The 576,716-nt window shown below is 41.8% G+C and overlaps 2 protein-coding genes across 3 annotated transcripts; both read left to right on the forward strand.

The window, feature by feature from the left end:
- Nucleotides 1–6,910: 6,910 nt before the first annotated feature.
- DLC1 (DLC1 Rho GTPase activating protein) lies at nt 6,911–466,106 on the forward strand. Of its 2 annotated transcripts, XM_075565991.1 has the most exons (18): nt 6,911–7,087; nt 31,182–32,271; nt 88,734–88,883; nt 109,388–109,525; nt 188,683–188,716; nt 434,836–434,907; nt 441,671–441,752; nt 449,103–449,166; nt 451,110–452,527; nt 453,179–453,355; nt 454,862–455,021; nt 455,115–455,313; nt 458,743–458,956; nt 459,494–459,608; nt 460,280–460,498; nt 461,699–461,916; nt 462,693–462,866; nt 464,011–466,106. In XM_075565991.1, exons 2-18 carry the CDS (start codon nt 31,294–31,296, stop codon nt 464,129–464,131), a joined length of 4,533 nt encoding a protein of 1,510 aa, XP_075422106.1. In that variant the 5' UTR covers nt 6,911–7,087; nt 31,182–31,293; the 3' UTR covers nt 464,132–466,106. The 2 variants fall into 2 exon arrangements, with proteins under 2 accessions (XP_075422106.1, XP_075422115.1); XM_075566000.1 differs by lacking the exons at nt 6,911–7,087; nt 31,182–32,271; nt 88,734–88,883; nt 109,388–109,525; nt 188,683–188,716 and adding an exon at nt 416,944–417,396.
- Nucleotides 217,336–219,060, forward strand: LOC142471950 (uncharacterized). The gene is made up of 2 exons (XM_075578471.1): nt 217,336–217,462; nt 217,826–219,060. The coding sequence occupies exons 1-2, from the start codon at nt 217,366–217,368 to the stop codon at nt 218,794–218,796; spliced, it is 1,068 nt and encodes a 355-aa protein (XP_075434586.1). The 5' UTR covers nt 217,336–217,365; the 3' UTR covers nt 218,797–219,060.
- Nucleotides 466,107–576,716: the final 110,610 nt, after the last annotated feature.

Below are 576,716 nucleotides of genomic sequence, written 5' to 3' on the forward strand. Positions count from 1 at the left end.
TCGCCGAGGAGGAGAGTGAGATAGAGGGCACGGCCGCGCAGCAAAAATGGCAAAGGCTGGACTGTGCTATAAAGTAACTTTATTAAAGCATGGGTTTTTAAAAAAACAAGAGAGGGGTGACACCCCCCAGCACCTCTTACGCGTTTCACCCGCTATGGGCTTTTTCAAAAAAAATTAAATGAAATGAAATTAAAAAGCCCATAGCAGGTGAAACGCGTAAGAGGTGCGGGGGTGTCACCCCTCCTCTTGTTTTTTAAAAACCCATGCTTTAATAAAGTTACTTTATAGCGCAGTCCAGCCTTTGCCATTTTTGCTGCGCGGCCGTGCCCGCTGTCTCACTCTCCTCCTCGGCGATGGTGATTTCTCCTTAAACGAAAATAGGAGGTTTTCCTTCATAGCTCGTAAATGTGTTAAACTGCTGTAATTAAATCTGAAACACTAATAAAACTATAAAGTTTGAGTGTGTTAAAATTTTCCTCATTCTACTGAAACGCATGCTCCATAACGAGAATGCCACTGTCTGAGTGCATAATCGATAATACATTGATCTAACTGCTCCCACTCCGGAACAATATGTTGTTTTATGAGTTAATTTTTCAGTCCTACTAGTGACTGTATCTAAAGCTTATTGATGAGTCCTTTAATAGGGTTTTGGCAATTGATCATGCGACCTTATTGACTACGTCAAAGGAAAATAAAATAGTCAAGTCCAAAACTAATGTTAGGCTTAGACAGGGAATTTATGATCAATCTGCCCCCAGGTTTGTTACAACGCTCTACGGTTTTGATTATAATGCTAATTTATTTGTGCCACACAACGTTTCGACCTAAATAGGTCTTTCTTAAGTGCCTAGTGTAAAGCCCGCAGACCTGGCCAGTCCCCAATACTGAGGTGGGTAAGGGTATAACACGCACCCACAGCAGTGAGGGCGTGCCCGGAGTGTGGTATGATGCGTTGCCGGTCCTGGTGAGAAAGGGTTAACTTGATACTTGCTGTGTCCGGGGTGCCAGAAGTCCGTGGGTAGAGATCCGAGAGCCATAGGTCAGGGGCAGGAGAGCAGCGTAGTAAGGTCCAAAGCCGAGTCCAGGGAGTAGCGAGGTACACAAAGTCAACGAGAGCCAAGATCAAATCCAAGGGTATCCAACGGGGGCAGGGACAGGAACTAGAGCAGTAATACAGAAGAGAGCCAGGCATAGACGACCGAACAAGCGAAGCCACAGAAGAACTATGCAGAGCGAGGAAGGAGAGGGCAGACTGGGGTTATATATGCAGGAGGACCAATGAGAGCAAGAGGTGGAGCGGAGGCCTGTCTGAGCAAGCCCAGGGATAGGTTCAGGTGCCCAGAATGGGAGTCAGCCAGGTGAGTGGTGGACATAGCCTGTAGCTGATGGGAGGCGGAGCCAGTGGTGCGGGAGGATGGCAAAGAGGATCGGGTGCGGGCGCGCCCTGTAAGGGTCCCGTGCGCGCGCCCCGGCCGCGTGTGGGAGGATGCGGCGTGTGCCGCGGAGGAGCGGCATGGCGTCCGACCGGAGGAGGTAAGGAGCCGACGGGGAGGGGATCTGGGACGAGCGGACGCACTTGGAGCCTGGGTGACAGGGACCCGCTGAGAGGCGCGTGTCCCCTGATCCCTTACACCTAGTCACTTAAGAAAGACCTATTTAGGTCGAAACGTTGTGTGGCACAAATAAATTAGCATTATAATCAAAACCGTAGAGCGTTGGATCCTTCTTTTCCTGAGTATTGCCCTGGAATTACTCTGCAGGTACTACTTGAACCAGCAGCACCGGTAGACTGTATGTATATATTTTTTTTCATTGTAGTGTGCAACATACAGTACTCCTTTATTCCCAGGTTTGTTACCACATTCAACCAATCACACAGAGCAATCCAGTCTATTCTAAATAATCACTGGAATATATTTTTATGTGATCCACAATTGGGACCAATATTAACAAAAAGGGTCCCAGTTTTATATAGGAAAGCCAGAACCTTAAGTGTTCCCTGGTCCCAGTACCCTTGGCTGCCTGGTTCTGCCTCGTCCGCTATTTTAACAAAAAAATGTGGCAATCATAAATGTGACAGAGGCCGCTGTATTACCTGTAAACATCTGTTCTGGCATCACATTTTACCTCACATATCAAAGGTGGCACATTTAAAGTTAAAACAAACATTAATTGCCTGAGTACCCATATTGTGTACATGTGTGCAACCAATATGTGTGTCGAACTATTAGACCAATGAGCACACGCTTTCTTTAACATAGGCGCAATGAGGAAGCCGCACCAATAGACAGGCAAAACGCGTAGAGCTGTACCGCCCACAACGTGACGCAGCTGTGGAAGAAGGTGCCCCTGTATCCCACGATCTACTGCAACGCTCGAACGGAAGTGACGACATAGTCCCACGACCGGAAGTGAAGCAGCGCCACCCGTGAACGGAGGTGGTGATCCAACTGGAGTTCCGGAGTCAGATGGTGTGGTGAGAGACGGCGTGGGTTCCTGTCCAGGCTGCGTCATTTAGCTTTTCAAGCTATAAATGCTGTTTTAAATTTGAGACACTGTAAGTGTGTATTTTACTACAGTAGGTTGTTTTATAAACGGTCATTGCCGCCAGATCTGTGCTATGTGTGTTTTTCTCCTTATCCCGCTGAGATGCTTTCCCTGCAGCTACGGTGACCAGTGATCTCTCCTCATCTGCCTATGTTGATCTCATTGCCTGAATACTTCTAACTTCTTGTGAGTAGGAATAACAGAGGGGCCAAGTTTAATAGGATATTTCCTAGCACTATATATACCACTGCACTTAGATTTTTATGTTTTTTCCCCCTATGCTCCCCCTGGATCGTGTGATACAAGTTCTACAATTTGGGGAAGAGTGAAAACAACCCCACCGGAGGGTAGAAGCAGGGGGGTATTACATTCAATTTATTGGTTTATTCACCTGTGAGTCATTATATTGCACTATTAATCACAGATTGTCACTTGATATTTAGGGCTTAGCACCTTGTACACTTTCCTTTGCAATGTGATAAACGGCAATAACGCACATCATTTTAACCTTGTTCATAATAAAGATCCCAGTTTATTAGCCATTATTGAACAAACATCGCCCCCCACATTAGGGGGTGATAGATTTAGGTTATTATGTAGAAGGGAAACTTTTTGGATCTATCAAATGGGCACATTGGCCCCTGGTGGATTCAATGAATGTCTGATACCAGTACGTTAGTATAGTATAGCTTTATCTGCCCACAATATGTATTGGCATTTTATTATTATTGTTCCACTCATACTGTATTTGAGTTTTTTTAGCATTTTTTAGTATTTTTAGTCTTTTAGTAGTTTATAGTAGTTTTGTACAGCACAATAATCAGCGCCTTTTAACTGTTTAATATGTAGCTAATTAAATATAGTAGTATTGTAATATCATCTAAATTTAGAGTTAGTATATTAATTTTAATTAAGTTTTAAGCTTATAGCATATCTTATGAATTTTATATGTATCAGATAATTATCTGATTGGTTCATGATGCTGGTTGGACCCTCCTTTTAACATGAGCTCATCCATAGCTTGTATAATAGTTGTTTATACGTATTTATTGTTATTATTTTACTTATAGTATGATGTACGTTTAAGGTTAGTATATTAATATAATTAGCAGAGCTGAGGTGCTCTCCTATTGGTGATTTAGTATTTAGATTCCCATTGGTAATTTAGTTGTTAGGCAGCCTTGATTGGTTGGTTTATTAATCACCTAGACATGTGAGAGGTACTTCAGACACTGCCGCCGATGCTACCCATATTTCATCTGATGAAGTCGCCTTGATCGACGAAACGCGTTAGGATTCTTCTCAAAACGGCATTACATCATCACGTAGCGACGCGATCGAGGCCGGATCGTGTCTAGGATTACTATTAAGGCTGTAAGCATTGAGCCCGTCATTCAACAGCACTGCGCTTCTACAACCCAGGCGTGTGAGCTGTTTGTCTGCAGAGCCGTGCAGCATCTCTTCCATGGAGGATTTCCTTCATTTTGGCTTCGATATATTCACAAATTGCTTGTAATAATTATATACATTCCCCCCCACCCCCCTTATTAAATTACTTTTTACGCTATGGGGTTGAGCTCTCTTCTTTTATCCCTATGTATATGAATATATATACGTATATATGTATGTATGTATATATATATATATATATATAATATATATATATATATATATATATATATATATATATATGTAGCCATGTGGTAAAAATGGTATACAGTTCTCTCTCATGCTGGCAGTAAGCCTGGTAAGTAAACAGGATTGCCAGCATCAATCATGGAGGTTTGCCCTCACACCCTGGTGAGGTGTCATATGTACATGAGGGGAGTGGTAACAGACCTTGTTTCCATTGTTAGTGACACAGGAGGTGGAGCCATTCCCTGGGTATATACGGCACAGCACTGCCCAAAATTAGTGTTCTACATGACTAGGTTCAGAGTTGAAGCTTAATGCGTCCACTAGTGTGTTAACTAGTGGTGCAGTTCTAGTTCAAGAGTCATCAGCAGTAAGGCTGGCTGGGCCTACACTGTGTCCAGGGACTTGGCACAGGTGGTGATCTCCCTGGGGGGGAGAGGTGATCCAACTCCATTGGGAGGACAGACCTTTTAAAGGGAAAGTACGGGACAAGATGAGCGGCTGAGCTGCCAGCTGCGAGGGGCAGTCTGCCCATACCATCATCAATAAAGATGCCCTGTTTCACGACAACCCCACTGTGTGAGTGGGAAGTTACTCCACAGCGGAAGGCACCACCAAGAAGGAGTTCCTCATCAGAACCATCTCCTTGCGGACGCAGAGATCCTGATGAGGTGGAGGCGCTGCACTCTATGTAGGTAGGACTCTAACACACTACCTCAGCTGCCTGTCTGGGTTGACATTCCCCATACACCATCATGTGGGAGACTCAGGAGTCCTGTTGCCAACAGGTGCACCACCAGACACGACCATGTAATGGGGACTGGTTAAACCACAGGGGCCAATGTGAGATTGGGTGGGTCAGTCAGGCTTAAAATCTGTTACATATATAAAAATAAATAAAAGGGACAGGCACTCCTATATGCCAAAAAGTGAAAATTATTGACTCATTGTTTCGCTCCCCACTGGGACCTTTCTCAAGAGCTCTTTGAAACCAAAAAGTTGGGTCAATAAATTTCACTTTTTTGCATATAGGAGTGCCTGATCCTTTTTTCCTTTTTTTCTGTATCACCCTCCCTTTACCTTTATTTTTTATTTTGTTTTGCTCTGTTTCTGATTTTATATATACACACACACACACACACACACACACACACATTAAAAATAAAACATTTAAAAGGTTAAAAATAACCAACCGATTGAGTGTGACTGGACCTTTCTAGACTCTTGCAAGGAGAGCCTACGTAGCCACAATGACACTCAATGGGTACAGCAAAAAACAATATTTGACTTACACCATCCTACTTGACGACCTCCATCTTCAGGGCAATGAGCACCCTGCACCCCATTCCCACCCAAAAGGGCCAAAGCTCAACCATTAAAAAAGCAGGTGTTCCAGAGAATTAATTAATATCTTATTTTTGTAAAGGCAGATGCGAGGTATATATTGCTTTGCAATATATCTGGCATCTTCTTTATATGGCTAATGCGAGGCAGCGTTACCTGCAGCTAGTATTAGCCATATGCAATTGAGGGCCCTAACAGATATTGTTTTTGCATAAAAGCTATTTAGGTAAAGTTTCCCTGATTTTTTGCTTTTTTTGAGCTTTGTGGATTTAAAAAAAAAAAAAATCATGATAAAGGGGATGTTCCAATAAGGGACATAATACCCTCTAGGGGAGCTGCAGAAGTGACACGGTGACTAGAGAATGTACAGTACCTTCTTAGTATATACTTTGTTTATGATATAGATATGTCAGGTCTGCAGTAAGACAAACAAGCATTGTAAGTTGTACCTGTTGTTGTATTATAAATAAAGCCCAATTAGAGCTAAGCCTGAGGTGTCTGAGCCTGCTGAGAAAAGAGGCATGTAAGAGGGAATACGGTTACTATTTACATATATATCCAAGATCAATAGTTTCAAGGAACTGCAAGTGAGATTTCCGCCCCAAGGGCAATACAATTGATACAGGGTCATTTATTGAGATTAGAGAACAACGCACGTGAAAGAATACTTTAAAGTAAAGGCAGGTAAAATTTACTATCCTTTGACAGTTTTCATTGTGACACATAATTCACAAATGTTGCACTATGGTTTTTGTTTGCCTTCATCTAGAGCAATATTAATATAATCTAGCAAAGATTGAATATGATGGGAATATATAAATATATATATATATATATATATATATATATATATTTTTGTTCTTGCTTTGTTTTTAAAAAAAAAACCTATTGTGTTGCTATGGGTTTTCTTTTCTTCATTAAACTGTGATAGTGCCAATTGGGTCACTATCGCACAGAAACTCATGGGCTCAATGAACATATAAGGCGAACCACAACCTTTCCCCTTTAATGCTGAAGTAACACTTTTTTTAAATTCCTCTAAGCCTGCATAGTGCCAGATGGAAGGAAAAAAAAAAAAGAGAGAGTACAGTATGTCACTAGAAAGCATTGCACTCAATCTTCTTAACCAAAATGAATAGCTTATCATTGATATTATCCTAGCAGCTAAAATATATCTATTTGTTTCTGTAATTAATGAATCAATATGGTCATTAAAGTCATGCGTGACATTTCATTTTCCTTACTCACATCTGAACATCTACGAAGCAGCCTGTCTGGATTTAATCAAAACCAAATGGGGATCCAAGTTCTCAGCCTAGACTAGAGAGAGAAAATAGGAAGTCATTCCACGCAGACAGAAGAGAGGGGGGGGGGGGGGGGAAGATAACGGATGACAGTTTTACCAAGTTTGCAGAGAAGGGAAGATTGTCCCACAAACTTGGTCAACACGTTACAAAACTGGAAAGATGTCAGCAAACATCTAATATGATCAGTATGAAGATTTTTGCTTGTGTTTATACTTTGTTGGATCAAGGTGACTGGAGGTCTCACTGGAGAGGTACAGTAGTATACTGATCTATCAAATGACTAGTAAAAGAACATTTATTTTTCCGTAATATGAAATATTCTGTATTTATTTACTCCTGAGAAATCAGTCTTTAACAATGTACTTTAAAACTTGCTTCACAGGAAAGTGTTGAACACAATATAGAACCCAGAAACTACATTAGTTTATTAGAACAGATTTATAGATTATTTCCCGGAGTATTACATGAAATTCTAATGTTAAACTAGAAATATTGCAGACAGGCTGGGAATCATTTTCTGTTGAAGCTGGTACAAACTCGTAGGCGTAAACACCGCAGTATACTAAATCAAAACCTCTGGAGTGAGCAGTGTAGATTTTTTTTTCTCCCTATTTTCTTTTAACAGTTTCCATTTTTAGTATGATTTTTTTCCATCGTGCAGCCTTTCTCTAGTACATGCATATTTCTCCAAAGGCAGGAAATACTTTCCAAGCAATCTGGGCCTGGTTGTTGAGGGCCCCTTTCACAAAACATCATGCCGAATTCAGAAGACAGAAGTCACTGAGAAAAGAGTTTGAGAGATTTCTGCTTAGTTCAAGCTCCCTCCAGCTGTAGAGGATGTTTTTTTTTTTTTAGAATCTCACGCAGATCGAAAGAAAGTGCTTACAATACACTAGTGCTCTTGGGAAACAAATGTGAGCTTGTCACAACAGGGACATTGAAATCTTCACACAGCTAATGAACGTGATTGTCTTGTGCTCTGACAATAGGTAAGAATCTTGCATTTCATTTTCTCAACTTTTGTGACCAATGGTTTTAAGGAAAGAAAAAGTCTGTAACTAATTTACAAGTAGTGGCAAAGTATGCGGAAACATTTCTCGCTTTTGAACCGTTACTGTAAAAACAAAGGCAGAGATTAATTACAGATGCCAATTACTTGATTTCACAATATCACCTGGTATATTGATATTCAAACAAAGTCATAGAAAATGTTTTTATACTAGTGGCGTTTTGCTTTCATTGGAAGATGATGACTGTGTTAATGTGGCTGTCTTCTTGCACTTTTGCCTAGCGAGTGAAGCGGTTTGTAGAGCTCTGATATGTTGTTCCCGTAGTGTTTTATGTAGCACAGGCCCCCGTTTGGCAGTTTTCTGGTTTTGTGATTATAGTGAGTACAGATGTATAATGAATAGAGCAGCAATACTATTTCGGAATAATTTTCTCTGCTTCATATATTTGCTAGATATTCCGCTGATATTGGAAATACAAATACAAACCTAAAATACAAATAAATATTTTAAAGCCACTTTTCCTACCAAAGTAAGCAGAAGTAAAAAGACGTGCACAGAAACTGTAAGTGTTCTGAATGCAAATTGGTGAGGTAGGCTGAAATTATTTGATGGATATACCATATCTTATTTGAATGTGGCTTAAAACCTTTTTCAAATAAGTTACTTTATTGATTTTATTTGTGAGCAGGTTATGCCTACAATGTTATTCACTTTTATGTATTTTGATAAATGTTTTCACTTGAATGGAGCACAAGTACTAATAATGTGTAGTAAATCTTACCTTAAGGGCCTTATCTTATATATATTCCAAATTAGTTGTTTTTATGTAAAATCCCCATTGAAGTCATGGCCAATTGCAGCCTAAAATGACCCAAAAGCTTACTTCAGATTACATAGAATTAACCCCTAAATGTGTGACATTTTTACACTAGTAAAGTAAAAGTCATTATTATACCTTCAATAAATGTCAAAATATGTTATAATCTTTACAAATACTTTAGTAATATATAGAAAATGTAATTGTAATTCTAAATAATTCTTATAGCCTCTATACTTGGTTCCAGTAACCATGAACATATGAGTCTCTTCAATGCTAACAACATGCAGAAAGTGTCATATAACATACTGTATAGGTATATGTGAAATGTGTGATATTAAATAGAAAGGATAATACCAATACAGGAGATGGTTCTAAAGGCAGATTTATCTATTTTCTAAACGTGATTACTCTCCTTGGCCTTTTTTCAATATGATATGAAGCCAATTCCCCATGCTGGAGAAGATTTTTGTCCCACACATTTAAATGAAGTTCACTGGGAAGTGACTTCACTGCATATTGTGTAGAAAGCTTTGTTCCTGAAACAATCTGTAATGCATCATTCTATCATGTCAACAGAGATAGTGACATACATTTAATTTCCTCATAACATTTCCCCCTTAATATTGATCTTCTATTATCCAATCACTACAGATGTAGCAATACTTACTGTTCCCGGTGCCATGGACCAGCATGCTGAAATCCTTGTTTCGTCTGCTGTCTGTCCACAGCCCCTAAAACAGTACGTTTTGTGGCCCAGGAGGAATAAAGGTTAATCATCCCAGGCCAGACAGTCTGTAATAGCTGCACACAGGAGTCCTAGAGAGAAAAACTCTCTCCATGTCGCCCCAAAGCAGTTCTTTCAGACTCCAGTCTATTCTGCCCCTCGATGACGTAGATGAACAAAAATGAGCCTCTACTTCATGAGGGGGAACACTAGAGGACCATATTCGGTCATCTACTGTACGTCATCAAGGACAAGACTTTAATTTCAGCTCCAGGGACCCCCTGATTCTGGAGATACAGACTCGGCCCGGCCACAATCCAGCCGTTGCGAACTTTTGTGGTCACGGGAACAGTAAGTCTTGCTACATCTGTATGTCCCCCTGACTTAATCATGTGCTCATTACCTGCCCAGTCATTTATGACATACAGTAAAGTAGTTGCATGGGTTTAGTCTACTCGTGTGATTCCAGCAGACGGCAGCCACTATACTTTTAAGATGGGCAAAGAAACGACTGAATGCTCTTCAGGGCCTCTTCTACTTTTCCTCACTCTTAACATATATAATCTTTAGCTTTTCTCTGGGTGACTCACTAAAGGTTACAATGGGGCCGAGTACTGCTTAGTAAATGTGTACCTTTATGTTTTATTGGTATCCATATAGATGTAGCTTGAGAAAGTTTCTTAAAAACTGTGGCCAGAAGCAGCCCTGCTCCGGACTTATTTAAACTCATTATTCAGCTTGTGGCCCTGAAATCAAGACTGTGTCCAAATAATCTTTTTGCGGCAGTGCCAAAGAGAGTTAGAAAGGCTATGTCTGCATGTAATAAAAATATTTTTCACAGATTTTGTGTGCTCTAAAATAGCCCTATTTAAAGAGGATGCACCACAAACCGAAAAGTGTAGTCTTGGCCCCTCCAATGTTTGCAAGGAGTTCTGTTTAGAAAAGGAACAACCTGAAAAAAATTATCTGCCTGTTTAGATCACATAGTACTGGGAAAAAGTGATATACTGTATAGGCACAAAACAACTAAACAGGTGATCACTGTGAATGTAGTGAAATGATAATAACACTTTAAATAAAGTCAAAAATAAGGTGCATTAATAATACTACACATAAACGTGAATAATAGTGATATACCAAATGATGGTGACACAAAAAATAATGAATTTTAATCCCCTGCTCAAACCCCCCTGGTAGGATTAGTCTTTACTTGTCCCAAATGTTGCAGTAGATTCACGGATTCCAGGGGGAGCATAAAGGAAAAACACACAAAAGCACAGAAAATCTAAGTGCAGGAGAATTGCAAGGTGGACAATTATCAGCTCCAAAACTTGTCTCGTATAGAGTGTCTACTTACAAACATCGGCTTCGTCAGGAGTGACGAAGTGACGAAGCCGACGTTATCACGTGGCAAAACGCATAGAGTGGGAGTCTTCTTGCTACACGGAGCAGTCTGGAGAGGAGCCATAGGCAGCTGGGTTACCACCGGAGTGTAACTGGATCTGACGTCAGACGCCCGGTCTTGCTGTGATGCGACGGAGCAGGGGCTGGAGACAGAGGTCTATCGGGAGCCACGGGATGGTGAGCTGGCTTGCTGACGGTCTCTCCTATACACTATTGAAGTGTGATATACCCGATGTTTATTGACACATTGTAAGTGCACATTTTATCATTTAGATTAAACATTTTATACCCGGTTGATCTGTGCTATGTAGCTTATTCCTCTATCTCTCTCTGCATTTGGGGTACATCATCTTGAGTACTGTGATCGCTTTTCTTTTGATGACTTTGAGATGATACCCACCATGGATTGACTGCCCAAGCCTCTCTATTGCTGTTGAAATTATTACAGTTTGTAAGTAGACACTCTAGACGAGCCAAGTTTTGGAGCTGATAATTGTCCACCTTGCAATTCTCCTGCACTTAGATTTTCTGTGCTTTTGTGTGTTTTTCTTTATGCTCCCCCTGGAATCCGTGAATCTACTGTTTAGATCACATATACACACACAACCGGGCAGGGAATACATTGGTAAAATAAATAGATACAGTATGTGCTTCTGATACCGTATTTTGATGTTAAATAAAATCTGGTTTTGTCTAAAATCCCTTGATTTTGGATTTGGATTATGGGGAAACCGTGAATTTGATGAACGTCATAATCTGGAGAATGTTTTCTTTCTTCCTCTGTAAGTATTTATTGCATTTGCAAACTACAAAAATGTGTTTGTCTATTTCAAGTGGTATCACTGTCTACCTAATGTTATATTGTATATAATCAGCAGATAAGAATGTTAAAAAAAAACTCAACTTGTATACAGTAAATTACTGGCAGAGAGCAAGGTCATATAGTGTTATCTCTCTGCCTCTCTAATTCACACATCCTAGACAGGTCTGCAACCCATATATATGTAACATGGTAAGTCCCTCCTACCTGTCACGTCAGTTCTAATTAGTCTGGGCAGTGATAGGTTAATCTGTGGGTTTTTGACCCCACTCTCATGCTGCTCTTGAGTGACAGAAGTGTGGTTGTGACTCATGGCCTGCATGCAGCCTATCTGGTATAGGTACAGACCATGAGCCCGCCCCTTCTGGTTCCTCATGAGAAGAAGTACCCAATTTAGTAAGTCCTGCTGTGGAGGAGGAAAAGAGCAATAGGGCTATGAGTCTCTCCCACCGCGGGAAGAGCGTGACCACCCCCAGTCCCTGGGGTTGGGAGAACATCTGATCCAACAGAAGAGACCCTGTATTCTCTGGGGTTATGCACCATCTAGATGTCTGGAGTCATCTAAGACCTATACCGCTGTAATGCCATCTATGCAGTGAATGCGCTAATAAAGCCTGTTCTAGTTTTACACCTGCCTGGATCTGAGTCAGTAGCAGAGTGGAAAAGAGATGTGCTTCAGGGGGAGACTGCCTCCATTTTAAACGGAACCCACTGAAGCTGGAGGCGCTGTACCAATGGTATCTCCCACTGGGGGGGAAACAGTGCTACATATATACACACATATATATTACAATCGTATTTCCTCGATTCTTAGACACCATCGATTTTAAGACGCATCCATAATTTCATTAAAAAAAATTGGGGAAAAAACCACTACATTATATGTGCAAATTTTAATTTTTTACTAGCAGATAATAGCATACATTTATCCACACAACACTACACTAAAACTTTATGCTCAGCACTACATTCATTCATTCATTAATACATTCATTCATTGAATCATGTGAAACTTACATTGTCTTCAGCAATCTTGTTGCGCTCCCTCGGCACCTCCTGCAGTTCCGGTCCCGCCGAGGGTTGCCAAAAGTCGCGGGGAAGCCGTGGTCTGAGTAGGGTAAGATTGCTGATCTGCTGGGTGCTGGAAACATCCCGCTGTGGCTGCTCCAGTTGCTCCCTTCTGCAACTCCTGCATTTCACAGAGAGTCGTGGGGGGGAGGAAGGGGGGCTGTGATATGAGAAGAGCTGCTGCTGGGCGCTGTAATGATCCCCTGCACCTCCTACAGTTCACAGAGAGTCGCAGGGAGGTAAGGGGGGCCGTGATCGGAGCCACGAGTTTGCCGAGCTGCTGTTGGGCACTATAAAGATCCCCACTGCGGCTGCTCCAGTTGCACCCCCTTTTTTTAAACATCGATTCTATCACGCATCTCAATTTTAGACATGTGAAAATGGGAAAAAAGGTACATCTTAGAATCAATGGAAATATGGTATATACTGTATATAGTGAGGGAATGAAGGGTTAACTCCCTCACTTTGCAGACAGGCAGACCCCACCCTAGATGTATGTTATGCTAGGATGTGGACAATTAATTCCAGAGCAGAGCTTTAAAAGGCAGGAAGTGGTTCTATGTCATTTCTATAGTACCTGTTCCAGAACCTGCAGAGTCAAAAGGCTGTGGGGACTGCCCAGAAGGGTGTACTGTACCTGGGAGCTGCAAGACTGTGCAGCTGTGAAGCAGGTTAGCCAGGAGGAAGTCAAGTTGCCAGAGGATGTGCCTAGCACATGAGATGGAGTTTCCTCAGGAGCCTAAAGTAAAGACAATTGTGTCTGCACTTGTAGCACTGGTTGTTATTCAGCTATTCCTAAGCTTTGTTTAACCGGTAAGTGGGGTAGCCATCTGGGTTAGTAAGGGACAAAATGGGTACTGAGTAGTTAGTGCTCAGAGAGGAGCTAGGAATGTTGTTTTCTTGTTGTTTTGTTTTATGCCTGTAAGAATAAACCTGCTAATAGATTCTTATGCTTCCTGCCTTTAATGTGAGAGCAAAGATCCTGCAAAGTGACTGAGTTGTCACAATATCTAAAATGCAGATAAAGATGTTAACCAAACTTGAACTGATTGACTAGTACTTACAGTTAGTGCCCTCCTTCCCCCTGACCAAACGGTACTGCCGTTACCTGTCTGGCTGCCCGAATGCCTGAGCCTCCGTCTATGGGTGCCTAGGATGTCACTTGTCTGCCTTGGTGCAGCGCTTTCACCTGTGAGGGATCCCAGCGCAGTGGGATAATACCGAAGATGGCAGCGCCCTCCGCTCTGTATATTCCGGAGCCCCGGCAACCCAGTCGCCCCTCCGGACCTTACCACAACTGTGGGTCCGCCGCTGGACACAGCTATCAGCTAAGGTAAGTTAACTTAAGGGGTTGTAATGGATAGGGTTAAAGGTAGGGGTTTATGGGTAAGGGGTTAGGTTTTTAGTTTAGAGAATTAGGGTAATGGTTTTAGGTTAAGTGTTTAGGGTAAGGCATGAAGGTTTGTAGGGTTGCGGTAGCGTTAGCATTATGGGTTAATATTTGGAGTTTTTAGGGTGAGAGGTAAGGTTTTTAGGTTTGGGTAGCATTAGTATTATGGGTTAAGATTATGTTTTTTTAGGGTGAGGAGTAAGTTTAGATACTTACTTTGGCGGTGAATTGGGCGGTGGCGAGGTATCCATGCGGTGAGGTGAGTGGCAGCTAAATGCTGGCAGCAACTTGATTACAGCAAAACGGCCGTGACCAAATGTCCTAGACTGTACTAGTATTAAAGTCTGTTACAGACTCCTTAATCACTCCAACCCTCCCTTCTTCTGCTAAAACAGACACAACATATTGATAGGGTAAGGAAGGAACAGCAAAAGACAGAAATGCCCAATACTACATCCAATGTGACAAAATACATAGTAAAATACTTCAATATTTTCATGAGTAAGGGTCATTTAGTTAAACCCTTTGGCCAAAGTGTAAGGGAGGAAAAGCTTTATGAGGAAGGGAAATTATGCAAGATCGGAGCCAAGCAGGAAACAAAAAAAATGTTTTTGCCTCGTTTTTGATTGAAGTCTAGTACACAGATTGCAGCCACATGCCATTTTAGTCCAGATCGCAGAAGTTTGGGTATGTCTGGGTTTCTGAAACCAGAACTCGCTCATCTATAAAATTGACCATGACAATCCATGGCCATGGGGAAACCTGACTGTTGTTGATGTAACCCCCTGTGTGATGCAAGCAACACACTCACACTGCCTCCTTTCAGGTTCCTCTCCAGTGTGCTATGGACATGTGACTTATGATGGACATAAGATCAGCCAATAATGAACGCTGTGAGAGAGGTGGGACTTAGGAGAGAAGCCTTGAGCTAAACATAGCATGGATGAAATCTAGAGACACCATACTTCCAATTATGTAAAGAAATCCAATCACAAAAAGTATTAGATGGATCCCATATGGATTTAGCATAGAAACGCTTGTTTGGTGAGCTAATAATTTCAGCTAGATGTCTTAACAATATGACCTAGAGCTATAGCTGTTGTGTATCCTTGGGGCAGTAATTTACACTAACAAAGGAGGATATGGATTGGCATGAGACTGCAGCGTCCAAGAAAAGCAACCTCAGCTCACAGATGTCAATGGATAAAAACGTTTATTAAACTACATAAAATTGAAAAAAAGACAAACAAACTACAAAGAAACACAACCTCCTACGCGTTTCAGGCTCTAAAAGCCCTTTCTCAAGGTGCATTATCTTATCAAGATTTAAATGAAACTCTATTGCTAACTACAGGCTGTGCAATCAACCCACCACTAGCAGTGTTATTTCAATACTATTGCACCAATGCACTACAAGTATATAAATGGCATTCCATATAAGAATAATATTTATAATCCCTCAATCTAGCTCTTTCCCAGGCTTCCCTAATTAAGGTGGCTGGGGGCTAGTGTACTCAAGCAACACTTCAATAATGACTACCTACCTGGGGACTATCATATCCCTTAGGTAATTAAGCGTAGTGATACAGAGTTTAATCCTATTTTAATCTCCATTGTTTTACTATGTTTCTAATAAAGTTTAGTTTTAAATCTACACCATCATCTCAACACAGTGTATGAGTGCTCTACTGGGGTTGATTCCTCCATTGTTTATTAGTGTTTAATTTCAACTATATTTATTGACCTATTCAGTAAAGCCATATCGCCAGTGGTAAAATAATAAGGGACTTTTTAATGCGGCAATATATAAGCAATATGTTTAATGTGGTGTATACAAATGGCCATGTGAATAAGTAATTAATGCTACAGTACATTACCTATTCCCTAACCTCTGGTGTTGGCGATACTGGGCTACTTTAGATCACCTAACCCATGCTGGAGTTAGAACTATCTTCCCTATGTTTATAATGGTCACTAAACCAACCTGGAACAGATATTAAAGATACATAATATAATCCTTTTAAAACATTTTAGTATATCACCAATTAGTAGCCTAAGTGACCATCTAGTCATGGGCAATGGCTAGTAGTCCACAAAGATTTACTAGGGGCCTAACATATTCCTAATATTACACAAATTACTAAACATGGACAGGTTTGTCAATTTGAAATCCAAACTTCAGTTATACTATATCGTGTATTTTGGAGATTTTTATGCTGGGTCTGCGGCTTACAGCCCTATTAGCTAGCTTGGCTAACAAGGCTGTACAGGCTATACATTCATACAGAAAGGAACTTGTTACGTGTAGTCGGGTGGGTGATTGAGGGGTAGTTAGACCCCCAGCTGGAGGGACACAGGGGTTAACACCTTGTTTGCCATATTAGCACAGAAAGGAATTGCCAAACAATGTGAGGGGTAGTAGTTAGTGTTGTTTTTGTAGCCATTTTCCCCATTTATTACCAAAAGACCTTTCTTTGCTGTGCATTGGAATCCCATCAGGTGTCAAAGGGGTGAAATGGCTTCTCTGTCATAGAATAAAGTAATGATTTGTATTGCATATTAGATAAGTTATGATGGTTAAAGTGACAAAATCCCTTGCACTGTACAGTGTGCATTAAATACAAATATCACTTGTGAGCACAATCACGTCTCAGACTGATCTGCCACCCTGCTTTTCACCATTATCTCTTAGCATAGAGTGATTCCACTGTGCACACAGTGTCACCTTTTACATATTAGCAATGTATTGTATTTGCATGTTAATCATGTGTTATCATGTATATACAGTATAATTCCTAGTGAATACAGCATTAAATCAGGTAAAATATCCCTGCTGAATTTATTTTCAGAACGTTATTATAGTTATAACAACAAGGGAGATATCCGCTCAACCTATAGAATGAGCAGGTGCACTAGGGAAGGAAATTACAGAGACCAAAACCTGTTGTCAAAGATGCCCATGGGTGGGACAACAACAGAAAGGTCCCAGTTGCGTGCACAGGTTGCAAGTTAGGGATAAGAGATAGTGGGAGGGCTGGTCCCGTTATTATAGTTATACATTTTCACAATATGATTACTATTTAACCAAGTTTGGTAATGTAGACCATTGTTTGGTAGCATATTTATTTTGCACCAATCATACCAAAAAAGGAAAACATAGAACAATAATTCCCCTAAGCTCCTTGATTAAATACCTCCTATAATTATACACAAACCTCCAGATCCTCCACATTATTTCTGATTTTGCTTTTAGGGCAACCACAGATTCCTACAAGCTTTTAACATTTTTATAAACTAAGTCTTCCTAGCACATCACAAAACACCCAGGCACTTCTTCCATATTGTTATACTACCTGTACATTCTAAACAATTGCCGCTTACTATTATTTATTTATTTATTTATAAAATATTTTACCAGGAAGTAATACATTGAGAGTTACCTCTCGTTTTCAAGTATGTCCTGGGCACAGAGTAAAACAAATAATACATGGTTACAGGTACAGTTACATAAATGAACAGGTTATACATTATATACAAGACATTGCGTGCACAGTTAAAGAAAATATATATTATGAGCGTATGAAACAGTTACAGACCAGATTAAAATGTGAGACAGCCTTAGATTTGAAAGAACTTAAACTGGTGGTGGATGTGAGGGTCTCTGGTAGGTTGTTCCAGTTTTGGTGTGCACGGTAGGAGAAGGAGGAACGTCCGGATACTTTGTAGAGCCTTGGGACCATGAACAGTCTTTTGGAGTCTGATCTCAGGTGATAAGTGCTGCAAGTGGTAGGGGTGAGGAGCTTGTTCAGGTAGCTGGGTAGCTTGCCCATGAAGAATTTAAAGGCAAGACAGGAGAGGTGAACTTTGCGCCTAGACTCTAGTGTTGACCAATCTAGTTCTTTGAGCATTTCGCAGTGATGTGTGTTGTAGTTGCATTGGAGAACAAAACGACAAATTGAATTGTAGAGGGTGTCAAGTTTGCTAAGGTGGGTTTGAGGTGCCGAGCCATATACTATGTCTCCATAGTCAATAATTGGCATTAGCATCTGCTGTGCGATACGCTTTCTGACCAGGAGACTTAGGGAGGATTTGTTCCTGTAAAGTACCCCTAGTTTGGCATAGGTCTTGGTTGTCAGGGTATCAATGGGCATCCCGGAATGTTAAGTGGGAGTCAAACCATAAGCCCAGGTATTTAAAACTAGTGACAGATGTTAGGGTGGTGTTAGCGTTGGTTCTAATCAGGAGCTCAGTCACTGGAAGCTTTACAAATTTAGTCTTGGTCCCAAATACCATTGTTACAGTCTTGTCAGTGTTTAAAAACAGTTTGTTTTGGGAAATCCAATTTTCGAGTCTCAAAAAGTCAGACTGAAGTATGTGTTGAAGGTCAGAGAGGCTATGGCTGTGTGCATATAGGATTGTGTCATCTGCATACATGTGTATTGAGGCTTCCTTACAAGCTGTGGGAAGATCATTAATGAACACTGAGAAGAGTAGGGGCCCCAGAACCGAGCCTTGCGGGACACCACAGGTGATATCCAGCGGGTTGGAGTTAGAGCCTGATATGGACACATGTTGGGATCTACCTGATAGGTAGGACTGAAACCAGTTTAAAGCATGCTTCCCTATTCCAGAGCTCTGGAGCTTGTTAAGCAGGATAGCATGATCAACTGTGTCAAAAGCCTTTGCAAAATCTAGGAATACTGCACCAGTGAGTTGTCCCCATTCCATTCCACACTGGATTTCATTGCAAACTTTTAGCAGGGTAGTTACGGTGGAGTGTTTGGGACGAAAGCCAGATTGGAATTGGCTAGGGAAATTTGTCTTGGTATAGAAATCGCTTAATTGGGAATGGACACATTTTTCCATGACTTTGGATAGAATTGGGAGAAGTGAGATTGGCCTGTAGTTTGAGACAGTGTTTTTGTCCCCACTTTTGAAGATTGGGACAACTCTGGCATTTTTCCAGGTCTTAGGGATATGGCCTGCAGACAGGATAGAGTTGACTATGGAAGCAATTGGTTTGGCAATGGCTGGGGCACCAAGTCGTAGGAACCTAGATTGTAGTAAGTCGGGTCCACATTGGCTGCTTAGTTTTAGTTTGAGGAGCGCTTGTATAATCTCCTCTTCAGATACTGGGCCAAATTGAAAATTGTGGGCAGTGTTGGGAGGGGGTGGGACTATAGGAGTACTCCCAGGATGAGATTCAGGTTTGTGTAAGAAAACCCTGTAACTAAACCTATAGTTTTGCTATATAGAAAATCTTAATCTTACTATATATATATATATATATACAGTACAGTCCTTATCTACCTTCCTAACACTTCAGTTTACATACTGTTATCTCAAGACAAAATAAATAAGAGCACACCCACTGTATCCTTAATATACCCAATATGTGCAAAGTGAATGAATAAATACATAGTTTCCAACTTACAATCAGATGTAGACCAAGTGCTCAGTCTTTAAGGACTAATACTAAATGCAACTAATGTGATCAAGTGTAAAAAATCAAAACGTGCTTCAAAACCAATTCTTTATATATAGTTATCATAACATTAAGGGTCCTATTCTAGAAGCTTTGATGTTATCACTGCCAAATCAAACGTTTTGCCATGACCCAACCGATCGGTCTGTCTTTTGTTATAGCACGGTATTCAGAATGCGTTATCGCAAGTCAGAAACAGTTCAGTTGGATAATGCCATACCGAGTGGGTAGTGGGAGGGGATAACCCTTTAATTACCTTAATGATTGTTACCAGTAAGGTAATGAAGGGATTAACTCCTCTGGCAACCATCCCGGTAAGCCTAAACGCACACCACAGGCCAAATACACCTTCACCCACCCCTACTACCCCAACAAACTGGACACTGATATTTAACCCCTTCTTTAGCTTAACGGTTAGCCGCTAAGGTAATGAAGCTGCCTGTAAATGTTTTTTATTTTACATATGATTGAAGCACGGGGTCTCCGGAGCTGATATTAATGCATGTCAGCTCCGGAGACACCAGGCTTCAATCCGATATAATTAGAATGCATTTTCTTCTTCAGAGTCACATTGCAGATCCCATCTCGCCACGTTCAGCTGACTAGATCATAACCTGAGAGTCGCAGCCGCGATGTGCATATTGAAGCTACCTGAATAGCTCGATATTTAACAAAAATGTGAGTTTGAGCATTGTTTGAGCATTGTTTGAGCATTGTTTGAGCTTGCGAGAGTGCTACCGATCGGGTGGAAGCAGATTGAGCGAGTGTGGCATGTTATCAGTGCTTTCTGAATAGCTTCACATGCAAACTCGCTCTAAGTGCTCAGGGCCTTCCCTGCACACACACAAGCCCTCCTCCTCCTGTCTGTTACCCGTCCGTTTTCAGCAGCAAATGGGGGGACCTTAGCAGGCTTAGTTACTCCCTCCCCAGGTGTGTGTGTCTGTGTGTGTGTACATGTATGTATGTATTTGTGTGTGTGTGTGTGTATATATATTTATGTCTGTGTGCATATATATATATATATATGTATATGTGTGTGTGTGTATATATATATATATATATATATCTATACATATATATATATATATATATATATATATATATATATATATATATATATATATATATATATATATATATATATATATATTATATATATATATATAATCAAAAAATAAATAGATGATACCGTTCTGTGGCGAACGAAATGCATTTATTTGTGCGAGCTTTCGAGATACACTGATCTCTTCTTCCGGCGATGTTACAATGAATGAAACAAGCAAAAGCTATACTATAAACAGTGTCTATTGGAATGTTATCTGTGCTGGTCCTTCCCCCGGTGTGGATGTGTTTTATGGCTGGAGGTGTCAAAAGGTTACAGAAAGCAAGTGATGAAAGAGTGTGTATGTGTATCAGTGTGAATAAAAATGAATGGAGAGCCCACAGTATATACAGTGCTTTACAAAAGGTGTGTGTGGAGTGGGAGTGGATATAAATGGTGTGGGTGGGTGTGGAAATGTGAGAGTTAGTAGCACAACTAAAAGTGTGTGTGGATACTTTGTGGTCCCTATTGGTGTATAGGGATGGAAAAACAAGGAGTATAAGTATGTGTGAGAGACAGCTGTGTGTGCATACATATAGCACAGTATGTACAGACATGGCCTGTAGCGCTCATGGGAAGAGAGTTCAGTTGTGTGTGTATATGTGTGTGCGTGTGCGTATATATGTGCGTGTTTATATGTGTGTATATATATATATATATATATATATATATATATATATATATATATATATGTGTGTGTGTGTATATAGGGACTGCAGTGTGTGTGTGTTGGTTGTGATTGAGTGTGTGTTGTGTCTGTGTGTGTGTGTTGTGATTGAGTGTGTGGTGTGTGTGTGTGTGTGTGGTGTGTGTGTGTGTGTGTGTGTGTGTGTGCTGTGCCTGTTGGTTGTCTGTCTGTGTGTGTGTTGTGTTGTGATTGAGTGTGTGTGGGTATTGGGATTGAGTGTTGTGTGTGTTGATTGTGATTATGTGAGTGTTGGTTGTGTGTGTTGTGATTGAGTGTGTGTTGTGTCTGTGTGTGTGTGTTGTGATTGAGTGTGTGGTGTGTGTGTGTGCTGTGCCTGTTGGTTGTCTGTGTGTGTGGGTGTTGTGATTGAGTGTTGTGAGTGTTGGTTGTGTGTGTTGTGACTGTGACTGAGTGTGTGTTGTGATTGAGTTTGTGCTGTGTTGGTTGTGATTGAGTGGGGTGTGTGGGTGCTGTGCCTGTTGATTGTCTGTCTGTGTGTGTTGTGATTGAGTGTGTGTGTTGGTTGTGTGTGTTGTGATTGTGTGTGTGTGGGTTTTGTGATTGAATGCAGCTTGCACAAACTGAGGGGGGGTCGCCCCGGGCGCAAGATTATTTAGGCGGAAGGCTTGCGGCAAAACCTGAGTGCGCAGGCAAAAAAGATGTGCGCGCGCGGCCAAACAGAATAGTGCAGGTGGCGGCCACGTGATACGGAGGTACGGGGGAGGAGCACGCCCCAGCGCTGTGATGTCAAACGCCCCTCCTTCCGGTGTCTACCCTACAATAGCGCTGTGTTCCTGCTCTCCTCCGCTGGCAACCTGCTTCGCTGCGATCCTCTGCAAGTGAAAGGGTAGGCTGCCACTATATCAATCATACTATGAATGTACAGAAATCATTTAAAAAAAAGTCTAAACACTTCCCCGCTCGTGCTTGCAAAATTATGCAGGACACCCTGTGCTCATGCTTGGAGAATTGGTGATGTCACCGCTCTCAGCGACAGCGTGGACGCAGCCTAATTTTGCAAGAGCGAGCTGTTGAAGTATGTAAGTATTTAGGCTGAGCTTATAGTGCCGGCGACGCGACGTTGCCCGAAAACAAATGCATTGTCGTCGCCGCCGTGTGCGCTTATAGTAAGCGTGACGTGGCGACGCAATTTTTTTAAGCCGCCAATATTTGATTTTTCAGGGGCTGTCATCTCATGTGACAGCCCCTGAACCAATCAATGGCCTGGTCGCCCACGCCGCAAAGCGAAATACAACTTTCGCTAGCGTCGCCGTCGCGGGCACTATACGCGCGGCCTTAGACATATTTGTATTTACATTGTATACCGTTTAATAAAGGTTTTTTTAATGTGATTTTGATAACATCAGGCAGAGGGGCCACGAGAAATTACATGGATAAAAAAGGGGGCTCGGCATAAAAAGTTTGCTCACCCCTGAATAAATAATAAGAGACACTACACTATATATTGTTTCTGGCTCTTTTGTAAACATCTGGGAACCACATAAGGGGACACCTACCTGATGCTGGAAACCCATAGATTTTTTTTCTTGAACACAAGAGGTCCACAGATCTTTAAGAATCTCTAAAGATCTTACAGAATGTGAGAGTATGGGAACTGCAAAGTAAATATACTGAGGTTTATAAAAGTGTTGCACTACTGTATATATTTTTTTCTTCTTTTTTTTTCCCCCATCCATATTTATTCTTTGGGTTGTGCTCCAGAATGTATGCAAAGATTAGTTTTTATATACTGTACTGTACTTGCTTCCTATTCCAAGGACAGTCAACTATATCCAAAACATATGGATGTTGTATACCCTGAACACAAAATGTGACACATTCCCTTACCCTCGGTGTATATGTTGCTCATACCCACTATACAGATTCAATATAGATCCAGGAATGGATTTCTTAACGGAAAAACATGGAGGGATTACTTAAATAAAACCATATTATAAGAGTTTGGGGAAAAAATAAGGGAAAATAACATAATTTACCCTGTTATTACTAGCAAGCGAAGAGTATTTTTATGTTTGCGACTCATTATATAGATGGTCTTTATTTAATATAATTTAAACAATGTGGCTTTAGATATGCTTTTTATTTGCATATGTTAACATTTACACAATTAACAAATGTTGTTTAGTCATTCCAATATATTGGATAAGTGACCGCAAAACAAGTCAGGCATTTCATTTAGTGATGGGGGAATGTGTCAAAATTGGACCCACAAAGTTTAGGACAAACTTTCCTATTTCAGTTTGCTTCACTTTTAAGTACATTTTTGCTTTTGCCAAGTTGAATTTTCACATAATTAAAAAAGTTGCAACTCAGACAAATTAGCCTAGAAAACCTTGTTTGAGTCAAAGTCGAACTTGCAAAATGCCATTTTTCACAGTGGATTCCAAGTTTGGCAAAAAAGTTCACCCATCTCTACATCTCTTCTCTTATTAATGCAGTTTCTTATTGTTTCTTTGACACAACGTCTAACATTTCTAGGTCTATGCAATGTTAAAGATCAGTTTTTCATCTTGTCCCACCTTGACAACTGCAACGTTCTCCTAGTCTGCATTTCCCTTGTCTGTCTGTCCCAACTCCAAGCCATCCAAAATGATGCTACCAGCCTGATCGGCCTCACTGACCGCTCCACATCTGCTGCTGTATTATGCAAACCCTTACATTGACTTCCCATATACACTATACTTAAATAAAAAATCCTAGCTGTGACTTGCAAAGCTCTCAACGATGCTGCAAACCCCTTACACCTCAGTTCTCATCTTCAAATACACCATGTATGCCTCATCAGTTCTGCCCATGACCTTGGCCTTCTCTTCCTCCCTTATTACATCTTCTGACTTTCACCTACAAGATCTCCTGAGCTGCAACCTCTCTCTGGTATTCCCTATCATGCACCATCAGACTCTCCCCCAGCTTTCAGACATTTAAAAGCTTTCTGAAAACTCACCTTTTTAAAGGAAGCCTCCCCAACCTCATTGGAAATAGCTTTGTGGCTGCACTAAACTTCATGCCATCTGACCAACAGGATCAGCTATACAGCTGGACAAACTCCATCCTGAGGCATACACCCTCCCTCTGTACATATAAGGTAGATAAGGAAATCAACCAGAAAGAATCCCTGTTAGCGTGCACTCATGAGGTAAATGTGAGTTGCTAAAATTTTAATCCAGAGGTATAAATATCCCCTTATAAGGCCACCCCAGTGGATAAGGTAAAACATAACAAAATTACCTTTATTTAAACAACAAAATATGTATAATAGATGTGAGAGGTATTTATACAGTGAAACATAAAAATATTGTGGTGAGGGGGCTGGTCAAATGAGTTACGGATTGGATAGTGTGTATCATAAAGTTCCCCTGTAACAAGACGATTAATAAATGTTGAAACCGCATATAGAGGCTTAGGTACAGAACACAAAAAGTAATGGTGCTGCCTGATCTTATTAGTAATGTCATCTGCAATATAAACAGCCAATTCTAAGGTGCTGTGTCTCTGCAGAGGCTGAAGGATACAATGTTGCTCACAGTGTAATATGTACAGTAACACCACAAAATAGTTAATCCCTGGATTTGGCGCCTGTGTTGTGCGCAGTGGTGACTGACCTGTCAATCACTGCTATAACCAGCACCATTGCTCCCCAGAGACATCAAAGCCAGAACTGGCGTGCTGGACCCGGCAGCAGCACTGATTGATGGGTCAAATCACCACCATGCAGCTCGGAGAGGAGGGGGAGATCAGAGAGCAGGAGGCAGAGGCTGCGGAAGGGCTGGGTGTGGAACAAGTCCGAGGGCAGAGCTCGTCGGAGCCCTGTGCCCTCCCCTGCTGTCAATGCACGCAGGGCGAAGAGGGAGAGAGAGAGAGAGAGAGAGAGAGAGAGAGAAAGAGAGAAAGAGAGAGAGAGAGAGAGAGAGACTGACTGTGTTTTGAGAGTGTCTGTGTAAGAGAGAGACAATGTTTGTGTGAGGGAGAGTCAGTATCTCCCCCGCAACACCTAACAAATGCTGGAACCTAAGTATTTTACATTTTTGTCCACCCCTGGCCAGGATATATTTAAAACCTCACCCATTTGGCATTCTTGAGGACTGGAGTTGGGAACAACGGAGTTATTATATCTAGTTTACATGAAATTCCAAGAGATATCCTGGGAACAGGATATTATATTTGATTAATCACATCCAGTATTCATATTATAGGTGTACTGAAGTTCAACCGAGAATTATTAAGACTTGCAAAACGTTTTACACATGCTACACAACAGACACACACTTTTGCAGTGCTTGCTGGGGATTGTTTATGTTCTTATGTATTACATGTGCATTGAATGATCCTCCATTTCAGCATCAAATGGTTTATTTGGGAATATGAATACACAGGTGGGGTAATGCTTGTAGAAAGGGGACTCAGGCCCCACCTCAGCAGTAGGTGTTAGGCCGAGTCCATAAAAGGACAGGCCGCGCTGAGCCGTGCGGACGCTCAGCACTGAGCCCCTGCATCCTCAATGAGGATGCCTTGAGAGGGGGCTCACGCGAGCGTCCGCAGGCGTGCTGAGGCTCTGGAATTTTCAGCCGACAGCCAAGCTGTTTTTCAGCGCGCTGTCGGCTGAAAACATCCAATCAGCCTGAAGCAGCGTCAACGTCACGGCGCCGTGACGTCGGCGCCGTGATGTTGACGTCAGTGCGTCGCGGGCAATTGGCCCAGCGACGTCACTGCCCCGCCTCCAACCACCTCCCCCCCCGGCTCCCTTCGCGCACGCTGCCTCTCCTGCAAGTCCATGGAATCGTGCAGATTTCAGCAGGCGAGCCTCAGCGTCAGCGCGGCTCGGAACTCCTCACCCCTCTATGGCCCCAGCCTTAGTTTGACATAAAAAGAGGGGTTACATATCTTATGCTTGTAAATGTGCCGAAGTCCTCTCCTTACTATATTTGTACCATCATCAATGATTCCTTACTATTTTACACCTATGGAAACAGGATGCCTGCCTTACAAATAACATTCTATTTGTAACCCTCCTCATTTTTGTAAAGTACAGAGAATACCAAACAGATGCCCCATTTTTGGTAAACTGGATATATTTTTGGGTTATTGTTTTAACATCTAGCTATAATGACTGACAATATATATATATATGGTATGGTTAGCAGTAAGAGTTAATAAAACCAACAAATGTATGTCCATTTTTTAATTTGTTATACGTTTTACAATAAAGCAGCAATAACATATTCTGCATAATACAGGAAGTATGGAACATTAATATAGCATGCAAAATACTACTATGATATACTGTAGAGAACAAGCCAGACTAACTACATTATTTGCTTTAGCATTTTGTGTCCCATGATTGCATTGAGTAGTTGTTTATCCAAATATTACTAACATTCTTGTAAGTAGAATCATAAGACTTGATTATTGCTCAAAATATTCCCCCTGCGACATACAAAGTTTACATAACAATAAAATGAACCAATCTTAATGTACTTCAACGTTTGTACTCGGTCTATATCAGTAGATGTCTTTATTAACAAGACTTTCTATTCAACTCCGCAAAGAAAGGAAATAATGTTATGTTAACATTGTAATCATGTCTTGTTCATTTTATGAACCTTAACGAACCAGAGGCTGGGAGATACTGTATGTAAAGTATCACAACATTTAAGCAAACTGTTCTTAAAGTCAGCTTACTTGTTTTAACATATTTTGAGCATCACACAAAAATACAAAAGGGAAATTCACTAAGCGACACTGTGGGGTTATTGCAGCTTGGTCCAGCATTAGGCCGCTGGCGACAAGGCGACAAGGCCAGTGACGTCACCAAGGAGGAGGGCAGCGCTCTGTGATTGGTATAGAGACAGTCACATGTGGCGACTGTCCCTAAAAAAAAATCAAATTTCACTGGCTTCCAAATATTCGGTCGCTCTGTCGCCGTCGCACTTACTATAAGCGCATGCAACGGATTCAATGGATTTGTTTTGGAGCGACGTCGTCAGGCACTATAAGCGCAGCCTTTCCTGCAATTAAAATCAATGGCAGTTCCTGCTAGATGGGGGTGCGATTCCTTGTATCAGCGCTTTCTGAATCCTGACAAAAGAGCAATACATTTACAGTAGTAAGGCACCTTAATTTGGGACACTCATTTTAATTGACCTGAAGGTGTATTGCAGATTAGCACAACTGCTGAAAGTAAATCTGAGTTTTTGTTCTTCCTCTGATTACTAATGCACTTTCTGCATTATTTTCTCATGTTTTATTGTGATCCATGATAATAATGAAAATTCAAAGAGGTAGAAATAAAAATGAACATTGTCAGCAATACGCATGCTTTTTCCATTTCCCCCAGCCTCCCACATTATAATGACTTAGGGCTGGATTTTTGTCTAAATATCCTCTTATAGAAATGTGGAAAAATACAACAAAATGACCAAAAGTATTGCTTGTACGTAAACTGCTGTGGTTGTTTGATACAAAACATATTCTGCATATAGTTCATATTAGCTACTTTCATTCCCCGAGGCATGTGATTTGTCAGGAGGTTCTTGTGGCTTAAATGGGCAATCAGACTATTTTTGTGTACTAAAATGACCCAGAACAAAAATATGTAATCTTAAGTAGTTGACTGCTACATTCACTGAGCAGATGGATGCCAAATGCTGAAAATGTTAATACATGGAATAGAGACCAGAGGTTCCTTTTTATTTTTACTTTCTTTATTGCTACCCCTGCTATTGCATTTTTATCACCTGAATTCATATTTCTAGAAGGTTTTTACTATCCTGATTCCACACACTGACAAAGCAGTGCTCTTAACCACTCGGCTACTAAATATTCACATGGCAGAGATGGTGAATATAATGCTTTTATGGTTCCTGCAAAATAATTTCAGAGTGGGGATTAGTAAAAAGCAAATTCTGGCAAACTCTTAGGGTTTGATCCTCAAAGCTGCTGTTACTCACACCCACACCATCCACATCATCATTATCATAACGTTATGTCTGGGAATAGCTTACAAGGAAAAAGGGCAGGTATAAAGTGGTACCCAAATTATTGTACTGACTTTAGGACTTAACCATTTCATTACAAAAAGTTACACAATAGGTTTTTAGTACTTGGAGACTTTGGAATCCAATTTCTCACACTATGAGGCTTGTAGCAGCTCATCTCTTCTGTAAGAGCCTTTGCCCTGCTCAGTACAGATCAGGGAAACTGCCTCCCTGAAATTCCTGGCAGACCCTTCCAGGATTTCTTCCTTACTGCGATAGGGAACCACTTGCTTCTGTAGTGTAGTTTCTTTGAACCCCAGTCTCTAAGGGCCCCCCTAACACTGGGAAATTTGCCCTAATACTTAAAACAATAAACGGTGTCCTCCTTACAGGCTAGGAGAGCGTGGAACCCCCTCCTCTGATACCTTCTGGGATCCAAAGCATAAAGGGCTGAACCCTGCATTAGGCGAGCTCAGACTTGCTGCTACTGTACGTCCGCGCGCTTGCATGCGCACCTCCGTCGCGCGCTCCTGCAGCCCAGTGATCTGTGCTCAAACTGCAGGAGTTGGGTCTTGGCGTTGGGGGCGTGGCGGGGGGGCATAACGAACACGTCACAGAGCTGGTTCGCCTTTATTGGCTGAACCAGCTCACATGACGCGACAGCAGCCCCAAATTTAAATTTGGGTTGTGGCGGCAAAATGACACAGGGTCAACGCTGTAGTTTGCCGCCACAAGCAGTTTCTAGTGTGACAACTGTCATCCACTAGCCTCAAAGAGTGACACACATGCGCTCGCACATAAGCGAGCACGTCGCGTAGTATCCTGTCTGACCTGGGCCTTATATAACCTATGTACCCACCCCTGTTGCTGGATAGACTGGGCTAGATTGTGGGCTAAATATTATAATCAGGTCACCACATATCAGATGACCTTCCAGCAACTTCCAGAACTTAACTCAGATATTTCTATGAGTCATATGTAGCACCCTTGCTAATTTACCCCAGTGAGTCGTGGTCCCGAGGGTAGTATAGGGTTAATTTTCCCTAGGCGTTAGTTGTTGCACATTTTGTGTATGCAAAATGTTTCCAGTTAAATTTTAGTGTCTGGTGGTGCTAACCTTTAACAAGAAACATTTTACATCTAAGGTCTAGGGAAAATTAACCCTATACTACCCTAGGGGCCACAACTCACTGGGGTAAATTAGCTTTTTAGATATTTTAACTTTAAAACATTTTTCACATATGACAATGTAAAAATAAAATTGCCAGCTGCAGAGCTGGAATTCATTTACAACTAAGAAAATCAAGTAACGGATTAATAGTGTCTGTACTAGAAATGTGCAATCACACTATTTGCCCCCCTTGTTTCTTATTTGTTGAACCACTTGTTTTTTCACTATTATCTGTTTAACGTTTTCTAATGTCATGTAAAAGGTTCTTGCTAACATTACAGTGACTTTGTTCTTTTGTTTAAGGAATCGTTACACTGAAGAATGAATTCCTACATTAATTGCAATGCTTTGTTAACTCGGTTATCCCCTACCACCCCTCAACCCCCAACGCCCAGTAGGCCTAACCACCCTCTCAGGGGAAATAAATTGTAGATTTTGCTAAGCAAGGTCAAAATCAATGTTGTCATAAAAAAAAGTAGGAATCACATGGTACATCAACCAACCTGATTGGTTAATACACCAATTGACCTCCATTACACATGTGTTGTGATGGCACAGTCCACTATAAAAATGGTCTGGGCCCTTGCAGAACACAGGAAGTTACAGAAGATGCCAAATCCAGTGACTAAATATTAAATAAAAAGATAGCACACATATTTAAAGAAAAAAAGATAGAAGAAAATAAATACTTGCAGAAGAAGATTCTTCAATCATCAGAAGATTGAGGGCTTTGTGGCAAATTGAGCTCTATATGTCATGAGCAAGATGCCTGTGGATTACAAATAGGCCATCGGGCCTGGATTATTTGTTTTTGATTTTGGGTGGGGATTTTATGGTGGTCATTGGACCTTGATTATTTTTTTTTTGGTGACCACTGCATCTTGTATTTATTTTTATGGGGTTTTGTATGGTTGGGTATCGGCCCTATAATGGTGGGACTTTACTAGCCACTAAGGTAGCCAAGAGAGATAGGTAGTGTAGTTCAATGTTAATATTAATCCCTTTGTAGTGGTTATGAGAAAACCCATGATATTATCTTACCACTTGGAATACTAAAGGTATAATATGTACTGTACTGTGTTGTAATTCTTTTTTTATCACCTAATGCAAGTTGGTTTAGGTTTTCTTGCCTATGTATATAATGGGAAATATATTGGCTGATTAAAAAAGTGGTGTGTTGTTTATGTTCTGCAGCACTGCGTCACTGTTGCAATAATCAGAAAATGTATTTTATTCCCAGGTATAATTATATTGTATAAACAGTTCTTCCATTAGTTGAGAGCATACATTATTCCACTTTGATATAATCAGGGACATGCCAAATACATCCTATTCTTGCATAATAATTTTTTTCTAGTTGAATATGTAGTAAACTTTATGGACAAAAGCTGGCACTCTACTCTTGTAAAAAATAGCAAGTACTTTATTTGTGTGAGAATTTATGAGATTTAAGAGCTTTCAGACGCATTCAATTGGTCATCCTATAACAGACTAAAATTAGGTTTCATGTAAAAGACAAAGGCAAGTTGGTATACTTAAACGTAGGCCTTTCATTACCACAATGGCTACTGTATTGATTATTCATAGTTTAAAACATTTTCTAGGCTTTACTGCTTCATACATCACTTTTTGAATTTCATAATTAATATGATCTCTTTATTTTTGCAGATGATGTTTTACCAGTTCAATAGCCTCTCTGTTCGTGGCTTTTAATTAGTGAAATCACATGCTCTGCTCACTATGAAATCTATCCAAAAGTTTGTTGTTGAAGTACTATGACATGTCTGTAGCCATTAGGAAGAGGAGCTGGGAAGATCATGTAACTCAATGGATGGAACTGTCTTCTAATTCTCTTGGTTATGATACAATATGTTCCCATGGACTTACAGCAGATAATTTAAAACCAACTATGGAAAAGCATGAAGTATTGACAGAGGACCAAAAGGAGAAACACTCCTCTTTTTCAGAGTGTTGTTATTTTGGTGGTACTAATGCCTTTTTTGAAATACAGGACCAAATATCAAAGCAGGTTGATGAAAATGATAACCTAGATATGGAAGGTCATTACATTTCACCGGAAACAAGCACAGAAACCGTGGTTGATGTTTCAGCTGATGGCGATGACCATGGTTTCGTGGAAGTTGGGCATACACCATGTCAGGAAAGAGCTGTCTCCTTAAATGAGACATTACCGCAACATGTAATGGCCAAGGAATGTAAAATGTATGAAATCTGTGGAGGTGACAAACTACTGGTTCACATAGAAGAGGAAAAGGATGAAGTCACAGAAGGGGAGCATGTGGATAGTAATAACGAAAACAACTTAGACAATGTGAATGTATTCAGCTTTACTTCTTTGATGGATGCACCAGAAGAAATTTTCTGCAAAGCTGCAGATGAAAAGGAAGTAATTATGCCTGGTGAGCAAATACTCTATTCTGCCATAATTGCACAACAACGTAGAAAATCCGATGGGCATGGAAAAAACATGCTAGACGATTTTTCTTGTGGTCCATGCACTTATGTGTCTAGTCAACCAATGTCTGAAACAGATCCCAAAAGCTGCTGTATTTTGTCTAATCTCTGCTCGGATACAGTTTTAAAGGATAATGGTCTGCATAATAATGGTTTCACAAATACTCAAAAAGAGGGCAGAAAAAGTACAAATTCAAAAGAGGCTACCCATTGTTTACAACTTAAGGAGAACCTGACTACCTGTGGAGGGATATATGAACATGTTAGACTTCGGAGAAAAAAGGTAAGAAACGTGTGGTCTATTTTTTTTTAATCACAATGTTTTCTGTGGAAAACTATGGCTTCATCAAATAAGTATGATCTGAATACGGCATGTTTGTGTTTTACATTTGTACACTCAGGCATACAGTAAGTCAGCTGAAGCTCTGTATAAAATGTACATGCAACTGAAAGCCACAAGCAGCTAATGGTTTCATCATGGGCAAAATCAAATTAAGAATTGTTTACATTTTCAAAGTTGTACATTTGAAGTTGATTACATGTACAATATAACTATGCAAACACTGCCTTTCATGTACTGTACAGGATTAGTGGACAATAGTTCAGTAGTGGGAGGATATGATCTTGGTACTGCTGCCCTAGTTTTAATTAAATATTTTAAATGATAATCCACTCACTTGGTGAATCTGGTAAATGTAATGCAATGAAACTCAGCCTGACTTCACAGTTCTGGATTTGCATTGTCTCTTAAAGTATAACCCATCTTGAAACGTCTGAATAATAGCCCAGGAAGACAGTGGAGCATACAGTATGTATCCAATATAAAGATCCTATTGATTTCAATGGGAGTTTTTTGCTTTGATACAAATAGTGCTGATTTATTGTCTCAAAATTGCAGCACTTTTGTCTTGATACCTGTACCCCATTACGACTATAAACTATTTAGAGAAACATGGCAAATTAACAGATTCTTGTTTTAAATTAAAAACATTCACATACATATCTCTATATTAAAAATAAAAATGCTTAAAAAAATATTGGTATGTTGTATATTTAAGTTTAGTGATAGAAGTATATATATTTAGTGATAGAAGTTGTATATTTACGTTTAAGCCTCGTTAGTACATTCTAGAAGCTTATTCAGCCAAAAAGGTTTCTGAGTACAATTCTAGCTCTCAACAAGTTATCCAAGGTTATTAAAGGACTTTCTGGCATGTGTGAATTCAACTTAATACGGCTTTCTGCCAAGGTGAATAGTCATACATGATGCATCTAATGGATATGTTCTTTTAATGTTTTCAGCATACCCAGAAAATGTTTAAGTGAAACTAAGATGACAGAACCAGACATCAATATGAAAAGCTTTTTAAAACAACTTTTAATACGTTTTACAGATTTAACAAATGTCTGCATCACTGTGTACTGGCAATCTGTCTCTGCATTTGCTTGACTGACAACAGTGTGTGATAGGAAACACATATTCAAATTTCAGCATCCATAACTTGAAACATTATTACCTACTTGTGACAGTGCCCGGAAGAGCATGGGTGAGAAAGGAACACCCCTCTCTGAAAATTATTGTTGCCCTGTATTGTGTCAGCACAGCTTTGCTATTCCAAAGTGCGGTGAAAAAGTTTCAGGGGAGGAGAATCCTGCTTTTGCAGCCAATACAACATAGACAAACAATTTCACTGTCTTAGAGATCTGCACTTTGAATAAATTGTTAGCACAGCTTTGCTGACATAATTATGAGTTGACTGACCATTTTGATATAAAGTCCTGGTTTTGACTGCTTATTATTTTTGTTCCCTAAATCTGATCAAAACGTGGTAGTTTTGTTGAGATTTGGCTTCTGAACTATTTCTCAAAGTTTCATGAAAATCAGGCTGGTGGTTTTTGAGAACCAGATTTACTTAAAACTACAGTTTTGCAAGCTGATAAGCAGATTGTTTTATACATTTGCAGCAACAGCAGGTATTTTTAATTTTGAAATTATAATAACTTACAACGTTTGCATTATTTTTAGTAAAACAAATGGTATAAAAATATGCCTGTGCCCATACACTACACTACACCATTATCTATACACCTCTCACCCAACAACTTATTTACACCCACAACTCCTCTATTCACAACTATCTACTCCTTCCTGCTGCCAGAGATATCTCTCCTAATCCTGGTCCCAGCCATATACAGACCTACCCTCATCCTCACCTCCCTGCCACCTCTTCCCTTGCTAACAGTGTTAACCTATCTGATATAATACTGACAAGCCTTAAACCTTACCTCACAAATCACAAACCACACATCCCAATAGTCTGCACTCATGGCTATTGTCCAACACCCACAGCCACTGAGGCAAAGCACTGCCAGCCGCTGCACTTATTCCCTCACCTGCTGTCTTTGAAAGTCTCCCAACACAACACTTAGATTGTAAGCTCTTTGGGGCAGGGGTTTCCTTTCTATTGTCTGATTTTGCAGCGCTTATTGTATTATTATAATTCCCTGTACTATATTCTTTGTGAAGAGCTGAGTACACTTTTGGCGCTATATAAATAACGATATACATACATACATACATACATACATACATACATACATACATACATAAATACATACGTTTAATGAACATACTTAGAGTTTAAGCACTTGTTATGGGGGCTATCGTGGCTATTCTTTCCAATGTACGTGCCAAAGTAGTGGATATCACCTTTGTCATGACAGCTGCCAGGAAATGGGAGGCACTGCAATAAATGAAATGTTGATAGTGCCACAAAGTTAGAAGATAGAGGAATGCAAATTTAGCAGGCATGTTTATTTGTTTAGTGTAGTCTAACAATGATGTTGGACATGAGTTACTGTATGTTAAGGCAATATTTTCGGGCTGATTCTCTGGGGCTTATTCTAGTAGCTTAGATAACTAAGGCCGCGAACATAGTACTGGTGACAGCGTGTCTGGCTTCGCGCACACCTGTACATGCTGCAATCTGTGTCCTGCAGGGTTGTGCGATGGGGAGCAAGGCGAAGGCATGTTTGTGACGTCATGTGACTGGACCATCGCGCGGCAAATTGAAACCAGTTTGTAGAGCGAAGTGCCAGCTGCCCAATCACTCCTGTATGTGCGATCTATGCACAAGTGCATTGGCATCCAATTGTTTGTATTCGGCGAGAGCACCGTCGCTCACGCCGTCGGATCTACTATGGACGCAGCCTAACTCAGAGGATTTTGAGCACTTCCCGTTTGATTTGGCAAGGTTGCTATTCAGGAGAACGTGGTGTGTGTGGTGCTCAGAACTGGGCAAGTGTCCTATTGAGACATATAACATAATATAACCATTATATGGTGGTCCGGTGATAATGGAGTGCCCCTCAATAAGATGCAAAGAAACTGAGTAGTACTGTAGGGGAAGTGACAAGTGGAGTCAGTTGGGACAACCACAGGGATGTACACAGTAATCACCCAAACAGTATATTAAAGAAGGCAATAAGCATGAAAAGCAGGATTTCAATAAGGCACTTTGGCACTTTACCTGCTGATTCCTAGGGGCACTCTCCAGATCAATGCGTGCAATCCGTCCGTTGGTAGATTCAGGAAAACAGTGGGTGCAGACAGAGCACAGCTCCAGACGTCCTGCAATGTCAAGCAGGAAGAAACAAACCAGGCCACTCCGCAGTTGTAAAAAATGAAATTGTATTGAAAGCTATTAACACATACAGGGAACAAAAATAGGACAAGAGGAACGCACCTACACGTTTCGTAAAGGTGTACTTTATCAGAAAGCTCAGATAACCTGCCAAACTCGTACGGGAAGTGTATCTTTTGAGCGGTAGCGCTGTGGCTCAAACACATCGTGCAGCAGCTGAAAAACCGCTCCAACTTAAAAAAAAATTTAAATCACCCTATTCTAGCAGCTACAATGAGAACATTGAGGCACTCACCTAGCGAGCTACTCAGAAATGTCATCTCGCCACCCCAGGGGTGGCGAGATGGGATTTGCGATAGAACTTATAATAAAAATTAAAAATTCCTGAATCAAATTGAAGCCAGAAGTCTCCGGTGCTGATACACATTAATACCAGCTCCAGAGACCCCCTGCTTCAATCCAATGCAATAAAAATACATTTACAGGCAGCTTCATCACCTTAGCTACGTTTGGTGGAATAGCTCGTGCGTCTGCTGCCAGGAGAGGGAGGACGTTCCCTGAGCCACACAAAGCATTTAATGCTGGAACAACAGACTCTATACCTGAATTTCCGGAGGGACATCTGACTGTGTTGAACCGGTAGCAGTGAGGTCTGATGTACTGAAGTAAACATTCGGCGAGCAGCTACTTGTTGGCGCATGGGTATACCCATACAATGCTTATTTTGCATTGACAAATTGTGAGTGTGCATTTGTCTTGTGATTTGTTACCAGATTTTGCACATGGATCGGGCGCTTTTTCTCATGTTTCTCCAATAGAATTTGCTGGGAGGTTGCTGACCCCAAAGAAGAAGCTGCCCGGACGTTGTAATCTCCATACAAAATCATCAACTTTTTTTGTGGAAAACACATAATTTTTTTTTTTTTTCGTTTTTTTAGTCAATTTTGTATACGTTTTTTTTTTTAACATTTTCATTTTTTGGTTAATACATTTCACCTAATTATATTATATTTTGATAATCATATTTTTTAGTTTTTTTTGGAATAATAGTTTATCATTCATCATTTTTTATTCAATATATTTTTTTAACACACTACAAATATACATATACAATTTTTAATTTTTTTATATTTTACACACACTCACCATCATTACGTATGACCACCATCTGAGTTCCTATATATATTTTATAACAATACATCTTTACAATTGTTTTATACGGGTCATCTGTGCTAACATTTGTTGCGGTCTGTTTGTTGTCAGGAGTTTACTGTGGGGCTTGTGCACAGCCAAGCTCTGTTGAATCTTTCAATTAATGTGTATATACTGTATATACAGTATATACAGTATATATATATACAGTGTATATATATACAGTATATACAGTATATATATATACAGTGTTTATATATACAGTATATACAGTGTATATATATATATATATATATATATATATATATATATATACAGTAGAAATAAATATTATCACTTGTGAGCGCATCCAAATGTCTTAGACAGGTCTGCAACCCTGCCTTTCACCATTATCACCTAGCAGTGCTTCCACTGCAGTAAGGGATTCTGGGAAATGACATAACAAAAATAGAACCATTCCATATTTAGTGTAACTATATACTGTAAATATGTGTGATATTGGAATATGATGTAACCTACCCTGTATGTGTACTAACATTCCAATGATTTAATTGACAAAAATAAATTCCCTGATGTAGTGTATATTACAGGGACAAATAACCTTTTTCTATTTCCTGTTTCGCCTACTTGTCCTCCTCCATACAGATGACTAATTCTTACATAGAGCCTGTCTTTTGTTCAGCTATCTCTGATTCAACACAGATGAATTGGCATAATGTTAACCAATTGTTAGGACCTTATTCTGAAAGCTGCTGAAGTCAATGGGAGTTTTCAGCTGGTTACTGTGCGATCGGCCTCTTTGGAACTAATGGAATCCGCCCCTTAGAGTTTTGCTCTGCATTACATGGATATTTTCTGGTACAGTATATACTGTACCTCCCATGTCCAAGGCCACTTTTTGTCTAGAGTGTGACTACTAACTTTTTTTGATCTTTCATATATCTGCCTAATCACTACATTATTTTCTTACACTTCCTCTGCTTGAACATGTTTCCTCCCATATTGCAAAGTATTATGCATGTTTAACTGCTGTTTAACAGCAGAATAAATGATACATTATGACACTTGGAGATAGATGGATACCTCACTCAAAACCCAAAATATAGGTGCACTTTGTAAACAGAGTACACTAGGAAAAGGTCCCTATTTGTGGCGCACTGCAGACCAATTTTTTTTTTCAACAAAAAGGTTTTTATTGGGACATGGTACAGGTCAAACACTGTCTAGCAACCCATTATCATACATGAGTGATCACGTTCCCATTTTCATTTTTAACTCCATACTGTACAAATGATAACGTACCGGGGAAACAAACAACGGACATACGAGACAGACAAGACGAACATAGGGGAGGGGGGTGGGGGGGAAGGCCAGCCGAGGGGCATCTCCTGATTCTGTTCTACAACCTCCGATAGCATCCTTGTGTGGTGTAGGGCCTCTCTTGGACACCCTATTGTCTTCTTACGTCTGCCCTATCAGTACCCCTCTCTGTTGGTGTCTTTGCAGACCAATTTTATAAATTGCAGACCAATTTTATAAAATAACAAGGTCAAAGGTACAGCTGGGTATTAACAGTTAAAATACATTTTATTAATAATCATAGTCTAGTGATAAAAATAGATATAAATCCTTATAGAAAGAGAGGATATATAACTATGAATAGAATCCCTCAAATTTGGAATCCATATGTGGTTAGTAGTTGGGGCATCCAGAGAATTCAAGAAAGCCTCTATCTTGAGTAAATACCAGATGATGAGATAGGAGACACTATGTATGTTGGTCGTATTACTGCTGCTTGCATGTACATATACAGAGGAGAGACAGTCATCCCAGGGATATATTAAGTCAAATGAAATCCCTTATTAGGCAAATTGCTCAGTATAGGGGGACTCTGAACTGATTTAATTCTCAGATGGAGGGCTTAGTAGTCTCTTGATGAAATTGATAACCATTGAGCGTGGTAACCTCCTAAGTATCTCCTTTTCCAAGCTGGAGTCGTCAGTTTGTTTATGGTTTAGTGAAATAGTTAAGCAAAGCAGTATAGCATAGGAAATACAAATAGTAGTCTATATAAGCATATCTTCTTATATCAGTTTATTATACATTTTGTTAAAACCATGTTCTCATGCTTCTAGTGCAAAGTTCAGTAATATGGTCTGCGCATGCGCACTGTGGGGCTTATGCAGAGAGGATCTAAAAGGGAATTGCGCCATCTTCTGGCCAAAAAACTCGGCAGAAAACCTTTAACTCGGGAGAAAATGGCGCGTTTTTTAAAAACCGGCTGAAAAGTTTTCAGCAGAGTAAAAGTCGCCAAACAGGTGGCGAGACCCTGGAACTCGCCATACTATTATAGCGTGCATTTCCATAAGGACCGAAGCGCTGGAACGCGCCATTCTGCCCTATAATATGGCGTGTTCCAGGTCGCCAGAAAAACTTGGAAATTTGACTAACATCTGCTAAAACAAAGTAAAGGCGCTTTCAGCATACGGCCATAATTTATGCCAATTCTTTGGCTATTTTATTGCCGTTTTCCCAGTACATTAGATCCTCTCTGCATAAGCCCCATTATTCCGTATCGAGTGCCCTGCGCAATAGTTTTGTTGTACTTTCAGATGCCGTTCCTGGAGGGAATACGGGCACCAAACCCCCTTCTCCCAATTGTAAGTATCAATGAGATGAGAATTTTGTGATATTACTATTTATATCGTGTGTATACCTTATAAAGCTGCAGAGATTCCTAAAGTTCTAAGTAATTAGTAGATTTCAGTGAAACTGCAGAGTGAATACATGAAGATATATGAGATGAAGTTGGTCAAAGATAGAACAGAGTAACTCCTGTCCCTATTTAGTTTTGTTTATAAGGCGGCTTGTAACGCAGTCAGCACTTTGTATGTTATTCCGTTATCAGTGGGGGGTTAGCCCACAGTCGAATTACTTTTAATGTTATGCCAGTAGTGTGATACTGCATGTATAGTATTGCTAACATATTGCTAAACATATAACAACTGATGATTAGTGCTGGCAACGTTGCCGAGGTAATGTAAGGCAACAGGTTCTAGCTACTAATACATTGGATGTCCAAGAGGAGGGAACTTTACAAAAATATTACAACCATGTCGGCTAAGACCCAGTGTACTCTGTTTACAAAGTGCACTTATTCAGTATCTATTATGACACTTGGCCAAGATAATACCATGGTGGTAGAGAAAGGTGCACGCTCGCTCTGACTAATTGTCACTGCCCATATTATGCTAAAAAGAAAAAAATCCAGTGGGGTTTTGCTATTCCCTAACAAAAGTAAAATAGAAGCTGGTCTACATTAAATAGTGAGGGTTGAACTAAGCATTACAAATGCATTATGATACTTAACTTGCTGCCCATTGCATTATTATAATTCTAATTATTAATGAAGGAGAGTGCCATAAGTAATGAATAATGATAACTTATTTTGTCCCCCCCATATCTCTCTTGTACGCTAAACTCATTTGACATATTTCTTGTAGTTCCATTTCTGGATTGTTATGCGACATGAAATCTGCTTAAAACATGCCACACTGGTACTTGTAGAGAGTCAGTGACTGTATGCAATTAAATATGTATTTTTTGCTGATATTTTTTTTTATTTAGGATTTTAAATAACCCAACGAAAACTATTTCAAATGGAACATGCCATTTAAAACGGAATTCCAAGAATGAATGCCAAAAGATTATAATAATGTACAGCCTTTATGCAAATGTAACTTCTATACATTTTTGTGGCAGCATTTAGCTATGCATTTCAAAGGCTGCCAAGTTTGTCTAGACTAGACCAAAGTTAATAAAATAACAGTTGCACAGTATGCTCTGCATCAGTTTGATACCTTAAATGGAAATGGATATATTCCTACTATATGAGCTAATAACCTCAAACTGGGTTAACATTGCTTGTAGTATATTTCATTTCAAAACGCAGAGTGCTTTTTTAGTGGATAAGGTTTTTATTCAGTCAATAGGCATTTGATGTTAAGGAATGTGTATAACTATTGTTATTGCCAATAGGTGAAACATGAGGTTTGTCATCTGTAAAGAACACAATTCATGTCCTTACCATAAACGAAATATCCTACTAATAATGCTCACATTTTATAGTCTTTTTGATTGTGTCCTGTAAATGCAGTTTCTGAAACTTCAATAATTCTAATATTTATTGATCAACAGTTTGTTTTCTAAGTTTTAGACATATTTACTATATGTTGATTCATGATTTAAGCCAAGGGGGCCAAAGCCACTGGAAGAGAATATGTTTTCTTGGCAGGCATACTGTATAAATTGCACAACGAGTAGAAAGAAGATACAGTTGATATGTCTGCCTTTCACATTTGTGGTTAATTATCTTGGCACATGTTCAAAGAACTGAACAATCATTTATTTAAAAAAAGAAAAAAAATTGAGAAATTAGTTATAAAAAGAGATAATAAATGAGGAAATAATGAAGTAAAATAAAGTACGAAAATGGAAGAGAAATATAAAGAAGTTTATTTTAGGCATATGCCATATTGGTTTAATAGCACTTTCAATGCAAGGTTTTCTATGTATTAAAAACAAATTGCACTCAAACATTTTAAAGGAAATAAAAAGATTGAATGAATAACATTTTTGACTACATGTTTCTTTAAATATAAAGTTAAACAAGAAGTGTATCAGTAAAGAATGAGTGGTATTCTGAGGTTATAAATAAAACAGTAGTGGTACTCCTTATCCCCTAGTACTCTCACACTTTCTGTAAACTACTGTATATGAGCATTACAGAGAGAGAAAAGCACGTGGAACAGGGAGTGACCATCTCACTCACTTTCGATCGTGTGTACTGGACTATTTCACTGTGGAATACCTGAAATGGCAACTGCTTCAACAACTAGTGCACTTTGACATTCTTGGCAGAGTTTTTGTCATTACCGTAGGAGACACAGAATTCCTTCAAGCTGCTTGTTTTGGATGTCAACATCCAGGAGAAGCCCTGTCCAGCACAGCCAAGTGTGCGGAGTATGAATTGCCTTACATGCACATACAATGAACGATGGAGCCGCTGATCATTTCTGTCTGAGTGAGTGAGGACAGAGCGAATCTGATGGATCCATCCCTGAGATTACCGCAGAACCTGAAGCCTCCTCTTAATACTGGTCAATCTGGGTCGGCAGAAGGAACCATGACACTGAACCCATGAGTTCCACTCCGGAAGTGAGGAGTGATGTTGTACCTATCCCTACGGTTGCTGAGATGTCTCTAGAGACCCTTCTGGCAGGGCTGCCAGAGGGCAATACTGTCAAGGAGATAGTGGTGGATCCACCTGAGGTTCCGCAAGTGGCGGAGTCTGAGGTTCCCTCTGATGTGGCTTACTTTGTTGCTTTGGGGGGTTTATGTGGCCTCCGGTGATTCCAACAATGAAGTGCCCTCTATCTCTTCCCTGGGGCGATGCCCAGTGGCCATCGTGCTGCTGGATCGCACTATTCACAACACTATCCTTGAGTGTTAGACAACCCCCACAGAGGAAGTCCCACAGCAGCACAAATTTGCTGCAGGCTGGTGCACTAAAGTTGGTATGACACGTATAGTGTTTGAACGATGGGGTAGAATCAAGCCACGTGGGACGGGGGCCCAATGAACTCTCAGAAGAAAAAGTAGGCTTATATATGGTGCCCTGAAGAACTTTATGACCGGTTATATTTCAGTGAAGATGTACAATGGGACACAGCACATTGTTGCAGTATTTACAAAGGCATCATATCAGAATTATAAGGAATGTAAAAGCAGTTGCAAAAGAGCAATACAATTAGCAAAAATTGATAATGAAAAAGGATTGCAATAGAAAGTAAGACCAACACTAAAAAGTTCTTTAAGTAACTTAATAACAAAAAAATGAGACACACATGACAAACAAACAAAACAAATAATAGCAAGGCTTGAAAATACACAAAGCTATTTAGTAACACATATATACGTGGTTCCGGAGGATAACAAACAATTGCAGCAGGTCCAGAGGGGTAAAATTGAGACCCTACTTACAACACAGTAGTTAAATTCAGGCAATAGAGATGAAAATCACACTGGTAGTCTAGTGGTGACCGGAGCTCCTTCCCATGCGTCCCCTCGTGCTCAGCGTGTATGATGACGTCACTGGAAGGCGGGACTTCCGGGCGGATATGACGTCACACGCCGCAGGACTTCCTGGAACAATGCTCCCTTCTCTTTTCTTCCCCCTAAGACCTGGATCGGCTGCAAGCAGAGAAACGTCCCTCCCTGGATGCAGGCTGACAATCAGTGACCGGCTCTATAGAGCTCAGAACAAAGCCTTTTATACCTGAAGAATTGTCCCTTGGGGATCCCGTGTAACAGGGATCTAGGATGGCTGCTCCTGGCATGGAGGAAAGAATTTCTGGAATTAAGCTTTTTGTAAATGTCTGTCTGTATAGTATTGTTGGGATCTATATAGAACGTCACATCCAAAAAATTAATATGGTGAGGGTGTGTCTCCATAGTGAACTTTAAATTGATCTCATTGTTGTTAAGAGTGTTAAAGAAAGAATGAAGTGTATCAATCTGGCCGTCCCAAATGAAAATAAGGTTGTCTATATAGCGTTTATAAAACATAATATGGTGACGGTAAATATTAGTGCTACTATAAACGTGATTAACTTCCCAAAGTCCCATAAACAAGTTAGCATAAGAAGGGGGAAGGAGGTCCCCATAGCAGTGCCTTTTTTCTGAAGAAAAAACTGTGAATCAAACAAAAAATAATTGTGAGTGAGTAAAAAAAGAATACTATCCTGAATAAAAGTGCTCTGTGCTATAGAAAGTGAAGAAGATTCTAAAAGTGTTGAATGGCCAAAACCTCCTGGAGGCCACGAGCCACCACCCTAGAGCACAAGTGAATGACATACTAACTGGCCAATTTTTGAGTTTATGGCGCAACTGTAGCACTGATCTTGAATTTGAAAAACAATCCCAGTGCATGACCCAGCGCTTTCTGGAGAGAGGGTATAGCAAGAAAAGCATTAAAAAAGCTTACAAAAGAGCTAAACATACTACCCGTAGGTCACTAATGATGGATAAAGCAAACAACAATCAAGATGGAGTAATACGCTTCATAGGCACATATAACAGAGAATGGTCACAGGCACATGCCATTCTCCAGAGGCATTGGCACATTTTGAGGGCCGACGAACCCATCAAGGGGTCATCAAGGAATACCCGGCTATGGCCAGCAAACGGGCACGAAACATACGGGACATACTTGTTCATAGCCACTTCACAGAAACACCTACAAGGACCTGGCTACCACCAAAACCCACAGGATTCTATACCTGTCAAAGGTGCAAGGCCTTCCAATATATGAAGACTACAAAGCAATTTACCAGCTGGAACAACACAAAGAAATACCAAATTCGTACTTTCATTAACTGCCTGAGTACAGGTGTAATATACTAAGGCATCTGCACATGCGTCAAAATATATGTCTGTAAAACCAGACGCTGCTTTAAACAGTGTTTCCTTGAACACATTGGCGCAATAAGAAACAAAGCGGATAAACCTTTGTCTCGACATGTTAACTTGTGTCATGATGGGGATAAAAGAGCCGTGCAATTCTGTGGGATAGACCACTTTTCTAGTGGCCAAAGGAAGGGGAACTGGGACACAGTCCCCAGTCCCCCTACAAATAGAAGCACCTAGAGGCCTGAATGAGGAGTATGTGTTTACCCCATTCATCTGATCCCAAAAAACAGAGCTATGGTCCATCTATATTGCAATTGGAGTATGGGCATTTCCGATTATCCGTCCATGTCTGCACTTTAATATGGATGTAATTCCATCTCATCCCTTCTGCATTTGTCTCAAAGTCAGGGATCACCGTATCCTTTGACATCTCCATGATCGGAAGAAAAAATAAAAAAAAAGGTGTATCTCTGTACCCTACGACTCAATGAGCCTTTCCCATTGAATTTATGGCTGACAATAATGCTATTGTCAGTAGCCATATAATTAAGGTACAACAACCACTACAAACTACCATTGAATTACCACAGGGAATGAGTTGTCTCATTACCCTATGAGTAGCCTCACTGTATACATATCAAATGTATTACACAATAAGTATGTTGCAAAAAGTCATGATCAGGCACATAAATGTATTTGTCAACACTGCGTGTACACAGTAAAGATTCTATAGTGGTGTATCAGGATGCAGAACTCCACACACGCAGCAAGACATAAAGGGTTAAAAGTGACGTCACTTACCTGGAGGACCTATAAATACCTGCCAGCATGCAGGGTCCACTCATTATTACTTACATACTGCCTTGAAGAAGCGTCTCTCGTGAAACGAGCACGTCGGCTCTAATCTCAGATGTGCACGCGCAGGGGTTGACAGTCACCATGTGATACAAACAAAATTATCAATAGTGGCGCTCTAGAATAACCAAATAAAATACAACCTGCCTAAACCCCCAACATACTACATGTGATAAACAGTGTGATCAACAGTGTAATACAAAATATAAAAGTGATACCAATACAAACAAATATGGATGCCGCTATAACCCAGTGGAGGATCCTTCTCACGATCCCATGTAGATAGAAGTGGTGTAAGTCATCGGGAAGCGCAAGCCATGGAAAACAGAAAAAAAGTCTGATGGTGCAGTACACGTGATAATTCGTGAGTTAATATATTGATAAAGGTCTGTGTGCAAAATACTCACAAACATATAGTGAGTGCTGTTCACAAAAAGGTATCTTTAAATCTCAGCCCACCAAGGATGATTAACACCAGGAGCTTCTGGAGACCTTATATATAAAAAGAAACGGACATAGTGCAGACTGGAAGGACAATTTATAAAAGCAGGTAAGTGGTAAGGGATACACTCACATGGTAGTAGATTTAAAAAAGCATTTAGATCCTGCGATCTGGATCTCGGCAAACGAAGCGTGTGCTCTCTGCCTCCCCTGTATATCGGCGTGCGTGTCACCGGTGCGTCTCACCGGATCCAGAAACCGGAACTGACGTCATCAGCCTGCAGGGGCTCCACTCGCTTAGGAATCTCTCTGGTCTGGTCTGGTCAGCGTCACTCTACGCGTTTCTCCGCATTCGGTTTCTTCAGGAGTGATTTGCTGACTGGTTCTGGTGGACTTATATACGCTGTGCTACAGACCCATTGGTTTATACTAATTAGATAATCGGGTGCTGGCTATAACATAGGTATATCAATTAAGAGATAATACGTATAATTAAATTCATAGTCACACATCAAGACATATGTGTGACTCCAAAAATGCAGAAATTTATTAATACATGCAACAATATTAAAAAATATATATATATAATAAAAATATATATATAATAAAAAACATTTAATAAACACAACAAGAAATATACTAATACATTTGACTGACTAATTGTTCATCAAGATTGCTGAGGTACAAGAGGCATTCTAATAGGGAGATATAAAAGCAAAATTAGAATGGATTACATGACAGGATTACAAAAAAGGTTTAATGTCAAAATCAAGATTCAATCCTAATGGGGCAATGGTTTTCAATTCATACATCCAAAAGGATTCTCTTTTTATCAAAGATAAGTCTCTATTACCCCCTCTCCAGTGAGGCATCACCTGTTCTATAGCCTTAAAAGTAAAACTGGCGGGGTTAGAATTATGGGCTATTAAAAAATGATTGGAAACACTGTGAGTTGTGAGTTTCCTTTTTATATTACTGAGATGCTCTAATATGCGTGTTCTAAGCGGGCGAGTGGTCTTCCCAATATATTGTAGACCACATTCGCATTCTGCCAGGTAAATTACAAAGGTTGATCGACAGTTTAGGTGTTGTTTTATATTATACATTTTACCTGTTATATTTGATTTAAAACTTTGAACCACCTTAGAACTATGCTGACATGCAGTGCACATTTTACACTCATAAAAGCCTTTAGGGGGATCTAACCACGTTGGGCATCTCTTTGCAGTGTTTTTTAGAGCGCTTGGGGATAGATAGCTTTTGATGTTTCTTGCTCTTTTGTAAACCATCTTTACTCTATCGGGTAGATACTCCCCCAGAATAGGGTCGTTTTTTAAAACTGACCAATGTGCATTCAAAATAGTGTTAATTTTGCCAGCATCTTTATTATACTGCGTAATAAAGGGTACTTGTAGAGTATCGTTCTCAATATGTTTCTTAGGGGTTGGGATAAGCATAGATTCCCTGGTAGTATCATTAGCTTTAGCCAATGCTTGTCTAACAACTTCTTCTTTGTAATGTCTCTCTGCGAACTTCCTAGAAAGTACTTCTGATTGTTCTTCAAATATGTGGTTATCAGTACAGTTACGTTTTAACCTACGGTACTGTCCATACGGGATATTAGTTATCCACTTATTAAGGTGGCAACTAGATTGTAGAATGTCGTCTATATATGGTCACATGGCGGAGATATATAGACGACATTATATTCGTCTGGAAAGGCACCCTGGGAGATCTAAATATGTTTTTGGAATATCTGGATATGAATGAACTAAATTTGAAGTTCACATCCACTATTAGCAGCTCTACTGTCAACTTCCTAGATCTCACTATATATTCAGAAGGCGGGTTAATTAAAACCAAAAATTATTTTAAAAATGTAGATGCCAACAACTACATACTACAATCTAGTTGCCACCTTAATAAGTGGATAACTAATATCCCGTATGGACAGTACCGTAGGTTAAAACGTAACTGTACTGATAACCACATATTTGAAGAACAATCAGAAGTACTTTCTAGGAAGTTCGCAGAGAGACATTACAAAGAAGAAGTTGTTAGACAAGCATTGGCTAAAGCTAATGATACTACCAGGGAATCTATGCTTATCCCAACCCCTAAGAAACATATTGAGAACGATACTCTACAAGTACCCTTTATTACGCAGTATAATAAAGATGCTGGCAAAATTAACACTATTTTGAATGCACATTGGTCAGTTTTAAAAAACGACCCTATTCTGGGGGAGTATCTACCCGATAGAGTAAAGATGGTTTACAAAAGAGCAAGAAACATCAAAAGCTATCTATCCCCAAGCGCTCTAAAAAACACTGCAAAGAGATGCCCAACGTGGTTAGATCCCCCTAAAGGCTTTTATGAGTGTAAAATGTGCACTGCATGTCAGCATAGTTCTAAGGTGGTTCAAAGTTTTAAATCAAATATAACAGGTAAAATGTATAATATAAAACAACACCTAAACTGTCGATCAACCTTTGTAATTTACCTGGCAGAATGCGAATGTGGTCTACAATATATTGGGAAGACCACTCGCCCGCTTAGAACACGCATATTAGAGCATCTCAGTAATATAAAAAGGAAACTCACAACTCACAGTGTTTCCAATCATTTTTTAATAGCCCATAATTCTAACCCCGCCAGTTTTACTTTTAAGGCTATAGAACAGGTGATGCCTCACTGGAGAGGGGGTAATAGAGACTTATCTTTGATAAAAAGAGAATCCTTTTGGATGTATGAATTGAAAACCATTGCCCCATTAGGATTGAATCTTGATTTTGACATTAAACCTTTTTTGTAATCCTGTCATGTAATCCATTCTAATTTTGCTTTTATATCTCCCTATTAGAATGCCTCTTGTACCTCAGCAATCTTGATGAACAATTAGTCAGTCAAATGTATTAGTATATTTCTTGTTGTGTTTATTAAATGTTTTTTATTATATATATATTTTTATTATATATATATATTTTTTAATATTGTTGCATGTATTAATAAATTTCTGCATTTTTGGAGTCACACATATGTCTTGATGTGTGACTATGAATTTAATTATACGTATTATCTCTTAATTGATATACCTATGTTATAGCCAGCACCCGATTATCTAATTAGTATAAACCAATGGGTCTGTAGCACAGCGTATATAAGTCCACCAGAACCAGTCAGCAAATCACTCCTGAAGAAACCGAATGCGGAGAAACGCGTAGAGTGACGCTGACCAGACCAGACCAGAGAGATTCCTAAGCGAGTGGAGCCCCTGCAGGCTGATGACGTCAGTTCCGGTTTCCGGATCCGGTGAGACGCACCGGTGACACGCACGCCGATATACAGGGGAGGCAGAGAGCACACGCTTCGTTTGCCGAGATCCAGATCGCAGGATCTAAATGCTTTTTTAAATCTACTACCATGTGAGTGTATCCCTTACCACTTACCTGCTTTTATAAATTGTCCTTCCAGTCTGCACTATGTCCGTTTCTTTTTATATATAAGGTCTCCAGAAGCTCCTGGTGTTAATCATCCTTGGTGGGCTGAGATTTAAAGATACCTTTTTGTGAACAGCACTCACTATATGTTTGTGAGTATTTTGCACACAGACCTTTATCAATATATTAACTCACGAATTATCACGTGTACTGCACCATCAGACTTTTTTTCTGTTTTCCATGGCTTGCGCTTCCCGTTGACAGTCACCATGCCTGACTATCTCGCACGGCGAGCTGGCACAGCTCCCTGCTCCTGCACGATACAGGTTTCTAACCGTGCCCCGACGGACACGTGAGACCACTTGGATATTATAAGGGAAATCATCCACACAAGATATATGTACTACGGTTTAGTCTGTGTAGAAAGATGGTGGAGCACTGCAAAGAATAAGGGCTGGAGGCAGATCCGTGAAAAGTAAAAATGCTTTATTCCAGATGCATGGTAGCAACAGTTACATTAAAAAGGGTCCTCTAACGCGTTTTGCGCTATGACAATAAAGCGCTGTCATAGCGCGAAACGCGTTAGAGGACCCTTTTTAATGTAACTGTTGCTACCATGCATCTGGAATAAAGCATTTTTACTTTTCACGGATCTGCCTCCAGCCCTTATTCTTTGCAGTGCTCCACCATCTTTCTACACAGACTTCATCTACTAAACGGAATGGATGCACGCAGTCATGGAGCAGAAGGGGTTAATAAGTGAGTGATTTACTATTTTCTATAGCTACTGTGACTATAGGGTATGTGCAGGGCTCCAGCCTATGATACAGGATATGATTATCCACATAGTGATTGCACTGGGAGTTTCTTTATATAAAGGCTTCCATGTGGTTTCGCTTTTAATAGTGGTTATGTTTACTCTGTCCATGTTAGGCTTCATATGGTGAGCCATATACCCTGTCACACATTCATACTTTTATATAATTAACATACCCCGGACTCCCAGGCATTATGGCCAACATTGCACAATCCTGGATTTAGAAGCACCATCAGGAGATTCACTTCTCATCTTTTGCTGTACTACGGTTTAGGGCTGATCGTCATTCCATTTATCTCATCAGCTCTGAACGTGAAATACCCATGGTAATATACCTATGTGCTCACAGGGAGATTCTCTCCTTATGGAGGTTCATGTAAGCACCTTACCTTAAGGGGCTGCTTTTTAATAGTACATATTTATACCGTTGACCACTGTATCTGTCCACCCATGGACCAGCCTATATGCAACTGGCCAACAATATATTCAGAATATTAACGGAACTTCTTTATAGGAGAGGGGATGATTACCCCCCCATTCTTTCACCTTCTATTACCTCTGACCTAATAGGGTTACTGTAGGTCACTCTCAGAGAGCCTTATTACACTGTGGGCTACCCTATCAGGGATTACACAACTATAGCCTACCTATATAAGGTATATATCGTTGTCTCACCAGTGCAGTTGATGTGTGTACATTATATCATAAAAGCACTCTATTTACATCTGCACTGGGAGCTACGCTGTGTACTCCTTCACCTTATAAGGTTACCTGAGGTCATACCTGCTATTGTGGCTGCGCAGACAGCCCAACACTCTCATACAAGTATCCGGAGGATTCAGATCAGTTTTGATTTATCTTATATTCTCACTTGATATACTATAAATAAAGTTACCAGAGACACCAACATCAGACGCTGTAAATTAAACTTTATTATTCATTTATGAGAATGGTACATCAGCACATTTGAATATTGATCTACAGTATATAATATTGTTTCACCATCTTGCTTACTAGCATGAGGATTCCCTTTTTATCTATCAAGTAAACAAATCCTCATTAAGGACTGTTTTTCAGTGGAGTCTAAATACTTATTAACTGACCCACTACCTACCATAGGATTCTGAGCCCACACGTCACTCAGTCATTAGATCCAGCACACCTTCAGTTTGTCATTTTAAACGCCAATTATTTTAGTTTTTTGTATAATAAAGATGACATTTTAATTACTACACCAATCATCAGAGTGTGAGCCTGAGTGCTTCACTTCGGTCACTTCTCTTCTACACTTATCCTTGCTATATACCCAAGAGCACCGCTTACAACAATAATCTTGGCAGTAGCGGGGGCTCACCATTTGTTTCCATTATAAAATGTTTTACCAGGAAGTAATACATTGAGAGTTACCTCTCGTTTTCAAGTATGTCCTGGGCATAGAGATAAAATGACAAATAATATATGGTTACAAATACAGTTACATAAATGAACAGGGTATACATTATATACAATACATTGCATGCACAGTTAAAGAAGATGTATATTATAGGCTTATGAAACAGTTACAGACCAGATTAAAATGTGAGACAGCCTTAGTTTTGAAAGAACTTAAACTGGTGTTGGATGTGAGAGTCTCCGGTAGGTTGTTCCAGTTTTGGGGTGACGGTAAGAGAAGGAGGAGCGTCCAGATACTTTGTTGAGCCTTGGGACCATGAACAGTCTTTTGGAGTCTGATCTCAGATGATAAGTGCTGCATGTGGTAGGGGTGACGAGCTTGTTCAGATAGATGGGTAGCTTGCCCAGAAAATATTTGAAGGCAGGACGGGAAAGGTGAACTTTGCACCTAGACTCGAGTGATGACCAATCTAGTTCTTTCAGCATTTCGCAGTGAAGTGTGTTGTAATTGCATTGGAGAAAAAAAAGACAAATTGAATTGTAGAGGGTGTCAAGTTTGCTAAGGTGGGTTTGGGGTGCCGAGCCATATACTATGCCTCCAAAGTCGATAATTTGCATTAGCATCTGCTGTGCGATACGCTTTCAGACCAGCAGGCTTAGGGAGGATTTGTCCCTGTAAAGTACACCTAATTTGTCATAGGTTTTGGATGTCAGGGTATCAATGTGCATTCCGAATGTTAAGTGGGAGTCAAGCCATATACCCAGGTATTTAAAACTAGTAACTGGAGTTAGGGTGGTGTTAGCATTGGTTCTGATCTGGAGCTCAGTCACTGGAAGCTTTAAACATTTAGTCTTGGTCCCAAAAACCATTGTTACAGTCTTGTCAGTGTTTAAAAACAGTTTGTTTGGGGAAATCCAGTTTTCGAGTCTCAAAAAGTCAAGCTGAAGTATGCGTTGAAGGTCGGAGAGGTTATGGCTGTGGACATATAGGATTGTGTCATCTGCATACATGTGTATTGAGGCTTCCTTACAAGCTGTGGGAAGTTCATTGATGAACACTGAGAAGAGTAGGGGCCCCCGAACAGAGCATTGCGAGACGCCACAGGTGATATCAAGGGGATTGGAGTTAAAGCCTGAGATGGACACATGTTGGGATCTACCTGATAGGTGGGACTGAAACCAGTTTAAAGCATGCTTCCCTATTCCAGAGCTCTGGAGTTTGTTAATCAGGATAGCATGATCAACAGTATCAAAAGCCTTTGCAAAATCTAGGAATATTGCACCAGTGAGTTGTCCCCGTTCCATTCCTCACTGGATTTCATTGCAAACTTGTAGCAGGGTAGTTATAGTGGAGTGTTTGGGATGAAAACCAGATTGGAATTGGCTAGGGAAATTTGTCTTTGTGTAGTAATCGCTTAATTTGGAGTGGACACATTTTTCCATGACTTTGTATAGGATTGGGAGAAGGGAGATTGACCTGTAGTTTGAGACAGTGTTTTTGTCCCCACTTTTGAAGACTGGGACAACTCTGGCAGATTTCCAGGTCTTAGGGATATGGCCTGCCGACAGGATAGAGTTGGCTATGGAAGCAATTAGTTTGGCAATGGCTGGGGCACCAAGTCTTAGGAACCTAGATTGTAGTAAGTTAGGTCCACATTGGCTGCTAAGTTTTAATTTTTGTTTCAAATTTTTTTATTAGGCATTTGTACAGTATACAGTTATTCAGATATATCTTGGCCTAATACAGGGTTTTTTGTTTTTAGACATTGATAGCCTCGACATGCCATCGACCCTCAGTTGTGGGTCGAAAAGGCTGGCGAGAAGGGGGAAACAGAAAAAGAGGGGGGGGGGGCGAAAGGCCTCGACCTCCTCAGCTTTCTGTGAGAGGTTCCTCCCACATCTCATCTGTTTCGTATTGGGGGTGGCTCTGTTTTATTCTGCTGTTTGGGTCAGCCACGGTTCCCAAACTTTATAAAAGGATACTGTTGTTCTTTTCAGGAAGGCTGATCATTTTTCCATCAACATTACCTCATGGATTTTTTTCTTTATTGTTTGCTCGGGGGGGGGGGGGGTGACACCTTCTTCCATGAGGCGGCCACCGCACATCTAGCCACTGTGAGTATGAAGGAGATTAATTTTCTTATTGGGCGGTCAATGTTCTCTATTGGCCTGGCCAAAAAGTAGGTCAGCGGATCAATGGGTATTGTGAGATCAGTGACCTCTTTATTATAGATTGTATGGTTACCCAGTATTTCTGAATTTCTGGACATGACCACCAGATGTGGGCCATGTCTCCCTTTTGTCCGCTGCCTCTCCAGCATAAGTCGGAGGCCAGGGGGTAGATTTGTTGTATTCTGACTTGGGTAAGATACCAACAAAACAGTATTTTGTAGATGTTCTCCTTAATTGTGGTACATATGGAAGTTCCTGAGGCTGACTCCCAAATACTTTCCCAGTCCTCTCGGTCTATAACTATATTCAGTTCGGCTGCCCAGTTGAGCATGTAGTCATGGGTGGGGGTGTCTGTCGCCCTCTCCAATTCTGCGTAAATTTGGGTTATGAAACCTCTTAGCGAGTTGAGGGTTACATCTTAATACGTGTATGAGACCTGTCCCTGCAGCAACAGTTGTGTGCGCCTACGGGGTCAGTTGAGTTGTTTGGGAAATCCTTTTGGGATGGGGGGTGGTGAGGGGGGGGGAGAGGGGAAGGGGGAGGGTGGGGATCAGGGAAGATATTGTGGAAGGATAAACATCCTCTAATGATTATCACTGTCAACCTCATTAGTATTGAGCCTTCTGCGGTCCTGCGTGGGAAGAGGGGGAGGGACCGGGGGAAACCGAACTCTCCTGCGTTCCGTATCCCAATCACTGTGCTGGGTAACCTGGGTAACTTGGAGCTTGGTGAAACCCTTTTGGGGGGGGAGCACAGGGGGAAGGGGGGGTGTTTGTGATATAACAATTGGGTAATAACTAATACATAGTGATTACAGTTCGTTGCGTGAGTGTCTACGGCTAGTACTTTAGTCCTGATAGCTCCGCGCAAAGTAGGTTTTGTAGTGTTAGCGGTGGTTCTACCCCCCGTTTATTCGGGCCTGCCTGTGCGTCAGGATCCTAGCCGGGCGGGCCAGACCGGATTGCGGGGCCTTATGTACTCACGGTTGTTGGGGCGTCCAGCCCATCACCCGGAGGTAGGGTCGGAGGGCTCACTCGGAGCCACACACTATGGAGGCGTAAGCTGGGTAAGTAGGTCCCTTCTCTTTGGTGAAGCTGAGGTAGGGCTCTGGGCAAGGGGTAAGAGAGGGAGAGAAAGAAAGACAGGGTGCGCCCCTATATCCCCTCCGCCTCCGCATCCTCCACGTGCAAGGCAAATCTCCCACACTCCTCTCCCTCTCCATTATTTTCTCCTTTATAGAGTATCTATGGAGGCGGACAATGATCCCTCATCTGGTTAGTGTCCTCAGACCGCGGTCCCAATGCGCGGTGGGCTCTATCCATCTCTAAATCTTTGTGCTCAAGGTCTCCGCATACTGAAGTAAAGAATTCAAGGAGGTATGCCTTTAGTTGGCCGGGAGGCACTGATTCTGGTATGCCACGGATTCTAATATTTTTCTGCCAATCGCGGTTCTCCTAATCTTCCAGGCTGTCACGGAGACTGCTTATCTCTGCCCCCAGTCGGTATATCTCATTGTCAGCCGCTTCCTGAGCTTGTAGGGTATCCGCCATTTTATTCTACAGGGCCGAGGTGCGCTCTGTAAGGCCTGTGATATCTTGCTTGAGCTCAGTGACCGCAGCTCTTAAGTCCGCTTGCAGGGAAGTATGGAGCTTATCCAGCATTGAGGCCATGAGCTCCTGCATGTACTCGCGTGTGACCCCTTCTTCTGGGGGTAGGGGCTCTTCAGATCGGTCCCGATCTGTTGCTGTGTGTTTGGAGCCGTGTGCGCTGGTTGAGCCGGCGCCATCTTGGTTTATAGGGGCTGCCTCCGAGCTCCGTGGGGGAAGGGCAAAATATTTCGTGACTCCCTGGGTCGATTGGGCTTTCGGGCTGCTCGTCATTGCTGCAGATAGTGTAGTCCAGGGGGAGCATTTTTTTGGTGGGTGGAATTTGGGGGGGAAAAGTGCTTATAGCAATGATTATATGCAGGGATCTGTGGAGCTCCTCTCTCACATGACCATCCTCGTCGGCGTCCTGGGCACGCCCCATTTGCTAAGTTTTAATTTGAGGAGCGCTTGTGTAATCTCCTCTTCGGATACTGGGCCAAATTGAAAATTGTGGGCAGTGTTGGGAGGGGGTGGGGCTATATGAATACTCCAAGGATGAGATTCAGGTTTGTGGTTTGGGTTGCGTTTCGCTAATAAGTTAGTAGCACACCCCATAAAGTAATCATTGAATGCATTTGCAATGTCAGTGGGGTTTGTCAGAGTAACATCCTCCTTAGTGATATTACTTGGTTGTTGATGGTTAGAAGGCTGGAATATATTGTTGATAACCTTCCAGAAGTTAGCTGGGTTTGATGTATTCTGGAGGAGATTGTCAGAATAATATTGTGCTTTTGCATGCCTTGTTTGCCTTGTGCACATGTTCCGCAGGCATCTGTAGGGATTGAGATCCTTGGTAGTGCAAGTTACTTTGTACAGTATAACTGCATGCAATAATTTGTGGAAAGATGTAGCAAGTTAACAACCACACAATAAAGTGTTTAAGGCATGGACAGTGATTCTCAATGAATAGCAAATGGTAGTCTATCATAGACAATGAGGCACTCATCCAATAATAACCATATATTAACAATTGTTGCTGCCTATTAACTGATGAGCACATTAAAGTCCATATACCTTGAGCAAAATCATTCTCTTAAAATGAACACCTAAATCCTGGTGTCCACAAGCAGTGAATAGAAAAAAGATATACTTCACCACTGCTAGCATAGCATGTGTAGAGTTGTTGAGTCCATTAAATACAGAAAGGGGTCCCCCTCCAGCTCCCACTCCAATGCGGGTTTCGTCTATTGACTTCTTCTTATATATATGAACAGATTGACCTAAACGCAAATAGGAAACAATAAAGAAAAAAGAAAAAAAACATACGGTAATGTCTGAACAGTTGGAAGGTTTTTTTTCGTGGCAAGTACTGCACTCCCATTTCAGAGGTTTCAATCATCCATTTCTCCAAACATATGTTGGAACTAGAATGAAGGCTTTTAAATCTTTTTGGCACCACTGGTGATTGCTGTCACTACCTGCACGTATTCCAAATATGGGATCCTCTGGACTGGTGTCATCTCTGCTGTCTTAGACAATCGGTATCCCATCAGGTGGCTAATGCACAGAGGTGAGTATGTATGTATATATATATATATATATATATATATATATTTAGAACCAAAAGACTCGTCAATGTGGCCATCCGTAATTTACCATGTCTGTGGTGGTTATTCTACAGTCCCCAGTTTGAAACTTTAACTTCTCATACTGTATGTTTGTTGTCTCCAATGTGGGAAAACTTGGTTTGTACGTTGAAATATACAAGTCGAGACATGACCATGGCTGATGTCACTGCCAGGAATTCCACAGGGAGCCCCAGTTAATGCTTTTAAAAGAATAAACTGAAAGGAAATTCTTTGTTATGTTTTATCATCATTATGTTTACCTACCACGTACTGTATCAGAATACATCATTTGGGAATACTGAATTCCCCTGCACAAAATACAAAGACAAATACATGTTTGTCAGGGCTACAGCTGCACAGTAGAATGAATCAGTTGATTCATTCAATATTTCTTAATTGGAATGTGATTAAAAAAAAGCAACCAATGAACTAAAAATACACACCATCTGTGATGGAATTGGTGTAAACAAGAAATTACATTTGTTGAAGGAGGCCCCATTGCTATTAGGCAGGAAATATAGGATGACCGAAGACAAAAATATGGTTAGCAGATATTTATGTGGCCAGGTCTCCCCGCCGGGCATCCTCCTTGCCCCCCCCCTGGATTCCCCGCTTACCTCCGCGCAGCGGGGGGAACCTCCGATAGGAGCAGAGAGGTGGGGGCAATGTGCATGGAGCGCTCCGGAGGCTCCGCGGCGCACCTGGCTAGCGGGGTCCACCATGTTGGGACTGGTGCCGGCGCAGGAGTCTTATTGCGCATGCGCAGACCGGATCAGGTTAAGGCTGCCAATAGGAGCAGCGCACGCTTGCGCAACGAGCAGGAACAGCGGTGGCAATTACCAATAAGCCTCGCAGGGGAACTACAGTTCCCAGCAGCCTCAGGAGCTGTGGATCACCTGCTGCACTACAGCCAAGAGGGCTCCTCGATTCTCCTGTTCTCACATTGCTACATTTCGCGCGCTGAGGACCACGTCAGTCGGAGCTGGGACAATACGAGCGTAGGAGGTGTGTGCAGAGTGTCCATGGCCCGTGCACTAGGCCAGAGACCCCCTTAGGCCTCTGCTAGGCCCCGACTCCCCTAAGTTTGTGGTTGCTGCAGGGACAGACCCATTAGATAGGGACACTGTCCCTTTAGTGCCAAGTGTGAGGGAAACAGCCAGGACGCAACAGCGAACTGGCAATCTGGTGGTCTGGGACCAGATCATCCCACAGATAAGAGACTCTCATCAAGGTAGGACCCTCCAGCTGGACACCACCTCACATTGAGCCTCACACCACCTCACTCATCGCTGATGACGACATCGTGGGACCGGATGGTCCCTTTATCTTCAATCGGCGCTACCGGGTGCTAGAGTACCTGGCAGGTATTACACCTACAGCTACAAGTGCACCAACTTTAACACGGGTTGTGGGCAGTGCTGTCGCACACATTGGGTGGGTGGACTCTTGTTGACACCAGGGTGGTTGAGTGCCCAGGGGGACCTCAGTACTTGGGGGGGGGGATATCTCAGCCGAGTGTGGACATTGTGTTGGAGGACACTGGGGTTATGGCCGTGCGTGGCCTATTTGGTGTGGGTGTGATATTATTGTTACCTTTTTCACATGCATGCAGTACACTATTATCTATATCATTGTCTTTGTTATTGCATTGGGACCTGTGACGGGTTATCCAACAAAGTAGGATCTTGCACAGGTGGAGGCACTTTCACCTGATGGATCAGGCACACCCCAAGCTCCCAGCAGCGGAGGTTCAGGCCTCCAGTGAGCCACAGGTAAAGCACCACACACACAGTAGCCGCCATATCTCCCATAGGGTTGGGGAAGCTGCGCTACATTTACTTTGATGAAAATGGTTTCTTTATCATATCTTACGTCTGACGTCACTTCAGTGTGACGCCAGCTCATCTGAGAGGTGTGTGCAGTGGCCAAATCCGAGCGCTTAGGGAAAATGTGTCTGTGGGCAGCACAGCACTCTAACACAGGAGTATACTACTAAAATTTTGTTAAAACAATTTTACCTAGTAGAGAGATTGTACCATTATGTGCAGGAGAGTCAGATATAGCATCAGAAATCATACATGTGTGCCAATGGTCTAATAATCTCTAGATGTGGTACGTAGAGGTAGCACTTACTATAAGCCTATAGAGGGATCACCTCCCTGCAGTAACACTCTATTTGGCTGTTTAAGATATCTAATTCCTACTTGTGTGAGATACATCTACAAGGATTTCTACTCAGTATCAGTGGACTCAGCTACCAGAACAAAATTATCTTAAACTGAATATCTATATGGCTGATTCTCCTCTGCTCTAAACTACTAACAGATGCAGCGTCCCTGTTGCTAATTAGGCAGCAGACACTGACACATTTATGTGACTGCTACAGCATTATAATACACTCCACCACGAGATGCCTTTTCTCTTCCATGTGCAATTCAACAAGTAATCATACTGATTCCTAATAAAGTACACAATATGATAATAGAAGTGGTGCACAATAAGCTTTAGGCTTTCTATTCAAGCGCACACCTACCTCCATTTTTAATAGTTTCTTTTCGTCGTGTTTCTTAGGACCCAATTATCTTATTATATTCAAATAAAGTGTATATTTTATATCTGTAGGGTGTTCCCTCCAGTGCAGCCAAAGGGATTATTTTTCTTCTCAGTAATTTATTGCTATTAGGCAGGAAATATAGGATGACCGAAGACAAAATATGGTTAGCAGATATTAACACTTTTATGAAAATGGAGGCTTTATCATAACTTTTTTGACATGGTTAACATTACGGATGTTCCATGGAGACTACGAAATACTCAGTTAGAACCAAAAAATTTCTAATGATAAATAATGTATTGTTCTACAGATATATAGCATCATTTACTTTTTACCAGGGTGTCACGAATTACATCTGATCTCCTGATGTTTTTTTTTGGCTGCTCGCATCTCACTCACGAGTGTGTCGCGTCTGGTAAAATTGAGTTTTAGTGTTGGTTGCAATACTCTGCAGAAATTATAGTTGGTGTAAAATGTTTTTATTTCTGTGAAACTCCTATTTAGTAGTATAAAGGTATAATAATGTATACAGTATATCTCTATGTGCCCACCACGATTAAAATATATAAAAAAAATAGAAACCGCTGTATTACAATGAGTTACTGTACATTGTATTTGCAATGCTTTTTTTGGTTGCCAATCTTTATTCAGTGAAACTCTCCTAGCATAAATGTGTATAAATAATGTATGTCTCTATGTGCTCACTACAATTAAAATATTAAAAAAGTAGAAAATATTACACTGAGTCACTTTGCCTATACTTGCTATACTGTACTTTGCACTTTCAGAAATAAATGCTACAGGGGGTATGCGTATGCTTTATCTATGTGCATGTGTGTCTATGGAACGCATAGGCTATGCGTGTCATTGAATTGGAATTTGACGGACATCCCTCCTCCCCTCCTCCTTTCTGTTTTAGGTTCCAAATTGTTTTTTTTCTTATTTTTGCTACACGTGTATTTCTGTATAAAACTGATGTTTTATATGGAGGCGAAAGTATATCTTGTTATATGGTGGTAAACTTAAATAAAATTTGAGTTATAAAAAAAACAAAACAATAATAGCTTTTAGACTTCAATCGACATCTTCTGGCTATCGATTTAACGGTTTGAATTCTGTAAAATAATTGTGAGATTATTTACTGTATCCTAATAATAAACAAGAAATAATAAATGCTTAAAGTATAGTATGTGCATGCGTGGTCTATGGAACGCATATGCGGGTCTTTTAATGTAGGCGCAATGTATGTAAACTTATATTTACCTTGATTATACACGGTATACAACTACAAAAAATAAGCATATATTCAGTGCTATACCTTCAAACTTGATTAGTAAACCGTGAAATAGTGATATTAATGTCCAACCACAGTGCTACTGTACATAAAAAAATAAGTATTAATAGCAATAACTCAGACAGAGGATGGACTGTCTGTGAAAGGGAAATGGCAGTCCCTAGAACTTTGCAAGTTCTTCTCAAAACTTGAATGTCAGTTAATGTACAGAAATAATAGTTCTCCTTGGCACAAAGTTTAGGGAATTAAGTTGCAGATATATATCCCAAAACAGTCCCAAATCTTGTTAAATGGTGCATAATTGGCTCAGATGATCTCTTTAGGATTATTGTGGTTATTGCAGAGTAAACGATAGAAGAAACCATAGCGCAATATGTTGCCCACAGGATCACCACAAGGTCACAGATGCCTACTTACACTTTGCTTATGCAAGGTACTGTAGTGATTGGAAGCAGGAAGATCTTTAGCCGGCATGAAAGGTTCCCTCTCTGTAGCTTTAACTTTAACTTTCTCACTCCCAGTGCTGAGATAAAGGACTCCCCATGAAAAATTGAGAATTGCATATAGTGTAATAAAGTTAACAATGTAATATGTATGCAAGAGCTAGAATAACACTTACAGGATTCAGTGTTTGGTGACTTTTAAAACGTGCCATCCAGGGAGGATACACACACACACACACACACACACACACACTGACACACTGACTGACACACACACACATACACAGTGATACACACACACACACAGTGACACACACACAGTGACACACACACACACACACAGTGACAGTGACAGTGACACACACACAGACAGTGACGTGACACACACACAGTGACAGTGACACACAGTGACACACACACACACAATGACACAATAAGCCCACCTCCACAAACATAAAAATAAGGCCTCTCCCCCCTTGGGGTGGGTAAGGTGCCTGGGAGGGGGGTATAAGGGGGCATGTGGGTTACCTGGGGTCCAGGGATGGCATGCTGGAGCAGCATGGCCGGTGCATAGAAGAGACCAGCAGGCCCGCGAAACCTAAGGATGGGAGGGACAGAGCGGCAGAGCCTAAGGAAGGGGAGGGCCCGGCATTACTGGAGGAGAGAAGGGAGGGGGGCAATCTATGCCCCCCCGGTTTAGGAGGGCATCCAGTGCTCTCCGCAGCCGGCATCCTTCTCCTGCAGCCCTAAAAACCGGGACCCCAAGTAAAAACCGGGACATTTTGCTAATTAATTAGAAACCGGGACAGCACATGAAAAACTGGGACTGTCCCGGCTAAACCGGGACATCTGGTCACCCTAAAAATGGTAACATTCAGACCAAGACATTCTATAAACCAGTCAATGTGAATAGTTACTTATTAGCCTTGAACCATTATGATCCTAGAAGGATAAGAAATATACCTCAGGGTCAGTTCCTATGACTAAGGAGAAATTGTTCTCAAAAATATATATTTTATGAACAAGAAAAGGATTTGAGACAAAAATTAGACAGAAACTATCCAAGAAGAGATCTAGAGAAAGCAATTAAATAGCCAATAATACGGATAAGAAAAAAACAATTACTTATAATGACCTAACTCTCCTCCTGCCTTTTTCAACTATTTTTCCTCTGTCACAGAGGAAGATGTGTCGCTACTGATCTCCCTTTCTCCCTCTACCACTTGCCCTCTCGACCCCATTCCCTCCCATCTCCTCAAACCTAAACTAATCCCTATGCTCTCACACATATTTTCAACTCCTCCCACTACTTTGGTACCTTTCCACTCTGCTTCAAAGACGCAACAGTTATACCTTTAAGCGTCTCTTCTTCAAGATTGCACATTTGGTTGCAGCCTTTTCGCCATGAACAACTAGCCTCCAGAGCTTTGCCACTACTCACCCCGCCATTGAGAGCAGCTGTCAGCCGCGAAGTTAAGTGCCTTACCCTGAAATCCCTTGCCCTAAATCACATACACTAAAACCCCTACTCTAAACCCTTACCCTAAAACACCCTACTCTAACCGCTTAAATCCTTAAATTAACCCCTACCATAACCACTAAAACCCCTTAAATTAGCCCCCTACCCTAACCAGTAATAAAACTTTACCTTAGAAGCGACCGGCGGCAAGGATTCTACCAGCAGATCAGCTGCAGTGGAGGGTCCATCTGTGGCGAAGCGGTAGTGGCCATTTTGTTGCGGTGAAACGGCCTTGACCAAATATCCTATTCCGATCCCTAGTTACCACTTAGATTGCAAACTCCTTGGGGCTGGAACTCCTTTTCCTAATGTTACTTTTATGCCTAAAGCACTTATTCCCATTATGTCTCCTATTATTAAGTCACACGTGTTACTGCTCTAAAGCGCTACAGTATGTACATGGAGGGTGCTATAGAAATAAAGATATCCATACATTATTTTTTTTAGTGCTTTAAAAAAATAAGTGACGAGTGATTTCCTTTTTTCATATATGAAGTAATTTTTTTGAATGTGAATGGCGCCCAAGGAATTGTTTTTGTTCAGCGCGGTCGAGTATAGAAAAGGTTGGAAGCATTGCATTAGTCTGAGAACTTGATCGTACAAGTATTAAAATGTTTCTACACATGAAGCTGAATAAGATCAAGGTATACTGTATATAGTATAATTACTAAACTATGTCAAAGTATAGATGTGAATGGATTTTAGATGTTAGGCCTTAGTTTTCAAAAAAAAACTGCTGACTAAAATAAATAAATATTTGACTACATGTACATTTATTTGGCACATTTAAAGGTACATGAATGTCATTGTTTGTTGCTGCAGGTACCACTTGTATCCGCAATTAAAATTATTGGATGTTAGAAAAAACTTATCAGGGGCTCTTTACATCAGTCCGGGTCTGTGCTTGAAATTTTTTAAAACACAGATATTGTCCTATTCAGGCTAGTATGACAAATACAATATAGTAGAACTACTTATTTTACACTTTCCAGATACTTGTATAGGTGTTATGTGACAATGCAGAAGTGGTAGTTCAGAACAATATGCTCAAAGGTTAAAGCACCCTTGTCTCTGGATCACATTGTACTGTAAATCACTATTTAGAGAAATTCAGAGGCTTTGTAGTATCCTCTCATTTAGGATAGCTGCCACTTGGCTTTCTTTGGGTTATTAGCAGTTCAAATTAGTCTCGTGGGAGTCCTATTCCTTTCATGGGCATTATTAGCCTTCTGTAATTGCTTCCATCTCATCTACTACTGTACTGTATGCCTTTGTCATCACCCTTAATGTTTCTCACTTCAACAGGTGTCCCCAGTAATTGTTGAGTTGCACTTAATCTCTCTCCTTAAGAAGGAGAAAGATAATGTACTGCCATTTGAAGGTAATATGAGATGCATGTATAGCAAAAACATTGTAATAGAAAAATGTTTTTCTATTTTACAGTATAACAGAACTGATTTGTCAGACTCCTTAATATTGCATTTTTTTTACATGTTTTATACTGAAAAATGTAGACGGTATGACAAACACTTTGACGTGAAGAACAGACTTCAAAGCAGCTGTAAATGGTGTAAATAATGTAAAGTCAGAACAGTCACACACATCACAATATATGCTTTGCACTTTGTCACTTTGCCGAGGATTAAATAAATATTTTCAACTTTTTATGCTCCCTGTTAATTGCCAATGTAGAGAAAAATGAAAATCAAGAAACAAGTAAATTAATAAAATGAAGCACACACAGTGGGCACTTACAGTAGAAAATAGCAACATAGAAATGGACTACATAAACACTACTTGGTCTGCTGTATCTAGCCGGGCCATTCTATATCCATCGTGAAAAGTTCAGACTCTATTAAAACCTTTATATTAAGGATAGCATTGTGTCTATCCAAAGCATATTTTAATTAGCTTACTGTATTAGCCTTGGCCACCTCTCTTGGAAGCTATTCCATAAACCCACCACCCTTTATGTGAATAGCATACCATTGTCCCGTTTCAGAGTATGAACTCATTCTAGTACTTCTTTTTCCCTGAAATATATTTCCATCTTGTACCTTGTTGAAACCCTTGATATATTTTACAGTTTCTATTATACACATCCTGAGTTTTCATGAGTAGATCATGCACGTTTTTCTTTTGCAGAACCTTTATTTGTTTACAGTACATCCTTCTGTAGATATGGGACCATATTTACTGAGTGGAGCTGTGACATATAACACACCTTTCAGCGCACGAAGATACCTTATCGCCCATTCACTGCTCTGTAAGGTGTCTTCCAGCTCTGGGAGGTGTTATATGGGATAGCACCACTTAGAAAATATTGTCCCTGGTCTGTAGAACTGTACACAGTAATCTACAGTAGGTGAGGTTTTACCAAAGGTGTATAAAGGTGCATCATTATATATCTGTTCTTGTTGCTAGTACATTTACCTACAGTATACAACCTAATATCCTGGTGACTTTACCCATTGACGTGTTGCATTGATTTTAAAGCAGCAGTGCGACCCAGAATGAAGTATTTTTTCCCCATTGAAACAGGGGATCCCCTGGAGCTGAATGACAACACTCCGATATTTCATTATTTACTTTTGCAAGAAAAAGCAAAGAATGCTGTGAGGATCACAAAATCCGAAGCTGCATCACACAATTATGTCACCGCTTTTTATTGTCCGTCAGAGTAAGGTTGATCCTTGTGGCCATATTTCTTTCGGACAAGAATTCTTGTGAGGGAACTTTATTATGAAATGTCGCAATAAACGGGGGGAGGGTCCTTGTAGCTCATTTCAACTCATGGGGATCCCTTTTTCAAATAAGGTCAAATAAAGTTTTGTTTTTTTTAACATATGCACAAGAAGTACAAATCGCTGCTTTTCTGTAAATCAGCTGAAATAATATGTTCCAGGTCACTATCCTTTGCAGTGGTTGTTATTTTAGTCACTAGTACTATAATACTGTATTCAACATTTTTTGCCCAAAGTACTGTACATAATTTTAACCTTTTTGGCATTTAGTTTTAGTTGTCACACTCTTGATGACCAGTCCTCTAATCTACTTACAGAAAATCATTAATCATTTTTTTTATCTTTAGTCATCTGCAATAAGGCACTTTTCCTTTCCAAGCACCGGTATCAGATCCTAGAGCAGGGGAGCACAGTGTTTTTTCCCTGGCCCCCCAGCCGGCTGTCCCCCTCTCCTCCCCTCTCCCTGCTTGGTTCTGACGTCCTGACATCACGTTGTCACGGCAATGCGCCGTCACATGGCCCCGCGGTGTTATTTGGCCCCGCGTTGCCATGGCAACGCGTCACCAGTAGAGTCTGAACCAAGGTATGGAGAAGTTTACAGAGGCCTTGCAGCTCCCCCTACATTCATTTAAATGCCTTCAGAAAGCGCATGGGGTCTCTGTGAGCCTGGCGCCCCCCACTTTGCACACCCCTGTCCTAGAGGGTTGTCTGCTATACAGTAACGTTTACCCTCTCTTATGTTTAATATAACTACTGAATTTCAATTTTTGTTTATACACCTAAAATATATTTTGCCCCCATTTTTTATGCTGTATTTTTTCACTCCTGTTTGGGCCTTTACATCTCTGATTATTTGCATAGCCTAATTGTGCGTAACCTAATATAGTTCTCAGTCTGCCTATACTGTATTTCCTAAAAGCTGTCTTTTATGCCTTTACTTTACTTGCTATCTCGTTTGTGAAAACTGCCTTTTTTGTGCTGCTATAATGAGAGTAAGAAAATGTATTATAGTTTAAAGCAGCAATCCCCTCAACTATATTTATTTGTTCACAGATTTGAAATTGTGGGGTCCCCCAAAGCTGCACTATGCTATTTAGAGCTTAGAGGATCGCCCAGCTCACTAGATATTTACCCTTTTAGGTGCTGGTGTTTATGGTCCCATTTGGAAAATCAATATGGCTTTCATTCAAGCCTCACCCTCACTGTCCAATAGGAAGCCACAGTGTCATCAGAGGAGGATATTGCAGCTTCCTATTGATGACCCTATTAGCCATCTCTGATTTTACATTTTAACAGCACATAGTAATCTAAATATAAAGCAACCAGAGGTTCCTTGTAGCCAGTAATAGTCTTGTTTAGCTCAGCGTTTCCTCTTCAATCTGAAAAAATTAAAATAGTTCCAAATATAGGGGGTTACTACATTTTTCTTTATTGAGGCAAAGAGCCCACCAGATTTATGCAAAACTTAAATATCCATTTACTTTTACAAAGATACATTTGATTGCAGAACATATTGTATTATTTCCTCTTTTGTTAGTATGTTGTCACTTTTTTTTAACTGTGTGATGAGCAATCAAAACATAGATCTGTTTCCTGCAGCAATTTCCCTCCAAATTATCAGTGTGGTCATAATTCTTTATTGTACTTCCTGAGGTAATTAGGACTATTCTACTGAGTGACTTTAGGATTTACAAATAATGTTTTAGACATCCAATTATAACTTAATTTGAAATAAATGCAAGAAAAACATCCAGTTCTGATCATATTTGCTGTCGCGGGAATGTTCTTTTTTATAACCCCAGAAGGAAGAAAAGAAAGACAAAACAGTTTTTGTTAACCTTGAGCTTTATTTAACCACATTTGTCAATAAGGGATCTTATTATTTTAAAGTCTTTGGCAAATTGACTTCCAAGTAATTTGACCCAGCAGAAAGATAATCTGTGTTCCTTAAACATCTCAATCATCCTCTTTTCAGGGCTTTATAATTAGCTCTCAAAGGAGACTCTCGGTTATTTTACAGCTTCGAAAAAGTAGAGAATAAAAATACAATACTTTAAATAAGGTAAATAAATTGCCTTCTCAAGATTCATTATCATTTTATTGTGCAGACAATTCATATCTATGAATTTTCAGAAAGGTATAGAGAATTTGAAATGTGAAGTTTCACATGCAGACCAGGGGCGTAGCTATAGCCAGGGCAAAGCCGAGGGGCCCGCTCTCCCGCCCTGTCGGCGGCACATTGCAGGCCTGAGATGCAGGAATGAAGCACAGAGGAAATCCCTTGCTCTGCAGGTGGGCGGGGCCTTGGTCAGGGGGCGGGGCCCTGAGATGCAGTAGGGAGGACAGAGGGGAATTCCTTCCCCTGCAGAGCCTCCGTAGGTCGGCGGGGCCTAGGTCAGGGGGCGGGGCCTCAGGTAGAGCAGCGTGAGGCTATAGCTGCAGCCTGAGAGACAGGCTGGGAAAGTGAGAGGGAGGGGAAGGGTTAAATAACAGGGGTAAAAACAGGCATGACAATGAAAAGAAACAGGATGGAAGAGACACAAACAGAAAATGAAGTACAAGAGAGAAATACATAAGTGCAGCACTGCTTCCCTTCCCCTCTGAGAGATTTACCCTGGCTACAGTCCTGTATGGTGCTCGGTACCTGTTTAGCTCAGGAGATGCTGAGTGTTCCACGGTGTAGTGTGGAAACAGGACAGGCTCACGGTGATCCTGGATGTTCTTTCTTGGTGTCAGCGCCTCCAGCCATAGTGAGCTCCAGGAAAACTGAAGGCAATCCCCACCATGACAGAACTTTTATCCCCATAAATCTGGTCAATAGATTGCGATTCAGCTAGATATATAAAAAGGGATGGTCTTTATTCTGCAGCCACTGCATGATGTTATTACAGCAATTGCAATCAGCTGTCAGGATAGCTTCCAGGCTCCTGGGTGGTACAGAAGAAGAGAGAAGAAGAGAGAGAGAGCAAAGAGAGAGAGAAGAGAGCAGAGAGAGAGAGAGAGAGCAAAACTAGAGAGCAAAGAGAGAGGGAAAAAAGAGAGAGCAAAGAGAGAGCAGAGCAAAAAGAGAGAGAGAGAGAAAAGAAAGAGTGAGAGCAGAGAGAGAGAGAGAGAGCAAAGATAGAGAGAGACATGAGGGGGCCCTGAACATTTTTTTGCCCGGGAGCCTGCACATGTCTAGCTACGCCACTGGACCAGACACTTTTGTTATGGGTCTGTATGAAATCTGACAATATAAACAACCAGATAACTAAATGTCATTATTTTGCTGCATTAAAGAGCAAAGGTGTTGCTGGCACCTACATGCACAGACAATGTAATATTGTCTAGCAGATAGAGTAAGGGAGCTCAACATCTTGGGATACAACTTTTGCTTGGATTTGATATTTCTAGATATCTCCCTACTGGGTTATGTGTCAGAATCCCTTAATTCTACATTTTATAAATATGTGTTACATTTGAGAAAATCCCATACTGTACACTAAATAAAATATATATTTTAAATATATTTATTTGTCATTATTTTATTTTTTTACAATGAATTCCTAGATCAATGCTACCAGAATTTCAGTAGCAACAGATTAGCATGAATACTCTGGTCATGATCATGTAATGACAAATGCAATGATCATATGGCTTGATCCACATCACCCAGTGTCAGGAACTGAAGCAAAAGTCGTCTTCCTCTGTTCTGATAGCAGCCTGAGCCCTATAGTCAAGAGCCATAGTTCCACTCAGACCTATTCAGGAGCCTAAATGGTACTGCTGCGGCCCCTTTTAACCTCCAACATCTCCGAAATTCTTCTGGGATGTTCTCCGTATGCCACGCACTTTCACGCGTTCAGCCGCATTTAGCGCTGAACGGCTAGACAGCGCTAATAGCGCTAAACAATGAAAAATGCCCGCGGCGCCTAAAACGGCCGGAACACGGCCCGGAACATGCCGCATCTGCCCGCAAGTTTGAATTTCGCGCCGAAACTGCCGCAGGAGGCTAAAGGAGGCCGCCACTGTATGATGTTCACTTAACATCGTAAGGACACTGTAAAATGTTGAATCGGAAGGTTTGACTCTGAAACTGGGTCTAGGACAGTTAGCCATGCTCATTTGGCCTCCAGGACAGTTCGCCACCGCAGATGAGTCTGGCGGATCCCAGGCCATTTTGGGTATGGCAATAACTACAACCTATGACCTAAACCCCTAACCCTAAACCCTAAGTCGCACATGTACTCCCACCCTCTAGGAGGTACTTGTTGCGGCTACAGGTGTTTGTGGTGTGCATACCTGTGAGGGTCAGGAGAGCTGAGTTGTCTCAAATGGTGAGGAGACCAGGACAGGCTTTTTGTGTCATGTTAGGTCCGTTCTCCGGTGTTCAGCGCCTCCAGCTTCATTAAGCTCTAGGAATCCCAGAGGCAGTCCCATCTGAAGCACATCTCCTACACCGAGGCCCACTGACTCAAATCCAGGCAGGTGTAAAAAATAACAAGGGGTTCTTTATTGAAGCAGTCACTGCAGATCTTTCACAGCATAGGTCTCAGAGGATACCAGGCTTCTGGATGGTGCTTGCTGTCTGAGTCTGGAGCATTCAGATCTTGTATGCCCAGTCAGCCATGAGGGCCTGACTGGCCTCCCTCACTCCCAGCGGGGAGGAGAGGCTCTCACTCCCACTCTTTAGGAAGGAGGGAAACAGACTGCCTAAATTTGGCTCTGCCTCTCTGAGGAACCAGAAGGGGAGGGCTCAAGGTCTGTACCTATACCTGATAGGCTATACACAGGCCATCAGTCACCACCACATTTCTGTCACTCAGAGAGGAGCATGAGGAGGGTCAAAAGCCAACAGGATGTTCTGTCACGGCCTAGACTGCTTAGGGCTTATGTGACAGGGGAAAAAAAAAAAGAAAAGAGGTAGAATAGACTAATCATGTTACACCTAAAAACCCTAATCCTAACATTAACCCCTAAACATAAACCCATAAAACTGTAACCCTTAAAACAATATTTCAAACCCTAATCTTAACCCCCAAACACTAAAAGGCCTAAACCAGCCATCAAAACGGCTATGGTGAATTGACCCACAGCGGCTAAATGGCTGAGGCCAAATGGCAGAGGCAAATTATCCTATTCCTCTGCAACTGCCATACATATACCGCATGAACGCCAAGTATAAAGGTTACCCAAAAACTGTCATAAGTATATGGCCCATGATGCCGTAGGAAGTGATGAGCCACCGATGTAATTTTTTTGAAAGCATCTAAGTCACGTCTGGCATTTTTGGTGTTATGTGTGTGTTCCAATAGACGAAATCGGACCTCCCTTGTGGTCATGCCTAAATAGACAAGACCACAAGGGCAGGAAAGCTGGTAAATCACTCTCTTACTTTTACAATTTAGAAACATCAACACGTTATATGTCGAGACATAGATGTATTAGTAAAGCTGGAAGTTTGCAGCATACAGTATACCTACAGGCTGAACAATTGCCGCATCTAAAAAAGCCAGGTTTAATCAGTTTGGATAAAAAGGTGGTATTGACCTGAGGGGTATAGTGGCTATGCACCAATTTGTCCCGCAGGTTAGGTGACATGCGGCTGGTAAGACTAACACATTCTCCCAGTGAGTCTTTAAAATCTTTATCAGTCATAAGAATGTTCCAGTGCTTCTGTAAGATACCACTGATTTTCTTCTGGCCCTGGTATTTAGGTTTAGGTTGTAATAAACTATCACGGCTGATGTTCAAACAATTTTGATAGCCTTTATCTACCACTGTCTTACTATACCCTCGTTTATAAAAACGATCCTTGAGCTCCTTGGCTCTAGTATCAAAGGTGTCTTTAGATGAACAATTCCGCTTAAGCCGAAGGAACTCACTTTGTGGAATGCCCCTGACTTGATGTACTGGATGTGAACTGGCCGCATGGAGGACAGAATTTGTGGTGGTGTGTTTACGGAAAATGTCCGTTTGAATCACTCCAGCCTCGTCCACACTAATATTAAGATCCAAAAAGTCCACGATGTAGGACTACAAATGAAGGTAAGTTTAATGTTTGTGATGAAGATGATGATATCCTCTCCATCTACCTACCAGTACTCAGTTTCTGCAGCACTGAATTACTCTGTCTTTTGTGTGGTTTTGGTTGTGTTAGCTGGCTGTTATTTGCTTAGTCTATCAATAGTACTATACATGTGCTTTATATATTAATTCAGCCCATGATGTTTACACACCATTTCAGCCATTGATTTGTCCCTGCACTTTATTTTGTTCCCATGGTAATTTGAATTGTCTGTTTGTAGACCCCCTCCCTTTTTAACATTTTGTCCCCTGCTTTTATCTAGTATTAATAAATTTGATTATACTTACCTATTTCGGTATACCCGTGTGCTCATTTTATGGATACTTTTTCGTTGTGCTATATAAATAAATAAATAAATATATATATATATATATATATATATATATATATATATATATAGCGCACAAACATTTTTTGCGGCGCCCCCCATCTTACCTTCTTTGTTGGCCGCCCCCCTCCTTACCTCGCGCAGCGTCAAATGACGCCGCAGGGTCATGGGACGTCATGTCACGTGACCCGTGGCATAATTTGATGTCACGTTACCAGGGCAACCATGACATCACATGACCCCGCGGCGTCATTTGACGTGTTGTCATGGTCACGCGTGCTGAAGCTGGTTGAATTCTGGTAAGTAGAGGTTGCAGAGGCCTCGCGTGATCCCCTGGCATTTAATTTAAATGCCTGTGGGGAAGAGTGCGGGACATCTGCAACCGCCCACGCTCCCCCCAAAAAATCTCCCGCCACCAGGGGGTTACACCCCTCAGCTTGCACACTGCTGGTCTAAAAAACAGAAGCGCAGACAAATACAACCCACATAGTGTAGACACTAAACAATTTTATTACATTAAGAAGCAAGTAAAATGCACACATAAGGGTACGTAAAGTAAAGTCTTGTCTGCATCATGTTACTAGTTTCCTGTTGCTCCCTTTATTGCGCCTGCCCCTTTTAACACAGCAAAACATATGAAAACAACAAACGCCTATCCCTGTTTAAGGGCTAACTTACTTCTCCAATCCCTTTCTCCGGGGCTGGAGGGATAATCCCATTACCACCCTATTCCCCAAAGTCTCAAGAGATACTTTAAAGCAGATGGCCCTTCATGTCAGTCTCTGGTAGGTTCCTGGGTCCCTTGTGTCCAGGAATATAGGTATTTGGGTGTCTTGATCTCAGCAGAGCCTTTCTGCTCAAGACCTCTTTCCTCTTGTCAGCACCCTTGTGTACTGAGGAAAATCTCCTTCCTATTTCTGGGAACAGGCTTTTTCTAACAAACCTCTAATCAGTCAGGTGAAGTTGGTTAACTGCTGGATCCAATTAACCAATACACTGCTGGATTAGTGACATTTTTTGAACAGGGATAAGTTCCCTGTTACATACCTCCCCTGTTTGTGTGAAGCTCGGGCTTGCCATGGCCAAAGCCCATCCTTCCACTCTCATTCTAGATATCTCTGTGACTTGAATTAGAGCGGATGGAGGAAGAGAACTGTCTGTCCTGCTGGGATTGGAGCTCTTTCTCCAGTTTATTTGTGTCTCCTCCCGAAGGTGCTTGAGCTCAGCACTCCTCAGTTGCTCGAAGAGGACTTTTTCCAAGTATAGTCTTTTTTCTGAGTGCATGGTCATGAGATTTCCTTGTATCGGGTGCTCATCTTTTTGTAGCTAGACTGTATGGCGACAGTTGCAGAGCGGTTAAGAATAGCCCTTTGAGTTTTCCGCTCTTGAAGCAGTCTTTCTGCACTTTCTCCACTCAACGGAGTTGCCAGTTCAGCTTCTTTGGGATTGAGCTGCAATTCCACCTCCACTTCCAGAGAACGTCCCATCTTCTCTGCTTCACCAACTAAGGATTTTTCTGGGTTTGATTCAACACGTATACTGTACCTTTTTGTGTTGCCTGTTGGCCAGTTGAAGGTTTTGTTAGTGCTTGCTTAGGTGGTTTAGACTTTGCAACCTTGTTTTTCAGATAAGCGGTGTTCCCAGCTCTCACTGTACCCTTTTTTCTATGGGTTTTTTGTGGCTGTGGAATACTGATGCTTGGTCAGGGTCAATACTTGTCCTTGTAGTACTGTCATCTCATCAGCAAGAGATCTCTGGTTTTTGAGGGCATCTTGCAAATCTCTTCTCAGGGAATTTAGCTCCTCACCGTACTTTCTCTGAGCTTGCTTCCACATTTTCATTGTATTGTGAAGCACTGAATTTCTTTGCTCGGACCACAGTTACTTGTCTCAGTTTCTGTGCTCCCTCTTGTGCTGAGTCACCTGGGCTCTAAGCTTGGCCTCTAGCAATGCTTTGGTGATGCTCAGGGTAGACTTCAGTTTCTCATGCTGCTTTGCGAGGACATACTGGGTAATCAGACATTCCTGCAGCACTTGTACTTCTTTAGCAGCCTGCAGATTGTCTTCCTGCAGAGTTTGCTGCTTCTCCAGGTGCGTACGCAGACCTTGCAGTTAATTCTGCAGTCGGTGCTCTACTTCAAACTTCTCATCTTCCAAAAGTTAATTTATTTCTTTAAGCTCGTGCAGCTTTTCATTCTTTTCCTTGACGTGATCTGTCAAATAAGAATTCTCTTCTTTCAGTCTTAAGTTTTCTCTTTTTGCAATCTCTGTAATTTTCAGGGCCTCCATGTAGTCCTCCTTCCATTTGCGCACATCTGCTTTGAGAATGACAGTCTCCTGGCGTGAGACTTCCATCTCTAGGTTGAGGGTTTGAAGCTCCTTATGAGAGACTTTGAGATCCATATTAAGACTGAGGTTAGTTTTTTGAGAGATGTCCAGCTCCTCAGCGAGACTGTGAAGTTCTTTTTTAGAGACTTCCAGTTTTGTGCGGCAACTGCTGATCTCTTGGTGTGAGGCATCCAGTGCTGTGCGGAGAGTGTGAACCTCCTTCTGAGATATGTTCACCTCTGTCCGGACACTGTTGACCTCCTGGTGTGTGGCATTCAGTTCTATGCGGAGAGTGTGAATCTCATTCTGAGAGACACTAATCTCCTTCAGTGCCAACTCATACTTCTGCTTCAGATTAGCAATCATTCTATCGGATTGACTCTGCTTTTCAACACTGGCGGTTTGGCGGCTACAAACAGTAGCGTTTGCAGTATCTAGCTCAGTCTTGAGATCGTCCAATTCTGTCCTGGCCAAAGAGTACATCGTGAGCACATTCTTCTGTAGCTTCATGTTATTTTTCAGTAGTTCTGCGTAATCATCTTTCTTCAGTTTCAATTGTTCCCGGAGCAGATCACAGTCACACCTGGCAATTTTCAGGGCATCTTCAGGGCTGGTCAAGGGATCATCACTCATTGGTACCGGCTCCGCTTCCCTGGTATGGTTGGTTGAGGGTTTCTCACTATTAGCACCGGACAGACACTTCTTTGGGGTACACAACTTCTGCCTTGGGCCCTCTGCATATTCGGTCATCCGCGATACGAATTCTCAATTTTCTCTAGTCTGCAGGGCATTTCGGACCCCCTTTTCCTCTGCGGGATCTGCAGATGTGTCTGTTCCTTCCACGGTAAGTGAAGACCCTTTTTTCGCCTTTTTGTTTTTGACGACTCCGTCCCATCGGGGATACTGGGGTCTCCGTCTTTATTTGAAACTTCAGCAGCTTCACTGTATCCGCCATGTTTTCCTTGCAGTTGCGTTAGGTGGCGTAAATATTCAGCGATCTGCTGTTCCCGCTTTTCCTCCTGCCGATCACATTCGTCATCATAGAGAGCGGTCTTTTCAGTTCGTACCGAGTTCAGGCACCCCCACCATTCTTGGGGTGTTTTGTGGGTGTGATTCGGTTCGGGTTCCCCATAAGAGAGGTCTTCCTCCTTATCATACTGGAAGGGCCACTCTACCATGGGATAGGGTTCATTACAGGAACGCCTCATCTTGTCCTCCATTTTGGGGCGACCTGGTGTATTTTTCTCCCTGACCTCCTTTGGCGCTATTGCAACTGTTATCACTGTATTTGCTAGAACCCCAAATTGTGGTAGTCCTACAGGTGGGCCTATTTTGCTTGTAGAAGTCGCAGCTCTCACAGGAATCTCTGTAGACTTTTTCTTCCCTTGGGTAAGTTTTACAATATTAGCAGTACTGTGCATGCATTCACTCTCATCGTCTGAATAAGGCCTGAAGGGTAGGGTGACCAGGTGTCCCGGTTTAGCCGGGACAATCCCGTTTTTTTAATGGCTGTCCCGGTTTTTTGATGGCTGTCCCGGCTGCCCCGCATTGTTTTCAATGTTCGTTTTTTTGTAGCTGTTCCGGATTTGGCCATCAGAGCAGGGGGGGGGGAGGGGGGACAGCAGAGAGCACACAGCAAAACATACGAAAACAACAAATGCCTATCCCTGTTTAAGGGCTAACTTAGTTCCCCAGTCCCTTTCTCCAGAGCTGGAGGGATAGTCCCATTACCACCATATTCCCCAAAGTCTCAAGAGATACCTTAATGCAGGTGGCCCTTCATGTTAGTCTCTGGTAGGTTCCTGGGTCCCCTGTGTCCAGGAATATAGGTCTTTGGGTGTCTTGATCTCAGCAGAGCCTTTCTGCTCAAGACCTCTTTCCTCTTGTTAGCACCCTTGTGTACTGAGGAAAATCTCCTTCCTGTTTCTGGGAACAAGCTTTTTCTAACAAACCTCTAATCAGTCAGGTGAAGTTGAAGTTGGTTAACTGCTAAATCCAATTAACCAATACACTGCTGGATTAGTGGCATATTCTGAACAGGGATAAGTTCCCTGTTACAGTTACTCTTTCAACACTTTGGGTACTCTTTATCTGCCCGGGACTACGTATCTTAGTATCTATACACTTTATATATATATTTTCATCCTTAGTTTTATTATATTTATTATATAAATATATTGCTATATGTTACATTTTGTTTACTCTCTGGTGTGACACAACACTACTTTCTTTCCTTTTTGTCATTCCTTTATCTATTCCCTCTGGAATTACTGTGTTCTCCATTCTATTGTTCTGAGCACCCACATATTTTTTTTATCTATCCGTATATACATATACTGTAGTTTGCATTTATAAACGTATTGTATTTACCATTTTTATTAACAACTTGCATGTGTATTATGTAAAATGTAATTAGATGTACAGATTTTTTTACTGGAATAAATGGCATGTGATTTTGGTCTTTCAACAGGCAGGTCATGCTTGGGTGCTAAACTCAGTAACAGTTTTTTGCGTTTCTTTCTATAACTCCATCAATGCAAAGAGGTGTTTTGTCTGCTGTCACCTGGTACTTTGTGAGAAGTTCTATAAATTATGCAGCTTTTCTTTTTGGGCAGCTTCAAAATGATGCTGGCCAAGTGAAACTTTATTCAAACCAAATTCAGAATGGCCCAATCCCTACTAAGTAAGTACATTACTGCTTTAGTTGAAATTCATAAAAGCCTCATGAAATCAGTCTTGATTTAGCATTTCCTTAATTCCTCACCCTTGTTTTTCTTTGCAACTGCTCCCCTAATGACACTAAATGATTTTGAAACACAATGCGTTTTTGTTTTGTTTTGAGCATTAGCATCTTGTTGCTTATGACTAACAGGCCAAAATAAAGCCACATATATTCCCTCTCCTTCACATAATTATCTGTGGTCACCAGGTGTTGGTTTCTTTTCAATATTAAACATGAAGTACTTCCTCACCTTGTGTCGGCTGTGACTCTCACAGCTGTGACTCTGTTGCCTACAGCTGTTGATGTGCTCATTTAAACATCTGTGCCTGTTTTGATTTTGTAGCAATAAGAGTGTGTATTTTTCCCAAACTATTTCTCCAATTCCCAAAGCCCCACAGTACTGTGCAGGGATTTTACTTGTTGAACAGTTATAACCATAATCTGGTAATGCCTGCTCTTTGTCAGCAGGGGTTTGGAACGCGACTGATCCGGTAAAATGAAGGCCTAGAGATGTCTTCAAGTTCAGTTTGCAAACAAAATTCTTACAATTTGCAAAATATTCCCAGGAGACAAAAGTTTCTTTATCTTTCTACCACTCTCCCCTAAATATTAGTGCAAAAAGGATAAATTCTTATTTTATTTTTCCGAGAAAAACATTCTCATGTTTGCAAATGTTGTTGATTTCATGAGCTTGTTGTGAGCAAGGAAAGAATAATGGTTGTCTGCTCCGCGAACTTGTGCAAACATTTCGCCCATCTCTACCAAGGGGTCCCATCGTTGTTCTTAGAGCCTAGGCCTGGAACTGCTTGTTAGAATGTTTGTACCACAAGACTCAGTTGTATGCTCTAGAGAAGTAGAATCTGTAAGAGGATAGTATGCAATGCCGATATCACACCTCTGATAGTGTGCAAGATATTTTGCTTATACCCACATACCCACCTCTCTCTCTCTCTTCACCCCTTCTCTCTTTCTCTCTCTCTCTCACACCTCTCTCCCTCATGTCCCCACCTCTCGCCCACACCCCATCTCTCTCTCCTCCTTCCCCCTTCTCTCTCCCACCCCCCCACCTCTCTCTCACACACACAACCGCACCTCTCTCTCTCTCCCCCAATATACATAACCCTTTCCCCAATAGACAAAATAAACCCCTCTCCAATAACATAACCCCTCCCCAATACACATAACCCCCTCTCCCATTCAAATACTAACCCCCCTCATTCCCACCATTAAAACACACACACGACCTTAGAGGGAGGCCTCCAGTGCCGTTCCGATCAGTTGGGCCCAAGTTCCATTCGTACCCAGCTTCGGGTTTGTGCATGGCAAAGCATGACCACGGCTTTCCCTTGACAGAGGGAAATCTCCCCATGGGAAGTCCCATTCCCTAGCACGGACCCCCCACAGGCAGCCGCGGCTCTTACTGTATTCGAAGCTGCAGCATTTTTCTTTTAGAGCAGTGGCTCTGGAGACGATAAGTTTCCAGATATCTGTACATCTGTATATGTTATTATAGCAACATTAACTTCTATATTACACTTTAAGTTAAAAGCAACAGGGAATAAATGTCGATAAACATGGTTCTTTTCTATTTAAGAGATACATTGTTGCAATGTAGTGTTTTCATATTTGATTGTAAAACCAATACAGTCACTGCCGCTATCGATACAAGATAATAATCTGTGGCAGGAGTGGAATATCAGAGAATCAGACCAGAAGAAGGATAGGAGTGGAACATCAGAGAATCAGACCAGAAGAAGTATAGGAGTGGAACATCAGAGAATCAGACCAGAAGAAGGATAGGAGTGGAACATCAGAGAATCAGGCCAGAAGAAGGATAGGAGTGGAACATCAGAGAATCAGACCAGAAGAAGGATAGGAGTGGAACATCAGAGAATCAGACCAGAAGAAGGATAGGAGTGGAACATCAGAGAATCAGACCAGAAGAAGGATAGGAGTGGGGACAATGTACTAAACATTGGAAACTGATTTTTTTTGGGGGGGTGCAAAATTGGAGGATGGAAATCTTGCTTTAAATTTCACTCGTGTGGACCTAAACATTTAACCTAAACATTTTAAATTCAGCCATCAATGCCAAAAATTCGTTTTTTTTCCTTTTTGTTTTGGGCACAGAAATTAACTGCACGAGTTGTACATATGTTAATGCTATACATTTGAAAATAATGTTATGTGCACCAATATCTTTTAGAATTAATGAATTATGTATCATGTATGAAGGTTTCAAATAAACATGGACATTTAATGAAGGGTTGTTCTCCTTTTTAGCACTAAAATTTTGAGGAACATACATGATATTAACATATAAACCCCACAACCCCTTTCTCAGTAAATCTCACATATCCAGTCACTTGCACAAGCACAGAGATAATCTTTGTAATGTTTGAAATGATAAGCTAATTCTGTCCTTTTAATATGACTGCTCAGTTCCTTAGGTCTTAGTATAATTTTTCTTTATGGATCAATGGATTTTCTGTTGGGTGGTTGTGTTATTTCTGCCTTTAATGTGAAATCATTTAAAAGCAGCTATATGTTTGTTTTTTTTACTTATTTGACTGCACTACCTTTGAGAAGTAGTTGAGCAGGTTGAAAGAGTTGTACAGTTGTAACGTGACTGCCTTTTAAACAGGTGAACCTGTTCCACATCCCAGTGTCACCTCATTGTGAATGTATAAATCCCATTATGCCTCAATCATCGAAATCAGATTGAAAGATTCATGGGGCAGGGACTTCAGACTTAAATACTTTATATACTGTGCACTCTGGCACTTTCCACGTACAAATTATATTATACACTATAAAAAAAAGTAGTGTTTTCTTTCTTAAATTAATCATTTCTTAATGCCTTTAGCAATAACAGCCTTTTAAAATTCTGACGTTCCTGAGAAAATTACCAACCAGGGAACTTAAAATGGCTGAGAGCCGAATTTGCACAAGCCAAAGTAACAGCATGTCAGTAAAATAATAAAGAAGTACTGTACACATTCAGCAAACACAAAGTGAAAAAAAAATGGAACAGATCAATAGAGGATCACTTCCATATATGTTATTTTTTCAAATTCATATCTTTGGGGGCTTCCTACTTGAAAAGATAGAGTTGCTATACGGAACACAAGATGAACATAGGGTCTTTATTAAATGAGGACGTGGCAATAATTCATGTTATCATTATCTCCTACAAAAGAAAAATTAAACAGCCAACTGTTCAATTAAACACAACAACAAAAACATGCCATTTGGTCTACTCTGTTCATCCAGTGCTAATCATCACAGCGGACTGATTCCAGCATGATAGAACTGCTGGGGTTTTAATAATTCCTCCACATTTAGAATAACTTGTATTGCTTACAATCTTGTAGCCAACTTCTAATAAGAAAAAAAAGTGATGAAACAAACTCTCATGTTTTTTTGTTTGATGTTTGCCCAGTCTCCAAAGTCAGGCCAGACTTCCCATATCTTTTTAACAGATCTTACTATTGGTATGAATATACCCACATTCAACTGTGGGTAAAACTAATGACATTGTTTATAATTCTACTTGAGTGTTGAGCCAGTGAGTGATGTGCAGGATGATTGAAACAACATTCATTAAGACCCCCTCCAGTGAAAGAGGGTGAAAGTGATTGCTACAGGCCTTTCTGCCACCAACAATAAGGAATCTATAACACTGAAGAACATGGAAGTTGTAACTAATGTTTCCATGCATTCTGTATGTATGACTGTGTTGATGCCTCAAATAAGATTTATTGTTAAAAAGGGAACTATCATGTGAAAGATGGAGTTATCAATGAAAGCAGAGTATAATTGCGGTAAATATAAAGTATTTCTGAATGAAGCAGGAATAATGTACCTTTTGCCTGGAAGAAATGTCTTCTTATCTAAGCCGAAGTTTGGCTCGCTACTCAGGAAAATAATGACTTCAAATGATTTTCAAAATGATCTCCATTTCTTGATTCTCTGCAGGTGTGTAGCCATCGTGGGAAAAGTTGTGTGACTGTGGTTTCATTTTTATCTTCATTTTCTTTCTATTAAGCACCCCAATCGAAGACAGGTGAATAGATGTTTGCTACAAAGATAATATCGGAGAAATTTTTTTTTTTTATAAAGTAAATCTGAATAAAAGAGAACAATTTATACTGCAGCTGCAAATGGTATGTGCTTTTGCCACCATACAAAGTTATATGGCCATAACTTGGAGATATATTGTGCCTGTGTAAAGTATAAAGAACTGCACAACCCTTATCGAATAATTGCAAATAAACATATCACTTGTGAGGACATTCAAGTCTCAGACAGGTCTGCAACCCTGCTTTTCACCATTATCTTCTAGCATACAGACCTTCCACTGCAGCAAGGCATTCTGGGTAATAACATACAAATGAGCATTCAGTGCTCACACAGCGAATAATTGGGAAGATTCACTAAAGTTCAATAAATTAAAAAGTGGGATTAATTATATGAAACGCCAATTGTGTTTATGCTGCTATTTACCAAACCATATCGCAAGATTTAAAGCAGCAATGAGGGACTTTTTACCACAGAAATATTCTGGTGTTTGTTTTAATGGCACGTAAGCAAATAAAAATATGATAATCACCAGTTCACATGTTATACTAAACTTTGATTACACTTAGAGCGATAAAAAAAAGAGGAAGGAAGTAATGCCTTAAAATCAATCAATGTTATTTAATTTTTATCAAAATAAAAAAAAAATCCATGTGCAAGTGTTTCATACAAAAAAAAAAACATCTATCAGACATTACACCAACCTCTAAGTCAATCTTCTGATCATAGATTACAGAATAGTCAGTGAAGGAAAACCTTAAGGAGCCGATGGAAGTTTCGCTTCATCAGGGAGTGAGCCGTGTATCTGGATATTTATGCAATTCCATCCTCCCCAATTTCATTTTGCTGCAGGAACAGGACCTATAATGGTTCTTCCCCTCTTACAGAGGTAAAAGGAAGGGTTCACAGTGTAGTGTAGGACCTGCATTAATTTGGTTATACCTTGGCGTTGGTATGCAGGCTTATGACGCTTTGGCCAAAGGGTTAACTAAATAACCAAGTATTTAATATTATTATTGAAGTATTTTACTTTATACTTTTTACCATATATGTTTTGTCAATGGGATGTAGCATTGGGCACCACCTGTCTCTTGTTATATATCCTCCCCATTAAGAAAGATAACTTATGGTATTGCTACATAATATTTAACCCATATGAGCCCAAAAAGTAAAAAAAACACCAATAGCACCAATAACACAAAAAGACACAAGTGTTTTCAGTCTCTGCTGTCCATCTGTCATTTCTTGTGATCTGAGATATGGCTCGGTTTATCAGAAGGGCCATTTGATAAAAGCAGAAGGAAGAGTTTGAAAAGAGTTGAATCATATTATAATTATATTATTTAATGAGTTTGGATTTTGAGTTTATATAGCGGTGATGTACAGATGCAGATGCAGACTGAATGATGTACGGATTCAAACTGAATGGGACTGCCAGGGACCCCCGCTGTGTTAATCCGATGGGCCATTAAGTCTGTCTGCAGAAATGTCACAGAAATGTTGCAGCATTACTGGGAGATTGCCCCAGATTTTCCAAGGCAAGTGTTCGAATACTCGTGGCTGCATCTGTACGGTATCACCAGAAATAGACGTATTTATGCTGCTAGTTAATTTACCCTCAATACCTGACTAGCACCCTCTCTATCCACCGTTAAGACCCCACCTTAAGACACACTTGCTTAAAGATGCATATGAGTAGCACCGTGGCTAATACTATACACATGATACATAAAGCTTGGCCCCCTTCAGACGCACTTACCAGAATGCCCTCCTATTGTCTCTGTATGTTCTTCCTACCTTCCAATTAGATTGTAAGCTCTTCGGAGTAGGGACTCTTCTTCCGAAATGTGACTTTTATGTCTGAAGCACTTATTCCCATGATCTGTTATTTGTATTATTTGTTATTTATATGATTCAACGTTTATTACTACTGTAAAGTGCTAAGTACATTAATGGCGCTATATAAATATATAGACACACACACACAATGCAGCCAGGGATTCTGGGTAATAACATGCAAATGAGCACAGTGTGCCACTCTTTACTTCTTGTCCATTTTAACATGGATCCCTGTTAGCTTATGCCTGACATATTACAAAGCTTTTAAGGGCAGTCTGGTTTAAAGAAGTAGCCAGTAAACCTACTCAGAAAGTTATGTGAAATTGCCTTAATCTCAGTGATAGCTGGAACTGCCCATTCAATAAAGGGTAGCAACATGGCGCCTCCCTGTTCTCCTTTTTTTTTAAACATTCATAACATCAATATGCATTTTTAAAAAAAGCCTTAATTGTTTTTTTTTAAGTTGTTTGATTGTCGAGATGAGTGAATTTGTCAAATTTGAATCAGGGCTGAATCTTCGCAAGCGGATTGGACAGTAAAAAAAAGTGGGCAAATGTTCCTAAAGCTGCCATTTTTTTCATTTCCCCCTACCTTTCTGCAAATGGCAGAGCATCCGCCGGTGAATGGCTATAAAAAATAGCAGCTGAATGTTTCAACATTTGATTTAAGTGTGAGTATTGAAACATTCACTTTGCTCCAGCACAGCAGGAGAGGCAGAGATTTTGAAAAAAATTTATAGAGTGGTGACTGGTATTCATTCTGTGAGAGGAGGGACTTGTTAACTGCTTCAGCAGTAGTAGATATACCAGTTGCTTTTTTATGGTACAAATAGTAGGAGAAGCCAAAGCACTGTGGCTGTGCCCGCTGTTGTTGTGTGTACGCTTCAGGAACCTGCTATTGAGGGGGGGGGGGAAACAACAGGTTTTTTCTGAGTTTAGCTTGGGCAAGGTAATAATTCCACAGCCTTCAACCTTGCTCTCTGGAAGTAGCTCAATGTTAGGGGAAGCGATAGTGCTGAGAATTTGGAGGGTTTTGCCTGTTTGTTGCAGAGTGAGTTTCTGTCAAGGTCACCTTTGTCAGGAGGTTTTTCCACTGTGATATTTTTTTTGCACCAGTAATTTTTGGAGAGGGTGAGGGTGAGATTGCGAGTGATAGTGGCTCTTCTGGTGAGCTTAGTTTGGAGTGTCTTTGTAACGATGGCGTGTCCCTTCCTTACCTGTTTACTTCTGATCGCCGCCCTCTAGCTGCGAGTCAAGATCTTGCTTTCTGGCAAACCATCTTGCTTTCTGGCAAACCCTGCCCTCTTCCTCCTGACAGGAAGTAAGCCTCTCTTTGACTTTCTCTCTGCTATTAGTCTTTTGCTGCCTGCCCTGGTGCCTGCTAGTACTCATCGCATACTCTTCCTGCCTGGACCTCCTTGGCACCTTTACTTATCTCCTGTGGATTCCGGAAGACTGGGACAGTCACTCTTATACTTCTGAGGTTAGTTTACCATCGGGTAGTGTAGGTACCTGCTTAGTAGGGTTCACCTTGACGTGGTAGCAGGCTTATAATTCCTTGGCCAATGGATTAGACTAAGAACCCTTATGTTATGTTTAGTTTCGCTGCACCTTGCTGTTTCTGGCACTATACCTTTAAGAAGTCTGGACGTTCTCCAAGTAGCAATCCTTCTCTGGATGTTACCTTGTGCTCTGGACTCCATGCCCATGTTCCATGTTCCTGGTTTCCGTTTCCAGACTCCCGTGCTGAAGCGTTGACTTCCAGCAACGCCCGTGTTGGTGCCTGAGAACGCGCGCACTCCCGCTCTGCTGTCAGAGCATGCGCGCACGTGCAGCTGGATCAGTCGTGTCTCTGAGCTTGGCTCCGCACCTCCGAACGCGTCGCGCATTCTCATGCGCGCGGCGCGGTCACATGACTACGTGCGCCGATCCCCAGTTGCACGGCAACTTACTCCCTTCGTATCCTCTGCGGCCTCCCCACCTCGCTAACGGGCCCTTCCCTTTCCCTGCGCTTGTGAGGAGAGCACAAGCGTAACAGTCTTGGCGAAGGTTGAGTACACAGAGATTTCTCGCGAAGATGTAAATGTTGTAGGCCCAATGATGATATTTGTGGTATTCCATTCTTCTCCCAGAGCTCGCATACATCACAGGGGCATGGTCGTTCACCCAGAGGAAACACCTCCTTGGTGTTTGTGTTTGAAATACCACACAATAGGATGGTGTGTGACTCTGTGGTGGTTCACAGCTTACTTTGTCACGCAGCGTTATTTAGGGGCAAGAGTGGATGCCAACTAGGGATGACTGCTCTGCAGCAACATCTGCAGAGCAATCACCATACCCTCTTGGAGAGTCTCGATCAGCGAACTTCTGTCTCCTCATCTGTCTCTAGATGTGAGGATGCCCCTCATCATAGGAGAGCCATCACCAATATGTATCAAAATGTCCCAAAAGCATATAAACAGTTACGTTTAGAAGTAGAATAATCATAATACAGTGAATCTGACAGTGATTAGCTTCAGTATCTCTGAGAGCTTCATCATTTCAGTGATTATAACAAAACCACGAGGTCTGTCCTGGGACCTTTTCTCTTTTCTCTTTACACACTCTCTCTAGGTGATCTTATCACATCTCATTGGTTCAAATATCACCTCTATGCTGATGACACATTTACCTTTCAACCCCTGACATTACACCTGCTGAACAGACCAAAATATCCAAATGTCTCTCCACTATATCATCCTGGATGGCCCTCTGCTGACTAGAACTTAACATATCAAAGACGGAGGTCCTCATTAGAGATGGGCAATTTTTTTTTTTTAATTTGGATCCGAATTGAATCTGGCAGTTCCTTTGATGTGCAGATCAGTCTCCAAAAGGGAAGTCCGTAATTGTGGATTTTTTTCTTTCAGAGGCAATGAAAAATCCGGAGAGAGAGATGTACTGATATTGTATACATACATACATACATGCATACATACATACATGCATACATACATACATACATACATACATTGATCACCTAGTGAGCACTGAGCACTATGAAGCTACAGATGTAGTGGGCATTGTTTTCGCACAGAAAAGAACCTTGTCGTAATCTTTTCATTGAGTCAGCTGAATTAATGTAACAACTAATTATGTTCGTCTAAGCTATGATGGCATAATTTACTTTACAACGAACAGAACAAAAAGTACATGTACATTTGAGGATTAATTATAAGCAAAATATATTCATCGTTTGGGTTCCCTGAGCTACTACATCATGGGATCTAGCACTCCTGGAGCCCAATTAGTAGATTTGGGCTAACTGAGTTTGCCAAAAATCCGATCCGCACACACCGGAATCAGTCTGCGGATTGGGAACTAAAAAATGGTGGAGTACTGTATTGTCTCTTTTGTAAAGCGCTGAGTACAGCTATGGATGCTATATAAATAAAGATATACATACATACTGTGGCAGGACGGCCTCGCGGCAGGGTCAGTAAGACTCTAAGACAGTTTAAGCTGCAACTGCATTGATTTATTCTGTACAATAACAACTAAAAATAGCACACAACAATAGAAAAAATTACAAAAACAGGTAATATGCTGACAGAAAAATCATTTGTATTAGTGGAATATACAACAAGCAGTGCCATAGAGTAGGCTATCGAGAGCATGACTCGTCAAACATAGAACTACAATATCAATAAAGGGAGGGGCATGGGGAGTGAAGGGAAAAGCACAAAGGGGGAGGGGGGAAAGGGGAATATGAAAAATAAGCGTAAAAAGATGTAGGGGGCAACATTTGGGGGCCTAAATTGCCCCTTTTTCAAGCCTGTTCCCACAGACCCAAAAAGTCTGCGGTACTTCCCTTTAACTCCTCCAGCTAAACCTCAAACCTACACCAGTATAGATACTGTATGTGTCAAGTTTGTGATACTGAAATGGAAAATTATGTCCACCAGATCAAGTTAAATGTAAACTAAAGATTAGGAAATACTGGTAAGCAATCAAGGCATCAAAGATACTGTAGAAAAAAAAGAAACCTGTGACGCACTACCAGTCCAAATAACGAGGAAGAGGGTAACTCCAAAAGTAAAAAAGTTTATTGGGCCAACAGCAGGAAGACCTTGTAAAATAGATACCAGAGGAGTAAACACCTGAACGCAAACCTGCACATGATCCTACTGTCACCAGGACATTTTCAAACCCTTTTGTATCTACCTATGGTACTTGGAGCAACAAGGTTAAGAAAATTATTCTGAACGACTGGCGTATATTGAGTTCAGATGAGTCCTTGGCCCCCACACTCACGGATAACCCGTTGTTCTCATACAAGAGAGGACGGAATCTAAGGCTGCTCTTATAGTGCCTGGCGACGGCGGCGCAGCGTCACTCCAAAACAAATTAATTGACTCTGTCGCGACCAAAAATTTTGAAGCTGGGTAAATTTGATTTTTTTAGAGACAGTCGCCACATGTGACTGTCTCTAAACCAATCAGAGAGTGCTGCCCGCCCCCTTCATGACATCACTGGCCTTGTCGCCAGCAACATTAATGAAAACCAAATAACAACTTTGGCTAATGGCGACGGTGATGGGTGATGTAATCGGTTGCGTCACCGTTGCCAGCACTATAAGCGCAGCCTAAGAGATCAGTTGTTTAGAGCAGACTTAGGTGGCAAAAGCAGATCTCAAACTTTCCTAGGAACTCCAAAACTAGGATCCTACAGGTGTAGCAGCTGCAGTCAGTGCAGCAGTATGCAGGAGGGCAACCTCTTTTTTTCATCCGCATACAGGCAAAAAATTCTTTATTAAAAAATACTACACGTGCTTATCCCGCAATGTCACATACTTAATCAAATGTCCATGTGGGATTGGGTATGTGGGTGAAACCACACAACACATCAAAGATAGGATAAGACAGCATAAAGCTGCGATTCTGAGAGGCGATGAGGAGGCCCCGTGACGCACCACTTCTCACATGCTGGACACAACATTAGCCAACTCCTTTATCAAGTTATTGACGGTGTGGGAAAAAGCCAGCGGGGTGGTAACCTCAAATTGTATTTATATGTTTGACGAGTCACGCTCTCGATAGCCTACTCTGTGGCACTGTTTGTTGCATCATCTCATATTCCACTAATACAAATTATTTTTCTATTTGCATATTACCTGTACTTGCTTTTGTAATTTTTTCTATTGTTGTGTGCTGGGAACCCCCATAACGATATATGACTTTGTTTGGAGGGTTTCTAACCCTTTTAGTTCCCCTGCACCACACTTTCATTGAAAGTTCTCTCTAGGTATTGTGGAGTGCAGCCTATCACCCATACTTTTTGAACAACTAAAAAAAGGCACACTGTCCCTTTAAGAAACAAAACCATAAAATAAAAACCTACTCCTCTTAGGAGACTGACTACACATCAGTGATTTACTAGCACACTGGCTGGCTAAGTCAAGTTTCCAGCTTTAACAATAGACTCGGGTATAGAAATATTTTATCAAATCCTTATATATTTGTTGTGGGAACTCGGTCCCAAGACACTCCAGGAAATGCTTCTGGATACAGAAACCTTGACAGGACAGCTCTATGGAACACCAGTTCCTTGAAGACAAGCCCTGCATCCAGCAGGCTTGTTCGTTTTTAGAGAAAAGTCTCTTCCTGGGTGTGAGCCCCAGATGGTACCTGCAGTCCGAGGGGTCAGACCAACCAGTATCTTCCTGGTTGGGGAGAAGTCTCTCTACACTCCTGGGGAAAAACAAGCTTTCCTTTTGGCAGCTTCTTTCCTGCCTTTAAACCCCTGTTCATTCAGGTCTGATTAATTAGTTCCCCTTGTATCTCACCTCTCCAAGGGAAGTTAACTGCCTGCATGCTGGAACATACACACTGCAAGCTCTTTCCAACCTGCGTAGACCGTGACTCTGTCACAATACATACAATATCAGAGTACTGGTATTTGTTGTTGTGTGGTTTGAAAATTGGCTTTTGGTTCTAAATATAAATTTGTTATAACATAAATTAAAAACGAGAACATTACTGACTGCTTTCTCTGTTACATCTTATATGCATTACGAAGTGAGACTGCACAGGTGCAATAACGCCGGCTGCACGTGTGTGTATGTGTATAGATGTGTGCTGTATATGTATATGTAATTTGCAAGCATAAACTGTAGTTGTATCTGTACTGAGATTTAATTAAGATGAAAACCATGTTCTCGAATACAAATACTATTGTGCCTTTTGGTTTATAGGAATTAAGAGAATGCAAGGATCGGTCTGGCCTAGACTCAATGGTGCTGCTTATTATGAAACTGGACCAGCTGGACCAAGACATAGAAAACGCTCTCAATACTGGCTTGTCGCCATCAAGCACACCAATATTGAGACGGAGAAACATACCTGTGAGTTACCCTTTCTTTTTCTAAATAAATCTATTTTTCTAATTATTTGCTGTTTACTCACGATAGATAGTTCCTAAATAGATTCTGGCTTTATGCTGTCCAAAGCAATTACTTTGCTTACAGAGTAGTTCTTATGTTTCCTTTATATTGTTAAACTTATTTTACCAATCCAGTTGTCATCATGTTATATTTCTTTAGTTAAAATATAGAGCAGGGGCTTTTAATAATATCCTCATGAAACCACTACAGAGCCAGGATTGGGAATAACCAACCATTATGTCATTCAAATAGTATGCAAACTAAATGCTTTAAAGAGTGTTGAATAGGATAGCCTATACTGCACATACCCTGATTATAAAGGTAAAAAAATTGTAGAAGTAACTTGAAGCTAGGATGTCCATGTGAAAGTTACTTTATTACAAGCGCCAAAAGATACATGGTAAACTTTCCAGAGACGGGATTTTATTAGACTTATGTATAGTACTGTGTACAGTACAGTAACCGTGAAATTTAGTCTGGGTTCATGAAGCAGATTTCAATTTTAAATGACTTGGATATTAAGGACTCTGTGTCCATAAGACAATTTCCGACATTGTAAGTAATTTTACGTCCCATTCACTTGAAAAGATTTGCTACATTTGATGAATACTGGTAGCCATGGAAGTTTATGCTATCTCAGACTATGCTAATATTTCTTTGTACTAAGATTTTTATTGTTTCTTATACAGGGCAAAGGTAGGGGAGGGAGATACAGAAAAGTAGGGGTATATACATAACGACCATCTTCAAATGGGCCAACATAGTCCAGTTTAACAAAGAAGGGACATGAAGTCCATCCACGGTGCAACAGAAACAAATCACAGGCATGTCATGTAACATCCAATAACTAAATTATACTCTTTGACAAAGGGCTTAGCCCGAAACGCGTCAGAGTGGGTGGTTGCTCCAATGTTGGTGTCTCCCCTAGTCGCCTAATAAAGTAGTTTTTAACCTATGGTGTGCCGGTTCCTGTACTTTAGCCCTGTGCAGTGCTCCACTTTCCTCCCCAGAGGCTGTTCTTTTCCCATAGTCCAGTTTAACACAGACAAAATTGCAACACAACATTCCATTTGGATACATAAGTGATATAGTACTTCCCCTCAGATAAACCAGGAGATCTCTCTTACACCACCACATCCATTGCCCCCACCTCCCTCACTCTCACAAATGCACCTACCTCTCTCTCCACCCAACCTATCCCTCCCTCACCTCTTCTCTCTCTCATGACTCCACCTCCCTCTCTCTCTGTCATGCCCCCATACACTCTCTCTCTCTCTCCTCTCTCTCAGCTCTCTTTCTCCACACCACCTCTTTCTCTCCCCCCTCTCAAGTCAAATCAAATAAGCTGTCTCTCTCCCCTCTACCCCCTTTCTCTCTACCCCCACCTCTTTCACCCTCCCCCATTCACCTCCCTCTCCCTCCTCCCCACCTCTATCTCTAACTTTCCCCCACCTTGCTCTCTCTCCATCTCTCCCACACCTCTCTTTCTCCCTCTACCTCTCCCCCACCACTCTCTTCAACCTACCACTTCTCTCTCCCTCCACCCCCCCAACCCTCTCTCTTCATCTCTCCCCCCCCACCTTGCTCTTCTCCCCTCTCCCCTTTTCTCATTCTCCCCACCTCTCTCACTCACGCTCTCTTTCTCTCTCCCTTTCACCCCACCTCTCTCCCCCCACCTCTCGCTCTTTCCTACACCTCTCCCTCCCCCACCTCTCTCCCTCTTTACCCCCTCCACGTCTCTCTCCCTCCACCTCACTCTCTCCTCTCTCCCACTCCCCCCTTCTCTCTTTCTCCCCCCCTTCTCTCTTTCTCCCTCACCTCTCTCTTTCACCCCCACCTCTCCCTCTCCCTCTCCCTCTCTCCCACTCACCTCCACCTCTCTCTCTCTCTCTCTCTCTCTCTCTCTCTCGCTGTCTCTCTCTCTCTCTCGTCAAATCAAATCAAACAAGCTTTCTCTCCCCCCACTTCTCTCTCCAGCCCAACACTCTATCCCACCCCCCCCCCCCCCACACCTCTTTCTCCACCTCCCCCACCTCTCTCTCCAGCCCAACACTCTATCCCACCTGCCCCACCTCTCTCTCTCCACCCCCACCTCTCTCAATCCCCCCACCCTCTCTCTTCCCACATCTCTCTCCCCCAACACCTCTCTCTCTCTCCACCCCCCCTACCTCTCTCTCAACCCCACCACCCCTCTCTCCTGTGAATCAGCGTCAAATGATGCCGCTGGTCATTTGACATCACGTCATGTGACCCTGCAGTGTCATTTGACACATGTTACATTTACTGTACTTCATATATTGCACAGTTGGTGCAGGACAAGAAAGAAAAGTTTAATGGAAACTGGAAGAGGTGAGCAAAGTGTTAAAATACGTCTGCCAGAGCTCTATAAGAAGAGCCCATAATCTGGCTTTTCAAGAAAACTGCTATATATTCCACATATATTCCACACGCAGGCAATAACGGGCACTAAAATGTGATGGAAGATTGTATGAGTTGGTTGTGGAATGCTACTACTAAACCCCTCACTTTTCCACTTGGCAGGCCAGAGAAGTCTTACTCACTTGGAAACAGTTACTCATGAAAAGACATTTACTCCGTTTTGTCCTCTGTGTTTTTGAAAACGTTTTTGGATTTTCAGTCTACAAAATGTCACATTTTCCATCAATATGTCATTTTCTGTTTCACAAATACACAGTCTCACTCATTTGACCTAGGTAATAACAACGTTGAGAAAATATATGCCCTTCTCTAGAAATAATCTCTTTGCTGCAAAATAGAAATTGTATTGTATTGTATGTGTAGCCCTCTTTCCTCCACCCTAAGTGATATTGAGGTGGGTAGGTGACTACTTATCAGTGTGGTGCTGTACCTGTTTGGCAACCAGGAGGGCTGAGCTTCCGCCACGGGGAACCTGGGGTATATACTTACACTCAGTGCAGCGCCTCCACTGATGAGGGATCCCAACGTGGTGGGAGTGTGCCCTCACCAGAACAACCATACAGTAAATACACACAATGTGAATAAACAGTATTTATTGAGCATGAACGGTAACTTCAATGAAACTCTCTTTGCATAACATCAATACATCATATGAATAACACAAAAAACAAAACTGTGCGCTACTACCTAACTACCTATAAAGTTTAAATGTATAAATATATACAGTGCAGTGACTATACCATCAATTTAGTGATAAAAAATTTATAAAAAATTAAACCACAACTCCCACAGTGAGATAATTATACATTAAATAATAAGTGCCACATAACCGTGTTGGGGATAATGGCGTCTGCAGCTGTAAACGCAGGGGTGGCTCAGCACCCCACACACACTAAGAGAATGGAAACAAAAGAAAACAGCGCACAACGCCAAATAGTGAAGCAAATTCAACAATATATTATAGAATTAAAAAGGGGGTAATATATCTGCGTACATGAAAAAAGTTGGTAAAAGGCATGTAGTGTGTATCACACTGTTTACCACTCGGCAGCTGTTAGCTGTAGATTCAGGTGCTTGCTTCCCTCTGCTGCTGCAGCTCAGTTGATTCTGGGGAAGGACGTCAGTCTTTTCACTCCCAAGGGGATTTCCCTTCATGCAGCCAGGTTCAGCAGCTGGTACTGGGGCTCGGTGAAATCGCTCCTGCTTCCTGGCCAATATGAAGCTGCTCCTGTACCTCGGCAGGTGTATCCTCTGCACAGAGGTTAAAACGCAGCTTGCTGGGGTGCCCTCAGCGTGCCACGATGCCGCTCCGTCGCGGGACGCTGTGTAATGACGTCACTGTCTACACAGCAGTGGTGGATTCAATAGGGAAGTTTGAACAGTCTTACAAAGTCTCTCACAAGGGTCCAAAACAGCACACAGGATGAAATAAAAACAGGACAGGCCAATACATAGACAAAGGCCAATGTAAGCAGATATAAGGCAATAGAATGTTACATCCAACTAGTTTCGTAGAATTAACTACTTCTTCAGGGAATAATTAGGCCATTACCCAGAGGTCTTAAATACCTCACATAGATACCTTATTGGTCAACCAATTAGGGATAGACCAATCGTCTATAATAGGTAATGGTCTGCGTGATAGGGAAGATGTGTAGTTTACTTTTAAAACAACAACTTTATTAACAAAAAAACAAAAAAAAAACAAAACAATACCTATTTAATATAAACTTACATATAGACAAAACCTAGCATAAATAATTAAAAACATGCTGGAATAAAAGAAACACAATATTAGTCGACTTAAAATAGACACCATCATTACTTGCATAAAAAGATGTAACTAGAAAAAAGCGTAGGATAAAGAAAGGAAAACAGAGATACAGAGATAAATGATACATCCCCTAGGTACAGAGGGGTGGTGAGCTAACAGATTCCTTCGTTACTTTTTATTCACAAGTAACGAAGGAAGTTTTTAATATTGATGACTTTATTCTATGTACCTCTACACATATTGTATACCTATTGGAATGTGCATGTGGGTATCAATATGTAGGCAGAACCAAACGCAGCCTTAAAGTTCGGATTCAGGAACATGTCAGAAATATTAAAAATGGTTTTGAAAAACATAGTGTATCTAGATACTTCCTGATACACCATAATAAAGATCCGTCAAGTCTCACTTTTAAGGGGATTCAGTTGATTCCTGTAAATAGAAGAGGAGGGGACAGAGTTAAAACATTGTCTTCTAAAGAGACATATTGGATACATAAGTTAGATACTATGTCCCCTAAGGGGTTAAATGAGGATGTGGATATTTGGGCACTTTATTGAATCTTTAGCTCACCACCCCTCTGTACCTAGGGGATGTATCATTTATCTCTGTATCTCTGTTTTCCTTTCTTTATCCTACGCTTTTTTCTAGTTACATCTTTTTATGCAAGTAATGATGGTGTCTATTTTAAGTCGACTAATATTGTGTTTCTTTTATTCCAGCATGTTTTTAATTATTTTTGCTAGGTTTTGTCTATATGTAAGTTTATATTAAATAGGTATTGTTTTATTTTTTTTTTGTTTTTTTGTTAATAAAGTTGTTGTTTTAAAAGTAAACTACACATCTTCCCTATCACGCAGACCATTACCTATTATAGATGATTGGTCTATCCCTAATTGGTTGACCAATAAGGTATCTATGTGAGGTATTTAAGACCTCTGGGTAATGGCCTAATTATTCCCTGAAGAAGTAGTTAATTCTACGAAACTAGTTGGATGTAACATTCTATTGCCTTATATCTGCTTACATTGGCCTTTGTCTATGTATTGGCCTGTCCTGTTTTTATTTCATCCTGTGTGCTGTTTTGGACACTTGTTAGAGACTTTGTAAGACTGTTCAAACTTCCCTATTGAATCCACCACTGCTGTGTAGACAGTGACGTCATTACACAGCGTCCCACGACGGAGCGGCATCGTGGCACGCTGAGGGCACCCCAGCAAGCTGCGTTTTAACCTCTGTGCAGAGGATACACCTGCCGAGGTACAGGAGCAGCTTCATATCGGCCAGGAAGCAGGAGCGATTTCACCGAGCCCCAGTACCAGCTGCTGAACCTGGCTGCATGAAGGGAAATCCCCTTGGGAGTGAAAAGACTGACGTCCTTCCCCAGAATCAACTGAGCTGCAGCAGCAGAGGGAAGCAAGCACCTGAATCTACAGCTAACAGCTGCCGAGTGGTAAACAGTGTGATACACACTACATGCCTTTTACCAACTTTTTTCATGTACGCAGATATATTACCCCCTTTTTAATTCTATAATATATTGTTGAATTTGCTTCACTATTTGGCGTTGTGCGTTGTTTTCTTTTGTTTCCATCATATGAATAACATTGCATCACCCTGAATGCATACCATCCCCTCACCCACATGTCCATCATCACATCACCCTCAGTCCCTTTGATAATAATGTGAGTGTCCACAACCATAAAGAGAGTGTGAGTGTGAGGGATAGCGCTTCCCTGTGTTGGGGCCCGCTTGTGCACTTATTCTACTACCTCCCTGATCACTGCTCCTGATCAGGATAATCCTTGGACTCAGCAACACCGCACAGTGATCCCACGCCGCACTGCGCTGCTCTCTGCAGGAATTGATACTCTTTCTGCACTCAGGCTGCACGGGCATTCAGGCACTGTCCTGCAGCATGTCTCTTCCTCTTTGAGTATGTGAAGGAGTCCCTGACTTAAGGCAGTCCCTATCACATACAGTATTCCTCTAGTGTCTCAGGGGACTAACTGGGCCCTGGGGGTATACCTCTACCCTGGCCCCTGCATGCAGAATATCTCTTGCTGTAGATTCTGTCTGATCCCAGACTCTGGCAGTTCACCACATGCAACTGGCACTGGTGATATTACACACACTGTATAACTTAGAAAGCAACCCCCCTTCTTTCCATGAGGGGCCTTTCCCTGACACAGCCAAAGCAACTACTCTAGCTGCACTGCACACAACACTGTCTCTTCTTGTCAGAGCACACAGCACTGCAACTGTGTCACTGACTAGACTGACACTCACCTAAGGGCAGGGTCCCTACCTAAGGGGCCTTCCCTATGAACTTACCCACTAACTTAGTGGGGAGTGGGGCCTACTTGGGGCCTGGGAGTAACCTGGCCTAGTGTAAGAAGCCACTTGCTCCTTACACCCTTCCTCCCCCTTCCTTCTCCCAGCTCCAACTGACTAGCGTGGTCTCTGCAACATTGTATCCTTCTCCAACAGGAGAAGCTGCAAACCCTATTTGCTGGCTGGCTGCACGTGATGTGGGTGAAAGGGCAGTCCCCAGAGGCTGCTGGGAATTGTAGTCCACTCAGGACCACTTTAACATTAAGGCCGCGTGCGCTATGTCTGCCGCGCCTGTGCAACCATGTAATGGCCGTCACTGCTCTCTTTTGTGCCTGCGTGACCTTGGGGAGTCCCTGCGGTATGGAGCGCCATCTCTGCCCCTTCACGCTCACTATATTGGTCGCCGCGTCTGTGCGTGCGCGAGCCTCCGCGCCCGTGCGGACATAACAAAGATGGCGACGCGGTGCCTCTGACGCCACCGGGAGGACTCTTTGGGGACCTGGCTACATATGTCTTTATTTATATAGCGCCAAAAGTGTACTTAGCACTTCACAAAGAATACAGTACCGGGAATTATAATTATACAATAAGTGCAGCAAAATCAGACAATAAGAAAGGAAATCCCTGCCCCGAAGAGTTTACAATCTAAGAGGTTTAATGGGAAACTTACAGAGACAGCAGGCGAGGGAGTAAGTGCTGTAGATGGCAGTGCTTGGTCACAATGGGTGGTAGGAGTGACTGAGTGTGGGACAATAGCCATGAGTGCAGGCTATTGGAATGTATGATTTGTGGGGTAAAATTTAAGGAAGGTCAGTGTTAAATGAAAAGGTTAACACCATTTACAGGGGAAGAGGTGGAGGGAGGCATGAGTGAGATCAGGTGTGTATGCCTGGCTTCAGGCTTAGGGGAGATCCCCAGCAGCAGGAAGGAGTAGATAGAGGGTGTGAATAGAGGATTTGTGTGGGTGTTTTTTATTGACGGGTAAAGAAGCTGTTGGGAGACAGGTGTATAAATAATGGTGCAGTGGGGAGTGGGGAAGTTGGAGAGAACAGAGATGTCCATAAAGGATTAAGGAAACAGTAAACAGAAAAAGCAATAGGGAGGGCATAGTTATTTAGCAACCAGTTATTTACATAGTCCTGGAAGCTGTTACCACAATGTAGCATGCATTCATTTGTTATGTAATAGTTAAAATAAAAGCTTTTTAACATGGATGCAGTTTGTTATGTTTTCAGAGGGATTACATGTACTGAAATCTGTCTAAAACTGTACAGTAAAAACAACAATATTATGTGACACCACAAGAGGGAGACATCCAAAAAGAAAACAAATGTTATTGCTGTAGCAGTCGTACTCTATATTAACTGCAGTACTGTGAATATATATATATATATATATATATATATATATATATATATATATATATATATATATATATATATATATATATATATATATACTGTACAGGGGCTGGCTGGCAAATTATAGCCTGGTTTGCAAGCCCAACAAACTGATTCATGAAGCATACTCACAGAAGCACACACCAAGTATACTTACTGTACACACATTCATGCTCAATTGCACAATAAACACTCACACCACATATTAGTAGTATTATTATTACCGTTTATTTGTGAAGCGCCAACATATTTTGCAGCATGGTACAATGGGGTACAGAGCTCTGTACATCATAAAAACATAAACAGTTGCATACAGGTGAGAATATCTCTACTCACATCATACATGCTATGAATATATACATGCACCATATACATAAACACTGTATGTATGTGTAGCCAGGTCTCCCCAGCCTGTCAGTGCCCCCCTCACCTCGCTGCCGATCGCGGGGGCCGCCGTGCCCAATGGCGGCTCTGTCCGGCGAGTGCAGGGGTGAGGGCGGTCAGGTCCCGGCTCGGGAGTTGCTGGGGACGCGTGCGGCTGGTTGCCAGGGCCGCATGCGCGTCACGGAGATCCCGGCGCTCTCGGAGCCGGGCGGAGAGGGCGCCGCCATTGCGAGTTAGCTCGCGCATGCGCAGTGGTCGCGCAAGTGTAGGGCTGGAGCGGGGAGTAGCGCGTTGCCCCCTAGTGCAGGCCAGTTGCCGGGGACGCGATCGGGCCATCGCTAAGGCCGCGATCACGTTGCCACGGCCCTGGCGGCTCATAGAGCAGGGCGCCGGTTCGCGCATGCGCAGTGGTAGCGTTAGCGCGAAAGGCCCCCAGATAGCTCGCGCGAGAGCAGGGAAAGGCAGGGAGATGTTGAGGCTGCCCCATAAAGCTTGCGCAGGCGCAGGAGAGGGAAGAGAAAGCCCGCGAAGCTGTAGCCAGTTAGGAAAGGTTCTAGAGAGGGACTACAGATCCCATGAGCCTCTGCGTACCCCATGTGACACCAGGGAGCCAATAGGGCTTAGGAACTCTGCAGAGGCAAAGAGATACAATTCGCGGGCTTGCAGCACGTTGATCAGTCAGAGACCGGAGCAGCCAAGGGAAGAAGGTAGGGTATAGGAGTCAGGGACTCCCTGTACTAGGCCAGCACCCCCAGGGCCCGAGATAGCTCTGAGTTACCCCCATATAGTGAGTGTTGCCAGGGATTGCCCTAGAGAGAGGGACCCTGTCACTCAGGTCTGTCAGTTGGAGCTAGGGAGCTGTGAGGGAAGGAAGGGTGCGGGGAGTGAGAGCAGCTCCTGCACCCCCATAGGTACCCACACCCCAGGTAGGCCCCAACCCCCCCACTAGGTAGATTGGGTACGTACTGAGGGAGGCCCAAGATAGGGACGCTGCCCTTAGTGTTAGAGTGAGGTCTGACAGGCAGGCACAGTGCTGTGCAGCACGTTGGCTGTACGATTCCATTAGGTTGCAGTGCGTTACTGCAAATGCTGGAATGACTAGACATAGTTAGTCCGGACTGCGCAGGTTAGTTGCAAGGGTAGAACAGGGAACAGTTAGGGGAGCTAGGCAGGATATTAACCCCTTAGGCCCCAGATAGGCTCTCCCTCTCCAGTGTATGGTGTATGTAAGATTGGTTGCTGTGTGTTGTTGCTGCATGTGCTGGGCGCAGTGTGTGCAGCGTGTGTGAATGTCTGCAGGCTGACGGTGAGAGCTGTGTGTCTGCTGCAGGCTGTTAGGAGTAGCGAGTAGCTAGATGTTAGGGAGGATTAGGGACTTGGGTAGCTAAGGGAGTGGGGCAGGTTATTACTCCGCAGGCCCTAGGAGATTTCCCCAAGCCACCCCAGGTTGCGGTTCATCAGGGACAGGCCCTAGGTTAGGGTTCCTGTCACGTTAGGGTTAGTTAGGGATAGATAGGGATAGCGGCGGTTGCTGTTCCCGTGATTCGGTTGCTGTTACCGTGAAGCGGTGGGACCCTCGTTGGGGTTCCTGGTGAAGTACCTGGAAAGGATCAGACGGATGCATCGCACGTCTGACCCTTTGAGAAGAGTGTTGCAGGCCTGAGCATCGGAGTGCTCGGAAGGTACCTCTGAATTATATGTGCACCAACAGGCCTATTAGTTCATAGTGACTGCGCAGTCGCCCACGACCTCCGTAGGAGTACGGGACATTGGATGTGGGGGATTACAGGACACTGGGTGGGAACGCCAGACATTGGGCCTGAGGTGATAAGGTTATGATGTTATGTAATGTGTGATATGTGTGTTAGTAAAGTCATATAGTTAATATACATGCTGTCGTGTAAGTGATTATTATTGTGATTGTCTTGCGAGGAACCACTCCCCCTCTGGTGGGAGCCATCGCAGGTGGAGGCGCTGTACCGAGAAGATGTTGTAAGTGATCACCCCTAGTATAGTTACCCCAGGTTCCCCGTGGCGGAAGCTCAGCCCTCCTGTTAGCCAACAGGTAATGCACCACACCTGAGTAACCTTGTATGTTCCTTGCACCCACATCAGATCTGCGATTGGGGGGGGGGGGGAATACCCGTTACATATGTATTTATGTATGTATGTATGTATGTATGTATGTATGTATGTATGTATGTATAGTCCTGGTAAGAAATGGGGCTATATGTCTTCCTCCTACTGGTATAAGCCCTGGTAAGGGCAGGCTGCCAGTAGTTATCATGGGTTTCCCCCACATAAAGCCCTGCTCTGAGTGGTGGAAGTAGGTCACCTGACCCTGTGTGGAAGGCATAGACACAGGGGCGGTACCTGCTGATGTCATGAAGGGGAGGGCTGTCTCTATTTAGTGGGCCAGTTCTGTCCGTGACTGTTCAGTCCTGGGTTCAGTCCTGTTGAGCCTGGAGTTAGTGTGAGAGTGAGAAGTGCATGCAGTGCTCTCTCTCTCCCCCCCATTTATCTCTCTCCCCCCCATTGCTCTCTCTTTCCTTCTCCCCCCCTCTCTCTCCCTTCTCCCCCCTCTCTCTCCCTTCTCTCCCTTCTCCCACCTCTCTCTCCCTTCTCCCCCTCTCTCTTTCTCTCTCCCTTCTCCCCCTCTCTCTCCCTTCTCCCCCTCTCTCCCTCTTCTCCCCCTCTCTCTCCCTTCTCCCTCTCTCTCTCCCTTTTCCCCTCTCTCTCTCTCCCTTCTCCCCTCTCTCTCTCTCCCTTCTCCCCTCTCTCTCTCTCCCTTCTCCCCTCTCTCTCTCCCCCCTCTCTCTCCCTTCTCCCCTTCTCTTTCTCTCTCCCTTCTCCCCCTCTCTTTCTCTCTCCCTTATCCCCCTCTCTCCCCCTTCTCCCCCTCTCTCTCCCTTATCCCCCTCTCTCCCTTCTCCCCTCTCTCTCTCTCTCTCTCTCCCCCCTCTCTCTCCCTACTCCCCCCTCTCTCTCCCTTCTCCCCTTCTCTTTCTCTCTCCCTTCTCCACCTCTCTCTCTCTCCCTTCTCCCCCCCCACACACCACTCCATTTGCCCCCCCACCACCACACAATAGCACTCCGTTTGCACCCCCCACCACACAGAAGCACTCCGTTTGCACCCCCACCACACAGAAGCACTCCATTTGCCCCCCCACCACACAGCAGCACTCCGTTTGCACCCCCCCCACCAAACAGCAGCACTCCATTTTCCCCCCCCACCACCACACAGCAGCACTCCGTTTGCCCCCCCACCACACAACAGCACTCCGTTTGCCCCCCTACCACACAGCAGCACTCCGTTTGCCCCCCCCACCACACAGCAGCACTCCGTATGCCCGCCCCTGTCCGTTTGCCCGCCCCTGTCCATTTGCCTGCCCCTGTCCGTTTGCCCGCCCCTGTCCGTTTGCCCGCCCCTGTCCGTTTGCCCACCCCTGTCCGTTTGCCCGCCCCTGTCTGCCCGCCCCTGTCCATTTCCCCGCCCCTGTCCGTTTCCCCGCCCCTGTCCGTTTGCCGCCCCTGTCCGTTTGCCCGCCCCTGTCTGTTTGCCCGCCCCTGTCTGTTTGCCCGCCCCTGTCTGTTTGCCCCCCTCTGTCCGTTTGCCCCCCCTCTGTCCGTTTGCCCCCCCTCTGTCCGTTTGCCCCCCCTCTGTCCGTTTGCCCCCCCTCTGTCCGTTTTCTCCCCCTCTGTCTGTTTGCCCCCCCCTCAGTCTGTTTGCCCCCCCCCCCCCTCCGTCCGTTTGCCCCCCCTCCTTTCCACTTCTCCCTGCTGAATTCAGTGTCAGTGTGTGTATGACAGGAGAGTAAAACACGCCCTCTCACTTCCCATTTCTCAGCACAAAAGTATCTCTCCCTTGTCTCCCCAAGCACAACGCTTGGGAGAGCGTGTGTGCATGCGCATGAGCGCGCGAGCACAGCGGGAGAGGGGATGTGCTGATCCACATTGAAGAAGGTAAGCGCACAAAGCGCATAGCGAGCTCAACACCAGCAGGGACTCAGCCTGAATTTGTCTGGCAGATGTCAGATGGTTAAAATGATCAGTTTCGCAAGATTAATTTACCCTCTACAGATGTTACCAATATTATTGAAACACTCCAAAGGTAAACTTCTAAATAAAGCAATTTCTAGGTTTATCTGGAGGAAAGGGAGAAATATAATCGCTATTAAAAATTATGGCAGAAAAAAGAGGGGGGTCTTAATTTGCCTAATATCAGAAAATATAATCTGGCTTGTGTAGCAAGACATGTAGGAGATTGGATAACTGGAAACAGCTATTACTCATGCATAGAATTAGAGGAGCAGTTGGTACTGTGTCCCCAGAGAGTCTCCCGGGGATTTTACACATAAAATAGAGAAATACCAATGGAAGCCAAAGGAAACACACTAATTAAGGATACATGGACTGTAGAGGGAGAAAGGGGGTGGCCCAGTATTAAAGGGGTTGCACCCCATATGGCCATCCCCTGACCTCACCAGAGAGACAAGAGGTTAACTGGACTGCGGTCCAGGGATGAGGTTTGCACCTTGTTGTACCTTGAAAATGTATGTTCCCCTGTTCCCATGTTTCATTATAAGCATGTATTTTAATGTTTTAAAGTGCATTTCTGTATCTCCAGTTCTGGAGGTTGCAGAGAGTTCATATTTGGCCAATATGTGGAGTCACTGTAGGCATTAAAAACTGGCAACGGTCGACCCACTGAGCCCACCTGAATGGAACTTATTAATATGTGTAGATATTAAAGTGTATATGTATTTTATTTTGGATCTGTTCTGAAAATGCAGACGCCATTTGCTAGGCTAATAAGTCATGAAGGGCAGATGGCTGAGTAGCCTAAACACGGTAATCAAAAAGTAACTGCCTTGATTGTTACCCATTGTCTAGGGATTAAGTATTAATCAATCAACAAAACTCTGCCAGTCTAATTGAGGGCATGGGTTACTCTGTTAGTCTGTGTCTCCACATTAGAGAGTGGATACAGATAATTGTTCACCAATAGGCTGTGTTCAATGTTAAGAATAGGGTTGCACAGGTATATAAACTGTGTCAACCCTACAGTTTTTAGTTGTGCTGGAGTTGTGCTTCTGATACCATCTTGAATATCACTGGATTGCTGGAGTTGTGCTTCTGATTCCATCTTGAATGTCACTGGACTGCTGGAGAATTGCTAGTGGATACTTCTCCATCCCCCAACCCTAAGTAAGTGTTATCTTCTTGTCTGTTAATTGTACTATATTGCTGTGTTCACCTTATTTAAGGAATAAATTATATTTTATTATATCTAAGCCTCGTTCAGTTCAACCTAGATATTTGGTGTTCATTATATCTTGTCAAAAGCTACCGTGACAAGCTCTATAATTAACTGGTGGCAAGCGGTGGGATTGAACTGGACCTGTGTTACAGTATACTGTGGGATACTGTAACATAGTAGGAACTTGATGGTAATTGCAAGTTCCTGGGACTAAAGATATTGAACACACAGTAGTGCAACAGTTAACACAAGTTGTAACACCACCTCACTGCTGCGACTGAACCATGAGCGAGGCTGAAGGTTCATCCAACATGGGGACCCGAGCTCAGCTGAAGGACAAGTGCCGTGAATATGGACTGCACTATGAGAACCAGGAGGTCGCAGACATGGTTGACGCAATCGGTGACTATGAAGCCCGGCTTGCAGAGCCTCAGGATACTGCTCAGCTTGCCCTTTTACAGCCACCCGGAGATCAGGGAAGGAACCCAGTGCGGGGCGGCGGAATCTCGGGGAGGGAACGAGTGCACCTCCCGGGAGCAGTGCAACAGGAGGGGTACTGGTTGCTGCGGCTACCAGTCCATTCACCCCTGAAATGTTGGCACTAATTATTGCATGGGGAGACAGAGGGACACCGGAGGAGCGGCTGCAGTTTATCACTATGGCAGTGAACAGACCCGCTTATTGCCCCCCTGTCCAACCAAACACAGATGAACTCAAGCTGGACCAGCACAGTCTCACCAAGTTCGTGGAAGGCACTGACTAGATTGACAGTTTCTTAAAGAACTTTGAAACGCAGTGCCGGCGGTACAAAGTGCTTCCCCAGCATAGGGTTGCACGTTTGGACCCCTTACTGTCCGGCTTGGCTAAACAGATGATGATGGCGCTTCCAGATGAGTATGCTGATGACTACAAACACCTGAAAGAACTGTTATTGTTTAAGTATGGTTTTACCCCTGAAGCCTACCGGGCAGGAGGAGAGGCAGCCCAGGAGTCCTATGTTACCTACGTGACCCGCATGGCTTTGTACGGGATACGCTGGGTGGAGGGCTATGAGGCATGGACTTACCAATGCCTGCTGGACCTCATCTTTCAGGAGCAGCTCATGGAGCAGTGCCTGCCGGCGGTGAGGGCTTGGGTGTACGACAAGAAGCCCAAGACTTACCAGGAGGCGGCGAGGCTTGCAGATGACTATGTGGCCAACCGAGCCCTGGTGACCGCTAAAACAGTAGCCAAGGTGGCGGTGGCGGTGGCACCGGCCAGAAAGTCTGCCAATACCCCCCAATGGACTCAGAGGCCGCCTGCGGGCAGCAGTCCACCGAAGGCGGGGGAGCTCCGGCACGAGCGCCGATGCTACAACTGCAACCGACCTGGTCACATCAGACCAGATTGCCCGGAACCCCTGTGTTGCGCAGACCCCATCAGGGGCAATGCACCCCAGCTGCGAAGCCGGTAGCCCGCGTGCGGGTGGCTTCCACCACAGACTCCGGACCGGTCATGGAACCAACTCCCAGTGAGACGTCCCATGCAGCACCTGTCCCAGTTTCATCGGTGCCTACAGCCAGAAGCGGAGGACATCTCAGCACGGACCTCCAGCAGACGGACGGCCGGAGCAGACATCTCACCCCGGTCACAGTCGGTGACCGGCAAGCAGTCGGCTTGCTGGATTCAGGAGCTGCAGTGACCCTTGTCCGACCTGATATGGTCCGGCCAGAGGAATTGATCCCAGGCCTTGGAATACAGATCACTGTGGCCGACGGAGAGCCACGTTTCCTGCAAGTGGCCAGAATCTTTTTGGATTGGGGGGAGGGCCAGGGTGTGCAGGAGGTGGGGGTTTTACCCGGTTTGGATGCCGATGTTCTTCTTAGCAACGATCTGGGGCCGATGACCTGCACCTATGACCGAGTGCCCAAGCCCGCTGCAGTGGCGGCGGTTACCCGGAGCCAGACAGCGGCAATGGCGGCGGTGCCAGTCCCCCAGCCTTTGGGACCAACGTTAGCGGAGGGCGCAGAGGAGCCCGGGGAGGTAAGCCAGGATCAGTTGCAACCACAGACTGACTTACTGTTTCCTCTCACCCTTCCCCATTCCCCTGACAATGACATGACTGGGGGGTGGCCAGAATTAGGAGCCCAGTTTAGGGAGGCAGTGAAGGCAGACCCTACCCTGGCCGGCGTGAGACTTCGGGCGTCCGAATCTCAGGCAGGGGAGGGCACTGAGCGCTGCCTATGGTATAAGGGACTCCTGTATAGAGAAGAAATGAACCCAGGGATAGAGGATGGATTGAACGGTAAGCGACAGCTAGTAGTGCCCCAGGGGTACCGACAGCAACTGTTACGGGTAGCTCACTCTATTCCGTTAGCGGGACATCAGGGGGTCAACAGGACGTGAGCCCGGTTATTACAGCGTTACTACTGGCCGGGGGCATCTCGAGATGTGGGCACTTTCTGCCGCTCTTGTGATGCCTGCCAGCGAGTTGGTAAGGCGGGCGACCGTGTGAAGGCACCCCTGAAACCCCTACCGATAATAGGGGAACCCTTCCAGAAAGTAGCGATGGACCTTGTAGGATCCCTTATGATTCCTAGCAGGTTAGGGAAGCGCTACATCCTCACGGTGGTGGATTTTGCCACCCGGTACCCTGAGGCGGTAGCGCTTGGGACCATAGATGCCAAGACAGTGGCAGCAGCTTTGCTGAACATTTTTTCTAGGGTAGGTTTCCCTAGTGAGGTCCTAACCGATCAGGGGTCGCAGTTCATGAGTGAACTGTTACATTGTCTCTGGGATGCATGCGGTGTACAGCACCGGCGCACTACGCCTTACCATCCCCAGACAAACGGATTATGTGAGAGGTTTAACGGTACCCTGAAGCAGATGCTTCGGACCTTTATAGAGGCGGAGTGGAAAGACTGGGAAATTCATTTACAGCACTTGCTGTTTGCCTACCGAGAGGTACCGCAGGAATCTACAGGCTTCTCCCCCTTTGAGCTACTATATGGCCGCAGGGTACGTGGACTTCTGGACCTATTCCATGAGGGATGGGAAGGGGAGGCTACTGCTACTGATGCTTCAGTGATCCAGTATGTGGTAGATCTCCGAGACCGGTTAGAGATGCTCATGGGGGTGGCCCAGGACCACCTCAGGGCCGCTCAGACCAAGCAAAAGCAATGGTATGACCGGAATGCCCGTAGCAGAGAATTCATCCCAGGACAGCAGGTGCTTGTTCTCAAACCCACACGGGAGAACAAGTTAATGGCTGCCTGGTCGGGACCGTACCCGGTCATCCGAAAGGTGAAAGAGTGCAACTATGTTGTACAGTTAGAGCCTGAGAGGCACAAGACATATCACATTAACATGTTGAAAGAGTACAGAGCACCAAGTATGGGAGCAGTAATGGCCATTTGTAGCCCAATGCTGGAGGATCCGGCGAGCAATGCTCTGCCTGATCTCCTAGGGGAGGCTAGGCAGGGAAACACTGTGGAGCAGGTGGAGATAGGGTCACAGTTGAGTGCTAGGCAGAAGGGAGAAGCCAGGGACATGCTAGCTAAGTATGGGGCCCTCTTCACTGACATGCCAGGGACCACATATCTCACAAAACACCCAGTGCTCACCGGGGACCTGCGGCCTCTGCATAAGCACGCTTATAGAATGTCAGCAGAGGTCAAGACCAGTATAGAGAGGGAGATAGAGGAGATGCTGACCCTAGGGGTAATTACTCCGTCCCAGAGTCCTTGGGCAAGCCCGGTAGTTCTAGTCCCTAAGAAGGACAAGACCACCCGGTTTTGTGTGGACTACTGCTTGCTCAACGCTGGGACGGTGTCAGATGCCTACCCCATGCCCCGCATGGATGAGTTACTGGATGAACTCGCGGGGGCAAAGTACCTGACCACTACGGATTTGAGCAAAGGCTTTTGGCAAATCCCACTGACCCTGGAGGCTAGGGAGAAGTCAGCATTCATCACTCCAAGTGGCCTCTATGAGTTTTTGGTGATGCCATTTGGGATGAAGAATGCCCCGGCTACCTTCCAACGCCTGGTCAATAGGTTACTGGAAGGGATGCAGAGCTATGCTAGGGCTTACTTAGAGAAAAGAAAGAATTGCCGGCGCCAAATCAGTCCTTTAAATAATAATAACCAAACCGTCTCTTGAAAAGTCCCAAAAGTGTCCTTGAACAAACAGGCAGTGAAGGGGTCAATGAACGTCTCACACCAAATAATAGTGCAATATGTAAAAAAGAGAAGAAAACAAACAGATAATGGTGCAGTACGCCAAAAAATTGACATTAAAACATTAAAAACTCACACATGACAAACATAACACACAATGACAGACAGACACTAGCAAGGCTATAATCCTAACAAAAAGCTCTGTGTCTCCACATTAGAGAGTGGATACAGATAATTGTTCACCAATAGGCTGTGTTCAATGTTAAGAATAGGGTTGCACAGGTATATAAACTGTGTCAACCCTACAGTTTTTAGTTGTGCTGGAGTTGTGCTTCTGATACCATCTTGAATGTCACTGGATTGCTGGAGTTGTGCTTCTGATTCCATCTTGAATGTCACTGGACTGCTGGAGAATTGCTAGTGGATACTTCTCCATCCCCCAACCCTAAGTAAGTGTTATCTTCTTGTCTGTTAATTGTACTATATTGCTGTGTTCACCTTATTTAAGGAATAAATATATTTTATTATATCTAAGCCTCGTTCAGTTCAACCCAGATATTTGGTGTTCATTATATCTTGTCATAAGCTACCGTGACATGGACTACCTGGAGAATATTGAGAAAACAATTTGGGCTTCCATATACTTGCTCAAAATGTTTAACTATACAAGGGAAATTTATGGTGCTGCCAGGAAATATGCAGGCTTCTTTTCAGATATGGAGAGACAAGGGGATTATAACGCTGGGCCAGTTGGTGGATCTGAACAATGGTAGGTTCTTGATGTTCTAAGAACTGAAAAAACAAATGGGACTGCCTCAGACACATCACTCCCCTTACATACAAGTAATGCATTATTGTTAGAGTATGGAAAGCTATAAATAAGATCTATTGGGAATAAATGTTTTGATGCTTTTTTTTAAGGATGCTTATAGTACCAAATATTCTATCTCAGATTTATATTATTGGATTAGGGACAAAGACTATGGGAAGGATCTAAAAAAAATGTTCACACGGTGGGAAAAAGATTTCTCAGGAATTGAAGGAGTAGATCTGTTACTCAAAGTGTTAACTCGGGTTAGGAAAATTATAATTTCTGAGGAGTGGAGAGAGATACAATATAAGATACTGCATAGGGCCTATTATGTTTTCAATATCAATTATAAGGGGTATGAAATCTAAAAATAAGTGCCCAAAGTGCTCCCAGGAAAGAGCAGATTTAAAACACTGTTTGTGGGATTGTCTGGTTATTTCTGATTTTAGGGATAAAGTTCTGCAGTATATACAAGAAGTTATTGGGGTAACTAACATAAAGGAGAAATATGGAAAGTTGGAAAGAGATCAATGTAAGGAAACAATGTCCCAAGACTAGCAGAGATTGTTTTGTTTTCAGCAAGGAAAACAGTGATGTTGAAATGGATAAAGCCTGAACCCCCCACTTTAGATATTTTAAATGATTATCTGAATAAATTGATGATGATGGACAAATTAGAAGTTGAGACGAATTAAGAATTAAAAATGGAAGAAGTTTATTGAGACTATGTCGCAACAAGATAGGGATTCAAATCAAACAGACATTTGAGCGTACCTCTTGGGATCTCCTCAGACTGATTGCGATGGGTCACAGATAATTTCGCCCTTCAGGAAATATGATAGTATATTGTTGATGGGGGGAGATGGTGAATGGGGAATCTTATGCCAGATTTTAGGAGGATGTGTGGTGATAGCTTTGATGTTAATCTTTGAAAATGCTATTATCTGTTTTTTCTTTTAATTATTATTTGTGTTAATGTGTTGAATGTTGAAATCTTAAGTATGATGAGCAATACTAAAAACAATTTTGTGTAAAAAGTATATTTTTCGGTTTCTTATTGGGGTTTTTCTGTATTGTATTGTTGTAATGTTGTAATGTTGTTGTTTAATGTTTATGAACCCAATAAAAATATACAAAAAAAAAAAAGAGGTGTCTGTGAAGTGATACGACAACAATATACAATATAAACACTATAACAATATTCAGGGACAATACAAGGAGCTTTCAAAATGACTATTTATCCCTAGAGCAGTACACACGACACAGGATTATCCCTTAATGTAGGATGAAAGTGGATTTCACCAGCAACAAAAGAAGGGGTTCTCTACTGTAAGGGCAGTTAAAATGTGGAATTCATTCCTCATGGAGACAGTGAAGGCAGAAACAATAGATATCTTTAAAAAAAAAAAACATTTGGAAATCATTGTAGAAAGGAAAGGTATACAGGGATATACCAAACCAGTAAACATGAGAAGGATGTTGATCCAGGGAGAAATCTTATTGCCATTATTGGAGTCAGATCATATTTATTTTTCAATCCTCATCTACTATGTACTGTAACTATGTAACTTGTCTTCATGGACAGGGCCGCCAACAGAAATCTTTAGGACCAGGGCAAATGTAACGATAGTGCCCCCACACCACTCTTCTGCCCCCCCCCCAAATCCCCCACACAGTTTAATGGGGAAGGAAGTATGGGCCTGGATGGGGGAAAGGTATGGGCCTTGTTCAGGGGAGGAAAGGTGTAGACCTTGCAGGTGGGGTGAAGGACACTAAATTGTCCATTCCTTTCAATGGGACTTCCCACAGCGTGAAGATAAATACTTTATATGCATGACTGACACAATGTCGTTTTTGTGGGATCTCCAGCAGATAATCTAATACTTGTTCTCAATGTTTTATGCAGGACATAGAGTCTGGTTCTGAGAGTGGAGGAGATGTTGCCTCACTATGTCACACTCAAAAGAACTTCCCCCAAATTGCTTTTGCTGATCGTACATCATCTGGTCAAATGTCTGGCTATGGAGCTAAACCAAAGAATGTGGTGAGTCAAAAATCTTCCTTCTATAGTGAAATATGGCTGAAGAATGAAGAATTACCTGCAAATCTATGCTTGCCTTTACTTTTGTGCCTGAAATAAATGTTGTGAACTTGCTGTTCAGCATGGTAAGCATTGTGAAGCAGTTAAAAAAAAGTGATAGTAATTTGGGAACTTCCTTCATCTACATTAGAGGCAATACATATTTTGTTAAATCAGATCTTATTATTATTATTATCATTACTAATAATAATAATAACAACTTTATTTCATTTAGCGCTTTTTTCCCAACGAGACTCAAAGTGCTTCACAATTACAGTGTAATATGCGGTATGCAGCACATAGGAATTCTTTGCAGACACAGTTCCTGCCCAGATGAGCTTACAACCTAAGTTTTTGATGCCTGAGGCACAGGGAGATAAGGTGACTTGCCCAAGGTCACAACGAGCTGACACCGGTTCTCCTGCTTCAAACTCAATGTCATTGTTTACAGTCAGTGTATACTCACTGAGCCACTCCTTCTAACCTTGCAGGTGCTGTGGAAGGATTTATAAAAGGTCCATTGGCTATGCAATTCTTTAACCAAGGCTGTGCTGAAAATCTGTGTAATATGGCAGGCAGAGGCTTATAGAGTTCTATGTTAATCAAAGGTGACACATGTTCTCATTGGCATTCCATTACCCAGAATCCCTGGCCGCAGTGGAATCACTGGATGCTTGGAGATAATATGAAAAAGCAGGGTTGAAGACCTGTCTGAGATATGTGACTGTGCTCACAAGAGATATTTTTATTTGTGTTACATTGACATTTTTTTTCTTTTACCCACCATAATTTATTTAATGTCTAAAGAATTAAAATGTTGCTAAACTTCTGAAAAGCTGTGCGGCATTTCTATTTGTGTTTCCAATGAGCCACAGTTGTGACATATAATTTTATATTGTATGCTCATATTTGTGATTCACATGGGGACCACAGGACACCTGGGATACCAATGTCAGTAATTCATGCTCGACAACAAGGAACTTAAAGCAATGATACCCGTGAAACAAAGGGGTTTCCTGAACAATGGCTGTTTTCCTTGTTCAGCTAAGCTCCAAGAGAACCTCTTTCCAAAGAGGAAAGAGTGTGAGGAATACTTCTTTTGGAAGATACAATCTACAGTAACTGCATCTGGATTAAGATTAGGTCACTATGTTACAATCCGTATTGCAGGGAGTAAAGGAATAAAATCTAAAAAAATACCAGAATGTGTCCTTTTCATAAAGAGACCTTCTGGTTTTGTATGACAATGAAGAGGAAAAAAAGAAGGGGTACGTGTAAATAACATTTGCATAAGACTGCAAAACTGGAAATATTTCAAACATTCACCACTCACAAAAATGGAGCAAAATTGTCATCATTCGGAAATATTTGCACCGACTCCAAAACTTAAGTGGGGAAGGAGGAGAGAGAGACATACACACAGAGAGGTTGAACCATAATAGTAATCTCCAAACACAATGAGACCACACCCCAAAGAGCATACAATATGATGTTGGTACCTAAGGCACAAGGAGATAAGTGGCTTGCCAAAGGTTACAGAAAGAGATAACAATAGGAATTCATTAAGTTAATCTGCTTCAAAGGCAGAGTTCTTATCACTAAGCTATTTCTTGAATCCTAGTATGAGAGAAGTGCTACTAAAGCAGATTACCAGGACCCTTAATACATAAACCTATTTGATACATAAACCTGATTTATAACATAAATGCATGCAAATGTGTGTATATATACAGTAATTCCTATTCAACACAAGAAAACGCTAGAAAAATAAATCTCGCTCGAAAACACATCTTAATTATTCATTCAATTATTTTCACAAGTCCAAACTTCTCACTTCTGTATCTATATCTCATGAATGGTCCCTGCAGGTGTCTGGGGTTCCTCAGGTTGTCCCCGAGGGTGTCTGGGGATCCCCGCAGGCCTGCGGTATCAATCCTGTGCATTAAAAGAATGCAATACATTCAAATAAATATGCCCCTCCCCTGCCCCCCAATACATACAGTACAGTAATGGGCAAAATTACTCTTATCCATTTGCCCATTTAAAATAAAACATAAATCAGCAGCAAAAAGTAAATTAAACTGGCACTTACCCCTGCCAGGTTGAAGGCTGTCCTCATCCTCATCACCGTCCTTGTCCTTCGTGGGCATCAACAGCAACAGCACAATAAAAAAAAATACAATCTAATGACCCCTAACCCATTAATCACCTTAGCGGTTAGTTACCAGTATAGTAATTAAGGGGTTAACTCACCCTCCCTCGCTGAAGGGGACACCACCCCATTACCCATTGATTGGCATGATGTTAAAGCATGCCCATATAATATGCTGCATCTGTAAGGGTGTTGTGTGCCAAAAAAAAAGTAGAAAGTGAGACACAATTGGCTATCAAGTTTAGCTTTGCGCAACTCTAAAAAGTCTGTTAATATTAATCTGGTATTTTCTCTTTTGGGAACTTCTATACCAGTAGCATTACAAGGGGGGTGAAAGGGTGAATGTTATCGCAGTTACAGAGGAGGCCATGCACTCCTCCCCATAGCAATGAAACTGATTGCAGTGGGAGAGCGCGGGGCCTCTGTAAGAGAGCAGCCCTTCTCCATCCGCATCATGGTGTCAGGTGATGCTGCAGCATCATGACGTAGCGACACCACGCGGTGACATGTTTCCATGACAACGTGCCATCACAGGAAACAGAGATGTCACATGGTGATTTGTTTCCATGACAACGTGATGGCGCTGCTTCACGTGATGGTGCATTGTCATGGCAACACATCCCCGCTAAGTCATGACATCATAACTTCACCCCCAATCAGATTTTCGGGTGGCTCCCCTGTTCTACACTATGTGTTTTTCTATTTTCTATCCCCTATGTTTGCGCCTCCATTGAGATGACATATTTGATCATCAAAACTTATGGGAATTTTTTTTTTTTTTTAGATGAGCAGCTTTCTCAGATAAGGTTTTTTTTTATATTGTTTATTTATTTTAATAATTTATTGATTTATAATGTAGAATTAAGTTGCCATGTATCAACTAGATAAAGTGTAGAGACGAGCCACCAAATTAATAAAGTGGATGGAGAATCTGATTTAAGAGGAGAGGCTGCTAAGATCTACAAATCTACAAATTAGATTTGTTTACATTAGCAAAGGGGCTTCTAAAATGGAATATGATAATAATATAGTAATATATTTGGGGACAATACAAGGAGCTTTCACAAGAACTATTCGTCCCAGGGGCAGTACAAACGTCACAGGGTCATACCTTAAGGTTGGAGGAAAGGAGATTTCACCACTAACAAAGGAAAAGGTTATTTACAGTAAGGGCAGTTAAAATGTGGAATTCATTACCTGTGGAGACTGTGATGGCATATACAATACAGTAGGTTTCTTAACAAAAAAGGTTGGACATCTTTTATATAGGAAAGTTATATGGGGATATACCAAATAAATAAACATGGGAAGGATATTGATCCAGGGAAATATCTGATTGCCATTATTTGGAGTGAGGAAGGAATTTATTTTTCCCCATATGAGATATTATTTGATAATATTTAATTGTGGTTTTTTGTTTGCCTACCTCTGGATTAACATACTGTAAATACAAATATAAAATAAGTATCTGTCGTCTAAATTTAACATTGGTTGAACTTGATGGACATGTCTTTTTTCAACCTCATCTACAATGTAACTTTATAACCCCAAAATATATTTTACACAGGAGGGATGTCTCTTGATCATAGCTTAATCAAATTTATTATATTCACAGTATGGCTATTACAAATAATATTACACAACAAATGTATAATTATAATACTAGTTCTAAAATAAAAAAGAAACAATAATTCTGTTTTCATTTAATTTATCATGCGTCAAAAATGATTTAAAAACAAATTATGTTTCATCTGCATTAAGCCTTCAAACATACGATGCACAATTTATGAACGTTTGTATTCCTTCTAAGCACCGAAATGTTGCCGAACATTTAAAAAAAAAATCATATAATCTTTGTACATAAGTCACTGGGCCCTATGCTATAAGTGTTCATAAGCCATTATCTAGCACTTATCGTTCAAAATGCCTACTGCAATTCTGTAAGCCTCGATAAGTGGGCGATAAAGGAATGAATTGCCACATTTTTCAGCCATCAAAAAAAGATCGCCGGGTGAGCGGCAATAAGCTACTTATCGGCAGGTTCTGAAACTCGTGCAATTCTAGTAGCCACAATTAGGTTATCGAGGCCTATCATGGCTCTAGAATGGTGAGTGTCTCACAAAATCTTCACGCCAGGAAAAGTTGGCGTGAGGCTGGTGAGAAGCAGCCGATAACCGGAGAGACAGGACTTAGAAAAAAAATGCATTTTTTCTGCATCGGATTGATGCCGGGAGTCTCCGGAGCTGATATCCATTAATATCAGCACCGGTGACCCCCAGCATGAATCCCATGCAATAAAAATGCATCTACAGGCATCTTTATTATCTTAGTGGCGAACCGCTAAGGCAGTGAAGGGTTAAGCCCTCCCGCAACCCACCAAAGTTCAAATACCCCCTTCACCCACCCCCACTACCCACAATAAACATTAAAAACACATTTAATGTCTGCATTTAAATTCATTTAAATGTCTTGCGTCACGTGACCGTGGGAATAAAATGCATAGGAGATACCGGCACCCGATAACGGGACCTGTATCTCAGAAAGAAGGGGGTCACCGGACCTGAAATCAACCCAGTTCTTCTCTGGAGACCCCTGCTCCTCTACACTAGTATTAAAATTAATATTAAATCACATCGATCTCTGGCGAGATTTGCGCAGGGAGTGTGCACGTGCCCGCAATGATGTCGTGCACACGTGAACGGGAGCGCTCGTGGGAGCGTGCACACGCCCGGAATTACGTCATACGCACCTGTTTTTGGTGCCAAAATTTGAAATTAAGATATGTTTTTTGGCACTATATTAGGTGGTCCCTTATGCATAACACCATACTCCTTAAAAAAAGCACGTTTGTGTGAAATGCGTTGGAGGGTTCACACCTCCTTTTTGTAATGCTAATTGGGCAATACATTTTTTTATACCACCTGTTTCCCTACTTCTCTGGGCAGTGCGCTGCTTTGTGCATTTTTTGCATTTTCTCTGCCATAACACACACAGGCAAGATCGGTCTAAAATTACCAATATTTCTTGGCGGTCGTCCAATATATTGCCAGGTATTGTAGTTTAGTGAGTAGGTAATTATCCATTATCATTTGCAGTAGAGAATGGTGAAACTGCAGAGCACCACCAATGTTCAGAAAAAAGAAAAACAATGATCAAGAGGGGACTTCCATAAAAAGTATATTTATTGGATCACATGTGACCACAAAGGAGGTAAAAAAATGCACCAATGCGTTTCACGCACAATGCGCTTTAATAAATTTTATGGGACTCCCCTCTTGATCATTGTGTTTCTTTTTGCTGAATACTGGTGATGCTCCGCAGTTCCACCATTCTCTACTGCTGATTCCTATCACAGCGGATTCTGCATACCGGAGGAACTCCACGGATCACAAGGATGGACAAAGGGCACTATGGAATATGTGTGAGATAATCCTCTCAACCATCCTGAGTTATGTGATTAATTCTAACTACTTTAATATGGGAGATGTTTATTGTGCCATTTTTTCTACATTTGTGGTGATCTTTTCTAGACGCCATTATGCACTATTCTTCCCATGAAATTGTTACTTTATGTTTATATATCTATTTTCTGGAAAGTAGGTTCTGGATTTCATGTTGCTTATTCATAGTGCTGACAGAGCTTGTTGTGTCTGAGCACCGGATCCATTCGGACATTTGTTCTCCATTTTTCATATGCATTCAGATGTAGCGACTTTTAATCTTAACCCTGATCGTATCAAAAGTCCACAGTTCGCATGTTCTTTTCAGTGTTAAAGTGGTAGACAATACAGCAATGTCACAAATTTTTGGAAACAAAAACACACACCGATATTAATATTGATGTTTAGTGAATCTAGTTACCTACTGTATTTCTGAGCTAAAACAAAAGCCAGGGTAACATTTTGAGCATATCCCCGATCAATGCACCGTACGGTATGACATTGCAAGGAGGAAAAAGGTCAATGTGCATTTCATTGCACTTCAAGCAGCAAAACGTGAAAAATCCTATTCTGTTTTCAATTAAATTAATTCTGTAGTATTAGATAATGCTGCCTGCATTTTTTTTTAAACTCCTAATGCCATTTCTAATGTACTGATCATCCTTTGGTTGCTACTACAACATTTAAGAAGTTACATCAAATTTCTCTTTTGAAACAGGCTCTGACAGTGCAAGTTTCTTCAAGTGAAACATATTAGGACATCAGCATATCATCCCCAGAGTGATGTGTCAATCCATGTCATAAAAAGGGAAAATAAGTTCCCAGCGCTTAGTTCTTATTCTGGTGTCAGTGATGTTTCAATTGGGGTAAAGTTGTTCCTCAACTGCGCAGCCACTTTCACTCCCAAGATCAAGTTGAGGAGTTCCCTAATCCAGGGGTCTCCAAACTCAGTCCTCAAGAGCCGCACACAGGCCAGCTTTTATGGATATCCCTGTTTCAGCACAGGTGGCTCAATCAGTGGCTCAGTGCTTGACTGGGCCACTGATTGAGCCACCTGTGCTGAAACAGAGATATCCATAAAAGCTGGCCTGTGTGCGGCCCTTGAGGACTGAGTTTGGAGACCCCTGTCCTAATCAAAGGTATTTTCCAGAAAAAGCAAGAGAAGAAAGGGTGCCAAGAAAGGCAAACGTAAATATAATTGAATTTATATACGAATAAAATGCAATATAGTAACTAACATGCAATATATAGCTGTAGTCGCAGACCTCAGAGTTCAAATTGCAGTGTTATAAGAGCCTTTCTGACCTTGAAGTTATCCACACACGGATCCCCACTTTCAGGCTTTCCTTTGGCGTTCCACATTCTTCTGCCTCTCTGCAATGCTCTCCTCACTCGTTCATTCGATGGCAGACGTCAGTGCGCCATGAAGTCACCTGTGATCTCAGTGTTTTGCTACTTCAGGAGGTCACTATCACTCATCAGTTTTGGCTTCTTATATAGCCCTGTATAGCATTACAAGTAACCCTTCCCAGTCATATCATTGAATATATAGTATAAGTATATTAAACAATATGTTGATGCGGCATCATTCTATTTTAGACGGCATAGATAATTACCAAATGGTTTATATACTACATCTACACAAAATATACATATACAGTTTAATAACGTTTTTTTTTTTAAATTGTTAAAATTATTTTTTTTAATAAAAAAGGGTTATAGCAACATTTTTATTTCCTTTCAATATTTTTTATTTAGAATCACAAAAAGAAAAAATTAAAAAAAAAATAATTAAAAATAAATTAAGAAAAAAAGGAGACATTAATATGAATGTGACAAGTATATAACTAATACTAAAACTATCATTCATAGCCTCTATTATTGCCAACCTGGGTTCATTTCATAGGTACAGATGTAACGCTATTTACTTTTGGCATGTTCTCAATTTGAAGCGGATGGAGCGCAGCCTAAGTGAGGCCACCTCGTGTCCATGCGCTCTCACGGCCTAATGGAGAGTGCATTTCCCAGAAGGAATAATACAGCGGGTGTACCTGTTTCTGAATCGGACTTCCACAGCGTTAATCCTACTGGGGTGCCACCAGTCTCTTAGAGCTACGCTGAGAGATCAGAGAGAAGCAGTCTCTCTGTGTGTCCCCGCGCAGTTCTTACAGCAGATCTCACTATTTTTATTATTATTAGTATACGGTATTGAAGTTGGGGGTTTCCATAGCTGAACTCCATTCATTTCAGGTGTGGAGACCCCCTGCATCACAAAGTACGGGCCTCCCTCCGTATTTAATGCCGGCATCTGCTGCCGGTTTAAATCTCCCGCATCACGGCTAACGTAACCGAGACATTTAAACAGCCCCCAGATACCGTAACTTCATATGGAGGCCTACATCTCAGGAAGCGGGGGTCCCTGGATCTGAAATGAATGGGGTACATCTCCGGAGACCCCCTGCTTCCTGACATGTAGGCTCCATGTAAAAATGGTTTTCAGGCAAAAGGTGGCACTGTGTGCTCATTTGCATGTCGTGTCCCAGAATCCCTTGCTGCAGTGGAAGCACTGTTTGCTAAGTGATAATGGTGAAAGGCATGGTTGCAGAACTGTCTAACACAAGTGATCTTTTTATTTGCTATATGCTATACGGTGGAGATTTCTTGTCGCCTTTTTCCCCCACCATAACTTACAATGTGTATGGTACATGCACACGCACATGCACATGCACTCACTCTCTCACTAGATGAGGTTGAAAGAACACATATGGTCGTCAAGTTCAATCTATGCTAAATTTAGACCGCAGACACTTATCTTATATTTGTATTTACAGTATTTTGTATTTTGATCCAGGGGAAGGCAAACAAAAATCTCAAGTGAAACATCATCCAATGCTGCCACATAAGGGGATAATTAAATTCCTAGCTGACTAAAAATAGTGGCAAGCAGATTTCCAACGTTATTTTGAAGGTATCTATTGTATCTGCCATCATAGTTTCTATGGGTTTTGAATTCCACATTTTAACTGCCGTTACTGTAAAGAACCCTTTGTTCCTGGTGAAATCTCCTCTCCTCCAACTTTAACGTATCACCCATGTTGTTTGGGTTGCCCTTGCGATGAATAGTTATTTTGAAAGCTCCTTGTACTGTCCCCGAATATATTTGTATATTGTTATCATATCCCCTCTTAGACGCCTCTTTTCTAATGTAAATAAATCTATATTAGCTACTGTAGCCTCATAAATCAGACTTTCCATCCCCTTTATTAATTCGGTGGCTCCTCTGCATTTTTTGTAGTTGATACATAGCAACTTAATTCTGCGTTATAAATCATAAATCATAGATCTAGATTATGTTGAAAAAAACATATGTCCATATTGTTCAACCTTTGTTAAATTCTAATTGTCTTAAGTCGTATACTGTATACATCTGTAATTCACCGAAATCCATTCTCCTTCATGTAGCTAAGGGTCAAGCTTAATTCAACTTAGATTACAAAGATAATGTCATTAGTCTTTTCGTACAATGTTTTCTGTCCTGACATGAGGGGAAAAAAAGTATTATTTCTGTTAAAGAAAGTGTACAATGTAAATCTTTAAATAGACACCTCAGTTCATATCAAAGTTCTGTTTTCAAATGCAGATGACAAGGATATTTTATAGCTTACTTTGCCTCTTGAGATCAAAGAGAAACCCATTTACTAAGGGCATAAATATTTGAACTGTACAATATGTTTCGTATAGAGGCTTCTCCTATTCTTGGGTTACATCATCCACAGCAGGAATTAGTCTCCAGTTCAACATATGAGCTTTGTTCTTGTTCTCACCTAGACAACGCACTATACTATATTACGTAAACTGGCAAACAACTTGGAAATATGAAACCTCTTCTCTGTTGTACCATCTCTTCACATTTCACTTTTGTCAGATCGTGAAAAGGTGAAGTGTCTCAAGTAGATTGTAAACACCTTTTCAATGTACTCAATAAAAACATTTGCTGAATAGATAACATAATTATTTCATATAACGTATTTAAAGGTAATTTCTAAAGCATAATCCGCTTAGCAAATACTTTTGCCTTAGCAAGTACGGGACACCTGGGATTTCTATTGCTCTAAACTTTATGTTGTCTCAACGTACATTTGTATTTCTCTTTTGGACTGCGGACTCGCAATTCGCACATACCATGGAAGACAATAAGAGATGAGGATGATAATTAAATGTATGCTAGAGTTGTACGTTCAGTGTATAAAATAACTTTGCTTTGTCATATTGTTAGACTTCAATGAATCATATTATTAGTGCAACCTAGGGGTATTTATAATGGATCATGTGTTCACAGTAACCTTTTCACTTCCGGAAGTCTGGCAGCACGAGTGTGACCGGAGATTGTACTTAGTCGTCCAGAAAACAAACAATTTGTTACGAATTCTAATTGACATCTCTAAACAAATCGGATGTTGCATATAGCAAAGCTTTGGTTGCTTTCATTTTTCTGGAAATGTATTATACTGTAAGTTGAATTTCTTAGGTTCCTCTGAATGGCAAGTGTTTTATCAATCAAGGGTTTTCTTTACTCTTATCCCACCTTGTCCTCATCAGAGACCCCATAAAGATAATGTGGCCGATGTACCATCATTTTATTTAAAAAATGTCAGCACTAAAAACTAATACAATCCTAAAAAAAAAACGTGCGTCATAAAGTATGTATGAACTTCTCTTCTCCTCTTATTAGTAAATATTAATTATTCATGCAATATTATTTACAATAGCCTTACTGGGAAAAAAATATATATTTGGTAACCCATATAATGAATCAATCTTACTGCATCAAATAAATGTTGTGGCTAATGCATAGCTAATCATTTTAGGGTTCACGCCAAGTTGCACAGACGGTTGTAGTGCACTTTTAATTGATTTTTTAGCACAGAGAAATATAATTTTTTTAGTACATGTTTGCCAAAAATAATAAAGAAATTAAGAGATTGATTAAAAAAAAAATGTTCATGCCGCAGACACAGGTGGAGAACTCTGAGGTTAGTATATAGGGGCTCTCAAGTGCAATTGAAATTGAGTACAGTAGGGCCCCGCTTCTCGGCGACCCGCCAATTCGGCAGTACCGAGAAGAGGGCTGCCATGTCTGCGCATGCGCAGAAGGGAGATAGCAGAGTTTGCGCATGCGCAGAAGGGGGAGTGGCCGAGTTTGCGCATGCGCAGAATGGGGGACTGCAAGTTTTCGCATGCGCAGAAGGGTAGGAGACGCCGAAAATCGGCGGTTCTGCTTTTCGGCGCATTTCACTTTGTGGCGGCGCCACCACCATGGAACGGAACCCGCCGTATGAGCGGGTCCCTACCGAACATGCATCAATTTTATACTACAAAAATCTTTTTGTGATGCTTAGTACAGAAATTGGAAAAATTACTGTCCCTGTGACCGCAAGAAACCGAGTGTAAATCCCCTGCATTTATTTGCGTTTTGCAGATGCAGAGACCACGACTAAGCCACGGCTGCCAAAATGGATTTTAATCTCGGCCGTAGTACTCAGAAGACACTCCAGACACACATACTGAATTGCAATCACATAAATAACCGTACAAACAATGCTGCCGGCTGACCGTAGCTGAGCCGCGTCAACAAAGTCCTCTCGTGGCTGTAATCTTGCACCTTGCCACGGTAACGGGACAGTAGGTCTTGCTACATCTGCACATAGGCCACAAAGTGAGGGAGAAAGGGGACTCTGCCTGTGCGAGCACTCGTGAACACACAGTGACATCATAAAAAGGAGCAGCCAGTGGAAATTAAACACCTAGACGTCTTTAGTATGGGATGGAAGCATTCAGGTTTAAAAAGGTCAATGTTTTGTTAACATGCTGCCAGGCTGGAGGATGCGGGAATCCTAGAACCAGCCAATATAGTGCATTGAACCATAGTGTCTGGTCTATTTAAGAAATCTTCATGGAAGTCAAAATGACAAATGCAATATTTTATTATGCAGATACATTCGCTTTTATTTTATCTGCATAATAAAAATATTTCATGCGTCATATTGACTTCAATGAAGATAATATTTATAGGTGTCGGATTTGGGTAAAAAGGGCATCGCTCACTGAGCTGAGCTGTAATTGGTATTAGTGCACTTTCATCCTAGGAGGGATCACCCCTTTAAAGTAGGGGTCTGCAAACTGGGGGGTGCAAGATTTCCAGGAGGGAGGCGGCGGTGGCAGAGGCCCAGGGCTCTTCCCCAAGGCATTTAAATGAAATGACAGGGGATCGCGTGAGAACTCTGCAACTTCCCTTGTCTTCGGCTACTTGTCGCCATGACCACTGCGGCGTCATTTGACGTTGAAGACAAGGTAAGGAGGGGGCGCGAGCAGCGGGGGGAGAGAGCAGGCAGGGGGCACAGCGGGGAAAGTTTGTGCACCCGTATTTTAAAGGATAATTACATTAAGTTGCAGTAGAAAAAGGGAAGCTGAGTGAATGAGAAACTATATATAGTATATTGAGACATTTTGCAAATTATCTCCTTTTAAAACAGAATGGTAGAAATGTAAACCAGGTTATACCTTCTCATACTATTTTAACATTATTGTTGATGTAGTCTTTTAACAACCTTTATTATGTCACTTTTAACACACTGTTTTTCCCCTTTCTTTTCATTCTATAAAGTTACCTACTTGTAAACGTCCAGGTTTTCACCATTTTTCAAATACTGTCATTTCTTTCTGTGTAAGTAGTAGGGACTAGGTCTGTATGGTCACATACTTATTCCATTCATTTTAATAATATTTGAAATGAAAAAAAAAATACTTTTATGCTGTTTTATCTACATTCCTTCCTGGAAACGTTTTCTCCCATTTTGGTTTTCCATTGAAATCCTTGCCTCAGATTTTCCTACAAACCGCTCCAATTGTCTTAGGTGCTTAAAAAACACTGGTCTTAGCAAAACTGACACTATGGGGCTTATTCACAGAACTTTCATACGTGGCCTATAAATGCCCTTATAGTGCGATATTGCCTGTGTTGCTATTCACAAAGCTCAGATAAAATGGGAATATCGCAGTGAAACTGCTTTTTATGATACTATAAACCAGAAACTGCTATTCGCTAAGCAGTGATAAGCAGGTAGTACTACAAAAACTTGCAATATTTTGGCGCCAGCTAAAGTCTGGCGCTAAAGGTACTGCAAGATGCATAAAATATAAATTATTTTTGTTTTACTGCACAGTATCAGGATTGATACCAGAGGCCGGTGGGGTCCCTACGGATACCCACAGAGCCACAGGAGATCCACGAGTCCCAGGGTGTTCCCGTGGGCCCCCGAATCACCGGGTGGTCCTGGGGTTCTCCACATCTCTTAAGGGCCCTGCGGATTCCCGGGGGTCCGTGCAAGACTCTAGAGTTCCCCGCTGGCCTCCTGTATCAATTATGCAATGAAAATAAAATTGCAGCCAGTTTCATTACCTTAATAATAATAATAGCATGTTCTTGTATAGCGCTGCTAGTTTTACGTAGTGCTTTACAGAGACATTTTGCAGGCACAGGTCCCTGCCCATTGGAGCTTACAATCTATGTTTTTTGGTGCCTGAGGCACAGGGAGCTAAAGTGACTTGCCCAAGGTCACAAAGAGCCGACACCGGAAATTGAACCAGGTTCCCCTGCTGCAAACTCAGTGCAGTCTTTACTCACTGAGCCACTCGCTAACCACTAAGGTAATGAAAGGGTTAAATAGCAGGTCCTGCTTTGTTGTTGGTACAGGTGGGGGGTGAAGCTTGTAGTTGCCCCAGGATGGTCGATCAGGCCTTGCAGGAAGGTGGCAGTAGACGTTAACCCTTTCATTACCTTAGCGGTTACAACGGTTAAGGTAATGAAGAGGGGTTAACCCCTTGCGCTACCCTACTGCATGGAATAAACACCCACCCATGGAAACTACCACCTTCACCCACTCCCAGTACCAAAAACCGGAATGGGTAAAAGTGCTATTAACCAAAGATGGCTAATAGCGTTTTTCCCAATTTAAGAAAACATTACTGTGCAATACATAAATACAACCCCCCCCCAACCCCAACACATACCGTAATGGGAAAAATTATTATTATCCAGATATGTATGAGTTACAGGCCCCTGTATGGGATTCAGTGCCATAACACTTAGAAAAAAAAAACAATAAATGGTGTATTTTCTTAGTGAATACCGTTTTGACACACATGTTTTATAGTGCGGTAAAACAATGCAAAGTCGCTCGCCAATGCGCTGATTTTAGTGAATAGGCCCCATAGTGTTTATGCTATTTCTTATGACGACTCAATGAGCTCGCTCTTTATTTAATTAATTGGGAACATCTGGCAGAAGTCACAATCTCTAATTGAGATCTCCTCAAAGTATAGTTATACACATATATTGTAACTATATATTTTAGTTCGTACACATTGTAGAGTGCTATATATTATACAGTACCATATATATTTGATGGTACCATACACCAATCGATTTAATTGTGAAATATTTAGGACTCACAAGTTTTTTATTCATCTGTTAGGTAGTTTATTGGATTTGTATTTGCCCAGCACATAGTATATGTAATGTCTAGTCCTCTCCCCATAAATTAAAGGCAGAAGGAAGGTGTACTGTACTCATAAAAACGTCTACAGCTGCCACAGGTGCTCCGCAAACTAATGTAAACATCCATGAAGTAAACATCACGTGGACGATAATAATATTTATTTCTCAGAACATCAACATTTCTATCCTACAGTATCTTGGACCTTTATTAGGATTAAGACCAATTCTGCCTGCCCAACCCTTATACACACAAGTAAGGGGAAAGATGTGCTTACGTGCAGAAAAGGCACTGATGACTCGTAACTGGTGATAGCAATTGCTAAGCAACATACATATGCAGCATATTAATATATTGCAGTAAAGAATCTCACACAAAACACGTAGCAAAAGCTGAGAAGAACTGAGAAATAATATTGGAACAAAATGCATGCAACAAAAATTAATAATATAAAGTAATACATTGGAAACCGATGTGTAAATCTTGCCTGCTGCATCGGGAATCTAAATGAACAACAATATGCATTACAATACAATAAACTCTTCCTAAGTTTGTTAGAGAATCTTAAAGGTGCAATTCATACAATATCCTACTGTACATGTGTGTGTGTTTTAAACAAAAAAAAATCAGTTCTGTAGTATTATTAGATAATACGTACTACATTTAAAAAAACAATGATTCAACTCTTAATGCCATTTTTGATGAGTTTTAATATACTGAAGATCCTTTGATTTCTATACAGGTAATCCTCGCTATCCAACATTTCACTTTACAACTAATGGCATATCCAACACTTTACAATGCAACCCAGCGGGCTGTTTTTCTACACTGGAATGTGTTATCCAATGCTCACCGCCACTGATTAACATGGGACTCACTTTACAACGGTTTCACTATCCAACGCTACTTCCAGAACGGATTCCATTGCATAACAGAGGACTGCCTGTAGTGGGTTTTAGCCCACCTCCATAGCAGTGCAAGATTTCCTGGTTGTGATAATTTGTTGCCAATATTCCTAGTAGTTTAAGATGTAAAACTGTAACAATATGCAGTTACCTTAGTAATATAAGAATACATTGTAGCTGCTGAGTTACACTGATTGAAGGATTGATTGAAACTGAAAGGCAGACATTTAGTGAACCCTGGAAGCAGGATCGTTGCTGATCGATCACAGGAGAACTAATTGATCGTCAGCTTAGGTAATTAGTTTTCAATAAAGGTAACCGAAGGCTGCATATAGTGTCCCTTGGATTGCATCTTTAAGATATAAGCATACCAATTTTAGTACCTACATGTTTACCCTAAATCATGGAATCTTTCCAAAATCATCTTAAAATGTCTTCCTGATTTTAAAGCTGCAGTTCATGCTGCCGTTTTTTAAAATGTATTTGTTATTTTTTCCATGCATAAACCAAAATAGGCTTCTGTGAAACACAGGAGAATATATCTAAATCAAGGCAAAGTCTAACTAACACCCACTATGGGGGTTCAAAGACACCTAGATTAAATAAACCCATATGAGGGGAACGATTACTAACCACAAAGTGGCAGCAAAGTGTGTTATTAAAAAACACACATGTAGGATATTGCTTGAACTGCTGCTTTAAAGTATGCAATTTACTGAAAGCACAGGAAAAAAAGCCGGGCCAGTTACAGTATGTCCGTGTGCATTTTAAACAGTCCAGTATCAAAGGGGCATTGAACACATTGGAAATAAATGTATTGCCTCACCCTTTACTGCTTATGGGGGTAAAAAAACAAGACATATTTACATTGAGTCGTTTTAAAATTGTACTCTAAACTATAGCATGAAACAGTAATCCAAATTGTTGAATTTGTTTATCCTAACTTATCTTCTTGTATAAGAAAGCTATATAAAGCAACATTCCCACCACTCCCCTCTTTATTTCTTATTTGTATATGTAAAGCATGTGACAACGTACAATTCTACATGTACCTAGCAATTGTTTGGTGCTCCTGTTATAAATGTGTAAAAATCCTGACTGTGTACCTAACATAATGGCTGCTTCAGTCAGTGTAAATGCTGGGAAATTTGGCAACATATAATCACAAACAGGAAAGTGTTGCAAAGATCTTGAGGAGGTGAGCTACAACTACTGTAGATCTCTAAGGATGTTTAAAACGCATAAAAAATGGCATTAAGGCTACGGCCCCAGTGCCTGCGCTGCACGCGCGTCTGCGAGGCTGGCGGCGCTTGCAGCCAAGTCCCCCAGTCTGCAGTGAGCTGCAGGGGGAAAGACAAGGGGGGGCGTGATGGGGGAGTAGCGGGGAGTGACGTCACCCAGCAGGTTCACCCTCATTGGCTGAACCGCATGGGGGGCATGGCCTAGTGCTCCATCACGAGTCCTTATCTCAATTTTCTTGAGAGCAGGAGTTTCTGTCGGCCCCATTGTGGGGCGGCTCTTGTCCCTTCAGCGTCCGCCTTAGTGGGCGCTGCAGTAGCCAGCGGGGACCTGGCCTGACTGTTGAATAATATTTTTTTTTAATTCAGTATTATCTAATACTACAGATTTTTTTTTTAAACATAATATTTCATATGTTTTGCTACTTTAATCTGAAGTGCAAACTTCTGCTGGTATAATGCAATATTGTTTATTTATTTATATTCAAGATATTTTTATCTATAATAATGAGTTCACTTCCAGCAATACATAAAAGCAAATGCCTTCATATTGTAGCGGATATTTTTGCATTTATTGTTCCAGAACACTAATAATGAAGCTTTCATTTAGACAATGTGGAAGAGTGTAGCTTGTGTGTATATCCACTTTGATTCTGTTATAGTAGAACTTCGAACCAATTGCTTCTTCTGATATTTTGAGGATTATCTATCCCTTGAATTTTCAGTGATTTTGTATGACCTCCATGTACTTCTCTCACATGACGTGAGATGGGTGTACTCAAACTGTTATGAATAGAAGCCACATGTTCTAGTATGCATCTTCTGAACAGTCTTCTAGTCTTCCCAACATATTTCATGCCACTGTCACTTGTGGTCAGATAAATGACACCTTGTGTCTTGCAGTTAATCAGGTGTTTCAAATGAAATTGCTTTAGTTCGTTGGCACTAGTAAAGTGTTTATTTGTTTTTATATACTGTAATTACATGCCTTGCAGTTATTACACTTACAGCATCCCTTTGTGCACTAGTATAGCCATGTTGATGTTCGTGATCTTGAAAAGTGGCTGTGAACCAACATATCTTTTAGAGTTTTGATATGTTTCCAAACCACACCCGGATTAGTATTAAACACCTCTTTCTGATCCTCCTCATTCAACAAGATGTGTCAATGTCTTTATAAATTGCATATCTTTCCATTGTCTGTTAAACGTTGTTATGCAGCGCATTGATTTTTTTTGGTGTGTTTAGCGCTCAGTGATATGCTCTGTTTACATTTTTTGGAGCTGTATCCTATTTGAAGAAATCTCATTCTCATTTTGTGTGCTTGTTTTTTTTAATCTGAGGGCTAAAAGCAAATTCTACGGATCCTTCAAAGTTCTCCCCTTGGAATGCCTCCAATTAGTGGAGAGGGGTGATGACTGTCAACTCTTAAAAAATTGTTAGTTCCCGTAGATTTCCTAAAAGTAGTAGTTTTTAGTTGACCTTCCACTGTTTTGTGGATTGTGAATTCTAAAAAGTCAATAGAAGTTAGATGGTTAGCATAAATGATGGCTATTCATATTGAGACAGTTGAGAAAAATACTCAAACAGTTCCTTTCCATATCATGAGTGTATCATCCATAAGCACAATCTCAGCAAGCTCAGAGCCCCAAAAACCACCACATTATATATCGTATATCGTATATTGTATATCGTGCAACTGAGCATGGCCAAATTTATATAACAAAAGACAGAAAAGCCCAATGCTACATCCAATGTGACAAAAATACACATTGAAATACGTATATATTCACCTGAATAAGGGTCATTTAGTTAAACCCTTTGGCCAAAGCATCATAAGCCTGCAAGCCCCATGACCAGTAAGCAGGTCCTAACACTACAATGCAAATTCGCATTTACCTCTGCTGGGGGGAGAATGACCACAATGGACCTGTACTGCAAAAGAACATGAAAAAATCTTGCGGCTTAAATAGTCGGGTGAGCTTAAACCCCGGGAGGAGGGTCCACTAACCTCCAAACAACTGATACCAGTTGAAAATCAAATGAATAAATAAAATCCCAGCAAGCTTAGAACCCCAAAATCTACCACATCATATAAAAAAAAAAATATATATAGATATATAGATATATATATATATATATATATATATATATATATATATATATATATATATATATATATATATATATATATATATCTATATATATATATACACACACACACACGTGTCAAAAGGAGTGCTACTGAGCTTGGCAAAATGTATACCACAAGAGACAGAAAAGCCAAATACACAGTGAAATACTTACATATTCTCATTTAGTTAAACCCTTTGGCCAAAGCGTTATTAGCCTGCAAGCCCCATCAATGCATGACTTGGCCAGTAGCACTCCTTTTGACATATATATATATATATATATATATATATATATATATATATATATATATATATATATATATATATATATATATATATATTGTGATGCCCACACCATGTTGCAGTCTCTTTTGTCTCAAGTTAAGGCCGGAAACATTGTATTTTCTAAGCAGGGGTTTATTTACAGGGATTAAATCAAACAACAAGCCCACCGTCCCTTTAAGAAAACCAAATAATAAAATAAAATCCTATCCCTTTCAGGGATCTAACTACACATTCAGCTCCAACCCTTACTAACCCGGATGGATCGCTAAGCTCATTCCACCCCAAACAGATATTATTATTGCTGAGCATATAACGTCTCTGTATACAGCAAATAAGGGTTTGGCTTATCTGTAAATCCAGGTGTTGGCACGGACGTCACTGCTTCAGCACAGTCTGACGTGCTTTCTTCTTCTCTCTGGGATTCAGCCCCATGGGATCTCAGAGAAACTCCTATAGGTCCTCTGTAACCAGAAGTCACTGATTCAGCACAGCTCTCTCACTCTTTACCAGCTTCTTTAACCACCTTCCGTTAGCTGGGGAGCTCCTCTGTCTGTCTTCCCTTCCCCTCCCCCCCCCCCCACCCCACCCCCTTCTCTAGGGAAAAACAGTCTCTCCGTGCCTTGCAGCTTCCGGCCTTTTAAGCACTTCCTGACTATTCCGAGCAGGCTGATTAGCTTCATTCTTCAATCTTCAAAAGTGGGGACAAAAACACTGTCTCAAACTACAGGCCAATCTCACTTCTCCCAATTCTATCCAAAGTCATGGAAAAATGTGTCCACTCCCAATTAAGCGATTTCTATACCAAGAAAAATTTCCCTAGCCAATTCCAATCTGGATTTCGCCCCAAACACTCCACCGTAACTACCCTGCTAAAAGTTTGCAATGAAATACAGTGTGGAATGGAACGGGGACAACTCACTGGTGCAGTATTCCTAGATTTTGCAAAGGTTTTTGACACAGTCGATCATGCTATCCTGCTTAACAAACTCCAGAGCTCTGGAATAGGGAAACATGCTTTAAACTGGTTTCAGTCCTACCTATCAGGAAGATCCCAACATGTGTCCATTTCAGGCTCTAACTCCAACCCCCTGGATATCACCTGTGGTGTCCCACAAGGCTCTGTTCTGGGGCCCCTACTCTTCTCAGTGTTCATTAATGTTCTTCCCACAGCTTGTAAGGAAGCCTCAATACACATGTATGCAGATGACACAATCCTATATGCACACAGTCGAGAGACTCGAAAACTGGATTTCCCAAAACAAACTGTTTTTAAACACTGACAAGACTGTAACAATGGTATTTGGGACCAAGACTAAATTTGTAAAGCTTCCAGTGACTGAGCTCCTGATTCGAACCAACGCTAACACCACCCTAACACCTGTCACTAGTTTTAAATACCTGGGCTTATGGTTTGACTCCCACTTAACATTCGGGATGCACATTGATACCCTGACAACCAAGACCTATTCCAAACTAGGGGTACTTTACAGGAAAAAATCCTCCCTAAGTCTCCTGGTCAGAAAGCGTATCGCACAGCAGATGCTAATGCCAATTATTGACTATGGAGACATAGTATATGGCTCGGCTCCTCAAACCCACCTTAGCAAACTTGACACCCTCTACAATTCAATTTGTCGTTTTGTTCTCCAATGCAACTACAACACACATCACTGCGAAATGCTCAAAGAACTAGATTGGTCAACACTAGAGTCTAGGCGCAAAGTTCACCTTTCCTGTCTTGCCTTTAAATTCTTCATGGGCAAGCTACCCAGCTACCTGAACAAGCTCCTCACCCCTACCACCTGCAGCACTTATCACCTGAGCTCTGACTCCAAAAGACTATTCATGGTCCCAAGGCTCAACAAAGTATCCGGACGTTCCTCCTTCTCCTTCCGTGCACCCCAAAACTGGAACAAGCTACCAGAGACTCTCACATCCACCACCAGTTTAAGTTCTTTCAAATCTAAGGCTGTCTCACATTTTAACCTGGTCTGTAACTGTTTCATACGCTCATAATATACATTTTCTTTTACTGTGCACCCAATGTCTTATATATAATGTATACTCTGTTCATTTATGTAACTGTACTTGTAACCATGTACTATTTGTTTTACTCTGTGCCCAGGACATACTTGAAAACGAGCGGTAACTCTCAATGTAATACTTCCTGGTAAAATATTTTATAAATAAATAAATAAATAATTAGGCAGGAGAAGAGATCCGGCACCACAGCCAGTGACTGAATCGGAGGCACTTCCTGTTTGAATAATGAATCTTTTTTATATCACTTTTTTTTTATTGAGAACAACATACATCCAAATCATAATGACAATGTCATAGGCACATGACATGACTTTTCAACTGAGTTAAACAACATGTTGTCCCAAAATGGGTATTTTTCAGTTGGTGGGGGGGGGGAAGGTCTAAGGGGGGAGGGGGGAAGACATACTGGGGGGAGGTGTGTGGGGGGAGGATGGGCGGACTCTGTTTTCTTCCTCCCTTTCCATCAGTACGAGGATTGTTCCAAATCTGAAATTTTCCACTCTGTTGATTATTTACTTACATTTTGTACCCTTATCTTATATGCAGTGGAATGGTGTCTATAAATCCTCCCTTCCTTAAAGTCTTCGATTTCTATGGAAATTTTTTTTTTTTTTGGTCTTTGAGTTTTTCAACAAATCATTCTATTTTTTTTTTTTTTTTTTGCATTCTTTGTTCTAAATCACTTAACTCCGGCATGTAACTCTATTTAGTAATATTATTCTAAGCCCCCTCGGTATTAGATTGGACTTTATATAATTGTATAATCTGGTGATTTCCCACCACATACTGTATGCTGCTTAAACAGCTTGTCTAAATCCTGAAAATACTGTTTAGTATCTTTAGAATTTATTCTGACATTTGCCTGTGTGTCGGTCGAGAAAGCTGCTTGAGAATCTGATTCCCATGCATTAAAATCTGTACTTTTAGATATAAAACCGACCATATTATGACAGTTGTATTGGGTGCTAAGATCAAGAAAGGGAGGAGAAATTAATCAAAAATTACAAAAATTGTGATTTTGTTTCCACTCCTTACATATTCTTGTAATATGCGACATTAAGTATGTATGTCTTTATTTATATAGCGCTATTTATGTACATAGCGCTTCACAGTAGTAATACACGTAAAAATCATATAAATAACAAATAATACATAAAGGGGAGTAGTGCTTCAGACATAAAAGTAACATTTAGGAAAATGAGTCCTTGCTCTGAAGAGCTTACAATCTAATTGGTAGGTAGGGCGACCTGGTAAGTGCGTCTGTCAAGGTTTATGTATGAGGTGTAAAGTATCAGCCATGGAGATACTCATATGCTTCCTTAAGCAGGTGTGTTTTAAGGTGGGTCTTAAACATGGATAGAGAGGGTGTTAGTCGGGTTTTGAGGGGAAGGGCATTCCAGAGTGACGGGGCAGAAAGTGAGAAAGGTTTACGGCGGGAGAGAGCTTTAGATACAAAAGGGGTAGAGGGAAGACATCCTTGAAAAGAACGCAAGAGTTGTGATGGAAGAAATATCACTCAAAGTAAAAGGGTCGTGCTATAGAGGGTGCCTCAAAGGATTAGGATATACAATAAACATTAAATGACTAAATTGTTTGTGCGAGCATAAACAGAAATAATCATTTATCAGTGCACACCTCTAGAATCGTATATATGTAGTAATAAAACTTAACTTTTACTAAATACAGTAAAATAGAAATGGTGGTTGAATAAAATATATATATACTTTATTAGTGCTCTACGTGGCTGGCAAAAATGCATATATCATTAATAAGTCACATTTATCATCTCTAATGTATAGGATAGATCATTGCTCTTCAAAGTCTGAAACTAAAAATGTTGTAATGGGGAAAAAGCATTTAGCTGTTTGACCCCCTGGATGACCTCTTTATTATTAGATCTTTATAAGCTACAAAGTTGATACTATTGATTAAAAAAATCAATAATTCTAACATCACATGTAGCTCTACATCTGTCAGTATCACCTAGGGTTCAGCTCTTTTTTCTACTTACTGTGTTTTATTACCCTTATTCCCACATATCCCTTCTTTCTACTCTTCTCTCTTATATTATGCTACAACTACAGGACTAAACAGTCTAGAGATATTTTGATATACCACCATTAAGTGGATCAGACTATTTTACCTAAAACTAAGGAATTTTGGGGAAAGATGAGATAATTTAAAAACTTCATGGGGATATTAATTTATTTATTTATTTATAAAATATTTTACCAGGAAGTAATACATTGAGAGTTACCTCTCGTTTTCAAGTATGTCCTGGGCAGAGTAAAACAAATAATAGATGGTTACATGTACAGTTACATAAATGAACAGGGTATACATTATATACAAGACATTGCTTGCACAGTTAAAGAAAATATATTTATGAGCGTATGAAACAGTTACAGACCAGGTTAAAATGTGAGACAGCCTTAGATTTGAAAGAACTTAAACTGGTGGTGGATGTGAGAGTCTCTGGTAGGTTGTTCCAGTTTTGGGGTGCACGGAAGGAGAAGGAGGAACGTCCGGATACTTTGTTGAGCCTTGGGACCATGAATAGTCTTTTGGAGTCAGAGCTCAGATGATGAGTGCTGCAAGTGGTAGGGGTAAGGAGCTTGTTCAGGTAGCTGGGTAGCTTGCCCATGAAGAATTTGAAGGCAAGACAGGAAAGATGAACTTTGCGCCTAGACTCTAGTGTTGACCAATCTAGTTCTTTGAGCATTTCGCAGTGATTTATTAGTAGAGATGGGCGAATCTGCACAAATCCTTTTAATGGATATTCTCGCATGTTCCCCCCCAAAAAATCAATTTTGCGATGTAAAATTCGCAAATGACTGTCGGGGTTAATCTGCGCAGATTCATCAAAAACCGCCATTGGATACAATCCGTTGACGGATTTGACAAATCCAATTCGCGAATTCTTAAGAATCCGAATCCTTAAGAATCCGCCACAGATTGGTGAATCAAATTGGATTCTACACATCCATCAATGGATTGCGGAATCCGCGGAGTGTATTGGTAATAATAAAAAATCCAAACACCACCCCTTTTTGAGATTGAGCCACTGAAATCCGTGGACCAAAAGAACCGGCTGATTCGCTGCAGATCCAAATTCGCCCCCAAAATGCCCATCTCTAGATATTAGCAGTCATTTACAGAAAAGAGATTACTACTGGGTCATTCCTGAGACCGTTTTGTTTTTAATTTGCGTGTATTTAGATGTGTGTCCATGTAAGATGTTATACATTAGCGCTCTTATGTTACTTGCTATTGATATATGCATTTTTGGCGACCACATATAAATAGAGTACTAATAAAGTATATACATTTTTTATTCAACAACTATTTCTATTTTACTGTAACTCAGGAGTAAAAGTTAAGTTTTATTGTAATAAAATTACTCTATATATAATATATATATATATATATATATATATATATATATATATATATATATAGATATGTTCCTTACCGAGTAAATCCAGGATCCCAAGATCACAAGGCAAGAATGAGACAGCACACTCAGGAGGTACAAAAAAAGCGTTTATTCAGTAGAAAAACTGGCACATAAACCCGACGTTTCGGTCCTTGGCACAGGACCTTTCTCAAGGGAGTGCTCTGTACATAATGATACCTGACAAACATATATACCCACCACCCATCAACAAACAATCATATAAATAAAACGAGCGTTCAATGCGTATGCTAGGCTTCCACGAATAAATAGCAAAGCATATGTACGGAGCATACCATGGTATTAGATAATGAAAATAGTGACTGTAGTGACTATCAATCACTACAGTCGCTATTTTCATTATCTAATACCATGGTATGCTCCGTACATATGCTTGCTATTTATTCGTGGAAACCTAGCATACGCATTGAACGCTCGTGTTTTCTAGCAATTACTTTTATATATTTATTATTTGTAGTTGTGACGTATGTTGCGCATGTGCGCCATTGTTAATGGTTACTAAGATAGGTGAGACGCCACCTGACACCACTGTTGCTCAGTGCTGATGTTATATTTGATTAGCTAGTGTCTACAGCTGTTTAACATCATGGTTTAGCCTATCAGGGATCTGTTTGTTGATGGGTGGTGGGTATATATGTTTGACAGGTATCATTATGTACAGAGCACTCCCTTGAGAAAGGTCCTGTGCCAAGGACCGAAACGTCGGGTTTATGTGCCAGTTTTTCTACTGAATACACGCTTTTTTTGTACCTCCTGAGTGTGCTGTCTCCTTCTTGCCTTGTGATCTTGAGATCCTGGATTTACTCGGTAAGGAACTTATCTATACATTACCTGTATGGGACAAGCACCTATTTCCAGTTTATGTGTGTGCCATCTGCCTATTTATATATATATATATATATATATATATATATATATATATATATATATATATATATATATATATATATTAGTTGATAGACGGTCACTGGCACTTCTGTAGGTAATCAGTAGTGGGCTGGTGCATGTCCCATTGAAATAATAAAAGCACCCCCCTGAGGAAGATCCCCCTGTGGGATCGAAACGTTGGAGATATGTTCTATATGTTTAATACATATTACTGCTTTAAACTGTCTGAGTGCTGTCGCCTCTTTGCTGCTTCATGGTAATGTATGTGTAATATATATATATATAATTCTAGAGTTGTGTGCAGATATAGGACTTTTTCTGTTTGCTCGCACAAACAATTTAGGCATTTGTGTGTAATCTGTGACATTAGTCTCTGCTGTGAGTAAAGGGAGCACAATGTGGATTTGTTTTTATTTTTTTGCATTAATCCTGCCTTTATTTTTTAATGCAGTATCTGTTTATTTCATGTTTCTGGTTTTTGGAGCATTCCAAGTGTTGTTGTAGAGCATTCCAGAATGTAAGACTGATGCCAATACAGAGGTAGTATATTTTTATGCATTGTTGCAGAAAACAATCATTTCTATCAAGTGTGTCACAAATAAAGGATGGTACCATGTTAACTAGTAGATTAGACATGCAAAAGTAAGGTAGAAGCGATACCTTTGATGATTGACCTGTGGTTAAAATGAGTGCAAACTTTCAGGACCACAAAGGTTTCTTCTTTAGGCAGAAAAAAAATTCTGTCTGAAGAAGGAACCTTTGGGGTCTTGAAAGATGGAACTGTGTTTAACCATGGGTAAGTTATTAAAGGAATCCCTTCTACCCAACTTTTGCTTTTTCTATCCTATGTGGAGATGACTACAGAAATAGCCCCTATGGCCTAGATTCACTAAGCTCAATGAAATGACAGCAAATATTGTGACGTTACCACAAAAAAAAAATAACTGGTTTCATTTTCCCTGAGTTATCAGGTAAATATATGCAAACATATGTAAAATGTATTCTTATTATTTACATTTTCACTTTCACAGATACTGTCACAGATATATCCCCATATTGAGTAAAGTTTAATCTATTGAGAGGTAGATAAATCAAAGGGCCCTCTCCTAAATTGAGTATTAAATTCAGTTAATATCACAGTATTTAGGCCAACAGAGCTTAGTGAATCTGGGCCTTCATGTCAAGGTAAATGTGGTGCAATATTGGGGCAAGAAAAAACTGCACTAGATGTATTAATGAAAAGCAAATATTTTGGAATCCGTATTTTTTGTTGCTTTAATACATCTGGTGCATTTGTTTTTCCTCACAGAATTGCACAGTGGACCTTTATGTTCATTATAATATAATAATGTCATAAAACTTACTTTTAAATTTAAGCATTTACCTTAATGCACAAACCTTAAAGAATAGTATAGGGAACACAATAAAAAATTTTAGAATACTATAATAGGAGCTTCCTGACTAATGGTCTAAGTGGCACTAGATGAATGGAAATTTGTTTCTTAAACATAAGGCCAGATCCACAGGGCTGTGTTAAATCAGGGCTCAAAAGGTATCATTATTTTCCCTGTAGTTATCACACATCCACAAAGCTAATTATACTGTATGCAAAAACAGCAGCTGTTCTTTAAGTCATTAGCATAGGCTTAAACTCATGTTAAATTAGCACAACCTTGCATTGGGTTCCAATAGTATGATGTTGTTTGTCTTCCAAACCCCTCCTTGAAAGCGTCCTCACTGACTACCTCCCAAAACACTCCTTTAAACAAAATGTGGAGAGATACCTGTAAACCTCTGATACCCCTGAGGACGTGACGCAGTCATGTAACGCGTAGGGTCAGAGGTTACAGCTGATCATGAGAGACGTGTGAGCAGCCTTTCAGGCACTGTGAAAACAGCCCAGAAGTGAAATTCTCCCCCGACGTCTGCTCCTGTACTTGAGCTCGCTACACAGAGCACACAGACGGCATCGGATCGCCTACACAGGCGTTCCCCTGCAGCGGAGGAGCCTTTGGGAATCATCTGCCACTGTTTGGATATTTGGAAGAAGCTTGTGGGGAGCGCAGAATTTCACCATGTAAAGGGAATGAAATAAATAATAGTGTAATATATCCTAAACACCTGTAACAATGTATATGGGGATCGAGATTAAGAACTCACATTCTCCCAGTCAAATAACAGCATTGGAAGACAATATGAAGACTCTGTAGTTTGCAGGGGGATCTTGCTTAGGATACTCACCCTGGTATCAGTGGAACGAACCCTCGATGAAAATAGAAACAACTCTAGTGCAACATTGTATGTTCACTACTGATGTATTCAATAAAAACAGTGGTAATCCACACTTACATTAGCACCATGTGCATAGACACGTAACAATCAAAGCGCAGCAGCAATATACACTATCTACCCCACTCCCGGGATCGCGTCACGTCACTTCTGGTCCGGCCCGTCGCGTCGCGTCACTTCCGGTTTCGCGATCGATCTCGAAATGGATCCACACGGGTTCTGGGGCATGGGGGGCACACTCTGGGTTGCTGCTAGTTCACTCAACGCGTTTCGCTGGCGTGCCTGCTTCGTCAGGAGTCCGAAACGCGTAGAGTGAACTAGCAGCAACCCAGAGTGTGCCCCCCATGCAAATTCTGCGCTCCCCACAAGCTTCTTCCAAACAGTCAAGAGAGGAGGAACTGGATCTTCTCCTAAGGCCAAGTCCATAGAAGGACAGGCCGTGCTGAGGTATGCGGACGCTCAGCGCTGAGCCCCTGCATCAATGAGGATGCCTTGAGAGGGGGCTCGCGCGAGCGTCCGCAGGCGTGCTCAGGCTTTGGAGTTTTCAGCCGAGCGCCAAGCTGTTTTTCAGCGCGCTGTCGGCTGAAAACCTCCAATGAGAGCGGGGCTGCGTCAACGTGACGTTGACGTCAGTGCGTCGCGGGTGATTGGCCCAGCGACGTCACTGCCCCGCCTCCCTCAGTCTCCCCCCACCTCCGATCGCGGACGCTGGCTCGCCTGTATGTGCATGGAATCGCACAGCTTCTGCAGGCGAGCCTCAGCGTCAGCGCGGTGCAGCACGGCTCCCCCCCTCTATGGCCCGGGCCTAAGAGGGTTGAGCAGCGAATTGTACTATTATTTTTGAACACTGTTTATATATTTAATTATCACTATATATATTTATGTATTTATTTTTATCACACCTTTATCGGAAGCGCCTCACAATTTTTGTTTTATACTGTTTGGATATGCCTATTTAACTCCTATCTTGTTGTCCTGAGGAAACCTCTTCGTAGATTATTTAAGTGGATCCGGATGTTCCAGATTGAACTTCTGTAATAAGGTTTTCATATTACTTATATTTGCATTCATTGGACTTTTTTGAGGCGCCGGTTTGTATTTGTTATATGTATGTTTCCCTGATCTTGTTCGGTCAGTTTTTTATCAGACAGCCTTGCTTATACAGTATGTGCAAGTACTCGGTACACTTTTTGATTATATTTAGTCACTAGTAGTAACCACACATATTGTTTGTAAGCAGTAGCGCTTTCAACACTTTTCTTTTTGATGCAAACCTCTGAAATACACACATTTAAATTATGTGCATCTACTTTGCATATTCAAATTAGCATATTTCCCTGGTGTACCTGGGGTATCTTTCCCTCTCTCTCTGCCAACTTCTTTCAGGGTCTGGATGTGAGCAACGCCACCTTTAGGTGTGACATAACTACTGTTACTCAAAGAGGCAATCCAAGCGGCACTTTTAAAAATGTTACAATGTGGCAAACCCTTTAGTTCGTACAAAGGATGCAAACATTCGCATTTGCCACAAATATGCCAATTATTTGCAAGTGCGAATATTCGTGGATTGTTTAATAAAGAAATGAAATATTCCCGTATTAAAAAAGTTTTTAAACATTCATAAGGAATTGCACCGATGGCCACTATTCACACATTCAAAAAGAGGGTATAAAGGTGTGTTTGAGGGGATATATATATATAGCACAGGGGACACTAACTTACAATAAGCTCTCTCGAGCAAAACCCATATTTGAGGCTCTGGGCGGATCGAATATTTAGGTCCAATTCAATGTGCGAATAGTGACTTTAATTTTTTAACAAAAACTTTGCAAGCAAAATATTCGTTGGCAAATCTAGCATTAGCAAAAAAAAGGGAAATATTTTCGGGCTGAGTTTTGATACATTCGCCCATCGCTAGTTCATATACTGTACAAATCCCCCTTGCATCTAACCCAAGAAAAGGATTTAACCGCTTAAATTCCAAAAGTTTGCAAGAGATAACATTCTACCATTCAAACTATCAACATTGGATCTTTATGTTCATTGTAATATAATAATGTCACTAAGCTTAATTTGCTATTCAAGCTGGATTCACTAAATTACCTTCCAAGGTGGGAATGGAATATGTATTACATTCATATAGTTTGCATTTTGAAGCAGCTGAACGTATAGGTAACAAAGCAGTTAATGCTCCCAAGGTCCAACAAAATATCCGGTCTCTCCTCCTTCTCTTACTGTGCACTTCACAACTGGAACAATCTAACGGAGACTCTCACAGCCATCACCAGTCTAAGTTCTTTCAAAACTAAAGTTAACTCACATTTTTATCTGTTCTGTAACTGTTACTGTACATACGCCTATAATATATATTATCTCTAACTGTGCATGCAATGTATTGTATATAATGTATACACTGTTCACTTATGTAACTATGTATTGTAACCATGTATTATTTGTCATCTTAACGCTGTGCCCAGGACATACTTGAAAACAAAAGGTAACTCTCAATGTATTACTTCCTGGTAAAACATTTTATACATAAATAAAATGGTCGCAGACACAGATATGCCACCTCAAGTGAAACTGTCAGGTCGGTGGTGATATAACGAACATTTCTACATGTAAAACTGGAGAAATAAATGCAAAACAAAAAAGTCTTGCTTACCTTGTGTAAGTAGAATATCAATGCTAGGACAGGGCATGCACAAAACAATTGAACTCACGTTCTTAAATCTTAATTAAGTACTTATAAAACACACTTTGGTAAAAGGTCCACTCCACCTGTGTGCCACCTACTCTGACAATTAGAACAAAATGCACTCTTAAACATATTGGAAATCGTTTTAAGTTGTATTCACCCACTTAAACACAAGCATAAACATACAATAGCCATTTAATATATAACTGTAAGACTCTTGGATCATAATACATCCACTTAAAAGAACAAGTTTGTACAGGCAAAACAAATTATTTCAAGGTGCTGAATGAATCCCCTCTAAGTAATGAAATGCTGGGAGGAGTTTGTGTCACATTGCAAATGAATGCACGTCTCTTTAACACTAGGATTATTAATGATGGTATACTTCCTTCTCAGTTGAATATCTACAAATACATTTTCTGCAATAATTACACAGTAATATGAAGCTTGTTATAGGAAGATATACTGTATAAACAACATACTCCAAACTCACATTAGGAAAGTGGGGTCTGCATTTACTACAACTGTCCTTGTGCTACCACTTTATGCAGTTTGAGGCTCCCAGAGAACATTGTTTACATTTTTAGTCAGTCACTTTCCCCCTTCTGGGGAACTCAATCTTCTGCTACTGATTAACTTTCTGTTCATTGTCTAGGTCAGTAAAAGTTGACTGCGGCTTGGAGAATTGCTATGTATTGCTTGATAAATATTTTGTTTTTTTCTTCTCACTATCCAAATGCCCTATTCATTTCTAGAACTATTAATGAAAGACCTAGCTAATCCACAAAAGGCCTCGTCCATAGTGCGACATAGCTCACACTATAAACAAACGTGTGTATTCCAAAGCGCATGGCCATAGTGAGCACGAGCTTGTATGTGCACGTGAGATACAAGGATACCAAAAGCAGCGAGAGCCTGGTCATGTGAGCGACTAACAGCCAATGAAAATGTAGTAAGCTGTTCTGCCTGGATACTGGTCAAATGACTTTTTGTCAGTTGTGTTGTGCTTGCTGTGAGAATATGGACAACTCGACTATTGAAAATGTGAGTTCTGAGGTTCACAAATCTAACACACTCCCCCCCCCCCCAATCGCAGATAGGGACCATGTGCGGGAATATGCCTGTGTTACCGTGTATGGTGCACTTGGTGTATGATGAAGGTACCTGCCGGGTGTGTCCACACCCAGGCGCGTAGATGCTGTACTTGGATGATGGATCCGAAAGCATGATCCACAACGCCGCCTCCGCTACGTGGGGTGGCGTCCCGCCAGACAGTCCCACTATGAAGATATGGAAAGAAAGATGGCGCTGGATGGACTTGTAACAATGGTAGAGTTGGCATTATACTCACTAAATAAGAGAAAATTACGCCTGCTGCTGGAGTATACAGCAGGGAATCTTCAATTCCCCAATGTATACAGAAAGGAAAAAAGTTATATATACTCCTGCGCACGGAATCAGTTAAAAAAGAACCCTAGTTCTTACAGGTCAAGAGATTTCAAATGAGACCACGCTCTAAGGGGGTCATGCACTAAGCAGTGATAAGTGCTTTTAAGTGAGATAAAAAGCCATTATAGCGTCATATTGCCTGCTGTGAGATTCACAAAACAGTGATAAGTGCTTTTAAGTGGGAAAAAATGCCATTATAGCACGATACTGCACTGTTATCACTGCTTTGTGAATCTAACAACAGGCAGTATCACGCTATAAAGGCATGTATCTCACTTAAAAGCACTTATCACTGATTTGTGCATAGCACCCAGAAAACCCACTTATCACTGCTTAGTGCATGACCCCCTAAATGTGTGCGATACAAATATACTTTTAATAATATCAAAAACCTAATAGCTTTGAAAATAAAATACAAAATATGAAATTATCCCAGCTGGGTAATAAATAAATCAAATAACATTTAGGAGGTTTTGCACAAAGCAGTGATAAGTCTTTTTAAGTGAGATCAATGCCTTTATTTCTCAATATTGCGTGCAGCGCGATTCACAAAGCAGTGATAACTCTGCAGTATCGCGCTTAAAAGGCTTTTCATCATCAAAACACAGTCATTGCTAAAATATTTGCGCCATAAATTGCTCCAAAAAGCACTTATCTCACTTAAAAACACTTATCACTGCTTTGTGCATAACCCCCTTAAACTCATAAAACTTTATCAAAAAAATGCCATAATAGGGGCCAGTTAAAACAAACACTTGTTACTTGCAAAATGATATAGCATACATATATTGTATTTGCATATACGTGGGTAACAATCTTAAAGATCTTCTAATGTCCACCCTAGTATAATAGGTGCATCCACTTAGAACTACTTGTTAGAAAATCCAAAAATGGTAAGTTCTTTAGTGTATATCCCAGTATTGGTGGAAACACTTTGAGTTGTGTTAAATTGGTATAAGTGATATGGGGAATGGCAACACTGTGTGCTTCTGGTATCTATGATGTTTGCAGGCTGGGCAAGAGGAAAGAGATGTCAAATAAGTCACAGATCTCTTGAGCAGACTTTGTGCACTCTGTTTTTCAACCCTCATAGAGTGGAGATGTATTCAGGTATGTGTTTAGGCAAAGCTAGTGAGTAGCCTTTCACCTAGAGCCTACACAGCTCATAGCACATTAATCCCTGTCTCCACTGATAGTGCAGATATGGGTGCTTTACCTCTTCACTTTGCCGCTCCTAGCTTTAATATGCAGTTGCTGCCGGGATCCTGAGGGGTACTGCGACTCACTTGCTGTCTCCCTTCCCCCTCCACTGCTCGGCCAGAGTGTTTGTTGGACCACAGTCTTCTCAGTGAAGTCAGGGTGCGTCTGCATCTTCCGCGTCTTGCGTGTGATGCCTGCGTGTCACGTCTCCTGCCACAGCCGTTCATCCGGTGTTGGCGCCAACAAGATTTTTTTGAAAATTCCTCCTCTTACTTCTACGCATGTAGCGCTTCTCCCACTGGTTGTAGATGCTTGAAAAAATTAACCCTACGCGTTTCTCCCATCCAAGGTTGCCCTGACTAAGCCCTTGGATGGGAGAAACACATAGGGATTACTGTGTCCAGTTCTGTAGATCAGGGGGTTTTTTTGGGGGGGGAGGGCAGCGGTTGCAGAGGCCCTGCCCTTTTCTCCGAGGTATTTAAGTTAAATGCCGAGGGACTGCGCAAGGCCTTTGCAACCTCAACTTACCGGGATTCAGTAGGCTTGTGGACGCGTCGCCATGGGTCATGTGACGTGTGCATCGCCAAAGGATGCTGCGGGGTCACATGACATAACATCACATGACCCGTGGCCTCATTTGATGCCAGGTCACAGAAAATGGGGGGGGGTGCGAGTGCTGGGGCTGGCACACGGGGGGGTGCAGAACAGAAACTTTGCGCACCCCTGCTGTAGACCATATCTCCGGAAGATATAAATAAATTAGAGATTGTATAAAGAATGCCTACATAAATTGTGCATGATATATATTAAAAAAAAAAGGCTTATTGGGGAAACTCAAAGAAACATAATATTTACATGTTAGAGAACAGAAGGAAGATGTGGGATATAATTGAAAGATAAGTGCTAGAACAAGAGGTCATGCTCTGAAACTGGGAGATGGCAGCCTAAGGGGAAATGTGATGAAGTACTTCACACAAAGGGTGGTGGAATAACCTCCAAACAGAGGTGGTAGGGGTTAACACGGTAAGGGAATTCAAACTTGCTTGGGATATACAAAAGGCTATCCATAGTACGAAACATAGCCAAGGACTAAATAGGGTCTGAGGTTCTGCGTGATGTTGGAAAATGGAGAGACTAGGTGGTTCTTATCTGCCATCAAATTCTCTGTTTTTATGTTTGTAATTGATGCTTACTTGGGATTTTCTGGGGACTGCTCTTTTTAGGCATCTGCTCAAGGAAATAAATTGTAAAATGATATCTTCAATCTGCCTTTATCTGTGTTTGGGGTTGCAGGCCCCTGCGGCAGCAATGGAGCTGACATACACTATGGTATAAAAACAGACAACTATGTTGCAAACGTTTCAGAGCTCTGATAGACATTTTTAAATTGGTTTAGTACTAATTCATCTTTATGCATCAAGTAAAAAATGTCCTATTCATCACATGATGCTCTTGGGCAGATGTGTCATAAGCACAATTATAAATAACAGTAAAATAAAGTGTTCTTTAAAAACCAGGAATTCACTGTGAAAATACTAAGTATTGCGCATAAGTATGCATTTTTTGTTTGCATTTATCTACGTTCCTGTTTTTGTGTGCGTGTGTTTTTAACTGTCAGTGTGTGTTTACAGATATGCGAGTGTTAGTGTTTATGATGTTCAGAGATTTTGCATGTTAGCATTCAGTGCCTCCCACTCGGACAGGATTTCTTTTTTCAGCCCCGCAGAATGTTCACATGGTGCATAGATATCAATGAAGGCTATTTCTAGTCATCTACCATTGGCATCTTAGAATAGACCCAACACTTCAAATAATTATGCCAACTGAATGTTTCTGCCTCTATAATTGACGTGAAACATATAAATACGCACAAAGAACTATAGAAAAAAAATCAATACCAGCAAATTGAATGTCAAAAGAAAAGTTATTTTCAAGTCTTGCATGCTCAGTGTTTGGCATATGGGTCAAGGCACGTAAAGAGGACAATGCACCAACAATACTTCACGTAGCATTTCTCTCTAACCCAAGACAGAAGAAGCCTTGTTTCCATACAGCCTTGGGTACATTGGTCACTTTGTGGCAGGTGGAGATGTGAAAAAGAAAAAATGTGCACAAGCGCTAAAGACTAAAACACCAGTGTGACAATTGCAAAATATATATATATAAAGGCTGCCTAGTAATACTGTCAGTACTGACAGAGAAAGTGAAAGTGAAAACAAAGAAAAACCTGGCGCCAAAAGTTCATTGGATAATCCTGTACTCCTCAGGGGATCAGCACACTTGCTTGACAGGCCATATAGGGGAAAAAACACAAACAGACACAGATCATAGTGCAATACTGTAGGGTTAAAACAGGTCTACACTAATACACACACTGCACATATAACATAGAGACTCCTAGTGACTATAAAAACTATTTATTAAATAAAAAGAACTATGCCATAAATGGTTTGGACAAATGAGAACACCGCTGGTCATCCAGATATGAAAAATCAGAGCCCTACTTACAAGCAGCAAGGCAAATACAGGCAATGCAACAAAGAGTCTTCCGGCTGCTGCTGATGTCTTTGCAGAGATGTGATTCCTGCTGCACCGTGACTCTCGTGCTGACTCTCCCTCCAGGGGTTAACAGGAACAGTGGCAGTGTTGGAGGCCTGCTTGTGGGGCTCACAGCTCTCCTCCACGTGAGGCTGCTCTCCTCACTTCCTCCTCCGGTTACACAGGCTGTCTCAGCGTGCCTGCACGCGAGTGTGCACGTGCCCTTAAAGGGACAGTACAAACGTCCTGTATGCCAAGAACTAACGGCTGCAATGGGGCTCAAATGTGACCAAGTGTCCCAAAAAGTCCAATACCAAGCTCAAAGTGACTGTGTCACCTGCCCTACGCGTTTCGTGGATGTTACTCCACTTCCTCAGGGGCTACAAAGACTGACACTGAATGACATGTACATATACCCTAACCAATTAAAAATTAATTGCCCAATTAGGCTGTATAGCCTGCATGTCATTAATATCAAATCACTACGTCTCTAACAACATAATACACATACAATACAATAAACAACATTAAATGTTTTTAATGTTGTTTAATGTATTGTATGTGTATTATGTTGTTAGAGACGTAGTGATTTGATATTAATGACATGCAGGCTATACAGCCTAATTGGGCAATTAATTTTTAATTGGTTAGGGTATATGTACATGTCATTCAGTGTCAGTCTTTGTAGCCCCTGAGGAAGTGGAGTAACATCCACGAAACGCGTAGGGCAGGTGACACAGTCACTTTGAGCTTGGTATTGGACTTTTTGGGACACTTGGTCACATTTGAGCCCCATTGCAGCCGTTAGTTCTTGGCATACAGGACGTTTGTACTGTCCCTTTAAGGGCACGTGCACACTCGCGTGCAGGCACGCTGAGACAGCCTGTGTAACCGGAGGAGGAAGTGAGGAGAGCAGCCTCACGTGGAGGAGAGCTGTGAGCCCCACAAGCAGGCCTCCAACACTGCCACTGTTCCTGTTAACCCCTGGAGGGAGAGTCAGCACGAGAGTCACGGTGCAGCAGGAATCACATCTCTGCAAAGACATCAGCAGCAGCCGGAAGACTCTTTGTTGCATTGCCTGTATTTGCCTTGCTGCTTGTAAGTAGGGCTCTGATTTTTCATATCTGGATGACCAGCGGTGTTCTCATTTGTCCAAACCATTTATGGCATAGTTCTTTTTATTTAATAAATAGTTTTTATAGTCACTAGGAGTCTCTATGTTATATGTGCAGTGTGTGTATTAGTGTAGACCTGTTTTAACCCTACAGTGTTGCACTATGATCTGTGTCTGTTTGTGTTTTTTCCCCTATATGGCCTGTCAAGCAAGTGTGCAGGTGGAGATGTGCACATTTGCACTGAATTTTGTGAATCAGGCAAAGCATGACTTTTGAATTTTGTTCCTAAAAAATTGTCACAACAGAAAATGTTGGAAAAAATTTCAAGCATTAAAAGTGAATGTGCAAGCCCACATGGTTCTTTATATATTGCTAAAATTTATGGTGAAAAGTGGTAACATTCTGGCAAAATTGGTGATTTTTAATCAAATGAATTTTACTTATACCATGGAATAGTGGGAGAGACCAGGAGACTATGCCTGTTTGATGACAAGATAAGATGTTGTCCTTCCATGGAATGGTGGTAGGGCTTCACCTTAGTGGAAGATTGTAGGTCATGGTGGTGTAGCCCTTTTTGTGAACCGGCCTGACCCACCCAATCTCACATTGGCCCCTTGTGGTCTAACCGGTCCCTTTCCTTGCGACACACCTCTTCTAAGGGACTACTGGTAACTGTATCACACCTGCGGCTCCAGGAGATCTGAGCCTCCGCTAGCTGGGAGCCTGGGGAAACCCTTACCATTTACCTGGTGCAGCGCCTCCACTTACCCAGGATCCCCGTTATGAAAGATAGCCCTGGGTAAGAAATACAATAACACACGTATACGATAAAACAATAACTAACACTTTTACTTGAGAACATATAACACATTACATAACATCATGCTCTATCCGCATCACCTTAACCATATCCCCCACACCCAATGTCCCGTACTCCTACGGAGGTCGTGGGTGACTGCGCAGTCACTAAATTATCTATTAGGCCTGTTGGTGCACATGTGTAGAAATACCTTCCGAGCACTCCGATGCTCGGGCCTGCAACACTCTTCTAAAAGGGTCAGACGTGCGAAGCCTCCGTCTGATCCTATCCAGGTACTTCTCCAGGACCCCAACGAGGGTCCCACCGCTTCACGGGAACACAACCGTCTCTCGGTAACACACCGTCTCACGGGAACAGCAACCGCCGCTATCCCTATCTATCCCTAACGTGACAGGAACCCTAACCTAGGGCCTGTCTCTGATGAACCGCAACCTGGGGTGGCTTGGGGAAAACTCCTAGGGCCTGCGGAGTAATAACCTGCCCCCCCTACCCTAGCTACCCAGTCCTATCTGTAACTTACTAACACCTAGCTACTCCTAAAGCGCCTGCAGCAGACACACAGCCCTCACCGTCAGCCTGCAGACGTTCGCACACACTGCACACGCTGCGCCCAGCACCTGCAGCGTGCACACACAGCAACAGTCCTACACACACAATACACTGGAACCCGCAGCAAATCCACTGCACACACCCTGTGCCTATTTGCCAGTGCGCACAGCACTACCCGCTGTGGCACTGCCAAACCTGCATCTTTCACTCCTAAGGGTGACCTCCTTATCTAGGGCCGCCCCTCTTCAGTTACCCCCTGCCCTTACCGGGAATTGGGGCCTGCCTGGGGACCTAAGGAGAACCTTTACCTGGTGCAGGAGCCACTCGCTCCCTGCACGCTTCCTACTCCTTCCTCTGCCTCTTCCTGACTGACGCGCGCAAAGCCCGGGAAATGTATCTATATTCCCGGGCTGAGCATCCTCCAGCCCTATTGGCTGCTATGGGGCACCTGGTGCCTGTCTCCCTATGCCTCCTGGGAGTTGTAGTTCCCAGGAGGCTGCCTAAGCATTGGGGCCGCGTGCGCGCTTCTCCCGCGCATGCGCGAACGCCTAATGGCCGCCTCAACCTCCCTCTACACTTCCCTACTCTCGCGCGATCTCTCCCTAACCCTGGGGTCCTATCTCGCGCTTGCCGCCTACTGCGCATGCTCGAGCTAATGCGCAATGGCGGCGCCCTCTGCACAAGCCGCCGAGCCGGTGGCAACGCGATCGCGGCCTTAGCGACGGCCCGATCGCGTCCCCGGCAACCGGCCTGCGCCTTACAGCAACGCTCTGCTCCCTGCACTGGCCCCCACCCTTGCGTTCTCCCGGCGGGTCCGTCAGTGACAACGGCGGCACCCGCGATCCCCCGGCACACACAGAGGGGGGCCAGAGAGTGAAATTTTACCTCGGGGCTACAGTGGTATCCCTTCTTGGAATGTTAGTATTTGCATGGGTCCACTAAGCCACTACTGGTAGTGGCAGCATAATGCTGACCAGTTTCTGTTAAAGGGTCAATCCTTGTAAGCTAATTAAAAAAAAACTATCCTTAGAACACACTCTTTTCATAATTTTAATAAAGTTTTTGTTTTTGACGGAAACTCAAATGCAGACTGCCTGTCTGCAAACCATTGCATCTACCTTGTGTGCATTTATTCTATTGTGATGATTACTTTACTGTAAGGAGACTGGGAAGAGACTTGGTCTGAGCAAGGAGAAGGCACATCTTGCTCAACACCCACTGAAATAATGCAAAAGGTGTCTTATAGAATAGCACCACATAGATCAGGGGTGGTCAACTCCAATCCTCAAGGGCTACCAAAAGGTCATGTTTTAAGGATATATTTGATTGACTGAGCCACTGATTGAGCTGAAGCAGGGATATCCTTAAAACTTGACCTGTGGATGTCCCTTGAGGACTGGAGTTGGCCACACCTGACTTTGATGTTATTGCTATTAGCATGAGATATACTGTAGCATATTGAGGAAACTTACAAGATTTAAAATAACATGCTGTTCTACTTTGCTATTATACAGTGTTATACAGTATTGTTCTGTTTGCAGGAATAAGAGAAGTATATTTTTTTATGTGGTCATTGATTCATAAGTAATCACAATATTATGCAGTGCTGTACAATTAGAGGTTGAAATACAGTGATCATTTCTTGTAACAACCAAAAAAGTTTAACAAGTACCTGCTTGTCAAGCTTACAGTCTAAACAGAAAACCAGGGAGTGCTGAAACAACAGCTACAATGATTATTTATTTATTTATTTATAAAATATTTTACCAGGAAGTAATACATTGAGAGTTACCTCTCGTTTTCAAGTATGTCCTGGGCACAGAGTAAGACAAATAATACATGGTTACAAATACAGTTACATAAGTGAACAGGGTATACATTATATACAAGACATTGCATGCACAGTTAAAGAAAATATATATTATGGGCGTATGAAACAGTTACAGACCAGATTAAAATTATGTATGGGCTTCTATCCATTGGGTGAACGTGAAATTGACTATGATGATAATAATGCTCTTCTGTATACAACACAGGCCATTAGTATTATTAGTATTAAATAAAAAGGATAAGGACAAGCCTACGGTCACTTTGTTTGTAATGGGTAAACCTTGTTTGATGTCTAGTATGAACTTCTTCCAAGCATGTGCAAGTAACTTTGTAGAGCAAGTACAGGACATATTTCCCATATTGTATGTGTGTTTGTGTATGTTTATGGCATATTTATATAGTATAACACATGTACACAATGATATACTGAGTTATAATACAGAAAGGACAGGGGGATCCTTTACAAAGTTTCACAAGTGTATTCAATAGGAACTTAAACAATAAGAATTAGGGAACCCCTGCCTTGCAGAGCTTACAATATTCTATATACTCTACTGTGCTACTGACACTGTCAGATCGTAGGAAGACATTTAAGGGCCTATTCTATACAGTCAGGGTTGGACTGACCTGTTGGGCAACCAGGGAAATCCCCAATGGTGGGGATCAGGTATTCCTATTCCCAGCCTGTCCATCCCTGTCTTCTCCTTGCGTCCACCTTAGCGTGGCTGCAGGCAGCGTACTGTTAAAAGGGGAACAGACCTTCACGCTCATGCACTGGAAAGAGGAAGTGGGTGGGCCGAGACTGCAATCGCAGTTGGGGGCCCTACAAATAAATCTCCCAGTGGGCAGTCTCAACCACAGTTCAGCACTGTATACAGAGGCCATTTGCACCGGTAACGGGCAGAAACGTTATTTGAGCCACTTCAGAACTTTTTCAATCGGCCCCTTAGTGTTTTACATAATCCTGTAGCTCTGGTTCAGTTGTTGTAAATGCAGCCAGAAATTTGTTGGATTTTAGATTTGCAGATATCTGGACATTTTTATTCACATTTTCATAGCACAATGCACAATGGAGGACAAATGGACTACACAGTTAATGCTATAACTCAGGGGTGCGCAAAGTGGGGGGCAAAGATTATTTGGGGGGGGCGCGGACTTCACCTATCTTTCCTCGGCGCCGCGTCGACCATGTGACGCCGCTGGCTCATGTGACATGCGCGCCGGCAAAGCAACGTGCGGCAAATGTACCCAGTGTGTCATTTGACGCTGGATATTGGGTAAGGGTGGTGGGGGGCGCGAGCATAGGGGCTGGCAGGCAGGGGGGCGCAGCACAGAAAGTTTGAGCGCCCCTGCTATAACTGCATGTCCACTATTGTTAGGGAATTATCTATTTTCATTTAATTGGCTTGTGACAAAGACACTTACAGTTTAAGCAGCAACTCTGCATGTTTCTGTATACTATTTTTAGAATTAGCAACAAAATGGGAACAAAACACATTTTGGACATCTTGTCTGCATTTGTTGTTAAACATTTTTATTTAATGAGTAACACATGACACCATAAGAGGTCAATAGCTGCGTAAATAAGTGAAGCATGGGCATGTAGACAATGAGTCAGTGTCCTCGTTAAACAGAGACCACCACATGGAAATTACGGTAGTTTTCAGTCAATTAAGCTTCAACAAAAGATCGGGTTGTTTCTATGTATGGGGCAAAAATATATTACAAATCAGCACATGACATTATTAAAAATGACAGCTATGTTGCTTAACTAATTTTGTACAGGAAAAGTTTTTAATACATTATATAATAGCATTGTTATAATGCATATTAGTGGAAAGTAGGAGAAAAAATCCCCAATACCGTGCTCAGCTATATGGTATTCTTTGTGAAGATCTGTATCATGTATCATGAAAGATGACAGAGTGGAAGAGCCGTCTTCTCAAATATAAATGTATATATAAATGCCGTGTGTTCCATATAGTTAACCCCTTCCTCTCTGTAGCGGGCGGGACCTGTATCTAATGGTAAAATCAGTAATAAATATCTGATCACCTAAGAACAGTTTGAAATCCCCCTAGGAAGTACATGGGTATTGGGAACATAACCCCCAGAGTGCAGGTGAGCGGACTGGGGTACTCACGGTTGGAAGGTATCAGCAATTCCTTAGGCGTGCATCACGCTGGTAATAGACAAGTAGAGAAGTCCTGCAGGAGGTAAGCGGAGCACAGCAGAGCAAATGCAGGGGCTATACACCAGATATGAATAAAAATCCTTTATTGCATGATCAACATCATGGTAATGGACAAGTAAAATCTCTTACGCGTTTCAGGCTCCTGCCCTTTATCAAAGAGAACTGTTTTACTCTCTGCAACCGCCCTGTTAATATAGGTTTCCCCCCGCTAACAGCTGATCTCAGTGAGATAATTTGCGCGCGAGTTCGCCAAGCTACGATCTCATTGGTTGTCTGATATGGCCAATGGAATGAATGAAACCATTATACTGTGTTTGACAAGTGCGGGTAACATTACCATGATGTCGATCATGCAATAAAGGATTTTTATTCATATCTGGTGTATAGCCCCTGCATTTGCTCTGCTGTGCTCCGCTTACCTCCTGCAGGACTTCTCTATAATGCATATTAAACTAGTATAGTTACAAAAAATGCTGATCTTGATTTACTCTATGATAATAAATTCTACATTGCTTCAGGTGCATTAGATTAAAGCAGTAATTCCCCCCCAAAATCAGTTGTTATCTTATATGAACTAGGGGGTGCTAAGCCATAACATTCAAAGCTCCAGGGACACCCAAATGCCAAGATATTAATTATTTTACTTGTGGCAATACTTGCCAGGAAAAACAAAATGGCTGTGTGCTCACCCAGCTGGAATCTGCAACATCTCACAATTATGTCAACGCCTCTATTGGCCACCAGAGTGAGGCTATCCCCGGTGACCAATATGACAAGATATATTGTAAGGGAATGTAACAATATTTTAGATCAGAGTCTCGCCGTTCTTCTTCAGGACCCCTTCTTTCAAATAATGTAAAATTGATGCTTTCAATTTTGTTTCATTTTTATCAATACAATGTTGCACTGCAATTGTTTACATTTAGATTAGGTCAAGACTATATATTCAACCTTTCTAAGTTTTTTTTATGTAAATATGTAAAAAAAATGCAGGTTAGTATTTTATCCTCTTTAATTTGACAGCTTTATACACATGGTTAGTGAAAATATGATTTGGTAGCTATAAAATCAAAGAGAAAGAATGCTTAATGTCATGGTGACGTTGCTTGAATAGACTAGAAATGCAAGGCAATGACACAACCATAAAATATTCAGATTTGATCAGAAATGTATCACAATACATTAATAAAGATAAGGGGGGAAAAAAAAATATATATATAAATATATTTATATAAACAAGATACAAACAGCGCAACTCTCAACAAATTGTTAATGCAGTAAAAATAAAAACCACACTTAGCCAAATCAATCAAAAAACGAGAGGTATTAACCCTTAAAATCAACTAACCCTACAGACTGCTGCCACTTAGGTCCACGGCTCCACAATTGCCGCCTGGAAATTGTATAGGAAAGAATGACCTAGGCGCAAATAAACAGAGAAAAAGAGAAAAAAAGGAACATCATAGGGCAGTATATCTATGCAATTCAGATGAATAATTGGTAAGATATGCACTTACACTTAATATAGCAAGTAACAGCCTTTAATCAACTCAGGGATTCAGGAACTCTGCTTTCAAAACTTGTATGTTTCTGTCTGTGGTCTTTATTTCTTCACAATCGTTGATTACACGGTGTCCCAACAGCAATCGCGGTGTATCTGTATTACAGATTGTACCTGACAGATAGATTTTGTATTCAAAGCATCAGAGCAGGTATATGCAAACAAGTGACGTGTCAGGGCAGACTCGTCCTCTCCTCAGACCATACAGTGTACCATTTGCGCCTAGGTCATTCTTTCCTATATATATATATATATATATTTATTTACTTAGTTAAGTTATGGTGGTATATATATAAATATATATATATATATATATAAGGAAGAACAAAGCTGCGCCTCTGCTGATGGTTGGTTAATAAACAATGGAACTAGCTGGATAAGTTCAACAATGTATAAGGGGTTAATGCTAATTATATGAGATAACTAACATAAAAATAAAAATGTAAATATTAATAAAATATAAAAAAATAAAAAATATGAAATAAACCAAACATAGCAATAAAACCTGTAAACCATATAAATAATAAACAATTATACTGCGAATATATGTGTCCAAAATAGGAAAAAGAGTGTAAAAACCAGTCCTCAGAATAGTCCAATAGATGGTAAGTTCTGGTGTAGAGGGTCTCCGGCTGCTCTCAAAGTGGACAAACCAAATCCACAGGGAATCTAGAAGAAAAAGGGGAAGAGAGAGCGCACGCCCATAGCGTAAAATAGTACAATTTAATGAGGGGAGGGGAAAAGGGGGGATAAGAATTGCACTTACAAAGGTACAATAATAACAAGCATATTGTGATATATAATCACCACCATCCGGTCATAAACTGCAGTGTCTTGGTCTTTGCAGTCCCAGGATGATGTCCCGATCAGAGTCAATGTCCCTGCGTCTGACGTGATGACGCTCCCTTGAGTGACGAAACGCGTCAGGGAGCGTCATCACGTCAGACGCAGGGACATTGACGTCATCACCGCGCGCTGGGACTGACTGACCCGCGCGATTGCTGCAGAGGCTTCCAAACTCGGAGCTGCTTTAGAGGACTCCAAAACAGGCAGAGAAGAGATCATCTACCCTGGACTCTGATCGGGACATCATCCTGGGACTGCAAAGACCAAGACACTGCAGTTTATGACCGGATGGTGGTGATTATATATCACAATATGCTTGTTATTATTGTACCTTTGTAAGTGCAATTCTTATCCCCCCTTTTCCCCTCCCCCTCATTAAATTGTACTATTTTACGCTATGGGCGTGCGCTCTCTCTTCCCCTTTTTCTTTTATATATATATATATATATATATATATATATATATATATATATATATATGCAGAAGCTTGTGAGATTCCTCTGCAACGCTGTTTGCCAGGAGAAAACAACGACCACAGGATGCTGAGTGAGCTGAAATCCACGGCACCAATGGAGTCTTTCCCCTTGTACCCCTGGGATACCATTACTGCATGACTGGAGCCCAGCAGAGGATACCCAGATTGGAGAACACTAGGGAGCTGCATCATGTTGCTCCAAGTGGAACCCGGAAGTTACAGCTAAGCAGAAACCCTTACCTGTTATAGGTTTATCTACAATGCGATTTTAACTTTTGAGTGTGCATTTATAAGGTTTCTTCAAAAAGCCAATTTTATTAAATGATAATACATTATGGGGCATGCACTTCTGCTTTTTGTTTTTGTGAGAGATATAAATATGTAACACATGTACCCCCCCTAAGTGAGATTGGGGGTATACGCTATGGATACTACCGGTGCTGCCTTTACCTGTTGGCTTACAGGGGCCTAAGCCTCCACCATGGGGAGCCCGGGTTGATATAGTATAATACTCTCAGTGCAGCGCCTCCACCTGTGAGGGATCCCAACGTAGGACCCAGGACCCAATAACAGTAATCACACACTTTGTATAAAACAATACCTTTTACTGGCAACATATAACTCTTAACGGTTCTAATGGTCACTAATAGGTACAACTACCCACCAAGCCTGGCATGGCCGTAACCCACCACCGTGTTCCCCCACACCGTGTCCACAGAGAGTCCCACACCCAACCCCAATGTGTGAGACAGCGCAGCGGTGAGGTGTACTTATTGGTGCACTTGGTGTATACTGTAGGTACCTGCCGAATGCTCCAGCACCTAGGCACGCCGATTGGAAGACAGAGGGGATCCGCCGATGCAGCAATGTCATCCGCGACGAGTCAGCGTGGGGTGGTATCCCGATGCAGTGTTCTACACGAAGACAGTCTCTAATCCTTGCAGAGTGGTCTGGTCCCAGACCACAATTGTCAGGGCTGTGCAGCATTGCAGCTGTGTCCCTGACTTATCAAACAGCTAATGGGGCAGGGTCCCTACTTAAGGGCCTGTCCCTGTAGCAGCAACAAGCTTCCCAAGTGAGTCAGGGCCTAGCTGAGGCCTAGAGGAATCTGGCCTAGTGCAGGGGCTACAGACTCCCTGCGCATACAATCTCCCCTTAACCTGTCCCAGCACCGACTGACTAGTGTGGGCTGAGCACGCGAAATTGATCCATTCCCTGCTTCAGGGAATACTGCAGCTTTATTGGCTGATACACGACATGTGACCTCTTGCCCCTATGCTTTTTGGGGGCTGTAGTCCCCGCGGAGCCTCTTTCCTAGTGCCGCCGTGTGCGCCTAGCTTACTGTTCATGCACGATTGTAATGGCCGTCGCGGTGAACCTTCTGCACATGCGTGACTTGATAATGGCTGCTGAACCTTCCTCTGCGCATGCGCATACTAAAATTAGTAATATCTGCCCTCAATCAGTCACAAATATCACCTTAAAACACTGCCACCACCAAAAAAAAAAAATCCAGGCCTCACCTGCAGCCTTTTTGGTCCCTGTTTACTATGAAAACTATGTATTTAACACCAAAAAATCTAATGTAACAAAATGCAATCACTCTTTTCAAAACTTGCAAAGATCAAATAGGGCCAAAAAATAATACTTATAAAATGTTAGACTTAATACACAAGCATGTCTTTTTTCAATCTCATCTTCTATGTAAAAGAGGAACAGTGCTAAGTTACAGAAAAAAGAATGTAACAAGAAACATGCAGTACAATATATGCAGACAGTTTCATAAAAATAACAGACAAAAATAAGTCCCTAACATACATCACCATATATTTAGGTTTTCTCAAAGGGTCTTGAGTGGAAAATATGAGAATTCATGTGTCATAGCGTCGACAATCCCTTGGCTAAAAATTCTAATTTCATATCGCAAATGCATCGTTTATACAGTGTTAATTTTATTCTGAAGTTTCCGGTTTCTCTTTGGCTTAATTAGCAATTTGAACCTTTTAGAAATCCTCCTTTTGGTAAATAAGGATAGAAAGTTCAGTGGAATCTGGGACTCCAAAATATTCCTAGCAATAAGAGACTGTTGAGGTCTCCTTAGACTTGAACAACTTCTTATAGAATTGGATAAGATCAGGCCCATAAATGTGTATGTGGAATATATATTTGGGGGTGTCCAGTATAGTAACAAAATAGGATAACGCCTACCTGGCCCCACCCATAGCAGAGCGTGCAGCATCCAGGCAGATGAATGGCGTAAAGTATTCCAATATATCCTTAAGATTCTGATTAGTAAACTCTCCCCTAAACATCCATATGTCTTCTCCAGCAAGGGAAATGACTATTATTGCAGAAAATCAATATACCTTATGATATCTTGACTTGGGGGCTTATCGATGTCCTGGTGTGCTGTCCGCAGTTATGGATGAACAAAAACCAAGAGGTTGCGACGCACCACCAAAAATGAAGAAGGAGGGTAGCTTGGATATAAAAATAGCTTTAATAGATCATAGGCATGTAGATGACATGTTTCGCGCTTACGGCACTTTCTCAAGGTCCCTCTTCGTTTTTGTCCTTCTTGTAAATAGACTGACGTGACAATAAACTGATGTACGTGGCAAACGCTGGAACAGGGAGAATAGCTCAGGAGGACCTGCTTTGTGTGTATAAATCTATGAAAGTAACTTACAGTAGTAATGGAGTAAAGTTGATGTAAAAAAAATACACAACTTTACTACTTAACATAGAAACCATCAAAGTGTGAAAACATGAATTCCAAAGGAGAATGTTAATCAGAGGTAAAGTGCTGTCTAGACACCCCATCTGCAGTCTCACCACACTGTAGACCAAGAACAGATCACAAACATTTGTTTTAGAAGTGAGAGAATGCGACCACCACAAAACCATTTTTAACATACTTTACATGGCATACAATCTCCAAGAAGGAAAAGGAAAACAAACTTTCACATATTATGGCCCTGTGGGTTGGACTCTGGAAGAGTAAAAAGAAATACATACCCCTGTTATTTAGTGCAAAATATCCCATTCAATACAATTTGGTCACCGTTATGTTTCAGTATTAGTTTGAAAAACTCATTCAGATCTATTTAAACTTGCCATGACAAGATATGCCAATTAGCACTTCAGTAAAGGAGGTATTCTGCCTACAAGCCATGGCATTTAAATCCTGTACCAGTGTGTTTATTTTTCATGGCAACAGCTGCTTTTCATTTCAGAAATAGAACTCAATTTCTATTTAGCGTTTATGTTTATTCATCACATATAATAATACAAATATATGTATAGTAGGAACAGTATTAGGCAATAAACTATGGTTTAGTATCTTCAGAAACATTAGCAGTGCAAAAAGTGGTAATTTAATTGTGTACCTATATTTAGAGAGCAAATTATCTCAATAACAATATTTTTAATGACATAAATATTTATTTTGAATGTGCTATAGTTCATTTTTAAAAAGTGAAGTTTTTTTTAATTGTCTGGTAATTTGGAGCAAATTGCATAATCTTTAGCTTCTCCAATGTTACAGTATGTGGAAAAAAACATATTCCAATATTCAGTCAATATGTTTCATACAGTTTTGTAAAGGTAATCCTTGGACAATTTGGTAGCTCATCAACATTTTCACTTATTGAGTTGTGCATTTGCAACATTTGTACGTCTGCAAATGTGGTAAATATTGACATTTTTCACACAATTACATTCTGGCGAATGTGTTTTCTGGAAAGAAAAAATGACCAACACCACAGTCTCATTTGAAGTATATGCCATTTCTGTAGTGATGTGGATAATTAAAAAAATGCAAAGTAATGCACACGAAAAAAAACAACAACTATGATTTGCTGGAAAATAGGTTACCTGGTGCATCCAGAGAGACATTAAGCCTACTGTTAACATATTGAAGAAGAAACTTCAAGCACTTAAAATAAGGGTTGACCAAGGTTACCAAAAGGCAAACATTTTGGCCTGAAAGGGCCTCCATCACGGTTACTAAAAGGCCGACATTTTCGCCATAAATGGCCTTCATCATGATTGCCCTGATGAAAGACCCTTTGCGGCCAAAACATTGTTTTTTTTTTAATAATGTAAAATAAATCTTACAACACCTCAACAGATGTAGCAAGGTTTATTGTTTGTGTTGCAGCGACCGTGACGATCGTGGCCCTGACAGATCAACGTTGCGGGGGTCTGGTTTGAAAGTATGGACCCCCCACAGCACGATTGCGACAGGCACTGTCCCTAGCACTACAGTCATTTGCTTACTGGGGGCAGTAAGTCTTGCTACATCTGGATTTACTTGGAGTGCCTGAACCATCATATGTCAATCATAACATCAGTAACATTATCATCATCTAGGAAGTGAATCCGAGTGTTCGGCCCTGCCTACATTTGCTGGTGGATGGAGTCCTGATGATACCGATATTAATTTTTTGGTGGTCTATTAATTTCTCATTTTAATTCAGAATATTTCTTAAACGTTTTTTTTGCACATTGTATTTTTGAAGAATTAAACTAGTTGCATTATGGCATTTAACAGAAGGTGTCAAATATTTATGGTTGAGTGAAGTGTATTTTCTTATAAGCACAGTGACAGGATGAGCATGCAGCCATGCAGCCATGCAGCCATACACCCATGTACTGTAGATACTGTCAAAGAAAAAGGAGGACTCAAAGTACCAAAAAGACAGAGAGAGGGGGGCAGACAACGTAAAGTCAGCGAAAATGGTCTTGCGTTAGTGCCCTGATCGTTACTATCACAGTTTAGTTAATAACCCCCATAGTGATTTCGAGAAGATTCCTCTACATCAAAACCCCATTTAATATAGCTCACTAATGCAACCCCTAATTCTTGGAACAATAGGGGTCCCAAATTGAAAACTATTGCTTTTGGGGGTGAGGGGCAGTATAAAAAGTGTGGAAACCCCAGCCCTAAGATCTGCTTTAAATTGCTTCCAGTAGCTTCTAAAATGTTTTAATAGTAACCATTCACTAAACTTAATTATTCGCCCCATCCTGTAAACATAGCCTACATTTGCATTAATTAAACATATTCTGCACTGATAAAATTAGCCATGATTTTCTCAGTCAACAAGAATAACTTATATTCAACCAATGCACAAAAAGAACAGTGTTGAAGATGTTCTCATGCTAGGCTGAAGCAGACTTCCCTTCCTCATTCCTGAATGGCGACAGTTGTTTTAAGAAAACAGCAAACATCCTGCCACCTCACCTTTGTTCACTTAATCTTCAATTTTTTTCAGTGAATCAGGAAACCTTTGGTGATGAATCTTTCTGTGCCAGAATAGGGCACAGTACAGAAAGACTTTGTCCTGTAGCTGGAAATCTTTTTTTTTTTTTGTAGCACTTTGATTTCCAGATGGACTCCTTGTTTAACAAGTGTTCAAACTGCAAAGAAATGATATCCCATATCCAACATGTAACCGACTGCTTAACATCACTATTATGTATAATATATTATATCAAGGTGCATGTAGGGGACAAGAGGTACACATTGACAAAATTGATCCCCAGAATGGGGTCAACAGAAAGAGCCCCTAGTTAGCTGCACGCATTGGGTTTTGGTGTAGTGGATTTATATCAATCTATGGATACAAATATTCCCTCAATAGGCCTTCATGGCATAAAGTAAAAAATGGAGGTAAAACCTCTGAAAAAAGGATCTCTCAACACAGATAAAATAAACTTTAATTACATCAACATTAAATATCATCAATTACATTGTGAATATATATATATATATACAGTGAAAAATAATAAGTGATATATGTTCTAAAATCACTGGTGGGGAGGTGGCTGACTGAATAGGTAAGGGAGTGTATCCAATATAAAGTTCTAGCCAAAAGAAGCCAGTGCAGGGGTATGGGTATTACACTGTTCTGTCCCTGCTGTAGTCAAAAGGCTAAACAAGTATGCAGCGGTAACGATGGTGTGAGATACAGTAGTGTTGTTAAATTCATATGCTACACGATGCATATATATGTACATAGACACGTGAACATGTCTCAGCATTGGATTCACATCCCAAAGATCCCCCTGAATATGGTGATCCATACTTGAACATGCTTATGTTCCTCATGATGGTAGGTTATCAACTCACACAGTATAGAGCAGGGGTCAGAAACCTGCGGCTCCCGAGCCACATGTGGCTCTTTCAGAAACTACGTGCAGATCTATCACTGTCCTGGATTGCCACTCCCCAGCTGCTGCCTCTCTCCCTCACTGTGCTGCCGGTGGCTGCAGGGATGGGAGGGAGGCCCGGCTGGCGCTCGTCTGGCCTATTGTTGCTGCCTCGCATCTCCCCAGCTGCTGGCCTGCCTCCTGCACTGTCACATGCCGGGCCTCTCTCATGGCGGTTCGCGCCGGAAGTTTCCGACGTTACAGAGAGGCCACAGGGAGGTACAGTGTAGGAGGCAGGCCAGCAGCTTGGGAGATGCCCAGTGGCAACAAGAGGCCTGACCAGGGAGAGAGGCAGCAGCTGGGAAGCGGCAACCCAGGACAGTGAGGGAGAGCGGCAGGCCCGATGTAAGAATGTGTATATATGGGGGGAGTGGGGGGTAGTGTATGTGTGCATTATGGGGTGGCAGTGTATATTGAGGGGGTAGTGTATGTGTATTTTTTGTGGGGTGTAGTGTATGTGTATCTGGGGGTGTCATGTATATATTGTGTATTTGAAAATTTACAACTGTTTTGCACAGAAAAACAATGAAAAAAAAACAAAACTAAGGGACTTATTATTGTGAGATGCATTTTATTCCCCCACATATTCTGTCCTTTCCGCAATTCTGATTAAAGTAAGTTTGTTGTATGTTAATGCTTATACAGTATATACCTATTAGTGTATGTACAGTATATGTATGTGTTTGTGGGGGTGTAATATTCATGCATCTGTTGCGAATCTCAGAATATTTTGGACAATAATTTTTTCTTCTTCCTTGAAATGTTGCAGACCCCTGGTATGGGGTATATATATGTACAATATCATATCTTCCTGGGACATACCTCTAGTATGGATGCTAAATGTATTTAGACATATAGGGCCTCATGCAGTAAGCAGTGAAAAAATGCATTCGCCAGTTTAGCAATTCGCCATGTTTTTGGCGTGTTAAACTGGCTGTATGCTGTAAGGGGCGAATCCCTGGCGAATGAATTAGCCACCACCATTTGATGAAATGGCGTGTAACCAGTGGCGGGACGGCTGCCTGGCGAGAAACTGCCGAGAAGCCGTCCCCTGCCGAGTTGTGTTTGCAGCAGAGAGAGATCCGCTGCTCTCTCGGCGCAAACATCAGCACAATAAAAATTATTTTAAAAACAACTTTTATTCATAGTGTACATGATTGGTTCAAGTACCATGTGACAGAGGCTTGGGGGAGAAAGGATGTGACGTCATTGAAAGCCTCTGTCACATGGTACTTGAACCAATCAGAGTGGGGATAGACTTCCCACGCTCTGATTGGCTGCCGTACCATGTGAGTCCGGCCATGTGTCTTTTCATGACGTCATCTTAAAGGCATTTGCAGCAAAGCCATTCTGATTGGCTGTTCTTTCTTTGCCTTTAAGTGACGTCATCATTTTTTTTACATCGGCCAAAACACATGGTTTTCACGGCCCAATCAGGGCCGTGGGAACCATATGACGAAAATGTGATGTCATAGGCCTTTAAAAGCCTATGTCGTCTCATTTTGAAGCCAGACGCCGAGGAGGAAGGACCTCCTCTGAAGAAAGAAGACCAGGGCGTGGCACCGGACGGCAAGAAGACCCCGGAAGAAGGTAGAAGAATACAGATGAAGATGGATTACAACTAGAAGACCCCTGGATTGTCGTGTTTTATTATTTTAATGTTTATTATTTTATGGTTTTTTATTTTATGGGTTCCTGTTCGTGGATTGGTTCGTGAGTAAGCTGATCAACGGGAGTCGGTGGGGGCAAGTAATGGTAAGTTAAATAAAGAAATGTATTTAATGTAACTGTGTTTTTTTTTGCTTTTTCATGTCTTCATTTTTTTTTATGTATATCATTTCTTGCCACTGTATGTATGTATGTATGTATGTATGTCTAGAGAGATATATACATACAGGGTAAGAAATGATAGTGTTGTTAAAGCTTGATTTTCTGTATTGTAAATGATTGTGGCTATGCTGCTATGCATAGATGTGTGTTAAATGTATTTTATTATTAGAGAGATGTAAGTTTTGGGCTTTATGCTGTACTGTAGGTTAGGGAGAGGCTTGCTTTAGTATATTGTAATTGTTGGTGTCTTTTTTTGTATGTTTTGAACTTGTTCTCTGTTACGATAGCTATAGTTAATTGTGTATTTGGTATGGATGGTATTTTAATTGTTTAGGGATGTAATTCATGTCTGTTAATTCATTGATGGTGACTTTATTGGATGACATAGTATACTTCTTGTGATGTAATGCTATTTTATTTGGATTATTGTATTGTTAACATTGATTTGCAGCGTGTACATGTAGTTTACATGTTATGTTTTAAGTGGCATTTGAGGCTTCAGATTGAATGATTACATGAGATTTGTTTAGGAAATTGCTTTTTAATTCATTGAGGATGTTATGCATAAGTGGTGTTGCCATTGCAGGATGCCTTCACCCCTTAATTACCTTTGAGGTAGTACCCGATAAGGTGATTAAGGGGTTCATTGGTATGTTAATGTCATTGATATGTATTGGATATTTATTATTTTGGCAACGGACCCCAAGGATGATGCTGGCGACAGAGCCTTCTTATTGATGAGGTTAGTACAATTTTCTTTACTTTATTATGGTATTTAATGTGTTTAATAATGGCCAAATAATGTATTATCCCTATGTGGATAATAGTTATTTGGCACATTATTGTACTGTATGTGCTGGGGGAGGGGGTATTGGCCCCAAGGGTATTTGGTAGGACTCCCCTGTGGGTAGTGGGTGAGGGTGGTTAGGCCTCAGGGTTGGGGGGTTAGTGGGGGAGGGTATGTGGGTGATGGTGGGTTAACCCCTTAATGACTGTAGCTGTTAATAACCACTATGGTGATTAAGGGGTTAGGGGACATTACATTGGATGTTTTAATTCTTGTGTCTGTTTTGCAGAAGCGGATGGTGCATGGACAGGATGAAGATGAGGATGGCCTTCATCGTGGCAGCCGCACATGGGTGAGTGCTATATGTATTTAATGTCTTTATTGTTGTGTATGTATTTTAAATGGACAACTGCACAATTATCCATTTGTGGATAATAGTCATTGTGCCCATTACTATACTGTATGTTAGGGGGGTATAGGTGTTGTTGGGGTCATATATATATATATATATATATATATATATATATATATATATTTATTTAGTTAGTGTGGGGCTGGTGTGTGTATTTTTTATTATTGTGGGTAGTGGGGGTGGGTGAAGGGGGTATTAGCCCCAACGGTGTTTGTTTAGGGCTTGCGGGTGGGTAGCAGGAGGCCTTAACCCCTTCATGACCGTAGCAGTATTAACCGCTACGGTCGTGAAGGGGTTAAGTGCACCCGCAACCCCCCCGCAAGCCCTAAACAAACACCAAGGGCCAAATACCCCCTTCACCCACCCCCGCTACCCACAATAAACCTGGCACGGCTCTTTAACCCCTTCATTACCTTAGCGGTTAACCGCTAAGGTAATGAAGTGGGCTTTAAATGCATTTTTCCTGCCTCGGATGCATGCCGGGGGGGTCCGGTGCTGATATTAATGGTATCAGCTCCGGAGACCCCCGGCATCAATCCCAGCCAGGAAAAAGGCCTGAATTTTTTCTAAGTGCCGATCCGCCACTCATCTGCTGCCTCTGAGCAGCAACTTGCCATCTTTTTCTTGCGTGGCTGATCCGCCAGCAAAACGGTATTCTAGAGAGGCGAATAGCTCCGCTTAGCTACTCGCCTCTACTAGAATACAGGGTGGCTGAAAAAGTTGGATTTTTAGGCGGAAATTGCCCTCTCGCCCCGCCACCGGCGGAAAAAAAAAACCGCCAGCAAAACTGGCGTTTTTTTTTAATCTCGCCACTTTCTGGCCCCTTTCTGAATACGGATAGGCTTTTTAGGCGGAAAAGTGGTGAGAAGTGCCTTTCCACCGCTTACTGCATGAGGCCCATAGAGTGCAATCATAGTCTGGCATATATTATGTTTTGAAGCATGTGAAGCATGACAGGGAATTGAGCGGCCACTCTAGTTTGTTACTAAAGATAACTGTGCAGCTATCCACATCTCGCACGTTCTCGTGGTACAATCTGGCCACAGTCTGTAAGAGCTGCATAGAGAGCTGCACAGAGAGAGCCACATCTCCCTGCACAGCTCTCACAGCCGATCGCAGTGCTTTTATTTACATTTTAATACTGGTGTATGGGAACAGGGGTCTCCGGAGCAGAATTGCCTTAATTTAAGGTCTGGGAACCCCCTGCTTTCCGAGTTACTGACCCTGGCATGGGGTGCTGGTATCTCCTATGCGTTTAAATGTCCCGGTCACGTGATGCAGGAGATTTAAACAATGCAGGGGGATGTGCCTCTTAAAATCAATTTATTAATGTCTGTCAACAGTTTGTCAATTTTCTCATTAGTGATTTCGAGTTTCTTAGTCTCAAAGTCTATAAGTAGTTTCACCAAGTTTTTTGAGCATTGGAGCAAGGTATTCTCCCATGAATTAATAAAGGTTTCATCCAGGATCTGATGGGAGGGTGAGAGATTGGCCCGAAGGCCTGTGGGAACAAACTCAAACTTTATGTAATTTTCTACGCTTGCAACCTCCCACCAGATCCTAGTTTGCTGTCTGTATGCCCTTACAAGGTCAAATAAGTAATTTCTAATAGCTGTAACCTGTATATTCTCCATGGGTCGCATTAGTTGAAAATATACTTTGGGCCTCATTTTTCCATGAACCAAAATCTGATTTCCGTGATAGGAAGCCCGTCATTTTCTTGTTTGAAAGAATAGATGTAGGTACTGTGAAGTTATTTCTTGGGAGCCTGTAAGTAGAGAAAAGGGGCACAAAGTGTCCCAAAATGATATACTGTACTGTATCCAACATGTAACCAACATGTAACCAACCACTCAACCTCACTATTATCTACAATATATTATAGGAATTATGTCACTATACCATGGATTTATTTATACTAATTTACTAGATTCATCACTCATTCAAGATATATAGTTTATTTGTTCACAAACATTTCATCACAGTTCTGTTTTTTTCACAATCATTTCTTTATAAATATTTGGTTCTAACATTCACATTGTCACATGCATTTCTATTGTGACTATAAGTCACTAGCTTACATTCCCCTTTATATAAACACTTAGGAGGTGACCCTTACCTACTCACTTATCACTATACACATCACAACATTATTCACCTACTGCACTTGGATTTGACGCACCTATTCCACACTCAGAACCCCCCCCCCCTGATATATATGCACCCTATGGAGATACTCATTGCTCTCTTTGACATGGGCCTCAGCAGAATAAAATTGGTCTGAATGCCCTAAGATCTTATATATGCTGATATACACCTGCTCTATCTCATCTGAATACTTATTTTAGGACTATAGGGGGGTATTGGGTTCTTGGAATACAGTTTATTTACTAACCTAATTCTATATCTATGGTACTCGATTTGATTTTTAAAGTCAGACTCCAACCATTAATTTCATTCCAACAGTTGTATCTATCTTTTTCCAGTGCATTTACACTTGATCATATGTTTACCATCTAAACAAGATAGGCATCGTGTGTGTATGTGTGTGTGTGTGTGTGTGTTCACAAGTAATATTTTTATATGCTATACGGTGGAGAGTTTTTAGTCACCTTTTTACTCACCATAACCTTAATAATGTGTGGTGAAGACCTACCAATAAGTCTCAAACTGCAAAGCCAGTATAATCAACCTCACACTGATGAGACCCACAAGGTTGGAACAGTATTTCTGTGAGTGGGTTTATTGGCTTTGCATCTCATCCTAGGCTATGTTTAAAAGCTGTGTTTAAAGCAGCATGCATTGGCTTATTTTCCATGTAATATGGACTTGAGACAAAAGTGGCAGTGTGTGCTCATTTGCATGTCAGAGCGGGAAGAGGATGCTCTGTGCTGCTGTGGATATACAGCCCCCCATCCCCAATTCTCACTTTCCTTATCTCTGTTTTAACACCCTTCCATTGCCTTCCCCACCCCATCTCATATACATTTCTCTGTTCTTCATTCTTCCTTTTTTTTTTCTTTTACAATCTCTGTCTAAGTCATAGTAACCTTTTGCATATCAGTATTGCTGACCTGAGGAAGAGAGGAAAACTCTTGAAAGCTTGTCCTACTTGTCCTATGACATAAATTGTTAGACCAAAAAAAAGGTATCACCTAATTCTGAAGAACTCATTTATTCTACACTATCGCAACTGGACTACAGTGCACACCCTGCTAGTGTGAGCGCATTCACCTGTTACCCAGTACTGGACTCTAGCTCGCTGATAGCTCCATTCATGTGACTCCATTGCCTCTTCCTGCCTTACCCGGAACTATTCATCCTCGTGCACTGTTCATGAGGGATGACAATAGTGGCTGCATAGCTCCCTGAGTTCCTGCTGGACGAAAGCTCAGAGGAGTGTGGAACTGACGCCATCACGAGGCATACGATCGGAGGAGCTGAGTATCCAGCCACTGGTGCATGAGTATTATCTCATAACACGCTCTCTAATATCTGTTGTTTGTGAGTTTTTATTTGTTAGATTTTTGGGAATATTAAATGTCTATTTTGAACTTATTGCACTAGGATCGGGCGCTTTCTTCTTTTTATATATATATATCTATATATATATATATAGATATATATATATATATATGCCCACTTTTTTTTTTTAAGGATGTGTCGTCATCTCCAAGATGTAAATTGGTTGCTGTACCATGTGATAGGTTACATTCGTTCAAAAGGATGTGATGTCATCCCTTAAAGTGATGTCACATCCTTTTGAACTAATGTACCTTATCACATGGTACAGCTACCAATGGGATTTTCTTCAATCCCATTGGCTGTAATATCATGTAATATAGCCATTTGGTTTTAAGGATGTGACATACCTCCCTTGGAGATGATGTCACATCCTTTAAAAAAAAAAGAGAGATGGGCACACGATACAGCGTCCAATCAGATTGGAGCTGTATCATATGACCTGAAAATGTGACGTCACAGGCCCTATATAAGGCCTGGACGCCTCATTTTACAGGAAGAAGACGACGAGACAACATCCGTTGGGATTTAATATGGGGTTGGATTGGCAGATGAAGAAAGAAGATAGAAGATTAAAGAAAAGAAAGAAATAATGACAGAAGAAAATAGAAAAAAAAAGAGAGAAGAATTTTGTTACCTGTTCCGGATCTTCAAGGTGGATGGCATTGGATTGACTTTGATGACGTCGCGGTACGGGAACTTGCAGAAACGCCGGGATTCGGAGGGATTCGGATTTTGGCGAACACAAAGCAATGTTAATGGAATGTATTAAATCTGTCCTCTATCTCTTCTCTCGCTCCCTGTTCTACAGAGAAAGTCCTATTTCAGTGTCCAGGAGTAATGCGAGAGTTATGTATGACTTAAATAACGATAAAAAATATGGACACAGTGCACCAGGGGTAAAGATAAAAGTTATTTTTTGTCTTTATTGTTTTAGGCAGTCATTTGCCTGTGATTTTGTGCACTTTCATGTCTAGTATTTGTAGTGATTTATGTAGTCATTGCATGTAGTTAGTTTCTGTCACACACACACCTTAATTCTGTTTGTTATAGTTTTAGGTGGTAATTTATTGTGACTTCTCTCGATTTGTGTATTTTTTTTATACAATCAATACCAATACTGGATATTTTAACTTGTTAAGTCCATGGGACCTGTATTCAATAATCAATTTGTTTTGACCCCCAGTGCGCTGTGTGCATATCGTTTTTCTGAGAAAAACCTTTGGGTTATCTCATCTGGGAGACTTTGGGGTGTGACTCCATGCGCCCAGCAGCAAGGGGGTCTGTTCAATCACAGGACATCTAGAACAGCACGAGCGCAGAATTCTTGATTTCCATTATGACTTAAATAAGATAGCATTATTTTGTAGCATTAAAGTTAATTGGACTTGGTGAATATGAATTGAATATCATTTAGACTGTATTGAGCTAATTTGCAGATCATTTAGAATAATTGCTATTATAAATAGTGCCGTGCTTTAACATCATGTTATTTGCTTTGCTACATACGGAGTTATAAGCGGGTGTTAACGTTACGTTAAATAGGCTTATAGATCTTGATCAATCTGCATCTATAGCATATTTCAATTCACATGGTTATTCAGAACATCAAGCCTCCACTTACTTAGCCTCCTCTGAAGCCCCTCTTCTCTGGCCAAAAATACATGTGAACTTATCCCAATTTCAACGGAGAATTCTTAGACAAAAAGTTGTGACCCGAGTCGCCTTAGTCCCAAAAACCTGTCAAGAGGGTTTACCTTTGCTGTGTCTAAAATTATTGGTGTCTAAAAATGGGAGTTTAATCTGAAACAATTGGTTGATCCATGAGCACAATTTCTATGATATAATATAGCAAACCAGAGAGAGTTTATCCCAAAATAAGAAAAGAGGTAAGCAGCATTGCTTAGCATACAGGGCTACCTAAAATGAAAGAACCATGACTGATTTATTGTGCCTGTTTTGGGGAAATTCACTAAGGCCCGCTGCAGGGTAACGCGTTGATTTGAATGGCAGTTAACGCTGATTTGACCTGAAACAGACATTGGTGGATCTCCCCCTTTGGCCCTAACTCTGTGAACTACGATAGTGGAGATAACACAGAAAACCCCATTGTCTTCAATGTACGATAGTGCTGAATCAGTGGTATCACAGTTTATAGAATAAGGGCCAGAGTCTTTAACCCTACTGTATTTTATGTTATGTCAAAAAATGTTCACATTTTGCACAGATATAAAGCTATTCTCAGTGGTTTCCAAATTTGACCTCTAGAGCAGGGGTGCCCAAACATTTTCACCTGCACCCACCTCCTGCGCTCCCCCCTCCTTACCTTGTCAACGACGTGCTGATATTGCAACGTCATGTGATGTCACGTTGCCATGGCGAAACGTCGCCAGAAGCCGCCGGAGTCAAGGTAAGGGACCTTACAGGGGCCTCGCGCACTCTCTCCAGCATTTCATTTAAATGTCATGGGGAAGAGAACAGGGCCTCTGTACATGCCGCTCCCCACCCCTCAGAAAGTCTCGCACCCCAGTTTGTGCCCCCCTGCTCTAGAGCAGGGGAGTGCAAACTTTTAGTGCTGCGCCCCCCTGTCTCTCTCCCCCCGGCTCTCGCGACCCCCCCGTTTACCTTCATCTGTGTCAGATGACGCTGCGGGGTCATGTGACATAACGTCACGGACCCGCGGCGTCATTTGACGCGTGTGACGTCACGTCACATGGCACCATTGCGTTGCCATGTCGATGCAACACAGCCGGCTGAATTCCGGGTAAGTAAACAGTTACTTGTGCCTCACGCGATCCCCCGGCATTTAATTTAGGTGCCTGGGGGAAGAGCACGGGACCTCTGCAACTGCCTGTGCAACCCCCCCCAGCAAAATCTCCCACCCTCCCAGGGGTTGTGCCCCCCACTTTGCACACCGCTGCTCTAGAGGAGCATGCAACATGTTACAAGGCGTTAAAGTTGCCTGTTCACTTTACACATGCAACTTATTTCACATCTGAAATAAAGTTACAAAGCAGTCTTGTAAAATATGTGAACTTCAATTTTAGTGTCTGTTTCATAGTAAATAAAATCATGTAACTGCTTCCCAAATTTAGACCCAAGAGCAATCTAAGCTATAAAACATGTTGCTAGCTGTAGTGTCATACCTAAACGGGCTGAGGATTCTGTAGTGTTTTGAGCCAAACAGCTATGACATTTCCATCAGCATAAGGTACTGTATTGCAGTTGTTTATCTTGTTATGTTAGCGCTGAACTATTTTATTTAAACTCAGTTTTATTTCCATAGCAATAATGTCTTTTGAAATGCTTACTGTATGTGACTGCCAAAATTTGAGCTGACACTTCATCCAGCCCTACAACTCAGTGTGTCTGAATGACGCACTTGCGCATAACTATGTGTAATACATGTCATTATCTCTAGTAATGCTATCAATCTGTTTTAACTTAAGCTTCAGCTTCAAAACGGTGCATGACCGTTTCCAGAAAGATGCTGGTAGAGTTACGTACATACAGTATATGGTGGGAGTGCCACAAATGAATCCCACTCTGGAAGAAAAACTTTGATTAGGCCAATTGTTAGCTCCTATGAAGAATACATTTCCAGATCTCTGACATTGCCTCTACCCCTGTGCACAGCGTTGCTTCAGTGTATGTCTATGAGTGATGACAAATGATTTAATAGTATACCACAGTGGCCACACAATGCAAACTTTATGACTTGGGATCAATCTACACTTTATTTCTCCCATGAAGGATCTGGCATGTAATGCTCATGCAAAACTTACATACTCTCTGAAGATAAAGAAAAACTGTACCAGCTGCTTCTAGAAGCACAAAAACCGACTCAAAATATTTAAGTCTGAGGTGCATCTACAGAACCAGATATCTCATATCAACACACAAGTACCACACTACAATGTGGCACAAACAGAGTTCTGTATATGATGTACTCATTATGCAATGTTTGAAAATATATACATTTATAGTGAAATATAAAAGTGTAGATAATAAAAATAACGGCATCCCAGAAAAATACAAAATACACTAAATAGCAATTATGTACATAAGAGCACAATAATGAAACTCATAAGTACAAAAATATATAAATGGAGTAGCAACATATAGATATGTGACCCGTCTCTGGGATTACTATGGGCAGTTAAGGAGTTAAGGCCCCTAACGGGTTAACTGCATAGGTTCCAGAAGGTGTTAGGACAGGTGTATAGGACATTAAGTATACTTTTATCTCCACCCACCTTCTAGAAGATCTTTAATCTGCCACCTGGGTCAGAATGACTGAGCAATTTCCAAACTCCTCCCTCTGTATCCAGGCGGATGGTGACATCACAGAAGGATATACATAGAGCTATGGGGCCCTGAGTCTAGGTGGTCCTCAGGCTCTTAGGCCTGCGGTGGGCCAGCTCATCCGCGCCATGGGAGAGTCTGACAGCCCCTGCTCTCACCATCGCAGGCAGAGCAAGACTCATCTAACTTTGCTACACCCACTGGTTAGCTTCAGGAAGGGGCGGGTTCATGGACTGTACCCATCTTACATGGGTTACCCATCTTACATAAGCTTACACAGACCATGAGTCAGCACCTTACTTCCATCACTTAGAAGTGGGTGGAAAGGGGGGGGGTGAATGGCCCATAGATTAACCCATGAAGGCCCTGAACTTACTAGGGACTTACATCACAGATATAATGTGGGGAAAAGAGAGGTATTATCGGACATTTCATGTTACATATAATTAGTCCTGACTATATCCTGATTGCACAGACTAGCTCACTTCCTTTTGGATCCAGCAGTCTGTGAGTACACATAGCTTACTGCCTCTCCCATACAAGACATTTTTAATTTACCTCTACCCCACCTATGCCATTCTCCCACAGTTCCCCTCATCTGTTGTTATTGTTTGTTTTGCAATAAAAGAACAGAAAGAAAGAAGGACTCGATATGTATCTAAAGGGAGCGAGTTAACCTGCCTGACCCTACCTCTTTGTTAGGCTGCGCTTATAGTAATGGCGACGGTACACACAAGTACTTGAAGTCTGCCCCGGGTGCCCATAGTGTGCATGACTGCAATGGCATTGCGTAGCGACCTGGCAACCTGAAGCTCTGGAGAAAATGGATTTTGTCTTGGAGAGCTACGGCAGCGTGACAAGAAGTGCAGCCTTACAAGGGGCTAGAGGGCCAGAATAGAGACAGTGAGCACCAACACTGTATATAAGACACTTCGATGTGACACTCTTTTTGAGCCGAGTAAACAGGGGTTAGATATAGGTAAGAATACCTTAGTGTAGTGTCTGCATATACTGAAATCGGGATGCGTCTTAGAATCGATGTATTACAATTTAAAAAGTGTCTACAGTACTAACCCCCTCTTTTCACTTACAATGTTTCAGGAGAGGTCCCATGTCGACAGAGGACGAAGCGGGCGGCGGCAGGAGAGGTCCCATGTCTGCAGATGGTTGAAGATGGACAACGGGCGGGAGTGCGGTAGCAGTACAGGTCCCAAGTCTGCAGGCGAATGAAGATAAGAAGATGGCGGGCATGCAGTGGCGGTGGCGGCAGGAGATCATAACAACAGGAGAGCTGAGCAGGAGCAGAGCGGCATAGGGGAATGGCTTGGGAGGTTCACACTGTAACCGGAAGTCAGACACTGGTCAACTTCCGGTGTTAGTGTGCTCCTCCCCAGCCATTCCCTTATGCCGCTCTGCTCCTGCTCAGCTCTCCTGCTATTATGATCTCCTGCCGCCAACGCCCGCCCGCTGTCTTCTTATCTTCATTCACCTGCAGATGTGAAACCTGTCCTGCTGCCGCATTCCCGCCTGCTGTGCATCTTCAACCATCTGCAGACGTGGGTCCTCTCCTGCCGCTGCCGCCCGCTTCGTCCTCCACTGACATGGGACCTCTCCTGAAACATGGTAAGAGAAAAAGTAAATTTCCTTGATAGTAAGGGCCAAATCGATGGTGCGTCTTACAATCGATGGCGTCTTACAATCGAGGAAATACGATATATATATATATATAAAAAGGAAAAAGTAGCGCCAAAAGGTGAATATTTGTGTACCAATAAATGACAATAAATGTAAATATATAGTTAAACTAAAAATAATACCATTAGTAGTGTACAGCAAGCAGCATTATACTAGACCAAACATATGGATAACACAAGATACATATAAAATATATAAAAGTCCAATGTCCAAACCCTATGTAGAGTCCTGACAAATAGCACCAGAACAAATGCCCAGATCCCAGGGGTCCATGGCAGCTCTCACATGGAATAACCAGCTCCACAGCAGATTCTATAGAAAAAACAAAACAGAGAGCGCACGCCCCATAGTGTAACACTGTAACATTTAATGTTGGGGAAGGGTGGATGGAGGGATTAAAAACACTCACAAGGTAAAGGTAAATATTAAGCAATTTGTGATATATAATCACCACCAGGCATGTCCAAACTGCAGCAGGGAGTCCAAGATTCGCTGGAATAGGTCACTCAAACAGCGCTGTCCCTCCGGTTCACTCGAAATCTTCCAAAGTCATTTGGTATCAGAGTTGGCCTTGAATTCACTGCATGTGTTCCCCGGCCGTAAAGGAGCACACAACGTGATGACGTAATGTCGTAGGTTACGTCCCTGACGCGTTTCGTCGCAACAAATGCAACTTTATCAAAGGGAATGTCCCTGAACAAGATTAACACTGTTTAAGTACTGGAGGGTCCCAAGTTTGATTGGTTGATGGACTAGATGAATGTCCCACCCCTAATTCTGATCGTAGCTATGGGCTTGTATAGTTTAATTTACCCAAAGTAGTTCAAATTAACTCTGTGTTGTTTAGATTGTTCTAAAGGTATAAATGATTCATGGGATAGATAGACTCTCCAGTAACATAACAGTGCTATGACACAAGATAATGATATATATATACACACACTGCCTAAATGAGTATAGCATACACTAGATAGTTGATGAAATACCAAAATATGAAGAAGAGATATATAGAAAATATATAAAAATATGTAAAAAATTATACAATACAAAACAACTTAAAAATATATATAGAGGGGTCTGAGCCCAGACCCAGAAATCAGGCTGCGCGCCACAGAGTGTATTTTTACTTAACCAAATAGCTAAAAGGGCAGATCTCCTTCCCTAAGGCCTGTCCCTGAAGCAACCAACAAACTGGGGCAAGGGTAACCATTATCTGGGGCCTTTGGGGGATTATCTGGCCTAGTGCAAGGGGCTACTGCTCCCCTGCACCCTCACTCACCAGCTCCCTGCTCCAACTGCCAACTCCCAAGCCCGCGACATGTATCCAAAAGCAACTGCCAAGAATCCTTGAGCCCTATTGGCTGTTCTGGGTCACCTGGGGCTTTCTTCCTAGGCCTCATGGGAGTTGTAGTCCCGTGGAGGCTGCTGTAACATTGGGGCCGTGTGCGCGATTGCACTGCGCATGCGCGACTACTGTGCACGCGCGTGCAAACCATCATGGCGGCTCCCGCTAGCCGGGTGCACCACCGAGCCTCCTGAGGCTCAAACCGCTCCCTGCTCCGGCCCCCATCTTTGGAAACAGCCAGCGGGTCCGTCGCTGGCTCCGTCGGCACCCGCGACCACGCTGAGGCCAAGGAGGGGGTCTCTGGGAGCCAGAGGGGACCGGGGCTACACAGAGATCAGAACATTACATTTCAAAATCAGATACAAGACAAAACCCTTAAGATTTTTAGAATCACATATAAAACCAAACAGATCCAGGTTTGGGAAAATAAGAATCAAAACCGCGTCCAAATCCAAACACATTTTTTTTTTAGAAGCAACACCAAAACACGAATGAAAGTGCCCACTTTGGTTCCTATAGTATCAAATCAGTCCTATCCATTCTCTCCCCAAAACTGTACATATTGTGTGACCCCAAAAGTAGTATTTCCTGATGATTTTAATGATTTAGACCTGGGGTGCGCAAACTTTTGAAGCTACGCCCCCCTGCCTGCTCCCTTAACTGCTCGCGCCCCCTTACCTCTTAGGTCAGCGTCAAATGACGTCACATCCATGACACCACAGCGTCATTTCATGCCACGTTGCCATAGCGACGTGTCACACCAGCCATCTTAACCTCGGTAAGTTCAGTTGCAGAGGCCTGACGCAATCCCCCAGCATTTAATTTCAATGCCTTGGGGAAGAGCGCGGGGCCTCTTCAACCGCTTTCCCTCCCCCCCCAGAAAAATCCCGCTCCCCCCAGGGGGGCACCCCTGATTTAGGCCATGAATCACTGTAGCAGCCCTTCTTTGCACAATTTCTTATTTTTGTACAGTTTGTCCATCTAGTCTCCATAACTGAACTTAGTACTCTAGGCAGGATCTTACCAATGATCTATAAAGTGCATTGCCAGTTCTCTCTCTTATGCTCCTAACTAGGGTGCCAGGTGTCCGGTTTTCAACCGGACAGGCCGGTTATTTTGATGTTTGTCAGGTTTAAATTGGAGGTAATACAGGACACGTATGTGTCCGGTATAGGGTTGCCAGGTGTCCGGTTTTCAAACAGACAGGCCAATAATTTTGATGTCTGTCCGGTTTAAAATTGGAGGTAATACCGGACATGGCAAGCATGAGGGCGGCAATCGCGAGGGTGGCAGAGGCAGTGGCAAGCGCGAGGGTGGCGGCAAGTGCCAGTGCGGCTGGAAGTGCGAGAGGGCGGGTTGCGTATGGTTGCCGTGCACAGCAAGAAGGACTCGTGTGCTGACCCTGAGTGGAGGAGAGGACGGCCAACCAGAGGACAGTGGGGGCGGAGCCCACACCCCGGCGGCCCAGAGACATGTTGCAGTGCTGTCTGCGACCTGCCAGGAGATAAGGTAAGGACAAAATACAATTGGGGGGGTGGGAATATGATGATTATGGGGGGCCAGGATGAGATGATTTGATGATGATTGTTGAGGGGGATAAGATGATAATGATGGGGCATGGAGGGAAAAAAGATGATGATGTGGGGGTAATAAGATGATGATGGGGGCCAGGGGGAGGTGAGATGATGATGATGGGTCATGGGGGAATAAGATGATGATGGGGGAATAAGATGATGATGAAGGGGGTGGGGGAATGAGATGATGATATGGGGGGCAGGGGGGAATGATGGTGATGGTGGTGATGGTGGTGATGATGATGATGATGAGTGTGGAAAATGAGATGATGATGATGATGATGGGGGAGATGAGTAGATGATGATGGGGATGAAATGAGATGATGAGGGAGGACTATGATGATGATGTGGAGGAGATGAGATGATGATGGTGATGGGGCAGATGAGTTGATGATGACGGGGAGGAAATGAGAAGATGAGGGAGGGACTATGATGATGATGATGGGGAGATGAGATGATGATGATGATGGAAGTTGGAAATGAGATGATGATGATGATGATGATGATGATGATGATGATGATGATGATGATGATGATGATGATGATGCTGATGATGATGAGGTAAGATGTAGCCTGCAATTGGCATTGTAGTAGTCAGACAGTTGCTGCTACTGTCAGTGTAAAGTTTTAATTAATATTAAAGATAAAACATTAAAAATAACATTGGAAATAGCTGTTTCAATTTTATTTACAGTGCGTTTTTAGATCAGTATTTCTCTCCATCGGCCTGTATGACTACAGGTATATTATTTATATATGTCATTGTTTTTTTCTAAATTTCACTCCAAGTATGCACCAATTGCACCATGTCATATTCTATTTTGTTAAAAACATTCTGGGGAGGGCGCATTCTCCACACACCCCACCCCACCGACTTTTCTCTAGCGCTTCGTACCTTTCACTATTATGTCCTGTATTTTTGGATGACACCTGGCAACCCTACTCCTAACATGTTTCTCTATAAACATCAGCATCCCGCTGGATTTCTCCATTGATTTGTCACACTGCTTGCCCACAGTCAGCTGAAAAAACAACTTCCATGTTCATTATCTCTGCAGTGATTAACATTATAGTGCCATTCCTGCATAAACGTGGTTGTACTTTCAACATTTTTTTAGTAATAGGACGTTTTGCTGTATAATTTAGCGATTTTGCTTGCACCTTGTGCCCAGAACTTTTGTTCATGCTGTCATTTTTTCATCTGGTGACGTGATTTGCCAGTTTGCATGGGTTGAATTTCACAAAACCTCTCAGACTTGCTGTCACGCACAGCAGTTACAGTTTTGCACATCGCTATGCACAACATTAACAGTTAAGACATGTACTTTGTAATCTGATATTTCAAGAGGAAAGGGTTCCTTATGAAAACTGTCTCATGTCAGGGACGCAATTATCTGATTTGATATCACAGATTTAACTCACTCATTTGTATAGTCATTACAACATATGCTTGAATTATGAGAGACTGAAAAGTATTTTAGGAAGCAGACACTACTCCTTTTATGTGAAAAGCTATATGTTGAGCCTTAATAGCATTCCTTCCTTCTGCATATGACCTCCTCAGGGATACACAAAAACCCTTGTTTATATGGTTGCAAAATATGGGTGTCATCTGATCTGAGAGTGACCACAGAAGGCAGTCAAATTACAGTTTAATGCATATTATATGATTTCTTGTCACAACAACATAAAATGATTAAAACAGTTCTCATGGAAATAGTTTTGATGTGAAAGCCAAATCGCACATTTTTCCCATATGTACGTACAACTAAAACCTATTATATAGCAAACAGTTAAGAAAACGACAGCTGGGCAATTCAAACTAAACAGAGATGTCATGTAAACTGTTTTAAATATACTTTTCATTCCAAATGTTATTAGAATTGCATTGCGTTTTAATCATTATCAGTCATTGCGTCATATAAAGCTGCAGATCTACATAGGACCAGGCTTAACTGCTGATAGTGCTAAATATGTTCAATTAGTTTTAGTTGATGCCTTTAAAAATACAAGACAAGTACAATTATTTTTCTACATTTTCCATGGAGATTTGGATAAGGGAGATAGATATCAGGCAGTTAAACTCTCCGTAATACTTGGGTTACATTTATGAACTTTGCCAGTGTAAGCTTTCACATATTATTTCAAAATATTTACACTTCTCTGTTTTTTTGTTAAGTAGGCTTCTGTTACCTAGTTTTAATCTATTAAACGTTTTTTCAATTCGGCTCAATGCACCACTGCCTCTCTCGGCAACAGGTGAACAGCTGTTTCCACAATATGCCATTTTCATTTCAGATAGATGACTGTTTTCACTTATACCATACATACTGTAGTTGTCTCATTGGAATCTAAGGCCCAGATGTACAAAGCTCCATTAAGTCACATAATGTGGCGTTAAATTTAATATCACGTTAACACTAACGGTGTATCTTCCTAACTACAATAACATAACATTAAGCCGTGTTATTCCAGTACAGAGCATAGCATTAACTATAACAGATGTTAGTGATAATATTATGCAAATAATATACAAATCAGGTGTTATCATAGTATTGCATACCCACTAAAGTGGGTTAAGGGTAACATATTGACTTTTGTTATGTTATTTAAGTTATTTAAGTTAAAGCCGCTGACCAAACAATATCCTACGTGTGTGTTTTTTTTTCTAATAAATCAGTTCTGTACTATGAGAAAATACTTGTAGCACTGGGTCAATACTCCTCTGCCGCCCTTTAGTGAACCCCTGAGTCGAATCTTCGTCTATCGATCAACGGAGAATGGATCGACTTAGCTAATTACTTATCTTGTGTGGATTGTGTTGATGCACATATTAAAGGGAAAAAAACTGTCAGCTTGGACTGCTGCTTTAAGTTTAGCTAAACGTGCAGTTACTCCTGTTCAGACACTAAAATAAGGCCTCGGCCAAGCTCCCCGCTGGCGTGCTGAGGTGCGCTGAGGCTCAGAGAAAGCGGGTGCTTTCCCTGGCCTTAGACAGCGCACCGTCAGGGGGCATGTCGGGGGCATGTCGGGGGCGTGTCGGGGGCGTGTCGGGGGCGGGCCAGTGACGTCACGGAGCTTGTTCGCCGTCATTGGGCGAACCGCTCACGTGACCGGCCCTGCGCTCCGGCGAGCGCTGTAATTTCAAAATCTGATAAGACCTACGCTTCCGCAAGTGCCTGATTGAGGCTGTAGTTGCGCAGTCCCTAGTGGAAGCGAGCCTCAGCGTGCCTCCACCAGCAAGCAGCAACCCTGGACGAGGCCTAAGGCGTTTGCAGTGTCTGGGTGGCGGTAACACCTCAGTGAGGCTTCATTTAAATAACATAGTGCTATTTACGGGTGTTATTTCCCTCTCCTCTTTCTCTCATTCAGCAGAAACCCTTGTTTGGCATATTGATAGGAAGGCGTTACGTAATTGGAAGATAACAGCATGTTATGAAACAGTAACGTGATCTTAAGCCTGTACAATTGGGATTTGTGTGCATATAATTAGCTTTGAGGATAACATATTAAATTGGAGAACTTAATGTCCATTCCTGTTTTAAGTAAAGTCATGTTATGTGCTCAGATGTAACCGAGCTTTGTGACGCTATCCCTAAGGCCTCGGACATTGTCAAAAAGACCGTGCTGAGGCGCGCTGAGCCGCACTGAGGGGAAACTATCAGCGCGGCTTTAGACGGCGCTTACGCAGGCGTGCAGAGGCGTGTGGAAATGCAGGAGACAGGCAAGTTTAAATTTTGCCGCTCATGCAAGCGTAGGGCTGGTCACGTGACTGCCAGAAGCCAATGGCAGTCCGTGACATCGGCGTCGTGATGTGGCGCGCTAGCCCCGCCTCCCGATCCGCCTCCACGCCCGCCTCCCGAAAGCCTCCCACCCGGCACACAAGCGCGCTCGCTGACACTCATGCAGGGACAGAAAAAATCTCCTGCTTGAGCAGGAGAGCATGAGCGTCAGCGCTGCCCAGCGCAGCTCCCTGCACCATGTCCCAAGCCTAAGTCTGTAATGTAAATGTAATGTTAGAACTATTTTGGATAATCATATCTCTGAGTCCTCAAAAAGGGAACAATGTGTCCTAAATCAGTTTCAAATGTGTCTCAATGAACATGTGACTTCCCTGGAATGCCCTCATTTCCTTCTCTCCACATAATAATTATATTAATACTGCTACAAAAACAAGATCTTGTAAATAAACTGGTGAATAGGCATAAGAAATACAGTAGATAGATGACCCCTTGCATTTAGGCAGCGGCCACTTGACTTGGTGGCTGGGACTCATTCCCATCTAATTTGCCTGGTTTGGGCAGTGAAGGGGTTACATGGGTTCTCCTTCTGGGATTGGATTTGCTGGAGAGATATAAAGGAGTAACAGGAAACTGTTTCAAGCTGCTGTGGCTGCAGCTTGAAAGGGCCCTCTCTCCCCCGCCTCCCGTTTTATGTTGACATCTGTTCATGTAGATTGTTGCTGCGATTCGTGTATGTTGTTTGATTGTTTTGAAAAAATGTACCATATGTGAAAGAATATTTATTGCAATTCTGTTATGTAATTACAATGTTGTCATAGTCAGCGGAATTCATTAGCTACCATACTGAGCTCATGACGTTGACATGAGTATTGTTTCGTTTCTGGTTTTCTGGAGCATTCTCCAGTGTTTGTCTTGACTTTATTTATTTATTTATAAAATGTTTTACCAGGAAGTAATACATTGAGAGTTACCGCTCGTTTTCAAGTATGTCCTGTGCATAGAGTTAAGTTGACAAATAATACATGGTTACAATATGGTTACAAATACATAGTTACATAAGTGAACAGGGTATACATTATATACAAGACATTGCATGCACAGTTAGAGATAATATATATTATATGCGTATGTAACAGTTACAGACCAGAATAAAATGTGAGACAGCTTTAGTTTTGAAAGAATTTAGACTGGTGGTGGCTGTGAGAGTCTAAGGTAGATTATTCCAGTTTTTGGGGAGCATGGTAAGAGAAGGAGGAGCTGCCGGATACTTCGCTGAACCTTGGGACCATGAACAGTCTTTTGGAGTCTGATCTCAGATAAGTGCTGCATGTGGTAGGGGTGAGGAGCTTGTTCAGATAGACGGGTAGCTTTCCCAGAAAGTATTTGAAGGCAAGACAGGAGAGATGAACTTGGTGTCTAGACTCAAGTGATGAACAATCTAGTTCTTTGAGCATTTTGCAGTGATGTGTGTTGTAGATGCATTTGATAACAAAATGGCATATTGAATTGTAGAGGGTGTCAAGTTTGCTAAGGTGGGTTTGGGATGTTGAGCCGTATACTATGTCCCCATAGTCGATAATACGCATTAGCATCAGCTGTGCGTTGCGCTTTCTGACCAGCTTACTTAGGGAGGATTTGTTCCTGTAAAGTACACCTTGTTTGGCATAGGTTTTGGATGTCAGGGTATCAATGTGCATCCTAAATGTTAAATGGGAGTCAAACCATATGCCAATGTATTTAAAACTAGTAACAGGAGGTAGGGTGGTGTTAGCGTTAGTATATTAGGAGTATATACTGGGCCAGTTCTACATCAGAGTTGCCATTACAAGCGAAGCGGTGATATGGGCTCTCAATATGTGACAGCCAGTGTGGCATAGTTCATACTTGTTTAACTACTTTGTGTTCTTTAACATCAAAATAAAAGCTGTAGTCTTATTCCTTCAGATCTGTTTTGCTTGTGATTTTTCAGGTTGGTGCCTGCCCAAGTCAGGAGAAACTGACATTTTACCATTAGTTCGATAAGCTATGGTCCTTGCTGCTTCTTATAGCTGGATATTAAAGTATGAATGGGTAGTCTATGGATCATAAGCACCATTCTATTTTGTATGTCACTGAAGTGCATTCAGTGATGCTCGAGTTCAACACTTTTTTCAATTATTCTCGTGGAGCTGATATAATTCTGATTGCTTTGGACCCCGAATGGTCCCAACTCAACTATAAATCAATAATGCAGTGGGGTGCATAAAGTGATAAAAGATTGAAACATAAGGGAGAGAGACAGATCCCTGTGACTGCATTCTAATTTTTATTTATTTATAAAATGTTTTACCAGGAAGTAATACATTGAGAGTTACCTCTCGTTTTCAAGTATGTCCTGGGCATAGAGTTAAGACAAATAATACATAGTTACAAATATAGTTATATGAGTGAACAGGGTATACATTATATACAAGACATTGCATGCACAGTAAAAGATAATATATATTATAGGCGTATGTAACAGTTACAGACCAGATTAAAATGTGAGACAGCCTTAGTTTTGAAAGAACTTAAACTGGTGGTGGATGTGAGAGTCTAACTAACCCAGTGTATTAAGAAATACAATATAACTATTGTAGTTAAAAGATAAATGAAATGATTGATACTTTTTTTTATTGATTGACAATAAAAAAAAATAAGTATTACTATGGACGTGTGATAGAAGTACAGTGGTATGACAGACAAAGGGTTTACAACCCAGAACTGGTAAATTGTGGTAATGGGTGTGGGCTAATTATTGAAACTTAGTTCTAGTAGTAACCATATTGGTTTTGGAAAGTTTATCTTCATTGTGATACATTTTTTTTAGGATAAACCTTCAAGGGTATATATATTATTTATTTTTTTACCGCTGAGGTTTTGAAAGCTCTATTCACAATAGTATCATGTATTAATAACTCTCGTTAGCATCACAACCTAGAACAAACCTATGTAATTGATACAATTCCAACTCCATATATGTAATAAGACAGGAGGGTGCAACATTTGTTCCCTGTGCCCCCTTGCCAGCGGTCCCCTCACCTCCGCCGCCCCCCCCCCCCCCTATCCCCCGCTCCGGCGTCGACTCCGGCGTCATGACGTCACGTTGCCATAGCAATGTGATGTCACATGACCTCAGGGCATCATTTGACGCCACATTGCCATGGCGACGGGTGTGAGAAGCCGCCGGAGCCAAGGTAAGTTAGGTTTACAGAGGCCTTGCAGCTCCCCCGGCACTTAATTTAAGTGCATTCGGGAAGTGCGCAGGGCCTCTGTAAACCCCGCACCCCCGCACTCAGTCTCGCGCCCCCCCTGGGGGTCGCACCCCACAGTTTACGCACCGCAGGGATAAGACTTAATGGCACTTGTGGTATGAAAGGACACAAGTCTTGGGAAGCAACTCATATAGAGATGTAAAGGGCAGGTGCATCAAACTGCCGGTATGGGTTTTCACACCCAAAAACAGAAAGGCCAGAGCAACATACAAAATTATACAACAAATAGAACAATACTTCAGAGCTTATCTGCTCATGAGTAAGGGTCATTTAGTTAAATGTTTGGCCAAAAGGTTATAAGCCTGCAGCCACCTCACAGCATGACCAATCTGCAGGTCCTAACACTACCTGGCACAATTCTCATGTACCTCTCTTCTCTGCTGGAGGGAGAAAGACCATACTGGGTCTGTGATTCACAGGATCATGATAAAAACTGCTGATTGGAAAGTGGGGCGGGGCGAGCTTTAAACCCTGGGAAGGAGGGCCACAGCTCCAAACAACAACAGCTGCAATAGCCCAGCAAGCTCCATCATATAAACAGCATATATATTAGTGTCAAAAAGCGTTCCAGTGATCACTTCCATTCAAGTCAAATGAAATTCATGCCGGAACGGGTGAGATAACTGGTACCGGCACTTGATGTATTGTCCCTAAAAGGAGGAACTTGGGCTGCTGGGCTATGTTTAATGGTCTTTAATTCATTCATTATGAACCTCTCTCAGTTATCATGGTAACTTTAACTTTTGACAATTTAAAACAATTTTTAATACACCCTGATTTGCATTTGCCAGGTGGTTATTATTAACAAAACTCTAAATATATAAAAAAGCTTCATGTTATTTCCTAGTATGGGTTTTCTTTTTGAAGTTAAAGTAAACTTAAAAAAGATTGCTCTCTGTCTTAATGACTCTGATTACTAGTAGAATACTGGGCTTTTCCAGTCATTTAACTAAGGTGTCATATCTGCCAGCAGTGAAGCACTGCTCTAATTGTCATCATTAGTATATCCTTTCTCCAATAGGCACATTCATTTTAATTAAGGACAGACGTCTAAAATAGCAAATTCAAGAAATAATATCACACTAAACTGCTCCCAAGAAAAATAGATAGCAATGGGAAATGTCTAAATATATGTATTTTTTTCACAGCTCTGAAATGTTTATCTTTCTATTTTCCACTAATAATGTGGGATGCAAAGTTCAAACCCTCCAGCTGTTAAATTCTCCAGTGCCACATGTAGAGAATGATTTTGAAGTGGGTGGGAGTTAAGGGCTGCACTCTAAAAAGCAAAAGAATTTGAGATTTTTTAACTCATCAGAAGCCAGACAGAAAGGTTGGTACTTCAGCAATATACTGGCAGACTGTTTTAATTTCTTTTTACTCTTTTCATCACTATTTTATTTTTAAAGTTGGTTTAACATACAACATATTGACTTGTTATAAATACCACTAGTACTATATAACATGTTCCTTATTATTACCCTCTGGAAACTTATACATCAATGAACTCAAACATATAACTGAAGCCTCCACTCTGACAGAGAAGCGATTTAAACTACTAACAGTAACATTTGTACTCAAAAGGTGAGGTGGAAGAGATTCCGGATGAAGGAAAAAATGCCGGTGCACCGCTCATTCAGAAAAAGAGGTACTGGGACGTAATAACCAAAAGATTTACTCAATGTTAAAAAACATGAAAGATAGTGCTGGCACAAACACTCTTACGCGTTTCACACGCAGGGTGCTTTATCTGATAAATCGCATGTGAAACGCGTAAGAGTGTTTGTGCCAGTACTATCTTTCATGTTTTTTAACATTGAGTAAATCTTTTGGTCATTACGTCCCAGTACCTCTTTTTCTGAATGAGCGGTACACCGGCATTTTTTCTTTCATCCGGAATCTCTGCCACCTCACCTTACCTTCGCCTGGGAGCACGCACAGCAGGAGATTGTCCAGTGGTACCGTGAGTTTTTTCAGCTATCAACATTATTGTGCTTTATGCTTAGCCAGTTGTTGCGGTTATTGTGATTGCTAGAGACTCTAGCCGTAGGGTGACGGGGACGCGTCAGGTCGTGGTTCACACGGGGCTTCACGCACCCCTTTCTCAACCAGGCTAATGGGACATTAGGGTATTGTTAGTTTCATATACACAGAGACCGCATTAATATGGACTTTGCTATGTCTACACATTACTCCTACTGATGTTATTAGAGGAACCTTATTGGCTGTGATATACTTACAAACAATATATATATGAGGAGTTCTCTGGAGCACTGGATTGGGAGCTTGTTATAGCTCAATTTGTTCAGTACTCAAAAGGTGAGCAAATAAACATGGCAGCTAGGAGGATTAGCTATATTTTTTACACATGTATTACTTTATTCATTTTATTTTTCTCAAGTCTGGCTGCCTTGTCTATTAGCGCTGTGCTCTGCATTGTTTCACCTGTTGATTTCTTCTGTTCACGGATGCACGCCATGTAGCTCCCTGTGTCCTTCCAATTGTGAGTAGTTTTTCCATTTGCTTTGTAACTATGCGCCTTGCCTGCACTTATTTTGCTGACTCTGTTATCGCTGATTATCTGAGGAGAGTATGATGTCATTGGAGGACTGCACCCAGGGATGCTGGGAAACAGGTGTCAGCCGTGTGGGGGGGGGGGGGGAGTGGAGGGGGGGAGGAGTGGAGGGGAGGGGGGGAGGAGTGGAGGGGAGGGGGGAAGTTCAGGTTCCTTCCATATTGGCTTCAATGTGGCTTTTTTTTCTTGATCATTGGGCTTTGGAAGCAACCGCTATCTACTACACACCACGATATTGAAGGAAGTTCAAGACGTCAATACTGATAATTCTAGCACGTTATTTGTATTTGTGATTTACTATCCGGTTTTGAATATTCACTGGATACTTACCAAGATTTCTCTGATGCACTGATGCATGGATATTTTTTTTTCTACTAACAGTGATATGTTTCATAAGTAAGAACTAGGGGACTAATGGCTTTTAAAAAAAATCAGAGCATTTTAAAATAGTTTTTTCCATTCAATTTTGTAAACATTGTAACTTGAAGAGAGTGTAATTTTACAGTGTATTTTACTGCCCTAATCTCTACTTTATTTGTTTTTTTTATTTTGTTTTATTACTTAATAGACCTTCTAAAAACGAGGCAATCATGACGTTACAGTCAATTAGACTGTAAGCTCCTCGGGGCAGGGACTCCTCTTCCTTAATGTTACTTTTATGTCTAAAGCACTTATTCCCATGATCTGTTATTTATATTATCTGTTATTTATTTGATTACCCCGTGTATTACTACTGTGAAGCGCTATGTACATTAATGGCGCTATATAAATAAACTCATTTATTGAGCCAACACGACATTTAGACCATAATGGTCTTTATCAAGTGACAATGGCATTGTCACTTGATAAAGACCATTATGGTCTAAACGTCGTGTTGGCTCAATAAATGAGTTTGATTTGCTAAACCCGTTGTGCCCTATGTTCCTTTGTTCATCTGTTCAGGACTGATTGCAGGCTTTCGTGCAAACACTGGAGCACCGGTAACTGTATCATTATTTTTCTTTTTGAGGTGTGCAGCATTTCTCTTATATTGTCTGGGCTATATAAATAAAGACATACAATACAATACAATAAAGTATTAATGTTCAGTCTTGGTTTTTTTGACCAAATATAATTGAGAGCTTTATCAGTTCTCAAACAATGAAAAGTTCATGAATTGTGGTTTTTATTTAAAGATATATTCACAAAGTTAAAAAAAAATCTAAATTGTGTCTCCATATTTTATACCAAATGTGTCCTTTCCAAACCGTTGAGTTATATGGAAAAACACAGAATGGATACTTTAAAAGTGTAGCCTCACTTAAGACCAACGTGAACTGGTGAATAGCAGGAATAGGATTCATGGATTTAGGGCCATATTTACTACTCTGTGCTATGCCATAAGATACCTTCAAGTTAATGGGCCTTTAGGTTTCTTCTTGAGCCAGAAAGAGTCTTAAGATTTAATATTGCTTAGTAAAAGTTGCCCTACATCTTGGTACTTAATGCCTTATAAAACATTGACAAGTTTAACTACACAGTTTTGAATGATTTTTTTAAAGCTTGAAAAATGTCATCCACAGGGGTGACTGAAAAAAACGAATAATGGTTCATCCTATTTGTTCCATGTTCATAATAATGTACACTAAAGTATGTACACTCCTCAATCTCAGAGGACAACTTGACATTTTGAGGCACTGAAGGGAGAGATGCACGAAGCCAAAAATTCAAACATGCCACATTACACAAAGGGAATAAAACCACTCCCAATTTTCAATGTACATTTGAATCCAATAATTATTAGTTCCCTTTGGGTTTACGTGGAACTGCATATGTACATATGCAAAATACATACAGTATGTTATGTACATTGGTTACATATAAGATGCTACTCATTATAACTCTTCTATTTTTCACAGCAGCACCACAATCATAACTGTCCTTATTGCTCTGCTACATTTTTTTTAGTATAAAAGCAGTTTCATATACTGAGAAAGATGAATCAATACCTCCTATGGGGGAACATTATTTGTGTCCTATCAAAACTGAATGGGTCCTTTCAAATTTATATTCTTAATAGCAGCAATCAACTCATTTTTATATTTTTGTTATCCGAATCGTTTCTAGTTCCTTTGCTATTTACCTTTTTGTATGCCTGTGAAATGAAAGTAAAATAAAAAATGGCTTCCGGAGTGGTCCAATAGAAAGCTGAGATGTCATTGTCCTATGACCTTATGGCTTCCTTTTGGGGCATGGGAATGAGTCTTGGATGGTGGTCATATTGATTTTCCAAAAGGGTCCTGTAGTTCAATATTCTAGTAGCCGTATTGTCCTTAAAATGAGCAGATTATTTAAGTGCACTTGAAGAAGAAACCTATGAAGTTTCAAAAGCTCTGTACAGGCATACCCCGCATTAATGTACGCAATGGGACCGGAGCATGTATGTAAAGTGAAAATGTACTTAAAGTGAAGCACTACCTTTTCCCCACTTATCGATGCGTGTACTGTACGGCAATCGTCATATACGTGCATAACTGATGTAAATAACGCATGTGTAATAGGCTCTATAGTCTCCCCGCTTGCGCACAGCTTCGGTACAAGTAAGGAGCCAGTATTGCTATTCAGGACGTGCTGACAGGCGCATGTGCGAGCTGCCGTTTGCCTATTGGGTGATATGTCCTTACTCGCGAGTGTACTTAAAGTGAGTGTCCTTAAAGCAGGGTATGCCTGTACACAATAATTCAATCTATCAAGAACTCAAATGCTGACATGCTAAAAGAGATCACAACGTACAATAAATCTATATATATGTAACAGTGTTTTTCCAAAAGAAAAAGTGTAGGAATGTCAAAGGCGGATCATTTGCTTATAGATGAAGACTTCTCTTATCATAATACATTGAGATTACATAATGATCTGGATACCATGGAAATATTTTTACCATTCTTTTTTTTTTTTTAGAAAAGATGCCAACCACCTACATGTAAATCATTAAACAAATAACTAAAATTAGTTCACTCCAGTCCTTAGAGGAGGAAGGAATGAAAATGGATAAGATCTTGACAAATGATTCCTAAATGGCATGAGTATATGTACAAAAACTATACATAAAATTGTTTTCTGTGGATATGATATTCTAAAAAGATTCACTCTTCCATTTTTCAGGCGATGCCGGCTATATCTGAAAAGGAGAAGGCCGGTAAGTAAAACCATGTGTGTTTTTTTTTGTAAATCCTACAGTATATTATCGGTCTTTTCACACTATCTATGACACTTTGAACACATCAAAAGCAAACGTGAGAGTTATAGTGGTGGCAGAGTGCACAAAATGAGTGGCTACTGGTACGATGGATCTTATAGATCAGTGGAGAAAGTTAAGGTCCTATGAGAACTGAAACCTGAAAATTATAAGACACTTGTGTCCAATGTGGCTCAGGCACCAAATGGCATTACAGATATATGGCTGAATAGTTGAGGTAGTAACCAGGATATTTCTCTGTTCAAACAGTGAGTGATGGTGGAAGTTATTCAGAGGGTCACCATAAATGGTTGTTTTGGGCTTCTATTTATAAACTGGTGAATTTTAAAACAGATCATGTAATATAAAAATATTCATAAACCTTTTGACAATACCATGATAATAACTTTTTCCTTTTGGTTTTGATCCATTGTGATCAAGCACAGGACTGCAAATTTTCTTATGGTATTAACACTATTGCATGTGAGGCTTTGAAGTGTTGATGGATAAAAACTCTGCATTTTCAGACCCTAAGAAACTCTACAAGTTGTGTACTAGTTGGGTGACGTTAGTGACCTAGCTTAGATGAACAATGAACAGTATTTCTAAAATCTACAGACCTTTGGCAAATGGTGATGGTTCTTGTTGGTAGTGACTGTCATTTAATACCAATTGTCATGATAATATCATGAGATATTCAGTATTTTAATAATTCTGGTACATCAGTGGTTCATGTTAGCTGCAAATTGTCTTAAAAATATATTAATTATTTTTATGGTGGGTCACTGAACCTGTCAGGTTCTGTGTAGATATAGGAATAGAGTTATCTGTGGTCAACGCCCGAGATTTAAATATGGCGTCACAATTCTTCTCTGACTGGAGGAGTAAAATAAACCATTTTTAGTATAACTTCTGCAGAATACCTGGGGGTGTAGCCAAGAAGATATTCCAGAATTGTTAACATTTACTAAATATAAAGATATCAGGGATCGAAAAAACAATTATCCAGAATTGCACATGAATCTTTGGAACAGTTGCCATGAGACGAATCAAAGAATGCCAAACTCTTCATGTTTATGAGGTTGCAGAGAACATATATCCATTTGTCACTCAAAGTTAGGAGTTTGCCTGTCAAAAATAGTCTTTTATATGTGGCAAACTCACCCAAACCTATAGCTATGAATCCCATCATTCCAAGTATTATAGGAATAAACATAAGGGATATTTTATATGTCGAGGCAGATTTTTAAAGGTCTTTTTTTCTTTCCATAAGTCATAAAAATGTTATGGGCTGCAGATTGATGAGAGGGAGAGTTGGGTATGCGCCCGGAGGGTGAGCTTATGTTTTTTTCAATGGAAAGGGTTTTACCATAAAGACCCTGTCATTGAGATATGAAAATGTAATTTTAACCAAGGGAGTGTCGTATACCAACCACATACGTGAAAGCTCATATTCTCAACTCAAAACCCTTTTGAGGAGAAACCTTATACATTTTATGTGGTAACGTATAGGATTTCTGTTTTGTTTATCATTTTATTTTGAAGAAATTGTCTTCATATATTGTACGGTATGTTCTTGTAATAATATTTTTTTCTGAAAACTAAGCATTGTACTATTTTGTATATTAAATCTAAAGTTTGATAAGTAATGACTTTGGACTTTGATTCAACTGTGCATGCTTTGAATAGAGTTATTGACATTTTCTGACACATTATTCTACAATAGAGTTCTGTGTGTCAAGTGCATATATTTCTAGTAAACAGGGACCAAAGACTCTGCAAGAGAATTTTGATAGCTCTTTGGTAGTGGCAGGGAGTAAATATATACAGCTCAACCCGTTATAACGCTGTTCTTGTGGTCCAAAGAATCACATCGCGTTATAAGCAGATCGCGTTAGAAATAATGTACAATTGTATGCATTGTACAATAAAGAATTTAAGATACCAATAATCGTGTTGTAAAATATTCATATATACTAAAATTGGGAGCCACGCTTGCATCGCGTTATAAGCGGATTCGCGTTGTAACGGATCGCGTTATAATGGGGGTGAGCTCTATATTGTGATGGGTTGAGAGTAGATATTACTCTTTTTAGGGACCGCGCGTAGGTGAAAGGTGAGTCAGTTAGTTAGCTGTGTGGATTAAATATTGTCACATTTATGTTACGTACTCACAGGTGTGCCATTCATGATACCAATCCTTCTATTTTGTATATTTTGTATGCGCTTGGTGACATAATATAGTATAGCACAGACTTTACAAATGTTGCACAATGTCCAGCAATGAAGCACAGTGCATCTAGCTTTGTGGCAATCTAGCACTACCGGCAGAGACATTTTACCTGAAGCCAGCAGAGTTCAGAGATAGCAAGAATGTTGTCTAGGCTTTGCGGTTTCTTTACAGTTCAACATCCCAGTATAAATACATAATATCTTAACCTTGGAAGCGCAAGGATCAGACAAAAAAAGAGATGAAAAAAAGAAACATATAGTGTAGTCTGTTCTATAAGAAGGGACAATCAGTGAATAACTTTTTATTATGCGCTCACAATAAAAAATGGATATGTAGACCCATCATAAAACCACTCCTGTCTCTTCTTTATGATGTAAAGCCACTCTTCCTGTATGTTTAACACCTTGCGTCTCTCAGACTTTGTTAGAGGTGTCTTGAGCTTCCAAGGTAAAGATATTGTTCTGAGTGCAGTCTGAGGAGGACTGTTTGGAATTGCTGCATCTAAAGAGAGAAAAAGGGAAAGATATTTATTTTTATTTTATTATTATTATTTTGGACACATTGGTTCTTTTTATATTTTCATGTGTACTTCTAACATTTTTATTTATTAAGGATTGAATCACAATTGCTATGTAAAATTTACATCCACACCTAACACTATACGGCTCAATTAGAATTGTATTCCTAATTGATATAATATTCACAACACTTATCACTATAGAGGATAGTATCCCTACAGTATGTATATATATATATATATATATATATATAAATATATATATATATATATATATATATTCTTTTAGTCTACTTTATAGGACTTTTATTTATTCACAAAAATTGACACAAATAGTTTTTGTAATTTATTAAGGTTTTTATAGGGGATATCATAAGCACCAAAGAAACGGCAACAAGTATAAATAAATGTTTGCGATAACATTTAAAATGACATAAGACTGGCCATTCATGAAACCCACAAAACACCTTGCTGTGAAGGAGGAGTATCTGTGTGTTATGTCACTTGTGCTGTGCCCTATTGCTTTTAAAACCACATATCAGATATTTATGAGGCTACAGAGTTTGACCCGGAGACTATATAGGGTTTCGGCCACGTATCTCAGGGCTACGGGTTCATCTGAGAAATCAACGGGTGGTGGTGGCATCTCCCCCTGCAAATCCCGCCAATATGGCAATGGGATGCTACGTGACATCACAGCATCACCCGGTGTTACATTGCCATGACAACGGAAGCTACATGATGTCACATGGCATCAGGTTGCCATGACAATGGGTGTTCCAACTTGTCGTAGCAACTTGACACTGCATGGCACCGCAACTGTCAGAGACGTCCCTGTTCATATCCGGCAGTTCTTCCTCGCTGCCACCAGGACTGCTGATCCTGATTGCCTTTGTCGGTAGACAACTCACTACAGATCATAATGAGATAATCACCTGCACCATGTCTCCAGCCAGCCTATATAAACCTCCTCCCCTTTTCCTTCTTGCTTGTTTATACTGGTGCTTCCCGGATAGACTAGCTCACTGCCTTGCTGCTCATTGTTGTTCCTGTTATCATTGCCAGATCCCAGCTTGCCCTTTCGACTTCGCCTCTCGCTGCCTGCCCTGGACTTTTGCCTTTGAACCTGACTATGCCTCTCGTTGCCTGCCCTGGACTTTTGCCTGTGACCCCAACTACATCTCTCGCTGCCTGCCCTGCCATTTCCAGCTACTGGGATCAACTCCACAGTTGCCGCAAGACTTGACAGAATAAACAAGCCCTACCATGGATTCCGCTGGATCTGGTTCTTCGCCGCTCAGCAGTTAACTCTAGCCATTTCTGAAATTCAGGCGCAAGTTACTAACCTTCAAAGTCTATTCAGTAACTTACAGGATCAGGTGCGTGAATTGCAGGTAAACCCTGTTTCGCAAAACAAAATCCGAGAAATACGTGACCGGATTGCAGACACGGAATCTGCACTGCAAAATCTGTGTAATTTCCCACCAAACGCCCCCCTACCCAGCCTTGCCAGTCCAACCTACCTGTCGCCTATCTCTTCCAGAGAAGTTCAGCGGGTACCCACACCATTTCTGTTTTTTTTTTTAACCAGTGCAGACTCCAGCTTCTGATGCAACCTACCCTCTATCCCACAGACTCTCTCAAGGTTGGGATGATCATCTCTCTTCTCAAACATGAGGCCCTTTGCTTGGGTCACTCCAATGTTGGAGCAGGATAGTCTAATTCTAAGGGACCTGCAAGAATTCAAAGATGCCATTAAGCTGATGTTTGATGACCCAGTAACGCTCGCCCTGCCCACAAACAAGACAAGACCCCGGCACTGAGGTGGGAAGGTATAACACCACACACCCGCAGCAGCGGAGGCGTGCTTGGAAGGCGGATAGTTTAGCGTTGCCAACTCTCTGGGTTGGAGAGTGTAGGAGATGCGGTATACTTGCCGAGTCCGTGGATTGGAGAAGACAGGATAGTAAGGGTCCGTAAAACGTAGTCTGGGATTGTAGAGAGCAGCGTAGTCCAAGTCCATATGCTGTGTTCAAGGGTAGGAGAGGTCGCGCAACACATTTTTGATGCTTCATCTACAATCCAGCAAGTGTGGCTGTAGGAGGACATGTGCAGAGGTACACAATGGAGACTGTTTTAAGGTGAAATTAAAACAAGGCTTTGTTGTGCCTGTCGCTTTAAACACAGCAAAAAATCAACATAAGCGAAATAGTGAGCCAAACAAAACCTGCTCCACTTTGGCATATATGTATCCTTATATTCCAGCCCCTTTTAACTGGGTGGCTACCCAAGCTATTCATCAGCCCAAGTCATATAGATATATATAGACAACAGTCATTGGAAAATAAAGTCTTATACGAAAAGTCTTATCTGTTAGCTGGGCTGCTGTAGGGGAAGCTTCTCTGCTCTCTTGGATCCGCACCCGTGTGTTAAGGCAATCTCCGGGCTCCAGGTTAGAATCTTGTCCCCTTTGTCTTGTGGTCAGCTTGTCGCTCAAAACATCTGTCCTTCCTTGGTTCATAGAGAAAGAGGAAAAGATTCCTAGAACGGTGCACTCTACTCTACTAAATCAAAATAACAAATAATTTATTAATATATCATAAACATAGAAAATGGTTAAAACTCTGGGAAATCCTATATGTGGATTCCTCTATAGTCAAATGGCACAGGTAAATTAACCATAATGTGGCCAATCATGCATGTAAAAACAGTATATGCAGTTACTGAGCTAGGTCCCTGTGTGGTTGTTGCTTTGGAATAAGGCAATCCTGTTAAGTGAAACAATGTATGCTAATATCAAATGACTGTAGCTAAATCTTCAATGTGTGGCAAAATCCTCAGAGTGTACCTATATGGCATAATATGTAACACTCTAGCCTGCACATAAGAACTTAGTAAAAACCTAGCAACAGACAAACCTCAGTGATCTGTGAACTGATCTACCTGGGGATATATACTGCTGGATCTACTTACAGTGACTTGTGATGTCTGTATATGAAGCAGACACTTCTACTTGCTGGCAAGTGACTCAGCTATCTCCCGTTGTAGACAGTAATTCTATCAGGATGCACAGACCTCAAAGCTACTATTGCTAGCTAGTGGGATCCACATATGTGGCCCACATCTTAGTTTAACTGCATATCTCTGTTGCTGCAGACTACGATCAGACACCTATGCATCTTTTGTACACCTGACGTCACTGTGACGTCAAACCCGACGCTGCGTTTCGTTCCTGAGACAATAGAACTTATTCGGGGGTGGGAGGTGCCCTGCAGAGGCTTGCTATTTAAATCCTAAGTTTGCCATGGTACTAAATTGGTGTCATTAGATATGATTAACCCTTTCCTTCCATGCAGTGCAACCTGGTCTGCTATACTTGATTGTTATCAAGTTGCCTCTTATCAGGGAGTACCTACTGTCCTAAAAACAAGGTAAGTATAAAATAAAGATATATAAATAGACACCAATGGCTTGTTTTGTTATTGTTGCTGCTAAATAAACCATTATGCACAGACATCCTCTTAGCTCATGTGCTTATAATAGCTAATAGGTGGTATAAGAGGTATTCTTATACCTGAAAGTGGTTGGCATTGTTTGATGCATTAACCTACGGAGGTATTTAAGTATCACCATGCGATCACATGACAATGCCTTGAAGAAGTGTCATCTGACACGAAATGCGTAGGTGGTGACGTCATACGCAGCGACGTAACGTCTGTGACGACGGACTAACGCGCTGCTGCCCCAGGACACCACGAGGACGTGACTAGGAGATCCCCTGGAGTTACTAGGTCTGTAACACACCAGCAAGGCTACCTAGTGCTCCCTTCTCTTTATACCATCTGGGGGGTTCTCCTTTAGTTTATGGGTGTCAGTACCCTATCCTTGGTGGGTGTCACGAGCATCCTTCGATCGATTGGATCGTTTTGAATGTAATGCCTTATGACTCTCATTGTGATACAATTTTTTGTGGTACTTGTGTTTTATATTATAAAAATATATGTATTAATTTTGGTTTTCTGGTTCTCCTTTTCATGCGCTCCTATTTTTGTGTCTGTATGTGCTGAATATGCCCCGCTGATCACGGGAGATTAGGAGCTGCTGGGGAGACTGGATTAGCCGAGGGAGAGCAATTGGAGGGACAGCGCGCACAAATACCCCCTCTCCTGTCCAATTAGAAGACACAGGGGTGGTGCCTGCTGGAGCAACTTATTGCATAGTACTTCCAATTTAGTTGAGTCTTTCCCCAGAATGAGAGGGGCAAGGTAACCCAGACCAAGCTGCCAGGACTGGCAGGCTTGAGGCCACCCTACGGGAAGTGAGAGGGTACATCAGATACCTCCTATCCTAAAAGAAGATAGGGGATGAGCTGGAACCACTCTCAGTGCCCTAGGCTGGGAGTGAGGTCAGGGACATCCTGGAGGGAGACAGCTTGCTGTGTGATCTGGCTGCTGAATAGAAGAGACCAATAAAGACACTGCACTTTTACCTATACTCCTGCCTGAGAGTGAAGTATATCGGGAGGAGGGGAAGGAACATTCTCTTGCAGATTACTTCACCCCATATAGCTGGGGGCTGCACGAGATGGAGGCGCTTCACCAGTAAGTGAGATCAAGGCACAACCCCAGAAGCCTGTCCTGTTATTCCCCATGTCATCGCGGGAGACTCAGGGCCCCCTGTTACCAGCAGTTATGCACCACACTAAGACACGTAGCCTGAGCAGTAGATTCCCAAGGAGACCCTATGTGAGATTGGGGGGGGGGATAAGGGTTACATATACATGAGAAAATAGATGCTATCTTGTTCCCAATGCATTAATGTTTAATTAAAGCTGACTTCCTTTAGTTAATGAACTGTGCTTACTTACAGATGTAGCAAACGTAATTTTACCCACCGTTAAAACAACATATCCTAGCCAGTTGCTAAAAATAACAGAGATTCTATAAGACTCAGTGGTATTGCTAATGCAGCATATAACAGAATATCCCATCATAACGCATCAGAGGAAGTAACAAAGACTGCTACTGTACATCTGTACAGTGCAATTACCATCTTTATTGATAAATAGTCTATTTCTATGGGCTTACCCTGGGAGTTAAATCTAAGACTCCTGAAAAACCTAATGAATGCAAGAGAAAATCTCTAGAATCATACAAGATAACAAAGAGACTTCTGCATAGCACAAGAAGGTTGTTTTTTTTTTTTTCTTCAAAGCAACCGCACCAAAAAAATAAGGCAATTAAAAAACAGAAAAAAAACTTTGGTTTTCTTCCATTGTTAAAGCAGCAATCCCCCTACTTAATTTATCTATTCCTTTATTGTTACAGAATCAGAATTGTGGGGTCCCCAGAGCGGTACCACGCTATTCTTGGATTTATTTACTTTTCTAGGTGGCAGTTTCTGGTTACTTTTAGGAAATCAATATGGCTGCATCAGAGCATGACATTGTGTTTTCCTGTTGTATGACCCCCAGCAGCCATCTTTGTTCCAACTCATTTTACCCATATTTAGGGAAACAGGGTTCCCTCACAGTTCAACTCCAGGGCACCCCACAGTTCTGATTATGTTTATAAAAAAAATAACTAAATGGGAGATTTCTGCTTTAAGCATTCACTTTCTTTGTTTTTAAATTATAATGCTTACACAGCACAGTTTATTCCTGCATTTTCCGACATATTAAGAGTGTTAATAAACGGAATGGTTATATGCCTACTTCCAATGTTATTGACAAGCTATTTTATCCTCTTTCACCCCCCCCCCCCTCAAAAAAAAAGAAGTTCACTTCAGGGCACATAAACTGAAAGGCTCCAGTAAAAGCAGCTGCTCCACATCAGGATGTCACTAACCCTTAAGAGTGTAAGGTCTGCACTAATTCCCACAACTATCTCTAATGTAAACAATATGTAATTGGTGAGACTGGCAGGAGGAGCCTGTTTTTCCCAAAGATTTCAGGCGTATGCTGGACATCTTAGTTCACTGTCATCAAATTTGATAGCTCTGTGTTAATCTTTGTTCTCATGTAGTATCTTTCTAAGTTTGTTCCACCAAGGCTTGCTTTGATGTTCACTTTAACTGTCAAAGTGTCCTGCCATGTATTGCATGTGTTTAGCAATGGAAGAGGGAGGTAGGGAGACTTGCAAGACATATGTTTCCTGACCTCGATGCAAGCAGTCCTGAATTATCCGTTCCTTAAAGAAGCAGTTTGCATTTTAAAATAATATATACGTGTGTGTGTGTGTGTGTGTGTGTGTGTGTGTGTGTGTGTGTGTGTGTGTGTGTGTGTGTGTGTGTGTGTGTGTGTGTGTGTGTGTGTGTGTGTGTGTGTGTGTGTGTGTGTGTGTGTGTGTGTGTATATATATACAGCCTTTGATTACTTTTATGGAAAACTAATTACCTTAGCCGCTGATCGATTAGTTCTCCCATGATCGATCAGCAAAGATCCTGCTTCCCAGGGTTCCCTAAATGGCTGTGTTTCAGTTTCAATCAATTTTTCAGTCAGTCTAAGGTAACATTATCTATTATTACAGTTTGCAGCTCAAACTGCTGGGAATATTGGCCACAAATAATCACAAACAGGAATGTTTTACAAAGATCTTGCACTGCTGGGGAAGTGGGCTAAATCCTGCTATAGAAATCAAAGGAAGCTCAGTACATTAAAACTCATTAAAAAATGGCTTTAAGAGTTGAATTTTAAAAAAAATGTACGGAGTATTATCTAATATTATAAAACTGATTTATTTAAAATAACACACATGTAGAATATTGTATGAATTGCTCCTTTATGAGAGCTGGCTGTTTGTGGTGGTATTATGCTTTTAGCTTAAGGCAACAACAACATAGGTGCTATTAGATGTGAGCTTTTAGAGAGAGGTGTCTGTTGTCCCTCAAGACCACACCAAGAACAACAATGCATGAAAGGAGCTTACATAATAGAGGGGTTTAACGTCTTCAATATCCGAGGAGTGTGCAATATGTTGCAAACCTCTTGCGCGACGTCATTTTCTAAGCCAAAATAATGTAATAAAGACGTAATTAAATGAAAAACAAAATAAACATGTTTTTCTATTTGTAATGAAGCAGATGTCCCACCAACACAAGTTTGCAAAAGTTGTTCTATTACGTGCATCTTGCTATTCAATATCAAAGATAGTCAGACATGACTGAGGAAAAACAAAGGTGTAATTAGAAACAGTTGTGCAGGAAGTGTGTTGTGCGGAACGAAATGTCTTAACCAGTCTGATGTCAAGAGACCTTTCAGTGACATACAAAAGCAGTTAAAGTGAATAGTGTTTGTAGCTGCTAAAGTCACACCTAAGTATGCTTGTGAAAAATAAATGTACATTTAGAAACATGCTCCAGACATCTCAATAACTATCCACACATGCACAGAAAAATATTTATTGGGATAAATAACTTGTGTGAACGTGAGTCATGTCTACAGGAGATGTCATCATAAAGCGCCCTCTTCTTAATGACTTCTTGTCTGACATGCATCATTAATTCGCTGACAAAATACTGAGTTAAAGAAAGCTGTCTATTGAACGATGCAGTTGCTCATTAGAAGTGCATTTCAATGACTCACCTACTAGGCACTGAAAAGTCAGTGTTGCTGCTATACTGACCTCATAAGGTACCTTGAGTTCCAAACCCACCCATGTTAAATAGACTTTAGTGTTACTATTTAAAGATGTGCTACTCCACTAACACTGTAAGGTAACCACGTGAAATGAAACCGTGGCACGTTACAAAAACTGCCCTTCATTTTTCTTTTTAAATCTCTATGTTTACTGACATTAATCAATGTTAATTTTTAGTATTGGCACTGTGTTCACAGACACGCTATGGTTGATATTTCCTTCTGTTCTCACTGTTTAAAAGCTCTCTCTACTAAAAGAGGGCAGGGCATGAAACATCAAGCTGGAAATAAAACTTCAGCTGGTTTTATCTGCCATGTTTTTCTTTTTCATTTAGCAAGAATTGAATCCCTGATGATTCTAGTTGATCCTCAACACTAGAGATGTGCAAATGTGTCCAAAAGTAGTTTACATTGTTTTAAACATATGTATTGCAAATTCGCCAAAGTTGCACGATCTTGCATTGTTTCTCTCTTTAAACCAATTACTTTGATTTGTTTACTATGATGCTGAGAGGGACTGCCCATTTCCCCTAATCCCTCCCGCCCTTTCTTCACTAGGCGTTTCACAGGCTATACTGCGTCTGACATCTTTCTCTGAGATTCTTTTTCTGGTGGCTTGCAGAGTGACCCTTATTCAGTGAGCTGTAAAAGCTGCTTCCTTATGAAGGAGAATTTTGTAGTTCCATTCATTTTAATTGAGCTGGTCTCTTCTTCAGCACTAGTGTATATGACTATACAGCATAATGAATAGGGTCCCTAAATGGCCACTGGCAAATTTCTTTCCTGATGAATTGACCCAAAGAAGAGCAGACTGTTATTGGGAATACTACTGTAGTTCAAAGGCATCTGTGTTACATTTGTTAAACCAGAAAATGTCAGTAATGTGTCGCTACTGATTGACTTAACGGTAAGGAAGTTGCCGTTATTCTTTATTGCTACCCCTTTTGCTGGTCACAACTGTCAACTATTTTAAACCCTTTCATGCTTTAATTATATAACATTTTGAAGTGAAACTTCTTTGCTGGCACCTACTGAACCTAAATTCTCATAGGACTAAAACTCCTTCACGGAGATGCAAATGTGTCACGATCAGGCGCATGCATTTGCATGACTGCGCGCGCGCCCCCGCTGGCTTAAAATTCTCACTGCACTAAACGTCCTGGATGGAGACGAAAATGCGTTCAGGTGCGTGCACGAGCGAGCGCTCCTTCCCCCCGCCAGCTCGAAATTCGCACAGCATTCAAAGTCGTTCATGCAGACGAAAATGTGAGCAGGCAAGCAAACAGTACTTCTATGAGGAAACCTGCCACAGCACCAGTACTTTTATAAGGAAACCTGCCACAGTACCAGTACTTTTATAAGCAATAACCAGAGAAGAAAAAAGCAGCGCACTGCCAGGGAGCCAGGTGGTAAAAATGCAGTATACTTTGTTAAAAAAATATAAAGGAACCCTGCCACAGTACAGTACTTTTATATTCAAACCTGCCACAGTACCAGTACTTTTATATCCAAACCTGCCACAGTACCAGTACTTTTATATCCAAACCTGCCACAGTACCAGAACTTTTATAACCAAACCTGCCACAGTACCAGTACTTTTATAATCAAACCTGACACAGTACCAGCACTTTTATAACCAAACCTGACACAGTACTAGTACTTTTATAATCAAATCTGACACAGTACCAGTACTTTTATATCCAAACCTGACAAAGTACAAGTACTTTTATTTTGGCCATTTTCAGCTTTCACTTTTACCCTAACTGAATAAAAGTAATGCAAATACAAACAACTATAACGCAAATACAAAAATACAGATACACAATTATCATCCTTAATAATGTCTAAGACAATGCAGAAAGAGCTCGAGAGGATCGAGCTCGAATTAGAGCAAGTAAACCACCCAAGAAGCCACATGAAAGTCGACTATAGCGTAGCAGAGAGTGGAAAGAGTCAACTACAGGTACGATTGCAACAAGATTAACTGTTAAATGTATCTATGCCTTCAACTACCACTGCTCCGTCCACCAGTATCACCATTAATCCACCAGTAATGGAGGAAACTTTTTAAGCGGTGACTTTAACATAAACTTCACTCTGAAGAAGCACTGCCGCTCATTACATTCATGCAAGAAACATCAAATTTAACTCTCAACACCAATCCAGCCACTCCAACTACAAGCTCAGGTTCGACCGTTGATGCAGTCTTTCAACAGCATTTAGATACTTTACAATCCAAAATATACGTATCTTACTTTAGTTATTATAAGTCAATTGTATCATGTATTCCAAATGATATTATGGAAATTTCTGGAGAAAAAGAAATAAAATAAATTATAATCTCAAAAGTCTTTCATTCAAAAACATCAAAATCAAAAATCACAATTTCAGTGACAAAACACAAAGAAGTGTCACTTAGAACGCGCTTGCTCGGCACACCCCCCGTCTTATTTTATTTAACAATGTTTGTGTGTGTTTTTGCAGTTGTCATTTTCATTGTGAAAGTTTTAATACCATTATTTATAATATTGTTATTTTGGACAAATATTTTTCGGAGTTCTGGCACCTTTTTTAAAGAATCAACAAGAAAAATATTAGGAATGGAGCTGGAATATTAACTGGAAAGGGGTACATACTTTCTATACTACAGTATGTGTCTGAATTATTTATTGCAGTTTAGATATAAAATAATTTTTCATTATTAAGGATTCCATCGTAATTTTCCATACAAAACACCACTGAAAACAAATATTGTAATAACACCATAATGTACATCAGTATGTCCGATCAACACTTTGGTCTGTCATCAGACCTGATTACCCCCCATACAGGTCATCAACATTTCAGCATCCTTCATATGGTGTTATTATAATATATTTGTTCTGCTTTTCAAGATCATGTTGGTTGGTTCTTTATTCTTTTTTATTGTTGTTTGGTGCTTTTTTTGTGTGTTACTTCTGTTCTTAAGTTTTTAAAATACAATAAAATATATAAAGATATGTGCGGATAAAAAAAATGGTTAGATCATTTTAAATACCCTAATCTGACTCAAATATTATTTTCACTTTTACCAAACTAAGTTTTTATAAGGAGACAAGTAGAGGCAAAAAAAATCCAGTTGGTGATTTGTTGTTATTTCTCAGTCTCTCCTTCTCTCTGCTGACATAACATATTAACCCATGAGGTAGTTGGGATGGGCTGTCTTACTGGCTGCAATACAAGAATGTAATGCCTTGAGGCCTGGGCTTATAACGATAAATCTGAAATCTGCTGTAAAATAAGATATCAATTTAAAAAAGATGCAATTTTAAAGCTTTTTTTTAAATAATTTTATTTATTTATAGCAAAAACACTGTTTTTACATTAATTTTCTAAGACTGGGGGTCTATGTATGAAGGCAATTTCAGCACAAAACCATGGCATTTTTATCCAATACCTATACAGGCATACCCCGGTTTAAGGACACTCACTTTAAGTACACTCGCGAGTAAGGACATATCGCCCAATAGGCAAACGCCAGCTCGCGCATGTGCCTGTCAGCACGTCCTGAACAGCAATACCAGCTCCCTACCTACCAGATGCTATAGAGCCTGTTAAAGATGCGTTATTTACATCAGTTATGCACGTATATGACGATTGCAGTACAGTACATGCATATATACTGTATACTGAATATTAAAGTATTTTGTGCCAATTCTGCTTTGGCCTTTTTAATTGTCAGTAGGAAAAGTTGGGGAGGAGTCACGGTGCACATAATATAATGAGATGTTCTTAAATATGACACAGCTGTGCTCTAAACAACAGAGCAGTACATCTAAACCATGGGTAGATAAAAAAAAATTCAGATGTGTCAATAAATGGGCACAATTTATCGGGCTACTGTCCTATTGCCTCCCTCTCACTCTCTCACTCAATTCCCCTCCCCCATCTCTCTCAATCAATTCCCCGACCCCCACTCATCTCTCACTCGATTCCTCCCCCACCACCCTCTCACTCAATTCCCCTCCTCCCCACCATGGGGGCTGGGGGGAGGCCTCTGGTCCTGTGATGGAAGGAAGCAGGGACCTGCAGGTGGATGCGGCAGTTGGGCCTGACTTCTGGGCGGGTACAACTTCTGGCTCTAGCCAGGTGCACCGATGACGTATGACCAAAGGGATGGGGGATGGCATTCCAAATGCTGTTGAGGGCCACGGGTTGGCCACCCCTGGTCTAAACTGACTTTTCTCTATGCTGACATGGACCCCATTGTGTGCAGCATGTTAACCAATCTATATTTAGGATTCTTATTGAAATTAATTAAAATAAACCAGAAACCATTTACTTTGTGTTCTTAATTTTCAAACATGTTCCAATGAAGGATGCATAATTTCAAACATCAGCTTCCCAAGCACTTTTAGCTTTATTTATTTTAAGATAACATCAACAATGTTTACAATAAAGTTTTCATCTCTACATTCTTCCCTGCTGAATTCATTTGAAGTTGTTTTTTTATCCCTTAAAAATTGAACCCAAAACCGAAATTGACAATGCTACCAAGTTCCCCCCACCTCGTGACATCACGGAATTTTCGAAGAGCCTTCTTAGAGAAGCTCAAGATAAGACCGTTTACATGATAAGCCGGCCAGGGTAACATTGATCAGCTCTGGGGGACCCCACGGTATAGTTAGTACAAAAAATACAGTACACTCGTGAAAATAATTTGCACCATGGACTGATACTTTAAATGTAGAATCACTTAGTATTTTATTAAACAACTAGCTGATATACCCAGCATTGCCCGGGATGTGGGTGGGAGGGAGCCGGTGGGTGGGGAGGTGGGGGGAGGTGGGAGGTGGGGGGAGGGGAGGGGGGCAGTGGGGGGGAGGGGGGCGGGTAGGTGGGGGGGGAGAGGTGGGCAGTGGGGGGGAGGGGAGCAGTGGGTGGGAGGGGGGATGGGGGGAGTGGGTGAGAGGGGGGAGGTGGGCAGTGGGTGGTAGGGGGCAGTGGGAGGGGGGAAGGAGGGCAGTGGGTGGGAGGGGGGAGGGGGTCAGTAGGGGGAAGGGGGCAGTGGGTGGGAGGGGGGCAGTGGGACAGCATCACACTCTCCCCCTGGCGCAGCATCACACTCTCCCCCTGGCGCAGCATCACACTCTCCCCCTGGCGCAGCATCACACTCTCCCCCTGGCGCAGCATCACACTCTCCCCCTGGTGCCCTGATCCTGAGGAGGTGGAGCCACGCAGGAGACCCACGCGGCTGCCTCCCGTGCCTCTTACAGCCCTCGGTGTGGGGGGCGGGAGGCAGCGCCACGTGGGAGACCCACGCGGCTGCCTCCCGTGCCGCTTGCAGCCCTCGGTGTGGGGGGCGGGAGGCTGCGCAATGCGGGAGACCCGCGCTGCCGGCTCCCGTGCTAGTACCCCCCGCTCCTACTGGCATGCCCCTGCCCCGAGCGGGCCGCCAGTGTGGTACCTGTCCTCCTGTCGCCATGCACCCGCACGGCTGAGCACACTTTCTGTCCGGCGCCATGTGGGGGGCGGGAGGCGGCACCACCTCATGCCCCGCTCCTCCCGCGTACACTCTCCACCTGGATCCCTACCCACTGCGGGGGCTCCGGTCACAGGAGGAAGGTGCGGCATGGGCGGGGAGCAGGAGGAAGGTGCGGCATGGGCGGGGATCAGGAGGAAGGTGCAGCAGGGGCGGCGGTCACAGGTGCAGGAGGAAGGTGCAGCACAGGGGTGACGCAACAGCACGGTTTAACTTACTTTGCTCTGTGTGGTGGTGAGCGTGCAACAGCACGGTTTCACTTACTTTGGTCTGTGTGGTGGTGAGCGTCTCCAGGGGTGTCAGCGTGTACAGGGGAGGGTAGGCTCCGGGGTGTATGAGTGTGGTGTGTGAGTGTAACAGTGGGTTAGAGCGCACCGGCCAATGAGAGATGTGGGGGCGGGGGGACACACGGGGGGTGAGACACACCGGCCAATGAGAGCCGTGGGCGGGCGCACCAACGAACCAATGAGAATCCCCACATCTACTAACAATCAAGCAAATTTCATTTTTATATATATAGATGGCTGCACCAAACAACAATTTGACTGAATACTAAATAATTGACCAGGTTTTTTTTTTTAACCAAAGGCAGATACAAAGTTGAATAGTTGTTGTAACTATATGCGAATGCTTATTTTCTATTGTACGCACTTCCTATGCTTCTGTTTTTGTTGAAAACTGTCATCCTCCCAACTTCACTGTTCTTAACACTGCCTAATCCCATTACAGATAATAAATTGGAGTTGGGCAATAACTAATATGTTTTTAATAATACTTGTTTGTATGTTTTATTTTGCTGAAGGTTAATGTACTCTTTGTCATACGTAGACATAATTGGTGATTAATGTAGCAGTTTAGAAAAATAATTGAACATACGGGCTATAGCGCCAACAGTGTACTCAGGGCTTTACAACTATCCGGCCGCACCTCCTTCTCTTAGGGCTGTTCTATACTGCGTGCGCTTGCTACGCCATGCGCGCGCGCGGCAGTGTTAGTTGGCTGAGGTTAGTCAGCCTTTCTATTATGGTGCCGCGTGCGCACAGTAGTGAGCGTGGAACCGGCCGACAGGGGGGAAGATGAAGAAAATATAGAATTTGCGCCACTGAAATGTATGTGTGTATCTATGTGTGTGTATGTATGTGTGTGTGTGTGTGTATGTATGTGTGTGTGTGTGTATGTATGTGTGTGTGTGTGTATGTATGTACAATGTTAATAAACAATTTATTAAAGTATTTATTTATTTATTTAAAAACTTATTTAACACATACACACACATACACAGACATACACATACATACAGTACCTCACTCGCTCACAGCATACACACAAAAAGCGTGTGGCACGTGCACGCGCATTCGCACAGGCACGCGCACGCACACGCTCGCGAGCACGGCCGCACACTAACTGTGCACCACACACCTGGAACAATCTATCGGAGACTCTCACATCCGCCACCAGACTAAGTTCTTTCAAAACTAAAGCTGTCTCACATTTTAATCTTCCCAATTTCAAGTGACAAAGGCGCTTCAGCACTGGTTCCCTTCAATATATATGCAGAAAACAGGACTGGGAAAAGATATGGATAACTGCTTGTAGTAGTATAGTCCCCAAGTGGGCCAATATTCCCTGAAGGGTAAGGTTAAAGCTAAAAAAAAAACATCAGACCCTCATTGGGATGGTCCCTGGACTCACATTGAGTAATCATAAATAAAGAAGTACTCACAGAAATCTCTTAATCCTGAAGTCCTGCTAGGCATGCAGCCTGGAGTAGAGAAGTAGATCTGAGAAAAAAGGTGATTTCTGGCGCAACAGCCAAAAGTGGGTCCCAAACAAGTTGTATTAAAAATATTGCTTTATTAATCCATCTAAAAAAGTGGAGGCAGACACCCTCCTACGCGTTTCGTGTTGAGAACACTTTATCAAGGAGTATACATGATCATAAACATACTTCCTTATATACCCATTCAAATTGCCTATTTTCGCGCCACAGGTAACGACGTAGCTCCGACCACATTGCGTGATGTCATCACGCTCCCCTCAAGCACGCCCCCAAGCGCTCCAAACCATCCTGGAGTGCCAAACCCTCCCCGTATAGCCACATAAGCACCTCGGCACTGAGGAAAGAAACCCGAAGCCCCCATATTTACCATCATGGAACCGCTATTCCGGTGAGCGTGGCGGAACGGAGTACTTCCCCGTCCGTCGCGTCATCACTGGAGGCGGCTCCCTATGGCCCACATGGGACACTCGGCTCCACCCACATCACGTTTTAATGCAGAAAGGCACAACAAGTTGGAAGTGACATCCCCAAGGAAACGGGAGCCAATGGGTACACGAGATGAGGGGTAGGAACGCCCCAAAATCGTCATCTGTTGCTAGATGGCCATAAACAAAATAAAGAAACAAATCGTAGCTAAATACACTAGTGAAAACATTAAATTGCATATGGACATTGGTTTTATTCTTGTTGATGGGCACAGAAAAATATAAAAACATAACTTACATACATATATACCAAAGTTTCCTAAAGAACCCGTGCAGAGATTATTATAGTGAAAAATTACAAATTCTATATAATCATTTACAAAATTATTTCTTCCAATATTTAATTTACAATTTTCTTCAAAATCTTAAGAATCCTTCTGACTGAAGTCATGAAAGAAACTCCTTTCAAAATGAGAAAAAAGAGATACAAGCACATTAAAAAACTCTCAAATTATAGCACAAGAATGTGCTTATACGAAAGTCATAGCACAGAGATGAATGGATTCAATAGCACTGAATTAAGGCATCATTCACTATACAAATTAAGTATCAAAAAAATCAATAATCTGAAATTAAATCTTGGTAGAAAAGAGTTTTAAGCAAGGAGAAATAAGGTGAAGATCTTTATAGACGATTGAGACAAACAATATGTCCTACCTAGAGCTGTCAATATCCATTTGTAAATACATGAATAAAGAAAACATGAATATAAAAATCATAAATGATTCAATACCATTTTATTATCGTCCATTATGATTTAAAGTTTTAAAGTTCACTTATGTCAAGGGTCCATTCGAACTAATTATTCCAGAACATCCAAAATAAACACTATACAGTTTTATTATTGTAAAAGAAATTGGAGAATAAACCGAGTATATAACAATATCTACTATCTTTATTATTCTCCAAGAAAATGGGTCAGTTCCATTCTACATTAATACCATGTGGAGATTTGGTGTTTAACAAAAAAATCTATTTGGATTCCATACGATCCAATAGATTAATCATGTTCCCCCCTCTTTCTCTGGGTATAACTCTATCTATGGCCAAAAAGGTAAGATTGTCAACACCTCCATTTCTGCATTCATTAAAATGTTTTGCCACTGGGTGAGCTAGGTCTCCCTTCTTAATGAGCCTAACGGGTTCCTGATCCTCAGTTTTAACAATCTAGTGGTTCTACCCACATATCCCATCCCGCAGCCACAAGTGAGCAGATATATAGCATATCTAGTATTGCAATTCATAAAGCTATTTATCTTGAATCTCCTTTGTGGACTGCGGGATGAGAAACACTTTGATGGCACCATAAATCTGCATATGCTACATGCTCCACACTGATATGAACCCTTGGTGGAAAAGTCTCTCTCTTTTTGAGTATCTTTAAAGATGTCACTTGGTGAGACAAATCCTGCTAGAGTCTTGGCTCTCCTAAACACACATTTGGGGCCTACTAGAAGATAGTCTTTTAATGAGGGATCCTTCTCCAACACATTCCAATGGCTACGTAAAATAGTTTTAATTTCATTACTATTTCTATTATTTTGTGAAATAAAGAACGGTATGTCAGAATCATTTATTACTGTGTTCGTATTTGTGGAATTAGATATGGCAGAACCTGCATTTCTATTTCTCCTTTTCATCCTAGACCCCCCAGACTCTAGAAGGGTTTTCTTATCTAGACTAGAGATCTCATTCAATGTTGTCTGTAACTAATTGGGTTCTTAACCCCTTTCAATAAATCTCTTTTTCAATGGGTTGTTTGGGACCCACTTTTGGCTGTTGTGCCAGAAATCACCTTTTTTCTCAGATCACATTTTAATCTTGCCTGTAACTGTTTCATACGCCTATAATCATATATTATCTGTAACTGTTCATGAAATGTCTTAAATTATCATGTATAACCCTGCTAATTTAATGTAACCATGTATTGTTATATCTCTGTTCCCAGGACATATTTGAAAACGAGTTAACTCTCAATGTATTACTTCCTGGTAACACATTTTTTTTTAATAAATAAAAATAAATTACAAAGACAATACAGTTACAGGGAATTATAATACAATAAGCGCAGCAAAGTTAGACAATAGAAAAATAAATCCCTGCCCCAGAGAGCTTACAATCGAAGTCGTATTATCCTTAAGTTACTAGCATATGTCAATGTTAATAAACCCTTCATTCATTTTAAAATGAGTTGAGATAACGATAACAGGACAGTTTCAGCTTTCAAATATACCTTTGTTTATCCCAATGGACTAATCATGAATAGCAAAAAGGCTTACCATAGTAACTAAACTGGTTAAGAGATATGTACCCTCACAAACAGGAATACATATTGTTTCTTTGGTACTCAGAAATGGTACTGAACCAAAAAAGCAAACATTATGGGCCATATTTACTAAGTGGTGCTATTCCATAAGTCATAATAGAGGTTATGCATGAAATAATGACCGAGCAGATCAGAGGCACTAGTGCACAGAATATCCTATTTACTTTCATTGGAACCTCTGTGCACTAGTGTCCTAATCGTCACTATCTCAATGTAATGAATTCATCCTTATGAGGGGTATTATGGAATAGCGCTGTTTTGTAAATCTGGGCCTACGGGAAACTACCACCATCGGGATGTTTTATAACTGATGGCTGCTATATGGCATTGTCTAAACACATTTTCCCAATGTGGACATTTTTGTTTTTAAATTAGTGTTATCAGATGATATTTATTAAACATACTAGTTTGCAATAGTCGTTTCAGGAGGAATAGTAATAATTGTGTTTAATGCTGGATACAATGGATCATGCTTCTAAACTACTAAGGTAGCGGTTCAGCTCTAGAAATGAGTCAGTGACTAAAAAGCAATAAAAAGTATGTGGTTTTGTACTTCAATTCAAGAAAGCGAAATTATTTTAATACATAGTGACACGCCAAGTTTAAGGTTTATGCCCTAAGTGGAGTTGTAAACATTTAACATATTTTCTGGCATATGAAGAAGTGGAATCCAGGATTTACATGTAAAGAAGCCACACTCCATACCATCCCCTATCATTATACTTGCAACACTTGATAAAGATAGTGATTACTGGAACATGAAACAAAACAAATTGGCCTTAAACACAGAAATATATTGTTAAAGAAATGGTAACAACGTGTCAAACAATAGAATAAACAGGTCAAACAATACAATATGGGAATCGTTTTGTGATTTACTGTAAGTGACAGCATGATGAATTCTTTGTTATGGACTGAATTGTCTGTGAAGTTATCACAACTCCCTTGGGAAGATTATTGAATGTTATGCTGCTGCTTTTACTGGCTTCCTGTCAACAGACAGTGACAAAACTCAGACTCTGTGTCTTGGTTTTTATGTTCTTTGATTGTCTTTGATCACAGAGAAGACGATACAAGTCACTAGGGCCGCTGGATATCTCCCTCTGATTCAGTGTAATGTCCAGTGTCTGAAGCTGGAGGGACTCTTGCTGCTCACAACATGATGACTTGTTCGTAAGAACATAAATTGACCTAGTGATGACAGTACAAGGAAAACTTCTATGTAAGGCATCACAGCATGGGGACCTTTAAAAGTCAGTGACAACACGTTCTCCTACCTCTGAAAACAAGACACATCAAAGGGCAACTGCTGAAATGAATGAAAAAGAATGATTTTAATTCCTTTCTAATTGGAACTCAAACTAAGTCTGTATGTTGAGCATCTAGGTCTCCAGCAGCGCAAAATTGGGCTAGTGTCTCCATCAATCCCTTATTTGCATGGATCTCTTAGATGCATTCAATGTTTAAAAACGTCAGTTTCTGAAATACTGTAGTCTGTCAGTGATCTTCAAAATAAAATAATGCAACAGAAAAGCAACTAATGTAACTGACATCATTTCCTTAATGGGGAATTTGGAATATGTCCTCAAATACTTTGTTCCATTTGAACCAATTAGGAACATTGCTTATCTTGGCTGCACTTTTAAAAGGATACATTGATTTGTTAGCAAGCACTCTATGGCCCGGATACATCAAGCTGTGGTAACCTAAAAATGCGGTATTATCGCCCCAAAAGGGGCCTTATTTTGATTGTGCACTACATCAACGTTGAACCGCCAAAAATAAAGCACTTTTTATCGGCTCCATTAAAAATATCAGATCTGATTAGAAAAAGAGGTCAAATACCACATTATTTGGTAAAAACGGCTATTCGTCATGTTGGATTTTTATCGAAATGGGATTAAGAGCAGATAATTTATAACCTAGTCCTGGCTTGCCCTGCTTTTTCTATGTATTTAATGGCTAATATGCTGGCCATGATAAACATAAGCAAGATAAGCTAAACCAACCTTAATTAGATGATAAAATAGTCATTAAAATACATTAAAGCTGCAGTTCAAGCAGTATCCTGCATGTGTTTTTTTTTAATAAATCACTTCTGTATTAAGAAAAAATGCTTTTAGCATTTTCTGTTTTAAAAAAAACAACTTTGAAAGACCAATTTTCTTGTATTCTTGTATTCTATTTTAACAAGCATGTTTGTTACTACAGCAACCATTTGCTAAGGCACAGACCCTTCATGTTCTGTCACAAACCCTGGCACACCCCTTTATGAGCCCTGCCCTCCCTCTTGTCAGTGGAGTGCTCATGAATATTCATAAGCATTTCACTCACACTGAAAAAGGGGGCGTTTATAAGTCACCAACTTGTAATGATGTCACCAATCTTCACTGATCAATCAAACGAGAACGGATTGACCTGCAGATTTGATCTTCAGTAGGTAAGTTGGTATTACACACATTTAACTATTGAAGTAAAAAAACAACACTTTAAAAAAAAAAACGGCAGCTTGAACTGCAGCTTTAAAGTACATATTAACCCCTTATTAGCCCATGTGTCAACTACTGTAGTCATGACTAGCTGACAACAAAGGGCTACAAAGGGGTTAATACAGTGGAGGCGATGTTGCAGAAGTTATTAGACCAGGAGACGTTTTTAAGGGAAAATCAGAATAAGCTTTAATTTAGCCAGTACCTTCAAAGCATAAAACGGTTGGAATCAGCAAAATCGGGATAAAAGGAAACAAAACAACCTAGCTCCTATAGGGAGTGCTGAGTAAATAGCACATCCCTGTATATGGGTTGGAGGGCTAAGCTCTTTACCAACAACAAATATATCAATCAGAGTGGAGGTCAGTTACCTTCACTGGGGTAGGGGTCTGAAAATCCTTCGTCAGGCTTCTCTCGATAGCGGTACAGTATGTGTCTGGACCAAAGAGTCATATTTCCCCTGCTTTTTGCCTTTGGGCCAGTTATATAATAGTCCAGAGATGAGGTGGTAGAGAATACAGGTAGTCCTCCCATGAGGGAGTGATGAAGCGGTGCACAGCAAAAATCGAGATGGCAAACTGGATCGCTAAGAGAAAAACTACTTATTACTCAATCATGAGGCAAAAGGTAAAAAAACAGCAGGGAAACTCCAACGCTTTTCACGTTAACTTGCGTTTTGTCAAAGAGTGATGAGGTAGAGAGGCTTGCTACCTCTCCATCAGTTTGTGACCATGATATGTGGCCATGGTTGAGGAGGACACCAATGACAAAGTCCTTGTATCCTGTGTACATGTCCTGTGTCTCTTCCAGTAGGCACTTTAATTCAGCATACTTTAGTCATTTGCATGGAGTTGTTCCAAAACACAGCTTTTCCACAGTGTGCTTAGCTTCCTCAACCTCACAGAGGACTTCTTGCTTAATCTCCTTTTTCCATCTTGCCAACTATTCTTTTCCTCCCTTAGAAATGAGTTTCACATGTCATGTGATCTTTTCTTTCCTGTCACTAGGGTGACCGCCCATGTCTGGCTCAGCATCTTTGATGAGGTTGAGACAGCTCAACCTTGGCAGAGTTTTCATCAACTCTGATTGACTCCCTGGGCATCTTTCTCGATGCATTAATTTATCCAGCCTGTTCACTTCTTCCATGTGTGGGAAGTCCCAAGTGGTGTATGGTGGGTCATTTTTACTACAGTAGCACCATTTGGAAGCTTATTCAGTACCAGGGGACCGTGGCCTACAGCTTCCTTATCCATCACAGGCTTTTTCGCAAAAAGCATGACCCCCTTTTCAGTAGAGAGATCATTTGCTCCTGGTTGATGATCCTTCAATTCCAGTACATCAATCTTGTTGTAGCTCTCTTCACACATAACCATTACCTGTGGCCTCTCTTTTTTTGCAGTTGGCAAACCTGCATTCTGGGGCCTTTTCCCTTTTGAAAGACGATTGGCAAACCATAGTGGCATCTTTAGGGGTGTAATCACAGATACCGTTCTGTCTCATTCTAGCCAAAGACTGAATCTTTATGGTGGCTGCTTTTATTGTGAGGAATCTAGTTCGGCCCATGTGGGCACGATAGCATGACTGGATTTGTATTGTGCTTCTCAGTTTTAATTCAGTTCTTCGTGCCTGAATTTTGTGAGATGTTGATTGTAGCACTGAGACGACATTACGGGTGCGCTTAGAGCAATGCACAGCTTTTCTTGGTTGTGACGTAGGACCTGTATCTGGACTAAATCATTAAAGTAGGTTCCTTAATTTTCCTGTAGCATTGTTGCTGCAGATACTTCCTAACATTTAACTGGACCATAATTACACATTGTTTAAAATGTTCATATTTCTTTCTTTGTCGTTGCATTCTCCATATTGACTCGAGACGGCATGCTGCTTAAGGCTGCACTTATAGTGCCGGCGACACGACGTCGCCTGAAAACAAAAGCATTGTCGCCGTCGCAAGCGCGACGGCAGCAACCAAAAATTTGGAAGCCAATAAAATTAGATTTTTTAGAGGCTATCGCAACATGTGACAGCCTCGGAACCAATCACTGGCCAAGTCGCCAGCGACGTCGCCGAAAGTTAAATTATACATTTCGAGGGTGGCGATGGTGACGGATTACGTCATCCGTCACGTCGCTGTCGCGCGCACTATAAGCGTGGCCTTATTCTGGTGATAAAGCTGGCTAGCTTTCGTTCCTCTGTAGGCATATCTGCAGCTTCCAACTGAACATAAACCTATATAGTGTTAAATGTAAAGACTTCAAGTCTAACACTACAGGCAAAACCTTTGCTATAAATTCCTTTATAAATTGTAAAAGTACCTTCACAGTCTACCTGTTAGAATATCCATGCGGCCTGCAATATGTAGGCCGAACAGGTAGACCATTGAAGAGAAGATTGGCAGAACATGTATACAATATTAAACACGGATTAGAGACACATAGGGCCTCATGCAGTAAGCGACGATTATGTGAAATCGGCAAGCTTATCGATTAGTCATGTTATTGGCGTTTTTCCCTCTCCGTATGCAGTAAGTGCCGAATACATTCAAAATCAACCAGAAAACAAATCCGCCCACTCTCACGATGATGAGCCGATCACACACAGGTGTATCGGCGTGCGTGGCGGGGTGCTGTTAGGTTGCACAATCACAAATCTTGCTGAATCAGGCGAAACAAGCATGTTTTTGATTGCGCGCCATATTTAAAGGCAACGTGTACTGCTAATCATTCTCTGTGTTGTTGGGAGTGAGAGAGAGAGAGAGACGCACAGAGCTGGACGATTGAAGATTTGCATATTGACTGAGAGACTTGTTGTGTATTGGGTGAGCTTTGTCCTTTGTTGTTTTGTTTACATCTTTGTCTTGTTTTATATGTGGAAGTGGGTCGTGTGATTGCCTGTACATTTCTTGTCTGTTTTTTGTGAGTGCTGGAAGTATGCCCGCAAAGCGTGGGAAGAGTGATGCTGGTGGGAGTGGGAGTGCTACTCGTGGGAGTACGCGTCGGAGTGAACGTTCTGTTCAGGGGAGTGATGTTGCTGGTGCACCGAGTGGTGTTGCTGGGAGTGGGAGTGCTGTTGTTGGGAGTGGGAGTGCTGGTGCTGCGAGTGGTGTTGCTGGGAGTGGGAGTGCTGTTGTTGGGAGTGGGAGTGCTGTTGTTGGGAGTGGGAGTGCTGTTGCTGTGAGTGGGAGTGCTGGTGCTGGGAGTGGGAGTGCTGTTGCTGTGAGTGGGAGTGCTGGTGCTGGGAGTGCTGGTGCTAGGAGTGTGAGTGCTGGTGCTAGGAGTGTGAGTGCTGGTGCTAGGAGTGTGAGTGCTGGTGCTAGGAGTGGGAGTGCTGGTGCTGGGGGTGCTGGGAGTGCTGCTGGTGGCGCAGTTGCTGATGGGGTGTCTGGTGGTGGCGTGCTTGCTGGTGGCCAGCTTTTGGAGGCTCTTCCATTGGAAGAAGGAGAGTCCAGTCAGCACCAGCCAAGCTCTGACCCTAAACCTGCTCGGAAAAAACGTGTGGAGAAGCCACGTAATCCTCGCTTCAATGACCAGGAAAATAGGGCTCTTGTCACTGGCATTCTGGAGCACTATGACAGTCTCTATGGACATTTAGTAGGTAAGTGTAACTTTACATTTATTATTCAAATACATGTGATCCTAGGTCATCTGAGTTTTGTTCATATGCAAATATGGGTACACAATATCTTTCTATGTTCATTAGTGTGGAAACACAGCTTTTTATCATGCCTTACAAGGACAAATAAACACAGGCGGTCAATTTGCCAGAACTGCATACAATATGAATGCAACCTTGCTTACATGTATAGGTTTAGTAGTGAATGCTCATGTGCTGCACATATTACACATAAAACAGCATGTTTGCTATCTCTTGGAACAGCTAGCAGTGTAGGAAACTGGTGCTTATATTATTATTAATTTACCTCATATCTTTTATATGTTTTTCAAGGGCGGACAAGTGCAGCAAGCAAAAAAGAAATGTGGGACACAATAGTCATTGGTGTCAATGCCTGTGGGAATAGTGTCAGGGACAAGTATCATTGTCGGAAAAGATTTGATGATATTAGGTCCAAATTGAAAAAGAAAATACAAGACCAACGCGTGCATGCTACTGGCACTGGAGGTGGGCCCACACCACAACGTCTCATATTGACTCCATTGGAGGAGCTGCTTCGGCCAAAATTACTTACCGTCGTCGTGGAAGGCTTGGCTGGTGACCGTGACATTGGAATTTATCCGTCACAATTTCCAGCAGGTGATAAATATTACTGTACTAGGCGTGTCGTTGCTTACAGTTATTTTGCATATTTACACTGCTTTTTATACTGTCTTCACAATATAAGCATACCTGCATCTATATATGTATATGTCTGATTCTGTATATATATATCTCAAAATAGACATATATGTAGTAGTCCTACTAAAAGCAGTAACTAATATAGCACGTGCCATTGCGTGCTCATTTACATGTGAATTCCCAAAATGCATAGCTGCAGTGGAAGCAATTGATGGTGGGCGAAGATGGGGAACAACAGGGTAGTACACATGTGTAACACATGTTCATGAGAAATTATTAGTAGCTACAGGTACAGAACAGAAATATGTATCATATTATTGTGTATTTTATTGATTTTACTCCGACAAACATGACATTACTGCCTATTTTAAGCATGCATCAAAGAAATTGCATGTAACGGCCTACAAACATCACTGGCACTAACACATCTATAGTTGCTTATGAAAAGGTCCATTTTTGCTTTATGTCATATACAGACAGCATAATGAGGCACACGTATCATATGTTATGTCATTGTTTTCATAACTTAAACACTGCAGATGACTACTTAGCTCATCTACCATTGTGTTAAAGCAGCTGCAATTAATATCTCATCACAGCATACACTTCAACAGAGGGGGTGGGGTTCAGCACACACACTAATTACAGCCTCATTTCACGGTCAACTTAGTTCACACCATTTGCACCTGTTTCAAGTCATTGAAAGGTGTGGCTGATTAGGCTTTTTGGGGAAGGGAATACCTTTCTTACAACCTGAATAGCACAACTGAAGTTAATCACACTCATTTGAAAGCTTAACTCTAGCTACTAAATGCCCCAACAACTCATTACTTATCAAACCGTACGTCACACATTAGTTCACTCATATCTATAGTTGAACTACTATGAAAGACACATTATCACACACTGCATGTGTTGTCTTGTTGAGTCACAGCCACATTCAGGTGTGCCACATCTTCGATTAATGTACCACACATATCCTCTACCAAAAACAACACTTTTTGCAATATGACCACCTTCATGATAACCATTGTGAATGGTCATCTCATGATAGTTATGTACATTATGATACTGATATCACTACACAACATATGATTTTTATGTACTCATTTAATCTATTTATCCTCACGCATTACTGCAGAAACATAGTATGTTGTATGTTAGGGAACTCAAAAATTCTAAGTACACAGGCATGTACAGTGTTATTACAACTATTTATGTTCACTTTCACACACATTTTCGGTTAAGGAACTGATGTTGTTAGTTAATCATAAATACAGAACATACAATAAGTGTTTGTTCAATATTTACACATGTAAATGTAAAACTTATGTTATTGTTATATATAGTTGCCCCTGGAGGACATGTGTCACCTGAGATGGAACAAGTGTCTTCACCTGGGTCAGCCAGCTCAACACTACTAGAAGGTGAGTGTATCATTTGCTGGCCATATAATATGTGCTCTTCTATATGTTATGTTGTCATGTGCATTATTTGTTTTGCACATCTTCTTTAAATAGGATTACTTAGTGTCAGTGAAAATTAAGTGTAAGGCAACATGTATTGTGTTAGTGATGTTAATTATCATGTAGGACTTCTGAGTTTAGAGCAACTTTTCATTCATTCATATTTCATACTGAGTCCAAACATTATTCGTAAGTCAAGGTAGTTTTTAATGAGGTTATAAAACGTATGCTAACATGTTAGGTGTTACTTAGGACACAGTACAATTACATAGTAACACAGCATACATTAACATGCCATTTAATAATGTGTACATTTCTTTTTAGAACATCATGGTGATGAGGATGATGAGTATGATGAGGATGACGCCACAGAAGAGACTGAAATACAATCATGTGACCATGAAGAGGTGCCAATAGAAACTGTTGTACCGCCAAATCGTCCATCAACTTCCACATACGATGCAATTGTAGCTTCAGAGGGAAAAATAGTGGACGCAGAAAATCGTCGCCATTCAGACATGATGACAGTGCTGGAAAGGATGATTGGACTGCAGGAAGAAACAGTATCACAATTGGCACATCTCCACAGAGTCTTCATTGAAGTGCCTAAACAGTTGCAAAAAATCAACACCTCATTCGAAGCATTAGTTGTTCAGCAAACACAAGCTAATTACTGGAGAATGACTAATGTACCACAATTCAACACCTCCCAGCCAGGATCTGTTCATGCAGGTCAGTTTTCACCACATTCATCTGATATTCATTCACCAGGCCCAAATGTTACCGGTCAAGTAGCAGACATTGCTGTGCAGGTTCCTGATGACATCCTACCGCTGCCATCTGTACAAATTCAGCAGCAGACACCTACAAAGGAGGCGACAAAAACAAAACAAGACACACATGAAACAGACCAACCATCACTTGTGCAGTGTCTACCAACTTGCTCACATGTGTCACTGGGCACAAGCCCTGTCCGTGAACAGTCACTACCCAAAAGCCCTGTAGGTGAATCGCTGCCCAAAAGCCCTGTAGGTGAATCGCTGCCCAAAAGCCCTGTAGGTGAATCACTGCCCACAAGCCCTGTAGGTGAGTCACTGGCCACAAGCCCTGTAGGTGAGTCACTGGCCACAAGCCCCGTAGGTGAACAGTCACTGGCCACAAGCCCTGCCCGTGAAGTGCCAGAGGCCACTCAAAGTGGCTCTGTTGTGCCTAAAGTTGGTGGCAAAAGAAAAAGGAAAATTCAAGAGACAACAAGCAGGCCTGTTACTCGCTCGCAAAAGGAACAAAAAAAATAAATGTTATAATTCAGAAAATATGTCTTTGGCCTTGTTTTGTTGACTTCAGATTATCTAATTACTATTGTATGTATGCTGAAGACTGTGTTGTTTCCAAACTTTCAACTATGTTCTTGTACACGTGAAGTTTTGGAAATGTTAACACTCATAATTAATTGTGTTATAAATATTTATGTTGTAATCGTCTGTTCAGTAATGGTCCACCAGGAGCCAGTTGCTAAGTTTAGAGAAGCTGCCATTGACTTTGCAGCAAAACATTGCATTTGGGTGTGTTAATTGATGTAAGAATTGCATATGCATATTAGTCACATGCAATTATTAAAACACCTAAGTAAGTGCAAACATCTTTCTTGTACGTGTACAGCAGGATTATGTGTAAATTATTACTTACCTTTGCCTTGCTTGGCCATTGTAATTTTGTCCTTTAATCAGTTGTGTGTTCGTTTCTATAACATCTCAGAATGTATAATAATATATATACACACACACACACACACACACTGAGTGAGTGTGAGTGTGAGTGTGTGAGTGTGTATATATATATATATATGTATATGTGTATATATATATGTATATATGTGTATATATATATGTATATATGTGTATATATATATGTATATATGTGTATATATATATGTATATATGTGTATATATATATGTATATATGTGTATATATATATGTATATATGTGTATATATATATGTATATATGTGTATATATATATGTATATATGTGTATATATATATGTATATATGTGTATATATATATGTATATATGTGTATATATATATGTATATATGTGTATATATATATGTATATATGTGTATATATATATGTATATATGTGTATATATATATGTATATATGTGTGTATATATATATATATATATATATATATATATATATATATATATATATATATATATATATAGTACTATATAAACTGGTATACACAAACTAATACACTTCATGCTTCCTTGTGAAAGCACACTATTTTAATAATACAGGCCTAATGTTTGAGAAATATCCTAAGTATGAGACTCTAACAGTATTGTGCTTAAACAAATGTTTATTACTTCATTCAATCATGTTTCTCACCATTTAAATAGGTTTCATACAAGGTATACTTAATGCCATCAATGTTGTGTGTACTCCTGCAATATAAAAAAAAATAAAATATTATATATAAATATATATATATTTTTATAAGAGATATATTTATATATATATATATATATATATATATATATATATATATATATATATATATATACACACGTATTTAAACTCATGCAGACAGGGAGTTAACCAGACTTTCACATACACACAGAAATGTAAGCGGGGAAAAAACATTTCTTTTTGCAGGTGTGTTTTTACTGATATGCCTGGCTAAGAAATATTTTCACACACTGGTCTTTGTTAGTTTTCAAAAAAACACTATGTGAACGCATTCACAGTCTAGGGATGTTTTTCACAAACGAGATAAAAGAAGGAGAAATGTTTCTCCCACAGTCCCATATCACGAACCACAACTGTTAACCCAATTAGACAAACAAATCCAATTGGCGTTTGAAATAAGGAGTCAAAGTAGTTACTTTTGTTGACCTTGACAAGGAAAAACAGGAGTTTGTTAGCCATTCAGCACATTCATTTTGATGAGCAAATAACACAGACCTGCACACAGCTTTTGTGCTACTCAGACATGGCTGATGAATTCGTTAACAATATTAATCCCCTTTTAGGGTATAAGTACATGATCTGTGAAGCCATCTTGAACAGTCGCGGACAGAAAGCAAGCACACGCCAAATCGATGATTTCATTCGAGCAAAATATCCTTATTACCAAGACCGTAAGCATGCACGGAATTTTAATTCCTCAATAAGATTCACTTTATCAAGTAATGACTTTTTTGAACGTGACCAGGATAAGCTACAACACACCTATGGTTTCTGGAAGATTGCCCCGGAAAAACAATTTCTCCTGAAAGACGGCACTTATATTGTCGTGAAAGGCATATTTATTCCTAATGGCAATAGCAATGTATCCGCTACTACTGATCCGTTTGAATCGATACGTGCTGCAATATCTGCAGCCTCCATTCCTGAAACCCACATTGTACAAGAACAAAAGTACTATGATTATGTACCAAGCCTTTCAGCTGAAATTGCATTGGAATGGGAACCGGAAGAAATGAACCTACCTCCCGACCAATTATTTGAAGAAAGCAGTGGCGATTCCTATGAGCGCATCCTGGAGGAGATATGTGCCATACTGGATTCAGCGGTTGGGTTAAGCGTGGATGAAAATGGCTTGCATTTCTGGAGCGACCAGTTGCAGCCAGGCGAAGAGTTAATTCTAGAAGAATGGTAAATATAACAATCGTTATGCGTTGACTCTGCGTTTAAATTTTTTTTTTTTTTGTAACCACCATTTTCACTTTCAATGCGTGGATACAGCGTAACATTGCAGACTGCATAACATGTAGCGATCACAAACACAAACACAAACACAAAAATACAATATAGTAGGACCTGAAAGAGTAGTACACATTGCTGACGGAATAAATATACGTACTTTCCTATCCCTTTAAACATATTAGCAACATTTTACCATTACTCTAACACATACCTGTTTTGTTATCATGCAACATCTACAACATTGAAAACCGGGTCCACCACGTATGACGTGGGACCCTTGTCATGGGCCAAGGCGTCCTTAAAAAGGATTAGTGATGTAAGTCCTGCCCCCAAGCGACGTGCGCGCCTCAAAGCCTATTGGCTGTCATGTTTTGTTATAGTAACGGTAACTGCAGTGTGTGATGCGTGCGGCTCAGTGTTTGTAGGCGTACCCTGGGCGTTAGCCGAATGTTAATTGAGTGGGAGGAGTGTTAGCGTGCGTTTCACGCTGGCTTAACATGACGTCACACGTATTGCATTTGCGCATTGTGTTATCGGCCGTGCTTTCTGTTCAAACACGTCTGTTTAAAAAGAATACAGATGTACTCGTTTAGAACGAATGTAGTTTCGTCTTCATTGTATTTGAAATAAAGATGTTATGTTTACTGGTATTTTCAACATGTATTGAACGCACAACGTACGCTTTGTTTTGCGCATGCGCTAACAGTTAGTGGAGCCAAGCGTGAAGTGCGTGCGCACACAAAGATGTGCGCGCACATCTTTCAGTATACAGGCAACGTTCACTTCTTATACATAGTTATGCCTGCTACAAATTTAAAGAAACATTACATACTGATGAACAGTTTTACTTCTAACATATAAGTGAGTGACGTGTGTATCTACACAATCATATAGAGCTGCGTAACGCGTTGTCACGGATGCATATCTAGTAAGGTGCCATCTTTGACCATCATGTGTTTGCTGTATTTCAGAGATGTCGGGGAAGATACAATCGGATCAATGTATGATTTCAGAAGAGTCTACCTTTATATGAGATGATTGTGAGGAGGAGCCACCGACTACTATACTACATATGGAACTAATTTTATATTGCTTGCAGCGCTTATTAACAAACAATTAAAAATGTGATACCCTTATGCCTATATTGCATAAGCACTTAATTAACATAATGATGTTGCAAAAGAGTGCCTCATGAATTTTTATTGAGTGTTCTTTAATGACTACTAACATTTTATGACATGGTGTGTTTTATATATAACAACCATTCCCACTCTGCTAACACATTTGTGTATTCTAATATGTAATGGAACGTATGACTGTCGAAACTATGTAACAATAATAATAATAATATGAGCATGTTCATGTATAGGGCTGCTAGTTGTACGCAGCGATTTACAGACACATGTTTCAGCCTGAGGTCCCTGGCCCGTGGAACGTACAAATGTTTTTTTGCCGCATGAGGCACAGGGAGATAAAGTGACTTGGCCAAGGTCACAAGGAGCCCACACCGGGAATTGAACCAGACTCCCCTGCTTCAAACTATCAGTGCCAGTGTGTGTCTTTACTCAGTGAGCCACTCCTTCTCCCAATGTAAAGGACACTTACAACCAAGTAGCCATTTATTTTTAAAATCTCTTGTTACATGGGTATGTAGATAAAATGGTTTGGGACTGTAGCAAATAATGTTACTGGCCAGATGTTATGGTCCCCTCCAATGCATGATGTTCTGAATATGACATCACCATCATGTTATGAAGTACGTTTCTGTGTATATTTCATTAACCTAACTAACTATAGTTTACTGTGTTTATTAATCGTTTAGAAATACATAGTATAGTCAATATGATGATATAAGCTACCATAATAAAGCTGGTGTTATCATTTGTCGGTGTTATACATGGATCCTACACCAATTGATAGAGACACAAACAGTTGTCTTAAAAAGTGTGTCTATGCTAGTGATGAATGTGCTCCCGTAAGTAAACAAATAAGTACAGTTATCCCCTTTTCTCCAACCACCTCTATATTACATTAATGGAAATTATAAGGAAACATACATAAAATGTGATGAAATGTGAGTAATCATTTTGTAATACAATGCACATGAAAGCTCAAGAGTAGCTAAATGCATATACATGATACAGAAAGTACATATATGTAACATTTGTGTTTAAACCAATATGTTGGGTTTTTAGTTCCAATAATTATAGGAAGATTGAGGTAGCCACATCTTATGAGAGATGTCAGCAAATATACATACCATGATCAGTCATACTGGAGATATACCTATAATGCAAAGGAACAATATATAAATTGCAAACATTGACATGCCATCTTCAGTACCGTAAACAACACAGCAAAGTGTGTATTTGGTGTTAAATGTACAACACCATGTATATTTCATGACATTCAAAATGTAAATGAGCCTGGTGTACACATCATATGGATGTACATGTTACACTGCACCAATAACATTGTATGTAAGCATACTAGAAGCATGAATGATTATGGGCATAATATGTGTTTTGTCTTAGCATAAGGAATAACACAATGCTAAAATATTATTGCTTTGTTACCCAAGTTGTATTCACATACACACAACTAAAGTACAATTGAAGAGGGATTATATAACCTGTGCAACAATAACATACCGGTGCCACATCCCTTTGTGCACACAGCAGAGAAAAGAAAGGTGTGCAACCCATATTCATCTGTGTCCTAACAGAAGGTTATATAAAGAAACATTATTGTTAATATAACATGATTAAACTATAAAAGTAGTACTAGGAACATATGAGTTTGTACTTACAAGAAAAAAATGAATTGATGAGATTCTGTCGTGTCTGGCCACCACTGGCTGTTTGTTCATTTTCAGCAGCTACATGGGTGGGATGCTCGTCTACCAAAGCCTCAGCTAGGTCTGACTGTACATTGTGCCTGAGTGCAACATTGTGCAAAATGCAACAGGCAAGGATAATATCAGACACTTTTTGAGGCTTGTATAGAAGAGCCCCACCAGTTCTGTCCAGACACCTAAACCTGGTCTTGAGTAGGCCAAATGTCCTCTCTATAACAGATCTTGTAGATATATGGGCTGCATTGTACCTGTCCTCTGCTTCAGTTTGAGGGTTTAGCACCGGAGTCAAGAGCCACGGCCTAATTCCGTATCCTGAGTCACCTATAATGAATGGAGCACACATAAGCTGACATTAGTGATCAAATTGTACAATGCCAACATTCCTAAATCAACATGTGTTTTGTGTTAGAACATGTAAATATGTACTCACCCAGCAGCCAACCAGGTTCAAAATGTCCCTCTTCGAACACATGGAAGACTGAAGAGTTCCTCAGGATAGAGGAATCGTGACTGGAACCAGGGAACTTGGGTACCACATGCATTATCCTCATCGTGGCATCACATACCACCTGTACATTGAGTGAATGGTAGTGCTTCCGATTGCGGTACACATGCTCACTCTGACTAGGTGCAATCAAAGCAACATGTGTGCAATCGATTGCACCCAGCACACATGGTATCCCTGCTATATTATAAAAGCCAGTCCTGACTTCCAGCCACTCTGTCGCCTCTGTAGGAAAATGAATATAATTCCTAGCGCGTCTATTGAGTGCATAGAGAAACTGGGTCAAGGCCCGCGAGAATGTAGATTGCGAGACCCCGCCCACTATGCCCACAGTTGTCTGGTATGACGCGGAAGCAAGATAATGTAATGAGCACAGCATTTTAACAAGCCCAGGGACTGCACGACCTCTGGCTGTGAAAAAATCTAAATCCCCCCTTATCTCCTCATAAAGAGCTAAGATTGCTGCTGAACTCAAACGATAGCGACTTACAATCTCCTCCTCACTCATCCCATCTAACAGGGTTCTCTCCCTGTACAGACGCGGACGAGGCACAAGTTGTCTCCTCTGTCTTCTCCTCTGATCTCCTGTCCCTCTACCTGTCCCTCGGCCTGTCCCTCTCCCTGTCCCTGTCGTATCCGCGTCACTGTCACTGTCCCTCGGTGTGTCCCTCCCTTGCCCTATATGATTGTCTTCATCATCAAGCATGTCATAGAAAAGAATGTTCCTCCGTCTCCTAAACATTCGCAACATTTTGAAATGAGTAGCTGTGAATGAGCAGGTAATGTGCGTCCTTTAAATAGGTATGTGATGATGTCAGGTGACATAGTAAAATGCAAGGTGTTACATTAACATAATAAAGTACTTCTGTGGCAAGCTGTGTGCACTTGTTGTTCTAAGTATTTGTTGTGTGTATTCTGCAGGGAATGATGATATTTGGCAATGATGTGACGTGAAGCTTTGTACAAAGATTGCTTGCAAATAAATAGTTGCATGTGCAATGCATGTAACACTTGTGAACGCAAGAGTCAGTCATGTAATGAGACAAAAAGGCTGAGATTGACGTGGGAAAAGTTTTGTGTAACATGTGTAATTATCCATGTTATTGTGACATGTTGGCAACAATGAATAGTCGTGTGCATATGCATGCATTTGTGTAAGGAGGATAGTTGGTATAGAATGAGTTTACAAGGTGTCCCAATGCTGAATTACTGTACATGTGTGTATAAGTTAGGTTGAAGTGCTTGTAATGCAACGGTTACAATGTAAACATGCAATGTGATTGAGCGTCCAATAAGTGACGTCATGAAAATAGGGAGGACCCAAAAGTATATGTAAACATGAGAAGACAGATGTACATGAACGTTTAAAGATGCGTGTCACATTACAAGCATTGTGTAATGTAAAGGAAGATGAATATACTGTGTATGAGTGACATGTGTGACATGTGTGACATCATGTAAATAATTGTCGCTGAGTTGAGTAAAATGTGTGATATGATGTGAGGTTCTCCTTTAAGAGTGTAGTATAGTATTTTCCCTTGCCACATCATCACATGATGAGTAATGTGACCCGCAAATGCTGCAAACATGTAAAAGTCGAATGTTATGCAAATAAGACACATCAGCTGTGACACAATGCAGGGAATGCCCCCACACTGTAATGCAAATCCCCCTTGTATTGTGAGCAATGAAACGTAAACAGTACTATACTGTTATACGTCCCCGCTCCATTGACTTCCATTGATGTACAGAAGATGTTTTTTTTCTAAGTGCCGTTCCGGCAGCCTTAGCGATCGTTCTCCCGTCCAAACTGCCAACTTTAGTTGGCGGGAGAAATCGGCCATAACATCTCAATTTCGTAGTGCCGATCAGCCCCGATAAGCTGTTTTTTTTTGTTGAATCCAGCCGATTTAAAAAAGTGGCGATCAGTGTCGAAAACAGGCTTATCGGCAGGCGACTGGCCATAACCAAATTATCGGCTCCGAAACCTGGCGATATGAAGCACTTATCGGCGCTTACTGAATCTCAAACCCAATTTTGGCTATAACATGGCCATATTTCCCTTATCAACGCTTACTGCATGAGGCCCATAGTGTCTCTAACCACTTTAAGATTAAACATAACCAAAACCCTGAAGGGCTATTGTGTAGGGGTATAGATTGTCCAAAATTTAGTTGGAGGGGGGGTGATAGAATCAACAGGATCTCTAAGTGTGAGAGCTACTGGATTTACACCCTTCGCACACTGGCTCCATCTGGGTTAAATATTGACTTTGATCTTGCATCGTTCCTTAAAAATGCCTAAATAAGTCAGATTGCAGTAACTGCCCATCATCGTTATTTTAATTTATTTTTATATTTTTATTGTTTATTTTAATTGTTATTTGTATGAATTCCGAATGCAGGGTCACAATATGATTATAAGAGAGTGTGATCCATTTTAGATGTATTTGGAAGCTATCCTATTGTGAAAACCATACATCACCTTAAAGGGTTAATATGGTTAACTATAGGTTTGACTTCGGCCCCAGTTTGAGCTAATTATGTAGGGTTGATGTATGCCTCCCCGATTGGTCAAAGACAAGGAGGGGCCATTCCGAAATGGCATATATATCCACACATCACTATGAGCTCCACACCCCTGAAGAAGTGACGTAGTGGGTGGAGCTTAGTGACGTGCAAGTGAGCCTGCGGTCTGACTGAGGTTTGGAAGCAAGGAACTCGGCGCAAGAGTGAGGTCATCAGGACGGGACTTTACCCGTGGAAGCGCAACCACGCAGGGAGTTCCAGATCCATCACACTCTATCACACTGAGGGTTGTCCCCCATTCCTTCTCCCCTCTCCTGCATTCAAGCTGCGGACGGCACTTAGTAAGACGCGCCTTCATTCCCCATAACATGTGAGTGCATGGTTTGGGGTTTTATTGTTGTTTTTTATAATAAAATTGTATCTGTTACCGCACATGGTGTTCCATATCATTACATTGCGAGGTACATCAGCAGAGACCAGAAGCAGAGGTTCCATCAGCGACCATGAGACCCCGCACTGGTAGAAGTACATCATATCCGAAGGAGAGATCAGAGGACACAACAGTACCAGTCCCTAAAGATACCAATTGATGTATGCTGACTACACATATATTGTAAATAGTTAGCAGGGGTGAGGGGGCCTCCTAAATCCCATATGTACTGCGCAATGGTGTTCTTGTTTCTCATTCTCTACACGGTATGAATTTCAAGTGAACATCACAGAGTCAGCGTGCTGAAGCACAACAGGACTGTCTCAATTGTCTATCATTCAAGGACTGTTAACAATACTGGACTGGTATTGTATATCAGGGCCTGCGCCTATAACTTTTGTTCTATACTATCATTGAACATAAACCTGATGACATGGTTGAGGAGTCATTCAGGCAAGATTGTACCTCCGGGGTTCCCCGTTGGATGTGCCTTCTTTTTCTTTTATATTGTAAGTGCATTGATGTTTAACTCTTCTGACTATATTGTCCTAATAAATATAGTACACCATGAGTTTGGTTTTTCTGCGCACTTCTGTGTTTCAGATGTACCAATGTCAAGGAAGGAGGGAACACTTCCCTAAGAGGAGCAACACTACACCACCAGACGAACTTTCTTTTAATTTACTTAATACAGTACTTGCTATTGACTTTATTCCTGCATTTAACTCCCTGAGAACAGGCAGACACAAGTCTATTTCCTGCTTTTACTGATGCAGCTTCAAAAAAAGACTACATTGTTTATGTGCGTGAATGAAAAAGAGTCAAAACATACAGTATGTTATTGCAATTTGTGTCAATGTATGCAAATTGTACGTGATTTGCAAGAATAATAGGCTGCAGAATTCATCAAACGTAAAATGGTTCTCATGCATAAATCAATTTAAAGTGGGGTATTATGAAATTTGTTGGGTGCCACAGAACAAATAATAGCTGGTGGAAAACTTTGGCACAAAATCTTGGAAAATATATTCTACATTATGTAACAGATCTCTAGGCTATGATTACTTACATGGAAAATCCTGCACTGCAAGGAAACAAGCAACATACATCTAAGATAATTCAGGGATAACATTAAATCGTTCAGGGTGGTGAAAGACAATCATGATACTGTATCATGTTTCATGTACTATAATCTTAGGGGCACATGCATCAAGTGCCGGTAAGGGTTATTGCACCCGTACCGACAAGTATTTAATAAGTAATCGGAGATGGGGATCCAAACGAAACAATTAAGCAAACTGATTAGCTTAAGCCAGCTACAAGCGCAGAATTGACTGCAACGGCTTTAATAATTTATAAAGCCACATTCTAACCAAACTACTAAAAATGATGGAACCATTACAGACATAGGCAGGATCTCATAATGTGGCTTTCCTGAAAGCTTCATTCATATTATTGCATTCATAGTTCTGCATCATGGTTAGAAGAAACACTCGTGGCTCACTCTCTTTCTTTCTAGACATGGTTGTCTAGACAAGTTGCTTAGGCAACTATCCCTGCATGCCTTGCCCTATGCACCAATGATGACTGACAATGTCTTTGGTGGGTAAAATTTCCATTCACCATTTTATTACAGAGCAAAAAGACAAAAACTGCCCTGGCCAAGCCTTAAAAAATACAACAACTGTCACAAGAGCGAAAACAAGGGATGAGGTCCTGTATTGCTGGCCGTTATCTAGGCCCATCCCTTGGATGCATTTCACTGAGATAACGTTCGCACCTTGCAACTTGTGACTGCCTAAGCCCAACTATACAGCTGGTTCCCAACCCTACAATTATTCTCACTCAGGGCAAGTGTACGTCTCAGTGTACGATTTTTGGCACAAAATCTTGGAAAATATATTCTACATTATGTAACAGATCTCTAGGCTATGATTACTTACATGGAAAATCCTGCACTGCAAGGAAACAAGCAACATACATCTAAGATAATTCAGGGATAACATTAAATCGTTCAGGGTGGTGAAAGACAATCATGATACTGTATCATGTTTCATGTACTATAATCTTAGGGGCACATGCATCAAGTGCCGGTAAGGGTTATTGCACCCGTACCGACAAGTATTTAATAAGTAATCGGAGATGGGGATCCAAACGAAACAATTAAGCAAACTGATTAGCTTAAGCCAGCTACAAGCGCAGAATTGACTGCAACGGCTTTAATAATTTATAAAGCCACATTCTAACCAAACTACTAAAAATGATGGAACCATTACAGACATAGGCAGGATCTCATAATGTGGCTTTCCTGAAAGCTTCATTCATATTATTGCATTCATAGTTCTGCATCATGGTTAGAAGAAACACTCGTGGCTCACTCTCTTTCTTTCTAGACATGGTTGTCTAGACAAGTTGCTTAGGCAACTATCCCTGCATGCCTTGCCCTATGCACCAATGATGACTGACAATGTCTTTGGTGGGTAAAATTTCCATTCACCATTTTATTACAGAGCAAAAAGACAAAAACTGCCCTGGCCAAGCCTTAAAAAATACAACAACTGTCACAAGAGCGAAAACAAGGGATGAGGTCCTGTATTGCTGGCCGTTATCTAGGCCCATCCCTTGGATGCATTTCACTGAGATAACGTTCGCACCTTGCAACTTGTGACTGCCTAAGCCCAACTATACAGCTGGTTCCCAACCCTACAATTATTCTCACTCAGGGCAAGTGTACGTCTCAGTTACCATATCCATGTGCTTGAATGTTATGTATGATCAGTACCAATGTGAGTTCAATCTCCCTATCTTTTTAATGTAATTCTCCTTAAACCCTGGCTTAGCCATCGCTATGGCTGTTCCTATTCTAAATCAGTGGGTGCCAAATGCACTTGGGTCCATTTTGCCTGCTCACAGGTATTTTTTGATCCTTTGGGAATGGTACCTGGACAATGGGGTCATGTCAGTCTGCACTAAGAAAATCCCCCTCCCCCTCGGGCCTAACTTTAGTATATTTACCTACCGGCTTTACGGGGCATATTGATTTTACTTCCTGCCTGCGCTGATTATTTTGTGTACGTGCATGCATTCCTTGTTGGTGCCCACACTCACTTCTGAACTCTCAAGTGTGCCATTAGGCACAAAAAGGTTGGGGACCCCTTCTCTAGACCTCTCTTCTGCCTTAAACAATGTCCATCATCCCCTCCTCCTCTACACTCTCAAATCAATTGGCTTCCGTAACAAGGCTTTGGCTTTCTCTTACTTCACATCCTGGTTTTTCATCCTGTTCATTCAGTGTATCCTTTGCTGGTATCTCCTCCTCTCAGCTTCCACTTTTTATTAGGCTGCAACATGGCTCTATTCTAGCACCTCTGCGCTTTTGCTTCTATACCTCCTCTCATGGTGAATTAATCCAATTCCTTTTTTTTTTTACTATCAACTTTATGCTGAGGTTATGGGGTATCCAAATCTACCGGTCTTCTCTTGGCCTCTCACTCTTTCTCCACTCCAATGTCACTATCTTTCTCTCCACTAAGTCCTCCTTTATGTTCCATCACTATTTTCAAGTGTACTCCTGTATGCACACTGGCCCTTATTCTATCAAGTATGATATCCTGATCCAGCTAATTCTTACCTATATTACCAGTGTACCTGTATATTAAAGTAACGATGTTATTGTTATTGTCTTCACACTGCATAGTATCGAGCTTTGGAATATGTTGATGCATAATATACGTTTAAATGGGGATGATAATAATACTAACCCATTTTCCTATCACAGTTCCATAAAGCAAAAGTTATTGTAGTTGCTGTAGGGTTAAGGCACAGAAGTAAAGTAGACACAATTTGTACAAAATAGAAGTGGACCATCTAAGTGGTTCTAGTTCTTTAAAAAAAATTAATGATTATGCTTTCTCTTGATAATCAAAATCAAAGAATGTTTTATAGCTTTACAATTTTTTTACTACAGTATCAGCGCATTTTAGTTTAAATTTATCAGAATTTTAAAACAAATTGGAAATAATTTCTAATCTCAGGTAAACATGACATAAACTTTGTTATATTTGCATTGAATGCTACAAATGAATCCATCTAAATGATTACATCTATTGGGTGAGTATAATGGCAAATAATATATCAGGGTCGCATCATGCACAGATCCCATGACTTCTGCTGTTGCCGGCTTATCCATTTAGAATTTGGACATTGGAGAGATCCTTTTCTCCATATGGTATATTATCTTAGTTTAATTGACCTATTTTGAGGGGGTTTCAATGTACAGCATAACCCTGTGTGTTTTTTTGTGCCCCTCTTCTTTGGGTTACTTAATGATTTATAAGATTTATTCAGTTTAGTGAGTTATCCATTTTTATCATGAATCCTTTGAGTGCTGATTAAGCTTCAACACCAAAATTCCCCAACCCCTCCGGCACATCGTGTTCATGTGACTGCTCCTCGGAGCGACCACATGATCGAGATGGCACTGAAAGCGAAAATCCCCTAGAAAAAGAGCTGAAAGTCCATACCATACCCACTATGTCATTGGCACACTAGGGTGGTGGCTACAGTATGTCACTGACTTAAAAGTGAATATTGACCCAATTACTTTTTCGTTTATGTTGCATTACACATTCCTAATGCTATAAAGTATAATCGACAGGATGCAAGACAAATAATACATATTTCTGACTCGTTTCAATGGCTTAAATATCACTCCAATATATCTCAGTTTTATTGCGATTCTTTCTTCTTGATCTTACCTAATGAATGCAATTCAGAAGACACTTCTTTATTTTGTAGCTTTTATATAACAATATTTAGATTTACAATGTAATGTATCTTTGCAGAGTTGCTAAAAAGCTGGATTCTTACTAGGGAATAAATCACTTTATAGGCTGTACCAAAGAACTATTGTTGTGGGTGTTTGCAACAGACCTGCTGTGCTCAACTGATATGGAAAAGTACAAAGAAACAACTAGTCTTTCAATTTTTTATATTCACTTCTAAGTTTTAGAAAGGAAATTATGTGGTTGATAGAAAAGAGAAAACCTTTTAAAATGACAGCAAATGTTCATGATCAAGCACAATAGGATATGCATTTGGCAAGAGCATCGCTTTGAATCAATATATCGTGTAAAGTACTTTGAATTACTGTAGTGAGTGTTTTTGGGAATGTCACGTGTTCAAGGTGAGGCGATGCAGATAAATAAGCAAGATATACGAATATCTGCAACATTTCCTCTGTTTTAAGCAGGAAACACTATGAGGGGTAAATGAAACTTCTCATGCTGTGTGCACGATGTGGGTCTGATTTAAAGTAGCACCACTCCATCCAGAAGTCTATGGACCAGATTTACAAAAGGGAATATGTGAATGGAAGTGAAAGGGCCCGAAAGCTGAGCACCCTTTTGCAGATCTGGGCCTATATGAGTTTAACTTTTACTCATTGTTGTTGTTAAAATACTTTCTTTTCATCTCTAGCTTCTAATATAACCATGGTAATCTTTACATTGCTCTGGGAAGAGCTCAATTTTAACCTCACAGACACTTGGGGGGGGGGGGGGGGGAGTCTATATTTTTCAAAGCGGACTTCAGGCCGTCTTTAAATTGATGAGGATTATTGGCTGAAACCTGCCCCAATGACCACTTTGGACTATATAAAGTTATCTCATTCATATTTGTTAAAGTATATCTTCTAAACGGAGCATCCAATTTAAAAAATAAAAACAGCATTGAAAAGGGCAAGAAGACAACTGCCCAAACTCACAATGTGTAACTAGCTACAAAGCAAGAAAACTCACAGGGTAAATGTATCAAATACATTTTGGAGAACACTTGGCAAATTGTGCCATTTTTATCTTCTTGGCGTCAATATATTAAGGTCTTTGCTCCAAGTATTGTGCCCACTGTGTCAACGTGAGATTTGGGGAGTGTCAATAGGAGTCAGTCTGTGATGCACACATTATAGTGAGATGTATCACACTAGTCTGCATCTCTGTGCATCACATTTTTATTTTGTATCTGCATCAAAAGAAACTAAAAAGTCTGAAGGAAAGTTTTTCAGGCTCACAATTTTGCATCAGTTCCAGGAATCCTTTTCTTACATCTGATGCGAACAGAAACAGAAAATAGAGCGGTGTCAAAAATCATCTTCTCTTTATACTTTGACTCCTTTCTATTCTTGACTGTTCTCAATTTAAAAAGAACCAATACCTCAACCAGAACAGCTACCTATCTGATTTTGTCGGTGGATACTAGAAAGCTAAGAGTCTGGTGCACTATGATACCGTATAAAGGAAAGACCTTGAATTATGCCTTTTTTTTTTACAAAACTGCACTGCGGTTCTTCTACAAGGATGACTAGATTTCCTGGGTACCCATCAAGGCAATTTTACCTATCTCCTCTGTGCATATGACCTAGATCTATAGAGTGCCATCTGGACTAATGTAACTGAAATCCTAGCTGTTGACAACCAATGACTTTAAGATCTATAAAAATCTATTAAATTCCTCTACTATACTGCAACCAGGGCAGCCAACAGAAATCTTGGGGCCCAGGGCAAATAAATGGAGCAGGGCCCTGGTCCTCCCTCTCCCCATTAACTCCCCCTCCCCATGGTGCACTGAGGGTCCCTGAGGGGAAAGAGAGAAGGTATGGTCGGGGGTAGTAATGTGCCGGGGGAGTTAAGTCTGTGCCTCAGGGGGTAGTACTGTGACTGTGGGCTGTGTGGTATTTCTGTGCCTGAGGGCGAGAGTGGAAGGAGTACTGGGTAGGCCCTAGGTTGGGTTAGAATGAGATCCAGGGGAGAATGAGGCTGGTGGGGCACATGGACCTGTGGAATTTCAGAGGAGATGGCTGAGGCAGAGGGCCTTCCAGGTCGATGGATCAGACCATCGTGGAACAGAGGAGGGGGGTGTTATTGTGGCAAAGGAGAGAGTTGTATGGGCCCAGCAGGGTGTTATGGGGAAAATGAAGGAGAGGCGAAAAGTTAAAGGGAGGGTTGGGGACCACTCGCACACGCAAACAAAGACAATATAACAGGTACACACATTAGACAAACACGGGGTACAAACACTATCAATCAACAATAATGAAGGATATTTGTTTTAGAATCTCTGAATTGGATCCTGGGTACTACTCTGAATAACCAACTGCACAGCCAGGAAAGAGTCAGTCAAAGACCTTATCTGGCCTGTGCAGTTGCTTATATCATCTAGTTCACGCCCATGAGGAAAGCCCTGATTGGTTCTCCAGTAGCGTGAGTGTAGTGCTGACTGGCAGCCAGCAGGAAGGCCCGTACCCTTGACTCATCGGGTCCAGGACAGGGGTCCCGGCTTCCGCCCCCTCCTCCCCCCCTCTGTTGGTGGCCCTGACTGCAGCTCCATTCTAGTGCCATGACCCTGGTCTTTGTGTTTTCCATTACCATCCTCTTTGCTTTCCTATATTGCTCCTCCTTATACTGTTGCTTCCCCCGAACACCCTCTGCTCTTTCTAAATAGCTCTTACACGAGCTACTCGCTCATCTACTGCGCTCTCCCCATTTCTTACCCAAATAGCTTAACTCTGGCTCTATGTGTCCTCTGGTTAGGATTTGAATGTGTCCTATGCTAAAATGGGTCTTACATCTCCAACCATAGTAACTTGATGCTACACTGCTCCATGGTCTGTTCATCCATGGCTACACACCAGGGTTTTTTATAATGTCTTTAAGCCAATCATTTAGTGCCTTATGGTATAAATCTCCACATTTTTTTTTAAATGGACAAGCATTGAAGTCACATGATGTGCTAGACCTACTGTGTAGGTTATAGGGGTTAACACTTTCTCTTGAATTCTTTTTCCAAAGGAATTCCTCCGGTAAGGAAGGTTCAGGAGGTTTGGGACCAGGCCATGTTACACAGACAGAAAAAAAAGGCTAAATTAAGATATATTTTCTTGTGAGGAAGTTAGATAAGAAGCACAAACGGAAGTAGATAAGAAATATCTTTTACCTTTTATTTACAGCGTAATATAATTGGAGTGAACTTGACTAACGCTTCTTTTCCATAAATTCCACATCTGGAAATTCTTAACTACATATGTGTTAGGGTTTTATGCTGCATCCTAGCAGTTCCCATGGCTCTATTTTACCTTCATCCTGTTTTCTTTAAATGAGAAAAAAAGGCTAATGTTTTACATTTTTCTCTTCAAGTGTACTCTAGTTCAGCTAAAAATAGGACCAACGTGTCTTTTCATGGCACCAACTGCCTTACCTCCCCTGAACATATGATAACTATTTATCAGTTAATACAAAATGTAAATCATTAGTGCATGTGTGTGTATGTTACATTAGACATCAAACTCTTATCAACCCCTGGAGTGCCAGTGAAGCTACCCGTGTCCTCTAAAATGTGGTAACCCAATGGGCCAATATCCAACCATAAATGTAAAATAACAAAAACAATCCGCTATCGCCACTTGATGGCCCAAAGAGAAAAAAAAAATCAGAAAAAAAGTGCAGTATAAAAAAAAATATGTGAGGTCTAAAATGCAGCTTAATCCAGGATATTATAACAACGTTTAGTGAATCTAGATCGAACTACCTGTTAAATAATGATATTTACATTACATTAACAGCACACATTTTCCTTCACAGAAACTTTGATACAAATGCCCCTCATAAGTTTTTATTTTTTAGTCTCCAATCCTTTTTGCTATTTATTTTCAACAAATTTAGCCAGTTGCATTACAAAACTTATACAGCGAAGGCTGACTTTGCCCTTTATGCAACATACATTTTTGCTCTAGGCTCATGTGATTTACTATTAGAATGATCATATGATCCTGGATCCTAACCCCATTGCCTTGTACTGTGTATAATAGAAGATTATTCAACTCCTCTTCCATTTATATCACTTCTGCAGCTTTTTGAGGGCCAACTTAGTGATTAGCACCCAGACTGCCAGAAAATCGCAAACTGTCCTAGAAACATGAATAAGGTCATGTGTGTACAGTACAAGTTTTTCTACTGTTCCTGGAAAAGCACAATGGAATTATACAGAGAGAAAAAATCTACACAAGGACAGCTTTTTTTTTCTCATTTCACACTGGTCCTCTTAATATTGGTTGCTAGTTGTGCATTTGAAAGTTGCTTGTAGGCTACAGACCAAATACAAAATAAGGTTAAGTTGATAAGGCATTTGAAAGACAGAAAGACAAGTATTTTGTGTGTGTTAAACATTCTCTCCCAAATTTACCTACATATTTCTTGTCATAGTCACATACGGCTATATAGATGATGCCACTGCTCTGACAGTTTATGAAATGGCGAATCTGGTACTGTTTCAAGTTATTGGGTTAAATAAGTTTTTACTCTGTATCATGAGTTGGCAGGCTTTACACCTGCCACATCTGAATGATCCTTGAGATTTTGTCGAAAGTTATGTTATGTTTTGTGGGTTGTTAAGGTGACTGTGGACAAGGATGTCCTTCAAGTTACGCGCTCTCCTGCTCAGCAGGGTTGGTTGGGCTGAAGGTCCTCATAGTTAAGTAGCAGATGCCAGTGTTTGTTGAGTGTAGAGTTTATTTGACCCCACTGGCTGTTAAATGTTTCCTATAAACCTGATTTTTTTGTTAATTAACTGGTGGTGTTTTAGAGACCAGAAGTTCACTTCTTTGTGAATACTTGGCACATTTGTAGGCCTTTTTTTTATACAAGATTTGCTGTAACCTTGTTCCATGAAGCATTTTTACATATCCGGTGCTTATCTATATAAGCAGTTCCTGCGAATACGTAAGAAGTATCCCACTGGTATGTTGTCCACTATATGTCTGAGATGGTGTGTGTCGGCTCTTAATAAGAAATTGGTTGGGGTACTTTTCGAAAAGTAGTGCTAACCAAGCTACCTTCAGAGTCACTGAAGATTTTAAGGTCCAGAAATTAAGCGAATGATGATCAATTTCATAGGTGAGTCCCAAATTGTGGTTATTAGTGTTTAGAATGTAGATAAACGCTTCTAATAGACTCTCTGAGTATCACCATAGTACAAAAATATAATCGATGTACGGATTCTTAGCTCCACATATTTTGTTTATGGTTCCATCACCTCATTAAAGACTGTGTCTTCTTCCCACCATCCAAAGTACAGGTTGGCATATGTTGAGGCGCAAGTTTTGTCCATCGCTGTACCTTGGTTTTTGTGGTAGATTCGATTGTGGAACAAGAAATAATAGGGTGTTAGGGCAAAGTCCAGTAGTTGCACAGTGAAATCATTGTGTTTAATGAGATGTGCCTCTAGATCATAGGAAGTCTGTGCTATGTGGGATGCTAGTGTAGAGTGCTTTTAAAACTAGAACTACCAATAGTGTCTCTTCATCAATACTGACTCCATCTAGTCTCCTTAGCACAGCTCTCGTATCCTGAAGGTATGAGAGCAAGGTGCTCACAAAGGGACGGAACACTCTGTCAACATACTGTAGATGCTCGCATTTTGTGTGAGATTGTAAGGATCCAATACGATCGGTCCTCCTGGTGGAGGAGTTTTACATGAGTGCACCTTTTATACTGTAAAAGGTGGCTATGCAATGTGTGATACCAAAGATGAAGTTATGTTCCCTCTGTGATGTGACTTTATTATTGAAGTTTGATCATTGAAAGCATATCTTTTCTGAAGCATAGGGAGCGGTCAGCATCAGGTGGAATTAGAGAATAATTTGAGGTTCTCTTAGATACAGTATAAGTATCATGTGTCAGTATGACTGTGTCCCCTTCTTTATCGCAGGGTTTGATTGCTATGGAGGAGTCTTCCAGAAGTTCATTGAGAACAGCCTGTTCACTACACTACGTGTATTCATGCAGTTATAGTGTGCATACAACTGGAGCTTTGTATTCTCTCTTTCTCTGGAGGAAATCTTGTCTCTTTTTGCTGTTGTAATATAGTCATTTCCACTATAATACATTTCATACTATGGGAATGTCAATTTTTTTTTGATTGATACATTTATATCAATTTCTATTATAAATCTTATTTGTGTATGTATTTACTTGTTTATAGTATTTATAATGTAGTAAAAATGTGTACACCATGTATAAATGTCCCAAATGTCTTTAATCCTTCAACTGTTCTACTTAATTGAGGGATCGTAGCTCTTGGATATAGATTGTATATATAATGCACACTATTGTATATCATATGTAACAATTGCATTAGCATAGTTATGGGTAAACCAACTGTTCCAAATTAAACCAATGTTTGCACATACAGTACAGTACTAACAACTTTTCATAAATATGATCAGACTGCAACTTCTCTTTTTGACAGATCTGAGAAAATCCACAAAAATGTGCTACTGTATGAAAACAACTCATAAAGCAAATTACACATGCAAAATTGTTTCAAATCATACTGTATGATTAACATTTGGAAACCTAGATTTGATAAGATTTGTGATTGTATAATAACTTCTAGGAGGCAGGGCAGTGGGCACAAACATTTCACACATTTTTTTTATAATGCATGTACAGTATTGCACACTTTATATGATTTTTCTTAATTTTTACCACATGATGCACAGTGCTTTTCCATTTGTATCATTTATGCGTCAATCTCTGTACGCGCAACTCTGTTAATATAAATATAGTTATGCAACAAAAATCATGACAGAAAATACTTTGGACAAAATTCAGATCAGAGGAGAATCACGTGGAAACTCCCATTGATTTCAATAGGCGTTTCCATGCGATAGGGCTGTGATTGTCACTATCGCAGTTTAATGAATAACCTCCTATGTATTTATAATGCAAAGTTTACTTTAGTATATTTTCTGGGCCCTGGTTGAACCAAATATAAAAGAGTTTCTCTTTGAGGTTCCTAAACATGGCACACTTGGTAGCCGGACTGTTTCTTTTGGGGGAGGGGGTTTGGCTGCAGCCTGCAGGTAAGAAGGACAAAATGGCCCATTACACAACATGAAAATTTTTCTCTTTGCCAGTTTTCTTCCATAATCCACAGTAAGCTTAAATCTAGGCAGGGTTTTCTTTGCTTAAACAATATGTGTAATATTCAGTTAAAAATGCATGGCCATTGGTCATATCAACCAGGGGTGCGCAAACTGGGGGGTGCACAAACTGGGGGGTGCGCCCCCCAGGGGGAGTGGGAGATTTTTCTGGGGGCGTGGGCGGTTGCAGAGGCCCGCACTCTTCCCCCATGCATTTAATTAAATGCCAGGGGATCGCGTAAGGCCCCTGCAACTCTCCACTTACCGGGATTCAGCCGGCTGTGTGACGCGTCGCCATGGCAATGCAGCATCAAATTACGCCGCGGGGCCATGTGCCGTCACAAATGTCAAATACCGCCGCGGGTCACGTGACGTGATGTCACATGACCCCGCAGTGTCATTTGACGCGGTTACAAGGTGGGGGGGGGGGGGGGAGGGCCGAGAGCCAGGGAAGGAAAGACACAGGGGTGCAGCTTCAAAAGTTTGCGCTCCCATGATATAAACAATATGCATTTTTTATGTTTTATCCAATATTTAAAGGTAAATTGAGCAACTTATTGTACCAATTATAATATATATATATATATATATATATACAGCTAAACCCCGTTATAACGCGCCTCGTTATACCGCGATTCGGTTATAACGCGGTTTTCCCGTGGCTCCCGTTTTTTTTTTAAAAAAAAAAAAAAAAAAAAAAAAAATTTAAAAAAAAAATTTTTTTACATTTTTTTTTTTGCACACTGCACACACTCACTGCACACACACTGCTCATTGCTCACACTGCCACACTGCACACACACTGCACACTGCACACACACTGCTCATTGCTCACACTGACACACTGCACACACTCACTGCACACACACTGCTCATTGCTCACTGCCACACTGCACACACACTGCACACTGCACACACTCACTGCACACACACTGCTCATTGCTCACACTGCCACACTGCACACACACTGCACACTGCACACACACTGCTCATTGCTCACACTGACACACTGCACACACACACTGCTCATTGCTCACTGCCACACTGCACACACACTGCACACTGCACACACACTGCTCATTGCTCACACTGACACACTGCACACACACTGACCACACTCACGCACACTCACACACACTTACGCACACTCACGCACACTTACGCACACTTACAGACACTCACACACACTCACACACACACACACACACACACACTTACACACACTTAGACACTCACACACACTCACACACACTTACACACACTTACACACACTTAGACACTCACAGACACACACTCACACACACTCACACACACTTACACACTCACAGACACTCACACACACTCACACACACTTAGACACTCACAGACACTCACAGACACTCACAGACACTCACAGACACTCACACACACTCACACACACTTACACACTCACAGACACTCACACACACTCACACACACTTACACACACACTCAGACACTTACCCACACTCACACACCCATATACACACACACACTTTCTCTCCCATATATACATACACACACACTCTCTCACTCTACACAGACGGGCCGCGACCAGCACCACCACCCGCTCCCCCCCCTCCTCCCGCGCAGGCAGCGGGAGCACCGGGGACAGCGGTGGGGAGAAGAAACCCCCCGCTACAACCTCCATGCAGGCAGCATGGTTCTGAGGTAAGCGGCGACCTGAGGGGACATCCCCACTCCCATCTCCTGCCCCGCGGCCTGTCCCGAGGTGACAGGGGGAAGCGGGGACAGGAGAGACATCCCCGCTCCCATCTCCTGCCCCGCGGCCTGTCCCGAGGTGACAGGGGGAAGCGGGGACAGGAGGGACATCCCCGCTCCCATCTCCTGCCCCGCGGCCTGTCCCGAGGTGACAGGGGGAAGCGGGGACAGGAGAGACATCCCCGCTCCCATCTCCTGCCCCGCGGCCTGTCCCGAGGTGACAGGGGGAAGCGGGGACAGGAGAGACATCCCCGCTCCCATCTCCTGCCCCGCGGCCTGTCCCGAGGTGACAGGGGGAAGCGGGGACAGGAGAGACATCCCCGCTCCCATCTCCTGCCCCGCGGCCTGTCCCGCGGTGACAGGGGGAAGCGGGGAGCGGAGGGACATGCCCGCTCCCATCTCCTGTCCCGCGGGATGAATATGCGCTAAAGCGCGGCGGCCATTTTTTTTTCTCGCGACCCCGTTAGTAACGCGGTGGTCTCGGGGTGGACCCCGAGACCCGCGTTATAACGGGGTTTAGCTGTATATATATATATATATATATATATATATATATATACATATGTAGAGGTATCAGTACCGTGTTAGCCGAACTTCAATAATCAAAAAATAAATAGATGATACCGTTCTGTGGCTAACGAAATACTTTTATTTGTGAGAGCTTTCGAGATACACTGATCTCTTGTTCCGGCGATGTTACAATGAATGAAGCATACTGTGCTATATGTATGCACACACAGCTGTCTCTCACACATACTAATACTCCTTATTTTTCCATCCCTATACACCAATAGGGACCACATAGTATCCACACACACTTTTAGTTGTGCTACAAACTCTCACATTTCCACACCCACCCACACCATTTATATCCCTCTCACTCCACACACACCTTGTGTAGAGCACTGTTTATACTGTGGGCTCTCCATTCATTTTTATTCACACTGATACACATACACACTCTTTCTTCAATTGCCTTCAGTTACCCTTTGACACCTCTAGCCATAAAACACATCCACACCGGGGGAAGGACCAGCACAGATAACATTCCAAGAGACACTGTTTTTAAGTAATCCTTGCTTCATTCATTGTAACATCGCCGGAAGAAGAGATCAGTGTATCTCGAAAGCTCGCACAAATAAAAGCATTTCGTTAGCCACAGAACGGTATCATCTATTTATTTTTTGATTATATATATATATATATATATATATATATATATATATATATATATATATATATATATATACACACATAGTGGTGTGAAAAAGAAAGTATACCCTCTTTGAATTCCATGGTTTTACATATCATGACATAATAACAATCATCTGTTCCTTAGCAGGTCTTAAAATTAGGTAAACACAACCTCAGATGATCAACAACACATGACATACTGTATTACACTGTGTCATGATTTATTTAACAAAAATAAAGCCAAAATGTTGAAGCCATGTGTGAAAAACTAAGTATACAGTACCTTATGATTCAATCGCTTTTTGAACCACCTTTAGCAGCAATAACTTGAAGTAATTGTTTTCTGTATGACTATCAGTCTCTCACATCGTTGTGGAGGAATTTTGGCCCACTCTTCTTTACAATGTTGCTTCAGTTCATTGAGGTTTGTGGGCATTTGTTTATGCACAGCTCTCTTAAGGTCCAGCCACAGCATTTCAATCAGGTTGAGGTCTGGACTTTGACTGGGCCATTGCAACACCTTGATTCTTTTCTTTTTCAGCCATTCTGTTGTAGATTTGCTGGTGTGCTTGGGATCATTGTCCTGTTGCACGACCCAATTTCGGCCAAGCTTTAGCTGTCGGACAGATGGCCTCACATTTGACCCTAGAATACTTTGGTATACAGAGGAGTTCATGGTCGACTGAATGACTGCAAGGTTCCCAGGTCCTGTGGCTGCAAAACAAGCCCAAATCACCCCTCCACCACCATGCTTGACAGTTGGTATGAGGTGTTTGTGCTGATATGCTGTGTTAGGTTTTCGCCAACGTTGCGCTGTGAATTATGGCTAAACATCTCCACTTCGGTCTCGTCTGTCCAAAGGACATTGTTCCAGAAGTCTTGTGGTTTGTTCAGATGCAACTTTGCAAACCTACGCGGTACTGCCATGTTCATTTTAGAGAGAAGAGGCTTTCTCCTGGCAACCCTTCCAAACAAGCCATACTTGTTCAGTCTTTTTCTAATTGTACTGTCATGAACTTTAACATTTAACATGCTAACTGAGACCTGTAGAGTCTGAGATGTAACTCTTGGGTTTTTTTTGCAATTTCTCTGAGCATTGCACGGTCTGACCATGGGGTGAGTTTGCTGGGACGTCCACTCCTGGGAAGATTGGCAACTGTCTTGAATGTTTTCCACTTTTGAATAATCTTTCTCACTGTAGAATGATGGACTTTAAATTGTTTGGAAATGGCCTATAACCCTTCCCAGATTGATGGGCAGCGACAATTGCTTCTCAAGATCATTGCTGATGTCTTTCCTCCTTGTCATTGTATTAAGACACACCTGAATGCTCCAGACCAGCAAACTGCTAAAACTTCGGCTTTTATAGAGGTGTCACACTTGCTGATGATCAATTAATCAAGGGCATTTGATTAGCAGCACCTATCTGTTAGCATCTTAATTCCTATGGAAGCAGTAAAGGTGTACTTCGTTTTTCACACATAGCTTCTCCATTTTGGCTTTATTTTTGTTTATTTTAAGACCTGCTAAGGAACAGATGATTGTTATTATGTCCTGATATGTAAAACCATAGAATTCAAAGAGGGTGTACTTTCTTTTTCACACCACTGTGTGTGTGTGTGTAGGTATATATATATACAGTGTTTGACAAATCACCCAAAATCTACCAACCCTAGTCCCGCCCCCAACCTCGCTTTAAAATAAAATATATAAATAAAATACATTTAATAAATTCCTAGTCAGAACAACATTAGTTTTTGACATAAATGTATTTATTGTATTACATTATACTACAATTCGTCCTGGTTACGTGTGTGTGTGTGTGTGTGTGTGTGTGTGTGTGTGTGTGTGTGTGTGTGTGTGTGTGTGTGTGTGTGTGTGTGTGTGTGTGTGTGTGTGTGTGTGTGTGTGTGTGTGTGTGTGTGTGTGTAAATGTCGGATCTAGAAATAAAAGCCAGGTGTGAATGACTAGTTTCCTGAACCCCTTAACCAGTGTCTGGACGTCCCCACTTCACAATATCTAAAGCAGCAATCCCGCCTGGGATCTTACCTGATCCGCAGTCCCTCAATGTCCAGGTACCCTCATTCACCCAATGTTATACATTGGAGGGGAGGTGTTCCTTACCTGTCTTCTGGGTTGGGGGGGGGGTTCCGATGTCTTCCGTGTGAAGCATGAGTCAGATCTAGAAGAAAGCAGTATAGGTTATTTCGGTGTAGTATAGGGCAGTTAAAATATATAGGGTAAATAAGAGATCCAGAGTGTGAGAGTGTGGGGGAGAGAGAGAGAGAGAGAGAGTGTGGGAGACAGAGAGAGAGTGTGTGGGGGAGAGAGAGATAGAGAGAGTGTGGGGGAGAGAGAGAGAGAGAGTATGGGGGAGAGAGAGAGTGTGGGGGAGAGAGAGAGAGTGTGGGGGGGAGAGAGAGAGAGAGTGCGGGGGAGAGAGAGAGAGTGTGTGGGGAGAGAGAGAGAGTGTGTGGGGGGGAGAGAGAGAGAGTGTGGGGTGGAGAGAGAGAGAGAGAGAGTGTGGGGGGGGGGAGAGTGTGGGGGAGAGAGAGAGTGTGGGAGAGAGAGTGTGTGGGAGAGAGAGAGAGTGTGTGGGAGAGAGAGTGTGGGGGAGAAAGAGAGTGTGTGTGGAAGAGAGAGAGAGTGTGTGTGGAAGAGAGAGAGAGTGTGTGGAAGAGAGAGAGTGTGTGGGGGGGAGAGAGAGAGGGAGAGAGTGGGGGGGAGAGAGACAGAGGGAGAGTGTGGGGGGGAGAGGGAGAGTGTTGAGGGGAGAGGGAGAGTGTGGGGGGGAGAGAGAGAGGGAGAGTGTGGGGGGAGTGGGAGAGTGTGGGGGGGGAGATAGAGGGAGAGTGTGGGGGGAGAGAGAGGGAGAGTGTGGGGGGGAGAGAGAGAGGGAGAGTGTGGGGGGAGAGAGAGAGGGAGAGTGTGGGGGGGAGAGAGAGAGGGAGCGTGTGGGGGGGAGAGAGAGTGTGGGGGAGGAGAGAGAGTGTGGGGGGAGAGAGAGTTTGTGGGGGGAGATAGAGAGTGTGGGGGGAGAGAGAGTTTGGGGGGACAGAGAGAGTGTGGGGGGAGAGAGAGAGTGTGGTGGGGAGAGAGAGAGTGTGGGGGGAGAGAGAGAGAGTGTGGGGGGGAGAGAGTGGGGGGAGAGAGAGAGTGGGGGGGAGAGAGAGAGTGTGGGGGGGAGGGAGAGTGTGGGGGGAGGGAGAGTGTGGGGGGGAGGGAGAGTGTGGGGGGGAGAGAGAGAGAGGGAGAGTGTGGGGGGGAGAGAGAGAGAGGGAGAGTGTGGGAGGGGAGAGAGAGTGTGGGGGGGAGAGAGAGTGTGGGGGGTGAGAGAATGTGTGGGGGGGGGAGAGAGAGTATGGGGGGGAGAGAGAGTGTGGGGGGGAAGAGAGTGCGGGGGGGAGAGAGAGAGTGTTTGGGGGAGAGAGAGAGTGTTGGGGGGGAGAGAGAGAGTGTGGGGGGGAGACACAGAGGGGGTGACACACAGAGGGGGGAAACGGTGGGTGGCACACAGAGGGTAGGTGATACACAGAGAGAGAGGGTGGGTGACTGGCTGGGTGGGTGACTGGCTGGGTGGGTGGCTGGCTGGCTGGCTGGGTGACTGACTGGCTGGCTGGGTGACTGACTGGCTGGCTGGGTGACTGACTGGCTGGCTGGGTGACTGACTGACTGGCTGGGTGACTGACTGGGGGGTGACTGACTGACTGGGGGGGTGACTGACTGGGGGGATGACTGACTGACTGGGGGGGTGACTGACTGGGGGGGGTGACTGACTGGGGGGGTGACTGACTGGGGGGGGGTGACTGACTGACTGGGTGTCACATACATACTCCCATACACACATACACACACACTCTAATATATACACACACAAGCACGCACACACACCCATATATTCACACACACACCCATATATACACACACACACATATATAGACACACACCCATATATACACACACACATACACCCATATATACACACACACACACCCATACAGTATACACACACACACACACCCACCCATATATACACACACACAAGCACACACGGGGGGGGGGAGGCCGCGACCACCACCACCACCACCACGCTCCTCCCCCACCCACCCGCGCCCATCTCCCGCTCGTGGGGGGGGGGGCAGGCCGACATCCCCCCCCCATACCTCACGCGGGCGTAGTGGAAGCTTTGGGGAGGTGGCAGGGTGGGTGGGAGTCACGTGGCGGGCGCCCAACGGGACAGTCAGCCCCGCCGTGGCCGCCACTGCCCTGCTCCTCCCGTCGGCATGTCCCGCATTGCACGGGCAAACAGGTATGCAACATTAAGCTAGTCAGCCCGGTATCCCCCCCACCTCATGCGGCGGCTGCGCCGTCATGAAGTTAGCTGGCGGGGAGGCACATGGTGAGGGAGGCACGTGGTGAGAGCGCCACCCCCCCCTACAACAACCAGGCTGCAGCAGTGGGGACCTCCCGTCCCGGTCAGCGATCGGTGGATCGAGGGACAGGAGGAGGAGAAGGGGATAGGAGGAGGGGGACAGGAGGAGGGGAGGGGTAGAGGACAGGAGGAGGGGGACGGGAGCAGGGGACCGGAGAGGTAGCGCAAAGGCGCGTACTGTCGGGAGAGGGCACGAGCAGAGGGTCGCGGTGGTGAGACGGGAGCCATGTGGGGACCAGGGGGATCGCATGGGTTTGCTTGCACGGAAGGAGCAGAGGGGCCGCAGCATGGAGAGTACTTACCCTCCAACAGATCTCCAGGCAGAAAGAATGGCTGCTCGTTGGGGGCGGACTCATATAGAGCCAGGCCGCGCGCCCACAAAGCCTGGTAGCGAGCGCCAATCAGCTGTCAGGTAGGGGGAGTTTTTTTTTTTTCAACGCGAGCAGGGAAATTTTAAAAAACAAACACGTGTGCTGCTTGGGCCAATGTTTACTCACCCGGAGGTTAAATCTACACGCCGTGTGTGTGTGTGTGTGTGTGTGTGTGTGTGTGTGTGTCTCACTGGGTTTGTGTGTGTGGCACTGTGTGTCTCACGGTGTGTGGGGGAGGGGGTGACCAGAGCAGCGCAGAGGGTGGGGACTGGACCTGCGCAGAGGGGGGGGGGGAAGGGCCACAGCTGCGCATGGGTGGGGGAGGCGGAGAGAGACGGGGGAGGTGGAGAGAGACGAGGGGAACGGGGGGGGATACGGGGGGGTGAAGAGAGGAAGGAGCGGGAGGTTTTGGTCCCGGGCAGCGCCGGGTCTCTCAGTTAGTATATATATATATATATATATACGTATATATATATATATATATATATATATATTTATATATATATATATATATATATATATACGTATATATATATATATATTATATATATATTTAAAAAATCAGCAACACACAGGTTATTCAATTACAGTACAGTATTTGAAAATTATCTTTGCACAGCCATCATTTGTGAGCAGAGTTAACTATTGACCTGAAAATCTGTATTCTTTCTAACCAGATTAAAAGAAACAGATACCTCACTTTTTAGACACTCTATATCTGAGCGTGGCAGATGGTTTCAGATACACCAGGTGGGTAGCAGATTTGCACTGAAGCTCTCCAGTACACATGTGCTGAGCTCTGCAAATACAGGCTTTTAATTTAGTTTGAAAATCCTTCAGTTATGGCTAAATGCAGTTAAATCTCCGATGAATTAGAACATGATACTCCACATCATGTTAAGATTTTTGTTCAAGGGAGCAACAGATAAAACAGACATTGATCGGAGAAGGTTTAAGTGAAAGAAGTTTTGAGCATGTGACATTCTATGAATGCAACATGTGGAACTGACAGGAAGATTGAATTAAATCTCTTAAGAAGCTCTCAAGAAGGGGCAAAACACTCACCCCTGGAAACATGCTTCTTTACAAAAGAAATATTTTGGTCAGAAAAGCCTCCCAATTAGTGTGAATAAAAGGAAGTAGGGAAATGGGTTACTTATATAAGCAGTTGCTATGTGGATAGGCTATTTTTAGCAAGGCAACTTTGTAATTGCTGAGACAAGTGTTTTTACAATTGAATCCCACTGGATCCCCATGAATCCCACTTGAATAAAGACCAAAAGTGTATTATGCTTAGAAGTAATGCATGTGGTGCGAAAAAATGTCTGTTTATTTCCCTGTCACTCTGCCCTTAATAAAAAAAAATATCTCAATAACAATAAATATAGCTCAATCTATATATTTTTTTATTATAGTAACTAGAAAGTTATTCTAGTATGTGATTGTATCAAACCTAATACCCCCCCCCCCCCCCCCCCAACACACACACACACACCTCTCTAAACTAATTAGCCACATGTGTCTAATAGGGCATTTGGCCATTCAATACACCCCAAAAAGAAATGTATAAAACAAAAAAACATTACTACTAATAATAATAAATACATTACTGTACATAATAAAAATACCAATTTAAAACATAAACTCATTAATTGTCACTGTGGCTACCTAGGCCCTCATTGGCAATCAATGGTGACCTTTAATAAAAATGGGGTTACTTACTCCACCTTTGATGAAGGCCATCCTCCTGTTCAGGGCTGAAATTCAAGTATACTGTAGTTAACACCCTTTATTTATTGTGTGTTTACAACCATATGATCTCCCTCTCCTATTGGTGTCTAATAGTATACTAGTCCATAAGATTCAGTTTGTCTTAGGTCACGGGTACATAGGTGGTCAGAGTATATATTGCACCATCACATCTGTCTCTCAGGTCTTGTACGCCAGTCAGTGGCAGTTGGGACATAGTCCCACATGTGATATTTTGGACCTCAGGGGGTTTGTTCTTGGGTAATGTTTGTTGTGTTTGTTTATGATACATTATAAAACAGTGATATTCACTCATTAGGCCGTGATTATAGTGCCTCCGATGGCGCGCAACTGCGTGCGTCGTGGGAACAAATACATGGATGCCAATGAAGCCGCACATAGTGCCCATGACCGCGAACGCGTGGAAGCACGATGGAGGAGACCAATCATTTTGTTTTTTTAGCACGATGGCATGGCAACGTCACGTGAGCGGTTCAGCCAAGGAGGGGGAACCGCTCAAGTGACGTTAGGGCAACATCTCCGCCATGCCTCCCTGTCACCTCTCAATGCCGCCAGCTTACAGTGCAGGTTTCGCGGGCACGCACAGCGCGTGTGATGTCACGCGGTCTTGCTCTTTACCCTTATCCTATCTTCATTTTCAGTGTAGCACTATTACCTCTGCCATGTTTCCACAACTATTTATATTTGCTCTAACTTCTCTGTTCTCCTAGGGGATGTCAACTGCCATATTGATGACCCCTCTCTCCCTTGGTATTTCCACTTTCTCACTCTAACCTCTTCTTTTGACTTTCACCAATGGACTGCAGCCAATACCCACAAGGCTGGCCACAAACCTGGTTTTCACAAACAACTTTTTTTCTCTCTGGTTTCTCTATTTCCTCTTTTCGTCTAATTATCTGACATTATCTCATGTAATTTACTCTCTCTGCTCTCCCCTATTTAATCTCTTATCTAACCCTCATTTCTGAAGATACTGCATTGCATTAGTCTACCAGCTCTTGTCTTCGCTTTCCGGTTCTCCCTCTTTTCACTCTGCTCCTTTCCAAACTTTGACAACCTAGTCATGAACTACAACTCGACCTTACCCTTCTGTCTTGATTTACATGCCCCTCTTTTTCTCTGCCATTCTCGCCCTTCTAAACCCAGACCTTGACTAAACTGTCATACATACATGCTCTTCTCCTGTAGTCGCGCATCTGGAAGAAATGTCAAAGTCTCACAAACTTCCTTCCCTACAAATATATCCTATCCTGTTTCAACTCTGCCCTCTCTCAGGCTAAACAATCCTACTTTAATTCACTTTTGAACACTCACAAGTCTAACCCACGCTGCCTCTTCTCTGTCTTTCACTCTCTACTTGACCATCATCTGTTACCTGTTTTCTCTTCCTCTATTCCACCTCAGGATTTTGCTGACTATTTCAAGACAAAGGTGGATTTCAATCGTCAAGGCATCTCTTTTGTATCCTCTTAATATTCTACACCTCCTCTTCCTAATTCTCCTTCTGCCTTCCTTGACTCTTTATTCATAGTGTAGCTGCTGATCTCCTCCTCTCCCTCTACCACTTTCTCTCTTGACCCAATTCCCTCCCATCTCCTCAAACTCTTACTCCCACTGTAATCCCTACACATTTTCAACTGCTCTCTCTGCTCTGGTACCTTTCCCACCTTCTTCAAGCATGCAACAGTTATATATTTTCCTCAAAAAGAGCAAGCTTGACCCTACCTGTCACTAACTATCGCCCTGTCTCTCTACTGCCTTTATTTATTTATTTATAAAATGTTTTACTAGGAAGTAATACACTGAGAGTTACCTCTCATTTTCAAGTATGTCCTTTTGCCTCTAAACTCCATGAATGCCTTTTATTCTCTCGCTTGCTCCATTTTCTCACCTCTTATTCTCTCCTAGCTTCTGCACTGTTCACTCCACTGAAACAGTCCTCGCCAAAATAATTTATTAGCTCTATGCTGCTAAAGACAAAGGTCATTACACCCTGCTTATATTACTCGACCTCTCTGCAGTCTTTTATACTGTGGACTCGCCTCTTCTACTACGTAAAACTAGCAGCGCTATACAAGAACATGCTATTATTATTATTCATATTCTCCTTACTCTTGCTATCCATAACAAAGCTCTATCCTGGATTTCTTCATACCTCTACCATTGTACTTTCAGTGTCTCTTTGGCTAACACCTCCTCCTCCTCTGTCAATGTCTCTGTGAACCCCAGGAGTCTATCCTAGGACTTCTCTTTTCTCTTTACATACTCTCTCTAGTAATTTTATCCCTTCACTTGGGTTCAAATGTCACCTCTTTGCTGATGACACACAAATTTAGATTTCAACCCCTGACCTTACACCTGCTCTCTAGACCAATGTCTCTAATGTCTCTCCGCTATATTATTTTGGATGTATCTCCGCCGACTTAAACTTAACATGTCAAAGACTGAGCTCCTTATACTTCCTCCCAAGCCTGTCCCATTCTCCATTACTGTTGGCAACACTATCACACCCCCAGTATCACAAGCACATGGCCAAGGTCACATTTGGCACCTCCCTCACATTCAGGGCCATCTTAACAACATTAGGGCCCCCCAGGCAAAGCAGTGCACGGGGCCCTGCCTACACTGTTGCTCCCAGCCTCCCACGCGCTCAATAACAGCAGCAGGCACCGGAAGTGCTGCACTGCTAGGCACTGCTAGGCTGCGAGTGTTTGTGACGCGAGCTGGGGTGCCAGGCGGGCGGCGAGCGAACGGAGCCGGGGTGCCGGACGGGGGGTGAGAGAGCGGAGCTGGGTGCCGGGCGGGGGGAGAGCGAGTAGGGTTGCCAGGTGGCTTGTCCAAAAATACTGGACACAATGGTGAAAGGTGCGACACACTCGAGAATCGTTGGTGGGGAAGAATGTTATTTATAAATGACCTGACGGTTATGTCATTTGTTCTAAATTTCACTCCAAGTATTCACCAATTTGCACCAATGTATATTCTATTTCGTAAAAAATCTGGGTAGGAGTCTTGGGAGGGAGCACCCTTCCGAGGATTGTTTTAGGAAATAGAATGTGAAATACTGCAAATTGGTGCATGCTTGGAGTGAAATTTAGAACAAATGACGTAATGGTCAGATCATTTATAAATAACTGACCTGCAGTCATACTGTACATGGCGAGCAATACTGATCCTACTGCTCCTCCCACAAATTCCAAGATTGTTGCACCCCCTCCTCATCCTCTCTCCCCCCTTGTCCTCTCACCCTCCCACCCCCCTTTGTCCTCACAACTCCCTTGTCCTCTCACCCCCTCCCTTCATCCTCTCTCATCCCGCCATCCCCCCTCCCTTCATCCTCTCTCACCCCCTCCCTTCATCCTCTGTTGCCCCCCATCCCTTCATCCTCTCACCCCCCCCCCCCCGCCTGTCATTATCAGTACAGTAGCTTTCAAATTTAGACTTCAAAATCCAGCTTTAAATTGCATATTGAATCATGCCATTGAATACGTAACCTGCTCTGCCTTCTTGGGGATGATCTGTAAGTAAGAGTGCTGCAGAGATAGCAATGCTGCTGAGATGAGAGCTGAGTTATGGAGCCTTTCTGAGAATTTACAATGGTGGTTATTTTTAATAGATCTTGAAAATGGGAAGACTGTTAGTATAGTAAAAGGAAAGTAAGGGTGAGTGAGCAATTAAACAAAAGTTGCCAGTACTGTATGTACTGTCCGTCACCACACACACACAGTGAGACACATACACACACACACACACACACACACTCATTCAAACACACATACACACACTCACTCAAACACACACACACACACACTGAGACACATACACACACACACACTCACTCAAACACACATACACACACTCACTCAAACACACACACACACACTGAGGCACACACATATACAGGCAGGACACAGGACACAGACAGAAAGACAGACACACTGAGACACACACACACTCACACACAGATACACACACACAGATACACACAGATACACATACACACATACACATACACACATTGAGGCACACACACACACAGATAGACAAACACACACATATACAGACAGGACACAGATAGACAGACACACACTGAGACACACACACAGACAGGACACTGAGACAGACACACACAGCCTCACCTCTCTGATGCATGCTTTTCCTCCGCTCTTTGGCCCCACCCCCCAGGCTCCTGCTACCTCCCGATTGGCTGAATTACACAGCAGCAACCACTCAGAAGCTGCCCAGCCCCCTAGCAGCAGCAGTCCTGCTCTATCCCATGTCCGGTATTATCTCTCATATTTTACTGGACAGGGTAACCAAATACCGGACACCTGGCAACCCTAAGAGTGAGCCGGGGGTGCCGGGCGGGGAGAGAGCGAGCGGAGCCGGGGTGGCGGGCGGGGGGAGAGCATTTGTGGGCACGCATGGGCCGGACGCGTGGGGCCCCCCTATGCTGTGGGGCCCCCGGGCAACTGCCCAGCGTGCCCATACGTTAAGACGGCCCTGCTCACATTCTCTTCTCACATTCACAATGTAGCTAAAACCTGTCAATTTGTCCTCCATAACATTGTAAAGATACGCCCTTTCCTCTGTTACTCTACTGCTAAAACTCTAACGCAGGGCCTCATTCTCTCCCATCTCGACAATTGTAACCTTCTACTGTCTGGCCTTCCTGCCTCTCACCTGTCTTCCCTACAATCTATCCAGAGGCAGGAGGCTACAAGTGTGAGCAGTAAGACTTAGGAGCCTATGCAGAGAGCAGCGAGAAGCGCAATCTCGCCATGTTTTCGCCAAATATGCCTACAGCAATTCAGTAAATGTCGAGATGAGGAAAAACCGGCAGTTTTTTTTTTGTGTTTTAAAAACTCGCCGCGCGGGTGGCGAGAAGCAATATCTCGCCAGTTTTAAAACCCGCCATATGCAGGTAGCCCCGATCAGCATCTCGCTGCTGATCGCGCCAATAAAATGGAGAGATGTTCTCCAAATAGCTCCGCCAAAAAAAGTTGGCAAGAAGCTGGAGCTGAGCGGCGATAGGGGCCATAAAAAAAAAATCAGGCCCTTTTCCTACCTGGGATTGATGCCGGGGGGCTCCAGAGCTGATACCCATTAATACCAGCACCGGAGCCCCCCGGCATGCATCCGAGGCAGGAAAAATGCATGTACAGGCCACTTCATTACCTTAGCGGGTAACCGCTAAGGCAATGAAGGGGTTAACCCACCATGCCAGCTTTATTGTGGGTAGCGGGTGTGGCTGAAGGGGGTATTTGGCCCTTGGTGTGAGTTTAGGGCTTGCAGGGGGGTTGCGGGTGCACTTAACCCCTTCACGACCGTAGCAGTTAATACTGCTACGGTCATGAATGGGGTTAAGCCCTCCCGCTACCCCCCCGCAAGCCCTAAACAACAACCGTTGGGGCTAATACCCCCTTCACCCACACCCGCTACCCACAATGAAGAATAATCACACACAGCAGCCCTACACTAAATAAATAAATCTAAATGAATAAATAAATAAATGAATATAAATATATATATATATATATATATATATATATATATATATATATATATATATATATATATATATATATATAAAGCAGAAAATAGCCGTGTTAGTCCAGTTGCGATAGTGCAGAATAAATGAGTTCTCCAGTATTCGGTGATACCTTTTTTATTGGACTAACAATTTATGTCATAGGACAAGCTTTCGAGAGTTATCCTCTCTTCTTCAGGTCATGCAATACTGTTTTAGCCATAGATTCATTTGTATATCAGTATGGCTCGACCTGAAGAAGAGAGGATAACTCTCGAAAGCTTGTCCTATGACATAAATTGTTAGTCCAATAAAAAAGGTATCACCGAATACTGGAGAACTCATTTATTCTGCACTATATATATATATATATATATATATATATATATATATATATAACAACCCTTATAACCCCTAACATACACATATATGCACATCAATGATACTATAGGCCGGCGGGGGCCCTCGGGTGTTACCCGCAGGCCTGCAGTACCAATTCTGTGCCCCCCCCCCAAATTAATGAATAAACACATACATACTTTTAAAGAAATAACCACCCCCCCCTAACACATACAGTATAGTTATGGCCACAATTACTATTATCCACAAAGGGATAATAGTGAATGTGCCCATTTTAAATACATAAACACCAATAAATACATTAAATACATATAGCACTTACCCATTACCGGTTGCCACGATCAAGGCCATCCTCATCTTCATCCTGCCCATGCCCCCTCCGCTGCTGCAAAACAGACACAACAATGAAAACATCCAAAGTAATGTCCCCTAACCCCTTAATCACCATAGAGGTTATTAATCGCTACAGTCATTAAGGGGTTAACCCACCCTCACCCACCACTCGGGACGCCTACATACCCTCCCACAGTAACCCCCCACCCCGTGAGGCCTAACCACCCTCACCCACTACCCACAAGGGAGGTCTACCCACAAACCATTGGGGAACACCCCCCCCCCCCCAACACCTACAGTACAATAATGTGCTAAATAACTATTATCCAGATAGGGATAATAGATTATTTGCCCATTATTAAAAACATTAACTAGCATATTCAAATAAATTAAGTACTACTGACATTATCAACAAGAAGTCTCATTCGCCAGCAAAATCCTTGTCTTGCCCACAAAAAACATAGCCAATACATTGCAATTACATTCAGATACCAATTAACCCCTTAAATACCATATCGGATAATAACCGCAAAGGTAATTAAGGGGTTAAGCCACACTGGCCCGATACCCACCCTTCACCCATGAATTTGTACATTGGCTTCATCATGCAAACCTGCCTAAGACATGCAGATGAGCATACAGTTGTATTTGCATATTTGCTTTCCTGTGGAGGGTTTTTGTCACTTTTTTTACTCACCATAACTTAACTCAGTATTATGGTATAGCCTATCCCATAGCCTCTTATGCATATCTAGTTAAAATCAACCCCACACTGATGAGACCCATCAAGGTCGAAACAGCTGTCTGTGGGTGGTTTTCTGGGTATGCACCTTAACCCTGGCTGTGCTCAAAGCTGTGACCATGCAGCAAGCTTGAGCCTATAGGGAACCATGTTAAAAATGGTTTTTGAGGCAAAAAGTGACACTGTGTGCTCATTTGCATGTCATTTCCCAGAATCCCTTGCTGCAGTGGAAGTGCTGTATGCTGGGTGATAATGGGGAAAGGCGGGGTTGCAGACCTGCCTAAGACATGCAGATGAGCATACAGTTGTATTTGCATAATTGCTTTCCTGTGGAGGGTTTTTGTCACTTTTTTTACTCACCATAACTTAACTCAGTATTATGGTATAGCCTATGCCATAGCCTCTTATGCATATCCAGTTAAAATCAACCCCACACTGATGAGACCCATCAAGGTCGAAACAGCTGTCTGTGGGTGGTTTTCTGGGTATGCACCTTAACCCTGGCTGTGCTCAAAGCTGTGACCATGCAGCAAGCTTGAGCCTATAGGGAACCATGTTAAAAATGGTTTTTGAGGCAAAAAGTGACACTGTGTGCTCATTTGCATGTCATTTCCCAGAATCCCTTGCTGCAGTGGAAGTGCTGTATGCTGGGTGATAATGGGGAAAGGCGGGGTTGCAGACCTGCCTAAGACATGCAGATGAGCATACAGTTGTATTTGCATATTTGCTTTCCTGTGGAGGGTTTTTGTCACTTTTTTTACTCACCATAACTTAACTCAGTATTATGGTATAGCCTATCCCATAGCCTCTTATGCATATCTAGTTAAAATCAACCCCACACTGATGAGACTCATCAAGGTCGAAACAGCTGTCTGTGGGGGGTTTTCTGGGTATGCACCTTAACCCTGGCTGTGCTCAAAGCTGTGACCATGCAGCAAGATTAAGCCTATAGGGAACCATGTTAAAAATGGTTTTTGAGGCAAAAAGTGACACTGTGTGCTCATTTGCATGTCATTTCCCAGAATCCCTTGCTGCAGTGGAAGTGCTGTATGCTGGGTGATAATGGGGAAAGGCGGGGTTGCAGACCTGCCTAAGACATGCAGATGAGCATACAGTTGTATTTGCATAATTGCTTTCCTGTGGAGGGTTTTTGTCACTTTTTTTACTCACCATAACTTAACACAGTATTATGGTATAGCCTATGCCATAGCCTCTTATGCATATCCAGTTAAAATCAACCCCACACTGATGAGACCCATCAAGGTCGAAACAGCTGTCTGTGGGTGGTTTTCTGGGTATGCACCTTAACCCTGGCTGTGCTCAAAGCTGTGACCATGCAGCAAGCTTGAGCCTATAGGGAACCATGTTAAAAATGGTTTTTGAGGCAAAAAGTGACACTGTGTGCTCATTTGCATGTCATTTCCCAGAATCCCTTGCTGCAGTGGAAGTGATGTATGCTGGGTGATAATGGGGAAAGGCGGGGTTGCAGACCTGCCTAAGACATGCAGATGAGCATACAGTTGTATTTGCATATTTGCTTTCCTGTGGAGGGTTTTTGTCACTTTTTTTACTCACCATAACTTAACTCAGTATTATGGTATATATATATATACATACAGATATATATATATATATATATATATATATATATATATATATATATATATATATATATATATATATATATATATATATATATATATATATATATATATATATATATATATATATATATATATATATATATATATATATGTACACACACATGATGAACCAATATACAAATAAATGTAGAAGGGTTATCAAAAACATGCTGTACTCAAAATAACAGTTCTCCATAAGTACACACTACAATACAATGAATTTCCTTTCATAATCCTAACTAATATTACAATCAAAAAGATCAAATGCCAATAAAAAACCTCAAATCACAATCAACACATTGCATTTACATTGTATATATGATGCATACAATCTATGCACCATATACATTCTGCAAATGAATGTTAATGATAACTTTGCAAGCAAAATACAAATAACTCCAAACAAATATACTATTGTAACCAATCCGGTAAACATAAATCAATTACCATTCATTAATGACATCCCTAAACAATTTACATTCCATCCCTAACAATTAAACAATTAACTAATTCAAACCTGCAACAGAGCAATGTAACCTGTGAAAATATATAAGTACCAACAAGCATAAACAATTCACAACCAAGGCTAACCCTGACCTCTAATACAACATACAATAGCAACAATTACATCTATCTAATTTTAAAAGACTTTAAACACACATTTAAGCATAGATGCATAGGCAAAATAATTAAAAACACATCAAATCAAGCTTTTGAAACACTATCATTTCTTACCCTGTATGTATATATCTCTCTAGACATACATACATACATACAGTGGCAAGAAATGATATACCACAGATAATTAAATAAACATGTAAAGAAAAGAATTTAAAAAAATTAACAAGTTCAATTAAATACATTTCTTTAGTTCACTTACCATTACTTGCCCCCACCGACTCCCGTTGAAGTGGTTACTCACGATCAAAACCACCAGGCACAGGAACCCATAAAATAACAAACGATAAAAAAATAAACATTAAACTAAAAATCCAAATCAATCCACGGGTCTTCTAATTTTAATCCATCTTCATCTGTATTCTTCTTTCTTCTATCTTCTTCCGGGGTCTTCTTCCCGTCTTCGGCCACGCCCTGGCCTTCTTCTTCTGTAGAAGGTCCTTCCTCCTCGGCGGCTGGGTTCAAAATGAGACGACATAGGCTTTTAAAGGCCTATGACGTCACATTTTCGTCATATGGTTCCCACGGCCCTGATTGGGCCGTGAAAACCATGTGTTTTGGCCGATAAAAAAAAATGATGACGTCACTTAAAGGCAATGAAAGCACAGCCAATCAGAATGGCTTTGCTTCAATTGCCTTTAAGATGACGTCATTAAAAGAAACATGGCCGGCCTCACATGGTACGGTAGCCAATCAGAGCGTGGGAAGTCTATCCCTACTCTGATTGGCTCTAGTACCATGTGACAGGCTTTCAATGACGTCACATCCTTTCTCCCCCAAGCCTCTGATGCTACCCACAAGATGGTTTAGCTGGGTTAGCTCACTGCCAGAGTTAATGGTGGAAATGTGTGATTTCTGAGAAACTTTTAGCATTTAAAAGTACTACAAACTTTTTCTCCAGGAATCAATTTTAGTTTAAAAAAAACTCTAAAAAGTTTCCGAATACATTTTGGAAAGTTTTGCACATCTTTTCTGGTTGACATTATAGTGCCATTAAACCTGTATTCTGTCTGTGGACTTTTGTGACTACTGTACCTTACTTTGCACTTTTGGTCTTTTTATTGTAACTGCCACACTCTCGACCATTCCTCCTATCATTAATCAGTTTGTGTACCTTCCCCCCTCCCCCCCGCCCCTGGAGTGTCAACCCCGTTGCAGATCATTGTGTTATCTGCAAAAAGGCAGATTTTCCCTTCCAAACCATTTGTAATGTCACTAATAAAGATATTAAAGCGCACCGGTTCCCCCACAGATCCCTGAGATACTCCACTGGCCATCTTTCCCTCCTCTGAATGTACTTCATTTACCACAACTCTCTGTCAACAATCCTTTAAACAATGTATTTTCCATTCAAGCATTGCAAATTGTTTATTAGTCATCTATGTGTATTGAGCTTTTAGTTTTTCCCACAGCTCCTGCACTCCACTCAAATACCTCCACCCTGCTAAACAATCCCTTAAGTAATTTCCCTTATATTAAGTCAGCCCTCCTAAATTCTAACATGTTAGTTTGTGTGTGGTTTCACTCAGTCTCTGTCTTCGTACTAAACCACACTGATTGATGATCACTGCAACCCAAGTTCTCGCCCACAAGTACATCTGATACTCTGTCCCCATTTGTAAGTATGAAGGGCCTTAGTCTATATACGTCAAAGTGGCAGTTTGGACAAATTATGCAGAAAATCACCATTGAAGTACTGTATATGCAGATTTTTGGCCAAATACATCCTGAATGGTGATTACTCGTATACAGAATTACCCCCTAAGTTCAGTATTGATTCCTTGGCAGTGGGTTCCCTCTCTAATTGTTTGTAATGGGCGTGCTCGCCACAAACCGGGACCGGACCGCGGGGCTGAGGTGGGGATGTGAATACACCGACCTTAGACCACGAAGCCGGTTCAGGATTGCACAGTCTGTAGTCATTCGTAGCAGGGTCGGGGTTGGAGAAGCCAGGGTAATTCATAGACACGCCAAGGTCAGGGTTGGAGATGGTAGGGTAGTCGATATCCAGGCTGGAGTTCGGCAACAAGAAGTCAGGTGCACACCCCTTCAGCGTAGCAGCTGAAGCGCGGGAACAGCCTCTGCGCGAGGAGCGGGAGCGGTCCATCATAAGGTCTCTGGAAGGGGAGAATGCAGGTCTCAGGAACACAGCAAGGCTGGCACTGGGGATCCTGCGCTTCAGCACAGGAACCAGGAAGTGGGACCTCTGATTGGGGTGAATGCAGCAGGTCTCAGGAACCAGGTAAGACTAGCACTTGGGATCCAGTGCTTCAGCACAGGAACCAGGAGACAGACCTCTCCGTGGGGTGAATGCAGCAGGTCTCAGGAACAAGACAAGACTAGCACTGGGGATCCAGCGCTTCAGTACAGGAACCAGACCTCTGCCTGGGGTGAATGCAGCAGGTCTCTGGAACAAGGCCAAGGCAATGAGTCAAAGGAAGAGGCCAGTATAAGAAGGGCAGATAGCCAATCCCAAGACAGGGGTGTGTGGGCATTCCTCCAATGCCCGAGCAGAGAGACAGAGCTGCAGTGATTGCAAGCATAGATGATACTGCTAGCAATTCCAAGGGGAGGTTTGTCAGAGAACTCACCAGCTCTGCAAGAGTCAGCTCCCGCCAAACCCAGGAATGGATTCCTCATATTGTTAGAGAGATGCCCCTGGCAAGGAATTCAGGATTTCCCTGCTTCCAGCTGAACGTGCAACAGAGACATACCAGTCGACATCTGGCAGATTGAAGTTTCCAATAATGAGGTATAGCTATGTCCCATTCCTGATATTTGTTATTACTTTGTACTTTCAGAAAGTATTACCCCACATAGATTCTATACCATGTGAGAAGAAGTCATCATAACTCATGATTGCACACACATTTGTATATGATTATTACATTATTTATACTACTTTGATGTAGGTCAGAAGATATAGACTATGAGACACAGAGCATGTTGGCATTGTGTCAATAATCCAGAAGCAGTTCAATTAACATAGTTATTTGACGTATAATATATAACAGGCATTTCAGTTATTATATACAGATATTTGACCCTTAAAGACTAGAGCAGAGGTGGGCAACCTATTTTTCAATGTAGCCACAGGTGTGGCGAATGAGAAGTGAAAATCACCACACCATGCTTTTCGTTTACTTGCGTCACTACAAATTTTAGCTCCCATAAAAAATAACAGTTCAAGGTCGGGTCTAGACTCGAACTGAAGGCAGAAGGGAGTATTGGATGGCTGTGTTGCATCAATTACTCATTCAGAAAGCTGAAACCAGCACACACGTCAGGAAAAAAGTTTATTTTACTGTGGGAGCTGGCAAACTCAAATTTGCCACACTTTCATCGCCAATTCGCCACTTGTGACGATTGGCGACAGGGTTGCCCACCTCAGGACTAGAGCAACAGCAAAATAACCAAGCAGTCAGTGCCCTTTCCCGATTTCTCCTTTCAACAAACTTCTAAAGGTAACATTCCTGCCCTCCTCTGCACCAAATCAGGACCCTATTAAGTTATATATCCACACTGCACCATTTCACATGACAAGATACATATATACTATAGAATTTGAATTTGACATAAGTGACATTTCATATTTTCAGCATTCCATGCTATGCATACGTATAATCTGTCAAATGAGTAGCATATGCAGTAAATTTACAGTGTGTAGACTTTATGTTTATGATTTAAACACATGCCTCTGTAATATGTTCTTGAAGATGTGGAATTAAAGACCATTGCAAAGAAATGCATTAAAGCATGAGCAAAGTCCATAAAACAGAACTATCTTTTAATAACTGTTTTTATTCTCTCCCTAAGCCCTTTCTACCTTTCACAATTACAAATAACAGATGGTGTAATTTTTTAATACATGATAGCTATTTATACAATAATAAAATGATAGGTTGTTGTACAGAAAGAAATAATCGTATATCTGTATTGTGTCAAAGCCCCCAACCAAAACTCCTGTATCCTCAGCTCTTTGTAAAATATTCCAGATGTATAACAGTACTGAACTTGGCAGCTTGTCAACATCTTGCCTGCAGTATGAGCTATCCTGTGTCTGCAGTGAGGACTGCAATGCTTGATTCCTGAAGGGCAGGGCAATGGCTCTCCAAGAAGACTGCAGGATTTAACAAATAACTAATAGCATTGTGGCAGTTCGTTCAACTCCTAAGGTCAATGGATGTAAACTAATGTTGCTTGGTGGAAGTGTGTGACATCCCGATACGTAGAATGGAGAAGTCATTGAAAACCCCACTAAGGAGATCATTCAGTGATCATATCAGAGATTCCACTGCTAGGGCTCTGGATGTTATCTGGAAAAATGCAAGAGAAAAACGTCTGGCAGGTGAGAGGGTTTAAAAACCAATTAAATATATAAACAATATGATTGTTTAGATAATAACTCAAACATTTGGCGTGAAGTTTGTGCATGTTCCCGTGTCATTTTTTAAGGTGCATTCCTTTCCATGACATTGTTGACACCGTACTTGGCACCCTGAATAGTGGTCGATCTGTGTTTCTTAAGATAAACAATGCTAGCTTGCTACAAGTACGATTATCTTTGTCATATGTTCTTATATTTTGTAGTGATTTAGAGAGACTTACTGTAACCTATTAAGTGGGATTTTACACTGTAGTGATTTACAACTTGCAATAACCATGTTTTTATTGCCAAGGAGTGTGTCAGTTGGCATATATGAGCTATGCAGTGAAAGATTGTTGGCATTTCCTCTGGCAGCTTCTCGTTGCTTTGAATTCCCAAACTGCTTTAGATATGCCAAAATGAAGATTTGGGAAAAAACTAGCTTCTATTCAAATGTATTACCTCACTTTGTGAGGTTTTATTGCAGCATCATAAACATCTCTAGTAAAAGAGGAAGTGGAATACGGGAAGGATCATTTGCTTTCAAAGCCTAGATTAAATATCAATACACACAAGAGTTGTCCCATATGTGTTAAAAGTGCAGATACATGTACAGTATTGCAGGGAGCCTAATAATACATTTGAAGGGAGTATGTCTAAGAGGAGATGAGCTATAGCGCAAAACATTATTGGGATCTGGCGTGGTGGAGAGCACAGCTGATACATGGGAAGTACTTGGGGGTGCATAAAGGAGAAATGTAAGAGGGCAGAGATATGTGCTAGTCTTCTGGGATATGTACTAGTCTTCTGGGATATGTGCTAGTCTTCTGGGATATGTGCTAGTCTTATGGGATATGTGCTAGTCTTCTGGGATATGTTCTAGTCTTCTGGGATATGTGCAAGTCTTCTGAGATATGTGCTAGTCTTCTGGGATATGTGCTAGTCTTCTGAGATATGTGCTAGTCTTCTGGGATATGTTATAGTCTTCTGGGATATGTGCTAGTCTTCTGGGATATGTGCTAGTCTTCTGGGATATGTGCTAGTCTTCTGGGATATGTGCTAGTCTTCTGGGATATGTGCCAGTCTTCTGGGATATGTGCTAGTCTTCTGGGATATGTGCTAGTCTTCTGGGATATGTGCCAGTCTTCTGGGATATGTGCTAGTCTTCTGGGATATGTGCTAGTCTTCTGGGATATGTGCGATTCTTCTGGGATATGTGCTAGTCTTCTGGGATATGTGCCAGTCTTCTGGGATATGTGATAGTTTTCTGGGATATGTGCGAGTCTTCTGGGATATGTGCGATTCTTCTGGGATATGTGCTAGTCTTCTGGGATATGTGCCAGTCTTCTGGGTTATGTGATAGTCTTCTGGGATATGTGCGAGTCTTCTGGGATATGTGCGAGTCTTCTGGGATATATGCAAGTCTTCTGGGATATGTGCGAGTCTTCTGGGATATGTGCTAGTCTTCTGGGATATGTGCTAGTCTTCTGGGATATGTGCTAGTCTTCTGGGATATGTGCCAGTCTTCTGGGATATGTGCTAGTCTTCTGGGATATGTGCTAGTCTTCTGGGATATGTGCCAGTCTTCTGGGATATGTGCTAGTCTTCTGGGATATGTGCTAGTCTTCTGGGATATGTGCAATTCTTCTGGGATATGTGCTAGTCTTCTGGGATATGTGCTAGTCTTCTGGGATATGTGCCAGTCTTCTGGGATATGTGCTAGTCTTCTGGGATATGTGCTAGTCTTCTGGGATATGTGCGATTCTTCTGGGATATGTGCTAGTCTTCTGGGATATGTGCCAGTCTTCTGGGATATGTGATAGTTTTCTGGGATATGTGCGAGTCTTCTGGGATATGTGCGATTCTTCTGGGATATGTGCTAGTCTTCTGGGATATGTGCCAGTCTTCTGGGTTATGTGATAGTCTTCTGGGATATGTGCGAGTCTTCTGGGATATGTGCGAGTCTTCTGGGATATATGCAAGTCTTCTGGGATATGTGCGAGTCTTCTGGGATATGTGCTAGTCTTCTGGGATATGTGCTAGTCTTCTGGGATATGTGCTAGTCTTCTGGGATATGTGCCAGTCTTCTGGGATATGTGCTAGTCTTCTGGGATATGTGCTAGTCTTCTGGGATATGTGCCAGTCTTCTGGGATATGTGCTAGTCTTCTGGGATATGTGCTAGTCTTCTGGGATATGTGCAATTCTTCTGGGATATGTGCTAGTCTTCTGGGATATGTGCCAGTCTTCTGGGATATGTGATAGTCTTCTGGGATATGTGCGAGTCTTCTGGGATATGTGCCAGTCTTCTGGGATATGTGCTAGTCTTCTGGGATATGTGCGAGTTTTCTGGGATATGTGCTAGTCTTCTGGGATATGTGCTAGTCTTCTGGGATATGTGCTAGTCTTCTGGGATATGTGCCAGTCTTCTGGGATATGTGCTAGTCTTCTGGGATATGTGCGAGTCTTCTGGGATATGTGCGAGTCTTCTGGGATATGTGCTAGTCTTCTGGGATATGTGCTAGTCTTCTGGGATACGTGCTAGTCTTCTGGGATATGTGCTAGTCTTCTGGGATATGTGCGAGTCTTCTGGGTTATGTGCTAGTCTTCTGGGATATGTGCTAGTCTTCTGGGATATGTGCGAGTCTTCTGGGATATTTGCGAGTCTTCTGGGATATGTGCCAGTCTTCTGGGATATGTGCCAGTCTTCTGGGATATGTGATAGTCTTCTGGGATATGTGCGAGTCTTCTGGGATATGTGCGAGTCTTCTGGGATATATGCAAGTCTTCTGGGATATGTGCGAGTCTTCTGGGATATGTGCGAGTCTTCTGGGATATGTGCGAGTCTTCTGGGATATGTGCTAGTCTTCTGGGATATGTGCGAGTCTTCTGGGATATGTGCTAGTCTTCTGGGAAATGTGCGAGTCTTCTAGGATATGTGCGAGTCTTCTGGGATATTTGCGAGTCTTCTGGGATATGTGCGAGTCTTCTGGGATATTTGCGAGTCTTCTGGGATATGTGCGAGTCTTCTGGGATATTTGCGAGTCTTCTGGGATATGTGGTAGTCTTCTGAGATATGTGCTAGTCTTCTGGGATATGTTATAGTCTTCTGGGATATGTGCTAGTCTTCTGGGATATGTGCTAGTCTTCTGGGATATGTGCTAGTCTTCTGGGATATGTGCTAGTCTTCTGGGATATGTGCCAGTCTTCTGGGATATGTGCTAGTCTTCTGGGATATGTGCCAGTCTTCTGGGATATGTGCTAGTCTTCTGGGATATGTGCTAGTCTTCTGGGATATGTGTGATTCTTCTGGGATATGTGCTAGTCTTCTGGGATATCTGCCAGTCTTCTGGGATATGTGATAGTTTTCTGGGATATGTGCGAGTCTTCTGGGATATGTGCGATTCTTCTGGGATATGTGCTAGTCTTCTGGGATATGTGCCAGTCTTCTGGGTTATGTGATAGTCTTCTGGGATATGTGCGAGTCTTCTGGGATATGTGCGAGTCTTCTGGGATATATGCAAGTCTTCTGGGATATGTGCGAGTCTTCTGGGATATGTGCTAGTCTTCTGGGATATGTGCTAGTCTTCTGGGATATGTGCTAGTCTTCTGGGATATGTGCCAGTCTTCTGGGATATGTGCTAGTCTTCTGGGATATGTGCTAGTCTTCTGGGATATGTGCCAGTCTTCTGGGATATGTGCTAGTCTTCTGGGATATGTGCTAGTCTTCTGGGATATGTGCCAGTCTTCTGGGATATGTGCTAGTCTTCTGGGATATGTGCTAGTCTTCTGGGATATGTGCAAATCTTCTGGGATATGTGCTAGTCTTCTGGGATATGTGCCAGTCTTCTGGGATATGTGATAGTCTTCTGGGATATGTGCGAGTCTTCTGGGATATGTGCCAGTCTTCTGGGATATGTGCTAGTCTTCTGGGATATGTGCGAGTTTTCTGGGATATGTGCTAGTCTTCTGGGATATGTGCTAGTCTTCTGGGATATGTGCTAGTCTTCTGGGATATGTGCTAGTCTTCTGGGATATGTGCCAGTCTTCTGGGATATGTGCTAGTCTTCTGGGATATGTGCGAGTCTTCTGGGATATGTGCGAGTCTTCTGGGATATGTGCTAGTCTTCTGGGATATGTGCTAGTCTTCTGGGATACGTGCTAGTCTTCTGGGATATGTGCTAGTCTTCTGGGATATGTGCGAGTCTTCTGGGTTATGTGCTAGTCTTCTGGGATATGTGCTAGTCTTCTGGGATATGTGCGAGTCTTCTGGGATATGTGCTAGTCTTCTGGGATATGTGCCAGTCTTCTGGGATATGTGCCAGTCTTCTGGGATATGTGATAGTCTTCTGGGATATGTGCGAGTCTTCTGGGATATGTGCGAGTCTTCTGGGATATGCAAGTCTTCTGGGATATGTGCGAGTCTTCTGGGATATGTGCGAGTCTTCTGGGATATGTGCGAGTCTTCTGGGATATGTGCTAGTCTTCTGGGATATATGCGAGTCTTCTGGGATATGTGCTAGTCTTCTGGGATATGTGCGAGTCTTCTAGGATATGTGCGAGTCTTCTGGGATATTTGCGAGTCTTCTGGGATATGTGCGAGTCTTCTGGGATATTTGCGAGTCTTCTGGGATATGTGCTAGTCTTCTTGGACTGTTTGCCACTGATTAAAGAATCTTTTATGGGCAGTTTTCTTCCATTGCATGCATCTGAATATTGTGTCTACTCATTACAAAAAAACAAATCTTATCACAATGTTATAATAGTATTAATTTGTTGTTTTGTAAAACAGTCATGTTATAATTGCTTAAAAAACTGTTCTATTATTTTGTTCTAATTCTACTTTGTTCTATGTTATTACATTCCTGTAATGACTTCTTGTTATAATATATACGTTTGGATTAATTTTAGTATTACTCAATTAACAAATAAAGGTTGCAAGAAATAGTAAAAAAAAAAAAAAATGTAAAAAGTAGGTTTCTGGGTAAATATTTGTTACCAGCCATGGGAGCACTTTGTAAAGGTCCATACAGAACACCAGCATGATATGGAAAAGGCTGATAGATTAAAGGATGCTCTACCTGTGCTTTCAAATGGTTGGATGTGGTGTTCCTTCTCTCATTTAGCCCTGCAACTCATGGTTCGACAGCGGAAGTTTGGCTCTAAGAGCATGATTATTTTTTAGTTATTGTCTATTATGTTAAGTGCTGCATACATGGTTGGAGTTCTGTAAATAAAAATATACACACACATAGCTCACACTTAATATGAACGGTTGGTGTCCGGACTACATTTTGGTGTGGAACTCTAGTATATACATGGAGCAATGCTAGGTGACGATGTTCTGCAGCCTGTTCATGAACTGCAAGATGAAATGTTGTCTTCGCAGTTATTGCTGGGAAAGGGTGCGTCACAGACAGTCATCAGTGAGTGGCAGAGACGGTCATATCTTCTCATTGAATGTTTGTGGTTCATGGATATTCCCTCTCATTGGGTACCTGGTGACGGTACACAATTTTGCCAGTAGCATAATGCAACAATATTAATAATAAGCTATGTTCATTTTCACTCCCAGTTGTCTCATATTTTTTATTTGGGTTATTTACACCAGTTACTCTTTTTTCTGATCTTGCAGACATGTATTTGTAATCCAAAACTTCTTAGTCCTCAATGAACTATTTGTTGCATTTCTTGTGTTTCTCTTTTCTGTTGCGCACACTTGAAATAGCAATATGGGGTTATGCTAAAGGAGATGGGGCAGTCTGTTATAAATAAACATTTTCTCTCCAATGTATCTGTACTTCATGATCGTAAAATGTTTATTTGGTGTTTTATGGATTTGATGACGAGGTTCAATCTGTGGTAGAAATAAATTTGTACGGCGCCTCCGAATGAATTTCATAATTAGAATTGAGATGCATTTCCCTTTTTATTACTTATATTCAATATTCAATTGGAACTTGAAACCAATCTGCATCAGATTTGAAAATCCATACAATAAAAATGTAGATTGTTATCCTAAGTACAGCAGGGCCCCGGGTATACGGCGGGTTCCGTTCCAGGGGCCCGCCGTATAGTGAAAATCGCCGGAAAGCGGATCCGGCGATTTTCAGTTCTGTGCATGCACAGAACAGCGTTTTCGCCTATGGTCTGCGCTCGCAAACTATGGTATGCGCGCACAGACAACGGTCTGCGCATGCACGCCGGGCGCAACCGCCCGTTCTGCGCATGCGCGACTGAGGATCAAAGATGGCGTCCCCCTTCTCGGTGCCGCCGTATCGGCGGATCGCCGAAAAGCGAAGCGCCGAGAAGCGCGGCCCTGCTGTATAACTTACAATATGTATGGGAACAATATGAATATTAATGCACATTTTTGTCTTGCTGTATGTACATTTTGTTTTGTTTTTTAAATCTAGTGTTAAATGTATGTTAAAAGCAGGAGGAATCTATTCTTTAACAAATTTGAACCGCTTCTCAGTTCGTAGACCTCATACCTTCAGAGGGGTTAGCTGAAAAGATAAAGGGCTTCATTCAAGTAGCCTCGATGAGTTCGCTGCTACATCGCAAGGTTTGGCATATTCTCGCCGAACGGTTTGAAATTTGAGTTATCGCGGTATTCAGAAAGAATCTGTACCCAACTCAAATCCTGTGGCAGGAAAAGGCCTAATCCGCTAGGGACAGCACAAAAACCCATCTCAGCCTCCCTCAAAGTTCTCCCCGTGCGATCTGGCTGCCGAGCTGACGCCTGCAGACGCCTCTCCCAGCGCATATCTCGCCAGCGATCACAGTGTTTTAATAAAACAATTAATACTAGTGTACGTGAGCAGGGGTTCTCCGGAGAAGAACCTTGTTGATTTCAGGTCCGGGGACCCCCTGTTACCGAGATACAGGTCCAAATATAGGGTGCCGGTATCTCCTATGTGTTTAAATGTCCCGGTCACGTGACATTTAAACATTGCATGGGGATACTGGAACCCCATAATGGGGAGCAATGAGGATCTGCTCCGGAGACCCCCTGCTCACGTACACTAGTATTACAATTTTTATTAAAACAGCTTCATTATCTTAGCGGCTTGCGCTAAGGCAATGAAGGGGTTCAACTTCAATAGCCTGTTTATTGGGGACAGAGGGGGTGGATGAAGGGGATAGTAGCCCCAGGATGGGTTGTTAGGCCTGCCGGGAATGTTGCAGGAGGGGTTAACCCCATTCACTACCACAATGGTGGGAACTGCTATGGTAATGAAGGGGTTAACCAGTCCCGCAACCCACCTGGTAGGCCTAACCACCCACCCTTGGGTCAACTATCCCCTTCACCCAATCCCTGTATCCCCAATAAACTTAAAAAAAACTATTACGTCTTTGGTCGGTATTAACCATTAAGGTAATGAAGGGGTTAACTCCTCCCGCAACCCCCGAAAGGCCTAAACTCCCACCATGGGCCAAATAACACCTTCACCCACCCCCGCTACCCACAATAAACATGGCACTAGTAGTTAACCCCTTCATTGCCTTAGTGTTTTGCCGCTAACGTAATTAAGCTGCCTGTAAATGCATTTTTAATGCATTGGATTGATGCCGGGGGTATTCGGTGCTGATATTAATGTGTATGATCTGCGGAGACCCCCAGCTTCAATCCGATGCAGGAAAAAAACTTTTTTTTTCCTTCAAAATCCTGCTCGCAGATCCTATCTCGCCAGCCTTGGGTCCCCGGACCTTGGGCTGGCGAGATACATTTTTGATAAACCCGCAATTCCAGAGCTCCGATAATCCAATCAGAGCTACTAGAATAGTGTGATATCAGAAAAAAATGCCATTTGCAGATGTTTTGTAGCTCCCGCGTGATGTTTTTGGCCAGGAGCGAGAAATCGCCAAAAAAGGCCTTTGCTCGTGCGATTTAACCAATTTATCGAGGCTTTCAGAATAGCAACCTAGCAAAATTTTGCGATGTCTGCTCAAAAGCCTCGATAACTTGGTTATCGAAGCTACTAGAATGAGGCCCAAAAATATTTTATATTATATCTTGACTGGGCATGTTAATGTGATGCATGATTATCTGGATTATGTCATGATTGTATTTTTGAAATTAAGTTATGCTTCCCCTTTTTGTTGTTTTGTAATGTTCATGTACAAGTCAAGCATATTCAAATAAGGTGAGGAATACTGTATGTTATGGTGTATAATAGTCTCACATGCATTTCTTTGAAAAACGATGTTGTGTTATATCACCACATTTTTTTATATCGAACAGTCTTTTACTGGCCAGATTGTCTTTGCAGAAGCAAGATAATAACTTGATGACTTTCAAGCTTGTTTTGATTCATGTTTCTTGCAGGCTGTTTTTACAATTCTAAGAACATACTTGCAATTCTCAGCTGTATCCAGCCTTAAATGTACAGTAACTTGCACCAATTATACCTGGCTGTCTGCCAGGACTGCAGCAAACAAGCTGCTTCATTTGTTCATTTTCTTTCACTTTCCTCTGCTCAATTTTCTTTTCCATTTTCAGTAAAGAAGTTGAAGTTTGTGGGTTTCAAATCTGAACTTTGCAAACTTTGAAGTTCATTTGGAAGGTGGAGGACATTTTTAGCCAAAATCTGAGAGAGCTTTTTTAACCCTTCATGCCCAGCTCTAAAGGAGTTTACATCGAGTTTACATTGACTGGCAATGCTCAGTCACTCATACCTGTTCAGGGTGCAGGCTGGGCTTGATATGCAGATAGAATGATGGACGCCAGGAACTTTTCTAATGCAAACAGCTTTATTCACTTCTGTTTATAATGCTCGCCATACAAAAGACAGACTTCACATCAGACATTAACTTGTGGCAAACACTATGGTTACTCTGTGCTTGTTCCCCTGGTAGCTCTCACTATTAGGCTGCGCTTATAGTGCCAGCGACGCGACGTTGCGTCAAAACATGCATTGCCGCATTACAATTTTTCCCGTGACCGCAGCCTTACGTCACCGTTGCCCACGCGTCTGTAACGCTTGCGCTGCCCACAAACAAGACAAGACCCCGTCACTGAGGTGGGAAGGTATTACACCACACACCCGCAGCAGCGGAGGCGTGCCTGGAAGGTGGATAGTTTAGCGTAGCCGGGTCTGGATTGGAGAGTGTAGAAGATGCGGCATACTTGCCGAGTTCCGGGATTGGAGAAGACAGGATAGTAGGGGTCCATAAACCGTGGTCTGGGATTGCAAAGAGCAGCGTAGTCCGAGTCCATATGCTGTGTTCAAGGGTAGGAGAGATCGCCGTAGTAGAGGGTATGCCAAAGTCCAAAATCCAGTCAGTACACAAGAGGTTAACTGCAAAGGAGAGCACTGCACAAACGAAGTGAGCTTCACGAGGCTACATAGGATTATGCTGAGCAAAGCATGGGAGGAAGTAGGAAGTATTTAAAGGCAGGACAGGCCAATGGGAACAGGGGGCGAAGCAGAGTCGCGGACCCAGCGGAGCAGGGTTAGGCTGCAGGTAACAAGGCAGGAAGGAGAGACTTGTCATGCAGCTGGGGATCGTCGCACGTCATCGCGTGTGCACGCCACGCGGGGAGATATGCAACGCGTGCGGGAGGCGGGACCAGGTTCCGTGCGGCAGCTAGAAGAGCTAGAAGAGCCGCGGGTGCGCGCGCGCTCTGTAATGAGAGCGGGGGAGCGCGTATGGGTAGGAACATTGGCCGCTGCGGCAGCAGCAGGTAAGGAGGGAACACGCCGAAAAGAACGTGTTCCCCAATTCCTTACAGTGTAGCCTTACTCTGGGAGGTACTTATGCTTGTTTGCATTAGTATTGGTTAGATAGGCCATTATTGATGCTATGCAGGAGATTGTCAATCTCAGGTTGGCACATGTTGAGGATACACACTGCTCTCTCTGGGTTCAATATCCTGTTATTGTGTACAGCATACCTAGTTCATACATCTTGAATCAGTAGTTAACTATGGACCTTCCGGTGTGGCCAATCTGATTATGCTCCTTAGCCACTACTCTGAGAACTCCTGCTGAGCACATGCTCCCCCCTCTCCCGCACGAGAACAATCTTGGGCCATTACTATGGGCGATAACTATGTAGGGCACGTTCCTTAACTGAAAATAATAAATAAATAATAAATGGTGACAGGACATCCTTAATACACATAAATTATACACTTAAACATATATACAAGACTCACGGTGAGGCACTCTACCTGAACTCTAAGGAACATGTCTCTAGAACAGGGGTGCGCAAACTTTTCCCCATGTGCACCCCAGCCTGCTCTCCTCGGTGCCTCGCGCCCCCCCCCCCTGCTCGACCCTAGCGTCAAATGACGTGTGGGGTCATGTGACGTCACCATGGTAACATGATGTGGGTTACCAGGACGACGCGTCGCTGGAAGGGAATTATTATAGAGGCCTCAGGCGGTCCCTCGGCATTTAATTTAAATGCCTGGGGGGAGAGCGTGGGACCTCTATAACTGCCGTGCCCCCCCCCCCACTCCTAGAAAATCGAGTGCCCCCCTGGGGGTGGGGCGCCCCCCAGTTTGCACACCGCTGCTCTAGAACATTGGGTGGAGCTATATGTACCCTTCTATCTCCTATGGTGACATCACTGGTCACAAGGCATCCTCATTACATGGTAGGGAGGATCAATACCAGAGTGATCCCTCCTGGTTAACCCGTTAAGGCTGTTAACCCTTTACACTAATTAACAGTCCCAGAGGGGACTACAGCTTCATCAGTTTTTTTGTGTTTGTTTTTACTTTTTTATAAACTGAGCAAGCTTTTGATTTTGTGAACAAAAAAACCCTGGAAATGTTGCAAAAAAATTAAAAGTTCAAAAATGTTACATTTCTTTTAAATGCCCTGCTCATGTTGAGTTTTTTTTTTAATTATTAAAAAAAAATCCAAAACGAATCAAGTTCCAACAAAACCAGAACATTAAAATTATTTTAGAACCAACACCACCTTTTCCAACAGCAAAAACACAGACTTAATCTGATAATTAATTATTATCATGTGATTTTTCTACACATTTGAAAAAGTACAGTACAGTAGCACTTATTGATATAGCTATATTAAATTACCATGATGATGCACTATGAGTTCTCATTTTCATGTCATTACCCAAAATCCCTGACTGCAGTGGAAACACTGTGGCTCAGATCAGAGGTGCACAAACAACATTTTTGTCTGCTTCACGCCCCCCCCCCCTTTTACCTTTTCTCCTGCATTTTCTGATGTCACGATGTCATGTGACATCACGTTGCCATGGCAATGGCGATGTTATGTGACCCCTCCGTGTCATTTGATGCCGCATTTCCATGGCGAAGCGTCGACAAGGTACGGGACTTACAGAGGCCTCGCACACACCCCCGGCATTTCATTTAAATGTTGTGGAGAAGAGCGCGGGGCCTCTGTAAGCGCCGTGCCCCAGAAAATTTTGCACCTCCCACTTTGCGCACCCCTGGCTTAGATCCATAAAACAGTGCCACACTTGAGCACAACTTTACTCCCATTCATTCGGTGTGGGATTACATAGTAAATTAGGTTTGGGGATCTGTCTGAGATGTGAATGTTCTCATAAGTGTTCTTTGTCATTGCTACTATGTCAAAGTAAGGCTTCTAGGACCCAAGTCTTTTTCTTAGAGGTCTCAAAAAAGTCAGATTTGGTAGAAACTTATACCTAATGTAAAATTGGGGGGGGAGGAGCCAATATACTTTCAAACACAAGGGCAAGTGATAATAATTTATAGAAATGAAGACTTGTATATTAAGATAACTTTTGCTCCACTAATCCGTACTAGAAAGCACCTGTTGCAAGAGCTAAATAAATCATCAAAAATGATGTTACCAATTTATATCATATGGGGTATTTTAGTGTGTTCTGCAATATTTTTAAAAAACCTGTACAATAAATTGGTAAAAATGAAGTTTTAAAAGAAACCTATACATAAAACATGAAGGGGATGTCATTTTCCAAAACTTCTTTTTCAAATGGGCAGCTCTGCTAATTTGTCACCCTGAAAAGAAAAAATGTGAAGGAGTGTAGGGATGAACTTAAAACTTCATGGTATGGAGCTTAAGCTGTTTATCTTTGGTCAATGGAATGTTATGCACCAAACACCCTTCCAGTAAAATGTAGAGGATGATTACAGCAGATTCTGTATAACTCACATACACAAAATGCAGATGAAAGAATAATCTCCTTTTGTTTTCCTAGTATATTATTACATTCTATATTATTCCTGAACAAAACACTTCTAGAGTTTTTATAAATGGCTAATCTACTGTATTTAGAAGACAATAAAGAATATCACTTGTGAGCACATTCACATGTCTTAGACAGGTCTGCAACTCTGCCTTTCAGCCATTATCACCTAGCATACAGTGTTCCCACATTGTGTGCTCATTTGCATGTCATTTCCCAGAATCCCTTGCTGCAGTGGGATCACTGTATGCTATGTGATAATGGTTGAAAGGCAGGGTTGCAGACCTGTCTAAGACATGTGAATGTGCTCACAAGTGATATTCTTTATTGGCTACATGCTAACGGTGAAGGTTTTCTGTCACCTTTTTCACCCACCATAAATTAAAATATATATAGAAGACAATAGATAGCTATGCTCTAACAAGTCGAATTAGCATTATCACCTGTAGTGCCAGACTGACCAGCAATGGTTTGTCTTGCATGAAATGTGGGGAATACGACCCACCCTGTATAAGAAACTTACATTCCAAAACCAAATACAAACCAAAAGCCCTACGATTTGTAAAACCAAAAATAAAACCTAAAATCTATTTAGATCCAAAGTCAGAACACCAGGACATCTTCCCCGTGGAGCTGAAAACTTGAGGCACAATATTTTTAAATGATTTTAGTAACAAAGGAGGGAGAGGGAGTATGTGGTATGATACTTTTTATTGGACCAGTAAGTAGTTGATATATTACAGGCTTTTAAACCTCCCATGGTCCTTGATTGACTCGTTACTACATGGAAGAAAGGACCAACACGGCTACCCACCATTCTTTGCCATAGTTATTTTAAGATTTCCATTTTAGTTTCATAATTATTTGTAGGATTTTTTTACATAAGCATTTTTAATATGTTATGCATTGTTTTCATGCTTTATTTTAGCATTTTCCTGCCTATTTAGATTTTTTGCCTTATTTTGGGAAAAAAAATCCAAGACCAAAACCAAACAAATCAAGTTTTGGCAAATTAAGAACCAAAACTTAAACACAACAAATGTTTAGAAGCAAAAATACATCCTTTGAGGACCAAAATAACAGTGAAAGTGTATCACCAGCCTTTAGCGTGAACTGTAGAAGAAACAGACGGAGAGAGAAATATTGCAGTAGTTCTTATGGATGAAATAATTTTTTTGCTCTGGGGGGAGAAAGGGTGGAATCTAGTGATATTGTGAAGGTAGAACTAGCAGGATTTGGTGAGGGACTGTATGTCTGGGATAAAGGAGAGCAAGGGGTCATGAATGCAATGGGTGGAGGGATTTGGGACAATGGTGGAGTCTTTGATACTAACTGAGAATTTGAGCTTCGAGATGGAATTGTTGAGTGGAGATTTGAGAAGTTTGGCTTTGGACACTGAGTTTGAGATAGTAATATGGCATGTAGAAGTAGATAGCAGAGAGACTATAAGTGGCATGGGACTGAAGGGAGGGGATAAGTTCTAGAGAGGACACATATATTTGGGTATCATCAGATAATAATGGAAATCAAAAGAGTACATTATTTAATTAATACAGAGGGAGAAGTACACAGCCTTGTGGGACCCCAAAAGAACATACGATATTAGAGGAAAAAGTACCAGCACATGAAACGCTTAAGGAAAGTTTTCACATCTAGGGGGTCAATTTTTATATTGATAGAGCCTGACAGAAAATCATATAATTTGTGCAAATGTCTTTAAAGTAAGTCACTAAATCTTGAGCAGTGAAAGCAGGAGAAGGATCTATTGTGGGTGGGAAAAGAACAGAGCTAAAAGTTGAACAGTAATGTTGGAGGATAGAGTGGATATAGTAGGACGAATATGATTATTTGGCAAGGACAAGAGAATTCATTTGTCATGGAGAAATCGTCCTTAGAAGATCATTTCCTCCTGTGATGTTAAGTATTACGGAAGCCTTTTAAAGGTAGTGACTTGAGCCTGTGTGCCTCTTAGGGTTGATGCCTAAGAGGAAGATAGCTGTGAGTAGTAGCAGATGCAGCTTGGGAGTCAAGAGTATAGATGGGTGGACTTGTGCGAATCCGTTCCACAGATTTTTCGGGCCCAATCTGATCCACTATCGGATTGCTTCATTTTAAGGCATTGATTTGAATGAATCTGTCAATGGATGCAACTTAATTCCGAATCCGTGGAAACGTCTTTAGATTTAATTTATATATACTCCTCTTATAATTCCATTGATGGATTCGAATTCCATTTGACATTCGGATACCATTTGCGGGTTCAGATTATGAATCCGGATGGATTTTTTTTTTTTTTTTTAAGTCAATTTTTATTAAAAAATTTTGGGAGAGGGATAAATGGAGAAAATAAAAGATGAGGAGGGAAGGGTACAAAAAATAAAGATGGGGAGGAAAGAACACATCCAGTTAGAATTTTACCTAGCAAATCATCTTATAACATTCATACACACAGTCAGTATATATAGCAGTTTTTACAACAAAATTAGGTGGGTATTAATATTTGGTTGACCAGCACCCAAAATCCATGGCAACCACACCTTCTGGAAATCTGCGCATGTATCGTTGTTAAGACTAACCAATTTTAAGTGATAGGAAAAAAAAAAAAAATCTGTTATATTGATCGGCAGAATTGTGTGGATGAAAGGACCTGGCCAAACCACCGCAGAATTCGAATTCCATCGGAAATTTTGCCCACCTCTAGTCAAGAGGCTACTGCTATATGTGTAGGTGCTGGGTCTCAACAGAAGCAGGTAGAGTGATGAATAGAAGGAAAATAGGACAGGGTCTTGAGCAAACAGGTTACATAAAGTGTGTGAAGAGATAAGAATGATAAGGCAAAGGTAGTGAGAGACTGAAAGACAGTAAGGGTTGATCTAAGAGGAGGTCGGGCATGACAAAGAAGTCAGTGAGAGAGAATACAAGGACAAAAGAATGACTATCTTGATGGGCAGGAGAGTTGGTCCACTGAAAATAGTTTAGTGAGAGTAGGTGTGATGAAGAAAAGACATTGGACTTTTGAATAGAAATGCTAAAACCTCCTGAAATGAAAATAGGGATGAAGTGTTGGAGCCAAGCAGCAACGTTATCAAGGAATTGGGGGTCCAGCCCAGGAGGATGAAAAGAAGAAGAATGCAGTGTACTGTATACAGGAGAGAGTGGGATGCCAACCTCTCCACTGTGTCTGTTACTTGGCCTGGGGGTGAACTATGTCTATGTAATGGCCTTAAGGTTGAGAGAGATAGATGTGTTACTGCTCTAAAGTATTTATTTTTTTATATATAATGTAATGTAAGAAGCCATACCATAATTTAGCCATAAGAAGTCTTCTGAGGCAGGGTTTGTGAAGTCATATGTCATGTCACAGATGCCAATGAAATGTCTTAAAGACTTTTAATACATTTGGCTGTGTCCACAAGATATTTGAACAAGCCATCTTGTCCCTCTTTTTCTCTCCCTCCATCTCTCCTTTCTCGCCACTTAAATCAAGCCACACATCAATGCCATATTCAAATGTAGTCGAATAATTCGCCCATCTCTGCTTTTTAACATTTATAAATTACCCAACACAGCCATAACACAGCCATAACAATTTCAACATCTTCATGATGAAATCCTGTTTTGACAAATCTGGTTTTTAATTTATTATTCTTTTGTATTACACAGATAACCTCAATGAAGGGTGCAACCTGACAGCAAAACGTACCTACTGTCTTATAGTATATGCACCAAATATAAACAACAATCATAGGTAATAATTATAAAGGTGCATTCATTGAAAATAATAACTATGCTCACAACATGTTTGGATGTTGACCTGTTAAAGATAATATTTCTCAAAGAAATAGCCTGTAATGTAGACCATTATCATATTATAGTCTCCAAATAAATAGTATGTTAACTGTATTACATGCAGTATCTCCCTGTTGAAACATAGGTCAGTTTTAGATTTTTTTGAGTATTTGATAAATTATAATTATCCTGAACTGCACTATTGCCTGTAAACATAGACTACAGACATATTATAATGTGAATGAATTGTTTCGAAGCTCCCATGTAAGTTACAACAGCTGTAGAAGATTATGCAAACATACTGCACCTTCAGCAGTCTGTCTTCTTGGACTGTTTTAAAGTTAGCATAAACAGACCCGTAAAAAGTTTTCCTTGTGTTTGAATAACTATATTTTGTGAAATTCGTAGAATAAGGAGTAAGGTTATCACTAGAAGCTTTAATTTTAATGTTGTTATTTTTATATATATATATATATATATTTATATATATATATATATATATATTTATTTTTTTTAAAGTGGTGTTTCCTGTTATATTTTCCCCAACATTTTACATCTGATAGTTTTGAAAGTTTTTTAACTAGTCATTAGAACTGTAATAATTCTCCTAACATCTGGAATGCTTCATTGCATCAGGTTTGTGATGATGAATTCCAGATGCTTTGACTTATTAATGTTTTCATTAACTTCTAAGCAGTTTTTTGGATTTCTGTTGGGGTTGAAAACTCCAGATTTGTACTAATTACTTTTCTAACAAGGGAGGGTGAGAGAATGGCAGATTTCTCGAGAGCAAGCCATCAATTGGGTGCAGAAGGCACAAGTTTGTTTTGTGTATGTTAGGAGAGGGGGGAGTGTTCTATCTCAAATGCAGTCTTTGTAACTCACAAATCTTATGATGGTGTTATAACATGAACGTAGGCTAAAATCTGTATTGCATGTAGGAAAATCTGCTTTATTTTTCTAAACTTCTTTACAGGCATACCCCGGTTTAAGGACACTCACTTTAAGTACACTCGCGAGTAAGTACATATCGCCCAATAGGCAAACGGCAGCTCACGCATGCGCCTGTCAGCACGTCCTGAACAGCAATAAAGGCTCCCTACCTGTACCAAAGCTGTGCGCAAGCGGGGAGACTATAGAGCCTGTTACAAATGCGTTATTTACATCCGTTATGCACGTATATGACGGTTGCAGTACGGTGCATGCATCAATAAGTGGGAAAAGGTAGTGCTTCACTTTAAGTACATTTTCGCTTTACATACATGCTCCGGTCCCATTGCGTACGTTAATGCGGGGTATGCCTGTACTGCATATATATTACTTGCGGTTCCCATTGTCTTAAAGTGTTCCCAGTGTAACCCTGTTTCCCTCCCCCCCCAGTCTCTACGGGAGTGTGAGGGGTGCCTGGGGGCTGGTTACATGAGGTGTGGTGCGTACCTGTGAGGAACAGGAGGGCCTGAGCTTCCCGCGATGTTGTGGGGGAGCCAGGACCGGGCTTCTGGGGTGATAGCCTCCATATTATCTTAGTGGTGCAGCGCCTCCATCTTCTATACCGGTCTTCTATACTCCCAGGGTAATGGGACAGGACCGGTATAGAAGAACCCCTCAGGTCCCAGGGTTATACTCTCCAAATCACGCACAGTCTTTACGGGTGCAGAACAGTCTCTTTATTTGACAGAACAACGATATCCCAATGATAAGGCTTCCAACAGCCACAATACAATCGCCAGTGCAAGGTACAACCCGCTCAACTCCCACGACCTCCTCCTCTCCTTCCCTCCAAGTCACGCGGCCGACAGGATGGTCTGAGCAAGGGCAATACCCCATGGCCCACCCCCGAGGTTAGCCTCGAGGTGGGTCTTGAGTTCTCTCCCCATCACCCCTGGCAGCGGGGTGAGGGCATTGGTCCACCAGTCTATGATTCTATCAGCTCTACTTATAGACGCTGATCGCTATGGTTCCTCTCGCTCTCAACCGGCACGTTGCGCCGGGGAGCCCGTTGCCTCCTGATACTCCTCGGACCGTTCCGCAGGATTCGTGGCTCACGGCCTAATACTCAGCAGCTCTAGACTCTTGGTCTCACTGCTCACTCGAACTTTTCTTAAGCTACTCTCTCTATTGCAGAACCATCAATCAGAGAGGAACACGGCACACAGCAAGGACGAAGAACAACTCCTCACTCACCGGAGTGGGCTGCTAAATATAGAGCTAGCCCCTCCCCTCCTGGTGTCAGCAGAACCTCCCCTCTTGCTCACGCCTGCTGCAGAGTCCAGGCCTGCATCTACCATTCAGGTTAGGGCTATGAAGTGGGAAAACCCATAATGAGTACTGGCGCCTGATCTTAACAGGACTTAACGCAGTAGAAGGAAGGTAGGTATAGCCTGAGCTGTTTACAGGGGGCTACACCAGTATAACCAGACTAAAGTAAAATTAAAACCAAAAGGAACTTTTAGGACCTCCCTGTATAGGAGTGAAGCTGTGGGGCTCAATCCTAAGAGGAGTCATCCACCAAGGAAACGGACAGAAGTTGGAGAGAATAAGCAGGACTGAATACTCTCCACTGGTGTGTGTATCATTTTTGGTCTCTTGTCTATGAAAACTGTTTAACGGTAGGAGGAGCTCAGGGCAATATATGGTGTTCTGTCCCACTCTTTCACTGGGGTTCAGTGGGTAGGAGCTAGATTGGCATTAACTGCAATTGGCTTGAATGTTTCCTAAATTCAGCCCTGGTCTACTGATAGGGTTGCCAGGTGTCCAGTATTGAACTGGACTGTCCTGTATTTGGATACTCTGTCCAGTAAAAAATGAGAGGTACTGTAATACTGGACATGTATGTGTCTGGTATTTTCCTCCCTGGACATAGTGACCTGACACACCTTTCACCATTGAGTCAGGTATTTTTGGAGAAGCCACCTGGCAACCCTATCTACTGATGACACCCAATTTAGCTCTTCCCCAATACTCCTATGAAGAAGAAAGAGAGGAGACACCTTTTAGAAAATGTAACTTAACAAATTAAATTAACTTAATAAAGGTTATGTTTTTTGTTTATAGGCAGCCACGACTCCGAGTAATAAAAAGAATCACAAGGTTAAAATGTTTGGTAATAAGCTGGTATTTAAAGATGTAGTGCCCTATTTCCTAAGCAGTATTAAGCTTGAGAATAATAACTTACCGCCCACTCATGTCAAGTGTCTTATAGTAACTGTAGGGTGTCTTATGTCTAAGCACCACTTATTAAATATGGTCCTCAGTCCCTCCTAGAACAGAAATGAACATATAATATTTGTCTATTTTATACGTGAAATATAGGTGATGAGCACTTACAAAAATACATTTGTAATGTTTGTTTTTCACTTTTAATGTCTCCATAGTAACCAAATTAGATGTAGTGTTTTTACCATCTTTACCTAAACTCTTTTTGGGATACATGTGTAAATTATTTTTGCAGGCAAATTCTTAACTAACCTTTTCCTGCTGTTTTCTTGACACTAATTATGCTACCATCATTGTCAAAAGCGATAAAGAGAAGGCGCAATAATTAGTATCAAAGATTACAAAAATACAGTATAGCACTTGAAAGGAATACATTATTTAATTTTTACAGGCAAAAAATAAAGTTAAATTGTAATGTTAGGGAGAATAAATCTTTCTTAGGAAACAGACTACATTAATAAAATGTCTATTTCTTTTGTGGGAGATTTTGCCCACCACACAGGAGACTTTCCTTTAAATGTCCCACAAAGGTTTAATAAGGTGAACATTCTGATTCTCCTCTGCTACATTATCATGCAATTCCTGTCTTTTGCAAAGATAAGGATAATGTTAGACACATTAAAAAGAAAATAATTAGTTATACTGATAAATGTGGTGGAGGGGCATTTAGAACTTTTTTTTTTTAGAAAATTCCCTATTTACAACTAATTGTAATTGCTACTTTGTAGCTAAGAAATACTGGCCAATCTGAGAATCATTAGCTAATGCAATGTTTTCATACATTCTATATTTGTCTCCGAGCTTGGTAGTGGAAGAGAGGAAGACATGACTAGGGTAGGCTCGTTAGGCCCCCAATGCCGAACAAAGACAAATGACAACTTGCTGGAGGAATAAGGCTGGTAGCTCAACATAGTAACTGTAACGCATCACTGACGGAGGAGGACAATTGCAAACACCAGCGGTACAAGGCGGGCCGAACACCCATTACTAATTGGTTGATATGCACAAACTTGATACTTATTGGAAATCAGTACCATCAACAACCGTCCCATCCGCTGTAATTATCATAGACAAATTCCACTCTCCAACATTATCATTATTCTATACCAAATATACCTTTATTATATAGTGTGTGTGCGTGCGTGCGTGCGTGCGTGCGTATGTGTATATATATATATATGTATATATATATATATTCACCATTTTAATCTTATTTATTCCTCTTTTTTTTTTTTTAAATAAGTTTAAACCTAACATACTGTACACATTACAAGACACAAAGACAACACAACAATGGCTAAAGGGGAGGGTGGGCCTGCTCATCCTGATGCTACAAAGTGAGCGGCCTCTCCTCTTCCTAGCATGCCTTAAGATTCCCCTGAAAATTCTCCCCTTGATCTGCCATCCCTACACAATTAACCCACCTCATTCTGTAGGGGCTAACCCACCCATGTTGCCCCCCTGCCTTAGGTGCTAGTGGCAATTCTGGACACACTGATCAGCAGCAGCATCTGTACAAAACCTCTTTCATACTTACTAGGTTTAGCTTTACTTTCTTCTTTTATCCTGGTGCTAGAAGGATTTGCAAGACTAAGCAGTTGCAGCAATATTAGCGGCTTTACTTATGCAAATCCACAAACCACTCAAAGATGCATATTACCAATTGAGTTATCTGTGGCACCTGAGGGCGCAGGGTTCCTTCTGTGACAACGTGTATGGTACATTACAAATGCAATGTGACATTTGAGATTAAGGAAAAAAACACACTGCAATTCCCAGATGATTTAGGGATCAGGCTAATCAACTATTAGGGGCTTTCCTTTGTGTCCTTTAAACCTTGAAGGAAAAGAAAAATACCTGATGTCTAATATGGCAATTTACTAAACAAATAAAAGGCCAGTGTCGCTAAAGTATGGTTTTGAGGTTTGTCAATTCACATTTATGAGAATGCATTGGAAAACATATTATCAACTAGTACTCAAAGAACTATTGGTATAGCATGAACTATGCCATTTTGTATTTCAAAACTATGTGAAGCATGACAGTCCTCTTATATTACAATAAAGTATCTGTTACTCCACTGGGTATTCATTTGTTCTGCATGATGGAACATCTGTCCCACATATTGAAACTACTTTTACAATAGTGTTGCTTGCCTCCACTTTCTTTGAGATTTAAAAAGAATAGTGTCCTATTTTTGTTCTGCCTTTGTCATTACTTTGGCAGCATATTATTTTACACTTCTTGCATGTATTTTTCACACCTGCAGGTGCGGTTTGTGCAATGGAGAATTATGGTCACAGTGTAGACATGATGTGCATTTTTATGATCCTTATCATAGATATTGCCATATATCATGCATTTTCCTGGAAAATCACTTTATTTCACTTGTTTAATAAAAGTGTACATTGTAAATTGCTTTGACTATTGCAAATATTCGAAATCTATGTAACCCACCCTGCCCGACTTCTAGGGAGACTACATCAGTGTGTGTGTTGTATGGCTCCTCTGCATGGATTACCTTGGCTCAGGGTGCTGGATTAGGTGGCTGGGCGATGAGGTAGCAAGATTGTAGAATAATGGGCGCCAAGAACATTTGTCATACAACTGTCATTTATTCAGATCCCAGGCACGGGGACCATTCACATTTCCAGACGTACGATGGTATATTAAAAATGCAGGATTACAGTTTTTTCCATCGGTGCCCACTCTTAACACTATAATGGAGATATATTAACTTAGTTTCTTTCTTTTGTTTGACCCGGACCCTCCTTGTTGCTTCAGGATACTCTTTGCTATAACCTCGTTTAAACTGGGCTCATACGATGGGTCTTGGTAAGTCCTTTGTAAGTGACCACTAGACATTTGGCCAGTTTGGGAACTGCCACTTCCTTACAGAGTGAGAGGAATGGTAATGCAGATCCGCAGCTAGGGCTGATTCGCCAGCAGTCGGGAGCCCTCTTGACTTGAGTTTTCCTTTTTGTTAGCTATGTTGGACTCCCTTAGCCTTTGGCCGGGATCCTAACTAACAGGGGAACTGTCCCTATTTACAACACAATAAAATAGGGGGACCTGGTTAGTAATATTACTTTAAGAAAATCATCATATCTCCCTCAGTCCCAATAATCATCATCATCATCATCATCATCATCATCATCATCATCTCTCCCCCAGCCCCCCTCATCATCATCATATCTCCCCCAGCCCCCCTCATCATCATCATATCTCCCCCAGCCCCCCTCATCATCATCATATCTCACTCAGTCCCCCTCATCATACCTCCCCAAGCCCCCCTCATCATCATCTCCTCCCCCCAGATGCCTACCTAATTAGGAGTCACTCTGAGACAGGCAGGGGGACATGCTGGTATGCTACGGTTGCGATGGTGGCGGAAGCAGGCAGCAGAAGGGTCAGAGCAGAGCAGGCAGGACCACACGAGGTAAGAGTGTGCACACACACTGCTAAGAGTGCGCTCCTACCCTGCCGTCCTCCTCTGACTCAGCGGGCTCTAGGGGGCGAGGAGAGCTGTCGCAGGCCGCACAGGGAGTGTGGGTGGGCCGTATGTTGTGCAGGTCTGCTATAGACTATGTTTCCATAGTCTATAATTGGATTTGTTCCTATAAAGCAGGGGAGTGCAAACTTTTTAAGCTGCGTCCCACTGCCAGGCTGCCCCCGGTCTTGCACCCCCTCTCCTACCTTCCACATGCATCAAATGACGCTCTGGGGCCACGTGATGTCACGGCGACGTCACCTCACATGGAGGTAGCCATGGAGACGCGTCTGAAACAAGGTAAGTTTCCTTGTTGCAGAGGCCTCGCGGGATACCCCGGCATTAAATGCCTGGGGGAAGAGCGCGGGACTCGGCAACAGCCCGCGCCCCCCCAGACAAAACTCCTGCCCCCCTGGGGGACGCGCTCCCCAGTTTGCCCACCGCTGCTATAAAGTATACCTAGGTAGTGTAGGTTTTGGTTTATTACACCCACGATATATAGGTCTTACTACAAGGCCTTTAAAACAACGCATACAGTACTTGAGCATATGAGATTGATCACCAAAAAGATCCATTACAGCCAGTGTCTAAGCATTTTGATTCTTGTCAGAAGGGACGTTTGATTAATTTTAAATGTGTTGCTTTAGAAAATGTGAAGCTACATTTCAGGAGGGGGAATAGAGCCAATCTGCTTCACAGGCGTGAAGCATTTTGGATATTCACATTGAATACCCTAGTACCCAATGGGTTAAACATCGATTGGAATTTAAAGAGTTTTTTTTATAAATTTCTGTGCTAATTGTGTATTACTCATATTTTCCATTAAATACTATACACATTTTCTTTTTTCTTTTTTCTTTATGTTATAACATTAAATCAAAATTATTTAAAATAATCACAATTTTTTTTTATAGTAGTAACATCAATAGATGTAATTATTTACTCTAAAGGTTAAAGAAAAATAAAGAAAAATAATGTTATTGTTATATTGTTATATTGAACAACTTTGGTTCTCTTTTTTAATCCCAATTGATGTATTTTTTAATCCCAATGGATGTACTTTCCAAGATCTGCAACCTGTTTTTGTCATCTGTGATGTCCTTCCTAGATTATCAGTCATTGATACAGTTAGTTAGTAATCTTCTCTTCCAGTATTTGATGTTACCTATGTTGCTATCTATGATGGGATAACTCAAATGCCATATAATTTGTATTGCTTTATCAATTAGTGTATATACTGGATATAGGATGGCATTCTTCTTATGTATCAACAAGTGTCATTTTGGTCATTAACCTGATGTAAGACTTTATTGTTTATGTCTGATTATGGTATATTGGTCAAATTAGTGTCATTATTTTAGTATGCCATTCCTTTTCATATACGAGTTTCAATTTGTTATATGTTTATTTGATTTGATTTATTTATATATTATGTATTGTTTTTATGGCTTGTTTCCTTGTAGTGCAACTTTTTCTTCATCTTCTTTGTTTTCTTTCTTCTTTTTTCTACTTACCTTTCTGTGTTCTACTTCTGTTCTTTCTGCAAGACATAATCAATTAATTAATTATTTTAAACAGCTGTCTTGCATGACGGGGATGCATGTTAAATACTCTAGACCTCCCCAATCTCACTACTCCTTGATAAAGCGCCACAGTGGGCGTGAAATGCGTGGGAGAGTACTTTGTACTGTTTGTTTATTTTGTTTTTTATGTAGTCTAATAAATTAGGTTTTAATTTTCTTGCTGGTGAGTTCTACTTTTTTCTTGGAGCGGATGGATATGGATCTTTGCCTGTGCACTTTGCTACCGTGAGAGGATCTACAACCACCACTGGATGTCCCAGGGAGACATCTCTACACGTCGGGGCTACATTGGACTTCCAGGGAGCCAGGCGGTGATCGATTGTGAGTAACGTGTACTCCACACCGGGCGCAGCCGGGGTGAACCAAGGGAGACGGAGTGAGTTGCTTTCTCATGTAATGTCCCCTTAAAGTATTCCGTTAAGCCCTCCTGGCCTTCCCTGCTACATTGTTTGTGTACCCTTTTAACCCACAATATCCGGTGTAAACTCCTGTGACTATTTATGATATATGGCTGCTGCCAGCAGCATTAACCGTCACTCTTTGAGCTTGTACACGTCAGAGTGTTTAAAAACAGTTTGTTTTGGGAAATCCTGTATTCCAGTCTCTAAAAATTAGATTGAAGTACGTGTTCAAGGTAAGTGAGCCTAGGGCTGTGTGCATATAGGATTCTGTCATCCGCATACATGTGTATTGAAGCTTCTTTACAAACTGTAGGTAGATCATTAATGAAGACTGAAAAGAGTAGGGCCCCCCAGAACAGAGCCTTGCGGAACACCGCAGTTGATATCCAAGGGGTTGGAGTAAGAGCATGCGATAGACACAAATTGGGTTCTAACCGATCGGTATGAGTGAAGCTAGTTTAGAGCATGTTCCCCTATTCCAGAGCACTGTAGCTTGTTTAATAAGAAAACATGGTCAACTGTATCAAAAGCCTTTGCAAAATATAGGCCGCTATGCCTTTTCCTGGGCCTCACCAGTGTAAGACCTCTTAGGTGCAGGCAGTGGATGGGTTAATTCCTTCTCTAAGGCTTTGTATGCTTTTTGCAGCATTAGATACAATTGTAGGTATCCAAGGGCGGCCCATAGTAACAGCCAGAAAGTGTCAGCCTGAGGCAAGGATACTGATTGGGTCACACATAGGATGCGATGACTTATCAGTATTCAACCTGCTCTGTTAAGGGGCAGGGTTACAAACTCAAGGCTATATATACTGGCACTTTCCTAAAGTGGGTGTCTCTCTTTCCTCCCCCTGCGGAGTGAATACAGCTACCCTATGTTTCACTAGGTGACAGAGGAGGAGTCCTGAAGGCCTAGTCTGGGCCTCAAGCCCTAATCAGTGCACCTTCATTAGGGGAAGCTAGTGTACATCTGATCTAACTGCAATACATACCATTGAACTATAAAGATGTGTGTTTCACTGTCTTGAGCTGAAAGAAAGGTGTCAGTCTGGGCCATCCTGCTGCTATCCAGAGGATCCATGCTGACTGGAGGCGCTGCAGCAAAGAACTAAGATACCCTAAAAACCTGTCCTGCCTGTTCTCCCCACAACACCGTGGAGCACTCAGCCCTTCTGTTACCACACAGGTACAGCACCACACCTGAAAGAAGTAGCTAGAGAAGCATACCCCACCCCAATCTCACTTAGGGTGGGGGGGGGGATACAAGGGCTACATATAATATAGGAATATTACACTAGTTGGTTGTCCTAGTTCCATTCCACACTGAATCTCATTGCAGCGGTGTTACCATGGAGTAGTTTGGGCAAAAGCCAGATTGGAGTTGGCTAAGGAAATTTGTCCTGGTCTAGTAATCACTTTAATTGGTAGTGGACACATTTTTCCATGACTTTGGATAATATTGGGAGAAGAGAGATTGTCTGTAGTTGGAGATTCTGTTTCTGTCCCCACTTTTGAAGACTATTAGAAGAAAACACACACATATATATATATATATATATATATATATATATATATATATATATTTATATATATATATACTATACACACACATATATATATACACACACACACATATATATATATATATATATATATATATATATATATATATATATATATATATATATATATATATACTACATATATAATTTGTTATATTGGATGTGCATTGGGGCATTGTTTACTGTTGTATATTTTCCCAGTAGGACTCCAGTCTGCACTATTAAATATATAAAGATAGGATACTGTAGGTTTGGGTTTTGAGCTTGCTAAGATTGTGTATGTATACATGTTAATATATACTTTATATGAGAGACATCAAAGTCTGAAAGTCATTATTATTATTATTGTTATTAAAATGCCAAGTCTGGGACTTTAGTACTATGTCTTTTAGAATATCCTTATATGCTACTGATTTTTCTGTAAATACTCTGTTTGCCACTTGTGTTTGGTGTGGTATTATTCCTAAATACTAACAGGAAACTATAGATTGATGATTGATTTGTTCTAATAAGGGAATATGAATTTAAAATAACCCCACAGAAAACAAGCAGCTCGAAGTAAGGTCAAAAATCAAGGTCTTTTGGCAGACCTGCTTGTAGCATCCCAGCAACTGGCGAAACAGTCCGTCTTGTCAAATGTTGCCTTTGGCCTCAACTTCCTTATCATGATTCAGCTGAGAAATGTTCAGTTTGTGTTCCGTTTTCAGGACTAGGTCTAAAGTTTGTGATGGAAAGTTATTTTAACTGTAGTCAAAAATGAACATGCTGTTCCCTTTATGATTTATAAAGATTAGAGATCGGCTTGTGTGAGTACACTAGAGTATAAATAAGTCAGTAAAAAGAAGATAAGCTCCCATTTCATTTCCCTCCAGATGGAACAATGTAATCTTCATTTACTTGGAATGAAGGGAAGAACGTTCTGGAGAGCAAAGCATCAACCGCTCATGTTTTCATCTGATTCCATTCACTGCCCTTCAATTCTTCTTCTTTCAGCTCATTATATCTGTGTTTCATTTTGATTATGGTAATGCTTTGCTTTTACAGCACACATCTGGCTACTGACACACTGTAGGACCCTGTGGGCATATTATTTTCTATGTCAATTATGGTTTGAACAAAAATGGTGGACTGTTGAGTTCCAGAACTACATGACAAATTGTGTTAAGGGCTTAAATTTCATGCCGCTTTGGGTCAAATTCCTTCTCTGAATGCCTTTGGCAAGGCAGTTGCAGTTTATCACCATGCTCTTGATTTTTGTTTTTAAATAGAAGTTGATTTAAAATATGTTTTTCTTACCCATCACTGTGTAGTAGACATTTACGAGCATTCCCAGCCCTTCACAGCTACAGGAAAAGTCAGTAGATTGTTAAATAACATTACCAAGTAGTTAACCCCTTGCTTTGAATTATGTTGCAAGCCCTTGTGTCAGGAAAGGGTTTTGGGCAAAAATATGCTTTAGAATAGATGGCACTAACCAGATTTTTTTATCTTCTACTTTTTAACCTCCAGGAAAATACTTCTTCAATAATACTGTACATATATTTTTGAGAGCTGGAAGGTCTTTTCTGATGTAGCTTGAACTCTACTATGCTTAGTATAGAGTTGGTATGTGTCATCTCACTCTAGTAAGTGCAGACTTTGACTAGGAGCACAACCATGGAGATCCGCAAGTCAGACCAGCAGTGTTGTTTTATGGCGACATGTGAACCATTTAAGTAAAACTAGCTTAAAACAACTAAACTTTACTGACATACCTGTAAAGCAGGTAAAAAGAGTTTTGTTGATGAAATTCTTAGAAGGCCATGCTACATTTACCATAAAATTCCAAGTATGACTAAATTAAACATGTACATTGCGTTTTGTAATAACATTTAAACTTATATAAACTTTTAGCATAATATATTGCTTTAAGTTGATTTGTGCCTGTAAGAAAATGTAAATACTAGAATACCTTGCGAAGGGTAGCGTGAGACGAACTGTACAAATATTTATCACTTGCATTAGGATAAGCATTAGAGAAACACAGCCTTGTCGGCTGCCATTCCAGACTGCAGTGTCTCAGCATTATCACGTCAATATGTATCACATTATGTTCTTTTTGTGGTAGTTCTGTGTACATGTAGAACTTATATTCCTTGGTCATCTTCTAGAGCAAAGTAAGGCAGGCTTGCAGAAGTAAAGCATCTAAACATTGAGAACTATGTATTACATTTAGATTTGATTTTTTTTTTTTGTGCATACATATTTGAGTGCTAAAAAGTATTAGTAAAACATTTGCCTATATTTTGTTAACCTATGCAATAAAACATCTGTGCTGCGTCATATGCAATAAAACATCTGTGCTGCGTCAAATACATTTATGGTTGCTACATAGCAAATTATTTCTGCTTTAACAATATAAACAGATTTATTAGCGTGCATGCCAAGTTTAACTATGCAAATGATTTTGATACACATTTTCTTTCTTTTTTGGCACACATAAACAAATACCATTTACATTTATACACCTGACGCAGTCCATTTTTGTGTGTCAAAAAAGATAAAAATGTTGTATTTTGTTTCGTAGCCTGGTGCACACAAGCACAATGTAAAGTGAGATTTTCCTTTGCCGATTTTGCACCGTAAAGCCATTTGCAAAGCTTAGAACATAAGCTCTGTTGGGTTTGAATTGAGTGTAAGTGGTTATATTTATTTATACCTCTTTTGGAGGACGGGTTTACCACTAGAACAAAACATTTACTACTAAATTAGTCCCCACAACATCTTTTCATACATGTTTCTCAGATATAGCACAATTTATGTCTCGTTGTTAACTCGTCGTAACGTGAGTTGTTGTCTTTACTTTAATTGGTCACAAGTAGCAACACATACTAGTGTAACGGCTGGACCCCCCTTGTCTGACCCACCCAATCTCACATTGGCCCGTGTGGTCTAACCGGTCCCCATTACAAGGTCGTGTGTGGTGGTGCACCTGCAAGTAACAGGACTCCTGAGTCTCCCGCTTGGTGTTATAGAGGATATCATCAGGACAGGTATCTGAGGTAGTGGTTACGAGTCCAACTTACTTCCTGTGCAGCGCCTCCACCTCATCAGGATCTATGCTTCCGCAGGGAGATTGTCCTGGTGATGAACTCCTTCTCGGTGGTGACTGCCACTGCAGAGTAATCTCACACTCACACAGCGGGAATATCTTTGAACACGACATCTTTATTGTAGGTTGGGATGTAGCAGACTGCCCCATGCAGCTGCCGGCTCTAGCCGCACATCTCTCCGTGCTGTCCCTTTGCCAGGTACGCCCTCCCGTATTGAAGTGGGATTCCCTTTCTCCTAGGGAGATCACCACTGCGCCAGGTCCCTGGACACAGCTTAGACAGACTTGATTGGTCACTCTGCTACCGCTAGTTACAGCACTAGGGTCACAAAAGTATTCCTCCAATCCCTTATGCAGGAGCATACATTTTACCAGCTGCTTCACACAACTGCTGGCTAACCCCTACTAACTGACAGTGTTGTGCCCTTTATATCTCAGGGGGCAGGCGCATCTCTGATGTCACTATCCAGGGACTCAGAGCATACAGCCACTCCCTTCCTTACACAGGGCACCACACCAGGGTGTGAGGGAAAACCTCCATAACTACTGTTGGCAGGCCTGTACTTACCAGGGCTTACTGCCAACAGGGAAGATGTACGCAGTCATTATTATGCATGGCTACACTAGTATTAAGTGAATTATGTCAGGAGGGCTGAATATATCATGGTACATCTTAAAACAGTAATGATTTCATATCACAACATCAGGAACTTCAACAAATAATGTGAGGCGCTCTGGGGGTTATTTGTTAGAGTAAATATACTTCTCGGACAGGTCGGTATTTAGGCATAGGCCTACTAGTCCTGGGCCTAAGGCAGCAAATTTCAAGGAAGTGGTAATTTTCAGGGGGGCTGGTGGATGGGTGGCGGCATTGCGGTTACAGAGGCCCCACTCTCTTCCCCACAACAAGAAAACTAATTGCTGGGAGAGAGAGTGCTGTAAAGGGTTCTTTCCTCCTCCTGCAGCACCGCCTTCCTCTTTCTGCAGCATCAAATAACGCCGCAACATCACGTGGTGATGCATTGCCATGACAACGTCCCCTTGTCATGGAAACGCATCGTCATTGGACGTCGGGGCGTTGCAAGAGGACGAGGCCAGGGCGGCAAAAAGGTAAGTGCTTATGGGCGGAAATATTCTAAAGCCGGCCCTAATCTCTGACCTGTTGCTGCAGTCTTTGGGGTCTCTGGAAAAGTGAGGCAAATTCAATACAAAAATAGCACCATATGCATCAAAGAAAAATAATCAGATAGAAAGCAATAGGATTTATTTCATTGATAAACTTGCAATTCTTTTCAACTTAAGTTTTCCCCACTTTTGCAACCCGGAGATTTGGATTGATATCCCCCGAGACTGCGACAGCAATTCAGAGAAATACTGAATAGTATTATAGTAGTTAGTTTCTCTAACAATAGAAAAAATACTGGAAACTAACATTACTGGAAACCCACATATCAGTTATCCAGTTTAAAAAAAAAAAGACATGTTTCTTTAATATTCGCCAGTTCACCAAACTTGTACAAAAGTTTTGCACATCTTTTACCTGTTAGTTGTTTTAAGGACTGAACATGAGAGCCACTTGTTTAGAGCATATCCTTGCTCCCGGCACACTCGTGTAAAAGAGACTATGGCCCTTATTCTGTAAGGTGTGATAAGCGCTGGTGACGTACTAACACAGGAAAATCTCCATTAAAGTCAATGGGGCTTTTCATGCGATAACATGTTGTGCACTTATCACACCTTACAGAACAAGGGCCAATGTCGCTCTACGTAGATTTATAGAGAACTTTCATTTTGGCCCAATAAAATATATCCCCGCCTCCAAAATATTTAGTGTCCTCGGTCAATACCACTACTAGCAACTACTCAAAAAAACAACCTTGACATTTGAGGATCAAAACTCTGGCCAATCAGTGCAGAGATCACTCGCTCAGAAGCAGGTTCATCAGCCTGTCCAAAAACATTCTTATCTTTGGCAAACTGCTGACAGTAAATAAAAGATACCTGCATAAGCGTATTACTGAAAGGGATCATGAGGCTGATTAACCCTTTCACTGCCGAAGGGACCTAGAACGGACTGCAGAGAAAATGTGTTGTTCCTCCCATTGCACCATAAGGGCTAATCTTCCTGAATGTGTCTAATTACTGTAGAAATCAAGTCCCGTGAAAAATTGCTGAATTTAAAACATTTTTTTTGTTGTCAATTTTATTTGCAACGCAAGTAATTTTTAAGAGTGATCTTGAATTACACTACTAACAAAGCTACCATTGACAGAGGTGTTAAATATAAGGGTAAGCCAACAGCTCATTTAGTTGCTGATATTCTGCACTTTGAGACTTAATAATAATATTATTATTATTATTATTATCATATTACTATTATGTAAATGAACCTTTGTAGAAATGCTCCGTATTTGATACATCTATTAAACTAACCAAAAACCAGTAAAACAGACATCACCAGAGGAAATCTGCCCAACCCAATTCCATTTAATATTCAATTGGTTCATTGGAACTATTAGAAGTTTCAGACATTAACACTTACCCGTTACCAATTCCTGTGCAGTACTGTATAATTACCTTTTGAGTTCTGCTTATGTTACAGCAACGACCTTCAATATAACGCTAACAATTATTCCCTGGTGATTTTATTCTTACATCACATATACATACTGTAGGTAATTGTTACCCCGAAAAGTATTTATTTGATAACCGCTGAATACAAATAAACAATATTTCAGTCCAAGCATAGACGTTTATAACAGTTTGATCTAAATGTTACCTTTACATTTGTAGATGTACAGATGTAGTAGGTGTTATTGCATTATCTTGTGATTTTGAGTTTTTGAATTATCGGTTGATTTGCAATACAATTCAATGGAGCCGCCAGTTGCCAAATCGTGGGATTTCCTAACTGCGAGTCGAGTGCCTTAATGCACGATAACGGTGTAGTATCTAGCCTTAAACGTATAAGTAAGTACCAAATCTTTAAGAGAAATGACTGAGGTAGACAAGATGTGGTTCAACGTTCAAAGTATATAGAAAGTGGGTGCTCCAGAGATGACGAAAATTTCATTCAATAGCATCCATAAATACAAATGTAGGACTATAACGGCAGACTATACTACGGAGTGGGTATGTAGATGAAGTGTGATCTGTGAGTGACCAGTATAAATAGCAAAATCACTTCTCCTGAGGGGAACAGTCAATGATGCTTGATGTCACCTTGATGTAACCTCATTGGAGGGAAAGATAATAGGTACTGGTACTCATCCATGAATAATAATCACATAAAGAATAACTCAGAAAGATCTTACCCACTCCTTCTGTCCCCAAGAGTCCAGGATGGCGTGCCACGCTGTAGAAGCAGTAATCCTATGGTAGAAAAAGAGAAAAACAGCGCACTGCCGGGGAGTCAGGTGGTATATAAATAAAATTCTATTTATTCTGCATAAGTACAAAACATCACCCTAGGAGGTGTTATTTATATACCACCTGACTCCCTGACAGTGCGCTGTTTTTCTATTTTTCTACCATTAGACAAGATGTGACCTGGCAGCCATGTGATGCCCCCACCTCTCAATCACTCCCCCTCCCTCTTACACCCCCTCTTGCTCACTCAATGCCCCCTTTTCCTCCTCACTCAATCTCACTTCTCCTACTCCCCAAACTCATGAACCACTCCTTCATTTCCTCACACTCACTAACTCCCCCTCAAACTCATTAACTCCCCGTTCCCCCCTCACACTCATTAAGCCCACTTCCCCTCACTATCTCCCCCTTCCTCCTCACACTCACTATCTCCCCCTTCCTCGTCATACTCACTAACTCCCCCTCCTTCCTCATCCTCACTAACCCCCCTTCTCCCTCACACTCACTAACTCCCCCTTCTCCCTCACACTCACTAACTCCCCCTTCCTCCTCACACTCACTAACTACCCCTTCCTCCTCATACTCACTAACTCCCCCTTCTCCCTCACACACACTAACTCCCCCTTCCTCCTCATACTCACTAACTCCCCCTTCCCACTCACACTCACTAACTCCCCCTTCCTCCTCATACTTACTAACTCCCCCTTCCTCCTCACACTCACTAACTCCTCCTTCCCCTCCTCACACTCACTAACTTCCCCTTCCTCCTCACACTCACTAACTCCCCTTCTCCTCAAACTCATTAACTCCCCTCCCCCACACTCAATAATTCACCCCATTACTCACCTCCAGACACCGGCCTCCACAGCGGTGGTGCTGGGCGGTTGTGAAAGTTGGACCCAACTTCCGGTGCGAAGTGAAGGCCCAGAGTGGGGGAGAGCTGGGGCCCAGCAGTGAACGGACGCAAATACTGGGCCCGACCTCTAGCCTAGTCCAACTTCCAGTGCCGCTGGGCCCGGGACAGTTTTCGCGTCTCTCCCCCACGCTGTCCGTGGCACTGTGTATATACTATATAGTGCACTACCTTGAATATTGTTGTTTTTTAATTTATAATAGTGATTGGAGGGCTATCCTGGATTTGGAATACCCAGTTATTACATACAGTATGATGACGTCCATTGTGCACTGCAGCTTCATCCAAAAATGGTTTACTAGATAAATGACATTTGGGGTCAGCAAATGTAAAGGGATGGTAAGTAGCAATAGTTAGGTCAATTTTCACTTTGAAGAGGAAGAAAAAAATAGTAACACTGCTGTATATTGAGATTGAAAGCCTGGAGTCTAAAAGGAAGTTGAAAAGTCAACAAAAGATAATGTTTGTTTATTAATTCAGCGGCATTCTTTTGAATGTATTGCTTTTTCTGTCTGCAAAATTAAGGAATTTGCTGTGATAATGTGCAATTTCAAAAAGTTGTTTGATAAGAGGATTAATAGACTGATAAGAAAAGTGATTATAAAAAATACTCAACAATAATCTGGGGAAAAGTCCCCCCTAGTTCAATAGGAATATGTCTGCAGAAATGAGTTTAAAAAAAAAACCATTCAACTTAAAGTATGTAATTGAGTGAACAATGTTTGTCTTTGATAGGAAATGTTCCAGTTTGTGTACATTTCACTGCAATTGCAATTGAATATTGTGAGTTGCATAATACGAGGAAGAAGGTGTAGCTAGTGTGATACCTTTTATTGAGCAAACAATTAGTTGATTGATTTATTGGATCAGCAGTTAGTTGATGAGTTACAAACTTTCAAAACTCACAGGTAGAGATGGATCGGCCTGTTATTTTGGTCCGCGGATCAGTCTCAAAAAGGCCAATCCGCCATTTTGGATTTTTTTTTATTCAAAGGCAGAGTGCAATCTGAAATCTGTTGATACCAACTGATTTAAATAACGTAAAAACTTGAACAGGATTACTGCGTTCAGGAAGTTGCTGTCCCACTCAGTATTTGTTTTTGAGGGAAAACAGTTTCAGAGTCTATAAAACAGGAGCCCAGGATTGAAAACTACTAAGAAATATCTCAATGAAAGGACAAAAAAAAAATGTATCTTTTAAAGGATATGCTGTTTATTTATTTTTTTCCATTTTTTTAATATCGGTTTGAAGCCCCGCCAAAGGAGGAGCCGGTATCTCTGCAGCTTTAAAGCTCCCTCATCACAGGGGCCAATAGAAAGCAGCGCCGGATGACGTCACAGCTTCCTATTGGCCCGCAGGGCCCGGCAGCTTTGAAAAGCGGCCACAACATGAACCCTGGAGTGACTACCGGCACTCACTAGGGAAGTAAGTACTTCTGGAAGCACGGCGTCCCGGAGCTGAAAGTAATGGGGTTCAGGTCCCGAGACCCCCTGCTTCAAACCTGTATATAACCATTTTTTTTAAATGAAGAATAAAAAAACGGCTTGCATTGCCTCTTTAAACAGGACTGCACAAGCTAAGTGGGATTGCACCATTACAAAATATTATCGAAAATAAGCCAGACTGGTCTGTAATAGAATAATTATAGATGTGGCTGACATGCGCCTGCGGGTGCAATAATGCATTAGCCACATCCCCTTTTTTTGTTGTTGCAAGTAGCTAATGGAAACGCAATGAGTGTCCCGTTACAATGTGCCAGCAACAGCTACATCTGTAATTAAAAAAAAATATTATATCTTTGCCATACTGACCAATCTGAAAACATATGCGCCCCAAATAGTCACCTTAATGGACTTGTTATTTCCCACACTATGTATAAAGTGATATTTAAAACAAACAAAAAAATGTTTTTAGGACATTTCAGATGACTCATATTAATTTATAGTTTTCCCTCAAATGTGATGCTGATTAAGACTCTGCTTTTGTATGGAATAACATCTATTTTTACAGCTCTAAAGTTTCAACCAACAGGTTGATTTTTTTTCATGTTCCACTCCAAAATGGACCAAGACCAGCTGGCAGGAAAGTTGATGCTGTAATGTGAGTTTGGAGAGCAGATGCCTTTAGACTGCTAATTGTCTGCCCCAAACATGTCTCGGTTGTTCTTAAATTTCATTGTCCTGCATTAATGACCTGACATTTAATATTCATATGCTCAAAGGACACTTAGCTATCAGTCAAAGATTTATCATAAATGTGTCTTGGACGTGTAAAATAATTGTAATACTTTGCTTTTCAAGGGTGTAAGAACAGAATTGGTAAAGTTGTAAACTCCATAGTGCAAGCGTTATATAATGCTCTTCTCATAAATAAGGACCAGAATGTAGACAATACACTGTCTATGTATCAGTTCATATGACATACTGTAGAAGCACAATGTGATAGCAGATTAGAACCACTTGGCCCACCTACTCTGTCCACTGTAACCCGGCAATTATCTGTTGTGAAACCAAAGCCTATTTATGATTCTTCACTTCCTTTCGTATTTACTGTAGCCTTGTGTCTATAACAAGCATTTTTTAATCCCCTCACTGTTTCAGCTTCACAGTTCCCATTAGCCTCTCGCCTTCCAGCTTCAGGGCATAACCTCCTGTTCTAACACTGCTCTTTCTCTGAAATATCCCTCCCTCCTGTACCTTGTTTAAACCCTAGATATACTGTAGTTAACGTTTGCAATTGCGGATCAAAATAACTATATTTTCGCTTATCATCAATGTATCAAATAGAGATGTGCGAACTTGTCCAAATTTGCCTGTTTTGCTCAAACGTTTGAAAACATTTGACAATTTGCCAAAAAGTAATTCCCTTTCTATCTCCCCTCTTGCTGCTCTCTCCCCTATTTCTCTTTTGCAAAAGCACTTTTTCAGATTCTGGATGAAATATGTTTGGCTTATAGAGGCCCGCGCCTTTGTTTTCCAAAAACAATGAAACTGATGCCGGGTAGAGCGCTGGGCCTCTGTCTCTTACCTTGCACGGCGACATCTCTTCCTACAGCGTCCCCTTATCATGGCACTGCAATGTCAAATGGCATTGCGTTGCCATGACAACGTGATGTCACATGGCGCCCCGTGCCATGACAACGTGACGCTGCGACTACATGACAGGAGAGGCTGTATCGACAGGGTAACAGGCCCTGTAAAAGCTCCACGCACCAAGCCTCGCAATATTTCAAGCCGACCCTGCCAGCCCCATTCAGTAAATGTCAGTAATCATTACATGGGGCCCTTAGGAAGTTATGCCATAATCACTATTCACTGGCAAAGAGTGAAAGAAATGCTCTATTGCTCAATAAGTGTTAGTGATCAAAGAGCGTCCCGAGAAAGCAACATTTTAGCCCATTTTTCCTGCACATGAATCAGTGAGTCCAATAACCTAAACAGCTTCATTAGCCAGAGAAACAAAGTTACTAGTGTCCTTAAGGAGCCTGAAGAGCTATAGTAAGAAGGATCAAAGGTTTTCTCCACTGACAATGGTGCCTGTACATCTGTTTTTTTTATCCAACATGTTATTTTACTAGCAGTTTGGAAACATCAAAGCTTTTCTGAAATTGCCCCTTCTCTTTTACCCTTTCACCGTTGGTCAGATATGAATTGTTCACCAACAGCTACTGTAGAAGCAGTGACTGCTAAAATAATACTGTGGTGTTAGTTTGGTCACTCACTGGTCAAAGCACATTTGAAAGTGGTGGTAGTGTGCTGGGAGGCATGAAAATGCAATCATATGCAATTAAATCCTTAAAGGAGTAGTCTCTCCCAGTACCAACATGTGCTAATAGTAGTTATATGTATAGAGTACTTGGTTATTGTAGGTAATTGGCTTCTAAAAATATCAAGTACATATACTGTACATTTTTTAAAAGAACGTTTTAAACTTGTAATGTTTTCAAGGTAACCAAATGCTTTCGAGGTTTTTTACATTGTTGCTTAATCTTTTTCGTTTTTGTGGATCCTTCTATTTACAGTATGGTTGTGTAAAAAGCCAGTGCATCAGAAAAAACAAGTCCTGTTTGGCATAATAAACTGAGGTTTAGGATAAACTCCTTCAATGTAAGCATATAGCATAACGAAGCCCTAATAGGGTTAGGGGACTAGTACCTAATGCCAGCGGCACCATAAATAAATAGTACAGACCAACGTCCCATATATCAGAGAAAAAAGGGGTACAGCGACCCACAAAGTGAACTCACTCAGTTTCTCCTGGAGTATCCAATCTCAGAATCTTCATATGCGTGCAATCTCCCAGGTGATGGCAGGAACAAGTAGAAAAATAAGGCAGTGCACTGCCCAAAGTAACAGAAGGAGGCTCACGGTTTTAAGCAACAAAAAATAGATTTATTACATAAAAAGTGGACAAAAGGTGTCTTGATAAAGGGCATTTTTGCCTGAAACTAGTTGGTGGACCCCTGCTGTGGCCTAGGGGGGACCCTTTTGTCCACTTTTTATGTAATAAATCTATTTTTTGTTGCTTAAAACCGTGAGCCTCCTTCTGTTACTTTGGGCAGTGCACTGCCTTATTTTTCTACTTATTTACAGTATGGGCAAATCATAAATAGCAATCATTTTCCATCGTTGTTTTTGAAAAGTAACTAGGATGCCTAAACAGAGGAAGTAACTATTTGATCAGAATGAATATCACAGATCCTGTGAAAATAAAATTTAGTAATTTTCATAATGCCATAAGCGAGAAACGGGATGTACTAAAAAGTGCCGCACACTGCATACTGTATATAAAAAAACTAAATTAAGAAGTGTACGCTCCCTGGTGTAAAATTGTAATGGGCTGAAATAAAAAGCCAAAAGGCAAGTGCTCACATGAAAGAAAAAACCAATAAAGAGACAAAGCACTATATGTCACTAGTCATTGCATTAGGAGACTGGCGATCCCATAGGCGCTGAAGTGGGTATCAATCAATGCAGGTTCTGAGATTTCCCTTCTTGTCAGTACCGAAGGTAAGGACTGAGCAATGCAGCATCCTACTCTCGAACAATACTGCAAGCGGGATAACGTCCAAACGCATTTCACCAATGTCGAAGCGACTTCATCAGGACAGTATCTGTACATGAGAAAACTTTGAAATACTTTCTCGTTGCCTAGCAACCTTGATAAGCAGGGGGAACAAAAATCGCCCGAATGGTATAAAATGGAAAAAAACAAAAACGGACCATTACATAAAGATCCAAGAAGAAAGCATAATCAAAATCCAAATAGTTCAAATCAATACATGTACATACTAAAACCAACTCCTAAATAATGGCAATATACCATCTTATTGGCCCATTTCAAACCTAATTATACTGTATATGTAACATCACTGGAAGTGAGGAGTGAACTTTATGGTATAATTGCAATAGCCCAAACCTACTAGAAAGTTTTTGTTAAGTTAACAGTCTAGTAATGTAAATGTTTCTGTATTTCTAAGTGGATTTAATTTTCCTGAGCTCAGTGTAGTGATATTTAATGTGTAAGAAAGCAATGTACTATCTGAAGACAGGAGACCCATGAATATAGATCAGCAGACAAGTATCTACGCTGCCTGGTATCTGATTTCAAGGAGCTGTAGGAGCTCATCCAAAACTGTGAATATCTATGAGTAATGTAACTGACCAAAAGTGTCGACCACCAACTTGGTGTAAAACTAGTAACAGGGCTAGGATGGTATTAGCGTTGGTTCTGATCTGGAGCTCATTCATTGGAAGTTTTTAAAATGTAGCGTTGGTCCCAAATACCATTGTTACAGTCTTGTGAGTGTTTAAAAACAGTTTGTTTTGGGAAATCCAATTTTCAAGTCTCAAAAAGTCAGATTGAAGTACGTGTTCATGGTCGGAGAGTCTAGGGCTGTGCTGTGTGCATATAAGATTGTGTCATCTGCATACAAGAGTATTGAGACTCCCTTACAAGCTGTAGGAAGATTATTGATGAACACTGAGAAGAGTAGGGGCCCCAGAACAGAGCCTTGCGGGAAAGCGCAGGTGATATCCAAGGGGTTGGAGTTAGAGCCTGAGATGGACACATGTTAGGATCTACCTGATATGTAGGAATGAAAACAGTTTAAGCTTGCTTCCCTATTCCAGAGCACTGGAGTTTGTTTAACAAGATAACATGATCAACAGTATCAAAAGCCTCTGCAAAATCTAGGAATAATGCACCATTGCATTGTCCCAGTTCCAGTCCACACTGGCTCTCATTGCAAACTTTTAGCAGAGTAGTTTCCGTGGAGTGTTTGGGGCAAAAGCCAGTTTGGAATTGGCTAAGGAAATTTTTCTTGGTATAGTAATCGCTTAATTGGGAGTGAACATATTTTTTCCATGACTTTGGATAGTATTGGGAGAAGGGAGATTGTTCTGTAGTTTGAGAGAGTGTTTTTGTCCCCACTTTTGAAGATTGGGACAACTCTGGCAGTTTTCCAGGTCTTAGGGCAGTGATTCACAACCTTTTTTGTTTGGAGGAACCCTTGAAGTATTTTGAGAATTCTCGGGGAACCCCTATCTGGCTGACACATATTAGGATCGGCAGGGGTAAATCACAAAATTTCACACCTCACGAGCTACCTCTATTTCCCACCCTCTACCCATGTATTTCTCTCCCATCCATCTCACTCACTCTCCCCCCCTCCAGCCTTGCATGTATTTATCCCCTGCGTCTCAATCTTACTTCCTCCCCCCCTCTCTCCTTTCACTCGCCCCTACCTTCCGTCAATTACCCCACTCAATCCACCCTACAAAATACATACCAAAAAATCCCCCCCTAAATACATTTAAACCCACCCGCAATACATAATAAAAATACCCCACCCCTGCCAATACATATTAAACTTGTAAAGTGAGAAGGGCCGAACTGCTCCAAGGAAAACAGATTTGGGCCGCATGGGTTAAATCATCATCATCCTCATATCTCCCCCAGCACCCCTCATCATCATCATGCTCATATACACACCCCCTGCATCTCACATCACCCCCCTGCATCTCACATCACCCTCCCCCCCTGCATCTCACATCACTCTCCCCCCCTGCATCTCACATCACCCTCACCCCCTGCATCTCACATCACCCTCCCCCCAGAATCTCACATCACTCCCCACCTTGTATCTCAAATTGAAAATTGTGGGCAGTGTTGGGAGAGGGTGGGGATGGATTTGTCAGAGTAATATCCTCCTTAATGATATTACATTGTTGTTGATGGCTAGAAGGCTGGAATATATTGTTGCTAACCTTCCAGAGGTTAGCTGGATTTGATATATTCTGGCGAAGATTATCAGAGTAATATTGTGCTTTTGCATGTCTTGTTTGCCTTGTGCACATATTCCGCAGGCATCTGTAGTTATTAAGATCTTTGGTAGTGCCAGTTACTTTGGAGCTTTTCCACACGGCATCCCTAAGATGGTGAGCAATATAAGTGTAACGGGTTTCCCCCCCCCCCAATCTCACATTGGCCCGGGTACTCTAATAATCAATCCCCCCATTACGTGTGTGTTTGGTGGTGCACCTGTAGGCAACAGAACTCCTGAGTCTCCCGCTTGATAGTAGTAGGGGATTCCTGCAGGACAGGTAGCTGAGGTAGTGGGTGCGAGTTCAACTTACATCATGTGCAGCGCCTCCACCTCATCAGGGTCTATGCTTCCGCAGGGAGATGGTCCTGGTGAGGAACTCCTTCTGGTTGGTGCCATCCACTGCTGAGTAACTTCACACTCACACAGTGGGGGTATCGTTAACAAGGTCATCTTTATTGTAGACGGTGATGTAGCAGACTGCCCCATGCAGCTGCCGGCTCTAGCCGCACATCTCTCCGTGCTGTCCCTTCGCCAGGTACGCCCTCCTAAATTGAAGTGGGATTCCCTCTTCTCCTAGGGAGATCCTCTCTGCGCCAGGTCCCTGGACACAGAGTGGCTCAGACAGGCTGATTGGTCAACCTGGACCTCTAGTTACGTCACTGGGGTCACAAAGTGTTCCTACAATCCCTTATGCAGGAAAATACAACTTCCCAACAGCTTCCCACAGCTGCTGGAACACACTGTAACTAACTGTGTTGTGCCTTATATACTTCAGGAGGCAGGCGCATCCCTGATGTCACTATCCAGGGACTCAGAGCATACAGCCACTCCCCTTCATACATAGGGCACCTCACCATGGTGTGAGGGAAAACCTCCATAACTACTGCTGGCATACCTGTTCTTACCAGGACTTACTGCCAACAGAGAGGAAAGCAATATACCATTATTATGCATGGCTATATAAGGTCAATTGTAACCCACGGAAGGTGGGCCCCCCTTGCTCTTATTCTAATCTTATTCTTAATCTTAGATTGATCCGTAATCATGACCTGTTACATCCTGTGTCCAGACATCTTAATTCATGTCCATTGGGTTCTGCAGGGTCATTTCAGTGTGTGGCAATAGAACAAATTACTTTACCTATACGGGGTGGAGATAGGATTAAAATCCTCCACCATAGAGAAGCACCTGGATTTTCACTCTTAACACACTGCAACCCAACGGACTGAATGTTGATTGGGATTTAAGATGTTTTTTTATAATTGCATTTACTTAAGTTTATTTACATACTGCGTATCTATGTACATTATACAGTTTATTATGATATTAGTTCTTCTGCTCTCCTTGGCCTCCTTATCCCAACCCTCTCCCTACCCCCTCCAACCCCCCTCCACACCTCCCGCTCCCCTCCCCTCCCTCCCGTTTCCTTTCCCCCCACCCCCCTTTTTCCCTTCCCCTCCCCCATCCCTTCCTTTCCCAGGGTTTCGTGATTCATTAAAAGTCTTGTGTAACAAAGTACCATACAATTTTAAGAGTACAATTCATTTAAGACTATGTTTTACGAGACCATTCCAAAATTGCGACGTTTATTAACTTTTTATATGTTTTTTTCAGCAATTAGTACCATCCAGAGATAACTAAAAATTGTTCTTTGAATGTAACATGTGTAAAAATAGAACAGCATTTGTCTTGTTTGGCTGTGTGGTCAATATATGTTAAGTATGTGATCACTGAGACATATCTGCTTTCTCTGGGGGTCCACAGCTGAAATAGTTTTAATTAAGTCCCTGTTCGCGGGGTTTGTACTATAAATGTTGGGCTTGCAGTCACTCTCCTCACTCCTAGATGAAGTGCCATCACAGCGTGAAAGGCGTAGAGGAGGAGGCTGTGCTGCAGCCTGCTGGTTTACTTGTGTGTGTCAATAAAACTACTGTGTTCAACTTTGGATCTGACGTCATTTGGCTGTTTGCTGCCGCACCGGATCTTTCCTCTTCATTTCCTCACACTCACCTTGCCGGATGCACGCTGCTTGACCGGCTACCAAGGAGCTGCAGGACCTAGGACGGATGAGCTGACAGGGGTAAGATTGTTTTCTTTTGCCCCTGAGCCCCGACCCCCCTAGTGGTCCCATGATGCTCCTTATGCCTCACCTTCAGCCCATGCATACTTTCTAAGTGTGTCTATCATTCGGCGCAAGCCAGAGCGCATGACAGTTCATTCATTCCTGGAATATATTGTTGCTAACCTTCCAGAGGTTAGCTGGATTTGATGTATTCTGGCGAAGATTATCAGCGTAATATTGTGCTTTTGCGTGTCTTGTTTGCCTTGTGCACATATTCCGCAGGCATCTGTAGTTATTAAGATCTTTGGTAGTGCCAGTTACTTTGGAGCTTTTCCACAAGGCATCCTTAAGATGGTAGAGCGATAGAAGGTCAATTGTAACCCATGGAAGGTGGGCCCCCCGTACTCTTATTCTGCGTAGTGGAGCATGGTAATCACAGAGTTTTAAGAACTGGGTTTGGAAATAGTCGAGTGCATAATCGGGGTCAGGAATTAAGTCGATTCTGTACCAAGGGCAGCTGGTAAGGTCAGCCAGAAACTGCTGTGGGTTAAAGTTTCTAAATGTTCTAGTGAAGAGAACTTTAGTGCTTGATTGGGGTGCTTTGATTTTCCTTACACAGTACACTATTGCATGGTCACTGAAAATGTCAGGAAGGATGCCAGAGGATTGGATTCTGCTGGGATTAGAGGAGAGGATCCAGTCGAGCAAGGAATCTGCCTGTTACAAACTGGACAATTAACAGCACACAATTAACAAATCAACTTTGCTATTCTAAACATACCAGATAACTAATAGACAGGGTGGGGGAGGAGGGAGTCCTATATGCAGAGGTTCAATTAGTTAAACATACCAGAGTATACAGACAGGGTGAGGGGGGGGGTGAGTCTTACAGTATATGCAGAGATTCAATGCCTTAAACATACCTGTGGGTGGAGAGACAATGCAATTAGTTCCATATCACACCAGCTGAGGTTAAAGATCTTGCATGAAGAACAATAACTATGTATACCATAGTCTAACTATATATTCACTTAAAGATGGTCACTTTAAGATGTAGCACTCTTAAGATGATAATGCTAGCTAATATATCTAATATATATCAGATGGGACATTGCAGCCATTGGTGGGAGCTTTTCCCACTCCAGTCAGCTGTATAGTGCAGGCGCCCTGGTGAATTCTGTCCTGCTCCTCTTCCTCCTCCACTGAGAACTAGTGATTCGCGCAGGACAGGAGCCATTTATTACACTATTTATCAGTGCATTAGGCAGCTGAGTGAGCTGGGAGAAGATACGATTCATGCCAGCAACATCTCTGCTCTGCACTTGGGAGGAGAGAATGGACTGCTGGGGTGGCCAGACTTTGCTGGCCACAGGTGATGCCACTGAGGACCGCATGTAGCCCCTGGGCTGCCTGTTAACCACCAATGCCATAAGCCAATGACATTGATAATAAACTGTTCATTTTCTTTTGCCCACTATCAATATAAAAAAGAAACAGCTGAGCAGTTTATGGATGATGCAATAAGCTCATTAACCTAGAGTAAAAACATTTCTTTTCATTAATTTGCACTTGTAGCAAGTGTGTTAAACAAGTTCTTACTAATTCAAGTTATTGAATGGTAGTTTGCAGAGATATTGGCGGATCATATAAAATTGAGTTATGATATTTTTTAGTAAAGTTGCCTTTAGATCGCTTGGTGCTGGCTCTGAGGAAGCCCTCACAAGGTATACCTGGATATCAATTAAAACTTTTAAAATACTGTATATACTGTATTTGTACAATAGCATATTACAGTACTGGAGAAATTAATTACAGGCCACTAACTATGTATATATATATTTTATTTAAATAGCACCATCCATGTACATAGCGCTTCACAGCAGTAATGTGAGATAATAACTATGGCTCAAACACGAGCAAGAAATTGATCAGCTTATATAATTGCAAATATGTAAACCAACCTACAGTATGGTACCATTTTACAAGACTTGGGCCCTTGGCTGGGCTTTGTTCAGTAATAACTTTCTATGTCCTAACTGTATGTTGAGTTTTTGATATGGAAGATACATATTTGTATAAGTAATTTTCTTTTCAGAAATCTGGTCGGAAATATGACATTGAATATTTTTTTTACCATAATGTCACTTTTAGACAAGTAACAAGTTAAAACACTGTCCGTGTGAAAAAGCAGTCATACAATATATACTACCATCTATATTTTGATTGATAATTGTTTGTAAACTGTTTCTTCTTTTCATCTGCTTGTATTTGTTGTTTTCCTTTCCCCATGACTCCAAATTTCATTAAAAAAAAAACATCAAATAAACAATCTAAAATAAAAAAGATACAACATCTAATTATTATTTAAGAATGAAAGAACATTTTTCAGACAAAATATATTAGAGTAGAAACAAATACCTTCGTTATCCACATTAGCTCATCTTTCTTCTCTGTAACATTACTAAACTATTGGTTACAGATACATTTATGTTAAACACTGCAAATACTGTATCAGAATTCTGATTGTGAATACAAACTGAGTATTCCAAATGCCAAGGACTAAAATATCTATCCAATTAGAAATGGTTTATTTAGGGGAGATAGCTAGAGCAATTTAGTAAATTAAAGTGTGAGTGGATTTCAAACTTCTGTATCCGACAGCTGTTTCATGCAATCAATGGTTAGTCTGCTGGAGCTTCCTATGCAAAGGACTAATATGTTTACAAAACAATCATAAAATATGGTGGTGTGTGGTGAAGATATTCTAAAAAAAAAAAACCTTCTGGGTAGTCTCCCAGCTATTTATATTATTGCACAAAGTCATTGTCTGGATCTTCAGTTTTATTTTAAGCCTCAGAAACAATGTTTTGGCATTTTTAAGATAGTCGCTGTACTGTATCCATTCGGTTTCCATTGAAAACGTACTATATATACTCTTAATCAATCAATTGATACTGATTATGATACAAGTGACATTTAGGTCTGCAACATCACCCTCATTTGCTCTTAATGTCAACTCAATATATTATTATATCTTTTCTACCTATACAGTATACTACCTCCCAAAAATAGTTTTTATTGAACTAATCACTATTCAGAAAGATTACATGTAAGTAAAAGAAAGACTAAAAATGGGTAAAAACAGAAGGACACACTATCAATAGAATTTAACGTAATGTATGAGACAGGAAATGTTTTTCTAATATTTACAGTTCTACGTTATCCACATTTTCATTAGGTTTCTTCACCAGCTTAAACTGTCATTAAACAGCGAAACCCTATACCCAATACATTTACGTACCTATGGATACTGGCATATCATATTTTAGATGTCATGATTATTTCTCATGATTTAATCATTTCAAGGAGATCCTTTTAGTTCCCGTGGGGTTAAAAGATCTAACCATAATGTTCTTCAGCCACTACAATACTGAATGCATTCCATAATGAAACAAATATTAACTCATTGCGTACCCTACATCTCTCAAGTGTTAATACGCTACTTATTGTCACTATGACCAAAACATATGTAACAATAAGCATTTAGAGGTACACATGGAGGATGGTACCGTGTCAGCACGTAAAATTCACAGAACAAAAGTAAAGTACAGTACTGTAGAAGTGATACCTTTAATAGCTAACAAGTGGTTAAAAAGAATGAAAGCTTTTTCGAGCTCTAAGGTCTCTTCTTCAGGTAAAGAAGAGACCTTTGTGGTCCTGAAAACTTGCACAATGTTTAACCATACGTTAGCTGTTAAAGGTATCACTTCTACTTTACTATTATTCCATCATCCATCCTCCTTTCCCCATCCACATTTATTTTTTAAGTAAATACAGGCCTCCACTTAAGGGGCATCGCAATACTTTACATTCAGTTTGAGAGCAACTACAATTAAATACAATTATTTTGTTACATATGAGACAGACAGGTAAAGCAAGAATTATAATAATACAATGTGGCATTAAATGAACAAAGGTTATATACATTCAGTTTGCAGACTGGCCAGGGATATGATTATGGGCATACTGTAAGTAACGTTTACAGACAGGATTAAAATTGTGTTAGAAGAGATACCGGTAGGATAGGCCTACAATGTGTTTGAAGAGGCCCTGCCTCAAGGAGCTTGCAATCTATAGGTAGGGTAGGTTGAAACAGTGGGTACAGGGAATGAGAAGGTGAGTTTCAGATTGCAATAAAGCAGCTATAACATTACCAAACATCCGCAAATCACAGCAAATGGTGACACCCTTTGGCTGCCCTTCAGCTGAAGCCTTTGGGTTGACTCTGTGTTATGTCACAGAGATTCTTTGGTTGAATTAAACAGCAGCATAGCACAAACCTGGACCTCACAGGAGACAAGCAGGGGGGAGGGACTGATGAGCTCCAGGTGGTCTTTGAAGCATTTGTTTTCCTCATGCTGTTAACCCATCTACACTGGCTTAGGGGACAAGCGCAGTAAAGGCATATTGGGGAGCCTCCCTTAGGGAGACAACTTAGAGGCGACTCTGGTGTTATGGCACAGATTTTTTGGTAAAATGAAACAGCCGCATAGAACACACCTGTTACACACGGCAGACAATGGGTATTTACATACAGTAATATTCATTATTACTGTGGGTCACGCATGGCACAAGTGAGCACATGACCTGCATATGGGACAAGGGTTAATACACATCCCTCAAGCTGGCCCACTTTTCACCTTTGTAAGGGTCCCTCAAATGAACAATATTTCCCCTCAATCCGTCCCCATATACCACCTGTCACGACACAGCACACACGTGAGCACATGACTTAGATATGCAACCAGGGTTAACACATACAGCTACTTTAGCCAACTCACCTTTGTCCTCTGCAAGGTACTTTCAATTAGTTAATATTAATCCCTTACTCAATTGCAATCATATCTATCCGCTGCCACCACCACTTAACACACAAAAATTTGTTGTAGCAAAATGTGTCCGAAAAGGTAAATACTCTGTGCAAAGCAATGAGAGCCCCAAAGCATTATTTATTAAAGAATTGTTTAATATATAAAATAATACAGTGCTTAGATTATAGAAAAAGGATTAGAATAAAATATAGGTACAATAAATGCAGAACCATTTCTTAAAATAGCAGGATAAAACCCTATATATTATGTTACTATATATCATAGGTTTTACCCAGAGGAGTCACTGGCATAGAAATATGGTCCCAAACACACCTCTGTTTAATTCTGATTTTCATTTTACCTTGCTAAGACTTATGTACTATTACCTAGTACATACCCATGCCCCCTGAACCTAACAGAACCCTCCAGAGAATGCTTTTGAAAGTACCTTTAAAAATGTCCTGTTTATTTGGATGTAAGAGTGGCCCTAAATGAACAATTATTTTACACCCTCTCTGGCAAAACAGATGCCCTTATCTCCAGATTATATCAGTCCTAAAACTAGGCCTGGCCAAGGGATTAACAGACCATAATTGTCTTTTTAAAACAAATGTTAACCACATCAACCCCTGAAGCATCAGATTGATTAAAATACATACCTCATAATTTTATCATGACACTGTGTATTCTCTATATTATCTATACAAAAAGTATAGGGTCATCTTTGTGTGTGTGTGTTTGTGTATATATATATATATATATATATATATGTATGTATGTATGTATGTATGTATGTATGTATGTATGTATGTATATATATATATATATATATATATATATAACAAAACAAAACAAAAATATTAAGGAGCGCCTACTATAACAACCTGCCTAACTGTGAGTAGGTCAGCTACTGTGTTGAAACAACCTATGGGGTGGCCAGGGGGGGTAGTACATGTAAAATAGATCCTATGTTGCTAAGATAACACATATATTGTACAAAATACTTTAATAAAAAATGCTATAAAAAATGAAAAAAATATATATATAAAAAATTGATAAAAAATATATTAAAAAACCTTTGGATAATACCAAAACCTTAAAAAACATAGAGTCCCGTTCCAATAAAGTGTATCCAGGTAACGGCAGCCCGTTTGAAAGGGATCACAACTCCCTTGTAGATACCTATGAAAGAAAAAGAGAAAAAAACAGGCGCACACCTTGTGCATTAAAGTAAAACAATCAGTTTATGGAACATTAAAAAGCAGACCGTTTGACTTGTGAGTGGGCATTTGTCTGTTTTTTAATGTTCCATAAACTGATTGTTTTGCTTTAATGCACTAGGTGTGCGCCTGTTTTTTTCTCTTTTTCTTTCTTTCATATATATATATATATATGCCGGTTCAATATATTGCGTCCTGCAAAAGATTTCAGTCTAGTTCATTTGAGATTGGCAAATTATTCGCAGACATTCAACATTGCTACAGTGTATGTGAAAAGAAAACTTATCAAAAAGTGGCGCTCTAAATATACCAAGATGTACAAAATATTGCGTGAAAAAAGTACCAATATATATGACAGTGATGTTTAAATGGTGATACTCATACAAACACATATGTTGAATGCCGCTGTAACCCGGTTTTGGATTGCTCTCTCAATCCTCGTAGTGAATGGAAGGGTGTGGATCATCAGGAAGCGCAAATATGTGAAAACAGAAAAATTACAGCGGAACAAATTGTTACAGCGGAACCCAAGGTCAGCTCCTGCCGGAACCTCAATCGGCCACCTGACCGAAAGCAGCCGGATCAGACTACCCAGTGCACACCGCGAATCTGTTGAAGGTATATATGCCCCTACCATGCAACCTACGTCACTCCTGATGAAACCGAGAAGGTGAAACGCGTAGAGTGCCGCTTACCATACTGGCCGGAACCCCTGGAAGCGGATGACGTCATTTACGGTTTCGGTGAGACGCATCCGTGACACGCACACTACAACAGAGGGAAACCAGAGACACCACTCATCCGGCTGCTGAGATCCACTGCGTGAGATCTAAATGCTTTTTTAAATTCTATATCATGTGAGTGCATTGTATTTCACTTACCATTTTATAAATACTATATACAGTCTGCACTATGAACTACCGGTTCTATTTTCCACTAAGGTCCATTGAGGCTTACATCTTCCCTCGGTGAAGACCGCTATCCTGTTTATACTGGTGATAGAGCAACACCTAAAGATACCTTTACGTGTTCATCCTATTCTCACATTTGTGAGTATTCTGTAGATAGACTTGATACTACATTTTCACGATTATTGTTTTCAACAATACTGCACTATCAGAACATTTTTTCTGTTTTCACATATTTGCGCTTCCTGATGATCCACACCCTTCCATTCAACATTGCTACGAATGTGGCATTTGTTTGTCGACACGGATATTTGAGGCTCTTTCACCGATCAGGCATTTTTTTTAACAAAGTTAAATATGCGCTCATTGTAATGTTACAACATTTGCCGAATCGTATGTTGCAACATTTGATTGGTGGCGAATGTATAAACATTATAGTGGCAAATGTATAAAACATTATATGCGTTTGCGGGCAAATTGAATTTTTCATAACATTCGCTGATCGAATGTTATGGCTTTTGCAAAAAGGGGATAGCGAAGCGAATTTGGGGACGGGTTTAGACACATGCATACTAAATGCGTAGAGGAAGGAGTTTGTAAGTCATATAAAGTAATGTATTAATTTCATACCCAACATTGTATCCTTTATTGAAAAGACTTATTCTACCAATGTAAATCACAAAAACGGAATAACTCTACCCTTTGCACAAATGACGTATTCATTAAACAGTCTTAACATCAGAGGGCACTGAAGTTTTAACAATTTTTTTAAATCTAGTGTAGCCCTGTTTCCCCCCCTCTCTGGAAACATGTTTCTGCTACTGCTGTCTGTGGTGCGGTCAGACCTGTGAGGGTCCAGGAGAGCTGAGTGTCCGCAGTGTTGTGGGGTAACAGGACAGGATTTTGGCGATCTTTAGAGCTCACTCAGGGTGTCAGCGCCTCCAGCCATAGCGGGCTCCAGGGTTCCCAGAGACAGTCCCCGCCAGGGCAGACTTCTTCCATACCCCTACCAATATACTGTAGACTGAGGCAGGGGTATATAAAAAGGGATGCTTTATTTAGCAGCCACTACTGGTGTCATACAGCGGGTGCAGATGGATTGAGATGGGTCCCAGACCTCTGGATGGTGCTTGGCCCTCTGATAGTATTGAGGCCATGCTCTCAGTTCAGATCTCTCTCTCTCAGTCAGCCCAGGAGGGACTGACTGGCATGTCTCACCCCCAGCTGAGAGGAACCAGCACACACCTCCTCTCCCTAGGAGCACTTCCTCTCTGAGACACCAGAAGGGGAGGGCACAAGGTCTGCACCATTATTGGCTATCACAGACCCTGTGTCACCACCACTCCTGCCACTCAGAGAGTCAGCATGAGGGGGGGGGGTTAATGCCCCTAGGATAGCCTGCCTCAGCTTGTAGCTACTAAGGACTTACGTGACAAGGGGCAGAGAGGCTGTCTGGACCAGCCATAGCTACATAAGATGACATTTTAAATAAGATAAAAACTTCCTCTAGAAGACTTGAAAACCATTTCACTTGTGCAAGCCCTACTGTGTACTTGCAAAATCTCCACTGCTATCCATAAATGTAACAGTAAGGTTTATAGTTTTTTTTAATGTTCATATGTACTAATATTGATTTGGATTGCTAACTTTTGCCAAATTTCTGCAATATTATATTGTGTTTATGTTTAATATGATAATTAATACATGATGATGATGATGGTGATTATGATGATGATAATAATTAGTTAATTAGTATACTTAAAGTCCAAGAAATTACAGAGATATTAAATCTAAAATGTAGGGTTGACACAAGGTCACGGTTAGGCGTGCCAGCTGCACAAGGCTAATCAACCGGGTCTTAGTCAATATGGTGGGAATATATTTTCTTCACACTAAAAGGTACATTTGTTTTATGGCATAGAATAATTCTCAAGTCAACACGTCTCCCCTAAAGGTCAATACCAAACACACAGTCAGGGGTAAATTCTATGTAGTCCAAAGAGCCCTTTCTGGATGTTTTCAGAGAGAAAATCCCCATAGACTTCAGGGGGGATTTTCTGCCGAGCAGCTGCTCCAGACTATACAGAATTTACCCCCTCAGTGTGCTGCATTTAAATCTGATAGTACTTTTATAAATATGTTTGTACAGTCTCAGGGGGTTATGTGTCAAGTCAAAAGTGCTACGATTCTGGGGCAATACCACCCCATAGAGTTTTGGCTTCAAATACCCATTTACTTTTTTAAAGAAAAGAAGTTTAAAAAAAAAAAACATTTTGCTTCACTGGGGGGTTTAAAATATTCAATAAAAGGGGACGATGAACAGATGCTGCCCAAATTCTAAATTGATGCTATTTTTTCTTACATTTATCTTTGAAGCTATGATTTCAAATTGCAACACAATTGTATCACTTTTATAACTGTTAACAATCTCCCTTAGACATAATACTACGCTTAGAAATGGTTAGAGGGCAAAAAAATTTGACAAACAATGTCAATTTCGAGGCACTTTTACATGGTACAAATCATCGCTCTAGATATTCTTTATTTTCTGTCGTCTTAATGGGTGTCCATGCGTTCATTTTATTAATTGGATGTTGAGCCTACCTGTCATTTCATTGTGTGTTCTATAGATGTAATCGTACCACTACTTAGAGTGATCAATTCTTATAGAGTTCTTCATAGATTGTACCCACTTTCCTGAACTCTTTCTTGTTCTGTTAGATCTTTAATAGTAAATGCAGAAATGTCGTTTAGATTGTAAACTTCTTAGAGTAGCAATTTCTCTATTGCAATAATTGATCTCAATACTGCTTTCTCTGTTATATTTTTTTTATATTTTACAACTGAACTGGCGGCACAAAACATTGGCGCCTTGCACATAAACGAGGATTAGAAATAATGCATTATATGATTGTCTTTTCTGTTCATGTTGGATCCTGAATCATGCTTTTTTTTTTCTCACATAAAATTCTTCATAGATCCTTTTCATAAAATGTTTACCTAAATCAAGAAGCCAGTATTTGTAATGTTTACCTAAATTCAAAGTTGACAAATGCACCTGCTACTAATCTGATCATATTTTGGCAGAATAATTGCATCCTGTACTGAATTTAAGAATCTACATCTAACTTCAGGGGTGTGCAAACTGTACACACTTTTTTTTTGTTACACAACATTTGCATAACAAAGGTGACATGCACATTGGTCATCCTGCACATTGGTCATCCTGCACTTTGGTAATGTGGTCACCCTGCACATTGTTTTAGCGAATGTTACGGTTTTTTCATATATATTTTTTTTGCAGAAAATGGCAACTTTCACCATGTTTTTGTACTTAATTGCAAAGTTTGCATACCTCTATCAAACATCATGAACTATGAAGGAGTAGACTTTTGATAGTACATGGAGTAGACTCTCCATGGAATAGATTTTTGATAGAACATTACTTGTGGTTTCTCTTAAATAACCATTTATTTGAATGTATGTTTTTATGCAATCTTGTTATTAAGCTTTCATTAATCTACCGCTACGAGCAGTGTCAGATTTCCCATAAGGCTTATTCAACCCGGGGCTAGGGCAGCAAAATTTTGGGTTGGCAAAAATGCCCACCCCCATATAATTTTGCTGCGCTCTTGGGCCTATCGGACCCAATGGGAAGGCACTTGCCTGTGTCGGCCACTGCACTCCTGCACCTTTGGAATCCCAGCTTCAACTGACGCTGCGGACGTCTCCAATGGGACGTCACACGGCATCTCATTGCCGTGACATGAAGACGTTGCGTTTCCATGGCAACGTGCCACTGCGCGACATCACGTTGATAATGTCCTCGGCGTCATTTGACGCTGGGATTCCGAAGGAGCAGGATAATGGCAGCAAGGTGGCGGCCGACACAGGCGAGTGCCTAGGGGCGGTGTATTTTTTAATCCACCGCTGGCTACAAGGTTATTCATAGCAGCACTAGCACACAAAAACTCCAATTTAAATCAATGGGAGTTTCCCTTTGGCAGTTTATTGAATAATGTCTCTCTACAAATAATTAGAATGTTAATTCTAATCCTGTAATCCCTACAGGGAGTATTGTTCCCACCGCAGAGTTCCAATCTAAATGTATTCCCAATATAATGATCTCTAAAGCCTCCCCTTTATCTAAATGCAAAGATTGTTAAAAACACAAAATATCTTTTTTTTTTTTTTTAACTATTGCATTATCATCCTGTAGATATAAGGTTCATATGAAAGTAGTTAAGAAATGCAATAACAATTCTCACATCTGGATCAGTAACCAACATTCCGTATCAACACATGGCTTCAACATCGTTAAATCGGAAAAATCAGTGTTCTATTTCCATATAAAAATGGCTTACATTTTTGAAGTTCTGGTAGCACAGCTTTGCAAACTAGTGATGAATTGGCTCATTGTCCCAAAATGTACATATGTTACACAACATGATACTTCCAAAGTGTTTGTGCTAACTCAATGAGATTACAATTGTAATGTGTCTTCTATGACAGGTGTTGTTGGCAATTTGCTTTGCCGCATGCCTCAGATCAGCATCATGTTTGACTAGTTATGCCAGCAGGCTCCCTTGTGGAATTACAAATATTAAATTCACAAGATAAATGTTCTATGGAGTACAAATACATAGTAAGAAAATTGCTTGTTGCTGTATGCAAAGGATCACTGTCCCTAGTCATGATCAATTTGAGATCCTTAAAATGTCAGCTGAGGGTCAAACAACAAGGAGTACAAGCATTTTGAAAGGTAGGACATATTTATTGCCTATATGATGCCTATGGGTCAAAGTTGTAAAATTGTACAAAATGTTCAGGAAGCATTTATATATATTTTGTGTTATGTATGAATGCAGTTGCACACATCCATAGAAAAATTGAGCCTTAGATATTTCTCATGGGGCAAATAAAACCAAAGAGTGCAGCCAACACCCAAATGTAATCATGCAGCAGATATGTTTAAGTCTCCTTATGTAAAATTCAAATAGACTTCAATAGTCAAATAAACTGGTCATGGTGATGAAGGGTCCAGGGATGGACCTGACACGCTGTACTCTCTGACTGTTCACCAATAAAATCCAAGATTCGTAAATAGAATGATGGCTATGAAGTTTATTTGACTAATGAAGCCTATTTGAGTTTTACATAAGGAGACATTAACATTTCTACTGCAGGAGCTGCACATACTGTATGTCTTTAGCTTTTCTGGCCTTTAATATGTAGCCATGCCACCTTTGGCTACAAACCTTCCCTACTCCTGGCAGTAAGTCCTGGTAGAATCAGGGTGACAGTCAATATGGGTTTTTCCCACTCACTGGAGCTGCACTTGAGTGACAGTGGGAGGCGGTGACATCCAGTCTGAGCATGTCCAATCATGGAACGGACCTGGTGCCCTCCTCCTAGCTGTTCTTAAGGGCAGTGTCGCCCTAAAACTAGCAGTGCCTATACCTACTTGAGAGGGGCAGGTCACATAGCCGAGAGCCTGATTATTGGGCCTTCTCTGGTCCTCTTCCCCTTGGGGGAGAGTATTGTATTGTATGTCTTTATTTATATAGCGCCATTAATGTACATAGCGCTTCACAGTAGTAATACACATGGTAATAAAATAAATAACAGATAATATAAATAACAGATCATGGGAATAAGTGCTTTAGACATAAAAGTAACATTTAGGAAGAGGAGTCCCTGCCCCGAGGAGCTTACAGTCTAATTGGTAGGTAGGGAGAACGTACAGAGACAGTAGGAAGGAGTTCTGGTAAGTGCGTATGCAGGGGGCCAAGCTTTATGTATCATGTGTTCAGAATATCCACAGTGCTATTCATATGCTTCTTTAAGCAAGTGTGTCTTAAGTTGGGTCTTAAAGGTGGATAGAGAGGGTGCTTGTCGGGTACTGAGGGGAAGGGCATTCCAGAGGTGTGGGGCAGTCAGTGAAAAAGGTTTAAGGCGGGAGAGGGCTTTAAATACAAAGGGGGTAGAAAGAAAACATCCTTGAGTAGAACGCAAGAGTCTGGATGGTGCATAACGAGAAATTAGGGCTGAGATGTAAGGAGGGGCAGAAGAGTGTAAAGCTTAAAAGTGAGGAGAAGAATGGAGTGTGAGATGCGGGATTTGATCGGAAGCCAGGAGTGAGTGTGTACCATACCTCTGCCCCTGCTAGAGGGGTAAGGAAGAGCTGGCACTGGCTGGGGGTGCCCTTGACCTGTAGTGAAGGTCCAGGGACCATCCTTCAGTGAGTAGCTGACAGTTGCTGTATTGGGCAGAACCCTGCCATGTACTGTGCTGCACAGAGAAAGAGAATAAACCGTACCTGTTGTTATACTCCCGCCTGGTGATCTTTTGGGGGGAGAGGTGATAGTTCTACTGTAGGAAATCATCTCCACCTACCTGGAGCCTACAGCAGATGGATACGCTGCACTGCTAGAGAACCATGTGGGTAATGTACCCCAGAAACCTGATCCTGTGTCCCCACTACCATCGGCGGACAGCTCAGTCCTCCTGTTACCAGCAGGTATCATGCACCACATACGTAGTGATGGCAGAATCTCCCAGATGGTGGGGAAGCACCGTTACAAATATATATGTATTGTGAGGGAGTGAAGGGTAAAATCATCACTATGTGGCAGCAGACCACACCCTAGGTGCTAGGATGTGGACAATTAACTCCAGAGCAGGGCTTTAAAAGGCAGGAAGTGGCAGCCTGTCAGTGCTACAGTACCTGATCCAGAACCTGCAGAGACAGTCAAGAGGCTGTGGGGACTGCCCAGAAGGGTGTACCTGGGAGCTGCAGGACTGTGCAGCCGGGAACCACGTTAGCCAGAAGGAAGTCAATCTGCCGAGAGGATGTACCTAGCACATGAGATGGACTTTCCTCAGGAGCCTAAAGTAAGGAAACTTAGTCTGCTTTTGTTGCACTGCCTATGATCCAGCTATCCCCGAGTTTTGTTTAACTGGTAAGCATGGTAGCCGTTCGAGGTAGTTAGGGGGAAGATGGGTACTTTGAAGTTAGTGCTCAGAGATTATCTAGGCATTTTGTTTTATTGTTGCTTTGTTTTGTACCTGTAAGACCAAAACTGGTAACAGATTCTTATGCTTCCTGCCTTTAATGTGACAGAAAAGATCCTGCAATGTTGCTAAAATGTCAAACTATATTTATTTAAATTTTAAACTTGTTAACGTTTAGTTGATAGACTAGCCTATTTACGGTAGTTTAACTAACACAAGCGGGACAAACACAGTGCTACAGATGCAGCGACCATTATTTTAATAAATCACGCAGTGTATACCTCGGAATACCCATGTCATGGCACGGGATTGCTTCCAACCGTACCGCCTTAAGACGCGAGTGCAGGCGAGTGCAGAAAATGGCATTTTAGTGTTGTGACTTTTAAACACCTGAAATTGACACAGTAGCACAGTACTGTACACATTACAATTAATAATTTCATTGCATATAATTGCACACAATCCATGAAATTCAAACAAAGCAACCGCGATAAACACGTGTCCCTGGGGCGATTGGCCGCGCTCATGCCGCGTGGAGTACAGCAGCGCACACAAAAACGGTGCAGTGATTTCTTAAAATAATGGCCGCTACATCTGTAAGTACCTTGATATATCAATGCTGTGAGTCTTGTAATGTTAAATAATAAGCATTAGTGCAGGTTTCACGACCGAGAAAGAGGGACGATAAAAATAATACAAAACATAGTGTAATACGTTCTCAATTGTTGAATGTGTGAAGAAAAAAAATCCTATTCACTCACAATTCCCAGATCAAAAATTAGCATATCATAACAGTAGCATCACAAAACCCAAGATGGAGTCCTCTATCGCTTGTACAAATTCAGACTTGGTGAAATCACTAGTCAACAATCTAGGTTTATTATTAGTATGTGTGTATCTCAGGAAAAGAGAGATCAAATACAATAGTGTAGACGGTTTCAACTTTTCTATATGAAAAACTTTTAACAGGCTCTAGATGTACACTTACAATGTATACAGAGGATCTGCACATTTAAAATCTACACAATGGAAAGGGCAAGTTGGAGTGTATGCTCAGTAATGATCTCACCACCGCCAGTACAGAATCCTTTGTCACTTCTGGTCTGCTCACTTCCAGAGGTGAAGGCACTGGAACTCCTCACCAACAGCGCCCTTAGGACTAAACATGTTTCGCTAGAATTGCTTCACCAGGGGAACTTGTTTTCTATTAGTGCTATAACCCTGATTTTGTTTTTCTGATAAAAAATAATAATTTAAATATTTCATCCACAGTACTGAGGGTATGAGAACTGTATATAGCATTTTGTTTGAAAATGTCACTGCCTCATAAAGCTAAACATTACCATTTAGTGTATTAACGTCATAATAGATAATCCTCAACAGGACCATCTTAGAAAATCTTAGATAATCGTGGGACCCAGTGCAAACTGTGATTGCAGGGCCTCCTATGCACCCCGGAGCGGTGGCAGTGGTGCTGAAGGAAGCCCACGCAGGGGGTTCTGACACAGTTGCGATCTTATATGTCTTCCGGAACCCTCTATTTTATGTTGTTTATTAAATAGCTTTTATTCATATTTGCCTTGCTAGTGTTTGTCTTGTCTGTTTGTCTGGTTTTGTTTGTTTCGTTTTGTTGTTATTTGTTTTGGACAATCATGTCAGCACCAATTGTTTGGCATACTGCACCATAATTTGTTTTGTTTTCTCTTCACATATTTCACCTTTGCACGGTGGGAGCTGCATCTATTCCTTCACTGCCCTTACGTCAGAGGACACTATTGGGACTATTCACATAACGTTTGGACATTTCATATATATAATTGGAATTTTAAGGCGCCGGTATTCTTCTTTTCTTGTGTTATTCATTGTCTGATTGTGCTATCAGTTCTTACCAGGCGGCCTATCTTACCTAAACCAGGGTTCACTATTTATATTAGTGTTTATATTTTATTTCATTTTTAGCGCTGATTTACACCGTCTTTTTTTGCTGAGCTAATCTGAGCAAGCTTCTTACCTCATTAGGGTTTGATGGAACGGTCAGCTGATTTAATCAATGCTATTTTCTTTTCCTGTAGCCTTTGGAATATTACTTTAGGAGTTTAATCTTGAGTGGTGTCCTTGATAAATATAACATCACTGACATTTCTGACTCCAGTTATACAGATGAGATCTCAAATCAAAATGAAGAGGTTTATAATGTTGAAGGCCAATGCGAGTAGACAAGGTTGTAATAAATCTTAACTCAGGAGGAGCTAGTTTTAACTGGTGGTATCAAGCTTTGAGGAAAGCATAGCACCATTGAGGCAATGTATAATGTTATGAAGAGTTGGTACAATATGGCATTCTTTAGCTATTAATTGCCTTATTAGGAAGTTGTGCCACCTCTAGTTCTTTTGGAGTTTTGGTGCAATTACAATAGAGGCTACTCATGGAATATAACCAGATACTTTTTCAACTATTCCTAAACTTATCTAGCTCATATTCACTTTTTTTTCGTATCTGGAAAGATATCTATCTGTGAGGCTGACAAACAGGTTGCACTATTATATCAATATGTAAGGTAACTTGAAAATCTACCAGTTTACCAATACCATCAAAAATACCATCAAAAAGGCCTAGATAGTCAGAAGTATGATTGTGTCGAATAGATTTGCCTGCTGATGCAGAGTTCATGATTTCTAAAAAAAAAAAAAAAAGGGTGAGTTTGAGAGGATACAAATCTCCTTGAACTCCCACAATGCTAGTTGAACTAACTGTGCTTCAGCTATATACTATAGTCCTGCATTAAAGGCAAAATATAAACAGGTTAATTGTTGGGAGGGTGGGAGAAATCCTTCCATTTAAAAAGTCCCCCCCCCGACATACATACCGTGAGTTCCTACCTTTTCTGGTGCTATCATATGGAGGTTAGTCCAGATCAGAGGCTCCCTTTCTCCAGAAGCTGGGGCTATCAGGAGAGATAAAGCCTCCTGTAGACCTTCCAGCTGCACCGGAGGAGGCAGAGACACTGCACCCCATGTCAAGTTCCCCTATGTCACTCCCACAAACGTCAATCCCCTAGTGTCACCATGTTACTTCCCACATTACTCACTATCTCACCCCACCCCCATGTTACCCACTCTCTCCCATCACTCACATATATATTAATGTTGGGCAGAAAAGATTGCATTTGATTTTTTTCCATATTTTTTTAGAAAACCAAATGCAATCAAAGTTTTTGGAACCAAATCCCCAGTGACAGTTCCCATGAGCCTGAAACTACGATGACTTGTAGTATGGGTAGCTATATATAATGGTTGTCACTGGCAGTTTATGATGGTTATTATTAGTCTATAAGGTTTCCCCAGATGTATCCTCTGTGCTGGTTTTGTCTGAAACCTCCTGATCAATCTTATTAGGCTTGTCTGAATTACAGATGCTAGAATGACATGTATCCACTCATTTTGAAGGGTCTTCACTGTTTTCCTACTTACCTTTTGTGAAAAATCTCCATCAGACCTCAGTGGGAATAAACCAAATTGAATAAAGAGATGCAAAAATGCTAAGGAACATAAATACCAAGACTTAGATTCATTAAACACCAATAAACTTTAATATAGCACCTGGTAAAAAAGAATTTGCATTTGAAACTCATATACAGTATAGCGCTATATTTACTAAAATTTCTGTCATCAAAAAATGTGTGATGTAGACAAAATACTTTTAAAATATTGCGAAATGTTATATGGTAATTTAACACTTCAGTGAAAAGTCAGACAAGTTTTTTTCTAATTTAATTTTTTTTGTTTTTTTAAGAGCAAAGCAGGAAGAATTCTGTTTGGAGGACATGGTAAAAAATAATTACATTGGATGTTTGATCCCCTGATCTGGAATTACCATGGCATGGAGGGCAATTTATCAAACATTGATCACTATATTCAACTAAAATCCCAATCAAAATGAAATATTAGAAATAGCTAAATATATGCAGGCTTTTAATCAACATTGTAATAAATGATAAAAAAAAAGGGGGGTTAATACTTTTTTATGTTTTAATACATTTTGATCTGTGTTGATCATGGGCGATCGGATTTGTTGACCACTGTGTGTGTGTGTATATATGTATATATATATATATATATATATATATATATATATATATATATATATATATACAGTGTTCGACAAACCTATACATTTGCTCGCCCCGGGCGAGTGGATTTAACCCCCGGGCGAGTAAATATTGGCCCAAGCAGCACACGTTTGGTACTAGGTGGCGAGTAGATTTTTTTGTGTGGCGAGTAGATTTTTTGGTGATTTGTCAACCACTGTATATATATATAATCAAAAAATAAATAGATGATACCGTTCTGTGGCTATATATATATATATATATATATATATATATATATATATATATGACAAACAGAAAAAGAAAGCAGCGCCTCTGAATAAATGTGAAAACAATAATAAGGTAAATATCCGTGCTGAAAATAATAAATAATAATATTATATCTATACAGTGTTAACTATAAATAAAGATTCCCTTAATAATTACTAAAGCACAGATTGATATTAAACCTGTAAACTATATGGAAAAATACTACATACTAACTGAATGAAAACATAAAAAGAAAAAAAGAAAAAAGAAAGTGGTAAACCAGTCCTCAGAAATAGTTCCAGTAAAAATTATGGGTGCTGGTGTAGAGGGTCTCCGGCTGCTCTCAATATGGACAAACCACATCCACAGGGAATCTAAAGGGAAAAAGAGAGGAGAGAGCGCACGCCCATAGCGTAAAATAGTAAATTTAATGAGGGGAAGGGGAGGAGGGGGTAAAAAATGCACTTACAAAAGTACAATAAAAACAAGCATTGCTTGATTATAATCACCACCATCCGGTTAATACTGCATATCTTGGGGCAATCCCAGTCTCAAAACATGAAGGATCGACGTCCCAGCAGGTATCCAGGGCAGGTAAATGCTGTAGAAGGGTCCAAGAAAATGGCTCTGTTTCCTTAAGCCTCTGTAGCACTCGCGCATAGATCTGTCTGCTCCAGCGCATTTCCCTCATTAAATTTACTATTTTACGCTATGGGCGTGCGCTCTCTCCTCTCTTTTTCCCTATATATATATATATATATATATATATATATATATAGGCCTGAGGCCATCCTAGGGTAGGTGATAAAATGTACGATATTGTTGTGGTAGCCTGATATCTCGAAGTATTAGAGCTTGGTAAGTATCATCTGAATAGGTGCTTTGGTCTTAATTACTCATTTCATTTTATATGATTATAGTTACAGAATTACCCAGTAAAAAGAAGTCCTTTTTTAAAGCATGTTTTTATCCTTTTTTTAGTGAATTGAGGACCAAGTTTCTGGTATTGGACACAGGCTGTAATAAAGTTTAAGGGACAGCTAGATGCACTTTCCATGACTGTTATACAAAGTACTGTAACCAACCTTTCCTTACACTTCAATGCTCACACTGACCATGTTCTTAAAAAAAAAAAAAAGTAGATTTTTATTAAAACACAGGAACATAAAACTTTTCACCTGGGCTGGAATAATGGCATAACCACATAGCAGGGGCACATTGTGTTGTGTTAAGAGCTCTGAAAAGCGAAGTCTGTGGTAGAATCAGTAATAAATCTCTGGAAATTCTTGGAATTTGTAATCTCAGATTAGAATGGGGTCTGGCCTGAAGCTGGAAACTCGTCCTTCCACCTTCCCTGGGACAAATCTTGTTTTCCTATTTCAAAGCATGTCCTCACACCGAGCTAGTTAAAGTCCAGGGGTAGGGTTGCCAACGTATTTTCTGCCATGTTAAGCTCTAAATGTACCCAGCCTGCTGTAATCGAACTGCAGCTATAACCACATCCCAATAGGGCACTACCAGGGTTAAGCAAGCAACACAAGAACACCGTTGCAAATGCCTTAATGTACACGTTTAACTAATTCTATTTCATGGGACATTACAATCCAACACTGAGCTCCTACTGATACTCTAATAATAACGAATGGGTATACCCCATAAATTCACTACAGTACCCAGTGTCATTAATACTTTATCTCGCTTAACATAATTTCATTACCAATCAAGTACAATACATGCTTAATAAATAGACTACAACATTTTATATTATTTTAAAGTATACATGAGTTTTTTTTTTTTTTAGAGAGGGAAACAAAATAATCATCCTCTACCAAGAGATTTCCTCCAGCTAATGAAGCACTATGGACAATTTGGGTATACATGACCCCCCGTGTTTGAAACAATAACATGTTTGACACCGGCAATATTTCTGATTGAATATACATACGTTTTCCAAAATAAAATAGTTATATGTCAAATTTGTCATGTTTCCTGATGGATATCTCCAAATCTCAATAATCTTTTAATCCTTTTGGAAAAGTGGAACAAAAATAATACCAATCAACAAACCTATAGAGTGGGCTATCTATCACCATGGTGCAGTTTGCTACTGTAAATCTACAAAGAGCAAAAGTTGTCATTTGCGACTGGTGCGTATGTATAAAGCATGTTATTTGAGTGCCCTTTTAGGAAAAGAGGTTTATTTTATTGGAGAAACCCTACTCCGTTATATCAACTTTGATACATCTCATTATACTATTGCTTTAAACAACCCCTCCCTAACTGTTCCAAAATAACGCCTCAAATTGTAAATTTGCAACAAACGGAGCAAACGCGATGCACCATCAAAATGGAAAGCTATGGGCCCTGGTGTTTTTTATGAATACTGTAGTTTGAATAGGAATCCTCCCTACACCCAGCTCTCTCCCACTATGGTTATGTAGAGAACCACCTCCCTACTTACATCTCCCTTCCAGTGAGATGTTCCTTCTTTTTGAATATACTAAATATATTTTAACCTGCTCACCTTGGTGCACAATACGCTTATTCTTGTCATTTGTTTTCGGAAGTTCATCTATTGAGTGGATTTTAGTTTTCGAGATGGGTAGAGCTTGCAGCTGCACTGCTCAACTGAACTAAAACCTGGTGAGGAACGCCAGCCTCGTGACGCAGCGCCCGGTAACAATAAGGGAAACATATCACTCCAAATGATTGTTAAAATGTATCTGCACAAAAAGTTTATTTTATAATCCAATAGTTTGAGTGCACCATTTTATCTACTTTACAATAGCTAAGGATGCATCTTTATTTGGTATACTTTTTTTTCTCGGTGGGCTAACAAAGGAATGTATTGAATGATTCCAGGTGCATTCTTTTTCTCCTGTCCCAACACATAAATACAACTTCTACCATATATCATTCTTAGCTCCCATCTAAATAAACATTTAAAAACCAACATTTTAGTAACATCCTACAAAAACACTTTTTTTAAATGAATTTCAGATTAAAAAAAAAAAAAAAACAGGCAAAGGTTTGTGTAAACGTCTGTCTATTTGACCTATATATATATTGTTTCAATTTGTTATTGTTTTTTTATTAAATTCATAGCATTTGAAGTGGCTAAGAGCCCAGGCATTTAGGCTGGACCATAGGGTCTGTTAAAGAATGTAGATTTTATTTCCATAAAAGGTTACATATGTTAAAAGGAGTTTTACAGGGGGGGGATTGGAACATTTTTGTTGTATCTGAGTATTTTACAGCAACACATGTTTTAGTGTTTTAGTAATCTGTTTGGTCCATTTATCAGGCTTTGTTGGGAAAATAACTAGCATTGTAAAACTGGATATCACTTCACGTTGGAGTTTACAGGTAGTGTCTTTTACTCACACTTCCCATCTCCAAGTATTATAAGGACACAGTAAGTGAACACTACATTAACAGTCACAGCTCCATTGCACTTGCTCAATAAACATACATTTTAACCAAGCATCACTCAGAACATTTAACAGAATTTTGCACATCCGTCTTTAAGTCCGAAGTAACTTCCCAAAGCTCACACACCACCAACACGTTTCTAAGATGGAAAATGCTCTATGTCCCCATCTTCAAAGCCACTGAAAAGTATTTCACAGGCACTCCAATATAGTATCTTGAATGGGCTGGTGCATATCCAATAAAGATAACAAAAACATACATTACCAGAAACGGGCAAAAAGGAGACAGCACTCAGGCAGGTAAATTCAGTAAGTGTATTAAAACACAAAGCACAGAAGGACTTCTGTGCTTTGTGTTTTAATACACTTACTGAATTTACCTGCCTGAGTGCTGTCTCCTTTTTGCCAGTTTCTGGTAATGTATGTTTTTGTATATATATATATATATTTATATATATATATCATGAGTAATATACTCAAGCTTGCTGTAATATTTTTTATTTCTCGTTTACGGTAAAAAAAAATACGTATTGTGCTGATTTTATGTCACTTTGTTTCCTGATTGAGTCCTGTTTGATTTTTTTACTGGGAAGATTGCTTATAGCTGGCTGATGGTAGTAGAACGATATGTATTGTGTTCATGTTTTGGGGCATTTCAAATTGTTCTGTCATATGACTTTTCATCTTCTTTGATTAGTATTTTGGCTGTAAATTATTTCTTAGTTCTCTAGTGTCCTTTTATTGCTGATGTTTGTTCAGGTGGCACAGAGACCCTCTTATTATTCTTCTAAATGTGCTAATTTGAATATGGAAGGGTTAGCCCATCCAAGCCAGTTAGCTGGTTCTTGCTGGCATGCAGGTGAAGCTGTATGGCCTTACAGATGTCAGGGAGAGAAAAGAGAACAGGTCCCATAGAATGAGACGGGTTATCATGCCTCCAAAACAATTGTGTTAGCTTAAAAAAATACTTACGTTATTTTCAAATCTGTGTGCCCTGTCTTCTATCTTTCATCCAAAAAAAAGGTCACATTTCTTTTGGATGCTTATAATATATGTGATGCTGTGGGGACTATGGTTGTTTTTTTTTTTTCCTTAGTCACCCTGCAGCAAAATAGGTGACATACTGGTTAAAATAAAGCAGTACTGGATTTAGAGGGAAAAAAATACTTTCAAGTAATGGCAGGCAAGTAATTTAATGCATTTTTTAAATACAATTCTAGATTGAGGTAAATATGTTCATGAAAAACGACACAAGTTTTAGAGGTGTATATTTTGCGGCTATTTGTTTATAAACTATCATTATTTGTTCACCAAAAAATGTTTTCTACATATTTGTCTTTTTATCTAAAAGCCCTGCAGATTGTTCCTGTATTGAGACTGGGGAAAATTGTCTGTGTTTAATGCTGATTATTGTTTTCGTTCAGCAGCACAGAAAATAGATTGCTATGACAGCCCATGGGTTTACTTGGATAAGTACTAAAGATAACCTAAGTACCAAATTGGTGCCATATTGGTACAACCAATAGTATCAGATTTATCAAAGAAAACATCCCATTGAAGTTTCTTTCCCCAGTTTTACAACAAGTAGGTAAACTTGATGGATGAAGCCAAACATAATTACTGTATGTTATTATATATGGGGTTTTTATATTTACTTTGTTATAGAATATTTGTATGTGAATAGTTGTACAAATACAAACAGAAAACAGTAGAAAATAGAAAATACCACTTGTATGGAATAAATAACCAGACATTGCTACTTTATCTTGGTCCCATATGGCACTGGTCCATTAGACTGAAATTGATGTCACCTGACACCTATTCATGTGGACTGGCTTTCATCACTCAGCCTGTAGCTGGTCTCCCTACTGACATTTTCCGGACACCTTTGTTATCCTCAATACATTATCACTCAGCAGTTGTGCTAATTCACACTTCTCAGATCCATTGATTTGTATGGAAAAGTGTTACCTTCCTAGAATTCAGAATACATGAACAGAGAACACCAGTATATTAATTATACCATCTCTTTGATAATATGTGGACAATATGAAGGGGTTATTTATCAAAGTTATCCAACTATAGAATGTGACGGTGCTCATCTTAAATCAGAAGGCGGATCCGCAGGGCTGAGGTAGAGATGTAAATAAACTGACCAGAGTCCAGTAAGAGTATTCGCAGTCAGTATGGAAGCAGGGGTCAGGGCTGGCGGCAGTGGTGTGGAGTACAGGGGACAGGAAAAAGGTCAGGACAGGCGGCAGTGGTGCAAAGTCCAGGCAACAGGCAAAGGGTCAGGGCAGGTGGGAGGCAGCAAGGTCAGGGTCAGCAACAAGGAATCCAAAGAGGTAACAGAAAGGGCGACAGCAAAGACCGACAGGAGCTGCAGAAACACAGAACTTTGCTCGGCAACTCCCACCAGGAAGTGCAGCCTTATATAGCAGGCTGTCAGTAACTAAAATGGCCAAATTGAGTAGAAAGGGCAGGCAGCCTGGAAAACATGAACTGGCAGCAAAACCCGGCATGGATCTAGCAGAATCCTTGCATAGAAATACTGGTGCATAGAATAGTACCAGATTTATTCAACAGAAAATCTACTTTGCCGCCTTCATTTTTATATGCGTCATTGTTTAAAACTCCTAAAGATTTTTAAACAGCAAACCGCCTATTGATTATTTTACAGAATTCAAACAGGAGGGTTCTTTGGTTTCCGAGACACTTCCAGTTCAAATTGCTGGTGTTCCTTCCTAGGTTTTCAATGGTGGCACTTGTGGTCATCCAATAGGAAGTTGTAATGTCTTCCCCTCAATGTCTTTGACATTTTCTATTGTCCCGGGATATGGTGGTCATTTTGATTTCCCAGATCGGAGTTGACACACCAGCAACTCAACTGGTAAGTTAACATGGTATGGGAAGAATTTATTTCTTCTGTTTACTCCCTTATGTGTGATATCACTATGTGCTATCCTATCTCATTATATTTATTAACCCTCTAATATTATTCTTATTTTCCAAATAAACCGATTTGCACCTTTAAATAGAGACAGCAAATTTTTGAATCACAATCTGAGCCCCCCCTCTAAACTCCCAATTACTCCCTTCTCCTAATCCCCAGCTTTTCCTGAATACCAGCCACACCTCCTCATCCCCACTATCATCTTGTACTGACACGCTTGGCCCATATACTGTATGTGTGTGTGTGTGTGTATATATATATATATAGATATATAGAACTATATATCTATATATATATATTATATATATCTATATAATATATATATATATATAATCTGTGAAGTAAGACACTCCTATATAGTTACCAACTCAGGTGCCACGAATGTGCATCAATTAAAAAATAAATCCAGCACCCTTGGGACTTTGGAACTTTGATTCGAGAAATATTTAATGTGGTGATCGATGTTTCGGCCCCTGTAACAGGGGAGTAATCCCTGTTCAAGTAATGTGCCTTTAATCTAGCAGTGTGGTGGTTAACTGCTGGTAGTCAATTAATAAACACCACCTGCCTGATTTAGATTGCTTACAAAAGCCTGTCTGTTGAGACAGGAAGTGACTCCTTAGCTCACTTGTGAGCTGACCTTTGGAGACAGAGCAGGGGTTCTTCAGTCTCCCAGGAGAGACTGACCAAGAGAACACATATCTCTGGAGCTGACCATGTCTTGAGCTCTGACAGAAGACACAGCAGAGCTGATTTCAAGACACAGGGAAAACTACTAAACCTGAAGCTGACACACCCTGAGGGAAGGGAGCTGAACCAGGAACTGAGAAGATTTTCCCTCCAATAAACAGATAAGACTTTCATTCTTAAGAGACTTCTTATATCTGCTTATTTCATGCTATGTGTTTGGGGCTGGGAGAAATGCTTGACTAAGGGAGATGTGAATTAATTGCATAGTGTTTCACTAGAAATACTCCCAAGTGAATAGAAGCTTTGTTCCCCCCCCCCCCTGTGTTTGGATGGATTTCCTGATGAAAAGGAAAAGACACAATAAAGCCTTATTATAATTTCACCTTATAAAAGTCTCCAATTGTGTACCTCTGTGAATGTCTGTCTACAGCCCCCCATTGGAACCTTGACAAAGGTTCAGATGGGGACAGAAACGTCGATCAACACATTAAATATTTCTTGAATGAAAGTCCAAAGAGTGCTGGATCTTTTTTCGAATATATATATATATATGTAACCCTTTTATCCCACCCCCCCCCCCCCCTAAGTGAGATGGGGGGTATGCTCCTTGCTGGTTACCTCAATCGGTCTGGGTGCTGCAACCTGCTGGCAACAGGAGGACTGAGGGCTCCACGGTGGTGTGGGGAGAGCAAGGACAGGGAACAGGGGAGTCAGATTACCTTGATGCTGTTATCTTCTGAAGGTGCAGTGCCTCAGCCAGTGAGGATCTCCTGTAGATCTGCAAGGGATGGACCCTCACTGACACTCCTTCATATCCAGAGACATGAATCCACACAGCAATGTCTTTTCTTGGTGGCTTTATTGTAGGCAAGTGTACAGCATATCACAGCAGATTCTTCAATGCATATACCCTTCTCCATACTATGAAGTTCTTCCTCTGCTCATAACAGCATACTTCCCCTCCCTCCCTGCCCCTGTGGGGTAGGAGGGAGAGAACTATTTTCTTTCCTTCTCAGCTCACTCTCTAATTCTCAACTGAACTAACTGATTTTAGGAGACATGTCCCAATTTGAACATCCTTGGGGAGTGTCTCTAACTCTAACTCATTACAAGCCAGAGCCAGATACAGATTGGCCCACACACAGCAGGGGCGTTCCAACCAATATCCACCCCTTAGATTGACAGCCTCAGAGTTGCAAGGCCCACCCTCGAATATTGATACAACATTCAAGGCTGAAATACACATACAGGCCTAATAATGGATTTAACCTTTCCACTGCCTGCACTACAGGACTGACAGAGGAAAGGCCCAGAAACAGAAGTAACTGCCGGGAGGCCATGTTACATATATATACATATATATAAAAGCGCTCCATAGCGTATTAAAATATAAACACGCATTTATTTTAAAGGAGTACAAGTGGCACTCACAATTGAAGAAGGGTTAAAAGCATTTAGGTCGATATATGTTCACAGCCAGTTCCAGCAGATGAAGACAGGTAGTCTCAGAGTCTCTGGATGTTTTGAGACTGGTATATCCCTTCCGTGGGTGCAGGGAGGAGATCTAGTATATCCCACTGAGCAAACCGGGGAAACAATGTGGCTGCCAGGGTCCATGCTCACTCTGGTGGCCAATAGAAAAGAGACTAGATCGTGCCTTTCTATTGGTGACACCGGCTGCAATATGTGTCATCAAAACCGGGAGAATAAAACTACAAATATCTCCGGAGCCAGGGGGTCCCGAACATCAGTGGACCACCAGTGAGTCCCGCAGATAAAATCCTAAAAACAATAAATTCCCATATGGGATTGCTGCTTTTAGGGTTGCTGGTGCTTAGAAAACAGTGCATGATAAAAAAGTTCTATTCGTGGTCTTTCTGTTATATATGCAATATATTTAACTTTGTAATGTGGTTCATGGGGTGTGTTTTTGTTCTATGAGGAATGACTAGTTTTAAAGACTAGTCTATTGTGACCTATTCATTGAAACATGCAAACATCCCATTTCATGTTTTTTTTTTCTCCCCAATGTGTTTGGGTAACTTGTTGAGAGGAATCTGATAATGAATTGATGTCTGTAATGCTTCCCAATTCAAACACATCATGACATGTACTATATGTATCGCAACATTTTAACTTATTGAAAATATTTTTCTTGCTCAACTGCTAGAATGACAAGCTATAGCAATCAACCATATGGGGATGCTGGATTTTATTGTAAAGTGACAAACAGGGTCTGATCTGACCTTGGGCAAGTCTCTTTATATCCCTGTACCTAAGCTAAGGAACCAAAATTAGAGTGTAAATACTTGCAAAAACTCTATTTATATTCGTCTTATTCTTTTTGTATTTAATAGTGATGGATTATGTGATTCATGACAAACCTTAATGCCTAACACTATTCTTGGTTATCTCTTATCTCTTTAGCAAAAACAAACCTATCTGAAACTTCCTGAATAAAAAGTCATGTCATCCATCAGTGGGTGATTAAGGCCTAATTCAAGTGAATTGGCTGCAAGAGGGCGTCCATTGCCAGAAGCTTTCTTATAGCAAAGCACCATTTACTAAATCTAGCCCTAGATGTTTAACGGATAGAGATGAGAGAAACATATTTAAAATTAGAATAGTAAATAAAAGTCACAGTAATCATTAAATTGCATCTTTGCAACTCAAGTATATTTTGACTCATGTAGCAGCACTTTTAAAGATATGTAGCGCTTCTTCCCCCCCACCCCCCCTTTCCCCTCCTCTGGAAGATCTGGTCTTGCTACCGATGGTGTGGTGCTTCATACCTGTGAGGTTCTAGGAGATGCTGAAGGTCCGCGTTGGTATGTGAAACAGGACAGACTTTTGGATGTCTTCAGGCTGTGTTCTTCTCATGTCTGGTGCAACGCCTCCATTCACTGTGGGCTCCAGGGGTGCTGGAGACAGTCCCCACTGTGAAAGTCATACTGCATACCCCGGGGGTATATACCCCAGGGGTATATAAAATAGGATCCTTTATTGCATCCACTGCAGGTGTTATTACAGCGAATACATTTATCAGCATAGGATCCCAGGCCTCGGGATGGTGCCCGGCCTTCTCTCAGAATTAAGGCCTTCTCTCAATCTGGTGGATCTATTCACTTCAACCCCCTAAGGGGCTGAGAGCACATCTCACTGCCAGACGGGAGGGACTCAGACTCAACTCCAACTAACTATCATTTAGAATGCCTCCTTTCCAGTACAGAGGGGAGGGCACAAGGACTGCACCGATTGGTTGCACACAACCCAGTTCACCTCCACCCATGTCACTCAGAGAGGCTGCCCGAGGGTGGGGAAAACCCAAGATGACAGCATGTCACAGCCTGTAGCTATCAGGACTTACATGACAGGGAGGGGCACAAGGATAGCCGGTACCAGCCATGGCTAAAGATATGATACTGGCTTAGTTTAACACTAACGTGAGTACCCATGTTTCTGTAACAACATATTTCCTTAAAGATGTAAAGTAATTTTAGGGAGTTATACATGTCTGTTGTCTGCATACATTAATATCCAACGATTAGGAAAATAGAAATCAGTATGGAGTTGTGAAGAACTTTTTAAGGTAAAATGATCAGCCCATCAGAGGTTACATTGTAGCTCTCTGCATGGTTTAAAGTGGCAATCCATGCCGTTGAAAAAAATGGGATTTTATTTTTTACATTGGATTGAAGCAGGGGGTGCCGGTAGCTGCTTTGCTCTGCTACCATAGTTCATGTAATGGGGGAGTTTCCAAACCTTCCGCGCCCTGTGGGCCAATAGGAACCCGTGACGCATCAGGTTCAGCTTCCTATTGGCACACGAGATCGGCTACAGGCACTCCTTACAGAGGTAAGTATCTCTGCAAGCAGGGGGTCCCCGGAGCTGAAATAATGGGGTTCAGCTCTGGAGACCCCCTGCTTCAAACTTGTGGTAAAAAAATGAAAAAAAAATAAACGCCATGAATTGCTCCTTTAAAACATGTTTTTCACACCGTTTCCTCATCAGAAAGTTATTTCCCAGCTTTTTGTGTTGCTGTGTCACTCTAGCTTCCTCCACATCTAGTCTTGCACCATTGACATGGATGATTAACACACAGTTGCTCCATATTGTGAGCTGTTGTGCACAGGCCCCATTAATAGCCCTTCACATTTTGCCTGTTTCACAGGTCACTGCCTGGGGGGACACATGGCAAATACACGTCAATCTTTTTAAAGGGCCATAAAACACACTGTTTAACATGTCTTGTCTGGACTCTGGAGACACAAATGGAAACCATGAGTTAAAAGGGAAGTTATAAGACAGGACACATATCCTGTGTGCATTCCTCCAAGACGGGACTATTTATGTATCATTTTCCTATTTTTTAATAACACATTTAATTATCAGTGGTGGTGACTGGCCACTGATGCAGAAAGTGAAACCATTCACCTTTGACACTCACATTCGTATCTCCATACATGCATATTTTTGTAAGACTCAAGTTGAAGCACAATATACACATACATCAATCAAATATATTCTATTTAAGACTTGATTTATATGTTGCTATACTACATAAAGGAGCTATTTAATGTCCTTTGTAAATACAATAAGAATTAATTATGCATGATTTTCAGCTGGAAAAAAAAATACAATTAACATCCCTGATGAAGCTGCTTGCCACCGAAACGTTGGATGTTTATGACTGCGCTCAGTCATTAAATTACTTTTTTTGCATTAATTTGATTGCATGGTGTCTTGGTGTGCACGGCCCCCTCCATGCTTACTACATTGTTGCCTTGACTTGACTTTTTGCCTGTTGCACCCATACTTTTACTTTGTGCTTTAGCTTGTGTTCCCTTTTTACGTGGGGCATCCCAAGGTGCATAGGTCCTGATTCCCTCTTGTTTAGCTCATACAGTAGCTGACATTAAATATCTTCTACACATGCACATTCACCCCATCTTTCTGTCCCTTTCCACACATCTCTTTCATTAGCAATTCTCTCTCCCAGGCTGATCCTGATTCCTAACATGCAATGTACACACAAAACTAAATTGCTTCATTTTGGTGGAAAACCATTGTGGGATTTCTCGAGCTTTTATATAAGCACTTTCACAAGGGATTTGCCTCATTCACAATTTTCAAGAATTGCTTCTCTTTAAAAAGCTTCTCAGGTCCTGGGGTGAAATTGACAAAAAAAACGTTAGTTGTTTTTTTGAAAAATATATTCAAGAATACTTAATTTTATGAATACTGCTCATTTACATGCACTTCTGCATTTCAGCCAAAGACATGTAGCACTGTATACCCCACCCTCTGGGAGATTTACTCTGTGGCTACTGTATGATGCTGAGGCATACCTGTAGGTTCAGGAGAGCTGAGCTGATCTGCGGTGTAGTGGAGATTAGGACAGGCTTTTGATCTTATCTGTAGTTCTTTTCTTTGGTGTTTAGCGCCTCCAGCTTCAGGGGACTCTGGTAGTACCAGAGACAGTCCTCTCTGAAGCACATCTTCCATACACCACATGCACTTACTCAATCCAGGCTGGTGTATAATTAACAAAGGGCTTTATTCAGCAGTCACTGCATCAGATCTTTACAGCGGTGCAAGGGTTCAGAGGGTTCCCACCTCTGGATGGTGCTTGACCCTGATAGAATAGGGTCATCTTCCTTGGTCAGATGTTCCCTCAGCCACAAAGCTGAGGGTGAGCACGCTCATCCCGCTATGGGAGAGACTCACAGCTCTCTGCTTCCTCTCTTTTCCAGAGCAGGAAGAGGACTCAGCTAAATTTGCCACTCCCTCCTAGGAGGAACAAAAAGGGGCGGACTCATGGTCTATACCTATACCAGATAGGCTAACACAGGCCATGAGTCACCACCTTACTTCTTACCGTCACTCATAAGAGGGGCATGAGGAGGGTCAACAAGCCCACAGATTATCCCCTTACAGCCTGCAGCTAGCAGGGACTTGCATAACAGAGGGAAAGCCAGGTAGAAAGAGACATACCCTGTTATAGACACATTGACAAATGTTTTCAGTGCTGCTTCGTGTGTCTGTTCACCCTTTATTAAATAGGGTGTACTTTTTAGGGGATACTTATTTAAAATTAAAATAATAATTTTTAAATGACTAAGTACACTTTTTAAAGCTAATTAAATTGGTCCTTATTCAATATGAAGAATATTTGAGCCCTAATCATTTTGATAGAGCTGATCTCTTCTCCAGCACTGTGATAGACAAAGCATTGTTTCACATCAACCTGCATCAGTGGGTTAAATTCTGGAAAATGTATTTATTTATTTATAAAATGTTTTACCAGGAAGTAATACATTGAGAGTTACCTCTCGTTTTCAAGTATGTCCCGAGCATAGAGTTATGATGACAAGTAATATATGGTTACAAATACATAGTTACATTACATGAACAGGGTATACATTATATACAAGACATTGCAAGTACAGTTAGAGATAATATATATTACAGACCTTTGTAACAGTTACAGACCAGAATAAAATGTGAGACAGCTTTAGTTTTGAAAGAACTGGTGGCTGTGAGAGTCTCCGGTAGATTGTTCCAGTTTTGGGGTGCACGGTAAGAGAAGGAGGAGCAGACGGATACTTTGTTTAACCTTTGGACCATGAACAGTCTTTTGGAGTCAGATCTCAGATGATAAGTCCTGCATGTGGTAGTGGTCAGGAGCTTGTTCAGGTGGACGGGTAGCTTGCCCAGAAAGTATTTAAAGGCAAGACAGGAAAGATAAACTCTGCGCCTAGACTCAAGTGATGACCAATCTAGTTCTTTGAGAATTTCGCAGTGATGTGTGTTGTAGTTGCATTAAAGGACAAAGCAGCCTAGTGAGTTGTAGAGGGTCTCAAGTTTGCCATGGTGCATTTGGGGTGCTGTGCCATATACGATGTCCCCATAGTCTATAATTGGCATCAGCTATGCGATGCGCTTTCTGACCAGCAGACTTAGGGATGATTTGTTCCTATATAGTACACCTAGTTTGGCATAGGTTATGGATTTCAAGGTATCAATGTGCAGTACAAATGTGGGTGTCACTGTGTCGTGAGCACTTCCTTGAAAAAGGTCCTGTTCTTAGGACCGAAACGTCGGTGACTGTGCCTGCTATTGAATATAATTATTTTTGACATTACCAAGTGTGCTGCCTCTTCCTTACTTCGTGTTCCTGGATTTCCTGGATCTCCTGGTCTGCCTGGTAAGGAGCCTTGCATTATTTATATATATATATATATATATATATATATATATATATATATATATATATATATATATATATACCCTGGTGAGATTCTCCAAAGTACTAAGGTGCCCTGGGCACGTAATCACCTGGTGTCCACAGAGCAAAGCCACCCAAAGTGTGTGGTGTAGCGCTACCCACTGTTTATGTGGCCATTGGTGCACATGGTATCTGTCCTGGTCTAAGGCCTGACCAGGTCAAACTGTAGAGTAGATCCGTCGGACTGCAGAGTGAGCCCACAACGCGATCTATCCAATCCTTCCACGATGGCATCCGCCTCTGAGGGAGCTCCGGCTGGAGTGTGGCCTTTAAAAGTCTTAGATAATATATGCCAGGGTCGGGTCCCAGACTGCAGGCCACACACACCGTGTGGCTTCCGTCACTTGTGCAATAACACTATAAGCTACTGGGGAAGCGTCCCTATCTATGGGCCTTCCCTGTAGCAGCCACATCTAAAGTGAGTCAGGCCTAGCTGGGATCTTTGGGGGGTCTCTGGCCTAGTTCAGGGGCCACTGGCACCCTGAACACATCCTTACCTGTTGCTGCCCCTGATCCGAATGGCGCGCGGTCCTGAACGCGCCAAAAGCTTCTCTTCACCTGCCGGGGATTCACCAGCCCTATTGGCTTTCCTGCAGCATGTGTGGTACACCCCTAGAACATTCTGGGACCTGTAGTCCCCATGCGGCTCTTGCGGGGCCATCTAACATGGCCACCGCATCTCTCAGCCACTGCGCATGCGCATGCCCTCAGTTGCATGTGCGAAGAATCAAGATGGCGACCCCCGCTTGCCGGGTAAGCCGCAGAGCTCCAGCGCTCCCACTGCCCAGCTGAAGCCTCTTCCAGAGCGGCTCCCTGGTAGCCCAGCAGCTCCCCCGCTCGTGGCATAGGTAAGTGGGTAGCCCGGCTACACTAGTAACAGGGGCTAGGATAGTATTAGAGTTGGTTCTGATCTGGAGCTCATTCATAGGAACCTTTAGAAATTTAGCCTTGGAGCCAAATACATTTGTTACAGTCTGTAACGAGTGCTCGCCACAATCTGGACTGAACCACCAGGCCGAGGTGGGGATATAGATACACCGACCTGGAGCCACAAAGTCGTGTCCGGAATGCACATTCGTAGTTGAGGGTAGCCGGGTAAGGGTTGGAGAAATGAGGAACGTAGATATACTCGCCGTGGTCACAGTTGGAGAGGGTATGGGTCGTTGGTGTCACTAGCTGTGGTCGAGGTTTGGAGAGAGGCGGTTGGTCATAGACAGTAGCAGGGTGCAGGTAAGGAACTGCAAGATAAAGTATAGAAAAGGCAGGACAAGACAAAACAGAGTGCTTGCGACGAGCATGAAGTCACAAGTGAAAAACTATTATGCTCAGCCGATTTGCAGAAGCAATCGCTGAGCCTCTAAAGGAGAAAATGCCAATAGCTTAAGAGCTGCACAGCAGAAGCTGATCCTATAATCAGAGCCCTGATTCGTTGCTGGGTGGGGTCTGCACAGTAGGCACTAGTGAGGAACCAGCAGCAGCAAGGTCTGGATCAAACTAAGGAGCGGAGCATGCACCCGATCCTCACACAGACTTGTCAGTGTTTAAAAACAGTTTGTTTTGGGAAATCCAATTTTCAAGTCTCAAAGTCAGGTTGAAGTATGTGTCCAAGGTCATAGAGGTTAGGGCTATGTGCACATAAGATTGTGTCATCCGCATATATGTGTATTGAAGCTCCCTTACAAGCTGTGGGAAGATCATTAATGAACACTGAAGAGTAGGGGCCCCAAAACAGAGCCTTGTGGGACCCCGCAGGTGATATCCAAGGGGTTGGAGTTAGTGCCCGAGATAGACATGTTGGAATCTATCGAATAGGTATGACTGAAACCAGTTTAAAGCATGCTTCCCTATTCCAGAGCCCTGGAGTTTGTTTAGCAAGATAACGTGATCAACAGTATCAAAAGCCTTTGCAAAATCTAGGAATATTGCACCAGTGAGTTGTCCCCGTTCCATTCCACACTGTTTTTCATTGCAAACTTTTAGCAGGGTAGTTACCGTGGAGTGTTTAGGGTGAAAGCCAGATTGGAGTTGGCTAAGGAAATTTGTCTTGGTATACAGTAGTAATCGCTAAATTGGGAGTGAACACATTTTTCCATGACTTTGGATAGTATTGGGAGGAGAGATTGGCCTCTAATTTGATACAGTGTTTTTGTCCCCACTTTTAAAGATTGGGACAACTCTGTCAATTTTCCAGATCTTAGGGATATGGCCTGAAGACAAAATAGAGTTTTGGGAGTGTGTCGTGTTGGGAGAGGGTGGGGCTATAAGGGTACTCCCAGAACAATGTTCATGTATATAGTTCGGGTTACGTTTCGCTAATACGTTAGTACCACACCCCCCAAAGTATTCATTGAATGCATTTGCAATGTCAGTGGGATTTGCCAGATGAATATCCTCCTTAATGATATTCCATGGTTGTTGATGGCTAGAAGGCTGGAATTTATTGTTGATAACCTTCCAGAAATTAGCTGGGTTTGATGTATTCTGGCGAAGATTGTCAGAGTAATATTGTTCTTTTGTGTGTCTTGTTTGCCTTGTGCACATATTCCGCAGGCATCTGTAGTTATTAAGATCCTCGGTAGTGCTAGTTACTTTGTGTCTTTTCCACAAACCATCTCTAAGATGGTGAGCAATATAAGGTTGGCTGTTACCCACAGAAGGTGGGCCCCCGTACTCTTATTCTGCGTATTGGAGCATGGGTATCACAGAGTTTTTTAAGACACACAAACTGACTGACACACACACACACATACACTGAATGACACACACACACACTGACTGACACAAACACACACACTAACTAACACACACACTGACTGACAGACACACAATCTGACACACACAAACTGACTGACACACACACACACACACACATACACTGACTGACACACGCACACAAACACACTGACTGATGCACACACACACTGACTGACACACACACTGACTTACACACACACACACACTGACTGACACACATACACTGACTTTGTCAGTCAGTGTATGTGTGTCACTCAGTGTATGTGTGTGTGTGTGTGTGTGTCAGTCAGTTTATGTGTGTCTGTCAGTCAGTGTTTGTGTGTGTGTGTGTGTGTGTGTGTGTGTGTGTGTGTGTGTGTGTGTGTGTGTGTGTGTGTGTGTGTGTGTGTGTGTGTGTGTGTGTGTGTGTGTGTGTGTGTGTGTGTGTGTGTGTTGTGTCAGTCAGTGTGTGTGTGTCAAACACACACACTAACTGACACACACTGACTGACAGACACACACACTGACTGACACACACACACTGACTCACACACACACTGACTGATGTACACACACACACACACACACACACACTGACTGATGCACACACACACTGACTGACACACACACACACTGACTGACACACACACACTGACTCACACACACACTGACTGATGTACACACACACACACACACACACTGACTGACGCACACACACACACACTGACTGACACACACACACACACTAACTCACACACACACTGACACACTGACTGACACACATACACACACTGACACACACTGACTGACTGACACACACACACACACACTTACTGACACACACACACACACTGACTGACACACACACACTGACACACACACACAGACACTCACTGACACACTGACACACAAACACACACACAAGGAATTCACAGTTACTATAAATGTAGAAGTGCAAATAGCTAAAACACATGTGCTAAGTAAAACTTCTTTGCGTTTTGGCACTGAAATTATGTTTTGATTTTTCATTAAAAATATCACCATCACAAATACAATTTCTCTGACAAAATAGTGACAAAAGACAAAGAAGTTTCACTTAAAAAGCATGTGCTTGGCACACACATACTTTTTTTGTTATACATAAAATGCTTATCAGTTAACCAGAGAGACTTACATGGCCTTAGACTGCTGCATTTGCCTTAACAGAAGAAACATTATGACCCCCAGATGATATAAAGACAAGAGGACATCACATTACTCCCCATTTGTTCCTCTTATTACTCCATGTACTGTAACTTCTCAAAACACAAATGGATATATATGGCGAAAAAGAAGGAAAAACACATTCTTACAATAAGACAGAAGGTATTTTGACCCTCCTACAATAAAACAAAATGTGTTTTACTATTAAATTAATGCAGAAAGGCATTTTCATCGTACCTTTCGTATCTAAATGCTTTGCTTATGTTTTGTCCCGAGAGCATCTTGAGGCCTGATGAGTGTCATTAGGAGGCGAAGTCAGGGAAAATTAAAGTGATGCACATACAGTACTATATTATAATGAATCACATTCTGAGTTTCTGCTTAACAATATTTAGCATAAATCTGTTTCACATGTAACAAACGTAAAGTACATTAAAGAATAAATGACATGCGCTGAATCAAACTTTCCTTGCTTTGACTCAGAGATCCTGTATCACTGCAAACCCTCCATTTTGGGGGAATACGTTTTATATCAGAATAGGAACCAATGGCCCTCCAGAACTCAACCGCTCCATTCTCAGTTCCGTGCACCCACAGTCACCGAGAACGTTACATACTAATGTATTAATGTACTAAAGGACCTCAAGTTCCAATTCTAAAAACAAGTACAAAGGGCCAGGTGTAGATTGCTGCTTTAACACTAATTTAACAGCAATTATTCAATGTAGCACATGTACCCCCACCCTCTAGGAGAAACTTGTTGTGGCTACCGGTGTTATGGTGCGACATACCTGTGAGGGTTCAGGAGAGCTTAGTTGTCTGCGGTGATATGGAGACCAGGACAGGCTTTTGAAGATCACCGACGTTCTTTACTCAGAGCGTAGTGCCTCCAGCTGTAGTGGGCTCCAGGGTGCCCAGAGATCAGTCCACACAAAAGCACACTTCTTTCCTCCTGCCCAGGGACTGACACTCAAACAGGAGTATGATTAAAGCAAAGGGATCTTTATTGTGACAGTCACTGTAGGTCTTACAAAGCGCTGCATAGGGTCATCAGAGGATCCCAGGCCTCTGGATGGTGCTGGCTCTCCTAGTGTGGAGCCTTAGATCTTCCTGAGCCAGCCTGCCATGAGGTCCTGGCTGGCCTCTCTCTCCCACAGGGAGAAGAAACAGGCCCCACACCTCCACTCGGTTGGAAGGGTGGGAAAGAACTAACTAAATTTAGCACTGCCTCTCTGAGGAACCAGAAGGGGAGGGCTCAAGGTCTGTACCTATACCTGATAGGCTATACAGAGGCCATGAGTCACCAGCATACTTCTGTCACTCAGAGATGAGCATGAGGGGGGTCAAAAGCCAACAGGATTGCCTGTCACAGCCTAGACGGCTAAGGACTTGTGACAGGGGGGAAAGAAAGGTAGAATAGACTAACCATGTTACATCAATGTTTTGCACTTTAAACAAAGCCCATTTACTATAGTTTATAGTAATGATTTGTGAAGGTGTAGCACTTCGCTTTGTAAACATTTGGGAAAATTTCTTAGGAAATTCTACCACAGTTTGCTATAAAAAAAAAATGTGAAGCTTGCAAGAAAAAATTGCATTAATTGGATTTGTCATATTTTTGCTTATACGAAGCCAGCAAAAGTCGACACATTTGGCAAATCAACTGCTGTGAAGCACTACTGTATGTACAAGTGTACACATAAAGATATACAGTACATACATACAGGCTCCTATGGGAACATTGATGCGTGAGGCTTTTGGCCAACTTGGAGTAAATCTTCACACATTTTTGTCATCACACCACATTCGCAAACTTGGGTGAAGTTTTAGGCCGTCAGCTCTTCTGATAGATTTTACATAAGACAACTTTTTTATTTTTGCATGTTCTAGTTCTAAAAAACGTTTGCATGTTCTATTGTGTTATCACAGGGGTGTAAAGAGCATTTAACAAAATGTCCCTGGTGCAAGAAACTATACCCGATTTTATATTAAAAAAAAACATATCAATTAAAACAAAAGATAAACCTAATTTTTCACATCAGTTTTCCAGCTTGAAAATGTACATATATTAGAGCCCAATATTTGTATGGTGAATTTACCAAATTACGATTTACAAATGTAATTTTATTTACATAACAGAAATGCATTGTCCACACTTCTCAGCGCCAGCTGTTCATACTGTAGCTGTATTTTTTCAGCACATTAAAACCAGACACACAAACTGCACAGTTGTTATTCCTTGGCTTGAAGACTACACCGCATGTGATATTTGCTGTAACCTCATTGTGGCATGCTGACATATATACAGTAAGTAGGATTATATTTTCATCCAAGGGTTCTTATAGATTTGTAAAAGGATGAAATTCAGACTTGGCCTGAATTGTGACTTCATATGGGAACACTGCTCCCCTGCTGCAAATTTGTCTTGAATTTAAAATATTATTTGTTATGGGGAACGCTGTCCATGGGAATAAAGATAATTTTCCACTGATGATGCAATTGTTTATAAATGGCCAGATAGCAATTAGATATATATATTAAATATAAAATGATATATCTTGGAAATGGCAAAAAAAAAGGAGAAGACAGTGGCGCTCCCTCAAATAAATCTATTTAGAGCCCCTGAGGTGGCGTAAATCGAAAGAAAGCCAAGGCTCGGAATTGCAAGGAGTAATACTGGCCCTGATGGTACTTCAGCTCAATCAAATAGGATCAACCCCTCATCCTTGGTGTGATAGTGAAAAGAGTGGAGATGAGCGCACGTAAGGAACATAAAACAATAAAAATATATCAATAAAAATTATATTATAATATGTAGTGAAACTTGAAGGTATATATAAACGGTAAGGTGAGGGATGATAATACTATAGATACTCACACGGGCACATGTGAGCAGGATCCCTCAGCGTTGTATTTAATGTTCTTGGTCTGGTCACGAAGTGGGAACATCTACTGTAGCGGCTACTGCCTTGCGTTGGTCGCTTGCTGATAATTTCTAATAGCCGTATGTTCTGGCTCATAAGAGCCGTGGTGAACACACAGGAGACACACACAAATGGGGGGGTCCAAAGTGAGTAAACAAGTGAAGCTGAAACACACTGAGGTGATATATTTTTTATTGTTTTATGTTCCTTACGTGCGCTCATCTCCACTCTTTTCAATATCTTAGAAATGGTTAGTAATGCCAAATCTATTCCCTGTTTTTTGTAATCATTGAATCACACATTATATCACAGTCCTGTTCTAGAACAAGGGTACTCAATTCCAGTCCTCAAGACCTACCCAACAGGTCAGGTTTTCAGGATATCCCAGCTTCAGCAAGAGTTTCTCAGTCTTTGATAGAGCCAACTGAGCTGAGGCTAGGATATCCTCAAAACCTGGCCTGTTGGGGTCTTCGGGACTGGAGTTGAGAACTGTGCACTAGAACACTGACTGGTTAGATACAATGTGGCTCAGTCGTTAAAGTAATACTGTGCAAAAATGAATTTTTAGGTAGCGATTTTGGTTCTTGATGCACAATTCCATGCGATATGCAAATGTTGTATGCAAATAAGAAATCTCGCCAAATTATGCATTTACATGGCATTCGATAAGATGCACATTTAGATTTGACAGAAGAAATCTCACGAATGAAGAAAGTGAAAAAAAAAAAGAATAGTTGAATTATCTATTGTACTTTAACCATTATTTACGAGAGTGAAAGAGATACAATCACTTTGTATACGCCACAAACACATAAAAATGCAAGCAGATTGTCATGTGAGACCGGGACAATTACACCGGGGATCAATACACTAGACAGAACTGTAGAGTTGAACAAAAGTGAATTTATTGGAACAAAGATTCCACAAACCACCATAATTAAGACCCACACACAACCTCACCCAACTGGGGTAACTGAGGGAACAACCTACAGCCCTAGTTGCGGGGACCTCCGTCCATAAGTTTACCCTGATACATGTTCCCAATTTGCGCCACTGTCATTGATGGTAGGGACAGCACTGTCTTGCTCTCCACTAGTCAGCCGTTTTAAATTGCCCGCCATTGTTTCGCTCAAAACTCCTCCATAACATCCTCGGATGACTTCATATATTTAAAGGGTCCACTTCGGTTCTCTGAATATCCACAAAAAGTCTCTGGAACCAAAGCCAGGTTCCTATTAATATATCTCTCAGTGTAGATCCACCAACATGGAGGACGGAGGCCCAACCAATCCCAGAGCGGATTGTCTTTGGAGTCCAATCAGCAAGCTAGGGCTCACCTGGGTTAGACCAATCCAGAGTGTGGGGAGGTTACTGGACTTCCAGGACAGCCCACCGGGGTTGGTTTAAGCCGTGTGGGGCATTTGAATAGACTAATAGGAATTGTGCCTACAGAGGACGAGTCCAGGCAATAGTTCCACTTGTACTCCCAACACCCCCTCCCTCCCAAGGGAATAGAATAGAAATAAATCCAAGGACATAAAAGAGGAATATATATATAAAAAAAGGGGGGAAATAGTGCAATACAGTATAAAACAATTGCAGTGTGAACGTGATGTTGTGAATGTTGCACTCGCACATTCCACATGAAAATCAAGCAGGGAGGTTATCTAGAGTAACCAACTCTTTAGGGCATCCAGGTATCCTCATCAGACATCCATCAAGACATAGGAGATGCAATAGCAGAAGGGTGGAGGGAGGGGGATGGGGAATCCCACATGATAGGAAACAAAGCAATAATAGTGAAGATTTCTTTATATAAAAAAAATCACAATGTATTGCACTTACATAAGTAAATTTGAGATAGGTATTCAGACTACCCTGGGTCACAATCTGGAAACAAACAGCAGCACTTCCTCCCCACCGCAGCTCCTACAATACGGCCGTTAAGCAGGTGATGTCATCAAATGGTGAGGGGGGAACCAAATCTCGGCTGTAATTCTCCAGAGACAAAACACCTTGTCAGTGTTCCAAACATCAGCAACACTCCACCCTACGCGTTTCTGTTATTGCCAGTGAGCTTGTTCCTGTTGGCTGCAACTATCCCATGTAATGCTGCAATACAATGCAAAGCCACACAAGTGGAATGAATGAGGCTCCATAGAGATCCATTATTTATTTAAGTACCCATTGCTCTAAAAACAGTACAAAGCAGCAGGTTTATAAACCAAAAACCCAAAATAGCTACTTACTCCACCTATCAACCTCCACCTATCAACACCGGCGTAATAGATATAAGAGATCAGGTCCTAAGGGATAATACATGGTGAGAACAAAGCGAGATCCAAGAAAGGGTCTCAAAAAAGCTCCTAGTGCAGTGCACTCAGGTCCCCCAAAAATTGAAAAGAATGATAACATATCCACTGAAATGTTTGTACCTGGAGACACTGGTTGGAATAAAGTATATCACAGAGATGCTTTTTATATGACTTTTTGGGGGGACCTGCAATAGAGGCTTTTTTGAGACCCTTTTTTGGATCTCACTTTGTTCTCACCAAACTCACAAAAAAACAAATTCAAGTTATCTTTATGAAGATTGGACCAGCAGTTACTAATGTTCTCCACATTTCCAATAATTGTGCCGGTGTAAGAAAAGCATTGTGCGATACTGCTGCTTCTGTAGCGTTGTACTGTCAGTAATGACTCATTTTCCATTTCCCTCGCCACGGTCTGACATAACTTAAGAATGGCGTAAGTAAAGCAGCAATTATGTTGCCTATGTAACAAAATAAGTTGTCCAAATAAAAAATACACAGAAGTAGATTACGTCTCAATTTATTTTTCCAATTATTTAGCCATGAGTCTATATATTTTTTGTAATCCTCTTTCATTTGTGCGGATTTTCTAAAATTAGATTTAAATTATGCATGAAAAGAAAAATAAACATTGGGGAAATAGATTATGTTTAAATCCTGTGTATGTTTAAATTGTTCCATGTACATGATTAAATGCCTTTTCAGTCAATACATACATTTCAAAGGGATGTATGCCATAATGGTGTGTGATTTTAATTTTAAAAAATGAATTAAAGTAGCAATCCTGCCTGGGATTTGTTTTTTGTTTTTAATTACATTTTTTATTTTCCATAATGGGAGTTAGGAGGCCTCTGGTGCTGAAGCTCATTATTTTAAAGTGCCGCGATCCAATAGGAAGCCGCAATGTCATCCGACATCCTATTGGTCGATGCCGGCGGCCATGTTGTTTACTCCTGGAGGAGTACCACCACCTTCACTGATAGTTCTATCTCAAATCGAGGAGGTCCCCTGCACTGAAAATAGCATGTTTCCAAACCGGATGCTCCCTCCTCCCCGTCCCAATTTCTAATTGTGTAAGAAAATATTTTCCCTTTTTTTTATGGGATTGCTGCTGCAAAAAAAACACTAGAAAGTGTTATGAAATTTGTGGTGATTTTACCAAAGTTTTATTTTGAATATGTAAATATTTACAAAAGTTCTATTCTGTCACCCATGATGTCACTGATATATCTAGGCATCATGGTGGTGGATTAACCTTTTAAGTGCCCCAGGACATAGTCACTACATTATGGGGACTGGCACTGTGGGGGGCATATGACTTAGTGACTACGTCATCTGTAAAGGGTCTGTTTCTTTCCAGGTTTGGTGTTTCATATTCCCGTGGAGCTCAGGACACAATATAACGAGAAAGGAAACGGAGGAGGAGGATCACAACTCTTCTGTTTCCTCCAAAATGGCCACCGCGGTCATATGACCACACTGTGCCGGAGGGGTTGTGGTGCACTGAGGCACTCAAAGGGTTAAAGTAGACTGAAGAAAAGCCAGTTGTCAAAGTATCTTAAGATGTCTATTATTTCATTTTGGAATGGTTTAGACCAGGAGTGGCAAAGTCCAGTCCTCAAATACCACCAAATGGTCAGGTTTAAGGATATCCTTCCTTCAGCACAGGTGGCTAAATCTTGTTTTTTGTTCCTTACTATTTTAAAGCCTTTCTGCATTAGAGAGTTCACATGGCAACCCTGGCTGTTTTTCATGAAGATCTCGAAGGGTGTTAGCAACAAAAAAAGGCCTAATCTTAATGATTTGCTGGACTTTCTTTCAGTGAAGTGGGCTCCGGGCTCTGGGTCTTTATGTGGCACATGTTATTACTGTCCCTGTGTCTGCAGCGGGGTGCGAGATTACAGCCGCGTGTTGTCCACGGCTCAACCGCAGCTCTGTTAAACTCAGAGAATCTTTGTAAATCCGTATTGCAGACCTGAGAGAGAACTCTCGGTAGCTTGTCTTATAATATCGACTGTTAGTTCAAATAAAAAAGGTACCACCTAATACTGAAGTACTGGAAACCGGTACAACTTTTAGGGAAATTATAAAAGCTAACTCACATTATCCCGTGTGCCTCGTAATCAGATAGGAGACCAAGCTGTAGTGAAGTCTATGAGAACAACGAAGCTGCAGTGAGATGTCAGTGTGTCCAAAAAATTACAGTGAAAATATTCAATTAATTATAGAAAATGAGTGCAGTACTGAAGTAAAACTAGAATGTCTCACTATGGTATCACCAAGATGTGCGCAGATTTAAATGATCATCATTAGAGAGAAAGGCAGGTCTTATGTAAAGGGCACTGTCTTTGAAGATACTGAAAGCTATTAAAATTCCAGTGCCAGGTCCTTGAGACCGTGGACAGACCACATCCAGGCATAGAGATGATTGTTTTAGGCTCTGTAGATGGTACCTATAAAACGTCACCATACAATGTTCAAACATACCCCCGATACTAAATAAGGGTGTCTCTAAGAATATATTGACATTTATTAAAGGTGTTTTGGTTCTAAAAACAAAATCGTGTTTTGGTTCTGGTTTTAGCCAAAACTATTTGCTTGGTTTACTAAAATATTGAAATACCTCAAAATAAACAGGAAAATTCTACAATACCACAATAAAGCATGAAAATGCTTTAAAAACTATAAAATCATATAAAATGGCATTGTTTTGGTTTTAAAGATCCTAGGGGTTTTGGTTTTGTATTTGTTTTTGGAATGTATGGTCCTGGTAGGTTTCTATTTTACACACCCAGTTTTGCCCATCTCTAATTTATATTATTATAACATATGCATTTCAGCTAAACCACTATTTAAAAATAAATGAACTTTTTCATATAACAGCCAGGATTTTTTTGTGTCGGTACAGTGTGCTGGCACCTACCATCACCGTTTTCTCTTACCTTCTCCTCAACTCCGGCGGCATCTCCTTGTAACAACGCGTCACTATGACAAAGTGACGCCGTGATGCAACGCGGCACTATGTTGCCATAGAAACATGACAACGCCATGGAGATGAGGATGCAGGAGAAGGTAAGAGGCCAGGTACCAAAAAAATAGCTATGACAAAAAAAAGCACTGTATAATATTACCAACATGTGGCATTGTAAAAAAAAAAACAGAACTTCGTAAAAGGAGATGATGTACAAATCGGGCTACAAGAGAGGCTCCCTAATTGAATGACACATGTTTTTTCCATGCACCATCTTTAAATATTGCTTGGAATGTGTTCTTATTGCAGTCTTGGGAAGAATTTACAAGGGTCCTTTGAAAACACGAGAGATGGAGGTTGCTGCCATCCAGCACTCGTCATTTTACTGTCCCACGGCTGTAGCTATTAAGACTTTGTGCTCCAGTAGTTTAGGACGTAATGTACATTTGTGACTAATGTAGTTAGCTTTTATATTATCAAAGAGAGGATTGTATATTGTATGTCAGCCTTGGAAATATCTGTCATACATAATGAAGTTCTTTCCCACAACCTTAACAACATCCCAAAACAAAATTGTTTGCGTGCTTTCTGTAGTTTCACAAATATGCAACTCAAATGACTATCCCAGACCCTCAACAAAGCACATTGGAAAGCAGTACGCGTCTGGGAACAGGCAGAAGACATCACAGATAGGTCCAAAAAGAAGACATGGAAAAGTAAGATTACATTCTCATTAACTCATGGATAATGAGTTGGTTAGTTGGTTCATGTTAAACAGGAAAGTTAAATGCATCTGCATATGTAGTAAGTAACATTGTAATGATTAGTTATAGTTCATTAAATCATCAAGGATTGGTTATGTTGTTGAAATACAAGTTTTGCCAATTGGATTGTTTAACAAAGAAATCAGCTACTGCAGTCTGCATATTGTACGTACTGACAAGATCATCTAAATATGCTGCTACAGTATCACATCTTGTATTGCAAGATTTTTTTAAATGTTGTGAAATGACTTGATAAAAATCTCGAAACCAAAACAGACACTTGGGGCAAATACATTACTTAAAATATTTTTTTCCTGCTGATCTAACTTAGTATATGTCAGGTCTTTGTTATAAGAACTGTAGGCTACATTATTATAATCGATGTAAACTGTGTGAATGTTTGCAGAGTCCAAAATATCAAAGAAATCAGAAATTCTAATAAATACGGTAGAGGTGTGATACTGTGGTGTTTACACCCGGGTAGCCTGATCCAAAGTATTATTAGTTCACCTGCAACACAGTGACTATCCAAAGCTGTGTGTCTGCTAAGGCAGGGGTGAGCAAACGGGGGGGGGCGCAAGACTTTTTGGGGGGGTGCACGGTGGTTACAAAGGCCCCGCGCTCTTCCCCAAGGCATTTAAATTAAATGCAAGGGGACCGCACGAGGCCTGCGCAACTCAATTTACCAAGATTCATCCGGCTTTGCAACGCGCTGCTGTGGCACCGCACCGCCATTTGATGCCGCACTAAGGTAAGGAGGGGGCACGAGCACTGGGGGAGAGCAGGCAGGGGGCGCAGCAACAAAAGTTTGCGTGCCCCTGTGCTAAGGGCTGTGTGCTCTTATTTATTAAAGCTGTGGCAAATTCAGTGAAAAAAGCACAATATCTTTCAAAGAAAACGAATACCATTGAATTAATTGGAGTTTTTCCTTTGAAACATTTGGTGCATGTCTTTTGAATGGATTTTGCCCCCATTTTCCAGAGATGAGATTTTAGTAATAACACCCACTGTCTCTCTTTTTTGCCATTTTTCAACTGAGTACTATAGATCGATAAAGGTAGAGATGGGTGAACTGGTCCAAATCCCTTTCCCAGATTTTTTTAGACCAAATCTTATCTCCCCACCAACATCCGCTAGCAGATTGGATGCTAAAAAATCCGAGCAGGTTAGTCCTAATCCGCCATTGGTTACAATCTTGGTGGATTTTTCAGAAAACGCACTCAGGTTCCATCTTGAGTCCAAAATCTGCATGGAGGATTAATAATCCGCGGTTGGATTGTTTAAAAATTCGCACTCAATCTTTCTCTCTCGCCTCAGATTTCATCTGAGTGCAGAATTTTAACAATCTGGCATCAGGTTTTGCTTTTTGAGACTGATCCGCAGGAAACTGCGACTCAAAGGAACCGGCAAATCCGCGTCGGATTACAATTCGCAGAAAAAATGTGACTATTTCAAGGTAAAGCCTTTGTGCAACTCTGTGAGTTTACAACACTTGCAAGATATCAGAGGGACGAGTCTTTGACGGGTCCGACTAACGTAGAAACATAGAGGGGGTTCTGTTAATAGAAATTTGGAGCAAAACTGTAAAAAGAGTGGCAGGGTTGTGTTTCTTTGTAAACAATGGCACTACTTTAAAAAAAACTTGATAAACAAATTTCTTACATTGCAGCAGATTGATTGCGCGTAATGTGTACAAGCACATTTTTCTTTGCATTGGCCCATCTCCCTCCTAAAATTTGAGTCACATAGTTTGTTAATTTTACCCAGATTCCCGAGTACAGATCCACAAAACTCCATTAAATCGGGACCATAACGTCATGTTATCAAAATCAGTAATGGATGTTCTGTTCCCTGAAGTTAACGCAAATCCTCCAAGTGAATGATATATGATATGCAAACATGACGGCCATTAGTTATCTCATTAGCAGGTGCATATTAACATTCTAATTTTGATTCTCAATACGCTCCTTTTGTTTAGAATGTTAATTTGTCATTTATCTGCACATAACTGTCTATTTATTCGTTCCCCTTCAGTGTGTGCACTCACCTGCACTAGTGTATCACTTACACTGTAGCAGGGTGTGTATGACACACACGCATCACTATACAGTATACATAATAGCCGTCTTTTTCTAACACTTCTAATATTAATTATTTGATTCCAGTCTGTCCCCATCATATTCCCTGCCTTCTATATTAGAGTGATTTAATTTATATGTTCACTCTTTCCCTCAAACCTGTCTTTTTTATGTAGTCCTTTCTAATTTTTCATTGAAAAGGACCTTTTTAATTAGGATTTTATTTATAAGGTTGGTCGTCATTATGCAGGGTATTTGATGTGTTTTTATGTTGTTATATTTATATATATATTTTGTATCATATTCATCCAGTTTCAAGTTTCACTCTATGGGGCCTATGCAGAGAGCAGCGCTATTTCGAAATTCGCCATTTTTTGGAGAAAATCGCGCAGAAAGCAGCAGAAAATGGCGAGTTCCGAAAAACGCGCCAATTTTTCTTTTCTATTTGTTAAACTCGCCTCGCGGCTGGCGAGAACCTCAATCTCGCCAGTTTTAAAAATATCCGTATGCAGAGAGGCGCGAACGGCATCTAGCGGCTGTTCGCGCCAATAAAATGGCGCGATTGTCTCCTTTTTGCCTCGCCAAAAAAAACTGGCAAGAAGCTGCCGCTCGCGGCCATTGCAAAGGGAAAAAAAAGGCGCAAATTTGTTTTTACACGTTTCTGAAGCGCGCATCTCGCCAATTTAAACTCGCCACACGCGCATCCATGTTAAACATAGCAGAATTCGCACTTTTCTGCATATGGAGAATAAAACTCTCCAAAAAAGCTACTTTTTAATAAATTCGCCAATTTTAAAATTCGCTGCTCTCTGCATAGGCCCCAAAGTCTTTATTCATTCATATGTCACGTCTTAGATTGTTTACAGCTGTTCTTGCTATTAGTGGCAATCACGGTGGCTATATCTACAAAGTTCAGCTACTACAATCTTATCCTTGAGAAAGTCACCTATAGTGACGAAACGCGTTGGACATCATCACGCAGCAGCACAGCAACGCAGTGATGTGGGCACGTTTTGTGCGAAGCAATCAGGATCATTTATTCTTTTACATCTGGGGATAAAGACACCCGCCTTCGCATTTACATCCAGTGCCGCTGCAAGGATTCACATGCAGGTAGCCTCATCTCAAACTGAGGAAAACACAATGGGGCGAGCGCAAACCAGAAAAAAACAAAAAAAAACAAAATATGAAATTAGTAAAACAATAACCTAGTTTGCTATACGTGAAATGGGTAGAAAGAAGGGTAGCAGGATAAATGGAAGTATAACAAAATCACTCACACGGCCATGTGTGAGTGTAAACACATCACAATGATGGTGGCTCTAGCCTGTGGCTTGCTTCATGAATCACTGGTCCTGAAGGAGATCTCAGGAGAAAAGGAGGGGGGAACAGCAATGGGTGTATGACACTGATAAGTGACAGCATGGTGGAGAAATATATAAAAACCACTCACATGGCCATATGTGAGTGTAGACACTCAGAGAAAATCCAAGCCTCGTTTATAGAGCACAATCCTCCTTGGTTAATCATAGGTAAAGTGAGCCAATAATGTCCCAGAACTTACGGCAGCTCTCCTGTATGGGGCGATCGGCGTTTTACCCTGACTTCCGCGTCCGGAAAGTCTGGCGGCGAACGGCAATCCAGGTAAGCCTACGGTGGCTCGTGATGTCCAAAAATCCTCCTCAGAACAACGCGTTTCGCTCGTAAGCTTCGTCAGGTTCTGGAGGAGGGGTCTCTGTGTCTTCTTTATATGGTGGCTGTAATCGCAGATTGATGTACTGCAGCTGAGATAGCGCGGGGTCCTTGCGCAATAGCTCCAAATAAGGAATAGCTGTCAGGTACCCTGGGGACTCTCTATCCTCAGGGCCTTAATGAGGGCATTATGTTTGCCCCATTCATTGGCTAGGACTGCTGACTGCCCCACACTACCATTCCATATTGCATACAATCCACACTCCTACTGAATGGAACGAATATATTACTGATTACATCTACCACGTTTTGTGTTAGCAGCCTATATTTGCATGACAAATGTCCTGTATCTTGCTGGTTTGCCCTGTAAATTCTGATGACTGTATATCTGTACTCCTCCAGTGCATCCAGTCAATTTACCCATTCATATGACTTACCTGCTCTGGAACATTACGAGGCTGATTCAACTGTCTAATATGTCGCCGCCCAGCCAGCCACTATTTACCTAACATAAATGAACAACAACACAACACACACTTCAAAAGTATTTTATTGATATACTCACCCGAACGCCATTGCTGTCATGGCAACGCCTGGCTATTTAAACTCTGAGCTACCGTAGAGGCGGGGCCACCTTGAGAAAGCATCAGAAATGCATGATGCGAAACGATCGTCGGTGGTGGGCGCCTCCTCTGTGACGTCAGCACACGTGTTGGTGCGGCGGCGTCCAGTGTAGCTTCCAGGCAGCTTCCAGTCAGTTGTTCAGGCAAGAGCTCCGTCTGCGAGATGAGTCAGACCACCCGGCTAGGTAATGTTCTGTGGTGTTCATTAATACACCACGCTGGGTGGAGCTCTACACATATAACTAGAGCGGCGTAGCCTGTGAATGTCCCTTGCTTGTATCCACTCAGGTATTATTCTATTCATTACTAGTTAAATTAACGAGTGGATGTGGGACTGAATACACTGACACTATGCCGCACGTACAGACTGCATATACTTAGCGATCTGTAAACAGCTGGTTACATTCACATATAGGTTATGAGGCTGTGCTCGAGATATATGACTACCAGTGAGGCATTCTGGGTACACGAGTTCATTTTACTGCCACACAGCCTTACTGAATCGATTAACACGGAGCTCCGTCTGTTGTAGGAGATATGTTTTCACTTCACCCGGCTAGCTAATGTTCTGTGGTGTTCATTAATACACCACGCCGGGTTCAGCTCCGCATACGGTATTAGATCTGTGCGTCCTGTCAAAAGTCCCTAGACTACAGCTACTGAAGCATCAGCTTATATACAGACAGGTATATTAACGTGTAGTTGCGGGACCTGACCTACCAATTTCATGTTGCACAGACCTAATGTATATATCCATTGACCTATACATAGTTAGATAATAACAGCTACGAACTCAGGGATTAGACAGTCTCCCTGTATTACACACATTGTCCTCACAGAGGATTTGAGTAGCAGTATATCGTTTATTGATTTACTATTCATCTCTATTCCTGCTCTCATATAGGCTCAGGTATCCTGGAGCATCTATTCAGTGCTTCAAGTTTACCCTGTTGGGAGACCTTATTTTGTGCATTAGCTGAACAATGTGTTCAAAGCTCCCATCGTTTAGCCACATTCCCCCAGTTACATAGTAGCTCTATTGTAAATACTTGTATATGCTTTTATCATGCGTTGCTCTGAAGGACTCCCTTCATTTTTTGCTCACTCCAGAGTTTTGTTTGAGTACTAATTACTTCACCACCTAAGAGACTGTTGCACATTGAGTATAGTAGTCTGAGGTACAATTTATTCACTACCTACTCACAGTTTAAGTCAACACTCTCTGTGAGTGACAATCTAATCAGCTGTGGTCCCAAGTTATGTGTCTACTAGTTACATCATTGACTGACACTACACTTTTTTGAAACATAAATATAGGTACCACATAGGTACCACACTGAGGCGCCAATTCCATCAATCAGGCGCCAGTCACTTTGAAGTCCTTTCAACCATTACCGTTACCAGTTCACCTACAATGACTGGGTGGTATTTTGTTTAATTCTTTCTTAATTGTGTTGTGTGTCTACTTACACCTTTTTTTACCCTTATTCACAATAAAGGTCACTTTTAACCATCTATTCTACTACTATATGAGTGCTTGTCCAAAGGGGTTCTTTTTCTTGCCTAGGCAAGTACAGTTGTTTCGTTACAAAACCCTTCTACCCCTGGCACCTATCCACGGACAGAAGCTTGAGCCCTTCCCTCTCTCTCTCCCCTATTCCCAAACACCACATGTCTAAAATATGCATAACTCAGTACCTGAATGACTAGTAGTAATCGGAGAGGGTTCACATAAGGATAAAATGCCTCATACAGAGTTGGGCAAATATACACATAAGGCATAACAGTAATAAACAGTATTTAGACAATTGCTATGACACAGGGTCATTCGCGCCATAGCTATAACTATAGAATAGCTGCCCTGGTAAGTGCCTGTCTAACACATAACTCGTATATTGTATATCATCATCTCAAACTGAGGTCTGACACGCGGGAGTGATTTTGTGCACAGGAGGGAATTGATTTTACAGCATCAGAATAACACCAGTATAAACGGACCGCACGCTGAGGAGGTATATTCCGTGCTTCAACAGATTTCACAGGTCTGTCACCAGCACACCCACATCATCATTGAGAAGGGACATTCTCTAGTGGGTGTTCATTTTTCCACTGGGCTATCATCAGCCACATGGACTGCTATTGACATTCACCACTGTTGGCCATCTCTCCCCTGACATCTTGCTTCCTTGCTCCACATCCCCTTTTATATGTCACTTGCCTATTGCTGCTATCTGCTTATACAAGACATATTATTGCTTTTTATTTATTTATTTATAAAATATTTTACCAGGAAGTAATACATTGAGAGTTACCTCTCGTTTTCAAGTATGTCCTGGGCACAGAGTTTTAATCACACCAGTCTACTACTAGTCCTTTTGACTACTCTGGTTATTTAATAAACTCCATACATATATATTTTCTACCTAACGGAACTGGCGCTTCTTTTTTCTCTTGATATATATATATATATATATATATATATATATACACAAAACAAACAAATTGGAGTAGCGCCTTAGGAAGCTTGATAAGGATAAATCAGCTGTGTAAATCAGATAGAGTTAACAAGGCTATTGACCAAAGAATCCCCAAAAGGGCGAATTTGTGATAAAAACAACTGAAATCTATAGCAAAAATAAAAAATATGAAACATAAAAAATAAAATAAAAACCAGATGTCCGTTGAAATTCCAAAAATTGTACTTAGTCCGCTGGAGTTTTGCTGCCCGTATATAAGGATCACCAAATCCCAACGATATCTGCAGAAAACAAGAAGAAGAAAAAAAAAAGAAAAAACAGGCGCACTCCTAGTGTGATAAAGTATAAAACAGTATTTATGGGATTGTAAAATATAAAAAGTGCACTCACAAACAGAGTAAAAATAATAGCATTTATGAGATATACTCAATCGCCATGAAGCTGTGAAAGGAATGTATCAGCCTGTCCCGTTGGTGCCACCTCTGGTGTATCCGTTGGTTCAGCAAGGTGCACTGGAGCCACCGCAGCCAGATGATGTAATAATCAGCAACATGGTCAGAGACTCCCTCCAGATACACCTCCCACAGCTCTCACTGCTCACCAGCAGGCAACTCTTTGGGAAACGCCCTACGCGTTTCGTCACTAAAGACTTATCCCTGTGTGGTTTGGGCTATAGGTCAGCCCTCCTCCTGGCAGTAATCCCTGCGTAAGGGCAGGTTTGCCATGAGCAATCTTGGGTTTTCCCCACTTCATACTGTGCAGTGAGACAGTGAAGGCAGTGTCATCAGGCCCTGTGTCAAATTAGAAGACAAAGGGGTGGTGCCTGCTGGAGTTACTTATTGCATAGTACTTTCTATTTAGTGGAGAGTCTGTTGGCAGAGTGAGAGGGACAAGGTGACCGAGACCAAGCTGCCAGGACTGGCAGGCTTGAGGCCTCCCTACGGGAAGTGAGAGGGTACATCAGATACCTCCTATTGTAAAAGAGGATAGGGGATGAGCTGGAACCACACTCGGTGCCCTAGACTGGGAGTGAGGTCAGGGACATCCTGGAGGGAGACAGCTTGCTGTGTGATCTGGCTGCTGAATAGAAGAGACCAATAAAGACACTGCACTTTTACCTATACTCCTGCCTGAGAGTAAAGTATATCGGGAGGAGGGGAAGGAACATTCTCTTGCAGATTACTTCACCCCATACAGCTGGGGGGCTGCTCGAGATGGAGGCGCTGCACCAGTAAGTGAGATCGAGGCACAACCCCAGAAGCCTGTCCTGTTATTCCCCATGTCATCGCGGGAGACTCAGGGCCCCCTGTTAACAGTAGGTATGCACCACACTAAGACACGTAGCCTGAGCATTAGATTCCCAAGGAGATCCTATTTGAGATTGGGGGGGGGGGGATAATGGTTACATATATCTCCCAATGCAGTGCTAGAATCATATTTAAAATAAATTGAATAAACACTAAAGCAAATATGTGCTGTGATTGTACTTGTTGTTTAGGTGAACCAACTGCTTAATATATTTTTTATATTAACTCTCATCCCAGTGTTTCTTAACCTTGCGCATCTCAGGACCATAAATTCTGATTTTGAATGTGCTTTTTGTTTCGGAAAATAGACCCTATAAATAATTCTGTTTCTTGGGGAGCATATAATAAAACAACAAAAAAACAACCAAGCTGACAGCTTGTAAAGAACTAGCTACACTTTGGTGGAGCCTGGCATGCCAGGAGGACTACTTCAATAACAATAGAAAACGAAACAGCAAGTAACGTCATAGACGTTATGCAGTACATCATACAAAATGGTTGAAATAATTCTATAATTTTACTTTTACAATGATTTATTAATATTTTTCCGTACACTATTTTCATAAAATTCCCTTAGCTTAACTGTATAAGCAGCAGTGGTGCAAACAGAATAACTTTTGACCAGTGTCACAGTAAGTGGCATTATAGCAGGATCCTCCATCTGCTTCAGCCTGATCCTTAGGCTGAATCAGAAAAGGGGAAGGGGAAACACAAAATGAATGTGCCCCCTAAAAGAATTCACTAAACTGCACACCAACAAAGTGTAAAAGTTAACTTTTAATAGATTTACTTAAAACATATATTACCAAAGAGTTGTGTACTGTGAGTTTAAAAATAAATTAAATCAACACTACCAAGCATCCATATCATCAAATGTATGATTATACTATCCCCATTGAGAACTTGATGTTGGTGGGATGTAGAGGACACAGGATGCTGTGAGTCAGGGTATTAACCCCTCTGGAGCAACTGTGAGACCAGATGGTAAGTATTTATATATATGTACAAGTCAGCGACCAATTAAATGAATCAATGTCCAGCGATCCTACTATAGTAAATACCACTAGGCACTTCAATGATGAATTGTCAGTATGTTGAAGTACAAGTGCTTAAGTGGTAGAGCTGACACGTGTAGTATTAATAATAGTGAGTTCACAACATGATGAAGCTGACACTCACAGCAATTTTATAAGTGAGTTCACAGCATAAGCTCTGTGAAAACTAGTCATGGAAAGTAGGAAAGGCAGGCTCACTGACTGTGGAGGTAGATAACCAAATTCTGAGGTCTACACAAATAGAACCAGGAGACTGCAAACACTACATTAAAACAGCTCCAAGCTGACAACTGACAACTGACAACATTGCGCGTCCAACGCGCGTTTCCCTCCTGCAAAGGAGCTTCTTCAGGGACAAATTTTACTGGCTTCCTGTCTGGCTTCCGCACTGCTCACTCCACGGAAACAGCCCTCACTAAAATAACTGACGACCTCCATGCTGCCAAAGACAGAGGTCATTACACTCTGCTCATATTACTCGACCTCTCTGCAGCATTTGATACTGTGGATCACCCTCTTCTCCTTCACATTCTCCATACTCTGGGTATTCGGAACAAAGCTCTATCCTGGATCTCATCCTACCTCTCCCATCGTACTTTCAGTGTCTCTTCTGCTAACACCTCCTCCTCCTCTATTGATCTCTCTGTGGGGGTACCCCAGGGCTCTGTCCTGGGACCTCTTCTCTTTTCTCTGTACACACTCTCTCTAGGTGACCTAATAACATCTTTTGGGTTTAAATATCACCTCTATGCTGACGACACACAAATATACTTTTCAACACCCGACCTTACACCTGCTATACAGACCAAAGTTTCTGAATGTCTCTCTGCTATATCATCCTGGATGGCCCTCCGTCGCCTTAAACTCAACATGGCTAAAACAGAGCTCCTCATACTTCCTCCCAAACCTGGCCCTACTACCTCCTTCCACATTACTGTTGGAACTACGATCATTCACCCAGTAGCCCAAGCATGCTGCCTAGGGGTCACACTCGACTCCTCTCTCACATTCGCCCCTCACATTCAAAACATTTCTAAAACTTGTCGCTTTTTCCTCCGCAATATAACAAAGATACGCCCTTTCCTCTGTTGCTCGACTGCTAAAACTCTGACTCAGGCCCTCATTCTCTCCCGTCTTGATTACTGTAACCTTCTGCTGTCCGGCCTTCCTGCCTCTCACCTGTCTCCCCTACAATCTATCCTAAATGCTGCTGCCAGAATCACTCTACTCTTTCCTAGATCTGTCTCAGCATCTCCCCTCATGAAATCCCTCTCCTGGCTTCCAATCAAATCCCACATCTCACACTCCATTCTTCTCCTCACTTTTAAAGCTTTACACTCTTCTGCCCCTCCTTACATCTCAGCCCTAATTTCTCGCTATGCACCATCCCGACTCTTGCGTTCTGCTCAAGGATGTCTTCTTTCTACCCCCTTTTTATCTAAAGCCCTCTCCCGCCTTAAACCTTTTTCACTGACTGCCCCACACCTCTAGAATGCCCTTCCCCTCAGTACCCGACTAGCACCCTCTCTATCCACCTTTAAGACCCACCTTAAGACACACTTGCTTAAAGAAGCATACGAATAGCACTGTGAACATTCTGAACACATGATGCATAAAGCTTGGCCCCCTGCAGACGCACTTACCAGAACTCCCTCCTACTGTCTCTGTACGATCTCCCTACCTACCAATTAGATTGTAAGCTCCTCAGGGCAGGGACTCCTCTTCCTTAATGTTATGTTTATGTCTAAAGCACTTATTCCCATGATCTGTTATTTATATTATCTGTTATTTATTCGATTACCACATGTATTACTACTGTGAAGCGCTAGTATGTACATTAATGGCGCTATATAAATAATGACATACAATACAATACAATACTGGGGGAGAGAGGGCTGAACCCTTTTATACCCTTTCAGTACCGTAATTGCAAAATCAATAGCTATCAGCTGTTGCGCATGCGCACTGAGCTCGCGCCCAAACTGACTCAATAAACTACTCAAATGCTACTGAAATACAATCTCTGTGGAATCCTTAGCATTATTTATTTATAAAATATTTTACCAGGAAGTAATACATTGAGAGTTACCTCTCGTTTTCAAGTATGTCCTGGGCACAGAGTTAAGACAAATAATACATGGTTACAAATACAGTTACATAAATGAACAGGGTATACATTGCGTGCATAGTTAGAGAAAATATATATTATGGGCGTATGAAACAGTTACAGACCAGATTAAAGTGTGAGACAGCCTTAGATTTGAAAGAACTTAAACTGGTGGTGAATGTGAGAGTCTCTGGTAGGTTCTTCCAGTTTTGGGGTGCATGGTAGGAGAAGGAGGAACGTCCGGATACTTTGTTGAGCCTTGGGACCATGAACAGTCTTTATACCTTTATTGTGCCATGTTTAAATGTTTTGCCGATCGTTTGCAGAGCTTCTAAGGCCATAAACCATTAGCGACGCATATGATATCTTCTGCGCATGCGCGGGGACTTCGAAATTATTTCCATTTTGGCCCGTGCGTATTGCGCATGCGCGGGGACTTAGAAATTCTTTGCGATTTCTGCCCGTTCGTATTGCGCATGCGCGGGAACTTAGAAATTATTTCCATTCAGGCCCGTGCGTATTGCGCATGCGCGGGGACTTAGAAATTCTTTGCGATTTCTGCCCGTGCGTATTGCGCATGCGTGGGAACTTAGAAATTCTTTGCGATTACTGCCCATACATATTGCGCATGCGCGGGGACTCAGAAATTGTCCAATGTTGCTGCCAGTACGTATTGCGCATGCGCAATCCAAACGCAGAGGCATTCAATACGCAGAAGTAGGCTGATGGAGCGACTGAAAATTTGGAAGCCGGCTACATTTGATTTTTTAGAGACAGTCGCCACATGTGACTGTCTTTAAACCAATCAAATTGCACGGCCCGCCCCCTTTAGTGACGTCACTGGCGACAGTCGCTAAAAAACAACAATTTATAACTTTCGCTGGTGGCGACGGTGACGAGTGACGCCATCGGTCGCGTCGCCATCGCCATCGCCAGCACTATAAGCGCGGCCTTGGTACTGCTACAGATTAACACACTGCTGATGTGATAATGCATCAACCATTAACATTTTAACTGCACAGAACCTTTTCTACTGCAATGAAATAATTTTTCATCTTGCAGGGAGATGAACCCTAGAAATGTATCATCACATTTTCACTCTGCAAGGCTCACCATACTGGTGATCAATGCCCACGAAGTTCAAATAACAATGAAATTAAACTTTGTAGTAGCCAGGGTAAGCACTGAACACTGAGGCTGGAATGTATTCTCATAGGGTTATCACTAAGCCTTTATAAAGTGCCCAAGGATATGCATGCCACTGCTACTTTTAACATAAATTCGTAGCAGCCATACCCAGGACACATAGCAAGACCGCAAACATTAAGCCGGCATAAACGATGCCCAAATTACAACCTATCCTTCCAAATTCTTTCTGCTTTAAGTAGGGGGGGAAAGAAAACATCTCAAAAAGAATATGAAATCTGTCTAAATGCGTCTCTCCCACGAGTGACATAATTTTTACCATGTTAACCCACCCTTCTCCAGATGTGAGCTGAGTCAGGATATTAGAACACCTCCCTCAATAAACTTCTGTGTCTCCTTTGGTAATTTGAAGCTCAATGAAATATGCTACTCGCATTATTAAACTATTTTCCAAATAGTTTCTTCCATGCTGTGTCAATAAGGAAAATAATTGTTTAGATACACTGGTTACATAAGTGTAATGATCCTTGCAAATACAAATTTATTTATTTATAAAATGTTTTACCAGGAAGTAATACATTGAGAGTTACCTCTAGTTTTGAAGTATGTCCTGGGCATAGAGTTATAATGACCAAAAATACATGGTTACAAATACCGAGTTACATAAGTGAACAGGGTATACATTATATACAAGACATTGCATGCACAGTTAAAGATAACATATATATATATATCATAGCCTCCCGGCCGCTATGTCTTTTTCCTGGGCTCTTCCAGTGCCAGTCCTGTTAGGAGCAGGCAGTGGAGGTGTTAATTCCTTCTTTAGGCTCTGTGTGTGTATTGCAGACTTTGATACATTTCAGGTATCCAAGGACAGGCCTAGTAACCACCAGAGACTGTCAGCCTGAGAGATGGATACTGATTGGTGATCACTGCTTTTGGATGAACCAATCAGTATTCAACCTGTTCTGATATGGGACATGGTTTCAACCCCCAATCTCAGATTACAAATTCTGACACTCCTAAATTGAGTTAAGAAGAGTTCAGTTGTTCCTGGTTGAACTTTCTTCTCCACTTGTGGAGCGGGGAGCTTCTTCCTCCATCCCACCAGGGGATGGGAGGAAAGTCTAACAGGCCTGAAAGGGGCCAAATGCCTGAGTCAGGGCTCTGACCAGCATGGGGGACAAGAGAGAAAAGGGATACCTCTGTGCTTGCTGTATTATTACTATCTGCCTGCAATAAAGCCAGTTTTATCAGAAACAGTGTGATTACTGTCTGCTGCTGTGAAGGAAAACATGGTGTCAGTATGGAACATCCCCTGCCCCTGCAGAGAATCTATGCTGACTGGAGGCCCTGCATCAATGAGGAATAAATGTAACCTGCACCACTGTTCTGGCTCTCCCCACACCATCCTCAGTCCTCCTGTTTCCCCCAGATACACAGCACCATACCTTGATAGAAGTCGCTAGAAGAAGCAGACCCCCCCCCCCCCTCCCAATATCACTTAGGGTGGGGGTAAAAGGGCTACATATATTATAGGCATATGTAACAGTTACAGACCTAGACTCAAGTGATGACTAATCTAGTTCTTTGAGCATTTCGCAGTGATGTGTATTGTAGTTGCATAGGAGAACAAAGAAGTCCACACCTCCGTAATTATACCATGCAATACATCACATTATCCAAAACAGGAATTTTGGCATCAGTTGTCTCACAGACTTCAATGGCGTATAACCGATAAAAAATATAGTTTTTCAATTAAAATTTATTTTTTTGTGTAGAAGGGGGGCCACCTTTGTCAGAATCCTCTATAAATTTATTTAGTTTGTTTGTTTATTTATAAAATGTTTTACCAGGATGTAATACATTGAGAATTACCGCTCGTTTTCAAGAATGTCCTGTGCACAGTTATAACAATACATTGTTACATTAGGCAGGCTCACTCTGACGGGCACCTCCGTGTGCACGCTCTGACAGGCACTTCTGTTTACCCGCTTTGACAGGCACCTCTGTGGGCCTCTAGCATGCTCCCTCCATCCTCCAAGCACATAACTACCCCCCCCCAGCATATAGTTTCTTCCCCCTCCAGGCACATAACTCCCTCCCGTTAGGGCACATAACTATTCCCCCCCCACCACCACCACCACCACCAGCACATAATTACCTCCCCACCAGGCACAAAGCAACCCCCTCTCCAGGCACATAACTAAACCCTTCAGACACATAACTAACCCCCTCCCCCGGCACATAACTACTCCCCCACCCCGCCCCCCACCCTGGCCATACCATCTCTCCCCACTCAGGGATCCCCAGTGCACTGTGGGAGGGGGATTAATAGGGGAATGACCATCAAGACCTTGAGTTAAAGGGACTAAATGGGCAATTGCCAGACTGTAACCAGAAAGTTTTGTCTTTAGCGTGTTATTTTGTTGTAATGAATGGAATCTACATATATAAATGTGTGTTCAATAAATACATTTATGGAAGTGAAAAAGTAAAAAAACTTGAAATTGCATAATCTAATATATACAGTTTCTTCACAACTAGTATCAGAATTGACAGCTGGCTGAAGTAGGAATAGGGTTAGGCCTCGTCCATAGTGCAAGATAAGGAGCGAGCTACATAGCTCGCGCTACAAACAAACGTGTGTATTCCAAAGCGCATGGCCATAGTGAGTGCAAGCTTGCACGTGCATGTGCATGTGAGATACACAGATAGCAAAAGCAGAGGAGGCAAACTTGTTTGCTATTGCAGCGAGACAGCCTGGTCATGGGAGCGGCTAACAGCCAATGAAAATGTAGTAAGCTATTCTGCCTGGATACTGTTCAAATTACTTTTTGTCAGTTGAATTGTGCGTGCTGTGAGAATATGGACAACTCGACTATTGAAAATGTGATTTCTGAGGTTTACAAACGTGAACGTTTGATTCATACTATGACAGAAATATCAATTATTATTTATGGAGAGAAATGTCTGATGTCCAAAGTCCATTACTTGTATATAATTGTTAATTTATTTTTATTTTTTTGTAGTTACAATGCTTATTTCAATGCATCACATTTTATAAAACATTTTTTTTAACAAGGCATGTTTTCATGCATGACATAGTGTATATATATGTTTGCAGAATAGTTCTGTAAATTGCATGGCATTATGCATTTTATTATTTGCTAAAGGCGTGTTCTCATGCATGACATAGTGTGTATATATATTTCTGCAAACTCCTTCTGTTATTGCATGGCATTATGCATTTTATTATTTGTGTAGCCAAGTGCCCCTGACTATAGTCTTTCACTGGCCTCCACACTATAAGTCCTGATAAGAGCAGCAGTGTTGGGGTTAAACTCCTGTGCAGGGCCTAGCCTGCAGTTACCGCCTGGATGGGTACTATGTTGCTTATCCAGGGGCAGGCTTAAACCGGCAGTTGGAGTGTCATACCTGGGGAGGGTACTAACTGGGTCACATGTATATGGTGTGATGCCTGTCAGTACCTAGATCTGCCCTTTTATGGGACGGGGTTACAAGGCCTCGCCCTCGGGTATAAAAGCTGACACTACCAAATTGTGCTATGATTAGGCTGTGTGGTATTGTGTGATAGCTCCTTTACCCTCTTGTAGGGAAAAGGGTAAGGAGGGACTCTTGGGGCCTCAAGCCCCTGGGGTCTGCTCCAGGGAATGGAGATGATGCCATGCTGTCTACCCAATAAACATGCTGTCGTACCAGCAATAATGTGTGGTCATTGTGAAGGAGAATTGCCTGTGGGGACCATCCTGCTTCTAGCAGGATCTTCATGGGATGGAGGCGCTGTACCCTGAGAAGGAAAAGCCTGCCCTGTTGCTGCTCCCACATAACATCCGCGGAGCAACACGGACCTCCTTTAACCAGCAGGTGAGCTACAGTACCAGGGAAATACCCATGTAGTGGCCAGATCTTCACTGGCAGGGGGGAACAGGTGCCACATTTGCAAAAGGTGTGTTCTCGTGCATGACACTTCCTTGACAAGCCCCCCCACGTCATGACCGTGCCCACCCCCTCACTCGCTTTCCAAAAACCTACGGTCCACACATTACCGGAGAGGAAAGCCCGCGAGAGGCAAGTAGCATTGTAGCGCTCTCGCTCGCTTTAACTATGGACCAAGCCTTAGGCGTCAAAGGGTTGCTTTGGACACCTCGCTTGTTGGGATTAGATGTCTAGATATGGTTGTTTGCTGACAGATCAGAAATGGTTGTATTGATACACATTACTACACGCAAGAAGGGTTGCTATATTCTCAGAAGTGGGACAAAATGGGCCCTCAATCCACCCCAAATTATTGGACCATCATGCTCATATACTGTATATTTAAAACTAGTTTTTTTTTAACAACACTTCTGAATGTCCACTTAAGGCTGCGGTCCCAGTCATGACTGTGACACGCGCGCCCGGCGCGGGGGGGGCGGTGCGTGCACAGCGCTAACCGCGATCTGCGGTCTCCAGGAGAAGAGGGAGCTTGCGACTGGAGGGGTCGTGGTCGGGGACTGTCGGGGTCTGTCGCAAGGTTTAAACTCAATTTCATTGAGTTTAAAAAAATCTTGCAGTACGGCGCGGCTGCACCTTCAGCGTGAAGGTGCGTACTGGGCCCTTCCCCATTGAGGGGCGGTGCTTACATGACTGGGACAGCAGCCTAAGAGTGATGACTTATTAGTAGCCATGGCTCATTGGTTCATAAATAATTTTGTTATCTACCTTTATTTTTTACTGCTATATATTTGTAATGTGAATAATTGACTGCTAATTTTCTAACTGTTACTGCTCTACAATCTGTTGTATTCAAGTTTAAAGCTGTTACATCATGTCACCCACACAAATATTAAGAGCTTGATTAAACACATTTGTTTTGTAAACTACATCCTTGCCTGTGCTGAAGAATATATTTATTCAATTCATTCTAATGAAGTTGATCACTGTTCCATCACTGGGAAGCTGCTTCATAGCATACTGGATAAGTGGCCTTAAAGCAGCAGTCCAAGCCGCTGTTTTTTTTTTATACATTTTTGTTCCCCTTTTTTATGTGCATCAATACAATACACATAATTCATAAGTAATTAGCTAAGTTGCCGATCAATCCGTTCTCCTGTGATCGATTGGCGAAGCTTCGGCTTGGGGTTTCACTAAATGGCTGGCAGTGCCGCGGAAGAGGACCAAAGATGCAAAGTTCTGTGGGGAAGATCATGTGACCAGGCAGTCAATAAATGCAAATGGTGCACTGCTCGAGAGAGGGCAGGGCTCAAAAAGGGGAGCGCAAGAGCCTGTTTTCAGAAGAGGATTGTCACGTGTATTACTACTGCACCGACACACTTTATTCGAGCAAATACCCAGTATGTACCTGGCAGATACCTGGAATGCGCCGCTCCTCACCTCTGACAAGCCCCATTGCGTTTGCCTTCCCAGCCTGGGTTCATGCCTGGCTGACGGGCGGCTGATCTGTTAAATGATAATGATTAGGATTTAATAGGCTGCAATGCTTCGCGTGTCTACCAGATGGCATAAATTCATGAATTGTAATGCAGTATATATATATATACTGTGCAGTATTGCAGCCAGCGGGAATAAAATGCTTCAATCCCTGCCTGGAAAATACCTCAATGCACTCGGGCAGAAAACAGTCACAAACCTCAATACACCCGGGTATACCCGAATTCGTGGGACTAGCCGAGCTCGAATAAAGTGTGTCGCCAGTGTACTATGAAGCGCTATGTACGTTAATGGTGCTACAAAACCTTGGGTTTTGGTCATTCTAATCACCCATCAGCTGCTGAGGACTCCCTGCTAAGCATTCACTGTGTGACGGGAGACGGAGACCAGAGGAGACGGAGACCAGAGGAGACACACAGTTACGGTTTGTTACATCTTGGAGTATGGAGTTGAAGCAAGGTATCCAGTGCTCATGGAATCCGCTGTATATTATAAAGGAGTGTGAAGTCCTCGTGTAGTAAAATTACACGGATGGACTAGGGTTTGGCTGCGCAGTCATCCCTCCCTCCTCTCACCCTTCCCCCCGCTTTATCGGGACATCATTCACTTGTAAGTAATTCAACTCAAGGATTCATTTCCGGATCGGCAAAATTGCGGCCTCTTTGCGTTAGGAGGCACAGCCGACGGAGCTCCTGTTACCATCACTCACGAGTGGACACGGGTGAGATTATACCGAGCACTGTACATGTACCACACTTTACCGGAACTTTTATCACCTCCGTATCTTTCCCTCTGGACTCATTCATGTGATTTACTATCACAGTATCATCTGTTTGATCTCCCCTCATTGAGTCAGTCCCTTGTTAATTGTGTGTCTGCTACCAGCAGGTCTTTACTCCTCACTGAGTTTCAGCTTCTAATGGGTTCATTTTGTTTTTTAAGCATTATTATTATTTTTTTATCTGTTATCCTGTTTATATATATTTCTAATATTGATTATCCCAATAAGGGGCATTTATTAATTGGTTTAATAAATTGTCTTAATATTTTAATATTATTGGTAATTTGCGCTCTTTTTGTTTTTGTGTTATTGTTGTTTTAGATTTGGAAAATCTTCATTTGAGCTGCATATGTCCTTAGTCCTAAGCATTTTACTTACCTGTCTTTATACACCTTGCTCAAAACACTCCACTGATTATTTATCACTATTCTAAATTTATGCGCAGTTTTTTCCCCCTTTTTTGCATATATATATATATATATATATATATATATATATATATATATATATACACACACATATATAAATGCTACAATTATTTTCTCATAGTACAGAACTGATTTATAAAAAAATACATGTAGGATATTGCTTGGTCTGCAGCTTTAAAGTACTGACAGTTTCTCTAATACTGATGTCTGTAGTTTGTGATCATGATTAGAGACCAGTGAGAGTGTAGGTGGTGAAAGCACCGATGATAGAACTCCAGGCAAGTTTACTTGGGCTACACTTAATTGTACAAAACAAGAATAAACAGTGGACAAGCCAGTCCCTAATTGTCACTAGTGGAGGGAACACAGGGAGTGTAAGGCGTGGAGCCGAAGCTAAGGCCGCAGTCCCAGTGTACACTGTTGCACGCGCGCCAGGCAGGGGGGCGGCACGTGCACAGGGCTTCACCACGATCTGCGGTCTTTGGAGAGAGGGAGAGATTGCAGCGGGAGGGGGCGTGTCGGGGGGTTTGCAGGGACATGGCCATGACATCACGCGGCTGGTTCACCCTCATTGGCTGAGCCGCCGGGGGGTCCGTGGCCACACCTCCGTCGCAAGTTGCAAATACAATTTTTTTTGAATTTGCAAAAGCTTGCAGTAGAGCGCAGCTGCACCTTCCGTGAGAAGGTACCTACTGGACACAGCCCCCTTGGAGGGGTGGTGCTTGCACGCGCTGTAGAAGACACTAGGACCGTGGCCTAAGGGTCAGGTGGCTGCACAACCTCCTTCTGGTCAATCCTTTCTCCTGATTCTGTAGACTGTACGTAGGAAGCGTAACAGCATACTAATCTGAGTGGTTACAGTATTGTGAGATAAAGAGAGAAACCCACTGCGATGGCACAGATAAATAAGGTAATGCACTTTATATTCATTTGCTTGCCCACAACACTTACATGACCGGGAGGAATTATATTGCTTAAGCACGATATTTCTACAGGGTAATGAAAGTGGAACATTACATAACTAGTCTAACAGCATACTGCAGTTTAACATGGTGTATCACATTTCTCACCATTCCAAGCACCTGTTATTTTCTAAATGAAATGTTTCACATAATGATGCATGTAACACAAGATCAGACCTCTACATTTATTTCTATAACAACCGTCTCATACTTAACTTACAGCCAGTGTATCTAAACATTGATTTGTTACCACTGCACAAACTGTTCATTTGACATTTTCAGAATATAGTTTGTTCTGAATGGTCCAAGTCAGAGGTTCTCAACTCCAGTCCTCCAGACCTCCCAGCAGTTCAGGGTTTCAGGATATTCCTGCTTAAGCACAGGTGGCTCAATCAGTGGCTCAGTCTTCGACTGAAGCAGGGATATCCTGAAACCCACCTGTTGGGAGCGACCTTGAGGACTGGAGTTGAGAACCCCTGGTGTAAGCACATTCTGACAAAACATGGACTACCTCCTGCATACATATACAGCATTGTCATTAAATGACCTGACACTTCTTTTCAAAACTATCATGAGTGGACTTATAAAATGGAACACCTTGATAGCCTGTGTCTAATAAAGGTGTGCATTGTATTATTATTCTTCACTGATAATTGGAGAATGTTCAACTATAATTTCATAGTTCAAAATACAAAATGTTCTTTTTGCCCATTCTCCCAGCTTCCATTTCTTTTAACAACTTTTGTGTAGTTCATAGCTTCATCATACAGTAGATGGAAATGACTGCACAGAAAGGAAAGAACTGATGTAACCTTGTGTTCAGTGGGCGTGATATAGTGCACATGGAAATAAGTTTCCACAACCTAACATTAACATGTTAACACAAAAAGTGACCTTATATGGAATTGGTGGTGATCTTCTATATCTTTGTATTGCATTGATAGCACACTGTGTTAGATAATTCAAATTAGGAATGGTACGCAGTTCTCTTTAGGAATGGAGTTTTTTTGGACATGGCACAATATCATTATTATTGAGCTCAACGTTACAGATTTCAGAAAAGACAAAAAAAATGCTATACATCATGCTGGTGAAAAGTGAAAGGACTCAGCTATGTGACATCTTTATCATTTTAGCAATAGTTTCATAAAGATATGCTTACATTATGATGCCTTCACTAGTTGCTTATCGGAGCCACTCTTCATATCATATAGCTGCATACATGCTAAATACCCCAGAATATAAATGTAGCCCCTCGTTATTTTCCCCAAACTGATTGTACATATACTAGGTCCAAGTCCTACTCTATGTGAATGATATGATAGACTGCTAGCATAAAGCTTGGCAGAATCATATACTTATCAGATAACATCATTTATACAACCAATACACCAACATGAGTCCCTCAATGTCTCTCCTTAAGTCCCAAAGACCCTGTGTTATTAAGGGGCCCTTTATAGGTACCGGCACAGTGTTTGAGCTCCTAGGTGTGTTGGGCTAAATATTGCAGGCCTGTTTCTTCGCAAAGATTTGGAAAGAAACCGATGTGTGTAATCAACAGTACGGTGGTGTTTACATGTGGGATTCCCTCTGGGTTACTCATGACTCCCAGAACACCAGCAGCTATAACTTGGGGTGAACCTTCACTGTCCTAGCTGGGACTGCTCAGAGTTAGGAGAAATGGAGTCTGCTTACTTGCCGATCTTGGTCTCTGACCTCACTGGGACAGCGACATGATCCTCCTGGTATCTATCCCCTTGTGCTCTGCTGGGGAATCTTAAAATCTCTTTAGGCCCTCCCCTCCGGGTAACCAATCATATGAAACCTCTCTTGGATTCTCAGTCATTGGCTCAAGAGCCTGTCCATCAATCTCAGGTATCCTTTCAAGGGGGTTACATAAATATAGCTGCATCAGACTACATAGTTACAGCATGTGTTCTATAGTATAGAGGACTGAATTTTTATTACAGAGTAGGAGAAGACTGACTTTTTTTTTATTTCAAACATTTTTATTGTTTTTTGTGGTATCACATCAAGACTTTGAAACAGGAAGAACAATGTACATAGATTTTATCCGAACAATAGAACTATCTTTTTTGATATTTAAATATATATTCTGGACATACGGTCTTAAGATAATTCATTAAAGCCAAAACAAACTCCATCTTAACTTTAGAACATTTAAATACTTCTGGGCTTCCAATCGGGAGGCAGCAACCTTCAAAGTCTTTAAGTGCTTTATTACTTGAAAGGGGTGAAAAAGAATAGAAGAAGAGAGAGGGGGGAGAGGAAAGGGTAAGTAGGGAGGGGGGAAGGGAGACAATGGAAGGAGCTTGTCCCCTTTATCTCCTCAGCGTCGGTTCCGGTATTAGGTTTTACCTTTGGTTGAGATAGATTCCTAGGCTCTATTTTTCTAGTTCTCAGGCCATGCGTCCCATACCTTATAATACTGATCTGTGTTCTGGCTTAGGAGGGCTGAGAGGAGCTCCATCATTCTAACCTCCTTAATTCTGCGGATAGCCGTTTGCTTTGATGGGGCTTTCAGTTTTTTCCATGCAGCTGCTATTGAGCAGCGTGCTGCAGTGAGAATGAATGCCGCCAATTTCCTTTGAGGGGTCAGGAGTCCTTCTATGGGTTGGCTAGTAGAAAGGACAGCGGGTCCATCTCTATGTTCTCCCCAGTAACATCTTGGATCAAATTTCTAATCATGTTCCTGAAAATCTGTATCTGGGGACAAAACCACCAGATATGTACCAGGTCTCCTTTCTGGCCACATCCTCTCCAGCAGAGGTCGGGTAGGCCGGGGGAGATCTGGCTCGGCCTACTCGGGGTTAGGTACCATTGAAATATTATTTTATATATATTTTATTTTATAGTAGTACAAATTGAAGTTTTGGCTGACGATTCCCAGATATCCTCCCAGTCATCTTTATCTATTTCTGCATTGACTTTTTAATGTTCTGTTATTCGTTAGTACCAATTTTCAATTTATTTCTGCAATGTTCCATCAGTGAAGAAGTCATTGACATGTTCCTGCTGACATGCAGAGTATGTGCACTACAGTTTTTCATATGATAAGACATGAGTACAACATCATCAGGTTGACATGACTGTCACAGCCAAACACAACTGATAAGCCCTTTGGTCAGGAATTCCATTGTCCTTATGTATACGTGTATGCTCTTATCCATGCATTTATGACCATGATATTGCTCAAGGACACTTTGGCAGTGAAAAGGGTATATTTAGTTATCAGTTTTTGAAATGGTTAGTACATTTCTACTGTAATTCCCTGTGGACCAGACTGGCGATGTTAAGATATGAATAAATGATTTGGTAATACTATACATAAAATAATGCAAACAGCTAGGTGAGCATGTGATGTTTGTTTCTCAAATAAAAATGGTTTACTGATTATTTGAAGGCAGAATTGCCCCTTCACTGTTCTCAATATTTCAAAATTAACCAAAAATGTTAAACAAAGCTTACCAGGTTTTTGGTCCATGTCTACGACCCACCTTTTGATATTCAGTACAGTTTTCATGTCTGAATTTGTTCGCGGAACAGCACAAATTAGGGAAGCATTTTTAATCGGCTCCAGTTTAGTGCTCTTGATTTTACTGATAAATAAGCTGAAAATAGTTGGAAGATGACATAAGGCTCAACTTTTCCATAGAGACATTTGCAGGTTCCACTGAAGTACAGCACGTAACCACATCTCCATGCAGAGGTTTAAATACTAGCTATGTTAAATAAATGTGCAATACATTTAAAATGTATCTTTAAATACTGGGTTGAAGGTGGAGAGCAAATATGAGAAAACAAACTTTATTATGTTTTCAGTAGGTGGATAGTCAAATAAAATAATCACGTAGTCCAGAAATATGTGGAAAATATTTTGTAACTCTGGTAAATGTTGAATGTGTTTTTCTTTGGGCCTTTCACATGGAGAACAGGTTCTGCCTTAAACTACATCTGTAGCACTGCCAATCATCACAATGAAAGCATTTAATTCTGTTATTTAGAGCCCAACATCACCTTCTAAATATTTCTGACGTATATAAAGTTAATGTGAGATTCTGAATAAGACTTTCCCAAGCATACAGTACCTACAAGATGAACTAAATCTGCTGCTTGTAACGCTGTGCTCACCACAAACAAGGCAGGACCCCGGTACTGAGGTGGAAATGGGTATAAACGCCATCCACAGCCACTGGGGCACGTCTGGAGTGCAGATGGTCAGGCAGCCATGTCAGGATTGGAGAGAGTAGAATGGTTAGGTACTTACCGAGGTCTGAGGTAGGAGCCGGTAGAATGGTCAGTGTCCGTTTAGCCGTGGTCAGGGGTTGGAGCCAGTTGAAGCGTAGAGGTCCATAAGCCGTAGTCAGGATTGGAGAGATGCGGAAGGTCAGGCTCCGCGATGTCTTGAAAGCTGCTGCGGGAGCGCGCACGTGCTGTAAGGGCACGAGACATCAGGTAAGGAGGTAGTGTGCCGCGGGGGACGCGCTCTCTGATTCCTTACACTGCATTTGTTTCTCATCAGTGGCTTGGTGTCTAATTTACTAATGGCAAATGGTTGGATGTTTCTATGGGCGTTATGCATTAAACAGTGATATTGGCAGTTGGACACTATCGCACGGAAACTTCCTTGACCTTACTGGAAGTTTCCGTGGGATAGTTCCCTGTTCTGCACTAATGCAGAATAACCCTCTTTGGGGCAGATCCACAAATCTCTGTTAGGTTATTTACCCTTAGGTTACCTATAATTATCATAACGATACTCCTAACACCTATCCAGTAAGAAGATTAATGTTACAATGATCTTGAATTAACCATTCAAATATTCTATCAATAACTTTTGACGGATGTTAGGCTTACTCATATGCAAATGAGATGCTAATTAGCTATTAGCTGAACAGAGTAGATCCACAAAACTCCATTAATGTTAGCGCATGGATAATAATGTAGCAATAAATAGGTTGCACCAAAAGAATCCATTCATTCCAGCCACACCATGATTCTCAGTTAGAAGTATAAGGATCTATACTATGAATAATATAAAAGTCAGAAACATAAATAGATGCATCTGATAAAGTGTCAATAAGTTCATGTTATAAAATTATAGAGTGTTTTGAGTAAAGTGAATATAGGATATGTTTGTCAAACTTACCATTATATGGTGTATATTGTTTACTGACTAAAGTAAGTGTACAATAAGATTACAACTTTTTTTTTTTTTAACAATAATTACTAGAGATTTACCAGGAACCTGGAAATTACCTGTTACCCGGCATAAAACAAAAGCTCTCACACATTTTAATCTGGTCTGTAACTGTTACATACACCTATAATATATATTATCTGTAACTGTACATGCAATGTCGTATATAATGTATACCCTGTTCACTTATGTAACTATGTATTTGTAACCATGCATTATTTGTAATCTTAACTCTATGCCCAGGACATACTTGAAAACAAGAGGTAACTCTCAATGTATTACTTCCTGGTAAAAAAAATTGTATATAAATAAATAATATTTTCAGTACCCGGAAATAACCCGGATCAGCGGTAAATTCCATTCTGCACTGCTCCCTCTGTCCTCCTCTTGGAGAACAGCAGGAGCAGAGCAGCAGAAGACTTACCTGCAGCTGGCAGCAGAGGGTGAGGCGAAGGGTGAGGAGGACCACAGCAACATCCTGGTGGCGGTGGGAGCAGCAAAAGACATCCTGGTGGTGGTGGAATCAGACAACGCCTGGTGCCGGTGGGAGCAGCAGAAGACATCCTTCACAGCCGGCGCCAGTGGGAGCAGAGGAACATGTGACCAGAGCAGGAGTGTTACCAGAGCAGGAGTGTTACTATTGGACAGAAGGAAGGAGCGCGACTTCTGGTGCAGCTCCTCCCCGGCTGTCCAATAGTAATGTTCCCATGCTCCCACTGGCACTGGCTGTGAAGGATGTCTTCGGCTGCCCCCACCTTGAGAAAGCACCGTAAGCGCAAAACATGTCGATCTACTTGCCAATTATCTATTAAAGCTATTTTTGTATCCAAACAACCCTCCTTAATTTTTGTTGGTGCGTCGTTTTTGTCTAAATACAACAATAACAAAAGAGTTTTAAAACAAATGCATTTATTCTTTAAAAAAAGAATGGAATTGTTAATTTGAAAGTAAAAAAGTAAAGACACTAGATTTAGAGATAAAGGTAGCGGTAATGTATATCTTAATTTATATAGCGCCATCCAGGTACATAGCGCTTTACAGCAGTAATACACGTGACATAATATTATAACACATAATATAAGAAATAAGGAAATAAGCGCTTGAGACATAAAACAATAGGAAAAGTCACTGACCCAAAGAGTTTACAATCTAAGTACACCCTACTGACGAAGCACTACGTGCGAAACGCGTAGAAGTCACGTGTGACTGTTCCTGTGGAGTTTTGCAGTCGGAGGCTGTGCAGGTCTCTACACTTCACTTCCCTCTGCTCAGCTGGGTATGTACTGAGATCGGTTCCGGATCCCTTCCATAGTATTAATGTGAATCGGTATTGACCTGTCCCACTCCTCCACCCTTGCTGGTGCATAGCCAGCTATTCTAATATTTGTTTAATTTTCGTTAAATTGTTCGTTTCCTTTTAAATTTGTCCTATTTGATAGGGTTTGGTTGCTACTTGCCCCATCCTTGTTGTATATATGTTCATTTTTTAATATTAAAGCCATCTTGTCCCTTAGAGCGCTTGTCTGTCATTTGTTTTTCTTTCCACACCCTACTACTATCATACTTTATCCACTTTTTAAAAAGTCACTTCTGTTACCCCCTTACAAGGGATGCAGCTTTGTATTCATGCTGTCCCTGGATGGCCTCTCTCTGCAGTGTACTAATAAGTCACTCAATGATAGACATACCTCCAGGCCAAAAACAGTGACTGATTTTCTTCACTAATTTGGTCAGTGAAATCTGAATTTTTCTGTCTCAGACTTGTATTTGCTCTTTTTACCGTCTCTAAATGAATAAGGATCTCTTCTTGAGCATCCTTCAATTCACGGACCTCTGTGCTGAGAGAGTAGACCTCATGGTGTGAGAGTTCCAGCTCTGCTTTGAGCACGCGAGCCTCTTGCTGAGAAACTTCTAACTCTGTGATGAAGTTTTGCACACCTTTCTGGGACATCTCATAGTTTAGTTTCCAGTCAGTACTTGTTATCCCTGATTCGCTTGGCTATCTGTATAGGACGGTAACGGTAGCCTTTGTCATCTCTAGGCTGGTCGTCATTCCTGGGACGATTGCGCCTGGCACAATGGGCTATAGCTCATCTCGGGTCTGGTGTATGGGGTATTGCATTTGTTGCCACGGTTTAATTTGGAGACTTTGGGGACACACTTCTCCCAGGTGACCTGGTTCCTGACAGACCCAGCCTACTAAATCCTTTAGAAAGTCACCTGGTTTCCTTTTAGCCGACATGGCTCCAAATTCCTGGGCATTGATTCCAAGGTTATGGTTTCCTGCGCTCTGGACGCTGGTCACATCTGCAGCTTTCATCTGCGGTGTGGCTCTCTTCCTGGAGGCCACGTATGAGTCGTCATCATCATCGTGTGGCCTGAAGGGAGACTGTTTTGTATGGTTACGTAAATTACAAAACAAACATTTGACGTCAGCCATTTTTAAATCCTGGTTTTTTTTGTTTGTTTGTTTTTTCTTCTCTCTTTCACACCCGATGGGAAAGACTTTTACAACACATGTGAGTTGTACAACGTTTGAACCTTCTTGGTTCTTCTTAGGGCAACATCTTTACAAAAATCGATTTTTACTTTTTCCAACCCCGGCAGAGTAAACTTGACACTCAATACTTTGCTTATGGCGTTTGCTTTACACAGCACAGCAATCCTTTCATACCCAATGGGGCAAACTTTACACTAAGCACTTGTTAGCTGCAAATTCACTTGCTTCAGAAAAATAACAATTTAGTTTTTTGGTTTTCTGCTTGGGTTCATGAACTTAACACATCTTCATCTACTGACCCCCAGAGGCGTAGCATCCCACTTCTGACACCACCTGTGGCAGGACAACCTTGCGGCAGGGTCAGTAAGACGCTAGACACGATTTAAACTTTAACTGTAGTGGTTTATTAACCACAAACAAATAAACTCTGGCTGCACTGTCCCTTTAAGAAAATCAAATCATAGAAAATAAACATCTATTCCCTTTAGGGAAAGCTAACTACACCATAGCTTTTGCCCTCACTAACTGCATGGCCATTAACTAAGCTGGTTCTCAAGCCAAAAATATGCCCTGGCATATGCCACAGTGTAACACAGTCTGTGCATACAATAATAAGGGTTTTGCTTATCTTAGTCCTTTGGAGCAGACATCCCTGCTTCAGCACGGTCTCTCCTCCTTTCATCCTAGGGGAAGTCAGCCCCACGTTGAGCCCAGAGAAACTCCTCTGTAGGTCCTCTATACCAGCTTCCAGAGCTGGGGAGCACTTCTATCCCCCCCCCCTTCTCTGGGGAAAATAGTCTCTCTGGCTGGCAGCTTCCTGTGTCTTTTAAAACACTTCCTCATTCAGTTCATTCAGACCAGGCTGATTAATTAGGCAGCAGCTGCATTAGCCGTGCCAGTGAGGATTAACTCTGTGTGAGCTAGATATATAGACACATGACAGAAATCCAAAGAAGATCCACAGCACTCACCAAATTTAAGTTGCAAAAAAGTTTAATAGATCAAAGCAAGCATCAGGGGTAGTAACAGAGTGTATATTTGTGCATATTTGTTGCTGGATGGTGAACCTGGCTGCACTGCAAGCACCACAACTGGAAAGATAATTTTTATGCCCTTTTTTTCTTCTCCCATATAAATACCTGTGTTTGTAGGAGTTCTGTAAATACATTCTTATTGTTCAAAGCCCGGTCGTGTCTTATTGTCTGACCTTCGGCCACGTGCTCAGCTAGTGGGAGATAGCATCGGCCATAATGGGGATTAGGACTTTGGGCCTCACTTTAGTATATAGAAGTCAGTTGAAGGGAAATAAAGAGGGGTTACCTTCTATTGATTGGAGGGAGGTATTACAGGTAATAACAGTGTGATGGGCAGATGGTTACTCAGAGGAAGTTTGATAGGACTTATTGTGCAATAACAGCCATGCTACTTCAGCTTAAGCATCATGAACTTCTATTTGGCATACATATACTGATGTACTGTAAAAGTTTGTCATGCTTCAGCTGAAAGTAGCAAGACTGTTATTGTGCGATGTGTCCCATCAAACTTTTGGTTGTTTTTTCGTGTAGTGCAAGGATCCCTACACAAACCCAATCTGCACCACTATTAAAGAATACAACTAGCTGTATCCAATGGGGAAATGCACCGTTACTGGAACGTCTCTACTTTGCTAAAACAGCAACCAGAACAAACTACATATTAGTTTTGGAGTTAAAATCTTGTTCAGAAATTAGACGATTATTCACCAAAAGATGGTATTGTGGGTTTCTAGCCTCCATAATATCTACTGTGATAGAAGGGATTTACGTGAGCAGAGGGATGTCTCAAGCCCTGTGACAAGCAGTTGTCAACAGAGAGAAGAACTATGAGTGCAGGACTCCAATCAACTGGGGCAATTGAAAGCAGGACACTTTGTTATGTGATCCCCAGCTCCAAGGTAGTGGAACTGGGGCGTTCGTTCAGTTAAATACTGGGCTGGATGGAGAGTAGTAACCAGCCAGAAAGTTAGTTAGAGCTCCAGTAGGCTTTTATTTTGTAGTTTTGTGTATTTCGTTAAAGGGCCAATGCCCTATGTCTGTCAACTAAGGAGAGGAACCTTGTACTTTAAATAAACCTTGTGAAATGCTACATACTCAGCCTTCATCGATTTCTTTACACCTGAGAGAGGTTTGGAGCACAGACAAGGATGACACCTTGTTGCGCTACATTTTTATGAAACCTGCAGGGGTAATTTAACAAAGATACTCACTAAGGTCCGTCAAGTCAATGGTAGTCAACTCCAGATTGATTGTGTTACCCCCCAACAGACCTTAGTGAATCTTCCCAATAGAGAATAAATGTAATCCGATCATATGTCTCATCGTCAAACTAGGGTCAAAATGAACTAACACCAATGACATGTGGAAAACAAAAAGAACAATTCCTGCACTCCTACCAATTTGGGCTAAAATATACTAGTGATCTTATGAGTAAGTGTCATTTAGTTAAACCCTTTGGCCAAAGCTTTATAAACCTGCAGCCACGTCACGGCACAACCAATTTGCAGTTACCTACACTGAATATGTGTCATTTCTTATTGTCATATGGACTAGTGAAATATGTGAAAAGGCCCTGAAGGGTTTAAATAAATAAATCATATACTTTTGTGATGTATTACAATTAAAAGCTGGCCAAAGCCAGTATCATAGTTCCCTTATTATAGAGGGGAACTGTGGGTGCACAAATTCCCAAGTGTGAAATATTAAAACTTACACTTTTCTTTCTGTCAGCCATAAAAACTCACCTGCTCTTCAATGAAGGGTGATGTGTAGACTGACAATGAGGTGTATTATACCTCTATGTTAATTGGAGAATTGGTAGGGGCTCTGTCCTGAAGGGAGGAGCCATACACCTCCAAGGAACTGCTATGTGAAGCAGAAACTAGGTGAGCCAAAACCTACCCCTTTGACATATTGTATTATTTTAGCCCAAATTGGTAGGAGCGCAAGAATTGTTCTTTTTGTTTTCCATATACAGTATGTAAGGCCAATCCTTATACCAGCAGCACACTTCTAAAGGGAGGAGTGTGGTAATATGTACTGTACAGTCTTCCACCAATTACATGTGCTTACATTTTTTTTTTATCCAAGTCTGAGACTCATAAGTATTTTTAAAGGTATTCTTTAAACATGTTGAGCAGAGAGTTGGGAGGGGTTTGATTACCTTTGTGGTCACAGCTGTCTAATAATGAGGACGTCAACCTTTATGCTAAACCAGTATAACAAAGGACCATTGAGGATCTTCCAAGTAACTAGATCCTCCTACGTGGTATTTCTCTATCTGGGAATAATCAAAATACAACTTTGGTGTGAAAGAAAAACTTTAAAAATGGCTTCTGACCATGTTAGCTCAATTCTAACCAATAGGAAACACACAAACATAACCATACATAATTAACTAAGGTCAGTGAGAGTTAAAGGTGAACATGTGAGTTGTCATAAACCATACCTACTGCTTATCTTGGTATTACCTGAACTTTGAATCAAAACAGCTGCATGAAATGGCCTAGTGTCTATCACTAATCATGAGAAAGTGAGATCAAAAGGACAGCCTAACAGAACTGGAGACAGTTATTTCCATCTTGGAACAAAAAACAAAAGGCACAGTGTCTTGTATCTTCCTTTGAGGTTCCTTTGTCTGTGTTCCTCCATCCCCACCTCCAAATCCCCTTCACCTCACCCTTCCTTTATTGGCTGCAATTCTCGGACCTAGACTATTTAGTAACTTGTGATAATTAATTGCTTGTAGCATGTCAATTCCTCACTTACATAACAGGAACAATTAAAATAGAATGGCATTGTTGGAAGAAGCAAAAAAAAAAAAGATTAAAAATACACCATTGAGTCTTCCTTTCCAATGCAGCTTAACAATGAATTGGACGAGGGCCAGCATAAACACGGCTTTTTGTATGGATTTAACCATAGACAATGTTCTACCTTTCATCCAATTTGAAGAACAAAATAATCTGTATAACATATTCTAGGTATAATTACACAGTCCTTGTAATAAGTGCCTGCAGAAAGAAAACTAAGAACAAAATACCCTTTCAGTGCATGCCTAAATCATTGTAATACCTAATTTTCTTTATACTGTATGTGTGTGTGTGTGTGTGTGTGTGTGTGTGTGTGTGTGTGTGTGTGTGTGTGTGTGTGTGTGTGTGTGTGTGTGTGTGTGTGTGTGTGTGTGTGTGTGTGTGTGTGTGTATATGTATGCTTGTGTGTGTGTGTGTGTGTGTATATATATATGTGTGTGTGTGTTTATATGTGTGTGTGTGTGTGTGTGTATATATATATATATATATATATATATATATATATATATATATATATATATATATATATATATATATATACACACATACAAGCATACATACATATAATGCAATACCACATTTATTATGATAAATTAATTTGTTTGGTGTTCTGCCTCAAATACTATCCCATGCTGCTTTGTGTTTTGTTTTTTTAAGTCCCTGACTGAATGCCAAGTATTATTAGAAATCCTTTTATTAGCTGACATGGTGGCTTAACTGGCTGGAAGTCCATTATAAATAGCCTTCTATTCTCAAGATCTGCGCTTTGATATCTACATAAGCATTGTCAGCGAGGTCAGAAATATCAAATAAAAACGAGTGGGGGAAAAGGTAAAGACCTTTCTTTTTTTTTATAGCACTTTCCAACATGAAATTAAGGACATTGGAAGCTCTAAAAGGCTAAACCTAGGTGAGGAGTGATCCTCGTTGAAGCCTTTAATGTGTGGTTAGGTGAGCAAGATCTCTAAAACATGGCCAAGGAATGTTCAGATATAAGAACCAATATTTTATCCCAGTGCAACCATGTTGTGACTGTAGAAGAAATAAAATCTACAACTGGGGTCATACGATTAAAAAAAAAAATTGAAAATAGTTTATGGTTCGTGCACTGATTATATTTTTATTACCAATAATATTCTGCCAGTGTGGGTGTATATGGAAAGATGTATGCTGGGTATTACCCGAAGACACAGGAAGACAAAAGAATGGGTTCAAAATCAAACAAATGTCTGTGACGTCATCACAAGGGTGAAGACATTAAATTGACAGTGGGCTGGACATATCGCAAGAAGGAATTACCATCGTTGGACATGGTGGTACTCAACTGCATTCCAAGGGAAATTTAAAAGATCAAGATGACGACCAAAAGTAAGAAGGATGAAATCAGAAAATTTGTTTCAGCAATGTGGAGAAGAATGGCTGCAATATCATTGGGAGGCCTTCATCCAGCAGTGAATCGACAAGGGCTGAATATGTTGATTATATACAGTTAGGTCCGGAAATAATTGGACACTGACACAAGTTTCATAATTTTGGCTCTGTACGCCACCACAATGGATTTGAAATGAAACAACTGAGATGCAATAGAAGTGCAGACTTTCAGCTTTAATTCAAGGGGTTGAACAAAAATATCGTATGAAACGTTTAGGAATTGCAATCATTTTTATATACAGTCCCCTTATTTCAGGGGCTCAAATGTAATTGGACAAACTAACACAATCATAAATAAAATGTAAATTTTTAATACTTTGTCGAGAATCCTTTGCAGGCAATGACTGAAGTCTGGAACGCATTGACATCACAAAACGCTGGGTTTCCTCCTTTGTGATGCTTTGCCAGGCCTTTACTGCAGCTGTCTTCAGTTGTTGTTTGTCTGTGGGTCTTTCTGCCTTAAGTTTTGTCTTTAGCAAGTGAAATGCATGCTCGATCGGGTTAAGATCAGGTGATTGACTCGGCCACTGCAGAATATTCAACTTCTTTGCCTTAAAAAACTCATGGGTTGCTTTCAAAGTATGGTTTGGTCATTGTCCATCTGTAAAGTGAAGCGCCGTCCAATCAACTTCGCTGAATTTGGCTGAATCTGAGCAGACAATATATCCCTATACACTTCAGAATTCATCCGGCTGCTTCTGTCTTCTGTCACATCATCAATAAACTCTAGTAACCCAGTGCCATTGTAAGCCATGCATGCCCATGCCATCACACTGCCTCCACCGTGTTTTACAAATTATGATGTGGTATGCTTTGGATCATGAGCCGTTCCAAGCCTTCTCCATACTTTTTTCTTCCCATCATTCTGGTACAGGTTGATCTTAGTTTCATCTGTCCAAACAATGCTGTTCCAGAACTGGGCTGGCTTTTTTAGATATTGTTTGGCAAAGTCTAATCTGGCCTTTCTATTCTTGAGGCTTATGAATGGTTTGCACCTTGTGGTGAACCCTCTGTATTTGCTCTCGTGAAGTCTTCTCTTTATGGTAGACCTGGATAATGGTATGCCTACCTCCTGGAGAGTGTTCTTCACTTGGCTGGATGTTGTGAAGGGGTTTTTCTTTACCATGGAAAGGATCTTACGATCATCCACCACTGTTGTCTTCTGTGGATGTCCAGGCCTTTTTGTGTTGCAGAGCTCACCCATGCATTTTTTTTTCTCAGAATGTACCAAACTGTTGATTTGGCCACTCCTAAAGTTCCTGCTATCTCTCTGATGGATTTTCTTTTTTTTGCAGCCTAAGGATGCCCTGATTCACTTGCATTGAGAGCTCCTTTCACCGCATGTTGTGGTCTATACAGTATATGTTCATTGCCATTTCCATAGGACTCACCCTTGATGAAGTCGGCGCAACAGCTGACGAAACGCGTTGGTTTACCTCACTGTGTCCAATAGCCATCTGTGTGAGGAGTGTGGAGTGAAGAGAAAGGAGTGAAGACATCTAAACACTTGCCAGTTGTATTAAGTGGAAGTCTGTTATTTTGTTACACCTGCGGCTGAGACTGACATTCTCTTGCTTGAATTGGAGATCCAAACATTGTAGTGTGCATCTAAAAATCTACGAGTTTGTGGCAGGCTGGGGGAAAAGGCAGGAGACCGTCTCCAGTGTTACCTGGATCAGCAACACATGGTCACCAAGCAGCGTCTTTTCGCGTGGTGCAGCTGAAGGAAGGACGCGTGGACCCTTGGGATTCGTCGTGTATACACAATCTGGTGAGATCGTCCCTTTACCCCCAGTCCCTGCTAGTGCTTGTCGTCTGTTTCCAGCATTTATAATTTCACGGAGGACATCTTCCAGCCAGCAATTGATACAGGAATTTTATCACTTCCCAAATATTAACCGACACGGCTACTTTGTTTTCCTCCTGCACCGGTATTATACCATTCAGCATTCTTGTTGCAAGGAACTAGTGATTTTTTCCACATTATCCTTCACTCCTCCACAGTAGTTATATTGGACTAATTGTTGGTCATATTTTTTTATCACATTTCTCTATGTTGATTAACCCTCCACAATTGTGTGACAATTATTTTTATATGTATTGTTATTGTTCTTAGCTGTCTATGTCCAGGGACCACTTTTTCATGTATTTCAGCCCAATGGTGAACTTCAATATGGGGTGATGAATTAACAAAAAACACAGATGACCAAATTATACTGAATTAATTAAATAATAATGAATCAGTGTGATTCTGTGGTGGTGAGTGGAACTAAATACTAATGGCTATATAAGTGAATATATGACTAAAACATATGACTAAAAACTGTGACAATATAAATAATAAGTTTAAATTATAAAGTGAGAAAATAAAAGTCCAAATTTCATATAATCAATCTCAGTGACACTGTAACCCAATGCTGGGTAAACCTTATTGAAAATCCTTTTGGATGCTGGCAGCCTTTTTCCTGGGTTCAACAACCTCCCATTGGTCCAAGGTCTAAAGAACTAGACAAGGGGACTGATAAATATCAAGGCACCACTTACTTAAAAAAACTTCCCTGAAGAAGTGACTTTGCATCACGAAACGCGTTGGAGTAAGTGGTACCTTGATATTTATCAGTCCCCTTGTCTAGTTCTTTGGACCTTTTTTGGTCATTATTATACCAAGAGATGCTTCCGTTTGTTTGCTGATGTGCCGGGTGGAATAACTGTGAAGCAAGCTGCCTCCCATCTACCACCAATCCTGTGAGTCGTGAGAGCTGGTGACGCGCTATACGTCACTGTAAGGTAAAAAATAGAAAATTATAGTAGCGCCAACCGTATGACAATATCAAGGTAAAATTCAGTCCCACACAAAATGAAGTCCTGCTGCCAGAGTATCTTAGAGGTGATTTACCAACCTCTATATGGTATCAATTATAAAAAAGGAAGGGGGATCCTCCGGCGCGTGGTTCCACTTGTGATTCCAGGACACATAAAACGGAAAAAGGAAAAAGAAAAAAAAACACAATCAGGGGTGGTTAAATACAAAAAATATAGATTGGATTCATCAATATAGAAAATACACTTACATTAAGGCAGTGACTCTTCAATAGGGATGAGAGAAACTTCCTGATGGTGCCTCAGAATTCAGGTGGGAAAAAAGGGAAAATATAGTGTATTACCATTTATTAACAAAAATTTTAAAAGAGATTGAAAACTCACAGACGGCCAACAGTATATGGCAATGAGAAGGAATGCATCCAGACTCCACAAGCCGTTCTCCAGACCCTCTAGATGTCGGTGTTGGCCCGCAGGTCACGACCGACCCATCACGGTGCTCCCTTACCTGCTGCCACGACTGTCACCGCTGCTGCTCCGGATCCCCGTCACCTCCCCACAGGTGTGGGCATCTCCCGCACTGCTTCTCCTCTTCTTCCGGGTCGCGCGTGTCAGCCCGTCTGCCTTACAGGGCACGTGCGGACCCGTGCAGCTTGTGCACGGCACTCGGGGGATAGCTCCGCCCCCACCTATCACGCTACCATGCGGCACGCCCCCCAGAGTCTGGGTCACTCCAGCTTGCCTCCTCGTTCCCTGGCTCCAATCCTGGCTACCCCTCGAGCCGAGCCTCCGCTCCACCCCCCTTCTGATTGGCGCCTGCCAGCTATTTAGCCTTGACTCCCCATTCAGTCAGTTCTCGGCATAGCTTCTAGTACCTTGGTGCTGTATGCTCCTATGCTAGGCTCTTCTCTTGTTTTTTCAGCCCCTGCGTTCCTGACCCTGGATAGTCTGTAAACCTCCTCTGGATCTTGACCTTGGCAAATGGACATTCGACTACGCTGTCTTCTCTAATCCTCGAACTAGGCAAACGGACATTCAACTACGCAGCTATCTCTACTTCCAGACCTTTGGCTTACGGACACGACCACTCTACCTTCTTCTACTCTGGATTCGGCAAGTACCTGACTAACCCTCTTCCTTGCTCCCGGTCCAGCTTCGATCTAATACCACACTCTGGGCACGTCTCCGCTGCTGTGGGTGCGTGGTATCTTTCCGTTCCACCTCAGTACCGGGGTCCTGTCAGGTTTGCGGGCAGCACGAGCGTTACAGTCACGCACTGTGTGTGGATCAGCTGACGTGAAGGATTCCCCCTCATTCCTCCCCGGTGTAACCTCGCTTGGACGGATCAACAGGTGGTCGGGAGAAGGAGACAAGCAGCCCTACCAGCGTGAGGTGCATTCTCTCTCCCTCCGACGGCGCAGTGTGCAGCTGTTGATGTGGAGACAAGCAGTGCCTGGAAGATCGTGACATGAGGAGGAAAATCCTTGATGACCTTATGCAGCAGCTGTGGCAGCGTCTGTCCTATATTGGTTAATATACCTACATGCTCATTTTATCTTTGATTCTGTACGTGCATATATTACCTCATTTATAAATTTTATATTTTTACTTACTACACCATGAGGGTCCTGCGCTTTCTTTTGTGTTTTACTATTTAGCTGGTGCAATCCTGACCCCAGCCGATCCAGTATAACAGCAGACCCACCATCTTTAAGAGAAGTGTTTCTATTACTTCTTTTTGGCACATTTTCGCAATTTGGGTGTTCAAATATTTTCACTATACACTTTTTTATTAACACACTTTATATGTAGCACTTTTATTATTATTATATCACAGTCTATATCTGTGGTTCTTAATTTCATATATATGTTTACAATCACTATCATAATTTGATACTAATATCAACATTTTATCACATATTGATGCGCTTGGACATATTTTGTTTTGTATATTGTACATGTGTGTTTGGACTTGCCCCTCAGTTTCATCACCTGTTATTTTTGGTATATGTTCAATCTACGAATGGGTAAAGACATAATAGGGTATCAGGTGACTTGAATCTTGTGTTTGTAGCCGTGTAGATTCCAATATTGGAAGTGTTGTAATTGGATGTTGTGTTAACAGATCCATATTGGGATCACAATTTGATATTATTCCACTGTGCCTTTCATCCAGCACCTGTGTCAACATATCTATTGTTGTGGTGTTGTTCACTGGTGCTGAAGACATTGCTCTGCTACAATTCAACTCTTGTGTGTTTAGTTCCTCCTGCTTGTCTTTACTTTGCATGGCAAAGTGTCTCATAAGGGTGACCTTTCTTATATATTTATTTAGGTCCACGAATAGATTGAACCTGTTCGGTAAACTGCTTGGTGTAAGGAGTGCTACATGATTGGCCTGTGATTGCATTTTTTCACACATTCATTGCAAATGTATTTATGTATGGCCCTTTAGGGCTATCCATACAGTAAATACAGTAAGCAGCAATGGTTGTTGTGGCAAATGCTTTCTTGTATGTATATTAAATGTATATTGGTTCTTTGTTTTTTAATTTGTATGCTATTTATATTGCATATTGATGTAGTGTTCTGGAATATTTGGTGTTATTTTAAATTGTTTATTTCTGGCTTTTGATTGGTGTTTGCTTTTTAATGTTAGATTATTTTTGGACTTTTGATTTTGAATGATGGAGTTTGGATATTTATTTGATTTATTCATGGTTTTGTTTTGGTGTTTTAATTGTTTTTCGGTCTTTATTTTGGATTTGATTAATTGATTGGTGGTAATTTTGTCCTGTTTACTTCTTTATTTGTTTTTATTTTTAGATTGTTTGGAATGCATTGGATCTTGTTTGTGGTTGTTTTTTTTAGGTTGACCATTGACTGGCATAGTGTTAAATCATGCCCACATTATATGGGCATGATGTACCCACTGTGCCATTCAATTGTTTGATTGGCATTAGTAATGTGTTCATTTTGCAATGTAATGTTGTTTTATTTGGGCCTGTTTTTTTATTCCTTCACCATTTCTTGCTATAGTGGTAAATCATGCCCATATTATGTGAGCATGATGTACCCACTGTACCAATGAATGGGTGAAAGGTGTGGGTAGTTGCCTGAGGTGGGTAGCTAGGCCTCCTGGGTGGGTAGTGGGAGAGAGTGGGTTAACCCCTTAATTACTAAAGTGGTTACTAACCGCTACAGTGATTAAGGTGTTAGGGGACATTAGATTGTATTTTTGATTGTACTGTATTGTTTGTGTCAACGGAGGACATGGACGGTGATGAGGAAGAGGACACCCTTCATCGTGGCAGCCTGGCAGTGGTTAGTGCAACTTTTATTTCTTTTATAATGTACTGTATGTTTCAGGGCGCATGGGGGGGTGGAGGGGTGTATTTATTTCAAAGTATTGCCTATTATGTTTTTTTGGCGACACGATTGGTACCACAGGGCAGCAGGGACCCCGGATTCCAGCAAGGATCACCTGAGGGCCCCGGACACCCACGGGAATCACCCGGGGACACCCGCCAGCCTGTTGTATTAATTGTGTGGTGAAAAAAATGTAAACAATGATTTTATTCATGGCTCCATTTCTTTTGCACCAGCCTTTAGCTGGTGCAAAAATCTATCGTGCTTTTAAAGTACGATTCACTTATCACTGCTTAATAAATCGCGCTGATTGGCAAAAAAATGGCACATTTGCTGATTTTTGCCTGATTGGACGTACTTTTTAAAAAAAAATTTGGGGGGTGAAAAAATGCCTTTTACGGCCGATAAAGCACTGTTATCACTGCTTAGTGAATCGCGCAACAGCAGTATCGGTCTTAAAAGCCATTTATCGTACTTGAAAACAGTTATCACTGCTTGGTGAATCGCCCCCAATGTGAGAGCAGAGGAGAATGAGATTGACGTTTGCATAAACTGTAATGTAAGGTGGAGGATTTGAATATGATATAAGTGGAGGACCAATGCTGTTCTAATACTGTAAAAAAATAATGTGCAGGTGGGATTTCTGATTTAGGTCTCAGGTGATGAATAGCCATCCAAAGGAATATTGCAGACAAGCATTCTGAGACTCTGGACTCTGAGACTTCAAGTGTGAGGTTGGAAATATTATATATATATATATATATATATATATATATATATATATACAATTTGCATGTCATTTCCCAGTATCCCTTGCTGCAGTGGAAGCACTGTATGCTGGGCGATAATGGTGAAAGGCAGGGTTGTAAGACATGTAAATGATGAGCACACAGTAATATTTCCTGTGTTTAATACATTACAGTATGTATATAATAGAAACAAATACAACATGCTCCCGTCACTGGTAGTTGTATTATGTTATACTCACATTGTCAATTCTTTCATAACTATGAAACATAACATAATTCATATATGTACTGCAACTTTCATTTTATGTTATTTTACTACATTCCTGTTACATTTTCGTTTGTGGACAGCTGCTTTATATCTAGGTCTATTGTGTACTTAATGACAATTGAGTAATAACTACTTTGAAGCACTGTTTAATAGATTACTTGTTGCACCTAAGCAAATGCATTCGGGGTATCTAAGTGGAAGATCTTCCATCTGGCTACTTTCTCAGCAGGAAAATGAGCCATCTGGAAGAGACCTCACCATCATAACACTTGCAACAAGCTCAAGGTCCCTGATTAACACCTGGGAGTTACCAGTGGCTCTTATATAGTTTGCTTTGGAAACAAGTTGTTTTCATGCTGTATTTACAAAATACAACGTAAATATTTTAGTGTATGGTTTCTAGCATTGATATAACTACACAACTCTATCAACAAATAAACCACAATTGCCATGCACTGACATGACTAAAGCACTTGTTTTTATTCCTGCTGTTTCTGTATACTGCCCCATAAAATCACTTAATTTAAAGCTATTTATGGGCAGGTATTCACTTTTCCTTGTGTTAAGTTAATGTTTAATGCACTTTTCATTGCACTAGATATGTAACTCCCTGTATTTTAAATTACCTGTAGATTTTCCTTTGTATTTTATGCATACATTAAACAAGTCTATTATTTGTGAACAAACCATCCATAACCATGTCTCTGATTTATTTCTGCCAACTACAGTAACTCCACATGTCCAGTACAGATGACTCTCCTGACCTGGTTTTTAACTCCCATCCATAAGCATTCTGAGATATATTAAAATATATAGAAGAGAACTACAAATACCATAATGTAGTATAATGCACATTTTAAAACCAAGACAAGACCAAACTGCCTTGTAAAAGTAGAATTAGTTGACAGGTAATATACTGTATTGTGTGTTGGAATCATCTACCTTATATTCATGTTATGTCCCAATGTGGCCAGTGCCACTATGATATGCATGAGGGTCTTTAACTCACTGCTAATAAATCTGCCTGAAGGTTACTCTTGAATCCCGACCATATTACCAAACCATTGTTTTTACTTCCTGCCTAGAAGTGCAGCTAATTCCACATAATATACTTTAGACAAGCCCCACTTACCTGAGAGAGGAAAACCCACTGCACAGACTCATTTGATTGTCTTGGATGTTTTCTGATGCATTGATATTGCTCACTGAACACATAATTCATTAATACAAAAAAAAGGAATAGGAACGTATTTCTAGTCTGGTTACATATTTTGAATAAAAAGACTGCAGTCGTAAATCCAACTTTAGAATGAGAGTCTTCAGTTTCTACAGTGTTGCCATCATCCTCAAAGTACTTTATTATAGCAAAATGTTACTTTATTTTTTACAGTCAATAGTTATGATATAAAGAGAAGTTTAAATAATGCATCTACTTAAAACATTGTTACACAGTTACTCTGAAATGCAAAGCTCCACTGGGAAAGAGTTCACATTCAGGTTTTGCCAAAAGTGCATAGTGGTCTAGGTATCAAGGCAATGTGGGAGCGAAACTGGAGACAGGGGGGGTATTTTCATCCTGAGGTAGTTTTCTGTAGATGAGCCAGTGTGGAGGTGATAGGGGAGTAATGCACACATTGTAATGAGGTGTATCACATGCTGGGTCTTTCAATTCTTTAATGAAGCCAAGTCTTGCCAGTCCAGGGAAGCAGGGCCATGTGCAGCTATAGTGTAGGCCCACAGAGCATAACTTGGGCTACATCTGTACTCTGTGATACCATGCACACTGAGTATTAAATAAGAGGCAATACTTCATAAAAGCAACATACATGACTTTCATAACATCATGTATTTCAGAGTACATTGCTATACTAATCTACACTGAGCATGCTATTTACTTTGTATAAGACTCTTTGCCTAACATACATTCCCTGCCTTGCTTTGTTTCGTTCTATTTCGTTTTCACTTTGCGAGTTCGAATCATTTTATGATTTTCCCAAGGTGATGCACTAAAGTGTTTCTCTCAACAGCTTTAAAGTTGAGCACATAAATACAAGGAAAAAGGATTAGGCCCCTAGTAGTATAGATATCATGGTTTATTGAGCAATTGGTTTAAAAAGATTTCCTCTGTTCCTTAGACCCCCCCTGAGGCTAAAACTGCAGAAGCCTTTTATGTAATTGGTCAACCGGCCCAGGTGGTTGGAAATGCCCATTTCCGCTGGAGGAAATCGGTTTAATACATACCAAACTAATTTGACTACAAAGCTTTTGGCAACTAACAAAAAAAAAAATCTTAGATATGTATACTAGAAAAGTTCTGTTTCTTTTCATTTAAGCACTCGTGTCTGTTATTTTTCCACGTGGAAAAGGAAAGAAAACTTAGAATACGGTTCAAATATTGCTTATGTATTTACTGAGCAAAGCCACTATATTATGTAAGCTAATCTGTTTGGGGTTTCTTCTCTGCCTCATGATCGCAATGTTTTAATGCTTTTGTCTTATTGACTAATGTTGGACCAGTTTTTTTTGCTGGAGGTGCACAAAAACAAGCTACGTACATATACCTATACATACATACATACATACATACATACATACATACAATGTGTGTGTATGTGTGTATATATATATATATATATATATATATAACAAAAATGCCTGGTGTACGCAAAGACACCTAAAAACACCAGGAACACCATCCAGTCCTGGGGAGTATGTATAGAAAAAGGAATCCACAGCACTCGCTTAGAGAAATTCAATATGACATTTATTTATACCACCCAGCAAATCATGAAAAAACAATGGGCGATGTTTCGGACCAAGAGCTTGACAAAGGACCATTGTGGTCCGAAACATCGCCCATTTTTTTTTTCATGATTTGCTGGATGGTATAAATAAATTTCATATTGAATTTCTCGAATGCTGCGGATATATATATATATATATATATATATATATATATACGACTATTAAGGTTATGGTGGGTAAAAAAAGTGACTAAAACCCTCCACAGTAAAGCATAAAGCAACTGTAAATATTCCTGTATATTCATTTGCATGTCTTAGACAGGTCTGCAACCCTGTCTTTCACCATTATCACCCAGCGAACAGCACTTCCACTGCAGCAAGGGATTCTGGGAAATGACATGCAAATGAGCACACAGTGCCACTTTTTATCTTTATATTTTTTATATATTTATAATCTATATACATATCTCACACCCCCTTGATAAAGATCCCTTGAAGAGGATCGAAACGTTGGAATTTGTGTGAACACTCTGAATACAGTTTATTTGGACTTTACCTGGTGAGTGCTGTCTTTTTTTATCACCTTGCTGGTGATTACATGCATTATTCATCTTTATGGGCCAAGCACCGCTCTTATACCTATATTCCTTGGAGTGCCATTGACAACTTTTGGATATATATATATATATATTAGCCTAATTTGAGGTTGATGTTCCTAAACATTGAAGATCAGAGCAAGTTAACTAGTCTATTGTGTTACCTATCATTGTGTAACGATGACTGATATCATCTGTTATCACCTTTTTATATTCTGCAGCCAGGAAGGCCCAATGTGCTAAAGAAACCATAAATAGATGTTAGCAAATGGGCCCTGAAGGTAATACAGGTTACATAGGACGGATCATCACATTGTTTGCAAATAAACATTTACTTAAGTTGCATACCAATTTACAATTGGCTCTATTCAATGTAAATATATTCTTTAGCACTATCTATTTCCCACATACCTTTGTGCAGTTTTCCTCTCCACACCATTGTATCCTTACTTCCTCCCATGGGAACGCTACCCTATATTAAAAAAAAAAACAAATGACTTTTTGCGACTTGCAAGTTGATTTATTTTAAGCATCCAGGTAAATGTAAAACTCGTTTCCCTCATTCACATGATGTTACAGCAATATTTAAATGCTACCAGAAACCTGTATAAAGATTACAAGCAGTTTTCACAGAAGTATTTTTGATGGCCCTTTACCAAGCTGTCACCTCATTGATTATTAACACAAACTCTAGTAATGTATCTAGCCACACATAAGTCTCAATGACGAGGTGCCTGCATGCATTATGAAGCAAGTGGAGCACTCTCCTCTTCCATTTCGGGCATCTGGGCACCAGTTGCGGTTATATAATCGCTCCTGGAGCGATCACATGAACGGAAGTGACAGAGTGAATACATAAGTATATGTGGTTTTATAACCTTTTTAGTTAATGTCCCAATATAGTTATTGGTGCATAGAGAGATCATTTATATGCATTACACTTAATGGAAAGACCCACAGTAACATAATGTGTAAAATTTGTATAGGTTATACACACAGAAAATGTTACACATCGAAGCAGCAATCTCCCCTATTCAGAGGAAAGGCCCCGTTTTGCCAGTATAAAGTGACATGAAAATAGCCAGGTCATTTCCAGCAAGCCAATCGCTGTAATGCAGACATATATTATTATTCCCCTCACTGACTCCTGTCAGTCCATGCTCTCTTTTACACCAGGACTTTTTGGGGAAATACCATAGGCTAAGGCCCCGGTCACGGCGCTCTAATGCGCGCCCGCGCTTTCGGCTGCGCGTTTCGGCGATTCCCCGGTCTGCAGCTCACTGCAGGAGCAGAGACCGGGGGGTACGTGCCGGAGGAGTGACGGGGGCGCGGCCATGACGTCACCCGGCAGGTTGGCCCTCATTGGCTGAACCGCCGGGGGGCGTGCCTAGCCGCTCGACGCGAGTTCCTGCTCTCAATTCTATTGAATTCTATGAACATAATCTTCGGTTATGGGCGAAAGTGTCTAATTTTGCTATGCATTTGAACATATTGTAACCACATTTTGCCACATGTTTCCTGAGATCAAGAAGCAGGGTTTTCTCTGTTTGGATACAATTGGTCGCCATTTTGAATCAAGATGGAACCTTTACAAACTGCACTGATTTTTAATCAAATTCGCCAGGATTGTGTATAGACAGACAGATACACAGGCTCCTTCATTATCATACACACTCTAGAGCAGGGGTGCGCAAACTGGGGGGCGCGGCTCACTTACCTGGCTTCAGTCCCGGCTCCAGTGCACGCATCTCCATGGCAACGCAGCGTCAAATGACATCACGGGGTCATGTGACATCCCATGACCCCATGGCATCATTTGACGTGCATTGTCATGGAGACACGTCATAAAATGACACAGCGGATGACGTGACATCACATGGCCCTGTGCGTAATTTGACGCCTCAATTGAGGTAAGGGGGGGCGCGACGCAGGAAAAGAGCAGACAGGAGGGCGCAGCAAAGGAAGTTTGCACACCCCTGCTCTAGAGTATTAAACTTAACTTTTTTTTGCTTACTTTGGAGTGCTTGTCCCTTTTTTTTGCCCCTTATTCCACGGACGGTACACACCCAGTTGTTATTTATTTTGCATATATATATATATGTAACGGTTTTACGGGCCTCCACCCAATCTCACATTGGCCCCTGTGGTCTACTGGCCCCCATTACATGTCTGTGTGATGTGTGGTGCACCTGCTGGCAACAGGACTCCTGAGTCTCCCGCTTGGTTGGTATGGGGAATGTCACCATGACAGGCGTCTGAGGTAGAGTGCTTGGAGTCCTACTCACATTCGGTTACAGCGCCTCCACCCCATCAGGATCTCTGCAGCAGCAGGGGAAGTATCTGATGGGGAACTCCTCTCAGGTGCATCCTTCTGTGGAATAACTTCACTCTCACACAGAAGGGATCTTTTGAACAAGGGCATCTTTAATGGCATCTCCATAGGCAGACTGCCCCTCATCGCGGTCGTGCTTAGCCGCTCATCTTTGTTTAGGTACCCCCCCCCCCCCCCCTTCCGAAGGTTCCTCCTCTCTTAATAGAGTTGGTCCACCTCTCCCCTATGGGAGATCACCATCTGTGCCAGGACCCTGGTCACAGTGTGTAGTTAGCTGGCACTTGACTCTGACAGCCTTGTACTGCTGCAGACACTCCTTGTTAACACCACTAGAACTTAGACTGAACTCCTACAGAACTAGAACTCCTAACTTTTGGCAGTTCTGTGTCTTATATAGACTCCAGAAACAGACACACCTTTGTGTCACTAACAGTGGACACAAAACATGTTGACACCTCACCAGGGCTTGAGGGCAAACCTCCATGACTGTTGCTGGCAACCCTGCATACTTACCAGGCTTACTGCCAGCATGAGAAAGAGATGTACACCATTTTTATACATGGCTACAATCTCCCCCTGGTGGAACCCAACGACCCCGGCTGGGATCTAAATTTGTGAAACCTTCGTCCAGGTAGCACTGCAACACATACAATATCATAGAATACATTATTCCAACACACACATTGTCACGGTTTAAACATAATTGCACAACAGTACATCCTGACCTGCAAGACTGCACTGCTCCTGAGGAGAACCCAAATTAATAATAGTGCCTAGGGTCTGGTTTCTGCACCTCCCTACCATTGGCATCCTTTACAGTCACACTGTATGTTCTAGGCGGCCCATTTTCTGGCCTGCACTCCATCCTATTCATGAAGATGTTGCGCCCAACACTCCATACTCTCATAAGATAGGAGATTCGTTCCTCAGTTTAGAATCCTGCATAGCCACCTGATTTGCTCATGATGTACTCCTCCACAGTCTCCCTCAGCCACATATCCCTATTATCCTTGATCTCTTGCATCAAGGGTTCTGGCACGTATGGATACTCTAGGCCATGAGACTTTTTAAACTTAGTTACAATGGCTCTCTCAGCCCTGCTAGTGCGGATTCATTTCTTATTGCCTGCCCTGCCTGGCAGTACCCACGATAATGGCTCATCAGGATCGACTAGGTCACGGAATATAGACGACCCCCGGGGAGTAACTAACCCCTTTTGGATATCGTACCACCGTTTTCGGAGCTCCTCAAAGCGCTCCTCTTCAGAGAACTCACCTATGTCCCACCAGTGGTCCACTATGCCATCCCTGTTTAGTATGAACCATGTACGGTCCAACCAGGCCTCATACCCTTCAAAAATGGGCGCCCACCATCTGGTCTCCTTCTCTTGTACCCGCTTTGTGACTGCTACCTTAGGCTCACTTTCCTCCGGTTCTCCCCCTGAAGAAATTCCGGATGTCCCTGTGGACCTAGAGTTGGATCCAAGGCGCTTAGGCCTACACCTTACATTAACAGCACTATTACCATCGCTAGTACATGAAGACATTTTGCGCAAAAACATTTCTCTCCCCGATCCCTCATCGGATGTGAAGCAATCCCCCCAGTCCAAATTCGACCCAGTCTGTTCATCGGATGTGTCCCGTGATTCCCGAGACAACCCGTGGCTCGACTGGGACCCAGATGACGAGGTGACAGGGACAGGGCATTGGGCAGTGGCCAGGGGCAAAGCATAGGGGAGGGCTATCAGCCGGTGCGGTACAGCGACCCGAAGCTTCACTATACCACGGCCGGTACCAGCAGGTTGTGGTTCAGGCTCACCAGTCTCTTGATTTCCAGGCTTCTGCATAGCCTGCCAGCTCTTGCCCTTTGCTGCTCCAGCCGATCGAGTACAGCACGGCGGTCGTGAGGGCACGGCCATCTTCCATCTGGTTCCGCCATGTGTCCGCCGGACGTGAAGTCATCAATCTCGCGGGACTCACCACCGCCATCTTGGGTTGGGCTCCCCACCAGAACCTCTTCCTCCACAATGACATCCGCCACTGGAAGTGAAGGTTCTTCTTGCCGCTCCTCTTGGGCCTTGGCTGGGCCTTCCTTCGCCGTCGCCATCGGTGCCTGTGGAGGGTAAGGGTGTGTCTCACTGCTCCTTTGGCTCGGGATGGTGTCATCTCCACCTCCCGCGTTGGGAGTCACCAGGGCCGTGGGACTCCTCCGCTCCTGTTGTCTCCGCACAGGTGATCTCGGCACCTTGAGACTCAGCTCCACTGCTTCACAGGTAAGGCCTGGTTCTTTTACAGCGCTGCTGTAGTGGTCCGCCGGTAGACGCATCACCACTGATGTCGGGCTGGCTTGCTCTTCATCCGAAGATGCAGACTCCGACTCAGGTAGTGGCACTCCCGCAGGGGACCGACAGCGAGGTTCCAGGTTCTCACTGCGGTTGCAGGCCCCTGTTCCTTTAGGCTCAGTCGCGATCATCAAGAGCGATCCCCATCCTGCGGGATCAGCTTCCTCTATCTTCACTTGGGGTGAGGCTTCAGCCGTCAGCTTGGCTGTTTCTCCGCCTGCCTCCGCGGTATACCCCGGCACAAAGGGCGGCACAGCCCACAGATAATAGATGCCACATTGGGGACACCTTGCCATGGTACTGGCTTCTCCACCTGGCAATCGACACTGCATGCACAGGCATCGTATGGTCTCGGCATCACCCGCCTTTATCACCAGGAAGCCTCCTGGCAATGAGTAGGGGTGAGCTGAAATGTCCATGTCTTTCTCTTTCTCTGTAGTACTGGTTACAGGGGACACTTTGCACTGTGGTCTTGCCTGTTCACCAGCTCCTCGCAACTGAAGGGCAGGGGTTGTTCCTTTAACTCCTCCCTCAGCTAGCTCCATTCTCATTTGACAAGGGTAGAGACCCCTCCCCCTGGTGGATATTAGGGGAGGGTCCAATAGATTCACTGGGTGACCCAGCACTGGCTCTGAGCCTGTTACAGTCCAGGAGGGCGCGGCCACAGCTTTCGCGCCACTACCCCCAGCAGGGTGGGGTTCTTTACTTGGCGCCAATCCCGGCCGCCAACTTCTTGCAATCTTTGCATTTGCAGAATTCTCTGCACTCGGCCCACGCAGTCTCCCATGGAGCGGGAACCGCCATCTTGGTTTACACGGCCATTCACTATAGCAACTGAGGTAGATTTTTGTCTTGGGATCACCGTCTGGTAATCAGGCTCTCCATCCACTCCACACATTACAACAATGTCCTCCACACTGTCCTCCAGGGTAGCACCCCGGGATCCTAGGCAGGACAAAAACGGCGCGGCCACAGCCTTTGCGCCACTCCATAACATACTTGCAAAAGTCCCTTCTGCAACTCGCTCCTCTGTGGTATACACGCCACGTGCGCTCTCTCTGTCTGGCGCTGGACGACATCTTTGATTCTCCGCACCGCGTGGAACTTCACCTCTTGCGATCGCCATCTTTACTTTGAAATTTCTATTATCACACATGGTGCTCCTCTCTGCGGGGCAGCTGCCATTTCGATGCAATAAAGAATGCCATGGTGCACCACCTACATGTATCTAATGTACGTATGACTCCTGTTGCACTACCTCAGGCTAGGCTCACTCTCTCTGTGTATGCTGTGTCCACCTTCCTCCAGTATGTGCTCTGCGGTAAGTGTCCTGGCTAGAGTACTCTGGCTTCTCCCATGCAGTACTGGGGTGTCTACCTACTGTTGGCTACCTCTAGTGCAGATCCTCTCTGGAATTCCTGACCCACGTTAACCAGGCTATTCCCATGAGCATGGCATCCCACAACTAGGTGCCTCAAGGTGACTAGAACAGCTATAGCCCTGTCTCCAGATCCACTTACTCCTCTCAGGATCCTAGGTTGTCCTAGACAAGTATATTACCATACTCTGACTACCCCTAGGCTCCATCCCCATCCACAGCACTGACTGGCAGCATACACTCTCCCTGTTTCCTAGTGTGCCCAGCAAAAGCCTGTCCTGTTGATACAGCTCTCAGCAGTGCCTCCAAAAATGTAACGGTTCTATGGACCCCCCCCAATCTCGCATTGGCCCCTGTGGTCTACTGGCCCCCATTACATGTCTGTGTGATGTGTGGTGCACCTGCTGGCAACAGGACTCCTGAGTCTCCCGCTTGGTTGGTATGGGGAATATCACCATGACAGGCGTCTGAGGTAGTGTGCTCGGAGTCCTACTCACATTCGGTTACAGCGCCTCCACCCCATCAGGATCTCTGCAGCAGCAGGGGAAGTATCTGATGGGGAACTCCTCTCAGGTGCATCCTTCTGTGGAATAACTTCACTCTCACACAGAAGGGATCTTTTGAACCAGGGCATCTTTAATGGCATCTCCATAGGCAGACTGCCCCTCATCGCGGTCGTGCTTAGCCGCTCATCTTTGTTTAGGTACCCCCCCCCCCTTCCGAAGGTTCCTCCTCTCTTAATAGAGTTGGTCCACCTCTCCCCTATGGGAGATCACCATCTGTGCCAGGTCCCTGGTCACAGTGTGTAGTTAGCTGGCACTTGACTCTGACAGCCTTGAACTGCTGCAGACACTCCTTGTTAACACCACTAGAACTTAGACTGAACTCCTACAGAACTAGAACTCCTAACTTTTGGCAGTTCTGTGTCTTATATAGACTCCAGAAACAGACACACCTTTGTGTCACTAACAGTGGACACAAAGCATTTTGTCACTTCCTTTGCAGATAGGGAAAATGCTGCACTCCTTAAATTGTAAACAAAATAGATACAGTTACCGGTGCTCCAATGTTTGAACGAAAGCCTGTGATCAGTCCTGGATAGATGATTAAAGATGGAAGCCGCCGATTAACCAGGAAGTGGGGAGAATGCAAAAGATCCCATGACACACAGGAGTGTCTCAAAACACCTGATAGAGATAAGCTTATTAAGAATACAGACATTTCATTGGAAGGGTGGACTGGTTCAGCACATGAACACCATCATCACTGATTGAACATGTTGCATTATGGGGTTTGGAGCACTATTTATATGTTGTTTGAAGGGATTATGTTTATGCCACTATGTCACTTGATAAAGACCAGTACGGTCGAAACGTTGTGTTGGCTCAATAAATGAGTTTGTATATTCTAAATCCGTTGTGCCCTTTGTTCCTTTTATCGTCACTTCCTTTGCTACATATGACACCTCACCAGGGCTTGAGGGCAAATCTCCATGATTGTTGCTGGCAACCCTGCATACTTACCAGGCTTACTGCCAGCATGAGAAAGAGATGTACACCATTTTTACACATGGCTACATATATATAATATATATATATATATGTATATATATATATATACTAGCTTATATACCCGGCGTTGCCTGGGATTTCATATCCACATGTACTGACCCAGTCATGATGCAGGATGGAGCTGCCAGGACTTCAAACCTGCATGGATAAATAATGCGTGTGTGTGTTGCTGCTCCTCCTGCTCGCGAGGTGTGTCCCCCTCCTGCCCACGGGGCGGGAGGTGGTAGCGTGGGGTGTTCCTTCCCCCACCTGGTCCCCGTGGCTAGCTGCCGTGTTCCAAGAGGTAACTCTCAATGTGTTACTTCCTGGTAAAACATTTTATACATAAATAAATAAAATAAATAATAGTTGCTGGATTCCAAGAGGTGAATGATAGTTGTAGCAAAATAGTAATTGTTGCTCCAAAGTGTGTGTCTTGTCTTTATTGATCCTCTTTAGGGGCACCCCAGATGATCTGAAAGCTGGTGGCTGTTGTGGCCCTATTTGGGACTACCTCAGATCAAATTTCAGATGGGGGTACAGCAGGGAGACCGTAGCAGTCTTATCAGAGCTGGAACTAATTATTGTTGCAAAACACTGAATCCTGACATGTATCAGAACGCCGAAATGCTGTGCTGAACCAGCGTTCACTTGGTGCTCCGGTTTACCTTCAATTGGTGATGCAGTTTCAGTTGTTAGAAGGTATCTGCAATTATATATATGTTGACTGCTGCTTCAAAAATGATGTATTCAAATATATTCCTCTTGAGGTGGGATGCAAGAGTTTGTGCCAAATCCGGCTTAACATTACTGTATGCAATAGGCAAGACAATTATTAAAAATACACTGTCATAATACTTAACATAATTTGTTTCAATATTATAATAAATTATGTTGTCTCATTTTAACAGCTAGGCAAGTTTCTAAAATTGTTTACTAGTGAGAGAAAACTATCACATATTGGGGCAATCTTTACTTTGACGTTAGAAAAATAGGACATGTTCTATGGGAATAAACGTGTGATATGCATATATTTATAGAATTATATTTGAGATATGAATGAGTCTCTTCCAATATGACAGTCCATAATACATTAGGCAACTTGCCCATTTGACCCAAATATTGTTCAGGTGGGAAGAGTAAAACCTGAAAAAATGGGTGAATTAATGATTAATAGATGCTGGTGATTGTGTTGTTGATTTAGCCTTGTAGTTTAGAAAAGCTGACAGAAGCAAGAACTAAAAACAAGCACAGGAGAACTTTCACCCAAACTGATATCATTTAATACTAAGATATCTCATGCTGTAGTTACTTCCTATTAAATAATACTTAATTATTTTATTTACAAATAGTAACGGCATTGGAATAATTTACAAACATTTGTCTTCACTAATAGTGCATCATGTGTTTCTATGTATCAGATACATTATTTGTAACTTGCCACTAATTTATAAATACCATACGTTGAAGCATTCTTCCACCTTAGACCAAGTCCCCAGTTGCTGCTGCGGCGTGTGCTGCGGCGTGAGCGCCACACACCACACAACGCAGCCCTCTATGGGGCAGGGAAGACAAGAATGTTGTCTTCCCGTGCCATGGTCACATGCTCTACGGGTGGCCAATGGAAGGGCAGATATGCCCCGCCATGGCTGCCCCCCCCATGCCATGGCCATGCCCCCGCGCTCCCCTAGAGCTCCCTACAGACCACAGATCGTGGCTGTAGCCTGTGCACGCGCCGCCAGGCGCGCATGCAGCAGGGAGCACTGGGGCCGTAGCCTTACGTTGATCTTTCCTCTCCTTTCCACTGCACACACAATGATAGGCCCAGTTGTTATCTGCAAGAGGATATACACAGACCCTTCTGTAATGTCACCAACATTCACCTCAAAATTGATTGTGTGTCCCTCTACTGCTCAAAGCACGCGCCGATTACAATCTTACTGCTAAAGTGTCTATCTGACAACCAAGTTCTTACCTTTCAAATCATTTTACAATTCACTCCCAGATTCTCAGTGGGTCACTTACTTCCTTTGTGGAATGGTGATGTAGTCGCCTGAAATCATCTTTCCTGCTGATCCTTTGAAGAGGTAACTCATGTTTGATTTGACATTTTACCTTGAGCATTCTTTATGCTGCTCTCATTTAAGGCTGGTTTGGCCATAAATCACTTTATTAGCATGTATACATCTGCCTCAGTGGATTACTGCCAATAAAGTGCTAACGCAGGCTGCGTGTATCAGTTACTTTAGAATTATTGAGGCTGACACTCATGATGGTTGTTTTCTATGTTTGATATTTCACAATCACCACTGAACGGCCCATTTCACATATGTTTCCAAATAGCCGTTGTGTGCTCTTTGACTATATATATTATGCCATGCCTATTTATTTAGAAGCTGAAAGATAAAAGTGTGTCAAACTATCATAAAAAGATACACAACAATGCTTTAGTCACTGGCAGGCAGTGGATTTCAGAATATTGGCAGCATGAATATCTCTAAAAATTATATATTGTGTTTTAAAATCTCAGATTTTAGAAACCTAAATGTTAATAACTAAAATTATTAAAGGTGCAGAGCCACTCAGCAACATAATGTAGATACAGTATAGAGCGGATTCAAATGTCTGTGATCATACGCTTAGATTAATATTAAGTTCACCAGTTATTTATTTGTGTTAAACTGCAGTCATCATGGAACTATAATAGATGAATGCCTTAGTTTGGATGGGTTTACTTGCTGCCTACTTAGCGTAGACAATCAAACTAGCTATTAGCACTAACGAGTGTCATTTCAGGCAGCTCATCGCCATTATAAATGTAAATTTTGTGAAACAATTTATTGTTAAATGCAGTCTTTTTTTTATGAACTGGTAATTGTTGCTTTCATCATCCTCAATGTTTGAATTTAACATATGAACCTCATAAAAAAAGATCCTGCTGTGATTCTTTAAAGCTAAGCCAGTGTTACAACAGCTTAAGCCCTCTGAGCATCTGACTTCCTTCTAAAGCACATTTCTTATCTCTAGTATATGTATGATTTGAATACATGTGTTTTAAGGTGAATGTGCATGGTTTCTACCCAGACAAATCTGCCAACAATTATATCAAGTAAAGGAACAGTACAGACTAGTTTTGGCCACGTATTCTAGCTGATGTCATGAGTGTGGTTAGGGTCAAACTCAAGCCCCACATTTTGGAAATTCTAATATGTAAGTCTAATAAATATCTCACAATAAACTACACAATGTAAATGACCATGCTAACATTTCTATGCATTTAATAAGTCTTACAACAGTTGGTATATTTTCCAAGTAAGTGTAACACTGAATTAAAGCTAAAATATACTTCGTCCATTTACCCCATGAATCCTCAATAGGTAAAAAAATGGATATATTGGGGTGAAATATATAAATAAACAGTAGTGGTGCAACCAGCTGCAATGATTTTAGGTATGCAAACTACTCCGGGGTTAAGTAATAGCCCATCTATACTGTTATAGTTTCCCAAAGTCAGCAAGTATACTCCATTTTGTTTTAACGCTGATGTCATGTGATAAGAGGTCCAGGAAACACATTGATACACATTACTTTGCACTGCCCTGCAAAGAGGCCCCCATGAGAAATGTTAACAAAGTATTATGGTACAGTAAAAATATATATTGCTGCTCTCAAGTCATTTGAAGCAACATATTTAGTAAAAACAAATTAAAACACAATGCTTTGAACCTGGAAACTGGTTGCTAAGCTGGAATCTATATTTGCACAATAGATTATCTCCCAATTAAACCTTTTGATCCTTCAAGTTTTCATGACCTTTACAGTTAGCTATATGATGTTTATTCAAAGACTTACTGGAGACAGAGCAGCTCATCTACCCTAGACCCTAATCTGTCTGGGTGATTTAATTACATTCTTGTTTTTTCTACGATAAATGGTATTTTTCATTGACTTAATTAAGTATTGCCTGAATCTGTAGTTTTAGTGTGGTTGTGACCTTTTTGGGTTGTGCATGAAGCTACAAATGTGTCTCTTGCTCCACTTCTCTTTCAGGTAAACACACAAGAGTCTTCCATTCTCTGTTGAAATGCCTGCAACTAGTTGATTTGCTTTACAACCATTTCATTGTCTATCAGGCTGCATGGATATTGGACAATGAGATGTTATAGAGGCATCAATGTATAAAGACACACATTGCGACACAGTTTATGTTGGCATGCGTATATAGTAGTATAAATTGGCATAGCACCAAAACAACGATAGCCACGGCAATGAAGCAATTTGTTGGGATAAGATTGTTGGTAAAGCTGTGAGCAAAGTATGACGAGAGATTAACGATGTTCATGATACAGTATGGGGGGAAATTGTCAGTTGTAATAATATGCTGTGATGTACTAAAAGACGAACAGAACCCCTGTAGATAGCACTCTTTTCTACTAATAGGTACGCTAACACAATAAACCTTTACTTTGCTGCTATATACTGTTGGTGTAAGTGGACACCATTGGGTGCACAACAACCTAGATTTGCAATTCACAAATCAACACTACACTGCTGGATGCAGTATATAGCAGCAAAGTAAAGGTTTATTGTGTTAGCGTACCTATTAGTATTCAATTACTGTGGCACTACATATATGGTCCCAATCACCGTTCCTACCACCATATCAATCTCTAGCCAATCACTCTACATGAGGGACACTAGGGCCAGTGAGTATCCTAACACTGGATATTAACATCCTTTACACACTCCTCTGGAACCACTAATTCCAAGAGTTGGCAAAACTTGGTACTATTTAATAATTGTTTTAAACCCCATTGTTTTAACAAAGTTGTTCAATAAATAAAGTAATTTTAATTCATTCATCATCTCACACCGGAAAAGAGTGCTATCTACAGGGGTTCTGTTCGTCTTTTAGTACATCACTTTACTTGCCCCTTGCAGCACCACTTCCTCTATTCACATTTAATAATAGCTGTAGCGGGGGTACCTCACAAGTATACAAATAATATGCTGTGCTCAGAAATGTCACTAGTAGCCTTTGGCAGGCCACACACTTTTTGGTCTGTATTGAAATTAGTCCATGTATTTAAATCGCTGATATATTAGAGATGATATGTAGGCGTTTCCATGACTCATTGTTAGTGTCTCTTTATTAGAGATGCACAAAGATCTTCAAATCTGTTTTGTAAACTTCTTCTCTTATTTCATGTTTTCACTGAAACGTTGACCGTTGCTCAAAAATGTGCAAAACGATACAAAAATGGCAGTATAAGAGTCACATAGGCCCGGTTGTGCAAATGTCTTCAAATCTGCTTTGCAAAATGTTGCTTGGCCAGCCAACTTTACCATGAATTTTGCACATCTCTGCTCTTCATCACCAAGTTCTTCCTCACTACCATGCTCCCTCCGATACGTTACACATTATTATAGGGGGTCTATGTTAAAATGGACAAAAAGCAAAAAATTGACACACTGTGAGTGCTCATTGGCATGTCACTACCCAGAATCCATGGCGCCAGTGGGAGCATTTTATGCTAAGAGATAATGGGGAACGGCAGGTTTGCGACGTGAATGAGCTCACAAATAGTGTTTGTATTCGCTGTACATTATTTATATAGCACGTGCTGCATTAGATCAGAGACACAGAATGCTTTAGTGGAGAAAAAAACGCTTTAGTGAAGAAAAAAACACATGAAATTGTCTGTACAGCAAGATGGATCTGTGTCCTTCTCAGGAATGATCGTGTTTTTATCATCGGAACAATCTACAAGACTGGATCGGCACGCAAGCAAATCGATAACAGTAAACTCACTTCATCTAAATTGTCCTTTTTTGGCGTTTACTTTCTTTTTTTGTAAGTATTCTTCCAGTTTACACAATACAGGTATAACGAAGTCATTTTTTGTGTTAAAACGGACAAGGAAAATGAAGCGAATTTGCTTTTATCGATTTGCTCCGCACGGGTCAAGTCTTATAAATTGTTCCACAAATATAGTGCGTTGTGGTGAGGGCACAAGATCAGAGCGTCGGACAGCAGATCCTGCAAAGAAACGTTAAAAAGAAGATTGGCGAGTGCAAGTTCTACTTCTTTTGTTGGACTTTATCATCAGGGCAAACATATCCAGACTGTTCCCACCTTCGCTAGCCATCTAAGGCCCAGGACATAGTGAACTCAGCATCGCTGAGCCAGGCTGAGCCGCACTGAACAGATGCACAAAGCCCCTGCATCTGTTATCAGTGTGGCTATAGTCTCTCCCTCCGCATGCGCGCTGATGCGTGCGGAGGCTGAGAAACTTCCCCGACACAGGCTAATTTGAAATTTGCCACTCGGGGAAGCGACCGCTCCCATCCAATGGGTCTGCAGCCGGTCCGGCATTGTAACTACCAGACAAGACAGAGGCAGCACAGAGGTGTGTGTGTGTGTGATGTGTGTTTGCGTGTGTGTGTATGTGTGTGTGTGTGTATGTATGTGTGTGTGTGTTTGTGTGCATGTGTGTATGTGTATGTATGTGTGTGTGTGTATGTGTGTGTGGGTGTGTGCATGTGTGTGTGTGTGCATGTGTGTCTGTGTGTGTGTGTGTGTGTGTGTGCATGTGTGGGTGTGTGTGTGTGTGTGTGTGTGTGTGTGTGTGTGTGTGTGTGTGTGTGTGTGTGTGTGTGTGTGTGTGTGTGCGTGCGCGTGCGTGAATATATTTATCAAAGTTGCACAATGTTAATAAATAATTTATTCTCGCAACATGTCTTTTTTTTTAATTTTTTAAATATTATATAATATACACACACACACACACACACACACACACAGGTTCCCCAGTGACACACAAACACACAGACTACTTCAAAGTGACACACACAAACACACTGACAGCTACCAAGTGACACACACACAGTGATACCCGCCTCCCAAGCGCGCTTGCTGTCTCCTCTGCCAGGACAGCAAAAAGCTCCTGGTAGAGCGAGCGGCAGCAAGCAAGAGCGAGCAGTAGCACCTAAGTGCTCACTATGTCCCAGGCCTAACCCTACTTTGTGCGACAAATATGCCGCACAAAATTATCTTTATTTTCACAATTTCATCTTAATCTGAGTTTCATTGTGGAATCCAGGAAGCTGCAGGCTTATAACGCATTGGCCAAGGAGTTGAACTAAATGGCCCTTACTTATGAGAAGATAAACAGATAAGTATTTAGCTATATATTTATATTTTGTCATATTGGATGTAGCATTGGGTAGTTTTGTCTTTTGTTGTATACATTTGGGCACACCCAGTAGTACTCCTTTTCACACAAACATATATGATGTGGTGGTGGGTGTTGGGGATGGAGCTTGCAGGGATTGTGTATGTTTGTATACAGTATTGATATGAAACACTGTGATGGAGACTCTTAGGCTGAGGACCCGCTGCGGTCGGCGACGCCTGCGGCCGCGTTCACCACCAGCCTCTTACCTGCAATCTGTTGGTCCACGCTGCCTCCTCCCTCCGTGGCTCACTACGTGCTGTGACGCGTCAGCCGGCCAGTGCTACCAGAAGGTGGTGTTCTGAAGCATTGACGCGTCACGTGGTGCGCGAGTGAGCCAATGAGGAGGAAAGGAGGGGAGCAGGGAAGGAGCTACGGGAGGGAGGCTGGGGGAAGTGTGTGTGTGTATGAATGTGTGTGTGTTGTGTGTGTGAGGGGGGACGGACCGAGGGACCCTCCGCTCAAACCACGCCCCTCCCCACCCCCCCCCCCCCCACTCCAGCTCCCGCTCCTTACAGACGTCGGGTAGCGGTCAATTGCCTCTCAGCGCGCCGCCTGCATGCAGTGCGGGCGCGCTGACTGAGGCAGCGGGGCCTCGGCCTTTGCCAGGGATAACATTGGCATTTTATCTAACCGTTTAGTATAAACACGTATTGTGTTTAGATGAACAAAATTGCATTCTTTTGATCTTCTCTTTGTCACTGATGTTTAATATTATGTGTGCATGTGTTTACAATGTACCTTGTGGGGAAAAAAAGAAGGGCAAAGGCAGAAGCCAAATAAATACAGATCAATCATAGGACTGAAACCATTCCCAGAACAACCTTAATAACAGCAGTTCCTGTTGGCACACCGATGTAGAGAACACTATGCCAGATCAGAAGTACAGTATCACAATATACTTATGAACCCCTCCCCACCATCCTTTCCAAAGATACTTCCAGTTAAAAAAACAAACCTAACCTAATAAATAATTGGGATAACTTTAACTGCTGTTATTTTTGCAGATTGCCCTTTGCCATATTTTACAATCTTCATTGAAAGATCTATATTCAGACAGGATAATATATATTGATGCAGAATAATATCCTTGAGGACTGTTACCTATCCATAACAATGGGATTGTTGTACTGCTTTGTAGGGCCGCGCTTATAGTGACGGCGACGCGACGGTCAGGCGACGGTCGCTGGAAAATGAAATAGAGATGACTTCCAGCGGTCGCGACCAATCCGTCGCTCCGTCGCGCCGCGCTTACTATAAGCTCACGCGACGGCGGCAATGCATTTGTTTTGCCGTGACATCGCTGTCTCCGGCGCCGGCCCTAAAAGCGCAGCCTAGGTGTAAATATGTCGCACTGAGTGAATGTTTTCAAATTTGCTTTGCAAAATGGCTTTTCAACCTCATTTTCTGGTGTTTTGCAAAATTGTCATGAAAGTTCCCACAGCCCTGGAACGCATGAAACTTTTGAGAAATGCTATATTAGCACCTGGTTGTCACAAAATGTGGCAACATTTGCCATAATTGTGCTAAAATTGCCTTATATAAATGGCCATGTGACCTGATGCTCTTTGCTTCTGTGTTGGGATTTGCGGTGTACATTCACTTCTAATACATGGCGAACGATTTGCAAAAGTTGCTGCCGTTTTCCCAAATGTTTTTTTTGTTTGCGGGGGTGGGGAGAACTCGGCAATTTTTTTCCCCTGGTTCTCAATCTTCCCCCCAAAATTGCTCATCTCTAGAAATCCCTCTTCATTTATGTAATCCTACTGGAAGCAAAGATTTAGCTGTTTGTTTTCTTTGGAAATTACATTTCCCCCCCTCTTATCAATGCGGTACTCTAAAAGAGGGGCTGCTTTTGATTCTAATGTTCCCTCTAGATTCCTAGAAGTGGCCAACTCCAGTCTTCAAGGGCCACCAAAAGTTAAGGTTTTAAAGATATCCCTGCTTCAGCACAGATGACTCAGTCAATCAGTGGCTCATTCATTGACTGAGCCAGCTGTGCTGAAGCAGGGTTATCCTTAAAACCGGACCTGTTGGTGGCCCTTGAAGACTGGAGTTGCCACTTCTGCCCTAAAAGATGTCACAACCTAAAATGAATTTACATTTCTCCGGGATCAATACAAATACTAGAACATTGAAAGGGTTTTTTTCTTCTTTTTTTTGGTCCCCCAATAATTGCTAAAGAATCACACATTGGCTGTTTTCCAGTCTGAAAAAAAACAGACTAGAAATTTCAACTATAACAGAGGTCCAATATGTATAGGGGAAAGAGCAACATAGAAAGGGCTTGTATTCAGTACACAGTGATATCACACTAAAGTTACACTTTAGTAGACAGAGAAAAATCAAACCCCTCCAAAATCAAACCCTTCCATCTAACTGCTTTGCGTTTTCAAAATACACTGCAAATTGTAGACCAATTGTTAATAGGAAATAAACAATGAAGGGAAAAAGTTTATAAAATATATTTATAAGTGTCTCTTTTTTGTAAAGTTTATAAAATATATTTATAAGTGTCTCATTTTTGTAAAAAAGTAATTATCTCAGATTTAATCATTTAACATCAGTTAATGTTAGTCCCTGGAGGGACTGCATCTTTATAACCATGATCACTCCAATCACTTAGAATAGCTGCAACAATTATTTCTCTGTCAGGTACTACCTCCTAATGGCCCTGTGTCATAAACAGTGGCATATTCAGTGGTATGTGGGCTGTTAGACTTTTGGGACAACAATCTAAATGTAAAAACACTATTTACCATTGGGGGAAGCTGAATCAAATGTACAAATGGTAGAGAGGGTGATGGTAAGCAGCCCGGTGTTTTCACTTTATTGCAACTGCTTTATTTTTTTAAGTGGGGCTGCACATAAAACACTTTTCACCCTTTTAAAAGTGTTGAAATGTTGCAACCAACACAATAGCTCCTATTCCAGGGGAGAGATTAAGGGGCATGTCTTCCAACTTTGAAGACATTAGTGGTCACTTAAAGGTCACTAGGCAACCACAGTATATGTTCTGTTTTGATCCCAGAGCAGCTGCGTACTGCAAGTGCTTGTTTGCTCATCCTTGGAAAACTAAATCACCCTGCCCCCTCATATTCCATCATTTCACTGCGTCTCCGCCCTCAGGCTAAGTAAAACTTACGTTACTTGTTTCGGGGTTTCCAAAATATCACTTCCATGTTTACTGGAAAATCAAATGCTGCCCTAGTTAAAGACAGCCAAACTATTCCTATCTACATACAACCTAAAGATCCTACACAACCGGCAAAGTAAAATATGGTATGAGGATGAAAAAGGGAAAAGTATTGATATTTGTACTAAAAAAAATATTTTGGGGAGTAAGTTGGACAGAAGTTTTAAAGAAGACCATTGCAATGTCTAAATTGTGCATTGTGTGTGCTTCCTCGCCACTGGAAAAAATACATTTTGTGGCAAATATATTATATCAAATATATTATCTCAAATATATTATCTCACTCATGTCTGTACGACTACAAATAAATCAGTGAATAAGACTTGACCGGTCTTGAAAGCTCATTCAATACTACAGTACAGTACTGTACGTGTGTAAAATCTCACGTTGACCCATTCAATTGAAAGACATTGTACAGTAACTAGCTCGGTATAGAAAACATAGAGCAGGATGGTGACGTTCAGCAATTGTACTATTTGGGGAGCCCCGGTCATGATGTTTTAGCTGGTGGCAGTGCTTATTGTATAGATCTTTTTATATATATATATATATATATATATATATATATATATATATATATATATATATATACACACACGGTATATAAAAAGATCTATTCAATATTAGAAAAAAGGGAGAGGCTTCCTAAATGGAAAATATGTTTCTTTAAATAGAAACTGGGATCATAGGTTTGTCAATAGAAAAAGTTTGGGTTCTCTAGGTTAAAATGAGAAAGTAGTGGTACCCTGTGTCCTCTAGCACCATCGCACTATATATGTATATCTATATATCTCAAAATAGCTTCTCCACAATTGTAAATAAATGTAGACTCCTTTGAAGTCAGACGACAGTACCACACATTTTTCTAAGCCTTGACTGGTTGGAAGTCTTTAGTCATACTGAACATTGCTGCTCTCTGATTAACCCTAACCTTCAAACAAGACCAGGCACACTTGGGTTTATCAACAATTGTGAAACTTCATCTGTCTGAGACTGGCAGTAGTGGCGGGGGGCGAGCAAACTTTTTTCCTGTAGACACTGGTCTGCAGAGAGCTGACCAGGCGATCTATCTTTCCTTGTCTGACGTTTCCCTCTCACCTTTACTTCTCTATGTCTCTTATCCACACTAACTTTTTACTACATTTAGTCAAAAATGTGCATTTAATGGGCTTTGGAAGAAGGATAACACACTGCTAACCAGGTTAACTATGCATTAGATTTAGTTCCTTCGAATAGATCTATTTTGAACCTTATGCCTGATTGGCTGGCCGAAAGACCAACCAGAAAAAATTAAGGCACAAACTAAAATAAACTTAAACCAGAAACTAGTGCAGCTGTAAATAATAACAACAGCGCACTAAATGGTTCCTTTGAATAGAAGTTACTGCATAGTTATTTGTATGTTGCAAAATGCCTCTCTAAATTCAAGATGTTTGCTGTTCCCCACTAGCTTGAATTGGAACATTCCCAACATATTCATAAATGTCTGGTTAAATGTGGGACAAGTCTATCATTATTTGGTATATAAGTTGGTCAATACATCAGTCATCAGAATATCCACATACATCATACAAAGGAATGTGTGGCCAGAGGAATTAATAGAGAATTTGACATTGAATCAGTGTAGTTTGCCAAATCTTCTAACACAGACATTTCTTGAGTGTTGTGAGATGTTTAAATATTTGGTTCTCGGCAAGTAATCCAAGTGATAATAATGGTTTGTGGGGGAAAAAAGGAAACCTGAATGTTATATGGGGCTTTGTACAGATAGCTTCATATGTCCTACAATTACAAGTGGTACATTTTGATTTCAGTATTGTGATGGAAATAGAATATGGGAGATTCCATTATAATTAGAATCATTTGCAATTACACTGACAAATATGGACAATTGACAAATCTCCTATTAAACATGTAGTCAACCTTGATATTAAAAATGGACCCTGGACATGAAAGCATTTTTAAGACCTCAAAATGACAGGAAACTGCCCTCAAGACCTGTGACTGTGACCAATTAGGTCACTGTTCCTAATCGTGAGGAGCCAGAGAAATGCCCAATGGCTATATTGAAATGAGGCAGATGCTCTTTCTATGTAAATCCATTTCTCCAGAACTGTGAGTGCCCCCAATATAGGATGACCACAGTCACATCACATCTGGAATTAATGGAGGTTGAATGACTGTGTTGAGTAGGAAACAAAACAGATATATTTCAATGGATCTGTTCTTATCACTTAGAGATGTTGAAAATTATTAAACATCTAACTGCTTTGCGTTTTCAAAATACACTGCAAATTGTAGACCAATTGTTAATAGGAAATAAACAATGAAGGGAAAAAGTGTACAGCCCTCCACTGGCTGAGGATATTTGGATGGGGTTTACATATTTTTAAATAAGGGCATCTTACATTTGGAATGCATAGCAAATGAGAGGCTGACCTCTTGCAAAGGGGTAGGGAAATAAAAAGTGTAACATGTGAGATAAGCAGCGATAACGTTGCCTCCTGGGGAAGTCCTACAGTAGGTAGAATAATATCAACCGATGTATTCGTGTAATCGGTTTTCTTAGGAATATTTGATAGCCTCCTACAGTAACAATGTTCTTTATTTGTGAAAATCCAGCCTATTTTCTTTTTCTTCACACGCGCTGAATTCGTGCTTATCAGCAAATTATGCTGTTTGACAAATGATGTCATCATTATGACTTTACAAGCAATAAATATGAGGAAAATAAAAACATTACCGTAGACGACTATTAATGAGCTAAGGGGATTATATACAAATTGTAAAAGCATTTTGCTTACTAGGGGATAATGGAGTTTACAAAATAATGTTAAGAAATACTCATTTTTTAGGGACATCATTTACAGTCGAAGACTGAGCCACCTGTGCTGAAGCAGGGATATCCAGAAAACTTGACCTGTTGGGTGGTCTTGAAGACTGGAATTGAGCACCTCTGGTTTAAACTACCTGTTGCCGTTATTTCTTTTGGGTTTTTGTGCAGTTTGCCCCTTAAACGTCTATGCTGTCTCAAGGACAAGCATCCCAGACCTCTCTGGCAGCTAAGGCCAGGTTAAAGGTGAAACCAGTAATGGTCAAAGTTGGAGGAGATGTGCTGGTCTGGAAGAGGTGCAGATTTGTTGCAGTTTGTGGAGTCTTTTAATGGAACAATTAGACAAACACAATCGTAGCAAGCGCAAAACCCAGTCTTTTAATGGACAAAGATGAGAGAAGAAGACCAGTCCGGTGAGGTTAGACAATCTCTGTACGCCATAGTTTAATCTAGGAAGAACTCTCATGTTGCTCCATTGGAAGATATAAAATGAAGAAACCGCAGAGCACCGACAGATTTTCTAATTCTGATTTATTAAAGCCAAAAACAAGCAACGTTTCGACCTAGTGGTCTTTCTCAAGTGATATTGTTGCCACAAAATCACTTGAGAAAGCAGTATGAAGCAGGGGAGCCTGGATCAAATCCTGATGTCAGCTCCTTGTGACCTTGGGCAAGTCACTTTATCTCCCTGTGCCGCAGCCGTTAAAAACATAGAATGTAAGCTCTACGGGGCAGGGACTCGTACCTGCAACATTTCTACATACAGTGCGGTATACACTGTCAGCACTATAAATATACAGCAAGAAAAATGTATTATTATTGAGGATTCACCGACACAAAGCTGCTTCACTGCATTATCCCTCTCACAAACACTGCATATGCGTTCTGTATTTCTGCCATGAAGGACCCCGAGAGGTTTGAAAGCTTGTAACATATCAACAACTGGTTGGTCCAATGAAAGGTATCATAACCACCTACTCCCTCTCCAAGTTGCTGCACATAGAATAAGCCCCTTTAGTCTATTACAAACAGATGTGCCAGTACATATAGCACGCAAATAATACATGTCCTGTAGGTGGCGCTGGTTAGCAGGCGTCATTGAGTCCCAGTGGGGAGAGGAGAAGGGGAGGGGTGTGCCTGGCTGTGGGATCTCTCTGTGTGAGGGAGGCTTGCAGCTGGATGGCTTATTATATCCTTGGAACTTCTGCCGATCAGGCTGCTTATTAACTATCCCCATCCTTCACCTTCCATTGCCCTCCGTGCAAAGGACAGAGGCAACTCGGCGCACAGGCATCATGGCACCAATCTCATCAGGGAAGACTCATTGGATGTAACCGGTTTATTTAAAAAAAAAAAATTAAGGGGGTTTGGATACCGCAAGTTGTAATGCTCCGGATCTAGGGGAACTAACTCCACAAGATCTGCTTTTTTTTTTTGCAATGACTGGTCCCTGTGTGCTAAGATCCTTCACATCGTTAAGGAAGAAAACCAAAGGAGATTTATAGTGTATAACTTCTTTTTTTTGTTTTTTTTTGCTCCCGCACTGGATCCACATATGTGTAAAGAAAAGCTGGAGATAATGATCCTAACACGTAAGATGAGCTTTTGCTCTTATCAGTTTTTTTTTTCTGAGGGGTGGGTTTTGTGCAGAACTTAGATGCTAACGTGATGTATTTATCTGAATTAGCCCCTGTGCAGCCGCATCACCAGTCTCCTTGTAGATCTGTGGTGGGATTGGGCTTCCCGGCGTGGGAATGAGGATCCGGAGTGTGGTCTCTGGGCTAGAGAAGGGGCAGCGCTTCATTAAGAAACCTGCAGGGAGCTTTCTGCTTCAGGTGTGCCGGGGCTGCGGATTATAACAGGGCACAGGGACCTTCTGTGGTGTTTTTTTTAATTATTTTGTGTCCTGTGAGTAAGGGGCTGATTACTGTGTGTGTGTGTGTGTGTGTGTGTGTGTGTGTGTGTGTGTGTGTGTACCCCTGTGTGTTTGGTGTGGAAGAGGGTGGGTTCACAGCAGTGGGGGCAGAGCTGCTGCAGAGTGAGATAGATGTCAGGGGGAGTCTGGCTCCGGCTCTTCCATATTCTGCTGTTCACACGTCCCTGTCCCGTGGCTTCTCCGCAGATATTATTAAGGCGCATTGCCCCCCTCCTCCTCCCTTTTTATCCTATGCAGTTTATAGTCTGACTCCACATGTTGGGTTTATACAGTCTTTGGACTATACACAAAAAATGTCTGAGTGGAACTGTACGAGTCAAAATAAGAAAGTAAATGTCCGCGGGGATGCGAAACAGGAAAGTGCTGGTATTTAATTTTGTTACCCTCAGAGGTGCTCTCTTGGTTTTATACACCCAAAGCAACATTTCATGGTTACTGTATACTGTTTTATAAAATTATTTCGTACCTCAGTATTAACCATCATGGTTGCCAAACTTCTCTCTTTATTTATTTTATTTAAAATTATCATTACTCTGGCAAAGTTAACACCCCTGCTACATTGCAATTGTCTTAGAACAGTTTTATTGTTATACTGAAATTTACTTGATTTGGTCGCAAGCCAAGATTTGGGGAATAACTCATTTGTTATTTACACATTATGTCCAAAGTATAAAACCATGGTCTGATAAATCTTGTTGCTGGGACAGAGATTTTCTTTTATATTTGATTGTGTTTTGTTGCAATTTTTGTCAAATAATCCCCTAGAGCGCTCTGTACATTGTACATTGTTGTACCTAGGTAAATACAAATATACACGTAATGCCCTCAATGGCTATGAAGAGTCATTGATTATTATGCAGTATAATAAACACTTTATTTCTGATTTAAAAAAAAAAAAAAAAGCATTGCATAGGTATATTAAGCAGTTTAAATGGACTTTCTGTGGCCAGTTTATAAGTCAATATGTTTCTAAAAGAGACTCAGAGAATGATGCAGCAGCAGTTTCTTTTGAAGTTCTCAGTAATTAGTCTGCTGGCTTTTAGAAAGCAAATGACCTCCTACTGTGTGTGTGGTGCCCATGATGTCATACGTTGGGCCTTTGATGCCTCCCTAAAAGCAACACCTCCTGCTGGTAGTAAAAAAACACCCATATATATCATGCACAAACAGAAAACAAATTCTCCTTGTGTTGTCAGATTGCCATGCTTATTTGCCTTCATTCAATGCGAGTAAAACATATGGAACTGCTGGTGCTAAATTATTCAAGAATAGCATGAACTAGAATGGAGTTTTCCCCTGATACTGTTGAATGGAATGACATAAAAATTATTCAGGGATTCAATTCTGGTGTAGAAGACGTTAATGTCACGTGCCCCTTCTACATAACACGTGACGATTAGATCAGTGAGGTTGTGAAGGCTCTAGTGCAGTGGTTTTCAACTTTTTTTTTTTTATTAGGAACCCTAGAATTAGGTTGTGAAATTCTGGGGAAACCCAACCCATCTCTCCTTACGTCCTTACCCTATTATGCGCTTTCCCCTCCTTAGGCTGCGATTTATAGTGGGCGAGACGGTGCGCACATCGCAAACAAAATGTAGGACTGCTATGAGGCTGCTCATAGTGCGACCGCGAGGCAGATTTTTGAAAAGACGACAAATTGTTTCGTTTTTTCAGGCGACGGCCGCGTCACGTGAGCGGATCAGCAAATGAGGGTGAACCACCAGCCTGATGACATCACGGCCCCGCCTCCCTGTCATGCAAACCCTATGTGCACAAATCGCTCGAGTGACAGGCGTGTGCGGACGCCGTGCGCTCTGTTGCGCGCGCTATAATTGCGGCCTTACACTTCCCCCCTCTCTCTCCCTCCTTACACTTCCTTATGTTGGGGCGAGGAGGCCTGCGGTGCTGCGCCGGTCTACAGCTCCCTCCTCCTGTGGCCCGGAAGTTGGACGCAACTTATGGTGCCGACCGGAGGAAGGATAGCTGTGACCTGGCTGCTGCTGAGCTCGGGACCCGCTGGGTCACTGCTGCGTGGAGTGCCGATGGACTTGGGAGAGTTGCCCCATATCTACCCCTCTCCCCTCCCCCCCTTCCTGGCGGCAGTGGAACCCGTGAGGGGTGCAGGGGTACCCTGGTTGAAAATCAGTATCGCAGCCTGTGAAAAATCTGCGCTTGTTCAGGACCAATATGACTTCTTAGAACGTTGAACTAATGGCTACATGGTATCTAGCATTTCAGTCATGCCAAAGAAGGCATTGATTTAGATTAATTTATTTTGATGTTTGATCTGTACCAGACAAATACAGTAGCTACAGGAAAATCTTGCATCTCCTGTAACTAATTTTCCTAAGTGTTATATATTTCTAAGGCGGCAAGGAAAAGGCAATAGGATATTTTGCATGTTTATAGTCTTACTAGCATCAACATGTCCTGGTACATGTTACCAGTAGTAAGGAGAGCAGCATTTCAGTGCGTATACGGTTTTGCAGCCTTTGAAATGCAGGTCCCTTTGCTGTAGGTTGTAGATGTGTTTGTGGGGCATAATTGGATCCCTGGGAGAACTGGCCTTGTAGTGAAGACCTTGTCCTTGGATGTGGGCCTCAAGTTATTGGTCTCTAATCTTGGAAAAGTTATTTACTCTCCTTGGACATTCAAAAATAGACCACACGCTTTTGGAGGGGATATTTTCTTCCTGTATAAACAGTTGTGTACACTGTTCGTGTTCTGAGAGAGTAAATTAACATTGCTGGTATTTTTGCTGCAGTAATGTATTCACTGAATATATTTTCAGGAGCAGAGATTGTGCAGGAAATGGCAACATTCATTTTAAGGTCGTCTTCTGCTGAACCAGGAGAAAAATAATAGCAGAACAGATTGCCGAACAACTTTGGGAGCATAAATCTGTCAGCAGTACAGAAATGTTATATAAAATTCTGCATCCATCTGGCCCACAGGCTATTGCTGGTCCACAGCGTAACTAATTGGTGTTAGGTGATGTCTTTAATTTACCAACTTTGTTCTGCCATGAGGTCTGCGTTCACGTTGTAGCAGATGGCAGCAGTGTCTTTCATGTCACCCGGCCTGCTTTTCCCAAAGAAGTCAATGACAGATCTAACTCCATGAGGAATGGGTGGAGAATGATAAGCAGATGTGCTCATAACGCATCGTATGACTATTCAACTATGTTTAATAATTTTAAACGATTCCACGTGCATATTTCTGCACCCATATTTGTATGGAAGTCCGTTACACCAGGGACAGGGTTCGTCAGAGCTGGGAGCATCATGGTTGAGCTCTGCAAGACCTCTTGGTTCTAATAAGGCAAAACAAAACCGGTTTGGGGGGAAGGAGTTGCTGCTGCAAATAAATATTGCAGACTGAGTCTACTCACTGGGGTTACTGGAAAAGTGAGTTTAATTCAGGTAATTTTATAGATTTTGAAGAATGGGGGGTTTTTATGTGCAGATATCACTGCTTCTGAGCTTTCCCGCGTACAAATATTTATTGCAATCCGTGTGATATTGTCCTAAGAATTATACCATGTACATTGGGAGGGGATGAGGCAACTCAAGTCCTCAAGGGCCACCAACCAACAGGTCATGTTTTCAGGATATCCCTGCTTCAGCACAGGTGGCTGTCAGTCTCTGACTGAGCTACCTGTGCTGAAGCAGGGATAGCCTGAAAACCTGACCTGTTGATGGCCCTTGAGAACTGGAGTTGCCTAACCCTGATATACACAATATATTGTAATGAGAGTTTCCAGTGCACACCTCAAACCACTGAAAGGTTCAACAAAGTATGTTTTTGATTGGCTCACAGTATTTTAACTTTTTGTAAGTGTGTTCTGTTTTGGCTGTTTCTCTTTAAAAAACAAAACAAAAAAAAGAGGATACTGCAATAAACAGGATGGCCAAAAGAGGTAAACAAACGTTCTCATGCTCAACTGTCCTGCCTAGTGACAGGAAGGAGGAAATGAGGCAAGGCCTTTGGACTCCTAGAGGCTCCAGACAATGCTGGACCCACCCTGACGTGCAATGTATATGGCGAAATGCATTCTAAACATAAAAATAACTTCAGATGTTTCCTCTTCCTGTAGTTGTATAATATGAAAGATTATTGCCAGATCGGATGATCCACCTTTTCTAAAATAAAAAAAAATGTACCTGCAAGGAATAGCTTTGTTCTTTACTAGGCGATTAAAAGCACATAGTTTTTGTTTGCTAATCTTGTTAACAAATATATATATATATATATATATATATATATATATATATATATATTGGAATGGCGCCACCTTATCTGCAGCGCAGTACAATGTGGGGGGGAAGGCAATAACATTGTATTACAAATGAGTGCGCGTATGTTATGATGCACAGAAAAGATGAAGGAGGTCCCTGCCTCCCCCCCACCCCCCCGGTGGAGCTTATGATCTAAAAATATATATAGCTTTGCCTAACTGAAGAGGCATATATTTAACATTTTAAGGCTGCGTTGTTAACTTAGCTTTTATATTAAAAAAAAAAGGGAAAGCAAATTCTAATTACGATGTACCGCTTATTATTACTAATATTATTACTATTTTTTTTTTAATTTATCATTAGAGATTTTACTTTTATTTTAAAAAGAGAAGTATATTGTAATTATTTTTACAGGTTTGGAACTGGGTTTCTGCTTCAGAGGGTAACTGAGCTATTTTTGGGAGCGGGGACCCTCCGCTTAGAGAGATAATTACAGGTGAAGTTTCGTGTATTACTTTTATCGTTTTTAAATGGCCATCCCGTAAGAAGCTGCAACCAGTGATGTTGCAATTTCCTTTAGTGCTGAGATTTGGCAGCCATTTTGTTTCCCCTAGAGGTAAATTTACATCTGGTCACTTCACTGCTATGTAACTTAGAAACTGGGGCTTGTCCGGAGTTGAAAACAGCGTGGTTTAACTATGGTGACCCCCCCACCCTATTCTAATCCGGTGTAAAAATACCTAAAAAGTAGAATTTCTATCCATAAAAAAAATAAAACGTTAAGTGCAGATTTCTCGAAGCATAATACAGCATTGAAATGACAGGTGAGACGCTGTGCAAAAAGCTTCACTTTATTGGTAGGGTACAGTGTCAAGAATATGGCTTTCAAACCAGAGCATTAGGGATGGCACCATATTAACATGAATGCTTTGACGTGCTATTGTATATATTCAACTGTTGATATATTAGGTTGGGAGCCATTATTGCTCATTAATAGCTGCTAATGACTGATACATGGCAATCACAGTTTGCCCAAATGGACTAGATATAGTGTCTTCCTTCAAGTGATTTGTCTAGACTCTAGAGTAGACCACAGACCACATTTTTAGTCTTGCCAAGTTTAAAGACCAATATCCCGGATAACTTGCTTGCACATCTTATAGGACACAGTCCAAAACTATCTCTTGAGCCAACACTGTTTGTTGTGAGCAGTGTGCACCATCTGTATACTAATGAAAGCACCTTGTATGTGGCCCAGTAACCGCCCCAAGAAGTAATCTAGATTAGTGACCCATGAGGAATCCAATACAGACTCTTCTTTGGCTGTGAATGAAGCCAAAGGTGACACTGCATGCTCATTTGCATGTCTTTTCCCAGAATCCTTAGCTGCAGTGGAAGCACTGTATGCTAATAGGTAATGGTGAAAGGCAGAGTTGCAGACGTGTCTGAGACATGTGAATGTGCTCACAAGTTGTATTTTTATTGGATGTAAATGTAATTCTTCCAATACCACCATCCAAGACATGACCTCAAGGCGTCAACTGATGCATGTTATACAGTGCCAGACGAGTGCCTGAATGCTACCTGGTTTTTCATATTCAGTATGGATTGAAAACTTTTCATCAAAGTTATCAAGAGCACAGATCAGTGCACTACAACAATTGCTTTTTATCCATAAACTCACCCTGCTCTTTGCTAGATCCTTGACAGATCAATAATCTCTGAATTGGGTATCATCACTCTCACTTATGCACTAGAGATTAGATACCATTGAACCAAGATTGTTCCCGAGCAGGGCAAACCTTGACCAGGAGTCAATACCACATAAAAGTCCCCAAATAAGGTTTATTAGAGTAAAACACAAGTGGAATTCCACTGAGTGTGTGTGTTACCATGAAGGTTATACAGTTTCTAGTAAAGAAATGATTTTGTTAGAAGTAGGTACACTATCCCTTTAGGACATATTATGTATATATCTCTCAATTCAGACCGAAGTCCCTGTCAGATCAATGTCATACTTTGTAATTTCTTTCAATAACCTTTCATTATATCTATCAAAATAAGCCTTCTAGCTGGCAATTCCAAACATATTTCCTACTTGTTCTTAAACATTGACAGACAAACAGAGAATGGGAATGAAGTGTAAATAGCCATGTGTGTGGTGCAGGATGTCAGGATTGTCTTTCTTTTTTGTTTATTATGTTTGACTGCAAGGCTGACAAACACGGAAGAATGTTCAGGCTGTAAGGTTGTGAGCAAGCTGTTTGAGTAAGCCATTTGGCTAATGTTATTTGGTGGGAATGGAAATGTTTCTCTTGACTTTTGCGTCCACCCTCAACTGAATCCAATGTTTCTAATAAAAATACACTCGTTGGTAGAATACTATGCGGTTCTGCTGGTCTTTTATGGGTCAGAAACAGTAAATTAAAATATCACTTGTGAGTACATTCATGTCTCCGACAGGTCTGCAACCTGGCTTTTCACCATTATCTCCTAGCTTTTACCCACCATAACTTATATAATGTATGGTTCAGAAAGGAAGCAACTATTAACCTACAAGACATGGTTTTGTTAGTGTAGATATTCATTTTTAGTTCCTGTACATTTTAGAAAGTATTTGCACTAATGATGGACCTTTAATTAAAAATATTGGTGAGTTCTTTAAATTCATAACTTACATTTCAGGGGAGTAGGGGACTGGGATATGACTTTTGCTATTCATTTTATTTCTAATCTCTCAGCTACCCTCCCTTTGCAAAGTTTCCATAGTAAATGCAAACAAAGGAACTTTTCCTATGTTTCCTAAATAATTTCAAAAAATTTTCTCTGATTTTCTGATACACGTCTCCTTTTTTTATGGCATCAATAACAAGAATATAACTTTTTAACCCCTCCTGACCACTGATGCTCGTTCAGATCACTATTTATAACTCATGCTGGTCCTCTGTGGATGTGGAACTCCATCAGGAAGTATACGAGACCAAACGCCTGGCTCCTCTTAGTCTGGTGCAGTCACTCCCCTTCCAGCAGTGACGGGCGTTGTGAGAGGCTATTGAGGAATGAATGGGTAGACCAGGTCAACCAGCTGATTCAGTGATTTATTTATTTACCGTAACCTTCTATGTCGTTTTTATAGTGAGCACTGATATCAGTGTTACAAATGAATGACTTCCTGCTTTCACTAATAAACATTCATTACTTTTGATGGATGCTGTTCCATTATGGCCATCCATATGCATTAAGTCTTTTTATGACCATGTAATGGGAGCATAGAGTATAAAAGTGTTTACAATGTTGCCTTTTATTGTATGTATTTTTTTTTATTATATAGCGCTTTACAAGATACAGTAGGAATACAGGATACTAGGTAGACAGGGAATTTATAATACAAAACGTGCAACAAACATATAAAAGCAGACAATAGGCCATCCCTGCCTTTGGAGAGCTGGAGTCTAAGGCATTGGATATAGTACAGGCGTACGTGCGACGGAGCACAAGGAGGTGCACGCACCTGAGTGATTTGTGGACTCACATCTGCTCGCTACGGGGAGGCGTGGTCGTGACATCACCGGGCTGGTTCACGCTGATTGGCTCAAACGCTCACGTGACGCAGCCATCGTGCGAAAAGTCCCCAAAAATTTGGTCTCTTCAAAATCCTATCGCTCTTACTCGCGCGCACTATGGCCGCCCTGATAGTTACTGTATTTTGTTTGCGCCACGTGCACTATGGCAGCAGCCGTAGGAGGTTATGTATTGTATTGCATGTCTTTCTATGTATCAAGGTCTCCCGACCTCAAAACAGGAGCAAACATGAGAAGAATAAAGCCCCATGGGGTACAATGGGATTTTTTTCCATTTGATAAATATGGTGCAGTTTTGCAGCCAGGAGACTTTGATACAGAGCTCTCTAAGTGGTAATTCAATATGCTGCAAAGCGGCCAATCACACCACTTCGCAGCTTATTGAAGTATCCCCTAAGTCAGTGTTTTCCAAACCTCGCCTTGTGACCCACGACCACCAGGTTTTGGGAATAACCAGTGCACTTGCATCCTTTTCTTTGTTTTTGTTTTGCATACTACTATAATAGAATGTTAGGTGGCTGTCTCAGAAACCTGGTTTGGCTGCGGGTCATGAGGAGAGGTTTGGAAAACACCGCCCTAAGTGTTATGTTGGGAGACATGGAGGGATAATGGGCCATATTCATGAAGGGTTGTGCTGTTCACTGTAATGGTCTGTAAGGTGTCTCATGCATAGTACCCCATAGGCAATATGGGCCAATATATTTAGATTTCCTGATGCTTATTTCCTTTTGCAATCAAAAGGCTTTTTAGTGTGACCATACATGGAATACAATTATTTTACACATACAGCTCAACCCCGTTATAATGCGAATCCGCTTATAACGCGATGCAAGCGTGGCTCCCAATTTCCGTATTGATGAATACTTTACAACACAATTATTGGTATCTTAAATACTTTATTGTACAATGCATACAATTGTACATTATTTCTAACGTGATGTGATTCTTTGGACCCCAAGCACAGCGTTATAAGGGGGTTGAGCAATAATTGGCTATACTCAATTGAAAGGCTTTTTAATGCACCGCCAGGTTTTCTTCACGGCATTATTCGGGGTAGCAGAGTTGTGCGTTAACATACCTCTTGTATGCCCCATGCACATACACACATTTAATTGGAAAACGAGCAAATACTTGCGTTCTTCTTTGTTAAATAAGTGGTGTAGAATAACTTTCTTTAGAAGCTCAAAAAATGTATGAAGCAAATGGAAACCTGTACACATCCACAATATTTTAACTTTTGCAGTAGATTAGTGGATTATGTTTTAATTGAGTATCGCTAAATTTTTCATTTTTTTACATGTAAAACATTATTTTATTACTCTTTGGGTTTTTTTTTTTACGAGGAAAATTACATGTTTACAAATCAAACAATAAAACAAAGGATAAACATAAAATATAGGGTAAAAAAAGTTATACAATACAATAATATGAAACTTTATAAATAACACCCAGAAAGAAAAATATGACAGCGTAACAAAAACTTTTGTGCTTGCATCACAATATAGCATAAAAGTACTCTTAATTGTACACCGGTTCAAATAGAGACCTCAATACATATAATCGGACAAGGTTTGTGTGTGAAAACCAAGGGATCCAAGTATCCAGGAATCTATTCAGTCGTATATATGCTGTTCAAAACCTTACTACTCATGTTTTGAAAAGATTGGCGCAGGGTTGCTTCCAAGATCTTGCAATAGAAGAGCGTTTAAAATATAAGTTCTGTTTGGGTTCTGCTCAATTTAACCCCTCGATTGGGTTTTCCAAAACAGTATAGAGGGGGTCATGAGGGATGGTTAGATGAAGAATTGATTCTGTAAGGTCAGATACTGAGTTCCAAAGGGGTTTGATTTTAGGCAGCGCCACCAAATATACAAAATACAGCCAAGATTGCCGCAATTTCACCAGCAGTTAGAAGTCTCGGTGTAGTACGAACTATAGATGATTTTATAGCCCTCTTCTTTGATCGTTACACAAGTTGAGTTCTGAAAGGCCGATTTCCAGATTTTGTGCCAAGTCTCAGTCTAAGGTGGTATTCAGGTCTTTCTCCTATTCTATTTATCTTTTGATGGGGTTGAGCGAGTTAGGGTTTGGTATATGGGTACCACCTGAATGAGAGAGAGAATCCTGTTGTGATCAAACGGAGAAAGGTGGCAAAGGTTGTCAAATTTATTTTATAGGTGGTTTGCATTAGGTGTCTTACTTGTAGAAATGTAAAAAAAAAAAAAAAAAACTCGGAGGATGGGCGATCAAGGAGTGACTGGAGGGTAGAGATGGATACAAGATTACCTGACATTAACAAATCTTTAGTTCTGAGGCCCTTCTGAGTCCAGGCCTTTGCGTAGTTTTGATTAAAATTAGGAGAAAAGCTGGAGTCAACAAATAGTGGGAACATGAGAAGGGATGTCAGGTTACACTTAATTTTAAGTGAATCCCATAACCATACATTAAAAAGCTAAAATAGCTTCAACGTTTTGATATGTTGGTATGGTATGTACCCACCTTTTTCCTGCTGGGTTAGCGTGCCAGCTACTAAGATGATCAATGTGAGCTGCTCTGAAGTATCTTTAAATTAGGCAATGCCTAATTTGATATAATTTGGCCTCGATCTGATTTTGAACTGTATAACATAGATCTATCAATTCGTCACTTTTTGTTTTGCTGAGCAAATTGGATGATCGTATTTTGTATGTGTTTCAAATCCTTTTTCAGGGACCATCACTGGTAAGGTATGAAATAAATAGAGAATCGTGTGGGCGATGTTCATTTTAATTGTTGTAATCATGCCAAACCAGGAGATGGTATAAGTGTTCCACGTGCTTAGCTCTTGTACAATCTGTTTGAATAAGGGCTTGGCATTAGCTGCATATAAGGTGGAGTAGTTTCTAGTGCAGGGGTTCTCAAGACCGCACCAACAAGTCAGGATTTCAGGCTATCCCTGCTTCGACACCGGTGGCTCTTATCAGTCCTTCCTTCATCACAGACGAAGCCACCTGTGCTGAAGCTGGGATATCCTTAATTCCTGACCTGTTGGGCGGTCTTGAGGACTGGAGTTGAGAACCTCTGCTCTAGTGAGTTAAGCTCGGAGATATCAAAATTTAGTTGGATGACCATTCATAACCATTTGTAATTAATACATAATGCGGGGTGCGGGGGAGGGCTATCAGCTGTGTGGTATCTATTACTTGTAATCTAAGTTGAGAAGACTTGGACTTTTTGGTCTGCTCCTAACCATACTATTACCCATTTAATCAGTGCTATTTAATTTTTTTCAATATGGTATGTAGTATAACATGTGTCTGGCTTGCACTGTACACGTACAGTCTTGCTGAAGAGTTTCAAATGCCTCGGTAGCTATTGAAAATGTCAGTTCTTCACACACAGCTCCAGTCAGCGATGCAGATGAAGTCGCGTTTCTGTGAAAGCGCTTGCATGCTTTCTCCTTCTAGGGTTTTTGTTATTAGACAGCGGCTTCCTTTCGCAGTGGCTGGCTTTGCACATCTGACTCTGAAAAGCGTACAAAAGCTCCTTTATTGAAATGGCTAATCTCATCATAAGTATGCTCAAGTACAAAGGAGGAGGAGGAAACGGAGTGGAAATGGCAGAGAAAACCATATCATGTTGACGTTCCTAGTAAATTTGGTAGTATCAGCTACAGACATGTACAAGCAGAATTTGAAAGTGAATGTGCGTTACAATGTACTGTATAAGCAGAGAAATAACTAAACATTGTGTTATTGAATCGCCAGTCCCTCTTGTTGCACACGCGAGATGTTTCCTTGTATTCAAAAACTGCACCAAACTTCTCTCTCTCTTTTTTTTTTTTTTTTTTTTTTTATGGTGGAGTCCTATCAAATTATTAAAGAAAAACCTGTTCGCTCAACAGAGGCTTGGTGCATGTTTGAGGGAGAGCACTGGTATCCCTAGATATAGAATTGACAACTGCCATCATATTCACCTCTGGAACTTTCGCTATATGTTATGTTAACCACTACACACGGTGCAAACCTGTGCCTGCGTAGCAAGGAAAGATAGGATGCAGCATGAGCACTTTGTATATGAGTCTTCCATTCAAAATGTGTCTCTGCATTAATTCCATCTCAAAAGGGCATTTTTTTCCCATAGTCTACCATTTATTTTTCAGATCATCATTCTGGTCTTTTGTTATAGATTGCAAGTAGTGGTGGTTGTGTGCTATTGCTTACAGGTTATTTTTTTTTTTTCATTTCTTGGAAATTCAAAACTAGCTGCAAACAGTACATTGTTGGCCCTTCTGACTATATCTACATCTCTTTTCTGGAGATGTCTGTGGGCTTGTCTAGTGACGTGAGTCCAGCAAACTGAATAAGTGGGATTGCAACTTGAATTGGTTCTCATAGGGTTGGAGTCCTGGGTATATGTTATGGTGAGACTTTCCACCGTAAAGCTCAAGCACCTGGTGAGATCTGTTGATATTAAACAGCAGTGACTTTGTTCACTTTCCCAGCAGATCCGACAAAACTAGTCTCTTGTCAGAGCCAGGAGGACTGATAAGGAAAACTTCTCCTGCTGTTCTGAGGAGCCAAGCTGACCATAAGGATGTCTGACTTAAAGGGATAGAAAGCCATCTGCTTGGTGTTATTGCCCTTGTTTATGTTTAACCCTGACAAAGCCAGATGGGCTTGCAATGTATTAGACTGTATGGCAACTCTTTGGCACTGATGGAGTTCATACTTGGCTTTTAAGAAAAAGGGAGCCTGTGCGTCTTAGTATAGATTACAGCTTCCCCTGCATGTTACATTTGCCAGACATGGTCCTTTTTTGCTTTTAGCCTCTCGGAGCCAAACTGACCAATAACTCCCAATTAGTTCTTATACAATTTTCAGCCACAAACACCCTCTTCTTGGAAAAGATCAAGCGATGCAGAATGAGTTGTCTTTAATGGGGATGTTAACCCCTTCATGCACATATAAGCAAACGTAAAATAAGTACAAAAAGCAGTGGTGCTCAGCGCAGACTGTTGCTTTAAATGTAACATACGCTACTGCGCGCGTCAATTAGAATTGGCTGTGTTAAGCCAGATATTTCTATACTTGGGACGCACAGCCGTGAGCGGCGGCGCGGCAGACCAGGGAAATTACAATAAAATTGTATTTTTGCGCTTCTGCCGCACCACGAACCAATCACAGCATGGCCTAACGCTGTGACGTCAGTCATGTCCCCTAACCGCGCGCGTCACCGCTTGCACCCTAACTAAACGCGCACACCGCATGCACACGCAATGTTGGGCGCATGCGCACCAGCGCCTAATATATAAAAAGCCTAATTCTCTGGTGTGCTTACAATACTTTTATGCCTGTCCATACAAATCCCCAAATAAGATGAGGATGCGACACTGGCTTCTCATTTGTCGGAGCACCCTATCATTGCCTTTATTTTAAATGTTGACGTTTTTAGTCTCCATTAATTTGAATAGTTGAACACGTCTGCAGCACAGAGAAGCAGCTTCACTGCATATTGATTAAAGAGACATATATCTCGGCAGTTGTTTCTCAACAACATGAGCTCCATGCTGCATTGAGGAAGACCAAGGTTCCAAATGGGACTGTAAAACTTTGTCCGGTTCTTGTTTTGCCTGTGTTCTGCTGCATGATGCACACAATACATCTATGGTGAGTGCTGGTATGGTTGGCAACATGCAAATGTAGATGAAGCAGCTTGGTATCAAAATATACATGTACAAAGCAGACCAGAATAATAGACATTTTGTGGGTGTGTCTGCGTCATAGCTCCCATTTTTATCAATTATTTCTGGGGTGAAGGATGTTATCTTTACGTCCCAGGAAGAGCGTTAACATGCCCTAACTGTTCCCAGCTCTATACACAAAGGAGCTCTGCTAAACTTCATTTAAACGCGCAACCTGGCTTTGTGAAACGGGCTAACAAACAAAGCTGTTTCCAATAAGAATTTCCTGTTTCCTCTCCCCTCCTGTGCCTGTTGCATGCTTTTTACAATAAAGATTTCCTGCTGCATACATCTTAGAGAAATTTGAGTACTGCAGTAATTAAAAAAGGGGCAAAATAATAATAATAATAAAATAGGAAAATAATGGCCAGGATGTAACATTTTGAAATTCCTTTGATTTTAAATTAGTGGCTGAAGTGTGATGGCACAGAACACTATTTTATTTAGAAAACACGGCTCTTCTATTATACAGAAAACATGGAGTTTTTATTTCAATAGACCACTTTTTACAAATGCCATGTATTGAACTTTACCATGTTTAAAAGGATTCTGCCGTGATGCACACTAAAGGGAGCAATTCCTGCTGTTTTTAAATGGTTTTTATGTTTTTCATTTTTTAACACCGGTTTGAAACAGGGGGTCTCCGGAGCTGAATCCGAGTATTTTCCGCTCCGGGGACTCGCCTCCGAACTGGTTCCCGGTAACCGCTCCGGCAAAACTATTTGGGGTTTAAAGCTCCTGCATCACACGGGCCAATAGGAAGCCGAACCTGTTGACGTCACGGCTTCCTATTGGCCTGCAGGTTGCGGGACCTTTGAAACTCTGCCGTAATGTGAACCCGGGTGAGTGGAGCGGCTAGCAGCACTCCCTACGGTGGTAAGTATCTCCTGAAGCAGGGGATCCTAGGAGCCTAAATGAATGGGGGTTTAGCTCCAGAGTCCCCCCTACTTCAATCCAATGGGAAAAAAGCTGCCAGCTTGGATTGCTGCTTTAACGGATAGAGTAAGAGCAGTTCTGTGGACCACGTCTTGTCTGCTTTGTTGAAGTACAAGCTGGTGAAACTGTGTGAGAGCCATTTCCTATTTGTTAGGATGTAGTAACTGGAGAGCCTTTCTTCTTTATCAGTTGCTCTCTTACAAGCCTTGGCTGCAATCCATAAAATCTTTCTGTAGACTTGTTTTTTTTTTTTTTTTAATGGGCTCTTTTCATGTACTGCTGAAAATTAAATTCCATAGCCTGCTCTCTTGGGTTTCATTATAGAATAAGGTAGTTCTGAATAGCTCTGCTCATGTGGTAGTTCCGTACGTGCTGGTCTTCATGTGGTTCCCTAACCCTAGGCAGAAGTAAACAGCAGTTCTGAAAATACTTGTCTGTCACTGAGCTCCCACCCTGTTGTTCTTTTAATGACTTGACCAATGTGTACATCATTATCCTTACAGAGCTAAAAACCCATCGCTGGGATTATGGGGATTGTGCTACAACATTTTCTATAGATACAAAAATCCATTTCACTAATTAGACCTGCAGGGTTAAGAGTGACAGCGTTGCTGATTGAATCTTTTGTACGATTCTGTAGACTAACAAGTTTAGTGACCTTGACCTGACCATTATTAAATATTTTCGGTGTTAAATTCACAGGGTCAAATGTTAGAGGGTTTATACGCTCTAACTTGCTTGCTGCAGGAATATATGGCATGTTAGGAGTTTATCGTGCCTTGTAAATTGGGCAGCTATAGTATCCAGTCCATGTAGGTGGTAAAATTGTCTAGTCAATTGTGCCTAATTAAGCCTTTTTGTTCTGGCCCATCAAGAAGGCTGAATGCAGTCAAGGCTGGATAAACATTGAGAATTTGATTGCTCACCACCTGTTTGCTTGATTAGGCATAATGTGAAGGAGTCAGTGCACATTTCATTTAATAGAGTGCCTTTTACATAGTATTCCAGGCTGCGCTTTTCTATGGAATGCCACTGCTTTTCAGTCCTGCATGCTCCATGTCTCCTACAAGTTGGTCCACTCAATGCTGCCCTGCTGATCACTTGGGGATTGGATTTGAAACCAGTATGAAAAACTCAACATGACCAACAAAAAAAAGTGACTGGGTTTCTTTTGCAAATGTATCTGTGAGTTTTCTAAATGTAATATTTGCATAGCAAAGTTATACATGCAGTGCTATATATTAATAGTAATGTACATAGTTACTGTGGATGGTTGTCTGTACTATGATAAATGTGCAAGATGACATTCATCAGCATTCCAGCTGCAAACAGGGACATTATTTATCGACTGATGCATCATCCTTCACCTAAAACCTTTATTTGGACTGTTTAATACATCCACTTGTTGTTACTTGAATGTTGACCCCAATGAGCGCCTGTAATTGTACCCATTGTTCTACCCAAATATTGACATCTGTCTTGTTAACCACGGATTGTGTGTATTTTATGATCTATCAAATCACTGATCAGGACAATTAATTTTGGTACCCACTTATTGATTAAATTACTTAATTTAAATTTTCTTTCTAATGCTCCTTCATACTGAAAAGAGCTATTCAGTCTTGTCTGGGCTGGTAACTCCCTAAAATAGGTGTGGAATTATTTCTGTTTTACTGTTATCTTTTGATGACTCACAGCTGTCAGACAGATTATGAATGATGAAGTGCAGTATTTTGTAACTATACTGGTGAGTTGAAAATACAGCGAAAGAGAAATGTGGTGTTCTAGAACAGGGGTACACCAGTTCTCAAGCACCCCCCCCCCCCCCCACAGGTCAGGTTTTCAGGATATCCCTGCTTCAGCACAGGTGGATCAGTCTTTAATTGAGCCACCTGTGCTAAAGCTGGGATATCCTGAAAAACTGACCTGTTGGGGGGGAGGGGGGCTGGAGTTGAGCACCACTGGTTCTAGAAATCAGACGTAAATGTTTGCAGAGACATTTTTATTGTTTGATTTTTCTTAAGTAGAAAGGCAATTTAAAAAAAAAAAAAAAGTTTGTCACCACTAGCAAAAAAATATCTTCAAGTAAAACCACGTTTAAGAAACAAACCACCGTTCCTTTCCACGTAATCTGTCAGTCTACAGGTCCATCAATACCACATACGTGATGTAAAGCCAGAGGATATCATGCGCTTTATCAGGAATTTCTGTCTACATAAGAGAGGTGTGCCAAGAGATTACAAGATATAGTTTAATCAATGCTGGCTGTCAACACTCCTTTCCACAGCCTTGCTTAAACCTTTTAAAATATACTGTCTGTCCTTTTTTTTTTTTTTTAGTTATTGGCCAACCTGCTTTTTAGATGTAGATAACATGCATACAGTCACTAAGACACATGTATTAATTTTGATTAAGTAACGATCAAGAGGAAATGGAAGAAACTAATCCCCTATTGAAAAAAGAGAAACTGCTTTGAATTACAAGGAACAAGGCTAACTCGCCCTGATGGAATATTTAGATGCTAATTCTGTTTCCATAGTAAAAAAAGGAATTGTACTAAAGAACGTCTTGCTCTGCAAATCACTAACAGTAGGGTGTCTGGCTTATCTTCTTTCTAGAAATAGAGGCCAAGGAAGCATGTGATTGGCTACGGGCAGCGGGATTCCCACAATATGCCCAGCTGTATGAAGGTAAGTTACAAGTCCTCTTGTTAAACAACTTGCGCGGGCGATATGATTTGTTTTTCTGTGTTCATTCTCTAGACTGGCTGATCACTCTTATCTTACAAACATGCTAATGCCGCGCTCTCATTGGCTGCAGAAACTTGGTACTGAGGCCATTTTATAAGAGGAAGGTGAACAAACCTTGAGCGGTTATTAGTGCTATTCCACTTTGTTACAGACATTGGCGTAAAGTAAAATCAGTCAGCCAGGACCTTTGTTTTTCTGATTTGAAGTCTGGTATCTCTCAATGGCTCTGACCAATACAATTAGAAATTAATACAATATTCATGCTACTTTTGTATTAAGAATGAATAAAAGGGTTATTTATACCTAGCGGATGAACTAATGCTGCTGCCATTCCAAAGATGCAGTAAACAGCCCTGGGTGGTTTCAAAATGTTTTAGAAATGTCAAGTTGGCGGCCATTTTTAAGCACATGAACTCACAGTATTTTACAGGCCTTTGTGGCAGTGAAGGGGTTAACTGGGAATCATTGTCTACTTTAAAGGAGCGATCCAAGCGTGCGTTTATCTTTTTTTTATTTATTTATTTATTTTACCATAAGTTTTGAAGCAGGAAGCCTCCTGGGCTGAACCCATTAATTTCAGTTCCAGGGACCCCTGCTTCCGGAGATAGACCCCGACCTGCCGGTATCTCTGTGCTTTTTAAAGCTCCCGCACTCACGTGGGCAGTTGGAAGCCGCACTGGATGATGGCACGGCTTCCTATTGCCCCACGGGGCACGGGAGCGTTGAAAATCAGCCATTGCATGATCCCTGCTAGTCCAGTGGTGTGGCAACTGGCACCCCCTATGGAGGTAAATATCTCAGGAAAGCAGGGGGTCCCCAGAGCTGAAATGAATAGGGTTCAGCTCCGGAGACCCACTGCTTCAATCCTATGATTACAAAAACCGCCGCTTGGATTGCCTCTCTACGATTACTCTTCATGAGGTGCATGTTCCTGCTTTTCATCCATTCCCTAATAATTTTCCAGCTCTTTGAAGGTGTGCAGCTTGTATATCATACCAATGTTAATTACTTTTACTCTACACAACAAAGTAAATATAGATGTGGCACACAATTCAATTTGTCGTTTTGTTCTCCAATGCAACTATAACACACATCACTGCGAAATGCTCAAAGAACTAGATTGGTCATCACTCGAGTCTAGGTGCAAAGTTCACCTTTCCTGTCTTGCCTTCAAATTCTTTATGGGCAAGCTGCCCATCTGTCTGAACAAGCTCGTCACCCCTACCACATGCAGCACCTATCACCTGAGATCAGACTCCAAAAGACTGTTCATGGTCCCAAGGCTCAACAAAGTATCCAGCCGTTCCTCCTTCTCTTACCGTGCACCTCAAAACTGGAACAACCTACCGGAGACTCACAGCCACCACCAGTTTAAGTTCTTTCAAATCTAAGACTGTCTCACATTTTAATCTGGTCTGTAACTGTTTCATACGCCCATACTATATATTATCTTTAACTGTGCATGCAATGTCTTGTATATAATGTATACCCTGTTCATTTATGTAACTGTATTTGTAAACATGTATTATTTGTCTTAACTCTGTGCCCAGAACATACTTGAAAACAAGAGGTAACTCTCAATGTATTACTTCCTGGTAAAACATTTTATAAATAAATAAACATTACTGTTTCTGGCACCACTGGGGCAAGCTGCGTGGTGTCCCCCAGCACTGGAGGATCATCACTGCGGGGAGGGGAAAGGGACATGGACCCCCGCAACGATGTAGCAGTAGGCACGGTCTCCGGAGCAGCGGCTTTTTCAGCCGCAACTCCGGTTGACAGGGAGTCCCGCCACATCTGCAGCATTATTGTTTAACTTTTATAAACTGTGTTAGTGCCCATGCTTTGGAATATTAAACCTCCTTCATGTAACTCACAAGAATATTTGCAATCCCAACCGTTTTTGCATTGTTTATGATGGCAATGCTTGTAAACATTGTAACAGGATCTTTAAATAAAGAATTTGGGCAGAATAAAAAAAAACCCATTGATCTTCCTCCCCCCAGTTAGTATTGCAGCCCCACTCCGAATAATTGGTGCTTACAGAAGGCGTTGGAAGTCTGTTCCCTAAAACAAAAATTGTCCTGCTAATACTTGTGTAATTCTTCTAAAAGAGGTGTCAACCCCCCCTGGCTTGAACTAATTAAACCTTTTATTTCACTTTGGTTCTTAAAGTTACAGCACATTAAAAAAAAGGGGGGGGCTTACAAATCACTGATGCACAAATCCTTTCATCCAGGGAAGAGGTTAGCAACTTGTAGTGGGCCAAGATCCGAGCTGTACTTGAACATGTAGGTCGATAAAAGCCATTTCCTGGGCAAGAGTTAGCAGCAGTTCTTCATTTGTTAGCCCATTGTTAAAAATAAATCCCTTTCCTTCCATTATACCTTGTTCATGCTGGGACAGCACTAAATACAATGTTCACTGTGATACAACCTTGACCGGGACTGCGTTTGTCAAAATAATAAATGGAATGTCGGTGTAATGTACCACTGCGGAATAAAGGGCTCTTGTTTATAACATTTTTGGGAAGTGTACAATTTGTTGTCCTTATCTGTAGTTGAATTGCTGATGTCCATTGCGATAGTAGCCTAATTAAAGTCTTTAGTGCCAGAGGGTCCTGCCACCTTCTTGGCCACGGACCCCTCCGGCACTGACGGATCACATCATTGCTTCCGGGTGCCAACTGCAGGACTGGAAGTGCAGGGAAAGGGGAGTGTCCACCCCTCGAGTGTAGTCCGCGATCATCGCCCTAAGAACAAGCAAAAGGCCATGACGCACAGCGCATGTCATAAGGGCCACTGGGGTGGCACTTTTCATGATGTATGCTATACGCCAGTAGGGCACTGAAGGGGTTAATGCTAGTGCTTTTCAGTATATATGTATGTATTAATATTTTATGCCATACCAATTTATGTGTTTGTCACTGTTTCTAGCTCCATATAGATGTTGTATGGTATCTTTAAGGGCAGTGAACAAAACGATACAGGTTGACTTCTGGTGGGTTTTTGCATTTTTTTTTTTTACATTTGGACTGATATGTCTGTAATATGTGAGAAAATAACATTAAATCACGCACAGTATTGTAATCTACAGCATTTGCCAGAAATAAAAGTAGACACAATTACTCTAGGTTTATATTAAGACCCGCATGGAACATCCCTGGTCGTTGGCTGCCTAAAATTTTAGCCGCTGGCGCTTGTTCCGTTTCCAATGCCGACTGATTTATCAGTCACCGCCGCAACTGTGCTCCCCAGCATGCTGTTTTGCGGTCTCACTGTGACCGGTCACAGGGGTGACTGACAGTTCGGTACGCTCTGCACCGCTTGGGGTGGCGTGCAGGGGGGACACGGAGGGTGGTAGGAGAAAATCAGAGCGCTCCAGGACTCTGCCCACCCTTGCTCTCTCTCTACGCTGTGGCAGGGTGAGGGAGGAATAGTCTGTGTCAGAGTGCCTGCTCACATGTGTCTGCGCCTGCTTACGTGTCTGTCACAGAGCCACACTGACACATTGGTCGCCAACAGGTGGGGAAGGTAGCTATCCCGTACCCCTCACTCATAACAAAAAGCTGTCTCCTAGAAATTCTGGCTGATTCCTACGTATTTCATTATTATTTTTTTGGCCACCCCTGAATTTAAGACTCTTATCATAGCACCAAAAATGTTGGAATATCTTCAGCACTCGGGTACAAAGACCCACAACACTCAAAGGGTTAATAAGCAATTGTGTGTCTAAAGAAGGTGCAGTCATTTTTACTGAGGTGGGAGACTGAAGTGAAGCTGGTATGTGTATCTTGGCAGTAACAGGACCTTTTTAACAGCTGGTTTGAGCATCTGTCAGAAATGTATGCTACGCAGTGCAAAACTCATTCCATGATGGGGCCCTCTCCTCCTGCTGTGGCAGATGTGCAAATGTACAAAGTCCAAACACTTTATTCATACATAAAATAATGACCACAGAGGAAAACTTGCAGGGGAAACTAGGCAGGGGGGGGGGGGGGGGGCGGGAATTCTCAAGCAGCCAAGTCCCTCTAATGTATTTTATGATTTAGGAACATTTCAATCACATATGGTTATTTGAGAATAAATTCTGAATAGCGGGTTTGGTGAGAAAATAGTTTGAAAATAACTGCAAACTATAATGATGCGGCTCTAAATTTAATAAATGATACTTGGTTGGCTTATTTATCCTAATAATGCCTTTTCTTGTCTGTAACAGGGATAACTTTTGTACTTTCTGCCCACAAGACGCCTTCAAGCAGTGTATATGTATATGTAAATGGCCATGCAAGTAAATGGGTTGTAATATGCCTGGAAGGCGTCTCATAGAGTAACACTGTTTAGTACATATGGCCCATACATTGGAATGGGGTCGTACAGTGTTACGGACATACTGTATACAAATAGGTGCAGGGTTACTATATTTATTTATTTACTTATTTATAAAATATTTTACCAGGAAGTAATACACTGAGAGTTACCGCTCGTTTTCAAGTATGTCCTGGGCACAGAGTAAAACAAATAATACATGGTTACAAATACAGTTACAAAAATCAAAACATGCAATAATCATTAAAAAAATAAAATTCTGACATCATTGAAATAGGAACAAAATGGCATAGTCGCCACACAAAATGGCCAAACATTAAAGTGCAAGATTTCTGCACCCCGGAATATCTCGCATGTCGTTCAGATTTTGTAAATTTAAAAAAGTTATGGTGGGTAAAAAAATAAAGTGACAATCCCTCCACCGTACAGTGTACAATAAATAAAAATACTGTACTAGTTGTGGTGCATTTGCATGTCTCAGGTCTGCAACCCTGCCTTTCCCCATTATCGCTTGGCAAACAATGCTTCCACTGCAGCCAGGGATTCTGGGTAATGGCATTCAAATGAGCACGCGGTGAGTGTGCTGTTCTGGAAAGCTGTGTAATACGTCAGGCATAAACTTTTATAAAAGGTCCATGTTCAAATGGATAAGTGAAGAGTGACTCACTATGAGTTCTCATTTGCACGTCATTACCCAGAATCCCTGGCTGCAGTGGAAGCATCGTATGCTAAGCAATAATGGGGAAAGGCCGGATTGCAGAACTATCCGAGACATGTACTCACAAGTGGTATACAGTGTACATTTGTTTGACAAATCTCCAGCAAGTAAAACTAACACCAGAACCATGTGTTCATTGGTTAGCTGCTTGAGGATGTTGCTTTATTTATTCTATTTAATCTCCTCCTGTAAGACTTACGTTGCTGAACGTTATTTTAAAAAAAATTATATATAATTTATTTTATTATTATTTTATTTTTTTAAAGGCAATTTGTCGTTGTCTTGCTAACTAGTATGATCTGCAATATTTTCATGTGGTAGTTTGATAAGCCCCGTTGTGTTTGGGTTTTATTTGCCTAACTGTTTAAATTCATGCAATCTATTTCTGTTGACGAGGTCATCTGAGCCAAAATTAGTGGTAGGAATGGAAACCAGTTACATAAAAGCACAATGTTGAGTTGTGATTGCACAGAAGTTGCATTCTTATTATCATTCTTTCTCTCTCCCCTCCCCCCCTTTTTCTGCAATCTTTCGTGTTTCATGTCCTCCTACTGTTTAAAAAAAAAAAAAATTAAATGTCCACTCACGCCAAGAACATATGCTAACATTTATTCAAAATCGAGGACATATTATGGTAAATAATCTATCTCTAATCTTTGGTTTTGCAAGCCTATATCAACATGTGTACGAGAGAGAGGGCAAATATTTGTCTTCAAATAGGATATTCCAAGTCCTTTGCCGCTTTGATCTCATGCAGATGGTTTATATTCTGCTCGCTCTTTGCCTCTGTGCTTTTATCTTTGCCGTGCCCGGTTTTTCTGACCTTTTTGTGCATGTCCCATGTGAATTTTATCAAGGCTGCATGTAAAGGCTCCAACATGTGAAACAAGCATCATCGTGGTATTTGAGATGGCACGGAGTGTAATTTATATTGGTGGATTTTTCTTCTTGATTTTTCAGACCAGGAAGCATCTGGTTCCTTTAACTCTTTCAAATGCCTCGCATTGTATAGCGGTTTTCACAGGACATTGTTGGACGGCACAGACCTACTTATTTTGTCCCCAAACATTTCGCCTTTTACAAATCATATTTACTTTGCTCCTGATCACATACAAATGTTCCAGGAGCGATCCTGTTTGTGTAAAATATTATTGTGCTCTGCCTTTATAATGAGCGCGAATAACTGTCCTATAACATGGCCTTGGTCAATGGAGTCTCTAGTTCATTGTTTCTCCAGTTAGTTTAAATCCCCATAAGAAGTAATGTGTGTAAAGGGATATTTGTTGTTGCGCTCTATCTTACATTTCTAAACCAATATTAGAAATGCTTATGTATATCTTGGCGCCCACAGTGTACTTGCTGCTTTACAACAGAGACACCACAATACAGGGAATTATAATCCAATAAGTGCAACAAACAAAATCAGACACTGGGAAAGGAAATCCCTGCCCCGGAGAGCTTGCAATCGAAGTGGTTTGATGAGAGAGTTAGAGAGAGAGTAGGTGAGAGAATAAGTGCAGTAGAGGAGGTGGGACAGGAGCCATTGCATGGTTTTATGATATTACAACTTGTATACATGTTTGGTGGCACATCTCCTGTGCGCCGCTTTCCTTAGACAATATTTGATTGTGCTTTTACCTTCATTGCCTTCCAACAGATCTTATGTTTCCCATTGACATCTCCTCCGTGAAGAGAGACCATGACTTCTTGGACAAAGATGCGATTGAAGCATTGTGCAGGTAGGTGTGAATTGTGAGAATGGATTCATTGTTTTGTTGCCAAAAGTTCAGTAGTGGGGATTAAAGCTGCCTTTTCTGTACAAGTTCCCTTCACTGCAATATATAGCCTGCTGTGTGATAGAAATAAATGTAAAGCTATCCTGAGTTAGAATACAAATTACAAGTTTTCTGAGCAAATATAAAGCTTTAAATATGTCTCTGGACCTTGTTCTGCTGGCGCAAACTGGGGGGAGCAAGATTTGTCGGGGGGGGGGGGGCGCGGGCGGATGCAGAGGCCCCACGCTCTTCCCCAAGGCATTTCATTTAATGCCGGGGGATGGCGTGAGGCCTCTGCAACTCTCCACTTATCTTGATTCAGCTGTTTGTGACGCGTCGCCATGGCAACGTGGCGACAAATGACACGTCACGTCGTATTGTCCCGTCGCCATGGCAATTGACGCCGCGGGACCATGTGACGTGACAATCACATGACCCGTCGCTATGGCAACGCGGAGTCAAATGCCGCCTCGGGGTCATGGCGTGACGTTACATGCCCCCTGCACGGCGGGAAGCATGGTAGGGGGAGGGCGCGAGCACCTGGGGACCAGGCAGGGGGGGCGCAGCGAGAAAAGTTTGCGCACCCCTGCTCTAGACCAATACGTTTTCATTTTTAAAAGACTGGCCCTATCAGGTAAATTGAATCTTCCAATAGTCAAGTGGGAATCCAACCCGTCTGTCTTACCCTTTGCTGCTAGATACTTTACTGCTAGCTAGGGGGGTATCAAGATGCAGCACAGTATAGTTTTATCAAGTATATTGCACCTAAGCGGATGTGAAATCATTCTGCTATTTAAAACCTTCTTCACAAAGGGTTAGACCTTCTTAGTATACTACATTTCTCAGATTGGTATACAACTATATATATCTATCTATCATATTCTCTGATATTTCTGCTGATGGGCATCTCTTCAGTGTAAAAAAAAAAAAAAAAGTTGTGTGATGGAGAACTTCCACTTTGTGACCTCCAGGTGTGTTGCAGGGTGGGATTGTGCCTTTGAATTGGCATTTTGTGTTTTTTTGGTATTGTCATACTTTAGTTTGAAATGATGCAATCTGTGATTGAGCAGCCTCCCAAGGGCACGAGGAGGTAAACTATGGGATCTGCCGGTATGAATAGTGATTGAGTCAGGTAATGATTTGGCTCACAGACTGTATCATATGTCAGGAAATAACATGCCCTGATTTGGTTCTCTCGTGCCTTATCTTTCCCTCATGAATGATGCAGCATGGTATAAACTTCTCTGAAGCAAATGTTATCTGCTTCAGTGTCAGAAAAGCATTGACCTTACGGTCTATATAAAGCCTTCTTTCCAACCATCCCTGCAATTAAAATGTGTAATTGTGTAAGGGTTCAAAAATGGCAGATCAGTTTATTCCAAATGAGGGTTTTTGGATGAGTACAGTCATTGTATTGTGACTTCCTGGCTGTAGAATAAGTCAGTCCAAGTCAACGATACTTGGAAAAGGAGCTACCTCCCAACTCTGAATCAATTGGTCTGTCGGAAGTTTGTAAAGTATCCATCTGAATAAAGACAAAACAAATGATGTATGCCATTGCAGAATAAATAAGGGAAACTTAAGGAGATATTTTTAAGGTTGGTTTAAAGATGGATTTCTGATGCTTGAATTTGTGTGTGTCGCTTGTTGTTTGTTTTCTCTACTGAGACTGGCTTCTAGAGTAGCACTGTCTAATAAATATGTGCTAAAACAAACATTGGAAGAAGTAACAAATGTAATGATATATTTGTAGAGCACTTTTTTTTTTAACCTTTATTATCGAAGTGTATGTATCTCCTTGTAAACTTGGTAAGTTAAAACTCTGCTAATATCTGTGCTGTTCTTTATGGAAACTATTTCACAAAGTTGCCTTTTAGTTGGTTATATTGCTTAATGACTCTAAAATTGTAGTCAGTCATGTGTCTTAAGTTGTTCTCCATGCAAAGTCTACAAGAATGCATGAGTAGGATTTTAGGTGTCTCCCATTGAAAACCATTGACCCTTGTCACAGGGAGCATAAAGAAGTGTCTGTGTTTGGTTTTAGTGCTTCTGTAATAAATGACCATCCTTAGTTGTACCTCTTCGATAGCCTTGGTCTTGTATTCCAGCCATGCCCAAAGACCACCAGTGCCCCCCATGATGCGCTAGTTGCATCAGGTATTCAGAAAGATGGTTACTTGTAGTATGGACTGCTAGTGCTGTCCTGAAGTTTGTCATGTCTGGGCCCTTTATATTAAAACGAATAATAACTTGCCATCCTATTTAAAAGCAAATCTCATTTGTGATTACATGCTCAGTGATTTATTCTAGTTTAAGTATGTGACTTCTGCAGTAGCTATCTCTTAAAAAAATAAAGACGTTTAAAACTTATTGGAAACATATATATTTATTCAGATTAAAATATGTTCATTCAAAATAATGGCTGTCTGAGACTGGTTTAAGTTTAATGAGCATTTTTGTTTTCCTTTGAGGATTTTCTCAGTCTCGTAAATGGCTTAACATATTATCCAGGGGCTAATAGTTAACTTAGAAATCTGAGGCTGTCACAGGTGCATTGACATTATGGTTTTTGCTTTGGCTAGGTCTCTCCGTAAATGAGGCTAGTTGACAGTTTTCGATCCCTTCTATAAATAGAGGGAGCATGTTTTTATTTTCGTTCTATTTTCTCTATTTGCTTTTTAAAAATGCTAATTTCATTCATTATACAATTTTGTGCATTGCTGCTTGTATCCTTGGTTTTTGAAGAATATTTCGGTTTAAAAATGTTCTACATGCCTAAAATTCAGTGCAAAGTTTTGTTTTTCTTCTTAAACCTGGATTTTAAAGGGTACTATTACTATGCTAGAATGTGGTATGGGGGAGAGACTGTAATTACAAGTCTTGTTATCACTACACTACAGATGATGTGACATGCACAAGGTCAGAGAATATACAGTATATCATTTTATTTTTGAACCCATAAAAGGTGACATTCTAGAAATTAAATCTCAACAGACGACCGTGGTTTCTCTTCTAACTGGCACCATGTGTATTAGACAGATTTTAACTTGAATGAAGAACTACTCCCTCTCAAATTATAACAGTAAAAAAAGTTTATCTTTCTGAAACAAGACTCCAGAGTATCTTTTTATTATTGAATTTTTTTCCCCAGCTGTCTGGGCAGTTTTTGTTTTGTAGACATTTAAAATAAAATCTCACTGAGATTAGACATTCTTATCAGTCAGACTCAAGATTCTCTTTTTTTGCAGATCAAAGTCATTAGACAAGTTGGAGAAGGGAGTCGTGCGCAACTGGGTGGGAGTAGATAACATAAGTCATTTGAAAGTCACAAAGCTCCATATTGCAGTCTGGCTACTTAGTACAGTACTTGGACAGCCCTGTGATGTCTGGATAGTAAATGCAGTTTGAAAATTCATTCCCATCCTTGCGATGTTTATTGCACTATAATTTGTTGAATTGAGATTACAAGGCTATTGAAAGAACAACAGACATTTGGGGGTTGGTGACTGATGCAAGGCTTTGAACTGTGAAGGAAAAAGAGACTACAAATGAGCAATACGTTTTGTTTTTTTCAACAATAAAAGGTTGAACTTTGGGGAATGAAGCTCACAACCTAGTCATTCTAAGAAAATAGAATCAACATTTTTTGGTTCCGTTTTAGTTCACGGAGGCCTATGCAGTGACGGCTACGGCATTGTCAGGGGTTTGTACATCACGATGGAAGGGATCTCGTTTTTCTTCCCACCAACCTGATCTGAGTTATACCGTTTTGTAGAAAAGCTCTAAGGCAGCTGCCATTGCGAAAAAAATAAATGTTCTGACCTCAATATTTCTCTAAATTTATAAAACTACGGGCTAATTTCACCAGGAAATGAAATGATGTAATCATTGTGAAATTTTCTTTTTTTACCCAAAATAAAAAAAAATGGGTAAGCAGCCTTTTTAAAAATATATTTGCTTTTTTATATTATGGGAATTTGTATATTATGGGAAATTGCACCTTTTCAAAACCATGGAGTATATACTGGGAATTGATAACCTTGTAACATTGGTAACAGTTGTAAAAGTTAATCAGATGGTTACAGGTCAGCAGAGCCTGCTGATCCCATTACTTCTTTACAAGTTGTTTTGATTGCACTTTTAGATTTGTGGCTCTTTAGTAAAGGAAATAAGATTTCAAAATCATCTAAAATATGTGGCATGTTTATCAGTAGCACTACACACTGTGTAGCCCTGTTTTTAGTAAGGTTGGTTATCGAAGTAACTGAAAGCTACTGTACTATTTGGGGCCTTGTTGCTGCTGTGCATATCAAATGCATATTTGAAATAATTTGTAAAGTATATATTTGGCAGGAAGCAAACCTGAGCAGACCGCACAACGTGTTTTGCTTAAAGGAGCAATCCGAGATGATTAATTTTTTTCACTTTTTAAAAAAAAAATTAAATATAGCATTGAGTCAGGGGGTCTCTGAAGCTGAACCCCGATGATTTCAGCTCCATGGACCCACTGCTTCCGGAGATACTTGCCTCTGAAATAGTTGCCGGTAGCTGCTCCTGCTGAGCAATCTGGGCTTTAAAGTTTTTAAAGCTCCTGCATCATATGGACCAATAGGAAGCCGTGCTTTCCTATTGGCTTGCAGGAGCGAAAACTTTCAACAGCTGACATATTGTGAAACCTGGCAGCCGAGGAGATCTGCTACCGGCACCTAATTGAGATGCAAGTATCTCCAGAAGCATCGGGTCCCCAGAGCTGGGGTTCGGCTCCAGAGTACCCTGCTTCAATGCTATATATAAATGTAAAAAATCACTAAAACCACCGGCTTGGATTGTCTCTTTAAGATTTGGGGGCCTATGCACTAGACTCCGATAGAAAAATCGCCAGGGATTTTAAATCTCCATTTTTGACAGCGTTGCTATCACGGTATCCATAAAGCCCCGAATGCCAGTGATGGCAACATTTGCAAAAATGGCGAGTAGCTGGCGACGAGATGATCGCTCCTGTGTAAAGGGCTCATCTGACGAGTTGTTTCTGCTGCAGAGAGCGAGAGCCGCCTCTCAGCGCTAATCTCGGCCTAATTGTTTTTTATATAAAAAATGTATTACTAGTGTATTGTAGCAGTGGGTCTCTGGAGCAGAACCGCGTTGATTTCAGGTCCGGGACCCCCTGCTTTCCGAGATACAGGCCCGGTTATGGGGTGCCAGTATCGCCTATGCATTTGATTCCCACGGTCATGTGACCAAGAACATTTAAATGCATAGGAAATATCGGCACCCCATAACAGAGCATGTATCTCAGGAAGCAGGGGGTCCCCGGACCTGAAATCAACGCGGTTCTGCTCCGGAGACCCCTTGCTACAATACTATAGTAATAAAAACATAATTAAATTTTTGTTAACAGATTGGTTACCGTATACAATTCAATCAATACATCTCCCTTCCCCCACCAAACACATACAGTACATTAATGGGCAAAATAATTATTATCCAGATATGGCTAATAACTAATTTGCCCATTATTAAAACAAATATTAGCCAGTCAGCAATAATAATGTAAATAAAAACCTTTCCACTTACCCCTGCCATTATGAAGGGCGTCCTCGTAGGCATACTGCAGGGCCATGTCCTCCGTTGCCAGAAATAATACATGAAATAAAGCAATCTAATGGCCCCTAACCCCTCAATCACCCGCTCTGCCCCCAATAAAACTGCTGTTGTCCATTAACCCCTTCATTGCCTTAGCGGTTAGCCGCTAGGGTAATGAAGTTTACTTTATGCAATTTTATTGCATGGGATTGATGCCGGGGGTTTCCGGTGCTGATATTAATAGATATCAGCTCCGGAGTCTCCCGGCATCAATCAGGTGCAGGAAAAATGCATTTTTTTTTCTTCTCAGTCCCTTCTTGCCGCTTATCGGCTGCTTCTTGCCAACTTTTCCTGGCGAGGCGATTTGGAGTGGAAATCGCAATTTTAGAGCCGCGATTATCCTCGATAAGCTAATCGGGGCTACTAGAATACGAGTTTGAAAAGCTGGCGATAAGTGGTAAGTGGCTTATCGCCGCGCGTTTGGCGTTTTTTTATTTTTATTTTGGCAACAAAATTTGCCGAAAAGCTCTTCTAGACGACTTATCGGAGCTTACTGAATAGCAGTAGGCTTTTGTGGCGATAAGTGTCTTATCACTGCACCTTGGTGTGTAGATGTGTCAATGTGGCCACAACGCAGCCTGTGCTTTTTGTGTGTGCATTATGCAAATCTTCAACGCTATAGCTTTTGTATGAAGTTTACTCTAAAATGACAGTCTGTAAGGTGGAGCTACTGCTAATAAAACCAATTACACTTCATTTTTTCCACGTGAAACAATTTTCTGCTACGCTGTGTGCACATTCCTTGAGAAAGCATTGCATCACCTGCTGTAGACTCGGGGTTAATTTAACAGGGGCTTTCCAGCTTGGTAAGTTACATAAACAACTGACTTACTAACATAGCCCTGGACTTGATCGCAAAAACATTTGAGGCAATTGGGATATAAAGAAGCTAGTCATACAGTTGTTAGTTGTAAAGTACCTATTCATGTTAAGGTATTTTAACCATGGAACTGTTTGTGCGCACGTACAAAGCCTATATTAAGTTTTTAGCAAATCCAGCGTGTTTTTACTTTTAACACAGTACATGTTACTTAAGACCAGTTTTATTCCATAGGGAAAGGTTTCCATAGACCTAGACCTAGACCAGCTTGTTTGTTTTGGTGCAGTCATATTTTTTTTTTATGTGCAAGAAGCAAAAATTTCCTTTCGAATTATTTTTCTTCGAAAATAAAATAACCTTTGAATGAATAAAGGGCAAGTCGTGGCATTTGGTACAATACATTTGCATGCACAAATGTGCGTGTATTTATCTGTATAATGCTTTTCTTTTGTTTTTACGCTATGCATACTTCTCTGGCTAATTGACCAACAAAGTTAAACGCTGCATAAATTGCTGACCCGTGTGAAAATAAATACATGGCAGAGCTCATTGCTTTCCAATTAAAAATCCTCATTACCCTATCTTCCGAGCAACACTTGCTGTTAAAATATAGTACAACCTAATGGATTTAGATGACAAATTAAAGTATCCGTCCATTTCCCCCTTCCCTGTACGTCTTTTAGTGGCAACAATGTGTTAAGTATTATGAAGAATTGAGGTTCTACTCGTGTCCATTTGTATGCAGATAAGTTTAAAGGCCATTTACAGGAAGGCAGGCAAAAAAAAGTCATTAACACAAGTTGCCCTTATTTCTCATATGGTGTAACAATTTATTTCCCCCTCCCCCACAGGCGTTTAAATACCTTAAACAAGTGTGCTGTGATGAAACTAGAAATCAGCCCAAACAGGAAAAGGGTAAGTGTGCCACGCTGGTGATGTTTTTTGGCCATTGTAAAGGCGTAGCCATTGAGAATGCAAACTGGAAAATACCATGGCCAACAGGATAATTGGATGTTCCCTTTACAAGTGATAATCCATTTTAGATTGAGATGCTAACTAAATGACTTGCCACATTTTCAATTGCATGCCAATTTTGAAAGAATCTTAATGAACCCCTATGAAGATAAGGGGCTGTAGTCTATTATTCAGGAATGAGGCTGACAGTCATGGTTGAAAACAAATTGCATATCTACAAACGGGCTAGTATAATAATGGCTTAATTTGTAACACAAAAAAAAAGATGTTGAACGTATTTCATGTAATTTATAAAGAAGGTTTTAAAGAAACTGGAAAAAAAATACATTAGCAAATCATCTTAAATGTGAACATGCTTAAGTCTGCCATTGGTAATAATGCTGTTTAAATAATAGGGACTACACATTTTGTAATACAGTATGATCCTTTTGGCTGCCAGTAAATTACCTTTTTTGCTCTATTTCCTATTTTAACATACATATTATGTCATGATGGTTTAAAATCTGCTCCACCAGCATATGTTACAATACAGGACTGTTCCCTGTTGGTGCTTTTGTGGTTAAGGATGTTGACAAGTAAAATGGGGGAGGGTAAAGATCGTATTACAGCAGTTTCTGAACCCCCGATGTGCTTCTGTCCTACCTTTTTATGGGGGCATTTTTTTTAAGCATCCAGAGAATAATCATTTGTACCGCTCCTGATTTTATTTAAAATTTTTAAGCTATTGTGTCTCTATCAGTAACTTATTTTTTGTAGTCATAATAGATGCATGCACTACAATACAAGCCAAAGAGCTTCAAAATCCGTGTATGAGGACTGATCTTAAAATAATGTTGTTTGTGAAAAAAGGATGTCTTTTGTTACTTTAACATAAAAATAAAAAATAACTTAAGGTCACATTATAGTCTCCCTCAAATATGACAAAAGTTTGGAAGTGCACAGTTATGGGTCTTTTCGTACGGCCCCTCCTGTGTTCACCATTTAATTACAAACCATATCTGACAAAGGTTTAAAGGCCATATATTCAATGTGCTATTATATTCTAAATAGAGCTCTTGTGGTACATGGTAAGAAACCCATTACTCATTATAGCGTTCTATTCCCAGTATTAACTATTTTCCATTCATTTATTAATGTACTGTATGCATTTCTTGGTGCATCAAGATTTTAAAAAAAATGATCAGAAATGACTGAAATTGCTAGGATTGTATTTTTGGACCGTTTGGTACACCTTTTTGTGAAGTTGGATACTCACTATGTAAATGACAAAACAAGTGATCACTTGACCTTATTCTGTAGTTTGGTATCGGGTTTAAAGGGATGCAACATAATTTTAAAACACTGAAATCAAGCGCATTGTCAGTCGAACAGAAGCATTGAGAAATTTGTAGCATATCTGCTGTGCTGATAAACTATAATACGGCAGGCAGAAGTTTATAAGGGCCAATGTTAAAATAGATGAGAAGTAAATGGTGATACGCTGCTCATTTGCATGCCATGACCCAGAATCCCTTGCTATAGTGGAAGCACTGTTTGCTAAGCGATAATGTGGAAAGGCAGGGTTGCAGACCTGTCTGAGACATGCAAATGCACCACAAGTGGTATTTTTATTTACTATAACAGATCAGCAGAAGTCTCTCACTCTGGTCCAGGGCACATTAGGCAGAGAACTTTCTGAAGGTATTGTTTTGAAGTCAGATTTTGCAGCTTTACGTGTGTAAAAGTCTGACTACCTTAGATATTAAAACAGTACAAGTGAAATTAAAGGTGTTCTTTTTGTATAAAGAGTAATGGCAAGATAATCCCTTAATTTTTCAAGAAGCAAGAGGCAATTTAACATAATATTTTTTAAATTCCTGTACATGTCCATTTTCAATTTGTAGAGTGAAGATTCTGATGAAGACGAGCCTTGTGCAATCAGTGGTAAATGGACATTTCAGAGGGACAGCAAAAGGTGGTCTAGGCTGGAAGAGTTTGATGTCTTTCCTCTAAACCAGGGACCAACACCAGTACTCCAGGATGCACATCAGTTGGCCAATGCAGCAAGTCATGAGAGCGTTCTTACAGACCTAAGCGAGCATCAAGAGGTGACATCTATTCACAGTACCAGCAGTGACAGTCACAGGGCACACCTTCCCAGTGAGGCCAGCACTACGAGAACAAATTCTGTGATCAGCATTTGTTCATCTGGAAACTTCATAGCGAACGATGACTCTTTTGGTAGCCTTCCCTCCCCGAAAGAACTCTCCAGCTTCAATTTTAACATTAAGCCCAACGAGAAGAACTCAAAGTCCAAAACCAAGAGCCTCCTAAAAAGAATGGAAAGCCTGAAAATTAAAAGTTCTCACAGTAAAAAGAAATTGCATTCCAAGCTGGGTCTGATTATAAGTGAACCTATCCTACAAGAGGGAATTGATGACGATAAGCTAAAGCAACTTAATTGTGTGGAAATTTCTTCCCTTAATGGCAACCATATAAATGCACCCAAGGTGCGCAAAAGGAGCGTTTCAAACTCCACACAAACCAGCAGTAGCAGTAGTCAATCGGAGACAAGCAGTGCAGTTAGCACTCCTAGTCCTGTGACAAGGACACGGAGTTTAAGTGCCTGCCACAAGCGGGTGGGTATGTACTTAGAAGGTTTTGATCCCTTTAACCAGTCAACATTTAGTGATGTCCTTGAACAAAATTATAAAAACCAGAGGAACCTTGGTGAGGATGCTGTGTTCTTCATCCCAGAAGACCATAAGCCTGGCACCTTTCCCAAAGCACTTTCAAATGGTAACTTGTCTCCTTCAGACAGCAACACTTCTGTCAGCTGGAGAACGGGGAGTTTTCATGAGCATGACCACCTCGGCTTCATGAGGGAAAATAGTGTCAACAGCTCCAAAAGTTCCATTGGTAGCAGAAGACGGAATTCTTGTTACTCTGAAGGAAGCCGCTTGAGCATTTATGACAATGTACCAGGCACACTTCTGTATTCCAGCAACAGTGATCTGGCTGACCTAGAAAACGAAGACATTTTTCCAGAACTGGATGACATTCTATACCATGTGAACGGAATGCAGAGGATAGTGAACCAGTGGTCAGAGAAATTTTATGACGAGGGGGATTCAGATTCTGCTCTAGATTCTGTCTCTCCCTGCCCTTCTTCTCCCAAGCAAATACACTTGAACATTGACAATGACTGCAACGCTCTCAGCGATCTAGATAGCACAGGAAACTCTTTAAATGAGTGCGAGGAAACCGTAATCCAAGGAAGAAGGGACTCTGGAGTGGGTGCATCATTGACGAGAACCAACAGGTTTGTGATTTTTAAGGTGGCGGTTCTTGCATAAATAACATTTGTGTGGCAAAATAATACTTGGAGAGATGGTAAATGTTTTCCTTTTTGGAAACACATGGAGTTAATTTCTTATTTTACAGACAGCTTAGTTTCTTACATGTTCTGGAAATGTTACTTCTGCATTTATTTGTACAAAAAGCAGCGCACTGCATTTTAGAATCCTTCGTGTTAAATCAGGGCTGGGCGATATAGTGCTGAAACTTTACATTTAGGTATTTAATGACAACATAAAGTTGAGTTAATCAGTTAATTTACATCAGTTCAGAATAGGTCAGCCCCTACATTTTTTACTTTTATAGCAATGTTACAGTGCAAACTTTCTCTGGAGAGGGTTATCATCTGATATAAATGCTTTGCCATGTCTCTTCCTTGGCATCTGCTGCCACATGTCCTGTGACAGACCAGGAATATTAGTGAGAATTCCAACATAAATGTTACTGTTAGGGGGAGCTTAGTGTTACTTTAACCTATAGAGACATAACCTGTACAGACACTTTTTCATGGTTGGTATTTGGGGATCCCATTAAAAAAAAATATTTTTGCTTAAATGTTTTGGTTTGTAAATTTTAAAGACTGTCCAGGTCACAATCTATCTTTCTTCATCTGCAGGCACCGGTTCAGATGGCACAGCTTCCAGAGCTCACATCGGCCCAGTTTAAGTTCTGCTTCACTGCAGATAAACTGCCAGTCTGTGACTCAGATCAACTTGCTTCAGAAATACTCCCTCTTAAAGTTAACAGCTCTTCTGGAGAAGTACACCCCCTCCAACAAACATGGTTTCAGCTGGTAAGTATAAAGTACAACCATAAATAAAGGAATTTCATCAGTATTCTTCAGGTAAAATGAGAGCGAGATATGCCATTGAGTTAAAGAATGTGGAATGCAGTGCAGTTACAATTCCATCATTACGCATCATGTATCTTTTTCCATGTAGTCTCGCTATACATATGAATGTAATGCCCCTTCTTCCTCCAACACACGACTCCATAACTCGCAGCACCAAGGTCTGCGCAATTCAAAGCGGCTATTATCTACATTCTACTAAATGCAGAAGTTGTTTGTTGTGAAACACAGAAATGAGTATTTACTGATTATCCCTGCATGTTTCAGATTCTCATCACAGGTGTAATGTGTTCCTTTCACATTCCTGTTCTTCTTTTTTTTTTTTCCGACAATGAATGTATTCTCTACTTTATCCTGCGACACCCGACAACTATCATGCATAAAAACTGGCCACGGTTCTTAGTAGTAGTAGTACTACAGAACTGACATCCACAAGCACAATATGTTAATTGTATGCACAGTGTAATGTATAATTTGCATATGAATAGGTATGGGTTAAAAGCTTAAATACTAAATGTAGTTAAAATGTTTGGAGTATTCAAAGGGAATTGTTTTATTTTTGGGACTCTTTTCCTGAATCACATTAGAACTGACCAATGTTTCTCCCTGGATTTGTAGCTTTTCTTTTTCAATGCAGTCATTTGTGTAGCTGATGTTTCTAGCTGACGGCCTCTAATGCTTTACATCAGATCCCCGCTGTTCTGCATAGTGCTGGGTGGCAGGCTTAGTTTGGGGCTTTGTAAAAGCAGAGGTTGATGCACAAAGCCTTCTTTGTTAACAAGCCCATTTTCTCTAGATGATGAAAGCCGAGTAAAGAAGTCACATTATTAGGGGTCATACGCAGCAGGATTTATTGACTCTTCCGCATGACCTTAATTATTCCGGTCTGTAAATTTGATAGTAGACTAGTATCTTGTGTTTGTTGCTGAAACTTCAGTACTTTTAGGTGGTTTAAAAACCAAAAAAAATATTAATCTGCTCCACAACACTGTTTTTATTTTTTCACTCTGCACATTTATAGAATATTTAAAAAAAAAATTAGGTTCAGAATATGATTCACAGCCTCGTATATGTAGCATTATCGCGGCAATGGCGACACGACCGATGACGTCGCCGTTGTCACCAGCGAAAGTTGTAATTTTACTTTTAGTGACGTCACTAAAAGGGGCAGGCCGCGCAACTTGATTGGTTTAGAGACAGTCACATGTGGCGACTGTCTATAAAAATCCAACTTAACCCGGCTTCCAAATTTTTAGACGCTCCGTCGCGCTTACTATAAGCGCTTGCGACGGAGTCAATTAATTTGGTTTGGAGCGACATCGCGTCACCATCGCAAGGCACTATAAGCGTAGCCTAAGGCAGATAAGAACCACCTGACTTACCTAGTCTACCTTCCTTTAATATAATATATGGCCTATTCTTAAATATCCGATTTTGTGTTTTTAACAGGGCTGTGCCAAAGTTTATGAAACGTGTTAAAATTCCCGATTACAAAGACAGAAATGTGTTTGGCGTTCCTTTGACGATTAACGTGCAGCGTTCGGGCCAGCCTCTCCCACAGAGCATGCAGCAGGCCATGCGCTACCTACGCAGTCAGTGCTTGGATCAGGTTGGTCCTGCTTATTGTCTTCACGCGGTGTCGTTTATTTCATTCTTTTCCGCTCTTTTTTACATTTTTCTGTCTTTTTGCGGGCCTTTAAAGGTTGGGCTGTTTCGAAAGTCTGGAGTGAAGTCCAGGATCCAGGCCTTGCGGGAGATGAATGAAAACAGTTCAGACCGTGTGACCTATGAGGGCCAGTCTGCTTATGACGTGGCAGACATGCTGAAGCAGTACTTTAGAGACCTGCCGGAGCCTCTTCTGACCAGCAAACTCTCTGAAACTTTCCTGCAGATCTATCAGTGTAAGTTTTCTGTTTCTATTGCTCGCAGTCATCCTATATGCTGGGCCTTCGAATATGCGCTAAAGTTAGACCTACTTGACTGAATTGGCAATCTGTTTAGTTAATTGGACATATTACAAATTTAAATCCATGATACGTTCCATACTAAAATAATGTTGTAGTTCTATTTTGTAAGGGCTTTTATGGATGGTTAACATTACAAATGTTCTCATAACTGCTCCATTTGGAAGAATTGCAGCACACTTTCCAACGCTGCACCGCAAGTGAAAGCCGGATGGGTTCAATATTTCCTGGCATTTGTTATTGAACTATTTTCAGACTTGTGACCTGTTAAACATACCCTAAAGTAGTTGGCAAGTATTAAAAAGACCCTTTAATGCTGCAGCTTTGTGTACAACTTCTGCTATAACAGTATTCTTTACCATATGGCATGACTTGGAGACTGCAGGGGAGCTCCCCTCCTCTCCACCCCAAATACCCAGAACCCCACATAAATAAAACACAATTAATGGCAAGACAAGGTCTGGAAGGTCAAGGCAGCGGCTTTTTATTTAACCATTAAATAATTGTTAAGCGCTACCCCTGCCGGAGCACTTGCTCAAAGTGTAAAAGGTCAAAGGTCTTTCAACCGATGACCCATGACACCCAAGCCGGGCCCACATGACCCCCAGAAGCTTAGCCCAAGCAGGGTCTGTTCATCATCACCCTAGTGGGGGCTCAAGTGGGGACCTTTTGGCTCTGCACACGTTAGATTTGCCAATCTCAGTGGCGGAAAAGCAGGGGCGTCAGACCCTTCCCCCAACCCAGTGGGGGCCCTAAGGGAGTTTCCTCCCCCCCCCTCCCAACCAAGAGGCGGGAGCCAGATGAGTTTGACCCCGTCAATAGGCGTCTGCCCACCCCAGTAAGGGCTCAATTGGGCCTGCCCATTGTGGACTCCCTGCACCAGTATAAATAAGGCCCCACCAAATCCAGTGTTGGCTCAAGTGGGGCCCCCTTTCTCCCATGGGTCCCCCCACCCCAGTGGTCCAGGTGTGGCTCCCCACTTAGTACGGGGAAGGAAAAACGGAACCCGATGCCAGGGGAGGAACGCAACGCAGGGGCCAAGGCCCTTCACTCACCCCCAGATGCGTCCCTGCTGCAACCGTTGACCGCATACTCTGTGCATGCGCTGCAGCTCCTTCCCTGGCGCATGGGACTCTCTCCCCCAACCCACACAGCCAGCCGCAGAATCTGCTTCCACTGCGGCCAGCCACGTGGTAACCCCAGACCTTGCGCTGATACGCAGTTTCAGACTGCTGTAATTGCTGGCGGGGCTCGGACTGACCACGTGTCCCGCCAGCCGAACTACATAACCTCCTGCCCCACCCCCTGACTGCGTCATCCCTATGACTCGAAGGCGGGGGGAGGGAAGAGAGTCCAGGGAGCCGAGCGAGTTGGGAGGGGAGCCTAGCCCCCCGGCTGCCCTTCGTTTTGGGCTTAAGGCTGCTTTTCTGCTTTTTTTTAAAAAAAAACCTACATATAGTCATAATAGTCAATCATTTTTATTTTGTTTTATTAGTTTAGCTTTTTTATTTACTGAAAGCCCTTATATTGTCATCATTGTGCCCGTTTTGTGTTTTTTGTTCTTAATTGTGGTCTTACTGGATGTGGACAGTGTTATATTTAAAGGCTTTCCCTTTCTCTTTATTTTATGTAGAGCATTTAATACTAAAGCTGGTTGCACTCAGAGAAATGCCCTTGAACGATGTTTATGGGAAATAGAAGCAGTCTGGGCTATGTCATAATTAGTTCCTTACAAAGGTTTTCTGAAAAAAGACAGATGTCTGTTGTGTTCAGTAACCATAGAGCTGTTTAATCAGTTTGTCATATGCATCTGTTTTTTCGCAACTTGCTTTTTCCATGATTTTGAGTCTCTTCTACGTGGAGACAATTCTTATTATGTCAATAGACTGCAGTCGGTTACAGTACAGCCTTATCCATCCTTTTTTTTTTTTACTATTGTCAGGCATTTTTGTTTGAATTATAAATCTTGATAACATGTCCTTAAAAAGTTCAATGTTCAGGACATAATTTCATGAAAATGTAAATGTATGTGTGATACACACACACACACACACACACACACACACACACACACACACACACACACACACACACACACACACACACACACACACACACACACACACACACACACACACACACACACACACACACACACCCTAACATTATGCAGAGTAGCATAAGCTAATAGCACCTGACCCTTTCCAGGTATTAGTTTGTATAGAATTGCAATCTGTAGGGGAAGCACAAAACCAAGAAACCCCAATGGTGCATGCAGCCTGTGCAAAGATTCAATAATATTCAATACTAAAAGAATCATCCTCACAAAAATACATAGATAACAGGCTTATCTGTATGGTAATCTCCCTCGCCGGGCGGTGTGTGAAAGTTGAGGAGGAGCTCCTCTTTGAAGGCAGCAAATAGTAGGAATCCTTGATTGAGTGTACGGATTCATTATAAGGACTGTGTACACTTGCATTTCAATTTGACTTTTGGACCTTTTTTTCCCGTTTTGGATCAACATGTGATTTATGTTTAAATACACGTCTACTTAAATTACATGTATTTCATTCACTTACATTTATTTTCACCATTCCATTTTGTGTATATTTTGGCATACATATTGTCATCTTGTATATAACCGTGTGAAATAATGTGATCTTATTTCTATATACACTCTTCGCCCGCATTTTTGGGCCAATATTGCCATAACCCTTCGCACAGTGGCTGATATCATCTGATTTCCTTAGGCTACGGCCCCAGTTTCAGTTCCTGCATGCGCGCCTGGCGGCCTGTGCAATCTGCGGTCCGTGCTTGAGCTGCAGGAAGAAAGACAAGATCGCGACGGGGGGGGGCGTGGCCATGACATCACACGGCTGGTTCAACCTCATTGGCTGAACCGCCGCCGTGACGTGACCAATGTTCGGCTGCCACACCAAAAGACAAAAATCGTGTCTCTTTGGCCAAGGCGGTCGCGCATTGCGGCTTGTGCACACGTCGACTGGGGCCTGCCCATAGAGGGCTGTGCCTTGTGTGCGGCACGCGCCGCCGCTGCCACTGGGGACCTGGCCATATATTCTCCTTGAGCGCTACAATCTACTATAGTTCTATTATTTTGTATAGAGCTTCTGGCCCACCCAAGGAATCAATGGTACAGTTTTTCCACGAGTAGAATGATGTAGGTGCCTTGGAGAGGGAAGGAATGTAGTGACATTAGCTACGGTTAGCTCTAGTAGTGCAAAGGGTAAATGTATACATTTTTTTTTCCCCCATGAGCCACAGAGAAATGTCGTAAAAGGCTTAATTAGTACTTTACATACTGTTGATTTTCTATGTACACTAACTGGGGCATGTGGTGCTTTATAGATGTGCCAAAGGACCAGCGCCTCCAGGCAATCAAGGCTGCCATTATGCTTTTGCCTGATGAGAACAGAGAAGTCCTGCAGACCCTTTTATATTTCCTGAGTGATGTTGCTGCAGCTGTGGAGGAAAACCAGATGACACCCACCAACCTAGCTGTGTGTTTAGCACCTTCCCTTTTCCACCTTAATACTCTAAAAAGAGAGAACTCCTCTCCCAGGTACTTAATCATCTTTTATGTTTCTAATCCTGTAATAGGGTAAACCTTTTGTCCTTATGTAATGTGTTTTTCCTACTTCTGCACAGTGGTATGCGACTATAATGTTCTAAACGTTTGTGCATTTAGTTGAGGATGTAAAATCGGTACTAGTGTCCTACATAGCATTTCTTATTTATTTTAAGGCTTTGTGAGGCTGGTCGCAGTGACTGAACACTTCTAAAGTTAACCTTATGTAACTTACATAAATATCCATTTTCTTTGTGGCAAATGAATTGTTTCTGAAAAGCAATGTAGAATATATATTTATTTATTTTTATTTCAAAAGAGCAGTCCATCGGTTTGAAATGTGTGTTTTTTTTTTTAATAAAATCGGGTAAAATCTAAAGGAAATAAAAATCAATAACCAAGAAAAATGAAGAACGTTGCGAATGACCTCAGCCTTGTTAGAGTGGATCTGTGTGTTCTGGATTTCTTCCATTGTAACAATGGTCAGTGTTGCGAGTAATGAATCATCCTTCTTTATTTCCATTATTTTAGGGTGATGCAGAGAAAGCAGAGCTTAGGGAAGCCTGATCAGAAAGATTTGAATGAAAACCTTGCTGCCACCCAAGGATTGGCTCACATGATTGCCGAGTGCAAGAAACTTTTCCAGGTAACCATTGTCGTTTTGCATGAACGTAATCCTGGATTACTGTGTATATTTTGTAATGGCATCATTTTAATTCATTGCTTTGTGACCCGTGTTTAAATCTCAGTAATTTTTCTTTGTATCACAGATTTATTTTTTGTTGTGGAAAATCTGGATCTTTATATTATCCCAGGGTTAAGATAATTGTTGTGTTGTTAACCATTTGCTGTTTTAGTACTTGCACATATTATTATTATTATTATTATTAACGTGATAGCATAAACCCAACATTAATCAGTGTTTATTTATTTTTTTATTTCTAAAAATTAACCAGGAAGTAATACATTGAGAATTACCTCTCGTTTTCAAGTATGTCCTGGGCACAGAGTTATAACAATACATGGTTACATTAAAACATTAGCAGTCAATTCACAGATATTTCATAGACCGATTGAGTTGAAAAATTGGGTACAGAGGATAAAGGGTTTGTGAGTTTCAGATTTGAAATAGAGCAGCTTTAACATCAGCAATCAGCTCACACCCTTTAGCTGCCCTTCGCTGTGCCAAAGGCTGTCCGCCTTTCCTCTTGGCTCATTAACATTCCAGTGGGTGGGGTTGACGTTCCACAAAGTATGTAAATGATTTAATAATCTCTGCCCCCCCCCCCTTTCCTTGCACATTTACCTATTTTCTAGATTCCGGAAGAAATGAGCAAGTGCCGTAATTCTTACATGGAGCAAGAGCTGAGGCCAGTTTGCTTGGAAGAACTTGTGAATGGGAACACAGAGGGATTGTGTGACTATCAATCTTATCTCCAAGAGAGCATTGACGTCCTGCTCAAGGAGGCGAAGGACAAGTTTAAGGGTTGGGTCAGCTGCTCCACATCAGAGCAAGCTGACCTCTCCTACAAGAAAGTGAGTAATTGCTGTTTTAAAGACACTCTGAATGGTAAACCTTAAAACAGATGGCAATATGCAAATTGATTGTAACTACAGTGTAGCTATTGCTATGTTGACTTATAAAATTCCAGAAGCAGCAGATACTGATACTCTTCTGTCCAGCTAAGGTTCTGTTTAGTAGAAACACTGGGGATGGATATATATATATAGATAAAGATGATATATATTTTTTATATTATTATTTATTTTTATTCTATTGCATTGCGTAAAAAGTAAATACATTTCTCACCTAAAATGATTAGCGACCTATGTTGGTATATCATTATTTATGTTCGTACATTTTGGCGTGCATTGCCTTTGCATGGTGTGTGATTATTCATACATATAAATGCATTAAGAATTGTTTGCGTCATCTACCCTTTTCTTGTATGCCAAGAAATACTTTCAAATGTGTCACCATTTTTGTTTTTGACATTTCCAAGAGCAGAAGTGGCACATACTTATAGTTTAATATTACACATCGTTTGTCAGTGCGCCACAGATCGCATCCAAAGTTCAAAGGTGAAGAGGGAAATGTTCACCTCTAACCTCAACTCCTAGCGTGAATTTTCTCTTTGTTTAAAACATTGACGCACACCCTGCACAACACATAAGGGCTGTTACATAGTGCGTGTGCGTGTGCGTGTGTGCGTGCGTGTGTGTGTGTGTGTGTGTGTGTGTGTGTGTGTGTGTGTGTTTTTAAATAAATAAATAAAACCTGAAATAATTTTTTTCATACATTATACATACATACATACATACACACTCATACACACTTACATTTTCAGCGGCGGTAGCGGCGCGATTTGTTTCTTTTTTTCTTCTTTCCCCCGGTCGGCCGGTTCTACTCTTCTTGCCGTGCGCACGCGCCATTATAGAAAGGCTGACTGATGTCAGCCAACTAAAATTCCGCGTGTGCCCGGCACTATAGAACGGGCCTAAAAAGTGAGTATTCATTGGAGCACAGAGATGCCCTAACTGGCTATTCTTTTGTGCATTTGCTTTTACGACAAAATCTCTTATAACAAGATGGCCCCCAGTGTTTGCCTTGAAAGCTGTGAAGATATTACATTCATTCCATTTATTCAGTTGACATTTTGAACCTTCTGTTTATCATCAAAACAATATTTATGTACAGTCCAGAAATGGTCACTGACAAAAGCTTTTATTTTTTAGATGTGTGAGGGCCCCCCTCTTCGATTGTGGAAGTCGACTATTGAGATCCCTGCTCAGCCGGAAGATGTTCTAAAACGTTTGCTTAAAGAGCAACACCTGTGGGATGAAGACCTCCTGGATTCCAAAGTTATTGAGAGCTTGGCTGAGCAGACTGATATTTATCAGTATGTTCAAAATAACATGGCTCCACATCCAGCTAGAGACTTTGTAGTTTTAAGGTGGGTGTTCATAACCCCTGCTACAATGCATGGGAATCAAGATTATTTTACGTGGAATACAAGAACCAATCATCAGGTTTATCAGTCAGTTTGCATAATATGTTAACACCTACTGTACACCAATTTTTGGCATAATTTGAACATTATTTATGTCAGTGGCGCTCAATTCCAATCCTCAAGCCCCCGTCCCCCCCCCCCGTCCCGCCCCCTGCCCCGCCCCCCCAACAGGTCGGGTTTTAAGGATATCCCAGCTTAAGCACAGGTGGCTCAATCAGTGACAGTCTTCGATAAATCTGTGCTGAAGCTTGGATATCCTTAAAACCTGACTTGTTTGGAGTCTTGAGGACTGAAATTGAGCGCCACTGATTTATGTAATGAGTGTTGGCCATTTTATAGCTGTAAGACTGCAAAAGATGCAATTAGATGTTTCTGTACTAAAGAGTGGATTATCGATGGAACTCGTAATATCAAAAGTTATGGGGCTACAATTAGCATCTCAAATATTGGAGAGTGATACGTTGCAATGCAAAGCATGAAATTCTCATAACGAAATCTCATTCAATGTATTTTGAGACACTTCTGTTATTTGTCACATGAACATCCGCTCTGTTTTCCCTCCACCACGGTTATGAACTATGAAGAAGTACTTATTCTGCACTCTTCACTTTTATGCATGGTTCATTGTCAAAAAATACTACATTCTAGATTTGTTTTTAATTTTCATAAAGTTCTCTTTGTAATTGTAAATTGAACACACTTATTTTTTTCTTGTACAGAACATGGAGAAGCAATTTACCAAAGGGAGCGTGCGTGCTATCACTCACCTCTGTGGATCATGACCATGCTCCTTTACTTGGAGTCAGAGTTAATGTGCTTCTGTGCAGATACCTCATTGAGCCCTGTGGCACAGGAAAATCCAAGCTCACCTATCTGTGCAGAGCTGATTTGAGGTAAGCTATTTCTTTGCACCTGAAACATGTGATTTCTTGAGATGTGGGCCTTGTTCAATATGCTGTGAAGACCCTTCTTTAAACCAGGAAACAAAAGTTCTGCTCAAGTCAAATGACCGGGACCATAATCTGCTCCAACAGGAGAAATGGCTTTACATCATATTAAATAAGGACCGTGTGACATTACCCTTTCCCCTTTCTCCCCCCTCCCACCCCCCAACTTGTGGAAGGTTTATCAGAGCATTACTATAGTTTTTCCAAAATAATCTTTAACATATGCTATTGTAATCATTCCCAGAAAATATTGTTGCAAAATACAAGTAATGTTTACCTTGGTTTTTGAAATATAAACAATAAATCCTTCGTCAATAGGTCTTAAGTAAAAAAATTAAAAAAACACACCCACACACTTCGATGTGGAAGACATGTGCCGTGCTTGTATGCTGACAAAATAGATTTTACATGACAAGATGGAGAAAACATATTAAATATTATGTTTTTTGTCCTTTCTTTGTAAGTAGCCCCAATCTGTCATTGTTTTTGGTCATCTAAATTCCACATTGTGATTCAACCACCTAAGCAGAATGTTTTTCTTGCAAAAGAAAGACACTCTGGTGTGTAAAAAAAAAAACAAAAAAAAAAAAAACAAATATGTGATAGATATATATTATAATATAATATTTTTTTTATCATATGGATTCAGTTGGGCAATTCTGAATTAAAGACCATTCTTTACCATTCCCACAAATATCTCCTGAGGCTGTCCTTAATTCTGTTTTCATAACGCATGAACAAGAAGTCAGCAAGGTCATAGAAATACCCACCTTCCCTCATCCAATGTTTCCGGTGTATTATTATATGGATGTGGTAATGAGTAAACAAACCACCTACTGTATGTAGATCTGAACATTTCTCTTAAAGAGGATTCTTTTTGACACAAGTATGTTTGGTTGAACTTGTAATATTATTATAAAAACATGTATTGTTTGACCTGAAATGCTTTTATTAAATTATTTACAAATGTTTCTCCACACAACACATTGGTACAGCATTCCGTGCCACTTGTTACTTATTAAGGAGGTTTCTTTTCAAAAGCGACTGCGTACCTCTAATCTAAATGTGGATTTGCACTTTTCTGTTTTAGGGGCCATATGCCAGAATGGTACAATAAGGTTTTTGGACAACTGTGTGCAGTGGAAGTGGTCAAGATTCGAGACTCTTTTATCAATCAACAGCAAGGAAGTAAAGATGGGAAGTCAAGGTGACAACCCGGGAAAAGTGACCCGTCATAATGCATATTCCCAGAAAGTGGAAGTGGTTCGTCCAAGAGATCATTATAAACTGATGAGAAACTTTGTGACACATGAAAACCCAGATGTTGGACTTTGCAAGTTGTATGGAGACTGACGGTATCCTAGATTTTCAAGCTGCTTTATGTCTGTATGGTGCCAGTGACGATGCCCTGGACTGGAATACATAGGACTTTAGGATCTCAGTGTTCAACATGTATGTGTTTTTTTTTTTTTTAATATATATATATATATATATTCTGTCACTGCTTCTGGGAAGCAAAACAACTCTAACGGAAAGTACATATTGAAACCGATTAAAACGCCACATTCCCATTTGCTGTTTTCTTTATATTTTTTATGCCTTTTTTCTTTTCAGTGCATCGAGGGACCTTTTTGTATTCACTTGAATAATTGGTACTCTGCATTGTTTTTTGTTTTTATGCGGCAAAGAGAGACTTGCACAGAGAAAAATGTGTGAATGAATGTTGTCCTGTTGAATGAAGTAACAAGTCAGTTTTGGTGTCTGGTACACTGATAGGCAACTGTACTGGTTTTAATCTCAGGTTTACGTTGAAATGTCAGAATTTCCTACAGTGGTCGACCTGGGTGATAACTAACTTTACAACTAGCAGAGAGATTTTAGCCCCTAATCAATATGCTGTGAACCAATTTTCCCATGCTGGAAAGAATTTTCGCCACCTTCACTTGAATAGACCATATCTCTTAAGCACATCGAATGGGTGTTACCGATATTAGACTAAAGACTAACAAAGTTGTTTCAGCAAAAGACCCATTTAAAAGTAGAATACAGGAAGATACATTTCAATCAATATTCTATTTTCACTCATAAAAGGGACTGACTTGGGAATATGGTCCCTTTTGATGATCCATATAGAAAGGTGATATACATACATATATCTGTTATGCTAATATATTATAGGATTGTGTTACTCGCAGGAGACTAGGTCTCTATGAGGCAACATACTAATTTAAATACCTATTTTACGTATCTTTACGTATCTTTGCTTCTGTATGGTTGCCAGCTGGCTTCTTGCATGTATCAGTGACTAGCATTCCCGTGCAGCTTTGGGCCAGGAATCCCTCTAGTTGCCAATTGTCTAAGCGCTACGGCTAAGCAGTTCACATTGAAGAGTTCATCTTTTTAAATCGATTTGACAGGAGAAAGGGGGAAGTGTGTGGAGTTACAGAAGTAAATTAATTGTATGCAAACTGAAAGAAGAACATTTGCGAATGAGAGTTGAAAGATGTATTTTCTTGTTACCGTTATCAGTATTATTTCAAATGCTTTTCAATGAAGAATATTTTTTTTTTTTGGTTACAGGCAGAATAATAGTGTTTTCCGTTATCAGTGTTTCGTTATATATCATTAAATATACCTTGTATATTCAATTTCAACTTTTTTTGTTACTGTAAATTTGTATTGCTGTACATACCATTTTGTTGCAAACGTGTAATGTGTATTGTTAAACATAGATAAAGCATGGCAAAAGTAATTATTTAAAATATACCTGTATTTATACCTCAAATATTTTTTTTTCCTGTATCTTAATGCATTCCTTCAAATAATAAATATGCTATACATGATATAGATTAAAGTCAAAAGAACAGTATGTAGGGCAGGGGTGGGCAACTCCAGTCCTCATTTCCACCAACAAGTCAGTGTTTCAGGATATCCCCGCTTCAGCACTGTTTGAAGCGGGGATATCCTGAAAACCTGACCTGTTGGTGGCCTGTGAGAACTGGAGTTGCCCACCCCTGATGTAGGGGAAGATTCACTAACCTCCCTCGTTACCTGGCATTGACTTGAATGGCAGCCATGCGGGATAACTCCATTAACCATACACCAGAGTATAATGAATCTTCCCCATAGATTTGTCATTTGTTGCATCTGTCTTAGCCAAGTGCACTATTAAATGTTTCAATTGAAGTTTTGTGTCCTTGCTTATTGTTCAAGAAATTTGCTCAGCTGCAGTTTTCTGAAAATGATCCACCAAATAATGTTTCTATTACTTTCATTTGGGTAAATAGACTTTATGTACAAACTTTGGTTAAGGGCCAATACAGTATAGGAATGCAAATATGCTTGGGCTAGACACAAGGCTTTCCTAAATATAAAAGAAAGCCAATGATCAAATAGGGTTTGATTTTTTTTTACAGCAGATAAGAACCAGCCTAGTCTGTATTTTCTTATCTGCTGTCAAATTCTGTTTCTAACCTTCCCCAACTACTCCCATTTTACCCGCTGTACAAATTAGCCCTGATCAATAACTTTGGAATTGCTATAGAATTCTCTCACTAGCCAGTAGTATGTATCTTATATATAAAGCTACCAAATGCTCTGGTTCACCTTGGACAGGGCCAGGACTGTAGCGCAGCACAAATAGGTCAGGGATAACTGTCGGCAGCATACATATCATCTTACATTACAAACTCTTATTTTAATGAATCGGGTGGCATTTTTAGAGCACCCCACATTAGCGCCAATATATTGTTGCCCACAAACTTGTCTAATTTTAAGCCTTACAATATTTGTCAAATTTCGGTACATTTCAGGTTATTTTGTTGTCATGTAGCAGAGAGTTTCCAGTCTAAATTTGAAAGGTTATCATATCCTATATATCTCCTAGATGAAGTAATGGTTAAAAAAAAGAGGGGGGGCATTTCCATAGCCTCATATAAGAAAAAACAAAACAGAAACTGTACAATGAATTAGCGGAGAAAGTCCAACTCCTAGAACATAAACATAAAGCCAACCCCTCGAAACAACTACGCAAAGTACTGGACAAAGCTAGATCTGACTTTAAACAGATACAAATAGACAAAGTGGAGAGAGTGTTGCGGTGGACCAAACAAAAATATTATGACAAAGGGAATAAGGCCGACCGGTTATTAGCATCCAAATTGAGAGGTCTGAGAACCAAATCTCAAATAACAGTCATACAAACAAAGCAGGGTACCAAAACATACTGTGAAAAACAGATAGCGGCGGCATTCTCAGACTTCTATTCCAAATTATACAACTTAAACTTCCCCCTAAACAAAGCCTCAAATGAGGAAGCCATAACTAAATATTTAGCATCATGTAAACTCCCAAACCTTGCGGAAAGTGACCTAGCAGAACTAAATAAAGAAATTTCGCAGGAAGAGTAATTAGAAGCCATCTCCCAACTTAAACCTAGCAAAACGCCTGGCCCAGATGGATTCTCCAATCAATACTATAAAAAAATTTAATTGATTTTAGCACCATATCTACTGGATATGTTTAATGCTTTTCTGGAGGGAACAGCAATTCCAGCATCCATGTCTAAAGCAAATCTGGCAGTAATACCAAAGGAAGGGAGAGACCCACTACAGTGTGGTAATTACTGCCCCATAGCCCTCCTTAATTCAGATCTGAAACTTTTCAGCAAAATTTTAGCTAATAGGTTAACCCCCATCCTCCCAAGACTAATCCACATGGATCAGTCGGGTTTATTTCGGCAGACAAGAGTCAGATAACACAAGGAAAATCATTAACATAATCGACCATGTACATCTCTCATCCACGAAAGCCTTCCTGTTAAGTCTAGATGCAGAAAAGGCGTTTGACAGGATCAGATGGGACTTTTTAGACCAAACACTAATTAAATTCGGATTTACGGGCCCATACCTGGAGGGGATCAGAGCCCTATACAAAAATCCCACGGCCGTAGTGAAGCTCCCAGGAGGAGACTCGAACCCTATTAACATTAAGAATGGTACTCGACAGGGATGCCCCCTGTCTCCGCTTCTATTTGCCCTCTCTATCGAACCCTTGGCATCAACAATCAGAGAGGACAGAAATATAAGTGGTATTACAATTGGAGATACGGATTATAAAATATCCCTTTTTGCTGACGACATTATCCTAACTCTAGCCAACCCCTTGACTTCACTCACGAATCTACACTCACAACTAGATAAATTCAGCAAAATCTCGGGGTATAAAATTAATATGGATAAGTCGGAAGCATTAAATATATCTCTACCTGGTCCCGAGGTCAAACTGCTACAAACAAATTTTAATTATAAATGGAGCTCCACAAAAATTAAATATTGGGAATTCAAATAACACGGGAGTATAAATTACTATACCAACACAATTATCCGCCCCTATTTGAGAGGCTAAAAAAAGATCTACAGAGCTGGAATGAATACCAGATATCTTGGCTAGGAAGAATAGCCACGGTCAAAATGAATATCCTACCGAGACTTCTATATTACTTCCAGACTCTCCAAATCGATATCCCAATGTCGGAATTAAAAAATATGCAAAACAGAATTTTTCAATTTATTTGGCAAAATAAAAGACCAAGAGTAGCTAGAAATATAATGCTAGCACCAAAGGAATGCGGAGGCCTGGCGGCCCCAGATATCATTAAATACTATTTGGCGGCCCAACTCAAACAAGTGATAATGTGGAACAACGACCCAGCGACTAGCTGCTGGACAGGGATAGAGTCGACCTATACGAGACCTCTCTCGCTCCCGGCCACTCTGTGGACTGTGCGGGGCAGAGAGACCTTCTCGGAAACATTAAAACTGAGAGCAATGAAATGTACATGGAGAATATGGACCAAAAACAAAGAAAAATATGGCTTGACGGCTCACCCCTCACTATTAAAACCCATATTCCGTAATCCAGAATTCCCCCCCGGCTGGCTCCCACCGAGACTTAGTAAATTTAAACAGTTAAAGATGATGGTAGCAGAGGATTTTATCGGGAACGGTAAGCTCCTACCGATCCAGGAGCTGGAAAAAAAATATCAAACGGTAAACCTACCAATATTTGGCTTCCTGCAAATCAGGCATTATCTAGAAACAGTCTCCAAACAAATAGCTTTCCACCCATTAACAAATTTTGAAAGACTGTGCAGGAAAGGGTATTATTCTAAAGGATTGATTTCAGAGATATATCTGGGCCTGGCGCGATCAGCAGGCTGTTCCCAACATAGTTATATGTCCAAATGGGCAGAAGATCTAAATATAGAGATTGATAGGGAAGACTGGGAGGATATCAGGGAGGCAGCTTCCAAAACATCGATCTGTACTACCATCAGAGAGAACATATATGAAATCATATTTCATTGGTACCTAACCCCAAATAGGCTGAGCCAGATCTTCCCCGGGACCCCAGATTTGTGTTGGAGGGGATGCAGACAAAGAGGAGACATGGCTCATATCTGGTGGAATTGTCCAAAGATTCAGGTGTTCTGGATCATGATCAAAACATTGATCCGAGAATACCTGGGGGTAGAGATTGAGTTGGACCCGCTGACCATGATGCTAGCCAAGCCAATTGACGACCTAGATACCGCAGAAAGCAAGATGGTGGGACACATACTGACGGCGGCACGCTGCTCAGTGGCAGCTGCATGGAAGAAGGTGAATGCCCCCGCTAAGCAGACCGTGCTTCGTAGGCTAAGAGAAATTAAGACAATGGAACTTCTCACGGCAAAATTAACCCAAAAAATGGACAAGTTCCATAAAACATGGGAAATATGGTCTGGCATGTAACAAACTTAAAAAATAAGCAACAAGGTACTTAAAAACTAGGAAGCACCCAACACTCTCCCCCCCCCCCTTGTCCCACTCTCTCCCTGTCCCCTCTCCTCTCTTTTTCTTCCCCTCTTTACTCTCCTCTATCCTAATATTAAAAGAGGTACATAAGGAAGCGGCGGCTTCCCCACTGGAACCCACACGGTGGGAACATATGCAGAACTAGCCACAAGCGCACTCAGATACACATCTACCTGAATAAAGAAAACAGACAGTTGACACCTATGATATCCTACGCAAACACCAATGTTCCCCCAATATATATGCAACAAAGCTTATTGTATATTGTATATTGTGTACACTGAAAAAAAACAATAAAAAAATTGAAACAAAAAAAAAGAGGGGGACGTGGCCAATAGGTTGAACGGGCTGGCCGCAGATCTGTTCAGCTCTGCAGATCGCAGGGGAAAAGCCGACCCAGACACACAAAAAACTGGGAACAAACACCTAGAAATATAAAGGCACAGGCACAGAGGACTCTGGGCACCTCCAAAATAAACTTAAACCAGAAATGGGAGCTGTTTGACCTCAAATGGCCGCCATGCGGCAGAGCTAATCGGATACCTGGGCTCCACCAGCCAGAGGTAGGTAGGGGGGAGCCCCGGAACATACAGAAGCTGGTAGGAAGCCAAACCCCATAGAAAGCAGAGGGGTAGGCAAGCCCCCTTTTCACAGCCACCCTGATCGTACCCACACTGAGCCGGGACTATAAGATGGCGCCGAGCGGCTTGTAAAGCGCCAGGCTCGCTTGACGGATGTGCGGAGGGGGCCTCTCCCAGGTGGGAGAGACCTCTTGAGAGAGGGAGGATGCGGAGTGGCCTTACTGAAGGGAGGTTGGTGGCCATCTTGAAAATGTTAACCCGGCTGCGGGAGGGCTGCACACTGCCTCCAACAACGAGAGTTGAAGAACGCGGGCCCCGAGACAGCTACTCTGCCCTTGTGTGCCCCATCAGAGGGGGGAGCAAATAGGCCCCCTTGTGTGTAGCCAGGATTAAAGGGAAGCAGTATATGCAGTGCAGGAGAAGCTCCAGGAACCTGCCTCTGGAGGGGGTAAGCATCTGCAGAGGTGAGACTAAACACAAACAAAGATCTCTACCCCCTCCCCCCCCAAAACTACACCTCTCCCTGAGCTCCAACACCTATTTCATACCGTGCATTCCCAAAGATCGCAAACAGTGCCCAAGTGAACGGGACCCCTCCAGTATTGAGGGGGCTTAATTCAACTTAAAAACACGCATCACCCAAACAAAATCACCCCTATTCATTTATAAAAACTCGCCGACCAAAAACACCCATGCCATCCAACATGCAACAAAAAAAACAGGCGGCCCGCGAGAGGCCTCCCTTTTCTTTAAAAAACACAATATGGGGACTAAAGAGCAAGAAGCGTCTGTCGCAGGTGACGACGCAGAACCAGATTCACAGAGGAAGTAGGCGCCCCACTAACTCGTAAGAAAATGCTGGTATTTGTTCAAAATCTCTAAAGCTCTTTCCACGCTTAGATAGAGCGTTCGCCGCAGTCTCAAAGACGAAATAGCGTCTATAGGGGACCATATTGTGGACTTGGAGAAGGTAGATACCACTGCCCATGCTCAAGAAGAAACCCAGGCCCAAGAGTTAAAATAATCTTTGAGAAATTAGAGGACACAGAGAACCGGTCAAGACGCAATAATCTGCGGATCAGAGGTGATCCAGAAGAAGTGGATAACGCCCAACTAGATACATATCTCACCCGGCTTTTCACATCCCTTCTACCAGAAATATCGGTAGATAAACTTCAGGTGGATAGAGCTCACGGGCTCCCTAGACCCAAGAACCTTAATCCAGCTAAGCCACGGGATGTGATCACACGTTTACATTATTTCTGCATCAAAGAGGAGATGAGAGCTGCCAGATTCACTACAAAGATTGAGCAAGATAATGTCTCACTTCTCATCTTCCCCGTCTTGGCCCAAATCACATTGAACAAGTGGAGGATGTATGCGCAGATCACCAACATACTGTGAAACAATAAAATCCGCTATCTCTGGGGCTTCCCGTGCAAATTACTGTTTTTTTAACAAGAAACATGTATGTCCTTCTCTCGCCAGAAGAAGGCGAGCAAAAACTGAGATCACTGGGTTTACTTGAAGACCTGGAGGCTCCCCAACAGGATCATCTTTCACCCAAATCACAGCGCCCGGCATTGGATAAGACTCCAACTTCATGGCAAGCGAAAGTTCAGTTAAGCCTATCTGAAGAACGAGCTGACTACTCACTAAGATTTTATCTAATATGACACTGCAGGCTGTGATGTGTCCCGGACTCAAGGTACAAGTGGATACGTTGTCCACTTCAGATACGTTTTTTTTTTTTAAGTTAAGGGTGTTGAGATACCCTAGTATGAACCACTCCGAAAGTTCAGAGCTGATTACAAAACAGGAAGCATCCAAAGACAATATTTTCAATTGAAATGCACTCTGAAAAAGGTTATATATGGACATACCGATCATACCAGAGTTATTTTTCAAAGCTAAAGAGACTTTGTGAGATGTCTTGGGAGTGTCTGTCAGATTGAGATACTCTGTAAGACCAGAGTTTATAGTATATGAGGTACTAACCTAAGACAGTGTCTCGATCCGAGAGGGGCTTTAGATATAAGTTACAGGTGGATATGTTGCCCACTCCAGAAATGCTTTTCTATAAGTTCAGTAGTTAACCCTATACTATATTGGGTATTAAAGGTTGTCTTCTACGTATATTATCTATTCTGTTTTACCCTTATACAGTAGGTTGAATATAGGTTTTGTTATATCCAAACACTATCAGCCAGCCTGAACTATTCAACGTTTCAAAAAGAAAAGGTGATGTAAATATTTACAATGTTTGATCCCCTTCCTCTCATGTATTGAGGTGTATGATAACCCATATAATGCACCTCGTACTCTATGGTTTATTTCTTTTAGTTTTAAACTTTTAGTTTTTTCTTTCCAAAGGCTTTGCCCCTGAACAAAGGAGCACTGCAACGTTAGGCCGTAGGACCTCTGCCCACCTCCTCCATGTTCACTTACCCTGTGTATGCAATGACTTCACATCACAAGATTTATTTCGGTTGGTCCCCCCCAAACAAAGTTTGGAAACCGGGGTCATCTGTATATCCCACCCTATTTTGTTTACCCTTTCCCCATGCCCAGTTCTACAAGCATTTGTCATTACTATGTAACAATTTTTGTACCTTCTGTTATGTGTTTTTGTTCCAAAATTTAATGACGGTTGATGCACTGATTTTTCTGATATGTACACACTATCACACCTGTCATCTAGACATTCATCCCTACCACTGAAACACTACCATGCCAATTTAAAATCAGTTCTCAAAATACCAAAGGCTTAAATATTCCCAGAAAGAGACGAATAGCTCTTTCAGAGGCTAAAAGGCTAGGGGGAGATATAATTATGCTGCAAGAAACACATTTGAAAAAAGGAGACTAATCTTTGCTATTTACTAATGATTACCCTTCAATCTACCACGCATCATCCCCTATCATCCATAAAGACTTGCATTTCAAAGTAGACAAAATCAAAACGGATCTCGCTGGAAGAATTTTAATTGTCACAGGCTTGTTGGATTCTACTGATCTTACAGTAGTCAATATTTATGCCCCATACGAAAACCAAGAGCCTTTTTTCCAGGAGTTAACAAATTTAATTTATTCTGTCCATAAAGGTCTTTTAATTCTAGCTGGAGATTTAAATGCAATAATGGATCGAAATGTAGATACATTTCCCAGTCCCCTACTACCACCAAAAACAGTTCCTTCCACTCGAGGGCTTGTTTCTATGACCAAAGAATTGTTGCTTGTAAATTCCTGGAGATTAATGAATGCTAAAGTTAAGGACTTTTCCTCCTCCCATCCCCACAATAGCTATTCACAAATAGACTATATTTTGGTAGAGCAACAAATTAGCGACAATATCTCTGCAACAATTGTTCCCTCTGCTTGGTCAGATCACTCTACACTTATGACTAAACTGGGCGGCCTCACTACCAAAAACAAAACAAGATCGTGGTCCTTTAAATGAATCGTTACTGACGAATCCATATAATCTCCAATTAATGAAAGATGAGCTGGCCCAATATTTTGAAATAAATAACACCCCAGAGGTCTCCCCTTTTACCCTTTGGGAAGCATATAAATCAGTGATTAGGAGCAAATTGATAGCGCTGGCTTCTCGGAAAAAATAATAAAAAAACAAACCAAATTTAAATATTAACACAAAAATTAACAGAACTAGAATCTATTCATAAAACAAACCCCTCCCGAAAAAACAGACAAATAATTTCAGTAAGAGGCCAATTAAATCTTCTGTTGCTGATAAAGGCGGAGAGGGCTATGCGTTGGACTCAACAGAAATACTATGAAAAAAGTAATAAGGCAGAATGCTTGCACGCAAGATAAAACAAAAACAAGTAAAAGCTAAAATCCATAGTATATACACCAAAAATGGCCTGATATCTCGCAACCACAAAATTATAAGCAAAGTATTTAAAGAATATTATACTTCCCTCTATAACCTACCTGGACTAGTGGGAGATTCAGCCAAAAATAAGAGCAAAAAAAATTCGGAATTTTTAAAATGAATGCCGTCTCCCACACTTGCACTTGAACCAAACAATAGAACAACTTGAAAATTTGGAGGCGATCAAATCCCTGAAAATTGGGAAGGCTCCTGGTCCGGATGGATTTTCTAACCTTTATTACAAAAAAATTTCCACAATACTTCTCCCATATTTAACAAAGATATTTAATGAGATGCTCCTCGGTCTTCCCCCCACCTAGAGATATGCTGCAAGCTACTATATTTGTAATTCCAAAAGGAAAGGACCCCCTGATGTGTTCTAGCTACAGGCCTATCTCTTTATTCAACACAGATCTAAAAATATATGCAAAAATATTGGCCACTAGACTGAACAGTATTCTCCCTAGACTATTCCATCCGGACCAATTGGGTTTTGTCTTGGGCAGACAGGCCCTTGACAACACAAGGAGGACAGTGAATGTAATACATGTGGCAAAACATACAGCAGGCCCATCTCTTGTACTATCACTAGATGCAGAAAAAGCGTTCGGTAGACTAGATTGGCAGTTTATGACAGCCACGCTCTCACAGATGGGATTTACTCCAAAAATTCTAAATAGTATAAACACGCTTTACTCTGCCCCAATGGCCATAGTGAAAACTAACAATTCTTTGTCTAATCCTTTTCCAATATTAAATGGAACCAGACAGGGGTGCCCATTGTTTGCCCTGGCGATAGAGACACTAGCCTGCCAGATAAGATTGAATCCCAATATCTCTGTCAAAAATCTTTGAGCACGATCTAATATTGACGCTCTCAAAATCTCTTATCTGACTCTCCAATCTTTTCCAAGTTCTATCGGAATTTGGTTCCCTTTCAGGATACAAATTAATCACACTAAATCCTTAGCCCTTAGTCTAAATCCTCCTAAAGAAATGATAAAATTACTCCAACTTAATTTCAATTTTAAATGGAATCTGAATTATATCAAATACGTAAGTGTCTTAATAACCAAAGGCTATTCTACACTATACAACACAAACTTTAAACCTTTTTTTGATCAAATAACAAAAGATCTAGCCACTTGGAACCCATATATAGTATACTGGTTTGGGAGGATAGCAACGATTAAAATGAACATTATACCTAGACTCCTTTACCTTTTTCAAACGCTCCCAGTTAAAATCTGCCAGAAAGATCTAAACAACATACAAAAGAAATTATTGAAATTTATATGGCAAAATAGATGCCCCATAGGCCGCAAAGAAATTCTTTACAAATCTAAATTAGAAGGAGGCCTAGCCCTTCCAAATCTACAAAAATATTATCGGGCAGCTTAACTGGAGCCACTGAATAGTTGGCATACAAACACAATGGACAAAAGATGGGTAGAACTAGAAACTTTGATTTGGTCCCCATTTGAAATTAAGAACCTCCTCTGGCTTAACAAAAAATCCAGACCAATCGTGATCTATAAGAACCGGGTGATATCTTTTGCCTCTAATCTCTGGGACTCCCTTAAAACAGGTGCCAATTAACCAGCCTCTCTTCCCTTATGCAACCCTTGTTCACAGATCCCTATTTGCCTTTTTATATGGGTAACCAACCCTTGGATCCAAAAAGGTCTTTTAAGAGTCAACAATGTTCTTAGTCATGGGAAGGTCCTTCATTTATGTCATTACAGTCAAGTCATGATATTCCCTCCTCTAAATACTTCAGATTTCTCCAAGTCAGACACTATATCCAATCTATCTATAAACCACACAACCACACCAATCCCAAGAGCTAACTCTATACGAAGTTTGGTGTATGCACCAATCCTTTACAAAGGGAATTATTTCCACGATTTCCCACAATCTGACTCCTATTAAAAGTAACCAATCCCCTGATAAATATATGATTTCTTGGGAGAAAGATCTAAACACCAACTTAGATCTTGCTATATGGAAAGATATATGGGAGGCCACCTCCAAAAATTCATCATGTGTTGCGATCAAGGAGAATATATACAAACTAATATTCAGATAGTATATGACCCCTACTTGGTTACACTTTTTTCTCCTGGGTGTCTCCCCATTATGCTGGCGAGGCTGTGGTGGAATGGGGGATATACGCTATGTGCTATGTACATTAATGGCGCTATATAAATAAAGACATGCAATACAATTCAATATACTTCATATAGTTTAGTTATGCCCTAAAATCCAGATAACATGGAGGAAGGTGTTTGCCCTCATAAACAAAATCCTGGGGATCACTGTTTTACATGATTCTCCTCTCTCCTTAAATGCCACTAGGTGCACAATCGCCAAGCATTGGAAACAATCTACCCCCCCCCCCCATCTTTAAATCAAATAAACAATAACATTTGGTATAGTTTATATGGAAAAACTCATCTTATATAGATGTCTCCACCTCTCAATTCTCGAAGATCTGGGCCCCTTTGTTCCGACATGCAGGTATACTCCAATATTTAAATTAAAATACTTTGAACGTGATTTATGTTGTATCTATACTGATGTTCACTATACTATGTATACATACACAAATGCTGTCCCTCTCCCTCCCTCCTAATCCCTCCCCAAATGTGTTATTAGCAGACTATATATACCAATGTACTCCCCTCTCCCCTTTTTTTTGTAACAAATATTTTATTGGTTTTCCAGTGGGGTTACAAGAAGCATTCCCAATCATTTTCGGGAGGTATGTTTATCCGACACGTGTGCATACAGAAAAAAACAGCAATTCTATAAGAACCTGTACAGAAAAAACTGCATCGAACATACCAGCACAGTAACTACACTTAACTCTTTTGAGAAGAAAGAAAAGGACAGGCAAAGAAAGAGAGAGAGGAGAAAGGGAGGGGTAGAGAGGAAGGGTGTGGGGGGGGGGGGCGGGAAGGCAGCGCAGGGAGCTAGTGATTCCAGTGGAAGGACCATCAGGCCTTTTCTAGGCCTAATTTTTATACTATTTTAGTTGTAGGGTCACCGGTCCCAGACCCTGTTGAACCGGTCCAGTCTCTGGTTCAAGAGAGCCGCTAGGTACTCCATCAGTTTAACCTCACTTGTTCTACGGAGCACCATCTGTTTGGACGGGGTTTTTTTTTTTTTTTTTTCCATTTGGCTCTGAGTGAGCAGCGAGCTGCCTTGAGCACGTGTCAGATTAGTTTTCCAAGAGGAGATGAGACTGACTCCATCGGTTTTGCAAGAAGAAACACCAGGGGATCTAGGCGGACCTCCTCTCCTGTTATTTCCTGAATTAGGGCCGCTAGGTAATACTTAATTATGTCTGGTACCCCTAGGCCTCCGCACTCCTTTGGGACTAGCATTACCGTTCGCGCCACTCGCGGCCTCTTGTCTTTTCCATATGAATTGGAAGATGCTATTTTGGATATTTTTGGGGTCTGCCAGCGGAATGCAGACCAGGAGAGTCTTGAAGAAATACAGCAGTCTGGGAAGGATGTTCATCTTACCTGATCTCTGGAGGTCTTTTTTAATATCAGCAAATAGAGGTGAAAATTACAATTAAAAAGCGCTGAGTACAAGTTGGCTATTCTGACCCCAGGTATTTTATATTCGTGTAACTCCACTTGTAGCTGAAATTGAGTTGCATTAAATTTACTTCATGGGTGGTTCGGGATATATTCAGGGCTTCTGATTTGTCACTGTTAATTTTATACCCTGATATCCGGCCAAATTTTTCCAACTGAGACTGAAGGTTAGGTAGGGTCGTCATGTGGGACGTCAGTGATAAGATAACATCATCCGCGAACAATGAGATTTTGTGTTCTCTGTCCCCGATGAGGACCCCTTTTTATATCTTGGTTTTGTCTAATTGTTGCTGCCAGTGGTTTGATTGATAGTGCGAAAAGGAGTGGGGACAGAGGACAGCCTTGTCTGGTACCATTCTTAATTTTTATGGGGACTGAGTCTCCTCCCGGGAGTTTTACAAAAGCTGTTGGGTTTTTATAGAGGGCTCTTACCCCTTCCAGAAAGGGACCTCTAAATCCGAATTTAATCATAGTATGATCTATATGAAGAATAGCGGACCTTCATAGGGAGCTGGGCATCGAGATGTTGGATGAACATCTAAAGAAGCTCAACCTGAAATTCTACAAGGAACTGGACCAGAACTCAAATCCGCTGATCAAGAAGCTTGCTGCGATCTCTGCAAACCCATCACAGCGCTGACCCTGTGAAACCAACTCAACTGTGGCAAGTAACACAGCTCAAGAAGCTTTCTAAAGTGTGCGACAATACACTCAACAAGAGAACTTGGAGTAATGAGGCTCAAGCCTCGGTATCCAATATCACCACTGACAGATTTAATCTGTCAGTCAGAACAGAACAGGAAAGAAGTATGATCTATAAAATCCCATCTAATTCTATCAAATGTTTTTTCAGCATCTAGACAATAGAAATGCTTTTGTCCCAACTAGATGCACGTGGTCGATGATATCTATTATTTTACACGTGTTATCCGAGGCTTGTATGCTCTAAACAAATCCGACCTGGTCTTTATGTATCAAGCTCGGTAGAATTGGGTTTAGCCTATTTGCAAGGACTTTACTGTAAATTTTTAGGTGCTCTCCCCTTTTTTTAATATATCCCTTTCCCTTTTTTCTGAAAATGATCAATAAAAAAAAGGAGAGAGGGTGTATTGTTTAGTGCTTTCACTTGTTTCCAACTTCATGTTTCTAACTCTATCAACACCTTCAATTGTAACAAACTAAATACAGCTTGTTTAATGATTTTACTCCCATATGTGATTGTAGATTTATCTATCTATTCTACCTATCATTAAGGTTACAGATTACAAAGTCTGTAATAAGAGTTAAGGGATTTACTATCAGAACCCTGCCTGCAATCTGCGTTATTTTCTTATTGCTCCTTAATTAAAGCTGCAGTTCAGTCAATATCCTGCATGTGTGTTTTTTTTTTTTTTTAAATCAGTTCTGTAGTATACAGTTCTTTAGGTAATTAGAGATTGCACACATGAAACTATTGAAGTAAAAAAATAAATAAAAAAAAAAAAAAAACACTGAACTGCAGCTTTAATTAATTCTCATGATGACAGCGGAGTGCTTCGTAAATATCCCCTTAAAAGAGGCAGTCTGCGTGGCACTTACAAAAATAAATATATATATTTAGTATTAATATATGCAGCCTTGAATTACCTTTATTGAATCCTAACTACCTAAACTGCCGATCGATTTGTTCTCCCGTGATCGATCAGCAAAGATATGGCTTCCAAGGGTTCACTAAATAGCTATCTTTCAGTTTCAATCAATCTTTCAGTCAGTGTAACTCAGCAGCTACAATGTATTCTCTTGTTACTAAGGCAACATTATCTATTGTTAATTTGCAGCTCAAACTACTGAGAATATTGGCAGCAAATTATGAAAAACAGGAAAGTGTTACAAAGATCTTGTACTACTGGGAAAATGGGCTAAAACCTGCTATAGAAATCAAAGAATGCTCAGTATACTAAAACTCATTACAATTGGCATTAGGAGTTGAATTATATATAAAAAAAAATGTAGTAAGTATTATCTAATACTATAGATCTGATTTTTTTTAAAGGAATACACGTGTAGGATATGGCATGGATTACTCCTTTAAAATTGAGGTAATTTGTATGAGTCAATGATAACCTAAAAATGCAATCACGCACAATATGCATCATGGCCAAAGCGGAACAATTCTGGGACATACCAACCATGCACCATATGTATCAAGGAAATCCTACTGATTTCAGTCTGATTGTTTTCTTTGATACATATGGTGAACATTTTTTTGCCCCAAATTGCACTACTTTTTGCTTTGATACTGTACATGCTTATAAAGCTGGAAACCCTTGCTGATTTACCATGCTAGAAAACCACAAATATCTCTCCTCTTCCACACTGATGGCCATTTTTATAGTCTTGTCTTTTAGTCTTAATGATGAAAGTGAGCATAACTACAACAATCATTGTCATACAGTTGATATTTTCCTTTTATTTGGCTTTAACACACAAAATAACTGAGCTTTAGCAATGTAAACACTGGTGCAGATTCACAAAATCCATGATCCAAAGTTTGACATAACGATCTAGTAAGTGATATTGACAAACTATGTCAAGCCTAAGGCTAAGGCCCCGCTGTCTCAGACCACGCGCCCACGCTGCAGACAGGCGGCGCATGGAGAGGCACTTGACCGCTATCTGCGGTCTGTAGGGAGTGGGAGCAGCGGCCGGGGGCATGGTTTGAGCGGAGGGCTGCAGCGGGGGTCTCCCAGGCTGCATGAGGGACCCCGCACATGCCCTCTGCTGCTCTCCATGCTACTCCCCCCCCCCCTCCACAGCTCCCGTCCGATACCCCCCTTATATTACCTCTGCAGCTCCCGTCCAATACACACACACACACACCCCCTCCCCAGCGGATGGCTGCAGCCATCTCCCGGTCGGTCTCCCGGGCTGCAGGAGGGGGCTGCTGCTGGCTGGAAGGTAGGCAGCTCCCCCCCACACATGCCCTCCTTCTCTGTGACACACACACACTTACCTTTTGGAGGCTGACAGCTCCCGCCCCCGCCGCTGATAGGCTCACCAGCGCACCACGTGACACGTCACCGCTCGGGATCGCAATTCTCTTGCATCCCCTGGCGGCTGACGCGTCACGGCGCGTAGTGAGCAGTGCAGCGAGGGGGGAATGGGACCGGCTCGGAGGAAACCCCTGCTGGTGAGTACCGCGCACGCGGCCACGCACCGCCGGACGCAGCGGGACCAAAGCCTAATAGTTTTATTGGGAGTGCAGTTAAGATAAGATCTTATCCATACAAGCAAAAGAAGGAAGATACCATTGCACTTCTCTCTGGATCCCAAATTTCTTACACTTAATGTTACTTAAAAGCCTGCAAAACAGATACAACTAGTTATTTCTGTTCTATTCAACAAAGCCTGGAATACAATTAACTTTCATATTTCTTAGTTGGAAAAAAAGAGGGAATCCTTTTTTTTTTAAAAATAAACGACGTCTGTTGTAACGCCATGATGTTACTGCCCTAGTCAAATGGCAGTTAATGCATTGTCCTGGCTATTGGGCTTTCCTGAATCATATTAGGATACAGGATTAGCAAACATGCTGCCGTTAGCTGGGACTCCGAATTGTAGATTGAAGTATTCCATCTGGAAGTACAGTAACAATCATACCATTCACATGATCTCTCCGGCTAGCAGTTTGGTGTAGGCATGGAATGTATGGAATCAGGTTACACATACCCTTTATAGTTGTCCACCCCAAAAGTGATCAAAGAAACGACATTAGTTCATGTATGGGAAGCTTGCACTGACAAATGTGCTACAAATACTAAGGTATACTTATTCTCCTCAATACTTTCAAAAGCAAATTACTGCGTACGTCTCTTAACAGGATCATTTTATGACCCAATTTTTTTAAAAACATACCACATGTAGTCTTATTATAATTAGTAGATTTCAGCGTGAAAGCTTGTTAAATCAATCATTGTCAACGTTGTAAGGGAAAGTGGGATGATGTAATACTCGTGGTCCTTTCAGATCTGCTGCATGTTTTTGCTTAAATGGTACATGTAGCAGACCATATTGGGTATCTCAACTGACACCCAGAGACATTTACCATAGTCTCAAAAATGTAGATTTTGGATGTGACATAAAACGAAGTTAAAATCTGCTGAAGAACAAGCTGATCTTCAGTTGTCAGGTCGTCTTTTCAGTGGTGTATCTTGGACAGCGTTCTCAAACATCCCATTAAGAGATGGAATTAAGGTGCTGCCATGTGTAAATACCGTATTGTTTGTCCTATATGTGTTTCCGAGATTTACACAACTTTATGATTTTTCTGTCTCCCCAAGATGGGCTTAAAAACCAAGAAGTACACCTCCCCATCGTGCTCTGTAAAATTGTGCCCCATTAAAATAATATTTAGCATTGTGATGTAAATGACTTGGAGAGTCTTAAACCTTCCTCATGACCTTGGTACATGACCAACATTACAATGTATTGTGAGATTTTCCTCATACTCACTGGGCTGGAAGTACAGGGAGTGCTACAGGCCCCGGGATTTATGTATGTGGATATTGAGCCAAGCTGCTGTTTTCCATATTGCAACAGAAATGACCATCCCGCTGCTGCTTGTTGTTTTATGTTTTTTGTTTTTTTTTACCAATGGTCAATGTCCATAGCAAGCAGTAGATAGAAAAAAATGGTTTCCTGGGTATGCAATGTATTAGGTTGACCTGGTATATGCATGGGAAGGAGCAGTCATGGTACTGCACATCCAGTCAACTGTGTGTAGACTGACCGTAAAGAAACCACAGAACAGGCGGCATTCCACGATCTCGATAAAGGTCCAATGTAAGATTAAAACATTGATCTTCTTTAATTGCACTATTTTATTAAGACCCCAGGAGTGCTACCTGTTCTTAGGTAGTCCTGAGACAGCTGCTGGATCCCCTGCTAAATTCTCAAGGTATCCGCCATTTTCCTTGATTACCCTATTATTGAACGTGCAGCTCCCCACAGACGGCATATATCCAGCAGCACCCTTCAATCATACATCACACAAGAAATTATTTATTGTTTTCAAGCAAAGTCATTTTAGTGTTACGACAAGCTATATTGTTTACGAACATGAACACTAAAGTGAACATATTCAATAATTAAGGCACACGTGAAATAAACAGTTTTCTTTTGGCAGTCTTTATTACAGAGTCTATAGTTGGCAAAGGCACAGTACGTATAATCCTGTTTAGCATTACATATCAGAGATTAAAGTGTGATATCTCAACTAATATTGTTTTCATTAATTCAACAATGTTTAATAGCTATGTAAATCCCTCTCCCCACCCCAAAAAGAGACAGCTGAAAAGCAGAGCAAATACCACTCCATTATTATTTTTTGTTGCCACTGTTCAGTGTGAAATCAGGACTTGGAAAATTCACTCTTATAATTTACTGTATTTCAAAATTGTGGAAATTGTATAATAATAAGCTGTTTTCTGTTAGACTTTGTTCATTGCTAAATCTGGTGTTGATTTATGGGGGGGGGGGGGGTGGAGGGTTGCACACAGTCAGTTTTGCAGCCAAAAGACTTTAGATTTATGTATTAAAGCAATTGAACTGCAGAACCAAGCAAGGAGAGGTATTTGTATCTTACATTTCTTCTATCAATACACTTTGATTCAATATTTGCCTCCACCAGCGCCAGCAAGTGAATTTGGTTAGTGGCAATAAGCACAAGGGAAGTGCTAATGTGATATTAATGAGAAATACCCATTTCTTTGCACCAAATACGTTTCTAACATTTTGCACAACTACTGTAGCTGTAAAAATGAGTGCCGTGCATCAAATCAAAAACATTACTTTGCACAGGTTCATAAGACCGGTGATGAAAGGCTGTGCAATCTGTTTAGTGTGGTTAATGAGGGACTTTATTATACATATGTGGGAGGAGGTGCCAGTCTTGATACTGTTTGCCCTGTTATTTTCCCATCTAGTGTCACACCAGCAGCACGTGTGAGCGTCTGTCCAATGGTATTTGTCTCAATACCGGCAGCCTGCATGATGCCACTACAACGCCATCTTGCACTGTAAGGAAACGTAGACTTAACAAAGTATATGAATACAGTGGTTTCTGCTGGTTATTGGTATACTTCTCTGAGGATTCTGGCGTCACAAAAACTTAAGGAGAACAAAACATGAGAATTCGTCTCACATTATTTTGAAATGGATGACATGGAATAAAATGTATCGACTAAAACCTAAATTGGAGCAACTTGATGTTACATTGTTGGGTACTTTTACTTTATTGCAACTCCCAGGTATGTTTCTATGTGGTACTACACATTTAAAGGAGTCTTCTCCTTTTTTTGGAAAGAGTTCTGCTTATTAAGCTGAAGAATAAGAGGAGAACCACCATATATGTTAGATCGGGGGTAGCCAACTCCAGGGTTCAGAGCTACAAAACAGGTCAGTTTTTCAGGATATCCGTGCTTCTGCACAGGTGGCTCAATCATTGGCGCAGTAGAAGACCTGTGCTGAAGCACAGATATTCTGAAAACCTGACGGTAGCTCTTGAAGACTGGAGTTGGCTACCCCTGTGTTAAATACTATAGCCATGTGCGTAATCTAAAATCCCAACCTCATGGTAGCAACAAGTTTGCCAATTACTATTGGGAGGAAAAAGGGGAGCTTGAGTAAGTTAGGGAGGGTCAAAATATTCGAAATTTGTTGAATGTGGGTCTATAATCACTACCAGAATGTACTTGAAGCTGAATTCCATTACATCTCAGAGTAAGTAAAAGTGCAAATTAGCCATTGGGCTGGTTGTTTTATGATACACTGTTTTATTTACCACCGGACTTTGGAGCCTGTGAGAAAACTCCCCCTCAACTTACATATAAATAAACACACAACGAAGGTCTGGAGGTACACAACCAGCGGATTTATTTATACAAATAATAAACCCTGCTAAATGCCAACCCTGCCAGTGGGCTCACCCTCAGGTAACGGCTGATGGTACCCAAACCATAGCCTGCAAGAACCACCAAGCTAAGCATAGCCTGGCTGTTTAGCGAGACTGGGACCCAGGGAATGACGCACAAATGTTCCCTACCCACTCGCCACCCACAGTCACCACAGGGCTTTTCTGCACGTATGAGTCCCTGTTGGCAAGGTTAATGTGCACTTACCACCCCCTACTCAGCAGCTGCCACCCACGGGCTATTTAATCTCCTTAAACTAGCCCCAAACCTGCAACAATCCTTTTAAGCCCCTCCTGAAGTGTCATGTTAAACAGATCTAATACTATTTCAATAAACGTACCACGTCTGGGTGAAATAATCGGATATTTGCTAAATCGAACTAGGGCTCACTTATCAACCAGCCCCCTATCTGCAGCGTAAATTTCCCAATTGCCATATTAATTTATTTTCTGTTTCACTCCACTGCCCCAGCTCCCCACACACCCCTCCGTGCCTTCCAGTGGACAATGTCTGACAACACAACCTAGACCGCCCCCCAATTCGCCTGAATCTGAGATAAATCATTCTTCATTGACTTAACTAAATCTAACGATATCTCCCCCACATCATTACCTCCTGTGTGGAGTAGGAACAGAGTCAGAAAACTACCTTTGGTTGTTTGTACCTAGCCTTTATGCCCAATAAATAGCTTATTTTTAACCTGCCTCCAGCCAGATATTTTACGGTGCTCAACACGATTACTTCCATTTTTTTCTATTGCCCCCCATGTGAATAATCAAAATTTGGGGGGGCGTCCTATCCCTTGCCAAGACCAGCAATTCTGGTAGTGGCTGATTCCATCTCAAACGTCGCCCACCCCACCAGTACACGTTTCCTTGCTTCCCACTCGCCCAAATTCCTCCCGTGTAGCCAGACAACCGCACGCTTCTCCGCCCAATGAATAAAGGAATCCCGATGATCCAAATGTCTAAAGGAGAAAAAAATCTAAAATATCAAAACAAAATCAACCCCATGCCTTTTAACTCAACCCAGGCCTAACGTAGCTTTGATACTGGCTGTTTTTCCAATGGGAAATCTTTTTGATCACTTCCGTTCCTAGGCCGACCCGAGCTGCCTCGGTCGCCGCACCTATGCGGAAGTAGTAGGTCCCGAACTGAGTATCTCTATCCCTAGGTCTTTATGGCATAATTAGAAAACCCGCTGGTATTAAAATCTTTATACCGGCCCACTATCTTCATGCACAAGCAATGGACCCGGGATAGGAAGACAAACCTCCATGTAGATTCCTAGCTTCCTTGCCGGGCAAATTGTGCTGTCTCCCAACTCCTTGAGAGAAACCCAAGCACTCAGCTTTGCTGGTCTGTCTTAGACTGCCGCACCAGGAGCCTGAGTGATCCCCAAGTGAGCCCCTGCACCACACTCTCGACCAACAGCTCCCAACCCACCTCTTTTTGTTGCTTTCGCGTAATGCATACAGGACACCTACAAGCTCATACCGAACCCCCAAAATAACTAATAATAATAACTAACTAATTTTGACAGATTTATTATAAATCATTCTTCCTGGTAATGCACAGGTTATTAAGAATTTATATTAGTGTTAGGTACCCTTGAGATGTGGTCTGCTGTGTAGTGGCTCAAGGGCTTACAACACTTTGGCCAAAATGTTAAACTAAAAGACCATTTTATTTAATAGATATCTATACATATATATTTAGGCACTGTACTGTGTATAAGTTTCACTGGATGTGCACTGAGCTCTGTCTGTGTTTCATGTTCTGTCTCTGGTTTCGCGTAATGCCCCCAAAAATGCCAATATAAATGCTGCATTAAACAGCTTCAACTCAAATTGAGAAAAACAGACTCTCCCGGTCGCCTGAACCAGACCCTCCAGCACTAGTGGAGTGACAGGCTTCCTGGACTACTGACCCCATCTTCAAATCTGCTACTGCTCTCCTCACTATGAAAGCCTTAGTCAGATCGGCCATGCCCTTAAACGTATAAAAAATGCCACCCCAGCTAGTTTCCTTTCTACCGAGCGGCCTGCTAACCCTTTCTTTTTAAAACCAGCATGTACTTCAAGAGGGCACCCACCTCAGATACCTCTAACACAAGTTCCCCTGCCAGATCCTGCTGGGCAGCGCAGGCCGACTGGATCCGCCTCTGGCACCAACATCAACAATCTACCGGAGACTCTCACAACCGCCACCAGTCTTAGTTCTTTCAAAACTAAAAGCGGTCTCACATTTTAATCTGTTCTGTAACTGTTACATACGCCTATAATCATATATTATCTTTAACTGTGCATGCAATGTCTTGTATATAATGTATACCCTGTTCACTTAATATAACTATGCATTTGTAACCATGTATTTGTTGTCATAACTCTATGCCCAGGACATACTTGAAAATGAGAGGTAACTCTCAATGTGTTACTTCCTGGTAAAACTTTTTATAGAAAAAGAAATTGAGTGGAGGCGCAGTGATAAGTAGATTCAGCTTTATATTCACCTATGGTGACCAAAAACATATATATGCACATAGATTACACTAATAGCACGAACTTGAACTTATAATACATATAATATGGATAAAATTGGGCTAAAATTATTAAAACAAACAGTTCATGGATTAGACTTGTGAAAGTGTGTGAAGAACAGAGACATTGCCTGTACGAGAGGATACTGCCTGGGTTGCGGTTGCTGGCTGTCGGTTCCTGCTCAATTCTTCCTCTTCCTGCTATTAGTGTAATCTATGTGCATATATATGTTTTTGGTCACCATAGGTGAATATAAAGCTGAATCTACTTGCCACTGCGCCTCCACTCAATTTCTGTTTCTGTTTCCTTCGAGGCTATTATAAAAGGAGTGGTATCCTCTTGTGTGGGCAGCAGTAAACTACATCTACAAGGATTCTATATCACCAAGTGTTGAGGACCATCTTTGCACTCATCTTTGTTATTGGACTTTGTTGATGGGACATTTATAATCATACCCAATCGGAACACGTGAGTTGCATAGTGCTGAGCTATATTATGGGATTGCAATAATTATCAGTGGTTATTCATTATTCATTCTTTTCTATTGTTTTTTGTACTACAAGGAATTCATCGATAGTTACTTTGTTTGCCGGTTTTGTACTTGTTATTCATGCACTCCGGAGATATCCTCATCCCTTGATCCCTCCCCTTGGTCATCCAGGGATTTTTGACAGTCTGTGTAATATTAGCGCATCCTCCCTGCACTTCAGGTGTGTTCACCAGTGCATCTTTTTCTTCTGTGTGTAAATTTTTTTTATAAACAAATAAATAACCTCCTGAACTCTGTTAACTGCATTCGGGATAAAGCTTCATCAATTCCAGGTACATGCCTAGCCCTACAGGCTATGTTTAACTTCAGGCAAGTTAGTACAAAGTTACGCAATAAAGCCAACATTGGGGGGGAGCGGCAACCAAAATTATTAACTGCCTCAACCACCCCCATATTATCAGTCTAGAACCCTACATTCCGGTTAGCCAGATGTGCTCCCCAAAGTCTTATTGCAACTACAGTACTAACGGAAACAATTATAGGAATGTCAGGTTCTTTATTAACTGAGACTCCGCTCATGAAACCGCCCACCTCTCCACATACCATGACTTATCTGACTCAGCCGCATCCATTAAGAGCTGGAGCTCATTGTTGGATGTCGGCTGACCCTTCCACAGTATCCTCCAATTGTAACAGCGCAAGAACTCCAACCCCACCCCATATCTTTCTGCATCTCCGCTGTTATCCTTATAAAGTTATGTGGACGTCTCACCCTGGCCCTAGCAGCCTCTAGCCATTTCAAAAATACCCTCCCCAATGCCTTACGTTAAATGCCTCCACAGAACTTTTCAAAGTCCACAGCTTCTCCCCGGGTAGCCTATATTCCGTAAGGACTGAATCAATTTAAATTCCTAAAATTCGGTAGTGGGGCCCTCCATTTTCTCCACCGCCAATCGGACACCAAACTCGTGTGCCATTGCTGAAAACCCTGCATCCATTTGGTCACAAATCAGACCCCCCTGGACCTATGAATAAAAAAATCATCTAAATAGTGCATCATCCTGCCTGTGCTCTTATTCAGACAACCCATTCTAGGAAGGTGCTGAAAGTTTCAAAGTCGAAGCACGACAGGACAAACCCCATTGGCAAACATAAATCCACAAAATACTGGTCGCCCAGATTGCATCCCAGCAGGTAGAACCACTGAGGGTGTATTGGTAGTAACCTAAATGCCAACTTTATGTCCGTCTTCACCAATGTCGCACCCCACCCATACCTGCCCACTAATGCCAGTGCCTGATCAAAATTAGCGTAACCCACAGAGCAAAGCTCCCTGTTAATGTCGTCATTTACAGACGATCCCTCGGGATAAGACAGATGTTGAATTAACTGGAAAGATCCCACTTCTTTGTTAGGAACTATGCCCAATGTGGAAACTCTCAGCCCAGGCATAGGCGGGAGCTAAATGGGCCCACCATTCTGCCTAACTCAATCTCCTTTTCAAATTTCTCTCTTGCTATGCCTTCCCTCTCCCTGACTGACTTTAAATTCTTTGCTACCCAACCCCCTGTCCTTTCCTCCAACGGAATCAAAAATCCACCCTGAAATCCTGCCTGTAACAAGTGGGCCACCTCCTTATTGGCGACCCAGCCATGGCTATCTTTTTGGCGCTCCCTGACATGGCCGCCCTTTGCCAAAGTCTGGTGCGCTGGTTTCCTTCCTCCCCACCCAATTCTCCTGTAGCATTTGGCAATGGAATGAGCGCCCTTGCAGTCACTACATTTGCAATACCCCACATTGAAGTCCTAGCACATTGCAGAAGGATAGATAGGAAAAAGCAGGCACCAACAGTACAGGACCAAAGAAAAAATAAAAGAACATCCAAAGAGCGTGTGCCCATTAAAAATAATTATTTCATGGATTCCAGCAAAAAAAACAAACACATTATGGGGTTCAGGGCCCCCTCACCAACGCGTTTCGAGCGTGAGCTCTTTATCAAGGTGACTTTAAAGTACTCACCTACCCGTTTTTATAGTCCTCTGAAGCGTGCTGCAATTCATCAGCATTCACTTCCTGAAACTTTCAGGAACAGCGTCCGCGTGATGACGTCAGCACGCAACGTGAGGAATACAAAAAAATTCAAAAAATGTCAACTTTATTAATAACATGACAAACAAACATCTACAATGTTAAAAATGCCAATCAAGGTACCAGGCATGTCTTCCTAAAGCAGGAACTCAAGAAAATGTCTGACAGCTGTCATCCCCTGTTGGTGGTCAATGATTGTATATAGGGATGTAATATCCATTGTAACCCATACACAATGCTGCTGCCCAGGTGCCTCTGTTCTGGGATCATCCGACCACCGCCTGTGTTGCCAGCACCTGCAAGGAAACACGCTGTTGCTGGAGCCATCCATCTTCTCTTGAGAGAGCCTCTGTCTGCAGCCGATCCATAAGCTCCAGCAGCACCATCTTGCCAAACTTTTCGTCAGGCAGCGGACTGCTTTCCCGCCCCTACCCTCCTTTGAATCCCCTAACCTCGGCCTCTCCTCCATGTCGCCATATCGTGGCGCGGTGAGGAGAGCGGAAGGTGGACCAGGCACGCCAAAGGTGAGGGGGCGTGGAGAGGGGAACCTAGCCCCAGTGGTCAGGTAACCCTTCGCTGAGGGGCTCCAGGCTGCTCTCTGCCCACAAAAGATTTCCTGTCTTATTCTCTCATTTGAAACTAGGCAACAAAATATATAACGATATGTATAATACATATGAAGACTCCAAAATGTGCTCCAAAGATCTCAATTTTGGTAACCTTATAAGTGCACCTACTTATAGCAACAAGCAATGTTTTCAGTATACAGTAAATGATTGTTCAGATTAGTTGGCTATAATGGTAGAATAATGAGAACACATTTATAAATCTCCATTCTGGCATGACGTGCCAGAATTATTTTACTTCCTGCTTGGTGGAGTTGTTATAGACCAATTGAGCAAGTTCTATGCATCTCACAAACACATTGCTTCGTAAAATGTATATGTTGCTGGTTTTGCAGCATGCACCTCATGCCATTATTCTATATTTTGTAAGAAAATAAATAAATGCAATATTTGAAGTGGATACCCATTGTTGCATATTAGTCACAATGCAGTGAACTCTTTTGCCAATGGAATTAGTGCAGACTAAGGGCGACTGCTACGTTAGGAATAACTCATCTACAGTATTTTGCAAAAATTGAAATGTTACCAAAAAGCATTAAATATATTACATGCTGCTTACATAATCCAAAGAGTTATTTTGTCTATATTCCCCCAATTAATTTGTGTGATGAAGCATAAATATGAAGTACATACTTTGTTACCTTATCAAGAGCTGTGTAACCTCAGTCCTACCAACAACCAACAAAAAATAGAGATTGGCGTACATTAGGACAGATAAAACAGGCATTTCAGGGTTAATGTTACTCAAGCACCAACGGACGCCAGTGAGGATGTCGTGGCTCTCTCCTTCTCAATCCCTCAGCCTCATGATAGTGCCTGGGTGGTCTCCGATCAGGTAACAGACAGTCCAGCCCTCAGCCTCAAGATAGGGCTTAGGTGGTCTCCGATCAGGTAACAGACAGTCCAGCCAGATCGCCGTGCAGATCAGTGATGTCTGTTATTGTGGAAGTCTCTGTAGCAGCGGAGCACACGCTGTTTGGTATCTGATCCGGCGCTTCCGGGTCCGTGACATCACACAGCAGCGACAGCGCGTCGCAATCTTACAGAACACCGGGCCGGTTCTCAGAGAGTGGTAAAGAGTTCAGGGTTCGCCAAAAGTCTTTAATCCAACGCGTTTCAAGACCACAGGGGTCTCTTCATCAGGGTATATTGACTCTTAATCATATTAGCATTTAAATACCCCTCGCTTATCATCGATTGGCCCCTCAATTGGGGGCGGTGGCCAATCCCAAGACAGCAGGGAGGAGTCAAATTTCTCCAAGGATCAACGGGTGCAAACACATTGCCCTTAGTAACCTAATACAATAGAATAAACTATATTAAACATAAAATAACACGCAAAACTACAAACAATGTGTGATGACTCTAAAATAAAGAGAAAAAGCATTAGTATACAATTGATTGAACAGCTGCATCTATATCAAAGAATACATATGTAAATCCATGTTATACACATGTTAAATTGTTGCATTGAAAAAGAAGCATGGAATTAAAATTCCTTAAAAATGATTTAATAAATAGATAAAATGTAGAAATTTATGAATATAGATAAAAACCAGCACAGAATAACCTAACATTAGGGGTATATATGCTAAAAAAAATTAAAAAAGAGAAACTATCCTATACCCCCAATTGACAGGGGTCAATATAGGGACCATATATCTATATCCTCATTGAGACCTCCTGGATGTAATGTGCCCAGTTTATGTATCCAGAAGGTCTCCTGGAATGATAAATCCTTCACCCTATCACCGCCCCTTCTATTGTAAGGGACATATTTGATGCCTTTAAAACGCAAAGACGAGGGATCTTTATTGTGGTGCAGAGTATAGTGCTTTGAGAGGCTATGTTTAAAAAGACCATTTTTTATGATTCGTATATGTTCTTGAATAGTATCTTTAATTGACGCTTAGTGCGCCCTACATAAAGCAAGCCACAAGGGCACTCAATTAGATAAACTATATGGTCGGAATTACAATTAATAAAATCTGAAATTTCATAGATTTCCCCAGTTTTCTTACATATAAAAATCTTACTGTCAGGATGCAAATGTTTGCACACTGAACATTTCCCACATTTGAAATTTCCACAGGGTTTAATGCTCAACCATCTTTTATCTCCCACAGGGGCACCTTTGATATTGATGTCTCTCGGGGACAAAGTGTTTTTCAAGTTTTTGGCTTTTCTGTAGATAAACATCGGGAACTTCGAGATGTGGATCCCCAAGATTGGGTCATTTGACAGAATTGACCAATGTTTTTTTACAATCTTTTCAATATGCAAAGTCATTGAATTAAAATTTGTAATAAAAGCAACATTACATTTTCCCTCACGCTTTTCCTGTTTGTTTCGTTCTTTGATTTTTGGAACTAGCATTTGCTTTCTATCTAATTGTCTTACCCTATCCAGATCATCAGTAAGTTTTTTTTAAAGGATAACCTCTTTCCAAAAATCTTGAGGTTAGATCACTAGCCTGTTTCTCAAAGTCTGTGTCCAAACTACAGTTTTTCCTCAATCTATAAAACTGACCTCCAGGTATGTTTTGGATCCAAGATTTTTTATGATTGCTTGAGGCCATCAAGAGGTTATTCGAATCGACATCTTTAAAATAGGTTTTACTGACAAACTTCCCTTCATCGGATACTGTCAAATTCAAATCCAAAAAGTTGATATCCCTGACACTATCCACATGGGTGAAAGTGAGATTCCTATCATTATTGTTAATGTATTTCAAAAAAAGGTTTACAGAGTATTGATCCCCATCCCACAGACATATAATGTCATCTATGAAACGACGCCAAATAATAATATTGTCTCTAAAGGGGTTATTGTTCAAAATAAACTTGTATTCCCATTCTCCCATGTACAGGTTTGCGAAACTGGGGGCAAATCTAGTGCCCATTGCAGTTCCGCAAACCTGCAGGAAGAATTCATCCAGAAACATAAAATAATTATGTTTCAGAATGAAGTGAATTGAATCCAGAATGAAACTTCTATTTAAATGGTGTAGTTCCACATCACCTGATAGAAAAAAATCCACATATGCTAGGCCCTTTATGTGTGGTATGTTCGTATAGAGGGCCTGCACGTCACATGTCAGCCACCTATACGAATCTTTCCACTCCAGGTCCTGCAACAGGTTGAGCACTGAAGTGGAGTCCCTTAAATGGGAACGGAGTTTTTCGACATACGATTGCAAAAAATGGTCAACATACTGTGACAAGTTAGCTGTTAAACTATCTATTCCCGAGATTATCGGTCTACCAGGGGGGTTTGTAATTGACTTGTGGGTTTTGGGGAGATGATAAAATATCGGGATCTTAGGGGAGCTGGTAAATAGAAATTCATATTCATTCTTAGTAATAACACAAGAAGTTAGGGCTTGATCAAGTAGGCCTTTAAGTTTATTCAAAAACTCACTAGTTGGATCTTTTTTAAGCATAGTGTAGGAGGTGGTATCGTTCAGCAGTCGAAGTGCCTCTCCTTCATAATCCTTTCGATTCTGCAGAACGACACCCCCTCCCTTATCGGCCTGTCTAATAATGAGATTGTTGTTCTCCTTTAAGAATTTAAGCGCCAGCGTTTCGTTTTTCGTGAGGTTATGTTTTATATCACTGGGTTTAGTGTTGTTACTTAGTGAATTCAAATCGTTATTGACCATATTAAAAAAGGTCTCAATATGATGACCTTTTGAGTGGGAGGGGTAAAATTTAGATTTTCCCTTAAAGTAAGTATGCCTCGGGCTTGCAACAAGTCCTATATTTTCACTTAAAGCAACCTCAGGTGAAATAGTAGATACTATTGTTTCACCTTGTACTTCATTACCTTCCATGTCTAATTTGAGGACAAGAACACACCATAGCCCGAACTGTGCAACAATTTAATGAATTAAAAAACACTTCACAAGTGCTCACTTACAAAGTATAAGAAGTTATCAGGCAATATGGAATCAGAGGTACAGGCATATGATGATCTCACCGCCCCTTCCTCTCCAGGAATCGCGATTAGGTTTGGAATGGAGACGCTCCGTCACAGGTGCTCCTAATTGCGGCCGCAAGAAGCAACGAACAGCTCAGCATCTCTCCTCCACGTGTCTTGGTATCTGCCTCGATTTGACGCAAATTGTTGCACAGTTCGGGCTATGGTGTGTTCTTGTCCTCTGCTGTAGTGCACCCTATCCATCCTATCCTGGTCCCCAGACGCCCCTCTACGTGGGACTACTGTTCGTGTACACTATATGTGTGAAATGCCTTTACTCACTGTCTGCTTGTGAGTATAACCTTTGCAGAATTTCATAGGATTATCATTTTTGTGCTATACAGTACTGTACTATTTTTGTGATCTCTCTTTTACATGTGCATGGTGTCCCGCTCCCTTGTCACCTCTACCCACTACGTCTCAGGGGAAACGAAGACTTTCCCATCTTGTCTAGGTTGAGTGGGTATCCTTTGTTTATTCATTTTAGTTTTATTATAAATGTTTATTGCACTTTTTTGGGTTATTTTCTTGTAGTGAGCCCTGGTTACCAGAGGGTGTCACTATTTCACTGTTTTAATTTGGATTATTTCCTTGTGGCACTATCTCCTCTTGAGCGCCAACCCTGGTTATTTTCTTGCTAACCTATTATGCCAGTTTATGTTAATGTTGTAATAAAGCATGTAGGTTTTGTTATTATGGTCTCTCTAAGGTACTGTGCTTGGGAATATGCAGCACTAGAGATTGGCGGAACAGTAAAAATCAGTGGAATTTCCCGGGCATTATATTCAAAATCCGTTCTGCGGTGTAAAATCTGTCGACGGATTGTTTAAGTTTCAATCCGTGCAGATTAATCCAAAACCGCCATTGGATAAAATCCGCTGCTGGATTTTAACAATCCAATTCACAGATATCAGCAATCCGCTAGGAGAATTTAACAATCCAATCTGCGGTTTCAGCAATCCGCACACAAATTTGAGTATCAGTGGTAAAAAAAAAAAATCCGGTACGAAGAAATCGCCCTTTTTGAGACAGATTGCTGGAAATCCGTGGGACCAAAGGAAACCACCCGATCCGAGGCGGATCCAAATCCAGCAAAAAATTGGCCCATCTCTAGGCAGCACCTCATAAATTGGAACGAGAGCCAATACCAAAATGCCCAAAATATTAGCAAGTTCTCCCATACTGATCCAAAAAGGTAAGGAGGACTGTTGTTCCAGGAGCTTACAATCTATGTGATCAAGGGTATGCTTTGATTGTATCCACATGAAATAAAGTGTTTCACTAGGAGGTTCTTCAGACTAAAAGAACATGTTCAAACAGGTTAGGTTAGTCTCTAAAGCTTTCATCCTAATCAGGAAGTGGTGATGACCGTTCAGGAAATGTGTAAATTCTTTGGAAGCAAAAAACAAATTAGGGAATCTGCTGAAAATTGAAGCTTAAATGACACCTTTGATTATAGTCAAATAAGTGAGAAGAGTATCCAAGAACAGTTTAAACTGAATATAGCTACACATCAGTCTATCTGACATCAAAACCATAAAAGGTCTGTGAACTTGTGTTTTTTTTTAATTACATTATGTCAGTCTGCCTCTTTTTCTTGTTAAACTTTGTTTTGCTATAAAGGCTGGAAGGAAATCTTTTCTGGCGCTGAGGTGAGGTTGAGATGAGTGGGTTTATGATTTCTTCTGATGAACAATGACCTCAGGAAAAGGAGAAAGAAAAAGACAAGACATGCAGGGGACCTGCAATAGTGTATTACCCAAGGGATGACCGGATGTTTACAAAGAAGGAGCAATTTATTATTAAAATAACGTGGTTAAAAACCATGGATGACAATTAATAAACATACATTGATTACAATAAAATAATTAATGAACTGGTGCCTAGGCACTATCCACACTTATATAGTTTGGAACAATGTCCAGTAGTTCTGTTCTTTGCTCCGCCTGATCTAAAATTGAAAACCTACTCACCACAGGTAAGTAGTATAAAAGCAGTGTATAAGCACTTGGTACTGGTGGTCTTGGCCTCTGATGTCGCCGTCCGCCTGGTGATATGGTCGCATCTGCTGCCGGGGGTCTGTTTCTGTGTTCCTGTGAGCGCTGCTTCCTGGAATACACCCGATCCCCTCGGCGTGATGACGTCACCTGTATTAGTCCTCGGCTACGGTGGCTCAGCGGTACCACCAGACCTTCCAACGCGTTTCGAAAGTACGAATAGCGTCTCTCTTCGTCAGGGATAAGTGCTGCTAGTAGCTGATCTTGTTAAATACCCCAGTCCTGATTGGAAGCGCTTTGTAATTGGCGCATTCTTAATAGAGTAATTCAACTCATCTGTCCTCTACAAATTTTCTTATGGAGGCATAAATGATGATATTTGAATAATGGTATTTATGGTATTCAATAACGTGATTTCTAGACAAAAGATGCACAAGAATCTCTGTGATCTCCACAAGACATATAGATTCAAAAGCCGTTTATAGTAGTGTTGAAATAGTTATTGGTGCAGGTAATCCTTTATTTTGAGTATCCTATCTAATTGAATTGAAATAAACAGTCTTGTGTGATCTCAAAGATTTTTCTGCAATTTGGAAGCATAGGTACAATGACAATATCACTGGACTCTTGTCTCATACTATCCTAATATATTAAATGAACTAGCAATGGAATATATTTATGAACTTAATAATAATAATACAATAATGAATTAATGATTGCAATATTTTAAAAATAAAAATAAACATAAACATAAACATTCAAATCGTATAAAGCAATAATATATAAATAGACAATTAAAAATTACAAATAGAAAAGTTGAAAAATACCAACAGCATTTCGAAATAATGACTGCAATTGACTGTAATTGAAGATCTTGCAGAACAAGCTTTTAAGCGGATGTGAATTAAATGTACTTTAACCCTGATTTTAAATATGATTTTATATATGATGTCAAATATCATAGGGAGGGAAAATCTGAGCGGACCATGATTAAAGTGAAATATTCATAGTGATACTGTGCGAGACGTGTTATATATAATGAGACTAATATTAAACTAATATCCTTATTCTAAACTTAATATGTATATTCATTAGTTTTTTCAAATAGTTATATTAATTAATTATTTTTAAATATTTTTAAATATTTTTAAATAAAAAGACATTATATTGTTACGTGAATTCAACAGTGAGGTAAATTATTGCGTGAATTAAAAAAGAAGAAAAGAAAACCTAGTGTTTGTATATTGTGAACTTATAATAATAATCTTACTAACGTGTATTGTTAATTATAAATATTACTGTGTAATATACAATTATTTAAGTGCACTTGTGTAAGTGAATGATGCTTATAATGATGATCATAATAATGTCTTCATCAAGTCGGCAGACAAATAGACATTGGATAGAATTATCATGATTTCAAGAAAGCTGACAAATCAAATTCAATATTTAAACCTGATGGACTTAAAGTCTTTAGCTCGAAAATCCAAAAGGACTCTCTTTTTGAAATGAAATTGATTTTGTCCCCACCTCTCCTACTGAAGTTTGGGCATTCGATGCCATGGCATTTCAGCCCTGTGGGATTTTGTGAATGGACTTTCTTAAAGTGAAGTGACACATTATGAAATTCAAACCCCCTCTTTATATTATAAATATGTTCTCCCAGTCGTCTCTGTAGTGTTCTACCCGTGCAGCCCACATATTGGAGGCCACACGGGCATTCTAGGAGATATATAACATATTGGCTGTGGCAATTGATTAGAGTCCTGATTGGGTACTCTTTTTGTGTGACTTTAGATGAAAATTGTTTTGTTTTAATACTAAACTGGCAGGCTGTGCATTTGGCACATGGGTAGTACCCTTTAATATTGGTTTTAGAAGCGGTATGTTTACTAAAAGGGCAACTTGGAGACAAATATGTTTTGAGATTGTTAGCTCGCCTGAAATAAATTTCAGGTTTCTCTGTTAGATGTTTGCTCAAAATTTCATCCTGTCTTAGTAAACCCCAATATTTCGCAAAGATTTTTCTTATCTCTGGTGCTAGTGTGTTATACTGTGTTATGAACGCTACTGTGTTGTTATCATTACATTGATCTTTAGGTTTATATTTTAATAGATCTGATCTGGTCATATTCCTTACAGTTTCCACTGCCTGCTCTAACTGATGTTTATTGTACTCCCTGTCTAAGAACTTCTCTTTTAGATCTTGTGCCTGTAATTCGAACATATGATTTTCAGAACAATTGCGTTTGATCCTGACCAGCTGTCCCTTCGGGATGTTTTTTATCCAATTTGGATTGTGGTTACTGCTGGCCAGGAGATAGTTGTTTGCCTGCACTGGTTTGTAGTAAGTTTTGGTCTGTAGGATCGTGTTTTCTATGTATAATTGGAGATTCAAGAATTCAATATTATCTTTGCTGTCCTTGAAAGTAAACTTCAAGTTCCTGTCATTATTATTGAGATGTGATTTGAACTGATCTAACTCTAAAATAGAACCTCTCCAAATGGTTCCCATTCCAATTTGCCCCCAGCTATGCGAATATTTTCATGGGGAAGTATGAGGATGATTACATCTGGTCCAATGCGGGGCTGGGGGAGAATTTGGTCCTGTGGCTGCGCTACATAGATGACGTTATTTTCATTTGGAGAGGTTCTATTTTAGATCAGGCGGAGCAAAGAACAGAACTACTGGACATTGTTCCAAACTATATTAGTGTGGATAGTGCCTAGGCACCAGTTCATTAATTATTTTATTGTAATCAATGTATGTTTATTAATTGTCATCCATGGTTTTTAACCACGTTATTTTAATAATAAATTGCTCCTTCTTTGTAAACATCCGGTCATCCCTTGGGTAATACACTATTGCAGGTCCCCTGCATGTCTTGTCTTTTTCTTTCTCCTTTTCCTGAGGTCATTGTTCATCAGAAGAAATCATAAACCCACTCATCTCAACCTCACCTCAGCGCCAGAAAAGATTTCCTTCCAGCCTTCAATCCATCTCTGGGTAGAAGATACCAGAATAATCTTTTAAAGGCAGCTCCAGGACTACCTATTGGACTCTTTATCAAAGGTTTTTTATTATCCATCATTGTAATTGCACAAGCGCTGAGTACACACCTATTATTTTACCTACCTTTGTTTTGCTATAGCCTTCATTTTCTTATATAAATCACATGCTGCCTTGTGTTCATTTATTGGGTTCTTCCTGGTCTCTCTTCTCATTAGTGTAACGGTGTTTCTGGCCCGGCCTGACCCACCCAATCTCACATTGGCCCCTGTGGTCTAACCGGACCCCATTACAGTGTGAATATGCCTGACGGTGCACCTGCTGGCTACAGGACTCCTGAGTCTCCCGCATGATGGTGTGTGGGGAGAACCCGTCTAGACAGGCAGCTGAGGTAGTGTGTTGAGTCTCACCTAGTTCCAGTGCAGCGCCTCCACCTCAACAGGGCCCCTGCGTCCGCATGGGGATGATCCTATTGAGGAACTCCTCCGTGGTGCTCCTTTCTGTACACTCATTCCACAGATGTACACGAGAGGATTTCTGAATGAACACATCTTTATTGAATGATGTGGGCTAGCTGCCCCTCGCAGTTGAGACTTAGCCTCTCATGATTCTCCTCGCTGCTTCCCTTCAAAGGTGATTCTTTCTTTTAATAGGGATTCCCTATCCCCGCAGGGATCACTATCCTGTGCCAGGTCCCTGGACACAGTCTCCTCTGGAGTTACCGCAACTCTTCCTCTCAGCAGAACTCAGGTCTCATACCAAGACTCTCCAGCAACTCCTGCTGGGCTTGAACTAGAACTAAGAACTATACAGCAACTGTACTCGCCTTGAACTCTGACAGAACTAACTCTTTGACACAGTGCTGTGCCTTATGTAACTTCTGAGGCTGACACACCTCTGACATCACTAACCATGGAGTCAGAGCATGTGACCAGTCCCATCCATACACAGGGCACCCCACCAGGGTGTGAGGGAAAACCTCCATGATTACTGCTGGCATGCCCACACTTACCAGGCCTTGCTGCCAGCAGGAGAGATGACTGTAGGCATTTTACATGACCGCTACATTAGTTTCCCCAATTCACTACAGTTACCTTCAAACCCTCTCACATATTATACAATAACACTAAGCGTTTACAGGTATCACATACTGTATTGAGTGTGATACACTCCCCTCTAAATAAAGAGCCCTACTGACACATACAGCAGTTTTTTCCATGTAAAGTGGCCCTTCTTAAAGCCAATAGCTGCCCTTTGTCCATGAAGCTGCCAGCAGTGTTACAAAAGTTGCAAACAGCATAAACAAACACATCTTGAGTCTCTCACTTCTGCAGTTTCCGACTTAGGCCTCGTTCAGGGTGCAGGCTTCGGAGGGAGGGCGTGCTGACGTGCAAGCTGCCGTGGGACACAATGTATTCAAATTGAATACTGGTTGTCAGGGTAGCAGCTGCCCTGTCTCCGAAGTACGGAGTTGACGCTGGCTACAGTTTAAATAAACAAACCAAGTCGTTTTTTGAAGCTGCAGCAGCGTCACTCAGCAGCCAATGAACCTCGGCAGCCAATGAAATCAGGCAGGACCTCGGAAGCCAATGAAATCATTCTTGAGAATGATTTCAAGACTGCAACTTGGATCCCTAACCTCAGGTCTGTAGCCCCGCTTCCTCAACTCCTGAAAAAGTCTGCTGGGGAGGATGAACACACATCGCCCAGCAGACTGCCGCCTGCCCTCGCGAAAGCCCGCCCTCCAACTCCTGCCTCTGGCACCCTGAACGAGGCCTTACCTCACGGACAGATGTCCTTATTTTGGCTAATGATACACATTATACAATTGAAGCAGCCAGGACCCTGCTCAAAGAATCCCGTGAGATGCGAAATCTTGGAAATGTTAAACACTTGTTGGTCTAACAATAGGTACAGAGGAAGTGAGACTTAACGTCTTCAGTGCTACGCCCGCTCGCAGTCACAGCCCCGAAGGATTAATGCTACAGGGGGCCCCATTCAGAAGCATGGACCCCAGCAATGCAGTAGCGGCAGGCACATTCCCAAGCCCTGCGGACCTTTGCTTGTTCATCTGCAGCTCTGGGGACAGTAAGTCTTGCTACATCTGTATCATACAAAGAAAAACGTGCTTTTTACCCCACATAAAATAAAGGACCAATAATACGGCTAAAATTATTGTTTGTTACTGCTCAAAGAGAGACTCAAGTGACTTTATCTTGATAATATATTTATGAAATGTTCATATCTCACCAGTTTCATGTTTGTTTATTTTGGTGCACAGCACTTGTGAGCACACTTACATGTCTCAGACAGGCCTGCTTCTCCCCTTCATCTCTTAGGCCGCGTCCATGGCTAGTGCGAGTGTTCGCACAGTGGCACGCACACTGAGAGCAGGAGAGATTTTTGTCCTGTAGGTAGGTTTGCAACGGGGAGGCGTGTCGGGGGCATGGCCGTGACATCACAGAGCTGGTTCACCCTCATTGGGCGAACCGCTCAGGTGACCCGCCGTCACGTGACAGAGACAAATTTATTTGTCTCCTCCTGGATGGCGTGCGCCAGCGCTTCTCATTGCGCGTGCTGTCGCGCGATCTATGGCCTGCCTCATAGAGGCACAACATTTTGATAGTGCCGCGTGGTCACACTCACCATGGACGCGGCCTTAGCATACAGCGCTTCCACTGCAGCCAGAAATTCTGGGAAATTACATGCAAATGAGCTCACAGTGTCACCTTTTACTTAATGTCCATTTGAACATGGACCCCAATAAGCATACACCTGCTGTATTACACAGCTTTTCACCACATCCAGGGCTAACGAAGTGCAGAGCCAGGAAACCTACTCACAGAGAGCTTTTTTCAGTCTTTTGAGTCTCATCAGTGTGAGAATGGTTTTACTGAGTTTACAATGTGAAGTTGGAATAGGTTTCAACCACACATTATATAAGTTATGGAGGGTAAAAAAGTGACAAAAACCCTCCACCGTACAGTGTACAGCAAATAAAAATATCACTTGTGAGTACATTAACACGTCTGACAGGTCTGCAACCCTGCCTGTCCCCTTTGTCGCCTAGCATATAGTGCTTCCACTGCAGCCAGAGATCATGGAAAATAAGGATTTTTTTAATGCGTGATTTTTTACTTCATATATGGGCTCACTGCATAATTATTCTCAATTAATTAGATGTATAACATGTTTATATTGTCTTATAAAATCACTTTCACTTTTTGGGGGGTACATATATTAGTATAACTGCATCAGGGGAAGGAGTGCTGTAAGTGTTTGCTATTTGTCTCTGTCAAGAATACAAATGTACAAAAGTCGGTGAGATATCAACTTTTAATTCACATATTATGAGAATAAAGGTGATTTGGTATTGTCACGGAAGACAAGGCAGTTTACACCTTTTTACCAGGATCATGCATTGAGCAAAACAAGATAATGAAATCAATTGTGGTTTATTCACTTAAAACAGGCAAACACACAGTGGAACACAAAATACATAAGAAAGACACACTTACTTGGGGTCTCGGCTACAAAACTAGACTTTCCTAGTTGAAATGAACTAAAAACGAAAGTCTTTAGTTGACCGGGACTTAGCCCGAAATGTCCTGGAACTCATATCGGCATGAAGTTCCTGACGCCACCATTCTCTTTCCTCTGGAGGTGCTGAAATCACTTCACCGGGAGATAGCTCCAAATGTCCTGGAACTAAATTCGGCTTGCAATCCTAGCCATGACCGCTACGTTCCTTTTTTAGAACTTGGTCCCAAAAACCTGGACTTAGAAAATATTTAGACTTGAAATTTTTGAAGCTGGCTGTGATGGTGAGGGGGGTAGCCAGGCCACTAATAAAGGTATTATGCCCGGCTGGGTGCCCCTGAAAAAGGTTGGGGAATTGTGAATTGTCAGCTCTGCAACCCAATCATGGCAGAAACACTGTTTTTGTGAATAAAACTGTACGTGTGTGTGTCTTACTATTCCAGGAGAGTTAACCAGTGGACAAATCCCTGCTTCAGCACAGACCAGAATAGTAAGACCGGGCAGGGAATTGAATTACATTCAAAGGTCCCCGGTATATGCCCAAAACCCGTGTGGGGTTCAGTACATCTCTCACCAGGTATAAGGTGGCGAGAGTTATATGTTTTTAAGTTACAGTAATGTTCAGTAGGGGTAAAAATCCATTTACATGGGAGACAGAGTGGCTACTCCGCCCTCTAAGCTTCAAAGGCAATCCAGGATATGGAGGTGCTAAACCATTTGTTAGCTTGCATGGTAGGGGAAGAGAACTTCAATAAGCCATCCTGGCAAAATGTCACCCTGCCCAGACTGAGCGGCACCAGGTAAGAGGGACAGGGTCTCATATACTAAGCAGCAAAGGGGCAAAGTTTGCACGTGCCCAGAGCAGAATGAGAAGCCCCCTCTGCCAGGTTTGCAAAGTATTGGCAACTCCGTGATAGGTGGACGGAAACATTCCCACAGAGACATAGGCTGCACTTGTTATGTATAGGAATGTTAACCCTATAAGAACCCGTGCAGCCCATCAGGAAGAGCGACTTCATGCTGTAAGAGATTCACCTAAGAGACATCATGCTGTAACAGATTCACCTAAGATTCATCATGCTGTCAGAGATTCGTAACATCGTAACAAAGATTCAACTAAGCTTCAAGAGTTTGTAAGAACTAAGGTTCCAAGATCCAGTACTACGGGAACAGAATGAAAGAAGCAGCGCTGGCGAGTAAAACAGCAGTGGCAAGTTGCACTGCTGACCGAGGACTGTTTTAGGCTCTTTTCGTGAGCAACTCCTGCTACTGGGAAATTGCTCCTAGAGACTTTGTTTTGCAACATTTCATTTTGGGAACAAGATTTTTCATTACCCCATTCCAGTAAGTGTATTTTCGTTGTAATTGTAAACCAAGCTGTGTGTGTTAATTCTGTAAATAAATCACAATTTATTTTATCTCTTGCTTTGCTCAATCAATGGATCTGGGTATTTTGGTGTTAAAAGTTCTGGTCTACCATGACACCGGCTCACTGCTATTACTCAGAGAGCATCTTTTGGTACATTCAAATTTGCTACTGCTGTTCTGGTGCTTTGAAACTCATGACCGGATTGGCTGAGGGATTCTTATAGTATTTCTATGAATTCATTCATGAAATACTACAGCCAATCCCAGTGTAGGAACTTTCACACCAACCAATCACAGCGATGCCAGTCTTCTGAAGCCAGGCATGCAGGACTTCTGAATCAGCCAAGGGCATGCGCAAGCTTGCCACCTTAGCCACTTGGTATTCAGAAGCCACCCGCTGGTTTAGGCTCTGCACAGTCTGGTGGGGCAAATGGTAGTCCCGGGAACCTCCATTCATCCCAGGATGTGGTTACTCAAGCCTAAACCTCCTGCCCAAATGTCCTTCACACCTTTGGCATCCTATTTGGCTTTCATGTCCAATGTCTGAGTAGACATGCTGTCACGAAGTTGGTAGCCCAGTGACTGACTCAGAACATCGGTCCGGAAAAACCCAGCTCATTATACTGTGCACAAGCATATGTGTAGTTTTAAACACTCTGTTAATAAAAATATACACTTTAACTTTCCTAAGTCTTTGGTTATGGGGAATAGAATGAGAAGCTGCACTTTATTCCTTACTAGCTATATTCCCCACACACTATAAACTAGACTTAGACTTTAAAACTCCTCACAACCTTATCTATGGTTGGAGCACCCCCAGAACCCTTATACCGGGTTCTGGGTGACCTGGGCATTAACTTGACCATTCCAGGGACACCTCACATCCCTATGCCCCATTTAAAATGTTGGTCTGTGCTGAAGCAGGGAATCCTAGCGGTGAGTCACGCAAGTGTTTTCAAGGGGCGATTTTGCCGGGACATTGTCTCTATATGTATCCGGGAATCAAGCACGATTCTCGGGTACAATTTTGGGGTATCCAGCAACTCTGGACCCCTACTACAGACACATTCTGACAACACTTTCTCAGCAAAACCCCCCTTGAAACTCATAGCTCAGCAATTTCTGCTTGCTGGCACACATGGAAAGGTAAAAACACAAATTCCTTATTGTCGCACAATTTTACAGAATGCATGTACAATCACTGGGCTCAAGAGCTGACACTCCCGACCCCCAATACATGGATCAGAGGTAACCACATGGGCTTAACCTTTATTAGTGAGCCTGGTTACCCCCTCACCATCACAGGTATGTCTTTGAGTAGAACCATGACTATTTGAATTGTATAATATCACAAAAGTAGCATGTCCATACAATACCACTGCACAACTTTATGGTGAGGGCTTGGTTGCGTGATATCCCCAAAATACTTGACCCGGTGTGTTTTGCAAAATGAATTCTCACATCTCCTGCTTTGGTCTTCTAAAAGTGAGATGTGGAATAACGTTTTCAGCGTCAACATTGAAAACAAAAATCTTTGTAAATAATTTTTTTTAAATCCAATATTTACTTTAAGAAAGATTCAATTTACCTGCTGGTGCCTATTACATTCTTAAGTACCGGTAAGTTAAGTTGCAGTAAGTTATTCTTTTTGTGAGCAAAGTTAGAATGCCTGTTTAAACAAAGCAGAGATTTTCATATGGTGTCATTTCCTGTGTTTCACTGTTTATTATTATAAAGGCTCCTAGGAAATTACCAAACCCTTTACACTTAAAGAATCATTTATGGGCACCTAAAACTAGCCTGTATTTTCATTTTGGATCATGGTTTTAGTGTATGTAGTAAATAGTACAGCTAAAAAGGGAATTTTGAGTCAGAAATGTCCAGAACACAAAGATGTCCTATATCTGTTTCATTTTCTTAACAGAAAGGTTCAAGAAATTTGGAGATGAGCTCAAGTGTATGTTAATCCCTTTCAGGGTGTTCAGAGCCACCAATATGTGAATTATGGAATGTGCCAGGTAACTTGGGATGTGAAGAACACCTTTTGAGGATATGCAAAGCAACAAATAAGACATGTTTTATTTTGATGTTTTTTGTTTTCTTCATGATAGATAGTAGCTTTTATAAACATTACTAACTGCCCTCATTTCTCCCATGGCTGCGATAAATTCATAGATAGGAACTTGCAACAGAGATGTGTGTAACGGGGTCACTCCTGGTTTCCCTGATTTTCCTTTGCCCCCTGCCGTACCCCTGTGGCAGTGGGGGAAGGGGACGGTGACTTCTCCAGATTGGCGCCGCCATCTGGGCCGGCGCCGTCGAGGTTCTGATGCTCGCGCATGCGCAGATAGTCGCGGCAGCCATGTTGTGGTTGGCACGAGGTTCGCGCAATGCGCAGAGGTTGGGAAGGGTAGTGGTGGCCATTACAAGTGTGCAGGAGCTCTGGGAGGTTGCGCAGGCGCAGTTAAGCGTAGCGGCGGCCATTACAGCTTCGCACAGGCACAGTAGAGATTGCGCACGTGGTCCCCATAGGAAAGAGGTCCTGAGTGGACTACATCCCCCAGCAGCCTCTGGGGAATGCCCTATGATCCCTGTCACCTGCAGCCAGCCAGCCACTGAGACTTGCAGATTCTCTGCAGCAGGGAATTGGTTACATTGTTGTGTGCAGAGTCAGGAAGCAGACTGTGAAGCACATGAGTCAGTGAGACTTAGGAGATAGAGGGGGAAAGAAGGGGGGCAGAGAGCTGCGAGCTTCTGCCCTAGTTTACAAGGTAGGAGAAATGGCTACCGCTCACCTTTAGTGTCCTACTATATACATGTGCTGGTATTTGAGAGATAGGGTGCATACGGGAAGAGGAATATTCTAGAATACGGTGAAAGGTCACAGCAGTGGCCTAAAAGAATCCTATTTGCACTCGCTAAACCAGAAATGCTAGGCTAGGAAAAATTCAATCCTAAGAGTTACCTCCATAGCCATACATAAACAATTTTAAAATCATATTTATTAAACATATATACAAAAACCTTATTGTCTAATAAGGTTTTTGTATATATGTTTAATAAATATGATTTTAAAATTGTTTATGTATGGCTATGGAGGTAACTCCTAGGATTGAATTTTTCCTAGCCTAGCATTTCTGGTTTAGCGAGTGCAAATAGGATTCTTTTAGGCCACTGCTGTGACCTTTCACCGTATTCTAGCTTCTGCCCTAGGCCAGAAATCCCCAGGCTAGAGTTGAGGCCCTGACTTCCCACTAGTGAGCATGGGTGGTCACAGGGACAGGCCCTAGTACAGGAATCTGTCACATTAGGGAGAGAGAGAAGTGTCAAGGCCCAGAGACTGTTCCATCACCAATGCAGAGGTTTGGGATCAGACCTCTTCAAGCACAGCAGCAGCCAACCGGGTGGGATCGCCCTGGAAGGTACCCCTGATGCATCTTCACTGTCGGATCCTTTGCAAAGTCTGTTTGCAGGTCCGAGCGCTGGAGCACCAACTATAAATCAGTACATAGTGGCTGCGCAGTCACACACACACATACCTTACTTTGGGGATGGGGTTGTGGTGTGGGGAGTTGGACACGGTGTGGGTACACGGTGAGGGGTCGCATCCTGCGAGACACATTAGCTACTGTGTCTCCTAGAAGAGAGACACTTAATGTATGACATGCATGGTTATGGTTACTGTTAGTAAAGTCACTGTTCTTTTATATGCTGTGTGTGTGGTATTATATTATTGTCCTGTGAGGAACAACTCCCGCTCTGCTGGGAGCCATCACAGGTGGAGGTGCTGCACCCTATAGCATTGTTCAGGAGGATACACCCCAGGCTCTCATTGGTGGAGGCTCAGGCCTCCTGTGAGCCTAACAGGTAAAGCACCACACTGGGTAATACATATAGCTCCCCTCACATGCACCCTATCTGCGATTGGGTGGGGGAATATGGGTTACATTTGGAGGCGCTGCTGAGATCAGATCTGGGGTGCCCCAATAGTTGTAGAGTACCAAAAGTACACAAGGAAAGATGTTACCAACCACAAGCCACGAGCTCCATATCTGGGCCAGTACGATTCGGGAGCTGCATAGTCAAGTGGAGGCATTTTTGGAATGTTCCTGCTCATGAGGAGGGGAGTGCCGTTCTAGAGTCCCTAAAGGAAATCCTGGGCCTAGACGGAATGTTTGCAGATCAGGAAATATGCAGGGAAAATGCCCCACCAGAAGACTACCCCCTTATGTATGCAAAGAGCCCTAGTGTAGTTGAAAGAACTGTAATCAAAATGGAGGCTCCATCAAGAAATGCTAACAGGGAGTCACACCTAAAATGGCGCCTCCCGCCAAGTCAGGGGAGTGCACATGTTGCATGCCACCAGCCTGCACAAAAATGTTTTACAAAAACTTGTCTGGGTTTGGCGGGAAAACCCAAACCCCGCTCCTGCGATGTGAGTGGCTCAGCACAGAGACAGAATTCACCCTTGATAGAATGTGTCCCTCCTTTGGATTCCACCAGGGGGAGGAAGCACAGTGATCCCCAGTCAGTAACTTCTGTTCCCAGTAAGAAAGGTAAAAGCTGCCGCAAACAGCATCCTCAGTTGTATGGAGTCTGGAGAAGAAAAGGAGGGGACTTATCCTTTCTGTTGTGCCCCTGTTTGCAAAAGGACTTAAAATTGTCTGGTGGTATGGACTTTGACCCCTTTAAGCTACCAATAGAATATCAGGCGGCAGAGGTAGATGAAGAGGGATGCATACGATGTGTCTGTAATAAGTGTGACTTCCCAGGTGACAAATTGACCTGGGGACCCAAGTGTGCCTGCTGCAGAGCACAGTTCCTGAAGCCTGTGCTGCTGCGGCCTACGAAACTCGCCAAGAAAGGAGTGATCGACTTCGATACTGGGCCAGTCAATGCAGGTAACTGATCTACCTCCCTCACAGAAGTTTCGGAGGGCTCGTGCACTCTAACCGTGGTTCCAGATCCGGTTCCAGAGCCGGAAACAGCAGAGAAAGATGTGAATGACCTCTCTACTAGGGTAATCGATGCTGTTAACCCCTCTACCTCAACCACTGAGGTTTCGGAGGGCCCGTGCGCTCTAACCACGGTTCTAGACCCGGCTCTAGAACCACAAGATTTTCAAGCTACATTGACCAAAATGGACAGCTGTGATGCTGTGGTCGCACCAAGTCAGTGTGCTGTAGCAGATGTTCCAGGGGGTACGTGCACCCCGGTGCTAGACTCAGTTCCACACTCAGGACTGCAGATTCCTGAACCGCAGATTCCGGAATCACAGGGTAAGGTGTCTCTACCCCCATCCTCTCTTAGTGAATCCAGCGACCAACAACCAGCCGTGGTGATGCGCCAGCCGACAGACCACCCAAATTAAGCTCAAGCATCCCTCGGCAGCAAGCGCTGGTGCGGCCGGTGCCGCGGAAGAGTCCCACGGCCGTGGCGACTCCCAGTGTGTCGGAGCGACATCCGGAGACGGGACCGGAGGAAGAGGAACCCATCGCAAGCCAGCGGAGTGGTGAGGAACCTCCTTACTCCCCACAGGCTCCGATGGAGGCGGCTGTGGAAAAGGCCCCAACTAAGGCTCATGACCTGACGGTAGGCCCGTGTGTCACTATAACCGCTACCATAACTGAACTGAGTGTGAGTCCGTGCGCTCAACCCAAATGGTCCCAGGACTGGGATCCAACGCTCCTGAGTTTCCAGAAAGTGAGTGGACTGCCCCAGAAGTGCCGGGGACAGGTTCCAAGACAGCCGAGGTGGGAACTGACAGCGTCCCCGAGGACCTGTTGGCCACCGTGAATCAACGCAGTGGTGAGGCACCAACACTTTACCCCCTTCAGGATGTGATAAAGACATTGAGTACAGAGACTTTGCTAATCGCTCGCTTCCCAGTGGAAGCCTCCAAACTGCTTAGGGACAAAGACTATGTTGTAAGTGAACCGTGAAATTTGCCTCCTTTAAGCACAAAAAGGAGCGCTCCATTCACCATGTGGTGGACCGCGGAAAAGGTCAAGATCTCCTGGCCTACTGCATCCATGCCGCGGATGGCTGGGTAAAGGTCTGGCCAGGAGGAGGAAGTAGTATGGAACCAGTGACTGTTACCCCAGAGCATGATCTCCAAGAGACTACACAGAGAGAGAGAGGTGTCAAGGCCCAGAGACTGTTGCAGCACCAACGCAGAGGTTTGGGATCAGACCTCTTCAAGCACAGCAGCAGCAAACCGGCTGGAAGGTACGCCTGACGCATCTTCACCGTCGGATCCTTTGCGAAGTCTGTTTGCAGGTCCGAGCGCTGGAGCGCTCGGCAGGTAACATCCATAAGTGCACCAACTATAAATCAGTACATAGTGGCTGCGCAGTCACACACACATACCTTACTTTGGGGGTGGGGTTGTGGTGTGGGGAGTTGGACACGGTGTGGATACATGGTGAGGGGTCGCATCCTGCGAGACGAGTTAGCTACTGTGTCTCCTAGAAGAGAGACACTTAATGCATGACATGCATTGTTATGGTTACTGTTAGTAAAGTCACTGTTCTTTTATATGCTGTGTGCGTGGTATTATATTATTGTCCTGTGAGGAACAACTCCCGCTCTGCTGGGAACCATCCCAGGTGGAGGCGCGGCAACCTATAGTATTGTTCAGGAGGATACACCCCAGGCTCTCATTGGCGGAGGCTCAGGCCTCCTGTGAGCCTAACAGGTAAAGCACCACACTGGGTAATACATATAGCTCCCCTCACATGCACCCTATCTGCGATTGGGTGGGAAAATATGGGTTACATGTGTATATACTGTGACATAGTCCAAAGATGTTAGGCAGATTTCTGCCCCATTTTAGAGCAGAAAGTGCAGGAATAGTTACAAATGATCCGTTCCACAGCTTCCCATTACCTCAGGCAGCTGGATGGAAAATCCAGACCACAGATTACAATGGCTCTAGTTCTCCCTCACCTGCTCTTCTAATCACATGCACAGGTATTTAGAGCAGAGAGGTTTTGCATTTCACTCTCTCTCCTTGGAGCCTGGGGGCTGGGGGTGTCGCTACTCTCCTGCATCCAGTATCGCGGTTGACGGCCTCTCCACGTATGACAGTACCAGAGGATTTGCCTGGACACCACGAACAGATAAGACAAAACAAATGATTACTGCTGTTGCTAAAAGACTGTGCTGTATCTTGTGTCCCTAAATGAGAGAGCATTGTTTTAAGCTGGGAAACCAGTTTAGTTGGCCAGCAGCTGTTAGAGAGGCTGATTCTGATGTGTAGTTAGATCCCTGAAAGGGATAGGATTTGCTTATATGATTTTGGTTTTATTTCTTGAAATAACAGTGTGGGAAATATTGTAACACTGAAATGTGTGAACTGCTGAATGAAAGTATCTGAGTACCTCTAACCTACACATGTTAAAGCTGCAGTACCTTACTTGGATGAAAATAAAGCAGGCAGAAGCCTGAGTTAAGCAGCATAATACTTTGCATGATCCTGTTTGTTGTATAATTAACCCTAGAAGACTGTGTCGGGAAGAACCCAGACAGACGTCAGCACTACAAAAGAGGGGCGTTTGTCACAATACCTATATATGACATATGTCTTTTTATAATAGGAAAAAACCTGGCGCTTACCTTAAGCTTGATATATGAGGTGTGCTTACAATGTGGCAGTAAGTTAGACCACGGCTCTATGACAGATGCTTTGAGCCAGCATGGAGTTCCCCTCTGCTGCAACCCCAGGGAAGGGTTAATCCGGAACCCTTTTAAAGATATAGAGACATACAAGCAATGGGGGAGCGTGGGATTAGAAAAACATTTGACAATAAAAAACAATAAAATACAATAAAATTAATGTGGTTACAACAATATTGCTGGGGGTTGGTGAAAATATTAAATACACTTACACGGCCATGTGCAAGCGGACACGGTAATGTGGTTTCTTTAAGCAATTCCAGTCACTCCCAACAACAGGTAATGGTGGTTTAGAGGGTTTTGAAATAAATATATAAATATATCTGTACTCACACGGCCATGTGTGAGTCCTTGCAGGAAATTGGTAACTTTGGGGTTAAATTAACCCATCTGCATCTCCCCCCAGTGTAGACTCTTCTTTGTTTGCAACCAACGTGGGATTCTAACTCCAGTCTTGGGCATCAGATGGGGACTCTCCCCAGTGGTGGTAGTAGGGGGGGGAGTAGGTAGAGAAAGTGAGGCACGTTGTCAGTGGGGTTTAAAACACATTTATTAGTTTTAAAAGCAATTGGTACAACAAGACTCACATACATACATAGTGGTTGGACCCCTGGCCTCCTCGTGCAGTCCAGGATACAGTTTAAGCAGCCGTTATTGCCAATCACGCGTCCGTGATGCAGGAGGAAAAAAAACAAAACTTTTTCTCCTTATCTGCAATGGCTGCCTGGTTGATCCGGCTACGGGAGCCACGTTGGGCCAAATTCAGCAGGAACTTTAGAGCTACGCGTTTCGTCGAATCATCGACTTCCTCAGGCTCATATGAGATATGAGCCTGAGGAAGTCGATGATTCGACGAAACGCGTAGCTCTAAAGTTCCTGCTGAATTTGGCCCAACGTGGCTCCCGTAGCCGGATCAACCAGGCAGCCATTGCAGATAAGGAGAAAAAGTTTTGTTTTTTTTCCTCCTGCATCACGGACGCGTGATTGGCAATAACGGCTGCTTAAACTGTATCCTGGACTGCACGAGGAGGCCAGGGGTCCAACCACTATGTATGTATGTGAGTCTTGTTGTACCAATTGCTTTTAAAACTAATAAATGTGTTTTAAACCCCACTGACAACGTGCCTCACTTTCTCTACCTACTCCCCCCCCTACTACCACCACTGGGGAGAGTCCCCATCTGATGCCCAAGACTGGAGTTAGAATCCCACGTTGGTTGCAAACAAAGAAGAGTCTACACTGGGGGGAGATGCAGATGGGTTAATTTAACCCCAAAGTTACCAATTTCCTGCAAGGACTCACACATGGCCGTGTGAGTACAGATATATTTATATATTTATTTCAAAACCCTCTAAACCACCATTACCTGTTGTTGGGAGTGACTGGAATTGCTTAAAGAAACCACATTACCGTGTCCGCTTGCACATGGCCGTGTAAGTGTATTTAATATTTTCACCAACCCCCAGCAATATTGTTGTAACCACATTAATTTTATTGTATTTTATTGTTTTTTATTGTCAAATGTTTTTCTAATATGTCTTTTTATGCAAGCCATTAAGTTGCTATTATTTTTTATCGTACTTTACCAATTGTTTATGGACCTACCATTAAAGTTTTTAGAAAAATTACAAATAATACTGCATGTATGACATTTTTTGTGTGGCTTATATCTAAGTAGACTAGATCTATCTGGGAAATAAGGATTCTCAAATGCATTTTGTATGTCATGTGTCGCATAAGGCCTCGGATATGGTCAAAAACACCGTGCTGAGCCGCGCTGAGGGGAAACATTATCCCTATCAGCGTGGCTTTAGACGGCGCTTCCGCAGGCGTGCGGAGGCGTGTGGAATTTTAGCCGACAACCCAATTTTAGTTTTCCCGCTGAGAGAAGCGCAGGGCCGATCACGTGACTGCCAGAAGCCAATGGCAGTCCGTGACGTCGGCGCCGTGACGTGGCGCGCTAGCCCTGCCTCCCGCTCTGCCTCCAGGCCCGCCTCCCACCCGGCACACAAGCGCGCTCGCTGACGCTCATGCAGGGACATGAAAAATCTCCTGCTTGAGTAGGAGAGCATGAGCGTCAGCGCTGCCCAGCGCCGCTCCCTGCACCATGTCCGTGGCCTAACCTTTCTGTCGGAATCTATGGGCAAGGTCTCTGGATTGTTCAACAAACAGTTCTGTGTTTGAACAAATCCGTTTGAATCTGAGGAACTGCCCTTTCGGGATTCCTCGGATCAAAGATTTGGGGTGTCCACTGTTGGCCTTTAGAAAAGCATTCTTAGAATTATCCTTTCTCGAGACATCAGTCTGAATCCTATTTTTGAGATCGATAAAGAGACTAAGGTCTAGATAGTTGATATGTTGTGAATGAGATAAATGAGTAAAATGCAAATTGTGTGTAGCATAGCCTCCCAGCCGCTACTTATTACTATTTTCCTGGGCCCTACCAGTATAAGCCCTGTTAGGTGCAGGCAGTGTTTGGGTCAATTTCTTCAGAAAGGCCTTTTGTGCTTTTGCAGCCTTAGGCTGCACTTATAGTGCCGACGACGGTGACACAACGGCACCATTGCGGCAAAACTGAAATGCAGCTCTGGCGATGGGCGACGGTGACGGGTGACGTCGCCAGCACTATAATCGCGGCCTTAGATGCATTTGCTGTTTAGATCTGCTCTGCTCTGTTATGGGGCGGGGTTACAAACATCTCCTCAGGGTTGATCTGGCACTTTCTCAGAAGTGAAGGAGTCTGTTTCCCTCCCCCTGAGGAGTGGGAGTGTAAAAGTGGTATATTGAGACTGCCAGGGACAATTGTCTGGATGGGGCCTGCAAGGCTTTATCTCTAAAGGAGGGATCTATTGTCTGCTGACTTTTGAGTAAAGGAATAAAGAACCAGTTGCATCATAACTTCTTGTGATCATTATCTGAGAACTAAGAACAAGGTGTCAGTATGGACTCTCCTTCCATCCAAAGGACCCATGCTGACTGGAGGCGCTGCACCCACGACTAAGGTGTAAACCTGTCCTGTTCTCCCCACAACACCGCGGAGCACTCAGCCCTACTGTTGCCACACAGGTACTGCACCACACAAATGGAGTAGCCAGACGAGAAGAGGACCCCAATCTCATTTGGGGGAGGGGGGTACAAGGGCTACAAATGGAGGCGCTGCAGTTATGCTCACAGGACTGGCTTTTGCAGTGGGATTGATGAATTTATGTGTTTGTGCATCACAGACTGTTTCATGCTTTCCTTACTATGAAAGGAGGGTAGGAATATCTCCTTGAGGCTTCACCAGGGTGGGGGTTACACAGGCCCCTGCCTAAAGAAAGAAAATATGTTTGGGGCGTACTCTGGGCTTCATGCCAGAGAGTGTGGATACACTGCATATCAGAATGGAAGGAATAAAGGGGGGGGGGGGAACGCTCTGAGATGCCACCAGGGTACCTCCTGAACCCTTGTTAAAATATAGGTTGGGGACAGGGCCTCTGAGGCTTCACCAGAGACCCTTGTGCACCCTCATCGCCATAATGATGAGCCGAACAGTGGGGCGTTCTCCGAGGTGCCACCGGGGTTCTGGGAGTTGTAGTTATGCTGCCAATGACTATCTTTGGCTAATCCCAGCAGCACACACCTGAGAGGAACACAGCCAGAGGGCAGCATGCATATATAGCTATTTTCTATCAAGGGGGTTACACTAATATACAAAACAAATTCTCCAAATGTTATGTTATTTACTAAGAAAGAACCAACAAAAATAAATAGAAATCTGATGGATATATAAAATACTTGAAAAGTAATACTACCTACAGTGTCCAGTAACCTACTCTTCCTAGTAGATATTTTCAGATCACACTTGTACCTCCCTTCGAATTAGGGAAACCATATTAAGTTTAACAGGTTAATGTTGAAATATAGTATAAGCAAGAAGTGATTTTTTTAAATTAATTCTATAATGGACAATGGTATCCAAATTCTATATCACCATAATTATTTACTTTTCAAGAACACAGGGTGATTTCTCCCTCTCCTTGGTGTAATCACTTATTCTATTACTTGATATCTTATTTGACGGATCGAATGGCCTCATTCCTTAAACTGTCTGGCCGCTGAAGAAAGATCTGATTTATTTCTATTCAACCTTTAATATTCACTAATCCTCTTGGCTAATATACTGTACGTGTGGTCTACCTTTGAACATGAAGCGACATGTTTTGATTTTGTACACTTTGCCACTACATAGATGTGTGAATGAACCATTCCTAATTTCCTCATTACAATGTCTACAGGGGAACATACCAATAAGCTTCTGTAATTCGGTACCAAAGCTATGTTTTCCACCTAATTGAAGCCCCCTCCTAGCAGGGCCGTCGACAGATTTCCCAGGGCCCAGCACTTGTTCCCGGGGCCCTCTTTTTCTTACACTCCCCCTTATCACACACCACCTTGTTCTCCCACACTGTATATATTTCTCTCCCAGGTCTCTTACTCCCCCCCTCTTTTTCTCTCCCCCTTCACACACTCCCCCTCCCATTGCATACCTGCCCCAAGTATTTCTCTTCCCCATCTCTCACTCCCCTTCTCACTCTTCATCCTCCTCTCTCATTCTGCCCTCCCTCACCTCTCCTCTCCTACCTATTGCATCCCCATCGCTCCCTCCCTCGCTTACACCTCCTGCCCCTAACCCCTCTCACTCGCCCCTTCTCACTTTTCCCCCATTACCAACTCTCTTAATCACACTCCCCCTCACTCATTCCACCATGCTAACTGTTCCCTCTCACTCTTCCCCACTCTTCCTCCCTCTTCTCTCAATGCCCCAACCTCACAAACTATTTCTCCTTTCCTCTCAATCAATCCCACTCCCCCAAACCCTATCTCAATCCCCCCTCCTCACACTCAATTCTCCACAACCCCTCCCTCCCCAATCCCTCCCCACACTCAATACCCACCACACACTCAATACCCTCTTCCCCCCCAAACCCCAGAGTGGATGCAGAAGTTGTACCCAACTTCTGGTGCTGACCAGCGTGCAGGGGTCACATAGGATGAGGGCCAGGCCGCAGCTGGGGAGAAGCGGGAGCATGGGATGTGAAAGTTGTGCAGCCACCAGATCTTGGCGGGTTATCTCAGTACTCCCCCTGTTGGCGGCCCTGCCTCCAAGTGTGGAGTATCATACTGTAATAATTTGGGATTTTTCACAAAAAAAGAGCTTGTCAATACCATTAGGGGCATAGACGTCACAGAGCATAAGGACCACTCTGAGTATCTTAGCCTTTACAATTAGATTTTTTCTATTAGCATCTGATTCAGCATATGGGAAGCTCAGTTGGCTGATACTATACATCTCATATGCATTTACCATGATCACTTGCAGACACACTTACCATTACACCCTTCTCTGCACGTTCTCCCAACTTATCACTACTACTACTACTTAGATTGTAAGCTCTTCAGGGCAGGGACTCCCTTTCCTTATGTCTATTTTTATGTATTAAGCACTTATTCCTAGTATGTCACGTGTGTTACTGCTGTAAAGAGCTATGTACGTGGCTGGTGCTATATAAATAAAGATAAACATACAGTACATACATTCCTTTGAGAGTAATACAACTGGTAGATTTTCTTTACTAGTGTAGTGCACTTTCCCCCACCCCCTGGGAGATAATATATATTTTCTTTAACTGTGCATGCAATGTCTTGTATATAATGTATACCTTGTTCATTTATGTAACTGTACTTGTAACCATGTATTATTTGTTTTTCTCTGGGCCCAGGACATACTTGAAAACGAGAGGTAACTCTTAATGTATTACTTCCTGGTAAAATATTTTTTAAATAAATAAATATGGCAGCTACTGTGTGTGTGGTGCGTTACCTGTGGCTCACAGGAGGCCTGAACCTCAGCTGCTGGGAACCTGGGGTGTACCTGATCTGTCTGGTGACAGCGCCTCCACCTGCCCAGGATCCTATCAGTGTGGGATAACCTCATGCAGGACAATATATAAGTAATACACACTGGTATAGTATAACAAGTTTACTGAACGCGTATGAATAATAATGATAATAACAGAACCACTCAGGCCTCGCAGGGCCATACCCCAACACAGTGTCCACACCCTGGTGGGGTTTACCCCAAAGTACTGAGGTGCCCCAAGTCACGCAACTACCCTGGTGTACACAAGTAGCCACCCACCCAAGTGTGTGATACAGCGCTGCCCCACTAGCGTGTTACTGTTGGTGCACTTGTAGAATGATGGTATACCTGCCGGGTGCTCCAACACCCAGTAGCGCCAACTGAAGATAAGGGATTCGCTGATCCAGCGACGTTGTCCGCGATAGCGTCTGCCTCCACGTGGGGTGAATTCCGGTGTGGATAATATCAACATGAAGGTAGTCTTTGTGCCTTGCGGTGGTAGTCTGGCCCCAGACCACAGGCCGCAACTACTGCGCAGCTTCCTTCTGTGTCCCTGACACTTTGAATGCTAAATGGGGCAGTGTCCCTGTTTAAGGGCCTGTCCCTGTAGCAGCCACAAACAGAACAGTGGAGTCAGGGCCTAGCTGTGGCCTAACAGGGGGTCTCTGGCCTAGTGCAGGGCCTACTGACAACCTGCACATACACCCTTACCCTCTAATGTCCCAGCTCCGACTGGCGTGGCTTGCAGCGCGCCAAATGTATCCTTTCTGTTGAGCAGGGGATGCTGCAGCCCTATTGGCTGGTTCGTGTCATGTGATCTTGCAGCCCCAGGGACTGCTGGGTAATGTAGTTCTCCATGCGGAGCCTAACTGTTATAACCGCTGCACCCTCAGACCATACTGCGCATGCCCGCGCACCTTCAACATGGTGGCCCCTGCAGACCTCCGGCAACACGGTCGCCCCTGCCTCAACATCTCTGCACCTCCCTGCCTATGACGGTCTAACCACAGCCACCCATGGAGGTAAGAGAGAGAGACTAAGGGGGCAGAGGGGGATGCCCAAAGGGGAGACCTGGCCACATTAGGATTGCTACCTTTCTTAGAGTTAAATGATGAGAACCAATATTCTTATGCCTACTTTGCTCTTATCTCTTAATGTTCCGAGTGACCAATGTGTGTCTCTGCTGTAAAAAAAAAAAACCATACGGCTTTAAATGATTTGTGATGTGCTAAGATTTTCCACGTTCGGTATTATGGAAGTTCCTCAGCAGCAAAATTGTGTAGGTCCTCCAGGTGGATTGTTCCTGGCAGACTTTTGATGCGTAGGTTGTTGTTCCTTTATCGATTCTCTAAGTCCTCCAGCTTCTCTTGCATTTTGGAGCTTTGCTAGGGAACCTTTGTGAGCTGTTCGGAATGGGTTTGAGACCTATCCTGCAGGTCCAACCCTCTTTGCTCTAGGTTAGGGATTTGTGTTTACTGTTATAACAACTGGGACCTCAGATCTTCCAGTTCCACCTTTACCATTGAGAAGCTACCCTCAACTTGGGCATAACAATGTCTAAGGATCATTTAGCTTTTTCTGCTGCTGTATAATAAGTAGGTTGGTTGGTTGGTTCTACATGTGTATGGGGAAATGTTGAGAGCCTTTTTTTTCCCCTCTCTTTTTGTCTGTATTCTGTCACCTGGCCAATCGTTGTGTTTTTTGGCATGTTAGGGTGACTAGTTGGAGCGGGAGAGAGGAATGTTTTCAATTTGTTTTGTTGCATTAGTGATAAGCTTTGTTGACTAGTGCTGTTATAATTGAGTAAGCTCCTGTTGAGGAGGAGAGATGCTCCTGTTGAGGCTGCAGAGGCTGAAAGAGTGTCTGCTCTGTTGTAACAGTGATGATGGTTTTACAATCACATGGAAGGGGGTGCTGAGGTGGGATGTTTTAAGGCAGTTTAAGATGCTAAAAGACCAGAGAGTTCCTTAACCAACTCACTGAAGAGTGTTCTTTTCTTTTATCTCCCTTTAAGTGGCTGGTGTGCAGGTGGGTAGTGTTGCAAGGGGGGAAGCCTGTCCGGAACCCATCACCGAACACATGATTGCAGTGCCGCTTCAATGTTAGACTTCCGGCAGGCAGGGCATACTATTGTATCTCTGAGACTGTTACAGTTTAATTACTGGCAGGGCTAGACAAACTCACTCGCTCCTTCGCCTGGGGCGAATGGATTTTTGTAGCTGGCGAGGCTGAGTGCCTGCATTGCTGCAGCCGGCTGCACGATCCTCCACCCAAACACAGTGGTGACGTCAGCATAGCTAGCTCAATCAGGGCCGCCGACAGGGGGATGGGAGGAGCTGAGCGTGTGTGGAGGGGATGTGATATGCAGGGGGAAAATGTAATGTGTTAGGGAGGGGAGATATGTATGCAGGAGAGAGATGTAATGTGCTGGGGGGGGAGATACTGTATGCAGGGGAGAGATGTAATGTTCTGGGGGGGATATGTAATGTACTGGGGAGGGGGAGATATGCAGGGGAGAGATGTAATGTGCTGGGGAGGGGGAGATATGTAATGTGCTGGGAGGGGGGAGATATGTAATGTGCTGGGGAGGGGGAAATATGCAGGGAGAGATGTAATGTGCTGGGGGGGAGATATGCAGCGGGAGATGTAATGTGCTGGGGAGGGGGAGATATGAAGGGGAGAGATGTAATGTGTTGGGGAGGGGGAGATATGCAGGGGAGATGTAATGTGCTGGGGAGGGGGAGATATGCAGGGAGAGATGTAATGTGCTGGGGAGGGGGAGATATGAAGGGGAGAGATGTAATGTGCTGGGAGGGGGAGATATGCAGGGGGAGATGTAATGTGCCGGGGAGGGGGAGATATGCAGGGGAGATGTAATGTGTTGGGGAGGGGAGATATGCAGTGGAGATGTAATGTGCTGGGGAGGGGGAGATATGCAGGGGAGATGTAATGTGCTGGGGAGGGGGAGATATGAAGGGGAGATGTAATGTGCTGGGGAGGGGGAGATATGCAGGGGGAGATGTAATGTGCTGGGAGGGGGAGATATGAAGGGGAGAGATGTAATGTGCTGGGAGGGGGAGATATGCAGGGGGAGATGTAATGTGCTCGGAGGGGGAGATATGAGGGGAGAGATGTAATGTGCTGGGAGGGGGAGATATGCAGGGAGAGATGCAATGTGCTGGAGTGATATATGCAGGTGAGATATGTAATGTGCTCGGGAGGGGGGGAGACATGCAGGGGAGCTGTAATGTGCTGGGGAGGGGAGATATGCAGGGGAGAGATGTGATGTGCAGGGGAGATATGTATTGTGCAGGGGAGAGATGTAATGTTCAGGGGGGGATGATGTGCAGGGGAGAGATGTAATGTGCAGGGGGGAGACGTGCAGGGGAGAGATGTAATGTGCAGGGGGGGGAGACGTGCAGGGAGAGATGTAATGTGCTGGGGAGGGGGAGATATGTAATGTGCTGGGAGGGGGGAGATATGTAATGTGCTGGGGAGGGGGAAATATGCAGCGGGAGATATGTAATGTGCTGGGGGGAGAAATGTTTAATGTGCTGGGGAGGGGGAGATATGCAGGGGAGATTTGTAATGTGGGGGGGAGAGATATGCAGGGGAGAGATGTAATGTGCTGGGGAGGGGGAGATATGAAGGGGAGATATGTGCTGGGGAGGGGGAGATATGCAGGGAGAGATGTAATGTGCTGGGGGGGGAGATATGCAGGGGAGAGATGTAATGTGCTGGGGGCGAGATATGCAGCGGGAGATGTAATGTGCTGGGGAGGGGGAGATATGAAGGGGAGAGATGTAATGTGTTGGGGAGGGGGAGATATGCAGGGGAGATGTAATGTGCTGGGGAGGGGGAGATATGCAGGGAGAGATGTAATGTGCTGGGGAGGGGGAGATATGAAGGGGAGAGATGTAATGTGCTGGGAGGGGGAGATATGCAGGGGGAGATGTAATGTGCCGGGGAGGGGGAGATATGCAGGGGAGATGTAATGTGTTGGGGAGGGGAGATATGCAGTGGAGATGTAATGTGCTGGGGAGGGGGAGATATGCAGGGGAGATGTAATGTGCTGGGGAGGGGGAGATATGAAGGGGAGATGTAATGTGCTGGGGAGGGGGAGATATGCAGGGGGAGATGTAATGTGCTGGGAGGGGGAGATATGAAGGGGAGAGATGTAATGTGCTGGGAGGGGGAGATATGCAGGGGAGATGTAATGTGCCGGGGAGGGGGAGATATGCAGGGGAGATGTAATGTGCTGGGGAGGGGGAGATATGAAGGGGAGATGTAATGTGCTGGGAGGGGGAGATATGCAGGGGAGATGTAATGTGCTGGGAGGGGGAGATATGCAGGGGAGAGATGTAATGTGCTGGGGAGGGGGAAATATGCAGGGGAGAGATGTAATGTGCTGGGAGGGGGAAATATGAAGGGGAGAGATGTAATGTGCTGGGAGGGAGAGATATGCAGGGGAGAGATGTAATGTGCTGGGGAGGGGGAAATATGAAGGGGAGAGATGTAATGTGCTGGGAGGGGGAGATATGCAGGGAGAGATGTAATGTGCTGGGAGGGGGAGATATGCAGGTGTAAATGTAATGTGTTGGGGAGGGGGAGATATGCAGGTGAGAGATGTAATGTGCTGGGGAAGGGGAGATATGCAGGGAGAGATGTAATGTGCTCGGAGGGGGAGATATGAGGGGAGAGATGTAATGTGCTGGGAGGGGGAGATATGCAGGGAGAGATGCAATGTGCTGGAGTGATATATGCAGGTGAGATAAGTAATGTGCTCGGGAGGGGGGAGATATGCAGGGGAGAGAGGTAATGTGCAGGGGAGGGGGGAGAGATGCAAGGTGCTGGAGTGATATATGCAGGTGAGATATGTAATGTGCTCGGGAGGGGGGAGATATGCAGGGGAGAGATGTAATGTGTTGGGGAGGGGGAGATATGCAGGTGAGAGATGTAATGTGCTGGGGAGGGGGAGATATGCAGGGAGAGATGTAATGTGCTGGTAGGGGGAGATATGCAGGGGGAGATGTAATGTGCTCGGAGGGGGAGATATGAGGGGAGAGATGTAATGTGCTGGGAGGGGGAGATATGCAGGGAGAGATGCAATGTGCTGGAGTGATATATGCAGGTGAGATAAGTAATGTGCTTGGGAGGGGGGAGATATGCAGGGGAGAGAGGTAATGTGCAGGGGAGGGGGGAGAGATGCAAGGTGCTGGAGTGATATATGCAGGTGAGATATGTAATGTGCTCGGGAGGGGGGGAGACATGCAGGGGAGCTGTAATGTGCTGGGGAGGGGAGATATGCAGGGGAGAGATGTGATGTGCAGGGGAGATATGTATTGTGCAGGGGAGAGATGTAATGTTCAGGGGGGGATGATGTGCAGGGGAGAGATGTAATGTGCAGGGGGGAGACGTGCAGGGGAGAGATGTAATGTGCAGGGGGGGGAGACGTGCAGGGAGAGATGTAATGTGCTGGGGAGGGGGCGACGTGCAGGGGAGAGGTTCTTTGGAATGTTTATAAAAAATTGGAGGCAGGGCTGGGGGCGAGTAGCTTTTTATTTCTGGCGAGTAGCATTTTCTCTCATTTGAAAGCCCTGATTACTGGTGTAGATTTACAGAATGGATAGGAGTGAATATTCGTGGGCTCCCTCTCTAAAATTGGCCTTCTGAACAAGCACTTTCCAAAGACAGTCACACGTTAAAAAATATATATATTTTTTCTCAAATTTCTCTAAAGTTGTCTACATATGGATGAAAATGTCCTCCTAAAATCATGCACTGTAAGGAATCCGCTCCTGGCTTTGATTCTAGCCTTGCAGACCTCTGCAGTTACAAAGGCTTCCTCTGGCAATCAATGGCACATGTGCTGCCTCTCATTGCAGCTTCAGCCCTGTGCTTCGTCATTGGAGGAATGCTCACACACCTACTCCCTGTGATTGGATCTCTGCCCTTTATATGCTGGGCTTTGGCACTGAGTCAGTGCCGAGCATAATCCTTCTCTGGATGTTACTGTGTTTTGCCACAAGCCTTCTGGGTTGTCTTCATTTGTTTACTAACGTCTCTAGTTCTCATCTCTATTTCCTTGAGTATCTGGAAACCTGCTGCTATTTGCCACGCAGAGGTTTGTGTTCCGGTGTTACCTGAGGCCTGCTGCTAGTACCACGCAGAGGCCTGTGTTCCTGTGTTACCTGAGGCCTGCTGCTAGTTCCACGCAGAGGCTATGTTTCTGTGTTTCATGTGGCCTGCTGCTACCCTCCACGCAGAGGCCTGCTTTGGACTTCTGTGCTCAAGCGTTGGTTTTTCCCCGACGCTGCCCAACGGGTTATTTCGGCCAGCCTGCTGTCTCCCCCTGCTGAGACCGGCGTCATGGGCCAAGGCCGCTCCTCGCGCAGAGGTCACTACCGCGCTCATGCTCCTAAGCTGCAGTGGGGAACTCCTGTCTACCTGTTGCCGAACTCCTGCTTGAATAACGATGATGCTGCCTTCTCCAATCCTGACCCTGCTATGTACGACTACGAACTGCACACTCCGGATCAGTCTGCGCGGACTAAAGTCGGTGATTATATAACCCCACCTCAGCCCCGCGGTCCGGTCCCGGTTTGTGGCGAGCACAATCATAACAGTATGCTCGGCCCCACAATTCCGGACCGCGCCGTGGCGGGGGTTGGTAAATATTTAACTGAACCAATGTCCCAGGCTGCGGACCAGTAACTGTTTGGAAGACCATACATGTTTGAGAGACTGCCTCCGCCTGAGAGTGCGTTCATGTATGAAGGTTTAACCCCTCTGGAAAGACTGATTCGTAAAGAACTCCTTACTAGATCTCAGCAATTTAGAGAGGAAAGAAAGTCTCAACAGGCCCGGTACTCCCAAATGTACCTTGCTATTTCCACCTCAGATCGAAAGACGCTGGATCAGATTCTAGATGCCGCCCGTGTGTTGTACCAAGATTTTGACCTAATCATAAGTGAGTGTGACCCTCTTCTTGCTGCCTACGCACTTTCTAATCACAATTTCTTTTCTGCCAGCCCTGTTACTAAACCTGTGGGGGTACCACCCCCTCCTAAGAATGGCCAAACCATCTCCCTGTCGCTTCCCACTAAGGAAGAAGCTGCCACGGTCCCTACTCCTGAATTAACCTCCCTGGGTTCTATCCCCGAGGTTATTCCTGTCTTAACCCCTGCTAGTCAGGCCTATGAGTCCCCCACTGTAAATCCCCGCATTCCCCAGGTCAGTGTGTCTCTCCTTGCACCAGAGAATGAATCCTGTTTGCCCTCACTTTCTAACTCAGAATTTCTAAGCTCTGTCCCCGAGGTTATTTCTATTCTAACCCCTGCTAGTCTGCTGTGTCAGGTCCCCATTATTAACCCTTGTATTCTGCAAACTAATGTTATGTCCCTATGGCCAGAGGTTGAACCCCCTACGACCCCACTTTTGGTGGCTAACTTCTCTTTTTCTGATTTTCAGGCACAGCCTGACTTAACCTTGTGAGTTCTCCATCCCCAAGTCTGACAGCAGATCTTGCACTTAATGCCTTCCCCAAAGTTCTAGTTTCTGAGCCCTTGGAGACTCATTTCTGTAACCCCCCTGGCTCAGCTAAAGTTCCCGCTGCCGCGCCTCCTGAAACTTTTGCTAAACTGTTTCATACGCCCATAATATATATTTTCTTTAACTGTGCACGCAATGTCTTGTATATAATGTATACCTTGTTCATTTATGTAACTGAATTTGTAACCATGTATTATTTGTTTTACTCTGTGCCCAGGACATACTTGAAAATGAGAGGTAACTCTCAATGTATTACTTCCTGGTAAAATATTTTAGAAATAAATAAATAAACTGCTGGTCCCAGTTAAGAGTATTGTTCATGAGTCTGTTTCAGCCTTAAGCTTGTTCACAGAATACCCTCTCCCAGGTATTTCTCCTACCCGTTCTGTTGCTCAGAGCTTAACATGGAAGGGAAGGGGAGGGTTAATTCCCACTTTTGATGCTAACCAGGAGTAGGCAATGTTTGATCATGATATAAAAATATAAACATCTTCATAGCATAGGACAGTTCATAAGACTCTGGATTCCAGATAGTCCAATGTTAAACACACTCCCATAGATTATGCCACTAGCCATATAGGTAAGTCTTATGTGGTGGTCTAGGTAACCATGTGTAGGACTGATCACATAAATGAAGTAAATGGATTACTCACTGCTGACCTTGGGGATATCCTGGTCCTGTCCTGCGTGCTCCTACCAAGGAACAATTGAAAAGAGTACAGGGAAAACGGCGGTGCATCTGCTGCTGCTGCTGAAGATTGGAAACCACAAACTGCAAACCACAAAATATCCTAGGTGCAAAAATGTATTTTATGGCATAGTAACAGCCAAAAAGAACACTCTGACGCGTTTCCCGTGGTATCCCACGCTTTATCAAAGAGTTGCTCAGAGCTGAAATCCCTGCTTCAGAGTATACAGTAGCTCTCTTTTCATGGATTCTGCCATTGTGGCTGATTTCCCAGACACTTCTCCTCAAGTAACCACTTCTGAGACCAGCGTATCTGTTGTTGCTCCCTTAGTACAATTACAGTCAGGCCCCTCCTTTATGGAGGATCAGGTTTTCAAATCTAAAACTCCCTCTACCCCTGATTTTGTAAACCTGCAGTCCCCTCTCACTGTAGTTAAAAGTTATCCAGCAGCCGCAGAGTTAACCCCTGCCGCTACTAAATCTTCTGTTGTAGAAGCAGCCTTCCCTAGCTCACTTCCGTTGTCCTATCTGTTATGCATGTTCCCAATGTTTTTCCTCCTCTGTCTCTGAGTGTTGCTATTCCTGTCCTTGACTCTAAGCCCCTCAGGCTATCACTTCAGAGTTCAGCTTATCTGCCCCTGATCCCTTACTATGCTCTGAGTCTCCCCTTATGGCTTCTAAAGTCTCCCCAGCACTTCCTGTGTTAACCATTGCCTTCTCTCTAACTCCTAAGGTAGAGCCTGACTGCCTGCCCTCCACCTCTGCTGTAGTCTGTGAGATACCTATCACCTTTGCTAAAATTCCTGTTTTGCAAGGTATTTCTCCTACTAAGTCTGTGATACCTGCAATTCCTTTAATTGATCCCATGACCCCTGCCACTGAGTCTCCCATGGAGTCTGATGCCCTCACTAGGGATTCTCCGAGACCCAATTCAGAAACAATCACAATGTTCTCTGATCTTATTACAGTAGCTAGTTCAGTTCCTGCTGGTTCTCATTCACTCACTTCAGTGACAAGCAAGATGCCCCTTGTTTCCATTCTAAAGTCTACCCCAGTTTCTTTCACGGATCATGCCACAGCCTCTGGAATGACTAAAAATGACTTAAAGCTTCTCACGGCTGGGAATAGCCTTTTTTGTTCTAATCCCCCTATAACTCCACACTTAGCCTTAAAGTTTGGGATGTCCACTACTCAAATAATACTGTTTCACGCTGATTTGCCCACAGTATTTGGGGTATCCGCTACTGACTGCATGTCTGCTACCACGAACTCGGGGGTATCGCACTTGGAACTTTCGGTAATACCCGCTGCGTCCCTTTTTTCGAAAACGCCTGTGTACAAGATGGAGTTATATTTCACGGTATTTTCCACAATAGTTGGGGTACATACTATTGACTGTCCTGTCGCAAAACTAAGGGTACCTCTCGGGAAGGTTTCTGTAGCTACCAATGCTAAGGACCCTGTGTTTAAAACAGTCATTCCGCATTGTTTCTCCCATAGTATCATGCGAGACCTTGTTACATGAGACCTCCACGCCTAACTCAAGTTTATGTTCTCCGTTTTTTCTCTTTCTCTGTTGGAGGTACCCAGCTTTAACCCAAGACTTCTGTTTCTAAGGCTGATGCACCGCTTACCCGGCTTCCTGTCTTCTCGGATAAGATCTGTTTTCTCACCTTTCAAACAGAGTCTTTACTCGCAGGTTTCTGTGCGGTGCCTGAAGTGCCCTTTCTGGATTGCATTTGGTCTTTCTCTAAGACGAAGACACCTATACTGGACCTCATTGCTTTACCTTAAGGCGTTCATCCCTGTTCACGATGGCCCCACTATGGGTATGGACATGCTGTCCCCTACTGTCTCCTTGCTGCTTACTATGCCCTTCGCCAAGGCCATAACTTTGGATTTGATTCTCCCCAAATATCAGAGGCCAAAGGAGGCGGACCCTTCTTCAACTGCCTGTACCACAACCAAGAATTATGTAATCACTGCTACTGGCTCTCTCGACTTGCTTGGGATTACAAGCCTGGTTCGTATCGAGACTACTGCTTCAATATCTTGCAGTGAACCCTCCCGCCCAATACCCTCGCTAACCACCACCTGGAATTCCTTGGGAGCTAAAGTCTCTCTTGCAAGTTCTTACGTGCTGATTCCGCAAAAGCCATTGTCTGCCCTGAAGTCCCCAATGTCATTCATGTCCGACAATCAGTGTCCCGTACTCTTGGACTATTACTATGCACCGGACACCTGGCTGCTGCCATTCTGATGTCCCTATTCCGGAGTCCCCTGTACTTTCTCATCTTTGGATTTCCAAGTCCCCTGGTCCCATTGCCCATGTACCGAGAACCGCAGTGCCACCGCTCTCCTTTGTGGCACTCACCAATGTACACCTGGATTTTGGACCTAATTCTCGCCTGAGACACTTCAGGAACAACACAATGTCTCCCAGACCTATGAATGGTCCTGTCCACCCCGGCTTCTCACCCAGAGGTGGGGGTACTGTAAGGAATCCCAACAAACCATGAGCTTTCAATGCCACCTCTCACCTAAGGAAGTATAGGAACAAGCAAGTGACAAGCAAGATGTCCCTTGTTTCCATTCTAAAGTCTACCCCAGTTTCTTTCACGGATCATGCCACAGCCTCTGGAATGACTAAAAATGACTTAAAGCTTCTCACGGCTGGGAATAGCCTTTTTTGTTCTAATCCCCCTATAACTCCACACTTAGCCTTAAAGTTTGGGATGTCCACTACTCAAATAATACTGTTTCACGCTGATTTGCCCACAGTATTTGGGGTATCCGCTACTGACTGCATGTCTGCTACCACGAACTCGGGGGTATCGCACTTGGAACTTTCGGTAATACCCGCTGCGTCCCTTTTTTCGAAAACGCCTGTGTACAAGATGGAGTTATTTTTCACGGTATTTTCCACAATAGTTGGGGTACATACTATTGACTGTCCTGTCGCAAAACTAAGGGTACCTCCCGGGAAGGTTTCTGTAGCTACCAATGCTAAGGACCCTGTGTTTAAAACAGTCATTCCGCATTGTTTCTCCCATAGTATCATGCAAGACCTTGTTACATGAGACCTCCACGCCTAACTCAAGTTTATGTTCTCCGTTTTTTCTCTTTCTCTGTTGGAGGTACCCAGCTTTAACCCAAGACTTCTGTTTCTAAGGCTGATGCACCGCTTACCCGGCTTCCTGTCTTCTCGGATAAGATCTGTTTTCTCACCTTTCAAACAGAGTCTTTACTCGCAGGTTTCTGTGCGGTGCATGAAGTGCCCTTTCTGGATTGCATTTGGTCTTTCTCTAAGACGAAGACACCTATACTGGACCTCATTGCTTTACCTAAGGCGTTCATCCCTGTTCACGATGGCCCCACTATGGGTATGGACATGCTGTCCCCTACTGTCTCCTTGCTGCTTACTATGCCCTTCGCCAAGGCCATAACTTTGGATTTGATTCTCCCCAAATATCAGAGGCCAAAGGAGGCGGACCCTTCTTCAACTGCCTGTACCACAACCAAGAATTATGTAATCACTGCTACTGGCTCTCTCGACTTGCTTGGGATTACCAGCCTGGTTCGTATCGAGACTACTGCTTCAATATCTTGCAGTGAACCCTCCCGCCCAATACCCTCGCTAACCACCACCTGGAATTCCTTGGGAGCTAAAGTCTCTCTTGCAAGTTCTTACGTGCTGATTCCGCAAAAGCCATTGTCTGCCCTGAAGTCCCCAATGTCATTCATGTCCGACAATCAGTGTCCTGTGTCCCGTACTCTTGGACTATTACTATGCACTGGACACCTGGCTGCTGCCATTCTGATGTCCCTATTCCGGAGTCCCCTGTACTTTCTCATCTTTGGATTTCCAAGTCCCCTGGTCCCATTGCCCATGTACCGAGAACCGCAGTGCCACCGCTCTCCTTTGTGGCACTCACCAATGTACACCTGGATTTTGGACCTAATTCTCGCCTGAGACACTTCAGGAACAACACAATGTCTCCCAGACCTATGAATGGTCCTGTCCACCCAGGCTTCTCACCCAGAGGTGGGGTTACTGTAAGGAATCCCAACAAACCATGAGCTTTCAATGCCACCTCTCACCTAAGGAAGTTTAGGAACAACTCCATGTCCCCCAGATCGGTGAATGAGCCTGTTCGTAAGGAGGTCTCACCTGAAGGGGGGGTTACTGTAAGGAATCCGCTCCTGGCAGACCTCTGCAGTTACAAAGGCTTCCTCTGGCAATCAATGGCACATGTGCTGTCTCACATTACAGCTTCAGCCCTGTGCTTCGTCATTGGAGGAATGCTCACACACCTCCTCCCTGTGATTGGATCTCTGCTCTTTATATGCTGGGCTTTGGCACTGAGTCATTGCCAAGCATAATCCTTCTCTGGATGTTAGTGTGTTTTGCCACAAGCCTTCTGGCTTGTGTACGTTTGTTTACTAACGTCTCTAGTTCTCATCTCTAGTTCCTGAGTATCCAGAGACCTGCTGCTATTCGCCATGCAGAGGTCTGTGTTCCGGTGTTACCTGAGGCCTGCTGCTAGTACCATGTAGAGGCCTGTGTTCCTGTGGCCTGCTGCTACCCTCCACGGAGATGCCTGCTTTGAACTTCTGTGCTGAAGCGTTGGTTTTTCCCCAATGCTGCCCCGCGGTGTATTTCAGCCAGCCTACTGTCTACCCCTGCTGAGACTGGCGTCATGGGCCGAGGCCGCTCCTCACGCAGAGGTCACTCCCACGCTCACGCTCCTAAGCTGAAGCGGGGAATTCCTGTCTAAATGTTGCCGAACTCCTGCTTGAATAACGACGATGCTGCCTTCTCCAATCCTGACCCTGCTATATACGACTATGAGCTGCGCATTCCGGATCAGTCTGCACGGACTAAGGTCGGGGATTATATAACCCCACCTCAGCCCCGCGGTCCGGTCCCGGTTTGTAGCAAGCACAATCGTAACATGCACATGCTAAACTATATAGTTCTGCTTTGACTCACTTGTGCCCTATTTATAGTATTTGAAAAGTAAGAAATTTCCTATCAAATATGGCAGGGCAGGTGACTTTTAATTTAATAGCTTTTTGGGGGAGTGTGGGTATTTTTGCAGTGTTTGAATATCCAATATTTATGACATTTTCAAATGTGCACAAATGTTTTGCCCTCATTGGAAGGCTATTTAACTCATTTTAAACATCAGTGGTCTAAGGTCTCATGCACCTCAATGAATCTTCACTCACAATTATGGACATATATATGTATATATATATATATATATATATATATATATATATATATATTTATTTATATATGCATTATATTAGACAAATTGACTCCGGCAAAGATAAAATACCTCTAAATAGAAGTTGAATAAGATGGAAGTATCTGGGTAACCAAACACCAACCCAGCCCCATTGGTTTATTGGTAATCAGTTTCATTCTGGAAAAGTTCTGCAATACACTGTTGGTCTTTCCAGCACTGAAATAGTTAAAAAATACCTTTTCCCCTCTTCAAAGTAGTTGCACAAGAAGACCTATGTGCTGTTTAATTGCAATGAAAGGTATCATAACCAGGACAGCGTTATAATTTTTCTGACTAGTACGATTGCTAGAACTGTTCCCTGCAAAATGGCTAATGGAAAGAGTTACAGTAAATGATGATCTGTAACCCCATAATAGAGGAGCCAATAACACATTAATAAGTGATATAATGCCGATATAAAGGGTTTCATTATATACTTGTAACATTGTTTCTCCCACCCAATCGCAGATACGGGCCATTACAGGGTGTATGGGGCATATACGTGCTGGCAACAGGAGGGCTGAGTTGCCCGCTGATGGTAGTGGTGGCTTCTGGGGTTCATACTGCACATATCTCCTTAGCAGTGCAGCGCCTCTGCCGTGGACTACAGGAACTGAAGATTATCTCCCACGGTAAAACGATTACCTCTCTCCCCAGTAAGGTCACGCAGCAGGCAGGAGGTATATTGCAAAACAGGAACGGTTTATTACTACACTCTGCAGTAACAGTTAAATGGCAGTCTTCTGCCGGTTACAGTCTGTCAGGTCAGCTATCACTGAAGATGGTCCCTGGACCGACACTACAGTCCAAGGACACCCGCAGCCGTCCTAGCTCTTCCCCACCTCCCTGGCAGAGGTATTGGTCCACACTAACTCCTCCCAGCAGGGAAGAGCACATGGGAAGGCCCCAATCTCAGGCTCCCAGTCGTGTGACTTGCTTTCCTCAAAGGGGAAGGAGCAACTCTAACTTTAGGGCGGTCCTGCCCTTAAGTACAGCCAGAAGGCGAGCACCCCGTTGTCCCAGCTACAACAGGATGTACCACCCTCTGCTGTCACTCAAGTGCAGTACCAAAGGTGAGGGGGAAAACCCCATACCAACTACTGGCAACCTGATAGCGCCAGGGTTTTCTGCCAGCCCATTGGGTAAAATAGTAGCCTGGGGGCCCTGCTACAGTACATACCCTTATAATACAGTCAGACAAATACATTTGGAATGTTTTTTTTAAATGCGTGGCAAAGGTTTGTAGGATTTCTTACGTTGATATTTGCATCTGTTATTAAATTAGAAATTATATTATATTTTTCTAGCACAAACATTACATAAGGCTTTATATCTTGCAAAATTAGGAGAAATTACTAACTATAATGATTGTGGAACATGTGAGGTTAAATTTGAAAGCTCTTACACATCATCTATAAAGTTCTATGCAAACTTTAATAATGTTCTGCATAAATGTATTATTTGTAGGTACAAAATTGAGCATGTGTCTTTAAAAAGGCACATATTGTATGTATGCAGTCGAATAAATGCAGTTCAAATATCAGCTTTTTAGAGAGTGGATGCCAGACCGAATTGGTTCAAAGCATTACATTAGCTTCAGCTGTGGAGCTGAACCCTGCTCCTATAAAAGATCAAAACACAGAGTTGCCCAGAAGCAAACCTCCAGGAATTGATAGTCATTATGAATATAAAGGTTACTACATTACATGTGATCAATACAACTAAAACCAAGGTGGGAAGGATCAACAAAGGTCACCTATCCAAGTAAAAGACAAAAGGAAAAATAATCAAGAGATTTTCAATACGTGCCAAAGTTTTCACAACAGGAATTTTACTGCCTGTGGCATTAAAACATTAAAGTGCTATAGCCAAGCTGAAATATAAGTGATAATAAATGTATTTAACTCACAGCAACCCAGATATTACTTTACCTCTTCATAGTTCGCAGAGGTTGCAATTAAAAACATAAATACATGTACCAAGATTCAGTAGTAATAATCTCAATATCCAGCAAGATTAATGCAGCGAAAACTGATTAGGATCTATTTTGTAATAACCAATTGTGGTGACCATACCGCTCAACCTAAGCCAAATATCTATAATGGCATATAACAGGGTGCAATTTAACAAAATAGGTTCAGGAGGAACCCAGAAAAGATCCTATATCAAGCACTCGCTGTGGAAAGAAGGAGGTGGATAATTACTCCATGAGATACAAAATATCTCTACAAATGATCTATTGACCAGAAGCTAACCATCCGCTGACATATATAATTCATATATAGAGACTGTAGGAGGAATGTCCTCCAAACCAAGTGCATCAAAGTGTGAGATCTGATAGTCATAACTGAATAAGCAAGCTTAAGCGGACCCTGGGATAGGTAAGTAAGCACAAACAACTAGGAGTGTCTTGATTGCAGAGCTCATTAACAGGTTACCTGCTGCCAATGGTATAACAAAAACCTAATCTGAACTAACCGGTGTATATGAACATCAGTGTGAACAGCAGGTCTCTATCTGGCAGCAACTTTAGAGCAAGATATGAATATCCAGTGATATAATGATGTAGTTCTTACTCACATGAGTGTTGTTTGTATGCCGTCCCAGAGGCGTGCGTCCAGCTGGTATACAATGCAGACAGGAATCCTTGTGGAAAAGTGAAGCACAGCCGGTCCAAGAAGAAAACAATCCAGGGCTAATCGAATGAATTAAAAATATTCTGTATTGAGGGTGCACAGCATGGTGGCACAGGGGATATGCAGGGGATATGCCTCTGACACTTTTCGCGCTGAGGTAGAGTACTCTTTGAGGAAGCGCTATCTCAGCGCGAAACATGTCGGAGGCATATCCCCTGTGCCACCATGCTGTGCACCCCCAATAAAGAATATTTTTAATTCATTCGCTTAGCCCCGGATTGTTTTCTTCTTGGACCGGCTGTGTTTCACTTTTTCCACAGAGATTCCTGTCTATAATTCATATATGTCCACATAGGACTAAAAGTTACAAAATAAAATAAAATTTTAATAAACATAATAAGTAAACAAGTGAACATATAATGTGTTTTGTACTTAAAACCCTCATAAGAGGCAAACGCCATGATGCATGTGGTTGACATATACCTCCTATTCTTTAAAGTATAATCCCCTATACGGAAGGTAAGGTAGTAGAGGTAAACAGAGGTAAACCTTATTATATTATTAAAACTTTATTGGTTTTTTTTTCCACTTTTAGTCCTATGTGGCCATTTATGAATTATATATGTCAGCGGATGGTTAGCTTCTGGTCAATAGATCATTTGTAGAGATATTATGTATCTCATGGAGTAATCATCCACCTCCTTCTTTCCACAGCGAGTGCTTGATATAGGATCTTTTCTGGGTTTCTATTTTGTAATACTGTACAATAATTTCCTCGATTACTTTCTCAGTTTACCGCAGCTTTGAACTGAATAAAACATAGATGCTTTCACAATGACGATACAAGATTCTCAGCCCTTCCTGAAGCTGTCACTTGTAACTGGCGAACAGTTCCTTTATAATCTGGGGAGCTAGATTGGTAGATTAAAATCTTCAGTCAGCAACACATTAAACACGAATGCATGTTACCCTATTTCGACATCCTGGGTATGGTAAACATTCAGGGAGGTCTTTAGCAGGAGCACTGAGATTTAAGGTCTGCTTTTGTGAAATGACAAGAAGCTCGGGTGAACTCAAGCTAAAGTGGTTTAAAAGAACCAGTTACTCTCAAAGCTGCAATATGCAAGAAAGATAAAATGTACTTTTTTGTATGTGCAAGAATTCTAATTGATTTTTTACCTTCACTGAGAGAATCAAGAGTTCTGATGGCGACTTTCTTGCAGCTTAAAGAACGGCCCATAAATATACAATTATTTCTAGTTTGCCTCATTGGCATAGAAAATGTGCATGCTGCACGGAATTGAAGAGCTGGAACCACATCACAGGCAAATGGTCCATTTTCGTATGGTTTGGATACAAAGGCTTAAAGAATATAGAAAAATGTAAGTCTTTGTGGAAATAATTGCTGTTTCTGCCAGGTAATTCACTTATCAGAGTTTAATGTATGTAGCAGGGTTCCCACTGGGCCCCCTTACCTTCGCTCAGTAGCGGGGACCCCCGCGGCATGTTGGGTAGCTGTGGGGTCGAGCGTGTCGCCGGGGGCTCCCGGCGGCATCTGCTACAGGGCGCTGCCATGGTTGTTGGGCTCGCGCATGTGCGGAGGCTCGCGCATGCGCAGAAGATGTTCGGTGGCTATTACATGTAGAACCTGAGCAGTTGAGGGCCAGGAGAGTAGCGGTGGCCATTACAAGGTTGTGCATGCGCCGTGAAGATAGCGCACGTGGCCCAATAAGAAAGAGCTCCACAAGGGACTACAATACCCAGCAACCACTGGGGCTGCTAACCACGTGATGCCAGGGAGACAATCGTGCTGCCAGATCTCCTGCAAGGAGAGAGATACATTTGGCAGTCGGAGCTGGGACAAGGATAGGGGAGGTTGCATGTGCAGGGAGGCAAGTAGCTCCTGCACGAGGCTAGGTATTCCCCTAGGCCCCAGCTAGGCCCTGACTCAACACCATAGATTGTGGTTGCTAACGGGACAAGCCCTTAGGTAGGGACCCTGCCCCTTTAGTTATTTGCTAAGTTCAGGGATACAGCTCATCTGCTGCGCAGCTCTGATAATTGTGTCTGGGATCAGACCACCACTCAAGATAAGAGACTATCTTCATGGTGGAACCATCCAGTGGGATACCACCCCACGTAGAAGCGGATCACGACATGGGATCATCCTTCTGGAGCAAAGGATCTCAAGTCCAGCTCATCTGCGCGGCCAGGTGTGGACACACTCGGCAGGTATTATACACCAAGTGCACCAACCCTCATCTCAAACAAGTGGGCAGGCTGTCTCACACTTGGCTGGGAGGGGGACTTTTGGGACTCTTGGTTACATGGTGTGGGGTTATGGCCCTGTGAGGCCTAGTGTTACAGGGTGACTTTATTTTTGTTATTATTATATTGTGTTCTTATCTGCATGTAGTAAACTGTTGCCCCCCACTTTGCACACCCCTGCTTTAGAAAACAGAGATGCCAAAATCACAGCAGAGGGGGGACTGGGTAAGGCTACAAAGTGTCCCATTTTAGAAAACATGTCTATGATGACTCAGATTACTGAATTTTTTTGGGATATCAGAACACCAATGATAAAATCCAGAGAAAGCCTTTGCCAGGGCTTAGCTTGCACCAGCACCAGGTTTTTGTCGGGATGTCTTCATTAGAGCACACATTAAACAGTGTTGAACATATTCTTTTACCTCTTCTTTCATTCTTTTGTACTCCTGGATAACCTGCTAATTGTGTGTCAAGACACCACTCCAGCAATTCTTTACGTGTCTTCTTGAACTTGATGGACATATGTATTTTTTCAACCTTATCTACTATGTAACATAAATCTTGTTCCCCTTGTATATAAAGCCTTGGGGTGCATTTGGGATGTTTTGTTTTAAATTTATTTTTTAAACTGTATTTCTTTTAACTCAGGTGGTGTAACTTGTAATTGAGATCCCCATGTGGTCCGATCAATAGCTGCAATTACCTTCAGAGACGTTAAAATTGGCAGGGGTTCAGGATGGTACCTGCCGGCAGTGTAAAGGCGTGACATGGCATCAGCCTTCCCATGTCTAGTTCCTAGTCGGTATGAGATAATATACAGTACTGAAAGCATGCAAAAAAAACAATATCCATGACTTTAGGAATGTCAAGTTTTTCTGATCCGTGATAATTTTAACGGGATGGGAAGCACCTTCCAGGTAATGTCACCAATGTTGGAACCCCTCATTGACTGCCAAAAATTCTTTGTCGTATATGGAGTAGTTTAGTTCTGGATCAAAAGTGTAATGTCAAACAAATAAGTGGAAGAAGGCACACAGGAACCAAGTATAGTAAAAAAATAATTAAAAAAAAAGAAGCTTACCACATGTTTAATGGTGTTTCCTCTTCAGGAGTTGTGGACCCCAAGATCCTGTGTACTCATGGAATTCTGTATAAAAATAGAAGAGCACAACCCAAGAACCACATAGGGGTATAGTATTTTTTTATTTCGTTTGGAAATATAAAACAAAACTCATATGTATGTGCTCGCAATTGTAGTGCTGGATATAAGGACATCAATGTAGTCCTCCCTTCCTTGGTTCTGGCTTTGGCAGCCATGTGTGTGGGTAATAGGGTCTGGTGCTTCTGCATGCCAGAGTACTTCTCTCCTTGTCTAGTCCTGCTCTGGTGACATCACATTATGGCTCCCCAAAATATTGACTGTGCGGAAGCCTGCATGCCATGCATTTCACAGGTTTTGCCCACTTCCTCAGCAGTAGTAGCTTTACGGGGGACGGGCCATAGTACATAATTATATAGCACCTTAACCTCTTGTATGTCAAATAAAACTATGAAAAACCCTTAAATAAAGCTTATATATAGCATGGACAAAGTTATGCCTTAATCTACTATAAAGGTGTAGGCAAGGGTTTGATAGCAAGAATATATTAACTCTGGAATATTAGTTAAAGCTACTCCTATATAAAACTTTTTTTATCATATATTTCAGATCAACTACGTATGATATAAGTCTATGTAATTGAATAACAAATTGAAGAAGGAACTGTTTTCCTTCATATATAAAGCAAGTACAGCATAAGCTATTAAGCTATACAAGGATAGTTGGGAGGGTAGTGAATTATATAAAATATACACGTGTTTATAAATGCAAACCATGAATATATTGATAAAACAGGGGGGACTTAACTCCAGATATCCAGTGATTAATACAGTACATATCAAACAAAATGTAATACATATATCAAGGAGATCCTAGGGGCTATTCTGATAAACCTAGTCCCATGGGTGTACTTGTATATATCAAAACATAATATAAATAAATACAAACCAAAGAGGAGGTGAGTAAAAATGCTAAATGTTTATAATATGTAAAAATATCAATACCACTAAAATGTACAAAAATGAAAAGGATTGAAAGCCTTAAACTCAAATAAAAATGTATCTAGTTAAATGTATAATAACAAAATATATATAAGAAATTGAAAGAACATATAGTAGATAAAACCATAAACCTAAAAAATGTGATTGCATCGAATAAAAAGGAAATACTCTGATTTCAACATTATTTTTAAAAAGCTGCTAAATATATATTGACATTCAATCCTTTAGGTGTCAGCATTTGGAGTGTGAACAAGTTGCGTTGCCACTGTGGTTTTTGGGCTGTGCTCTTCTATTTTTAATAGAAAATAAATATATATGTACATACTATTTCTGTTTGTGAGTTTTAATTTGTGAGCTTTGGAATTTATTAAATTCATATTTTAGAAATAATGCACTAGGATCGGGCGTTTTTTCTTTGTTCTATATACAGTATATATACAAGTTGCGTTGCCACTGTGGTTTTTGGGCTGTGCTCTTCTATTTTTAATAGAAAATAAATATATATGTACATATATATTTATTTTCTATTAAAAATAGAAGAGCACAGCCCAAAAACCACAGTGGCAACGCAACTTGTATATATACTGTATATAGAACAAAGAAAAAACGCCCGATCCTAGTGCATTATTTCTAAAATATGAATTTAATAAATTCCAAAGCTCACAAATTAAAACTCACAAACAGAAATAGTATATAGGCGTTTTATGAGATAAATACTCATGCCATAATCCGATTGCTGGAACTCTGCTCCTCTGCTCCACTCCTCCGATCGTCTGACTGTCTGTCACGAGCCGCCGTCTAGCAGAAACTTGAAATGACAGCAGCCGACAGATCCTTCCTCCAGGAACACACTTCTGATGTCTTTAGTTCCGGGCAGGGAGCGAATTCAATGATACAGCAGATATCCCTGGTACTTCAGTGTAGGGACAATTGGGACTATTTAATGAGTGAACTCAAAAGTGTATGTTTTTTTTATTCTGGACTTTCTTTTATTATTTTTATGTACACACTTTTTGAGAAATATTGATTTTTGATTTTTTCTATTTTTTCCATTTTTCTATTATTTTATAACACTTTTAAATATATGGTTTATAATATCTAGATTATTATTTAATATTCTTTTTATCACAAGCATTGTTTTATTGATATCAGCTACACATGGTTATACTAACTATTGGTTAACTTTATATCTTAAACAATCAGTAGATATAAGATCTATTAATTATTCTCAGAATTGCAAATTAGATATCAGCCCAATTACAAGGGGCTTTAGATCATCATTCTATTAATAATTACTTGTTATCACTGGCCATAAAAGTGCAGTCTTTTCAGTACTAGTATATATGTGTGTATATATATATATATATATATATATATATATATATATATATATATATATATATATATATTTATACACATATATATATACAGTATACACACACACACACACACACACATATATATATATATTGACGACTTCCAAAAATACATTTCTCAGAATTCTGTATTGGATTACAAACAATGCTGCATTATTTGTGTGGTTTTCTTTTTTTTTTATTCTTCACATATGATTCTGAGCTCCCTAAACAACACCATTGATGAGATAGCAAGGTTGTAGAATAATGGGTGCCAGGAACTTTTGTCATACAACAGTCTCTTATTCAGGTCCCCAGGCATGGGGACCACACACCACAGTTTAAACAAAGTTGTACTGTTTCTTTATTGTCATCAATGCATTCTGGGCTTCCATGAGTGCCGACACGTAACAATCAGAGGGAGGTATATATCTTAGTTACTTATCTGTTCTGAGCCCCGGGCCCCCTCCTTTTTCTGTTTAGGATAACTTCCTGTATTAACTCAGTAATGCTAAGCCCATTGGGAATCCTTGCGGGTCCTGTACAAGTGACCCCAATAACTTTGGTCTGTGTGGGAACTGCCACTTCCCTGCAGACGGAGAGGACTATTAATGCAGATCCGCTGTTGGAGCCGATCCGCCGGCTCCCTTGAGTTTGCGTTACTGAGAACCTCTGTGGCATGCCATTTTCATAATTCAAAGCTTATATTGGACTCCCTTAATCTTCTTCTTGGATCCTAATTTAACCAGGGTACAGTCCCTAGCTGCAACATAATAAAGTACAGGGGGGATTTGTCTGTGCTATTGTATTATGAACATCCCTATCTCTCCTCCCTGGGGCTCCTCTCTTCTTGTCCTCCTGGAACCTAACCTTCTCAAACCTTCCACTCCCCTTATGTACTCTCTGTGATGTCATGATCACATGGCAACACAGGGTGATGCCTGGTACACACTAACCATGCTAGTAACATTTGAGAGGGAGGGTTACAAATAGATTTAGATGGTCTCTACAGACCTGTGTATTGACAATGTATGATGGAAAATTAATTATTTAAAGGTACTACATCTAGACTCTTATTTAAAACCTAATGGGTACAGAGTTCCCATATTGAATATCCATTTAGATTTTTGTGACAATGTGGAGAATCTATCTCCCCCCAAAATATCAGTGGAAGAATGTTTCAAACCTCTTACTGTCATGGATTTGGGATCTTTATTGTGGGTTTTCAAAAGGTGTTTGGCGACTCCATGTTAGAAGTTCATTTGTGATGTTGCTACGGTGCTCCATGAACCTAACCTTTAGCAGTCTTTTGGTTCTACCTATGTAATGGAGACCACATTGACATGTGGGTTTGTAAATGGTAAAATAAGTATTACAATGAATAAAGCCTCTAATTCAGTGTGGACTACTATTGTATTTCTTGAATAACAGAATATTTGGAAATGTTTTTATTTGATATTTTTTTCCAAAAGCTAAGACCTACAGTATTGCATGTTTTTGCTTTCTGATAGGACTCAAATATGTATTTTTGTTATAATCAAATTCTCCCCATGTGGGTTATTAGGCCAGACGAAAGAATGTTCCCAATATCCCATGAATAGTTTGGCATAGCTGGAGGGGGAATCTGGTCCCCATAGCCATTCAACGTGTCTGTAAGTAAAAAATCTGATAATAAACAAAATAATCGTGAGTTAAAATAAATAAAATACAAAATATAGGAAGATCCTTCTGTATACGTGCACATGTAGAAACTTATTCCACAAAGAATTTGATAGCTTCGATCCCTTTGTTGTGGTCGATACAAGTGTAGATCGACTCGATATCGAATGTTGCCCAATGATACGAGAAGTGTCTTTTATATACGATTTAAAATTAACTACATATTTCTGTAAAAAGAAGTCAATAAACTGGGAAAGGTTAACTGTCATTGAATCTATGCCCGAAATTATGGGCCTCCCAAGGGGATTGATAAAATATCTGTGAGACTTGGAAAGATGGTTAAAGATTGGGATTCTAAAGGGGAATGGGACCGCTCATCCTATAATGTACATTTGGTAATGAGTATGGGCAGGTGCTTTAAGGGACAAATTGGCATATATTGTCGGTGTGATCCAAGAAGGATCAAAAAGATTCCCCAAAATTAAGCACTCTCTGCCGGAAAATATTACTCTGGATAACAATGATCCAACAGGAGAAATTACCTGTATTGACTGTATAGGGAATAGATAGCCCTAGTAGTACCACTAAGTCCAAAGAAAAATAATAAAGTTTTATTCAAGTCATTACTTATTAAAAACACATACACATCATTCAAAACTTGTTAAAAAAAAACCCCGTTCAGAGGTGGCTGGAGTGGTCAGTATTCTAGTTGGATTGTCTCTATTAATATAGTCCTGCTGACTCACATCCATCCATATCGGTATTGTCTATTGAGAACCGAAATAGTATAGTGATCCTGTAGAGGATATTCGCTATTATGAGCTGATTGGTATCAGACAGTATATATACAAGCTCTGTCTGTCTTTACACAGAAAGTTGTCCTATTGATGTTATTATATATCAAAGTGTGTACTAGTATAGAAACATTCTTATATACACATTATCCATATATAGATGTACAGTAGATCAATAGCGCATGGTAAAAGGACAGACTGTATTTATAGTTGCAGGGATAAACCAAATGTTCACGGTGGATATTGCACTCGGTCTGTGTCAGGACCAGGCAATATTATTATATTGCGTGTATCAACGTGCATAAATCAGATTTGCATATGTGGAGCAGTGCTGTGTGGCTATAAGAAAGCTCCGTGATCGTGGCGGATCATAAGCTAAACCCGTGTGCACAGTTATTCATACACTCGGTCTATGTCAAGACCAGACAAAATAAGTCAGTGCCCTGTGGCTATCGGCAAGTTCCGTGATCGCGGCGGATCATGAACTGATTAGTGTCAGGGCCCCACCGCAAATACAAGCCTGTCTTCCCTCGATACACAGGATCATGGATGCTGCCACCTCTGATGACGTCAGCTACTGACGTCAATTCCCGACGACCATTTCACGTAAGGCTACGCTTCTTCAGGGGAAGAGGAGTTTGTGGCCCGATGCGGCCCGAGCGCAGATTTACATTGCGGCCAGCTAACATTGGAGACATTACCCGAACTCAAAGACTGCATTATTGATTTTAAGGAGCCTTCGGACGCCTGCACCAGAGAAAATCTTCCAGCAGTTTCAAGTGAGAGTTGGACTGCAGGGCCTGGATGCTGAGTGACCAGTATTGGCGGTGATTTTATCACAAACTACTTGTTTTAAATTTACCCTTGTGAGTGAATTTTCAACCTCCCCCTTTCCTAATAAATGTACTATTTTACGCTATGGGGCGTGCACTCTCTCTTCTTTTTCTCCAATAGGTATTATCTGGATGTGGTTCATCCTATTTGAGAGCTGCCGGAGACCCCCTCATACCAGCACTGTTCTTCCAATTAAGGACTTCCATTTAAAGGACTGGTTTTATACACAATTTTTCTTTTCCGCATGTATTTTATATGTATTTGATGTGTTGTCTTAAGTTGTAGTTCACAAATAGGTGCACAATACTATGTTATACTTATATTAATATTATTAGTATATATATATTTTTTAGATTTTATTTTTAATATTATTTTTCACAATACGTCAACACGTCATTTTGGCGCTACTTTTTAGTTCCCATATATATATAAATATATATATATATACACACACACACACACACACACATACATATATATATACATACACATTTAAATGATATTAAGAATCATAAATAAACTCTGCTACAGACCTAAGAATTTGTACAGGGATACATCTAGTTACAAATCAACCAGCAGGCAGCTAGTGACCATAAAGCTTATACCATCACCAGAGCTGTATAATTACAGTATGGTTACTTGAATTGGAACAAATTGAAAAATCTGATAGACCAAACTAAGTAATAATATTGACCCCAAATGCATAACTATCAACAATAACATGGGAAGAAAAATTGTAACTAACTGGCATATGTAGAATATTGGACAAGTCAGAAAATGTGTAGCTACTACAGAAGAAAGATACTAAATAGCTCAATATATTGGCAATATTCCGGTTCACAATGGGAACACTTAGTTATCGGACCAACTAGAATAGGCCCCTAACTCATCAAGCTTTTAGAGCAGTTCCCGAACGATTTGGCCAGTTTGCTATTCAGAAAGCTTCGATAGCCTGCCAAACTCGTACGGGAAGTGCTCCTTGCCGACTGGTAGCGCTCCTGCTCAAACACACCGAGCGGGAGCTGAAAAACAGCTACAGATCGCCCTTTTGATAAGATCACACTATACTAGTATCCCTGATAATCTCATCAAGCCTCTGAACTAGCGAGTTTATCACAAGGGTGGCGGGATGGGATTTGAGAGTAGGACTTAGAATGTTTTCCCCCTGCATCGGATTGAAGCCGGGAGTCTCCGGAGCTGATACACAGTCATAACAGCTCTGGAGACTCCCTGCTTCAATCCAATGCAATAAAAATACATTTTCAGGCAGCTTCATTACCTTAGCGGCTAAACGCTAAGGCAATGAAAGGGTTAAATACTACTGCCTGGTTGCAATAGAAAGTAAAGTCAACCCTAAAAAGTTCTTTAAGTACCTTAATAACAAAAAAATGAGAAAAGAAAATATAGGACCCTTTTAGTGTGAGATGGGCAGGCAGATTATTGGAGATAAGGAAAAAGCTGAGGTATTAAACAAATTCTTTGCCTCTGTGTTAACCAGGGAAGAATCAAGTTCAATAGTAGCGCAACAGGAGGAAGCTACAACCTCCATATTAATGACCAATTGGTTAACTGAGGAAGAAGTTCATAAGCGATTTGAAAAAATTAAAGTAAATAAGGCGCCTGGCCCCGATGGCATACATCCAAGAGTTCTCAAGGAGTTAAGCTCAGTAATAGCCAAACCATTATATTTAATATTCAAGGACTCCATTTCCACAGGCTCAGTACCACAAGATTGGTGTAAAGCAGATGTGGTGCCTATATTTAAAAAGGGAGCTAGATCACAACCGGGAAATTACAGACCTGTAAGCCTGACTTCAATAGTAGGGAAACTATTTGAAGGTTTAATACGGGATAATATTCAGGAATACCTAATGGAAAACAAAATTATTAGTATTAGTCAGCATGGATTTATGAAGGATAGATCTTGCCTACCTAACCTTATTTGTTTCTTTGAGGAGGTAAGTAGGAATTTAGACCAGGGTAATGCAGTTGATGTGGTCTACTTAGATTTTGCAAAGGCTTTTGATACGGTTTCACACATGAGGTTGGTGTACAAAATAAAGAAAATTGGACTCAGTAATAATATATGCACCTGGATTGAAAACTGGTTAAAGGACAGACAACAGAGGGTTGTCATAAATGGAACTTTTTCAGGTTGAGCTAAAGTCGCGAGTGGAGTACCTCAGGGATCGGTACTGGGACCCCTGCTTTTTAACTTGTTTATTAATGACCTTGAGGTTGGGATCGAGAGCAAAGTCTCCATCTTTGCTGATGATACTAAATTGTGTAAGATAATAGAATCAGAGCAGGATGTAATTTCTTTTCAGAAGGACTTGGAGAGACTGGAAGTGTGGGCAGGTAAATGGCAGATGAGGTTTAATACAGATAAATGTAAGGTTATGCATTTGGGATGCAAGAATAAAAAGGCGACTTACAAATTAAATGGAGATATATTGGGGGAATCCTTGATGGAGAAAGATTTAGGAGTGCTTGTAGACAGCAGACTTAGCAATTGTGCCAAATGTTATGTAGTAGCTGCAAAGGCAAACAAGATCTTATCTGGCATCAAACGGGCAATGGATGGAAGGAAAGTAAACATAATTATGCCCCTTTACAAAACATTAGTAAGACCACACCTTGAATATGGAGTACAATGTTGGGCACCAAGCCTAAGAAAAGACATTATGGAACTAGAGAGAGTGCAGAGAAGAGCCACCAAATTAATAAAGGGGATGGACAATCTAACATATGAGGAGAGGCTAGCTAAATTAGATTTATTTACATTAGAAAAGTGGCGTCTAAAAGGGGATATGATAACTATATACAAATATATTCGGGGACAATACAAGGAGCTTTAAAGAACTATTCATCCCACGGGCAGTACAAAGGACTCTGGGCCATCCCTTAAGGTTGGAGGAAAGGAAATTTCACCAGCAATAAAGAAAAGGGTTCTTTACAGTAAGGGCAGTTAAAATGTGGAATTCATTACCCATGGAGACTGTAATGGCAGATACAATAGATTTGTTCAAAAAAAGGTTGGACATCTTTTTAGATAGGAAAGGTATACAGGGATATACCAAATAAGTATACATGGGAAGGATGTTGATCCAGGGATTAATCCGATTGCCAATTCTTGGAGTTAGGAAGGAATTAATTTTTCCCCTTAATGGGGTTTTTGTTTGCCTTCCTCTGGATCAATACATAAGTATAGATATAGGATAAAGTATCTGTTGTCTAAATTTAGCATAGGTTGAACTTGATGGACCTATGTCTTTTTTCAACCTCATCTACTATGTAACTATGTAACTATGTAATTATGAGTAGCGGGGGAGAGTGAAGGTGGTACTTGGCCCCTGTTGGGTGTTTAGGCCTTGTGGGAGGATTGCGGGAGGAGTTAACCCTACATTACCTTAGCTGTTACTTACGCTATGGTAATAAAGGGGTTAACCCCTCGTGCTACCAACCCGGTAGGCATAAACACCCACCGTGGGCCAAATATCCCCTTCACCCACCCCCGCAACCCACAATAAACATTAAAACCCAATACTAGCCAATAGACCCATTGATTGCCAGTTTAGTTACCTCTGCCCTCAATGTGAGCAAAGATAACTCCAATGGCAATGAATGGGCACCTCCTCTACCTCAATAACCCCCTTAACACATACAGTACAGTAATGGGCAAAATTACTTTTATCCAGAACTGGATAATAGCTCATTTGCCCATTAAAAATAAAAAATTATCCAGCCACCAGCCAGCATAAAATAAATAAAATTTCTACTTACCCCTGCCAGGATAAAGGCCGTCCTCATCACCATCCTCCACGTCCATGTCCTCAGTGGGCAGCCACTGTACAATAAAAAAAAATGGCCACTGACCCCTTAATCACCTAGTAATTAAGGGTTAACCCCCCTCCCCCACTACCCACCCAGATGCCTAACCACCCTTCCCAGGGCAACTACCCCCACCCTCTACCCATTGATTGGTACAGTGGTACACCATGCCCATATAATATGGGCATGATTTGCAACTATGACAGTCAATAGATAACCTAAATAAAAAGAACCAAAAATACACAACAATAAAAAAACAAGCATCAAAAATACACAATAAAAAAACAAGCATGTGTAATATTCCTTGAGAACCGTGGTGGGTGGGGTGATGAGGGCACCCCCCCTTCTTCTCCCTCAACCCCTCCCCTCCCTCTCCTTCCCAGTTACTCTCCTGCATCTCTTTGTTTGTTTATTTTTTACCCTCCCTATATATGGATAAAGTGCGGTTATGCCTGGGACTGCCCAAGTTATTCATGCCTATATATGTTTACTCAGGCTGTCCGCAATAGATATATTTGGTTTATGTAAATGGTCAACTCCATGATTATTATTCTGATACCTATATGTATGATTATTGTTGTATGTTGTTATTTATCCTCATTTTTGTCCCCCTTACCCATTTTTTTAAAAACCCAATGTCATGGAACAAGAATCACATTCCTGCCCGACCCCCCTTCTGCTTGTCAGCTCCTTAAGTTCAGCTGCAGGCATTGGCTCCACATACACACACTGTGCCTGTGTAACATGCAACAATGTTGCATTTTTTTGCCTCTGAGCACATAATCAGTGAACTGCTACTGCAGCTTCTCCAGTCCTCCCAGTTAATGGACTTTCCCATGTTCTCCCCTGTCTTTTGCTGACAGTTAGTGCAGTCCCACTCAACCTTTAGTGTGACCCCTGCCCCTCACTTTCTTTTCCATCCTAGATTACAGTGAGTACAGACCTGTCTGCATCCACCCCTGGTAAGGCCTTTCTCTCTTACCATAGTCTAACCTCGCAGAAGCATCCCACATAGAGAAGCACTCTCTACCTACATTACACCCACAAGTTCCTGTGTTTTCTAATCCAGCAATAAAATTAAGAAAGACATTAAGGACTTGTCATGCTTTGGAAGAGGGAGGACATGAGTTGAGCTTACTGGAATCATTCACACATCATTCGTGACCCTGGTTCCAGGAAAGTAAGAGAGAGACCGTGTATTAGAGGTCTACGCAGAAGCTATCACTCACAGCCTTCGTGCTACAAAAGTGCAGCTCTACACAGCTATACAGCAAACTGCACACAGCCTGCAACCTTACAGAGAACAAGCAGGCAGCCTACATAGCAAATAATCAGCAGTCTCTCACCACATTGCACAAGCACGTTGCTACACAGAGCCACAAGCCTCTACACAGCAAACTACCACAGCTTTATGCAAAGACAGTGAGCAGCCTTACTTTGCTAATAGTACACAGAGCAGCCTCTGCAACTGCACACAGTCTGCAGCTTTCACAGACAACCAGTAGCTCAAGCTGCGCAGCAGCCTTGCAACAGCAGTGCTCCTCTCACAATTACTAACTGCCTTTTTCTCTGCCTGAGTTCACCCGCTGCTCAGCCCCACAGTGAGGAGCCAACGGACACCTGTAAGTACAGCTACCCCAACGCTGCACGCTGCAGGACACCGCTCGGCATCATCTGAGACAGACGCCCATCGCTGACAAGGTAAAAGACCGCACGCCACACGCACTGGCAAAGGCCTACACACACCTACAGCATGGCAGAACTCAGAGCCTCACCAGACATCACGCAGGAAAGCGATCTCTCAGACACAGAGACCGCCGCGCAACTGCAACAGGCGCAGGCAGGCGCAAGGCCTAAACGGACAGTCACACTGACACAAAAGGCCCGCGAAAAATATGAGAGCGACATTGAAGCGCACCGCGCTAAATTAGAGTTGGCCTGGGAAACAACCACACTGGGAATACGCAATGTCACTAGTATTGGCAACTATGCGCAGCAGCTCGAGCAGGCAATAACGCAATTAAGGACTGATCACTCGCGTTATCAAGAGCTATCAGAGGCATACGTTACTTACCTGACCAGGGCCAACACCAGCGAAAGCCTGCAAGAAAGAGACTTACAGAGCAACATTGACCTGGCACGACACAGCCGCGTACGTACCACTATCACGGAGGCTGAGAGTAGGAGAAAGGACCTTTTGCTGGAAACCGCATCGCAGCGCTCAAGCACATCCAGACACTCATCAAGGTCAGCAAGATCAGCGCAGTCTAACGCGTCCAGCGCAAGCACAAACGCTACCAAGGCGAGAGCCGCTGCAGAGGCCGCACGTGCCCGGGCCGAATATGGTCGGAGAGAGGCAGCCGTAAGGGCAGAAAAGGCGCGCATAGAAGAGGAGGAGCAGGTCGCCGCCGCCGCCTCCGCTGCCAATGCCGCCGCCGCTGCTGCCGCCGCCGCTGCTACCACCGCCGCTGCCAATGCACGTAGAAAGGCCGAATTAGACGCGGATCTAGAGGCTCTAAGCAAAGAAGAAGACGCCGCTGCCGCCATAGCCCAAGCCGAAGTCCTAGAAGCAGCTGCGAGACAGGACGGCGGGGAGCTACCCTACAGACGGATTGCCTCAGAGGATCCAGCCCAACGCACTGAAGACTATGTAAGGAGCCTCTTCAGTGTAAACACCAGCGCACCATCTCAACACGGAGGGAGCGACACCACAGACAACGAAGACTCGCTAGGACCACGAGGAGAAGACGCTGCTCCGTCAATGGCACACGCTGCCTGGGATAGCCACAGCCGCAACAGTGATCCACACGCCAGAGCGCACACGGATGCACCACAACAGGCTCGTAATCCAGGTACACCCACGCGGGAGAAAACAGCCCCTCACACTGGCCGGCAGTCATCACGCGTCCACGCCAAGGAAGAGGCGACCGCAAAGACCGTCCCAGCAACTACCTCAGAACGGGGCAAACGCGCCGACGTCTCAGGTCTGACAGACATAGCCAAGTACATGATCCGGCGCGACTTGGTGCACGCAGGACTCATCAGCTTCGACGACCGCCCTGAGAACTACCGGACGTGGAAGTTCACGTTCAAAGACGCAATCGACAGCTTGGACTTCTCAGCAAGGGAAGAGCTCAACCTGTTAGTTAAGTTCTTGGGGAACGTATCCAGGGAGCAAGCGCAGAGACTTCGGACGGCAAACGCGCATCAACCCCAAGTAGGTCTTGACCTAGTGTGGGAAAGGCTAGAAGAGACCTATGGCAGCCCTGAAGCAGTCGAGGATTCGCTCTTCAAAAGAATCGAGAGCTTCCCCAAGATCACAAGTAAAGACTACTCGAAGTTACGAGATCTTGGAGACCTGCTGCAAGAACTGGAGTCCGCAAGGAAAGACCATTCCTTAATAGGTCTCAACGCCCTAGATTCAGCTCGTGGAGTGAGACCCATCCTGGAGAAGCTACCCTTCAACCTCCAAGAAAGGTGGCTTTCACAAGGTTCCAAATACAAAAGGGAGAAGCAGGTTGTCTTCCCCCCATTCTCATTCTTCGTGAGCTTCATCTGCGAAGCGGCAAAGACAAGAAACGATCCCAGTTTCATCTTAGGTGCGCAAACCACATACAGTGCAAGCAGCCCGAAGAACGAGAGACCAGCGACGAGATATGGTAACCCCCAAACACCCATCTCGGCCCGCAGGACGGACGTGCCTCCCACGGCCCAAACTACTCCCGATCAGTCGGTCGCCGGAGACAAGGAACCAAGGGACCCAAACAGGGAATGTCCCATACACAAGAAGCCACACCCACTCAACAAGTGCTTTGGGTTCAGGATGAAGTCCCTAGAGGAACGCAAGAGGTTACTTGGAGAATTCGGAGTTTGCTTCAAGTGCTGCGGTTCCACGACCCATCTAGCCAGGGACTGTAAGGAAGAGATCAAATGCACAGTGTGCGAGAGTGACAAGCACGTGACAGCGTTACACCCAGAGGCGATGACACTCCACCAACTCAAGAACCCATCCTCCATAGCGGAGCATGGCGGGGAGAAAGAAGAAGGAGAGCCAACATCCGTCACATCTCAGCGCACTGAGGTTTGCGGAAAAGAAGGTGACAAAATGTCCTGTTCCAAAATATGCCTTGTCGCAGTGCACCCCCAGGGACAACCTGAGAAGGCTATTCGGATGTACGCAATCCTCGACGACCAGAGCAACCGATCACTGGTCAGGTCAGAGTTCTTCGACATGTTTAACATACAAGATGGTGCCTTTCCTTACACTCTCAGAACGTGCGCAGGGCAAACGGAGACCACAGGGAGAAGAGTGAACGGCTACACCATATGCTCAATAGACGGCAAAGTGAACATGCCCCTTCCCACACTCATCGAGTGCAACCACATGGCCACAAACAGGGACGAGATACCCACACCAGACGTGGCACTCCATTACCCCCACCTCAAAGGAATAGCCAACCACATCCGGCCGGTGGAACAAGACGCCAAGATCCTGCTGCTGCTCGGTAGGGACATCATGAGGGTACATAAAGTCCGTAAACAGCACAACGGACCCCACAACGCGCCATACGCCCAAAGACTCGACCTAGGATGGGTGATAGTGGGCAACTCGTACACTAACAGAGAGCACGGGCAAGACTACGTTGATGCCCGCAGAACGGAGGTGACAGAATGTGGACACACATCTCTCTCTGAACCATGTCTTGGCCATCTCCAAGTGACCGAAGGGCCAAGTGAAGAGGAAAAACAAGGTCATACCCCTGAGACCAACAAAGACATCCTCACGCCGATGGGATGCGACAATGGCTTAGGATGCTCAGCAGTCCAGACAGCCAAGGATGATGAGTCGACTCCACCGAAGGAAGAGAGGAACCTCCCAAAGGTGACCGACAAAGGGATCGTCCTAAAAACAACAAACAATCAGACAATACTCCCGCGAGCAAGGGCACAATTAAGACGTACAGTTGTTCCTCTCCACAGAGTATCAAGCAACAGAGCAACCAATTGCCACGGCTGGCATAGCCGCAAAAGATTGCGCCCCACAGGCGAAGCCACAGTGTCAAAAGGACTGTTCGTTCAAACACGTAAGAGGGGACAATTGCAGAGACATTTCCCAAAAGGATTTACAAGGACAAAAGAGACTGTTCTTCGTCATGTCCAGGGAGAAAACAACCTCCCGATGGCAGTCAACAAAGAAACACAAAAGCGTTTCACCAAACTACGCGGAGATGTTCTTGTGCAAGAGAAATGTACCGATGAACTACGGTGCACAGCGTTCCAGACAACAAGGAACGATGACAAACAAACACCCTCGAGGGAAGATAGAGGATTCCCGAGGTTAACTGTCAAGGAGCTCTCTAAAGACGGACTAAGCAGTCGGGTGACTCCGCTACCATTCCGTTCACCAAGGAGGCGCTTCCCAAACAATGGAGAACATGCCATCTCTAGGTTCACCTCGCACCTCTGCGGCCCACAAAGGGAACCAGAGACCAAAAACAACTTTGTGGTCTTCATCCAGAAGATATTCTTTACCGGCCACGCAAAGCCAGCACCTCTAATGGAGGAAGGCAAAGAATGTCGGTACCTCCAATCACCTGGGGCCTACCACCCTCCGGTACCCGATCAAATCCGGGTAATGTTCAACCCCAGCGCTCAGCTTCAGGGAGTCTCCCTGAACGACGCCCCCTTTATTGGATTACATTCGACAACCAGTTTCCCAGGGACAGTAATCCGCTCCCACAAGGAGCCAAAAGCCCTCTCCTTCTGCCAAACGCCAGGTGATAGAGCAACAGGCTGCCACGGCTGGTATACCTACAAGGGGATACACTCTGTGGGTGAAACTACAGAGACAAAAGGACTGTTCTCTCACAAGACTAAAAGGAAACAGTGCCAGAGACTTTTATACAAAGACATTGTGGTGCAACCAGCAAACCTGGAGCTGTGCATCCACCCTGCATCCTTTGCCAAAGAACCTTGGCCAAGGGACCTTGATACCAGTGATACCGGCCGGTGTCACATCGCTATGTGGACATGGACTCTTGCATTGTTTGAGAATGTGATGTTATCTTTGTTATGCATTGCACATATGTTCCACATATTCCAGTTATATAGTGGTATCTCCAGATACCAGACGGGGAGTGTCATGGAACAAGAATCACATTCCTGCCCGACCCCCCTTCTGCTTGTCAGCTCCTTAAGTTCAGCTGCAGGCATTGGCTCCACATACACACACTGTGCCTGTGTAACATGCAACAATGTTGCATTTTTTTGCCTCTGAGCACATAATCAGTGAACTGCTACTGCAGCTTCTCCAGTCCTCCCAGTTAATGGACTTTCCCATGTTCTCCCCTGTCTTTTGCTGACAGTTAGTGCAGTCCCACTCAACCTTTAGTGTGACCCCTGCCCCTCACTTTCTTTTCCATCCTAGATTACAGTGAGTACAGACCTGTCTGCATCCACCCCTGGTAAGGCCTTTCTCTCTTACCATAGTCTAACCTCGCAGAAGCATCCCACATAGAGAAGCACTCTCTACCTACATTACACCCACAAGTTCCTGTGTTTTCTAATCCAGCAATAAAATTAAGAAAGACATTAAGGACTTGTCATGCTTTGGAAGAGGGAGGACATGAGTTGAGCTTACTGGAATCATTCACACATCATTCGTGACCCTGGTTCCAGGAAACCCAATAAAAATATTTGAAAACAAGCACCAAAAATACACAATTCAAAAACCAAGCACCAAAAATACACAATTCAAAAACCAAGCACCAAAAATACACAATTCAAAAACCAAGCACCAAAAATACACAATTCAAAAATCAAGCACCAAAAATACACAATTCAAAAAACAAGTACCAAAAATACATAATAATATATACAGTACATATTTACAATATATGTAAATAAACATATATTAAACAGCATCTGTCAAAGAGGACCATCAGACCGCTCAGAGAAATAGGACTACACCAATATTATAGAAAGTGTTATAGATCCCATTCAATATTAATACCACAGGGAGATAGTGTATCAAGTTTGTGTATCCAGAACATCTCACATCTGTTGAGAAGTCTGAGTCTATCTCCTCCGCGTATTGGAATGGATATATGTTCAATTCCTTCAAATTTGAATTGAGGAATGCCACCTAAGGGGTAGTTTGTAAAATGCCTAGAAACAGGAAGCAATAAATCCCTATTCTTAATGGAACGAAAGTGTTCCATCATTCTTACTTTGAGAGGTCTGAAGGTCCGTCCAACGTAACCTTTTCCACAGCCGCATGTAAGGTAATAAACAACATAGCTGGAATTACAGAGGACACCATCTTCTTTTTCCTTTGCTCCACTTTTGGAGGGACGTGGAAGCCCCTCTCTGTACTCTGACAGCTGGACTTAAGTATAAATCTGGACTTTGTTGTTATTCGGGACATTGCATATACTACAATCGGGACTTTTCGTTTCGCTTAAGGAAGACATTTTTGTATATAACACACATTGTTTCTTTTTCACCAACACTCCATTAGAAATATTGTTAGTGGTTAGTGCTACATGTCCCCCTTTTTCTGCATAAAGCCTGCAGTATCTGAACACAGCTATGAGCAACATAGTGCTATTACACATATTCTGAATTATAAAGCAACTCAAATAAGTGGGTTACCATGATTGTGAGTCAGTGAATCAAGGTCACTTTCAATTGCAAGTCAGTGGAGTGTATATTTACTAAAGAGTGATAGCAATTATAGATTTTTAATGGCCCTTCACTTGAATTGCTGTTAACGTATAGCATCTATCATACTTTTGTGACTAGACTTCTATAACTAGATGCAGCAATGTATGGCATAAGTGGGACTGCAACTTGAAATGCAGTAGGTATTTCACGTAAAAAAAGACAAAGTCTAATCTTAGGAAACACAGTAATATTCACATTTATGGATTTTCCCAACCGAAAAAAAAAAAACTTGAATTCAACATAAAATAGTTTGGGATCAAACACAGGAAGGATACTACTTTACAATGTAAACACTTCCAAAGCACACAAGCTGCCATCTCTGGAATGCTAAGTTTGATTGACATTTTTACCACCGTTTAAAATGGAAAAACTCACTCTGTCTTCACTTTGTGTCCTTAGCAACTTTGCATCTTAAAGGCTTTTTTTTTTTAACTTAAAAAGGAGCTGAAAAGGTCAAGGTTAGATAGGACTCCATAAATAAAAGGTGTAGACACTTATTGTAGGTGTTTGTGCAAATATTGGAGTCCTCCTGAGGTGGAAGCACTTATCCAATATCAAATGTAATGCAAAAAAATGTTTAAAACAATTTAAATAATTACATACATTGAACTATCAAACATAAAATAGAGGTATGGACATCTATAGCTGTTGCTCTTTATTAAATGTGCCTGATTATTAATCAGTGACTCTTGGTGACATGCTGTTTTTTGGAGGCCTTCACTACACAGTATGTACAGTTTGCTCATGATTGTGAATTTGCATCTGGTATTTTAAGATCATATTCCACAAGGTTCCCCATAAATGTGACTGCCAGAATATGTACGAGCCAAGCCAAATGTATTTTTCAAAACCCTTAAAAACGTTTAAAAAAAGAAATAAAATACTTGTTCTTGTACTTTTTATTACTTCCTCTCCCCCAACCCCTTTTGTATCTCTCAAATTATCACAGCTGACAAAAAATTCCCATCCCCTCCCTGCACACAATTCTGTTTTCTTTCCCTGTCCTTCTTTCTCCTGCATACATCACTCCTAGTTAAAACCTGTTAACAGCGCATTCCAACCTAGGTCAAAAGTAAACTAACAGTAGTAAGTAGGTAAATAGGTTAGATTTCGCTTCTGAAGACAATTGGACAAGTACTGTATTAGTAGAGTGACCAGTCGTCCCGGTTTTGCCGGGACAGTCCCGTTTTTTTCTGGGCTGTCCCAGGTGACGGCCCGTCCCGGAAATATCCCGGGTTTTGCCCCTGGTCCCGTGCGCGAGTCGGCGGCGGTGCGCGGGGTCAGCATGAGGGGGATGCGGCGGCCGTGAGTATTTTTTCCCCCCCAATAGCAGGATGCCGGGGGGCAGAGCTTTACAGTAGATGCAGGGGATTGGATGGAGGTCAGAGCATGCCGGGGGCGGGGCTTAGTACTGGGGGAGGATGTGCTGAGCTAAGGTAGGTGTGTGTGTGTGTGTGTGTGTGTGTGTGTGTGTGTGTGTGTGTGTGTGTGTGTGTGTGTGTGTGTGTGTGTGTGTGTAAAACGGGCTACTGCAGGGGTGGATAGGGGGTGGGTGTGAAAAACGGGCTGGTGGGGTGAGGTGGGTGGGAAAAACGGGCTGGTGGGTGGGGTGGGTGTGAAAAACGGGCTGGTGGGGTGGGTGTGAAAAACGGGCTGGTGGGTGGAGTGGGTGGGAAAAATGGGCTGGTGGGGGTGGGTGGGATGGGTGTGAAAAATGGGCTGGTGGGGGTGGGTGTGAAAAACGGGCTGGTGGGGTGGGTGTGAAAAACGGGCTGGTGGTGGGGGCGTGTTTGGTATGTGAAAAACGGGCTGGTGGGGGGGTGGGGGGGGTGGGTGTGAAAAACGGCCTGGTGAAGGGGGGGGTGAAAAACGGGCTGGTGTGGGGGTGTGGGTGTGAAAAACGGGCTGGTGGGGGTGTGAAAAACGGGCTGGTGAGGGGGGGTGAGTGTGTTTTATGGCCTGCTGCAGGGGTGGGTGTGAAAAACGGGCTGCTGCAGGGGGGGGGGGTGGGTGTAAAAAACAGGCTGGTGGGAGGGTGGGGTGTAAAAAACAGGCTACTGCAGGGGTGAGGGGTGTAAAAAACAGGCTACTGCAGAGGTGAGGGGTGTAAAACGGGCTGCTATGGGGTAGGGCAAACGGAGTGGTGTGGTGGGGGGAGAAGGGGTAGGGGGAGAAGGGAGAGAGGGGGAGAAGAGGGAGAGAGGGGGGAGAAGAGGGGGAGAGGAGGGAGGGAGAGAGGGAGAGGGGGGAGAAGGAAGAAGAGAGGGGTGAAGGGAGAGAGAGGGGGAGAAGGGAGAGAGAGGGGGAGAAGGGAGAGGGGGGAGGTATGCGGAGGGGATTGGGGTGTTATAAGGGGGGGAAGGGGGAGTTATGAGGAGGGGGAGATACGGGGAGTGGAAGAGGATGAGGAGGGGGAGATGCGGTTAGTGGAAGAGGATGAGGAGGGGGAGATGCGGGGAGTGGAAGAGGATGAGGAGGGGGAGATGCAGGGAGTAGAAGAGATGAGGAGGGGAGGGGAGAGATATGAGGAGGGGGAGATGCAGGGAGTAGAAGAGATGAGGAGAGGAGGGGAGAGATATGAGGAGGGGAGATGCAGGGAGTGGAAGAGATGAGGAGGGGGAGATATGAGAGGGGGAGGTATGCGGAGATATGAGGAGGGGAGATATGAGAGGGAGATATGAGGAGGGGAGGGGCTGTGTGTAGGTAAGTGGCTGTGTGTTTGTCACTGTGTGTGTGTGTCACTGTGTGTGCACGTATATTGGGGAGGGAGGTTGAGTGGGAAGGGGAGAAAAATACATAGGGGGGTGTAAGAGAGAGGAGGGGAGGAAAGGGTGACTGGGGAGTGTGAGGTGGGGTTAGAGTGAGGTGGTGTGTGAGAAGGGGGGGTTCTCGCAAGGCCGCTGAAACGTTGTTCCTGGGCCCCGGAAAAGCTGTCTGCGGCCCTGCATGGCAGTGATGTCACTGACAGCCACAAGGAGAACGAGAGACCCTATTTTGCAAAGTGTAATATACATACAAGGTCAGGAATGTCACATTTTTAAAATGTCTTAATTTTAATTAATGCCTACTTTTTTTATTTAGTTTTAATTTATGTCAATTATTTATTTAATTTTAATTTGTTAATTATTTTAATTACACATACACACATACACGGTGAGGGAGCTGAGAGAGCGAGAAAGGGAGGGAAGTGGGGAGACGAGAGTTTGTGTTATGTTAAGAATTGGAAATGAATACATTTTTGAAGTTGTAATCATCCCCTCCGAACTGGGCATTTTTGGCCAACAATGCCCTGGCTGTAAGAGTTGAAGGGCCCAAGCAAAGCCCCCACCTCTATACATACAAACACACACTGCAGCCCCCACCTCTATACGCACAAACACACACTGCATCCCCCACCTCTATACACACAAACACACACTGCAGCCAGGGTTGCCACCTTCTATTGAAGGCTAACCCAGAGATAACAACATTTTTTAGATCTATTTATTATATATTTATCTTGTCTTTGGCTGTATCCTCCCCTCCAAATTCCGTTAATATGGCTGCGCGACATCACGTAATGCACATTGCCATAACAACGAGACGCTCCATGATGTCACGCTGCATCAAGTTGACATGACAACGGGGCGCATTATGGCGCCGAGGCATCACGTGATGCCACATTGTCATGGCAAGATGTCACCGCCTGACGTCAGTGTCTCGTTGTCATGGCAACGAGGTGCGTCATGTGATGTAATTTGTTTTAAAAAAAAAATTATAAATGTGTCCCGGTTTTTCATTTTGAAAATCTGGTCACCCTATGTATAAGTATTTTTAAATATATATTTTTTAATTATTCCATGGTAAACAAATGATTTGAAGTTGTTTGGCAATTGATATCATCACTAATATACCATAGTTAGATTAGCTTTGTTCTTTTGTTTATACATGAATTATGTTGCCACCATAAATTAAACAGATAGATTTAAGTAACTGATGTTTTCCGTGTTCCCAAGAACCGAATCACGTTGTTTTTATTACAAGATAGAAATAAAAAAGACTGTAACTTTAAGGGTGATTACATCTTTCTAAGGCAGCTAATCACACTGATAATTTTTTTTTTTTTTAAATATTGGGTTAGGTTGAACTTCCCTTTAAAGTGCCTAAACAGCTGCAACAATAAGTGAGGTTTTGGTACCATCTAGGTTTCAAGAAGCCACAGAGATGTTTGTGCATTGGGCTACATGGATGTAAGGCAGCGGTGCGCAAACTGGCTTACTGAGGCCCCGCGCTCTTCCCCACAACATTTAAATAAAATGCGGGGGGAGTGCGCGAGGCCTCTGTTTGTCTCTGCCTTCTCTCTGGCTGCTTCTGGCGACGCGTCACAATGACAATGAGAAAAGGTAAGTGTGTGTGGGGGGTGGGGGGGGCAGGAGCAGGGGCTGTAAGGCACACAGTCAGGATTTTGACAGATTTATAACTGGAGCATCAAACGATTGCCAGCGCAGGTAAGAAGGTACAATTATACATTGTTGCATGCTTTACATATACACATAAAGAAAAAAAAGAGAAAAGGGTTGGGCAGTATTGCTACATTAAGTTTACTTTAGCATATTGTAAGAGGAGTAATGGCACTTACAGCTTTTGTTATAACATCCGGTTTTAGGTATGGGATCACTGCAAGTGAGGAGAGAAAAGCTAAGTTCTCCTGGCTTCACGGAATCTCCCGCATAACACCCCCTCTGAATGAATATGAATTAATAAGTAAGGGGGAGGCAGAAGAGGAAGTGATAACATAAGGGGGAGAAGGTAATAAGGGGAAGAGGGGAAATAAAGGAGGAAGAGAAGAAAAGAGATTAAATGGGGGAAGGAGCGACTCAGTAAGTAAAGACACTGACTGGCACTGAGTGTGAAGCAGGGTAACCTGGTTCTATTCCCGGTGTCGGCTCCTTGCGACTGTGAGCAAGTCACTTTATCTCCTGTGCCTCAGGCACCAAAAACATAGATTGTAAGCTCCACGGGGCAGGGACCTGTGCCTGCAAAATGTCTCTGTAAAGCTCTACGTAAAACTAGAAGCGCTATACAAGAACATGCTATTATTATTATTATTATTATTATTATATGGAAGTGGGGAAAGTGAATGTACAAGAAGGGACAATAGAAAATGAGGGAATGGACGAGAGGGAAAAGATGAGTAGGGAGAAGGGGAAAGAAATGCAGAATATGGAAAGCATTGGGACAAAGAGAAAGGTGGTTGTAGAAGTGAAGGCGATGAGGGAAGGGAGAGAAAAGTAGATAGGGGAAAAGGACCAGAAAGGAAGAGAGATGGGGGAATGGGAAATTAGAAGAAGGGGAAGATTGTCAGGAGATGTGGGGGATTGGTGGAAGGGGAAACAGAGGAGGGATGAATGTGAGGGGATAGACGACACATTAGTTAAATAAAATGCAGTGGCAATGGCAACATATATAACAAAGGTAAAATGGGTGGAGAGAGGGACAATAGGGAAGACAAGGTGGATAAACGGGGAGCAAGAGAAAGAAGGAAATAGGGTGGAAATGACTGTGTGTGGGGAGAGGAAGAGTGGATAGAGAAGGGAAAGGGGTCACATCTATCCTCCCGTGTCCCGCACAACCTCCAGCGAGGGGAATGGAGGGTGAGCAGCATGTGCTATGGCTGTGTCATACAGCTCCAGATGCAGCAAAATAAAACAGCACAACTGAAATGCCAGAGGAGGCAGCAGTAAGTAGGCAAGCATTTTACCAGCCATGAACATTAGAGCGAGCGCTGGCCAGTTCAGCCTACGTTTTTCCAGTAGTTTAACTATATGACATAAATCTATATGCACCTTGATTTTATTAGTTCCTCAAGGAACTATTTACCTGTACATGGATTTAACAGTCTACTTGGAAGCATTTCAAATGTGTCCTTAGCATGTGAAAGCTTTGAGTGTTTTCCAATGTGATTTTTAGTGAATGTGAATAATTTAGCCCATTTAAATATGATCCTCAGAAGTATTAGGTTAACGCATTATCTTCCAGAGGGGTCTTAAATACAGCCCCTTGCAGTGTGTTGCTGGTTTCACGAGCAGCAGATAGGGTCATATGTTTTATTAGAAAAAAATATTACATTTGCTTTTTAATTAACTAAAATTGGGAAGGCTTCACTTAGCTAATACATTTAATCAAAACCAGTGATCAGTTTGTGCATTTAATATGCTAGCTTTTCCCATATGCTTTAGCAGTGTCACACGGTAGAGCACCCATAACACAGAAATAAATACATTAATTAAAGTGGTATTAAAATAAAAATCAAATTAAAGAAAAGTACATTGGATTTTAAAAACGCCCTTTTAAATGTACTTTAAATTAGAAAGTACTTCAAAATTGCTCTACAATGGCAGAGACTCTTACCATGAGAAGAACATGTCTATCATACTTTTAATATCAGAAAGAATTTCTAGGAAGCAATCGTATATTTGTAATGTACATTTGTAATGCATGGTTAAGCATATGCTATAATTATACACGTTTCAGCAAGAAGTGGTACTTTTCTCTGAGATCAAGTAAAATATGAGGTTTAAAGCAGAATGCTGTTACACAGTCTGGAGCAGTCTGCAATCATTACCATTGCATTCTATAACTCCAAGCGCTAGACGAGAATAGAAAAGAATCCCTGGAGACACAGTTCATTGCTAAGGCATCTCTAACAGTACAATTATGACCACATCATTCCAACATTTGAAGTAGAAAAGAGGCAATTGCTTGATGTGGTAAAAATAAAGGTTTACAGTAAAAAAATATTCCATGTAACTTTGAAATGATATTTCCAAAGCAATTTTGGTTTCCTTTTGTCAGTCTCAAGTCTTTCATTCAACATTTAGCAATTGGATATTTATGCTCACCATTTCTTTTCGTCCTTTGAACTGAGAGGCTTAATTTTTAATGTTTGGCCTTTAGGGGCGTATTCTATGTAGCACCCTTGCTAATTTTTGTCCAGTCAGTCCTGGTTCCTGCAGGCAGTGTAGGGGTTAATTCTTTACAGGCCCTATTTGCTACACATTTTCTACTAATGTTGCAGTTTATAAGGTGAATGTCTGGCACCGCTTTAGTTCTAGATGATGCCAGAAGGTTACCTGACATGGGGTGATCCAGTTGTAACTGTTAGCCCATCCTTAATCTGCCCAGTAACTGGGATGGGGTCGTATACTCCCCTAGGCTATATAAAGGCAGGGTTGTATTATTTCCCGGATCCCAGGAGATACCAGAGGAGGGGATCTCACCTGTATATAGTGTAAGTCAGTATGTCTGCAACTAAGTGTGTTGGAGTTAGGATCCTGTTTGTTATTTTTCAGTGAGGGGAAGTGTCACTGCCACATTATTATAGGGCCCCTCTCAGGGGCGTAGCTATAGCCCAGGCAGCCCGGGCAAACCCGGTGGCCTGCGCTCTTGGGGGTCCCGCTCTCCCCCTGCTCCCCTGTCAGCGGCTGATGATGGTGATGATGATGAGGGGGAGAGTTGATGATGGTGATGATGATGAGGAGGAGAGCAGATGATGAGGAGGAGGGGGAGGGATGAGGAGGAGGGGGAGAGATGATGATGATGAGGAGGAGAGATGGGGGGAGAGATGATGAGGAGGAAGGGGAGAGATGATGAGGAGGGGGAGAGATAATGATGAGAAGAGGGGGAGAGATGATGTGGAGGATGAGGGGGAGAGATAATGAGGGGGGAAGAGTAGGAGGACGGGGAGAGATAATGAGGAGGAGGGGAGAGATGATGATGATGATGAAGAGTGATGAGGAAAGATGAGGAGATGAGAATGGATGATGAGAGAGGATCAGGGAGCGGATGGGGAGGGAGAAAAAATTTGCAGTCAGTATTAATATTAATGGGGTCGTGAAAATGTTTTTTGCCCGCACATGTCTAGCTACGCCACTGGCCCTTCTATCTGGGCCTGAGGCATGTTCCACCCACAAGAAGGGATGGGTGGGTTCTCTGTATGGGGTTCCTTATTACAGGATCTCAGAGTGTCACCTCAGTGTAGTTCTGATGGGTAAGAGGGTGGGCATCTCTATACAAGAGGGCACCCTGCCTAGGAATCCTATTGGAGAAGGAGCAGCTACATTCATAAAGGCAGACAAGGCCTTTTTGTGACAACAACAGGGAAAGTAATGTGCCTCTTCATGAATGCTGTAATGTATGTGAAGAAGTTCTGCTGTTAAATAAATGTTTTAAAAGTTGCTGGCACCCTCTAATTTATTCACCCACTCCTCACACGGATCCTCAGCCCGGAGAAGAACAAGGTAACCTCTGAGCACCCACATACTGCTTAAAGAGACAGATACACAAATAGGACTCTAGATTTTGGTGTGCCCCATATCCATCATGCTGGCGGGAGGGTGGGGGGGGGGGGGAAGGGAGATATAGTGGAAGTTCTTTAGTGTTTGAAAGCAGTGTCATTTTAATATCAAGTTTGAGATTGAGGTTCTTTAGCAGTGATTAGTAAGTAAGCAGTGAAGTAGTAAGTAAGTAGTTGTTAGTAGTATCTATGCTTATAGATAATTTGTTACAATATGTCTTCCTGCTATCTATGGAGAGGTTAAAGTTATGTAAAATAAAATTGATATCTATGATTGCTGGTACTTACTGTACCATAAATAACATCACCAAAGTGGCAGCATGGTATTCCCATTTTTATATTTGTTTATAGCTTTAATACGCTATAAAAATGTTGACTTCCTCTGGATCAATATACTGTAAATACAAATATAGGATGGGTATCTGTCATCCAAATTTAACATAGGTTGAGCTTGATGGACGTATGTCTTTTTTCAACCTCATCTACTATCTAATATATTATATCACTTTATTTATTTATTTTTAATATGAGCTATTTGTGGGGTGTAGTGTTTAATAGCGTTTGCTTTTACTCGGTCACCTTACAAGGTCCTTACATTGCTCTTGTCACTGCCACAACTATGGTCGTTTCCTCCAACTGAAACCTTATTATAAAATAATAATAACTTTTATTTTCATGTTGCACTTTTCGCCCAATGGGTCTCAACAAGCTTCCCAATTACAGTACAGTGCACGGTAAGCAGCTTTGCACGAAAGACTTTTTACAGGTACAGTCACCTTATTTTATTCTCACTATCGTACATGCCATGTTGTTGTAGTTTTTTTTTTTTTTTTAAATCCAAGAAATGTATTGATTTTAAATAGTTTTTTTGTTGTTGCTGATTTTGTGGTATTTTACAGACACTAGATTTTCATTAATAACCTCAATGTCCTTATGGCATATTACACAATTACCATCCAATGTGGGGTTTTCATGAATTTGCTTTGACTATGATATCTGCTTTGCTTGCTCATCCTCTCCCCTGCTGCATGCAAAAACAGGTGGCCACATTCAGTGGCCAATATTAAATAATACGGATTCATTCCTATTGCACAACTACATGTGGAATAAAAACCAAGATAGACACTTGAGACAAAATATGACCGATTTAGAGTCCTTCCTTAAATCAGGGAAATGTGTGCAATGTTTCTTGCTTTGTTAATGCTAGAAATTCCCTGAATTGTATTACTTATCATCCACATGTAGTTGTGCTGTAATAATAAATCATTGATGTTTTAGATTCACTGTGATGTCTCTTAGGTTATCCGCTCTAATGAAAATTACAAGAGACTTTTATGCGGGAGAGATGAAACACATAACTTATAAATTCTTGGAAGACATAGACATCAATAGGAACAAACCAGCTCAACATGTGTCTGCCAGACAAAGGGGTTACAAAAATCTCCTTGCTGCAAAACTGTGGCCACATCCATGAAAAACTCAACATCATATTCATCAAAGAAAGAAAAATTGGAGTTTTTCCTTTGCTAAATCCGGTGCAATTATTTTGCACTGGTTTTGCAAACACAAACTTACGTACTGTACATAGCAACCAAAGTTCTGGAAAAAGGGTCTTTCTGATTTATTTGAAGGATACTGATGACTGCATGTAATTATCTCCTACACGAGAAATAATCGGACATTTCGAAGGATTTGTGATTTGTGCCCCTCTATCACTAGCACGAATATGATTACCTTATTTTAATATAAAATCTTCTCTTCTGTGCATAATACTACAGGTGCTACACACGTCTGCTTTTAATTCTCACCCTGCCATAACAGAACATTTACATGCAATTTCTAGGTAGAATGTCTACAGTAGGCAATATTTAGACAGTATTGCTTATGTCTATGTACTTGTTTTGATGCCAAATGGACAGCAGCACAACACATTGATGATTCCTCTGGTGGTGAAGTCGATAATATCTACATTATCACTAAATAACATCACTAAAAAAAATCTGCATATAACTCTCTGTGGTCTATTCGTTAACCTTATGAAAAATGCCACTTCAAGGTGTAAAGCACTATATCGCTCCAACATCTTTTACCATATTTACTAAGCTGTGCTATTCCATAGATGCTGTCTAGCATGGCTTAGTAAAGATGGCCGTTTTATTTGAACGGTCTGTAAGGTGTCTTCCGGCAAGGCGCTTAGTAAACATGACCGCTTATGTCCCATTTACTTAAACAGGACCATAAGGTTTCTTCCAGCACGGAATGTGTATGGTCCGTTATCTGTAAAGTGCTCAATAAGTAGTTTTTACTTTGCTATTTGTTTTGGCTTATAAATTATTATTATTGGTTATTTGTAAAGCGCCAAAATATTCTGCATCGTGGTACAATGGGGGTACACAGTTATGTATATTAAATAAATAGAATGAGCTACCAAATAAGGAAAAACAAGCACAAACAGATACAGAAGGTAACTAGGGCCCTGCCCGTGAGAGCTTACTTTCTACAGGGAATAAGAGGCAGTGATGACCCTGTGTCCTTTGTACTGCCATTGGGATGAATAGTTATTTTGAAAGCTCCTTGTATTGTCCCTGAATATATTTGTATATAGTTATCATATCCCCTCTTAGACGCCTCTTTTCTAATGTAAATAAATCTAATTTAGCTAGCCTCTCCTCATAAGTCAGATTTTCCTCCCCTTTATTAATGTGGTGGCTCTTCTCTGCACTCTCTCTAGTTCCATAATGTATTTTTTAAGGAGTGATGCCCCAAATTGTACTCCATATTCAAGGTGTGGTCTTACTAATGCTTTATAAAGGGGCATCATTATGTTTACTTCTGTTCTATCCATTGCCCGTTTAATGCAAGATAACAGTTTGTTTGCCTCAGCAGCTACTGGCTGTTCTTTGGGCACTATTGCTAAGCCTGCTGTCTACAAGCACTCCTAAATGCTTCTCCATCAAGGATTCCCATAATTTATCCCCATTTACTTTGTAAATCGCCTGTTTATTCTTGTTTCCCAAATACATAACCTTACATTTATCTGTATTAAATCTCATCAGCCATTTACCTGCCCAAGTTCCCAGTCTCTCCAAGTCCTTCTGGAGTGAAATTACATCCTGCTCTGATTCTACTACCTTACACAATTTAGTATCATCAGCAAAGATGGAGACTTTGCTCTCTATGCCAATCTCAAGGTCATTAATAAACAAGTTAAAAAGCAGTGGTCACAGTGCCGATCTGTAAGGTACTCCACTAACAACTTTAGCCTGTGGAAATTAAATGTAAGGGTTCGGCTATTACTGAACTTCACTCCTTAAGAACTCTTGATGTATGCCATTGGGGCCAGGGGCCTTATTTACTTTAATTTTATCAAGCCACCTATGAACTTCTTCCCCAGTTAACCAATTGTTCGTTAATATAGAGGTTGTGGCTTTCTCCTGCGGCACTACTATTAAAATTGATTCTTCCCTTGTAAACACAGAGGCAAAGAAGTTTTTTAATATCTCTGCTTTTTCCTTATCTCCAATAATCTGCCTGCCCATCTCACACTGAAAGGGTCCTACTGTATGTTTTCTGTTTGTTTGTTTTTGTTATTAATGTACTTAAATAACTTTTTAGGGTGGATCTTACTTTCTATTGCAATCCTTTTTTCATTATCCATTTTTGCTAATTTGATTGCCCTTTTGCAATTTTTGTTACATTCCTTATAATTCTGATACGATGCCTCCGTCCCTTCTGATTTAAATAATCTAAACGCCTGCCTCTTCTTTTCCATTTCCTCCCCTACCTGGTTATTTAGCCACATTGGTTTTGATTTATTTCTTTTATACTTAATACCCAAGGGTATACACTGATAAGGGTGCTTTTCTAACAATGTTTTAAAGACTGCCCATTTATCTTCTACATTTTCCCTGCAAAAACATCCCAATGTATTCCTTGTAGATTAGACCTCAATTGATTAAAATCTGCCTGTCTAAAGTTTAAGGTCTTTGTTGAACCCAAGTAATCTGCTTTTTTGATAATGTATTTTAAATGAGACCATGTTATGATCACTGTTACCCAAATGTTCCAGGACTTGAATATTTGTTATTACTTCTACATTGTTTGATATTACCAAATCCAGTATTGCACCTCTCCTGGTTGGTTCCTCAATAATTTGGGTCATGTAATTGTCTTTAAGCACCCCCAAAAATTTGTATCCTTTTGTTGTAATGCTAATCTCATTGCCCCAGTCTATGGGCTCTATGCAGTAAGCCCCGATAAGGCGGTTTTCGCCATTTTTTGCCTTCCAGATTCAGTAAGCGCCGATAAGTGGGAATTATCGGCAACTTTTCATCCCGATAAAAAATTATCGGCATCCGGCTGCCAATAAGCCACTTATCGGCACTTTTTTAACCTGGCTGAATTCAGGAAGCAGAAAAAGGGGGGATGGGGGAGCACAGGTGGAATCGTATATACTCTAGACTCAGATGTGTAAGACTCTGAGCTGCTGGTGTGGGTGATATAAATCTATGTATAATCTCAAACACTCACACGGCCTTGTGCAAATGCGTGTGCATCAAGGTATCTTTACGTCCTATGTTCTTTTCTTTAAGGGTCTCGTCTGTGCTTTTCCTTCTTCGTTGGTGTAGATCTGTTTCTTTTGTTCTGAAGTACTTCACCTCTCGTCCGGACTGGTTCTTCTATTTCTTGTATTCGTTGTTTCCCTCGGAATTAAAGAACACAGGTTCAGCGACAAAGAGATAGCATGCAAAGGGGACAATCTAGGTGGGGGGTAATCTATGAGGTAGACGGTATATCATCAAACACTCACACGGACATGTGTGGGTGTACTCAAGGGCTGAGGTATCTTTTGGTTCCCTGAATTGGTCTCACTGTTCCAAATAGTAGATGATTGATTATAATGATAATAAAATATTGTTACTCACACGGCCAAGTGTGAGTGCACACTTGGAAAGGTATCTTTGGTTAGTCCTGATGTCTTGTGTTGTAGAATTTCTAGCCGCTCCTGTTCTGGATTCCTAGCTCCCAGGTGGGTAAATAAGAATATAAGTCCAAGGATACCGGGCAGAAACTTTATTGAAGTAGTAAACAATTGAACAAAATAAAATGTTAAAAACAGGGGTATATGACAAGCCCTCCGCTTGCTCAACTCGTGGGCTGCGGTAGGGGAAGGGGTGGGAGGCCCGTCTTTGGGATATTCAGCAGTCTCGTGGTGCTACAGTCGCTCGCTCCGCGTCCGGATGGAGCTCTGTACTTCCCTGTTCCTGCTCCCGACGGTGGCCGCAAAGTGTCAAAGTGGTGGGGGGATTTTGAGCAACGCGTTTCGCCCTGTGGGCTTCCTCATGCTCCGTAGTTAGGAAGGCTATTGTGCACTACTCCGCTTTTATGTGTTGTGGACATCCTAACTACTACGCCCCCCTCGATCTAAAACAGCTGGGCTTTAATACATAGATAGACATTATGTGTGGTGGGTTGATTAGCCCCAATTGGAACTTTCATTAGTTCACTTCATGTTTCAAATGGGCTTTGTTTTGAGCATGCTTTTAAGCAGCCCTCTCATTAGTGTTAAGTGATCTTAATTTGCGTTTCTTCCTTTTTACAGCCCATTGACATTTTCAAAAGGATATCCTACATCATTATTCTATCAGGGATAAAGAGGTGATGTAATACAAAAGTGTAAACAGGAAATATGTTTACTATTATGTAAAAAGAGTTAAAAATGTTTAAAAATAAAAATAAATAAATATCCAAGTCCAAATGTACGTCCTGCATAATTGTGTATATACAAACATATATATAAAAATGCCTCATATATATTATAGGAACATTTAAAATAAGTCCATAGCCTGTAATAGTTTGTTAGTTTATCCAGATCTGCAATATGAATCAAAAACATAATTAGTGCCCTATAATTAGATATGGGGTGCATAACTCATCTGAAATCAATATTCCGAAAAAAGGATGGGGGGGTGGGGGGGAGGGGGTTTGGGGGTGGATGCAACTGGACTAGAGTCGGGGTTCGGACCTATCTGCTTAAAGTCTAAAATGTGACATGTGGGATTTCTAAAACCACTTTTTAAAACCACTTTTTGGGGTGGGGTGGAAAACTTTATAACTAATGGAATCAATAAACTGAAATCAATAAAATGCCCCTAGGTCTATGTCAATGTTGAGGCCCTTGGCCCTTGGGTACCAGAGTCTGGAGTCTGTATATCCAGAAGGTCTCACGTTGGGCTAGTTTATTAAGCTGGTCTCCACCTCTCCAATGAGCCTCAACTTTCTCTATACCTTGATATACTAACCCCTCTGGATTCCCTCCATGTGACAGACTGAAATGCCTGGAGACGCTATGGGTCATAACCTGTCTACGTATGTTTCCCATGTGTTCCAACACGCGGACTCTTAGGGGCCTAGATGTCCGGCCCACGTATTGGAGCCCACATGGACACGCCAGCAGGTATACCACATACTCCGTCCGACATGTAATTAGATCTAACTACATGTCGGACGGAGTATGTGGTATACCTGCTGGCGTGTCCATGTGGTCTCCAATACGTGGGCCGGACATCTAGGCCCCTAAGAGTCCGCGTGTTGGAACACATGGGAAACATACGTAGACAGGTTATGACCCATAGAGTCTCCAGGCATTTCAGTCTGTCACATGGAGGGAATCCAGAGGGGTTAGTATATCAAGGTATAGAGAAAGTTGAGGCTCATTGGAGAGGTGGAGACCAGCTTAATAAACTAGCCCAACGTGAGACCTTCTGGATATACAGACTCCAGACTCTGGTACCCAAGGGCCTCAACATTGACATAGACCTGTATCTTTGAAGGATCCTGGGTAGATCCTCCAATGAGGGTTTGAGTCGCAGGAGTAACAGCAACAGAGGGACACTTTGCCCACTCTCAAGGTGGATAATATACCCCATTCTAACTCCTATCTAGTTCCAGGTAGCGCCTGGGTTTTCCCTGTTGAATTCAGGAAGCTCCGATCAGCTTTTCGGTGCTGATCGGCACCCCAGATTGGAGATTTTATCGCCCATCCAGCCCGCCAACTAAAGTTGGCAACTTGCTGGAGGAGAAGCATCGGCCGGGGCGACACTTAGAAAAAATCAGCCCTTTTTCCTGCCTGTGATTGATGCCGGGGGTCTCCGGAGCTGATACCCGCACCGGAGGCCCCCGGCATGCATCCGAGGCAGGAAAAATGCATGTACAGCCCACTTCATTACCTTAGCGGCTAACCGCTAAGGCAATGAAGGGGTTAACACACTGTGCCATCTTTATTGTGGGTAGCGGGGGTGGCTGAAGGGGGTATTTGACCCTGGGTGTGAGTTTAGGACTTGCGGGGGGGTTGCGGGTGCACTTAACCCCTTCACGACCGTAGCAGTTAATACCGCTATGGTCATGAAGGGGTTAACCCCTCCCGCTTATCCCCCGCAATGCCAAAACAACCACCATTGTGGCTAATACCCCCTTCACCCACCCCCACTACCCACAATAAAAAATAATCACACACAGCAGCCCCACACTAAATAAATAAATATATCTAAATAAATAAATAAATATCTCTATATAAATAAATAAATATATATATATATAACCCAACAACCCCTAACATACACATATATGCACATCAATGATACTATAGGCCGGCGGGGGCCCTCTGGTGTTACCCGCAGGCCTACAGTACCAATTATGTGCCCCCCCCCCAAATTAATGTCTAAACACATACATACTTATAAAGAAATAACCCCCCCCTTAACACATACATTATAGTAATGGCCACAATTACTATTATCCACAAAGGGATAATAGTGAATGTGGCCATTTTAAAAACATAAACACCAATCAATACATTAAATACATATAGCACTTACCACCCATGTCCGGCTGTCACGATGAAGGTCATCCTCCTCTTCATCCTGCCCATGGTAACCTCCGCTGCTGCAAAACAGACACAAGAATGAAAACATCCAAAGTAATGTCCCCTAACCCCTTAATCACCATAGCGGTTATGAACCGCTACAGTCATTAAGGGGTTAACCCACCCTCACCCACCACTCGGGACGCCTACATACCCTCCCACACTAACCCCCCATCCCCGTGAAACCTAACCCCCCTCACACACTACCCACAAGGGAACCCCCCCCCCACCCTGGGGAACCCCCCCCCACCCCCAGTACCCACAATAAAAACAATACAGTGACCCACAATAAACATCATAATATTTAATAAATACATTACCCACCCCCTGTGCGCCCCCATAAATACATGATTTATTCTTTTACAAACAGGGTTCATAACGCAGCCCCACGCGAGTCCCCGGTGGGCTGGCGGGGCACCTGGACAGACCTACAGGGTATCAGCAGCCCTTTTCAAACAGGTTCTGGAGGCCTGCTGGTGGATCCCGCCAGCACCATGGCCCCAGGTGGTCTCCTTGGGTCACCGTGGGCCACAATTGGGTCCCCACGGTAGGCCCAAGGATGTCTGGGAGCCACAGGTGTCTGCGGGGCCTCGGTGGTTCCCACGGGGGTCTGGGGAACTCACGGGTGCTCACTACGGGTCCACGGTGCCCCCACAGAAGTGGGACCACACATCTTTATCCCCGCACCTATGGGTCGGCGGTGCCCCCACAGAAGTGGGACCACACAGCTTCATCCCCGCAGACTACGGGTCCGCGGTGCCCTCACAGATGTGAGGCCACCGCTTCATCCCCGCATGTGTCACCCATGGAACCACCAGCCTGGTACCCGTGAGATACCCGAGGAAACCACAGGTGGTCTCCAGAGGTCTCACGCGGAACCACGGAACAAACCCTGAATGTAAAAAAAATAAACCTGGCCTATACATGCAATACATACACCCCCTCCCCCCCCAACACCTACAGTACAATAATGTGCAAAATAACTATTATCCAGATAGGGATAATAGATTATTTGCCCATTATTAAAAACATTAACTAGCATATTCAAATAAATAAAGTACTACTGACCTCATCAATAAGAAGTGTCCGTCGCCAGCAACATCCTTGTCTTGCCCACAAAATACATAGCCAAAACAAAGCCAATACATTGCAATTGCATTCAGATATCAATTAACCCCTTAAACACCTTATCGGATAATAACCGCAAAGGGAATTAAGGGGTTAAGCCACACTGGCCCGATACCCACCCTTCACCCATGAATTTGTACAGTGGCTTCATCATGCAAATATATATATATATACAGATATATATACAGATATAGATATATATATATATATATATATATATATATATATATATATATATATATATATATATATATATACACACACAAATGATGAAATAATATACAAATAAATGTAGAAGGGTTATCAAAACCATACTGTACTACAAATAACAATTCTCCATAAAGACACACTACAATAAAATTAATTTCCTTTCATAATCCTAACTGATCTTACAATCACAATCATCAAATGCTAATCAAATACCTCTAATGGCAATCAATACATTGCAATTACATTGCATATATGATGCATCCAATCTATGCATCATATACATTCTGCAAATGAATGTTAACAATAAAATTGCAATCAAAATAGAAATACCTCCAAACAAGTAAACTATTTTATCCAATCCAGTAAACATAAATCAATTACCATTCATTAATGACATCCCTAAACAATTTACATTCCATCCCTAACAATTAAACAATTAACAATTTCAAGCCTTTAACATAACAATTGAGCCCGAGAAAAAATATATGTACCAACAAGAATACCAAATACAAAACGAAGCCTAACCCTGACCTCAAGAACACAATACAATATCAACAATTACATCTATCTAATTGTAAAATACTTTAAACGCACAATAAAGCATAGCAGCATAGTCAAATTATTTAAAAACACATCAAATCAAGCTTTGAAAACAACATCATTTCTTACCCTGTATGTATATAGCTCTCTAGACATATATACATACATACATAGGCAAGAAATTATATACCACCAAAAAAAAAACCACATGTTAAAAAAGGTTTTAACAAAATTAACAAGTTAAATAAAATACATTTCTTTAGTTCACTTACCATTACTTGCCCCCACCGACTCCCGTTGAACACCTTACTCACGTACAAAACCACCAGGCACTGGAACCCATAAAATAAAAAACCATAAAATAATAAACATTACACTAAAAATCCAAATCAATCCACGGGTCTTCTACTTGTAATCCATCTTCATCTGTATTCTTCTTTCTTCTACCTTCTTCCGGGGTCTTGTTCCCGTCTGGTGCCACGCCCTTGTCTTCTTCTTCTTCTGTAGGAGGTCCTTCCTCCTCGGCGTCTGGCTTCAAAATGAGATGACATAGGCTTTTAAAGGCCTATGACGTCACATTTTCATCATGGTTCCCACGGTCCTGATTGGGCCATGAAAACCATGTGTTTTGGCCGATAAAAAAAAAAATGATGACGTCACTTAAAGGAAATGAAAGCACAGCCAATCAGAATGGCTTTGCTTCAATTGCCTTTAAGATGACGTCATGAAAAGACACATGGCCGCCCTCACATGGTATGGTAGCCAATCAGAGCATGGGAACTCCATCCCTACTCTGATTGGCTCTAGTATACCATGTGACAGAGGTCAGTAGTACAGAGGCGGCACATTTTATTTGAGTGCGGCTAGCTCTGCAAGCCTGGGGATGCCCCGGCATGCTAGCTGCACTCCCTCGGCGTGCCGCGCATCATCCACGCGCGGTCACGCGTCATCGGATGCCTGCGCCCCCTGCACGCGCGTCCCCGAGGGAGCCCTGGTGTCCCGCGATGTGGGGGACGGCGGCAGGGGGTTCCGGGGGACTCGGCGGACCCGGCAGCGGGAGGGAGAAAGCCCCGATCGGAGGGCGCTCCTCCGTGTCTTCGGCGCGCGCCCGGCACCCGCTGGCGCGCGCCAGGTTACTGCTGCGGCCGAGAACGGGCAAATGCTCGAATAAACTCGGCCGCAGCAGTACTTTATTTATTTGAATATGCTAGTTAATGTTTTTAATAATGGGCAAATAATCTATTATCCCTATCTGGATAATAGTTATTTTGCACATTATTGTACTGTAGGTGTTGGGGGGGGGGTTATGTATTGCATATATAGGCCAGGTTTATTTTTTTTACATTCAGGGTTTGTTCCGTGGTTCCGCGTGAGACCTCTGGAGACCACCTGTGGTTTTCTCGGGTATCTCACGGGTACCAGGCTGGTGGTTCCACGGGTGACACATGCGGGGATGAAGCGGTGGCCTCACATCTGTGAGGGCACCGTGGACACGTAGTCTGCGGGGATGAAGCTGTGTGGTCCCACTTCTGTGGGGGCACCGCCGACCCGTAGGTGCGGGGATGAAGATGTGTGGTCCCACTTCTGTGGGGGCACCGCGGACCCGTAGTGAGCACCCGTGAGTTCCCCAGACCCCCGTGGGAACCACCCGAGGCCCCGCAGACACCTGTGGCTCCCAGACATCCTTGGGCCTACCGTGGGGACCCAATTGTGGCCCACGGTGACCCAAGGAGACCACCTGGGGCCATGGTGCTGGCGGGATCCACCAGCAGGCCTCCAGAACCTGTTTGAAAAGGGCTGCTGGTACCCTGTAGGTCTGTCCAGGTGCCCCGCCAGCCCACCGGGGACTCGCGTGGGGCTGCGTTATGAACCCTGTTTGTAAAAGAATAAATCATGTATTTATGGGGGCGCACAGGGGGTGGGTAATGTATTTATTAAATATTATGATGTTTATTGTGGGTCACTGTATTGTTTTTATTGTGGGTACTGGGGGTGGGGGGGGGGTTCCCCAGGGTGGGGGGGGTTTCCCCAATGGTATGTGGGTAGGCCTCCCTTGTGGGTAGTGGGTGAGGGGAGTTAGGTTTCACTGGGATGGGGGGTTAGTGTGGGAGGGTATGTAGGCGTCTCGAGTGGTGGGTGAGGGTGGGTTAACCCCTTAATGACTGTAGCGGTTCATAACCGCTATGGTGATTAAGGGGTTAGGGGACATTACTTTGGATGTTTTCATTCTTGTGTCTGTTTTGCAGCAGCGGAGGGGACCATGGGCAGGATGAAGAGGAGGATGGCCTTCATCGTGGCAGCCGGACATGGGTGGTGAGTACTATATGTATTTAATGTATTTATTGTTGTTTATGTATTTTACATACACAGGGGGTGTATGTTGTTTATTGCAATGTTTATTAGGGGCAAATGTCCCCAATAAACATACTATTCTGCCTTAACCCCTTCATTGCCTTAGCGGCTATCCACTATGGTAATGAAGCAGCATATATGTATTTTTAATACTATTGTGCGGAAGCAGGGGGCCCCCTGAGCTGAACCGCATTAATTTGTGTCTCAGAGACCCCCTGCTTCCCGAGATACAGGCCCCGGTTTGGGGCATCGGTTACAGTGTCGCCGCCATATTTATAGCGGGCACGTCGCAAATGGGGTGCTATAAAGATGGCGGTGACACTGCCACCCGATGACACATTCCGGGGCCTGTAACCCGGGAAGCAGGGGGTCCCTGGTCCACAAAGTGATGCGGTTCAGCTCGGGGGACCCCCTGCTCACTGTACAGTATTATTAAATAAATATTCATGCTGCTTCGTTTCCGTAGCAAATACCCTCTAAGGTAAGGAACGAGTCTTTATTGATGTGTGTGTTTTACTCATAGTGTAGATGTGCAGAGGGTCTCCGGAGCTGAAGCGCTTTTGTTTTAGGTCCGGGGACCCCCTGCTCCCCGAGATACAGGCCCCTTTAGGGGGTGCCGGTATCCCTCTGCTTTGTTTACATGCCGCGGTCACGTGATCGGGACCTTTAAATGCAGAGGGATACCGGCACCTCATAAAGGGGTCTGTATCTCGGGAAGCAGGGGGTCCCCCGACCTGAAACCAATGCTGTTCAGCTCCGGAGACCCCCTGCACATGTACACTATCAGTAAAAGTTGTTTAAAAATACCATATTTGTTGCCGATGTTTGCGCTGAGAGAGCGGCTTGTCTCTCTCTGCTGCAAACATCTATCGCCACCAAAGGCTTATCGGAAGGCTTATCGGGAGCCAGGCTGTATCGGCACAGGCTCATCGGCAGTTTTGCTTTCGCAGTGCTTCGGCAGGGATCGGAAGGATTCGGCCCTTACTGAATACTGCGAGGGCAAATCGCCAAAAAAAGGCCTATCGCCCACCTATCCGCCACACTTGGCGAAAAGATTTTATCGGGCCTTACTGCATGAGGCCCTATGTCTGGATAATTAAAGTCACCCATTATGCAAACATGACCTAGTTTTGATGCCTTCTCCATTTGCAAAAGTATTTTAGCTTCCTCAATCATACAGATATTTGGTGGTTTATAGCAGGGGTGCACAAAGTTTCCTACATGTGCCCCCTTTCCGGCTCGCGCCCCCCTCCCTGCACGGCTCTGGTGTGAAATGATGTCATGTGACCCCATCAACGTCATTTGACGCCGGGTTGCCATGGAGACGTGTCGTTGGAAGAGGAGATAAGTAAAAAGTTACAGAGGCCTCGCGCGATCCCAGGCATTTATTTTAAATGCTTTCGGGGAAGCGTGGGACCTCTGTAACAGCCACGCCCCCCCTGAAAATCTTGCGCCCCCCA

This window comes from Ascaphus truei, chromosome 1 (genome assembly GCF_040206685.1).
Source record: "Ascaphus truei isolate aAscTru1 chromosome 1, aAscTru1.hap1, whole genome shotgun sequence".
Classification (NCBI taxonomy): domain Eukaryota; kingdom Metazoa; phylum Chordata; class Amphibia; order Anura; family Ascaphidae; genus Ascaphus; species Ascaphus truei.

Excerpts from the sequence above, each read along its gene's own strand:
- DLC1 (XM_075565991.1), top strand. The coding sequence starts at position 31,294 with ATGTCTGTAGCCATTAGGAAGAGGAGCTGGGAAGATCATGTAACTCAA. Across the intron at positions 109,526-188,682 it reads GAGCTAAACCAAAGAATGTG|GCGATGCCGGCTATATCTGA; the intron begins GTGAGTCAAAAA and ends TCCATTTTTCAG. Across the intron at positions 462,867-464,010 it reads CTGTGCAGAGCTGATTTGAG|GGGCCATATGCCAGAATGGT; the intron begins GTAAGCTATTTC and ends TTTCTGTTTTAG.
- LOC142471950 (XM_075578471.1), top strand. The coding sequence starts at position 217,366 with ATGTTATTGTTATATATAGTTGCCCCTGGAGGACATGTGTCACCTGAG. Across the intron at positions 217,463-217,825 it reads CAGCTCAACACTACTAGAAG|AACATCATGGTGATGAGGAT; the intron begins GTGAGTGTATCA and ends ATTTCTTTTTAG.